This window comes from Corvus hawaiiensis, chromosome 6 (genome assembly GCF_020740725.1).
Source record: "Corvus hawaiiensis isolate bCorHaw1 chromosome 6, bCorHaw1.pri.cur, whole genome shotgun sequence".
NCBI lineage: Eukaryota > Metazoa > Chordata > Aves > Passeriformes > Corvidae > Corvus > Corvus hawaiiensis.
The window spans coordinates 52,809,748-53,345,558 of NC_063218.1; the positions used below are offsets into that span (position 1 = coordinate 52,809,748).

Below are 535,811 nucleotides of genomic sequence, written 5' to 3' on the forward strand. Positions count from 1 at the left end.
AAAAAATGCAACTAATAAATCACAAGCAGAGTTTCCTCAGTTCTGTTACAGTTGCTTAAGATGATGAAACAAAACACATACTTTAATTGGTTGTTCCTTGTTCTTTAACACAGTGCTGTTTTCCCTGTGAGATTTCAAATGATAAGTAACTGGAAATTAGGAAGAGAATTAGTCCATTATTCTGCAGCAATGACACAATGATTAATTATATTAGCTTACTGCCCCTTCTGCTTTCAAACCCTACAGTCACAAAATTAGTTTTGTTCAATATTCCAGAAGGGATATGAAAATTAAATTTACACAATTTAACAAATTCCTGCAGGAAAGCCATACTCATCTAAGATAGTAGATGGATGGATCCTCTAATTTACAATAATATGCAGATGGCACACCTACCCCTTACAGAGCAATGTGCAGATAAGGAAGCTTCCCAAAAGGCTCAGAAGAAGAGACTGTGAAGGGACATATGTGGAAGTAGATCAGGCAAGTCTGAGCTTGTGCATCCTCCTGGAAAGCACTCAAAAACTTTTCACCCTAATTCTACCTATACTTAATATTTATCATTTCTTTTATCCAGTTCTTTCTAAACCACATAATATTTTAAACACCCTGAGCATTTTCTATGCCCTAGTGAATATGAAATAAATGAAAGGCTATTAGGGTCTAGGGAGGCAGATGGTGAATTAAAATCACCGCCACACCAACCCAAATCCCCACAACTCCCATGTTTCTGCTAAATAATGCAATTCAGGAAGAGCACATTACATTTGAGAAACAATGCTTCTGCCACATTTTCAGCGTTGGAAAACACTGAGATGCAATCCTACCTTTACATAATTGAAAATCTTTGCTTTTCATTAACTGACTCTTTTTTTCCCTAGAATTATGAATAATATCAGAAATCTGGAACACTAAATACATATCTTAATGCCAGAACAGCCATGGCAACAGAGCCAGACTCAGCAGCTAACCTTTGTGCCTTAGCCCTGCCATGGACACTTTACTGGTTTCAGAATATCAAAATAAACTGACTGCAAAGCACTCTGCCTTTAAAAGAATAATACAAAACAAAGCTTCTGTGTGAAGAAGGCAAGGGCTTTGTAGGATCAAGGTCTGCACAGTTATGAAGTAGATTTGATCAAAGAGTCTGAATGTTTGCACTGCAGTACAATCAGGACATAGCTACATTATTGGGAAAGAGGGGGAAAGTAGCAGTAAAGTTAAAGGACTTATTTATGTCTTGATTTAGAAAGTTGGTATTTCATATTGCCAACACACTGTACTTCAGTCAAGTAACTCTTAGATGACCTTTTCTGCAGTCTCTGGATAAACTGGATCATTATGGGCAAACAGAGAAAGTTAGCAATGCACATTACTCAATAATAATTTTATCAAAATTAAACCCTGTACTTGACTGCAAATTCAGTTCATAATGAAAACAGACAGACTGTTAAATATGAGAGAATACCAAAATCTTCAGCTGGTAAGCCAGAAAAATCTAGATACTTACAATTTATTAATTTTAAGATAAATTAACTCTCTGCTTTTTAACTCATTTAAAACAAACACCATGACCCATAAATCACCTTTGACACATAAATACACTCAGAACCATCCAGGAAATCCACCCATGGTGCTCAAGGACTGGAGACACGAGGCTCTCCCTGCACACAGGACATATCCTGCAAGTGAATCCATGCCTGGTGCTGTGTACTTGTACATTCTGTTTATTTATAAAACTCTGTGGAAGAAGGGGAACAGTAGGACCTACTGCATGGCTTGCCTGTAACAGAGACTTTAATCCTTGGCACCGGAATTATTAAGACCCAGATAAATTTATTTTTGGAAAAAAAAAACAACAAAGGAATACTCCTAAATAGAGGTGTCTCTAATAAATGTAAGTACTATTCTTAAATTATAACATTCATTAAGAACACGATTTATAAGGTACTTCAATTAATTACATTTGTTTCCCCAAATCACCACTGGAGAGGCAGCAAACATCACCTCAATGCTCATGCCTGGAGTCAGCTCCCAGCCCAAGAGGCAGTACCTCTGGGGATCAGCACATTAAAAGCTACCTCTTCATGCAGTAGCTATCCATTTTCTTTTCTAAATCTTCCAATATTCTTCCCATGCCAAAAATATTGTCATTTCTCTTTCATAAGTACCAATGCCCAAAGTACCTGATTGAAATATATTTGATTTTCCAGTTAAAAAAAAAAAAAAAAAAAGAAAAAAAAGAAAAAAAATTTAAAAGGTTCTATTTTAAAAAGTGCTTTTATTCTGCTCATTATACATTATGAAATGGGAATCTGAAGGTGCTGCAATCTCCCTCAATTACCTCAGGGCACTCAGTTCCAGCTCATGCTAACTGGAAGGGGCTCACCCCAGTGGCCTCTCCCGCTGTGTTTTTAAGAGCTTGGCATCTCCTACCAAACCCACTATTGAATCCCCAGGTTTGCTTCAGAAAGAATTAGACCTAAAGAAAAGAAATTTTAAAAGCCAGGCTAAAAGATATTCTCCCCAACTCTTGGTATCACTATATTACACAGGACTTTGAAACAGCATAATTCAAATAGACAGGCCACCTTTCCAAAGTTTACTGTTAGATCTCAGATATTCACCCATTTAGGAACTGAGCTTTTAAAGACTCAGGTAACAGATGTATCAGCTTCTCCAGGTAGATTGTTATGCATTCCTCATATGCCAGTGTAGCTGACACTGGTTTTTTTCCTGAAGAAAGATTATGAAATTCCTAGACATAAAGACATAGCTATTTCTTAGCCCTGGAATAACCTGAAAACAGGTGGCTCCTGTGGTGACTTAGGGAGAAAATGGGGTTTTCTCCTGTTTTGCATACTATTTCATGGCATTACCACTAAAGTTTGACCACTTGTGCTCTCGTTTCTTAAGGGGTATTGAAATTTTCCTTGCATGGAGTGAGCTCCAGGAAGGAGTCCCCAGTTACAATTTTATGGTGACTCGGGCACAGCACCTCCAGTTCTGTTCCTGGCTTGTGAGCACAAGTACCAATGCTAAGAGAGCTTTTGCAAAGGCTTACTTAATAAAAGGGAACGCCTTTCAAGCAAAAAGGCAACTTAAAAAAAAAGAAAAAAGGAACGGGTTATAAGTATACTTCAATTCCTCAACATTCATTATCCCTGAGAGTTTGGGAAGAGCCCTACTACTTAAGCCATCTCTCTCTTGTCCTTCCAGGCATCCTTTCTAAATTACTTCAGTTTCAGTCTGAGAAAAAAAACACATCACAGCAAGTGTAGCCTGAGGTGACAGTGAGTGACTCAGGTACCTCTGAGAAAAGGCCACTTCCAGTAGAAGAGGTCACACATAACATGCCAGCTACATCAATAAAAATTGCTTGTTTGACCACTGTGGCTTGTGAATCAGAAGCAACACGGGCTCCTCTAAGACACCCACATTGCAGATTCATGTTCCAATCCAAGCTGCCAAACAAGTGCATTATTCCTGGCACGTTGTCCCACCCCAGGAAAGCAGGCCAGGAGCCAGCTCACACAGCCACCTGCCAGTCACCCGGGGTAAGAGGGAAAGGACTTCCTACAGGGTGGGTGATGACAAGGACATGTAATCCAACCTAAGCAGGGCTGTTTTGGGGAATCTGCCCCACTGTCCCCAGACTGCAGTCTGCTGGCTGCCTGCCCCTTGGGCTCAACTGCACACATACAGTTTGCAGGCTCCTTTTACAGCCTCTATTCAGACCTGAGAGGTTTCAATATAACCTTTTCTAGGCCTTCTGGTGGTTGCTCCCAGCCTGCCTGTGCTGTAATTTACCTTCACTGTGTCTGGGTTGAGCTGACCTGGCTCGTACGGGTCCGTTCTTTGTTTATTCCAGAGACTGAATTGTCTCTGTGTCCTTCCACAGAAAGGTTCAAGTCGAAACTGTCTGTGTACCTTGCCAGAAACTTAAGACCAACAGAAGTAAACAGTCCTGTCAAATAAAGGGCATCAGTTAATAGGAGAATAAGAATTCAGTATTATGACAATACAACAACCATAGTGAGGCTAAAAGACAAAACACATCAAAGCCTCACGCAGAAAATGCTACTTTCTCATTCTCTTCATTTTCTAGTTCAAAATGTTAAGCACAAGTAAAAGCCACATATGAAGAAAGGAACCACTGTGAAAGCTGCTGTGCTCCTCTCAGTCAGTACAAGACAATCTTGACCTTCATGCCACAATATTAAGCCAAAGTTCTTGAAAGAAGGCATTGTTTCAAAAGCCAGGCATTTTCTCAAGGGTGAGAAATGCCTATTAAAGACTAGGCTGAAACCCCTGAGGTCACATTACATTTGACATGTGACATCTAAACTTCTTTATCTGAAAGGGGAATTTAGAAAGCTCTGACTGCTCTGTGCTACTTAGCTGCACTTTGAACAGGATCCAGCATAAGTGTGTACCAACAGGAAAGCTTTAGATAAGGCTTTAGATATCCTTGCTATTTATCTAAATATTTATCCTGTGATGTGTGAGTACACCTACCCCTCTCCTTTGGGCCTAAAGAAGGTTATTTCTGTTTTGGATAGGTCTAGCATGAAATACACAGGTGATAAAGTGCCACCAGCCACCCTGCCCCTGCAACACCACAGGAAACAGGTTCCCTGAGATGGAAAATGATGTCTTTTATCATACAGTAGTGTGATTCTAGCAAGAGCCTAAATATGGATGCCCAGAAACTTTTACTTCCATAGATACAATATGCAGAATAGGCTTCTTAAGTGCCAGTACCTTTAATTGCCCTGACAGTGATAATTTGGCAATAAGAGCTGCAGTGTCACTGACAGTGAGTGAAATTTGGGAAGCCATGTTTGGACAGGTACACACAGCAGTAAATGGTGGATGAAAGACCAGATATGACCCAGCAGTGTGAAATCCCAGAAATCCAACCCTATCCCAGGCTGCATCCAGAGCACTGTGGCCAGCAGGGTGAGGGAGGGAGTTCTGCCCCTCTGCTCTGGTGAGATCCCACCTGGAGCACTGCATCCAGCTCTGGTTCCCCTGCACAAGAAGGACATGGAGCTGTTGGAGTGAGTCCGGAGGCCACTAAGTTTATCTGGGGGATGGAGCTCCTCCTCTATGAGGGAAGGCTGAGAGAGCTGGGATTGTTCAGCCTGGAGAAGAGGAGGCTCCAGGGTGACATAATTGCAGCCTTCCCACACCTGAAGGGAGCTACAAGAGAGACAGAGAAGAACTGGTTACATGGGCAGGTGGTGGCAGGACAACAAGGGAATGGCTTTAAACTGACAGTAGGTTTAGATTGCGTATCAAGAAGAAATTCTTACCTGTGAGGGTGACAAGGCTCTGGCACAGATTGCTCAGAGAAGCTGTGGATGCCCCATCCTTTCAAGTGTTCAAGGCCAGGCTGGATGGGGCCCTAAGCAACCTGGTCTAGTGGAAGGTGTCCCTACACCTGGTAGGGGGATGGAAACTAGGTGATCTTTAAGGTCCCTCCCAAACCAAATCGTTCTATCATTCTATGAAATGCTAAAAGAATTTTTTTTTTTTAGCCAACCTGACTTCCCAAATCCTGGGAAGTGCTGCGCTCGTATTCACTTCTCAGTGCAAGTTCATTAGCATAGCAAAGGGCAAATGGCAGCTATCCCGGAAAATACCAAGGTGTCGCCTGCCCCTTCGACACCGATTTCACGGTCCCTTCAGCAATCGGGATCCTGGAGCTCCATCTACTGGCGCCGCGGGACCGGCCGTGGAGGAGGCGGCAGCCGGGAGGAGGAGACCCTGCCCGGGACACACTCGGGATGAGGAGACCCTGCCCCGGGCATTACAAGTTTAACGGGAACCTCCCTGGGAGCTGCTGCTGCAGGGTCAGATCATCCCCTACGGAGCGACAGCACCGCCTGGTCCCGATGTTCATCCCACTCCCAGCTGGAGTGTCCGAGGATCATTCAACAGTGGAAGGTCTCAAGTTCCTTCAAATGAGCTCAGATGGCATCGAGATTCCACAGCGACTTCGAGGTGCTATGGCACGTGAGGACATTTCAAAAAGCATGAGGAGCTTACCTTTAGGGAACTCGGTTGCACCCAGGTCGGCAAATTCTTGTAGGTAACCCTATTTTAAAGTGTGCAGTATCAAATATCCTAACTCTAGTGTCTCCAAAATGGTTATCAACAAGTGGTAAAAGCCCCACAAGCAGACAGGTTCTTGTAGTCCATTTTTTTTCCCTTCTCAAATCAGTTATTTTGTCTTTTTTTGCTATATAAATGTATCAGTTCCAGAGTCAGTGCATCAGCCCTACCACAGTGCAAATTGGCTTCTCACACCCCTCCTCCACTGAGGTGCTCACCCATTTACCCCAGGTGAGAATCTGGTCAAATAATCACAGAACATCCAGGCCATAAGGGGAAGGCTCGTTTGTGAATCTTCTCAATGTTTACAGCTATTTGCAAAGCACTTTTTACGGCCAAAAGTTTTGATGACATTGCTCATATTTTTAAGAAATAGTATGTGGGGGGTTTTATTGTTAATATCTATTTATATGGCCACAGCTTTATTAGAAACGTGCCTGTTCTGTCTTTTCCATAGCTGGTGCATAAGGGTTAGAGAGACTTGTGAAAAACTGTTGTTTTGACACTCTCCATCTACAAATTAAACTCCTTTGACAAATACTTTCAGCTTGCTTTTCTCATAAATTTGAATTTAAGCACTACCTTTTTCTAGAAAGAAAATAAAGGGGAAAATTAACTTCCCTCTTTCCCCATAACACCAGATTGAGAGAGAGCTATCAAGAGATATGTAAGTGCTAACTGTTTTCTACTGGGTACTTAAGGGAAACAGATGGGTGTAATTACAGTTTTATGGAGGTCTTACCTAAAATGCTTACAATCAGCTGCCACATTGCAGTTTGATTCTCGGTTATAAATACATATATTAATCTTTGTAAAGGTCTGTACAGATTTTATGCTAACGGGGAACATGCAGCCTCGTAGCTACCTCCCAGGGAAGGAAACCATATCAAAACCAGAAGGTGCAATGATACTGGAACCCAGAGGACTCGGAGGAGGCAAATTCTTCTTGCTCAAAACGACTCAAATCGTGCTGAAAGCAGCAGAGGGAGCCAGCTGCCTTGCTTTGGAGGAACCAGCGCTTCTGAGGCCCTGCAGCCAACCCAGCACCGACCCTCCACCTGCTTTACCCCAAGGCAGTGAATCTCCCGTTCCCAGAGGCTGTGTCGTTGTCCAGGAAATATCGGGAAAAGCTGAGCTTTGCTGCATCATTAAAGTTTACCGACCCATTCAGGCTGTACCACCACCCCTGGCAGTGAGCAGCACCTAAATGCTTTCCAGGAACCTGAAAGAACACCCGTTTGGTTGCAAAACTAACTGAGAGAGAAATAAAAACCTTCTCTTTATCTCCCACACCTTTACATCTGTGTAAGCATTTTATCTTTTCATACGAGCTGCAGAAACACTTCGGCTCAAATCAGTGAGGAAAGTTATACGCAGAACTTAACTTCTCTGACAAAACCAGCAACAACACTGCTGTGCCAGTGCCCCCGCCCAGTATCGCCCTTGGTGTTTACTCACCTTCAATTCCATTGAAAGAATTTTCATTTTCTTCCCATATGATGGGACAGTGTAAAACAAAGGAGAAAACAGCTAATATTGTCACATGCATTTTAAAATCTGACCCTAAGTTTTATCAGGTAAAATAGTAACACAGAACTCCGTTTAATTTTTGGTTCTCTAGCTCCAGAACCGGTCTTTTTTTCTCCCCCCTGGAACTACAAGAAAACATCCACAAGGCTAAAAGACACAAGTCCTCCTACTCTTCTCAGAAAGCCTCTTCCTCTTTGTTTCTCACACTTCATAATGTTAAGGCTCAATTTATCTTTGAGTGACCCCGGTTAAATCAATCGGTCTCCAATGCATTTGCACAGGTACTCAGGAGGAAACAATTTGATTAGCTAATCATTTAATTACAAACTCCTGAATTAATAATGCAAGAGAACTTGACTCAAAATGAGCAGGGCGTTACAGTACTGATATCTGGGAGGAGGTGGGGCAACCAATGTAAATTTATTTGTAAATTGTGCATTATTTGGAAGCAGTAAAAGCCAATGAACACAGAATCAGGCTAATTCTGCAGGTATCGTCTCACGAGTGGAGTAAAAGGTTGAGTTCTGTGGCTATAAATATACTCATATATTTACAGTGTGCCCTAATTAGGACCAGTGAAAGGAGGGAAATTGCATATTCTCATTCCATTAAATATTCTTTCACAATATGAGTCATCTAGATAGCAGATGAAGGGTGTGCTGGAGCAACACTTTTCCCAGCTCAGGGGCTGAATGTCTCCAGGGTATTCCCACCTCTCCAGCACGTGTCCACCGCAGGCTGTCTCTCCCTGCCCCCAGGGATTCCCGGCCCCATGGCACAGGCTGGTATGATGCAACACAGCACGCTGGGAAGAGCTTTGAACATGATGCAAGAGCTACAAACACGCAGTGAGACTGTCGCCTCAAAAGGCCATTGCTGTGAACTCCTTGTCCGGCAGGCCCACTGCGGTTAAGAGTGCAGAGATTTTTGTGATATTTCAAAGATCAAAAATAAAGATTAAGACTTTCTGCTTTCTTGAATGGTATGGGATATTACTTCTGGGGAGCCTTTATGTGGTTCACTCTCTGGAGAAAATCCGTGCTGTTTGTTACATCCGTGAGATAACCCCACTCAGCCAGAGGTTATGGCTGTAGCACCTGCGTTGCCCAGGCCACTGCCGCTGCTCCCGAGCTGTAAGGTAGTGGTGAGTTTGCAGCAGAGGACTGAGCACTGCCCCATTCCCCCTCACTGAACAGAGCTGCCCTGTAGGTAAGACAAGCTCTGTGTGATTGCTGACACTGCTCCAGGAGGTGCTAAGCTCGAGCATCATTTGCATCATGCTGTCAGAGCCAAATCCCCACTTCCATAATGAAAGGTTTCAGTATCCCAAACCTGAGATGTCTCACAATGCTTCCATTTAACACTGCGCCATGGTAATCCTGCAACCAAGTCTGAGGGCTGTATTCAATTCCTATCTCTGCTGCTCGGTCATTCCATTAGCTTGTCATGCTGTTTTCCACAGTTATAAATGGGAAATATTTATAAGTACATCACAAACACGGATGAGAGCCAGTTAACCAATGTTTCTAAAGCCCTCAGAGGCCACAGGAAAAAGGAAACAGAGGGGTGTCCAGTATTTGCTTAAAGCACTGAATTCTTTAATGTTATTTTTCACAAGCCAAAGCCCACCTGTAAATGTTAATATACTGCACTGCAGATGCCTGAGGTATTCACAATTATGTGTAAGATGCAGGACAGAGTTTGGGTAGGACTTAAAGATTAATTTTGAGTTGATTTTCACTTTATTTATACCATAGAATAAAATATCCTATAAGGTTTTGGTTTAATTTCTGTGATATACAGAACACTTGCACAGTCTGCTGGTTCTGTGGTGCTCATCCCATTCTATTAATATTTTCAGCATTAGAAATTAAGGGTGTTTTCCATTTGCTGTCCTGCTACAGCAGAGAACTGCTTAGCTTGGCCCAGTGGGCTGTAAATTCAGAAGAGTTTCACTGTGCACCACAGGCTACACAGTGTGGCATAGACATGTGCATAAACTATTTCCTTGACTTAAATCTAGGTCTGCTTTAATGCTGTTGCAAGAAACATTAAAATTGTAGCAAATAGCAAAAATGCGATTACTTACAGAATGAACACTAATTTATAAATTACCCTACAATCCAGGAATAACAGCATAAAATACCCTGGCACAACACAGTTTATCTGTTTTACTGTCATCATCTGAAGATATCACAATTCTGATGCTTTTTAATGATCTCTAAACGCTGACATTTGCTGGGCCCAGTACAAAACCAGATTAAGCTCTGTGAGTTTCTTTGAGCATAGTTCAACATCTGAAGCCCTGTTAGGGTGCTGTGTTTGTTCACTCAGCCAGGAGAAACGCTCATCCTGGTGCAGGTAGTCAGCACAAGACTTGGCAAACAGCTAATTCTGCAATGTGCAAATCTCACCATTTTAAAGGTACAATCCAAACATTAGCTCTGATTTGAAAATTTACAGGGAGTCTGTCACAAACTACACCCTAAACGGGAAGAAGTTACCTGAAAATTATCTTTCAAGAACCTCTTTTCAGACACTTGGAATGAAAAGGGAACAACTGGACCTGGATATTTGACAACAAATTTGAACATTGCGAATTCCCATCTCCACAGTAATATTCCCACCACAGCAAACACTTTTCCCAACAAACCCATCCAAATACTGTGTTCCTGCTGTTACATTTCCTAATATAAACTTCTATGTAAGTCTCCTTATTCTAAATCCTACCAGTCTACTAAATGCTCTCATGAAAACACACATAACTACACACCAAAATGTACTTTCACATACGTTTACTAATGGACAAGAACATTTCTCAAAAAACAACCACTCTACTTTTTACTTCTTGCTCCTGGTCTACAAATGCAGCTTCAAAAGATATGCATCCTCCTCAGCCTATGACTACTGCCTATCTTTATTTCCCACAGATTATCTCATTTGATATCTAAATAAAATCAGAGAAGCTCAGCTGGTATTTAGCTTTTTGTCTATAATACAGTTCATTGTCTACATTTAACACTTGAAGGAATTGCATATCCAGAAGTTTTTCTATATTTTCCCATTTATGCAATAAAAAGTTACCTCTATCTATAAATCATCTCCCAATTATGTCTGAAGAACAGCACAGCTTTAACCCTGAGAGGAGGATTCCTTACCCCTCAAGCCAATAGGCCCCCAGGTCAGAAAGTTGATGCTGATAGTTTTATTTTCCCATAAACCAAACAGAGAGGAACCAATAATGATAATGTTAAAACATTTGCAGTGTCTGCTTGACTTCTTGCCAATAGAGGATTTTTGTTCTATTTTTTGGTAAATTATTCCAATTTCTGGCATTTTCAATTTTAGAATATCTCTTCTGATTCCTCCAGATTAATGCATTACAATATGGTTTTCCTCTCACTAATAAGTTGCATGTTCCTTGGCACTTTATGCGTACAGACATTTAAACTAAAAATGTTTTTTGCTACTTGTTCATGTCATGTTTGTTTCCCAATAACTTAGAGCAACTGAAAAACAAAAAGGCAAAATATCTAGTTGGTATTGAAAATATTAGCACAAGTAGCAAGCTGTCTCCTGTGTTAGCATAGCTGCTTTCATAACTGCTCGGTTTTGCTATCAGAAGTTACGAGCAACTTAGCTAATGATTGTTAAAATGGTATTATATGATCCATATGTGAATTGAAAGCAGATGTACTGAGAGCAAAGATTTCAGATTAATGTGCAAGAAGATATTTCACATGTTTTATTGTTCAGCAGTGCACATTACACACATAAACATGCAGTCATTGGTTAATCTGTATGGTTAGACATCTGTTTGTATTAACTGTGATGCCATTCTCCTGTCATGATACTGGAACAAGCAGGTCTTTGAAATTGTTGGGAGGGGGGAATGAAAGCCAAATCTGTAGCTGCCGTTTCTTCTTTGACAGACCTATTATCAAAGTGCAATTAATCTCTTTTCCAACTAAACACAGAAAGGATTTTCCCTTTCTACATGTAACCTATTACACGCAGGAAAAATACATTGCTCTTATAACCTGCACTCTGTTGCGAATTGCTGACCACAGATTCACGTTTGAAAGCATATGAAGTCATACATAGGACTTCAGGTTTTGTTCTGCTTACCAACATGACATGAGGTTTATGAGGGTTTTTTTTAAATAGTTACTAGTCTTAGAGTATTAATCAGAATCTAAGTTAGCCTTAAGAGTGCTCAGGTCATTCAGTCCTGCCAGCACACACCCCCCAAAAGGTGTTTTATTTATGACAACAAATTGGAAAACTTCTGTTTTTAATAAAGGCATAATATACCCTGGATACATTTTATTTCAACAGGTGTTCTCCAAAATTAATGGTACTGTTAATAACCTTACAGCCTTTAAGAAACAGAAAGAGGCTCTTGTTGACTCTGCTCTTCCAGGAAAAGAGGAAGCCATCAATAATCTCTCACATTTCTACCACTGCCCCTAGATGAAATCTAGAGAGCATATAATTTTTGCACTATTCATCATAAAAGATAGGTCTTTGGTGGAGGAACTGAGAAAAAGGGATACCTGTAGCACAGATAAGGGTGATTAATTCAGTGACAAACCGGCACTCATTGCCCTGTGCCAAGACTCTGTTTTGAGGAATTTGACAGAAAGAAAACATATATGGATTCACATTTAGAAAATGTACATTTTTCTGTCCCCTCATCTCACAGTTTGTCAGTCGATTTCTAATATCCAGATTTTCATTTCTTCAAAGGAAAGAAAAGATGAGCTCACTACCAAGTTAAGGGCAAACAGTAAGTCACACGGATAGCAGAATATAACATTCATGTCTTATTATTTCATATATAAACCTTTACTTTAAAGTGTTATCTAAAATAACATACATGGTTACCAGACAAAATAGCCTATATAAACTATGCTGAAAATATCATCTTTATTTACAGGAACCTAACTAAAATGACCTTTAATTGTGTTTGAGGTCTGCAACAACCTCCTCTCCCAGAGCTGGACCCCAGCCCAGATTATTCTGCTGGGCGGAGCTCTAAGGAGGAAGATGTCCCTCACATACGTGAAGAAAGCCCTGGCCATGCAAAGATCTGGCTCACCTGCTGCTGGAAGGGGTGGGAAGCAGCTTGCAAACTATCACTCTGCTCAGGTGTGATGTCCTGTTACCCATCCCACCCTTCAGACTTTACGGTGACATGCAACCTTTGTTCAAGGGAACTCTAAACCTGCTGTTGGTGGTGTTCTGCCCGTACATTGTGAAATTCAGCAAGAAAAAAAGAAAAAAAAAGGCTTAGACGGTCTTTCTTTCTGTTTGACCTTCTACATATATATGCATCATCATCTTCTAGTACTGCTGGTAATCACAACTACAGGTAATAAGCAAAGAGAAAATCAGAAATAAATGACGTTATTTTATAGGCACTTCTATAACCATGTAATTCACTGCATAGTTAATTTAGTGAATTCCAATATCTGCTTCATAGAAAAACAACTGCCTTGGGTTGTATAAAAATGCTGCCTTTGAGAGCTACAAAATCCCACACTGCTTTACCAAGCATGAATTAGATTCCAGAAGAATCATGCCTTGCAAACAGAGCACCCAGTACGCACTGAGAAACAGCTCTCACAGAGCCCTTGTATTAGCACTATTAGCACTTGTTCTTTCATGATTTAATGAAAATGCTGTGCTTCAAAAGAAACAGCTAATCAGATAATCACATTATACTGTATCTCATAGGCTTTGAGCAGCCAAGCTCCCAGAAGAAGCATTGAATAAAACAACAGGATTACAGCCTTAACGGCTACACATTGTATTTGTCACAAAGCATGGCCAACATTCACATTGAGATTGCCAGATTATTACATGGTTACCTGTGCTCTATAAAATAGAGATGTCACATTCAACAGATTATGAAACAGTACTGCAGTATGAGATATTATTATTTATCATTACCTATGACCAAAACATTAGTACTTCAGTGTAAACACTGCAAGACATACACGTGATTTAACAGGTGGAATATTGACAGATTTAAACATTTTGGATCTGTTGTCTATCCACAAGATCTGGAAATAAGGCATATGGTCAGCAGAATAGGAGAGTTTAAATAAACAGCCCAAGTGCTTTGCTTTCCTCCCACACACCTTAACTCTGCCAGTCACGCTGCTGGATTCCTCAAATCTCATATCTTGAGGAGGTCATACCTGAGGAAGGCTGTTAGCTGGCTGAAACATCATTCTTTTAGTTTTTTCGCTTTCCTGTGTACAAAGGAAACAAACAATGAATAGCTAAAGGGCTTAGTCTTTTTACAAACCTTGACAGAGCTTTCTGCTAGGAAGATAGCTGTGCAGCCTGAGAGGCTTCATTTGCTCCTGCTCGCACACTTATACACATCTGACACTTTATTCCACTCAAGGGACCTTGACATAAAATTGTAGAACTGATCACACATCCGTGATAGAAGCTTGACAGTTTTCCTAGACAGTCCTGCCAAAACTTCCCATCAGTAGCTGTAAACAGTTAGCAGGGTGGCCACTTAGCAACCAAATGCTTTTGCTTTTGCAATCTTACAGCGTGGCGCCGTTTCCTTTTGGGCTGAACGCACTCCTGCCCGTACGACGGCCACTGGAAATCCTGGCATGGCACCTGGCTGTTCTGGCTTTCCACATCTTCAGAATCAGAGTCATCTTGTTGCATTGAAGGGAAATGCCTGTCTGGATAAATCTCTTTCAGTTTGTCCTCAAAGAACTCATCCAGGCATCGTCCAGCCTCAGCAACCTCGGAATCTGGCTGTAAGGGAATGAATAACCATTCAGTGCTACCACAGGCAGAAATCATCAAGGATCAAACCCAAATAACTACCCCACCCCAACATCTCACCTTGGCTCTGTCTGCTACATCTCCATTAGTCCCTGCACACTTTCTACAGCCCATTAGTCCCTCTGCATTTCCAGTGTAAGTAAAAACCAGATGCTGCTACTAAGGAACACATTTGTGCACCTCTAAGAAAAAGAGATGTGCGGTGAACTAGGAAGAACAGCAGTCATCACTGCTTAGGAATTTCTATGCATTTGATTTTCCCTAGGTATTTTGCTGGCTGTGACTGGCCTCTCCCAGCAAACTCAACAACATTCCACAGAGTTGTCTGTGAAGATGTCCCTCTTTAATTTTAGATCCATATGTATCTCAAGTTCTCAGACACACATATAACTTCATAAAACTTCGTTCCTGTCATTAAAAAAAACCCTAACATCATTTCCAAAGAACAAAACTGATTAATACTTCTGTTTATCCCAATTCTATATCTGATTTCCATAGAACCAGTACTTGCTCCAGAGTGACAGCCATTGAAGGAGCCACCCCCTGCTGTGTACCCCCCACCCATGCATATTAGAAACATACATAATTGAACTTTGCACAGTTCCAAAACATGAGACGCACGTCAGTCACAAGTTCCTCAGGTGCAGAATAGTGGGACTTGTCCTTTTTTTGCAGCTTCTTTCGTATGGTGGACAAATCCATTGGCCTTTTGATGATCTGATAATAATGCCGAGCCTGCAATAAGAATAAAACACAGGTATGTGACATTTTTAATTAAAACACTTCCACTCCAGCGATGACTATGCAAGTTTGGACAAAAGTCATTGCAGAGGAGTCCTTGCATCAGGGCAGAGAGCTCTAATCTTTTAGTTCCTGTACTTGCACATCTTCCTGGATGCTTTTTGGTTTGATTAAAACATATTTGCTTGCAAGATTGATCTTGAAAATAGCATGCTTCAGTGACAACTCTACTGCCTGCACTTTGTAAAGTTTATCCCCAGATAACAATAACCTCGATTTTGCCATGATCAATAATATATGTAACACTGATAATTAGCTGACATTTTCCCTAAACAATTACAAAAAGAATGTGCTGCGATACTTTCAGCTGATAACGTGGGAAGTAGTCTGTCAAGAGTGACTCAAAATATGGTACTGTGCACTCTTTTAAAAGTTCAACAAAAGTCTTTTTCAATGGGCACCAGCCACCAGGATATCCCATTCCTTACATCTTTCTGGGTCCAAGCCGACATGTTAGGTAATCTGTTCCATAAGTTCATTGCAAGCTTTATTAGGTGGAACGGGGTTTATATCATTATTTGGACTACTCCTTCACATAAAACCTTTATTTTTCCCCCCTTCAACTTGTAGCACATTGTATTCTATTGTTACAATAGTGTGAGTCTCCATCTCCCTTAAGGCAGACAGTTAAATACTGCAAATGCTGAGTACATGGGTGAAGCAGAAATCTCTACATCTTCCCCTGCACGCAGTCACATTCACCCTCTTTGTGCACAGCACAAGAAAAGAGGGGGTTCGGGGTTGCTTCTAGAGCAGACCTCTCTTATGACAGTACAACAATCTCCTTGTGTGTGGCAAGTCAACTTTTTTAATCACTGGAACCCCTCATACACCTTTACCATTCTACCAGCATCTTAAATTGGCCCCCAAATGTGGCCTGAAAATTGGTCAGCATTTACCTGCCTTGGGCCTCACACCTTCAAGGCACTTGCAAGAGGAAAACACCCACCCATCCCTAGGAAGCAATACTGTTCAGAATAAAACCTCATGAATATCTTTCAAGAAGACAAAGGAGGAACTTGTGAGGTTCTCTGGATTCCCTCTGATCCGTGCACGTGCAGTACTTACCAGGGGACTGACGGGTTCATGGAACGGGAGGCTCATACTGCTGCAGAACAGGGAAAGCACCAGCTTTTCACACTTCTGTGGAAGCCAGAATCAAAATACATTTTAATTCAAAACAAGTGAATTTACTTTTTCCCTTAGTTAAAAGAGAATTCTCAGGTGGAGTGTTCATTTCTGATGCAAAATTGAACACTTCACTCTAACCTGGGGGACATTTTGCCTCATAGCATTCTTATACCTTGGAAAATAAGGATAGTCAAGAAATGAAAGAAAATAAGTATTTTCCTGGAAATTCTTGGGAATTAATCACTATCATTATTTACTTTCTGCACTCCAAATCTATTCCTTGGCTCTCAACTAAGAGAACAGCAGCAACATATGGAAAGAGGTAAATGGGCAATGTTTCCCACTGCTCATATTCATTCATGCAAACAGATATAAGTCAGTAGTACTGTATGAAAAAGCTCCTTTTACTCACCATTAACTTGTAAAACACTTATTCTTGTCTTTGGCTCTTTCAATAAAAATGCACTACAAAAATATTAGAAGCCATATTTTCTCACAAACAAAGGAATTTTTCATCAACTCAATTTTTTAAATAGGACTTCACTATTCAAGACATAACTCCCAAAATTTTTTGTCCAGTTGTACCAAATCCAGTGGAAACAGGGCCAGCTCAGCATCTGCACTCAGTTGTGTGGACTCCTCCTCTCTGTCCAGTTGTCACCAATATACACAGGACATCTATTCTGAATTTCTGTCTTTCAAATACCAGGAGGACTTTGAGAAAAGACACTGTTTTCATGGAAGATTTGGTAGAGGAAACTGATAATAGGTGTGTATGTTGATAAGTTTTCATCTAGGCTGAGTTAACAGGCTGAATGTCATCTTCAAAGGAACTAATGGGACATATGAACACTGCATGATTATTTCAGTCCAACTGAAATTCAAAAAATGCTTTCATGACAAAAATGTCACAGCACTGGCCCAAGTCTGAGAAGATGCCAGGTTTTAAAAGAAAAAGGTTCAGTGTCAAAAAGCCAGGCAAAAATGACTCAGGGAAGCTCTGCTCTTGAGCGTGTCTTCCCTGTTCAAAGGAGAAAAGATTTCCACACCTGTCTGCTTCATCTTTCTATAACATGACTTTCATTTTTAAATTGAGCAGCAATGTCTAGAAAGAAGAGAATGGTATAACCAAATGGTAACAATGCTTTTGTTGTATTTACCACTGTGTGTAACATTTGAGTAGCAGCCAAGTCAAAACCATCATCTCTCCCATGAAAAGGCAAAGCCTCATGCTGAGATCAGGTGGCCTGCTCTAAAGAGTGCAATGTATAGTGATTCCCACCTTCTGGTCACAGTCACCAAGGCCATATTGTGCATTGTAGCTGTGGTTGTAGCGTGTGTTTTCACAGTCATATTCCACCTCTGGCTTCACTGGGTTGCGGCAAAGCGAGCACACCCATTCTCCCCTGCAAAACAAGAAACCAAAAAACTCCTGGGGAATTTTTTCCACAACCTTGTCAAACAGCAAATCTCAGAAATCACTATTTGGAAAGTCTCATCCTTAACTAGCATTACGATAGCAGGCAATCTGAAGCCCATTGTACTAGATATTCTTCATTGGATTTGAATCCAGTTAGAAGTATAATCATTTCAGATTCTCTTCACAGCTCTTTTTCTGTCACAAAGGAAAAGAAAATGACAAAATTGTGTTTGAAATCATCTACCAGCAGTGTATGCAGCTGCACTGATTCAAGTGCTGCTTTGAAAAAAAATATTAAGGAAAAACAGGCAGCAATTGGTTCATAACACAAACCCAGACCCCTTTGATATTCGAGATATTTATTATCAACTGATATGATAATGGACATATTTCTCTAAGAAATCAACATTGTCAGAAAAGGTGTGATAATGCACAGATCCTCTAACCAAACAGACATAATTCTGCAAGGGTATGTGTGTCCTTGCTAGCAGATGCATTTTCAGAATCTCTTTGAAGAATTTCGGGAAGGCAGTGATGCAACTTCTGCAATATCAGGGTCTGAATAACTATAGATGAAGATATATTAAAGAACTATGAATATAAAACTTTACTTAAGGGAATTAATTTACTTCACTAGAGTTTAATTTTGTCTAGAAAGTTTACTCTAACAGGAAAACTTAGTTTTCACACTGCTTTGAAACTAGAAGGTAATAATAACTCCACTAACTAGAGAAAGGAATGAAAAGCCAAGAGCTGAAAAGTCCTGGTTTTTGAACAGAAAGGACAAACCAGAATCTCCAAATTAATACCTTACAATATATTTTTCTCAGCTGAGACAATTATTTGGGCTTGGCTCAAATGAAGCAGACTTTGGTTCCACTTAGTAATGATTTATAACAGAATTCAGAATTGTACACCACAGTAATGTACATTATTCAGCTTCACTTTAGAGTTTGGTATGTGGACGTGTATTTCTGGCTCACTGCATACAATCCATCTGCGACAAGTTGCGAGAGAACATATCTTAGGGAAACCAATGACTTAAATATTTCCACAGCAGCCCTGATAATCCTACATCTCCCATAAGATTTCTAACAAACTGAACAGGAATTCACAGACTGCCCTGCCCTTGTGCTAGTCTCTGTTCTGCCAAGAAGAGCTGATGTCTACACTCCAGATGTTACATTAGAGTTAGGATTTTATTTTTCTCCAGTGAGTCATATGAAAGTTTTTTAAGTTCAGGTCTGCCACCTCCTTTGCTGTACTGGCCAGTTAACTGCAGAAAGGGCATGGTGGCTGGAAACAGCTACTTTTCATAATTCATCTGGTTCCTAGCATGTAAGACAAAAAAGCATCAAAAAAGGCAAGTGAGAGGTGCAGTCCTTGTACTTGTATAAGGCTAAACATCCATCCCTGAGGATATCTTCTGCCCCCAGGCAGTGAACAGGAACAGCACGATAGTGAAATGTCGTCCATACTCACACTGGAAAGCTGAGCAGGGCTGGAACATGGCAGGAGAGATGGAAGACCTTGGGGCAATGATCACAGCACAACAGCTCTCCTCCATTAAGACACACAGCACAGAAATCCTCGTTTTCAATTGGACTGACTTCCTGAGTAACTGGGGATTTTTTCATGCTGGAGATGCCATTGCTGAGTTTCTGATCAACAGACAAAGTATCTACAGGAGGAGATTGTGTCTGTCCTGCAGCCTGGGAGATAAGAAATCTTCTGTCCTCTGAGTTCTCTTCCTTGGACTTCTGTCCTTCAGCTAGACTATCTTTATTTATCTTGGAGAAAGAAAAATCTGGGATCACACAATCATCATGTTCATACATCAGCATAAAACATCATTGGTTATCTGCAGATAGCCAAGTACTTCCTGTACTTGGAAGATACAACGACCAACAATTTTCCAACAAGTACTTCCAAGTACTTCTCTGCAGTGAACTCTACTGGGGAGGGCACTGGGGTTCAGCAGGCCCACGGTCTTGGCATCTGCCACTGGCTGGCCAGGTCACCCTGGTCAGGTCATTTCCTCCACATACCACAGTGTAGTAGCACTGAGAGAGAGCTGTGCAGATTCTACACCACAGGTGATAGAAACAGGATATTCTACAATCTTACTTGCAAATTTTACTGTAAACAGCTCAAACCCCCCACCCTAAAAAGCCCCAGTATAGGTCTTTTTCCCCCCAGCAATTCCTGTTTCCTTCTGTGGAAAGAAGTTCACACTCAAGACTCCACTGAAGCAATAGAATAAAAGGCTTTTAAAAATCTATTACACTGTGATTTCTGGGATCGGTTCCTCTCACTAGAATATACATTCATGCCAGTTTTAAGCTATTTATCTTGTATTTATAACCAGACAGGTAAGCCAAGTTGTTTCTTGGAGTATGAAAACACTACAGACTTCTTGGAAATGGAAGATGCAGGGAGCTCCACAGCAAGCTAAAAGCTGTATTGTCTTTACCTCAACCCACCACAGAAGTACCCGAGGGTGAAACAAAACAACAGACTTGTTTAGTGTACAGTATTCCAGAAGCTGTGCCTAGAAACCAGCGGGATAAAGGAGAGAAGGCAGGTAAAACCTCAAGGCAATCCCACTCACCTTTATGGACATACTTGAGGACCGTGTCCCACACTCAATTACCAGGAGGAAATTGCCCTCCTGCTCATTGTCCTGTGGCTGGAGCTTAAACACTGGGAGCTCCCCCACTTCTGAGGCTGATATTTTCAGACGTTCCAGTCGCACATAGGGGATCTTCTGCTCCTTAGGGGCAGCTCTAGAGACAAAAGGACACATGATTAAATTCATCCGTATTCCACAAAATTCTCCTCCGTACTCAGTTTCATGCACCATCATTTCTGCTCCTTCTCCTTTGTAACTGTGACTCTGGTGGCCAAACACTGAAAATCTGGACATTTTTTCACAAACCAATTCTTTAAGAAATGTGAATGCAATCGCTTTAAATTGATCATATGCGTAAATACGTTACTAACTTCTGTGCTAAAGCTTTGCCCTGCTGTGTATATTCTTGTCTTAATTACCCCAACTGAAGTCATACTTGATACTTTTTGGTGTGGCTGGCTTCAACAGGAACATAGCACATCATCAATTTTATCATATTATCACAGCAGTGGCTGAAAACTAAATTTTATAAAATTGTTGACGTAATGTTAATCCTGTTCCCATTATATCTTTTAGTTTTCATCGGGGCTTAACATTTCCTAATTGTTCAAGTGAGATAAGTTTTCAAACATTTATTCATTCTGGAAAATTACACAGAAATACATTAATTCACCACTTCTTTTTCATTGTTTTTTTCAAGTTTGAGACCATCTTACAACTTTCAGAAGTATTACCTATAAGGAATCTAGAATTCTTTTGAAGTTCTCCATCATCATTAAGTATGACAAATTTTCTAAATGCATGCATAAAATTTCACAGCCAGTGCTTTTGTACAAAAAAAAAAAAAAAAGACTCTGCTACCTGACATTCTGATTGCTTTTCATATCCATTTCAAAATGTTCCTTTTCACAGTTATTGGAATCTGGAACAGAAGATAAGAAAACGAATAAAATATTTATAATATCACAGGCAGATTAGGATAGAAAGTACTTCAATATTCATGTACTTCTGACTGGTGTTTAATATGGTATCATAAGTGAATTACGGAATCATTTCATCTATATGTATAGAAAATGTGTATGCTATTTTCTGTTCTGGTGCAGAGCCTTTGTCTTTCATTTTTACTTTTAACCACAGCTTCTGTTCTAAATCTGAGGAGCGTTTACAAACTATTTTGTGGAAATGGCTTTATTCCCAGGGAATTATACATGTACACAGCCATATCACATTCATCCATATACATGGAGCGACGTAGGTAATCCTCTTTGCTGTACAGCCTTCGCTTGAGGAAAACAGACCTACTGAAGTCTGAACCCCCAAGGCTCAGGAAATCTCTGTGTTCTCCATCCAGCTCCATGCTAAGAAGCTTCTGGATAATTCCAGTTACTTGAAAACAGGAAGAAAATTGTGTCTCCCATCTGCCACCGCAGGACAAAAGTTACACTATAATTCCTTTCTTTCCTCCAACCTCTGTAACATATAAACACATGAATTCAGAACTGTCTGCTATATAAGCATTTAGCTGCAGCTTTATGTAGCTCTAGCAGCATATAGCTGTAGTTTTTGACTGACATTAAACACAAGTAATAACAGTTCTGGGGAGATAGGACAGGGTGGAGAAAAATGTCCCAGTGGATGCCCTCATAAATACAAGTCCACTGAAAAATTTCATAATCTCACCTTCTCTTGTTAGGAATTAGTTTGACGTAGCCAATACTAACAAGAAACAAATGTAATATCATGGTTATCTCGAGATAAGAGAGGGCCAGGAAAACATGCTTTTAAAAAGAAAACCTAGCTCAGGTCAACTGCACATCAGCCATGGCTTGAAAGCAATGTGCCTCTAGGATACTCTGGTTTTTCCCACCACAGGAAACACAATAAAATAAAGACTAACAAGGAAAGGTGCATTTCACATCACACCTAAGGCATTATTCACTTGTGATTGTTGCTCAGGTGAAGGGTGGATAGCCCTGTCATGGACAGAATCTCTAAAGGGAGACTGCACATTGAGGTGAAGGAGCGGCTCTCATTGCACACTGTCACAGCAGAGGATGTTCCAGTCATGCTGGGTTCCTACATTAACCAGTATGTCCACCAGCAACTGGGCCCATCAAACAACAGTGCCTATAAAATTTGTGGAAAACACTGAACTAGAGGGGCTGCACTGTGGAGAATGTTTTCAGTTAAAAATAGACCTTAGTACATCAGAGAAAAAAATCTCCTAAATCAGTAAGACTAAATTGAGATAACTGTATTGTGCTCATGAAGGGTCGAACGAATCCCAAAGGAAAACAACTGGCTACGAAAATGCTCTTGGAAAGAGCTAAGGGTTAAAGTGGGCTGTACACTACACATGAGTCAACCACCTAATGCTGCTGCTGCAGAAGAGAGGAATGCCATCCTGCAGGGTATTACCAGCAGCAAGGAATGTATAACACAAGGAGCAGATACCCTGATTCTGCACAGCACCCCAGAGGCCTCAACTGAGCACTGCGTTTGGCTGTGGGCAGCACTCCTTAATTGCAGAGAACCCAAAATAGCACAGCAGGAATGAGGTGGTTTTGAAAAAATCAAACCCCTGACCCATGAGGAGAGACTGAAACCATCAGATTTGTTTAGTCTAGAAAAGAGGAGGGGAGGGGAGGGTGTTTATGCAAGTCATAAGAAAAAAAGCGGCCATAAGAGGGAAAATGATGACATTTTGTACAATTTTTACCACATCCCTTGTGCCTAGGATAAGAATTATTTTGTTTTAAATTAAGCTGAAATGTTTAGGTTTGCTATTAGAAAAGGATGAGTCACTGGAGACACATACCAGAAGGAATGAGGCTTGGCAGCACAGCAATGCTGAAGCCAGCAAGTCCTACCGAGAGCCACCAGCAGAGTTAACATTGCCTTTGCAGCACAATTCATGTTTTATGGTGCACTAGTGTCTGTATCTCCTCAGGTCTCCCCTCACTGCATGCCCTTAAACAGGGACAGCAGGACGGGAATTGCTCACTCCTGATCCTTCCTCGTGAAAAGGGAGCAGCACTGAATTCAACACTCAAAGCCTTCCACCCTTTTGCACAACAGGGCCTGCACTTTATACCCAGCAAATGTGTAGCATCTACTACTGACAGCGAGTTTCTGAACACTGGGGCTGCCTCTGTGTGTGGTGTCACACAGCCCACACCAGGCACTGCACAGCTGCTCCTCCCCGAGCCACTTCAGCCTGACTGAGGCACAGCTTTTTAGGGGTGCTCCTGATTCTTGCAACTCACACAAATGATTGTGGCATAATTGCCACGATTTGGCATGGGATGTAGAAGAGAAGACAAATACATTTCCTTGGCTCACTGGGCTAGGCCTCCTTTGTTCTAATTAGAATTCTCTGAACAAAAATACAGCACAGAGATAGAAATATTAATTCATCTTTTATAGAGAAATGCAGCCAAATATTGGCATAAGTCACGGGATAACAGCTTGATCCTGCAATCCCTTGCTTGCATGAATAGTCCCATTGACTTTCAGAGTTTGCAGGAATGAGGCTTTACAGTGCAGCACAACGATGTTGGCAATTTGCCCATGAAAAGAGTTAAGTAAAGTCTAATTCTCCATGAGGGCTGAAGAAATAGGCCTTGGCTGAAGGGAATGTTCCACAGTAGACAGAGCCAAGCAAAGGCACACACTGTGCAACGTATTAACAAAAACTTGGTATGCTACAGATGTGAAAGACTTAGCAGAAGGCACATTACATTTCGGAAGTAATGTGGGTTTTTTTAATTGAATTTGGACTCTTCAAACCAGCTCTTCAATAGTCATAACTGCAGGTCTCATTAACAGGAGTGCTTCTAAGAGAACTAATACTCCAGGTACTTCACACAGTCACACTCGTTTCTGCTTCGCAGATGAGGGATGTTACAAATTCAAAGCATATCATTTCTATGTTTTTCCTCCACAAATGAGATCAAACACAATTTTCCATTGGATTAAGTACTCTGATAATATTTGAAGCTTGCTGGAAAAACACATTTACATGTAAGTATATTAATAAGCATACTGCTTTGCTGTACTTCCAATGCACAGTGCTAAGAGAAAACAAAACCCCAAAACCTAAAGGAAATAATTAAAAGCCTGGTACCTTCTTTGCTTCTAGGTTGTCTCATTCTGGCATTCACAGGCAGGAAAGAAGTGTTGCTGAGCAGTTCAGAAGGAGAAGTGCAATGCTGAGACTTTTTGATTGAAAGATTAATAGGTTCTTCCATCACTTTTTGCATAGAAAGAGTTAATTCATTAACTACCTCTTGCCCAGCAGTAGCCAAGCTGTTTTCTAGAAGACAATCCACAGCACTGAGGTCTTCATTTTCCAGCTTCAGGGGGTGGGGGGGAAAAGAAATGCAGAATTTTATTATTAGTTATCTTTCTTTTCATGTTAAAAAAATAATTTATAATCAGTCCTCAAATACCAGATAAGGAAAACTTTATTCCTTGAAACCATAACTTACTTTGACTGATTGACTAACAACAACAACATGCTGTAAATGAAAGTGGATTCGCTCTCAGCAGAGGAATTTGAGCGATTCCTACCTTGCATTTGGTGCCTCCCTGGAGTGCATCACCTGGTGTGAGGCCAGCAGGAGCCCCAGGGCTCAGGTCACTGGGAGCTCTGCCCAGTGCCAGGCTGTAGCTGGGCAGGGGCTCTGGTGGAGTATCACAGTCACAGAGGGTGTTTGGGGACGGGCCAAGTGTCACAGCAGCTGCACATTTCACCTGTGGGTCAGCCGAGCTGGATAACCTTGCTGGAGATAATTCCATTTCTGAACAGTTTGGAAAGCCCACAAAGCTTAAGGATGCTGAACGCTGGGAAAAGCAAAAAGAAAAAAAAAAAATAAAATCCAATATATTAATAAGCTTTTCAGCAGCAAAATGCTACTGTTCTTTCTATAATAGATGAGATGCTCGATTCCAGCTTGACATCATCAAACAGTTGTGTCACAAGGGCTTTAAGAATCTATTGTAGTCCTATACTATTTCCAAAAGCTTTAGATTTTCCACCATTTAAACTGAAAACTGGAAAAGGAGACAATTGGGTTACTCTTCTGTGGCTTATAAAAAAATGTCTTCCTCAGATCAGTTCAAGGGATTCTGATTTTTAACTCCTACAATGATTGGGAAATCTAAGTATGTAGAACACTGTACCAAATTAATCCTTACCATAAACCCTATTATTTTCCATTAAACTTTCCCAGAAAAAAATAAGATTCAAATCAGAAATTTTATCATTTTATTAAAAAATCATCAGCTCACTTCATTGAGAGAGAAGGTTCGGAAGAAATAAGATTTCACTCTGACACAAGTGGGTGAAGTTACTGTTCATGTTAATGATGCTGAAAATGTTATGCTAGTTAGTGAGTTGGTCCCATTAAAACCTAAGGCATTTCCCCTTTAAATATCGTAGTGTAAATCCAGAAACATCCTACGTGTACTTATGATGAAACATGCCCAGGTTCCAAAGAAAGGGAATATTTACCAAAGTATCAATTTGCATTTTTTACTGTCATGATTTGTCACTACCAAAGCCATAGAGACACTGTTCCACAAACTAAAGCACATCCACCCATCTAGGTGACTTCCCTAAGCTGCCTCACATCCAAGAATGTGTGACTGTATTGAAAACAAGACTCTTCTTGCATCTTGAAGCAAGTAGAAGCAGTTTTAGGAAGTGTACAGATTTGTATCATTTGAATATGCAATTGTGCTTTGATTTCATCACAGTTCATTGGTGTTTCATCCTTTACATTTAACTGCAATACAGTAGGTAGCACCCATTGTAATATAAATCAAGACAATAGAAATGTGTCCATTGCATCTGAATTAGAGTTTAAATATACTGTTGTACTTTTTTCTCTGCTAGAGGCCTCTGACTCAGAAGTGAATCTGAGACAGGACCCTTTTCCTAAATTTAATTAGTATTTTTCTGAACTTATACTCTGTTTTGGATTTTCATCATTTTGTCCATCTTAACCCCACAGTGGTAAAGACTGCAGCCTAGATTGAGCTGTCAGATGTGTCTGTGTAAATCCTACATCATGCCAAAGTCAGTCTTGAATTCCTCTGCTTCCAATGCACAGCAACTCTGTGCTAAGAGAACACTGCCCACAGACACAAATTTCCACCTAAGGATGCAATTTAATTTTGTTTTTGTTGATTTGCAATGGACACTACAACAGGAGCTTTGCTTGAACAGTGACCACTTAATTTGATGAGACAAAATAAGCCTGCATTTGAGACAGAAAGCGGTCAGCTCCTCTGCAGAGTCAGGGAAGGTCTGTGCCCTCCTACCACACAGTCCTGCAGTGAGCCCTGCTTTAAACAGTCCCTCCATGTAGAAGGCATCCCAGGGAGCACTGGGTTCCTGCAGCCAGGGAATTGGTCATTCTCCCCTCTTAAGTCAAATGGACCCCCCCTGAACCTAAGCTGTCTGAGATGTAATAACTTTTTGGAAGCAGCTGGAACTAGCCACACATGTTCTTCCCACCTCGCATTTGAGCTGAAAACTAGAACCCAGCCAAAGTGGAAACACACTGGTGGAGGCCCAGCTTGCCATATAGTCTGTCTGATAAGCAATTCCCAAGAATTCAAACCAAAGTTATCTCCATAGGTCAGCAAGGAATCCACTTTTCAGGGCCACACATCCTAAAGTCCACAAGGATCAAAAGTGTTTATTTACCATCGCAATTTGCTTGTGACAGGTTCCTGTACATGCAGTGACAAGTGGAACCTACCAAATACACATTTTCCTTTTCATTCCATCACTCTTTCTATCACAAGCCTTTTACAGATGACAAAATTAACATGTGAATTGCTCCCATATCACTTACAAAAAATAAAACAAGCAGAATTCGTGCTTGAGCTGAAGATGAAGTGTAAGCAGCCCTTGCCTTTTCTCTTTATTTCAAAGTCCACTGTGAGCATTAATTAAGCCCCTGTGAGGTAGTTAAATATTTATTTAGTCAGGTTCTCCAAAGCATGAAGCATCCACAAATTCCTGAGTCAATAAGAACTACCTAGAGCTGTGCTCCATCGGGAATGGGCATGCTGAGGCATACATGTGGCAGGCACACCACCCAAATTTTCTCCCAGGTTAACTGGAGACCTTCTGGCCATTCAGTCCCTCCAGTCACTACCCACATCTTCCTTTAGTTGTTTACAAGCACGTGCCATCTTCTCATGTATTGAGACCTGACCCTCTGTGTGCAAGTCAGGTGAAATGCTACCCCTCCTAAGGCAACACAGGATTACTCCTGGCTCCAGTAAGACAAGTTTACTTACTGAGAGTTGTCACTGGGATGACTCCTACTGAAGGAAAAAAAATACGGACACGCACATGCAAGATTTTGTTACAGCTATAATTTTCAGAAAGATGAAATTCAATTGCATGGTGTGGCTATGTCCTTTTTACTCTTCTAGCTAGCATCAGTTTCTTCAGAGATCTTTTTAGATTATATAAGCCAGTGTAAAACCTTACTCTTGTTAAAAAGAATAATGAGGCCATCAAACTGCCATCTGTCTTTCCCTTGGGGCAAAAGTTAATTTTGTGGTTATTTTAATGATGAAGCAACATTATGATCTTTCAGTGCAAAATATTAAAACTCACAGTTAAGAAGAGACACATTCCATCCTGATCATGGAGCTGCTGTCAAGTGTGAAGTGAACAATGCACTGGGAACAAGACTCATTAATAGACTATTAATTCACTCCCTAAAATAATCATTTCTTTTGCCATTAGCAAAAATTTCTCTTTTCCCTTGACAGTTCAGCTAGTTTTTTGCAAATGGGATGCCTTTAAAGGATTTATCTCTTTTACAAAAGCTCTACTGCTTTTACATTGCAACATATGAACAACAAGCATTAATTATGCTCTTGGGCAGAAAGTGGCTTCAGCTGTTGGTTAATTTTGAACTTTTTGACATTTTAATGTACAGTCTGGCACATTGAACTACATCTGTGTCACTATAAATGGAATTCTCATTGTCTCATAATTAATTTTGGTCTGATGATCCTTATAATATAATGGCAGCAGTATCACCACCCCAAAATGCCTTCTACCACAATTTTCTTAGCTATGGTAGTGAAAGGTAAGAAAAAAGAACATGCAAAGTGCCTTCAGAGAATAAAAAAAATAAATATATGGTTCAGTTCAAATATTTCTTTGATCACTGTTGCATTCAAAAAAAGGTCCAGTGTAAACATGCAGCACCAATACAGAAGAATTCTGAGAAGCAAATACTTACCTTGAAACAGAGGGATTAGGATTTGTTAGGATTGTTTTGGCAAAGTCTCAGGGTTGTTGACATTAAGTGTCACTGATAAAGGAAGCTAAAACTGGGAACCGCCAACTCTCTTTGCTATGGGAGAAACACCACGCTGCAAATGGTTGCAGAGTAATGAACGGCTGCTATTAAGTGGAGCAATCCCCCTGGCAGCTCATTATGCTGGAAGGTTAAACAAATGTACTACTCCAATCCAGTTGCTTAACACAGCAGCACTGATAACACAGGCTGCACATGCTTCCCATTCCTAGTTTCAGAACAGAATCCGAAGGATTTCCTTTCCGCTTTCACGAGAAAAAAGAATCTAAATCTTCCTTAACAATTTGTCTGAATAAACTGGAGCGGGCTTAAAGCGGAAGGAGGAAGAGATTGCATGGAGCAAGCAGCATCATGTTTTATTTATCTTCTTTTTTCAGGTCAAAGGAAAAAGGTTTTTTTAAATCACCATTCTGGGAAATGTACCTAATTGCATTAAGCATGAAAGAATTCGTGCTGTGAGCAGTTCAATTCTGTAAAGTAACAAACTTACTCTGTTACTTTAGAAATTCGTAGGACCCTAAATTACAGGCTGTTCTTTCCCTCATCCCTAATTGCCCTAGAATTAATAGTAATTAAGGGAAAAATGTAGCAACAACAAACCCACTTTGGTCCCAAGCTCAGATTTGAAGTTCTAGTGTCGGATATTAAATAATTATTACTTTCAGTCACTAAGTAATCACAACATGCTCTGTGCAATATTACCATCAAATAAAATCTGTACTCTGTCCTCCAGCCCCCTTTCCACAAATTTCACACGTTTTTAAAGAAAAAAAAAAAAAAGAAGTTCCACCTCAAACTGTCATCATATTAGGCTTCGATTAAATGCCACCACACTGCATATATTTGGAATAAAACAGAAGCCTCTCAGAGTGGTCTGAAGAGTGCACCTTGGATAGCACAGAACATTTCCTAGGATTTCCCCATCTCAGGTACTTTATTGTGCTTGAGACAAACAGAGCTCTTGAAGTAAGCAGCTGGGACTTGTTGCAAATCAAAAAGAACAATACAACAAATATAATGCACTATACAACATTTCCACATGCTTACACTTCCATTACTAATCCTGGTGACTCAAAAATGATTTATCAAAACCACAAAGTATGGGGAAAATGGCCAAAGACATGAAGGACCAAAGTACAGAATGGCTATCATGAAAGGAGGAGCCAACTCTTTAAAGAGACAAGCGGTCACTTTTAAGCTTCAAAAAGAAACTTTTGAGAATGAATTAAATATTGACCTATAAAACAGATATTATGAATGGGGTGAATACAGAGTCACTGTTTTTGCTAACACAAGAACTAGAAGGCATCTGAGTGCACGATCAGGTAACAGACTTGAGGTAAGCAACCAAGAACTTCTCATGCAATGCAAAACTCGGTGCTGAATGCTGAGGAGTATTCTACACTAGTATTAAAATGGACACAAAATAGACAAATTCACAGAGGAGGGGTCCATAAAGAGCTCCAAAACATAATTGTCTGGGTACAACCTTCAGGTCAGAAAGTCTCTGAAGTGCTGGCTTTCAGAATCTGGAATAGTGGACCATCAGTTTGTCTTTTTCTGATGCCCTTCTCCTAAGGACCTGCTGTTGGCTATATTTATAAAGGATCAGATGCAGCTGTCTAGTGATAACTCACTAATACAGTGCACAACATATTCAGAGATTCACTTTAAGCAGGTGAACTAACAGAAGTAAGGGTCTTGCTCCAAACTACAGAAGGGGGTGCACTTCATGGAGTGTGAGGAGGAAAGGTGTACAGCTGGTCCTGCATCAACACCAGTGTCTGTTGCAGTGGTGCCTGAGGTTCAAGTTACAAATTTGTGCTCTAGATGTGCAGTAATCATGACATTTCTTCAAATGCTAGATGCAGCCTTTAGACCTCTTTGCTCATCACAGCCAGAAATGACAATTAGGTATGTGCAAAAAAAACAGAGACTGTATTCCTGTTATTACTCCTGAAAACACAATTAGGCCCAAAATATCTTATTATTCTCACCTTTGTTCCAGAATAGGTGACCTCTCTAGTCCTGTGCACAAATTAATAACTTGATATCATACTGTGTAAAAGCAGCAAGATCATATCATCAGTGAAGGTTGGTAACCCTTTCCACAAAACTGTTAAACTAATTGAGCACTCATTCCTTCACACTGCAACTGAGCAGTTCCACAGCTTGTGTAAAATCTGTTTGCTAGAGCTTGGCACAATTCCCTGGAAATGGAGTGCAGGTAACACAAAAGGTTTTCAGAAACTTGTTTCCTGTCTTGCTGAAATTTGTTCTCTATCTTGCTGGCTTTCCTACTGGAGAGGTTGGGTGTTTGACAGGCATGGAGACAGAACAGCTCCACAGTCCAAAACAGAGGTCCTGGCTATGTCAGTGAAGTATTCTGACAGGGGAACGTGAAGAGAAAATTATATCCATTTCCCACATCAACAGAAAAGTTTCATTCCTAGTGTTGCATTCCTAAAAGGTGCTAATCAAGCCCAGAATTATGCAAAGTGCAGTACTTATATCAAACAATCAATTGTCTAAGTATAGAAAGATTTATTCTGCACAAAAAAATTAATTCACAGAAAAAGGATAGTTAGCGGAATATACAGGAAGACAGAAAGACTGACAAAATATCACCATTAATGTTCCAAAATGAGCGAAACAAATGAAAACTATCCCAAACTATTAATAACATCTTATCTATATTGCTTTACAAATAAATGTAACTCTGCATGAGGACAATTCATCTAGCTACCAATCAATAATATCAAATTCATACCATAAATGTGTTTCAAAATTAATGCACAGAGGTTTAATTATATGAGCAATCAAGCCTTGCCCCACTCCAAAATAAAGGAAACCACTAAGCTAAAGAAAGCTTTTATCTCTTTACTTTTTGGACACATCTTGGCAACCTTATCACTAAACAGTAAATTCAGGTGCACACTGCTTTCTCTTTAATGAAAGAATCTCAGCAGACAGGGAATTATGTACTCCACTAGAAATACTGTGCCCAGCTGAAGGCTGTCAGAGTTCAGCAGAAATGCAACATGAGGCCAAGAAGTCCAACCACAATTATTCTCCAAAAAGACAGAACACAATTGTTCTTCAGGCAGCAGGTTTCTCTAGCCATTTTCTCTACCATATTTTTCACGTGTTTCAGACTTGCCCACATTCACTTTCTCCATGTCTTCCAAGATCTTGAGAGAGATGAAATGTTCTGAACACAGGCCATGTGAGAGCACATGGGCAAATACCTGTGCAGAGATTTTTGCCTGAAGATGAGTCTGAAAACATTTAATCAGGTGAACCAGACGAGAATGAATAGACACATTCCCTTGTTCTTAAACAGGAACCAATCTCCCATTTAAACCCAGATTTAACCCAACTCTCAGCAAAAGCAGTTAGACATCTTTAAAGAGCATTCATGAAGAATATGTTTTAAGGGTTTGCTTGCTGTGCTTTTTCCCTTCATGATTTCTAACTTTCCATTGCCAGAGATGTAAATATCTTCATCCCATCCAGATGTCTTCATCCCAAAGAGCTCATTAGAAGAGATCAATACAAGCAAAGATGGGGTGTTGTAGCTGTTGAACATTAACTTCTTGAAAAGCTACCAGGCACCTCAAAAACCAAACTGTTTTCTGCACAAGAGCATACACTTCTCAGCACCATTAGAAAAAAATCCCTTTTTTAGTTCCTAGGAATATCTTCCTCTCGCCACCTTCTCAACTCCTACAGCAACAAATCAGCAATTTTCCTTTATTACTCCTGCTTTTCCCACCAGACTACACTAGTCTCTCTCTCCTGCACATCTCCTTCCATTTTCTTTCTTCTTTCTGACGTTTCTTGCTTAAGCTGTTGGGAATAACTTTCTATTACAGGTCCATAAGGCAGATTTCTTTGTGGCTTTCAAATCTGAATTGCACACTGCTTCCAGGCCTGTATGTCTGCAACTCCCAAAGGGATCTCCAACAATTCTCTGGATGGGTATTGCATCATAAATACGTTGCATCAACACAGTCATGTACAAAAGAAGGAAAAATAACATCCTTTTTGAGGATAGAAAGACAAATACTTCCACAATATCCCACAGACAAATTCCAAGAAAAAAATATATGCAAAAGTCTTCTACAGGGTACACAAAATGAGTCATGCACTGAAGTAACAAACAAACTTGAAAAAGCAGAATATGATGTGTTGTTTGGAGTGTTTTAAACAAATTGTCCAGAGAAGTAAAAGGCAGCTTCTCCTCTTCAAAGGCAGAGGTGATATCCAGAGCCACCAAGGGTCTGCTGATAAGTAGTGGCCCTCCTGGTACAGTTCCTGCTGCTTCTTCAACAGTCAGAGCCTCCCAGTCGGTGGAAAGACCAAAGCCTGGCTCTATTATGTAATAAAATATTCTAGATACATAGAAACTGTGATTTTTCTGCCTATACATGAGCAACGAGAAGAAGTATAACAGAATTATATCCCTTTCAGGCAACCCCACCTTCAGCAGTAACTAGTGGTGTTGTTTCTGGGGCAAGTATTTTGAAGACTGTTTCTCAGGCTTGACTTCATCAGCATCTCTGACTCCTGCTTTATTTATTTTTTTTCAAATTAACTGCTCTAGGATGGTAGTTAGCAAGCCCTAGTAATTAAATCCCTAGACATAGGAGCTAGACAGACTTTAAGAAGTGAAGAAATAGAGCTCTTATTTATTCGCCAGTTCACGCTTACCAATCATGCCAGCCAGACCTAAACACTTATCAGCCCCTAGAAGAGTTGCTCATCCTGGCACCTGACTGGAAGATGCACACAAGGTTAGGCTGTGATTGTCTTCCAAAATTTACAAGCCATTTGGCTGACTTTTACTGCATTTTAATTTTTTCCCCCTCATTGCAAACTCCAATGCCATATTCAATATTATCAAATCAGGTTTTCCCTTAATTTTTTTTTTTTTTTTAAGAAGTTCTTTATACCTTTCTCACTGGATGGAAAGTTGACTGCTGCAGTGTGCTCTCAGGGGAGTGGCTCCTGACACTGGCTTCTTCATCTAATGACTGTGACAGGGAGGGACTGCCACTTTTGTCAAGAGGAATGACAGGCTTCTGGTCATCAGGTTCTGTGGAGCTCTCACAGACCTACAAATCACAAATGAGAATTTGTCTTTGCAACAGCTCAGAAAGAAAAACAGTAACAAATTTGCATCAACTCACAGCATACACATTACGACAAGCCCAAAAAGACTCTAAAACAACAGAGATGTTCAAGGCAACCCAAAGCAGAGAGATAAATGGAGACAGATTTCTCACAGACATTAATGAATTATTTTAAAAAATACTCAGTAAAGCTGCTGAAATGTACAGCTATACCAAAAGCCTGCAGCCTGCCCTTGCAATCCACTTTGAGAACTATTCGAGGTGGCAGCTCCACAGAATTTACACGATGGGAAGTCTGAGCCACATTTCCACTGTTTTAAATGAATTTCCAAGCCACCTTATTCTGCAGCTGATCTGCCTTGTGGTTTGGATGCTCACCACCAAGCTCTGTCCCTCTTTCAAAAGCAGGATTCTTACTAACAGAGGAAAAGGGAAGAGATTAGCCCTGCTGACAAAGCTGTAGCACAACAACTTGTTTGGGTAATGATGATAATCTTAAATGACATGGTGCAGCAGCAAGAGCAGTTACTGGAATGGGAAATAACTCTCAGACCAAGAAATTGGCTTCACTCTCTTCAATAATAATTCAGAATCTAATGCTTTTTAAGGACTCAAGGCTTAATGCTTCCAGTAAAAAAAGAGAGTTGAAATGGAGAGTGAAACTACTGCAGTCCTCCAGTCACCTGTTTACAAAGGAGGAATGATGGTGCTTTTATTCTCCCACACTGCTGCTCACCTTGTCTATTAAGAGATTCAGATCTTTGGGATCCAGGGTGTTTATGCAGCACTTTACAGAAAATTTTGCCCCAATCTACATGAGGCACGAAGCCTCTCTGCTGCACACACAGACAACACACAAAGAAAAATACATGTTCAGAGAAATACATGAAATCTCAAAGGTCTGTCCCATTTCTGAACTTGCACTCACTAAATGCAGTAGGAAATGACTTTGAGAGAACTTACTTGTGCTTCATCTTGGATTTGTTGCTGTGCTGGGGCTGGCTGCCTCACTATGTAGTTGATCTGACCAACTATGGTCTGTTGAACCTGCTGAGGTGGCTTGGCTTGGTTTAGCTGCAAGCTGGGCTGTCCCTGGGCCTGCAGGAGAAGCTCCAGATCCTTTTTCATCTCCTCCAGCTCAAACTGGTGGTGCATGATGTCCAGGCTCTGCTGGATGACTTGCTTGTGGGTGCCCTCGTCGTGCCCTGGCGATGGGGGTGTCAGTGGCAGCTGCTGCTGCTGCTGCAGGGGTGGCTGCAGCATGTGGTTAGATTTTATCTTCTGGAGCTGGCCCAGCTGCACTCCCACAGCTGATGCCTGCACAGAAGCCTGTGGGTGGCTCGTGTGGACCTGCTGAGCCTCGTGTGACACAACAGCACAACCCTGCTGCAGCTGCTGGGGTGGGAAGGGCTTTCCCACCCGCCCGGTCACGTTCTCCGGCTCTGAGCGTGGCTGCTGCTCCAGCCCAGCCTGCGGGAGCTTCACGGGCTGGGGGGCACCCCGGAGCTCTCTGTCCTGCTGCTGCAGGCTGTACTGCACGGGGAAGTGCTGCTGATGAAGTGCAGGAGGCTGGTGGAAGCTTTTATGGTGGTTCATGTCTTGGTAGGAAGGCTGAGGTTTGTTTGGGTGAGGAATGCTGAGGCAGTGGGAGCAACACACCGGTGCGGAGCACTGGATCGCAGGTGGGAACTGGTGTGGCTGGCTGCTCTCCAGCTGTGAGGCTGCGGAGTGGTGCCCGTGGTACAGAGAGGTTTGTAATCCTTGAATATTTCCACAGAGTAGCACATCTGGGTGAGAAATGTGTCCACCTTCCATGGTGAAACCCCCTGGAAAAAACCAGCAAATTTACTCCTTCCTATGGTCTTGACAAATTTACACAATGAAAACAGTAGACAAGGAAATTACCATCATTCACATTTCAAATATAAAAGATATTAAAATAACCTATCCAAACAGTCTGCTAACATACATTCAAGACAAATTTTCCAATATTTATCTAGTTATTTCCATTCACACCAAACTGCCACTGATGTCAGTGGAGCTCATGGTTGAATTATCCAGCAAACGCTTTGAAAAATCGGCCTTATTTTGTCTTAATGGATGAATATAGCTTATACTTCCATTTTTTACTGAAGTATGAGCTTATCTTCTCATCCATAAGCACAGGTCCAAAAGACAGCTTCCAGGGTGCCAGTGACAAAAATAAAAGAGATTAATGTCACGTAGGTGAGACTCATAAAGGCTGGAAATAGAAGTGACCTATGAAATTATCCTGTCCATGCTTTTCATCAAGAGATTATTCCCTGCAACACTTTTGATAGTGTTTCAGCCCTTTTAGTTTTTAATACCCTAAAATGGGAAGAGAACTGATCTTTTAGATGAGTGATCAGCCCACTGAGTTGAATTTACTGCAAGAACCCATTGCAGTTGGGAAATTTGTAGCTGCTGGGAAACAAAGTCACAGCACACACATTTATATGTTATGTAGATAACACTGTAATCACTGTGCAGCCAGTGTCTTAAAGTCATCTTTGTGCCTATCAATTGCAAGTGCCTCAACACTGCTCAGGTCTGTTGGCCACTAAGAGAGTGAAAGCACCAGACACCTCAGTGGTCTTTTGGTGAATGGATATAAGTGGAGAGAAAAACAGCAAAGTCCAGCCACACCCACCTTTCTTCAGAACATAAGAGTTTCAAAACTGGATGTCAAAACAAAAGGAGAGCCCTTTAGGGGTGGTACTGTACTGTCTGTGTCTGTCCAGCCTAGCTTTGGCCTCTTGCCTATTATATTTTTCTTACCCAAATTGGAGAGTTGCTTAGTCCAGTAGGAGGGATCCCAAGTGAATCTGATCTTCAGAGGAGGGCCCATGTCTGTGTTACAGTTTGTCTCTAGCAAGCGTTGGATCTGAAACACAATCTGGTGACACATTAAAGGACGATGATTTTATTCACTGTTCTAAGACCATGAAAATATTTTATTTGAGAAACATCAAATCCTTAAAGCAGTTCTCACAATTACTGCACGATAAGCACTGCTCTTACCAGTTCCTTACTGAAGAGAAATGGGATGGTTTTTTTACTACACACGGCCCAGCTGATGAAGTTCTGGACATGCTCTACCTGTCTGCCTAAAACCACAACACCTTGCAGTTGTTGCTCCAGCCTCTGCTTCCTCTCGCTGGTGATTTTCTGTTAATAATGTGAATCAGTAGAAAAGGGCTGTCATTCTTCAGACACACATAAAGCATGCAATCATTGGCACTACATTATGCAGTATTTGCAGCGACACTGTTCTTCAGAGTCTCTTTAAACACCAATCATAAAAAGAAATCAAATCCAACTCAGGAGATACATCTGAATTCAGGAAGAGCAATGGCTTCCCCAGGAGCAAACAATCTGCATCATTCTGGCCTTGGTTTGACAGAATAACATAACCCCAGAAAGCTGTAGAAATTGGATCAAATTTGCACCTGGACCACTTTCTTGTCTGGAAATTCTGATTAGCAATTTTTCTCCTTAGCACATTTCAAAATAAACTTATATACTTCAGCTGGACATCCAAAAACTGAAGAGTCAAAACTGAAAGGTCTGCTACAGAGATAAGACCAAAGAATCATTTCTGAAACAGGGTTTTAATTGTGCTGCTAGTGGGCTCCTACAAATTAAACATTAAAATCAGAAGCTGATTTGTTTTCTAAGTACTCAAAAGGTGCACACATATTCTCTGTGAATGCATTAGAAATTGCTTATCATGAGTTAACGATAAACATTTTGCAACTTCACCCTGAAACTTTGTCAACCATTGATTCCACAAAAAACTCTGCAGAAAAACACCCAAATATTTGAAAATATAAGGAATGGGAGAATAGCTCTCACAGTCTACATTCTTTCCACTGGCACTGGGATTAAATTTAATTTAGTTTAATTTCCCAAGGTGTCAAATAAACTAGCCATACTTACTTCAAGTTGTTCAAGGAGGATATTTGTTCGTTTATCGATTTCATTCATCAGAACCATCTTGGCCATTTTTATTTGGTTCTCCACCTTTTTGTACAAATGTTTTACTTCAAGCAACCTGTGGGTAAGAGTTACACACCCCTGGGTGAGCCAGCTCTAGTCATTTATTCACTGATCAGCAGTTATTTGCTACAAGAACAGACCTACCTATAGACAGAACTGCAGTGAAAGTTGTATCATTTCCCATTAGCTCTCCCCCACTTCTCCGAACCCTGACCACCCCTCTCTGGATGTCACGGGCTAATGCTGATGGATTCTCTCAAGCATCATGCCAAGAACAGTCTTTAGTTCTTTGTCAACAAATACATATATAATATATCCAAAACTTCCAATTTATACTAGATTGTAAATAGTAGAAATAGATTTGTACTCTAGAAACTGTTTTATTAATGCACAAGAGAGATCCAACAGCTACTAAATGCATAATCAGTAGCAAAATCCAGTTCATATAATTAGATATTTTCATTTTTATTAGCCTTGACTGCAATTGCAGCTTGTTTTGAGGTTTCTTGAAGAACTAAGGTATTTTAAAATTTATCTTTATTTCTAATATTGTCAAATTCTAGTTCAGAAACAGATTATACAAAGAAATCTTAGCTCTGAAGCCAGCTGTCACATGCCTTACAAAGACTATGGAATCATGTTTTATAATGCCATGACTTGTCAGTACCACTTAAACATGAATTTGATATTTTTAATCTTCCTATTATTTTCTACCCTCCAAGAAAAAAAAAATACAGCAGCTGCACTTAATTCTGTTAACCTACATTTAGTGAAAATATTATTTTTATAGATCATCTACTTTCATATAAAAAAAAAAAAAGCATAGCAATTACCTGTCTTCAATCTGTTTAGCTGAAACCTGAATCCCATTTTTTTTCTCCTCCACTTTAGTTATGACATTCTCCAGGATGATTCTTTGATTTTGCAGAGCTTCATCAAGATGCCTGAACCTATGAAAGAAGGGGAAATTCTCACCCCATGGTTTTCCATGTTCATGAGTGAACAGGTGAGAGCAGGGAGAGCCTCTGGGAGGGCTGTGAGCCGTGTGTTAAATCATGTGGGAGTGAGACAACTGAACTGAGTTTTGCTGTGGCTTTTAAATTCAGACCAGCCAGCACCATCAGCTGGAAAACACAGACGAAAAGTCTTAAATCTCGATGAGCTCCATTAGCAGTGAGGTACCTGTGTTCCTTGTGCTCTGACAGGAGGCAGCTGCAGCAGGTGAGGGTGTCACAGGTCTCACAAAACAGCTTCAGGGGCTCCTGGGGGTGCACGGGACAAAACAAGGAAAACTCCCTTGCTTCACCTTCAGCTGCTGAGGAATGTAAAGCAAGGGGTCATTGACAAGGATGAGAGCTCAGAAAAAGAGCAACCAAACTCACAGTTTCATGGAAAGTCTCGATGATATTTTTAAAAGGCATGGAACCTGGAACCATCTGATTATGTGAAGCTGGGTTTGTTTGAATTTTTTCCTTATACATCCTACAAACTGAGCACACCAGAGGGGCTCAGGAATAAGCCATCAAAACAAATCATATTGTCCTCTGAACTCTCATAAGTTTAAATATCATGATTTGGAGCATCGGCCTCACAACTCTAAATGCCCTGGTCTGGTAAACCACTCTACACAACTGTATTTTAAAACATAGAATAGCAACTATATGACAAACTTGCAGTCACAGCAGAAGCAAGGAAATCCTTTGTTCTTAAAATGTCACATGAGCAATTTTTTCCCAAATTTGTTGTTTTTGCAAGGCAGTTCATAAACTTCAGCAGCTGGGGCTGATATTAGGCCCTAAAATCTGTTTTTAAAAGGACTTTTTAAAGAATAATGTGATGAAGAGTAAGAATGGACAGTGGGCATGCAAAGTGAAAGCATTGCTTCTGTACAATCTATTCTTGCCTTTTTTCCTGAATGGTAGAATTGTTTTAGAAAGAAGGAACACTGTCAATTAAAGATGCCAGAAAAAGACAGAACTAAACTATGGCAAAACAAACCCTCTACCACCAAAGAAAAGCTCAATTGCTTCCTCACAGTACTCCAAAAAAGACACTATCCCGTTATTCTTTACCAACACACGAGAAATCAAACAAAATCATTATTAGATAACACATATGGATAAAAACTTTAAATTATATAAAAGCATTAATTATGTATACATTATTATCTGCTCATATCAAATGAGAAGAAATATTTCCATTTTCCAACAGCAAACCAATCTTACTTACCTAAACATTTTTAAAAACCCAACCTGTGGCAGAGACCATGCTCTCATCCTGTAGCAAAATGAAGCCTTTTATAGAATCGAGCTTCTGAAGTGACAACTACTGCAATGGCACAGACCCACAGAGTACAGGAAGCTATACTGGCTCAGTCACTTCATTTTCAAATTGGAAAATGCCCAACAGAGAAGCAGAAAGGCTAAGAAAATCTCATAGCTAACAATGACAATACAAATATGGAGAAAATCCATGCCACTCTCCAGAAGAACACATGTCAAATTGCCCAGTTTTTAGGTTGCTATCTACTCTAAATATTTCTGAGGAGGTTGATTTATTTCCTCCAGTTCAATTGACTTTCATTCCACCTTCTCAACAATGTGCAAGAAGATAATTTGTGACAGATTAGGCCAAGATTTTATGTAACAGCTTTACATAGTTTACATCGTTATGAATTATTTACTGCAGTATCATGCTTTACTCTTCAGGGAAGTTTATTGGTTTATATCATTATTGAATCAAATGCTAATGGATAGTATTAACAAAGGAGGAAATTAGGTTAGGGGGTTTTTAACCAACTCCAATATTTCCTACTAGAAAGGAGCAAACTGAACTCACCTTGACAGCAAATTTTTTTCTGGTTATACTGCAAATATGTACTTTTGTACTAAAACCTGCAGCTGACAAAGCAAATAAGGAGGCTGTACAACCAATAGATATCCAACGAGGATGTCAAAGATCATCCCCTATGTGATCAGATGTTACATCTCAAAAGGGAAAAAAACACCATAATAACTTTCTGAAGGTTTATGGACTGGAAAAGCCTCTCAAAGTGTTCAGTATCTGCAGAGCATACAAGCTGTTTTTCTGTAAACTCAAGATCAAGTTTTCCATATTAAACTCAAACTTATAATGAGATGTGGCCTTTAAGGTCCATGTGCCATGAAGTCACAATCCTATAAAATGATTTCCCCCTTTTTCTCTCTCTGAAGGGTTCTTCAGCCTTTGGGTGATTGCAATCATCCCAGACAATTCATTGGGGTTTTTTAATATCATGTCAGATTTAAGAGACAAGCAGATTTCAAATGCAAACTAATGATAAAATCAATATTATCTAACTGCAGCACAGACCCACAGGCTCTGCTGCTGGTAATCCCCTGACTCAATTGACATATCAGTGAGAACTGCCACTGAGCCATGCTCTTCTTGACCTACTTTTTACTCAGCTCAGAGCAACACTTGTCAGTTTTGGAGTAAGTTTAGTACTTAGAAATCAGGTACAAGGGCACAACTCTGTTTTTTTCTAGAAGCAGATATCTAACCACAACTATCCATTTCAGCTTCCTAAAAGGCAGCTCACTTGGTGACCAGAGAAAGCTCAGTTGCCCTAAATTCCGAAAATTCAGTATTTGAGTCAACATTTTCTACAGCCTATATTTTCTTTATCTCAGGTGTATCTCTTGAATAATTAACAGAAAGTTTTAAATCTCTGTTCCTCAGATCAGTTGGTGCCAACTATGGAAAAGCAATCTCATCTTAGCTAATAGAAAAAATTAATAGAAATAAGAAGGATTTCATGTGTTTGGTGAGGGTGTTTTGCTACTTTGCTTCATTTCTGACCCAAGAAATCTAACACTTGTCAGATGCAAATAGGAGGTCTGACCCTTACAAGGGAAATGGCAAAAGATAGAGCAGTTTAAAGGTGCAAGATCTCTTAACAGTTGCAAGGGCTTACAAAGAAAGTGACTGTTTTCAGAACACCCTACACAGACTGAAGATGGTGTGTGTGTATCTCCAGAAGAAAAAAAGCCAGTCTGAGTTCAAGTATATCCTAGTATTTGCTCTCTTGGAACTATTCTGGAGGGAAATCTATGTCCAAAAACAGATAAAACCTACATAAATAATAACAGCAATAATAAAAAAGCACAAATTACATTCCAAATAATTTCTATATTAGCTAGTCTGTGTATGAACTACCAACCTCCTTGTTCATGTCTTTTCAGCACATGGAATTTAGTACTGAACTAAAATTCTTTCTCATGTTTTTATGTGTCTGCATCTTTTTATTCATATAGCACACACAAACCTACAGCTGAGCCACACGCATAACGTCTCACCAGCATTTGTCAACACTATGAGCTGGTAATCTTACCTAAACTGACATGAAATTATAAACAGTTGGAGCCTCAAAACCACAGTCCTTATCTTGTCATCAACTCAAGAAGAAAAACATTGTCCATTCAATCAGGACATTTTGAGGGGAGACTGGGGAACTTCAGTTTATATTATTCTCTAGAAAAGACCCAAGAAACATTTAAATGTAATCTGTGCTTTTTATTAATACCATTCTTATGGACTTCTTTTGCTTACGCTCTATTTGGCATATTTTGTCTCTAGTGCCTCAAACTGTGTTTGATATGACCACCCAGTACTTTAAAAACTCCATCTATGGCAAGTCTAGATTTCTACAAAAGGAAAATCCTAAAGAAAAGAAAAGAGAAAGAATAATCAGTGGGCTATTTTTATTCCTTTTTCTGTCCTTCATTTTCCTTATGAAGAAGAATGAGTGTGCAGCACAAATTCTTAAGTGAAAAATTGCTTATATAAGTTCATGTTAGCATATTCTGCAGCAGATTTCCGACATAGGAGAAAGAAAATAATGAGTAATAATAGGAGATGGCAATACTTTCTGTAGATCACCATTGTATAGGGTTGAGACATACTTGCCAGTCAGCTTAATTTGTGCTTGCTCATATACACTCAGGAGACATTTCTCATTATACACTCAGGAGACATTTCTCATTCCAGGCTTAGGAAAGGAATATCCTGTAGTGATCACAGCCTTTTGCTGTCTGTGACTCCCCCGCACACCTTGCACATATGCACAGGCATTGCTTTACCATGGTTTCCTCAATGAAGTTACCCAAATTGGGGCAGAAATACTGAAAGGGCAAGGCCTGCTGCTGTTGTAGCCCTCCCAACCCTGTCCCATAACTCCACGGATTGGAAAGACGTGGAGAAGACCCTATCTGTGAAGCACAAATATCCAACTTTTTCCCAATACTGTGGAATGCTGATTGTGGCAATGGCCCTAAAGCTGGAGAAAAATCAACCTCTCACTGACATGTACATATCCTGAGTCACACAGACAGAGCCTGGTGTCTGTGGCACAGAGCCTGCAAGTGCTCCTTCTGCAGCTGAATAACTGATAGGAGAAGAAACAAAATCACAGTGTGTCCCCAGTACCTGTGCAGCCTTTCAGGGATACAGACAGGAAGCGGTCTCCAGGTTCCTTGCCATGTCTGTGTTCCTCTGTGCATGAGCTGCACAGCCACTTGTTGCATCTTGTACAGAGGCTGTGGGCAGGTCTCTTCTCTTTGCACATGGAGCAGCTCTGAGAACAAAAAGTGCAATTACATACATGCATAACAAATCAGCTGTACAAGCTCTTATCTTTAACAGACTATATCTGATACAGATTGCTAAGCTTTGTATTTTTTGTCCTCAGACTAAAGCAATTCAAGTTATTTTAAGAGTCTGGTTGTTACTGTGTAACATTCAGAAAAATACATAAAACATCCTAATGGTGAGACAATTTAGAAAATAACATGGGGACACCCACATACTGTTAATGAAAAACTTAGCTCCTATCCTCTAAAGAGCTGATCAGAAATTAACTCAATTTATGTCTTGATATCACATGGTGTGAACTGGAAACAAAGCACAGCAACATGAGAAGAACTGGAAACCTTAATTAAGTATTCTCTCTATTGATTCAACAGCTTAGGGAATGCCCTTTGCTATACAGGCCATGCTGCTGGACATGTCACTAAGGGGGAAAGGAAGAGAGCAGCACATAAATGAAGTGGGTAGTTCAAAATTTTGGTATCCAGAACAAACTCAAGAGTAATTTCACGATAGCTACAATGATAATTCTTTTGAGAAGGATTTGTTCTAGGCATAAAACACCTTGTTTCAAAACTCCCAATTTTCATGGTTTTCTCTCACCACAGCCACAAATTGGTACTAATGGGCAGAGTGAGCACAGTGATGTGAATTTACCATCATCAAAGCATAAAGGCTTTAGCACCATTTTATCAAACTGAAGCATTTCCTCCAAGGTTATAATTTATCTACTGTACACACAATATTGTTCCTCAGTATTGCTACTACTCAGGGCTACTCAAGCAAATAAGAATAGATGGCAAAATCACTTCCTATGGTGTCCTTTCTGCTGGGCATCAGCTTATCTTCAACTCAGCTATGATTGCATCCCAAGTATTTGATAGGAAACACGAGGAGAAGAATATAGCAGCCTGTGCTCAGCTCATAACCCCTGAGGCAAGTTCTGGTGAGGGTAAGGGAAGAGTTTCTCCTCCTGGTGGATCAGGAAATAGAAAGTCTGAAGGAAGAACTATTGCAGTTCTCGGCTGGTTGTCTCAGTTTTAAATCACAGCTTTAGTGGAACATCCATAAATCACCTAAATTCTGAGACACAAGTGAGTCAAGCTCTGACTCACTTCAGCACAAGAAGAAAAATTTTTGTTCTGCTAAAATTAACTCAAATTTTCATTCCCTTCTGCAGGTCTGGCATTTCACAACAGGTCTATTATCAAGCCATTACTCAAGAGTTTCTAAATATTCACAATCTTTCTCAAACAGATTGGGCAATTCTTGACAATAAGACAACAAAGCAAAGTTTTAAATGTGTTTCATTGTGTAGAGAGTGAATTGTTTGTGCAAGCCAATATGGTATTTTAGCCATTTGCTTATCAACAATGTTTTCCAAAAGGTACATACAAAAATTTAAACCAAAAAGCCTAATAAAACTTATATAACCAAAATGCAAGGATATTTAATTTGGGGAACAAAGATTGTATATAAAAAGAAGCGTCTAAGCTAAAATGTACCCACCTAGGTCCATCTTAGGAGTCAGGTATAAAGCTGAGGGATGCTCTGCCATAACCAAAAGTGCTTAAACACAGGTTTACCTGTAACAGTTCAGCTGTCAGTGTGACTGGAATTTATATTGACACTGTACTGTGTTAACATCACTTTTAAGTTGCCGAGTGTTGCCAGAGTTACATTATTTATGATGTGGAAATTGGGTTTTGGGCAAGAGATTCTGAATTGCATATTTCTGAAACTCCTGCTGCTGGCATGTAGCACATCCTATCATTCATGGTTCACTCTCTCACACACTGAGAGACATCTTGCTTCCAGACACTTTGTTATGAGCCTTGACAGATTCCCATTTGAGCACACCAGGAAAATTAAGACCATGATGGCAGCTCAGCTATGTCTCAGCTGGATGATCTGGTGCTTTCTCCTTTTGATGTCACTGATGGTGAAATTGTGGCTTTAATTTGGGGTGTGATGGTAGTGGTTAAAGATAGAAAGCGAGCAAAGCTACATGACTTGACTTAATAAAAAGGAAGCCAAAAGCTATGAAGGTTCACAAGTTGCTCTAGGGTACTCATATGCTCCAGTGAGAAATCTGCATTACTGAACTGCTCATAGGACTCCTGAGGGATTACAGACAAGAAAAACCTTCTTTTAAGGATGGTTTGAAAAAATAATCTAATGCTTTTGAAGACATTAGATATTCTCATTTGATTTCCTTTCTACACAAATTCTCATTGAAAAGTAAATGATGCAAGTCACAGTAATTAAGAAATCCCAGTATAATAAATGCATTTTAAACACTCAGCAGTATCTTATGAGTTTTCTTCCCCTCTTTGGAGAGGGCATGTGAATACACCCCTTCTTGTTTTAGATCAACTTATGTTGCACTCTACAAGCAATGTACACCTGAAGATGTCAATACACTTTGCTTGCCTTAATTATTTTTACTTCCCCAGAACACTTGGTGGATTAGGTTACACATTCTTTACTTTTTAACAACACCCAACTTTCTCTGTCCCTCTTGTCCACTCAAGTTAGTGGCAACTGCAAAGCTGTGAGAACAGTCCTGCCTGTTCAGTGGGTATTTAACAGAAGTGGAATCCATCTATGTACAATGTCAATACAAGGCAAAAGCAGTAATCCAACATCTTCCTTTGAATCCATTCCCCAATGGGAAACTGCAATACGATGTGAGGGGTTTTCATCATTAAATCAGACAATCAGAAAATTGTAACTGCTCACATGACCTAATGGGTGATGTTGGTGTAACCATTTAGTCAAGAGTCAGCTTCTGAGCAGGTAGAGAGAGGGGATCCTCCCATTCTGCTCAGCTCCAGAGAGGCCACATCCAGAGTATTGTGCTCAGTTCTGAGCTCCACAGCTCAAGAGAGACAAGGAGCTACTGGAGAGGGTCTAACAAAGGCCACAAAGATGATGAGGGGTGTGGAGCATCTCTAATGAGGAGAGGCTGCAGGAGCTGGGCCTGTTTAGTCCAGAGAAGGCTGAAAGGGGATCTCATCAGTGCATGTAAGTATCTCAAAGGCAGGTGCCAAGAGCATGGTGCCAGACCCTTTTTAGTGGCGCCCAGTGACAGGACAAGGAGCAATGGCCATAAAATGAAACACAAGAAGTTCCACCCCAAAATGAAGAAAAGCTTTACATTGAGGATGGCAGAGCACTGGAACAGAGCACTGGAACAGAGCACTGGAACAGAGCACTGGAACAGGCTGCCCAGGGAAATCATGGAGTCTCCCTTTCTGGAGACCCTCAAACCCACCTGATGTGTTCCCGTGTCACTGCTCCAGGTGACCCTGCCTTGGTGGGGGAGTTTGACCGAATGATCTCCAAAGATCCCTTCTAATCCTGACAATTCTGGGATTGTTTACTTTGTGTTGAGAGCAGAGAGGGGACAATGAGGAATCCAAGACATTCAGTACCTTCCTAATATGTTAATCATCACAGATACATTAGTATCAATATTTTTAATGGACTGTTTAAAATACAGAGAGGAAAACTCATTCTTCAACTAAAGTTTTAAAATTACTATGAAGGCAGTATGTCCACCTCTAGTAATGAAGTGATTACAGTGCTGCACAAGCAAACTATAAGAGAAGCTGATGTTCAAAATGAGATTTGGTCTGTTTCCAGTGTTCATCTGGCAGTGTTTCAACAACCCACAACTTGGTGGCTTTCACCTACCTTTGCCATAGCTGAATCACCAATGGGAAAGTCCTTGAGGAAGAAATTCTCAACTACATCCTTTGCAAAGCAGGTCTGTTTGCACACAGGGCAGGAAAGGATACCTGAATTTTAAAAAAAAAAAAAGGAAAAAGAAAACCACCACAAATAAAGCAATGCACACCAGCCATGCGAACCCGGAAATGATAGAAATCACACTTCAGTCTTGTGGCTTTTTCAAATCACATGGGCAGTTCCAGGAAACTAAGCCATTCTTCAAGCCCTAAGTGGCTAGGCCTAATTCAATACATAGAAAAGAAAAGAAAAGCAACACAATTCCTAGAAAAACACCATCTTTCAGTGGACTTATTTCGGTGTTTATTGATAATATCTGCATGTCCAAATTCTCACCTGGCTTAGAAATGATTAAAACTGAGCTGCACTTTAAACTGTATCCCCTTGTTACAGATCTACTTGTGCTTTCTGAGATTTTCTACAGTTCTAGACCAGCTTTACCCACCAGGGGTGCATCCAAGCATAAAACACACACTCCTTAATACCAGTTTCACAGTGCAGACTGCAATCCAAGTGAAGTGACAAGGGAGTAACATGCTGCTAGCAGAAGCAATGAGTCAGAAAAAAGACAAAAGATAAAAAAAGTTTCATAGGGAAAATTATTATAGTAAATCCAGAGGTGGCAAAATAAGATCACCCCTAAAGCAAAGCAAAGTGAGCAGCAAAACCCAGCTCCACCTTCGTTAACTACTGAGCACAACTGGGTGAGAACCAAGAGTTCAAGCAGCTGTCCATACCTGAACACCTGCATTTTTGCACCTCTGCTATTTCATTCCTTGACTTTTTTGGGCTAGCAGCTCTATTATATTTGGCTAGAAGCTCCAGTGTGTTGGTTTGGGGTTTTTTGTGAAAGGACACTGCATGTTTCTGGCCACATTCCTGCAAACTACTGTAGATGTGAAAACAGTCCCTTAGAGAGGGTGGTGGTGTGTCAGTCTATTTCACCTTATCGAGGTGTGTCTTTTTTTTTAATCCAAGTTTTTTCCATTCTGTCAAGAACAGAATTTCAGTGCTCACCTTGCCAAGTCATCTATTTATGATAACTAACAAAGTATTTTCTATGACTAACTAGTTTAAACTCACTTAAAGCAAGGTTTTAAAGCAAGATCAATGACAACATTCTACTGTTCAATGTGCTTTTTTTCCTTAACTCAAAATTATTTTTGCACATGGAGAGTGGCCTATAAGTTAATTAAACCTTAAGTTGTCTATTACTCTTCACATTACACCATTATCAGAGACTCTCATGTTTTCCAGGTTCTTGGTATTAACTGTCCCTTGGGACATGACTCCTGCAGAGGGAAAATGCTAATTCCAAATGTCTCCCAGTTTCAGACCTGGGCTGCTGTAACTGTACCAGCAGCATTTTACATTGACAGGGACACACAGACCCCAAAATATTCCTACATTTCCACTTGTGACAAAAGCACTCACTCAGATGTCTGAACAGATTCACTTCCATTCACAAATGTTTCGAAGAAACTCTGAGTTCTGGTACATCTCCTTTGAAGGTTCTTACTAAGAACCACTTCCATGAGGTTTAGATCTTCTTTAGCCCTAATCTTATAAAAAAGCAAAAGCATAATTGTTTTCTATTTTTCAAGGTTGCATTTACAACAGAACTGTGATTTGGGGGCCCAAGTAGCAGACCATGATCTGCCTAAACTATTCATTTAACTGTGCATTTCACACAACCCTGAGTGTTAAGCAGACATGAGAAGGAACAGGCTGTACCCACAGGTGGCTGTGCTGCTCAGCCATGAGTCACCCCAGGGAAAAGGGCAACACAAGCAATTTCCAATGCTCTGCTCATTAGGCATGTAAGCTGAGCCTTGTTTAAGAGTGTTCGCCGGCAGGAGTTACAAAGATGCTAAAAAATTATCTGATAAAGATGCTCAAGATGGCAGAAAGCTGAGGAAGTCTTTTAGCCAGTTCCTCTACTTTGCATCCTTCATATAAGGACTGCACCTGAAAAAGCATCTGAATTACTTAAAATTTTTGTAGCTAATCACATTTTCACACACTATACCCTAGCACAACACAATTCTTTTATATTGGTGGCACTGAAATCTCTCCATGCTTTCCCAAATTACAGTGTGTGAGACTTTTAGGCGCCTGCTAGCAGCTCTGTCCTCAGGAGATGTGTAAAAGCAGCAGGAGGTCAGACAAGCTGTGTTACACTGACAGTGCCTCCTACTCTTTGTAAATGGTGCTTACTGCAAGCACTGGTGAATTGCAGTGCTAATTCCTGGGAGCTGAAACACTTTTCAAGTTTCCCTGTACAAAGTGACACAGTTGGAATAAAAAGACAGACCCATTCTGATTGATAAGCAAGATACCTACTCTGCAAGCAGCTTCTCAAATAAGTCTCATGGGACATGCTCTAATTCCCAGTGCAGTCAATAGGAAACCAGCTCCTGACTTCACAGAGTCGCCATGAGCCCCTGGAGACCTGGAATCAGTTTCTTTCTCCCTCAACAGCATTGCCAGTTCTTGATCAGGCTAACACTGAGAGAAAACCTCCATACTGAGGCTACATAATACTCTGAAAATTGACCAAAAGGGAAATAGCCAACAGGTTATTTTCTGAAGTAAGAAACCCATGACTCTCACAGGTACTCTCTCATTTATGAGCCATATGGGTGAGCACACAGAAAACATTTCTGGGAACAGCTGCTTACTGGGAAACAAAGGCACGGGGCTTTGTCACAGCAAGGACAACTTCTACTGGCACACTACACAGGGTAAAAAAAGTTACTATTGAAGTTACTATTTTATTATGTTCCAACACTGTTCTGTTAGTGCAGAATGTTAAATCAAATTATACCAATGGAATGATACTTCATGGAATGCTTTTTGGCCTCAGGCACATTCATGTGAGCTTTAAATTCTACTAGCTTGTTACAAACCAGTGAAGTATAGAGGACAGTGTAATTAGAATGCATTCATTTGATAATGAGCAAGATAACATTTATAGTGGTTTTAAATTAAAAAAAAAAAACTCAGAGAAATCTTTGATAATTTTCACACTTAGAAAACACAAATCATGCTTGGATTTCAGTTCTGTACAAAAGCCTCCCTTATATATATTGAGAAATGCAATCAACAGTTTGTAGGTAAATGCCATTACTGCTGATTAATATTAAGAGATATCTAAAAGCGATGCCCTGGATGGCACAGCAGAATTTTCTCCCAGGTTTTAGATCCAAGTTATGCTACTAAAATGAGTGTTTTTCCAGAGACACAAATGGAGCAAGCTGCACGGGTCAGAACTTTGTTTTAGGCTGACTACCACAGACCACCAAGTACAGCTTTGATTGTGTAAATGTCACAGTGTGTCTTAACTATACAAAGAACTGTAAATTATAATTATTTTAAATCTAAAACTCCCTTGAGATGAACATAAGACATGCAGAGTCATCGGCTTAATTAAAAAAAATTTTTTTAAGTTTTTTAAAAGAGCAGTTAATAGGAAAAATAATGGGGACACCACAGTAAGAGAGTATTGGAAGTCATTTCCTACTCATAGGTGGGCTAATCAAAAACACCTAATAGTGAATTCTGTATCTAAAACTTTATTAAAAACACAGGAGACAAATTTTTATCTTGCTAAAAGAGGGATTACCTGAGCATGGTGGCTTTGGAGATCACACTTGTTCAGCTAATTGGGCTGATTTGATACCTTTTCCACTTAATAAAAACCTGTGCTCTCTGGAAATGCCCAACCTTTTTCAATAGGAAGTCCCCAAAGAATCAAAAGTTAGCTTGGCTTAATAAATACACTCCAAAACGGTTTGTGGAGCAATTAACCTGAAATTAAGCAAACCTTACACACATATTTACAAACAGCCACAAGCAGCATCACGCTGTGCTCATGCTCAGAGTGCAAACCACCAGTAAGGCACATTTTCCTGGAAACCCCTTACCTGGGCTCTGGATAAAGAGCTAGAGAGGTGCCCAGAGAGTCACCTGTTTGGGGGGACAGGTGGGTGGCAAGGACTGCACACACAGGAATTCCCTGGAATCAGGCAGTGCCGTGGCACAGGCTGCAGTCACTCCACTTCTTACAGGCTACCTGGGGCTGCTCCCTCTTCTTTGGCCAGGAATGCTGGCAAATCAGCAGGGAAGAAAGATGTGCTGAGCCACTACAAGGTGCAGAGGTTTTTTCCTCTTGCCTTCTTTCTTGCCCTTGCCTCTAGGATTCATTCAGGCCTCAGAAAGCTTGCCTTGGTTGTATTTTTCCCAGATAAAAATCTCATAGTCAAAATGAACGGCAGCGTCCTACTTCCTTTCTTGCCTGGGTCTTCTCTCAATCCTCAGAAAAGGCTGGAGCAGAAGGAAAGAGTGGAGCTTTTCCAGATCCAGGTAGCAGCAGGTCTTACAATGCCATTCACTCCCACAGTAGTTTTTGCAAGACCATTCCCTAAATATTTTTCTTGCCTTCCCACCTTACCACTGCCTCCAAACAACACTGTTAATCTAAGAACCTGTACTTTGCAGACAGCTCATTTAAATATATCATTATTAGAGCACTGGGGGTGAAGGCAAGAGTAGTCAGAAGCCCTGGAGACTCACTGTTTGTACATATGAGAATGATGCAATTTCTGGAGCTAAACAGCAACTCAACCAGGAATTACAGGACCCAAACAACAGTTTACATATTAAGAGATCAGGAGCCAAATTCAGCTATGGTACAGTCAGGATGCCTAAAGGGAGGCCATTATTGATATCAAAACCCCTAGAAGTAGCAAAAAGCTGACAGAGATGTTGACACATTCTATTTTTGCATGGAAATTAAATCGGTAGGAAGGAGGCAGGAACATTTGCATAAACTATCTTTTAGAAGTTCAATGCCTCCTGCTGTTTAGCACTTGAAATTGTTATTTGTGACATCCCATTTCACTGCTAAAGAGACGACCACGAATTTAGAAAGGCTAGCAATGGTCCTAATGTTGGATTTAAGCCCAGTTTCATTGTGTTGCACAGAATAAAGCCCTATTTCAGAATTATATGCAGGTTAAACCACATATAAGATATTCCCAGAGTATTTGAGTTATCAGCAAGTACTGAAGAATCACTGGAGACCACATGGTATTGAACAGACTCCTACAAAGTGTCACCACGTGAGGGATGTGGAGGAACAGTCCTACACCTACATCCTTCCAGGGCCCCACTGCTCCTGTAACTTCCATCCCAGCAGGCTTGTGCATCTGAACACCACCACAAAAGGCACCAGCACTGGAAAAGAGATGTGTAACTCTGTGTGTGGCTATAAACACAGCCACACACACATGTACAGGCACCTCTGAGTCCTGAAAAGTTCCAGCAGCAGATGTTTACTTTGCTGAATTAGTTTGCAGCCCTTTTTCAGCAGCCACCATGTTTATTTCCAGTTTCACACTCCCATCAGCAAGAGTAACTCAACAGAGGGTTGGGGGAAAAAAATGGAATTTCAGAGGCAGTGGATCCATTAGTCAGACACAGAAGCCCAGTCTGGATACTCCAACTCCACACCTGGGATATCCAAAATCAGCCTTCAGGAAAACAACAAGGTTCTGCCTTATCCTGTTCAAGCCCCAGCTCCCCACAGGCCGGATCTCTCACATCCCACAGCACTTTTTCTGTTAATGGAAGCTGCCACACTGCATTGGACCCAGCAATAATAGCACTCAGACAGCGTGTCCCTTTGTAAAAGCAGAAATAAAGAGAGAACTAGAATTTCTGAGCGCTTCCAAGGATTTGACACCACTTATACTGCAGCAATCTAATTCGTAAGTGACAGAGCTACAGATCATTTACAGAAATCATCTCCAAAGTGCCAGCTGTAACCTCTCCCCCACCCACAGACACCAAGTACATGAAAAGCCACAGCTCACAGTTTTGTTCAAGGTCTTCCAGTCTGGTCAGGTTTAAACAGAAAGAGCCCTCAAGCTGACTGCCTCAGAAATAAATCAATGCAGATAATTTACTTATTATTATTATGAGAATCGATTAGCATAAAGAAACAAACAGTGGAGCTACCACACACACTACATTCATACTTGCTGTCCACATGTTGCACCTATTCCTCTGCTCTTTTTCCTCCACCAACCATCAGAATAATTATTCTCAGAGAGCATTAACTACAGCTCCAGCTGCAGGCATAATTTACACTTCCTTGGAGACCCAATTAGAGGTTATAGGAAACAGCTCTGAAGACAACTTCCCACTCTACAGTTTCATATTTATATAACTAAACCCCTCATTGTTTCACTTGCCTTTTGGATCTGGCAGCCAAACACCACAGTGCAAAGGGCTGACTAACTTTAAACCCATTTTAAGTTGACTAAATATATACATTATGAACAGTTTCTCTCTTTAAAATAACCTTTCTACTTCCCTTTTTAGAAATAAAACATGCACTTGGTGCTAAGTGGCTCTAAATAAAGCAAAAGGGTGCTCTTCAGAATTAATAGACCATTGCATTGCAGCACTTGCCTTGTAAGAGTGCATCAAAGCTCAAAAGGGTTATTGGGTATCCTGGAGATACCACAGCTGTACCAATGCAGCCAAACTGCCTCCCCGTAAACTAAACTGTGGTTTAAAGAACTCTGTAGGTATTTTTTGTTTGCCTGTTTATTTTTTTATTATTTAAATACAGGCTGAATACAAGCTAAGGCACTGTGTGTTGACACCTGGAGTCTCCTGAAGCCAGTGCACCACACTTCCTATGCCAAAACTTCATACTGAAAAAGAGCCTATGGCCAAAGGAGTACTAGAGCTCCATCCTTTTCCTGAAATAAACCCCCCTGAGGATATCTCTGACCAACACCTTGCTGACTTTGGGATGTACCTCACTAATAAGTATTCACAATTAGGGATCCAGAGTTAGATATATACACCTACCATACAAGCTGAGGAAAACTTCAGCAGGAAGTAATAAAATACAGCAAGTGGACATCTGTCAGTAGTTGAAGGCACATTTGCTCTCTTTACAAGTCTAGTTTTCTCTTGGTTTTACCCAACCTGTTTGCAGTTTTCTAATACCTATCCCTAGTCTATTTCCTGGCATTAAGTTAACACAACACAAGCATGGATAGTTTTTGATTTATGCAGAGAATATGGGTAGAAATTATGCAGCCAATTTCCAGGATTTCTGTTATCCAACCTCAAGAAGTACAGAAGGGCAAAGAACATTTTTTAAATGAAATTGCAGAAAGTAATAGCTCAGCATGCAAGTTCAATACAAAAACATAACACAATTAAATCCACCACTTCACAAAGCAATTTACAAACTACTAATAACATTTTACTTTACAAGTTAGACTAATTACCCAATTTGGTCACAAAATGTTAAGAATACCAGGGCTTATATCAGTTAGCAGAAATCTGCAAGATGTTTCAGCTCATCTTTTCTGATCTACCTTGTTCTCAGGGGTCTTAACTGTGATTGAGCAGCAATTACATGTGATTTTTTCTTTTCTTTTAAGGGGGAAAAAAAAAAACCAACAAACCCTTTAGCTGAGACAGTCTTGCAAAAACATAAACTTCTCACAACAATGCATCTCCACTAGTCCTCATTTGACTACTTTTGGAATTAATGTGTTGGTGATATTTAAAGTACTAAATCAATTTATATCATTTAACATCTTACAGAAAGGAAGATTTGCAGAAGTGGGACAATTTATTTTGGCATCCACCTCCACCTCAGGGAGGAGGGATAAGCACAGGAACCTGGATGAATCTGGTTTTGCATGTATTTAGAACTTCATGAGAAAGAGCCAGACCCGAGAAGCCAAGGCAGCATGCAAGAGCCAACATTGTACCACGAGTAGCAATTCACACAGGTAGGAGCCTGGGAAAGTCCTCATCTGAGACATTTCCATCTCAAGAGATGTAAGAATGTTTTCTTTTTCTTACTCAAGCCCTCTTTTCAAAATTATTCTTTCCCATGCAGTAAACAGACTGGAAGCACATAACATGCAGATCTGCAAAGCAGGAGAATGTGGATTCTCTGTTACAGGAAGAGAAAGAATAAAAATAGGAAAGCAACACTGGCCTGCAAAGAATAAAAAAAAAAAAAATAAAAAATAGGAAAGAAAGGCTTGAGAATCTTAAATTTCCCTTCATAGAAAAAACATATGTAGGAGCCAAACTCACAAAGATAACTTTCTTTTTCCACTCAAATTACTCCCAGACTCTCAGTTCTCACAGCTATGAATAAATTCTGATGTCTGTGCAGCTTTTCCATAGGAGCTCTGGCTGCTGTCTCAGGGCTTTCATTCATGAGTCACCTTAAACACACAGGAATAAAAGTTCCAAGACCAACACCCATCAAATGTCAGGACCGCTTACCTCCAGCTTTTCAGCAATTTCAGTACAAAACAATAAACTAGAAAAGAGCTTTATGTTAGCAGAGTATTACTTGTAGTAAAGCATACAGAAACCTGCACATTCAAATACTCCTGTGACAAATGTCACAGAATGACTTCACTTGCAAATACATTCATTTCTCCCACCCTTACATCTTGCTTGAGGAATTCCTAGTGAGTAAGGAACCCATTTTGCTTACAGGCAATAGTTTGAATTTACTCAGCTAAAATGGCTTAGCACTTGCACTTACAGTTTATCACTGGCACCTACATCTGATCAAACTTAAAGATAACACTGAAAACTGAGTTGGAATTGTAGTGCCTGTAATTCAGCAACCAGTGCAGATAAGACAAACATTTAACACCGTGCCATCAAAAGAGTTCACAAATTCATCCTGCCTGACCTATGGTGGCTGCAGTTTCAGTCACTGACTTAATTAAGAGACACAGATGTTTTGGTTTTGCTGCTTCCCTTGCTCCTAGATTAACTGAGTCTCTGCACCTGCTGTCTCACTTCATTTACTGGGTTATCACTGCTCATTATTTCTTTCTCTAGTCTTGCTCTTTCCCACAGAAGCTCCCTATCTACACAAGAATGAAGAAGTAAACAGAGAAACTTCAGGAACACAGAAATAAACTAGTATTTATTCCATTTTGCTACAGACAAACAATTCCTGATCCAGCTTATAGAAATATCCAATATTTGAACAACTCATGAGAACCTCTAGCTGCACTTCATCCGAGATCAGCAAGTGGTAGAAATTCACTTTTCCACTTAGTAAGCAGAAAGAAGGAGGAGAGGAATGGCTGAGATGTCAAATGCAGATGCATAAAAACTAATGGAGTGCTTGTTTCAGCAGTGTTTTATTACAGACATCCCTCAGACTTTAGGCCTACTATGAATGAGCATTAAAATTTTTAAGGAGACATTACTAGAAATTACTGCCTCACTCTCCTTCTCTCCTTCTCCTACCTTCGTATCTTTCTCTGTCTGTACCCTACACATGAACAGCCTTTTTCCTTTGACTTTTCCTTTAGCTTTTGTGTTTTCCTAGCCTTTCAACAGCCACCTCTTAACCCTGATTCCATTTGTTCTCAAACCTGAACTAGTCTAGTTTATGTCATCTCATCAATTCTGATCACCAGCACCTCAGGGAAGGTACCTTCTCTTCCTACACATTTCTAAAATCTGCAGTGGAAGAGATAATAAATGCTGCCTCTCACTCAACTGAAGTTCAAAGCCTGTGAAACTAGAAGTTATCAATATGCCTTTGCTCCTTGTATAAATTAGTAATGAGTCTGGAATGCTTCCTCACGGCAATTAAGACTCATTTAGTAAAAATTACTATATTCTGTCATCTAGGTTTTACTCCAAAAAAAGTTACACTTTTTCTATGAATATCACTACCAGAAACAGAACAGATAATTTCAGGATTTCAAAAGGCACAGCCAGAAGTGCTTCTCACCCTCACTAGTTTACTCAGCTTGTTAGGGTGAGTTAGCCACAAGCTAACTCAGGTAGAGAGAAACAACATTCACAACGAGATAAAAGGAAGAGTTTCAGTGCACCAGAATACACATATTCTAATAACTATTATTACCTCTGTTAGAAAAAAAGAATTGGATGTTTTTGTGTTGTTGTTGGGGAGGCACTGAAGGAGGGGGTGAAGGAAGAACAAAACTATCACTACAACCATAGACCAGAAGTCCAGCATGTCAAAAAGATTGCAAAAAAGATGTGGTCTGAAAGCTATCTTGTAGCATTTATTCATTTATTAAGCTAAGAAAATCAAATATTCATCATTTCAACTTGGCAAGTGAAACATTCAGCCCATTCTGAAAAATGTTAAAATGTTCCCTGTGTCATTTCTCTTCAAAACGCTGCTGTTGGATGAAAAACATAATGAAGGTGGCTGGTTCCCAACCCACTCTCTGCTCACACAAACCTTGACTCCTAGTTTATCAATTTAAAGTAGTGCTGTAGAAGAATAGGCCTCAAAAATTACTTCTTAATCCATCTCTTTTTATAATACTGTATTGGAAAGAGCACAAGCCAGAGATTTTTAAATATTACCTTCATAGAGAACTTCATACTCAGTGGGAATACAGCTGTATCCTTGAACCAAATCTGGAAGGCAGTCCTTACAGAAGGAATGGAGGCAGGGCAGCATTCTGGGGTCCCTCCTCCGCAGGTCCCACTTGCACACCAAACAATTCCTCAGCAGATCCAGGGTTTCCATTCCTGCTGGCTGAAGTCTGGCCCCGAAAACACGAAGAGTCACAAAATGGCTCATGACAAGCCCTGCAGTTCACAAAACACTTGATCACTCAAGCACAAACCAGAGGGCAACACGGGATGCACGATCAAACAAACAACATTCATTTAGCCCCCGTGAAAAAAGAAGCTTCTTGCAGCTGGAAATCACATACCTGCTTTACAGAGGAGAATATCTTTGCAGATTGTTGTGCAGGAAAGTGTGGTTTAAGGTTTACAAACCATGATCCCACTATATCTCTAATACTAGCAACTTCTGTAAAAACTGAACTAATCTGTTCTATTGATCTACTTACAAAACTGAACTGTCACATGCTGTACATTTCCTGCTAGAAGCACTGAAACTGTGCAATTAAAATGACGAGATTCTCTGACTGCCTTTACAATTTCACTCAAATATTTTACAGTTTTCAGGTAAAGAAAATAATACCCATACATCCATCATTTCAGCAATGCATGTTAGAAAGCTGCCTTGAAAAATGTACAGCATCTGCTGACAATCTTTATAGAAAATGCACTTTGCAGTAATCAAATTTTGATTATCAAGATGGCCACAGATCAGATTATAGACCAGACCTGAGCTTCCCAGTGTTCCTCCCACCAGCCTAAGCTCCCCAAGGTCAACTAAGAATTTTGCAGTTCATATTTCATCCTCAGTTCTGAGATTGTGAGAGATGTTGATCAGATACAGACTGCAAAGGGAAACTCCTGCAAGTGTATCAGAGGAGAAAAAGCAAATAAAGCCTCATTTCCTCTGGAGTCACTCTTCCAGCTGATCCAACCTCCTGGGACCAGAGTCCCACGTAGCTGCCAATTGCCCTGGCATGGTGGCCCCGCTACCAGCAGGATGTAACTGAAGCTGCAATCTCCAGATTTCCACAGCACAGAAGAGCAGCAGCTCTAACCTTAGGGCTATCTGTTCTCCTGAGGGATTCTGTCTTCTGCTAGATTCCAGTGGAAATGGTTAGTAAGTGGCTCTGGGTTTGGGCTTTTATTCTGCAACACAAAAAAATGATGCCTCAGAAATTAACAACCAGTAGTTTTGTTAAGTGTTGTATCCTGAAGTCATTGGTATTTAAAATACTTTAGAGGAAAAAATGGACCCTATGTTGAAGTCTGCATCCTATTTCACACCCATTCAACTAGGTAGATGTCCACCATCGTGACTGACAAATTACTTAGATAAATTCAAACCTACCACTAAAACTTCATATTCTAATTCCAAAACCAGAGGTCCCTTTGGAAATGAGCTGTGCCAGCTGGGCCTGTGGTTTAACTAACATCATATCAGTGCCTATTACACGAGCTTACTTTTCACAGTGCATCTTCATCGACCACCTATCAAAGGCAAACGTCACTAGAGCAGCACAGTGTCCCAGCTCACTCCATCTCTGTCATTTCTTGCAGCTCCTGTTACTAAGAAGACAAAGTAGCACCTACAAAAACATGTGATTTCTGCAGTAGGAAGTTGAGGTCTGAAACTACCACATTGTTGACACAGAGAAACCACAGCCCAAAGCATCCATGCACAGAGAATCAGTGCAAACAAAGCCTGATACTGGGAAATGCTCTGTCACCTTAAAAGCCAAATCTGGGGCTGGCTGAGCAGCAACAGGTTACTGTGAATTTCAGTGTATGCCTTTTGAACAATGTACAAAGACGTGTCGAATTTTTTTGGCAGGAAGGGAAAGAATAAGAGTGAAAAAAATGTGTTTAAAATTTTGTTCTGAGGCATGTGTGCAAAGCAGTAGGCAGGCAGTCGGAGGAGGAGAAGGCTGATGTATGTAATGAGCTACAAGAAGGCCTGGAAAGAGAATCCAGGGAATTACAGGCCTGACCTTCGTGCTGGGGAAGGTCATGGTGCAGATCATCTTGAGCACCATCAAGTGGCACTAGTGCAATAACCAGGGCATCAGACCCAGTCACTGTGGGCTTGTGAAAGGCAGGTCCTGCTTGACCAACCTGATCTCCTTCTATGACCAGGTGACCCACTTCGTGGATGGGGGAAAGGCTGTCGCTGCTGTCTGCCTGCCTGGACTTCAGGAAAGCCTTTGACACCATTTCCCACATTCTCCTGGAGAAACTGGCTGCTCATGGCTTGGAGGGGTGCACTGTTCACTAAAAGAACTGGATGGATGGCTGGGCCCAGAGAGTGGTGGTGGATGGAGCGACACCCAGCATCACATACTAGGCAACAGCAGTTCCAGCAGCCAGGGAGAGTTCCCATATCCTTACCTCTGCATTTTGGAACGAACTGCTCATTTATGTCAGAGCTGTTCACAGGAAGCAGTACCACGGGCTAAGATGAACTCTTTTATAAATGGAATGCACATCAACCTCACCCTAAAAGCCCTCTAAATTAAATTATTGCCAAACACTAGGTTAGAAGTTGATTAACTAGGATTCTATCACACACAGTAGAAGGTAATTTGCAACTATCAACAGTAAAGCAGCAAACATAAATTAAGTGACAGTGTTTATAAGCTTTTGGTCTGACACTTGAGAACCAGTTAATAACTAAACCACTGGCTTTAGTTATTTGATTTTTTTACCATTAAACCCTGCTTTGGCATGAAGGGCCAAAAAGCCTTGCAGACACCAGAAGTCCTAGTTTGATGTTACAACCAAGCAGGGATCATTTTAGGTAGTCATGTTAAACCCAATACATCAGAACTTCATACACAGCTGCTCTAGAGCTGTGCCACTGCTTTGCCACCTTAAGGAAGCTTGAGGATAGCTGGCACCAGCTCTATCCCACACCAGGGAACTGCAGGATTTTTGTATCCAGCTCAGAGGGCACAGATTGCAGCAGTAACAAAGTAGAAACCCTAAATTGTTTCCTCAAACCTATTTCAGCTCTTCCCGTCTGTCCCTCACTGCACCCAGGGATCTCCCCTTCCTCCCCTCCTATATCCCACCTTGGTGGAAACAGGACTAGAGTTTTCTGCTATGCCAAAAGCTCACTGGTACAATTCCCATGCCAAGTCTCTTTCACACAGCATTTCTGGTAGACTCCTACCACTTTGCATTGCTGCACTGCATTTCTTTATCCTCACTCCTGCTGCTCCATTCCCACAGGCCAGGGCACCATCCCCCCAGACTTCCCCTGGATGCCACTTTAGGGTACAAGAACCCCCAAGTCACCTTTTTGCAGAGAGCTGTAGAGAGGATCACCAACAAAAGAGCAGCACAAATACAGAACCTATTCTGCAACGCTGTAAAGATGAAACAATGAAGGTACCAAACACTGCAGTCAGGCGAGTTCACAGTGAAGTGAGAAGCAGTGAAACCACTGATAAAAAACTGCCAGAAATAACTGACCAGGTAAGACTGAAGTGTGAACAGTGTCTGGACACGTCAGGAAAGAAAAATCAGAACAACCCAAACTTCTATAAATCAGCTCACTTTATGCATTGTGTTTATTCAAAAGATTTGAATAAAACAAAAACTTTTATGCCACAAGCACACAGGCACCACCAACTTCTTTGATCTTCTCCTCTGCTCTTCTACTGAAGAACTTTGCTTTCACAATGACAGGCTGCTTGGGCAGCTTCCCCTTGCCCAGCACTTTGTAGTAGCCCTAGAAAGATTTAAAGAACAAGTTCAGTGTTCGTAATCAGCTTGCAGGCTCCGACATTCAGGCCTGTCTATAAGCACACACCAGTTAAAAACAAAACCATGATCACCATAACCTCATCCAGTCAATTCATTACATAAAAGGACAATCACGACACATGACCATTAACACAACAGCTGCTGAAGTCACTGCTGGTGAGAAGTGGGGCCCAAGTGGCCAAGGCAGGTGTTTGATTTGGGAGGCAGAACATCAGCACTTGGCAGAGCAGTGTCCCTGATTCGGTGGCTGGCTGAGACACAGGACATCACAGCCAGTGAATATGGATCAGATGTTTCTGTCCGAGAACTATAGCACACCAAGACAACCACACATGTGGAGATGTGACTCTAGTCTCGAGGGTGGACAAGGGGCAGAACTGGTCTCACACAATGTCAAGTTCTGTACATGCCTTCAGGAACATTGCAAACGAGCCATCTTTCACCACCTACCCAAAGGAGGGCAGTGCCTGTCCACAAACACACACCAATAGGAGAAGAAGTTCTTACAGGAAAAAATGTAACAGCCTAAGTGCCTCTCTAACTACTTACAGCCCAAGAGATCTGTCTCAAGAACCTCTATGGAGAACTAAAGCACTGGAGCTTATCTGCAGTTCAGCATTTCCCCAGTGGGACAGGCAAAGCTCAGGCACTCATGGAGAGCAGGAATGCCAGGGCTGAGTCCGAGCAGGAACTCACCGAGCGCACAACATCAATGACCGGGGCAAGTCCGGCCTCGTTCTTGGCGTAGTTGAGCCTCGTCTGCTCACTGACCAGTGTCCACAGCTTGTCCAGGTTGACAGTGGGACAGAACTTCTGGTTTCTCTTTAAGTGATAGTGTCTCATGCCCACTTTTCCAAAGTAACCAGGGTGACTGTGGAAGAAACACATTCCACATTACATCACATTTTTAATTCATCCTGAACAAGCAGAACTACAAACTGACACTGGAACAAGCATCTTACATGATCGAAGTAATCCAAGTGTCACATTATACCTTTTTCCATATCAATGTATGTAGGACTTAGGTGCAGTAACAATTAGTATCCAAACCAAGGAAAAATTACTCCAAGTGCTTCTTCTCCCTTGAACTCACAACTCAATCCCCCTCACTGGTGACTGTGTATTTCCAGAGAAGCCCCAACTCCGTGAGCCCAGCGACGCCTGCCCTGCCTGGGGAGTTCTGGCACAGCTGTCACTAACCCGGTGACTGACTGAGCCAGGAATGGCACAGCCAGTGAATAGAGATTAGTGGTTCCTGTCCGAGGACTCCAGCACACCAGGACCACAGGCAGTGCCCAGATGTGACTCTATAGTCTCGGAAATCAGAGAACATCCCTCACCTTTACAGGATGCAGATAACAGGATGCAGTTTGGATTCAACACTGCATTCTGAATTTGCTGTGTGAGCACTGTTAAGCAGGGAACACACTGTAACGGGCAAATTTGGCCAACTTTACCTAAATCTGCACTGAACTCCAACATTCCAAGTGAAAAGGCCTTTGATTTTAGGGTAAGTGGGGACATGAGGAGCTATAATGCCACACTTCCCATTAAAAGAAAAAATGTAGGATTGCAAGAAAACTTGTTTATTCACATATAAAAGTTAGTTGCTTCTACTTCAGGAGCATACATGTTGCTAGTATATATTTAGAACGTTAGCTTACTATTTATCAAAGTTAATCCTGTGATGGTGCAAACCACCAGCATTACCACGTCCTCCAGGATGCTTCCTGTGTTTGCCTAAGAAGAAAAATTTTGTTACATTAATATTACATATAATACTTAGAGATACTTTCAATACCAATTTAAACTAATTAAACTAGCTATTCTATCTTGTCGTGTGACAAGGTAGGAATGAACAGAGTTAAAAAGGGAGACTGCACTGCTCTGTAAGTTTAAGATGTCGCATATCCAGTACTGATCGGCTGAGCACTGCTTAAGTTACAAATCCAGGGAGTCTAAAACGTGCAAGGCTCGATCAGGCCATCACCTGGCAGCTGCCCCCGCAGGCTGCGGCCTTCAGCACTACCTCGCACAATGCGGGCGGGCCCCTGCAGCCACAGCCCCATTTTTCTGGGATCCAGGAAGGGTAGCAGCATCCCCTCAGTGCCGGGGAAGCCCCGGCAGGGCCGCGCCGCCCAAGCGCACCCGCGGCCGCCTCTCCACTCACCCACGCGGCCGTGGCCGTGGCTGACGTGACCTCTCAGTTTCCGGGTCTTCCTTAGCCTGGAAGGCTGCGGGGAATGGGGAGAGCAGCCGTGAGTGAGGGGGGCAGCGAGCGGCAGGAGAACCCCGCGCCCGCCCCGGGGCCCGCGCACCCGGGCGCCATGGCGGACCGGCCTCCCCGCACCGCTCCCGCCCGCCGCGGGCTCGGAGACGCGCCTCCCCACCACCCTCCGCTACTCCGCAGGCCCGTCCCGCCGCGGGAGCGAGGCACGGCGGCCGCGGGGTCCCGATCCCGTCCCATTCCATCCCATCCCCTCCCGGCCCGGACGCAGCTCCCACCATCTTGTCGGCGTGCGCGAAAGAGAGAAAGGGCGCGGCTCTCGCGAGAGCGGGCAAAGGCGCGGGGGCGGGCGGGCGGGGCCGAGATCTCGCGAGGCTTCGCTGAGGCGGGAAGGACAGGCCGGAGCTCTGAGGGGCGGTGCGTGCTCCGCCCACAGCCGGGCACAGCTCTGCGCCTGTTCCCGCCGCGGAAAAGCAGCATTTGGACCAGAATTTAGGAACACTTGCAAGTTTGGTCACTTTATTAAACATCCGTAACAATGGGAAAATGAAAACTACGTCCTTAAACACAATTATTTGCCACACTGGAATGTGAATTCCTGGAGTGTTACTGTTTCTTAAGCTTGGTTCCTAGGGGTTTTTTTAATGGATTTTGTACTGTTAAGATTTTAAACAAAACTTTAGCAATTTTAAACACAGGCCTCTGCACTGGATTTATTTTTCTTCAGGATTTCCCTGGTGCACTTACAGTGTTCCATGCTCAGGAACACCATTAGTTTTAACAACGAATTTAGTAGGGAAAATAATGCACTCCTTGGTTTTTGTTCATCTGATCCTTTCAGACACAGACCTCCAAGGTAACACAAGGGCTGTTTTATACAGCTGCAGTGTGAGGATCAAGGAGGCACCTACAGTCTTTTTGGGACATGATCTCACCTTGTCTAGTAGTATCCTCTGATTCACATTACAAAAGCGGGAACATGTTGATGGATAATACAATGTTTAAAAGCTTTCTCCCTAAATTTTTAAATTGCAAATGGAGGAAAACAGCTTTGGCACAGGAGATGGGTTTTACAGTGCCACATTATTGTACATCAGCATTCCATGGCTTTGTCTTGCCTTTGCAGTAATTCCACAGAACATCCTGATAGTTTTATCCATCATTTTCTTCAGAGGAGTAAGTATGTCCCCCTACATTTACTAGCAGCTGTTGTTTATAAAAAGGCCAGAAGCCACCTATACAAGTGACATTAGAGAGTAAAACTAATGGGAGTTACCAGTTGTGATGACATTTCCCCTGAATCAAAAGCACCTGGTATTTTACAGACGTTTCATGCGCATTTAAAAAGCTTTTGTGTATTTTCGAGTGTGAGGGAGATAATTGAAAAAGGAAACGACTTCACCTTTTTAGTGAATAGCCCCTCAAATTTGCTCTATGAGGCTGATAGCAAACCAGAACCACTGTCAGGTTAGGAATTGCGCAAGCCTCAAAGTCGATCTAACTACAGCAATCGCTGCGAATGCCGAAACACAAAGCGTGGTGGGTTTCCTTTAAAGGTAAGCGGCTTTAGCTAATTTTTATTATCTGTCAGACTTGCAACATATTGAAGCATTTTATATTTTCTTCTTCAGACTATGGGAAAACTTACAGAACCTCAACAGGAGTTCTGTTTCCAGATCAAGGATGAATGTGACACTTGAGCACCATGCACAACACAAAGCCAACCTGAAAATACTATAGCTCAAGAGCAGTATCTGTGATATGATAAAATTATTCGCTGCTAACACATGAAAAAAGTGTTTTAATAGATGCTTCTGTTGGATAAAATTTTTTGAAAAGGCATATAAAATGCCTTGTCTTAGCCCCAGTGAAAAACATTGAAGAAAACCCAAACTACATGCCATGAAATAGCAAACCTACCAAAAGACAGGTTCGTAATAACCACTTTACATTTTAATTAGAAATTCATTTAAAAATCACAGGCAAGTTGCTGGGTTTGTACCTGCTCCACATGAGGAACTGCAGAGGTGTGCAATGAATATAAACAAACAGGTCTATTTACAGAGTTTATTAGGATCCATACATACATACATTAGGAAAGGCTGTACTGTACCTACTCGCTGCAGCTTGCATGTCAGAGAGCTGAGATCTCCCCAGGCTTAGCAGTCTTAGTGCAGAATGGGTTACAAGGAGTTTACTGACCAGAGTTCAAACCTAGTGGAGGTTTTGCAATGTGAACCAAGTACCTTATTATCAAGTTACTTTGTATTTCTCTTTTAAAATTAATTAGAAGGAAACAAACAAACAGACAAGCGCCTGTGCCGCACCAGGGCGGCCCCGTGCGTACAACCTCTCCCACGTACCCAAGCTCATTCACCCCGCAGTGTTCAGGCATCAAACATCCCTTGAAGTCAGTGGTTCTGCTGAGACAGTCAGCTGCACATTATCAGCTACTCATTTTTGCACCAAGCATAACTCAACTCATACTAAAGAAAAAAACAAGCACCTGTTATTCTCAGGAATATACAAATATTTACCACAGTTTTCTCGCTCATTACAAAATCAGTTACAAAAGCTTACAGCACATTATGTACAAACTCTACCCAAGTACATGGAGGAGCCATCACATGGCACACTGTCTGACAGCATCAGTCACCGCCTGGAGCTGCCCTCAGCTCGCTCCGCTCTCCTCCCTCTCCGCACTCTGGAACGCTGCAGGTGTCTCGCGCAGTGCCATTAAACAGTCTTTGGGCTGGTGTTTCAGCAGGAAGGAGCTAGTTCTTCTTGTGAAGGAACTTCATCTTGTTACCTAAAGGAAGCACACCGTCAGTCTCTAGCATATACCAAAAGTCAATCAAAAGTGACAGCAAATGGGTCTAACTTGTAACTGCTGTGGGGTAACTCTTCTACTCGGCACCAGCAGGGAGAGTGGACTTACAGAACACCGACTGCTCAGACCCTTCCTGTTCCACTCCTCGATTATGGTTCCCCCATCCCCAAGTGAAAATGAAAGTGTTAACAAGGATCGTAACTAAATCTGGTTTTATCACCTTTAACTATGTTTTCATTTTTTCATTTTTGTATTTCCTATCATGCTGAAACTGCTTGGCTACCTTATTTCACTTCGGGTAAGGCTTTTTTACATTAAAAAAAAAAGCAAAAACAAAAGAACCCAACAAAAAAAAAAAAATCAAAACCCACCACCACCATGAAAACTCATTTCAGAAATACTTCTAAAGGTTTTCCTCACCGAGGCCTCGCAGGAACTTGTTTACTCCACTTTGTTCCGTGTCCGGGAGCTCTTCCAAATACTGTTCCACCCTCTGCTCGAAGAGCCCTGTGGCAGAGGGAGACAAGGACGCCGGGGTGAGCCGTGTCCGGCTGATCCCGCATGCCGCGGTCCCCGCGCACGGCCCCGACTCCCGGCCCCGACTCCCGGCCCCGACTCCCGGCCCCGACTCCCGGCCCCGGCGCGGGCAGTGCCTCCGGCAGCCTCCGCTCGCAGCCACCTTCCGGCTGAGCGGGCAGGACCTCAGGGATGCGTTTCCGCTTTCCCGGCGAGCGCACGGGGACGGACACTGCCGCTCTCCGCGGGACAGGAGCGGAACAGCGAAACCCGCACCGCAGGGGAAACACCCACCCTTACCTTTTGCCCTGCATTTCCTCAGCTCTCTGTCCTGGATGAAGCCAGCAAACATTTGGGATTCCATGAAAACTTCCAAGAAGCGGCGGATACTCTTGGAGGCCACAGATTTACGGAAAGCCTCCCTTTGGAAGGCACGCTCTCCTTTTTCATTCTGGGTTAGGAACAGGGAATAATGGCCAACTGTCTCCACAAAGAATCGGATAAAAACCTCAGACACTAATCCATTCAGGGTGTTACATTCTGCAAAATAAGGCGGCAATAAGACACCAAAATCAGCTGCTACCAGAGCTGTCAGCATTATCCCCGCAGGGCCAGGTTGAGCATTTCCCGGTTCCCTGATGCCATGCTAACAACTGAGGGGAATTGCAGCGGCTCTCTGCACACCTGGATGCACGTGGAGAGGGTGACAGCGCCATAACCACGAGTGCCAGTCTGCAGAATTGGTGTTCCATGACCAAGAGTCAACGACAATTACAAATCCTCAGGAAACAGCTCAGAAAATTAAACATTTGATGGGTGTTTCATCAAAATTATACCTCCTATTTTCACTCTTGAGCAAGTTCTCTTCAGAAACTTCTGAATGACTCAGTATTAAAATATTTTTCCCTGAGGATAATAAGCCTGTACCAAAAACTGATCCAAAAGGGTCTGTTGTAGAATTTGAGTTTTCATAGTCTCTGAGATGTTAAAACAGTTTTATATATGTAATACATATGACTAGAAATAAATTTCAAAGACTAAATAGGGGCCTGTTCCATACCTTTTAACCACAGACATCTCAATTCACCCTGGGCTGTTTTTATCACTGCTGAAGAGAAATATGAACCTTCAGAGCCAACTCAACCTGCCTTGCGCTAAAACTCTTTCCTGGTGGAACCTGCTTCTCTCCCCTGAAAATATGAGTGCCAAGACCAACTCCAAACTCAGACACACCCCTAAGCTTGGAGAATTAGCTGGATTGAGTTAGGGCCAAGTTAACTGCAAAGCTCTGTTTGAGCAAAGGTTCAGAGGGACCCACAGGAGTCCATGTCATTTACAAAGAAATGAAAATAAGTCATGGGTGAGGTATTACTGTGGGTTGATGCCATCAGTCTCATTCCCTGTGTGCTCAGAGACAACCTTTGATGTCACCAGGTATTTGAGATGTCAAGTCCCATTTTTCTTTCTCCTGCATGGAAAGTCACAGTTGTACCTACATTTGTTTACACAAGTCCCTGTTTCCAAATGAACTTACCGTCATCTGAATCACTATCTGAATCCTGATTTATTAGTTCATTCTTTCTCTCTAGAGCCTGCTCCAGAGCAGCTTGCAATTTTCTAGGTAATAGTGTGTCTTCATCATCCATCTGATAGAGGAAAAAAGAAAACCCTTAAGCCAAATTAATCTCTGCAGGGACTACAGCAAATACTTCCAGAAGGTTTAAAATTCAGATGAAAAATATTTGTATCTGCTACTGTCACAGCTACATAAATAAAATAATGAAGATCTATGTGCAACTAACAAATACTCCTAAACAAAATTTCTTGTCATTCTTAATAAGATTAAAGTCAGGAATGATAATCCAAAGAACAGGTAAACACAGAATGTGGAATCAGCTCTTTACATGACAAAGAGTCCAAATAGTTGTGTTTAACTAAATACACATCAAGTGAAGCCTTGCTAGGTGTACACACAGCTGCTGTAGCTGGTTTTAGACAGCTCCTTTCGTCCTTGACAGTTGTTTCTACTATTTTGCAGTTTATCTTGTTTTCTGAGTCTTGCCCCTGTTGGTCTCTCCATCTTATTTAATGCTTCTTCAGCAGAAGCCAAGTAGACACGGAAGCCTTAGCTCAGCAGCCATTGCTCATCAGCCACATCCAGGGAATTGTACACAAAATTTTCTTCATCCAACCTGCAGATGGATGTTCTTGAAATTATTTAGTGCCACGTGACTGTCAGGAGATGGTGATCTCTCATCTCCCTACTTACAAGGCTCCTGCTTTTCCTACCACATTAAACTGTTCTCCACTTTTGTGCTCTCAATCAGGAATTTTCTTTGCAATTTTTGTCCTTTTCACTTCCAACAGTGTGAGTTTTCTTGCTAAGGTGATGTTATTATCTTTGGATGTTTTCTTTCCACTGTGAATACAGTTCTTGATTCCTTCTTACAATCACAGCCTCAATCCCTTCTGCATACCTGAGAAGTTCTTATTTGCAGGTGGAACAGAAAATGAGAACCTTTTTTTCTCCCTAATCGCTTTCCCTTTGCACACACAAGTCCTGCCAAATCTCTCTGATCAAAGAAACCCAATCATACTGTAGGAGTAAACAGCTTGCTAGACTGCACAGCAGCATTCTGAGCTGTACTTTACCTGTCTGATGAATCGATCAGATCCCAAGTTAACCATCAAAGCCTAAAGAAAAGAAAACACTGCAGTGAAATATACCTGAAGATACAGAAAACATTCATTTGTTCATTGCTTTTTAATAGCAAAAGATCATCTGCTGAACAAGCCTCAACATGAATCAAATTCCTACTGTGAAACAAGAGGTTGTGTGCTTTATGAAACAACATGAAGGTATTCTTTAGAGCTAAAAATCTAATTTAACATAGATACAACAGATCTCATACTAGACTAATATAAAAAAAAAGCTAAAAGGGTTTTTTTCTTAAATCTACTCAAGTTATTGCTAATAATTTTTGTTAACATGCACTTCAAAAATGTGTCAGAGGGGTTTAAAGAAAACAGTGTCACTGGAAGCAGCAGGGCTTCCGAAGGGCTTCTGAAAATAACAAAGCAGCAAAGCTGAGAGATGGAGCTGGAGAGATGTGGAAGAGCAATGTTAAGAAAGTGGAAGGAAAATGGATTAGATATTTACATGGGCCAGAGGCACACAGGGCCTTGGAAGCAAGCACAAGAAAATTCCTTAGAAAAATGACAGGAAACTAATAGGAGCAAGAGAGAAGACTGTGCCTGTGAATATTTTTGTGGTATTTTACCAGAAGAGCTGATGAAGTACAACTCTCATTTGATTTCCAATACAGTATCAACAAAGTCTTAGAAGTTAAAATTGTTAAAGGTTTTGTTTCCTGGGTGGGCTATGGCTTCATGCACAGCTTCCATTAGGATTCAGAGGTGTCATAGCAGATGGCTTCCTCTTGTTCCAGAACAAATCAGCATATTTACACCCTTACTTGTGACCACGTAAATATTCACCTGTCTCTGTCAAGGTGCCAAATATGGAAGAGGGGCAGAATAAAAGAGAAGAGTAAAGCTACTGCTGCAGTTTTGCCAAGAGGCAGTTGCCCATGAGAAGCAGGCAGAGAAGAAACAAAAAGGCAGGTTAAAAATTAAACGTGAGGATTTATGTGCCAATGGCAGCCCTCTCTTGGGAGAGGCCAGCTTTACTCCAAGCAAACAATTGTGGTGGCAGCTCCTACCTCTTCTACGGGCAGGTCCTTGAGTTTGGGCAGAGAGCTGGAGAGCAGTCCCACCAGGAAGGGGGTAGGGCAGCACACGATGTCAATCATGGATGAGGGCAGGACAGGAATGAAGGTGTGCTGCCAGGAGAACGGGTACAGCAGGGCCACTACGGCGTGGGAGCAGCTCGACAGGGTGCTGGGGAGAGAGGAACAACCAGGTTAGCAAAGGCTCTTCTCGGTTCAGAACACCTTCCACCTGCTGAGAAACTCTGCCTGTTGAAATACGAGTGCTCATCTCTGTCACTTCTGACTTCAGACAGCCTTAGTCCCCTTCCAGTCCATACCCTCTCTGTACTGTGCAGTGTGGTAGTTCACAGGAGACTTCAAACTAAAGGTAAACACCCCAAATCCATTTGCTTTGTAGTAGTCAGGAGATGACTGGATTTAGAAGTCAAGATTCAATCTTCCCAAAAGCACTCAAAAGCAGCCACTTTGAACAATGCTTAAAATCCAAAAGCAACTTCATATCTTGCCTGTTATGACCACATCAGTAGTAAAAATGCATAATAGTATTGTTCTTAAGTCAAGCGCTAATGCAGGAACAAAGGAAAATGAAAAGTAAAATAAAATTGAAATTAAAATCCTCAAGAAATACCAAATCAGAAATAAAAACAATCAATACTTATTCCAAAGTAATCAATACTTATTCCAAAGGAAAGCTGGTAAAAGCAACACGATTTTCAAAGATTGTGTATTTTTGACAACAGCATATTTTTATTATAATACTTTTTAAAGGGCTTATTAACCAACTTCAGTGATAAAGGTATTGATCCTGCCCAGCAGAGTACTCTAAAATTGGTATCTCCTAAATTTAAGGCTTGATATTATCATGGAAAATGTCATGCATATGTTGTCCTTCCATCTACTGAATCTGATTCTCTTTTGCAGTCACATGGTTTCCAAATGTTAAAAATTAAAGAACATCATTACCAAGCGAGTTTTAGCATCAGGGAAATAAAGACAGGTTCCCCATATCATAGATACAACATCTGCCTCTTGCTGGCTGAGGTGACAGAAATTTTGATCCAGTATGATTGAACTAATTTTCTCACACTGCAAACTTCTGCTGTGCTTAATGTAGCCACAAAGAACTATAAATAATAACTGCAGAGCTGTTACTGCTTTAAAATGCCGGGGAGAGATGCTCATTTCTTCTACTGCAAGACTTGGTGGAGACTTTAGGTGGCATCAGACCTCCACCAGAATAACCTTCATGAGCATTTTTACTTTAGTTGTGGATTATTCCAAGGCCAGAGGAAAGGTTTCACCTGTCTGTTCCTTCCAGTGATTAACCTTCAAAGTTTGCTGAATGAGAAATGTGAGAGTTAGAGGACAAAGAGAGAAAAAGTTGGGGAAGAACAAATACTTGTCTTTTACTGCAAATAATCTGTGGTTTGGTTTTAATGACACTTCCTTTAAGATCTGACAATCCCAGCATGGGTTTATAACATACGTTGCCTGACGCAAGGTTCTTGTAAAATGATGCATTTCTCTAATTTATATTTTTATATATAACAGGAAATGGTGCTGCCATTGTGGCATATTTTGGTCTCAAGCATCTCCCACAAAAAGCACAGCGGTGTGTTTTGGAAGAGCTGTGGATGGTACAGACTGCCAGCACTTTCTCAAGATCACTTCAATGACTCCCTGGCATTTTCACCTACTACAAATTCGGTCATCTTAGCTGAGCAACTAAAGAAAGAGCCATGTTAAGCTAAAAGCAGGAAAGCAAACATTCTTCTGCTCTTCAGTGAGTATTTTTTTCCTTTCTATAAAATGCCCTTTTGTAACATGTTGTTTTACATGCAGTGCTGTGACGTAAATCAGCCCCTGCATCCTCTTGTGCGTGGTATTCCCACGCTAGGGGAGGCTTCAGGCTCTGGCCCAGGACACTGGAATCTCTTCCTGCGCTTTCCCGGGAGCTGGCTGGGGCAGAGCAGAGCACAGGGAGCAGCCATGATGGGGCTGTCCTGCAGCAGCACCCCACGGGAGTCACGCCACCACCCTGTCAGCATTTCGGCCTCTGAATTTTAGGACTCTGCACACAGCTTTTCAAATTCAGCCTCAGAAAAATCTTTCCCTGTGGGACATCTCATCCCCATCAAACATTCCCTCCAAGCTTTCAGCCCCCAGAACCTCCTGCTGCCATCTGTCCTGGGCACTGCTCCCACAAAGGACAAAGTGCCTGTGTCTCTGCCCTAGCTGGAAAGATTCATATTTAGAATGGATACACACCTTTCACTTCAGTGAAATTTCACATTTTGTAAGGTAAAATTCAGAGATGATGGGTGTAAGGGAACCCCCAGCCTAAATCTCTAAAATACAGTTCAGATCCTTTTAAAGGGATATTATCAATGAGAAGCATATTTAATAAAGTAAAAAAGAAGGGCCTACCCTGGGAAACCAAGTCTGCTCCAGTTTCTCCTTTCAAAATGTGCAACCCACACATTATCCAACTGTTCTTGTTTATGAGAATTAAGCAGTAAGGTCAGATGGTTTATTTTCTTTAAGGTGTGTGAAGCACACAAAGTAAAGCAACAGAATAGTCCAAGTTAGATTTTCAAAATATTTTCACTTTTAATACTCTAGGGCAGTTCCAGAGAGCTGGTTTGGAGAGTGGGCTTTTCCATTTGGTCTGTGCAGTTTTAAAGGAATGCTGCATAATGTTCTAGCTGTTGTTCTACTGGAAAACACTTCTTTATTTCCATGGTTGTCATCTTGTAAAAAAATTATTTGGAATTTGCCAAGGTTTTGGTTCTCTCTATGCCTTTTATGCACTAGATTAAAAAAACCTTCAGTGTTTGATCTTCTCCCCGTGAAGGTAATAATACAAGATTATACAAGTATATTGAGACATTTCTTAATGACAAATTTCTCTTCAAGAGATCCTTTATCATGTTACAGGCAAAATACGACATTGCTTCTTTCCCACTCAAAGTTGATTTACGTTCCTCTGGGCTATTTTGTTTCCCAAATCATTTTCTCATGATAGCACACAGAACCTTTTCCTTGTTGTGTTGCTGGCTGGGGAGACACAAGCTCAGACTAAGAGCTGAGGCACCAGAATTTCAGACATAGCTGTGACTCTGCTGAATTTTGGAGACTGCTTAGACGGTTTAAGTCTATGTCAAAAAGCAAATGACTGTGACTTAACAAGAACCTTTTTGTCCTTTAGATAGGGAGGATGTCTGGTAGCAATGTCTAGTTTGGCCAACCAGCAAGTAACTACAAGCTTAGGCTGTATCTGTATCTTATCACAGCACAATTAGCACACTCTGAGAAGGACACGCTGTTGGACAGGGAATGGACACTGCCCTCACTGGGATGTTGGTGCTGGCTGTGCTTGTTTCAAGGACTGTGGTTTGTTGCACGCTGCAAGTCCCCTACTCTCTCAAACTGCTGAAGTCATATGCCGTTACACCTTCTACTCCCAATGGAAATATTCCACAAATACCCTTGGTAACTCTCTTTTCTTTGTAACAATAGCCAACAGTCATATTCCTTCCCACTTCCCCCTCTACACCTAGAATTTCTCACAGACCCAAGGGAGCCTCACACACTGAGAATCTCCCAAATCCAGGATTAAGCCTCTAGCACAGACAACCACTTGTGATGTGGTTTCCTGATCCCACCTTACTATTCACATGCGCCTCCCCAGTCATTTTGGCATTTCCATTGAAGGAGAAGCCAAAAATATCCCTTCCCTTCCTCCCGTTCTCCTGAGGGACAGACAAGCTTCCTCAGCCAGGAGAGGAGGGAGGCCACCCCTTACATGCAGGGCCAAGCCACACAGCAGCTCTTTCACCCTGGGCTGGTGCCAGCTCTGTGCTGTGCCAGTGCTCTGGACCATGCCCTGGACTGGGACCAACTCTCCAAATCTGGGCTCCTTGCTTCCTCACATTAAGAAACGTAGCCAAAAATGTAAATTCACAAAAAAGTGTTTCCACTGTTTACTTTTCCACAACCTTTTTATGTTCCTCATTTCTTGCTGCTGATTAAATGATGTTGCTTTGTCCATGTTTGCAGAAGTCTTTCATCTGCCTTGTTGACACATTCATGCTCCAGCCACAACCACTTTGAGACTGAGTTACCTCGCTGACACACATCCCTTGTCTGCTCAGGAGAGCTTCCTCCCACTTGAGGCTGGAGTCTGGAGGCTCTGTCCTCCTCAGGGGTAACCCCTTGACTCACACGGGTGTTACACACCCTCACCACAGGCTATGGCCCTGCTTTTCTGGGGCAGCTCCTACCCTTGGGCTGCTGATGAACTGCGTAGCAAAACTAGATCCCTGACACTTCCCTCCTACACCCTCCCATGCCTCTCCTGATCCTGGATTAACTCCAGGGTCTGACAGAGACAGAGGTCTGTGACAACTCTACAAGATAAAATAATCAGAGAAGTTTGCAGAATAAAGGACTCTGTGGAAAGGCTACAGGCCAAGGACTCAGCCCATCTCCACTCCAACACATACAGGCTGCAGAGGTGGAAAGGACAAAGCAGAAAACTTGAAAAGCATCAAAGTAAAGAGAAATGGAAGTAAAAACCGTGGCAGACTGGTGCACTTTGGGTGGAGATGGAGTGCAGGCAGCACTGCTGTTACTGTACTGGCAGTAATTCGGAGCAGAACTGTGCTGTGCCAGATACAGTGCACTCTAAGGCTCTGAAAAAATAAAGGTTTCTCTGGGTGCATAAGAATAAATAAGAGCAGCATTATAAATCAGGTGGGTAAGACTAAGTCATAGCATCAGGGACAAGATATAAATGAAAACTTCTCAGTATCAGAAGTGACAGTCTCCCAACTCCAGCTGTCTGTAAGGAGCTCCTGCAGCATTCCTGCAGGCCAGCTTTTGAAGCAAGCCCTTGAGGATGCCTGGCCTGTCGGAAGAGCTGGCTGACAACGGGACCATGTTGCTGCTTTCTTCCTGCTCTGCAGTGTGAGCGCTCAGCTCCAGGACTCCTCTGATCCCCAAGTGCTCTTCTCCTGAGACCCCCTGAGCCCCCACATCAATGGTTTGTCCTTCATTCCTGAGAACACATTTTTCGTTAACCCAGATACCACCAACTACTCACCAAAAAGGGCAGAGAGAAATAAAATAAGAATTCGAGAGTTCATTTGCTATAATGGTGCAGGATGTCTCCAGTTTTCCAGCCTGTATAAAACTATCAGACATGACGGTGTTTCTTCCCATACAAAATTATTGCTGTTTCTCTGTTTACCACTTCTAGGACACTTAAAAGGGAAAAAAAATCTTCAAATCGTGTCTTTTGAATCAAATCAAAGAAATTTCATGGGTTTGCAGCTTTTTGAACAAAAAGAACTACCCCATAAGGCCTGCAATTCCTGATGGCTCTGCGATACCTCCCTATTTGTAGGATTGCTTGCATTTGTAAGGCACTATTTTCACATGATCTGGATTCAAAATTTAACTTGTTTTCACTGATGTTTTTGAGCTTGTGTGTCTGCCTCTGGATAACCATTTTGTTTTCCAATTTAAAGCAAAGTTATATAGAAGCAAAGTAATTCAGGTAGGAAGGTACCTCAGGAGATCAACTGTTCCAATTCCCCCTTGCATGACATCAGATCAGTTCGTTTCCAAAACCAAATGAAATTATATGTTATTTTGTTATATTAAACATCTTTGCTGCACTTTTTTGTGAAAGGGTGGCATCCTTTGGCAAGGACTTGAAGGCTGGCAGGAGGGAGTGCCCTGTGTGCCAAGGACTCCTACCAGTGATGTGTAAACTCACTCTGATTTGGCTATGTTAGAAGCCATCTTAAAATAATATTTTTTGTGCATACTAAAAAGAGACTTATTTAGCTGCTAATTTCTTCAGAATAAATTGTTAGCACTAAGCAGAACCTCCCTTTGTAGCCCTGGGCTGTACTGAGAAATGAAGTCTCCTCTGGGAGAAAGAGATCATCTTCTTCCTGCAGGGAACCTGAGGGAAGGGAAGAGAAGAAAAGAAAAGGAAGGCAGGGAAGAGGCTGAATTAAATGCAAGGAGGTAAAATTAAGATCTGTGAGGCAGAACTGGGAGGAGAGGGAGACAAAAGGAGCCTGATGAGCAGGTGAAAAGGAAACGGAGGGCAAAGGGCCAGGATGTAAAAATTAAGGGACAAGACAGTGACTGGCTGGGCTGAACAATGCAAGGACCAGGGAAAACCACTTAATATGAACATGGTTAAAGCTCTGTCACACACACACAGCCAAATTAGATGAAGCTTGTTCCTCGCTGTTGCTATAGGTAGATGGAAGGACGTGAGGCTGTGTGATGCCAATTGCCCCTCCTCTGTCAGTACCAGAGATGCTGAGGGGCTGCAGCTGCAGGAGGGAAGGTCACACACCAGCACAGCTGAAGGTGACAGAAGCTCAAAGCCCACTTGTGGCACGATGGAAATCAAATATAACCAGTGCTCTACACTTCAGCCACTGCTGCTAAGCAGACAGATGCAAAACCAGTTTTATCAGGAATAATTCTCAAACTGCAAAGTTTCCTCCACAACAAATACATTTACCTGTATGGGAGAAGCAGAAGATTATGACCAAAACAAACACCAGAATTTGGCCTTAACATACTACTGTTTGACCCAAATTAATTCTAATCCAGTAAACTATCTGGGCACTAATAAAATAATTCTTTCCAATGATTACAGAGCAGCAGAAGTTACAATCAGTTCATGCCTCGCCTCACCAATTAAAGCATGAGGGGACATGGTTTAGGCTTTGATTCAACACAGTATTTCAGCACAAGTTTCAGGCTCAATTTACTTTCATTGTGCTGAAATACTTTGCCGAAATGAAGCCTCAAAGACCTTTATTTTCCCACTTCTGTTTTAATCAAACCAGCCCTCAAGACATGATAGCACCTTCTGAACCACAAGCTCCCTGACTGCTGTGGGAGAGGCTGCTGCAAAGGCAGCCTCTCATCAGCAAGGCATGTTGAAGCTTTGGAAATTTGAATAATTTTTTACTTTTCTAGAAGCCCTTCAGGGGTTGGGCAAACTACAGAGATTCCTTCAAGCCCTTCTACGGTGGTTGGAACCAGAGACTGTAATTTTTGAAGCTAATAAATATTGTAGTTTCATTTTAGTGTATTATTAGTATTTAAATTCTTTTTAATTTTTAGAATATAATTTATTTTTAAAGTCAAATAATTAGATTTTAACATCCTGGAGTGAGAATTCCCTGTGGCAGAATCCCTCTGTAAAGGCTCCAACACTGTGTAGGGGTACACAGGGAGGAGGACTCCCCTGCTGCTGCCAAGCTCTTCTCCTCACCTGACCTTCAGGTGAATCTGTGAAAATCTGGGTGTCTGCAGGAATTTTAGGATGGAGTGGTTGCATATGTGAGTCAAAAGAGAGTTCTGAAGTTGCTGAATTTCCTGTTAATAAATCTGACTTCTCTAGAATAATCAATGAGATGTTTAAAAGAGTGGGTTCATATTACATGGAAAATTGCATGAGTTTAGGCTGTAAAAGCCAGAGTAATATTTTGCATTGTGATTTATTTTATACAGCAAACACTTAAGAGGTGAACTAAGAGCCACAACCTGAGGTCTTTAGTAGCTGGTCTGAAGCATGCAGTTAATATTGTATCTCTGATCAATACCTGATCTCCTTCTTTTCAGGAAACACAGACAAATCTGTATGTGCATATTTTAGGTTACTTTTGATGTCACAGGAGACCTGCCAATGGAAGGCTCTGCTCCTAGTGTTTGAATCAAATAAGGAGTTCTCCAGTGTAAATGTGATGATGGATGGGAACACGTGCAATTCACATGAGGATCGTGGTGAGCCAGGTCCATTTGGGCTGTCTCAAATTCAGCAGCCAGTTCCAAACATTTCACGACTTAATCATCATACACACTGCAACAAATATTGCTACAGTCAATCTCTGGCACCGGGTAAAGAGCTCCCTACAGCACAAACAACAGATCTGCCCTGTGTGTTATGGGCTGAAACATCTCTTACCCAGCCTTGACATATATTCACGTGTATTACCAGCAGTGAGGTAACAACTCGGTCCAGAAGCAGGTGAGAATCCCTCACTCTGCGCAGGAGCTTGACAAAGCAAGAACATTACTCAACAAGTGAACTCTTCCCTGGGTGAGTGATTGCTCTGCCAGTCCAGCAGCACTGCCATTGCACCCTGTGCCCTCAGCCTCCAGGTCCATCTACTCCTCCTGAGCCAGGCTCTTCCCCTCCTGGCGAGCAGCAGCCTGATGCAGAAGTGAAAACCAAACTTTGCTTTTGCCAGGGGTGAAGGGCAGAGTCCAACCACAGTGGCTCCCCTAATTTGAGTGCTGACACATTTGCTGCAAGTGACCTTTGTGATATCTCATGGAATGCAAACAAGTGATAACACTGGCAGGGACAGGGGGGGCACTTAGACTGAGAAGGAAATGCATATTTTCCACATCACATCAGCCCAATTATCAGTTATTGTCCTTTGCAAAATCTTTTAACTGTGCTTACAACTCAAAGCCTGTAGCTGCTTAACCCTCACACCACTCAAATGGCAGTTTTGCCCCATGAAAATGAGCTCAGCCCAAACCCAAATCTTCTTTCACAAGAAGTAAGTCACACTTCAGGTTTTATCTGTTGCGTTCTACAGGGCAGCATGAGAACAGCCAAGCTTGTAAAACTGTCATAAAGGAATCCCAGTATGTCTTCACCTGTCTGGCAAAAGCAGTGCTGCAGTTCCTCATCAGCAGGGCACCAGTAACGCACTTACTTTTGGGACGTGCTCCAGTGACTACTGAAGGTGAGTTATGGACAACACAGGCAGCAATTCCTTTGTGCTACTGATGATTCCTGCTAGGAGATTTTTTTATGATGAACCAAAGGTTACAACCCTGTTTCTGGAATTGTTTTCCCTGACTTTGGTTCACAGAGCCATGGTTTACCTTGCTGCAGTGTCAATGAGCACAGTTCATGGAGCAGACTTGCCCAACATTTTGTGTCATCATCTGTGTCCCTTTTGTGGTCCCTCCTTCCCATACTTGACAGAAAACTAAGTGGGCAACATCTTCATTGGTAAACTCTTCTCTGGTCACATCCCCTTCAGCTTAAGTGTGTAACATCCTCTCGTGGTTTGTGCTGCTTTACCCTCCCAGCATGGATCCATCACTGACACTAACTGAACACGCTCGCACAGCTATACAGAGATGGACACCATGAACGATGATGTGCCCTCAGAGGTGCCTATTTTAAAGCCAATGGATTTTTCAGTCACATAAAGTAATTCAGATTTTCAAGTTTGATAATTAAACAACTCATTATGAGATATTATCAAACAAGAAGTGCAGGTTCATTCTGTCTATTCTTTTTGGTTTTCGTCCAAATTTTGCAAAAATTTCCAAAAGTTACCACAAGTTGCCACATTTTACTTCAGTAAGAGCTGCATTTTCAGAACCGAGCCCCCACCTTTCGGGAACACTGGGCGACAGACAGTGTGAGGTCCCACAGATAACCTGCAAAGCACAATCCTGGCTCATGCAAAGATCCAGGCTGCATGCCATGGAGCTGAGAGCTGCAGAGCAGAGAACACACTGTCAGGAGAGCTCTCTCTCTCAGAGAGTAGCTTTGAAGTACTTAATTTAAAAGAAAGCAGAGAACAGTTGATTAAAGGGGAATGTGGTGTTAACAAAGACAGTATTTTTTGCTCATGTAATACTTGTGTGTAAGCAAGGCACATGAAGGCCCCTGGAGAAAGACATGCAAAGTGCCCCACAGAATAAGGACTTGCCTTTTCAAGAAAATAGGATTTGGGGGAAGAAGTCATTGCTTTGACACATCAGCTACCTGCCCAAGCTTTGTCAGGTGGTTGCAAGAAAAAACAAATCTAGCATTTCCAAGTGTAAAGTTATCCTTTGTATCCACAGAGTTGCCCAATCCCTTTCCTGCAGGTCAGTTTGTTAGCACGAATCCATAATCCAGGTGCACCAGAGGAGTGTTAACTCCTTGTTCCTTCCACACTGGGACCTTTGCTCCCACCAGTCCTTCCTCACACTGGGAGTTTCAGATTCCCAGGCCACCTCTCCACTGTTAACAGGAGGACAGTTGTAAAGCAGGATGAAGTATTTTTCTAGGTTGTAACCAAACGAGGAGAGGAACAATCCCTAATCCTTCTCATTTAAAAGCTGAAAAGAGGGAATCTAAATCCTCTTGCAAGGAGCAAGAAGTCAGGTTGGGTAGATGTTGCAATTTACCGCCATGTGCCAATAAGCAATCCAGAAAGGAATTACCAAGCAACATGGTCGTCTTCTTATCCCATTTCCTTTCATGGGGAAGACACAGAATTTTTTTGCACAAATTGTAAGTGGAAAAATTATGTTTTCTCACTGTAGAGCACTGGCCAAAGCCTGGAGTGACATAAATAAATACCACTGGAAAATAGGGGAGGAGGGAAGGAAGAAAAGGAAAATTACACAAGCTCTACCCTTCTTGGGACATGGCATACTAAAAATGCCACTGGAGTTTACTGCACATTAAAAATGTCACTATTAGGTTGTTTTCTCTGGGACTGTGGAATATTAAACAAGCCAGAGACTTCAAATGTTCATTTTGTTTCTTGGGCTGTCTCTTTTGCCTGACACACATTTTCTTACTGCCCATGCTCTGTTGGCATCAGCCATCACACAATCTAAGTGCTGGAGAAAGTAATCCAAGTGGTACATAATGTAAGTACCTTGAGAAGAGGGAGTAAACTGCAAAATTTCTCTCAAGAATCTTGGGAGACAGCTCTGCTAGCCCCCCTCAACAGGGGCTGCTCTGGCTCTCACTGGAGGAAACAGAAGCTCTCTGGTTACGTACATAAGAAATGGATGTTTTTGCTCTAGAATAAATTCTGTCTACTAGGCATGATTGCACACTGGATAATTATAGAAGGGCTCATTCCTTCCACTGCAGAAATTAGTGAAAGAAATTCTCGAGCTTATCTTCAGCATATCAGACCAGACAAGCACAACCATCCTGCCAGTATTAAGAAAGCACTTCAAGTTCTTTGGATAAAAATACACCAGATGAAATGTCAGCTATCCATACTTCTTCCAGGTTTAGACAGAAGATCTGTGAGCTATTACACATTCCACAGGTTCAGTAGTTTGCATCTCCAAACATCTTCTTCAATTCACAGTTGATAATTTAAAAACTATCAAGACCCTGTAACCTGTGCTCAGAAATGGTACAGGCCAGTCAAAGACTGGCAGCAGTAAATTCTCCCTCACAAGTTGGCTTCTGGCATGTATTTGTTGTCAAATTTCTCTCACCCTTCTTTTTGTGGAGGTTTTTGTGACAGGGAGAGTAAAAGAAATCTTTATTACTGGCCAAAGCTCACATCTGTTTACCAAGCACACTTCTGTCTGTACTAATACACGTGTTTTTACCTTTTAAACTGCAGGTTGGCGGACTTTACAAATGTTACAAGATGACAGCTACTGGAAAGGAGCATTCCCAGGCAGCTGGTGAAGCTGTTCAGACCTGTCATTGCCATGATTCTTTTGTAAGAATTAAATCCTACTTTTGTTAATAAAAAGGGAACAATAAGGAAATAGGGAATGAGCTTGCACTTCAGTAATATGCCCCAGAGTTTAGCTACTCTTGCTTTTCCACTTGACCTTGCTACAGGACCGAGGAGCAATGATTTACTACTGAAACACTGCCACTTATCTCTTATTTAAATTTGAATATTTTAACTTGAGCTACAAGATCTTGCTATGATTTTGGCTGCTAGGTTAAAGGATGTTTTTAGGGAGGCACCAAGAAATGGGGGCCAGGCTACCTCACAACTCTTGCTGCCAGTTTCTAGCATGGCCCCAAAACAACAGATTCAAACATGAGGAGAAGCATCACCACTCCCTGAACATCCTGGGCATAGCACAGACAGCCCTAAGCTGTGTCTGTGCGTGAGAATAGGGAAGCGCTGCTGTTTGTTCTGAAAGCCTTTGCCCTTGAATACAAGTACACTCTGCTCCCCTTTTGCTCCACAGTTAACAGAGACATGCCTGCGGGATGACTTCCCCACTATTTACATATTTATGCTCTGTCCTTTATTAGTCAGTGTTTCTGTCTCCAGCCCATAACCTTTGGTCAGGTCTGGGATTCGCCTGGACTTTCTACAGTTGCTGGAAGACAGATTTCTCCTGCAGTTCAAAATACTGTCAGGAGGGGTAGGGTTAGGGTTTTTTTTCCCTGAGGCCCATGCTCCTGCTTCACTGAGAAGTAGCTGAAATATCTCATATAAAACCAGAATTCACAACAATGAAACGTTGTTTTGTCTTTTACAAGAGCAGGGGCTCTACAGAAGCCTTGCACAGTCCCAAAAGTTTTCGAAAGGCCACTGAGAGGAATACTGGAGGATTTGGATCCACAGCAAAAAACAAGCCTCATCCAAACATTCCCACTGACTGTGGCTGGCATTGGACTGGACCCATATATGAAATGTAAGCAAAATATCCTCAAAGTCCTTCACAATATAGTGGATACAGCAAGAGTGGTTTTTATTTATAAAAAATGGGGTTATAACAAAAGGACATTGCTATGTCCAGGGCCTTCCTTTCCCCCTCTCCAAACATTCCGGGGAAAAGGCAAAGAGACTGTTCTCACATACACGGATACATCACCTCCTCAGCAAACACATCCACAAATTTGTTTCCCCAGCATAAAACTAGAACAAGCAGAGAAGTATTTTTCTTCCAATGTTTGCTTTCTATTTATTTTCTGTTGCTACCTTTGTGCCTGCAGCAAGGTCAATGTTCCTGAGCCCCAGGACCCACTGGTTTTGCATCTGCTGCTTTTCAAACCTCAGAGGATGGCACTAGAGCAGCTCCTCCTGTGCAGCTGGCAGGCATGGGACTGCTCCAGAGTTGGGGTGACCAGGCAGAATGTTGGGAACATAAACAGGGGGTCCCAGTGGGACAGGGATTAGAAGTGGGATTGGGATATACCACCTCAGCTGTGCTTTCAGCAGATTTTTAAGGAATTGGAGCCTTGAGTTACCTCTTTGAGAGTTGTGGTATTATTATTATTATTATTATTATTCCAAGTTTCTTTATCGTTATTTTTGTTTCTTTGTTGTCTTCATGACTGTTCACGGAGACCAAAATTCTGAAAGGTCGCTGGCAGATTCACATTCATTTTTGAAGATGAGCAAATAGCTGCAGGGATTTATTCACCCAATTTCAAGCAGAAAAAATACATAATCAACTTATTGGAGGGAAAAATACCCAAACCTGACTGCACATATCTAACCAGGGCAACCTCACAGTGCTGTCATTCAGAACTTCACTGTTGTTTCCTCACTACTTGGGAGCATCACTCTCTGTGTTGACAAACAACAACTTCTTCCTGCAAAGACCAAGGACTTTAAATTTTGGCACATTCTGGGTACTATAAGAACCATAAATAACAACTTATTGAATGAATCTCACTCCACTAGGCATGACTTTCCCAAACCTGTATAATGTGTGAAATCATTTATTGCTGGGAGACCCACTAAACAGGCAGCCACAAAAGCCCAATGCATCTTACTGTTTGAAGCCTAAACCTCAACACCATTTATTTCTAAGCTAGTTTTTGGGTACATACAGAAATCAAACCCTTGTAAAATCATTTTAATTTCCTGCTCTCATTCTTTGGGCACAGAGTGGACCTGTAAGATATTTCACTTTTTTTTTTCCACATTACTGGTAAACTCCAGTTTCAGCCAGGATGCCCATAAACAAAACTCATGTCAGACAAGGCAAAGGTTCCAAGAAGACAGTTACTAGCTCAAAGCCAGAGTGTTTCATTTTAGACTTCATCCCTATTTAAACCACGAAAATCTCAGTAAGTATTGAATTTAAATCCACTGTCACTTTCTCCAGGCCTTTGTCAAAGGACTCATTATTAGCTTCTGGTTTATAGTACCTCCTAGATCCCCATGCTGAGAGGGACCACACTGAATAAAGCAGAGCTGCTGCACACACAGCAAGAAGCAGCCTCCACCCCAGAGTGTTTGGGACCCCAGACAGACCAGACAAAAGATAAGAAAGAGGTGCTTATGTTTCCAGCATGTGACATTCAGCAGGTCAGAGGGTTCAGAAGTCTGAATCCAGAACCTTATCTACCACACCAGATTTTGTAATCCTCTTATCAAATGAAACAAAGTATATAGATACAATAAAGGGTATATGTGGATATAGAAAAGCATATGAATCCAAGCCATTTTGTAAGAAAGGTTCTGTCCCTTCTTACAGGAGCAACCACAAAACCACCCAAGCCTCTCAGATCCATCTGAATCCTCTCTTTTCTCATGTGTAATGGCCCCTATCCCAGGGCCCCCTCTCACACTGAATCAACAGCTCACTGGGTAACAGTTTCTGCAGGAGAGCACAATGTTTGGGTATGTGTTTACCAAGAGGGATCTTTATCATTTCTGGTTCCTGTTGGTCCTGGTGCCCTCTTTCTGTGTGCCAAAAGGGTGAGCAGCACACTGCCTGTAAGCAGAACTCTCTTATTCCCTGCTCCAAGGCCTGTGGGACTAGGCAGCTATCAAGAGAAAGGTAATTGCACAGGCAAGCCTGAACTTCAAGCCAGGGCTGCAATGTGTGTAAAACCCTGGCTGCCTGATGAAGTCCTGGGTTACCACAAGCCCTCAGTATCAGCAACACAGCTGTTTTCCATGCCAAGCTACCTCGAGCCTGTCAAAGTAGGTTTAAATGTTGATTTTCTCTGCACAGTGCCCCGAGCATTATATGACATTGGCTAGGCCAGCTGTCCCAGGGAAATGCTCCAGGGAATGGCTGCTGTCTGTCTTCTCCCTCATGGCTGAGGATCTCTCCCACAGCAAGCCATCCCTGCAGGACAGTGCCTATGGTTCACAGAACACTACAGAGGAACAACTGGGAGCTCCAGAGCAGAGCAGCAGTTGGCAGCAGCACAGCAGGGCCCTCACTTTCGCTGCACCATTTCTGTGAGTTCCCACTCAGATCACTGTGCCATTGGAAGGAATGCAGACCTGTGTCAATCTGAATTACAGTCAGACTTGTGGGTGCTGAAAGAATGGTAAAACAGAAACAGAATGAGGTAAGTAAACATGCTGTAGGAAAAGTCAGAAGGAATGCACCAACAGTATTTTCTAAAGCTACTTGCCCCAATATTCGTGGTGTGATTCATGTATCTACTAAAGTACTGCAGAAACCCTGGACTAGTTACACAATTCTCATCATGGGTTTATGTGAAATTAAGTCATCCCAAATGGTCATTCAAACCAAGGGTTACTGACAAGAAAAGGGATGAAATAAAATGTTCCTGTTGTTCTAGACACAAAAAAGACTGCTAAGGAAGTAACTTTATAACCTGAGAAGGGTCTACAGCTTTAAGAAATTCTCCCCTAAAGGTTGTAAAGCTTTTACTATGCGAAGTATTTTTGCTATTATATACACTGGCGGCCACTAAGTGCAGCTATTATTTCTGGCGGTCATTCAGAGGAGGTCGGGACTGATAAAGTGTTTAACAGAGTTTGTTTGGGTAGATCCATCTGTGTTTTTAACTTCCCATACAGTCTCTGGTGTCCTTTTAAAAGATGCTGGATGTTCCTGAGTCTAATAAATTACAGGCATTATTTTTATTTGCCATTTTTTATTCTTTATCATGCCACAGCAAAGGACGTCTTCTTTACATTGCCCACACTCTTCTGTATGGATTACACAAGCATCTAAAAAATAGGATGTTTCTTTGCTATGGGGCAGGGGTGCAGCTTACACATTTCCTTGGGAAAGGCCATGTGAAGTTGTGGCCTGTCGCTCTCAGTCCTTACACCCTGGGGTGAGTTCATGCTTCAGAGGAACCAAAAGGAGAGATTGCAATCAAAAGGCAGGGAAGCAAAAGGTGTGTTGAAGTGTTGTAGCAAGGAGCCCAAGATGGAGCTTCCAAAAGGAAATGTTTTCAGGTCACGTGAGCACCAGGAAAAATATCCCAAATAGTTGGGAAGGACTGTGATAGCAGTTTAACACTCCCACTGGATGGGTTTGGTAGGGCAGGAACTGAAAGACAGCACCAACATAAACTCTCTGTACTGCATGGAGCAAAACCAGGGGAGCTCTCAGCACTGCATGAGCACAAGGTGAAGCACCTCAGTGACAACTTCTGCTACTCTTTATGAGTACTCCGTGTCCGAAACCTGAAAAGAAACCTTGCTGGGACTACATTGCTTCAAAATGCTGTGCAAACATTTGCTGACACTGAAGCAGGTGAGAACTGGTATTGCTATTTTACAGATGGGAAAGTAAGACAGAACATCCATGGATGTAAAAAGACATTTAAATCCTCCAGTGAGAGGATCCTTACATCTGAAAACCATTCTGTATGTTTCATAAAGCCCTTTGTACCCAGAGATAGCACTGTCTTGTGTGTGTGCCTGAGGTGCCTGCAGCACTTACCTGAGCTTGTCTGCTACGAAGATGACGCGGCGCTCCAGCAGGAGGGAGGCAAAGATGCGGATGATCTGCCGCACGCTGAGGCACTTGAACAGGCACTCAAAGTCCACGTGTTCCAGGCGGGAGTCCATGGGCCTCCGCAGCTCAATGACCTGGACACACCCAACACACAGCAGTCAGCAGCGCTGGGCAAGGCCGGCAGTGCCAGCGGCCCGGGAGCCAGCCCGGCCCTCCAGCACTGTCCCGTGCTTGCCTGGCGAGGGGACACTGACTGAACCCCAGCCCCCCGTGCAAACCGAGGCTGCAGGCACAGCGCTCCAGAAAAACGGTGTATTGCACAATTCCTGTCATGCCATTCTTCCCAGAATACAGCTGTGTGCACTGTCTGCTGTCATCTCCAAGGGAAGCATAATTCTCCCTTCCAAACATTCTGTCAGAGATGCAAAGCTTGCCTGAGTCAAGAGTATGAAGCAAGTAACAATCAAACACTGGAGCTGGAAGCTTACAGGGATAAAATAGCCATAAAGACAAGGTAAATTGGGTTCTAAGCTTGGCTAACAATTCATATTAACATCTAGAGAGGAGCCTGGGACTCAACTAAAAGGCCAGGAAGACTTTAAACCAAATGTACTTCATTTCCACTCCTCTGTGATGTGTAATTCACTAGATAGTGTTCAAAACCTTTCTCTTTTCATATAAAGATACGTACGTATATATATTTTTATATACTTAACTGGGGAGTCAGGACAAGGTCTTAGATGGTGAGTTGTGACATCCCTTTACAGTCTAATTTTCATACTTCATCCATGACCTCAGGCCCTCTCCTTCCTTTTCTCAAATGCCTTTTTCCTTGATTCCTTTATTATATCTTCCTTTTACTCTGCAATTCACATGTTCAGATGTGGAACTTGAAGGCAGAGGACAGAAAAAAGAAGAGGGAAAAATAACGTGAAGAAGAAAGTAACAGAAGGAAGAAAATACGAAGCACAAGACAGCAAATGATGGACTATTGAGGAATTTGAGGAAACAGAAGGGAAAGGGAAAAAGCTGGCCAACTTGAAGCTGTGTTGAAATCTCTGAATATATATTAACAGGAACATGTATGCATCTTCTTCTTTCCATATGTCCAAAAATCACCGTCACTTTATTGCTTTAGACTACTCTTATGCTTTCATGCACATGACACCACATTTCACAAGTGTACTGGATCCAGTTTAACTGGAGTAGCCCTTACAAAATCCCTCACAAATACTGTTTTTAAGGATATGCTCAAGATCACAGGATACTGTAAACAAAGTAAGTTCATATCACTTTAGTTGTGATATTGTTTGTGATCAGTAACACGCAACTGTAAAAAGAAAGCCACTCTTAGAACAGTATCTGTGCATAGATTTGATTTTTTTAGGCCTGAAACACAGGAACATTATGATGTATAGACACCCATCACTCAGCTGTTGCCCCAAAGAGCAGTAAGAAACAAATTGTGGAGGGACTGTACTAGGAATGGCTCCTTGGAAATGCTGCCTAACTCTTCCTCACAATCAGCAAAGGTGCCCACTTCCATTCCTTTGCACTGAGATTGCAAGCTCAAATCAAGTGTATGTGCCAAATCATGAGGAGCTGATTCTACTGCAAACCTTCCAACATGAAAATCTTGCTGCAGGGTAGGATGCAATGCAAGTTACGGCAGCTTTTACAAATACCAGGAATGTTTTCTGCTGCCTCAGTCTGCTCATCACAAAGAAATATACTGTCTGCTTCCCAATTAATCATCATCTTTGTTTAGGCAAGAGGAGCCACAATGGAAGGACAAGATTCTGTTCCTAATTAAGCCAGTGCATTCCATTTAAATAACGAGTTTGTACTAGCACAACAGAGAGCAAAGCTCAGCCAGAAGAGAGTTGTTTGTTTGTTGGAATTATCTCAATGTTTTTCTCTGGGAGAGTTCAGAAGCTTGAGCAGAGGATAGAGAAGTTGCAGATCCGTGGCTCCCAGATACATTCACACAGAAAAAGCATTGTCAGATCTTTCCCCTGTTATGCCAATCACCCTTTCAGACGCTGTTTCTCCAGAAGAAAATGCAGGTGACTTTAAAATGCCTTGCAGGTCACTTATACAAAGAACATTTTACATTTCATACCAGCTTACTCCATACATTACAGGCCCACTCCATTGAAGTCAGTGGCATTACATTTAGAGAAAATATGATTCAATGCAAAAATAACAAAAGCACTGTAAAACTAACCCTAAGGAATGTAAAACAACCCTAAAGGGGAGCGGTTTTTTCCTGCTTTCACTAACTGGGACAAATTCTATTCCTATCTTCAGGGATGTATCCCTTCTATATCCTTTGCCCATCTGAGTGGAGCAGAATTTGACATGGTTGGCCAGCCCCAAGTTGCAAAAGCCTTTTAATCAATACTGCCATTTTCCAGTAAGGCATATGTTGTCTAAAGCTAGGCTTCTAGCTACTTGAGTCAGGAGTAAAAAGAAATGACATCTATTATATGTGAGCACACACATGAAAGTTTTACATGACATGCTTTTCTTTGAGGGCCAGTTTAAAGGTATTTATGGCCAAAGAGAGCCATTTAAATGCTGCTGGTCACTCCTACCAATGCCAGGACCAGCAGTAATGAAGTTTGAAATAACAAGCAGCTGCTGAAGCGTTCAGGTACAGACAGCATGGGAAATTCACACTTGCCTCTTATCACTGTGATAAAGCCCAGCAATGCTGCAGTCTCTGAACTGCAGTAGGCCAGACACACAGAGACATTTGTGTTGGCTGTTTTTCTTACACACAACTTAGTAAACATGAAATAATAAATACATAACCATAAATTGGCTTATAATCATCAATGGGAACTAGCATTAGCATATCCACAGTGGTGCAGCTCCTGCTCTGCTCATTTTGAAGGTGTGCCACCCCACCTCCCTGTAGGATCTGTTTGCTTCCTCCTGTTTTTCTTTTGCTGTTTTGATAATGGAGTGGTAAAGGGCTTTAACTTTTAATGTTTGCAGTTGCTTTTTACCTCATTTCCAGCTCCAGGCAGGAAGGTCTTGACTTTGATTGTCTTTCCAGGTGCAGGAAAAGGAGATTCCATCAGACTTCTCATAAATGGATAAACCAGGGCAGCAGATATTCCCCTTCTCCTTTCAACCTCATCCAGGATCTGGTCCATTAGTAAGACATAAGTGAGAGAGAGACAGAACATATCAGCATCACACAGACTTTTGAAGCATCCTTTGATGCACATGTGCTTAGACATATGGCAGATCTCAGTTAATTTCTCCTCTGCTGTGTATTTCTTCATTACTATCAATCCATGTTTTCCGGTTACAAAATGAAGCCTGTTTGTGAATGTAATTAGCACAGAGGCAAGGAAGAATTAACAAATCTGGAAAAGAGGAAGAAGACTCAACATGACTAAAGGGATCCATATATTGGGATTATTCCTGAACAGCAGGGTGAGCTGAAGGAGAGAAAGATGAAGACAAATGCCATGATCACAGCCCAGGTCAGCATCACGTCTCAGTGGTACATCTTGAAATCTGTGTCAAAGAAAAATATTCTTCTGCATGGGCATTCCTTCCATTTCAAATGAGAGGGCAGGAAAAAGCCAGAGTAGCAAAGAAAGCATTGCTGCCACTATGATAGCAGGACTGAGCTCCTGAAAGGCTCCCAGCAGTGGCTGTCAGGTCAGAGTCTATGCTGAGCTGGAGACCACGAGCAGCCCCTGAAGCATGCCCAGCTGTTCACACTGGTGCCTGCATTAAGGTCATTTTCTCTTGGACATGATGCAGAGCAGGCAATCTAGTCTTGAAATAAGCAGATGGAACTTCTTACAAAGAGAAGACTACTATTTTCTTCTCTCTTTGGTCACATGGGGCAACATAAATTAGATCACAGCTAAGTTTTCCCACATTAGATAGAGCATATAGATGATAAACCTAAAGAACACAGAAAGCAAGGTTCAAAGCAGTCAGTGGTTTGACCTGCAATGGTGATATTTTAACCACCACTCCAGAGCAAAAGGCCATACAAGAGTTAGTGGGCCTGAGCCAGGCATTTTCTCTTGTTTCTCTTGGAAGTGATTTTCACTGAAGCAGAGCATTGAAAGACACTTAAGCACAAGCTGGTGACCCGTGACAATAGCTGGTGACACCAAATGCCAGCAGAGGCATTCACTGGTACATAGTTTCTCCTTCCTCCCTGTGACATAGTGAAGGCCTAACTAAAGCAAAGCTGCCCCTGTGTACATAACTTGCATTCCAGTCCATGGAAGTGGCAGAAAACCATAAATGAGGACATGAATTTCACTCTTGATGTAATTTGCAGCACAACCATCCTCAGCAAACAAACCCAGCTGCCCAAGTGGGAAGCAGCAATGAAGCAGGGCTGTGCCCCAGGTCCCTTGGTGCTCCTGCACACTGCCAGCACACAGTTGTGCTCCGGCAGTCACTATGTGATGCTTTTTGTTGCTGGAGTTCGGGTCATGTGTGCGTCATATGCCTGCCCCAAGGACCTTCACAATGCAAATAAAAGGAGCATTTAAACCAAATAAAAGCTGAACAGAGATCGCAAGAGATAAAATGGTCAGAAACATCTGTTGAACCCATGACCAAATGAGCCGGCTGGAAGTTAAGATATCTGTGGTTCTCAAGTCTGTCTTAGCAATAGGTATTACAACAGTGAGTGAGCATAAAAGGCTTTGTGGAAAACGAAATTAATGCAAGTTATCAGAAAAAAAAATGATAAACATTTTAAACCAGAGGAATCTTTTTGCTTTTGTGATAAATAATATCCAAGATTTAATATCCCATGGCTTTTTATCACTCACTGTGTACTGTAAAGACAGCTATTCCTTGTTTTGACTAATTCAGCAAAATGCACCCTCATTATTTTTTCCTCTCTTTCACTGGATTTATCAAGTAAGGATAGCCCAGGTTCCTACTCTTTAGCTGGAAAAAGAGGGTGTCTCACTTTTCAAGAACTTCTGTCTCCATCCACACCTCATCTGTCTTCAAAACCAACAAGGATGCTAAGGCTCAAGTGCTTCCTCCTCCATTTATCAAGTGTTCCCTTTCCAAATGCAGTGCCTGGAGCGTGTGCTGTGGAACTGTGCTAGATCCAGCCCAGGGCTGGAGTCAGCCCCATGTGCTGCCCTCAGGAGGTGACAGCCCTGTGCAGGACAGCGCTGCTGTGCCCACACCCCAGTGTGGATGGGCTCCTCCTGCGGCCCAGCCCCTCCACCACCCAGGAGCGGAAAAGCAGCACAGATGTGTTACAGCCCCAGTCAGGACCCAGTACAGAACTGAGCAGGAGCTTTCCTTCCTACACACAGCAAGATCTCCAGGCGTGTGTGGCCAGGGCCTGCCTGCCACAGTGCGTGGGAACAGCCCCTGCTGGAGCCAGGGAAGATCCATTCACATCAGCCTTGGGTTCACTCTGGATGGATAATCACACACTTTTTCCCAGGTTACAGACTGAACTGGGAAAGCAGATTATTTGCAATTTTGGTGCAATGACCTTCCTTGTCTGACCTTATACCTCAGCTGCACTGATATTTGGTTGTAAGGAAGATACCTAATTTTGGTTTTTTCCTTCTCCTAAGTCTTCCTTTGAAAAATAGAGCGCTATCAAAATTAGATAAAAACATAATAGCAAACAAAGAGCCTCAGGAGATCTGTCCACACCATGAGTGTGGTGAGCTGGGTGATCCTCCCAGAACAATGCATTCCATTTAATTCACAGATATCTGTGTTTAGATACATATTATGTCTAAGAGACATTGTTATAAACCCTTGATTTCAGAGCTTTATGAAAGACCTCAGAAGCAGAATTGCAATTGACTGTTACAATCCCAGCTGTTGTTCTTCACACAAGGCTTGTGTTAAACAAAGTTTTATCTAGAAAAGCTTGAAACCTGCTTTAAAGATAACATTCTGTATGAATATTAGATCATATGAACAATAGAAATGCTATGATTTTTATTAACATAAATGATTCACATGTTCTTTTCAACTTTATTCCTATGAAAATTAACAACAAAATCTGTGAAAGTTCTGTGAGATTTCCCGTATCTGAAGTGAAAACCTCTACTAAATTAAAACGTAATCAATTAAAATTGGGCCAATTAAAAGATCATCTGTGCTTTATCCTAGACTCCTAGGGTGAAAAAAAAAAGTGTCAAGTATAAGAATGTGTAAGAAAAAAGTGTTAAGTGTATAGAATTCACATATCAAATAATCTTTTTTCTCAACCTCATCATTCCACAGGGTATTGGAGTAAAAGTGGTACTGGCCCATCATCCAGACTATGGATGCCAAGAATTACAGCTCAGCACAGAATGGCTGTAGAAAACAATGGAAAAAACTTCAGTCAGCCAGATCATACAGACACCCAGATGTTTTCTGCATCAATTTCTGCCTCAGTCACAGAAGTAATAAGACATTCTTTAATGAACCAAATAATAGGGATGGAATATCCAAAACAGCAACTGTAAAATAGTAATCTCCCATCAAAGCAAGAAATTCTTCCAGTCTGGTTCATCGCTGTGGATGTATCTCAATAAACAACCAAATTAAAAAACAATATTAAAAAATATCTCCTTACCTTGGAAAACAAGTCAAAGCACCCCAGGCGGCTGATGACACAATAAACTTCAGGTAGGCGCGGGCCTTTTCCATTCGGCTGATAACAGCAAAGAGGAGATGGGAATTACATATTAATGTGGAGCCATGAGGAAATACACTTCTTTCTCTGACCACACAGTTGGCCATCGTGAAATCTCTCACTATCTGCTTCTCCAACAAATAGCTGCTCTTGGAAAAGCATCATATTTCTTCCATAAGACAGGAAACCGAAAAGTGCAAATAGAGCTTATCCTCTTTGGAAATCACAGCGTGTTGGGGCTGTATCCCAACATCGCTCCAGCTTGCAGCCATAAAAGCACATTGAACCAGGGCTGTAACTCATGCCTCTGCTATCTCTGTCCCCTGCTCCTGATGCAGCACGAGGAGTGGGGCCACGCTGGGGCCATGTGCTGGAAGAGGAGAACTGCAATGCTAAGGCAGGCAATGATGACTTTAGTTCCTCACTCCTTGGAGTTCAAAGAGAGCTCAACCTACAGAAAGCGAGCTCACAACCTAAACAAAGGCAGGCTGCATGAGTAAATCATTGACTTCCTCAGACCAACTCATGATAAACATGAAACTCAAACGTTACTTAAACAGTGGCAAGTATGAATCAGTAATACACATCCTTCTTACCCCCTCCCCAAAAGGAACTGTGAAGACCATCCTCTATAACCATCCTATATATGTCCTGGAGAAGCAAATGGTACTTCCTGAGCATACTGGACTCTGCTACCCTGCCTATTCCACTTATCTCTTCATTAGACTCTGCTGACACAGTGATCAACTTCCCCGTGGAGTGTTTGAAATTCACATGCCACAGAGATGACAATCAAGAGAAACTGAGGAGTAGATGTGCTTTTTAAACCTGAATATTGCACTCTAGACTTGGACAGTCAGCAGGTGCCTGCCTGTTATAATAAAGACCACAAAAAAAATACCAAAGCTAAGTGAATACAGATGAGTCTATTTCTGGATCCAAACCTGCTCACTACACGTCACATCTCTGAAAAAGCAGAGCCCTTTTTTGTCCATATTAGGTATAAAATCCTTTCTAAAGGCACTGAGTGATTATATCAAGCATGTGGGATTTTGGTTAAAATCATTGTGTCAAATCTGCAGGAATGCCGAAGCCATGCCAGAAGCCTTGGACAGCTCCCAGCCAAGAGCTGTCTCACCGAGTGCCAGTAAAAACATCACATTCCTGGGTCATCTATAAGACCAGAAACAATAACTGCTTAGCACTTACTCCAAGTTTCTCCTTTATGAAATATCATTGCTTTCAAACGTCTTAAAGGCTACATGTCTGTGAGAGCTGGGATTCTTCCCTCCCTGCACTCACTGTGCAGGACATCCTCTTCTGTTACTTCAGAGACCTTTTCCTGCAACCAGCACAGCCTCACAGATGCACACACATCAGTGGTAAGAGCAGCAAGCAAAAGCCTCAGGCAGAGCCATTCTGAGGGGCAGACCTCCTCAAACTTATAACACTGGCAACCCTTCACGTAACTTCCCCTCCAGCCATCAGTTTACACCTCAAAGACAGACCTAAAACACCCATTGTGCTTCAGTTTGCTTCTTTCCCAGGAAAGAACATCGTATAGGACATGACACTCCTGCCTGGACTGCTCTCTCTTCACTAGGGCAGGCTCAGGCCCTGGGTCTGCCCATCAGTACCAGTGTAACCTCCTCTCTTCCCAAAATGGAGCTCTCCCAAGTTGCAGGCTGTGCTCCACAAGGCAGCTACACACTCTTGGAGTCATGTCCTCCACCCAAGGCTCACTCTTGCACACAAAGAATAGGTCCAGGAAAGCAAAATGCTAAAGTAGCCCAGCTGAGAGGGACCCGAGTGACTCTGCCTTGGTGCACTGCGCTGCTCCTGAGAGATGGAGGGTTGATGTTTCGGGTTTGATTTGCTTTCAATTTGTTTTCCTGAAGCCCAGGATATTTTCAGCCTTAGTCCAGTACCAGAAAATGAAAATGCTAATGAGTTTTGATGGTAACAAGACAGTTTCCCAAAATGATGAACATGAACTGATAAGAACTTGGCTGAGATAGAGAAGCTGAGCTCTGCATCTGGGCTGGTCCACACGTGGCTCAGGACAATCTTTTTTATAGCAAGTTTAATCTGAATTTTACTGACCAAAGCCCACTCCAAAATCTTTGGCAGGAGAAACAAGAGGCTTTTGCTCCAAAAACCAAGCCCGCCATTTTTCTCTTTCAAATCCCACCTCCCCGCCCATGTGCTTGGAATCTAGGGGAGCCTTCAGAGATCTCCTCCCAGTCTGCCATAGCACTGAGCTGTGTGAAGGAAGTGGCCTTTGCAAAGCACATGCACTAGCCAGCATATCCAGAAACAGAGACGTTCCTTAATGGTGCCAGGAATCAGAACAATTCAAACACTGGGAGGCTAAAATGAAAAGTCAGTCACAAGCCAGTTTCTATGGAGGCTCTTGATTCCTTGTTAGGGCTAATCCAAATTCTGACCATGAGAAAACTGTGGGTGTTGTAAATCCAAGAGCTCTTCTTAAAGACTTCTTGTTATACGTGAAACATGAACTTTGGGTGCCAGAGCACCCAGTGTGCACAGGGCTGTCGAAGTGCTTGGGGAAGGGCAGGATGGAAGAGGGCAAAGAGAAGAAAAGGTTTTCCAATGAGCTTTTTGCAGCTCTATAAACAGTCTGCATCCCACAAAAGTTGCTTTCACAGTGTAATGAATTCCCTTCTCCTGCCCCCAGCAAATGCAGGATGTTAGGTTACTCCCACCTAACAACTACTTTCCATGTTTTCAGGTGCACACTTCACATTCAGGCATCTGCTCCTCCATGGATTCTTGGGGCTGGCTTCTCTTAGCCTAGAAAAGTGGCGGAGGATCAAATTTTATGTGACAGGGAAGAGAGGGCCAGGATGAAACAGTCCCTGCAAAGGTGCCCAAATCATCTTTGCTGCTGACGTGTGCACTCACTAGAAAAGCTGTTGCAGGATTGCCTTGGAGGTATCAAGATGTAACTGGAAAACTTCATGCTATCTATGGAAATGCAGACTGTCTGCTGTGGGACAATAGGTTACATTCCATTCTAATCTTGTTCCAAAATGAAACAAAACAATATAAATACATTTAAAGGGGATACTGTACAGGATTTTTAGAACAAACAAAACATAATTGTCACTGTATCCCTTGAGGTAGTTTTGGCACACAGACCCCAAAAAAGCTCTGGAAGAATCTGAGATCTGAAGGCAAAAAAAGTGGAACAGTTTGTTTGTATCACAACACACCAAAGGAGAGCAAGGCTGACAAAACACAATTGTTTCCTAAACGCAGGAATCTGCACACCAGACCCTGCAGAAGAGCAGCCAGCCATCCTCACAGGATCAGCCGGCCTGGCCCAGCCAGCCATGGAGCTTTTGCAAACGAGGCTGCCAAATGCACCAGAAGGTGTGAGACACCTCTTGCTGGGTATTACAAGAGCATCCCTCACCAGGACAGCTGGGGAACATTTTCTAAGGAATTAGCCTCACAGCAGTTGGCTTGGCTTGAAGTGGAGCAGTTTATAAGAATTTTAGGGATTTTTCATGGTTCTATATTACAGTGTGGCCTCGCCTTTCTCTTACATAATGTCTGCTAAAAACCGCATGTAGTTCCCAAATTATGGTTATTGCATTTGACAGAACTTGCAGGCCTGGAATGGGACTAACTGAAGGAGATGCTGTGCCCTCCTGGACATCAGAGCCACCCTGGCGTAAGTTTCCAAAACCTGCTCAGGAAATTGGACCCCCAAACACAAAAATCTGCCGCTGGTATATAAAGAATGCCTGTAGGATTTACCTGCTCCTTGCTGCCTGTACAAAATCTGTATTTTCTGTAAAGAGATGTATCACACTGAGGCACACACCAGTGAGGCTGTCCCACCACGCACCAATGTTTGCAGGGGACATGAAATTGTTACACTTTGTGAGTACAGCCCAGCCCTATGGAAAAGGCACTTCAGGCAACCACCCAGATTCCACCATTTCTCCCCACAGGACAGAAGGAGGTTGCAGGACCCAAATAAAAGGAGGTCTCTGCTACTTTTGCCTTTTCCACAGGTAGAGGAAATGCTGACATGTTTCTCTGCAGCTTCCAAAATCCCCTCTCTTTCTAAGCTCCAGTTTTGCTCTCAGAAGGGCGTGGCTGGATTTGCCCCACAAAGGGCAAAGCTGGTGAAGTGCACTGGCATCACTCCTTCCTTTCCTTGGCTGAGTAGGCTGTACCAGTGGGATGAGACATGTCAGCTTCTCTACGCCAGGGTTTGGAATCCAGGAATTAAGTGATCACCCAAGGTGGCAGCAGCAGATCTGCTTTATAACTGGCTTTATAATTATTAGATAGATTTAGCAAGGCCCTACTTGTTTTCCCTTTTTCTTTTTGCTATTTGATTGATTTTTGCCTTAGCCAATGGAGCATAAAAATCTCCAGTGCTGTCTCAAAACACCATTATATAAAAGTGTGCACTATTGATTTCATTCTGTTCCTGGTATTTCCTAATATGCTCAGCCATCTTTTGCACCAGCTTAAAATCAGTGTTCTATTTTTATGTTGTCCTTAATGTCAGGTGAATTTCACTGAGCTTTAAGTGAGTAAAAAAAGCCTATGTTAATGTTTCATTGACAAACTGATTCAACATTCCTGTGTATAAATCTCTTTTATTGTCACTGGTTATTTCAGTCTCAGCCTGGTCCAGGAGCAACCATTTGGCATTTCACAAATGCAAGCTCTGTGCATGATTACAAATTTACTAACATTCTCAGAAAGATAGAAGTCTTAAACCACCCTTACCTGGTAGAGTGAAAACATTCTACAATTTAATTCTAGACAACATTTTCTAAGGTTTTGTTGGGTTTTTTTCTAAATATACCTTATTAGCCTTTTAAATAACAACACATTTAAAAAAAATTGAATTGTAATGCTGCCCTACGTCTTGTTGTGCTAATTTACACCAGCAAGGATGATTTCTAGGTGCTTTCCTTGTTCATCCCTGCATCACCCTCTGACCAGCCCTAGATTTACTGCAGCACAAGCCTTTAATGACATTTCCTGCCACATATAAACCTTGTTGTAGCCCACTCTGACACATTTTTTATACAGAGTGACTCCCTGTGATGCTACCTATGGCAAACACCACCCCCAGAACTGATAAACAAGTTTTCTGTTATGTTAGTTTAATGAAACTTCTTACAAATAGAGGAACCACACACAGCAATACCTCCCAGACAGAACATCTGCTGTCCGCACGACAAGGGCTCTGCCACGGACAGAGAGCAGGGGAACAGCCAGCTCAGGCACAAGCGGCGGTGCAGGATGGAGGCTGCTGCTCTAGTGACAGGTTTTCTGCCTGAAAAGGTGGGAAATCATGCCAGAAAGGGAAGGGAGGGAAAAGTGACAACGTGCCTTACTCTTAGAGAGGGGGACATATTTACAAACTGCCGTGGACATTCATTTGGCACCGAGAGTCAGCCAGACTCCAATATCTATACAAGCTCCCCAACCAAGTGTAGGCAACAGTCATGAGAACAGGACAGGAGCCACAGCTCCCCACCAAGTCACTCACAAACAGCTCCAAACCCATCCAAGAGGTGCAAGGCCAGTGTAAGGACAACCAGCTGCTTTCTGCTTTGCTGCCATCCCACCGGGTGTGCAGGATGGACACCAAAATCCCTGTTTGCACTGTGCTCCAGCTCCCTTAACACACTCTGCAACCCTCTGTGCAGATTCCTCCCCCCTGCTTTACACACACTGCCGTGCTCTCAGTTTACCAAGTGTCCAGTGATTTTCCAGGTGGTGAGACAACACTGTTTGTAGGCTCCCCACCTCACCAGTTGACCACCTCAGATCATGAGGACTGAAAAAGAGTGTGAGAAACCAGACTTCCCAGTGCTGGCATCAGCCTGTTGTATGGTCCCGAGCTGCAGACTGATGAGAAAGTGCTGGCAGAGCCCTTTGAGATGTAAGCAGCTGCCCAAGAGATAAACACTACTCACAGATGTTTAGAAATACCAGCTTTACCTTTGTTTCCAGTGTTGTAGAATTTCTGATTGTGCTTTAAAGTACATAACATAAAGAATTTATTAAGTGCTCAAACAAAAAACTCTCTACATTCTCAGAAATTCACTACAAGCCTTGGGACCTATCTGATTGAAACTGCCGTTACAAACTCTCATTGTACTTGATATCCTTACATTTCCAAATTTCAGAGTGAGAAAACCCTGTTTCCTTTTAAAACCATGAGAAACACCCTCAGTTCAGACTGTAGTTTTGAGATCCTCTTCGAGAGAATTCTGCCCTCTGAGGTGAAGGTGATGTACTTACCAAGAGCCTCCTGCAGTACCCAAAGCGCCGGCTCCCGTCCTCCCCAGTCAGCATGAAAGAGAAGGTCTCACTAGGAGAAAGTGAATTGCCCAGAGCTTGTATCAGAACTATAGCATGGCTATAAGGTAGATCACCTAGAAAGGGACACTGCCTCATCCAGTAAGAGATTCTACCCACTGGAGGGTCTTCATCATTAGGACATACTCTGTGGAAAAATTCTGTCAGCAGTGTGGTTAAGGACAAGCCAACTGTCTCATCAGAAGAGATGGGTGCTGAATGTCAGTGACTGCAGAAGGAACATGAGAATCAGATTTTGAGGGCAGTATTCCAGTGCTCCTTTACCTTTAGTTCAATCCTGTCTTTCAACTGAGCTCTCTTAAAGGGAGAACCTTAGATATTCTCTGAGAGTAGAGAAATCATCTTCTAATCCAGAAACAACACAGGTTTCCAAAATCCAGCTCATTTTATGTCTCTGTCTAGGATAAATACCATTTGTGACAGAGCAGCAAAACAGTTTAAGGTTGTAATTACAGCACAGGTAAAGGGATGGGTCTGTGAATTTGTGCCTGGGCTCAGAAACATTCCTGACTGCTTTGCAAGTATCAAATGGCATTATATAAAATACTGCCTTGTGCGGAAATGCCAGGGTTTGTATCATTACAGCTGTCTCTGGGGAGACCTTATTGTGGCCTTTCAATATGTAAAAGGGGCTTCTAAGAAAGATGGAAACAGACTTTTTAATAGGGTCTGTAGTGATAGGACAAACGGTAATGATTTCAAACTAGAACTAGGTAGATTTAGACTAGATAAAAGGAAGAAATGTTTTACAATGAGGGTGGTAAAACACTAGTACAGGCTCTCCAGCGACGTGGTAGATGCCCCATCTTTGGAAGCATTCAAGGTCAAGCTGGACAGGGCTCTGATTAACCTGATCTAGTTGAAGATGTCCCTGCTCATGGCAGAAAGGACCTTTAAAGATCCCTTCCAGCCCAAATCATTCCATGATTCCATCCCTTCTGCCTATCCTGTTACTCTACACCTTTGGATCAACAAGTTCTGACATATCAATGCAGGGAAAAAGGAATTATACATTTTTTTGAGGTCACTTTGAATGAAAAAGAAAATGCAAGCCTGGTTCTCCTTCCTTTGCCCTTCTCCCACAGTCATTCATTTCCAATGGAAGGAAGAAAGAGCTCCTCTGCTGGCATGGAGCACAGCTCCAAAAAGTTCTCAGACAGCAACGTTTTGGGCCAAATGAAGGGGTGTCCTGCAATGTGAGGCAAGCACTCTGAGGTGAATGACTAGGGCAGGGGTGGGAAGGGCCCCATCCTTTTTAAGATTTATTTTAAATACTTCCATTTATGCTTTAGAGTTTAGCACTCAGAGGAACCTTCAAGCCTCTTCCTCTCAGCCACACGGCCTGTGAGTCAGGCAGAATAGGGAAGAAAAAGAACACAGAGCTTCAAAGGAAAGAAAAATTAAATACAGCTGCTTGATCACAAAGCAGCCAAGACTCAAACTGCTGCTTCCTTAATTGGGCATCAGCGAGGCAGTGGCTGCTCCAGCCGTGCTCCAGCATCACTCCAGCATCATTCCAGCATCACTGCATCGTGCAGAGGAGCTCTGGAGCACTCACCTGTTGTACTCAGACACTGGGAGCCAGTCCTTGGCGTCGGGGAAGCAGAACTGTGGGATAGCCTTGAGGCGCTCCTCCGCCTCCCGCATCTGCTTGGTTGGTCTCTCCAGCTGCCGGGAGAAAAGCGAGGTTCAGTCAGTCCCTGGGGCGTCCCTTCCCAGCTCTGCTCGGGGGCAGGGTCACTGATGAGCTCTGAGAGCCAAGGCCCATCAGATTGTCCTGTATTTGTGCTTGGCAGAATGAGGCATGACTCCAGGACAGGCTTACAGGTACTCACACAAAAGAAATAATCACTGTTGGGGTTTTACTTTTTCTTTTAATTGCCTGAAACTCCCTTGTTGCACGATGACCTCTTAAAACACAGCCCTAACTCAAATACCTTTCTGCTGCAAGAGCACAAGAGAAATGCCAGAGATCAGCAAAAGTCTTTCCATTGCCTTCAGCGAGTTTTGGAACAAATCCTAATATAGCCAAAATGAGCTAAAAGTGAAATATTTAGAAACTGAATTTAAACAGAGTCTTTAAAGCATCCACCATCAGGCCAAATTCTCCAGCTCTGGAAAAGATAAATTTGAAAACAGGGAAAGCTTTCAGTTACCTTCTCTATGCCCTTTGCTTTGTAACAGATTGCTTTGGAACAATTCTGAAAGCTCTGTTTAAAAATTGGATTTCAAATCATTTTTCCATTTATTCCCTTTACTGATCTTAGAATGAACTGTACATAGCAATTTCTCTTTTACCTTGGGAAACTGGTATGTCACTTCAGGGAGGTAAGTGTTTTTAGAAGGCTTCTTCTTCAGGGACACTACCACAAAATACTCAAATAACTCCCGCTCCTGCCACTCAATCAGCTCCAGTTCCAGGGTGCGATAACTTGGAGCCCTCTTCAGCATTGACTGGATGTGTACAAGGCGCTGGGTATGAGCTGGTATTTAAAAAAAAAAGGAATAAAAAAAGAGACAGATCATTACCTGAGACTGCAATGTGTTTTTGTAAACCACAGCCATTCACAAAGGACTTTCAATTTGCCAGAGTATTATTCCAAGCATGTTCTCCTTTCAAAAGCAAACCTAGTTAGCAAACCTTCTGTAGTCTCCCTTGCTAATTGCACCCATAAATCAAAACTTTCTCCAAGTACTGAAGTGATGCAACACTCAGTCACTGCAATAATTTGCAGATCATAACTGTTACCCTGCCAAAGGTCTGGCTTTTCTTCACGCATAAGACTGGATTATAAGCCCTTATGTGGGCGTGCAAATGCACTGGGGCCTCCAGGGTGACACATCGGAGGCCTGGCTTACCCTGGTGAAAAACAGTTCTGTGCCCTGTCCCTACACAGCACAGCTTTTTGCTACAAACCATGTAAAGCAAGCCATGGAATAATCTCCAGGAAGGGGGACAGGGAAGAAAGGAAAGATGTGCCAATTGCCTCCTGTGGGTTGCTTTGTTAGTGCTAATTCTGTTGGGGAACAATCTTAGATTCATGGTCACTCATCAAGGCAAAGATGTGCCTTGATCCAGAGACTTGTTGCTGGATATCTATGGAAGACTGGTTATTAACATCATTACCAGTTCTGGTAGAAGGAAAAACAAAACAGCTCAGTAAAAGCAGCTCCCTGCATGCTCTTCCCCAACTCTTCACACCAGGATCTCTGGGCAAAGGCAAAAGAACTGTTAGCAGCACACCTCAAACCTTAAGGCTCTACTCGCTGCCACTGCCCACAGCTTCCAGAAGGCTGACTGGCCCTGGTGGCAGGGAAATAAGATGTCACAAGCACTCATTCACAGCAGCAATTAATTGACAGAAATAAAGGGAAAGCCCTTGATGTCCGGCCCTCATACACCAGGTTCAACAGAAAATTTAAAAATTATTTTGATAAAGCACTTGGGTCTGGTGCACAGCTAAGGAAGCTAAAACCTCAGAATCAACCTGCCTGCTCCTGCCTTGAGACAGCCCCACACTCTTCACGTTTGCTAGAGGTGAAACCAAAGAGCCCACCCCACCAGATGGGCACCCAGTGAGTCCTGTCATGCTCCACGTGACAAGGGGGTCTTTGGCTCAGCACACCCTGAGAGCATCAATGTAAACACAAAGTCACTCAGGAATAGCTGCTCAGAGAGACATCAGAATGAAGATCCCCTGTTCCACAACAATGGGGGAAAGCCTCCCGGTTTTCAGTGAGATCAGAATATCCTCCCAGGAATAAGAGAGGGGCCAGGCCCTGTCTATCTTCTTTCATGGCCTTTGAGAGCAAGCAACCCCTCTATTTGCTGACACAAAGAAACAGAACTGCAAGTGCTTTTGGGTTGGTACAGGTAGACAAAGGAGCAAGGAGTCATCTGCCACACATCACTGTACAATGTTACACACATTGCCAGTTTTGGGTGGTCTTACCACCACCTATCTGGCACAAATCTGTTTCCCTAAGACAAGGTTTTCCAGAAAGGCTTGCTGCATGTACAGTAAGCAGGTGACATCTGCAGTGGATAGACATGAATGATTGCCCCATATGTTGTAACAGCTCCACACCCTTGTATTTTTTAGCCCTCACCTACCAATAACGTGCTGGGTTTTTAGTAATGAAATCTGTTGCTGCTGTCTTCAACTTTTTTATAGGTCTCTTTCTGTATCAGGACTTAGGAAAAGGAGAGAATAATATACTGGCCTGGCTCAGGAAGAGTTTGTGCAGGTGCTGATAAAGGAATTTCTACAATTTGGAGACTGCAGACTTATAAAAGAGTCTAAGAACCACAATGCTGGATCAGACCCAGATCCTTGCCTCCAACAGCAGCCAGCAGTAAGCACAGAAAGCAGCATATGGATAAGAAAGGAGCATCTTTATCCAATCTCATCCCTCTAAGCCTGCACCCAGTAGTCAGTCTGGAATAGATCAGCATCTCTGAAGTGGCTGACAAAGCCAATCTATCAAAGCTCCTCTTCTTCATTATATGACACAGTTGCCAAATCCTTGTTAGACCTTCACAGCTCATTTTGTCCTTGTTTTCCACGTTCATGCTCCCATGTTGGAACTTTGTGAGCTCTGCAATAATGGAGTTAGGAAGCTATAGAGAATACAGACCATGGACAGGAACAACATGCAGTAGCAGGAGTACACACATTGATAATGTCTGTGACAGGGTCTGACTAGAAGTCACTGAAGGCTGATCCCTTACCTTTAAACCTGTCATCTGAGTCACTCTCACTCTCGCTGTTCTCATCTGCAGAGGACAGAGAGGCATCAGTTAATGCAAAACCAGAGCAAACAAACTCAGTTCACTGTGCTGTGACTGGGAAAAATCCTATCTCACATCTCTGAGCCTTGTGATCCACACATGCACTTCTCCTCAGTCTTAAAATATCTTGAAATAAACAGTTTGAATGACTCCTTAGATTGTGTTTTCCTTGGATTCAGTTTCAATATTGCTTGAGAGTAAGAACTTCATTTTGATGAAAGGGCAAAATTCATTCTCCATTACAGCAAACTGTTTGCACTGAATCCCCATCTATGCTGAGCTGCAAAAGGGCCATTTGGAAAATGGGTCTTAACCCTTTCACTTCTTGTTTTCAGGTTTTAATTTTTAATTTTTTTTTTTAAGTTACGCAGCACTTGAGAAGTCAAAGAAAGCCTTATGAGCTTTGTCTGCCTGGGCAACATTCCCAATCACCAGAATTCATCAAACTGAGTTAGAGTTAACAGACAAAAGTAACCTCATGACAACGTGTTACTGAGGGGGTCTTGTATTAAAGCTCTGTTGTACTCTTACTACAAACAGGGCCTGAATTTCCTTTTTGGCCCCTGTTTTTCCAGCAGCAGTCTGAAGCACAGTGTGAGTTACACAGTGTGAGTGCCGGGAAAAAGCATGCAAGAACTCCAGGGTCAAAACTGTGAATTTTGGACAAAACTTACAAAGAGAAAGTTATCATTCATAGAAGAAAGTTCTAAACTAAGTGAAGTCCAGAGTAGATGTGGAGGAAAGAAGGGAGTTGATGATCCTGTTCATTCAAATGGATTCACTGAACCATGTCACTTGCACCATACCTCGTAGGGACGCCGTCTCAATGTTGGACATAGAAAGTTTCTTGAGGCGCTTTTTCCCTCTTTTTGCACTGTAGATGGAATTGATTCTTTGGACAAGCTGAAAAATAAGAAAATGAGGAATCAGTAAGACTGAACATTTTTCTGCCAGGAGACTTAATTAACCTATCCAAACAAAATACAGATGATAGATCAGCTGAACTCCCAAAACTTTTACTATCTATCGCTTTTTTTTTAAATCCCATTTGTTTCAATTAGTTATTTTGAATCTCATTTCTTTCCCTATGGATATATTTCAAAAACAATTAAATAACTCAGAAGCCTAAATCCCACTTTGAAAAATCCTGTAGACACTTGCAATGAAAGCAATGAGCCTGAAGATTCAAAGGCAGCTGTTATCCTCTACCACCTCATTCCTCTATGCTGTTGCTTCTCTCTTCACTTGCATTTTCTGAATAAGAATAATCCATTAGCCATACCCAACTTTGCCAAACTCTCATGGACCTGAAGACCACATTCTTATTTGAATACAAGAGTAAGGTGTGCTAGCTCCTCTCTGAACTGAGATTTTAGCATGTTCAAATTAGCACAAGAGATGGCTCTGACTTTTTAAAGCTTTTTCAGGTGACCCAACTGCTTTGAAGTGACATTGTGTCATCTGAAGATCTGGCCCATGTGGACTTCTATGGATTTAACCACCACTAGCCAGAATTTTAAGCCCTGGTAATCATCTTTGTGACTTCCCTCAAGAGGGCTAATGCAGATAATAACTGTCTGCCCCAAAAATATCTGAGATGATCGAAAATATTAATGAGATAACTTGTGTATAGTGATGCTGGGATTACCAAGAATTCATCATTAAACAAAGTACTATAACTTTGGGAGAGTCACAAATACGTAGCAATTAATCTTCATGATGTTTTATAAGTCAGGAGCAGTATATTTCATTCCATAGCAGATTTCTTCATAGAACTATAATACATTTTGCAAAAGCTGTTTCATCTCAGCTTGCAGAGAGAAATAAACTGAGTGAAATGAAGCAATTTGCTATAGACACAGCAGAAGGGCAGTAACAGAGCACAGACTGAAGTAAAACCTTTTTATGTTTTCCCTTTAATAACTAACACTATCTCAATTTTAAAAATTCTATTCTCCAGGAGTATGTGATCCTGAAAGATGAAGTAATAAGAAAACAGAAATTATCACAGATTTGCAATAAAATTGTGAATATTCATATGCTGAAATCATAATTTCACAGAAGGAGAATATCTGTCCCTTCCATTTAAAAAAATTATTTGTGTACAAAACTAACAGCCAAACTTTCCAAGTTTTACTCAAAATCAGGTAGTAAGCTACTCCATACGTCACCCTATAACATCCTCCAGAGATGTGTGCCCATTTGTGCAGTGAAACAATATATTCCAAGAAAATAAAAATACAGTAAATATTAAGGACATAGGATTAATTTCATCCTTAAACAGAATTTCCAACCAATTGACAGAAATGTAAAAATCTCACTCTACTCACAGTATTTATAGCCATGTACTTTAAAATATGCTCACTAATAAGAACAGGAAAAAGTTGAATACACAGTAAAAATCAACTTTGTTCTCAAGCCAAAATGAAGCATATTGGCAGTTCTCCCCCTCTCTGTTGCTATTGTATTGTTGGTTTTTTTGGTTGTTGTCCTGTGGCTTGGGGGTTTTCTCCACATTCCGTTTTGAATCGAAAAGCTCCTTGAAAAATGAAAAATTAAGTTTTACTTCAAATCCATCAAGACAGCATGGTTATCAGGATGGGGTAAGTTGTGAGTAAATGAACGGAAACTTATTAGGCTAATTAGTTATTTTCCTGGAAACAAATGATGGGGAAATAAACCACTTCAGATGTTGCTACATGGTATAAATAATAATTGCTGGGCCATCACCCATTCAAAATCTTAAAGTTATATACACAGCAATGCTCTGGTCCACAGAGCTTAAAGAAGAGTGTGGAAAACAGAACTGCCTTAAAATCAATTCTGTGCGAAGGCGGCCATCAGATCTTTGCTCCTCTTGGATGACTTGGAAGTTATTACTTCTAGGGAAGGGACTCTGATCTAAATGTTCCTTTAGGGTACAAAAAGAGCTTTCAGTGATGACTAAAGGCTGGCTAGAAATTCACAGGCTCTCGCAGACAGGTGACCTCTCCTCAGCACAAGCCTGATGACACCACCAGTACCTTTGGGATCCTCCTGGCGCGCCGTGTGGACAGCAGCTCGCTGGCAGTGCTCAGGCTGTCCTCATTGAGGCTGGAGGGGGATGAGGGGATGCCCAGCTGGGCCAGCAGCAGCATGTCATCGTGGCTGTGCCGCTTGGGCAGCCGCGGCAGGCGGTGGCTCTTCCTCTCTGACCAGTTCCCGACGCGCAGGGAGTGGCTGCTGGCCTTCGAGGGCAGCTGCAGGGACAAGAACAGCTTGAGCTCTTCCCCTCTCAGCAACACCTGGGGCAGAGGCAGCTCTTGTGACAGAGTGGTGGCTGCACATGGAAGTCGTGCCAGGTGAGCCACTGCTCTGCAGGATGGGTGTCAAGAGAGGGTCTGAGGTCACGGTGAAGGGACAGGAGTCAACGTTGGAGACTTTAAAGTTCAAAGAAAACAACACCACTTCTGACTCTGCTGCATTTCCATGCATCCACATCCCATCAACTCTATGAGCCCTTAAATCTAACTTGAGGGCTTGGCTGACAGCACAGCACTGACCAGTGAGCTTGGTCCATCCCTTTCACTTGCAGGAGTGAAAATCAAGAGCAATTACACAATTCAGTGTAATATTAATTCAATGTAATAGTAATAACTAAAACAGCTAATTCATGCTATTTTATCCAAGAAAAAAAATTAGTAGAAAAATCAAGCTTGTTCTGTTTTCATGGTGTTAAGAAGTTTTAAGACCTGCCAGTGTGCAGAGGTGCGGTTACAACTCTGTCCTGCATTCCCAAAGAATTCCCTTTAAACCACGAAACTGTTATCATTACAACACACAGGGAAAATCTCTCTGAAGGATTAAGCACCAAGTAACATCTATCTTTAAAAAACTGGGGGTCTTTCAGAGCAGTCCTTGGAGCAGCTCTGCCCAGCTCCAGGTCTCTGCCTTCTCCTCCCAAACACAAACACTGTTAAGAAGCTTCACCAGCATGTCCAGGAAAAAGTACTATTTTGCCAGATTAAACATCTATCAGTTGACATTTATGAATATTTTATCAGCTCTATTACAAGCTATAAGCCTGCAGCAATAAATGTCCCTCCCATTTACTGGCTGACTGATTGCAGTGCCATCCTAGCTGGGATTAAGCACAGGTGTTTCAGTGGAGAGGAGCTGCATCACAAATACAATGTCATCATAAAACATTCCTTTCATACCTGAGGACTTCAAAAACTGAAAATAATCAATGGGAAAAGACACTGGGATTCAAAATGACCACACCACCAGCGTTTCTGAGGTCTCTGCATACCAGAGGTAAGCACGCCAGGAAAACTGGTGGCAGTCTATACTTTATTGAAAGGAATTCTTTGTGGAGATGATTGTTGGAAGCTTGCTGACCTTCTGATCTCTTCCATCTTGTTTATCATTATCCATGACTGAAAAGTCATGTTGCTAACCCAGCTGTGTTGCTATGATGGAAAAACTGGGTGATAAATTGTTGCCAAAGCTACCATTCTTCAGGAAATTCAGACTTTTCTATTTCTGGTCATTGGAGAATTACCCAGGCCCAAAGCTGACCCACTCTTCTGTCTCCTCACTTTAAATATCAGCACAATGACAGTGCAATTATGGCAGGGCTGACTCCTGGAAAGGCACTCCCAGCAGCATTTCAAAAAGAAGCGACCAGAATAAAGACAGACCTGTTGCAAAGGTACCAGGGAGTTCTTACTTACTGAACAACTTTACAGAAGCCACTTAAGTCTGTAAATTCTTTGGTAACCCTGTGTTAAACAGAGAACACTGGCCAGTATCTTCCTACAGACCTGTATGGTTCCCAGTCTAATGACACACCTTCAGGGATCTTCTCAATGCTACACAACTCCTGTTAACACACACACTGCCAGAAATAATTGTTATGCACCATGTCCCAGTATGAGGTTATCCTCACGACTGCAGTGCCTGTTTCTTCTTTGCCTGATTACTACTTTCCACTTGTTCCTTTTCCAGCAGCTTTGCTGAAGTCACTCCTCTGTTTTACAAAGGATGTGCTAGGAGCACACTAAGAATCCTGGTAATGCTTCTTTTGTCTCTTGGACTGTGATGCTTGCACGCACACAAAGTAAGTGAAAGAAAATGCATTCAGTTTTCTTTCTAGGTGTCTCACAAGACAAAAATGTAAATTGTTGTGACTTTTTGTTCAACTGCAAATTTGCTGTTGATTCAGTGCACAATGAAGTTCCTTTAAAGGATACTTGGAATCTCAAAATTAAGTATGTGACGAGATTTATATTTTTCCTTATGAACACAGTGATCCCATAAACAACAAGGCAACCTGGCATTTCATGGTGTTCACAAAAAAAAAAAAAATCAGGCTTGCTTTGGAAAATTCGCCACAAAAGGGAAGGTCTGCAGAGTTCCTCATCTTTCTTATGCTATAAACACAATTTATACAGCCCTGTGACTTGCAGAGACTCAGGTTTTTCTGACTATTTTATTATTCATGTATTTTTTCAGGGCTTTTACCTGGCATTCTCTGTTTTACAATCAAACATGCCACACTACAAATTTCCCACGAGCAGAGTCACACCAGGCCTCACGTAACAACACAGGGACAAAACCAGCAGCCGACTTCTCCCCTCCTGGCAGAAGAGGCACAGGCAATTCCCTAAGAGGTGCAGCCACACAGAGAGTTCATTCAGGGCCAGATGGAACTGAAAAGGCAGCAGTGGAAGGACTCTGCTTAGGACTGTCAGGCCCGGGCAGCACAAAGCGCCGCGGGGTGCGCAGCCACACGGTGAGGGAGCTGCCCGCACACGGGCCGAGGGAGCAGCCCGCACAGGGGCCCAGGGAGCTGCCCGCACAGGGGCCCAGGGAGCTGCCCGCACAGGGGCCCAGGGAGCTGCCCGCACAGGGGCCCAGGGAGCTGCCCGCACAGGGGCCCAGGGAGCTGCCCGCACAGGGGCCCAGGGAGCTGCCCGCACAGGGGCCCAGGGAGCTGCCCGCACAGGGGCCCAGGGAGCTGCCCGCACACGGGCCGAGGGAGCTGCCCGCACAGGGGCCCAGGGAGCTGCCCGCACAGGGGCCCAGGGAGCAGCCCGCACACGGGCCCAGGGAGCTGCCCGCACACGGGCCCAGGGAGCTGCCCGCACACGGGCCCAGGGAGCAGCCCGCACACGGGCCCAGGGAGCTGCCCGCACACGGGCCCAGGGAGCAGCCCGCACACGGGCCCAGGGAGCAGCCCGCACAGGGGCCCAGGGAGCTGCCCGCACAGGGGCCCAGGGAGCTGCCCGCACAGGGGCCCAGGGAGCTGCCCGCACAGGGGCCGAGGGAGCAGCCCGCACACGGGCCGAGGGAGCTGCCCGCACACGGGCCCAGGGAGCAGCTCGCACACGGGCCGAGGGAGCAGCTCGCACACGGGCCCAGGGAGCTGCCCGCACAGGGGCCCAGGGAGCTGCCCGCACAGAGGCCCAGGGAGCAGCCCGCACAGGGGCCCAGGGAGCTGCCCGCACAGAGGCCCAGGGAGCAGCCCGCACACGGGCCCAGGGAGCTGCCCGCACACGGGCCGAGGGAGCTGCCCGCACACGGGCCCAGGGAGCAGCCCGCACACGGGCCCAGGGAGCAGCCCGCACACGGGCCGAGGGAGCTGCCCGCACACGGGCCCAGGGAGCTGCCCGCACAGGGGCCCAGGGAGCTGCCCGCACAGGGGCCGAGGGAGCTGCCCGCACACGGGCCGAGGGAGCTGCCCGCACACGGGCCCAGGGAGCAGCCCGCACAGGGGCCCAGGGAGCAGCCCGCACACGGGCCGAGGGAGCAGCTCGCACACGGGCCGAGGGAGCTGCCCGCACACGGGCCGAGGGAGCAGCCCGCACACGGGCCGAGGGAGCAGCTCGCACACGGGCCGAGGGAGCTGCCCGCACACGGGCCGAGGGAGCAGCCCGCACACGGGCCGAGGGAGCAGCTCGCACACGGGCCGAGGGAGCTGCCCGCCGCCGGGCTGCCGTGCCCCGCCGCTCCTGCTGCCGTGCCCCCCCGGGCCAGCAGCGCCTTCAGCCGCGCTCCGCTCCGCCCGCCGCCGTTACCTGCGGAGGTGCCGGGTATTTCCTGTTCTGCGGCGTCCACATCCTGTGCAGGGAATCTAGGGAATTCTCGGACAGCTGGTGGGATTTTCGCCCCGCGTGACGGCCTTTCAGCTCCACATCCTCGTACGGGTTTTCCTTGGGTGACTCGCCTTCACGTTTGGGGTTTCGGGGTTGTTGTTTTTTTTAAGGAAAGAAAAACAGACAGGAATGTAAAATTAGAAAAAAAAAAAAATCATGTGAACCAAGTGAAAGGCTTTTCTAAAAGCTCCTCAGCTTTCAGCATGACTCATCCCTCTAGCTGCAGCTGGAAGTATTTGGAGGAGAACTTGGCTATGAAGTCGACAAGTTTCTTTGGATTTTTTTACTGTCCTTTTTTTTTTCTTTAACTAAAATGCGAAGATTTCACAAGACGTGCTTCTGAGCATCTGCAGCTGTGGAAAATTTATTGATATATAAAAGCTAAGGCACTTAACTTCTTTAAAGTGTATCAGTGGATTTTATAAATCTGTAACAGCCACTCACGGGGTGAAATGAAGACCAATAAATAATTGTGCTCAACACGCCACCCTTACACACAATAAGACAATTCTTATTTGATGCAACCTTCATTTTTCTCTCCTCCTGAGAGAAGGCAAAGAAAGAATAAACACTCCAGCTCAGCAGTGCCAAGAGAGAAGACTGAAAGTGCAAAAGGAGAACAATTTCTGTCCCAACCATACTGCATCCTCAAAGTGTTCTTTAAAATATATCCTGTCTTCAAATTAGGCAGCTGTTCATTTCAAGTTACGTGAAACTCCTCTCTCCCGGAAGGAAACTCATCCTGCTAGTAATATATAGAGGCTTGACCAATTAATCCCTAAATATGACTTAAATGAAAAATACACTTAAAAGCAGACCTCAGTCTTTGAATTTTTACCATTTGAAAACCAGAACCAAAATTTATAGTCCAGGTTTAAGTGAGATCCCATACCCATCGTCTTCTCAAACTCCTGAACTTAGCAGACCTCTCACTGAACAAAGTAGTATGATGATGACTGAGTGCCGTCAATAAAATTAACATTTTGTATCCACTTTTTCAGACAGTTGATAATCAGCAACTGATTTAGAGCTTCAGGTTTTTGAAACACAAAGAAATTCCAGTTTTCCAGCCATCTTGAACAGAAAATCATCTCTTAAAAAAGTGGTCTACTCAAAATCAAGACCTGAATTTACAGAAACATCCAGGAAGTTAAAAGCTTTTAAACCAACTTTCTTTTGGTTTTATATCTAAAGACGAATTTAAAACCCATGAGTTTAGTACAATATGTGTGTTGTAGTACAGGCTATTTAATATAAGAAATTCAGCTTTCACTACATACTGTGTCAGTTGAGAACTGAGGACAGAAAGCTGTAGCATGGTTCATTATTCCCACTGTTACAGAAAATATTCACAGCATTTAAGGAGATTACAGCTGAGGCATATGGTGTTTTCAGTGAGAGCAAGGCCTGGGTTAACAGTCTATGTGACTACCAGCTATTTTGTTCTAGACAGACTTATTAAATTTCCTTATTGTACAAAAGAAAAGCAAAGCAGTTTGTGCTTTCTACTTTATTTTTGAGCCTGGAAGCGTGAGACTGCTTGATTCATCAATTACAGCCACAAGAACTTCTGCTGAGCAAGTTCACATATTCACAATACAAATAAAAATACAGTTTTGCTTCAGTAGTGCATCATACTGAGATTTCTAGTCAAACATAAGCACAAGAGTGAATGTTTTAGTTTTGTTCTAATTAGAAGCCTGAATCACTGCTGCTCTTGAAGAATGTTTGACTTGGCAATCAGAGCTTATTATTTCATCCAGAGGGAATCTGATTCTGGAGGCTGCACTATCATTGAAGCCAATCCTCATGCCATATGGAAAGAACACCTTCAGGTGCATGGGGTATATGAAGGAAGACCTTTTGATGAATGCAATGAACAGGAAAAATCTTAAGCAACAAATACCCCTAAAAAAAAAAAAAAAGAATACTATGGAGGACTATAGAAGTGGTTGATTCTTCCTGAGGGAAGGAAAAATAGATATCACACTCTGATTCTGTTACTTGTAGACTCTACGGCTCTAGAAATGGTAATCATAACAATGATAAATAGTAAAATTTGCAAAATGCTGTTACTTACAGATGATTAGGCTCTAGTGGCATAATAAAATTTCTTGTAAGCCCAAGTCAAGTATAGGTCAAGCAAGCATTTTGGAATGGATTAATAGATTTCGAAATACCCGGCTTCGTGAGACAGGGCTCAAACATGCGCTTCCTTGTGAAAACAAATGTTACTGCATTAGTCTACAGAGTACCCAAACTCCTGAGAAGAAACAAGCCCATCAGTGAAAAAAACCCTTTTTTACAATGTAAAGCATTTATAAATGTTAGGGGGATTCTCTTTCCAAAATGCAATGTAAAACAGAATTGCTTGAACCCAGTTAAACTCAACATAAATAATGCCGACCTGACATATTAAGTACAGAAATGGGCCCAGAGAAGTCTTGGATGAGAGAAGGGGGAGGAGCAAGGAACCATGAGCAGAGACTATTTTTCTGAGTCAGAGTCTCTACCAAAAGAGAACTTGGGCCAAATTCCTCTTCATTGTAATGGGAAGGTCAGAGGAGACACCACAGGGATTTTAACCCTTTCCCCTAGAGCTGTGAGAGCTTCTGCAGATGACTGGTTTGCTGTTCTAGAACTCTTGTGTCTATTCTTTCTCTCATTTGCTTAAAAACCAAATTATTTCAGAGCTTGGGGGTTTTTTTCACTTTGAAATAACACCTTGAGACCAAATACACCTCACCATTTTTTTTGCCCTTTTTTTTTTTTTTTTTAAGAAGAACCTCCTTCCAACCCAAATCTCAGATAATGAAATAGTCTGATCAATCAGAAACCACCTGGTTTTGCTGATGTGACTTTTGAAGGAAGTATTTGGTTCAAGCTGTGAACTAGAAGCGACACACAAACTATCTCCCCAGCAATTTTCAACTACCAGATTCTTAGTATATTTGCTCTCCCTCGTAGACACACAAAAGACCAGATACACAAAAAGAGGCAGCCCAGACTGGTTTCTGTACCAGTGACAAGAAACCAAAGATGTCAAGTAAACTAAAAGTGCCGAAAATACCCTGAACTGCCTCAAAACAGCATTTAACTGCATCTGACTGCACAGTGACTCCCTTCCATGGGAGAAAAGATTTGAGAAGTGGTGGTCACCAGCAGGTGTGGGTCCCACATGGGAGTGAGGTCCTGCGGGAGACCCGGGGTGGTGGCTGCTACTGCTGCCACTGCAGTACAAAAAAGGAGGAAAGTTTCCATATCACTGGGCTGGCTCAGAGGTTTACAGCCTTCTCCTCAACCACCACTTCTCCAGTCCTAAGTCTCAGGCAAGGAATGTTTGCAAGCTGCGGTGCTTGGATTTGCTGCAAAAGGAAAACATATTTACAATGAAAGAGCAAGGAAACATCCTTGTTCCTGCCATATGGATGTCTATATTGGAAGCCAAAAGGAGAAACATTATGCAGTATAGAGGCCAGGCTTGTCTTAATGAGGCTGATCCAACAGCCACACAAGACAGCAGCAGATTATCACTGACTTCAAAGGAAGCTGAATCATACCCCCAGAATGCATATGATCACAAACAGTAAGTCTTTGGCAAATACTGTCTCTAATCACCATCCCTACTCCCAGATCAGTTCCCTCTATAAGCATTTTTTCCAAGTTTCCCATTCTCTCGAATTCTACGTACCAAAGTGTTGAGTTAACACAGGGCATTTATCTACACGACATTTATCTCCAGAAGATCTCACAGACAATTTAATGAATAGTCCATCAGGGAAGAAAAGAAAGAGAACCAAAAAAAAGATAAAATAACCACTGATGTTTAGAAAAGTCCTGAGGAATGCAGTGCCTTGAGCTTAAGGATCGATGAGTTTCCCCCAGGGGTTGCAGTTCTTCACTCCATGATGCGTTGCGAGTCAGCCCCACCAAGTCCTGAGGCAGCACACAATGTTCCTCTGCTCAGCCTCTCACACGTGGCAAATGGGAAGCAGAGGCATACTCAGCGAGCTCGTCTCATGCTGAGAAAGGAGTGAAAAGTAAGGCTGAGGGGGAAAAAAAAGAAGCAGGCAGACGCTTCTCTATAAATGGCAGAAAGCAGGGAAATGCATCATTTCGTTCTAGATGGGAGAAACAATTATCAGAGGAATTAAGTGATTCACAGAGTGCTGATTATAACTCCAGCCTTTTGCACTGCCAGGAAGAGAGAAGAATGGAACAGCAGGTATAGAGTGAAGGAAAAGACTCTTAAATATTTGTTAAGTTGGGTGCATAAAGTGGGAGCCAATGCTCACAGAGGAGATACAGAATCCACAGGGTGATGCTGAGTGCCCAAGCTAAGAGCCTGCTGCCTTCCATTCCTGGCTACTTAGAAAGCCCAGGGACCTGAGTTGCATGGCCAGGACAGTTACCACCTCACAAACGAGGTGCACATGCATTGCTCATTCATTTCAGTCATAAAATTACACCAGTGAAGATCCACACCACCAGTGCTGGAGGAAAACTGGGCCACTGGGATGTTTATGAGCATGTTCAGATCAAATGGATGAAAACCAGTAAATCTCCACACTCCCATAAAGCATCCAAGCTTAGATCTTTGGTGCACAGATGAGCTCTTTCAACATCAGAGATGCTGCAACTTTGCATCTCAGCTGGGGAATTTACCCCAAGAATCTGCAGAAAGAGGAACTATTTCAATCTCAAGTTACAGCTGACACATATTACAACTGCTTTGAAAAGCTCTTGCTGAACAGCACTAAGTTCCAGACCATTTCTTGCTTTTAGTCCTATCACCCAGTGTATCTGCTCAGTATCACGAGCTCAGAAAAGCAGAAGAGCGTCTGCAACAAGCAGAGTGGCAAGTTTAAAATGCAATCAGCCTTTTGGGCCCTGGTCCATGGACTTTGTAGGCAACAACCTGTGCTTTCTGAACTTCTCCAGTCCTGCTTTGCCTTGCAATAAGCAGAAGAAGCACTGCAGATACTTTCAGCTCCCTGCGATCTCTGTGGGGACTGCAAGAGCTTAGAGTGTAGTCATAATGAAGCATAAGGGAAAAGAATTTGCACAGCTGGTAAATGAACAAGAAATTTCATCCCCAAAAATCACCCATTTACCACTCAGTCCAAAATCATGTGCATGAAAACATCTGATGAGCAACTGTTGGCACAGTACAGCAACAGCTCCTCTAAACTGCCTGCATTTCAGGGGCTTCACCCTGCTGACTTCAACACAGTCTCTGAATTTAAAGGAGGATTTGGGAGAGCAGTCTCATGGTCTTTTTTTCTTCTGTTTTACTAACCTGCAGCACTGACTAGAAAGCCAGGCAGAGACTGTCACAAGAAGTCGTAATGGATGTTATCATGATGAGACACACTCTACAGAGAAAAACTGAGCTCTAAATAGGGCATGAGATGATTATTAAAAATGAATCCATGTATCCAAATGTAACAACAAAGCAGCAAGCTGATTGTCAATAGGATCAGCTGAATATTTGGCCTTTCTTTGACAGGCCCATATGAACACTGTTTGATTTATTGTGCTCTGGCTGCCAATACCCTACAGTGTCTATTATTAAATTTGCCACTATTACACTTTCCAAAATCTCACATTCATTTTAGGCTGTCACAGGCAGACTGTGGGTGCAGAATAAGACAGGAATATACTAGTCTGTGATCATTGCCCTCATTTTGCTTCAATCCTAGTTGCAGAAACCTGCTGGTGTCTGACTAAAAACCCAAAATGTCTTCAGAGAAGCAGCTAGCACAGCACTGCTGGCAGAGTTACAATCTCTCCAAGTTTGCTTCAGCTTCACAGCAGCCCAGCAATTCCCATTTCTCCCTGATTTGTCATGGGATGATAATATGACAGACTGAAATGTGCTACAAAATCATGACAGGCAATAATGTGGCATGTGAGGATGAGATTTTACTCAAAAGATCAACTTGCTCTCTTTCTAACCCTTTCCCACATTTACTGGAAGAACTTTGCAAATGTTCTAATTTGAAAGCAATGTCAAGCTGGAACATTTTCCAACTTGACCTCAGTCATCATTGCTGCAGCTCTGATCACACACAGCGAAGGATTCAGTAAAACAGCTAAATAATCTCATTTTGTTACATGACATGCACTATGCCAAATTTACACAAGAAATCAAACCAATTAATTGGTTTAGGAGAGATGAGGTGCCTTTACCAGCAGGCATGGAGTGACTTGTCCTGTTTTAATGCACAAGTAAACAAGAAGCTGATTATCCCAAACTGAAGCAATACTCAAACTGACAGAGGAAAAAGCCAAACGATTGTGTATGACTCCACTGTCAAGTTTTAATCAGTCACCTGTGGTGTCAGCTGTAACAAGATTCAATTATATTATATACCCCTACAGAAGCAGTGATTATGTTGTCCTCTTAAGGCGCAAAAATCTGTCAATAGAAGTGTCCAGCTACTGAAAGGCCTCAGAATCTCCTAAACATGACCGTGAACAGGCCCAGAGAGATGGAGGATGCATAAGAAGCCCTCCCCAAGAGGGCCAGCTGTCCCTGAGACAATGAATTGAGGGACACTCCCAGTGGGAACCTACCAGCAAGATCCCATTCAGAAATTCATCCTGGCTTTAGAGATTCCACAGCAATGTTTTTGAGGCGTTGCCTTATTTTCTAGACTACTTCAGTTCCAGCTGCCAAAGCAGACACGGAGTCATGCAATGTTCAATTAAACATTCTCAATCTACGACGCAACACACGGAGCCCAGTTGAGCAATGCGTTTTCTGCACATCTGTCGTGTCTTCTTGGAGGAAATCTCCACCTGTTCTGCTGTGTACAGCATTCTGGGGACTTAGAGAGTAAGAAGGCTTGTCTTGTCAGAGGTTCCTTCCACTAAATTTAATTTCTAAATGGAGTGCTATTTCTTTCACCTAGTTTTACTAGATTTTCTCAAGTCAAACTTAGTACTATGCCCTTAACCTTCATTTCACTTTACTCGTTCAACTTTTTTTTGGTGGTGATTACAAGTTCTTTCTCCTAGATGTCAGGTCAACAATGCTGCAGAGACACAAGACCTTAAATACCAGTATTCCAACATCTCAGCTGCATGTAGACAAGCAAACTGGAAAACTGGAACCGTATGGTCCATATGACAGGAAATACTGTTATGCACAAACACAGCAGAAGCAACAATCTCAGCCATCTCTTAATACTATGATCGTTTCTTGAATTCACACAAAGCCAAGCGTGGTTTCCCCAACCGGATTCAGAAAGCCACATCAATTTTGGTCTGATTAAAGGCTCATTCAAAACCACAAGAAGCAAAACAATGTTAAGTTTACTATGACTGCCACATTTCTGTGAGTGCTAGTACAGAAGATGAATGAAGTCCACATGGTTCCTTGCACATGGAACACAGCTCTGATTTTTATTAGGAATGTGCACCCCTTTATACAAGGGCTGCTTGATTAATGCAGAATGGATCATTGTGTTCCAATCCAATACCTGTCCTGAACTTACCATGCAGGTATTTCATCTATTAAAGTCTACAGAAATATTACAAAATTGAACAAAGCGTCTGGTTCGTGATGTCACTGGATTTCAGAGCATGATCATTTTTGGTTTCAATATACCTTAAAACTTATTTTTTTAAATAAAGGCAGCTCTCAAAATAAGATAAACTACACACAGCAGTTCATTGCTGCCCTGGTCATTAAAGAATAAGCAGTGCAAGGGCACCAGGAGGAAGACAAAGCTTTGGTGTGCATATGCCTCACATGAAGAGGCCATGTGGTGACCAAAAAACCAATGACTCCAGGCCTAGCAATTACACGCTTAGAAGCTGCTTAGCCTGGGGAAGGCTGGGGGATAACCCAGCTGCTGTCTGCCACTGCCTAGAAAGGCAAGTGAAAAAGACAGCACCAGGCACTTCTTGCAGGTGAAAGGATGAAGGACAACATCCTTCAAGTCTGAAAGGAGAATTCAGACTGGATGGAAAGAAAAATTTGTTCACAGGGACATCAAGAAACCATTATTCACAATGGAGGCTAAGCAGTGGAGAAGGCTGCACAGGGAGGCAGTGAAGCCATCCTGCCATGGTATTTTGAAAACTCAACCAGATGTAGCCCTAAGCAACTTCATTTAATGTTGAAATCAGGCTCGCTTTGAGCAGAGGCTGGATCAGCTGACTTCACAGTCCCTTCCAACCTGAATTTTTTATGATTCTGTCTCACACTAGAATACTTAGCGCATTCACAGCATTCACCGCTTTCTTTCCTTGTATTCTAACACTTCCTTGCATTACAAATATTAATTCTAAGGAGTGGGGGGACATGACACTTTATTAAGCTTATTACTGCAGCAACAATGTTTTAACTGCCTACAAGTTTTAGGGAAGCAAGGAGATTCAACAAGGTATAGGGAAAAAAAGACCCACTGGCACCTCCAGGGCAACTGTTTGCCAAGAAAACTCAGAGAACAGTGACAGAGCCCTTTATATAGCTTTGAAGCAGATGTAGATCTATAAAATAAACTCACTCTTGCAGACACCTGGTTTGCATGAGCACAAAAGTGCTACTTGGAGACTGGGGTCTAGCACCACTGGTATAAATTATGCAGATGTGATACACAAAACTACGATAGTTTCTTTAAAGCTGGAGATCAAACCTCTTTGGCTTGTCTTTAATCATGCCTGACAGTTTGTAAGAATAATACTGATTTTGTGTTCCCCCCCGCACTGCCTGTATTGAATGAAGTGCTTGGGAAGAGGTTGTGAAAAAGCAGTACAAAACAATGAAGTTCTGTGTTTGTCCACAGATCTGAAATTTTGCATTCTCTTCCCACTGCCCTGCCAAAATGGCCAAATTATAGTCTGCAAGGGGCTGGTTTATAGTACCCATGAGTTGGAAGAGCCCATTATGATTTTTGTTTTACTGAACCCAAGAGTTCTTCTCATTTGAAGAAAGCTTCTTACCAGTCCTGCACCTTTTATATTGATATTTAACAAACCAGACAAGGGAAAGAATCATTACCACATAAAATCTGGCGGCACAGTGACAAGTCCTGAGCAAAGATGAGCACTGTAACTAACACACAATACATTCTCAAGTGTGAGTAGCACAGCAGTCTGTCATGGAAAAGGCTGATGATATAAGGATGCACTACACAGAAAATGACTTTTTAGTATCTACAAAAGTTTTCATTTTAACAGACACTGAGCAGGGGCTGAAAGCTTCTGTTCCGAAAGCAATTTTTTTGAATGGCATAGACAAAGTATACAGCTGAGAATGGAAAGAGTAAATTCCTGTTTTCACTGAGGCTGACAAGCCAGAGACAGAATTTTGGTCTGACAGAGAGCCCCAGGCTCCAATTTGTGGCCATTGTTCTTTGCTATATCAACTGATATGACCAAGTATAGTTTTGTTCTATTGTCTTTGTTTGCCTCTCAAACATTTGTAAGCACTATTAGAGTGCTTTTTACCAGACTAAACAAGCCCAGCTTGTCAGTGTCTCTTCAGAGGATGTGTGCTCTAGGGTTCCAGACTATCTTGGTAGCCCTCCAGCTTTCAGTATATAAAGATTCATTGCCCAAAGTAAAACCAAGTCCCCTTTGTATCTGTTGCAATAATATTATACTGAAAGAGTTAAAAATAAAGCAGATATTCATCACTTGTGTGGAAAATCTGTCCTCTGAAGGGCTGCCCAATTTTTGGTAATTATAACAACTTTTTTTTGATGTTAAAAGAATGTATGCATAGGCCATAGATTTCCTTCTAAGACCAAAAGAAACATGTTTTTCTTATGAAGCTTAATGAAAACAGTGTTTTTTGTTGTGCATTCCTGATGGTTGTATAGCTAAAGGAAATTAATTCCTCTTTAACCAGCAACTGGGACTTGGAGGAGACCAGGAACAGTGCTACAAATAACTGCTTTGGGGCAGTCCACACCGGAGTCCTGAAAAGCTCAGGCTGACCACACAAGGCCTCTGAGGTTAATCTTGCTATTGGATAGTTCTGTAAACACTGTCTCGGGTTCTGTTCTTTACATTTTTACACCACTCAAGGCTTCAAGCCAAGATCTCGATAAAAAGAACGATTTGGTACTTGAAAAGCATTGGCAAAAAGCTGACCAAACAGTCTGTTTCCAATACAACCCAGTGAAGTCTGAAAGAATCAAGACTTCCTGCATGCAGCCTGAGAGCTACATTTGCACTGAAGGATCAAACCCATTTAGCCTCCATTTAATCTCTCTTTACTGACAGCACTGAATGTTCCTGCACAGGGCATGTGTTCAGCAATACACGGCCTGCCCACAGCCACTCAACATCCTGCTGTGAGCCCATGTTCTGCAGCAGCTTCTTACCTACAATGTCTTCATAGGCATTTTCTTCTAAAGTGCTCTTGGATCCAAATTTATGCTGGCTCTCGGTTCCATTTTCAGTTGGGGAGGGAGGGTACAGGGATTGCAGGCTTGAGGCATCCTCAAACTCAAAGGATTTTCTAAAGTTTAAAACAATAATAATGAGTAACAAGAATGCAAAATTATTCAAACATTTAGATGAGCATTTGCTTGCTAAGAAATATATATAAAGTGAACCACAACAAAAAAAAAAAAATCCCACATTATGCTTTAAGGACTAACTTTTAGCAGACCATAAGTCCTGTGCTCACAGCAGTCTCTAGTATAATCATCTATGACACTTCTATGAAGTTGGAAGTATTGTTACCCAATTATGCAGACAGGAAGAAAATACCGAGAAAATATGTGATATTTTTCCAAGTTTACAGAGTAAGTTAGCAGCACAATCCTCAGATTAGAAATTACCTTGTTCTTTCCAGAGGCCCAAGAAACATGTAGCCCTCTCTCCTAAAGAAAGACACAGTGTCTGAAAAGCATTCCTGCACTGGTTGCTCTGGGAGATGTAGCCTTAGTTTGACACTATTCACATCTTGAACTTTCAGATATGTTCCTGCACAGAGCTCAGTGTACAAATGCCAAAGGCAGACTCGTGTGAAAGTCACCTGTTTCCCTTGCACACCCCGTGCCAAGCACTGACAGCAAAGGAGAAAGCCTTGAGGAAATTAATGATCCCTGGGGTGCATGAGCAACCTGGGCTGACGGCTGGGGGCTGAAGGTTTGCCCTTTCTGGCAGGAAGGTGAGGACCAGCTGGGTCAGGTGAACACACACAACTTGTCTCCCACCCACACCTGCCCCAGGTACTGCTGAGCAGTTCTAGGGGTAGAAGAGGCCGAGTTCTTCCCACTCTCAAGCTATCTACACTCAAGCTGGGAGGGCCACAATTTGCAGTGCTAGCAGTACAGGGGCTGGCATTCATTGCATTGATTTACAGCTGAGGATGAAACAGTGAGAAAAATGGGCTCAGGTCAGAGCATAAATCCCATGGTGCTGCAAGGCTTGCATGGACTGTGCTGGTCTGCATGCTTCACTCACTGAGACCCAAACTAGATTAACAATAAATCATCCTACCATCAACCCTGCTTCTTCTTCTTCCCAGCTGGAGTGAAGCATATGTTACAGCACATCCATGTGGCAGTGACAGAGTCTCATGAGACACTTTGGCCTGTGAATTGGCTCAAGCATCCCTACAGGTAACACAGTGACTATTGCAAAGAACAATACATTCGAAAAGAGCATTTCCTATTTGTCTGCTGGAGCAGGCTTACAGCTCAGGATCGGGCTTAGGAGCCTCCTCTCTCCACTTTCCCTAAGCTTCAGAATATCCAGGTCCAAGTTATTCACATCAGGATTGTGGCAGAAACAGTCTGTGCACGTCAGATCCAGACAACTGCTCCTCCACAGCTACTCACAGTTACAAAGGATGCTGACACACTGAAGACATCGCTGTGTATGAAATGAGACTTCCTAAAGTAGTTAAATATCCAGCTCCTATAGATTTCAAGGCACCACTGTGAAGTGGTGACACTGTATAGGATGACAGGAATGGCTTTGTGGACCGACACTCAGCTGTGGTCCATGTGTCCCAAGCCTCTGCTGTGACACTCCTCTCCTGCGCTCTGTGTGTGCCAGAGGATTTCCAACTGCTAGGGAACACCCAGCCCACATCACTCTGAAATGTTAAAGCAACTGTTGGCAGCAGATTGCCCAGATCCAGCCTGGCTTTCTGCTAGCAGGCAAACATGAGAGACTTCCTCCATATTACTAGGATGTTGAATTAACCACCAAAAATAAAACCAGTGCTTTCAACCAAAGTATTGGGAAAATAAATACCCTCAGTCCATTCTCATGACATTCCAGGGAGTGCAAACCACATGTATGTTCAATCTGAAACACACAGCTACAAGCTGCAGACACAATGAGTTATGTCTGTTCTCAAAAAAAGAACAGTTTAGATACTGAGATTTCAGTAATTACTATCAACCAAATATTATTATTCTTAGATGACTTGTATGGTCTTAAGTTCTTTGTAAATCTTGGAGTTCTCCTTTCTGTAACTGAAGGAAGAACAGTAGCAAAGACAATGAAATTGAGATTTTTATAAAGGATTTCCACCCACCATTTAAGATAGCCAGCAAACCTGAGATTTTTGGGAGGTTGATTTGAATTTATTTAGATCATGATTAACAAGAGGTGTGTCCAGAGAAGTCATTAAACTACAGTGGGTAAAGCTGTTACAAATGAATGGATACCTACCCAGTAGAATGTCAAACTGAATTGCAAGGATCATCAGATACACATGACAACCCTGTTAATCCTACAATTTATATTCTACAACTTAAATTGATAAATAATGCTTTTTGGAAGGCTTGTTTCTCCTAGCCCTAACCCAGGCCTGAAGATCCTTTGCTGAACTGTGCTGTTGTCTAACTCTGCTAAGACAGGAGACTGAACCTGCAGAACAGCAGGTGCAAGCAGAATTGTACCTCTTCTGGAAAGCAGCTTCAAAACTACCTCAAAAACTCATTGTGATAAAATATTGTGGTTCTTAGATGAGTTACCCCTTTTCCAATAAAGGGTATCACTTACACCAGAACATTTTAAAATTACTGTTTGTCTTCTGCACATTGCCAGTGCTATGCTGAACAAACTGAGGACAGCTTTATTTCACAAATTCTCATTAAAAACTAGATTTACTTCCTCTGAGATTATTGTCAGGACTCAAAGATAAGCACTGCTAATCAGAGCTTGAGTTTCCACATCCCCCCACACCTTTCTGGGAGAAACAACACGCCTCAGCAGAGCTGTTTGATCTTTCAGAAGCAGGTGTCTCCTGAGAGGAAAGGACAGAATATGAAGGCTCCTCTTCTCCTCTTCCTGCCCCACTATAATTCAGGTCAGTATAATTGTGCTGACAAACTTTCAATAACTGAACCAACAGCAAGCAGTAGATACTGAAGGGATAGTGTGCATCTGAGATGATGTTTAGCAGTTCCTTGCAGACCTCATCACTAAATATCAAGGGAAGGTGTGTATCATGCACAGGCACAGACAGGTGAATTCATTAAAAAATGCTGTAATTTGAATGCTTAGCAACAACTATGCCTAAAATCTTCTAAGCAATGAGCAGAATGAGTTCCACCATGTCTAAAACTCAAAATAAATCATGTGGTTAAAACAAGCCAAGCTCCAGAGATTGCTGGGGAATTGTTGCCATACACTCTCCCTATCATTAACTCAGGAAGGATATAAAGGACTGCCTGTGATAAAACAGTTTTCTCAGCATTAATCCTCCACAGCTTTTAATAGTAACTTAGGATAATATTCCTGAGCACTGAATTAAATAAAATCATCTACACTGCATAAAACTGACACAACTGCTATAGTAATGAACTTTAGAAAGAGAAAACCTCTGCAGGTACGTTTTACAGGAAGAAAAGACTGTGAGGGATCAGCTATGGTCCCACTACCCGACAGTAACAAAATTATGGCCCATTAACAATCACAATTAAGGGCATCTGTGCCAACATGAACTAGACAACCTTTAGCACACCTAACCTAGAGCCTTTTTGGGGGATCGAGGAATGAAGATCGTAGAACTCCAAAACTGAAGGCATGCAAAGGTATTGTACCAGTGCATCCTATCAGAGCAGACCAGCAGGAAAAACACTTGTCTTGCAGGCAACTCCTAGCTTTTCTTATGTCAAAAGCATTGCATTAGCGGGCGAACTTAAAATACTGTTACTACAAAAATACAGCCCATTTATTTATTTATTTATTTATTTGGAGAACCGAGCAGATTTTCCTTGACTTTTACCTATTCTGGGACTTTCTGTGAAAGCGCGACTCTTTCTTCTGCCTTCTGGTCACGGGGGGTGCAGGAGTGGACGGGAGGGGAGGAGGAGCAGCAGGTGTGGGAGATGGAGGTAGGCCATTGCTTGGTTTGCTTTTGTGGGATTTGTCTGCCTCGTACTCAAAGGTGCGTTTGGGCTTGGGGACGGGATTCACGGCGCTGTTAGCTGGGCTTTCCAGGAGCACTTTGGGGCCAGCTGCGTTTGCAGTAACCCCCTGTTTTGTTTTACTGCTTTTCTCAGCCTCAGGAGGTGTTTCTGGTTCACTCCCCAAAATAACACTCCCTCCTTTGCTATCGCTCAGGGTTTCACTCAGTCCCTCCACAGTACTCAGAGTCCCAGACTTTTTCCTCCCTTTGTCAACACTGTAGCAGCTACTTGGTAACTGGGGGAGGCCTCTGCCCGACTGCTCCTTCAGTGCTTGCTCGATCTTCTGGATTCTGTTGAGCACGGCAGAGGACTCTTTCCTCACATGGCTCTTAAGGAAAGTGGCAGAAGAAGGTTCGCTCCTGCCTGGTCTCTTTTCAAACCGATGGCAGGAATCCCTGTCCAGCAGTTCCTCCTCCTCGGTTTCTGGGTAAGAGCACTCGGAAAATGTTCGGCTCATTCTTCTGAGCCCTTTGAAATCAAATGTCTTGTCGCTGCAGGGAGAGGTCAGCACACTGGGGCAGCTCTCACTGCCTGACCTCTCCCCAGCATCCCTCTTGTCCACACACACACTCGTCCTGGGGGACAGCTCCCGGCGGCATTCCCATTCTGTGATCTTCTGCCTGATGTCCAGCGCCTGCGAGCGGACACTCACCCTGCTGATGGAGAGGGTCCTCAGTTTGGTGGCAGTGCCCAAGGACAGAGTGCTCCTGGTGAGCGGATGGCTCCCTATTGCTTCCCCATCTTGAGCCTCATTTGGAGTCTCCTTTTGGTCAGCCTTGAACACGGACAGCCTTTTATCCAAAGCACCCACACTGATGGCTTTGAGGGGGTGGCTCGGGGAGTCGGTGTCCGATGGGCTCGTGGAGGTGCTTCGCAGCGTAGAGGTGCGGCTTTTCCAGTCCTTGAGGCACAGTCTGGAGCTGGAGACTTTGGAGAGCCCAGTAGAGCGGGAAGAGTCCTCGCTGTCGCTGAGAGGGTAGGCAGGGCTTCTTCGCGGGGACAACAGGGGCGGCGGAGTGGCTGACTGGCACCTGGAAACAGAAAGAAATAAAAAAATCAAGGCCTTGGGGAAACTGGAGTTATTTGCCAAATTTCTTCTGGCTGAAAGTCTCCACACTGCAAGACCAAAGCATCGTTAAGACACCAGTGACCACTCAGCCACAGAGTCAGGGGTGGGAGGTGGCAGCATTTAACTGGTGTCAGTGATGGGCCATGAGCAGGACACTTGGCACATCCAAAACAAGGTTTCTCGCCTCTGTTTCACCCTGAACTTAAAACCAGCTGACATTCTCATAGCAAACCACTGCCTTGAAAGCATCTACTACCTGCAGATGAGTAGACCTGGTTCATCTTCAGTCTGATGCTGTGGCCAACAGATTCAATTCCCCTTATCAAACAGAAGTAGTTTCTTACCAAAAGAATATTACACACTGAGAAAACACATTTTTCTGCCCACACTGTGTGTTGGAGAATATAAACTACTTAGAAAGATCTCAGTGTTACCCTGGAAAAAACCCTTGGAACAAATTCTTGCCATGGTTTGCAAAATCAGCTATTGTTACTGGGGTTTTGTACGTTGTTGCAAGGACTTTTAAGAACAAAAGACACAAGGAAACTAAATAACACATTAATCATTCGGCTCATCAGTGATGAGCCAGCAGTAAGGAAATTAAGCCAAAACCATGTCAAAAAAGGGGGTTTGCCGCCCTGCCAAAATCCATACATACAAATCATAGCAGAAATAATCACAACTCCTTTAACATTAACCCCCTTCTGTTCCAAACAGTACAGGAAAAAGAGGAAAGACCCCTAAGCAATGCCTCGCATATGCAATTAAGTTTGTGCTGTGCGAACAACAAGGCTATGGACAACAAGCTGGATTTTATCATCTGTCCTGTACACAGACAAGATCCAAATGAAAGACCTGCTTGACCAAAAGAAATCAAGAGAGCAAATGTCTGCATTGTAGCAAAGGGAGAAGAGATTCAGAAGATCTCTGCTGCTATATTGTTTTGTTTCCAACAGCCAGCCAATACCTACAGTAGAGATGCCAACTTCTGTGCAGTAATCCAAAAACTCCAGAGCACTGGCGTGATTTCTGAAAAATTTACTGTGACGTAGGAAATATTTTCTTTTCCTTCAAATGCAACCCCAAACCAAATTATCAGATTTCATCCCAGTTTCCTACAGTGAATACTTCACAATCAAAGCTTGAAAATATCACAAAAGGGAAAAGTTCTGGTCAGAAAAATACAATAATCAAATTATCACAAAAGGGAACCTTTTTTCAGAGGTCTGAGACAAGCAAGTCTATTTGTCACAGAAGTTACACCACTTGGTGACTTTTATTTCTTTATTGTTTTGAAAGATAAACATGCCTGTAGAAAAAGAGATGCCATGTCAAAGATGATGGCAAATACTCCTTAACTGCCTAAAGCAGTTATTTCAGGAGAGAAAGGATGCATGCCAGAATATGCTCTTTGCATCCCAGAAGTTGAATTTCCTGCCATTCTATACAGCTGCAGACAGGTGTCTTAAGAGATCTCAGAAGATCAAAAGCAGGTGACAGATGATGAGTGCTTTTGGCTGGCTGTTGCAGCGCAGAGTTTGTAGTGGATTACCTGGAATTACCTTGGCTGACATACCCTTATAGTGTCTGAAAATGAAACCTGAATCAGCCTCCTCAGGCTTGGTGGGGCACCCTGATTCTTCATTCTTTTTGCCTGTCTCGTCTCAATCTCTTCAGGTTAATACCTCAAAGCCAAATTTTTATATTATTCTTAACCCTGCCTCAGCTCAGATTTGCGATCACATTCTGCTAATTCTTTCATGTCATGCAGACATGAAAGCTCTGTCCCAGAGCTGCAGTGACATTTCTCTCAAGGAAACAGGCATCACCCAGTGGAAGTGTATTTTACATCTAAAGACTACAGCCTCAGAATCTGCATGTTGGCTAAATCCACTGTCAGGATTCAGCTCCAGGATAGGGAAAGAAGAGACCCTGTGGAACACTTTAGCATGTTACGACTTACTTATTAGAGTCTAATCTGTATTGACAAGAGCAAGAATAAAATACAAAATGACTGGAGTAAGGTCAGTAGAATGGGACAGCAGAGGTGAAGGATATGCTGACAATCTGAGAATCATAGACACCTCTCTCTGCCTTTGACACACTGCACAGAAAATACCATAGGCATAGACCTTTATGTCCTTATACTCTAAGAAATATCTTTTCAGCTGTTTCCACTGTCAGAAAAAGGTTTGGTGATTCATCAGGAAAGGAGGAAAAGGGGAAAATTATGGTTTGCATAACCAGAAGAAGTTGCAAAACATTTTTTCTTAAGAGGTAAGAGCCATTCTTTTAAATTCCAGGTCCCCAGTAAGGTAATTGCAATTAAGGCTTAGTATTGAAACCCCCAAATTCAGTTACAAAATTCCCACTCACTTCCACTGCACAAGACTGGGGCTGCAGAGCCACAGGCCTTCTGTAGGGGTTTACTCTCAAGGACTTGGGTTGCATCAGTGAAGAAAGAGATTCTGTTTTACACTGCATTACACTCTAAATTTAAGTAATCCAGAGAGAATCTATAGGAATAATTCAACAGCAAAGAGGAACAAAGCTGATGGTTTCAGCATGCATTCCCTAAAGGATGCTGCTAAGTAACAGAATGAGAGAAAAAAACAAGTCCAGAAGCTGATCAGTGGATAATAAATTGGATCTTGCCCAAGAAACCTACTTCCATTAGAAGAATATTCTCTTGAAGGCACAACAGTTCCCCAGACTTTAAAACCAGTATTACTGGACAGAGATAAAAATTAAGAAACTTGCAACGTTCCACAAAAAGACTGTAAAGCAAAATGCTTTTGTTGAAGTCTCCTGCATACAAAGTGATGCAGTGCAGCACCTTACAATGCATATTATTACATAAACTTTACAAATACCATGTATAAACAGCATAAATAGGGATTATGGAATCAAATTCAGCTTTCTTAACAAGTTCCCTTAACCAACACCTTCATTCTGGGCAAGGATATTTCTTTGAGGATATCAGTATTTCTCAAAAGACACTGTAATAAGTTGCTCTGGTTCCCTAAGGGCATTCTTCCAACATGCAGCCTTTGGTGTGCAGTTCCCAAACCCTTCGCAAGGCAGCTGTGCACTGCAATCTCAAAGGCTGCCAAGCAGCCCACGATGCCCTCTAAACAGGTCACAGACCCTGGAACCACCTTTCTGCCTGCACTCATTGCTGCTCACTGAGGAGAGCAGACAGAATCCAAGAGTTGCTTTCCAGCTCTCTAGACCATGCTTAGCTTTGCTGTTGTGATTTGTTCCTTGAGAAATCAGCAGTTACCCACGGTAGGAGGAAACTGATAATATCAGTCATGCTCTCTAGGATTTTGAACTGTAGTTACAACTGATCTTCACGTTCTGATTCAGTCTCTTCTCTCCAGTTTTTCTTTTTCTCACCCAAATGTAGAAAAAACTTGTAACTTACAAAATCTGTAATTCTCAAGGGCTGCTCTCAAATATATAGTTTGCTCTAGTAAAGGCATCTCCTTTCACCAGGTCCAGTGAGCACATGTGGATACAAGTGGAGCTATATCTCAGCTGCACCAAGTAGAGAACAGAAGCACTTCTTTGAGATAATTTGCAACCTACTCATCACAAGGCAAAAGATAAAAAACTGAATTCCTGCCCTTTAGCAAGACTGACTTACACTAAAAATCTATGGGGATGGAGAAGGGCTGGTTCTCCATGCCAAAAGTACCTGAGTTCTTGCCCTCTATCTGACCAAAAAGTCAAAAGGTCTCTAATTTTGGACAAGACACCAATATTCTTCCTGCAAAATGTGGGTGCTAACATTTGTCCATTTGTAGAAGAGGAAGAATTATTAAAACCAGGGGGCCTGACCTTTTGATCCAGTAGAGCACAAGCACAAGCTTCTTCCTGCTTCCAATGCCAAACATCAACTCCAGAAAAGAGAAGAAATGGATGTAGAAAATTCCCACAATTTCATGAGTAGCTTTCAACAACAGGAGGCAGCTAGAAAGAAGAGCAGCTCAAGAGCTGGTTCTGTGTCTTTTGGAAATCAGAGTGTAGGTGGATAATCAGAATGTGCATTTATTGAGGCATTTGCATCCAAGATCCACACACTTTATGCACTTTATATACACTAAAAAAAGTCTTAGGTTGCATTTCAGGCATTAACAGTGACTGGAGGGTGGTTAAGTGACTTGCCTTGAAAGAGTTACAGGACTCCCAACTCTCACTGCCCCCCCTCTGACCTCTAAGCAGCTCAGACTCTGCAGCACTGTTTTAGCTTTCCTGAAGTGTCAGGAGTGACCACACAGACCATCCTGTCCTGGGGAAAGGCGAGCTGGAAGAAGCCACTCAGCAATTTTTCAGTTTTGCAAACTCCATCTGCTCTCTTAAACCAACACATACAGAATAGTAGGACAGATTTTGGCACTCTGATCCAGGGAATTTCCCACTTCAACATGCTCATGCATGGGAGCCCATTTACTGGTGAAAGAACAAGGAACATGCTGACAAAAAGGTACTGGGTTTTCCAGGCTCCTGTTGATGAGATGCCATCATTTCCCAATGACACTGATATTGGGTGAGCTCATGCAAAGACTCCCAGCACCAGTTTTACTCCTCAGGACTTTCTCCTCACTTTTGTTAGGAAAAATTTTGCTTTCTTAGTGTTTTATTTAGGTTTTTTTCTAATCCCTGGTTCTTCTTAGGGCATTGTGCAATTTCATCAGGACAACCTAACCTGTTTCAGGGTAACAATAACATCAGAATCATCTGTGACCATAGGATTGTGAGTTTGGGAATGAGTAGATTTGCCTGCCACACAACACTAGAGACTTCTTGTTGCTCTAGCCGATATTTAAAGAGATCTGAAACAAAAGCAAAAGAAATTTCTCCTTGCAAGGGCAGAAAAACTCATGTTTAATAGACACACTAGAGCTGCCCTGATAGGTAAATGAGGATGTAACTTTGAAATTCTCTGGAAATTTGTAAGCTAGAATGCTAAGAAATGTTCAGCTACCAACTACCAGCCACTCTGAGTGCAAATACTGGAATCCATCCTTCCCAGAGCAAGGCAAAGTGAGAGGGAATCACACCCTATTCACCTGCTAACTGGAACCATTCACTACACTGTGCACATTTTGATGTACGGCTGCTGAGAACAGATGTAATGGCTCACTATGGTATTCATTCATATCAAACTTCCACTTCATTTGACGAAGCAGGCAGAGGAGAGAAAATGTGTATAGACCAACAGAAGCTCAAATTAGAAGCGGTGTTTATGTCCCATTCCTTCTGTGACAGAACCAGCACTTTTGCAGAGGTTCAGTACCCACAGCTCCTTGTAATGAGCAGTTCCACACCCTCCAAGGGCAGTGCTGCCAGGAAATCACCCAGCAAACAAACAGAGCAAACAAACAGAGCACATAAACTCTCCTGCCTTTGTCAGACATTCTTGGGAAAGCTCCCAGTATAAATCAATACTTTTGCACAAACAAAAACTGAACACACCACTGCAGTACAGCAATCTCCCAGGCCTCTTCAGGTGCAAAAAGGCAGAGTAATTCAAAGCAGACCAAAAGCCTTTAAGGGCTTTGATTGAAAGCGATGATGAGGGACACTTCTCCAAAATTTCCCCCTTCCTCTCTCTATACAAGAGCTAGTAATGAACTTCCTCTACGCTTTCCTCCAAAGGACTGTGAGGAGTCCACTTTGAGCTGTCAAACACTAGCAGTCAGTGGTGTGGTTGCACTTTGAGATGAGTTATGGAACAAGTCATTTCACAGAGCAGCATGGATTCAGCATTATTTTCTTGTGACAATGTGCCATTTCCTTTCCTTTCCTCACCCCTAGCTGCATCCTCACCAGAGGGGACAGACAGACAGAGGCAGTGACAGTGACAGCTGCAAAGACTCAGCAAGGCATTGCAATAAGCAGGGGACAAATGCAGGGAGTCAGGCTGGTCTGATTGGGTCACCAGGTGCTCAGCACGAGGGTAAAAAGTAGAACCATCACCACAATAGGTGATCTGAAATGGCTTTGCTGCTTAGTTGAGGTGGATCCCATGTACTGATGATCCTTCGAGTTCTTTTTCTTTTCAATTATAAATGAGCATCTAGGCCTGGACAACTGCCTTGTATACTGCATCAAAGAATACAAATTGAATCTTTCAGTGTATTAATTGTTCCTGGAGGAGAAAAGGACTTTAAAAATGTTCTTTTTACTCCTTGTAACTAGGGATTATGGGAACATTAAGGCCAAAGGGACCTCCTGCACTACTGAATTTAAATCCACTTCCATTTGGCCGTAAACCTTTCTGTTACAATATATATTCTGCATTCTCACAGCACTCAGAATTCTCATTTTCTACATAACTCAAGTAGATAATTACAGATTATATTTAATTACCTTAAATCTAAGTAAGGGCTTATGGTGAATAAAGGAGGTGAACTTTTCACACTCAAGTGCTGGGTACACACTAGTAAGGTGGTTTCTGAGGTGATTCAGCTTGGTGATGGGGCAAGTGGTGCAACTTGTCATGTCTTGCCTCTCTCTTGGAAAGTGATGTAAGTGGTAGCAGAACAAACCCTCTTGCACCAGACTCTATGATTTTTGAGCTCTCACCAGGAGTATGGCTAAAAATCCCCAAAACTCTGCATTCCAAGTAACATCCCCCTGTTTTTGTTGACTTTGGGATTGTGACAAAAACAAGACAAAAACTTGGACTTTCTTAACTTTACAGTTAGTCTGCATTTATAGGATTGTTTGAAATAGGCTCACTCTCATGAACATGTGCTGGGATGGAAAAGTCCCAGCATTTAGAGAGAATGAGGCAATAAAATCAAAGTGGACAACAAATCACAAAATGTTTGAAGATAGAACAAAAATAGAAACACCAAGTATTTTCCTATTTTTACTTCTGAATTTCTTTTCCCCAAGGAATTTTGATACTTTCCATTTAAATAAAAACCGAAACCATATCAGAACTAGCTACAAAATGATAGGACAGCGAAATTAAAATAAAGCTCTGTGTGCGGTTTGAAAAGCTCCGGTGTCTGTGTTCCCAAGAAGTACTGAGTCAATGATAACAATTGTGGTGTGCATTTGCAGGGGTGCTGTGCTGAATTCCTGCGTTTAACACCCCCCAGGGCTCTGGGCCTTTGCATTTGGTTCATGAAGAGAAGTACACACAATCACAGCTGACTGCAGCTGAGCTGTGTTTTTATGGCTCGGAAGCAAAAAGGTCTGATTTACACCAGGGAAATGCAGGAGTCATTCTGCCAAAGTAAATTACGTGAAGTGGCAACTGTGTTCTACCACTGTACAGAAAATGGGCAAAGAAATCAAAGTTGATGAGTCAGATGCTAAATACTTGAATTAGACAGGATCCGTAAAGCCAAGACAGCAAGACAAATCTGAGCACGAGGAATGACTGTAAAATAAAATGCCATCACTCTGCATGCACTAGGTGTCTTTGCCAAGTCAGGGGGAAGAAGATAACAGGAAATTGTGAAATTATCTACACTCAGAGGGTTAGATTCCCTGCCACTCCAGATTTATGGCAGTTTTCTGCTCTGTTACAAGGCAAGGGCAGGATGGTCTTTAAACAATTCCCCATTTAAGCCTTTTTCACCTCCTCTGTTCAGACACAAATAACTACCCAAGGCAAAGAATACCAATGAGCCTGGGCTGTACTTTCCATCACAGGGATCAGAAGCTGACTGTGAAAAAATCAAAAAGCAAGAACAGAAGTATCAGAGTGAGCCATTCTCTCTTTTCCATCAAAGTACACTGCACTGGTTTCATAGGACCATCTCTCGTTTTCTCCTCAAAAAATATGATTCACAGTTGAAAAAGGGAAGCCTCCCTTGGAGTTAGTCTTTTCCCATAACATGTTCTGAATAATAATTTATGCAATAGATATTTCCATTGTTACAGCTCCACTATTTTTATTGTTCTGGAATTGGCTCAGTATGTTTTAGTCTCACCTGATTTCTTAAGATCTTGGGAGTTTTGCTGGAGAGGGAGTGGCAACACAGCAAGTGATGGCACTTTCTTAAACCAGGCAGAAAGCACAAACCTTCATTTGTCTATTTAAGAACTGCCAGTCCTTGAAACTTGTTCTTAAGCAGCATGTCTGAACATGCTGACTGTTCAAAATCCCAGTGCACAAAGAGGCTCTCGACTTTGCTTTTTCAAAGCACAGGTGATTTTTCAACATGCTTGCTCATCTGTCCTGGAATATCAAAGCAATAAACTCCGTGGAACTAATTCTGACAAAGTTTTCTATGCTCACATACACACAATTTGGGAAGGGCTAAAAATTATTTTTATGAATTGTGATGCTTAGTTTTCAAGATGTCTGAGGGCATTCTGGGTTTGGCAACCTCCAAATCTGGAATTCTGGTTTGGAAAAGTTGTTGTAAAATAGGGTCATCCCGCTTCTGCCCTGACAAGCCAGAAAAGCTTACAAGGTCACTCTATACTTTACTGAAATACTCTATATCCACAGAGAAAAGAACTGAACAGGAAGTCAAAACTCCTAAATCCTGGCTGCACACTAATCCAGAATACAGACAAGCCTGCTTTCCCTGCTTCACATATAAATCAACTTTTAGGGCATGCAAAACCTCCTCAAATAGTTTCAAGTATAACTATCTAACAGGGACAGACAAAGAATAAGAATTCAGGACTCCATCCCATCTTTAACAAACTTTCTTAATCTCATCCACTCAGAAGAGCTCATTTCAGAATAAATATAAAATATTTTATTTGCCTTTCCTACAAGTATCCACATTATCCTTCCAGTCCCACCAGCTTAGCTGTGGTCCCCAATGTACTGACAATGTCCAGTGAGATCTTTCTGTAGATGTTTCTTTCATACAGTTTTGCAAATTAGTTTATGTAACACATTGAGAAAGTATCCTGGAAGAGCAGGTTATAAAACTGAAAGCCATTGTCCGTCTGTCTGCTATGGATGCTACAGGCGTTCTTAATTTCTGTCATCATTTCAACTACCAATATCACAGTCCATCAGGTCTGAGGCCTGAAACATCTGGGGAAAATACAATATGTCACACAGGATAATACTAAAGTGATTGAAAAGATCTGAGAATGCTGCTTATGGAGTTACTGCACTGCAGAGGAAATAAAATAAAAAGCAAAATAAAATTTTAAACACCAGCAGAATAGAATCTCCTGCATTATCTCTGTGAATCCAGAACAACCTCAACATCACCCTGCCTAAACACAGTCTATCAGACCCAGCCTGTCCCAGTGCTGTGTGCTTGGAGCTCATGCACTGGGAAGGTGGGTCACAAGCCATGTGGACTATCTGAGGCAGGGGAAAAGAAGAACTAATTCTGATCTCAAACTTTGCCCAAAGAGTGCTCAGGCCTCTGAGGGGCAGATTCATCTCTGACCAGCAGCTGGGTGCCATCCTGTTGTCAAGACAAGTGTAGCAACTCAGTTCAACTTGCTGCAACCTTCTCTGTAAGCAAAAAGCTGAAGCATTGGCATAAAACAGCACACTCCACACTAGGAAAACTTACATGTTCCCTGAAGGACACCTTTTGTACATGTTTCTGTAATATGGATAAAGCAGTCTGACAGCTTTTTGTTTGTTACTGCATTACTCTTAGAATGACACAGCTGGAGAAGTGTGCCCTTGATCTTCATCTTTAACTTCTTTTTAAAAGTTTTGCCCTCTCTCTTTTGTCCCTTAGAAGAGTGGATTTCCACCTGCTTCAATCACCAAAGATCTGTGTCTCAAACTTCGACTATTTTTCCAACAAAATAAATGGTACGACAGTCCTCTGTGAACTTTCCAGTCACTGAGTTATGCAACTGCACCTTGAAAGTTGTCTGTCTCTCACCCACACACTGACATTCATTGCAACATTTGAGGATAGGCAAAAGAGTTTTCTGACCAAAAGTTACACTTCTTTTTTTCTTTTCTAAGAAGTAACTCAACATTCATAACAGACTCTGGACAGGAGCAGTAGTAATATCTCTCAAATATATACAATAACTCTCTTTTATGTAAACAACTGAAAGAAAGAAATCAAACACAGGATTTTTTTTTTGGCACCTGGAAAAGCAGAAAGGAGAGGGAGCAGTTGATAAGTAAAAGATGACTCATGGAGGTGTGAAGCAAGAAAGAGAGAAGGAAACATGTTAATTGAGTATACAACATCTTTGGAGATTGCATCCTTTATCTGAAGGAGGAAAGATTTCAAAGTTTATACCCCCAGCCTCTCTTATCATCATCTTCTTTAGTGGCTCTGACCTTATGGAATGCAAAATAAATTGCAGCTGTGATGACAAACATGACCCTTGGTACACTTTCCAATGTGCGTAGAAGTGGCTGGATGCCAGGTGCCCACCAAAGCTGCTCTGTCACTCCCCCTCCTGAGCTGGACAGGGGACAGAAAATATAAAAAAGCTCATGGGTTGGGATAAGGACACGGAGAGATTCCTTACCAATTACCATCACGTCATTTGGGGGAAAAAAATAATTATCAGTCAAACCTGAGTAGGATCATGAGAAACAAACCCAAATCTTAGAAACACCTTTCCCCTACCCCTCCCCTTTCTTCCTGAGCTCAGCTTTACCCCTGATTTTCTCTACCTCTTTTCCTGCAGCAGCTCAGAGCGACGGGGAGCGGGGGCTGTAGTTGGTTCATCATACAGTGTTTCTGCTGCTGCTTCCTCCTCATGGAGGGGACTTCTCTCACTCCTCCCCTGCTCTGGAATGGGGTCGCTCCCACTGGAGACAGTCACACTCTCCCTCTGTTCCTGAATGGGGTCGCTCCCACTGGAGACAGTCACACTCTCCCTCTGTTCCAGAATGGGGTCGCTCCCACTGGAGACAGTCACACTCTCCTTCTGTTCCAGAATGGGGTCACTCCCACTGGAGACAGTCACACTCTCCCCCTGTTCCAGAATGGGGTCACTCTCACTGGAGACAGTCACACTCTCCCCCTGTTCCAGAATGGGGTCACTCTCACTGGAGACAGTCACACTCTCTCCCTGTTCCAGAATGGGGTCGCTCCCACTGGAGACAGTCACACTCTCCTTCTGTTCCAGAATGGGGTCACTCTCACTGGAGACAGTCACACTCTCCCCCTGTTCCAGAATGGGGTCACTCTCACTGGAGACAGTCACACTCTCCTTCTGTTCCAGAATGGGGTCACTCCCACTGGAGACAGTCACACTCTCCCTCTGTTTCGGAATGGGGTCACTCTCACTGGAGACAGTCACACTCTCCCCCTGTTCCAGAATGGGGTCACTCTCACTGGAGACAGTCATACTCTCCCCCTGTTCCAGAATGGGGTCACTCTCACTGGAGACAGTCACACTCTCCTTCTGTTCCAGAATGGGGTCACTCTCACTGGAGACAGTCACACTCTCCCGCTGTTCCAGAATAGAATCACTCGCACTGGAGACAGTTACTACAGTCTTCCCTTGCTCTGGAATGGGGTCTCTCCCACTGGAGATAGTCACACTTTTCTCCTGCTCTGGAATGGGGTTGCTCCCACTGGAGAGAGTTGCACTCTTCCCCTGCTCCATCATGGGCTCTCTTCCCCTGGAGAGAGTTGCACTCTTCCCCTGCTCCAGCATAGGCTCTCTTCCTCTGGAGAGAGTTGCACTCTTCTCTTGTTCCGGAATGGGATCGCTCCTACTGGAGACAGTGACATTCTTCCCCTGCTCCGGCATGGGTTCTCTCTCACGGGAGATAGTTACAGTCTTCCTTTGCTCCGGCATGTGGTGTCTCCCATGGGAGACAGTTCTCCAAAAACTTCTCCAAGATGGGTCCTTCCCATGGCTGTAGCTCTTCATTAACCGTGCCAGGCGAGTCCCTTCCACAGGGTGCAGTCCTTCAGGCACAGGCTGTTCCAGTGTGGGTCCCCCCAAGATCACAGGTGCTGCCAGCAATCCCGCTCCAGCGTAGGCTTCTCTTTCCACGGGTCTACAGGTCCTGCCAGGAGCCTGCTCCAGCACAGGCTTCCCATGGGGTCACAGCCTCCTTCAGGCATCCATCTTCTCTGGCATGGGGTCCTCCACAGGCTGCGGGTGGATCTCTGCATCCCCGTGGTCTGCCATGGGCTGCAGGGGCACAGCTGCCTCACCATGGGCTGCACCACAGGCTGCAAAGCAATCTGAGCTCCAGTGCCTGGAGCACCTCCTCCCCCTCCTTCTGCACTGACCTTGGTGCCTGCAGAGTTGTTCCTTTCACATATTCTCACTCCTCTCCTCTCTAGCTGCAGTTGCTCCTGCACAGTAACTTTTTTCCCTTCTTAAATACGTCATCGCAGAGGCGCTGCCACCATCACTGATGGGCTTGTCCTTGACCAAGACAATGGATTTGTACAGATTAAGAAATTATATACTTCACTTGAATTTATGAGGGAATATTTTTTCATTCACTTCCTTTAAAAATCTATTAACCAGTGTTTGATTTTCTTCTGGCTTATGTCAGCACGAATCAAGTGTTGCTAAAAAGAAGTTGCTAAAGATCCAAACTGATGCAAAAGTTAGTGCAGGAAGATTTAAGGCATTGATCTGGTGCAAATGCACACTTATGAAAAACAAAGTTTCAGTTTAAATAACATTTGCACTGAAAACTACATTAGGTTACTACATCTGACTGGTTACAGTATGCTTCATTCTACTTCTAGCTAAACAAGCCAGGAAAATGAGGAAATGTGTTGGGCATACCCACAACTGAATGTCATATCAAAAAATTGGCCAGCCAAAAGTTGTTGGGGTTTTTTCTTAGTTGAACAGAGCTTTGAAAAACTCTTTGATCTATTTATTCCCCAATCTGTTGGCATATACACATAAACTGAAAAAGAAGAAAAAGGGGGAAAAGAAAGCAAAAGAAGAAAGCCAAGCTGTGACTTGCAGTGCTTCTTGCTATCATACTTATTTACCTAAGAGTCCAGACAAGGCCGAATTTAACTTGACCGAGGGCTACATCTGGCCCTAATTCAGTTTCACTGCATATTAACAAAAGAAGGATCAGCCAGTGCTGGAGCGCTGTGCACACCAATATTCCGAAACATGATCTAAAGGAAACTTTCCAAAAGATTCAGACATTGGCTTCTCTCTGCCTTTTGCTGCCCATAACTGTCAACAGGAGCAGAGTTAGGTCAGGGAAAGGCACTCCCCATGACTTTGTTCACTGTGATCAAGGGTAACTTGAATGTGTCCATTACTCATCCAGCTGAAATGAGCCTCCCAGAGCAGATTTTAGCACCACACCTACAAGAGCTGTGGGATCTCAAGTCTAAATTTGGAATCAGGATAATATCTGGGGGATTTATATATCCTTTATAAACATTTCATTCTCACAAGACCTTGGCTTCTTATAACACTGTGGATTTAGTTTTACACTAGGTTTTATAAGGAGCTAGCCAATACATATTAACATTTCACTTCACTTTTTACTTCTTATGAGAGAATTTGTATGTAGTATAACCCTAAGGATGAAAACTTTTTGCAGCCACTGACATGCAACAGAAACGCTGCACAGTAAACTGCCAGTTTTACTTAATTTAGAGCGACTAAACTTTAACTTAGAGCAACTAAAAGCAAGAAGACATTTCTCCTGTCAGACATCCTTTCCTTCCAGGACAAAAGTAAGCTTCATGTCCCTACAGGAAGCTACATAGGTAGCACCAGGCAAAGCATCCAGAAAATGAAAATGTTATGGTACTGGTGAGGCAATATCAATGTGTGTGTATACAGCAGCAAGAAAAACCAACAGGCAAATTATAAGCTCATCAGCTCGGAAAATATTTGCTCCCCACAGACTACAGTACTGACAACAAACTCCTTACAGTAACCCGTGGGCACTCCAATAATGATTATTTGAAGCAGTAAATTGAAGTCCAGATTCTGACCCTAAGTTACATCCCTCAGAACCTCACAGAGTTTGACCCGTAATACTGATTTTTTCCTGAAAAGCACAAACCTGTGATTTATGCTCTTTATTCAATGGAAGAAAAATGCAAGCTGTCTCATAGCCCAGAAAGCACATTTCATAGAAAGCACATTTAAAAAAAGATACCACAAAAACCCAAAACCTGAAACCAGGCATCAAAACCAACACAGCCCACAAAAGTGTGCCAGCAGCACCTCATTTAATGCCGTGTTTTCATCTCAGCAGTTAGAAAAGTACAGTCATTGTAAGGCATATTCAGCCTAAGTATAAACAACTGTAGTCTCTCTCTAATGGACCAACACTTTCTATACAATAAAAACAAATTCAGCTTAGCATGGGTATGAATACTGCTATGAAAACTTTAAAATCATCTTTAAGAATTAAAGTGGAAAAAATGTTATTGCATCAAATAGACAAGAAGCAAGCATTTAGCCTTAGAGAGACGAGGTTCTGTCTGAGAGCAAGAGAGGTGGAGGAAAGAAGGGTAGAGAAGGGCTGTAAAAATGAGTTTTAGTCCCACAAAGTCACTTGTCCTATACCAGAACTACAAACTCTGGAAATTAAAGCTACTCCTATAGCTACCTTCAGTAAGCAGAAGGCTGGTGTTGAGTTCCTGTCAGTAGACAGTTCATCTCCCACAAAAGTGGTTACAGGAAAGGGCACTAAGGAATTCAGTGCACTTCATGCACTTCACTTCTGCTGTATTTAGTTTCCTCCTCTCATGCCTCTGACAGGCCACTGCGATCGCTTCAGCCTACCCAGACTTACTCAGAAGCTCTTCCCTCCTGGAACGATGCAGAATGGAGATGTAGGAATTCGCAGTTCCATGTGTCTTGCCATAGCCTCTGTGTTCCCTGAACGCTGCCTGCTTCACTTGTCAAGCAGCAAATGACACACTGAGAGCGTTTGTCAAACCTCTGCGCCCCTTTGTGTGCTTAAGGGGAGGAAACTGCCATTAATGTTTAACAAAACAGGAGCAAAGCCTTTCTCTGAAATCTCACGTGTTGGCTTTGAAGGGACCGGTGTGTGAGAAATACGGCAAGACAGAAGTTTGCTCCCGGAAACCCACAAAAAAATTGAGTTTTGGTTTTAAAGTTACAGGAAGCAACAGTTTACAATTCATTCCTAAAACTCTGAACTGAGGCAATCCGGCTGCCTGATGCGAAAGAAATCATAGAAGCTGTGTCAGGGACCAAACCACACGCACACAGACACAGCAAGCCTGCCAGGCTCAGCCCCTGTCTTGAAGCCCACACGGGTGACAGTACTGTTTGACAGGAAAGGGAGAGGTTAAAAATCCACATTCAAACGCTTTCAGGTCTCTGCCAGCAAATGGCCATAGGCTGTCTGCCCTCCCCCGTTTGCCTGTGTTGACATAAAGTGGCTTCCCAGCTCAGCAGCAAACCAAGGGGACAGAGGTCTCGTGTGAGAGCAGTCTCATTACTGGGCATTTGTTCGGTTGTCCGGACTGACCCGGCCTCTTTTGGCCCCAGCTGCCTCCCGGGGTGAGCGTCCCGCTGCACAATGAAAAGGTGAGTCAGCCAGAGACATCCACGCGGTGACACCGCGAGGATTCACCAGCCTACCCACACCTGAGTGTCACCAGCACTGCTCCATCCCACACACAGGGGTTCCCTCACCAGCAGCCCACCTGCCTGCCAGCACTCCCTGTACAAAGACCTTCTGAGCTTTTTGCTAGCAGAATTTGAAACACAAACCATTTCTGTGCTACTGCCACTGCAATGAATTCTGTTTTCACATCTCAAATAGTTATGTTGCTACCTGGAAAAAGCTTACTTTTGGGAAATTGTGATGCACGATGGGCTTATCCCAGGAATCCAAAATGTAAAATAGCATTTCCATCTATTAGCTGCTGTTAATTGTTAGTCAAAGGTGTAGTTGCTGTACAGCCACAGTATTGTGGTTGACCTATGCTGAAGAAGTCACCTTGCTTTACAGACCTAACATTTTCTTTCTGTAGATAAGGAGAGAAGAAAACAAATTAATACTTTTCATTTACTTCAGCAATTTTCTACAGCTCCTTCACAGTAAAATACTAACACATGTTGGCATTAAAGCTCGTCATTACTATGATAATCATAAAGTATTTCCTTTATAAAAATAGTGCTTTAACAAAGAGCTTCAGGAGCAACATATGGACACTCTGGGCAAAATTTCCTTATCTGGCTAATAACAAACAGGATATTTAGGCTCTCAAAAGAAGCAGTCAGGCTGTCATGAGAACTGGCATTCCCACTGACTACAATAGAATTTTATGGATTGACTCAATAAATCAAATTTTTTTAAGTGCTATTTAGTTATTAGGAACATCATATCTGTTATAGTTGTTATATTTGGTCGTGCTTTCAGCACTGAAGCCCATCCTACCAGATGCCTGCACATTGTTGCCTGTTGCTCAACAGCTCCAGGGTTCCCTGGTGCCAAGGGAATGTGACACATTTCCTGGTGGCACACTGCCAGCTCTATATACAGGACCTGGCCAGAATGGAAATAACCTCAGAGTGCATGATGGGAATTGTGACAAAAGCTTTGAAAAAGTCTCCCAGGAACTGTGGGCATTTTGCATGTTTATATTGTAATAATATGGATGCTACCTGTGTATTTCCATTAGCTTCTATCTTGCTGCTTGCAGAAAAATTCTTGCAGTTTATTTTACTTTTAAAGGTCATTTGCTGTCAATGTTCATTCCTCAAGTGTGAATGCAAGGGTGATGCTCACTGCGGAGACTGAATCAAGCACTGAGCTAATTCCCAGTTTCATCATACAACATTGCCTGGTGAATAGTGACTATGTTATTGAAGTCTGTGGGGATGCTATGTCTGTGCACTTCTTGCTTTGTTTTCCCAGACAAATGGCATTTTTTTCCAATCAGGGAAGAAACATGTATTATCTAGCTTAATATGCTCAGATCTTCCTTTCAAACTCACTCTTTACAAATTCTGCTATGTCTTCTCTTAATATTCTGTTCTGCTCAAGTGGAAAATATCTTTTTAGGGTAACCAAACAGTGCAAGAAACTGGTAAGACAACACAGACCCTTTCGTTTCTAAGCCACTGATTCAAATCCAGACTGATTAGGGCACAGAACAGAAATTGTTCTCCCATACTGATGGCTTTTCAACAGCTCAAGTGTAAAGAGATGAGTGTCTTAGACAGCTCCTAATGAACAGATACTCAGAGAACATGGAATATCATTAGCAATGCTCATGATTTGCATCTTTGTTGGTCTTTTCAGCGAAATCATCAGCATCTCCCCAGTCCAGAAGGCAATAGAGTTTCATTCCAGAAAAACTGAAATATTGGCATTAAGATGTAAAAATGTTATGCACATGACTACTATGCCATATTCTCTGAGGACTTCAGTCTTGCTTCTTATCACCACCCAAAAAACAAATTCAAATAAGACTTGTGCTCTGGTGCTCTGATACTGCACCAGTGGGGACTCCTGTGAGTGTTTTAACATGTGTCTTGCTCATTGCTTCTATTCACTACATTTCAGTGCAGTAAAAGCACTAGAAAGTCATCAGAAACATTTCCAAAATCGAGCTCTTGTAATAATTTTCTGCGAAAATATCTGTGTTTAGTTCAGGTCTCAGTACCCCTGAGTACACTAATGTAAATGTAGTGATTAAACAAATAAATATTGCAGTGTTAGTCAAAGTAGTCTTCTTACTGCAATAGTTGCATTAAAATGCCTCTTTTAGTCTAACCTCTCATCTACAACTCTGGTTTTTAAAGACTTGTTAGTTTCTCTTTTTAATTTCTTTACTTTTTAAATTTCCAGTTGTTTTGGCAAATACAAACCTTAATAGAAGGGAAAAGGTAATTTTAATGATAAGATATAATTTGCTACATATGAAAGCATCAAGCATTTGAAGTGTCATGAGAATTAAATTACAGTGGGAAGGAATTCACTACATTCCTGTAGCCTCTAAGTAATAATAAAGTCAACTTGGTCTGAAGCTTTATGAAGCAAGATTCAATCAAAATTTTAGGATTTGTTGGAGTTTTTTTTCTTAGGAACCTATACAAATGGGAGGGATATTTTAATAAAGCTTCCACCTAATAAAAAGTGATTTGTTGACTGACAAGTGCATTCTTCCTGAATTCTTCCTAAAGTGAAACAAACCAGCCAGCAATAGAAATGGAATAGCAAAATTCCTTGCCCCCCACTGTCAACTGTTTGAGGATGCCCAAAGGATGTATCCAGAAGCAGGTCCATTTCTTCAGTTCTCTCTCGATCTAACTAGAAGCTGTCTCCTCATCTTACAAACCATTCCTCTCATGTCTGTAGACCGCTGTGCTGATTAGAATGTTTCTGCAGCCCTGCCAAAGCGATCTGCAGAGGTTTCAGCACGGCCTCAGCTCCGCCAGACCGGGGTCAGTGCCGAGCAGTGCGAGGGAGGGGAACATTGTGCCTCGGACCATCGGAAGTCAGCCCAGCACCAGTGCTGCTTACCCAGATAAAGGGCAGCAGTACAGTCAAAGCCTGTATTCAAACCCTTCCCAGCTTCAGGGTCATCTGAACCAGCACTTTGAGTCATTCCCACTGCAAATGTTTCTGTTCCCGATGGCAGTAGGTGCCCTCCCACCTCCCCTGGCCCAGTTCAGAGCTGAGCTGCCAGAGCTTCGTGTCCCAAATGCACCTCCAGCCTTACAGGGTAAAGAACAGCTTTTATTCCCTTCTGAACCAAATGGAGCTCTGAGCTGCTGAAAATCTGTCAGCTGCACGGTTCAGGCTGTTTCTGCTTGTAAGGGAAAGGGCACAATATTTGCTAATAGATTTCATGTCAGTTATATTCAGTTTTCACTGTTATTTGGCTGAAGTTTATTCGTACTGTTTTCTAAATCTCAGTGGTTTAAACAAAAAAAAAAAGCTGTCTCATCATAGCTCAAATAACTTGGCATATTGCTTTGTCTTAGAATTTTATTGAATCACTATTCCTCCTATTCTCAAGCTCACTGTCAAAATATTAAAACTTGATTCTCTTCTAAAGTAACAAACATTTTCTACAGGGGGTTTTTGTTGGGTTTTTTTCTCACAAATTCATAAAGAGCTCATAAATATTCTCACTAGTACTTCTGAGCAGTAGGCAAATACTTTTGGCAGGAAAATCCATCTCAGCAGTTCAGTGTAGAGTGCCTCGTTGCCTTGAGCCATGCTCAGCTGCCAGGAGATCTCCCACAGCAGAGGGGAGCGATCCCAGCCTGGGCAGTGGGGAAAGGCTGAGACATGCCAAGAGCACGTGAGCTCAACTCACACCACTGGCCTCTTGCTGCTCTAACAAAGTCCCTGATGGCTGCTGTGGCTGGCAAAACTGGGAGATATTTCAGCCCAGGCTACTCCACAACTGATGGGGCAATAGAAGCTTTTATTTTAAAATAAAAATGAAATTAACCCTTTGCTTCCTGCTTTAGGCATACATAACTCACTCTCCTTTCCAAGCTAGTCTCATTCCTTCCTCATCAGAGCCCTCAAAAAAAAAAAAAACTTGCTTGCCCAAATATGCACAAAACAGCAACCACTAACCTACCAAACCATGCACAAATGTCCCAAAAGTTTTGAACAACCAGCAACCACTTCTAGACCTGCTGCTTTTCCCTGTTCCTGTGTACTAAGTGTAAGCCCAGGCAGAGAGTGCCTTTCACCTGTAGTTCAAATGCAACCATCCACAAGGGAAACAAGCAGCTTTTCTATCACTCACAGCAATGCTGTCCACATACTAAGCAAAGAAAGAGTAAGAGAAGAGAAAATACTTTATCATAAATGTGCTAAGGCAATGGCAATCACAAAAAATTAGTGGGAAAATTGCATGCATTAGAATTTCAAATAAGATCAAAATCTCATTGCTTTAGAACACAGAGAGCTGAAGATACATCTTTGGATTTGCAAGTTATTGCATTCTTTCCATGCTCTCCATTCAGAAAACTCAGGACATGTGATAAATCTCATAATCTTTAAATTTATATTCACATGACATACATAAATGCAATTAATTACATTTTGTTTATCTTACTGTTAATAATTTTCTTATAGTAGGACCAGGGCTCCACTGTGGTGGATGCCGAGTTATGTCCCTCCCAAGGCTCTGTAACCGATGGTGAGGGTTGTCCTGCCTTATCTGCCCCTGGAGTCATCCACCCTGGATGTGAACACAGCTCTTCTGCATTAGTCACAAGATAATTCATTGTCACTGCAGGCAGACTGGATCACATCTGGACAAATGACCCGACAATAAATTTGGGCAGTGCCTACAGTTCAACACAGAGCTGAGGAGCTCTCGTTTCGTTTGTGGCTTTTTCTTGTACTAGGAGTAGCAGAAGGATTGAATGAATAAGAATTAATTTAAAGTCATATTGTTACATATCTGGCAACACAAGCAAAAGGCACTACATTTGCATCCATGAAGGGATGTCTCTAAATGAGAAACAAGTCCTGCACAGACACTGCCTCTCTGAAGACAACCCCTCTCCCTAAACAGATGGGTTTTCCTCAAGACATGAGATCATCTTCAACATGAAAAATTTACTGTGGAAAGGGAAGAGACTAGAGCACTCTCAGGACAAGCCAGCAGAGCAAAAAACTGCCAGCCCCAGTCCAGCACTGACAGCAGAGCACTGCTTAACCCCAGCGCTGGACTTATCTGTACATTGTTTTATTTAAGAATTTTGAAGGTGTCAGTTCCTAAGGCAAAATATTTCTAGTCCTTTGCCCAGCCCATAACCACATAATCCTTTCAAAGGAAACAAAGGATTTCAGTTGGATTTAGTAATGTGGACCAAGAATTAATTTCACTTTTAAATAAATAAATAAATGCATTTGCTCTAAAACTGAATGAGCTTGGCTTGAATATGACTGATTTTGGAAGTGATCATACATCTCAGGTTTTTAAGGCTGAAGCACAGGCACAAAGTCTTCCTTCAACTAAGGTTTTTCTAAAAGCTTTCTTAGCTTCTAAGATCTTTCTAAGATTGTTTCTGCCTTCAGAGAAATGCAGGAATAAAACACAAGACCTTGATGTGCATGTGACACAGCTGAGCATGGACCTGCACACAACAGGAACAGATAACCAACCCAAAACAATACTTCTATTAACCAACCCGTGGGCTCACTTTGATAAGAAATGTAAGTCATTATTTTACTTTATATTTAAAGAATTATAAACAATTCATCTGAAATGCTCCTGAGGTATCTCCAGAGTTATATTAATCCAGATTTGTTTATGTGACGCATCTCCATTGCCTTCGCTAGAGGTAAGGTAGCTCCACCAGTTAAAATTCTGTCCTACTAACCTAAATTTTGAAGAAGGAAAAAGTTCTGAGCCACAAAGCCAATACAAACATATCTCAGCACATGTTAGGCTGACGGGGGTGACAAACTGCGGGTGACAGCAGGAATGTCCTCACACACTGCTGGGAGATAAAAACCAAAGCCTATATTTAGAGGTTTGTGAGTACCCAGCTCAGTTCTTCCCAAGCAAGGAGAAAGATCCAACTCATGAGATCAGATTTCAGTTTTAACCCAGTATATTTGGTTCAAAGATTCAACTAAAAGTATTTAGACATGAGAAGTTTTAAGAATGTTATTTGAATAGACACTTTGCAACCTGGTGCTCATGGCAATTTGCAGATGTAATCCTTTGTTTGCACAAATCTCTGGTGTCTTGCTATAGCACACCCTGACATAAGCACCCCCAGTGCCATTAAATCATGATTGCTCAGGTGGAGAACATCCTCCACCAACATCCTCTGGTGAGGACACCACCTTTCCTGTGGAGATTGGGTGGAAAGACAACAGCCCACATCACAAAATCCAGTCTGTAAAAAAACTGTGGTTCCTCGGACACACAGCCTCTGAGAATCATTTTTCTCAGACACAGTCACCACCCTAGTAAAACACTTACTTGCAGCAAACTTAATTTTTGTTCACTGTAATTGTTTTTGTAAAATGTTTTTGAGCTTTCAAAAGCTCTCTCCTATTCTCCAAGGTGGGACCCATATATAAGACACAGCCTGCACCACAGAAAATTTTACAGGCAAAGAGAAATTCTGCCAATTACAAATACACTGGAAGAAGTCTGTATCTCCAGAATCTGAAGTTATTTAGGCCTCATGCAATACACTCAGATAAAAAACTAAATCAATGAGCTCCTCCAGAAACAAACCCTTCCTGTACTTCAGTTACTGCAGCAGGTGAGAAGGCTCAAATGTGTAAAATGCCTTGAGATGCAGAGTCAAGAGATGCCATATTAGCCAGTGGCAAAGGCATTGGGAATGATTTACAGAAGTCCTGTAGCCACAAGCTCTAAATGTTTTTCAGCTCTGAACTGGTCCTTGTCACATCTAGCATCTCAAACTGAGCTGCAATTTTAAGATACAGTGATATATGAATATATAATTCTTTTGTTCAGGATTTTCTTTTCTCCTTGCCTCTGTTATACTATACAGCCTACAAGTTTGAAAGCTGTATTTTGCTAACTAGGGCATGACTTCATAGACATAACTATTGGTCTGTTTTGATACAGAACAGTGTAGAAGTGATTTTTAAGTCAAAGACAGTAGTGCCATTTCTACATCTACCTTTGTTTGCACTGGAGAAAACACAAGTTTTGGACAAATACCTAATAACAAAGAGAGTTTCTGATAAAACACAGATACTCCAGGTAAATATCAAATCATTCACTAAGGGAAAGCAAGCCACATTGTAAGGAGAGAGAGCTACTAACACCACTATGCCCTTCTGTGACTTCTGTTCTCCTAAGGTTTCCTCAGAGTTACACTGATCCTCTTAACTATGGTGCAATCAAACCAAGCACTCATTTGATGCAACAGGGTCATGGGCATGCACTAGCTGTAAGCATGCTGTGGGCTCCTTTGTTCCCTGTTGAAGGGTTAAGAAGATTTCACAGAGCTGCTTCCTGCCAGAATTGCTAAGAAGTCACTTTCAGCTACACACAAGGTGCTTTCCTGTCCTTCCATTCCTTGGCGTTCACCTCAGTGACTCACAAGGAAGGATTAAAGTCGTACCCTTAAAATTCACTGAAAGCCAGAGTCTCCTTTTGTAAGCATAACAATCCTTCTGCAATTTCTCCAATTTGCTTCCTGTAACTGACTCTTGTTCCAAACAACATCAGAATGTTCCCACTGGTTCGGACCAAAATAGCATTCCTGGTCCAAGGTTCAGTCACTGTCCGTGAGAGTTAGCAGGTGCCTGGAGAAGAGAATAAGAATGTACAGTGCAACTTAACTAGCCTTAAAGTCTGTTGACTCACAGATTTTGTTTCTGTAACTAAAAGGCTTTGGAAGATTTTTGTTCCATGAATTTGTCTGATTGCAACAACCCATAACAGTAAGTTTCATGATTTAAAAACATGCTGCTGAAAAGTGCCTTCTTTTCAGCTGATTCTTGACCTGTTGTCTTCTAGTTTCATTGGATTTGTATTAGTTCTTAAATCAAAAGAGAATTTTTTCCCTATTTATCATCTCTCTTCCATATATCATTTCAGATACTTCTATTACTCCTCTTGTTACCCCTTCAATCCTTTCCTTCCTAGGATGAAGAGTCACAATCAATCTACTCTTGTCTTGTAGTGAAAATGTTTCGTACCTTCAACCACCCTTGCCATCACTCTACAATTTTCCCATTCAGAGCACAGTTTTCTCTCCTAACACAAAAAAAATCTCAATTTTTAACAAGTGGTGAATGAACTTCAGGTAACTTCAAAAATAATGTGTTGGTGTGGATTTATTTAAAACACTTTACTTTCTTCAGATCCAAGGGTTTTTTTCCCTCCTGTACTCACAGCAGAAACCCATGAATCCTACAGCCAGATTCTTAAAACTCACAGTTATCCTCCCAAATTATGTCCTCACTCTGCTTTCTGTCTTTCCCTAATTTCCTGAAGTGACATTCACACAACTCTGGTGGAAAAACAGCTCTGGTGATTCATGCCAGTTAATTCACACCCTGGTAAGGATCAAGGGAATCTTAGTTACTGCAAGAATCTTGATACTTGCAAAGCACACAGTTGTATGGATGTTTATGTGGAGGCACATTCTTTCCACTGAAGATTTTTTGTATTAAAATTTAAATCCATGATCTGCAGGGATCTGAATCACTGCCAAAGCAATTACAAAGACTTCTGCAGACTTCACTGATCTTTGCTTCTGACCTATAAGGAATCACAAAGTGTTGAACCAGCTGATGTCACCATATCCCTGAATCACACCTTGCATCTTAGAATCACAGAACCATTAAGGTTAGAAAAGACCTTTAAGATCATCAACAGCAGTCTTGAAACAACAAACCCCACCAAAACTAGGATTTACAAGAAAATAACTCTAAAAATCTTAGCAACCAGGAGACTGCTACACGTGTGTTATGCCAGTATCAGCATTAACTGAAACTCTACTACCACAAATTATAAAGTACATTTGCAGGTTTCCAAATGTCCAGTCAAATCCCACACTAAACAGAGACAGTGACTGTTCAGTTTAAGTGAATCTTTGACTGTGTTTGCAATAAATCTTGCAAGCTTTAAACTTTTATAATGCCAGCACTTACTACACTGATTTACAGTCTGACTCAAATGAAGAAACCTCATGGTTGACTCAAATAACATCCTCTTGCAGGGTTTCTCAGAGACAGGTGAAGATTACATAAGGCAAAATAATGGATGGAGAAATGGTGCATGACCACCTATTCATCTCCTCGCTTGTGCAAGTGCAACTTAAAGATTTTCCTTAGCTTCAGGCTCTTACTTGTACTAACAAAATCTTTCCCTGACAAATTCTACTCAAAACAGATGATGATGATAAGGAAAGAGTTTATTTGACAGTTACTATCCAATAACTTAGTATCCCAAAGTACTTTCTAAGATATTCAGAATGGAAACGATTTCAAAACAAAAGACTTGTCCAAAGTTTGCCAAAGTCCAGACCCAAGTTCCCAGCACCAATCTGTCTGCACTGGTGGAAGGACAATAAATAACTTGAGAATTCCAGAGATCATTAGGGAACTGCTTTTAATAACTACATATGAATATCTCTCTAGAAATTCCTTTAGCCACCCAGGCCTTATTTTATGTTTTTACTGTTTTGCACTAAGAGATGACAAACACAAACTGGGAAGTGCACAAGGATATCGAGCCCACCTCTGCTGAGCTCTACCACAGCATAATATACCTAATAAAAACACCAGAATTGATGCTGGTTGTCTATGTCTTTATTTGACTGCACATTTTTAAAAGTTTCATTTTCCCCCTAACAGTAATAATACAGGTGCTCTACTTTGCAAATTATTTTAATGCTACAGAAGGACAAATAAGCAAAGCAACAGAGATGAGCCCTGTACTTCACATTCAGCCCTTTCCCACTTGCTGCCTGACCTGCAACAGGAGACGCTCTGACCACAGTCTGTGAAGGCAGATAGAGCAGAGGAAATGGGACACAAACCAACACAAAACACAAACTGGGGACTGACAGTGGAGAAAAGCTGACATGCAGTCACATGGCTGAGGAATTTAGCCCACAACTCCTGAGCCCTACACAGCACCTGCCGCACAGGTCCTTCCTTGCAATCACTTCCATCATAACCAGCCCATGAGCAGCAAAAGCTCAACAAGAAACAACCTCTCCTCATACCTTGGCTCCTCTTCTCCCTACAGAAAACTTCTCTCAGCCCAGCAAAGCTCTCTCTCTCTCTGTGTCAGCATAGAGGATGCTCTTCCAAACACAGACAAACTTTACTCAAAATCTACAAATCCTGCAGTTCTCCACTTACCTATCCAGAGTGTCCTGAGGCACTTTACTCCCTCCAGCTCTGCTGTTGACACTGGTGTTCTTGTTGGCAGTCATGGTCATTTCTGCTTTCTAGAAGTGTGGATATCTGTGAGAAGAAAAGTCAATTAAGCTTAACAAGACCAAATGACAACTCACTGCTTGAACACCTGTGCTGTGTAAAGGCAGAACTCCAGATTGCTTTTCACTCTATAAAACGCAATCCATGTCGTCATGAACCTGAAAAACTAAACCCTACCTCTCCACTGCTGCTATTGCACATCCACAGCCAAGTTTATCAGAGCCCAGTGCTATAAATGGAAATGATTTATGGGAAGTAGGTGTGTGCTTCAGGTGCTGACCTGTCTGATGATCAGAGCTCGATACCAAGTTCACAAAATATCACAGGCTTGCTGTGGTTCTTCCATCCATCAGAGTATGTGGAGATCCCAGCAACAACACTGTGTGATGCTTGCAAACACCAGAGCTGTGACTGGAATTTTGACCACAAAACAGCTATCCCAAGGAATGAAGAAAGCTTTCTCATTTTTAAAGTGCAGCTCTATTATGGAAACATTTTCTAGTAGTGAAATTTATTCAATTATGAATTTTTTTGTATATAATTTTCAAATCTGCTTGTGATATGAAAATAGCACAAATGGTTTTCTCTATTGGCCTCAGGATTCTTTAAGTAAAACTGCCTTAGGACACTTCCAAAACCTCAGGTAATATAAAGAATCTTTATCAATTCCTAGGGTTTTTTTAGCAATTTGGTAATCCCAAAAGCTGTGAACTTAACTTTATACACAAGGCTGAAATTAAGTGCCCAAAAGATAGGTCTCACTTCTGTGACATTGCTGCAAAATGGCTGGCAAAAAACCAGCCCAGTACCGTGATTTATTTTGCCTTCATTCTGCTGTCATAATAGGAATGTCATGCTGTGACTGAAGGGAGAACATGATGATAGGGATAAAGGCCAGGATGTCATCCCCAGGATGCAAAAGCAGGAATCCCTAATATCACGCCCCTCCATTGACTATATCCCATGTTTTTCTGGTGTAAAGCACAGCTCTTAGTGGCCATTTCCTCTGTTCTGGTAATCCCTTAAGAAATATTTTTCAAAATGAGGGAGGAATGCTTTTTCATGTCATGATAAGATTTCTAAAATGCCAGCAGAGTCCCTTGAGAAAGAAACGGAATAGTATTTATTCCACTGATGCTACAGGAGTCATGAAGGATTCTGCGGGTCTGCTGGCACCAGTCTGGGTGGTTTCTGAGATGCTTCTTGGTTTATAAACTATCTACCACGGTTTACAGCAGTGCCACCCAGGGTCTGACCAGAACTACCAATTTTTATGACCATTAATAGCACAGCTAATGCAAAAATAAGGAGTGTTATGAAACTTCTTGTTTACTCAAACCCACAGGAAGTCCAGACTGCTTGAGAAGCCACTGTAACGTGATGCTGCAAAGCAAGCTGGGGACTGACAACACACAAAAATCCCTGTACTAACAGACCTATCACAGCCAAAAAGACATTCTCTAAACCACTTTATTCCAAGCAGTTCTGCCACAAACACAGCCAGAAATTTTGCAGATTGCAGCTCCAGGCAGAGTCAATCATGCTGACCACTGACTCCAGGTCTACTTGTCCTTCTCCGTTGTCTTGTACCAATTTTCCCAGATTAAGATTTTTTTCCCTTGTTGGTAACATTTTTTCTACACTGAAGCGCCCTAAATTCCTCCAGTGTCTCATTGTTATTGTTAGTGTTACATTATCAAGATTACAGGACTGTTACAGAACTGCCTGTTCCGACTGGAAAAGGGATTGCTTGGGACAAAAAAGGAAGCATGCTAATGCTGGCCAAGCTTTCTAAGACTGTACATTCCACAGGGAGTAAGCAGTTTTTTAATGTTTTCCACTCACCAGTTCAATACTTTTACTGTGTTAAGTCTAAATCACTTATTAGCACTTAATGCGAGAAAAAGGAGAGATATAAACACGGCATAAGGAGAACAATAACTGATAGCATGCATGTGTAACATTAATCTTCCGAGATTTGCCTTTCTGTTCAAGACAAAAATAAGCTGAAGGGATCCTCAAAAAGATGGGACACTGACCTGACACATTAATAAAATAGTGTGCTTTTATGCTGCTGTTTTTCAAGAGTCCATTTTTCCTATACCCAAAATCAGATGGCAATAAAAATAGTATGACAAAGCTTGATAAAAATCACTGTGGTCAATATTTAAAAGAAGTGATTATTTAAACCTCACCTTTCAAAGCCACCCTAAATGTCAAGTAGAACAAAGTGGTTTGTTTTCAAGTAAAGATAAATTGAGTTCTTAAAGACAATTTCTCAAGATATGTCAAATTTAGTGAAAAAAGTGAGTTCCTTCCCATGAGGTTGAGACTATGATATATATGGTGATATCAACTGACTTTTCGATTCAATTTTTCCTTAATGCTTATTTCGGTTGAATACTCCACTGCAGGTGATGCTGGTATCATCCCAGCATATGCAGAGAAAATGCAAACAACACGAACATGGCAGAAAAATATTCAGCCATTTACAGAGGTACCTGGAAGCAAGGACTTATATCACCCCAAAAAGCCCACCCACCCATCCACCAATGCACACCCCCCCAAAAATAAAGGAAAAAAAATCAGAGACAAAGAAACAAGGAAAGAAAACCTAAACTAAGTTTTATGGTCATGCAGAAAGTCATTTTAGAGCCTCCAAATGAGTCTGACAGGCCCTGCAAGTTTATTGAATCATTGTATGGTCAGAATCACATCCCTTGGGCTTGCATGAGAGCATTCCTCATTACAGTATTTGCAAATTTTTCTTCACAAAGCAACGGAAACCAAAATCTCTCAAGTATTGTGGCATACTGTTAAGAGCAAATCCAAAAATAGTTATGTCACACAGATTCTGCGTGGCCTCGTAAACCAGCTAATAAACCTGGTCAAAAACTGCAGAATTCTGTTTCATTTGTAAATGTAAAAAATTCACCTGAAACTCTTATTTAGCTGTAATTTGTGTTTTGCTCCAGACAAGGGTTCACTAATTTCACTAGGACAACTCTGTAAATGGCAATTTAATGAGCCCAAATGGTAGAATCATTACATCAATTTTGCCTAAAACCTTCACAAACTATTTATCAGGATCAAAAAGTAAAGATGACAGACAAATATGAAAAATGGTGTGATGGCAACGTGGGATCTGCTGCTCATGCCAGGCAAGGTTCAGCATCCTGACTGAAAAGGGCTGCTGCAATGCAATGCAGATGCTTCCTAACAGATCTTTATCATTGCAGGCAGATGCAATGACAGAATATTCCTTATGGACCATCTGTTAATGATCCATACACTTTTACTCTTTTAAAATTAAAGTGTGGCCTAAGGTTTTTATGGACAGATTAGGCACTGAAAGCCATCACACTTTGGGCTAATGAACATTACAGCACCTTGTCTAATGTCTAATTCCATTAACAGGTGTTAGCAGGGGAGGGGTAAATCCTCTGTCCTCCCCCCTGCACTGCAGTTTAAAATTATTCTTCATTTCCTGAAGCATCCCAACACTTTGGAAGCACCCACTATCAGTCCCACTACCGAAAAAGTGAAAGTCTATTTTCATTGCAAGCTGTGAATGGGAGTGCGTCGAGGAGTGAGGCTTGGAGCAAGCACCTGGAAAGTCAAGGCAACCCAGAATGCTTTAATCACTTTACAGCTTCAAGAAAACCTCCTGCTTTCTAATATACAGTGTCCATCAGTTAGCACATTCCAAGAACTGATTCCTTCCTCTCCTTCTGTGGAAGCTGAATGTTATTGAACTTAGAAGAAGGATTTACATGTGGTATCTGATGACTTGAGAAGGGAGACTCTGAATGTCGGTCCCCGAGCCCTCTCCTGCCTTTATCACTAACATGGCTTGAAATCTACTTGAGACCTTGAGTTCTGAAGCTTTTTCATGCAGATTATTTTTCCCTTGAAATTCCACTGATCTGGGACCTGAAAAATATGGGAAAATATTACTCCTTTGGTCTGCCCCAGAGAACAGAGACCTGGAGACATAACCGGAAGGCATAACAGGGAAGAACTACAGGCTGCTAAAACAAACTCATGTTTTTGAAAAATTACTTTATAATAAATACAAATTTTCATAAATATATTATTAATAATAATTAGTGTGTCTACTTATTTTTCTCTTGAAGGTAGCTGCAACAGAATGTTGAAAGAAGAAGTCATCTTAATACATTAATATGCTTTTCTGGATGCTTTAAGGGAGCTCGCCCACATGTCAAGAGCTGTAGGTTTAGGTACAGTTAAACTTTTGTTTAGGAGTTGCAGCCTGCTTTGTGGCAATTTGCCTGCTCCCTTCCAGTAAAACAGATAATTGTGTCCTCCCAGAACAACATCAGTTCTGATGAGCTGGGAAGTCCAATAAAATGTTTAGAAATTCCTGCCTTGAGAGGGCGTCAGTAGAGAGTCCCAAAAACATTGTTACAAGAATTACATCAGGAATACCTGCTCTCTGGACTGGGATTAACGCCACAGTCTCATCCAAAATTTCCCTCCCTACAACCCACAGCCTGTTTCAAACCAAGTCAGTGACCAGTCTCTCTGCTAAGCTTTCACAGAGTGATGACAAGTTTAATTCTGGCACAAACTTCCTACTATAACCAGCAGGGGTGGTGGACTTGGTTGCCATTGATCCTTGCAATGCCAAAACCACCCTCTCAGCCATTCAGTCCTCGCTGCACTGAACTGGTACTACTGGGAATCTGATGTTGCAGCACTTACTGGAGATGAAATAAGTTACCTTCCCTAGGCAGTTGAAAACCAGATTCTGCCTGGAGCAAAGACAGCTCTCCGCTCACCCTTCACCCTCCTTTCCTGTTTTACTGCCACATAAAATGGCTGACATTCTTGTTCTTTCCTATTTAGTGCCTTTATTCTGTCTTCCTTGCCCTACTTTATCTTCTTATTACTTCATTTATCTTCTCTCAAGCTATTTTTTTACCCCTTTAATTGAAAATGGGCAATACCTGGTGAAGAGAACACACCTCACTTGAAACACAATGCAGTCCAAAACTAAGGTCTAAACTAGGTAAGAACTCAGTGCTAAGCTCCTCTATTACCCTTAGCGTCCTAGGGCAATCACAGCTTCCAAGTAGAAGGAAAACAACATGAAAATCAAGGAAGAAGACATTTAGAAAAGGAGACATGAACAGAAATGTCTGACATTGAATCAGAAATTAGTATTTCCCTGTGTAGGCTAAAGAAAAGGGTTGGATTTTAAAAAATACATTGACTATTTCAAGCTTAAATATCTTGATTTGAGATACCAGGGTAGGAAGAGTCTACTTAGAAGCTGTACCCAACATATATCACAATTCTTTGGTATTATTCTTCCTTTATTCTTTCCCTTCATCCCCAGGATTTTTGCATAAAAACAACCATTCAAGTCTCAGGACATCACCTGCTCCTGTTGCTTACTCCTCAGTGAAGTCATAATCCTCTAATAGCAACATCAACACCATTTGCACAACAATGAATTGTTTCTTGTGACACAAAAACCAAATTATAAATTTTCTAAGGAATGAGAGTTGGTTAGCTTTGAGGAACAAAGATTCTTTTTCATTAATATCTTTTGTGTCACAAAGGATATGATAAATGAGAAAACAGAGTGTCCTTTGGTATTTCCCACAGGGTGCAACATCTAAATCAACATCCCTAAAAACATCCCAATGCAATTCACAGAGTGAACAAACAAAGATTAAAGTCTTAGTAAGTCTTAAAAGGAACTTCCCGGTTGAGCTGACAGCGATGACTGAACCCTCCTCATGCCAAAGCTGACTGACAAAGTCTGCCAGACAGCTGAGAAGCGTCTTGGCTTTGCAACTGCTGTAGGTTTTGATTTGTTAGAGCATCATCTGAGGCAAAACACGGGTCACAGCCATACTACAGAGCAAGCTGCTGCACTCAGAGTTGTCAGCATACTTCCCTTCCTGCCTGTCAGGGAAGTGGCTCCCACTCAGAGTCCTGCTAGAGTGAGAATTGCAAAATTATTAGCAGTTATCAGCCTTGCAAAATGTTTTAATAATACTTGATGGGCAGAAGGGCAATCATCTTTGAATACCTCAGTAAGGTCAAGAGCTGATATCTGGTGATAGCGTGGATCTCCTTCTGGTTAGATCACTGTGTGTTAGTGACCGTTCTGAGCCAGTATCTCCCAGAAGCAGGTCCTGTCCATGATACCCAAACTGCCAGTGCTAATGGTTCCAGGGAAGAAATTATTAATTTGCATGGACTGTCTCAATATGATGATATAAAAGCACCCTGGGAGGATGAGGTACAGGCTGGAGACCTCCTGGTTGTAAGTAGAAAATACTGGCCAAAGTTGTCTTGGCTTGTACAAAGATATGAGAACAACATTGGGTCTGTCTCTTTAGCTCTTGGCAGTTACCCAGGGAATCTGTAGAAAGGCACACAGAAGATTTTAATTCCCTTAGAGAAGATCTTAATTCCCCTGTATCCAAAGTACATCCAGAAGTGAACCTGGACACAGGCATTAGCAGCAACAAATGGGATGCCAAGTAAGTCCATTGTTTGTCTTAGGGATTTGTGCAGGAACCTTTCAGGAAGGTATCTGTTTACATTGAGAAATTATGTTCTTGCACTTAAAGTAACACCTGCAGGAGCTCTGAGCTGCGTTGGAGCTCTGACATGGATTTCAGTTGCAGTCTTAGGAAGCCTGCTTAGAGGTGAGATCCACAAATTCAGTGCCAGGGATTAAAGCCCACCACCCACATTCTGGCACCTGGCTGAATGGCCCATTTTCTCAAAGGTACTCCTATCTCTCCTACTGCCTCAGAAATCTATCCAAATCTCCAAATATCACTATTATACCACAGATAGAGGCCTAAAACTGGCCTGTCTTGAGGCAATGAGCAGCTCTCTCATGCACAGTGGTTTTCTGATTCAGATTCCCTTCATGTCTATGAACATCTTGGCTACTGCCTCCCTCTCCTTCAAACTCTACATGTTCCAAGCCAAAAGAAACAAACCCAAGCCCCCTGTGCTCCCAGGATGGTAAACTACCATTAGGTGTGAGCAGCCTGACTGAAAGGATGCAGTCCATGCCCTGCCTGCCTAAGCTTCCATCTCAGACAACTGAGTAAAGAATTGTCAGAGAGAAGCATAGACCCAGCAAAAATGAGTGAACCCCAACCACCCTCCTAGCTGCGCTCTGAATCAGAGGATGTATGCAAAAGAAGAAACAGAGAGGAGGGGTGAGGTCCAGATAAACATGAGAAGAGTTCAAGACTGGTAGAACAAAGGTGAGGTGAAGGATAACTAACATACTATGAGAAAAACACAAATGGGAAACAAGAAAGTGAAGAGGTTTTTTTAGAAAGATGAAAGGGAAATAAGAAATCCCAGGTGGGAGGAGAAATACACCCACCTTCTTCTCCTCCACACTAGGAACACACTCTGTGTCCCCCAGAAAAAGCAGCCCACCTTTCCTTGTGCTCCGGGATGCTTTCATTCCGTGGCTAAAATCTTCCTCATGGAATAAACTTTGAATTCTCCTAAAGATACTTCAAGAAAAATGGTTCTGCTATACTGTGGTAACCTGACATGAGACTTCACCAAAAGAGACAGAAATTCCTGCATTCCTGCAAAGCAGGTGCAAGTCCATGAGAATGAGAAGTGCTCAGGGTCTGCATAGCTGGTCACTCAATACACAAGCCCAAACTCAAATCTAAATTCAAGTTTTCAGTCCCTAATTTGTGGGTAGAAGCCTCATCCCCCATGCACATACAGCTCTGCAGTGACTGCAGGAGACTTAAGTTCCCAGACTCCTGCAGTTTCTTTACAGAATTGGTTCTAAGGGAGATTGGACAAAAAAAAGAAGAGGAGAAAGGACTGAGAGAATATTGGCAGCTATAGCAGAATGACAAAAACAAACTAAGCACAGCAAACTACTTCTCATTCCCTTTGTTAACAAAAATTACCGTAGCTATAGCAACAAAAAGGGGGGCGGGGAGGAAAAAAGTCCGAGACTTTTCAATATCTCCAAAGAACACAGCTTTCTAATATGGAAAAATCAAGATTTATTGCACCAGCAGCTCCTACAAGGCAGGGCTGTAGTAGTGCACAATGGTTTCAATTAAAGGCACCAATCATTAACCAGTACAGCTGGGCTTAGCAGTTGACAGGCAACATCATCTCTTCCAATGAGCCATGATTCCTTCAGGGACTGAACTATCTTCTCTTGCTGTATGACATGCCCTCCTGCCCTGTTTCTGGTGGATTTACCTCATATTGTCTGTCAAGGGCTGTGACAGAGTGACTGATGTCACTGCTCAACAGAAACATCTCTTTGTGCCTATATCCTTTTGCCAGGCATCACACATTGATATCCCCATGCACACTGTCTGCAGCATGGCCCTGCACACTCAGCAAGCATCTCAGGGAGAAAAGTATTTCAGTTCCCTGCTGCCTGTGTGTATTTTCCTTCTCAAATACACACACTTGCAAGCTCAGAAAGGGGAGGAATGTCTGGCACTTCTGCGGTGACCATCTGGCAGAAGCACCGCTCCATTTTCTGGCAACTTGACCAGAATCTTAGAACAATTATTTCAGTTCCTGATTCAAGCGCTGGAGACAGAAGATCAAGTTACATTTCTCTCCAGCCATCAACACTAATTCAGTTTTCACTAAGTCAGCCTTGCTGGAATTTCACTCTTCCACACTAAAACAACAACAAAAAAAAAGTGTGAATCTACACTAAAAAGCCAGTAAAAGAAACATAAGGGATTTCAAGAGTTGCCCTCCACAAAAGTAAAAAATGCCAGTAAGAGCTAACAGCGAAGGAGTTGTTTCTTCCTAGAAAGGATATTTTTATAAGATAAAATGATGAAGAACTGAATGTATTGAAAATTAAATGATATCATGGTCCTCAGTGATATCCCCTGGCTTCATAACAACCATGTAAATAAGCTTTCTTCCCTTACTATCACAAGCTGATCATGAGCTGAAGAGAGCACCTTCCCACCTATTGCTCAGTCACAGGTATACACGGCCATCAGCAGCGGCGCTTTTCCCAAGGAAGGAGTTCAGTTCCCACAGCACTGACCTTTGTCCTCTGCATGAAAGGAGTTTCAACAAGCTACCACAAGCAAAAGTGTTATAAATCACCTTTCATCAGCCCTCCAACCACTAGCCAGAGAAACAACTGGAAACACTTAAACCTGTTTTAATGTTCTTTGTAGAAGGAGGCAGGGAAACACCTCCCCATCTAGCCACTGGAGCCGATTGCAGCCACCAAACCACTCTGGACTGTGGCTCCTACCAGTGGAGTTTCTGTTGAGGATTCCTGGAGCAACAGCCTTTACCAGCAGAGATAGAAAACCAAGCAGCAGCCACAGAAACTCTAGCTCTGTTCACATGTACGCTGTATCCAGAGTGGCAGAAGGGAACCACAGGGGTTTAGATAGAGGCAAACAGAAACAAATCCACAAACAAACTGTAAATGATATCACATATCTTTTAAACCTTCACATACTGGGAGATGGTATTTGGTGATTTGAAAGAGCTTCTCTTCTTTCCTTTTATGAAAATGATTTACATGTAGCTGTGTACATGACATGTTGGAGACTTCTCAAGAGACCAGCTGGTGTTCCGAAGAACTCACACTTCTATGATAGGAATTTCATAAATGAAGGCACTAACTATCTTCCCAGATGCAGGCTTGAATAGACCCACTGTGCAGGAGAGTTCTGCTGAGGGAACAATCTTTCTTCACAGTCTGCAGAGCAGGAGTAAACCTGACACAGGAGTGTTGCAGCCTGAACTGCTTCATTCTCAGGTTGGGAAGAGAGAGACCCCCAGGGGCCATCAGACAAGCGCTGCCCCCGTCACACAGGTCCGTGCAGAATGCTCCCACAGGTGATCCCAGCTTCCCAAATCCCACTTCTCTGCTTGCAAGCCAAGCCTGAACATCTGTAATGCCAGAGAGGGCACAGAAGAACACAGCCTCAAAAACATGTCAGGAAGAAAACGTGATCCCATGCCCTTACAGTCAGCTGGATGTGCCCAGGAATAACAAGCAGCCAGTGCGTGCAGGAATAGGGTCCCATTTCTTGTTTCCAAGTTGGCTGAAGTGCCATAATGTGCTACCACTTATGCTTAACAATATTGAAACATGTAACATTAAGCTGAAATATTTGTATGAAATGATTAATTTTATCCAGACAGCATTTGGAATGTTGCTCCGGCACCAGCATTTCTACTCAAAGTTTTAGCACTGGTGTTGCTACTTTAGCTGAGTTCAAAACTGTGAGTAAAATATAATTTAATAGCAATTTGATTTTGCAATGATCTCATTGAAAAGGCATATGCAGCATTGCCCTTGCAACACAGAAACAGCCACAAGATAAGCCTAAGGGACACAAATTAACACTCTGATCAGATACAATTCCAGGCCCTTTTCCCTTGCAGGGAATGTTTTGGCCTTTTGCCAAGCAGAGAGCATTCCACACACAGTAGGGTAAATTTGGTATAGCACCCATATGGAAATATCTTCTTCACAACAAGGCCAGGCCATCTCTTATCTGAACAGACATCCTCTCCTACTCCGAACATGAATGAGCCCACGGCACAGTTTGACTCACCTTCCCAATCTCACAGGAGTCCATATTTGAGCAAACTTTCAAATGGCACTGGCACTAAAGCTGGCATTCATCTTTCTTTTCTTCTTTCTTACGGATTTAAGCTGAATGCAGCAGAAGTCCAATTTGGATCTTCTCCCCATACAAAAATATTTTTATTGTCTCTTTTAAAGCGTGGTTACCATAGACAATAACTCTGCATCCACCAGACCTTCACAATTGGACCTGTCTACTCACAGCAAAAATGTCAAAGCAGATTTTATGATCAATCACGGAATGGCCTGAAATTGTGTCAGGAGAGCTTTAGGTTGGATATTAGAAAAAGGTTCTTCACCCAGAGGGTGGTTGGGCTCTGGAACAGGCTCCCCAGGGCAGTGGTCACAGCACCAGCCTGACACAGCTCAAGAAGTGTTTGGACAATGGTCTCAGGCACATGGTGTGACTCTCAGGGTATCCTGTGCAGGGCCAGGAGTTGGACTCCATGATCCTCATGGGTCCTTTCCAAGTCAGCTTATTCTCTGATAACACATAGTTCATTTAGTGAAAAGGAAAACTGCAAATCTATTCTGCTTTCATAGAGTTTATGCTTATGCAGTTGTCAGCTAAACTCTAGTTTCAGACACTCCTTTGCTACTGTTCATAGAGGGTGATACCAGAAAGGAAATTACATCTTAAACTTCTCTCCTGTTTCCTACTCTTTCACTGCTCCTCCTTCAGGTCAGCTGTATGCACACTCATCTTCCCAATACCAGTAAGCAGAGAATTTAAAAATGAGCATCTACAAATAGACAAACTGCTACAGATACAGAGGTGCCGCACACACTATTTTATAATAAACTTCAAAAATAAAACTTCCAGTAAGTAAATTGAGTAGAATAAAGTATACACACAGAGCATGAACAATGCTTTCCTGCTAAAAATTCCGTCATCCCAAAACAAATGTTTTGAAGGTTAAAAAATCAATTACACTGAAACTCTTTGGTGTCAGCTTCCTGTGAATGTATTTTTCCCTGTGTTTGATTAATGAACGAATCAAAACATTCAAGACAGGTACTTAACAGTTTTGTCTGGCATGAAGTCTGCATTGCCAAATTCCTTGTGGTTTCCAGTTGGTACCACAAACTTGGCCCCAGTCCATTCAAAACTCAGTCCTAGTCCCCCAAAAGTTAGATAAATACCTATAAACCTTTTTATGATGCCAGGAAGGTGATTTGTGTTATAGAGGCAGATGAAATTGTACCTGTGCCTAGTGCACAGTGGACAAAAGCTGACTGACAGCAGATTTCTCCCTGCTACAATGAAACAAATGCCTTTTGCAACTCCAAAAGGTAAAGATTTATGAGATATGAATCCACTTCAATTACCTTTTGTGACTCTGCTCATCTGATGATTTTGGGATGAGGTATTTTAACTGATAATTTGCCTTGAAATTTGTAGGTGTTATAAATGCACCAGGATTCACAGGTTCCTACAGAGCATGAATTCCTGAAGTTTCCTGATGGAATAACTGCCTCTTTTCTGGGGTGTGCCTAATATTTAAAATCTGAACTCTTACCTCATTTTCTCCAGTCAAATATTCTCCTATTTAACCTAAAGAAGAATACATGGTGGGACACCCATATACAACAGGTTTTCTTTATCCTATGTTTTAGAGGCAAGAGTTATGTTAAGAATCTTTTTTCTGGTCCTAGAGAGCCTTAGGGTGTGAAAACCATGAAATTCACTTTGGCTGATTCTTCACAGCAGCTATATGCTAGGCGAGACTCTACAGAAAATATATGTGTGAAAATGGTTTGAAGTTTGAGGGCTTCGTTTTCAAACTACAGTTTAATTTTATGGCAGTTTCAAAGTATTATCTCTGCTATTTCAGACAACGGCATTTTCTTCACCCTTTGACCAGTCTTTTCATCAAAAAGCCAATAAAGTTGGAGTTTCTGTGAGTGATAAATTCAACTCATGCTGTAGCAAAACATCAAGCAACTGCTCCATTCAATTCTCACAGAAGCAAGTTTCGGCCCTTCCAATTTGGATGGGAAAACTGGAGCCACAACACAAAATATGAGAGCTCTTTGGAAATGCAACCACACCCCACTCATATTCTGCTCTGTGCCCCATGTCCCCACCCACAGATACACAACAGAGGAATACCAGCTGTTGAAGCTTTGCAGATGGCAAATCCAGTATTGTGCCATTTTGGACTTTCTCCTCAAAGGATTATTCCACATGGCTTCTTTTATAGGGTCGAGATTTCTTTTCTTGGGAGGATGGATATTTGGACATGGAAAATATCTGTGGGCATGAACAATGGGGAAATAGCATTTATAAACTGAAATAAAGCCTTTCCAATTTGTGGAAACAGCTGGAGGGAGGAAAGAATCTTATGAATAACATAGTTGAAACCCAACAGGCTGCTGACAGTGAGTCCTTTCAGATGTTCACTATGGCTACACTCTTACATGGCAGTACAATATTTAAATCTATAACTAAAGATGATTCAATGCACAATGATGTACCCAGCATTTTGTTTTACCGTACTGAGACTAATAAATTCATCCTTTCCCTACACATAATTTGTAGGAAAGGAAGAGTAGTCTCTTCTGCATCTTGTGTATTTAATGGTGCTGTACTAAAGTGCTAGAATGAGCATTAATATTCAATGCTGCTTTAAGCAGACAATTCATTCAACACAAAAGTATTAAGCTAAGCAGCCAGTCCAGGGGATGCCTGCACAGGGACCTTCAAGGGAGCATCTGCTGAGCTTCGCGTTTCTCAGAAGATGTTTCACTCCTGCCACACACAATGTGGCTTTCAGGTTGCAAGAAGGAATCTTGTTTCTTACAAGAAAAGAGGGAGACTTTAAGTATATGTCATTCAATACAGCATGGTTTCAATACAGCACATTTTCAGAGTAATTCCACAAGTGAATGCCCAATGAAAATAGACAAAAAAAAAAAACACGGAGCCAAAATTCCACATGAGGAAACACCATAATGATCTCTTTAAAGGTATTACAGAAATCTTTCAAAATACTGTCAGCAAGGTACTTTACCCATGTTAAGGAGAAGAAAATATATTTTAATAGATAATTTTCTTTTTCTATTGGAAGAAGTAAAAGATACTTGCCAGCTAAATCTTTTCTTCAAAGCTACCCTGTTTCAGCCAAGCCCCATTAATCATTATGCTGTTAGACAAGATTGCTTTGTGTCCACAGATCATACAGAAGATTTAAGACAGCAAGCTGTCTGAAAAATTCAGTGATAAGGTCAAGGTAAATCAAGGTAAAAAGTGTTTACTCAGTTCTAATTTAGTCAAGAGTTTTACTTGTTTCACATAAACACAACAAGTTTATCAACTTTTGATTGTTATTTTATCTAGCACTACATAGTGCAGAACTTCTATTATTATTACTATTACCTGACTTGTCCAGTCACCTGAAAACTCAACCATCTAAGGAGAAATGAAGATTAAATTAGAAATACTCTTCTCTATAAATGGGCTGTACAGATGGCACCTTGTTTCTGCAATCGGTTATTGAGTTTAAAATTACAGGTTCATGTTTCAGAAATCAACAGCTACAGAGCCAAAGACGGGAAAAGGACATGAGCAGGATTATAGAGAAACACCTGTCCAGGCAGTTGGGAACTGCTTGATTTTTAATATGCAGAATTGTGCCTACTGATAAAGCTCTCAGCCCAACAGTTCAGTGAAATCAGCTTATTCAAAAATCAAGCATTTAAGTCTGCTTGCTCAGTTAACTCAAAATTTAAAGGAGCATTTCTATTAGTTTTTGTCTGTGAAAAATAGTAATTTGGAAGTAGGAAAGGTTTCAACACTTACTTGAGAGTAACATTCCTGTAGGTTTTGTGCCAACATATTGAATCCTGAAAACTTCTATTCCTGAAATCAGCAGAGTTTTGTCTGAATGATTACAGGCCCCTGTTGCTTCCACAAAATATCAAAGGGAGTTCAGGCATCTGGACTTAAGGCCCAGGGCCACTGTATTTTAGTCTGAACCTTATTTCTAAGGCTTACTTTAAATAGCACCAATAAGTTCTACAAGCAAAAAAAAAAAAAAAAAAGCCAACCACAGGAACTGGGAAGGGGAAAAGAAGTGCTGACTTTGATTGAATGGGTCCAAGGGCCCTGCTCAGATTGGCCAAGCAATTTGAGTCTCACTGAGCACTCCCTGAGAACTCAGGCCAAATATGGGGGTTTGGGGTTTGTTAGGGGGGTATGTGGGGGTGAAAATTAAAGTTCTGTTTGGGCACTATAAACAACAAAGAAAACCCACACCTCTCTATCAAACAGCGAATGGGTCCCCCAAGAACTAGTTTCAGCAGAAACTATTAATAAAAATTCTTTTGGAAAATATTCAAGCTATGGTTTATGGATAGAAAAGCATTAAAAAAATACACATTAATGCTTCCATTAAGAAACAAAAAAATAGAAACATACAGACAAATAACTGTTTAAACTAATGCTTTGGCAACAACAAAAAAAAGATTTAAAACACCACTTAACAAATGGATTTGACCCAGATTCCTATCCTCTGTTTTAAGAGAACATTCTTGAGAAGAGTTCACAGGCCTGTTGGTACTACTAATTTATCTCAATTGTGTTACAGCTTTCAAAGCATCAGTAAAAGACTTGCAACATCCGTTCCCACTTTGTTGCCTACACATATTCTTACCAATAAGGGCTATTAAAACAAGCTGAACTAAAACTGAAAACAAGAAAAATTTTAAATCATAATCAGCAGTCGAAGGGAAGGGTGTTTCTTCTACATACTAAATAAGGGACTTGAAGGATCTACCACAATGGCAGTCTTGGCTTGCTCTCCACTTCATATAGTCCCTAGTTCTTGTCACAACATTGGTTTTGGTTTAAATTTGTGTTTGCTTGCCTTCAGCCCACCTAGGCTGTCTTCATCTTCAGGTGATGACACTGTCATGCCATTTCCTTTATTTCAGCCTGAAAAGTCACCAACTCAGCTGCATAGAAGGAGCAAATCTAACTGCATATTCCTTTTAATGAACATGTTTATGGAGTTAGTGGATGAAAGCAGGCTCAAGATACTCATGTGGTAGTTCATTAATAAGCTCCATACAACATGATATTGTTCTCTCAACAGTAGTCTTAACATCCTTATCAATTCACTCTCCAGTTGCTCTACTGATTCCAAATTTCTCACTTAGTTTCCACCGTGGTTCTGCTACCAAGTAAAAGCCCAAACAGAACAAGTCTACCATTTCTTGGACTCTGCAACAGAGCAACCTGAGGAAAGTATCAGATTAGTCAGCACAAGCTACGTTTTACTTTTAAACTCCAAGGCTCCACATGTCCTTTCCCTCCCAAGCTAGCTTATCATGATCATAATCACTGACCTGAATTTTCCTCTTCTGCAACAGATACTATATTTGCAATTTCCAAGCATGCTATAAAAGTCACAGAATCACAGAATAACTGGAGTTGGAAAGGACCCCTGAAAACCATCCAGTTCAAAACCCCTGCTGCAGGTTCACCTAGAGCTGGTTCCACAGGATCTTGTCCAGGTGGGCTTTGAATATCTCCAGAGGTTTTTTTGCTGGAACAGTTGTTTCCATGTGTCCTTCATATTCAGGTACCTGACCAATTCAGCCCATCTGATGTTATTAACTAGCTGCTGTAGCTCTATCACAATTTTCTGCTTGAAATAAGAAGTCTTGTTATAGTTCCCCTTTACATTCTTTCCAATTATTTAAAAAATAAGAGTAACTGATGTTTTAAAAGACTGAATGAGCATCCTATTTGAACAAAGGTCTTTCATCCCCTTATTAATCAGTAAAACCAAGACTAAAGCCCTGTCTTGTCAGCTAAGAGATGAAGAAATTGCTAGACATCAATACACATTTCTCAGCCAAAGTTATAGGAGCTCATTATCTTTAAATATCCCAGGGAGAAGGAATACATTTTTTAAAAATTAAGTTTCCAGTTAACATATGTAAAATCACACCTCAAGCTTTTTCCCTAAACTTTTCTTTTTGCATCTCATTTTTGTGTCTGTCAACATTGTAACATAAACCATCTGAGAGGTTTAAAACTGAACAATTCTAAGCAGTGGGTGAAACCACAGTATGTTAACTGACAGGAGGTTTCGGCTCCTTCCTCACCTTTAAGCATCTCTTATTCAGCTGCTATTTCTCTGCAGCAGGACCTAAAACATTTATAGACTTCAGTCCAAGACTCCTGGTTTCCTAATACATGCTGCTTAAGCATGTTTTCTCTTGATTTGGTTGTTCCTTTGATAACTACACCACTACTGTATTCCAGCTTGTCCCTCTGAATATAACCAGTACTAATTCACACTTACTGCAGCTGGCGCCCTTCATTGAACACCTGATTGTTCAAATGACAGTACACATGGCTGTGATGTCACCTAGCAGAGTTATCCCTGTCAGAGCTGGGACAGAGATGATGAACATAAAACACAACATGGATAGTGAGAAATTAAGGTAAAGCAGAAGAAATACAAATATGATATGTCTAAGTATTAGCCGGTTCTCCTTCAGCCAAATACAAAGCTATTTTCAAAAAAACTAAAATATTTTTCCTATGGCATATAGTCCACAGCCAGCTCCAGCACAAGCGATTTTATCCTCAAACAATCTGAAGAGTGGAAGAATGAAAGCTTATAAAATATATATCCTTGTCTATGTTGGAAACAGCACAATTCCAAACCAGAGACTAATGCTGAAATACAATCCAGGGGCTGTGCTTCCATTCATAAACTGTTCCATTTGAACACAGGGTCTGGAATGAATTTTATCCTCATGTTCAACCAGAGAGCCACAATTTATTATAGTGCTGCACTTTTCAGTTTCAAAATCATATCCCTAACATTTTTTTCTGTCAAGTCCAATGGAGATTAGCAGACTTTTCAACCAGGATCATCCATAAAGGGAAAATACAGCAGAATTCAACTACCCAGAGACATGAAGGAGCAAGTTCAGTTATATACCACATGGCTAAAAGAAAAGAAAACCTACTGTGTACACACAGCTTCAACAGTCTGAGCTGGAAAGGCATCAGAAAAGTCCTTTCCTTAGTAACAGCATAAGTGGGATCTCAAATTTTTAGCTCAGTAACAGCATAAGTTGGGTCTCAGATTTTAGCTTTGTCTTTAAATTACCACTAGACTGTCTGTGCAGCAGCCCAGCTCTATTACTCCTGTGTAAGATCACGGTAATGCTCCCTGACAACTTCAAACCCCAAAATAAATAACCAGTGCTTCCCAGTCATTGCATATTCTGCAGCCAAGATGTGCCACAAAGGTACAGGCTTATTTACATCAGTTAAGCTTTGAGCTGTTTCAGGAAATTCCTTAGGTTCTCTAGGTAATCTCTACTCTCTGATATGCAAATTAAAAGGAATTTAGGATTCAACAACACTGGTAAGATCTATTTCAATCTATAGGCTCACTGCTTTTTGCACCAGTTGTCTACAGATTTCCAGTGTCTTAAAATATTTCTCTGGCAAAAAGAACACTCCAAAAATTGCAGCAGAACTAAAAAATATTTCATTGATAATTCTCCACATACAGCAAGATGAAAGAAGCATCTGCTGCCAGTATACAACAAGGTAAAAGCAATTTAAATAATTACAAAAAAACTCCCATCAACTTCTGGGCTAGAACAGTTTCCTCCTCTGGGAAAAGGAAAAGGAAATTGGTGGCATTGTCCTTCAGCCCAAGGATGAGATTCCAGCAATCCAATCTGTGATTTAACATGTCATTTCTAAATATTCATTTTTCTCACAAACCTTATTGCACCAGAAATCTCTAGGTTGATCAGGAAATACTCATACAACACCACAAATCAGATTTCCACAGTATATGGAGAAGGAAAAACTAGACTTCAGTTAACATAAACCTCTAAATGAAGACAAAGGAAATTATGACAGACATCAGGTACAGAATCCTTCTAAAGTAAAATTTATTAATCTGTTAACCAAATTTTCACGTGCCAGTAAAAAGCTTTCCATTTGATAAGTCAAAGCCACTACCATGTCTCCTTTGCATTGCATTCATATATGTTTTATCTACTTGGTCACCTAATAAAACAGTCTAGATCCCTTCAAGCCTTCCACCTCCCATTGACTGACACCGAGCAGTTATTTGACAGCATGGATGACAATGTAAAATGAACCCTGCTTTGACTAGAGCTGCTGTAGAATATCTTTTTTAAACTCATCTCTCAGTAGCTCTGTGACTAAGATAAGAAACATTTTTAACACAGCAGCTAATAGTTCCATGAGATGCTCCACCATCTATTTTGGAAGGCAATATGCCAAGAGAACTGTGGTGCATTTTCATTCATCTCTTGGCTACTGCTTCTTCCAAAGTTTCTGTCCAAAGACAGCCAAAACCAAGTTCTATGAATCACCACTTGAATGAGACCTAATTATTCAATTAGTTTTAATGCCTTTCTTTTCCTTGTTCCTTGACAGCCTTACACACCTCCTGCCCTCCAGGGCATTTGTCCACATCTTTCCCACAGCTGGAAATGCAGGCAATTTCTTTCCCACCCATAATAGCTTTCAGATTAAGACGAGAACTGAATACAATATCCTGCAGCTCCCCTTTGGATATTGTCCTTTTTATCCAGGGAGGGAGGAAGAATAAAAATCTGTATAATCACCTCCTTACAGACACACTTTTCTGAGACCTGATCTGCTGCTTTCCGTACACCACAGATTTATTGCAAGTTAACTCCCTCACAAAGATATTTGTCACGTTTACTTTTACCAGAATACACAAGATTATTAATAAACCCTCAGCTATGAAACTGCAAATATATGATCCACCTAACCAGTGTAAGTGGGGGAAACTTAACATTTAGCTGTAAAACATGAACTGCTTCAAAAAAAGTATTGGTTGGAATGTTTCAATAATGGAGAAAGAGGAAAAAAAGGGAAAAATATATCTTAATTCTCCACCTTACTCCTTATGAGTCCCACTATTTTTTGTTTTGCCTGCTACTAAATTAATACAAAAAAAAAAAAAAAAGAAAACCCCAACCTGTTTCACAGCAATGTTGTCTGCTTTCTCCCTGTATAACTACACACAAAAGAAACAATAATGAATGGTATAATATAGATTTACAGCAAATTCTTAACTATCTGTTCATCTTAGTCACTAAGACAGTAACCCCAGCTTACAGTGCTCTCTCAATTCCCAAGGAAGATGACTCAGTTGCTTTTACAGGAATACTGTCTGGGATTCAGACACATTTTTCTGGGGGAAGATTTTCAAGGTAGAATGAAAAATGCAAGCTAGGATGGAGACAGCTGAGAGACAAAGCACTTTTTCGCAGTTCTAAGGAGCTGGTTTTCCACTTCCCCACCTGTACTGCCGACAGGACTGTGCTGGCTGTAGAAAAATGACAGAGATGCAAACTTATCATCGAGATACAGGATGGAGAGATTTTGTAAGTAATGCATTTTTAGCCACAGATTTGTGACAGGATTGGGAAAAAGTGATGAGCAAATTGACATGTGCTGACTCATTCACCTTTCCTTTAACCAAAAGAAAATTAATGGCTTGTGGGGTATGCCCAGCCCCTGCCCTGGAGGGACGCCTGCTGAGATAAGGAGATTGCTTAACCTCCCAGCAGGACTCCCTGGAAAGGCAACCACTTTGCAGCTACAGTGAGAAGAAGACAGACCCAGAATACTCTGGGAGACCCTATGCAGATCCTTTGTAACCCATTGGCCTTTACCCTCTGACACTCACCCCCTGTATCCCTATAAAAGCCAGCCCCCTGCCCCTGAGAGGGCAGAGAGAAAAGCCCAGTCACTGGCCTCCCCTTCACCAGGTATGGACTAATAAAGCTACCTCATGCGGAACTGCTACACGGGTCTCTCGTCTCTCTCTCCCTGGTCTGGCCTGGAGACTGCCCAGCAGAGCAAGAGCTGGAACCACGAGCTGAAAATCACTGGAGCAGAACTGCTGCACGGGTCTCATCTCTCTCTCTCCCTCGTCTGGCCTGGAAACTGCCCAGCAGAGCAAGAGCTGGAACCACGAGCTGAAAATCACTGGAGAAGAACTGCTGCACGGGTCTCATCTCTCTCTCTCCCTCGTCTGGCCTGGAAACTGCCCAGCAGAGCAAGAGCTGGAACCACGAGCTGAAAATCACTGGAGCAGAACTGCTGCACGGGTCTCATCTCTCTCTCTCCCTCGTCTGGCCTGGAGACTGCCCAGCAGAGCAAGAGCTGGAACCACGAGCTGAAAATCACTGGAGAAGAACTGCTGCACGGGTCTCATCTCTCTCTCTCCCTCGTCTGGCCTGGAGACTGCCCAGCAGAGCAAGAGCTGGAACCAGAGATTAGCAGACTCCACTAAGAGCTGATAGTGTCTCTGCATGGGCACCCCGGCTAGCAGCTGAGGGAAGACACCGGGACCTGGGAAGATGATCCTCCACAGGAACATCTCTCCGGACCCGTCACAGCTTCAGAGCTACCCACACCAGCTGCCTTAATGGCTCTTGAAAATCAAAATGTGTGTATCTTCAGAAGAGCTACAACTAGAAAAAGGCAATATTCTACTCAAATTAACGGTGGCCTGAACTTTACTAACCCAGTTATTATTACACTCACTACCTCAGAAACAGCGTAAGACTTAGCATAGTGAACACTATACAAAGAAAACTCAAAACGTTGGTCTCACTTGAGTAGTTTCTCTTCCAACACTGTGGCAATTTGAGTTTGCTGTGATGTCATCCACACAGTTTCTTACACCACCCCTGCAAAGGTGCAATGGAAGAGGTACCTTGCTGGGACTGGCTGTTACCAGGAGACAAAGAACACTTTGCAGTAAACTTCATGAGCCACCTAATGCTTCATTTTGCTGCAGTATTGCAAAGGAATATATAACATGGTTGGTAATGCTGCACATCACTGCTACCAACAGAGCCTACATACAAAGGTCACACCTTATGAAATGGTTGTCAACTCCTTCTGATTGACGGTTCTCAAATGTTGCCTTTTCTACTTTCAATGCCAAAAACACCACAGAATTTCAACCTTGCACAGAAATACTTCATTCATTAAGACACACTTTCTTAAGAAGTCTTTTTCCTCTTTCCCAAAATAGAGATTTGATTTTGTTAAAAATGTGAAACAAAAGTATTCCTTCACAAAATATCCAGCTGTGCTGAGGTACATAGAATCCATTGAGAATAAACCCATTTGCATTCCTTGTCTTCCATTTTCCCACTGACTGTACTTGGTGTGTCACAAAGCTCATAGAATCACCAAATGGTATGGACTGGAAGGGACCTTTAAAGATCATTTAGTTCCAACTCCCCTGCTATTGATAGGGACATCTTCCACTAAACCAGGTTCCTCAAAGTCCCATCCAACCTGGCCTGGAACAATTCCAGGGATGGGGCATCCACAACTTCTCTGGGCAAGATGTTGCTGTGTCTCAGCACTCTCTCAGAAATTAGAATTTGCTATTAGCACGTGACAAAATTTTGTCTGAGAGACATCCTGATTCCATTTTATTTAGCGTCCTGAGTGCAGCACCAGGATTCAACCCACAGCCTTCTGATACAGAGCCCCAGGGTCTACCACTTCTGTTAAAAAAAACCTCCAATACCTGCCAATATTAGCAAAGCTGCATCCTGTTTGCAATTCCCCTCAGAGATGGACTGAATGCTTATAAGCAGATCTGATTCTACTCAGGAAAGGGCAATCATGTTCTCCTTCAAAAAGACCTCCTCCTTTTTATTATGCTTATGTCATACTATCTTATTTATACTACTATTATTTCCCTTCTTTTATCTTCCCTGCATAAGAGGGGAAAATACTGGTATTACAGATCCTTCTGGATTTCAAGATTGATGTGTTCATGATAGAAAGAGAGCTCTCCATGCCTATAATTTTATCCTTTTGTTTTCTCCATGTTTTATGTATGAGTGTGATTTGGCATACAACATATAGATAAGCTACAGATAACAAGCAGTTGCAGACTGCTACATCTTGTAGTGTTCACTGAGGAATTGCAAAGGGAGATATTAGCTGAATATAAATGAAATGCTCCTACTCTTTTTTTTTTTTTTTAATAACTGCAAGAGAACAGTCTGACTGCTCACCCCACAGCTCCAACCCTGGCCAAAATACCTGTCTGAATTTCTGTAACTGTTCTGCAAAATTCGGTTTGATTTAAGGGTCCCCAAGTCTGCCCTGTACCTCCACTGGTGTTTTGATCCCCAGAACTTCAATCTGACATTTGGAGCTTACTTGGTCCCCAAAACAACACGTAAAACTTCTTAACAAATGGAAAATGTATGGAGCCAGCACTGGTTCAATCCCACAAAGGAGGTACTGCAAATTGCAGAGAAATTTAGCCAGTCATGGTTGGCTGCTTCACACACAAAGAGCACAATCAGTCAGTAACAAAGAGCAGGAAGAATAATTTTCTCTCCTTATCCATGTGCTTTCCTGACTAGGACCCACAAGGGATTTGCTGATAAAACACAGCTTTGTCACATTTGTCAGACCTGAGGCTGTCATGGAAACATGAGTGATGTGACAATCTTTAACGAGCCACTGTCACAAGGGCAATCTGTCCGAGGCAAGAGTTGCTGCTCCTGTTCAGCAGTGACACAGCCCAGCAGGTCCCAGCATCACCCCACTGCCACAAGTGTCCTGGACTGTTTTGTTTCATGTCCACGATAGTGAAAAAATATTTTACAGGGTTCCCAGTCTACAATGGTGGGTAAGTTTTTTTTTAATCAGATCATAAGCAAATCTTGAAAGGATAAGTGTTGAAATGATAAGCTGAGCCAGAAGCCTGGGGTTTGACTTTGCTGCCCTTCTGCCCACCTTGCAGAAAGCCCACCTCTCATCCAGAAGAATAATTATGTTTTAACAAGGTTCTCTTAACTCCTTCACAATATCAGCTGGCTTTTTTTTCCTGCCCTGTTCCTCCAGCTATTTCCTAGTATTTCACTCTTCTACCCAGGCTCAGGAGCAGCTGGCTGTTCCCTCACGGCAAGCAACAGGTTTCTCCTTTTCTCATGACAAATCATTTTTTAATAGTAAACATTTTAATGCTTCCAGAAGCCAGCATATCATTTGGCTCCAACACAGGTAGTAAAAACTCAGGCTTCTCAGGAACCAGTGGCAGTTCATTTTAGAGTCTGTCCTGTCACTGTGTCCCTGAGGGACCCATGTGATGCCAGATCTCAGAAGACAGTCAGCCCACATGCACTGCTACTGTAGGCAAGATCACACCAGCAATGCAGCTGCCAAAACATTACACTCCTGATACAGCTCAGCAAGAGGCTGATACACAGGAGAATTCACCTACTGGAGCCTGGTTTTGTACATGGGAATATTGAGGTGGAGAAAGAGGAATTTGTTCAGGATTTCAGGGCATCTCACAGCCTGGCCGGAGCAGCCATTGCCTGACTCCTGAAATCCCTGGACAGGTGGCCACATTCAATCCGTCTACCCTACCCAGATCATGAACTGCGTAGATTTTCCAGAAAAATCATGGAAAGCTTTAGCATAACTCCACTGCCTTCCTCTACCTGAGGATCTTGCCATACTTCTAGAACAGGTAGGACACCCATTATCAGAGTCACAAGCACAGGAACTGCAGTGGGAACTGCTGACAAGGTGCTGCAGCTGATGACCTTGGGCTGCCTTTTGAATGCCCAGTTCTTCCAGGCGGTTATACATCCCAGCAGGCATTCTGTGCTATTGCACAGCACCGAGGCAGGTTTACATTTTTACTGAATCATGTCTACATTTGTTTTCTGCTGTCCGTACACGTCAGCCAATAGTAAATAAATCACAGTAGGGACCTCAGCTCTTGATGGGTTTCAGCGGAAACCTGGGTAATGTCTCCATAGGAGAAGAAAGCAGACCTTAATGCCCACATCAAATCTGACAGCACATTCTACACTGAGATTGGGGCAAAACACAGCATAACCTGCTGATGGGGTTCTCTGCATAACCAGCTTGGACAGCAGTCCCCGCACCACACGAAGAGCTCCAAACATGTGGGCACAGTGTCAGTGTTTCTAAATGCTCTTGGTTCAACCTCTGCCTTCACCCAACCTTTACATAAAACAACTCTCATGACTAGGGGAGAATTCTGCCTTCTTGCCCCATGCCTCTCTCCACTCTGACCTTTTGTGACTCCTGCCACACTAGAGCTTTCCATAGGGAGGGCAGGGGGAACAGTCCCATGAAAGCAAGTGACATTACAGCTTGATTCTGTAGGAGGCAGAGGCTTGTTGCTGTAGGAGGCAGACAGCCTAAATGGACCATCTTACGCAGCTGCAGGGACAGAACTGGCTCTCCTTCGCTGAAGCCTCAGATCAGGGCAAGAGTACTGTAACTGCGCCTCAGGTGCCCAGGCTGTGAGCAGAGTCTTGCTTACAAGTGGCACACAAGGGCAGTGCTTTCCACAGGAAATGAAAGGGGTGACCACACAGGCCCCTACACAAGTCCTGCAGTAATACTGCTCAACTTGCAACCTACTGTCATGTGCTGCTACTGATAAAAAGAGTACTGAAAAACCAGTGTGTGCTCTTAGATCTTCATACCCTTCCAAATGCCAATCTGCTGCCCTGAGCCGGAGTGCAGCAGGATCAGTGCAACAGTGAAACCCAGTCTGATGCACAGCAGAGCAGCTGTAATCCAGAGCATCAGCTGATTACACAGAGCATATCCATTGTCCAAAAGCAGTTTTATTTTCACTCTTCCCTCTGAAACCAACTTGACTCTTCTCCAAAAACCAACACCAGAATGAGTCACTTGAAATTATTTTTTAGGTGGGTTTTTAAAGACTGAGTTGCAATACGGCCCCTGCCCTTTGACAGCATGCCAGGAAACCCCCGGGTACTCTCCCAGAAAACTGAGAGGGAATGAACGCAAAACAGGCTGAGCTGTTCAGCTTCTCACCTCCCCCAGCACGGGCTTGAACATGTTGACAGCAGGGTGGTATGAAGATGGTTTTGTCCCCCTACAAATCTTTTGGATAAACAGGATTGTGCTCTACATCAGAAATCTCTCCTTGTAACTTCAGTCAATATTTTCTTGGCTTGCCACTCTTGACAGTCATAAAACAGCTCTCTCTAGAATACGCCATTCAAATTAATCAGCTGTCAGCTATTCTTTTAAAACTAATAATAGAAGGTCTGCATGAGCCTGTGAGAGACTGAAACATGGGAATGCGAGCTGTGCAGCTGCAAATGTTTCCATACTTTTGCAGCCCTCAAATTGCTTTTTGCTCTCTACCAAGAAGGCATGAAACAGCATTGCAGGGAACAGGTTTTGTACTGTCAAAATTGCCCAACTGTCCTCAGCATACCCATAAATGTGGTAAACGTTTAGTGACGCCTTTTAACTTTCAAGAAAGCTTTAAAGACAGGAGGGATGTTTCTGGTCATAAACCAACAGGCTCAGCTGGCCCAGGAGCACAGATAATTTGATGGCTTGTATCCTTTGGATGCCAACTGCACAGGGTATGCCAGACTGTGCTCTTGCCCCTGGCAGAAGTTTTAGCCTCCAATTCATCTTCTTGTCATCAGACTGCAACAGGATGGGGAAAAACGGTTCTAGGAGGAAGCACTGCCTCTGAAAGGATGGGGAAATAGGACTCCTTTGAACAGCCCCTTGACTACAGCAGCTTGGCTCCAAGTGGGCAGAGAAGATTAATGTTACATGAGGCTTGAACTCAGAATAAGAGCTGGCACTGGAGGAAAGCCAACTGTGCAACACTCCTGTAACTGATTAGGGGACCCTGTTGTTGTCACATGAAACTAAAGAACATCTGGGAGACTGTTCAAAAAACACTCAGGTTGGAAGCATGTTTGCAAAGCCTGATGAAGGAACAAGAGCAGCATCTGCCTTTTCCAGGTCTGCCTAAAACTAGTATCACCTGGGGACTTTGCCTCTACCAGCAGTGGGTTCATTTTCAGCCTGAAAAAATACTTTTAAAAGCCTCTCAGGCTTTTAAGAGAAAGAAGCAGTTTAAATCCCAGACCGGAAGCCTTAATTATAATGGATTTGTGTGAAAGTTGCCAGATCTTGCCCTGCTCTGTGATCAGGGCTGTGCCAAGAGTCTGCTTTGTGTCACACTAGCAACTGCGCTAAGTTCAGCAAAGTAACTGGGTCAAAGATGCACAGCCAGAAGAGAGATCACAGATTAGCACTAATGAGAGCCTTCACTGCAGAGCAGAATGACAGTGCCATCATGTCGAGGTTCTTGCTGTAATTAAAGGTAGCCATACTCATATCCAATGTGAGCTGCACAGAACAGATCTTTTTGTGTGTCACATTTTACACCTTGGGAAGACACTCATGACCAGAAAGCCAAACATGAGAGGAGACAATGGAGAACTCCTTGTTCATACTGCTGGAATTGAAATTAACATACAGAAAATCAGGAAATATTTGAGCATCTTATGAGCAGCTCTACTAATCATGCAGCGCTGTTGTTTTCAATCAGTTAATTCTACCTGTAGTGGGCATAAGGTTACAGATGAAGAATACTGATCTCATGTTCAAGAATTTAATGGTACGTCTGTCCACAACACCAGGTGCTCTGAAGATCAGCCTTCAAAGAAAATAGCAGAAACAGAGAAAACTACAGGGTTTTTCCAATGTCTCACAGACTTTCTCTAAGAAGAAAAATAGAAAAGACTCTGCAGTTATTTAGAGAAAGGAGTAAGATCAGAATCAAGTATTGAATGGTACAAAGTCAGCCCTAGGCTTCTAGAGAGCCTCAGCTCATTTACAAAGCAAAGTATTTTTAGTTAATAAAGACAAATACATCAAGGTAGCAATTAACCTGGAATTCATTTCAACAGACATCACTTCTGCTGTCAACCTAGAGGTAGAGGAGTTACACAAGACAGGATCTTACGCAAGATAATACAAGCAATTGAAGACACTATACCTCAGAATATAAAAACTACTCAGTAGACAGTCAAGAAGAGAGAACAAAAAAATATTTCTACTGTGTCAGTCCACTTTCCTTCTAAGTACAATGAGACAGAAAGCAATTAATCCCATCAAAGAACCATGCCAATGTCTCTGGAAAACTCAGAGCCACTGACTATCCACAGACAGAGTATGGACATACAGCCACTGGCAGAAACATGGTGGACACCCACAACCTGTGAGGATATTTATATCGGGACAACACAAAGCAACTGGCTTTGAAATACAGAAATTAATGCACTTAAAAAGTGATGACTACAGCAAACTCTAAATGCTGAGCTAAGGACCTGTCCAGAGGTGCTGTGTTAAACACAAAACTGTTACACCTGCAAGACTCCTGCAAGAACTCCACCTGCCTTATGAGCTATCCCAGCAGCCCTCCTGAATTGCTTACTCCCTCAACGGATGAAAAAACAATGTGTCAAGCTTGTTATTATTGTAGTTAAAAATATAATTTTTTTTTTGTTGTTGTTATTATTTCCTACTTGTAAGTTATCCATAGCATAACATATGAAAACTTCATTTGAAAACGTTCAGAATGCTAGAACATATGGAAATTATCTTAAAGGACCAAGGGAATGATGCCTTGTATCACTTTTCAAAGTAACTTGCAAATGCTACAGCACAGACCATTAAGGGAAATGCCACTCAGCCAGAAACTCTGGGAGAGAATTCACCAGGCTTGCTGCTGCATCACAGCAAACACATATACACCAAAAACCCACTGTTGCCTTTGGTATGACCAGCTTGCAACACCTTGCAGATCTCTCAGGATTCCCAAGATGATCATCTGTAAAATGTGACTGCTTAAAAGCAGTGGCTCTGATGTTGAAAATCATTAGATTTTTCTGTCTTAGAAATTTCAGGGACTAATAGCATTTTCCTGCAAATGAGCCTTAAACTTGGGAAACCATCAAAGTGGTCTTTCTTAAGGAGGCAGATGGCTCAAATCAGCACACCAGCTCCACAGATATTTCATTTCTGGTCAAAAACAGCACAAGGATTTCTTATTAAACTGGCCCCAACCATCAAAGAGATGAAAAATTTTTTTTTCCAAACCGGGTTATCAATATTTGCTAACAGTAGTATTTTATTTATGGAATCAAGCTGGTAGGCAAGAGGTGGACACAAAGTGTTAGGCAGTCCTGATGAGTCCTCAGTTTGCAGATGACAGCTGTCAGTTCTGCTCCGGCACAGCCTGCTGTGAGTGCTCTAGGGTAGGTCACAGCTATGACAGCGTTTTTTCCCTAAAGTCTTCCTGGAACTCCCCTCTGAAGCACAGCCCTTTAATCAAGGAACAATTTGCGCAGACAGACACACACATACACACTTGTAAACAAGAGCCATTTGTGAGGTGAGGAGGTGGGATAGAGGGATCCAATTTCCGTTCATTGCACTTTCCCCTCTAGGAAGGTATGAGGAGAAAGTGGAGATCAGCACCACCATTATCTCCAGCGTGTGTTATTAGCAGCCACGCTGAAGCCAGTCAGCAGTGCCTGGCATTGTTTGGAACAACACAAAAGACCTTCTGTTTGGAAAGTTCAAGAAAGAAAAGGGAGAGCCTGTGGCCTGGTCCTGCAGTCAAAAGACTGACACAGAGGCTGGGAAGTTCTCAGGCAGAGGCTGATCCCAAGCCCTTTGAAGTTGACAGGAAAACTCCCATGGACTCCAGCAAACTTTGGATCATGACTGAAATACATAGAAGGGAACAAAGCAGCATAAAAGTAGAAACGAGCATCTCCAAAGGGGAATTTAAACAGCACAATGGTGACCTAATATATTCATCATGGTTGCTGATACAATGTGTTTTTGTGATGTTTGGCAAAGTAGGATTATATCAAATTTTTAAGTCTTTTCATTAGGATATAGCAGTTGTACACTCATCATTAGGTATTTTTCTGCTTAAAATGCTATACGTTATACCCTTGCATTGAGTGTTTAATACAGCATTTAGCAAAAGGAAAGCCGGGAGGAAAAGTCCCTTTCAAATTGCTGAATTTATGACTTTTCTGCTTTCTCTCCTCAGCGTCTTTCCCCAAAAAGGCTGATTTACAGCTATGAAGTACACAGTCTAGGACTGAAAACCCTATTAAGAACAATGCTGCCAGCATCATCTATTCATGAGCAGCCGCTTGAGACAGAGCCCAACCCAGAAGAAACTCTATAGCAGCACATTCTCCAAACAATTACTAAAGGATCCCAAGTGCAGGGAGGCTCCAAATCCTCTGCTTAATTATACCTTAATTAATTTTCTCATTAAAGATGAATATAGGAGCATTCAAGATGAAAGAAAAGTCTTCTGATTTCTGTAATATTTCCAAATTAATTTTCTTGCATATAGGAGTAATCATTGCAGTGGGTTTAAGGTTTGGTGCTGCCAAGGTCCTAAATGGTATTTTCTAGGAGTTAATTTGTTACAAACTTTCTTTTAAACACTTCTTGTAGCCTTTGCACAAGATTCAACAAAGAGCCAAAGTAACTCCCTTCCCGCCCCCCCTCCCCAAAACAAAAAATGCAGGATGTTTCCTCTTTCCCTGGCTAATAGAATCCAACTGTTGCCGCATGACATCATTCCCCAGAGTTAGGGAATCCAAGCTCGCTCCGACGCTCTCAGCTGGGAGTAAACACCACCACCAGTAAGAAAAAAAAAAAAAAAATCAAACTTTACAATGGGAGGACATAACATTAAAAAGGCAATTTTTGTTACCTGAAATTTGGAGCATTTCCCTTTCCACTCCATTCTCAGATTTGTATTTCCCAGACAAAACTCTGTGTTATTATCTGAGGCAATCAGAAAACCAGTCGTTTAGTGTCTAATACCTGCTGTGCTTCCCATAACTCCTTCATATGACCTCTCGCAGCACTGATTCCAGCTAAAATGATTGCAGAGAACACAGACTGGCCAGGCCAGTTGTCATGGAGATCTCTCTCCCCCCCTCTTCATAAGCGCGCGCGCGCACACACACACAGAGATTTAAACAATTCTGGGAGGCATCCACAAAACAGCATGCCTTTTCATCAGCTAAGTTTTGAAACATTCCACCCTTCCTCCAGCCCCTCCCCAGAGTCAGCCCAGGAAGCTGAGCTTTGGTCAGGAATTGATTGTCGAAATTAGAGATATTGCCTTCTAAAAAAGGGAAAACGACCACAAAACCTGTATTTTTTTTCCCCCAGAAGGGAAAACAGAGATGTTTGCTCACCAAAGCTTTGAATTAAAAGTAAATCTATCGCATTCAGCCCTGCAGGCTATTTGTCTTTGCCTGCCTTGCTATGAATTTGATATCTGAAAGCACTAAAGCTTTGTTGAAATACAATCATGCAGATTACAAGAAACGCTGTTGGCATGGCCTGAGTGCTTACCTTGCTGTTCTCCCAGTACCAAGCCAGTGACTTAATTAGCACAGGTATTCATAAGGTCATGCAGGACTTCCTGTATTCTTTCATGTTTCTGTAATTAAGAAGAAAATTGGGCAGGTCAGGAACTCAAACAAACAAACAGAAAAAAAATCCCCCAGCTAAACAAGAACACACAGATACATCTGGAAGTTTTCTCATACTGACTGTAAGTTTAAGTGCCTCTTACCCAAAACTTGCTATCTCCCAGTTAAAGGAGAAACTCATTTCACTGACATTTGCGAATACAAGAACTGATTAGTTTACCATATTCACTGGCACCATGGTTGCAAAACAAAACTTACTCCAAACATAAATAAAGACATACAACATTTTTTCCTTGACAAAAAAATCTAAATTAATCCCCACCAACGTCATATAGGAAAGTCTGGACTGATAAATCAAGAGAACAGAAAATACTTTATAAAAAAGAAAGAACATTTATTAAGAAAATTCAGTTTAAAAAGTATTTGGACTCAGAGGAAGAGTACTGTGCCCAAAGTTTTTACACTTTGAGAAATATCTTGGAGACAATCTTTAGAGCATTTAATCAGTCAGTCATTCAAAGTTTTAAAACATCATAAAAGATACTGAAGGGACTTCATGAGTGTGCTCTGCAATGAGCAGTATAAGCAGCAGTCCCTCTAGTGGGCAGAAAATTGCAAAGCTGCCTATGCCAAGCTAAATAGGAAATCAATTTCTCCTGTATCTATTAACCACTTCATTGGGCAGCTATGTTATTCCACCCCTACATTTAAAACTCAACATTAGCCTATGAAATCCTTTATATGTTATTTGGGGAGCTGAACACAAGAAAACATACATTATATAATCAACATAACTAGGTTTATAGATGAGGAGATTAAAGAGTTTCAGCATGTTACCCTTCTGGTTGTGTGAGATAGCCAAGATGTTTCATGGGAACACCTGTCTCCCCATATATCCATTATTAGATATAAACTAGACCAGTTTTCTGTACTTCAGAAAACTAAATTTTGTGAGTGACAGAGCTCCCAGCAGATTGCACACTTAAACCACCTCTCTCTCTAACAAGAACATCACATGAAGGCATATACATGAGGCATATTTTACACTGTTACCAAAAACTGCATGCAGACTACTCACAGGCAGATAAATATAACAAGACAGCTGCTTAAGCTATCAAGGGTCCAGAAGATGCTGAAATGACGTCATATCAAATAGCTCCTAGATATGAAAGTGCCACATGCTAAGTTTGCAATTTCACACTAAGTTCCCCTAAGAACGCATCAGTGATGCCCAGCCAGAGCCATGAGAGACAAATACTAAAAAATTTAAACTTGGTTTTGTCCTGAAAGTTTCCTTTGGTGTATGACTAAGGTAAATTCACCACATGTGGCAAGTGGGCACAATTTCAGCAGTGTGACTGGGGAAAGAGGGAAACTGCTAATTCCTCCCAAGAAAGTAATGTTTTACACTACATCACTGCAGAGAGAGTGTTCAAAGACACAGAAGTGATAAAAAAACATCGTAGGATTTGATCAATGGACAAGTGAAATGGCTGATCACGCTCTGATCTTCTATAGACCCCATCACTGGTAACACTGGAGTATGTACCAACCATCTGCATCACATCCCACTCCAGCATTCATGGCTCTGTGGCACTTCATTCTGTGACCACATCTGCATATATGGCAAGGTTCTGGGGGAGCAGGCAAGCTGGCATTTAGAAATCATTGAAAATGCTCAGTGCATTACATATGCACTCTGTTACAGTTTAAAATTCCAAGCAAAGCAAACAAAGTCCTTAAAATATATCACACATACACAAATATGTAGGAACAAGGCACAGGAGTAAAACTATGACCCAAGCTTTGGTCTTGGGCAGGTAACTACCACAGAAGCCCTCAGACAAGCACATTTCTATTCTAAGCCTCATGAATACATCCCGAATCAGCTTCTTGCCAAAAGGTGACATATGTAGCTCAGACTGTTCCCAGTGAAACAAGAGCTATTCCCACATTTTACTTTTTTCTCACTGGGCTTTCATCTGAGCACATCAATACCTCAGAACACAATTTAGAATCAGGACAGAGTCTGAAATCATAAGCAGAGGACATGATGAATAGCTGGTTTTGCATTAATTACAGCATCATGGCTACCCTGCCATCAAAAGGCATCAGAGTGTGTACCCTCACCCCCTGCAGGAGACAGAAAATCCATTACTCACATGCAGCTGATGTTTAGTTTCTTATTTCCGATACACTTCCCATTTCTGACTGGTTGAACACACTCCTTCCTACGCTCCTGGCCCCATGATGCAGCAGCCACGTGAGGCGCAGGAGCGGGCATGCACTGAGCAGGGTGAGTGCCCAGCAGGAGCCCTCACCAGGCACACCTGCAGTCTCTGCCTGGAGACCTGCAAGGGAACCATGAGCTGCCCACTCTGCAAGCTGCCTGGTCTGAGATTCTTTACTGAATGTTTTCCAAGCAGCCATCATCAGCAACAGGAGAGGAAACAAAAATCAGACTTGCTCCTCGTGAAATTTTATCACTTTCAGTAGGGGAAAGCACAGCATCAGAGGTGAGCTACAGACTAAGCCAGCCACAACAGCAGCACAAACCTCTGGTAGGTATAAATTCAAATTAATCACTGCTCCAACTTCAGTAACATTTTCCTTTGCGTTTTTTAGATAAAAAACACTCTTGCAAAGTTACTTAGGATTTTTCCCCTCCTCAAATAACTTTCTGTGCTTCACAAGGGCTTTTGCCCCTTTCCCACTGAAGATGGCCACCTTATTGCTCTTCCTCGTGTCACCTCTACACATTTACTGACCATCTTCTCAGTGACCTCAACAAATACATATTTGTTTGAAATTCCGTAATTTAAGACCCAACAACAAAAAGTGAAACTTAATTAATCTGTCCCAGTATGTTTTTAACCCACTACTGCTGCAAGTGCCTGCAGCTCCTGCTGACCTCACTGGGAGAGTCAGGGAGCTTGGGAGCAGCGCTTCCTCATCACCAGGCAGTGACTTGCAGAGGTATGGAAACAAGGGGAAAAGCCCAAGCCAGCTCTTAATGTAAAGCACACATGCACTACAAAAACTGTGTTCTTTGCTCTTTTTATAGAGACCCAGCACTCAATACTTTTGCACAGGGAATTCTGTGGACTACCAGGTGGGACAAAGTGATGACAGGCAGGGCAGCAGCCACCACACACTCTGAAGCCGTCCCACAGCACCGACTTCTTTAAACTAACAGTGCACAGCACTGGCCCTTATTGTTACACTCTAACATGATGGTGTAAGAACACAACAACAAAGTAAGTGGCACAAGATAACACCTCTGATCCCAAGAGCATCATTCTACTAAAGCGATTAAACCTTCCACTGCCTTAAGTGGCATGTTAATTTCAATTTTGCCTCACTGCATGTTTTGCTAGGATTGTGGTATCAAAGTAAGTAGCACAACAGTACACTGTAGCCTTGCAAACGATAGCAAAGGAGTTGACCCAACACAGGAGCTCCCCAACTGCGAGGGGACTGCACAGGCAAAAGACAAAGATCAGTCAGCTATGGACTTGTTTTCTTTCCCCATTTCAGATCCATTACTTAAAGTGTATGCACAACTCTCTTCTAACAGGAGAATTAAGTTTCCATTACCTCCTCAATGGTCTAGCAAGGATCACGTTTGCAGCATAGTACTGGTTTCATTAACCCAGAAAAAAGAAATGCGTGTGTATATCCCCAGTATTTATACAGTACGTATATAGGAAATGACTAATCATAGCTGCGCTCTCTTTGAGATGCTGCCAATCCCTTTATGGCCCTATATCCCATTTCAGTTTGATGTCATTCTGCAAATGAGAGCCTGCCATTCTTGGGTCTGACCCTGACGCTGCAACTGTGTGCAAGACAGCAATTTGGAAAGGTTTCTAATTCACTGAAACTAAGAGGTGATCTGTACCTGAGGGCCATGACAAGAAGCTGACATGCATTCAATTCCTCTGCAAACACTCATTCAAAAATAAAGTGGCTTAACTTTGTGGATATTATTATTTTAGGCCCTGATTCAGCAAAGCATTTAAACACTGACTTCAAAAGAACTTAAAAATACACCAAACATGTGCTACAATATTTTACCAAAGTGATGGTTTAGTAATGTTGTATATTTTAGAAAAGAGAGGTCGAAAGAGTTTTTATTTGGCAATTAAAGCTTTAAGACACTGTTTGGTCATACTGGGACACAACCCCTATTCTAAACCTGCTAATGATGCTGAAAATTTGCTGAGCAATAAGCTGAATAATTCCTTAATAAAACAACTTTAAACATGAACAGCATGGAATTAACTCATGCGAATGCCTGGTTTGAGAATTATCCATACCTATGGTCTGATTCATGACAGGAGACACATATTACAGCTCCCCTGCTAGAAAAGCAGTGCAAAGCCAAACAAGCCATACAAACTGGCTCTGGGCCCAGGCAGCCAATTCAGTCAGCCCTCAACATCCCAGCGCTGCAAACTGTGTCAGATGGCACCAGGCCAAGGCACAAGCCAAGCCAGAGGGATAACCAAAGGTGGGAATCTCATGTAAGTAAGTCCTTTGCTCCTTAACTCTCCAGAGCGAGCCCTGTCTGCAACCCATCTTCCTTCCAGTCAACACCCTTCCTTGCATGGCTCTGCCATATTCCAGGCATGCCCAAAAGGAAGAGACAGGAAGCTGTAGGTCCAAAACTGATGGAGAAGACCCCAAGGAGAGGATACAAATATCCTGTCTGTATATCCCCATCAAGGGTGGATTTATGTCCCAAGAAGAAGGGCAAATAAGACAAGCAGGTTTTCTCTGGGAACCAGCCATATCAGGAGAGATGTCGATGAGTTGCTTGAAATTCCACAGGATTTCTGATTTGACCCTACATGAATGCAAGGTCTCCATTTGTCTCACTTCACTACTCTTTCTTTCAAGTAAAAGTGAAAGGACAAGTTTCTGTTGCTCCTGTTCACAGCACGCATCCTGTGACACAAGATGATACACATGGGACTAGAAGACAGTTCAAAAAACAGATCCCCTCACACCTGGAATTGCACGGAACCAGAACACACAAGAATATAACTCTGGGAGGACTAGATCTTGTGTGAATCTGAGCAAGTGCTGCAAAGCTTTGACTTACTGGGAACAGAGGGGCACATAAATTATGGGAATACAGATCATATAAGCCAAATCCCCAGCTGAAGGGGAACTTTTCAAATTGTTGTCAAGGTAGCCCTTCCTGTACTTGTATCCAAGAAGTGGGACAAAGAAAAAGATGCTGTTGGGAACCATCTCTATTGATATACCGGCTATATGAAGTTAACAGGGAAGAGAATCTTTTAGCAAAGCAAGGGACGCAAGGACATAATATTGCAGGGACGACTTCTGAAGCAGAATATGGGTGGTGGTTGCATTTTTCACATTTTTCCCCCTGAAAAGATGCTTTCCAGAGGAAAAGAGTTCTTAATTTAAACTCAAAATGGAAAATGTGGACCCCTAAGGCTGTGCATCCATTATGATATCACCTTGTTTACATGAGAAAAAAAAAATCACAACCGATAGAAGTGTACACTCTTTGAACTTCTAAATAGATAAATAAATAGATAAATAATGACAACATGTTTTGTGATTCCTTTTGATCATCAACTATGAAAGTTCACAGGAAGTTTATGCAACCCCCTCTGACTGGATAGATCTTATCTTCGAAATGCTAGGAGCCAAGAGACTCCAAGAAGAAAGTGTCAGCCCGATGTTCCTTTGGACAAAAGGCAATGACTTCTCTGTGTGCTAACACAGTTGGCTTCCTTTATTTTCAGTTGTGACTTGAACTTCCAAGCTGGCCTGGAGACCCTGTGAACTGCTGCTAACATGCTGGGGGAATGCCTGTGAGCCCCACTTCTCATCTCTGGGGAGGATGGATAGTGCAAGCACTGGCCCAGCACTACTCCCCATCACCTTCACCCCATTGAAATCAAAGCCAGTGGTGTTTTCTCAGGGATACAGAGTTTGTCTTTTGCGCTGTCATAAACATCATAGCAGGCAGATTTTAAGCCACAGACAATAAAGCATTTTCTCCTCTACTTTGGATAGAACAGATAAACATAATATTGCTTTGAATATGCAGAACGCCTTTCATTCAAGGCCCTCGGGGTGCTTTGCAAAGCCATGTAAATGTCACTCCAGTGTGGCTGCTTGGAAAAAAGGAGTTCAATGGCTTTGTGTGCAAGTCTGCACAGTGGCCCTCTGGAAACTGTGTGTGACCAACAGTGTTCTGAGCACCAGGCTCTGCTGCTTCCCCCAAGGCCAGAGTTAGAACCTGGGAGGTAGTTGGAGTCAGTCAAAATTGGAATGTTCCAGAAAACAATTTGGGCATGGGAAACAGCCAAAATGAAGCTTTTTTTTCTAGCTGGTTTCCAGTGCCACAGAGGGAATGAAAGCCAGTGACATTGGAGTGACTAGGATGAGTTTGTGCAGAACAAAAGAAATCCAAAACCAGACCATGCAGACAGTTCAAAAACATTTTATGAACTCTGTGTTTGTTTCTCAGTATCTCAGTGCTTTCTGGGTTTACCAATGGAGCGTGGTACAGAGATGTCCAAATGAGCCACAACCATCCTAACTCCAGAACTGGAAGCAGCACAGCTCCAACAGCACAAAGCAGTGCTTGAACTAGTGCAGCTGTATTTCCTGGGAAGGGGCCGTGGCTCCACACAGCGCCCAACTGCACTGTAGGGCGGTGCAGACCTCCTGGAGTCAGCTCCAGGGCCCTTTGTGCTGACATCCATTGTGTGGCATACACATTCCCTGAGCAACACACTGCAGACCACAGAGAAGGCCAGTCCCGGGGCTAGAAATTCAGCTCCCAGCACCCAAGCTCCAGATGAATGCTTTAAAATCAAGGTCATCCTTCCTTCTTCAGTTCTGTGCATTCTTCCAAACAGAGCTGGGGGATGTGTCTGAAAATAGCCCCACATCAAGGAAAGACTGTCCCAATGTCCACATTTAGGCTGCTGGAGAATCACACATCTACCTATCTTTTCTTCACCATTAACAGTAAAGGTTATTACTTAATGGAAAAAAAAAGTACATATTCTGCTTCATTCTTGTCAAAACAGACGGCTCAGAGATAAGATTTTGCCTCTTGACATGAAAAAGCATAATTTCTTATTTTCATTAAATTACTTCCCATTTTAGAGACAAAAGGAAAGCAAGAATCAACCTTTTTTTTTCCACATCAAACCAAAAAGGGTGGAACTTGGGAAAGTACCAGTGCTTTTCTTCCAAGTCTGGGAAAACTATACAGTTTACATAGGCCAGGACACTGTTATAGATATTTTCCCTTTAAAACTCTGGATAAGGTCCATGTAGTCACATGATGTTCCCCATTGCTATGTACATTGTTTTAAGGGGGTGGACAAAACTCACTCCCTGCAACTGCTGCTGCTTGCTGTTCATACTATGGAAGCAGTGAAATCCCACAACACAGGCTCAGCATCAGCCATTTAGTGTGCACAGACCACACACCAGCAAGTTTGCAGAAGACCTGGTTGCCGGTGAAGAAGAGCAAGCGAAACCTCTCTTAGCCTCCATTTCTAGCTAACCCCTAACCTGGGGAAGCACTGAACGCTACACTGACATCTCCACCTAAACCCCACAGCTGGGCCAGGCTTCCAAAGGAACGGGACATTCCTAATCAGTTCCACAGAGCTATGCCAAGATTTAAACATGTAAGCTATGGCTGTTACCCTTGCAGCTGGGTGTGTGTGTGCTCACTGCAAACACAAGTTAGTGCCTACAGTGCTGGAAGCAGCTCATGGAAAGTCTGAGCCGTAAGATGCAAATCATTAGGAGCACGCATCACAACTTGCTCTGGGGAAAATTCCCCATTCAAGAAGAGACACGCTGATTACGTCTCCAGTTTTCTGATTTCCTGACGTGTGAAAGTCTCATCAGCAAACATGAGAGCTCTGTGCTTACTGAAACCATAAAGCAAAGCTCTCAGTTTGCCAGAAAGAGCGCTGAAAGGGCTATTTTGCACATATGCATGGTGTTGAAAACCTCTGTGCTTCCTCCTGCACTGCGTGGAGGGGCCTAACAAGGAGTCAGAAGAGTCAAATGCTGTTCTTGATTTTGACCCCATGCAGGCATATGACCTTGGATGGCTTTCTTTGCCCAGTAACACAAGGCCTGTTTGGCTTTCTGAAGGTGTTGGAATAATGCAATAAATTGTAATCCCACCATGAACTTCAAACAATATCTATTTTTGGTCATGTTATACAATTCTGTACATTAAACAGCCTCTAAGGCTGTTTCCAGTTTCTTAACCTGCTTCACATCTATGCATTTTTGATATTCCTTTCAGCCTGGAAAAGGCCAAATATGAACAGGGTTTTCTCATCATCCTTACCACTGAAATAAGAATTTTCCCTCACCATTTACATGGTCCCAGAGACTAACAAATACAAATGCAGTCCTGAGCCACTGAAAGAATTAGAACCTGATTTTTACTGCCTGTTTATTCTGATGAAGTCAGAATTTTGCACAATTTTTCTTAGATTTTTGTAGTTACATTGTGAGATTTAAAAGAAAAAAAAAATCCGTGCTGTGAGTCAGTTTTAAAATCCCCTCCATCCAGCTGCATTCAAAATAAGCTGCACTGCACCTGTCTTGCAAAAACCTCCACAGTGGTTAAATATTCCACACAAAGTCTTGTGTCTTATCACTAGTTTTATCTCTGGTTTACCTGGGCGTGACCTGGAGCAAATCTTAGTAATTCTAATTCCTCACCTCCTCTAGAGTGGCTCCCAAGTATAATTCACATGGCTTGTGAACCAGCTGTAAAATGAAACAGAGCTTGCAGCCCCCATTCCCAGATATCTCAGACACTCATAGAAAGCCAGCAGGCCAACACAATATAGAAGATGTTTGTTAAACACGGTGTCATTTTACATCCTTTTGTAATGGCAGCTCAGTACCTCAGAAAATACAACCATCCCCTGCAACTCAGCATGAGACAGAGGTAACTGGAACAACTTTCTGCTTTCTACCTGTTCCCCTATCTCTAAAGGGCTGATAATAACTGGAACTATTAGAAATACTGTTACAATAAATTCATTAACCACTGACTGCTGGAAGGAAAACATTACTGTAGTAAGAGGAGACTGGCTATATCTCTTTCAATTTAACTGGACCCCCACTAGTAGGCCCATTTAGGAGGCTGCATTAATACACTCCTCAGAAACACTTTCCTTATACAATTTTAAAATGGCACAGTGAGCTAGGAATGGAAAAGAAACGTCATGCACTGTCATGCACACGGAGAATAAGAGTCAACTCCTTGAAGTCTGTCTCCTGGATGAAAGAGCAAGCCCATTAACAGGAGAAGGTGATAAAAAATCCATATGCAGCACAGAGCACTTCTAAAAGCCAAAACAACAACAGGCAATTGAGGTGGAGAGTGGAGCAGACCGCTATGACTCATAGGCTATAAGTCTAGTCAGTGAAAAATCTGGCAAAAGTTTGCTGTTTGACTATGTCTGTACATTCCCAAGAGATTTATAGCTGCTTATTAAATCATCTGTTCCTCTTAAAACTAAAGAAACTGTATATGTTTCACTGGATTTTACATCTGCTAGAAAGACCCATTAACCATTAGTACAGAGTAGAGTTTTTCCTTTTGAGTGAGTCATTCAAAAGATTTCAAGACATTACTTGAGAGAGGAAGCAAAACCTACACAAGTGATGGGCTGCAGCATGATCCAAAACCTGCTACTTCAGGATGGATCTCCCTCACTGGCATCTCTGGTGTGCCTGGCTTATCTTCAAAATGGATCTTTTGAGTAACAAAAACTTTCTGCAGAGGAAAGGAAAGGAAACAAGTACTTTCTACAGAGGAACGTTCTATTGAGGAAATAGTCATGGCTTCAAGTAAACGAGCACTGTGGCTTGAGACAGGGTTTGTGGAGCAGGTTCATGGAATGTGGTGACACACAGGCACACGCTGGTGCCAGAGGACCTGTCAAAACATGAGGAGATGGCAGTGTCATCAGCTTCCAGACAGAAGCTGCTACGCTTAGGAGCTGGAGGGAAAACACCACTAGCCCTGCAGTGGCATCTCAAAACCCAAGGGAAGAGGAGAAGGAGCGGTGCACAGTCCTGCCCCAAAAACGAACAGTGCGGCTTGAGTGCTGGCTAGTTCACAGGAGAGCAAGACAGAAGGATGGGTAGGGCTGTCATTTCCATCCTGCTTAGCTAAACAAGCTGTTTTGTTATCTCAGAGTGCTCTTGGAGCATCTCCGCCCCTACCCTTCCCATACATTATCCATTGTAAAAACCTGCATTAATGAAGAATGTTCCTTCTCTCATCTCCACTCCCCTCAGTCTTACCTCTTTTGCTCTTTTTTCACCCTTGGGCACACCCACAGATTAGCTCTGTGAGATAGCCATCTCTTGATGGTAACGTACAAAGATGGTATTAAATAGAAGCCATTTGCTGAGGCATAGATGGGGCTGAACATCCCGAATTCCCAGAAGGTAGGAAAGTTTTATACATTTTAAATTAACCCCTTAAAAATAAACACAATCCATGCACATTTGCCAAACATATGCGAATGCAGAAATAGTGTATCTACAGCTACTTCAGTGCTAAGACTGGACTAGAGATGTACTTTAAAAACACCAAAAATGCCCTTCAGGGTCAGACCAGCAGTGCCTCTGGCTCCATACTCTGCCTTCAGAGGCAGTGAAAGGCAGTGCTAGTCAGGACAAGCCCAGGAACCTCGCTGCTTTCTGGCCATTTTCCCTCTGTCCGTGGGAGACCGCAAGCTGTGGGTGAGCAGAGCTGAAAAGCAGCGAGATTTACAAAATGTTGCTAACGGTGCTTTTGTTACTCCTTCTGTACCACTAAAATCCTATTAAGTCTGTAAAGCGAAGCACGACAGAAAGCCATGTGTGAACTGTTGCACTTAGCTGAAAAGTCAGCAGCTTGGGAGCTTGAGAACACAATAATGAAATCAAGACCCACACCAGCTCACGCACGCGGAACGCCCAAAGGCTGCGAGCGAGTGAGGGAGCCGAGCATCATCATGCCCATGGGCGCAACTGTGGCAGATTTGCCAGCAGACACTGGATGGGGGACAAGAAGGGATGGGTTGCTCAGCACATTTCTCTTTCATGTTTTTGAATTGCTGCCTTGTAAAAGTCAATTTGCTAAAAAACATGACAAGATAATGGTAGGTCCTGCTGAATCGGCACAGCTATGCTATGCCAAACTGATTCCTGCAGTAAATCATGTGCACTTTCCAAACACAAAGGCAGGGCTGTACAGCTCTGCACACTCGTTATTTACTTTTGCCAAAAATGACAAAACATCTGTCAGACTTGTTTTCTCTTTATTATCTCTGCATTGAACTATCTTCACTTTAGAACTGAATCGATACAGAAGGAATAAACAAGCATAAAGTCGATCTCCCAGCAATCTGTACAAAAACCGAGCCAGCATATGCTCAGTAGGTTACAGCCCATCTCCTACCCTACAACTGCACAGACCCAACCATCACCAGCTTCCTACCTGATGCAGTAACTAACTTTGATACATCTGTCAATTCATCACTAATATGCTGAGACTGATTTACTGCTTTCCCTCTTAAAAAAAAAGGAAACTATAAAACAATATGGGGGGGGGGGGGGGGGGGGGGGGGAACATCATTATGGGAATATCCATACCCAGCACAGTAATACCACATCTCAGCCCATTCAGGGTGAGACATCATGACTAAGGCATATCAGCCCTGCTAGTCACATGCTAAAGGAATCAGGTTGGTGGCACGGAAAATCAAGAGCATTAGTCAATCCTGAGCGATCACCTTTGTATCTTTTGATTTGACTCTCCTTCCTTAAAGGGGGCAGCTACACCAATTAACATCAGTTGCCTGCTCCGTGTCAACTTTGCTCCCTGTGTCATGTACATGGCAACACCGAATCTCATAACAGGTGAACTCGGAGAAACTCACAGCACAACTCACCCTAGATCAACACCACCACACCCGTGGGTGTCACCCACCCACCTCCCCAGAGATCCAGCCAGGTAGTAAGCTTTGCAAAAGGAGAAGGAGTGATCGTTGTATTTCACAAGCACAGGAAGCACACAAATATTACTGTCCACTCTCACCACAGGAAACACCACATGAGAGCTGTTGTGAGAATTCCATCAGCCTTCCAGGCCAGCATGGAACCTGAGTGAGCCCTTAGGCAAGCTGCTGAAATCAATGCTCAGCTTTCAAGCACATGCTCGAGTATTTGGCTGAGCTGGGACCATTTTCAAGTGTGGGATGCAGAATCCCACTCGACGGTTGCTTCAGTGACAGACTACAAAAGTATTCTTGACATATAATAATGCAGTAATTCATGGGGGTGCATTCTCCCTTAACCATAACCTCAGACTCATCTGTTCTTTGCAAGCAATTGTTTCTTCAGGAGAGTTGCTGTGCCCCTCATCTGAAACACAGAGAACAGCTGCCAGCCACAATAGGAAATGGTTTGCACTGTTTGAAAGTATTTCTGAAACCCCACCAATTCCACTCTATGAAAAAAAAAAAAAGAAAACCCAAGCCAAAAAAACTCAAGTAACAACAAGAAAACCCAAGCGAATTTGATAGTCTTTATGTTGTTCATTGACGAGAAGTAAGGATCTTTGTTTTCGCTTTCAGACCATGCTGTTATTCACACAGTGAATTACAGACCTAACCACTCCTATAAATGGCTGTTCCCCGAACTCATGGTTTAAGTTTAGGTCAAAAGAAGATCATTCACATGTGAAGTATGACTCTCCTCTGGCAAAGTAAAGCCTTTCTGGTTCCTGACAATGCTATATCTAACTTATTTTTAACTGTCCTGATTTTCTGCCTCTTTTCCCCAAAATAAAAACTGGTAGATGTCAGAAGAAAGGGATTCTGCAATCCTCAATTCAAAAGGTCCCCTGGAGGCAAGCTCAGAGCCAGGAGTCAGCCAGCGACAAGCATGGACAGATTAAGACCTTCTAAACCCTAAATTTCATTCTAACATGGTACCACTGACCTACCCAAAGTCACATGAAAATCTCAATGCCTCAAGTGCAGGATTATAACACTTGTTTACCTAATCCATGGGTTATCATAAAGATGCAGTTTATAATAACCAGATTGCTACCATTTGCAGATGACTAATGCTCCTCTGATGCCTTATAATACTGTGACTACTACCTGCACACTGTGATCATCAAGGAAAAAAATTATGCCCTGTAAAACTTATTTAAAACAAAGCAAACACATATTAGGCAATATAGGTTTAACCTTGTAAATTTAAGGTAATACAAGGTAAATTTATCTAGTCCTCTACAAAGGCACAGCACCTACCTAGCAGAGGCTGCTTCATTAAGCAGGGTATGTAGTTTTGAAGGCATAGTTCATTTCGCCAGAGTTTTAGATGAACAAGTACCTGTTTGCACCTGCTAGTCAGGAGCTGAAATAACTGATAAGAAACTCTATCCACAGACACCTGGAGGCGAGTGATTGCTCCTGTCCTTAATGTGTCCACAAAAATGCAAACACCACACCAGCCACTAGGCTCCCAAGCTGACCAAGAGCAGACAGCTATTTAAACACATACAGGACCCTGTTTTAAAGCTATAACAATGGAGTCAAATAACAGGACACCCAAAAAACATGCAGCAGAGTTACTAGCTACTCCCCACTCAGTTTGGTTATCACTGATGCTTAGACCTTCCTCCCACATGCCATGCTGTCAGAATCAACAGGCAAGTTTCCGTGAAACTTCAAATGCTGGAAGAGTTTTGGAGGCAGGGGGTGGGCGGAGGATTGGATCAGTTTATTTTTTTTAATAGTTCAATGTTTTCAACATGTTTGTTTTCTACCAAATAAAACTGGATAGGTAGTGAAAGGTGCCAAGGACCAATCAAACCTCCAAGGGTCTGAAAATGAAACCTCAAAATGCTTTGTTAACTATTAAAAACTTTGGAAGCAAATTAGCCTCATCTGTGTGGCTGGCAGGAAGATAAAAACTCCCAGTGCACAATCACATCTGATTTCCTGCAAAGCTCTGCTCTGAAAAGCAGGTGTTACAGGAGGAAAGTGCCTGCGTTGCAAACAGCCCTGCTCACCTTCGGTGCAGTTCCTGAAATGGGAGCAAAGTGGAGAGCTTGGCCATAAAGCTGTGCTATCCTGATGCATGAGAAAGCTTCTAGCTTATGAGTTAGCATCTCTTTTTAAATGAAAGACAAAAGTAGTAGGAGAATATCACTGAAAAGTTATTCCTTTCCTTCTCTTCCCCTTCCCCCAGCTTTCTAGAGAAAGTACTTTTTAGGGAAATTGCATACAGTGTGTGCAATCCTCCTGCTTGGAAAATTTGGTCTGCTAATAAAATCAAATGCAAAACAACAACAACAAATCTATTTTTGATGGGTTTGCTTGTCATGCCACGGACCCCAGCTTCCATTCTCAGGGATTTACCAAAATATTTGTTTATTTACACAGAGCTAGAATTCTGGAGTACCAGATGCTCTTCTGATTGACCTTTGGCCATGCTTAGAGGTTACAGCAATTAAATATACTTGCAGTGACATCAGTAGGGAAGTAACTGTGCTGTAAATAATAAGTTACAAAAAAGTGTGGCTTTGTCCATCCCTAACCAATACTCAGCTGTGTGAAGGATAATGGAAGTTCCCTCTTCACCCCAGCCCTGAGCAAAGCGCCAGTTTCTTTCCCTTCAGTGAACACAATCTCTGACCACTCCAGGTAGACACAATTTTCTCCTGTCACAGCTCTCAGCTCACTGGGAGAGGCATTGAATCACAGACCCACCTCCTGCTCTCCCTCTAACACCACAAAGCAAGTGGACAGTAAAAATAAGAAAAAATTCATGCTACTGGTTTTAAGCGCTTTATGCCTTGAAATAAATCCCTGAGACACTCTGAGATGACCTAAACAAATCACAAAATTCTAGGAATAAATAAAGGTGAAACACCTCCTATTAGGTTTACAGATCTCAAGCCTCTGGGACTCATGTTTTAAGCTTTCCTGTGTAGCTATAAAAGCCAGAGAGGGTCAAGATTTCTGATAGTCACTTAGCTTCAGGCCTTAAAAAAAGGTAGAAAAAACCCAAATACAAACCAAAAAATCCTCCATTAAAGTTGGCAGAGTTGACAAGAGCAAGGAAGAAAAGCTTTGGATTTTTTTCTTTTGCATTTACCACCCACTGTCTCCCACACAATAACATTGGGTAAGAGCACATTGTGACAGCACTTCTAGATCTTACTTTAAAATTCCTTAGTCACTGTAATTGTATACAGAGCAAACAAGATCTGCCTCACTTGCCAGCAAAACAGAACAGCACCTGGACCACAACATGGCAGCCTTACAGGAGGTGTAAAGATGAGGAGGAGAGAAATCAACCAGACTGGAATTTGAATACTGGAAGACCAGACCAGCACACCCTAACCCAATGTGAGCAATGCTACCTTTAATGATACAAATGAGAGCTATTTGATAACCATCCAGTGTTTCGATTATAGCTTTGTCTCTCTATGTGAAAGCTGACAACTACTTCTTGCAGGATACAGCCACCACATTGGGGTTGTGACACAGCTGTAGTGTCCCTACAGGGGTTCAGGATGTAACAAAACCTATCACATTCTACCTAATGAAGGTCAGCTCTTCCCTGCCCTACCAGAGGGATTCATACCCAAAAAATGGCACATCTGGAGATGGAAAAAAAGAACAACTTAGATGAGATCCACCAACCCAGGGCAGGAGGTTTCACACTATCAAAACTTTCTGGTATTTTCCTGGAGCAAATAACACCATATTCATCTGCACATTATCAGCATATCCATCTGCACATCAGGCTTCTCTCAAGAGGTCATGACGGTTAAGAACATATTCTTCTCATTCACTAGTTTTACTTGTAACCCCCTCCATAGCGACTCCCGCAATTACTGTTTCCACATGAATCATTACGTGCTGCCTACACTTCAGCCACACTCCCCAAAAATATCTGTGCCGACTGCAAAAGCACATGCTACCACAGACCTTTCTTACAGATCAAACTGCAAGCAAGCAAGCTGCAGGACTTTCCTGCATGTTTATTTTGTGAACCCCACATGCAGTAACTTCATCTCCCAGAGAACATGTGTGTACAGCTCAGCCCTGGGGGACAGGGCGATGTTCCCTTCCCTTCTCCCACCCATGCTGTGGATGGCTGCTGTGTGGAAGTGCATTGTTGAGGGACAGATCAGCCTATGAACATTTCTCCTTGGATGAAGAGCTCCCTTTGAACTCTCTTATAATGGCCCCGACCTTGTGCACACATGTTCATTGCCTGAGCTGTGGGTGGGAGGCGCATCTGGCGCCAGCTCTTTGCAAATCTTGCACAGCTTCATTCTCAAGACCACTGAAGTCGACGTGGGCTTTTCCACAGACTTCTTCAAGCTCTGCACCAGACCCACATTCCTTCATTTACAAGGACTGCACTGACTATTTTCAGAATTGCACTGAGTATTTTCAGGCAAGTGTTGAGTCACCACCCTACTGCTGCAAGGCCGGGAGAGTGACCTGCTCAGCCAGCTTTTTGCGTAAGCCCTCAAGGCAGACCTTATTCACTGCACTCACTGTGTGCATTTTTTTCTCACCAACACAGAGGAAAATTAGACACAAACTGGCCATGAAGAGTCTTGGGCTAGAAATTTGGAGAAAACAATTTTTCCCTTCCCTTTTCCAAAACTTACATTCACTCAAACCCTTCACTAACACAGAAATGTCCCTGTCTTTAGCAGACAACTGCCCACCTCAGCTTTACCCTGGGACTGCAGGGAACATCAACAGGGAGGCGCTCATCAAGACTCAACCACTTTCTCAGTCTGCTCCTCAGGAAGTGAAATATTGGACTCCTCCATGCTTTGGCCCGGGGTACACTCATAACTCACCATTTGGCCTCCAGAAAGGAAGCCCTACTGTTCCTTACTCACACCCAGTAGCACTTTAGTCACTGAGCTGTCTCACAGAGCCCAGAAGAAATTCTTACATAGTAAATAACATGTGCCATTAATTATGTCAGTGCTTGGCCCACATCAGAGCAGCTGCCAGGGCCCCAAGTGCACCAACACCCCTTAAATGCTCTGTCCATCCAGACCTGGGACTTGCACCCCCAAAGCCACTGCCCAAGAGACCAGAAGCCTGGAGTAAGCTCAGGCTCAGCCATGCTGCAGGTTTGCCCACCCCCAGCCCTGTCCTTGCTGGGCCTGACTCGCTGCATGGATTTAACTTGGTCTCGACTCTTCTCTGTGCATCTGCACAGTGATCGCTGGGCTACTGGGGAAATCTGTCACCGTCACCAACCTGGTCCCACTTGGGCACTGTGGGACTTTGCTGAGGTCAGTGAGAGCATTGTCCTACCTGTGCTGGGGTCACCCTCAGCTCCTGGCTCATCCTTTCTCACGTTCAGCCCTTGCTCTCTCTTCCCTGACAGTGCCATGCACCCCACACTGTTTCCATTTCCTGGTCATTCTGTCTGGCTCGACAGACCCCGGAGCATGATTAGGAGAAGCATCACATGGTAGCCAGGGGCTGGCATTAAATTTTGGCAGTAGGAGATATATCAGAACACCTTTTCCAAAGGGATTCAGCACCTTGGTTTTGACCCACGGAAAATCTGACGAAGTAGCAGCTAACCCGGTATCAGAGCAGGTTTGGGAAACTGGGTCATTGGTTTTCCTGGTGATTAATTCCAGGGCAAGATACCCATCTGGTTCAGACAGAGTTCAAAACATCCCTCCTTATACAATCAGATGTATGAACAGGAAAGGCACCTTTGCAAGCAATCATTCCTCTTCAAACAGAAATACTGTATCACAGAAATGCACGATTTCCTGCTCACAAAAAGGGCTGATGGACAAATTCAATTATTCAAGCTTAGCAAGGTTCTCAGCTATCCAGACTTTTCTAGCTAGCCTGAGATAAAAACAAAATCTTAAAATAAGTTTGTTAATCCCACACAAACAAATTTCAAAAGCTTATTCCATTTGCACTAAACGCATTGTGGCAGGGAACATCCTTACAGCCCCACAGCAAAACTAGAACGGCACCAGAGAGTTTTCCTCAGGATATGCAGCAATCCTTGTGAGCACTCTGGCCTTGCCTTACTCTCTGCCTGTTGAGAGCTCAGGCTGGAGGCACTGAAAGAAAACTGGAGTCCAGTTTTGGAGCTGTTTTATTTTTGGTCCTGGAGATTCACTCCTCCTCTTTACATATCATCCTTTCAAACAAAATAAACAAGTCTTACTCTCTTTCCTGTTCATAGGTAGAGGCAGAGAAATCCAGAGAGCTGATTTCTACCAAGAACAGATACCAAGATCCAGGTGCACTGTATGAACTTCACAAGTTATTGCAGGTTCTGCAAAGTGGCACAGTGATGTGCCAAACCAATACAAGCCAAAAACCAAGCATATGATCAACAGAAAAACCACCAGGGGTCGGTTTCAAATCTGGGGTTTTTCAAAATGTAGCACCTGTATAGGCACCTTCATAGTGACATCCTATACTATATGGTACCAGCAAACCAAGATACAATTTCTGGAGACATCATTTTGTTTTGGGAGGGATACCATTTTACATACAGCTGTCTACTTTCTAAATCATCTACCTGCACTGTTTGATTCCACCCACACTTCACCCCACCCCTAAACAGTGCTGTCTTTAAATAGCCAACCAAAAGCTCTTGCAGTGTCACTACCTACATATTTTGGGGGCTTTTTGCAGGGAGGATTAAGGGGCTTGGGGAGGAAAGATTGTGGTTGGGTTTTTTTATTGCCCTGAAGTTAAAAAGGGGGCTTTGCCCTCCAACCTTTGGTGGTTATTCTGATACAGATGCCTACAAAAGGCACACTCGTATTCTGGAGACATGTGCAAAGACAGTATGAGACAATAAAGAGCAGAAGTGGGCTGGAATGTTTGTCCTGGGGGTCCCACAGGTAGTCCAAGTTTCCAGGAGGGAAACACGGAGGAAGAAGAGAGATCTTGTATGTTCTGTCCCTAAGGACAACTTTAGGGCTCTAACATTGTCTGCATTGCTCTGTTTCAACACTGCATGCTTGCTCAGAAAAGCAAAACTCAGCTTCCCCAAAAGACACACAGTTCTGCAGGTACTTGTACATAACAGAGACCACATTCATAAGGTTTTAAAATAATAAAGAAAATACATGAAACAATATGAGCAGAAGCCATATGGGTACATAGGTCATTCGGAACTGAATCCAGAAGTTTAAACCATTAGATTTCTTGATGTGGCAAAATCAGCCTGGCCCCATCATGAGACCTAACCTTCCCACAAGGGTCACAAAACAGGAAAGGCCGGGACTAAGAACAACAATAACTGCAAGAAAATAAACTTTATCTGAAACTAATCAGTTACTAACGATTTGAGGAAGATTATGTCAACTCCCCATACATGGGTTCTTTATCAGAAGGGGTAAAACACTACACTTTCAAATAATAGATGTGACTTGCACATTTAATCTGCAATTGAATGTTCTTCAAGTACTCTTCTCATGTTCGTCAGGGGAAAATGGGAGAGGATTCCCTGCATCAGAGGAATATCTGCTGAGGGCTCAGTTTATAAACAGTCAGGGTTTTCCACTTTCCACAAGATCAAGTGCTTTGATGTGACCTTTCCGAATGAAGCTGTAAGATTCACTCTCCTACAATCACCTGAAAGGAGGATGTAGCAAGGTGGGGGTTGGTCTCTTCTTCCGGGTAAGAAGAGACAGGATGAGAGAACACAGTCTCAAGTTGCACTAGCGGAGGTTAAGTTTGGATATAAGGAAAAAATTCTCCACCAGAACGGTGTCAAGCACTAGAATGGGTTGCCAGGAAAGCGGCTGAGTCACCATTCTTGGAGGTATTTAAAAGCCATGTAGATGTGCCACTTAGGGACACAGTTTAATGGTGGACTTGGCAGTGCTGGGTTAACAGTTGGATTCACTGATCTTAGAGGCCTTTTCCAACCTAAAGGATTCTATGGTCTATTCTGAGTATTTGATTTTATTCAGATATATAGAAACAGCTGTCTGTAATGTGAGCAGAATATAGAATATTCCACAAGATTTTTGGATTGCTTCCTGCAGAATTCCAATTTGTTGGCTGGAATTCATCCTGGCTCTTGATGTTTCTCCTTGACCAGGTATTAGCATTCCTCCTGATGCCAGCCTGACAACAGTTCGGTGTTTTTCATAAACAGTCTCTCAGATCACACTGCTACGGTCCATTTGTGCTGCAAGGCTGCAGACAGCTCCAGTTCAGAGAGAGCTTGCTGGAGGCATGATCTCAGCAGCAGAAAGCCAATTGCTCCTCTACAGAAAAATGAAAATGCTTCATGTCCACACACATAGATTTGTTGGAAGCAGTTTGTTCTGAAATTTGTGGTACAATCAGTTCAGCGTTAATTACACATGTTCATAACTGATGATCAGGTCCTTCTAAGAGTTGAACTTCTGCAGCTGGAGATGCCAACAGACCCGTCTTAAGTTACCAGGATTTTAATGGGAAGTGTCCTGTAATTTTACAAAAATACAGACACAGGAGGAATGCCCCTCTGTATCATCTGCAGGCATGATTTCATGCATAAAGGTTTTCACTAGACACACTCTTAAGAAGAGTTATAGCAGGTTTTGATCTCTCCCCTTCAGCACCCTCAGGCCTCATCCACAACAGCTGAGACACTCTGAGCTAAAGCCTCAGTGAAAATATTGCCATTGATGAAATTTCCTCTGACCAGGGAGGTCAGGGATATATTTTGGCCAGGAACCTTAATGACCCGACAGCACTAAGACAAACCTTTTCCAGCTATTCGTCTGCATTCTTTAGGCATGAGGACATGAAGAAGGGGAAGCACTGAACTATGTAAAGCTGTGAAGGAAAGAGAGACATTCCACGCTACAAAGCTGTTCCAGTTAGCATCTCATTTATATTCTGGGATATAAACATAACTTCTCTCCCATATGTGAGGAAGATTCCCATACATAATTTTTCAAGACCAGTGCTGCATAAACCTGCTTATAGCCCAGTCAGCCCACAACCTCTGAGAATTTTGTGAGTGACATCTTTGACCACTTTTTAGTATACTACCAATAAATGAATCAAAGTTAACATGTATTTCTCTGCTTCCTGCCCACTTCTTCTATCTGCTTTTTTCACATCAAAAAGGGACCTTTGATACTGCTTACACACAGTTTATGCATGTAGAAAGACCAAGAAATCTGGCTTCAATCACCAACTGGTGGTTGTAGACAACACTGGAATATGAATAAAGGTAATAAAAGGCAGCCAATGGAAAAAAAAAATCTGAGGAGACCATGGTCTTGTTAACAAACAGCATGGCATGAACAATGAAGGCAGGTATAGAGAAAAAGCAGAAGATGAGGTAGGAGGGTGCTGTGCCATCCAGATTCCTGCCAAAGCCCATAGGAACAAGAGATGGGTTTAGATAGACAGGCCTGTCTCCAAGCTAAAATTCCCAAAAGAAACTAGGAGTTCATTTCTCTCTCTTATTCATGCATACTTTAGAAACCTCTGGAGACTGCTTTGCAAACTGGAACAATGAAACAAAATCTCAAGACAATAAATGGGGCATTGAATCTCTGCCACTGTTGGAGGAAGGCCTTTTCTGACTTGAGGGCAGTACCTTGTTTTCTCTTCACAACAGCAAAGCACGGCAGAGTAAGCATTGTCTTCCAGGACGACCTGAACAAAGAGTGGGGCAGCAGAGTGGTACTTGGCTGGATCAATTACCTTCAAAAATTTCAAGTTGAAATCCACCTTTCCACAGGTATATCTCACTATCCTTTTGTCAACTATTCTATGATGTCATAACAGGTATATTGTTAGAGACACTGATAAACAGCAGGAATCCATTTTATTTTTCTATACTTCTGAGGAAATTAATTCCAGCTCCATTTCTGCTCCTAAACTCCAAGAAACTCCATATATATTGCAATACATCAGCAGTGAAACTGTTCATGTTTTGTTCTCATTTACAGAATAAGCACTTAAAACTAAACTTAGACCTCACTTGCCTTTGCTTTGACCAGGAGAAATTCACTGTTATTATTTATCTACACACTTCACTTTGTTTGGAACTTTAATTTCTAGAAATGATGGTTTTCATGCAAAAGTGGTAAAGCAAGTGCCTTGTTAAACTATGGTGAAGCATCAAAGAGGCAGCTTTGTGGCCAGAAGACTCAAAGCCCCAGCTCCATCTTTGGCATTTTGGGAAATTCCAGTCATGCAAGTAATTTTATTTTCCTCCACTTTGATTTCTTAACCTACAAAATTGAGATACTGGCTAAAATTATTCAAGGACATTACCATATCCACATCTTTTATCTCATGTTTGAATGAGACCAAAAATCTTGTGTTGTACAATAAGCCAGTTGTGCTGATATGTCCATTCTCCCATAAAAAGCAACTGCTGGGTTTGTTTCTGTTTCATTTAGGTCTTTAGACCACTCTGGCTCCTCAGGAAGCTCCCCCAGCATCAAATGAATTCCAGAAAGGGTTCAGCACAAGCAAAACAGCATATTTTAATCATGCTTCACTGAATCAAAACCTTTTCATTAGCTCGAGTAATGGCTCCATCCAGCTTTGCAAAGCACTTTGGAGAATTGCATTGAAAAGTGCTATATCAGAGCTAGGTATTATGACCTACACAAATATGAGCTAAAGACTTCAAAAGACATATAGGCAACATCTTCATGCCTTCCTTTACTTAAACACTGCTTCAAGTCATAGGATATTCCTCAAGGAAGAATTTCAAATCATTTAACAATTAAAAACCTTGCAACACCCTTGAAAAATAAATAGTGAAAAGTGGGCACTCTCAAATTGCTTCATCAGCTGGAATACAGCCGTTTCTGGAGCAAAACATAATACTCACTTAACAGCTCAAAGCCACAGAAGTATAAAGGCCGCAAAGGAAAAAATATTGTTGTGTCCATTTAGACCAAGAGGGGAAGTTTGTGGAGGCAAAAGCACAGTAAACCAAAATAAAATAAAAACACTTAAATAGCACCCTGCTCTTGATGCCAAACTGGTCAGAAATAGCTCACATTACCAAATTTGGTAATCTTCCAAGGAGGAGTCAAAAGCAACAAATCTTTATAGGCAATGGTAAGGGTAGAAGGGAGGGTTTTCCGGGTTTGATTTACCGGCTAACTTAATCTGTACTGTTTGTGATTGCTTAACAGTGTTGGTGGGCTGATCTTGCGCTATCTTTAGATGACACTTTAGTGATACAGGGCAATCATTATTACATTCTGGTGAGCTCAGAGTGCCTTGAACAATTGCTTTGATCCAAGAGATGTAATGACTCCTCGGACAGACACGCACAAGTGTTAAGTCCAGCACCTGATCCAGATCTCATTTGAAAACCATGATCTCCAAGAGGACTGTGCTCTCAGCTTCTCTGGTCAGGGGACAGATGCCATACCCTGAATCACAGAACCAAGCAGGCTCTTGGTAGGTCTTGTGGCCATAGAATGAGCCTTGCCCAGTCTGTTTAGCCTACAAGAAACTGTTTAGTCAGAATGTTTTAGTGGACCTTGCAAAAACCAGTCTCATATCACACGCCTTGCTTTGCCAAAGCCACCAGTCCTAGCTCAAAGGCAGACTCCACACTGCTTCCAAGCCTGCTGAAAAATGTCATCCTGCTCCTTCAAACAGGGGTAACACACTATCATACTGGGATTTTTTTCACCCTTTTACATTAAGTAGAGTAAGAAATACCCTGAGAAGCAGGGGAGTGGGGTGCTGGATACTCTCCTTCTTTGGTCTCTCAAACAACATTGCAGAAAAGACTGACATTCAGTCTTAGAGTAAGGAAGGGCACTGTAGGTGGTCATGGCAAATTCCAGCCAGGAGCATGATCCTCGCTGTGCAGTGAGCCCCCAGGAGCAGCTTTCTAAACAAGTGGAGCAGAAACCCAGTGTATTAAAGGCATTGATTTTCCTACAACTACGCTCCCAGGGGGATACCAACTGGGCATCACTCAGCCTTGCAGAAGGATATATAATCTGATCTCGTTAAGTATCAGCTATGGAAAAACAGATGCTTGTCCCTGCTTTTCAATTCACTTGCTGTTGCTACTAAGCACAGTAGAGAAAACAATCAATGGATCAGGTTTCCAAATGGGAAACAAAACCACTGGAAAGATCTTAAGTCTACTTTCACCTTGTTGGGAGTTTTTATCATTACTTCACAATCCTCTTCTAAGAAACACAGTATCATGCTGTTTGCATGCACTTAAATACTTGAGTTACCTCAGCAAAATGCAAGTGTGTTACTGTAGTTCAAGGTTTAGACTTCCATCGCCCTTATTGTGAACAACATCCTTTGCAAAATACAAAAAACAGACACATTTTCAGGATTTCTTTTTCTGGCTTAAAAAAAAAAAAAAAAAAAAAAAAAACCACAAAAACCCAGATGGGGTTTCAGTTCCAAATATGCAGTTGGCATTTGGCCCAGTGTAAAGACATGCCCAAACCGCCTGAGGATGGAGCAGCTGTGGGGCCAGGGGTAGGTCACTAACTGCCTAAACCAAGGAGAGTTTGCAGGAGGGATTCCCTTAGGACAGAGAAGAGCTCTGAGGAAAACAAGCAGCCAGTATACTAAATCACCTCCATTCAGCCTCATCATACACAAGTTGAAAGCATTTTCTGTCCCTTTAATGTTCCTTCTTGCTCCATCTGAGCCAGAAATTGCCAGCCAGCCTGGTCTCCTGATGAAACTATCTCCCACCATCAGTTTACAAGGAAAGGAGAGTTTCTAGAGTAGCAACAAATCTAGTATGGTACTGAAAGAAACTTTTGGTAATTACAATAAAGTGCTGTCATGAAAGATTGGCTAACTCAGCTTGTGCTCCAAGCTCCGTGGAAATGTCAACATGAGTGTAATAAAGGACCAGAAAAAATACTGGGGGAGGAAAAGAGAGCAGTTCACTTCTCCAGCCTGCATCCCCTCCACGACAGAGGAAAACTGGCAGCTGTGGTACCAAACATCTGTAAAAAGACACAGTGAAACCAAAGCACAGCTGAGGATGTAAACAAATCTCCTGTTACCTGCTTATTCTCCCCCTATTGTATTTTATGCATATAACTTTAAAAAATTTGACCCAAATGCAATCCATTTACACAAAAGTGAAATTTGAAAAAGTTGCAGCAAGGTTTGCTTCAGGGGGACTCAAGTCAATAACAGTCAGCATGAATAAAAAACTAAGAGAGTCCCTACAGAATCCAAAGGACTGAGAAAGAAATAAGGTTGTTTGAAAAGTTTTCTCAAAGAAAGTGATATCTAAAACCCAATTTAACCTAAACCTGAAAACTTTAGAGCCCAGTAAATGTGCAAGAGAGACCTATACACCATTTCCTATTAGGTGGCTGCCAAACAGATTTGTTACACATTTAATAAAGCAGTAAAATAAGGTATTTATGTAGCACATTTAAGTGTAAGCATATTGGTAGCATTTTGTTTAAATGAAAGTGTAACCCAATAGATGCTACAGCTCCTGGACAATGGAAAATGTGAGGAGAAAAAGAAAAGTCAGAAATCCTGCTGCATCACAAAAAGTAGCATCTTGCACAGTGCAGCTTTAACAGGCCTATAAAACCTGTATGCTTTGAGCCTCTCACAAGAGTGCCTGGCTGGCAGATGGTGAGTCCTCCTGTGCCTTGGAGGGTCCAGCTACTCAGAGGGAGTAGTCTTGAATACCCTTTGCTGGGTCACACATCATTGCAATTCCTTCCTTCAGGGCTTCACCTCATACTTGGCGAGGGAGCAGAGCTGCAGCTCCTTCCAACGTCAACACCTTTTCTTTGCTTGGCCAGAGGTGTCGGTGCAGAACAAACACGAGTTTCAGCCTTCCCAAGTTCAGAGTTCCCCAAGCCACGTGCACTGCTCAGGCTCACTGAAACTGTACAGGGAAATTGCCACCACCCTTCAGAGTGCAATTTCAGCCCATCACAACCTTTCCAAAAGAAATGCAGCAAACTGCAAAGGTATGTGTCATAAAAAACAGCTTAATACAAACATCTGGTAACTTCTGCTTCTTTAATGTACAGATCCCAGGAATATATGAAGCAATATCATTTATTGCTTTACAAATGCACTGGGAAACTGAGGTTCCAGGTAATGGAATGACTAAGAGGACCTCTGAATGAGTGAGCAAAAAAGCAGAAACTGGACAAGAGATTTGCTAGGTAGTAACTCTTTACTCAGATTTCTTTCTTTCCACAGACATTGTACTTAGTTGTTATGAAAAATAAATTATTCTCTCTTGGAGAATGATCAACATGCTCTTCCTCATGGGTGATTATTCCCAGAGTAGTTAAAAATAAAAGGGAAGAAAGTATGGAAACATCAACATTATAGAGCAAACCTGTTTCCGTCCAAGTGTGAGAACAGAAGAAAACTAGTTATTATTGGGCCAAATTGTTTTAAGAAAGAGGTACTTTTCTGCTTCAATAGATATATACAGACATGTAGAAGTATCGTTAGTACAAGGAAAACACTGAAACAATAAGTTGCTGCCTTCTGCTTGCACATTCCTAATGTGAAGATCCTGAGTTCCCTCTAAGAGGAACATGTGGATGTTTTATTGTTAAACAATTAGTCCAAAGCCACACTGAGGATTTTTGTATTTGGTTCAAACTGACTTTAATGGCAAATGAGCATCTAACTATCATAAGTGACTTACAAAATCTCAGCAGGGCTGTACAAAAAGGCAGAGCATTTTTTGTTCTGTTTGAATCTAACCTAGTTAAGTCTTTATAGAGAGCTGAGGACTTTTAAATAAAGATCAGAAACTGTGAAGGCAGAAAGGGTCTACATGTCCTCCACTCCCTGGTCAAAATGAAGTTTAGGGATAATTGAAACATCTGATGTGATAACTTGTGTATCAAAGCAAACCTCTGCTTCCATCCATAAAAAGGGCTAATTTAATCCACGTACAGAAAGCTCTATTTGAAATATTTGTGAAATAAAATGGGTAAATTAATAACTTTTGAATGGTCATGATAAATATACTCTACATAAGATGTAAACCCGAGCTGCACACTGATATACCAGAAAGTATTTTGCCTTTTGGCACAGGTTTATAATGGGGGGGGGGGGGGGGAAGGATGGGAATGGTAGATACAAAATAACTGCCTCCTTGTAACCAGACATAATGGTTATGACTAAGTCTCAAAAATTAAACATAAGCAGAGACAGAAGAACTCGTCCTTTTCAAGAAAAAAAGAAGTATTAACATCATCTCTCTAAAGATACGTTAGTCCATTAATAAATATTTGAGATTACGTGGTTAAGAAACATGGTATTAAAAGCCTCCTGCTAGTCTCACCAGCTGATCATACAAATTTTGAAGAAAAGTAACTTCACTTGAAATCACATTCTGCATGGGGGAAAAAATAAAATAAAGCCTTTTGAGCCACCGAAGGGCAGCAGCAATATTGTCATCTCAAAAGCACTACTCTGGGTACCTGTAGTTCAATATGAAAGAAAATGTTTTGCCTCACAATATATTTCTGATTTTCCTAAGACACCAAAAATGAAGAAAAAAAGGGTTTATCTGTTCCCAGAATTACCTTCCTGATCCTCATCTGTGCTGATGTTTCCCTCATCTACTAAAGTCAGATGTACTCTTTTATTCATTTGTTCCCATTTCGTTAAGAGCTTTTACATTTACAAATGAAAGACGCTACTCTGCTGCTATGGCTCATCATCTTTCTGCTACTATCTGAATTCAGCTCCCGGGTTTTATTGTCATTTGCCCTACTCCAGAAACCACTAATCCTAGTTTGATTCAGAGGCCCTCATCATTCAGATTTTTAAATCCACATGATAAAGCCTAGAGATGAAAATAACATATCTCCATTAGTCCCAGTTTTAGGAATACTCCACTCAGTTTGTAGAAGTTACGGACATATGTCTTAATTGTGTATTGAAAACAAAAAAACACACACACACACATATAGATATATATATATATAAAATCTCATTTATGTCAATGTATCCTGGATCGAAATGTCTCTCACTGACCATGCAATATTTAGGGTCATCTTAAGTGTTCCAAAAAAAACCAACCCAAAACAAACAAACAAACAAACAAAAACCACTTAACATGTACTTGCCCTTTACTCTTTGCCGAACTAGGAGGGGAAACTTAAAAAAAAAAAAAAAGAGGTTCAGAAACAATTTGGAAAGTAACAGCCAGAACTACAGTGCCAGGTGAGGAAGAGGTGAGCAGACACTGCTGGGATAATTCACCTGGTCCAAACCAGCTGCTCTGTGTGGTCTCCACCCCAGCTGACCTTCCCGCTACATTTGTCTGGGCTGGACAGGCAACTGTGCTTGCCAACCTGTCCTGCTGCAAAGCACATGGGAAGGGGAAAAGGAAGCTTTTAGTCCAAGACAAAGCACTAGGCTCTCCAGGGCTGGATTCCTGCTGTTTTATCCATTATCCATAGGCTCATGAATATGCATTACTTATTTGAATTTCTCACATGAATATGCCACTAACCTTAATTGTCCTGCTTCCAGAGCACACCTCCAAGTCCAGTAACTCAGCTACAGTTCTACAGAGCAAAACATTCTACTGTCTCTCCAGGTTTAAGAATAGGTGAGATTCTTCCCTCTGTCATATCAGTCTACCCACAGCAGCTCTGGGTCAACACTAGCATGCCAAAAATCAGTCAGGTTCATCATATGTTCTCTGTACATAATAATGCTCTCTGCTAAAAATAATGATAATGGATTGAATTTGAACCATTAGTCTTCAAAAGAAGCTGGCTTCACTCAGAGCAGCAAGAAACTTCTCCCATCTTTCTCACAGGCTGTGCTTTTAAGCTAGGTATTAACACCTGTCATTTTTCAGTTGCCAGAAATATCACGATATACAATGATCTACACAACTGAAAAGATAAGACACACACTTCCCCTCAGCCATATTCCCCCCTCCAGATGCAATCTCCTGGAGGTGGATAGGTAGACAGTGTATGTCCATCAGAACTTTTTACCTTCCACTGTTATTTTCTCTCTGGAGAATGTGCCTGTCACGAAAAACTTCATGGTTCTCTTACTGCTTTGTTTGGGAGACACTGCCTTAGCTGAACTTTCACCAACTTCTCTGTTGGTTTCTCCAGCTCACAGATAACTGTTTCACAGGGAGACAACTCAATTGCAAACAGTGACAGAATTAAAGCTGAAATCACAATCAAATCCTATGTGATACTCTTTAACAGTGCAAAGCACAATCTGATTCCTCTCTTGGCATTCCACTAAATAAAAATGTCAATATCAGAACAACAGGCAAGCACAGAAATATATCACCAGCAGCTCGAGTAGCTGCTATCACAGACTGTCTATGACAGACAAGAAGCCTCAATGCTCACAGGTGGATGAAGAATCTGTCACCATTTATCCCCTTTCTAGGGCCTAACAAATCCCAAGCCACAGTAGAAGTGGCGTCCACAAAACATAGGTCTCACTTCCATCTGCAGCTTGGATGCAGCAGTACAAGTAGAGAGTATGGCACACACAGAGTTTATTACAGCCCAGCTGCTGGGCTAGGAATGCTTTTAGAGGGGAGCTAAGGGCTAAAAGGAGAAAGAAGAAAAGCAGCACAAGAAAGAGAAAAGAATTTCCAACACTTCCCTGGAAGCTAACAAGCAACTTTCCCCAAAGCGCAGAGGTTTAGATGAAGCCTTACTTATGGGAAAAATGGCAAGAGTCTGAGAGCCCCTGCCTCTCCTGAATTTATTTTTTCTGGAGAGTTACCTGTGCTATCCAAGTTACGCAGCCCCAGGAAAAGCAGAGCAGGCAAATGACAATTATCCCCAGCTCACCTTGGCACCAGATGAGAAAGTAGCTCTGCCACCTGGCAACATCCCCCTTCGCTTCCCAGGCGCATGGAAACCTATGAAGAGAAAGAGCAGTTCCTCTGCCAGCTGCTCTACAACTACAGCAGCAAGAGCCTCAAAGAGTTCTGCTCAAGGTGCTGCTTCAGAGGCTAGTAAACACTGAGCCAATCCTACAGCAGGAAACACCTCTGCACCAATCCTTAGCACTGGGAAGGGAAGAGCTGAAGTACAGCACCTGTGAAAGCAGGCAGGGAGGCTTGGAGGATACCCTGAGGATGGATATTAACAAAATCAGACAACCACGGTTGTGCCATTAAATCTTGCAAGTACCCCTGAGTGTCACAAGGGCTTTCAGACAAGAGAGGTGACAAGAAGGAGACAGTATGAGCTCCCTGTGCTTGTCCTTGTTTTTCCCTGAATTACAATGAAATAATTCCAGATATTTACTCACTTCCACAAGAGAAATGGTGATAGATACATCCATAAAACACTAACGGAAATCTGCACACTAAACTAAAGCTGCACAAATTGTATTGATGAGAACTGAATGCCGTTTTAAGAGTTTTGGAGATTGTTAAGTAAGTAATGTTTACAAACAGCTGCCAGGCAGGTGCAGATGATTTTACACCTCCTCTTTATGATCCCTTTCTTTCCTTTCCTATCCTGATCTCACCTTTCTTTCAAGTCAGTCATGTCTTACGCAGTTTGAGTGGCAGAGGTGATGTTCTGCTCAAAGATTAAGTTAACAGTATAGCAGGGATATAGCAGGCAGTAAAATGCAAGCTATGGTATGGAACTGCAGCCCAATTTGCAACTTAACAATGGAAATAATCAGAGCTTGCTGATTATTTGGTAAGCTTTTGCACTTTACCCATTTGCCATATCTTCAAAACAATATTCCTGGCTCATAAGGCTCATTTGAGCAACACTGGATAACAGATCTTGTGAGCCTAGAGCCAGGATTAAGGTATAAGGGAAACTGGAAACTTCAATCCTTACAATCCTGTAGCACAAATGAGAAGCACTTTCACACACAGTGAGTCAGTCAATATGTCCCATTTCTCTTTAGTATGTTGTGCCCACATAAAAAGAAACATGACTTTAGGCCCTTTCCTGTGACTCCAAGTGATAGGAGTTTTCATCAGGACAAAGGATCAAAATCATTAGAACTCCTCATTAATTTCACCCCATATTGCAAAAACTATTTGTACTCCCTCAAGTAATAACGATGTTGAAAGCAAAAATGTCAAGAGACAGATTCCTCTCCTAACTTGAAGGACTTCCCAGAACAATGAGCAGAGTCAGTGTCTGGAACATCTGCTCCTCACTGAAGAAGGGTTGCAAGATCTTCCAGGCCGGCCCTCCCAAAGTCTTTGGTCTCTGCCCTAATACTCGGAATAGCAGGCTGAGCAGAGTGCTCTGCACAGTGCTAGTCAGTTAGCATCTGTCCCCTGTGATTGTGACTGGGTGTCCCATGAAGACAACTAATCTTTTTCCTAAGGGGAAAAAATGTAAACCAGTAATTCAGTGTGACAACCTCATCAAAATGATAAAATTAATTATGGCTTTAAAACTTTATGCAGTGACTGTTTTTAATAACGTGGGAGTTAGAGAATAATGTTAAAAGTTTCAACTCAAAGACCTGGTTTCCTGTGTTGGCACCAGTCCTAACACTAAATGTTAACACATTAAGCATTCTTACATCTTCATTTTAAAGAGCAATTAGGAGACAGATATACTCAAACTGAAATAACACCCCATTCCTCTGTGTGTGAACACACACAGGGTGCACTTCTGACAGAAACTCACTGTGCTTTCCCTGTGTCCTTAAGGACTTCTCCATTTGCACAAGTTCACTGAATTCTCAACTACACTGCAGCAGCTGACAGCTTTTCAGCCTACACACACAGCTCAAACAAACATATCTTCAAAGAATGGTGGAAGGTGGCACTAAAAATGAACACCTTACTCTTGTCCTGTGTTCCTCAACCTACCAAGCACATCTCCAAGGTCAGAAGCTCACAGCAGAATGTAGCAAAAGCACTGTCTGTATGAATTAGACCATTCATTTCCCTTAACAGCTTTAACTATCTGAGGATACACTCCAGATGGAGAACAAGTTACATTACTCTAAACATGTTCACCATGGATTAAGCTAAGGCAGTCCAGACTCAAAGCTCCAGACCTCAGCTGACGAGTAGGAACTCTTATTGTAACTCACTGCAACACAGTCACCTCCATCCTAGAATAGTCTCCAGCTCTCTGCAGCTAAACTATCCTAACTGCAAACTCCGATTATCAGCAACAGCCCAAAATAGGAAGGCATCCACACAAGAGGGTGGTTTGGCCACAAAGTGTTAATGTAGTAGCTAATCCCCATCCCTACAGTTTGTAGTAGTGTTGACTTCAGAAATTCAACTGCTAAGAGAGAATACATCTTTCAGGCTCGGTCCCCAGTGAATAAAAAGTTTCTAACAAAATCCGACAGCTGTTCAAAGCCTACATTAATGAGAAGAGGATTTAAATCTAAAACTCCATAAGCAAGTATCCCCATTGCTCAGATCAGTCCTTAAACTTCTGCACAATGAAACGTCAAGGACCAGGAAAACAGTAGCTACAGAGAGAGGGGAATCTCCACCATGGCCCCTCTCTACCAGGGCAGAGCTCTAGAGCAGCATAGGAGACCAGGATTTACAGAATCTGCACAGGACCTCATAAGTGGGCAGGACTTCTCCTCCATGACATTTAACTTGACACAGCTCACCAGCATGAGACATTTCTACATAAAAAAATAAAGCAACAAACAGGAAAAGATTTTGCAATCGAATAAGGGGTGAAAATGATGAGTACTAATTCTCAGCTGATGTATGTACACCCAAAAAGCATATCCAAAACTCTTCCCAAAAGGAGGAATTTCAGGTCTTGTAGGGTGTGACTCTCCAAGGTTTGGCAAAGCCACTTACAACCTCACCAAAGTTCAATTTGACTAAGAATGTTTACAAGCACAAAAACTACGCCAAATTGAGAATGTAAATATTTGGATTCAGTTCCCAAACTTGTCTCTATCTGCACTGCCAACTAAATCGCAACTGCAGACCAAAAAATCTGAAAAGCAACAGTTGCACACACTTTACAGCACACAGACAAGACTAACACACATGGCACTCAGCAACAGGAAAAGAAAAAAAAAAGGAAAATCCCAAATTCTTAATCTAAACTTATTCTAAACAAGACATGAATGAAGTTTGGACCAAAAATCAACTCCGCTATCATTTGGTACATTTTGAAAGTCTGATCAGCCCAGATGCTGGTCCTCTGCCCTGCAGGAGCCTGGGTTATATTAAACATAGCTAGATTACTCAAGACCTCATAGACGATATGATGTTTGTAGCACACAGTGGCAACTTTGACCTAAACCACATTCTTTTAAGCCATCCAAAGCAAGGACTTCCATTTCTCAGGCAGATGAACTGAGGAAAGACTTCTCTGGATTCACAGTAATTTATCTGGCAACCTCAGTCCCATATTCAGAACTGATTTAGGATCTCAAATCACCTGGAGTTCTCAACACACATGCTCTTTTCTTTTCTAGTTTTACCCCTGTTCTTCTAGGTATAGACAAGGATGGCAACCATGGATCCATTCAAGAGACATTTGAACTCCCACAAACACAGATCCCAAGGGATACACCATATTCTCAGCTGCCAGTTCCCAGCCACGCTCCCAAAGTGTTAAATGCCTTTCAGTCCTACATCTCCATTGCAGATAGTCACTAGAGGAAATCAGAAAGGCAAAGGTGTCATTAAGACCAGGATTTTTGTTGTTGTTGTCATTGTATGATAAGAATTTGGGCCTCCTCACTCCCACTACTGTAAACTAACAAAAAAAATCCATCCTGTCCCTCTTCAGTTAAGTGGGGAAACACGAATCTTTTGCTTTACTCAGCTGTGGGAAACTTGGGTTTGCTTTCCAGTTAAAAGCAAGCTCTTCAGCATACTTCACAGTGACCTCTTCACAAGGGGCTTGTATCATTTCTTTAAATGCCCCTACACTAAAAATAGTCCTGCTTCCTAAACATGAGTGTTTAGCAGTTCCAGGCATTCTGAGATCCTGCATACCACTTCAATTTTTTTTTTAACTGGCAACATTTATTTAACCAGCAATTAGAAAAAGGAGGCCCAGCCACCCCAGTGATTCTTCCCAGAGGGTCTTAGATGTTTATGAAACACAATGAAAACAATAAAGTGGATAAAATCATGCTATTCCATCAAGTCCTTGGCAAGAATTCCCAACCAAGAATAAATTGGCATGGTATGTTACAGTCAACAGATTACACAATGGTTTACAGGGTCACCAATAATAAGGGGTCACACACTCCTTAAAGAGCTACAATGTATCTTAAGTCACTTGCTAAAGGGAAAGAGCAATGCTTGATCCTGAGCTTCTTGGAGCACATTCTGGCAGCCACAGCACAATCATGCTGCAGGGGTAGGAGAGGACAGAAGGCACCTCTCCCCCTCCCCTGAGCCAGGGAGGGCAGTGACTATGCTGCACAAGCTGGCTGGGGGAGTTTAGCACCCTGAAGGAAGCAGCAGAAAGCCAAGCCAGGCAGGTCTCTCTTATTTCTGCTCACAAGAGGAAAATACATGCTACATACTTTTAGGAGCAGGACAGACTCCATGCCCCAGTGAGGCCCAGCACCACCATCCCTACCAGCTCTGCCCAAAAGCCTCTTTCCTCACTCCATACTCTCTGAGGATACTGGTTCCACCCCAGAAGCAAATATCAGTTCCACGTCTGTCTCGTTAACATGGAGAGACTGTAGCTAACTTTAAAAGGTGCTTTACTATAACTCGTGCTAACTTGATGAAGTCATCACCATTGCTTTAAATGTGTTGCAGTTTTACTTTAAATAACTAAACTTAAAGCAAGAGGGAAATGAATGATCAAACTCATAAATCTTACTCTTACATGTCAACTTGGTAACATATCTCCACTAGTTCACCTGCATAACCTGATCACCCCAATGAAACTTAAATTTTGGTGCTCCTAAAATGTAAATTATTTCCTCAAATGTCACCTTAAATGCATGATACTCTTACCTTTGCCCTGTTAACTTACCCTTCCACTATATGGAATATTTTAATCCACCGACTATAAATTAATCATGTATAAACAAAACATTCTTAAGTCTTAAAGGCAAATCAACCTCCTTTCAACCCATCCTATCATCAAAAACCAGTCTACAACTAACAGTTTCATCCTTCGTCTTCCACAGGTTTTGAGCAGTCTAGATATTTTTATTGGATTATTTAATATATGTCTGAAGTTAAAGTCTAACTAGCCAGCATAGAAATGAAAGAAAACCTATTCCCCAAGTCAGTGCAGGGTGTAGAAAACACTACTACTGGCATACTCCATACAGTAATACTATGCACCCAGCTTCATTCAACTTAACTACTAAATTCAGAGTACATTGGACTGATAAAACTGGAGTAAACACAAGAAAGCTCTCTCGTATGTAACTGCTACTCTTTGATTGCAGTGACCTTAGTAATGCAAACGTTTGGTACCAAGCCAAGAGCAGGACATCTGATTTTCCCACCAAGTGAACTGCTGCAGAACTCCCTTAGCTCTTCAGCCAAATCTGTCCTGGGATCGCGAAGTCTTCCGCCGGAGTCCAGGTGGCTCCTCTACTCTTCTCAACACGCACGCAAACACCGCAGCCGGCTGGACCGACGATGCGAGCGGGCATTGGAAAGGAAGAGAAGTGCCGCAGCTCCCCGTCTCCCCCAGCTGAGAGCCCCACGCTCGGCGCGCTGGCTCCCCAGTCGGGTTGGAGTTACCCCGTTCCGGCCGAAGTGGTCCCGCGGGCTCTGTCCCTCTGCGGTGCCTCTGCCCTCGCCACCCACGTAAAAAGCAGCGTCCCGCGAGGCACGGCGGCGGCACCAGCGCGGGAGCTCCGAGTCCCCGCTCCGCCCGTGCGCAAGGATCCTCCGCCCATCTGCGCTCCCCCGGGTCAGGGCAGGGTTCCCGCAACGATCGCGGGGCCAGCCCGCACCGGCACGGCCTCCGGCGGCTCCGCTGCCACGGGGCTCCGCGGTCCGGGGACCCGCAGCGCCCGGCGAGCCCCCGCCGCCGCCGCGCATCCCCGGCCCGCCCCGCTCGCGGGAGGCTCTCGCCGCGCAGGGATGGCCACTCGGAGCACGACCGATAATTTCTCCCCCCAGTCCCGCTCCCCTGCCCTGGTCCCCAGAGGCGACCACCGCCCGGCAGCGCGGCTCCCCGGCCCTTACCGAGGTGCGCAGGGATGCGCTCCCTCCGCCGGCCGCCTGCAGCCCCCGTCCCGCAGCCCGGGCGATTGTAGGTTTTTTGGAGAAGCTGAGAAGAGGGAAAGAAAGGGGGGAGGGAAGGGGGTGGGAAGGGACTGAGATCGAGGGAGAGAGAAGTATGCAAAGGCAGGAAGTGGAGACGGCCACGGCCAGTGCGGGAGATTAATGGGAACCAGTCACCCGGCAGCCAACAAAGAAACCTGCTCCCCCAGCGCAGCGCAGTCCGCCCCGGGCTGCAGCCCCGGGCTGCCGAGCCACCGCTCCGGCCGGCAGCGCTCGGCCCCGGCCCCGGTCCCGCGGACGGGTGGGCGCCGCCCCCCCCAGCCCCAAACCCAAGTCCCGGACAGGCGGGAGGGAGGGGAGCAGCCAGGCAGGGCCGGCCGGTCGGCGGGGAGATATGATGGGCACAGGAGGAGGAGGAGGGGAGGACTGAGCTCCCCAGCTGACAGCCTTCCTCCTCGCTCTACCCCGGAGGGGCGATACCGCTTGGTTTTTATTTAAAACACGACGAGCCCTGGGCTCCTCTGGGCGCGGAGCCGCTTGCGGGGCAGAGCGGAAGGAAGGAGGAGTGCGGGAAGCGCGCTTCCTGCGCCAGGCGCGGGGCAGATGGCTCCCACTAGGGAGCTACGAACCAGGGAGCTCCCGGGCCTTTCCCGAGCTCCATGGGGTAGCTCCCACTAAAACAGCACCTGTGGAGAACGAGGGAGGCAGCGGCGTGCCTCTGAACTTCATGCCGGGTAGCTTGGTTCAGATCCAGCCTCCTGGAAGCGCCTCCTGGCAGCAATGCGGAATGCTCTGAGGTGTCCCGCTCGCTGGCACGGCCCAGCCAGGGCCCCCCAGGGCATCGTGCGTACCAGAGGTGAAGAAAGTCCCTGCATGGCATATTTTCCGCGCAGGCCACCAACAGCACCGTGTGGGCCACCTCCCTGGCACACGTGTCCACGACTTCTGATGGTTTGGCAGATGAGAAACCCACCCAAAACATTTGATTTAAATAATACAGAAGAGGCAGTATGCTAACTGTTAGCAGGACCATGAATATAGCAATACAAAGACTGCTCCTAGATCTTGAAGTATTATGTAGGCATTTATAAAACAAGTCACTTCACAATAGATTAACCAAATTATACTAGGTACAGAAGAAAAATAAAGAGCAACATGTGTGTTCTGCAGCTTGAAATACAAATTCCAGCACTTCACATTTCTGGGAATTTTAAGCACTTGCTGACTTTCTTTCCTGTGACTGAAATGGAAGCAAAATGGTATTCAGCATTAGGTAAATGCTCATGATCTTTCCTACAACAGGGATACTTCTCTGAACCCAGAATCAAGTGCTCAGGATAAACTATTCTTGGCTTTTGCCACCTCATCTGAAAAATGAAATACATTGTCTTCAGATATTCTGATCCATCATCCCACGCAACAAGGAATCTGGTGGAAATGCCCAGCATTTCACAAACCTCCATTATATTTCAAAAGAATGAATGTACAGGAAATAAGGGTAACTCTCATCTGGATTCTGATGTGAATGTGTGTTTCAAAGCAAAAGCTATTTCAGCTGTCAGCCTTCTTGGGACAGATGTATTTACTCAGCTGCAAAAGGAGTACTGTGTCACCAAACATCAAAAAATGGTGGGAGTTTAAATTTCAACACAACAGGAATAATTTACCTCCTGAACAACAAGCTACTGCTACAAGTACCTGGCAAGAATAAAAAATGAACACAGTTTTCTCTCCTTGTTATGAAAACGACATAGGAGGGCCTTTCCAAGTATATTTCACAAGAGCAGCAACATAGCAAACCCACTCACCTCTCCAGGAGACCATTGCTAACAAGGCATGATGCAAAGATGTTCAACTTCCAATTAAGCAGGAAGCAGTCTGCTCTGGCTGTTTCTCCACCACATCAAACACACTAACGTTGCTTTTATCAAATATTATTTTTCTCCCCCATTTATGTTGCTTTCAGTTCCCCAGACCTCAAGCACTCCAGCAGCTTGCCTAAATTTTCTTTTGAGTACAGGAGACCAAACTTAAAGTTAAGCTGGATTTGAACACTGAATGGGGGCTTTCAATGTTTTAATGAACAAGCAGCCTGTGAAGGGTATGTTTATTACAGGGGCTGGCTGGTGCTCTGGTTAAGCAACTGGAAGATGACAACAAAATGTAAACTAGGAGAGGATTATTTTTCTTGTTTGCCAAAGAGATTACAACTAACAAAGCTCTCAACAAAAATGAAGGACTTGCAGGATCAGGGCCTCCATGTTAACCTTGGCCATATTGCACGTAAAGAAAGATTCTGTGCTTATTTTGCCTTTCCTAGCGTCACCTCAGTGCACACGAGGTTAGCGAAGGCTCGAAGTGGCTCTACTGACACATAGCCACAGCCACTTCGCAAGCCGCTCTGGTAACTCCGAGCGGTGACTGCAGCCTGGCACTGCCCTCCTGGGACAGACCCGGCTACCAGGGAGCGAGCCGCCGTGTTTGGCACATCCTGCTCGCAGTGGGCCCAGGCTCTGCGCGGGTTCCCTCCCCGAGCCGGGCGAACGGGCTTTCCTTTGCGGACTGGGTGCCGCGAGTGTGCAGCTCTGCCCTCTGACCCACATGCCCGTCACTCGGCCAGCCATCGCCACCTACTGTCACTGTTATCTCGTACCGCGAAAGTTTAGAAGAAAAACCACGCGGGGAGCACCGCTTTCCGCCAGAGACCACGGGGCACGGCGGGGCCGGGCACCTCCAGCTTCTCTTGGCTCTTGCCCGTTGTCGCACGGCGGGGACAGCCGGGGGGCAGCACCCGGGCACCTCACTGACCCTTTCAAGGAAAGCCAGCCTCTTCTGCATTACCCAGGGCAGGGCGCGGGCGTAAGGGAAAAACAAAGACGGGCCCCAGCCCTCCGTGGGGCCGCATCCCGGCAGGGGCTGCCCCGGTGCCCCGGGGCGGGGTGAGGGCGGGGGCGGGAAGGGCGGAGCGCCCCCAAGCGGGGGCGGGGCGGCGCATGCGCAGTGCGGCGGCGGGACGGCGATGGCGTGCGGGGGGCGCTCGGCGGGGCCGGCGCGCGACGTGCTGGAGCGCTCGCGGCGGCGCGCGGCGGGAGCGGCCCCGGTCAGTGCCGCGCACACGGCCACGGGCACGCGGAGATGCGGATCGGGATGGGGATGGATAGAGCCAGATACATCTCCACACGGGCCGCGGGCCCTCCCGCGCACGCCGCCGCCACCCTCTAAGCGACGAGCAGCACGCTGAGTGACCAGGAATGTCTCTCGTTGCAGGACGAAGACCGGGAACGCCTCAGTGCAGCGTTCGCTTCGCTTGTGAAGGTGATGAGGGGAGTCTCAAAGGAATGCGAGGTGAGGGGTCACCCCCAGACCCGTCCAAAGGGGAATGTTCACGATGTGCCTTGCCAGAGGCCTCTTGGCGCTATTTTTACTGCAAAAGTTAGACTTCGGGTTTGCTCATTGTATGGCAAAGGTTCAGCCAGTGAGACGGTGATGCCGGGCGAGATGGAGAAATTTGGGGCATTCAGCATCATGTGGCAGGGTACATTTCACCGGTGTTGTCCTGACCAGCTGAGCTGGTACCACCTTGGCTGATAAACACCACGATCAGCATTTTCTATAGACAGTACCGGTAACCCGGTACAGATTTTAGCAGAAGGTTTCTCCATTTCTTGGTGGAAAGGCAGTATAGTTAGAGAGACAGAAATGTCAGTGACATCACAAATTACATTGTGTCACAAGATACGGAATGTTTCCAGTGCTCCGAAGTATCTCTGCTGGGCAATGGCCTTATGACATAGTAACCCTTTGTTGTCATGAGGGGAACAGGAGCCACTCATGCTCGCTGATAGCCTCTTCTGGCTGGTGGAAATAAGGGAGAGTTTGAATCTCGAGTGAAGAGATGCTTTGTGTCCTTTGTGTTTGTTTTGAATTTAGAGTTACCCTCTCCCCCCCCAGTATTGCTGTTGTGATTTAACCCCAGCCAGCAACTAAGTGCCATACAGCTCACTCCCTCCTTGCCCACCTCCCCTGGTGGGATGGGGAGGAGAATCTGGAGAAAATAAAACTCGTGGGTTGAGATAAGAACAGTTTAATAACTGAAACAAAGCAAAATATGATAACACTAATGATAACAACAGTAATAATTGTAATGAAAGGGGGAGAGAGAAATAAAACCCCAGAAGAACAAGTGATGCACAATACAGTTGCTCACCACTCACTGACCAGTGCCCAGCCAGTCCCTGAAGGGAAGTCAGCCCCTGGGACAACTCTCCCGGTTTATATACATGATATTCTATGGTATGGAATTTCCTTCTGGATAGTTTGGGTCAGCTGTCACAGCCCTGCTCCTTCCCAACTTTTTGTGCACCCCCCCACTGGCAGAGCATGAGAAAAGTCCTTGACTGAGCACTACTCAACAACAACCAAAACATCAGTTTGTTATCGACACTGTGTACTAAATCCAAAACACAGCACTGTGCCAACCACTAGGAGGAAAACTAGCTCTATCCCAGACAAAACCAGGTCAAACTAGATTTGGGGTGTTGCTACTGGATTAGGAGTGTGGGCTCAGTTCTTTGTTCGTGATGAGTAGAAATTGAGAGGCACGGATGCACAGCTCCACTGTTCTCATGCTGGCTCTGGCTGGCAGGTGTCACTGCTCTGCTGGGTGGACAGACTGGGAGCTGCCTCTCACAGCCCTGCAGCCCAGCTACTGCACTGAAGGCTCTGAGAATTCCATAGCAGTTTGTGCCCTTTGGGGTCTGTTATGATACACAGCAGGGAGCTCACTGCCTGCAGGGCTAATACAGAGCCTTAGTCTGCAATTAAATTAGAGAAAAGAGTGCTTAAACACACCAAGTGATTAGCTCTTAAGCAACTCCTTTATCATTTTAAAGCACTACATACACAGCAACCAGTTAATCCTAAAACATCTGGGGCAGAACAGAGTTTTAGACAAGGTGAAACAAAGTGTAGAGAGAGACTCAAACTTATCAGGGACTTGGCAGTGCTAAGTTTACAGTTGGACTCCATGATCCTAAGGGTGTTTTCCAAACTAAATTATTCTGTGTGTCTATCTTGTGCCCTGTTAAGAGTATTAGAGTTGGAACAAGCAGTGGTTGACTTCCACATTTATGCACCAGCCAAGACAGTACTGCTTCAGTCATTTCTGTAGAGAAAAAGAGTCATAAAAGGGGAGAATTGTCAGACCCGTAAGTTCACGGATAAAGTTTACAAAGTGCAAATAAAAATCTACAGCTGAACATAACCATTTAGGCACTTGAATCCAAACAATTAAAATTGTCGTTTAAGATGAGATGTTTGGGGTTACTAAGGGACCCAAATTTACCCAGTTCTCACCAAAAGTTGGATTTCATTTTTTTGCCTTGTGCCACCATGTAAAAGAGATGCTCTGTGAAGCATTATGCACCAGGTGAGAGCATTTGATGTATTTTGTAGCTCTGCAGAAACTGCAATACAAGCAACCAGATCTGTTGATTTGTGCATAAGCTCAAGGAATAAAGCACAGCAGTAGATTTGGAAATAATAATTGCTCTTTGCCTTATTTTTGTTACATTTAGTATTGACAGTCAGGGACAAGAAAAACATAAGTGAAATAAGAGGTATTTGGGCACTTTTTGGTCCCTATGATCAAAAAGGCAACCTTGGGAGGAGCTCTGTGGTGACAACAGATGGCAGCAGAACTGTACTCAAGAGTTTCATTTGCAGTGGGGAAGATGCCAGTAAGTCTGCAGTAGAGCCAGAAGAGGGCTGCTGTGGGCTTAAATACGCTTCTCAAAACTGCTATGCAAATGGTTCCAGCCTTGAGGACACTTCAGCTTCTTTACTGACTCATTTTTCAGTATTAACATGTTCTGCTTTTAGAGCACTGCTGCAGCATATGCCCTGCAGAACCAGTCTTCACTGACTGGGTTGCAGAGCACCTGGCTTGCATGTATGTCCTCTTAAGGACCCATAAATTATGCCTTCTTCCTTGAGGGCTTTTCTTGACCAGCCTGATCAGGCAGGTATTTACAGAGTATTCCTTCTGACATTTTCATGAATTCAGTTCTGAGGTGTCCAAGTCCCTGCCCTACATATTGTGTCAGGAAATAGGCATCTAAAATCAGGTCTGTCTGATACAGTCTTGTACCAGAAGGCAGGTGTCCTTTGAAGATACAGGCATTGTTTTCACCCTCACAGAGAACAAACCAGCCAATTAATACACACCATCAGTATCTGTGTAGTTCCCTTTTCAATTGCAAATCTGCAGTAGCTGCAAGTATGCTTTGATGCCTCCCACATCATATTTTCTGTTGATATCCAGAAGTACTATGGTTCTACATCAGTCCACAAGTGCAAAGAACATGAAATCAAACACTTCTGCAAATATCATGGCAAGAAAGTAGAAAGAAAGATGGATTCCACAGGAGAAGAGGTAAGTAGGTACTTTTGGTTTTGGTGAAAGGTTATTCCTTCCCTTGCTGTGGGGTAATTGTTATCCACCTGATCTCTGTGACACTCACACTCACGTATGTAGGTTGACCTTATAGACTTAGAAATGCCTGGACTGATCCAAGCTTTGTGGTGGGTTGGGGGAAGGCAGAGTAACTTCTTGTGGCACCAGTCAGTGTCCTATCGGTCCTTTCTTGGAGGGGAAAATTTCACACACCTAAAGCATCCACACACTTGGGCTGGATTTGCCTTGTGTGCTGAATCATCAGAAAATAGTATCTTTTTCTTTCCAGAGGACTGAAGGTTCCAGAGCACCCAGCCACGCTCACACTTGCCAACAATGTGTAAGTGTATAGACTACTTTGGGTTTAAGTGGAGGTATTTGATAGCATTTCTTTTATCATTTTGCATCAATGTGACAATCAAAAAAATTGTGACAGATGTGGAGACCTTGATGGCACAGAATATTAACCAGTGGTGCATTCACAATCATAATATATGTATAGGCAGTCAAATGGGCATACAGAGACTTGCACAATTAGTTAGAAACTAGATTGTGGCATTCTTGCACTTGGCCCTCCCACAGGCTTTCTGAAGACTCCTGTTCCTCAAGGAGAAGAAAACTGTTTTTATTTTTCAAAGCCTAACATCTCAGCAAATCAATTTCAGGAACTTCTAAGCCACAAAAGATAAGAAACATGGAATCTGTACCACAGTATAAATTAGTGGGAGCACCCTTGGTATAGGGAATGCTTCCCAGGTTTATGTTCAAAACTGCCTAGGCTGGTAACTTCCAGTTTTGTGAGACATAGATTACAGCACAGTGATTACTTCCACTGATTGAAACATTAGCTGAAATACTTTGAGTATGGCACTTGCTAATTTTTGTACTGACAGAAACATTTTACAGTTTTGTTTACACTGCCTTCTATATATTTAGAAAAATCTTAGTACATTTGTATAACAGCTGAAATGTATTTTTTTACCTAAACACAAATTTTTTTTTTTTTTAAAATCTAAGATGACTAACTAGTAATGTAGCTTTTCTTTTTTTTTTTTTTTCCCTCAAAGCCCAGAAGACCTTCCAAAGACTTCTACATTGAAGTTTCTCCTGGCATCTATTCTGTCACAGCAATGTCAGAGGACATGGTGGAACAAACCCACATAGTAGATGTCATTGCAGGACAAAGTATTGATTTAACTTTTGTTCTGTGATATTTGTTGTTTCCTGGCAGTAGCAGGAATAAAATATGAGGTTCTTTTTAATGCATGTAATGAACTATAAATATCTTTTTCTTGTTAGCACTTTAATAGTAGCTTCCTCTTTGGGACTCCATTTTCATGGCCTGTATATTTGTTTTCTACTTAATGCAATTATATGTAGCCCACTTTGTACACTGATTTTTATAAATGTTTGTACATTGTGTGCCTTTTAAATCCAGTTATGTCACTGTGTAATTCCAGATTCTTCTGCTCTAAACAATTAAAGATACAATCAGTGGAATAAAATACATGATCAAGCCTCTGTGATGACAGGTTCTTTTGTGTTATCCTCAGACAGAACCCCCATGTCGCCGTGTTGACCAGTGAGAGCATGATCCATGTGGTATGAATATGGATGTGCATTAGCTTCTGTAGGCTGGGACTGATTTTAGAGCAGCTGGCTCACAAGCCACTCTCCTATCTGTACTTCTACTATTCTGGGAAAGAAATAAAATGCAAATGAAATTCACTGCCTAGAACCTCAACTCAGAAACGTGCTAAATATGTGTCAGGTGTTCAGTATAGGCACATGAACTATTGATTCCAGTCCTGTCTCTTTGCAGGCTTTGCAGACCAAGCTAAACCCCTTTTCTGTGGGCTGTGGAGGTGCCCTGAGTTATCCTATTTACTGCTGAGCAACTGCACACTGCAGCTTATGACCAAGTTCATATGCTTTAAACATGAGCAGTCCTACTAAGAAAACTCCCTGGATGCTTAACTTTCCCAAAGGACCAGATTCCACATCTAGAATTAGTGATATGATCTATATAGATCTGTCATCTTTTTGTAGCTGATAGTATTAAGGTTTCAGATCATTTTCATCGGAATATAAAAATCAGTGGCTTGAATGCTAATCATTTTGTTGTTTGTATCTACAGTAGCAGGTCCTTTAGCCTCTGGCAAGTTTTGCTTCTGCTTTAATCCTGAAAAAAAATACTTTCAGCTGTCGGCTTGTATTGTTTCTCCATTCCCTCTGGCTTTCTACAAACAGAAACTGCTTTGCTGAATTTCTATGGCTCACTCCAGAGAACCGTGGACAAATTGGAGGTTTATTGGACTCTTGATGTGCATCTGTTCAGGCTTTTAGTGCTCATGCTAGTTCATCTGATCTCTCCAGAATTGTAAAGTCAAGTCCAAATAGTTAGGAATTTAATGTAGCACCTTGGAATAAAGAATGAGGATGGTCAAGTTTGATGTGAGTGAAAATAGAGTTCCTCACTTATTAAAATTATATAGTCATCCATAAAGATATTGTACTGAGACAGTACCTAAATCAGAACTTGATTTGCTTAATATATGTAGCACTGATATAGTAGAAGCAGTTTACCTGAAATTTCGGCCCCTGAACCTGATCAGTTGTACATGGACTGAATCCTGGTTGATCATTTCTCTCTCTGCTTTGTTGCAAGTGAGCTCTGACAAGGTCTATAACATCAGGTTTGTCATCTCCAGCACAAGTCACTTTACATTTATCATCTGATGCTGCTTTATATCTTTGTTTTTCTGATGCTGCAAAGCCTTCCTGGACGACAGAAAACAAATCCCTCAGAAGTCTGGTCTAAAAAAAGCATCAGTGTCTTTGTTAACTGCTGCTTTCCTGGCTGTACCTCTGCCTCACAGAGCTTTAATAATGCTCTATTTTCTGTGCTAGGACAAACTCTACTGCTGAAACACACAATTGGACAGTAAGAACAAAGGCTTTTCAGAAGCTGTTAGGCTTTGATTAAAAACTTTTCTACTTTGGAAGTCAGGAGGATTTTGTTGACTGCAGTGAGAGGACATCAGCCCCCCAGAGAGCACCTCTGGGAAGCCTGTCTTCTAACTCCACTTGTTTGCTGCAAGCCACTTCTGATGCAGCCTGTATCATATGATAAAACTGCTTCAGCTATCTCAGAGTAGCAATGCATCTTCTGGGTTTAAAATCACCAAGGGCTATTTTACAGGAACAAAATTATGTCATTATACCCTGCATTACCACATTGCATCCACTACTGTGATTCATGCTGCTGCTTTGGGGCTGGAACAAAACAATTCTGTTTTCTTATTAGTTTTACTAAACGGCAACTCATGTCGCTTCAGTGCACAGCCTTGACACTGCTAACATAGAGCTTGCCTGCCTGGAGCTCCATACTGGCCTGAAAATTCCTAGGAAATCAATTACAAAGGTGTGCAGTTATGTAACTATGATTATTTAAACAATAAAGTCGACTAGAAATAGAAAGTAGGAACCATGCAGTTGATAAGTTGGTAGGCATCTGCCTAAAGTGAATGCATATAATTGTGAGAATACAAGATGTATTCCAGTATATTCTCTGTTCACCAAGACATGTTATTCATGGATTCATCTCTAAACATGCAAGTTTAGAACATTTGAAGTTTTACTTTGCAGTCAGCTCACAGTAGCAAGAGGATGAAGGTACAGAAGAAGTAATATTTGATTTCATGTCTAAAATTTATTAACTGTACCCCTGATGCTCTTGTGCCGAGCACTGTTTCTGGTGATCCTGACATTCTCTTTCATCTTCCCCTTCTTCCTGTAATTTTTTTTCTTCCTCATTTCTGTGCTTGCTTTTTTTAGCATTCATGTTCTGATTATTTTTTCTTCCTAGATTTTCTAAAGCACAAGGGAAACCAGGCCTAAAGAACAGGGTAGTGATGTTGTTCCTAGTTGTGACACAGTTTGCTTACTCTGTATCCCCCAGCTTCAGGGTAGGGATCTGCTGTTTAAACTTGTGGCTTCTAGTGGGGGAGTAAGAGAAAAAACTCAGCAAAGACTGTTTACTAAAGAATCTGCTTTTACCTCTGAGAGACAGAGATTGTGACTATCACAGTTTGATTGGCAGAGCTCAGCACCTTTCCATGGGTTCAACATTGGGTAGATGTCAATGGGCATTTGGCAGCTTTCTGAATTGAAATCTCCATTACTGAATGCTCACATGGCTACTGACAATTGTTTCCATTTTACCAAGTAGCTTCAGCCCTTCCTAAGGGCTTGGGATTTTTGCTTTGATTTCATTACTGGAGAACTTTCCTACCTATCACAAAACTGGTGGATGGCCTTAGGAAGCAGTTAAGTTACAAACAATGTGGTTTTCTGGCCAGGTTCCAGACCATTAACAAGAATATTTTTTCTATTCAAACAAACCTCCTGCTTACATAACTACAATATTAATACAAATTACCTTACCCTCGATGATGGCTTGAAATCTTGGTCTCTTAGGATTTTTTTCACTGTGAGTTGCCCTCTGGGAGTTTGTTCAATGGTTTCAAATATTGCACACTGATTAGCTGGGGCCACACTGGATATGTCCCCAGTGGAGATGGCTTTGGATTCCAGCTGGCCCTTTGTACATGTGCTGCTACAACTTCCAGGTCCTAGGAAGGAGTAAAATTGAATCTAAGAGTGAAACCAGAACTGAAATGGAGAAACATTCATTTCAGAAGAGAGAAAAATGCACTTTAAGCCTGAAAGGAATTCTTTCTGATTATTCTGCATGGACGAGCTATGCAGATTAATGAAGATGTTAGCATCATAAAAGGCATAGGGAAATGACAGGAAACAGAGAGGAATATCTGTACTTCCAAATGAAATTAATTGTTCTGGTAGTTTTCCATGGGACGAGTTGCCGAAGGAAGAGCCAGATGAGGCAGCAGAAACATTGGGGAGGGAGAGGAATTGTATCAGAGTCTGATATGCAAATTTACAGTACTAATACCAATAACCTGCAGGCAGAGTGACTGCCCTGCCCAGACCACCTCTGACAGCTGCTTCCTGTGGGGTTTTTAAAAGGTACCTGAATTACTGGAATGGGACTTGTGGTGGCTTCTTTTCCAGTATTTCCCCTCAGGTCTTGCAGAATCCTTTAGCCTGGGCTTTTCGAGACAGCTGGAGCCTGTGTTAACAGCACTGTCCCCCACAGTACTCTTCATGGGGGATGGCTTCAGGTCCCACTCTGAGCCAGAAGAGGGGGAAGATGTTGCCACAGCTGCAGCTTCTCCTTGCTTTGTGCGTTTCAGTTCTAGAAGACCTGGAGAGAGCTCACTGCTGGACTCTGCCTCTTCAGATTTTTCTGGAAAGACCAGAGACCTGGAGGGAAGAGGCCACCAGGCACCAGCACAGGGATGGCAGCAGCAGATGCACCTTACACAGGCTGATAAACAGATACCACCATCACAGTGGTGGTGGAAATCTGGCCAGCAGGGAGAGCAGAGCAAGCAGTGCTTGGCAAGGCTACGTACAGCACAAACAGGAATCAGGGCTGGCTTAGGACTGCAGGGAAAAACACAAGAGTTGGTGTCCTGACTTGGTCTGAGCTTCACCCTGCTGGTGAAGGGCATGTGGATCATCTCCACAATCCTCTCCCACAGGCTAGGAGGGATCCACAGAGCCACACCACAGGGGAGTTTCACTTTCTTGTCATTCCAGAAATGGACCATAATTTCTTCATCTTCTGAGGCTGTGAAGAGAAAAAGTAAGCAGCCTTAAGCAGCTGGCCTGCCTGGGCAGTGCATACAGACAGATCAGCCTTTGCAGCTTTATGTACTTTCTCTACTCCTGTCAAAGGGCAGGATCAACTCTTGCCCCTCTCTAACCCCTCACCACAATGTCACAGAGGAGGAGTGGGCAGCATCATTAAAACAACAGGCCTGGCAGTATCTTTCCTCCCAATTTGTCATCAGATGAACAAGAAAACGATGACAGAGTAATTTTTGTTGTTGCTGCCAAAGTTAGCAGTACTGCTCTGAGAATAGTATTTTGGTAAGTCAGTGGAGCTTGACTGTCAGACATGGGAAAAATGAATGAGCTGTTGAAATCTCCTACGTCTGGGTGATAAAATCACCCCCAGATGTACCATTTGGTACAAATGTGAGCACTTAAGCTCAGATGAATGCTTCCTGATAGTTGTCTCACTTGTATCTGTCATGAAAAGGCCACAGTCCTGCACATGGCAGACACAGCCTTGTCCCAGCTACACCCACGGACACAGATGATGACATTTTTATGGGCCACAACTTCCTTAGGGTCAGACTGGTGAGGTTACACACAGATATCCATCAGCAGTCCCATCAGCTCCTGCAAGCTTGGAACACTAAGCTGTAGTCTGTGCACTGCTATTTCTCTGGCAGCAGCACTGTGACTAGAGTTTATCCTGACAGCCTCACTTGTGTTCCAGAGGAACAAGAGGAGGAAGATGGCACCACTTTTCTCACCTCGTAAAGGATCCCTTGTCTCAATGCCTGTGAGGACGGTTCCTGGGCCGTACCTGGCCCTATCTGGCTCCCAGGGTGCCAGCACTCTGTCTCCAGGGAGTAAGGAGTGCTTCATCCCATTCACATATTCCAGGATGTCATCCTTAGCTGTTTTTTGCACACACACTGGATGCCTTCCATGTGACACAAGTGGTTTGGCAAACTCTACCAGAAACATGTCTCTTTCACTCTGTTACCAGGAACAAAATAACAATTCCACTGAAAAACAGTCCATAATGTGCCAGGTAATGCAACTTTCACTAGGAGACCATCCTGTGCTTATATGACTAGGCCAAAACAAGCCTGAACAGCAGCTAAAGTGTGTGGTGTTAGTTCAGCATTGAGACAGACAGAAAATGCTCCGTGAGGCTCACCAGAAAGCAGGATGAGTGAAGCATATGTTCAGATTCACTCCCACTAGGACCTGTATTTTCTTTCCCAAGAGAAAAAGCTATAGGCAAGTGTATTCACAAACCCTGCTGTGTTTGCCAAGGAACAAGGGACACTGGAGACATTCAGACCTGTTGTTCAGTCATGTCCAAGTCCTTCCCCATTACATACAACACTAGCTCTGCTTCTTGGGGGGATTGTTGGGAATTTTTATCTGTCAAGAGGCTTTCTATCAACAATGAGACGAGGTACTTCCCTGTTCTTGAGAAAGAATAGGCTCTTTTTTGTGTTAAGTTTGAAGTGCTAACAAACCAATGAATTAAAGCTTTCACTAACCTTTCTGGAAAGACCCAGAGCCATTGGTCTGTGGCTGACTCAAGCTGGACATGTGTACATAAAACACAAACCCTTTTTCCTGTGCTGTTGATGGGTCTGTGTCTACACAAAACAGCAGCCCCTACGCTGCTGGCAGCAGCACTCGGGCTGGCTGAGCCTGGCTCAGTGCCCAGTGCCAGCACAAGCACAGGGCTGCTCAGGCACCTGCTGGCCTGGTGATCTCTAATCTCATCAGCTGAACCAAAAACTGCTACACTGAACCAGGTAGTGTGTGAGGACTGCTCCCTGTTACACATCCTCTCAGCTACCACACAGCAACCATCACTCACCTCCATCTCCTCTTTTACTGTACCACGGTAATAAAATCCATCTTGTTCCCCTCTCACCAGCACAGGCACGTTGCTGTCTAGGCCCCCTGATCCCCCCAGTCTCTTCCATGCTGGGCCTGGGGAGGGGAGGCAGTGGCTAATCCATTGGCACCTCGAAGAAAAGAAAATGGGTCAGCCCTGAAAGAAATAGATTCTGTAGGTCTTGAAGAAAATAATCTTGTAAGATTTAAGAAATGGAACACTCCACCTCATTTTGTAGCACTCCCACAGGCCAAATCGTGTGGGAAGAAACAGAAAACTTGCTTGTGCTGGGATAATTCCTTGATTTTGCGAAAAACACGTCAGTGCCTGCTTTTACTCAGATTCCTTTGCTTTTGGGGTTTACAGGAAGTGAGCCAGGGACATGCTGGAATCCTAGGCCAGCATTACCTGCACCAGCCCCCTTGCTGTTTACACGGCAAGACAATGCAACCCTTCAGATCAGGGGAAAGGATCCATCTCCAGTAGGTGCACTCCAGAGTGCTGGAGCTGATGGTTTACACTGGAGCATTCCGGGAACAGCAAAACAGAGAAGTAAACAACAAAGCTGTGGTTGATAACAGGTTCTAGTTCAAAACTGGGGAAAAAAAAAAAAATCACAAAGCATTTAGAAACATTTCATGGAAGACAGCTGTTAATGCAAGATGTGTTTATTTATCCCAATAATATTAAAGGAATGTTTCTTTGAGAAGAGGCTTACTCAGGCTTTGCTCTTCATAATCTCCAAGGTAGCAAATGACTTTAGTTAATACATCTAAAAAACTGCCAGTGCAGGGATGGGAAAGCTCAAATGATGTTTAAGCTGCTAATTTATTAGTCTGACACACCAGCCTGGTTTATCCTAATAGATACCATGGAAAAAAACAAATCATAGACTTAAACAGGAACTTGATTTTACCTCTGGGGGGTGAGGGGCTCAGCAATCCAGGCAGGGTACACGACAAAAGAGCTCCTGCAGCAGGGATTAACTGTAGATATGGCACTGGAACATGAGAACTTGTCCGGAGCTGGCCTCACACTGCAATACCTCTGAGCCCTGGGCAGGGACCCTTCCAAATGAGCCATTCTTGGAAAAGCTGCTACCTGCAGGACTCGGTTGTGACCTGTTGGATGAAAAGAGACAATGTGCTGACATTTCTAACAAGCAAGTGCTGTCCAGTGTACCTCAAGAACCCAGTAATTTTGATTAATTGCTTATTTTTGTTTAAAAACACTGAATTCAAAATATTCAGACTGGCATTTGGCCAGATGAACCCACATCACTGACTTCAGTTATCTTCACTCACCCAAATCCTAACCTGGAAAAAGGGCAGAAACACCCAAGGAAACTACAAATACTGTGCAAATCCCCAGGAAAATAATAACTTTTACCTCCCTCCAACATTTGTTTCCCTCTGTAACACCCAGCTCCCTTTTCCAATACCTACACTCTTCCTTTAAAGCTTTCCTGTATGCAGACCCAGCCAAACCCTTCCCTGTTTTACAAGCTGAGACAGAAATTACAGCTGAAGTTGACAAGCTGAGTAAACATGACAGGTTTTGAACTTGATGTTAGATTACATTTTCCTGTTATTTATAGTGATGTATTAAGAGGAAATATTTTGATCTTTCAGGTGTCCTGTCACGTTTTATTAACAGTAGGATTATGGCTTGCAACGAGAAAGAATGAGATGCTCAGATGTGATAACTATTCAGAGGCTGTCACAGTAAGATCAATGATGTGATGCTATCTCTGGTAATTTCAAAAGATGTAGTAGACTACCTTCCATTCATATTTTCTTTTAAAACATTGCTTAGACATACTTAGGATAAAGTTTGCATGGAAATTCAAGAACATATAAAATTTAAGTGCTTAATTTATTTTACAAAATGCAGTTTAAGCACTCATGTTTAGATGATATTTTGTCTCTTGTCTAAGAAATATGATCTACAAGTCCTTTTTATGGAGACTGCCAGATTTCTATGTTATTTCAGAAAACTAGCACAGCAAACCCAGCAAGAAGAGTGGATTAACTGCTGCAAAATCCATCTTTAAGTCAGCAAAACAGCACAATACATCCACTTATTTCATGACTGCACAAACTCCTGTTATAAACCAAAACAAGATGGAATCAGTAATACTTTGCAAAGAAAGGAAACTATCACTTCTGCATTAAAGCACATTTTAACACCATTCAGCTGAGAGTAGGGACCCCTGTTTCTACACAGAACAGTGCATTGACAAAGGCAATTGTGCTGTTTTTTCTGGATAACTCCGAGTACTTTGGCACAGCAGTATTTCAGACTTACCAGCTAGTGGTAACACTGCATCTGGTCCATTTGGATTTAGTCTGACTGCAGAAACCTCACCCTTTTGCCTGTTGGACACAGGAAGCCTTTTGCTGCCAGTGTTTCCCAGTTGCTATGGAGGTTGCCACAGTTGTTACTCCCAGGACTGGACATCCTGACCTTACTGGTTAAAACCCAGCAGAAAGTGACTGCAGAGAGGACCATTTGACTGCCACACATTTGCTCAATTTTCAACTCCCCATGGATGCACTGCACTGCAGGACTGCAGGGGCATGGAAGGCATTTTAGAGCTCAGTGTCCTCCAGGCTTCTGCCTATGATTGCAGGGTGAAAAACAGCATCAAAGTTACAGTTCACATTAAGGAAAATTTTAAAAAAAGCTTACCACCACAGGGTGTGACAAATAAATTGGTTTGAAATGTGCACAGAAAGGTTGAAGCTGAGACAAACCAAGGTCAAATCACTTTACAACTTTCTCCTTTCACAGTAAGGGGGAAGGATTCATGAATTCTACCCCTCTCTTACAAAGTGCCTATCAAAAATGTGATAATGCAGAAATCTATGTGTTAACCTCTGCTGTGATCCCTAATTTTCATTTCCTCCTTAGGAGAAAGACAAAGAGTCGACATTTGTGGGTTGATTTTTTTGTCTGGTTGGTTTTGTTTGTGGTTTTTTGCGGGGAGGAGGGGCTTGGAATACTTAATTGCCGTTTCTTAGGCATGTTTCAATGCACTGCTATAAAAACAATGTAACACGAGGGATGACTGCAGGTAGGGAGAAGGATACATCACTTAGGAAGTCTGTAAGCATTTTTTTGGTACATTCTACTGCACAGCCAGCCTGCATGCTCTCACACTGTCAGCAGAATATTCAGTATCAATGATTCCCTTACACAGAGTAAATGTTAAGGACACTTTACCAGTTACAAGCTAAACTCTCTTCATCACCTCCACACAGTTCTACTTTATAACACTTAACTGAAACCATCAGCAGTACAGAGGAACAGACTGGGAGGTTGGGAAGGACCCCTCCAGACCTCAATGACTATTAGTCAAAGTCCCAAAGAGTTTCTATTGCAGGATTATTTTTATGCCCATGGCCAAAACCTTGCCAGCCTTCTTTATACTGTGTATTGTTTAACCAGTCCTAGTAATTTTTAAGGGCACTGACATCTATAGAAGAATCCAATTTTCAATAGAAATTATGCAAAGTCAAAAGTTTTCAATGTGATTAAAATATTCAATAATAAGAAAATGATGGAACAGCACTTGCAAAAACTTCATGCTCTTCCTATGTTCAGTAACTCTGCTTCAGAGACCTCCTACCCTACTCTATTTTTCACCCTTTTAAACTAAACTATCCTTTCTTTTGGCATCCAACAACACTCCTTGGAACCTTTAAAAGGGTATTTTAAAATAAACACTGGCAATTAGACTGAATATTTTAAGGAAGTGCATGTGAGAGTAAACCAGCACTATTAGAGAAAATGAGAAGAATTTCAGTCCCATAAGTAGAAAGATTTTATTTTAAAGCATGCAGGTTGTGATGATACATAGTTACTTCACACATATAGGTGTTACATTTTTAGCTTGGTGACAAATTTAAAATGCATTCTGATTTTCATGAATTAACATAGGTCATTCGGCTGAGATTTTCCCAGCTGCCTTTCTCATATCTAAGTGTAGTTACTATCTGCAACATTAAAGCTCTTGTGTGGGCTGACACTGACGTGGGCCACGATCTGCTCCTAGGAAGTGCCAGGAACAAGCACGTCATTAACATAGTGGCTACTACATTCCCAGACAGGATGCCTTTGGCTTGCCTTGGAACGCTTTAGATCGTCTTCAAAAACTGCGCTTGTTTGTGAGTGGCTTTAGGTGCTTGGTTTGGCTCCATGACACCTTTTCCTGCCACCACAGATTCAGTGCACAGCACAGACTGGAGGTACCTAATGTACTTTATAGCAGCACGGAGGGTCTCCACTTTGCTGAGCCGCTTCTCCAAGTATTCCTTCGGCAGGTGGTGCCTCAGCCTGGCGTAGCCTTCATTGACACACTTAACACGCTGCCTTTCCCTCTCATTCCTCCTCCTGATGAAAGCTGACCCATAGGAGTACTCACTTCTGTGGAGACTGGAATGGGGCATTTGGTAGGGAAAGGGGCAGGGCTCACTGCAGAAGGTCTCCGTGATGAGATGCTCTGACATGAAAGGAAGGAATGACAAATCTTCAGACAAAGGGACCTGGTTTGGTGTTTCTGGGTACACGTGAAACGTGACCAGTGGGTCTGCACAGAAAGGCCTTGCCAGCTGGATGTGCTGAGCCTCAGCACAGATGAGGTTACAGTAGCTTTTGCCATCCATCAGGTTCTGCATTTAGCCTGGAAACACATAAATTACAGAATACTTTGAACAACTCACACTGAACAGTAGAAAAAACTCACCTGGACTCACCAACGCTAGGCCTTGCTGACACTTTCCAGAAGAGATTTTTTAATGCATTTGTGACATTTCAGAATGGTGTTGGAAGATTAGGTAGAAGAGACAACGTCCCACTTCAAAAGTGCAAGTCAGTCATACTGATTAAATTAATACACAATAGATATTAATAAAGCCACTGAAGTTTCCTGAAGGAAACAGCAAGCAGTCTCCTTTCACCTCAGCTTTAGAAACTAAGAGAATCTACCTATATGTATTCCACATAGGTCTGGCTTGCTCCAAATTCACCAAAACTTACATGTCTACAGACAACAAATAAAGCAGGCCAACATCTGAAGCATTCTCCCCACTCCCGTCCCCTCCCTGAAAAAACCTCAAACTACAATTCCAGTAAAAGACTCCCTTATTCATACCAAAGAGCCTCCAAAGACAAATTAGTTTTCTCTCTATTCACTTGATGCCTCATTCAATATATCATCCTAATAAGATGGAAAATTTGTGCAGAGAATGGATCTCAGTCTTAATTCCATGTCTGTCAGGTATTACATCCACTCATACAAAGATTTACAAGAAGTTTAGAGAATTTAGAAAGACGAGAGAATTTCTACTAAATCTGACAACATCTCCTTGGGTCCTCATGCTCCTTCTGTGCTCACCTGCAGATTAAACACAGACATGAAATACTAAAAACAATCCTACTGCTGGAGGGTTAAGAAATAAACAATTTATTAAAGGAAAAATGCATATCCTAGTAATACAAAGAAGGGATGGCACACAGTTGTTGGGGCCCTGCTAGAAACCTGTAAATCAGACTGGCCGACCCTCACACCCTCTTTTCAGAGCAGCATTACAGCAGGTGTAACTACTCAAATCACTCTGATATGTTTATTACAAAGATAATCTTGCAGTGGTTTATAAGAAGCTCCATTATAGTGCCTTCCCAATATTGTTATTCAAACAGCTAAAGATCAGCCTAAGTGCTGAGAATGTAATGACTGTTACTTAATAGCTACTTAAAATACATTTGAAATAACCAGTTAATTTTTAAAGAATCTCTGTGAGCCATCCTCACAGAATGCAAGCAATACTTGCTTACACAGAATGGATCCAAAAATGCTCTTACTCACCATCCACTTGTACATCCATACATTGCTGTCTAAAGCACTTAGGTTCTATTAAATCCCCTAAAATGGAAACCACACCTGAACATTAAACTAGGTTACTAGAAACTTCTGGATTCCATACTCACAGAAATCTGGCAGAGCTTCAAACGTTCCAATCACAGTTCCACAACATAAAAGGGATTCCCTTAATCCTTCACAAGGATAGGGGGATAATGTAATGTTTTCTAATGACTTCATACCTGCCATATTTATACTGAGAATTTTTACTTCATATGGACCTATTCCCACAACATATTCTATGAAAATGCCTCTGTATGCAGAGTTGTCTCTTTTTCTAACGCACACAGATTTCACAACAGAAATCCTGTGAGTGAAGAATTCATTTATAGCTGCTAGGCATGAGTGGGAGTCACATGCATCTTAAACAGGTACCTCTGTAGGTAGGCTAAAAGCATGAACACACATCCATTTCACATTAATATGCATGCAAAAAATTCAGAGGTGAATATACACTCTTCATAAAATAGTAGACAGCCAACTTTCCCTTTTCTACTTACACAGGTTGGGTTATTGCCTAAAAACTTTCTACCGCTAACAACTTAAAAACACTGAGGAAGCAAAGTCTGCTACATAGCAAAAAAAAAAAAAATTACAGCACATCACTCCAGAGCAAGAAACCAAAACCAGCACAACCCCTCAAGAAGAGATACTTGCAGTATTTGTTGCTTAGTACTGACATCTCTGCCGTGTAACAGTGTTACATAAAACAGTTACCTGCTGCCTCAACACCTGCACAAAGCGCAAAATGCAAGTGTTAGGAACATTTTCCTGTTAGACTAGAGACTCACCAATCTTCAGATGAAAGTAAAATCCAGGGAAACAAGATGTGCTCTCGTAAGGGTGATGAATACCTGAAAATGTCTGAATGATATTTAAAAAAAAAAAAAAGAAGTTATTATTCCATTTTTCTTACATCTTATTAAATAGGTTATAAATTAAACAGGATTCATTAAAAAGCTATGAAAACACTGTTAGTAAATGGCTGGTAGAAGTGATTTACAAGAACATTGATATTAAGTGAAGATCTGTGGCTAGATACAGCAACATGCAAGTCTCTTACCTGAATTATGTAGCTTGTTCCACTGAGTCAATGACTACTGCAATTTATAGTCAATTGACAACATGCAAAGTAGCTTAGTTAGATCTGCTCATTTCTGGTTGGGCTTTTCCACCCACACCACAGCTATGATGGCAACAAAACTTGGCATTAAGGGCTAGAAATTTTGAAACTGTAATTGAACACATCCAGATTACCTGAAAAAGTAATCAGGAATGTGGTTTGTTCACTTCCTGTTTGCATTCTTTTGCAGACTACTACAGTATAGTAATGAAAATACAAAGCAGTATTTTCATTTATTGGCATTTTGTACTCTAATGTCTAAATATAACAATCAGTTAAAATTTAGGTAAATATTCACTATCAAGGCATAAGCAAACTAATTTTCATAGCTTCATTTTAAACACGGAAGAATAGCATTTATTTAGAAATTTGTTATGGATTTCTCTCCACTAGAGGTCAGGACACATATTATTAGTCAGCATAATGCCTTTTAATTTAATTTTGGAAATTGGAAATTTGTAATTTTGGAAAATTCTTTCAGTGTTAACTGTAACATCATATACAAGGTGAATATATATAAGAAGAGAAGATTTGAGAACAGTGAGCAAACAGTAGCAAGACAAGTTTTGCTTAAAAAGAGAAACAGTATGGAATCTATAATGTAATGTGTACAGGTACATAGATGCTACATATATCAGTATACAGCTGTCCAATTGTACAGGTGCAAGGAAATAGGACACCTCTCTTCAAAATTCCCACATTTTACAGGATTGACACTTAAAACTATCTCACTGGTCAGCCCTTCTATCCATCAAAGTATCAGCACACAAAAAAACCCAAACTAGTTTAGCTTAAAACTTTCAGAAGACACTGTAAGATTAGAAATACCTGTACTACCAAAAGATGTACATACATTCAGTCCTGCTCCTTGTGACTGTCATTCATCAAGGAAAGAAAGCTTCACCTTGTGCTGCCCCTCTGTGGGCCATAGTACTGTACTCAGCCTCCTCCTTCCCACACCAGCTTCAGGCCTCACGGGAAAGGCAGCCAAGAGGTAGAACAACTCCCAGGACTGGTAGACAGGGAGATATTCAACAAACAAAGCATGTATTCCACAAACAGGTTGCATTATTTTTCTTTAGTGGACCCTAAGGACATCAGTGTCATAACCAGTAACCGAACACCACCAACTGAACAACTTCCCACTCATCAGGTCAATGTTGAACACAAAAACTGAACCCAAGCCTGAATTTATTTTTCTTAACCTTGTGCAATTTTTTTTTTTTTTATTTAAAGCAAGAATCCTGTGAATCTACCAAGTCATCACCTGATTTAAATCCCTCCAGATTAACTCAGTTCTGGAAGTCTACAGTACTGACATGAAAACAAAGCTCGGTACCTGCAGAAGAGCTCAGTCAGTACAGATGTTGGTATGGGGCAACTGTGTTTGCAGCCCTAACCTGGCAGAGCTATGAGCACAGGTACCATCTGTCCCCCAGGCACGGACTAAGCAAGCCAAAACTGCACCCAGAAACAGAGTATTCCTCCATGTACCACCTCCTTCCACAGCGGAACTGAGAACTGTAACACAATAATGTAACTGCATGTGCACAGCTACATCTGAGTCAGGGATTAAAAACTTCTTCCAATTAGCAATCTGATGAGCCTTTCTTTACCTAATCACTGAACAAGTGCGTTTCTACTCTGAAGCATTTTTAGGGAAGTGCTTTTATGGATGGAATGTACATGCAGCATAATGAGGGAGAAAAATGATGACAAACTGATAATGCAGATCCATTTTTCAAAAATCAGTTTTATCTTTAATTGTTACATTCCAAAGGGGATATATGAAAGTTAGTAATCTAGCAACTGTATAACCTCTGAAGAGAGATGAGTACAGAGTCACAGATAAAAAAATACACCTAACTCCCAAGATGACAGGTGCTAGAGAAAGTATGTGCCTTACACCATCGATCCAGACAAATGCAGGAAGATTTTTATAATAAATATTTCATCATATACTAACTCCTGAGACTTCACCCATGAAAAGAAAGGGAAAGATTTTTTTTTAAGATCTATCATACACCTACAATATATTAAGCTATTAAAGCAAAATAGAACAAAATGTCAACACTGTCTTGAATGTGCACTGCATTTGAATTTATCTACATCACAGTACTTGAAATATGCAGCTCCAGGAGTCAGTGTCCACTTATGTTTTGCCTTAAATCTGCAGACATCACTTGCCATACAAGCATCTTGGAAGTACGAGTGCAAGAAACCAAATGATGAACACAGCCAGCAGGGTTTCATTCTCTGAGACCAAAACTACACTGCAAGATTTCAATTTCCAGTACCTAGCATCAATCAGCAGAAAATCCAAGTATATTTACAAAAGGTCTTTACATAAAGTGATTAGTGAGTTGTAAGCAATTACTGTGTTCCCAGGTACTTTTTAACCACATAAATAGTAGAGAGAAATATATAGTTAAAAACCACCATAAAGTCACAACTGTAAGTAATGTACCACAGTGGCAACCCAAGGTATCTTAGGGTTTGTTTTCTTTTCAGTTTTGTTAGTAAAAGCCATTTGAAAACAAAGATTTAAGCTTTTGGTTAACTAATCTTTTTAAACTGCTTCCACTCCAGTACATTCCTTCAAAGTTCAAATACCTTTTTAATTTTTCTTTTTTTTTTTTTAAATCAATAACAAATCATTCAAGAAAACTCCTCTGAATTGGCAGGATCAGGAAGACTTCTGTCAGCTCTTTCCACTAGTGCACATCCCTGGAGTTCCTTCCCTGAGCCCCAATTAGCTCAGCACAACGTGACGGTCAAAGACCGATTTGCGCTGCTCCTGGACCTGTAGCTTCCAGCGCTGCTGGGCGTACTCCACTTTGTTCAGCACGTTGGCGCGGCTCCGCGAGCGGGCCAGCACGTCGTGGGCGTTTGCAAAAGGCTGGTGGTCCTGGAACAGCAAAAATCCACAGTTACCCCTCAACAGTTCCAGCTACAAGAGTCTTTTGTGTCGTTACATTCCACGGGATGCAGGGTTTGGTTCGGTGTCGTCTTTTTTTAAGGTAAACGAGATGTTCCAACAAGCTGGTCAGTAACAACGACCACGCGAGGTTTTGAATTGTTGGAACTGTACTTCAATTTCTCATTCACAGGAACTTCCACAGGTTTCCCAAATACACCACACTTCTTTGTACTATCAATTGCCTGCTGCCCAGAGCCATCGTGGTGAGCTGCAGGATCAGACCCACAGTCTTGCATCCATTAGCAACTGGAGGGACAGCAGCCCAGAGCAGAACCAGGCACCCCATTACTGTAGTGAGTGCACTTCACAACTGAATCAGAGCCAGCTCTCTGCCAGCTCCTGGCCATTTCCTGCCAGGCACCTCAGGATGTTCACACACAGCTTCTATATCAAACCAACACACTCTGCTGTTTACCAAACTAAGCCCATTGTGCTGAGCTGTCTGAAGGCACAGTGTCAATACAGCTGTTAAGTGACAGAGCGCAACAAAAACCAAGTGCTTGTTTAACGTTTAGTCTGTTTTCTAACAGTACCTGCGAGGCTTTATTTTCTGCTAGTAAATATAGCCAAGTTATAAACAGTAAGAGTTGGAACTGAACTTCTTATTTGGCTATCAAACTGTTTGGACAAAATCATGCTGCTAAAGCTATGCCAGAAAGCATCATATATACAATGCATAATGAAAAATAACGTAACTATGTCCTGTATTAAATAACTGTCTTTTTGTATACCTACATTTCACATTCCTTTTATTTTTTTCCATAACACTTTTTTTCAGAAGACATTTACATTAATGGATGCTTTATTTGTGATATGACTGTGTAGAGCAGCTCAATGACAATTCTCAGCTGTACAGAGATTATTATTAATGATACCTATTGAAACGATTGCTCTAAGTCCCAAAGCCACAATGAGCATTAAAAAAATATACTCACAGAGAACAAGAGACTATCCCTGATCAAAAGAGCTGTCATCTCACCATAAAAAGTTATACAGTTGGATATCCCTAGAATGGGCACTTAACAGGAAACAGATCACTTCATTCACAGGGGAAAAAAAAAATCATAATAGCAACACACGGTTTTCTACTGCAGAACACATGGTGGGAAAACACAGGACAGTCTAGATGGTAGTGGCCTTCCTGACAAACAAGACTCTCAGCTCCAAGGCTAGCTACTGTCAATTTCTATGTAGACAATAAGGGGAAAAAAGAATTTAAGAGGAAAGAGGGCTAAGGAAGCGGCTTACATTGATCAGTTACCACTGTCACCAATGGGCAACAAGAAAGAGTGAACACACTGCCCTGAAATTCAGCCACAAAATCCATGGACATGGTATTTTTGAAGTGTGACAAGAATACCTCAAGAACTTGCAGAAGGAAAGGCAAGGATGGGAATCATTCATAAGGGACCTTAAATGATGTTATGTTCACAGAACAGCTACAGCAAAACATGACATTGGTTAAGATGGATCCAGACTTTTAGGTAAATTCATTCTGCAGTTAACCTGAACTTTGCCATGGGACTTATTTCACTTCTTCTACCTACAATCAAAAGACTAACTCACAGTTGGAGGCATTAAGACAATTTATCTAAGGTATAAATTTGTCTGAGGTATAGCATACAGCACAAGCTCACTTAATTCAAGTAGGAACTGCCCAATTTGCCATAAGAATTTAAAGAGAGAGTTATTCAAATACCTTTTTTTCAGAAAAGAAAAAACCAAAACTCAACCCAAAATCCTTCCAGAGGTAACTGTGAAAATCTTACGTTGTCATTACAAAGACAGTTGAAACATGTCTACATGTAATACACGGGGAAGTTTGGAAACAATGGGACATAATCTTCAGCCATCTTCACTTAAAAAGGTGTTTCTGTTTGGCAAGGTGGTAATTAAGTATCCAAAATTAAGCATTTTCCCAGGTAATAGTTTTTATCAGCTATGCTTTACGTACCTTGATTTCACAACAAAAAAATGTGATTGTTACCCAGTGCTAGAGATTGGAAAGGTCAGTAATGACAGGAAACCACGTCATTAATGGACTACTCCCCTTCTTCTCCCAAAAAAAGCTCTCCTGATCTGTTGGAATATACTGCCACATTTTGATTTCTGGCTGTAATACTAAGAAATTATTTCAGCATCCATCACTATTTTACTTCATTATAGCAATTTCTTCTTGAAGTTTTAGCATCAGGAAACTCAAACTGGAACAATAAAAGATGCAACTCCCATACTTTCTTTTTGTAGAGAGCAATCTAAGCAGTAAGCACTTCACATAAAAATGATCACTGGCAAGACTGGATCATTAATTTTTAAAAAGTTGTACTCCTCTATATTCTTACCTCCATTCCTACACTGTTTCTTCTCTGTGAAAACAATCTGTGCCTAGAGCTGGTGGAACTGAAGCAGTTCTCACCTTACTACTTTCCAGCCCAGTGAAAAATGAAAGAGTGGCTTCACAGAAGTCATCACACAGCTCTCTCTTCCTTTCCCAGCATAGCCTGGTAATAAAAGCTGCTCACCCCAAATAATTATTTATCAACCAACCATCCCAATCTTTACACTAACCAAGTGCTCAAAGACTCTGGTGAACTCACCCCGATGTCTTCATCGCTTTGTATGAGCTGTGAATGTCCAAGGAGACGCCTCTTCAGTATAGGTTCCACCAGGGTAAGGTACACCATGTACAGAAGAAGTAGGCCCAAAATAGACAGGTATATGATGATTGTCACCTACATAACACAAGCACAGTTTATGCCAAGATTGTGACATTCCCCCCCAGCCTCACAACAGGCAGCATGGACCAAAAGATGAGTACAGGCAAAGTTTGATCTATGGTAGTGTCATCAGATGACTTAAAATCCAGAAAGAGAGGAAAACCAATAAACTACAACATGGTATTAAAAGGGTTTAGGGCAGCTTGAAACAGTGAGACCTTGCAAAGAATCGTATGCTATCCCCCTTAAAACAATTTGGTGTTACAAACCTCACTTCAACCAAGACAACTGTACAGTCTGGCCATTCAACTTGTGACAAATTTGGGGCGTCACCCAATGATCTCCCATTCTCTAGCACAGACCTGCATTCGGTCACCAAGCACAATGGGAAGGCAAAACAAAATACCAAACTTCTAAAGTCCCAAAATAAAGTAGTCTGTGTTGTCAAAAACCAAAAACTGCAGTCTTTTCACACCAGTCCAGACCTCAACGACTCCAATGGGACAAGAATGTGAAGAACACAGAAAACATCTGTTAGAACAAATGTGGGTAAAGAAAATTTATAGTAAGCAAGTAAGGCAGCTGAGTAATGACAGGCCCTCTGAAATAATAAGGAAAACAAAGCCCAAAGCTTGACAAAGTATCTCAGAATACTCAATATTTTAGCAAGTGTGAAGTCTGATCTCAAAAGCAGAGATCTTCAACAAAGGGTATCAGGTTCACTTCTTCAGCTAAAGTTTGATGCTATTGTTACTGCTCAAGATTGTGAGCAACTACTACAGAAAAAGTTACATTTTAGACTGCCTTAGAAAAGTTTTCCTTTTAAAAATAGTATTTCTCTGAAAGACAACAGACATATTTACTAAACAGTTGAGGTCTTTAATATATGCCAACAGAATTATACCACTTACCTTAATTGTGACTGAGCTTCTCTCCTCATATTTGCACTCACAACGTAAACAGTATGCTTCTACATCAGGTCCAGGGACAGGCATAGGCTCCACCACGTGGAGACAATCACTGAGGAAACACAGAAACTGCCCAGTCAGTTTTGAGCTGCCTTTAGCTGTGCTGTTCCACTCTGCTGCAGGAGATGAGAAGCCACCTTTGCTTAAGCTCAGTTGTTCTAAACTTCAGGTATAAATAAATCACTATGCCACAGTTATTTCACTTAAATGAGAAATTCAGCTACTGACAAGCTGCTAAACAAGTTTTAAGATCTTTCTAACTCAATACAGTGTCTTCATTTTTCAGTGAAAGTATTAAAGCTGTTAGCAGAACAAGTCCAAGGATATGAATCCAGCACAAATGCATCATTTGACACCGACATCACGGATAAAAGTAAATTCCAGCTACTAATTCCACTTCTTTCTTCACCATACTTTATTCCATCCTTTCAGTATCTGAAGGGAGATTAGCCTCTCTTTGACATTCATGAACTGAATTTCTTTTTTCTTGTCATCACAAGGTACAGACATTGCAAAAACAATTTTAAAAAAAGGAACTCAGCTGGGCTGTTTCTCTAAGCAGCAAAATGGTGAATAAAGAGCATTCAGCTTTCAGCAAAAGCATTTGACTTAAAATTACCACATGTAAGTCAGTCCCCTGTGGAAAACCCTGGTTGACAATATTATGGGCACTCTATACCACAGCACTAAAATCCAGCTGCCACGAGACAGCTGCTTCCAACAACAACTTATGTAATGCTGGTCCTTCTGCTGACTCAGGGTGTTACTCAGAGTTCAAACCCCCTGGGCCCTGCAGAGCACTGACAGAACCAAAATCCTATTTCACCTTTCTCCTGGTTACCTCCTGTACCTGTTGGCACAGTCAGCAGCAGGTAGTGAAACAAAAGGCCTGGAGTGACAGCAGCAGCCTGGGACTCAACACTCTACTGGGCTAAATTACAACACTGCAAACACTCAGCCAGGCACCAGCTCATCTCTTCTGTGCTCTTTGTATTTCTTCTTCATAGCTGCAACTGCTGAGTGCCACCTCACAGCCTCTGGAGGGGAGTGGAGGGTTTAATTTTCTCATTTATGTGAAAGCAGAATTACATTCTCCTCTGTGGAAGAATGCAGCACTCAAGCTACAAAACCAAAAATCAAGATATAATCTGTGCAATTGCTGCTCCTATGACTGAAAGCTTGCATCAATACACTGCACAAGTATAGTAGAAATCTTATATGCTGCTTAAGTACAGTAGTAAGTCTGTTACTGAGAAGACAAAAAATACTAATATCAGAATTTTTTCCCCTCCAAGTCAGAGTTTCAAGTTGCTAAAAAAGTGCAAAATCTACTGGAATTGCATAAAACTCCAGAAATAACAGTCCCTAAATGACAGGATGGGTTTGAAGAGCAGAGCAAGCAAAGACAATACTCCCAAGTCTCAGCTCCAGGTTTGTGCTCCCTTGCCTTTACACCATTCCAAATCACTGGATTCAAGATACACCACTTTGTTCCCTTCCACTACTTCCAAGTCCAAATAAACAATTAAACATGCAAGCAAGCAAACCAAAACAGAAGACAGGGCATAAACTACAGGGTTTAAGCCTCGTCCCTTGCTAGAGCTGAATTCTGGAGTACTTTTGAAAGAAAAGCTCCAGTAAGTTATGAAAATGCTCTGCTTTGTCCTGGCACCAGCATAGGAGATTCTCATGTAATGACTACAGGACAGGTCTTTAACCAGTAAGACTTATTATCATTTTGCATGTGCCACACACACTCACCAGTCTTTCTGTGAAACATTTTTGTTGTAAATATGGCCTGAATGGTCCTTGTAAGGAGGGCAGATGCATTTACACCGGACATCCTCAGAATTCTAAAAGTAAAGTAAACATCATGCTTAGAACAAATTATCATCAGTTATTATATTAGTTATATTATCAGGGCTACAGAAAGCATTCTTCACATAATACTTGAAATATTTAACACAAACTACTTGCAAGTATCTTTGAACAGTCTTACTCAGGACTTCCTACAAGTTTAGGAACAACCCTTCAGAAATACTAAGAGAGTAGAGCAATTTGTCAAGTAACACTATTATTTGAGATAGGAACATATTCTTGAGGGGAAAAAAATGGAGTTTAAGCTCATTCCTCTTTTTAAGAAAAACCACACATGCAGAAATTGCTGATGGTGATGACTCAACTATCCAGCTTATGAAGACAGCTGCTTAACAGACACAGTGATGAGCTTAAAATGAATGAAACAATACTAAACTTATTTTAGCAAATAATAAGAGACAAAGGATGAACGTGGCTTCTCTAAAGTTCACGGCAATTTCCAGTGGCATTACAAAAGAATGTGTGAACAAGGATTGATAATGAACTTCTACACTGAATAGCCAAGTTAGAGTAACACTAAGTGGGCATAGGTCAGCTGGAAAACCTTGACTGCACTAGCACAGAATCACAGAAAGGTGTGGGCTGGAAGTGACCTTAAAGACCATCTAGTTCCAACTCCACTGCCACAGGCATACCTTCCACTAGACCCGACTGCTCGAAGCCCCATCCAGCTGGCTTTGAACACTGCTAGGGTCGGGGCACCCTCAGCTTCTCTGGGCAACCTGCGTCAGTGTCTCACCATCTTCACAGAGAAGAATTTCTTCCTTATATCCAATCTAAACCTACCCTCTTTCAGTTTAAAACCACTCCCCCTTGTCCTGACACTGCCTGCCCACGTTCTTCTCCGTCTCTCTTACAGACTTCAGGTACTGCAAGGTTTCAGGTAGTGCAATTAGGTCACCCCAGAGCCTCCTCTTTTCCTGACGAAACAATCCTAATTCCCTCAGGTTTTCCTCACAGGAGAGGCGCTCCACCCCTGTGATCATCGGTCATGGCCTCCCCTGGACTCGCTCCAACAGCTCCATGTCCTTCCTGTGCTCGGGACCCCAGAGCTGGATGCAGCACTGCAGGTGGGTCTCAGGAGAGCACGTAAATCCACACCGTAATCTACACACCATACAGCAAACCACTTCTGGTCTCGCCTCAGAGGACTCAAACAGCTGATTACCGCTGAAAAGCAGAAAATTCAGACACGCGGGCACTCTGACCGGAGAAGACACGGTGTTCTCTGCCCGTCACAGAGAACTACGGTAATAGCCCCAAACATTAACCCAGAAGGCCCAAGAGAAGAGCGCCTGCACCCAGCGCGGGTGAGGCGGCCGGAGCTGGGTGAGGCCGGACAGCGACCGCGGAGCCCCGCGCTGGAGCTGCGGCGGGCCCGGGGCTCAGCCCGGCCCAGCTCCGGCAGCCTCGGGAACAGCAGCTCCATCGCCACCCGTAGCTCTGTGTGACGGCGTCCCCGGGCACGGCGGCAAAGCGACATCAACCCCGCCGAGCGTGAGGCGAGCGCGGCAACCGGGGCTGGCGCCGAGGCCGCGCCGCCGGGCTCTGCTCCTCCGCCGAGCGGGGCAGGGCAGCGCCTCCACAAAACAACTGGCGCGGGCCTTCCCCTACAGCCGGCCGGGGAAGCAGCGGGGCCGGGAAGGCGGAACGACCCGCGGGAACCGAGCGCCCGGCGGAGGGAGGGCCCGGTACCGGGAGCACCACCGTGACCCGTCCCCCCCCTCCCTCCCCGCTCACCTTGGCCTCGGCGCCCAGGCCCGCCAGCGCGGCCAGCAGCAGCAGCGAGCAGAGGCGCGCCCCGCGGGCCGCCATGTCGGGCCCCGCCGCTCTGTGGCCGCTTTATCGCCGCTTGTCGCCGCCGGGCCGCCGCCGGGCCCCCGCCGCCATCACTTCCGCCTGCCGCCGCCCTCACGTGGGGCGCCGTCCGCCCGCGATGACGGCCCCGCGGGAATCGGCGGCGCCGCAGGATGGTTCCGGGGCGCGGGCCGGCCGCACAAAAATATTCCTAGAACCATGGAATCGTCAGGATTGGAAGAGACTTCCGAGATCATCCAGTCCGACCACCAATCCAGCACTGTAACCACTAAGCCGTATCACCCTGCGCCAGATCCAGAAGCCCCTTGAACATCTCCAGGGACAGTGACTCCACCACCTCCCTGGGCAACATATTCCAATGCCTGACCACGCTGACAGTGAAAAAACTTTTTCTGATATCTAATCTGAATATCCCCTGTGTCAGTTTAAGGCTATTTCCTCGGCTCCTCTCACTGCAGGCACGGCAGAAGAGACCAGCCCCTCACGGCACCCTCCTTTCAGGCAGGTGTGGGAGTGACGAGGTCTCTCCTGAGCCTGCTCTTCTCCAGGCTAAACAAACCTATCTCTCTCTGCCACTCCTTATAAAACATATTTCCTAAGCCTTTCAGGAGCCTTGTTACTCTTCTCTGGACACACGTTAGTATCAACATGTCTTTTTTTTTAAAGAGAGGTTAGGCTGATGGGCCTGTAGTTCCCCCAATATTAGAATATTGGAATGGCTTAGAAGTGATGATTAGTACCACTCTAAACGAGGTGTGTGAGCAGCGTAGAATCCAGTTTTTGTACATCTGAACATACAGTTATGTAAATCTACATGCATGTTATAGACAGCTGTTTTTCTGAGAAGACATCACTAAAATCCAGCAATGTTCTCCATTTGTCATGTCATTGTTAATTATTTCCACCCAAGAGCTGTGCTCACCTTCTTGCAGAGGGTGGCCAACCTTGGTGAGAAGCAGCGTTTCCAGCTGTGCTCCCTAAGACCTGGCAGACCAAGCAGTCTATGAGTCTTCCCTACTTGTGTAGGAACCCCAAACCTACCTGATGCAGCCAGGGCTGGATGGATCCAGCCTGTCCCTGGTACAGCAGCCACTGCTGAATAAGGGTTTGAGCCCAGCCTGGAAAACAGCTTGGGCTCGTCTCAGCTCCTCTGACACCTTCACAGAGGAGCAGCAGGCTGCGTGACTCAACCCATGTATTCCTTCTCCTCATTTTCATACCTTCTGTCTTTCTTGTAGCCGTTCCTGTACCGGAAGAGAGCCTGCAAGAAAAGTGGAGAGGGACTGTTTACAAGAGCAGGTAGTGACAGGACAAAGGGAATGGCTTCAGACTGAGAGTAGGTTTAGATTAGATATTAAGAAGAAATTTTTTACCTTGAAGGTGTTGAGAGACTGGAACAGATTGCCCAGAGAAGATGTGGATGCCCTATCCTTGATAGTGTTCAAGCTGCCAGGTTGGATGGAGCTCTGAGCAGCCTGGTCTAGTGGAAAGTGTTCCTGCCCATGGCAGGGGAATTGGAACTAGGAGGATCTTTAAGGTCCCTTCCAACCCAATCCATTCTGCAATTCCATGGTTCTCTGTCTAAATTGGTCAGTAGCAAAACTGTACATGGCTGAAAGCTGCTCTATTTCTCCTCTCCCTCCCCAGCCCCCACTTGGTGGCTGTAATTTCATAATCCTTTAGATTCAGTAGACTTTTCAACTGTGCTATTCACTCCTTCCTAATACAATAGGTTATGTAACCCTAGCAGTGCATCAGACATCTCAGGAAAGGAGCTCGAGTTACTATGGAAACACAAAACACCTTTTTTTAAAATTATGGGGAAATTGCCAGCAGACTGTAATGAGCATACATCAGGTTTCAGCCTTAGCCAAACAATTTGTCTATTTAATGACTGTATCTGCAATGAAAGTGGTTTGAAGCATGAAGGCTCTGTGTCTTCCCCACCACCCACAGCCGTAGTCTACGATGGGCAGGTTGACTGCTGAGTTGAAAAACATGCTGAATCTTTAGAAAAACACAGATCACATTTTGAGCTGAAGTAAACAATACGCAGTTTCAGAAGCATCACTGCCTTTGGAAGAGTTTGGTGTAGGAAAAGAGAGCCTGATAAACTAATTTTTTAACCCAATCAGAGGGGTCTGATACACAGGTAATAAATGCGCTTTTATTTAGGTGGCTGGAACAGCCTTTGGGATCTTCAGGCCCAGTCTTGGAGTTTCCTCAAAGCCAGGAGTACCAAAATAAAGAAACGGGAACTTGTGAGCCACAGGCTCTTGGTGCTGCAGTAGGTAAAGGTTACTTCTTCCAGATGAGCCCATTCTTCCCCTAGAAAACAATAACAAGTGATTAAGTAAGCAAAGGCTTCTGGATGAATTATTAAGAAAAGAGCCCTGGGAGTTTCTGTCTTAACATTTAGATTTTTTTCAATTTTGTTTCCATTCTTTTTTTTTTAATGTATTTGTCAGCACACCAGTATCAGAAGCAATACTGTTAAACCACAGTTTTTTAAAAAGAGGAAAGGCAGCTAAAAAATGTATACAAAAATTGATTTTAAGGAAATTATTAAATGGTTGCCAGGAGCATAATTGCTTTTCAGCTTGCTAATCTTCCAGAAGGGCTGAAGATGTGTTTCATCTTCAAGAGAGCTCTCACTGGGTTATCGGCAGAGTCTGAGCTTTAGTGGCTGCAGGCTGCTCCCTGCACTGCTAACTCTGTCCTTACTGGACCAATCCTTTTCAAGTTAATGGAACTGAGCTCTCTCATCTAGTGTGCTTTTTAAAAATAACATGCACTATGCTTTAATAACAAGATTTGTTTGAGAGTTGTAAGTATGCACTGGCCTCTCGAAGCTAAACCTTGCACTTTGCTGTCAGTGTGCTCTGTTGAATTAGGGGTTTTACAGTTTTGTAGTTGCTCTCACGTTTGTCTCCATTATCAATACTCACACACCAAGTGCCCCAGAGAGCTGCTGGCAGTGCCTTTGATCATTCAAACGCTCTGCCTCTGAGGTTCTGGGGAGGGGGGAGCCCTGGTCTGCCCCGGCCGTGGAGGGGTGAGCCGTGGGGTACATCCCCCTGGGCTATTGGGGCACAGCCTGAGCCAGGCTTTGGGGAACAAGAATCGAGGCTATGCAACAAAGACACAGCACAGGCTGTGCATCTCTAGGCATTGGGCAGGGCAGCCGCTCCAGGGGCACATCTTTCCTGCTCAGTCATCTTACAAAAATAGCTTATAAAGAGCTTTATGTTTCTAGGCACTGTACGTGCACAGTGAGCTCCTGCATTTCCTTTCCTGTTGCAGGAGCCTTCCCAAAGCCACGTGGTCTCCATAGCCAACAGAGCACTAAGCTGCGCCTCTGCTCCTCCTTACTGTGCTGCACTGATTCACGTGTGAATATGAGTATTTTAAAAGCTTTTCTCTGCAAAGTACCTTTATGCTCTGTGGTAATTAAGCTGGACTCTGCTGTGCTGTGTCAAACAATTGGTGTAGGGCTGCTTCACACACTGCAGCTGAACGGGCCTTCACTGTCACGGGGTGGATGTTCCTCAGGGCAGGTAGGGATAGATGCTATTTACCATAATTTAAATAATCCACATTATGATTATTTTTTACTAATGCAAATTACCATCTTCTTATGTCAGTTCAGCCTATTCACATTCAGAACTTGCCTGGCTTCCCTTTGTTTTCCCAGCTGAGAAAATCTTTTCATAATCAACAATGATATAAAAGAAAAATCTGAGGGGATTATGTAAATAAGTGATTGGACCAGCACTTCTGCACTTATTGCCAACATGAAAGTGGTGCGACATTCGCAGAGAAGAAAAACCAAGTAAACGCAGATTCTTTTTTTTGTCTATTCCCTACCTTCAGTTAAAAAATTAAAATGATGGCAGCACTTGGTGTCACAGCAGCCTTTACTTAGGAAAGAAACATGGGAAGAGATTAATTATAATGTCAGTTGCTCTAGGCTAATGAGAAATTCACCTTTCAGCAGATTGGTCATCAGCATCTGTCTGAATATGTTCTGTCATTGGTATTGCATCCCTTCAAATAAACAGCACAGTTTTGTCTCATGAGTTTCTGTTTTGGGCCAAAACCCCAGTGGCTTGGTTCAGGTCTAGCTGCTATTCTGGTCTCGTGGTCTTTGGTCTCTGGAGAATACAAAGAGAAATCAATGCCAGTGGGGTGGATGGGGTACAAGGTTGACAATAAAAGCAAGCTCTCCCAATCCTGTTCATCTCAGAGCTCCATTACCTTACTGTAATGCAATGTAATGGCTCGTGGCTTCCTTCCATAACTGAGGCATTATTTTGTGATCTGCTGTCAGGAGTTACATAAAGCCTTTCACAGCAGAAATGCATGCATATGGAAAGGGCAAGCTGGGCAGGCTGTTTACCTCTGTATTTCTATATTTGTATTGATATTTATGATATGAAGCGAATGGAGGGAAGTGCTGAAAGAGCTGTGCATTTATTTTATCTTTCTGTCTCAGTGAATCCACTCCTGACTTTTCTGCAGGCTGTGAGAGTTCAAGGTCCCTCTCTGCTAATGCAAGGTCAGTCAGGGCTCTCACACACCGCAGCAGTTGAGTCCCCACATCACACACACAGGGAGCACGTCGTGTTCTGTGTGTGGTTTCAATTAGTGACATATGTCATGCTCTTATCAGTGCAATTCCTGCTGCAAGTCCCTTCCTTCAGCAAAGGAGACATGCTGCAAATACATGGAACAGCAGCTTGTAGGTGAGACAGAGGCTTCAGCTCTTCAACCACAATCTGTAAGTCCACAACTCTGGCTTCATCCCTTGCAGCATGAAGAACAGCTTCTGCGTTTGTTTGTTTAATCCAAAACTTATAAATAGCCTCTACCAGCCCTGACCCAGCAAGACCTCAGATGCCCTGCCTGTATTGCTCATGGGAGAGACAAGGTCAGTGCTGCTCCACACACTTCATCTGCTGCTCCTTGTTCTGCCCCAGAGGCATGGAGGCAAACATGCCCAAAAAGGAACCACAGTTTCTTCTTCTGTATACAGGCTAATCCACTAGGATTACTCTAATAAATTCAGGCTTCCTGTTTTATATTAAATGGGATCAGCACGAGAAGTAATGTCACTATGAATCCAGAATGTGCTCTACCCCGTGCCAGCCATTTCATTCCAATCTTTGCTGCAACCTGCATGGAAATACCATAGCCAGGGAGGGATAAGTTAAAGGCAAGGTAAGATGATGTTTATGATACAGCTCCAAGTGTTTTTGTGGCAAAGTTTATCATTACTTTTGTTGCTAAGCAGAGGGGCTTTCAGTAACCTCAGGAAGAAAACTGGGAACCCCTCCATGCACTGGCTCCATTTTCTTCCCTTGCCTGCTATTTTGGTCACTTTTCCAAAGCACACATCAAGCAATCCCTGGATGGCTGCGGGCCCCTCATTCACACTTCGGTGTGGATAGGAAATGAGGAGTATTCACTCAGCACCTTGCTGGCCTGGGTCAGCGGCAGCAACGCAGTTACTCTGCAGATGCCTGCTTTAATTAGCAGATCTTTGCTTTGCCAGCAGACCTGGGCAAGGCAAAAATGAAAGCTTGGAGGCAATGAATTGCATTTTGCTCCATTAGCCCTTTTCCTATTAGCATTTTCAACCTCTGTCAGATCTTGTCTTACATGTTGCCTTTAATTCTGCTTCCACTGGTCTCTGTGATGCAACAATATTCTTTTTCTTTTAGATACATACCCCTAATAATTGAAAGAGCAGGAATCTCTGTATTCTTCTTTATCCAGGAAACCATTCACTACCACTGCTTGTCCCTAGCAACCACAATATCACACAAAGTATTTGTGTATTTTATGGAGAAAATTCCAGCAATTCCACATACCTAGACCTGCACAGAGAAGGTAAGCTGCATTCAAGGACAGCATCATGCAAGGTGAGTCAGATACTTCAGATGACCACAAGTATTGACAATATGGCAATATTTCATATTCTGAGCTTGCCCACCATGGTGATGACCAGGATCAACCCTTCATCTGCTGCCACTAACCATTATGGATGCCAGATTCATAGGCAGTTAAAATATGCCCAAACACAGCATAAAGTCTTCCACTCAATTCAGGAATGACACCACTTTCACACAAAGGGAGATTCTGGCCTTTGCATTTCATTCAGGTCCAATCTCTGCTCGAGACGACCTGAGAGCTGGCTCTCCCAGCGCTGCAAACAGCATCGATTTTGTGCCACCGCACTGCCAGCGTTTGTGTGGAGGATGCGGAGCGGCGAATGCCCTACTTGCTCTGTTCCCATGACAACACCCTGCAAAGCAGCTCCTGCGAGCTTCCCCCGACTGCCTCATCGCACCCGACAGCGTGCCCAGGCTCCGACTTTCAACCCAGACAACGCCTCTTGCTTTAATTACCAAAAAGCCTTTTCCAAGGAAGAAAGATCTGTTTGAAATAGCAGCATTTTGATCGTCAGAGCAGAGGGATTAAGCTCTCCACCACCCAGACACGGGGAGAGTGGCTGGGTTTGCCGTTCACGCTGCACACTGCTCCTTGGTAATGTAATCAGGAATGACTTTGGGTTGGCTCCAGGGACTATATTCTTCTCTTCATTGCTGCTGCTTCTCCTTGTATGCTGAAGTGAATTAATATCTAACAGCACTTCAAGTAACTCCTGATTTCATGTAGTACATGGCAAGTAGTTGCTTGGACTAATATTCTGGAGAAAACAATCTGCTTTTCTTGGGGATGAGACTTGTCCTGCCAGTCCTCCAAAAGCTGTGTGCTCATTCCACGAGCAAAGCCTTGAGACTGATCAAGCCAGCAGTTCTTCGGGCAGAATGAGCAGATGAGAAATATGGAGCATAAAGACGAGTTCAAGGCATTGAAGCTGGGTGGCAGCGGAGGAAAGTAGAATAAGTTCTCCTGCCTGCCTGCCAGTCCAGTGTAATGCTCTAGTGAGGTAGAAGATGATATTCTTTTTTTTTTTTTTTTTTAACTTTTTTCCTGTTCAGATTCTAAGCTTTTCAAATGTGGACTGAGATCTCAGTCTGTGACTTTGGCTGTACCACTCCCAGTTGCTCAGTATTCGCCTCAAAGGGTGAATGTTGTCATCTGGCTGGGAGGAAATCAAAATTAGGCTTGATAACCAAAAAATGGCTGAGATCCCTACTAGGACTCACCAAAGGACCCACAAAAGGACTCCTCCAGGACTATCCAACTGAGAGAGCTTGCAGCTGAATGCTGATACGGTTATCCCCTTTCTGGCACAGGAGCAGCTCAGGGGTTGGGAAGTTCTCTGTCCTGCCATGGCCATGGCCTTACTCAGGACAGGTTTTGGGAGGTGTGAGTAACAGGGGCTCCCTGCAGTGCACCTGAGGATGGTAACAGGCCCATGGGTGACAGCACATAACCCATCCTGGGCACTTGCCCCACCAGCAGCAACTGAACTCTCTGTGCCCTGGCTGAATAATTTTGCAGCACAGCAAAGACTCAGAATAAAATCCACTGCAAAAGCCAGTTGCCCTGGTAGACAGAAAGCATTCTATGGGTTATTGAGCTCAGGATGTCCGCTAGAAGGCTGTTCATCCTGCTGCTGGGTGACCACAACACACGTATTTTGATTTGTTCCATTGTCAGTGTTGTCCAGCCCAAGCATTTCTGTGACCCCAGCGCCAGCCTGCGCAGTACCTTCCACTTAACTCAATTACTGGCTCATTTGCTATTCCATTTTATTTGATCTGAGCCTTAAGGACCAAATCACATGTACTGCAAATTACACAATATCCATACTTAACTTGGACAGCTTCAAGCAGGTGCTGAGGAACAATTAGATCACTGTCCGTAGAAGCTGCTGTTTAACTAAGGAAGAAAAGACTACTCTAAATATGACAGATGCAGAGAGAGCTCAAAGCTTGCTCACACCAATAATGAAAATTAATCAAACATCATTAGCAGTCTCTGGAGAGTTCAGTACATCATGTGCTCCTGAGATGTGCTTCTGGTTGTTCTCTACCTGACAAGAGCACCCACTTCTCTCAGCTCAAGGGCAGAAAAGAGATTTGCTGCATCAATTAAAAGATTAAAATTTAGGGCCTTTTTCAGAGAGAGTTGGGTGGCTTTCTTTGAAAGCCATTTGGGCCAGCCTGTGGCTTAGTGGTGGTGAGCAGCCAGGGTCTCTGGGGAGGTCAATAAATGCAGGTAGGTGATTCTACTAAATACACAGCCTTGCTTTTCTTCCCACAGAGTGGGACTTACCTGGAAACACTCCATTCTGAGCAGTGCTCCCTGGGAGGCTGCTTCTACACCTAAATGCAGCTGTGATGGGTAAGCAGCATATTCCATGCAAAGGAGATGTCAGGAGAGTTGGTTACTAATACCAGTCTCCTAAGGATTATTTTAGCACACAGTTAATTCTGCTAAAACCTCATGTCCTTCCTTTTGCCATCCTCTCTTCTTCACTATCCAAGTTGCCCTTCTCAAGTTGCCCTAATTTTAACTCATCAGCCTCAAAAGCTGGATACTGAGTCCATTTCATTTGTATCATGTTTAACAAACTGGACCCCTGGTTAGAGCTTCTGAGCTTTACAACTGAGTGGTTTTTTGGGGATTTATGTTTGTGTCCTTCGAATCTGGTTGTTTAACCACCACCACTACTTATGTTTATGGTTTGGTATTGTGGGGATTGTGGGGAAAGTGAATAACTGACCTTGCTGGTCGAAGATGTGTCAATTCAGACTTAAAAATCAAGAGAAAAGAATCTAAAAGAGTGAAAGAAACTCAAGGTTTGTGTTTGCATGTATGAGCACATAGTGATGCAGATCTGCAACTCTCCCACAAACCAGCCTTAAGGCTGGTGCATGTTATCCCTTCATTCTGTCATGCAGAGTCCTGAGAGCTTCTCTCCTGAGGCTGGGCCTTGGGGATTGACCCTTGGGATTGATCCACTGACCCCCCTGCAGCTGTGGCAGTTCGCAGTGCCAAGGATAGTGCTGGGCCTTTGCTGTGCCTGGCCTCTGCTGCATTAGTTACCTGCAACCCTTAGGAACAAACAAAACATATTTTTCTCCTAAAGCAATAAGAGGTGCATCTGGATCACCTTAACTTGATTTGGGATGGCAGAGAGCGGAAGTGCAGGGAGAGCAACTGATGTGGGCTCATTGTCATCAGTGTCTTCTAATACAATTTTTGAATGAGAGCATCCTATTAACTCCCTGTGTACAGACTACAGTGATTCATTGTGCTAGAGCTTTCTCCAAGTAGCTTTGTTCCAGCTGCCACTGTGCTCAGATGCTCTCTGCATAGGCACAGGTGAACCCAGTAGGCACGTCCTAGCTGTTAGAACATTGACCAGGACCATAAGAGAGATGTCCCCACTGAGACACCTCTCAGCCCTCACAGCTAAACCTGAGATCTTCACCCTACTCACTACTTCCTTGGAAGTCACTGAACAGGACATTGGAAGGTGGCTCGTGACCTTAATATCACAGCATAGGAAGCAGCAGGAGGAACAAGATGCCAGGCAGAACTTTTCTTGCAACAAAGCGTGGTCTCAGTTGGGGCAAATTTAGCCAGGAGAATGCTAAGCTGTAAATGCCAAGTTAATTAGTCTTCATGCGTAATTTGTTTTTAAAAATACACTGTCGTCTCCTGAAGGAACAAGAGCCCATTATCCCTTCTGTTAGCCTTAAAAGTCAATTTGAAAAATGCCATTGAAGTCTAAACCGAGAAGCATCACGATGCTTTCAGTATAGAAGCTCTCTGTGAGTAGGAGCTTAAAATCCACAGATTTCCTCTCTAAGCCTGCCAAACCAGAAGGCTGAACAGCCTTCCCAGGGCACCTCTCACAGCAGACCCACTTCACTGGATTCTCATATGACTGCACTGTTGAAGTTTCTTTGTTACACCAGCTCCAAGGCACATTTTGCCCATTTATGGGTTTTCTCCTTCCCCACCAGCAACCAAAAAGGCTAGTGGCAAAGTCCTCATCACTTTTCATGTGTCCTGATCTCTACTGGCCTGGATAAAACCAGGTCACTGGTCTGCAATGCACTCATCCTGGGCTTCATCATCCACCCAGGGATTTTGAAACAGGTTTTTGATTTGTGATCTAGGAAAGACCAATGATTAATTCCTAATTACATTTTTATTTTCAAATTAATAGGCAGTGCCATCTGGTGTTGCACACTTTCTCTTTGCCCCTGTTCTCCATGACTCTATGTTTTGCATCTGTCAAGTGCCTGATCACTCACCTGATCGCTCCATGTGATCTTGTTTGTGGAGGAACAGAGGACTGAGATTTATAGCAACACTTCAAAATATATTGGTTTTCTCACTGAGATCACAGGTCTCAATATTACTCCTTCCCTTAGGCAGTATTTTTCAATGCTGCCTGTGCCAGCATTGCCATTGAGATGCTTCCTAGCTGGCAACACCTGGAATATTCGATGGCCAGCTGTGCAGCCCTGGGTTGCAGGTAACAGCAGTACTTGGCCCTGCCTACCTTCTCCTTACAACAGAGAGAGGTTTTAGATGGCTGGGTCCAGGTCTCCCTCCCCAGTCTTCCTGCCAGTCCTCTCTTAGTGCTTCATCCCTTGGTAGGAGCATCTGCTCCTTTCTTCTGGCACCAAGCCAGGACACCACTTTCCACAGCCCCTGTGTCACCCATGGGGCTGCTGCCAGCAAGAGCACAGGGACACTGCAGCCCATTGCCCCCCAGCAGGGTCCCTGCACTCCAGCCCAGAGCCAAGCACAACCAGCTGGATACCACAGCACAGGGTCTGGGCAGGCTGTGCCACCCCACAGGCAATGAAACCCCAGAGGCACCTCAAAGTGTTAGGCAGTGGTTTCCTCACCTGCAGTAGCTCCACTGAAGGGAGGAGGTTGTTTCTCCTGGTCTCTGAGAAAGAGGTGAGAGGAGGTGAGCAGTAAATGAGTGCTGGCCTTGCCACTGTCTGGGGGGAGCAGGTGGAGACACAAGGGGCTGAAACAGCACTAAGAGCTCCCCACATTCTGCAGATCCCCACCTGTTTCCGGATACTGGGTGGCTTTAGGTTTAATGAGCACATAACTTTGCACCACTTCCCGTTGTGCGAGCTGAGGCGCTTTTCTGGAGAATCCAACTGCGTCTCCCTGCGGGGGCGGCCACGAGCCCCAGGCATCGATCCTGATGCACTCAAGAAGCAGAGAGAAAGTCCCTGTAGCTTCCCCCCCAGCTAGTTCTCCTGCTGCCGTGGCTTCCTGTTATTCCTAAACTCCCGATATTTTTAGGTTGTCGACTCTCTTCACACCCACTTTGGGAGCAATGAAATCTCATCCTGGGGAAGTGGTGGCAGCACCACTCTAGTAACAAAATCATTAAATCAATTGCCTTTGCAGCAAAGCCATCTCTGTTGAAATGTCAGTGATACCTGCAGTGTCATCTCCAGAGCCTGCAGCCCTTCATCAGCCGTGCGGTTGTTAACAGAGGAGGAGGAGGAGGAGACAAATTGGGTTACTGCCTGCAGTGCAGAGCCCATGGAAAAGAGGAATCTCATCTTAGGAAAAGGAGCAGACTTGTAGTTGATGGAAACCTGATACTTCACCTCCATCTATTAAGCAGCAGGTGATAAAGCAATACAGACCTCAACTGATGTTTGTCCCATAAAATAATTCCAGCAATATACAGCCCCAAGACAAATGTTTATACAGAAATAAGTCATCAAGTTATTTGCTTCTGAGATGTAAGAATTAGATTTGTTTTCACAATATGTTGAGCATCGTTTCATCATCAGTAATAGAAAAGCCCATAAAAAAGGACCTCCCTGGAGAGCTGTTAGATAACAGATTACCCTGGAGATAACTGTGAAGAAACACCCCAGCAGGTCTCATCTAATCAGCTGCTCTGCTGGTAGAGGTGATGAAAAGATGTTGGTGGATCTCAGCAGGATCCAAAACACATGTGAATGATTGCTGTAGGGTTACTCCTGGCAATGGCTTCTGACTTTCCACTCGGATCAGCAGCAAGTGCTGCTGCAGAGTGGGCAGCCCAGAAGGAGTTAATTAGCAAATGTGGTGGAAGGTGTTGGGGTTGTGGGCAGAACCCCACTGTGCAGCCCCAGGGTGCTCCTCCTCTGCTGCTGCCTGCCCACATGCCCTCAGGTGTGTTAGTTGCAATGAAGTACAGACATGCATTGAGAGCCTGACAGCCACTCTCCACCAGATCTCCAGGTCTCTACAATTTTCAGCGAGTGTTGATGCCTTACCCACATGGGCCGTCTTAATTGCAAGAACTCAATCATCAAGATCCTGCATGTTCCACCAGCTTTTGAAGCAACGGGCTCACCAAGGTTCTGTTTCATATCTTCTTTGTGTGCTTTGTCTCGGCTTTAGGCATGACCAAAATGAGGACAAGACATGGTCTTGGAGGGAGCAAAGGTGTTTTGTCCCGCCGCACTCTGCTGGCCACATGAGCACGAGGGACAGTGCTTTGGCCAAGGAGCAGCTGGCTTGATTTCCCTGAGGCTTCTTGGGAAGGGAGCTGTGCTTGCCCTCACCTGTGAGATGTTTGTGTGCAGCATGACAGCATTAACCAGCTGAATAAAACATTCAACAAAACCCTCTACCACCCCAGAGGCTTCTCATAATATCCTCTCACAGCTGTCTCTTTATCTCCTGAGTCCTCCTTATCTCAGATGGCTGCAGGCATTGCCCTCTTCTCTGCCCCAGCCACCTGGCAAGAGGCAGCAGGTCCCTCGGTTACAAGGCCTTCCTGCAAACTCACGTCAGGGAGAGGTTGCCAAAGGGGCTCAGGCACACACCAGTGCTGGAGAGGAGAAGGAGCAAGCACCCAGGGCTTGCTGAGCTGCTCTGCAGCACTCAGCTGCTGTACCATCTACCCCTGTGACCATGCAAGTGCTTGATGCAGGGATCTGGTATTACTTCCCATATTCTATAATCCCTCTGCACTGAGGTGAACGCCTGTCTGCTATAGCAGCTGTCCTGTCCTATAGAGATCCTGTTCACAGGAGCCAGCTCTGAAGGGCCACTAGCTCCAGGGCTAGCCCTACTCTGTGCAGAAGGGATGGAATTTTGCCCACTGATTTTCCATTTGCGTGTGCTGAGACTCTGCTCTCTAGCATCAGGAACAGTCTGAGCAAATCTAGAAACCTGTAGCAGCTCCAGGAAGCACGAGACATTGTTTTTGCCTGCACATTGATCCTTTTTTTTTTTTCCCCACTTCATTGCTGGAGCCTGGTTTCTTTCCATGCTCATAGAAAGTGCCAGCCCAGTGTTGAGGAGAGCCAGTTTTACTGGGCTTAGAGCATTGCTGCTCTACCAAAGGCTGTTGCTGTGGGATGTGGAGTGCGTGAAAGGATAACTTCTCATCAGTAAGACAGAGCTAGACTACTGCTGCAGCAGCCTAAAGCCCATCCAGGCAGAGACAGGAAGTCCCTAAATCCACATTCAAAGCTTTGGGGAAGACCCAGATCTCTGTGGTCACATGCCTCGCCTCTCTTGTGTCCTGGCCACTTTCTTTTCCCAGCTTTCCAGAGTTTCCAAAGGACTTTCATATCCACCTGCGCTGGCATTGTCCCAGCGAGCTCACCAAACACAGCATAAACACCAAAACAGCTTTCCAAAGTGTAAACCTGGAAACAGCAGGATCTCATACCTCCCTCGGGAGGGAGACACGTGGTGACAGAAGGCTGGGATTTCAAGTGCTCACCTTTACCCCAAGTGCTGTGTACCATTTAGCCTGCCCTGGTTAATTCATCTCCACTGCCACTCTCCCTCAGTTCAATGGCAATTCTCAACAGCATTTCCAAAAGCACTGTAGAGCCCCATCAGACTAAAGAGTGAAACAAACTCCTTTTCTTAACAGAGATGTGCACTGAAAACAAAAAAAAACCAGCATATCCAGCATGCAAGCAAATAAACAGCAATAACAGTGTAACTTTATTTGGATTTAATTTGACATTTAGCACAGTAATATGCACAGAAAGAAAAAAGTACCAAAGTACCAAACTCATAGCATATAAAATAATCAAATATATTTCATATTTAGTGAAATATTTCTACAACACATCAGTGGGACTACCGTGGGCAGCCCAACCTTGTAAATGTATATATATATATTTTTATATTTATAGCTGTTATAAAATATTGTATGTAGAGAAAGCACTGAAACTTATCACCAAAATAGAAAATAGCTCAAAATACAGATAGGTCAGGTTTGCTGGATATACCCAATACTGAAAAGAGGTTCAAACCCACTGCAGGAGATAAAGCTCCAGCTGAGATTCCCTGGCAGGCATGGGATGGTGGGAGTGGGCACACGCTGGATCAGCTGGCAGGAGTCTGGCTGCCGATGGCCATGAGGTGACAAAACTTTTTGATTCCCACCCAGAGCCATCAAGAAGCTTCCGAAGTGGGAATGCTGTCGGTGCTTGTGGCTGATGCCAGGGCCAAAGTGCTTTTGCTAAGCCAGAGCTACCAGAGCAGCTCCTGCTCCTGCAGCGCAAATAGATCCCTTAAGGATCCAGCTGCAGCAGGACTGGCCATCAGAGGATGCACAACATCACAAGGATATTATTCTGAATTTTAAAAATGCCTCTTCAGCAGATGACAGTGATTAATTCCTGTAAGGTTTTGGAAACATAAAGAGCTGCATTTGTGCGAGGCCAGGCTCCCCCAGGCAATAACGTATGGCATGGGCTAAGCAGCAACCCTGCTGCTCCAGGACAGTGACACCAAATGAAATGCTTGTCCTGGCAAAAACTCCCACCTCCCCTGAGGGTAATCAGGGGTTGTACTTAAAAACCCAGGCAATTTGCAGACAGATATAAAAAATATGGCATTTCTGGCAGCAGCACTGAAGTGCAGCTGGAGTCAATAACCTGCACCAGCCGTGGCCTGGGTGCTGCAGGGGCTTCAGGCTGGGTGCTGGCTGGGCAGGGATAGACACAGGTCCTGGTGGCAGGGGGAACCAAGGGCACTGCATCTGCTGCTTCCAGACAACACACTTTTGTGCTTGTTTTTTGCTTTTTGGCCCGGTGTAATGATTTATTTACTTGATGACCCCCACAGGAAGGCAGCCAAGACTGGCCCAGAGGATCCCTCCTCAGAGGGTTTTGAGCCCCAGCGCTGGTGCCAACCCCACACCAGGAGATCACCCTGGTAGCCCTCCCTAGCCCTGTTCCTATGCTTCTGCCACACCACTGCAGAGAAGCCTATAACCCATTAATAATTCTGCAACTACTCTTTCTCATCAAGCCAGCAGTTGCATCCCTAATTACATGGCAACAATACTATGCTAACAGGATGAGCTATAATTCCTAGGTAGTATTAACATTGTTATTTTACTCCGAGTAACTTCCTGGTAATGGCCATTTGAATGTGGCAATATTGATTAAGAGAATATAAATGCTTAGCTCCTGGAAAAATCATTAATAAAAGTCTCATTCTGATAGCCTCTAATCACAGCTAAGTACAATTACTCATATGAGGCCACTATAAAAAGTATTTTTCTCATCAGAAGGAATTAATAAGGTTTTCCCAACTGTTTGTAATAAAGAGTACACTATATAGAAAAGTCCAGAAAATAAGCACACGTTTGTTTCTCAAAATCCATAGATAAACATGACAATATCTCTAAATTACTGGCTACAAACAGGATTTCATTTAGCTCTACTCAAGCTGTAGCCTAGTATAAATGTTTTCAAAGCAGAGCGTTGCTGTTTCATCTGGAACAGCTGCACAGGATTTCTTTGATATCAAGCTCTTGTGTGGGGATGGTGTTTCAATTTCTCTTTATGCCTCCAAACTGCTGAAACTGGAAGGAAAAGACATTTAGTAAAACAGGCGTTTTTCACAGGGGAAAAAAAAAAAAAAAAAAAAAAAAGCAGCACAATTTGACTTTGAAAGCAGTACTAAGAAATAATTTATCACTGCAGTGGCGACAGAACCACGCTGCGTCTCTCGCATCTCTGTTTCAAAGGAGACAGGGAAACCAGCCTGTGGTCTGGCATGGCTCGGCACGGCTCCCCCACAGTGCTGTACCCGGCACTCCCTGGGCTCACACGCTGCACCAGGGCCATCGGCTGGCCCGGACACACGGCAGGTGGGCGAGCTGGACACAGAGCAGGCACACCTGCGCTCTCACCCTGAGTGCCCACACTAGCCCCACATCCCTCCTGCGCCCTCCAATGCCCATCGATACAACCGGCTGAGGGAGCTGTGCTCCTTCCCCCACCCCACTCGAGCTCGGCAGTGCCCAGCACAGAGGGTTGAGCTGCACGGGGCTGCAGGACATCCCAAATCCCTGTGGCTGGTCGCGACAGGCAGCTAAAGAAGATGCTGACCTACATCACCCACCAGACGCTCTTTCTTAAGCAGTGAGCAAACGCTTTTTAGGTTGCTCATCGCTGAGCAGCCACAAGCACTGCCTGCGGTGGCACAGAAGTGCAGACCCCCCCTGTCAGGCGCTCGGTGCCTGCCGGTTTCATGAGTCAGAGGCAGGAATCGGTGATACATCTCTTCTTCACAGCACTCAGCAAGAAAGAGCCCCGTGCAGTGCCTGGGAGGAGGAGGTTTGCCCTGCCTGCAGCCTGCTCGCCCGCAGAGCCAGCCACACTCATTTAGGAGGTGCAGCACATCTTTATCTTTCTTTAGGGAGATAAGGCTGGAAAAATCTGGGACACCAGGAAGAGCTGGAAGGAGGGCTGCTGGGGTAATGCAGGGAGAAGTGGCAACACCGTTATCTCCAGACAGGATCTCTCTCTCAAACATTCATGTGGGTTTGTCAGCCTTGCTTCATAAATATTTTCCAGACAAAGGTTTGTTTGTGAACACTGTCAAAGCAGGGCTCAAGGAGTCTTCTTAGTGACCTCCAAAAAGTACATTTCCTAAGGCATTCCCCTGTGAGTGTCTTTTCAGACACCCGCTTTGATGTACAATATTTACTAGAAAAAAAACAGTAAAAGCTGACAAGGGCTGCCGAAAAAGCTCTGTTTCAAAATTTTATGAGCTGATGAAAACGACTTCTGCCGGGGTCATTGACCTCTCACTCGCCTCCAGCAAAGGGTCTGGCAGCTCCTGTCTGGCCCTGCCAGGGGGCCCTGCCACCAGGCTGAGGGATAGACATGCAGCTCACCTCCCCAGACTACTTACTGCTCTCCTGCCTCAGCACTGTCAATGCCCACAAACGGGATTTCTTCCCTGTCCATCTGCCCCAGAACAAGGTGGTGCTTCTCCATGTTTATGACACACTGTAGAGAATAAATGCCTCTAGGTGAGAGGGAAAACTGCAATTCAGAGTGGTCCCAGCTCCCCCACCAGCACAGGTAAGCATCCTGCTGGAAAACCCCTACCTTCAGAGACTTCAGTGTCTGCAGCCCAAGGGAGAAGGGTTGCTCGTTTTCTTCTGAAAAAAACAGGACAGTTCAGATTTATACATTCAAAATGCCCTCCTGTGCTTTTTGTCAGTGACTCCATCCTTCCTTCCTTCGTGGTTGTTCTACTAAACAAAACCCTATTTATAAAGGGACTGACTCCAGAGGAGAACAGGAGGGTACAGGATGGCAGGAGAGCAGGCGGGTGTGCCTGTAGGGACATGCAGGAGTCGCTCTATCAGCATGACAAAGCTAAGCCTCCTGAACACCTCCTCTCCCCTTCCTCTGAGGGGCCAAACAAGAACTTATTATATTTTAATTTTAACATCTTCCTAAAGCTTTATTTTTGTCCTGCTGGGGTGAGAGGAATTAGACCCCAGCCCGTAGTGGAGGAGCAGAGGGTTATACACTCACCCACGACGAGGGCAGCGCACTCCACGGGGACCGCTCCCACTGTGAGGGACAGACACTCTATCTGGCCTATGGCTCTGACCTTGTTCGGCAACGAAACCATCTCGTCTTCGACAGGGAGTGCTTTGAGATGCTCCTTTAACCTGTGCATTGAAAACACCCCTAACATCAGATGGCCATGGCTTGGCTGTTCCAGCAAGGAGCAAACGGTGTTTGGAGGGTGCGTACGCCTGAAGTGCTCTTAGCCTTGCTCATTTACCACGCTGTTATTGGAAAGCTGCTTCCCTGGCAGGTTCTCTGTGGATGCTCTGCAGGCAGCCAGCAGCCCACACCCACATCAGACCACAGCAGGACCCACAGTGCAGCCCTGGGGCTGCCCCAAGCACAGCTCTGTACTGGATTTTGGCTTTACCTGAGGAATCTTTTTCCTACATTTCCTCGAGGCTTGGGGAATACAAAATTGCTTCTAAGGCAGTGTGGGTGTAAGGAAGGGGTAGTTCACTCCAGCTTCCACGAGTGGCGCTGACACTGTGTCCCCATGGAATCACAGAGATGTTGAGGTTGGAACAGACCTCTAAGACCATTGAGTCCAACTGTTAACCCAGCACTGCCAAGGTCACCACTAAACTCTGTCCCCAAATGCCACACCCACACATATTTTGAACATTCCTAGGCATGGTGATGCCAACCACTTCGCTAAGCAGCTTGTTCCAAGGCCTGACCATCCTTTCAGTGAAGAAATTTTTCCTGATATCCAAACTAAAGCCCACATGGCACAACCTGAGACCACTTCCTCTGGTCCTGTCACTCATTACATCACTCGAGCCTCCTTTCAGGTAGTTGTAGAGAGTAATAAGGTACCCCCTGAGTCCCCTTTTGTCCATGCTGAACATGGCTCACATCCAGGGCAGCCCAATCAGGTTGTTAGTTTGTTAGGCACTGCTGCTGGATTTGTTCAGAGGAAATGGGGACAGATCAATCACATCAGCCCAAAGAAAAGAAAACAAGGATGTCAGAGATACTTCTGTCAGAGGTACAGCTTCTAACTACACCAGTCTGACAATACTAATTAATTATTTAGCTTCAGTTTCTCTTTTAAAGTGAACAAGAATCTAATGGAAAGGCCGTTTGAGGTGCTGATCTCTCCCTTGGATAAAAGCTGTATCAATTTTCAGCTATTTGAGGTACCTTTCTGCTGAGCCGCATTGCAGCAGTGCGTGTGTGTGTGTCTGTCTGTCCATCTGTCCTGGGGGGACCAGCCCCCTCAGAGGCCCCAGGACTGAGGTGGGCATTGCCCACACCATTTAACACAGGTACAAGGACCAGGAGGGTAGCAGAGAGAAGGAGCTGGATCCCCTCTGCTTCTTTCTTGGAGTCTGGCCCTAAAAACCAGTGGGAACATATCACTGAGAAGTTTAGGAGTTCCTTGGCCACCTCCTGCACCTCCTACAGCTCCACAGGGGATTTCTCATGCTGGCAACCTGTGAGCCTACTCTGCTGCTTCCCTCAGAGCGAGGGGGAGAGAGTGACTGGCATCCTGACAAGACACAAAAAGATTTTTGAAAAAGAAGGGAGGAATTGAGCCTGAGCATCAGCCACATATGTGCTGTTTTGAGTCCTCTGAGACCTGGGCACCAGAAACAGGCTCTAACCTCTTTCTTCAGTGCTCTTTGAAGGACAGGGCTGCTGCAGCAGAGCAGTGCTGTGAGAACTGCACCGGACACATGTAAGTAACACAGGGAGCAGAGGAACTGTCCCAGGCCATGATATCCCTCCAAATGCCATCCTGTGGCCATCCTAAGCTTGGCTGAGCTGCTCCACAGATTGGGACAAGGCTGTAGTAAGCCCAGCCACCTTCCAGTCACTAAACACTGTTCAGCAAATAAGTAATTAATATTAGGACAGGAACAGGCACCATTCATTCAGGGCCATGCAGTAGTGCTCAAGGAAAAGGTGTAATTTTTTTTTTTTCATAATTACTGCAAAAAAAAGCAGTGACTCCATGGGAATAAAGTGCCAAAACCTCCTTGATATCCTGTGAGCTGATGCCTGGTCCTGTTTCTCAGAGACGAGTGAGTTTTGCTGCAAATGGCTGTCAGTCACCTCTCCAACAATCCATAAATACATTTCCTTTTCCTTTAACCAGGAGAAATTCGTAATTGGGAGCAGCATCGGAGACCCAGTTCTGAGAACATGCATGCACACAGCTCCTTTACACTCGGTGCTGGGCCAGCAGTGCTGCAGCCTCTGGTGGGGGCATGTCCAGCAGCCTGGTCCCTGCCCTGCCACAGGAGCCTGCAGTGCTGGGCTGGGCTGCAGCCCCACGCCTGCCCTGGGGACACAGAAGGCTGGGAAAGGTTCAGCTGTCTCGTGAGGCACTGAGTGACAAGCAGGCAGTGAACAAATACAAATGCATCCAACCGTCTGAAGAGGTTCCCTCAGAGGTGAATAGGGTGGTACCAGTGGTTTCCTATTCCATCTCTCAGCCGTTTAAGATTGGGATGGGATTTGGTTGTACCAGGAGGTTCAGGGGCTTACCCAGTCACAGCCCAAAGCACTCCCTTCTAGAATGACCATCACTGACATGAGCAAAGCCCCAGCCCCAAGACAGTGCCTGTGCTGCCAGGTGCCATGCTCCTACAAAACAGAAATCAGCTGGATATTTACCCCAGCCTGTCCAGGCAGGCAGATGACATGAGGTTGTGCTGTGAGCCGGTGTCCACCACAGCCTTCAGCTCCTTCCCCGCACACTGCAAGAGCAAGAAGAGATGGGAAATGATGTGTGGGGCGCAGGATGAGCACAGAGTGTCCAGGATCTCTGGTCCCCTTGAACTCTCCTCATGCCAGTTCGTCCCTGCTCCCCTGCATGCTCAGATGCATGTAGGGTCCTGAGCCCTTCCTCGCTCATTTGCCACTGCAGAGAGCAGATGGGGCAGCCCCAGGCAGGGGAGAATATTGTGGAGAGTGGGAAATACAAAAGAGCATGGGGCTAAGGAAGAGAAATGTGAAATAACCCTTGGGCAAAGAAAATAGGGATGGCACTTGAGGAAAACAAGCAGGCTGTGAGCACAAGGATTTGCCATGGATAATTACACCTCAGCATTTCAGCAGGCTGCCCCAGCCTAGCTACCCCCTCTGCCCTGATGTGTGGGGGAAGACATCCATAAGACCAGTTTTCACTATGGTTCCCAGGTGGGCATCTCTGCCACAGCAGCCTGGAGCTGCAGAGGGAGTGCATCCACACAGCCATGACAACCCTGCGGGAGCACAACCCTAACTGGGAAACATGGAGAATGAGAGCACAGCCTGAGACTGTGAGAAATAAAATCTGCAGGGAAAAAACATCACAAAAGGCTGTGGAGGGACTATTACCTGGCAGCTCACCGCTATGAGCTCTTCATCCTCCATTTTCCCTGAGCTGCCCAGTTTGGTTTGGTTCAGCTTGTTGATCTGTGATGAGAGGTCGCCCTTTGGAGACCAGCTGCCTCGGCTGCCTCGTAACTTGGATAAGTTTGTCTCCATCAGGCGCTTTTGCAGGATGTTATGCGGTTGCTTTGAGAAAGAACACACACAGAAGAGCAGGGTGAAGCCAGAGGAAAGCCACACAGGGGCCTGTGTCACCAGACTGCCTGTGGTGCCCATGGGCCAGTGCTGCTCTCGTGGGAGGGATGCCCTAAACTCACTCTCCCTGATTCCCAGACTACAAGTACTCTTCCTGGCTAGCTCTGGCTTACCTGGCTTTCACTAGAGAGCTACTTGGTATTGCAAAGGGAATAATACTTTCAATATATTAACCAGACTTTGGAGGGATGCCTTTCTTTTACCAAACTCAAGATTTGATTGCCTATAGGAATCCAAACAAGTCTGGCCTTTTCAAGCTGCTGTTTCATCCATAAATGCCTTCATCTCTTGATATTGGGAATTCTGTAGTGATGTGAAAAATTCAGATGTAACAAATTGCCTTTCCAATGACATTCACCACCTAAGTATGAAGAAGGTCTAAAATTGCCCTGTGTGTCTCTTCCCCCATATTTTTATTTAGTTGCTAAGGGTGGGTAAATGGGACCAATCCTGAGTGCCATACCACATGAGGAACGGGAGAGGAGGGGAAGAGGTAAGTTGGTCTGAGGTAGGCAGGTATTCTCCCAGGAATTCCCAACACTTCTCTCTTTCTCTGTCATTTCCTTCTGTTCTGGGAGAAGCATGTTGCCTCTCAAGATCTCCCCCAACCTCTTTCCCAAAAGCCTTTTTACATTTAATGTTCATCACAGATGGATGCACATACTCTGCTGGAGGTGAAATGACTCTGCCTGATTATTTGCTCATTTCTCTGCCTGGCTAATCTGCCTCTCCTTCTGATTTTAATTTGTCCATGGTGAGACATTCTTACTGGCTTATTCCTGAATTTTTGCATTCACATTAAATAAGCCTGTGTGTCTGCAGAGACATCTGAACCAGCAAACGTCCTCATCCCAAGGGAATATCAGAGTCAGGATAACGTTGAAAACCTTGGGCCATGGCTCCCCGAGCTGGCCAGTGCCCACCCTTGTGCACAGCATGTTAAGTAACACCACTTACACAAGGCTAATGCAACCTGGCATCATCCTAAAATAACTGCAGCCACGTTGGCACTTAAGATCCTGCTGTGGGCACAACGTGGCCAGTGGAGCTGGACCTGACTGATGGGATGGGGCAGCTGCAGCCAGCACCGGTGGTCACTGGGACATATCAGCTCCTTGCGTCCCCACTTTCCACTGTTCTTATTTCTGCTACTTGAAAGAAAATCCCATGGCCATTTTGGGTTGCAGGTGCTGTGTCTGACCAGCACACTACAGAGCATGTCCTGTGTACAGGCAGTGACACAGCCACACTTCTGATGGAGAGGAATCAGATCTGACATTGTGCTGCCTTCCCAGTGAGGCCAAACAGCTGAAACCAGCACTATTTAACTGGGTTAAAGGCAGGCAGACTGGCTGCACTGGTACTGGACCCTGTGTGGAGGGACAAGCAGATCAGTTTGGAAGGGAGGACTCCCTTGTATGAGGCATAAGGTGTAGGTGCACAGTCAGCACAGTGATCACCTCCAGCATTCCTCACCAGAGAAAAATGCAAGCCAGGGTTTTCTGACGGTGGATGGGACGTCCTTTTTACCCTTTATGTTTGACTGCAGCTCAGGAACACAGCTGGAATTCTTCACATCTTTTAAAAACAACAAGAGAGGGGATAGGGGAGTGTAGAAGTAGATAGGTGAAGTTCACCCAGCTGGCCAGAAGACAGCCCATCACGCAGTGGTCACCTCCTTGTGTCCAGTCCCACTCAGGCAGGACCAACAGAAATTTCTGAGTGGCATCATCCAGGACAGTCTGGATGCTCTTCTGATCTGCCTGGCCTCAATCTGCAACTCACTCCTCATGGCTATTTTAACTGTCATCTACCCTTGAATTCAACATAAATTGCTTTAACTACATGTTCTCCCATGGATAGTTAATCAGTAACATACTTGGGTTTTCTCAGACCCTGGTTTTATGAATCCTATGCAGGATGCATCACCAAAAGGAAAAAAATCCACCACTCAGTGAATACAAGTTACCAGCACAAATGGGATTGTCTTTTGTTGACACTTGCCCTTCTGAAAACCACAGCAAATCCTGCCTCTGAGGGGACGAATATTCCTTGTGGTGTGCTCCAATACAGCAACAATCTGTCAGGAGGGGGCTGAAAAGGTTCCCTGCAGCACCATCCTGTCTCAGGCTATTAATTAGTTTGCTTTGACTTGGATTTCCCTTGACTCTTGTGTGCAACAGAGTGAGAGATGTTAGTCATGGAGATGACTCAAGTGATGGATACATACTTGGTAAAGGGATAATGTGCCTGGGGACATTTGCAAATACACATTTTGCAGGCAAACTGCAAGCAGACCATGTCTGGGAGGGAGAGGGGGAATATCTCCTCCTGACAGCAGTGGGGAAGGCAGCTGTGTTCTCCCTCCAGTGTGGGCCTGGCAGTGTTTGAAGGAACCCAGATTACTTGGTACAATATTCCTTTGCATTGCACAAAACTGTTGAAAGTTTAATAAAAACATAAAATGTTACATTTCATTGTGTCATTGAAAAAATAATTTTCCTGGTATCATTCACACTATATAAATACAAATCAGGATTTCCAAGCCTGAGACCTTGCAAAAACCCATGATGCCCTAAAAATGTCACAGTAGAAACCTAAAGAAGTGAGCAGAGACACCCTCTGTTGCTGAAGTTATTTACCACTCACTGTCAAAAGCACAAATAATTCTGCCCAGCTTTGTTCCTCTCTGATTTATAAGCAAGTGCATTGCTGCAGCTTGTAGTATTCATTTCTCTGGGAGGTTTCCCTCTATTTTGGCTTCTACATCTGGGGATAGATAACCAGACCCATCAACAATTTCACTCAGGTGGAGGTGAAAGTCAGGGAAGACACCAGCTCCCCTCCTCCATAAACCCATCTCAGGTTTGCCCTCTCTTCTGTGCCTAGAGAGTAGAGAAAAAAAAAAAAGTTTTAATGCATCAACAGATCTCATCCCAAGAAATAATCAATTTCTCTGTCTTCTTACCATCCTTCGTCCAAATTCACATCTTCTACCAGCATCCTGTGCTGTCAGCCCCTCTATTAGGGTGAAGAGGTGGGACAAGAGCCCTCCCTGCACCCCTGCATGCCCAGGCAGCAGCCAGGTCTCTGGGCAAGGCAGTGCATGCAACATTAGAGCTTTTTGCATTGCAGGCAGGACACCCCAAACTCTGGGGTGGGCACAGCAGGAGAGTGAGGACACCCAAATGCAGCCCCAGCTTCCCATAGCCGGGGCAATTTATGGAGTGGCACAGGGCACCCAGGGCTTCTCTGAGGGTGCCCAGGGGAGGTCTGAGGGCATGATGGAAAGGGGAAACGCTTTTGTTGCTGTTGCTGGTGTTTGTTACTATTTATAACTCTGTTTCCCAGCTTGTAAAGCGATGAGGGACTGTATCAGGCAAAGCTGCTCCAAACTGGACTGGGGGCTCTCGGGGCAAGGGAGAAGTGTCAGAGCACCAGGAGGGGCTGCAAGAGCCAGCACACCCTGTTCAGGCTGGGAAAGGGGTCATGGTTACCCTGTCAGGGAGCCCACATCCCAGCTAAAGACCATCTTGTGCCAATTTTCTGGGCTTCAGGAAAGAGGCTATATGAGGGCAGAGTCATCAAAACAAAGCCATTTCTGTTCTCTACATCCAGCCCTACATTTGCCAAACTCAGTGTATGCTTTTCTATAGCTTGGTCTCATAATGGACAGAGTACATAAAGGGAGTGAGGAGCTGGAGTTCGGTCTGGGCCAGAGTAATTCACTGGAAATGATGAGAGCTTTGAAATGGATGATTACAACAAGTATTTATCAGTTCTGCCTGTGCACAGCATCACTGGCAGAGCTGCTTCAGGAGCTGAGTAATGCCACACAGACTGGGGGATGCCAGCACACCCACCCTGCTGACCTGCTGCTGCTTCGCTGCGCACAGCACCCCCTGCTCTTTGGTCAAAAGGAAGGGGATTTCTCCCCAAAACTGGAATGCTTGCTGCCAGCTGCCACAGTGACAGACAGGATCTGTTCTCACCACCTGTCGCCATCTCTGAGGAGCTGTTCCCTCCTCTCTGCTCCTGCCAAGGCTGCTGGAAAACCCCCGCGGGAAACCCTGCATTAATAATGCTGGGCACGTCAGAAGCCCCTCCGCCCACATCACCACAGCTGCCACGCAGCTTTGGGCACAAAAACGTGCTGCTTTGTGAGGAGGTGCACAATTATTCCCAAGGAAGCTGTGCAAATACCTTGGGCCAAGATCTCTGATGCCCTGGGCCTCCTGACCATGCAGCTCAGCCCCTCTGGGCTTCTCAATTTGGGGCCACGCCAAGGCAGAGTCCCATATTTTGGAGGGTCTCCAGTCTCAGCGATGCACAATCTACTGCTCCTCCTGGGGACATCTCTTGTGACATCCCAGCAGCCACAGCAGTGGGGACACACAGTGTGTCCTGTCACAGAAATTCCCTCTCCCACCCCAGCTGTGTGAGGGGTGAGTGTGGCAGCATCGTTTCTCTGTAACACAACCCAGGGACACACCTCTGAAATTCATGGACTCTCTTGTGGGACTGTGGGATGGGCCTGAGCACCTGCCAGTGCTCTCACTGTGGGGACTCCCCATACACCCCACGAGGCAGGAGGCTGTGGCCAAGGGAGCCCTGGCCACAGGTGCCCACTGCGCCATCACACCCTGCTGTGGCGTGGGGACAAGCGGGTTTTGCCACGGGGTGGCCCACACCAGCTGGGTTCTCACCCCATCCCCAGCCAGAGACCCACCCCAGCCAGGGTAGCCAGACGAGCATCTCACCTCTGCCATATGCACCTTCTTTTTGTTCTTGGAGGGCACTGGGAGCTGTGGACCTCCCCAGGGCTTTGGCATATCCCTGGAGAGAGGTCCCCATGCAGATCCTCCTTGCAGGGGCTGTGATGCTGCAGCCACAGCACGGGAGCAGGGAGGACACCTCGAGTGACATCTCTGTGTCCAAGGTGGTGACGAGGAGCCCCATGCTCTGTCCCTGCTGCTGCTGCAAAACCTGGACCTCGCTGTGCAGGGCAAAGGGCTTCAGTGCTCAGTGCCCCTGGCTCCTGCTGCCTGTTGCTTCTTATCTGGGCAGAGCAGAACCCACATCAGGGACTCAGCCCCGCATGCTGGGGGTCACTGAACCACAAATTGTCATTTAGACTCTGCTGACAGCAGTAATAATAACACCATCACTCCCTGAAAGGCATTTCAGCTCCCTGCTGGAGAGCTGCAATTCAGTGGTGACTGGGAAAGCTCTTTCTGAGCCCTTTCCTGGGCAGGAGCTTCACTTCCTACAATTGCAAAACACTCGGGATATCAAAAAAAACCATCTCCATGTGCACTGCAGAGAACAGCCAACTCATTCCACTTGTCTCAGGCAGGCAGAGCCAAGCACAACCCAGGCGAGCAGGAAGGCTCTGACAGAACAAAACTACGCCACTAAAAATAAAAAGATTGACTTTGTTTTTCAACAAAACCCATTATCAAGCACTGAAAAAAAGCAGCTATTGTTTTGCAAGGTGCAAGAATTTTGCAACAGTTGGGCAAGAAAAGCTAGATGAGCTTTCCCTGGTAGGTATGCTTCCTAAATTTTACTCCTTAAGTCAGAACTTTCAATGTTACATTGAAGCATCCTTTCTCAGTAGAGAAAGCTCAAATATTTATAGAGTATTTAGAAATGCTCTCCTGCCCCCAGACATGACGACTAATAAATACCAAGTACAGGACCACATCGATCACTGTATATGTAAATATTTTAAACCTAACATTATGTCTCTTCGGTTTTAAAAAACCCCATATTTGCATAAGCCTTTATTGAAGCGTGATCTTGACAGTTTTATATTTTGAAATACCAGTGACTATACTTTACTGAATATTTATGATTATGTGTTGTGTGTATATACACACCACAGGCAAACATGGGTGTATATATGCATTGTATGAAGCCATTTTGACTTACCCTGACCCAGAGAGGAATTTTGTACTGAAAACAGTATGCCATTTTCATACAAAAGTAAAAATAAAAATTTAAAAATTTAAATTCTATTAACTCTGGGTGCCAGGCATGTAAAAATCACCTACTAGAAGAAAACAACTGTGGTTATAACTAATATCATATTTCTACTCCCTTCCTTTTACATACAAAAGTCCTATTTTTTACAAGTTGGTTTCCACACACAACCAACTTCTCCTAAGAGAAAAACAGCGTGAAAAAAGAAATAGACACTCCCCTACCAGCTTAAGTCTCCTTCCAGTAAACACAATAGAGCCTTACGGTATCTTTCGAAGTGCCCAGCTTCTTCAGCCCATCCAGAGGGAGGAGATCTGCGGAATCCTTGTGAATAAACTGAACCGCCTGCTTCATCCTCCTCTGCTGGCGGAGAGACGCCGCTTCCCTTATCTCCACTTCTTTCCTGCTCGGCTCTGTCAGGATCCCCGAATAAAACATCTCTCCGCCCGTGAGTGGCTCTCTCCTTGAAGATGCGCGTCTCGGGGAGCTGCGACGGGGGGATGCTCTGTCGCCTGCGCTTTGTAGTCGGAGCCTGGTGACGTGAGGAGGGCGGCAGGTACCTCGGCCGGAGGGGATGGGCACCCACAGCGGCGGGGGAGCTCGGGCTGCTCCGAGGGGATAGCACATCGCTGCCTTTCCTCCCCGCTTGCTCTCCCGGCAGCACGGTTAGCCACAGGCATTCCACGGCTCTCAAAGCCCTCACGGACAGAAGAGAGCACCGGAGCAGCGGCACGGGGCTTTGAGAGCCGCACACAGCCCCGGGAGCCAGCGCTCTCCTGGCCAGCCCCGGCAGGCACAGCTGGATTGCCCCGCATGGGGAACGGAGGTGTCCCCACAGGCGACACTGCCCGGCCCCCGTGTGCTCCTGGGGGCTGCTCCCACCCGGGCCGGGGTCACGCAGTCCCACACGGACTGTGCAGCTGGCCATGGGGAGGTTTGGTGCCTTCTGCTCAAGGCAGGTTCAGGATGCCCCTGGTCTCACCAGAACATTGCCAGCACCGATCTGGATCATCAGTGTCCACTCAAGTGCCCAGGAAAACTGCCACAAAAGTTGTCCCAGCCAAACTGGGGCACCTTAAATGCGGTTTTACACAGGGTTTCTGTACCCATCAAATGTCCAAGTACAGCACAATTTGACTAATCACTAACACCAACACAACTGATTGTTAATCAGAGCAAAACTTGGCAAACCAGCTATAGGTTTGCAGCTTTCTTGCTGCTTGTCTAATGATCCAGATGTTGCTGGATCTAGTTACTTACCTCTGATCCCAGACAATGCTAGGAGACGTGTTAGAGGATGAGGATGCTGGCATTACCTTGGCTGTCCAGAGACATCCTTTGTTCTTCACAGGCTGCTCTAAGCTTCCAAGAAGCAAAATCCTTTTTCCTGGGGCTGGGCTGTCCTTTAACTTGTTTTACTTCAGCATGAACAAAGTCTCCAGTAAAATTCCTCTACCTCTTTCCATTAAAGTGTACAACATGAACTAACACACATGAACAAACTTAATAGACTTCCATGCTATAAAGACTGATTAATGTAATAGTTAGAGAAGAGAATTTTCTTAGCAGGACTCACAGCACACTTGGGTTTCTTTCGCTGCAAAAGCAAGTGGGGGCAGCAGGTGCTTCCCTGAGCTTTCTGCTTTCCAAGTAGCTTATTGCATAGAATAGGTGCAGAAAAAATGCAGCTCTGCCTCAGAGAGACAGTACAGATCCACATGGGTTTGGCTCTTGTTAAACTCAGAGAGACCTTCAATGTGCTAGGCAAACCACAAGAAAAGCAGAGCTTAGCCCAGGATTTATTCCAAGACAGACTTCCAGGACACTTTTACCTTCATGAGGAGCTGGGACTCTGATTCTGCTTTGCTGTCACCCACCAACAGAGCCTGGACTCCCACTTTCTGCTCACCAAGACACAACTGGCACCCTGCAGCCCCTGCTCCTGGCCTGGGGAGTATGGCTGGTACAGGGCAGGGCTGATACCAGAACTTACATATCTGAGCTCTGCAGCCAAGGACAGACCATGTATGTTCAGCCCCTCCTCATGTGACCTGGGAGAGAGGAGGGAAAAAAATCAGATGCTGAGGCAGAATGCCATAAAACCTAAGCCTGTTATTTCACAGCCTCACATGAGCCAGCCCAGCTCAGTCAATGTGTCAGCCCACAGAAGGATAACAGGGCTGACAGTCTAAAGGGAGATATAATTTTTATTCCCTGTGCTGACTCAGCTCATTACATGACAGGACTATTGTTCCACTCTGGGCACACATGGCCGGGAGGATAAAAGCACCTTATTTTTCTCCTTGGGAGCTATTTGGCACTTTTCCAGCTGATTAAATAAAGATACATGACTGCATCGATGCCCTCCCAAAGGCAAGGAGGAAGCAAAAGGGCTGCCACTGAAACCAGGAGGCAATTTTTAGTATAAAAACTCCCCAGAGTAGCAGCACTCTGCCCAGTGTATTAACAAATGTCCAGTCAGCTCTGGCTTATTTCAAGAGTAAAGCTGCAAGCACAGGTGAAGCATGGAAAGCCCTCTCACACTGCAGCTCCAAGGCTGCAGCCTGTGTTTCCATTCAGCACACAAGCATTTTGTCTGAGCCCTGCAATTTCACTTCTGCTATATGTTACAAACGCACTTTGTGCCAACAGCTCCCAAGAAAATCTGCTCAATGCTCAAGAGTAACATATGAGACAAAGGCCTAACTCCTCTCTTGATTTTTAATCCTGAGAAAGAGGAAAGGGGAAGAAGCAGTAAGTCATCTGCTCAAACTACGCCGGACCCACACTGACAGAGAGGCTCAGTTCGGACAGCTCAGACCCAGGGGTTAAGTTGGTTACCTGGTTAAATCACTTGTTTGCAACAGATTAGCCAGTGGTATTTCACCCCCTCCCCATACAATGTACCTAAATGGGGAACGTTTCCGAAAAATCCCCCTCCTCTCACCAGAGACAGGCCTGTGCATGACCACTGTCCCTCACTCAGGAAAAGCTCCGAGGGGCAAAATCACTTTTCCTGCTCTTTCCCGCTTCCAGAGCAGCACAGAATGTTCCTCTGCACCTCTGTGTGACATCAAGTCCGATGTCCAAAAGAGGCTTCACGGGGCTGTGATGGAGAAAACCCCTGCAGCCAGGGTCTGGCCCTGCCCTCCAGGACAGGCTGGCTCTGCCAGGAAGCCGAGGTGGCACCGTGGCAGGCACGGTGCAGGACCCCGGAGGCTGGCGGCTCCGCCAGGTACCAGCAGAGCTGCCGCAGGTTTGGAACGGGCTCTGTCCCGTGCCCGCGGCAGCTTCTCCAGAGATTTTCTGCTGGCCCAGCGAAGTCCTCGGTGTCCAAACCCACCGCAAAGAGCGAACAGAGGGAAAGCGTGCTTTCCCTGGCCTTTCCAAAGTGCCCTTTGGCATCACAGCTGGGGACAGGGAAGGCAGCACCACAGGGCAGCATGAGTGCCCTAGGAGGGAAGGGAGAGGACGCGCAGCTTTGATAATCTTATCAGCCACCCTACAGGGCAGACAAAGCGACACCGGCACAGCCTTCCAAATGCAATTTGCTTCACCTGTGGTGGTTATACCCCTATTTACAGCCGGTTGGTACTGCTCAGTCTCCAGTCACGCCTGCAGCTTAATCAGCGTGAGGGAAGAGGAGCTGCGGACTTTCGTTCACACCCCCATTCCATCTCCTCTCCCGGTGAGGAGGAAAGCAGCAGCAGGCAACCCAGGAAGTGGGTCGGTCCTTTTTTTTTTTTTTTTTTTTTAATCTCCTTTTCTTTGATTTCTCATCTTTCCCTAAAAAGAAGTGATTTGTTAGTGGCTGCCATATCCTGAAGAAATGCAGAGATGCCCCAGAAAACTCTGAAGAAAGCACAGAGTGGTATAATTTAACAGAAAGAGAAGCAGGCAGTAGGTGCAAAAGGAATAATTTGCTCAGCACGAAGAGAAAATTTTAGAGAATCCATTTCCACAGAAAAGACTATGAAGATCTTAAGAAAACAAAATCACAATAATTGATGTATTAAAATAAGCTTTCTGTCCATCCGTGCAATAGTAAGGGTCAGTTCTAGCGTAATCAGGAAAAAACCTGGAAAAATAGGGAGACGACAAACCAGTCATTTTCTAAAAATGTTGGATACAAAAATCCAGAAGGATTTACTGAGCTACCTAATTATCATTTGTGGCAAGACAAACCCTATGGATAGAGCTGGAGAAATCCTCTAACAAACAAAAATAGAGCCAGGTTGAGATTCCTGAGAAATGTGGCCCAGTCTGTCCAGTAACCCCACACTCACCTCCTTTGTTTCCAGTGCTGACCAAGGGAAAGGATCTCCTGGGCTGGGATATGGGCCCCATCACAGGCACAGACAACTGTTCCCAGGGCATCTCTCTGTGTTTATCCTGGGTGCAGCTCCAACCTCCTTCCCCTGTGTGTGTTCTGTGCAGTGCCTGGGCTGGTGGCATCAAGCACGAAGCAGAGGCACGGATGACACTGGGAGAGGAATCAGACATTGCACAGCTCCTCCCAGGAGACTGAACTGAGTTTATCTGTCTGGTTCTCTTCATACACAGAGGCAACAGGTGGATGAGAGTTTCAGGAACACAAAAGCCGCACATAGCAAAACAAGAGATTAAAATGACAAGTCTTGCAAGAGCTCCCTTACCTTTATTTCCCCTTTTTAAAAGAGGCTGAAACATGAGGAGAGCTGTTTTTCTTCAAAACAGGAGGAAATGGCGTATGTAGAGGGCAGGTGATGTTTCTCCCCAGCATGTACCCACACCAGCCTCTGTTTATTATGTGCAACAGCAAAATTATTTCGGTGTAAAATTTTCAAAATTATTAATTTGAAGAAATATTAATACATGCTAGTTCTCACCTTCCCGTATGTATGTTAGAGCTGAACAGCAAATATTTATTTTGAAGTAATCTACATGTATATTCGAAGTGCCAACCATAACTACATCACTCAGACTTCCCAAACCTCTGGGGATTTTACTTCTCCTGTCCTGCAAAAGGCAGCTTGTGTGCTGAAGGCTTCCTCTGCTGCTGGGGCATTCCAAGCCCCATAAATTTTACATTCAGGTCATTAAATATATAGGAGGGATCTTGTTAAGGCTAAACCAGGGCGAGTCACTTCACACTACACAAACACAGTTTTCTCGCTCCGTTCTAACTTTCCAGACGCCTGACATCTGGAGACCAAGGAGGAGCAGGGCAGGACACGCAGGAATGCCCTGCTGCTCGGGATTCCTGAGCTCTGAAAGCCAGGAGGAAGAGGGCGCTGCTCTTCTTCCCATCAGGTTCTCTGTCAGTCCAGCAGGAACTGCTAAGGAATAACCGGGAGCCTGTTGCTCTGGAAAAGCAGGGGCTGGTGGGATGAGATGCTGGCTCTGAGCCGCACTCAAGAGACACAGGCTCCACCCTGGGTTCTGCAAAGAACAAGATCACAGGTAGGATCAAGCAATGGGGCTGGGATCTCCTGGCTCATCCTAGAGCCAAGGATCGCTGTAGTGGAATTGCTGCACTCAGTGTCTCTCCCTAGACCCCGCTCAGAGCACCTGGACAAATCAGAGCTTGACAACGAGCTGTAAAAGCAAGGGGTGGTACATAACCATCTGAACAGCAACCACTCCACAGGTAGAATTTTGCTAGGCTTGCTCCTGTTTGCTTCTTGAAATAGTTCCCAGGTATCCCTAACAAAGGGATTATGGGCTCCCCACACCAAGGGAGCTGCAGGATGCTGTCACTGTCATTAACCACTGGACCAATGCCACCTAACAAGAGACATGGAGAAACAGCCACTGCAGGAGCAGGAGCAGCACCCAGTTTTCTCCAGCTGAGACATGCCATTGTTTTCACCCATATTTTCCTTGTCCCGTTAGTAATTTTCTCTCCTTCTGCCCAAGGGACAAAGGCTGTGCACAGCACTCAGGAAAAAGCCCAGCCATGCTATCAGCCAGTGATTTCTGGGTACAAAGGAGTCCAGTCTTGGTCTAAATACTCCAATAGAAAACTCATTTCTATTCACCAACTCACTTAAGCACCTGCTTAAACGCTTTTGTGAATAGGAATTACAAAATTTGTGCTTGCGTTGTGAAAAGTCACTCCTCAGTACATAAAATATGAGTATGCACACAAAATCATGTGTGATAGGTATACATTTCCCTTGGATACTTGGGACATCTGTGTTTGCTTTTACATCTCTGAGGCTAATTAATCATAAGGCAGCTGGCGAAATTTTTCCTTGAGTCAACACCTTGATCATTAGTGGAGATACAGTGGGGATACATGGTGCCCACAATGACATCTGTGCCTAGCTGCAGTCATGGAAGTAATTCCCTAACCCAGTCCTAACTTGGCAGCAAGAAGTTTTAAATATTTATCCCCTGATTGTTGCAAACATAGAACACTGGGTTGTCATTTTCTCCCTTTTACTTTCTTCTCAAACCAAAAAATTATTCTTAGAAACAACTGGCACTACGAGCCCACAATGGACCAGGACAAGAACACATCACAATCATTTTCCACTGGCATCCTGTTAGCCAGGGTGCTTAGATCCAAGGTTTTCTTTTCCATAACCCCATGTCTTCATCAGTGTGAAATGCACACTGGTTCCAGGATAAAAGATGGAAGCTATGGACTGTGTGAGGCCACAGACTCAGTGCTCTGCCCTCTCCACACAATGACAGGACTGAATAGGTTCTGAAACCTGAGCTGGGGATGAGAGCAAACAAAGGCAGTCTAAGCAGGAGCAAGATCGGGAAAGTCTGGCAGCTTATACAGCGGAAAGAGTCATCTCCTGGGTTTGGGTAACAAGTTTAGGGCTGGTACAGGTGTCTGAGAGCTCCCTGCCACAGGGGGGAACTCTCCATCCTGAAAGGAGTTACACAAAGTCTTTAAAAGCCCTCTGCTTTTTCTGGCTTTCTAGCCAAAGAACTTCCCTCTTGCCAAGTATAAATCTGCTGCAGAGGCATTTTTCATTCCAGATGCTTTGGAGTGGTAAAATTCCTAAATAGCAGTACCTGGGGAGAGGGAGGGGGAATTTCTCAAGCAAACTCTCTGGAATTTACCTCATGGAGAAGACAAATCTCAGAACATAATTTAAAACTCTGAAAAAAAAGAAAAAAAAAATCACAGTGTCTCTGGAACAGGACAATTTCAGGTCGGCTCTGAAACAGAACTGCCTTTTGAAGGGTTCCCCTATGGCTTACCCAGTTTACCAGGTGATGGTGACAAAAATAACAAACTCCAGTGATGCAGTAAGCAAGTGAGCTGAACAAAATTGGAATTTCCCAGCTCTTTTGCAAAAGCCCCAAGAACAGGTGTTTGTTTCAACTCGTGCCAATGTGGGATTCACCAAGGAACAACATTCTTACTATACTTTTTAAAAGACTGACTGTGAACCTTTTCTGCTGCTACCAGTTAAAGGAGTATTCATAGAAGGATTTCCTTTGACAAATATTTCCACCTTCTTATGGAGCTTGGATCTAGGACAGCTTTGCACCTTTCCTTCAGAGGAGAAGAGAAGGGAGTAGCTTGTTTTGTATATAGAGTCTGAAATTGATCTGGTTTCACAACAGACCAATATTCTATGAGCTCAGGGATTGAATGCTGTAAGTTAAAGGTATACAAATTTTGGGACTTAAAACATCCAAATCCTAAATTCATCAAATGCATCAAAGTATCTTTATTTTGGAACTTTGAGATAAAGCAAAATCTGAGTGTAAGATATTTACAGTATCCATTTAAGACAAAAATATTATTTACATCAGCATTAGAGAGGAGGTCACCACAGTGTTAGTCAAACACAGGATCTCTCACCTCTGTGGAGCCCTTATGTTTATTTTATGAAGCCAAGGCTCCAGGACTCTCAAGCGCTGCAAGTATAAGTGAGCTCCCCTTGTACCCTCCTGCCACAGCCCATGCAGAGCTACTGCAGCTCCTGATGGGTAAGATTCAGCCAGAAATGTTACTGGATACTCAGGGCTAATATTTGCTCACGTATAGAATCGTCAGCAGGGCTTCAGTGTGGCTCTCCTAACACAGAGGTTGTGTTTGCCATGTTGTGATTTGGTTAAATGCCTCCACCTTCAAGTCTAGGCAACTGAAGGACACTTGAGCTCACACTATGCCCCAAAAGGAAGGCAGCTGCCCCAGGAGAGCAGGAACACGAGCACTGTGGGCAGGAATGATGAGGCACACAGCACTCTGAGGTGTTTGTGCCCTACCTTGGGTGTAATTTACTGCAGGATCATCTGTCCAACCACTGATAGGAGTCAAGCTGTGATCAAGCTGAGCAACCAAACAATGCAGGAAATCAGTAGTTGACTGCACACACAATTTCATTTTTAAAGACAAAGGTTCGAAGTCCATTATTGACATCTGTAAGAACTGAGTCACCAGAGTGATGGGGCCAGGCAGAGTGCCAGAACCACTCACTGTTCTCAGAAGTAAATAACAGCAACTGAAGTTACACAGTCACGGCCCATTTCCTCCAGCTTCCTTTGAGGTTTATTCTGCCTGGAATTCAACAACTTTCAACCCACATATTTCCTCACCAGTAATTTGGAAGAGATGGGGGAATAGCCTTGATCAATGGTCAGAACTCAGTTCAGGAGAAGGTCTCCTTCCACTGCAACCTGAAGTGGCAGCAATACCTGGCCCAGCAGCACGGCTCCTTTTAGGTCCCATACTGCATTTTGTAAAAACAGAATAACTCAAAACACAAGGTCACTTACAAATCACCCCCTCCCCTTCCAAACGATTGATCAGAGGCAGAGGTGAGGCTCAAGAGCTGCCGAGGTATCGAAGCCCCCGTTTCAGCCGATTGTCTGGTTACGGGCTACTGCCGCAGGAGCCCCATCCAGACCCACCCGCTGTTTGCCAGCAGGGATTTTAGCAGGATCGGTCTTTGTTGGGGCCACATGCTGCCCTCTCGTGGGGAGCCCTGCGGATGGTACCCGGCTGCCTGGGCACGGACAGCGCGGAGCCCGGGGACAGCACCGCAGGGAGCTGCTCCACAGCCCCGGCACAGCAGCTTCAGGCAGACCAGCGCAGCCTCACTATCTCAGCCCAAACCCTCAAAAATCTCCTTATTTGAGCACTTCCACAATAGCCCAGGCAAGAACAGACCCTGAGAGGTGTCTGAGGGACGGATGGGGCTCTAGCATCTCACATGAAGCTGTGCCAGAGCACGTGTCCAGAGCATCCCTAAGCCAGACTGCCTTCTTCACCAGGTTTTACTTCTCCAGTCCTGCATGAGGAAACATATCCTGCTGGGATAGATAGGCCTTTTTTATCCACTCCAAGAGCACATGGTCCCATTGGACTTGTGTCCTGCACTGAGCTGGGAGAGGCAATTGAGATGTGTTTATTCCAGCACTACTGCATCCCTCTCACACCACAGGCACTGGCTGCAGGGCATTCTGGACAGCCCTGGGCAAGACAGCAATGCCTGCAGTGTTGAGCCTTCAGTTCCTAGAGCTAAGCTTCCTTCTCCCACTGAATGAAGTTGCTGTTCTCAGCATGGATGAGCCTTTTCAGGGTTTTATTTTTGTAAGTTTGCTGAGAGAATTAGCACCTACAGGAGCCAGGGCACAATAGTTGTGCTATGTAAGCCAGACAGGCCCCCTGAGCACTTTTCTGTCGGTCCTGTTTTTAATAACTGGTCTCAGCTTTTCCACACAGCCCCTCACACCAGCACTACATCAGTAACAGCAAACTGGGGGCCACCCAAAATCCGTGAGCAGTGTTGTGTCACACACAAGCTTGTCCACTGGACACAGAGATGCTGAATCCCAGTTTTCTGGAATGCTTTCTAAATGTCCCCTTTAAACCTCACAAAAATCACAGTCGCCTCTCTTGCCCTTAGCTGCTTTCTGTGGCTGGGTTTTACCCCAGGTAGCACCTCCAGAAGCCAGGTGAGCTGGCATTTTGCAACAGGTGACAGCTACCACTCTCACATTTGACTGAGGCACAGAGGATGAGGCTTCCTCTAGCCAGCCATAAACTTGTCCTGTACAGAAGTGTTTCATGGACATTTGTAGTGTGCATAACAGGCAACACCTGAGCTAAGAACTCCTAAACACCAAATTGCATCTCAAGTGACCACTTCAGAATATTTCAGCTTCCAATGTAACTTTTTCTCTCCTTTAAACTATGAACCCTTGATTTCCTGAACCCCAGAATAATCACAAAATGGAAATTTCATGGCATATGATTTGTAGGTCTACATTGCCTATTGAATAAACTTCCCAGTAGAAAAAAAAAAAAAAGAGAAAGGGCTTTGGTTGCATCAGATCAAGTTTAGCAGCTAGACAGTGTGAGGGAGTTTCCTTTATGAATTCTGTATTTATAGACATCTCCAACAAGAGAAAATATTTCAAGGTCTTCTTTTCTGACCTGTTTTTTCCCACTGTGTACTAAACAGGCTTTGCTTCAAAGAATTTGAAAAACTTCCTCTCCAAGATGTGCTTAATCAGAGAAAAAGCTGCACTAACACACAAATTTAAACAGAGGAGGATATTTTTTTTTCTTTTTAACACCTGAAGTGATTTAATAAGGTAGTTTAAAGAGCAGCATGAGAATGTGATACATAATTTGCACTGACTTGAAGAAAAACTAGATGAACTTACTGAGTGGAATGTGTCCCTTAAGTTCTCTAACTCCTGTTTTCCCCACTGGTGCTCTATTTGCATTGCTGCTCTTGGGTGTTCTCTACAGTCCCAGCAGAACATGTGCTGTGGAAAGCAGACTTCCACAAGAGAGAGTGCAAATCTGCCTATGAGCAAGAGAATTGTTCAAATAAAATGGGCAGCAGCAAAGAGGTGTCGGAGGATGGGTTTGTTCCAGGGATCCCCAGAAACAAACCTGAGTTTGGCTCAAGTTCTTTAAGAAGTACTTGTTTGTCCCCTCCAGCAGCAACCTTGCACAAGCAATTTGAGTGGAGCAGCATCCAAAGGAAGAGTGGAAGTGTGTTTACATTTTGGTTGTGACAGGTTTTGCAGTCCACATGCTGCATTTACAGGATGCCATCTACATGCATGAGAGAAAAAGCGTCCGCATTGAAGCTTATTGAATTCAGAAAGATTTGTGAACCACTATTCTTGCATTCTGTTACACAGGATTATCTTAAGGCCATTGCTTCCTGCTTACCCACACCAGACCTCCTCTGATTCCTTGGATTTAAATACGCTTCAAGTCTTCCTCTCCATATTCTGCTATTAATTATTTCTGTTATGCAAACACCCAAAGGTCCCAGTCAGAATTTCAGCTCCCACTGTTGTGGGAGTTACCAGGATAGCTCATATTGACATTCCCTGTCCCAGAGGGTATCTGAGCACTCGTGTCCATCACTGCAATTCAGCACTAGTAGCATTCACAGAATCAGGAAGAATATTTGAATAACACAGTTTTCTCCTGTGATCAGCCTGTAGTAACCATACCTTTCCAGGACCTCTATATTCCTGTATGTCGTTTACTCTGCTGTCTTTGCCACGTAAACCAGTGCCACCTTTCCACAGCAAACAGCTGAATTACACAGTTGTGTCTTCCAAAACCACACCAAATGAGCCTGGGTGGACACATTCAGTGAAATACAAACGAGTCCTTGTCACTGTGATCAAAGGAAGCTAAGGGTCAAACAGCCAGCTGAATAAATTAAGGAGAAGATATTTGGATTACTTTCATAAAAGTTTGATAGACTAAAGCTGATAATCTCAACATAATATTAAAAAAAAAAAAAACAAAAAAAACCAGAAAAACGGCATTAATTACTGTAGATTGAATTGTTTACAGTTTTCTATGACCTAATTCATAGAAATTTTATTTCTATGAATATTTTTAAATTCTAAGAAATTAAGCCAGTAAATTTAATGACACTGTGGTGGAATCTTAAAAGTATTCTGGGAACTTGTGTCTTAAAACAGGTTTTCACCTTGTTTTCCTTGGTTTGGGTTTTTTTAAATTATTTTTCATTTTAAATAAGGTGGTGTGGGGTTGGGGTTTTTTTGTGTGAGGGTTTTTTTGGTTTGTTTTGTTTTTTAGGAAAAATAATCAGATGAACCTACAAAGTAATAAAATACTTTGTAGTTACTTTAAGTTGTTTATCCTGTCTTCATGCAGCTGGTTACAACAGACCAATTGACTCCAGCTCATCATATAGGAGACATTTTTAGAATAATTTTTAGAATTAATACCAGGATAATTCTGGTATTTTACTTGCCAGAATTATGTGTACCTCATACATGAAGAATTGTATCTTTATGGGTATAGATGCAACCTAGCAATATACTACATGAAACAGAATGCTGTGGTAAGCAGATGTTCCCAGGATAAAGTGTATCTGATGTGCAATAACTTCTTAAACAACCATTAAATGTGTCCAAACTATTATGCAGCACAGCAAACTAAAAATATTACCCAAGAACTTCATGCAGCTAAATGTTCACTTATTTATTTCTCTTATCAAGAGTAACAGTCTGAAACATTTTACATTAATTTACAATCATCAAAAAGAGCCTTATGCTTATCTCATGTAGGTGACACTGAGTCATCCAGTTAGCACTAATTATTATTCCAAAAATTAAATCTTGTTTTATAAGGTTAAACGTCTTTTGAGTCATTCGTTGCCAAAACACAACATCAGTCTACAACCACACAGAAAGTAGAAATTGAAATTTCTACAGAGCCACTACCATCACTATGAAGATACAATGCCAAGTGTTTACAACATTCTGCAAGTTATCACTTCTCCCAGCATTCAAGGTAGCAAAAATTCCCTCTTCACTTTCTACTGCATACACAGGAATTACAGTAAAAGGGGAAATTTTGATCTGTAATGTTAGATCAAGGGTAACAGAAGTGCTTCTGAGTAATTTGCTATTTAGGAAGGAAAGGAACAGGGCTGTGGAACAATGAGGATTCTTCTCTGAGAAAGGGCAGGTTTTCTCCTCAGCCTCAGACCATGCACACTCCTCTCTCCCAGCAATGACAATGGCCTGTGCTCATGGGGCGAGAGCAGCAAATCTGAGATCAGTGTACAAACGCAGGCCATGGGTCTCAGGCAGCTGTGCAGAGCTGGCACAGCAGGACTAGGAGAGGAGGTGCAGTGTGATAAACCCAGAGCAGGGGTCAGTAACTCGTGCACAGAGCAAGACAGCCCAATTTCACCCACTAGAAACATTTGGGCGTTTCACAACTTTGGCTTTCTTGACCACTGCTTGAAACCAATCACTGATTTGTGTGTCCCTCTGCACCACAAAACAGAGCTGTTCAGATCTGCAGCCTCCCTGGGAGGGAACACAGCAAGAACTGGCCTGTTTTCCCTTGGCACTGAGCACACAGCCTGCAGCAAAGCCCCTCTGCTGGGCTTGGCCCAGAAGCTGGCACATCATGGCCCTCTCCCCTTAGTGCCCCACTGCCTGAGCAGGACTGCAGCACCTCGACCACTCCAGAGCGCTCCACTGCCGCACAGAGGTGGCTGGTGGCTTGCTGGGGCTCGCTGACACACTGCATCTGGCATGGGAAGCCTCCAACAGTGCAGGGGTAGGGGCTGTGCAGCCAAAGGGAAACTGTCTGGAAATACCTTCCTGGGCTCTCTCCACAACAGCACACCTCACCACAGATGCAGCAAAGCCTCCCACCACCCTCCCTCCTGTTCTGGCATTCCTCAGCCATTCCCCTCCCCTGTGACACTGCTTTGTGCCTTCTGCCAGATACTCCTGTCCTGTCTCCCCAAAAGGCAGCAGGGACCCTGTTCAGGATAAAGCGCAGCACATAAGGACCCATGTTCCCTCCCCTCTGCTCTGCAAATTCTCCCTGTGCCTTGCTCCTCTTGCTGCAGCCCTGTCAGCCCCATTCCTGGAATGGGCACTCACCACACTGCCACAGCCATCCCCCAGCAGCTGCCCAGTGCAGCCAGCTGGGAGACACAGCTTTCCCTCCTGGCAGCAGCATAAAACTCTTCCCTGCTCTGCCCAGGCCATGGCAATTGCTCCACTGCAGCAGCAAGACAGACACGGCATCACACGGCCTCATCCTGAGAGGATCTGCTCCCCAGCTGTGGCCAAAGCCATTGTCCCTCCCCATCACACCATGGCCAAGATGCATCCTTGCCCCACACACACCACCATGGCACAGTAGCTCAGCAAGGCTGAGTCAGGAGCACCCATTTGATCCCAACAGTGCAGGGAGGAGATTCAGAGCCCAGCTCTTGATAAGGGTTTCCTCTGTCACACCGTGGATGTGGTATTATTCATATACAGCAGTTAAATACCACATGCCAACGCAAAGAAACCCAGGAGATCTGACTCCACACCATAGGAAAGGGAGCATTTGTCCTGGCTACCCTGTGAAATGTAAATACCTTTCTTAAGATGGCACAGAGAGGGAGTTTGGTGCCCACTGCACCCCTTGGCATTGCCAGTGACCAAAAGACAGAAGTCATTAAGTCCATTTCCAAGTGGATGGGATTGTGGTAATCTCCCTTCAAGGCAGAAGGTCCCCAAGGTACATCACTCTGAGACAATGGATTGTATGGCCACAGGACATGCAAGTATGGACAGAATAGCACTGAGGCAACATTTTGATCAACACAGCTCTCCCTACAGGCCCTCTCAGGAGAGCCTGGTCTCCAACAGGAAACACAGCCTGAGGAGAAGAACACAGAGTCTGGGAATCCTGAAGAATAATTTGCCAGAGACAACCTTTGTGGCAACAGGCTGGCTGAGTTGTACCTCTCCTTCTCTCCAGCCAGACAGGGACAGCAGCTCTTCTCTGCTCAATGAGGCCATTGCAAGGTGTTCAGAAAAGGTAGATAATATAACAACTGAGGCTCATACAAGAACCTTATCCAGCTTTAAACAGTGTTGTACCAAGAGCACCATCTATGCAAAGCCTGCACTTAAAATGGGGCTTCTGTGTTCACCTGCAGGTGCTCAGAGGACAGAATTTTATACAACTTGGAGATGCCTTTTGCTGCCCCAGGCCTCTGCACAGGGACAACAGTGGGATTTAGCAAAGAATCCAACCTGTTCTAACAGTTGCAGACAGCCCAAAATGGAAGTGTCTGGTGGGTCAGGGCCTGTTTTCCATTGCTGTGGTACCCCCAGTTTATTCTTACCACTCCATGTAAGCCAATAGGTCATTAGCATAGACTTGGTGTGAGCCAGACCCTGAACATTCAAGCTGACATTCAACCCTTTGCTTCATGCCACATATAGTTCTGAGGAAAACTGCACCTTGTCCATGTCTTGGCCTCACTGGCTTGAATTAAAACTGTGTCAACCTTAGCTCTGAATTTCCTGCGTAGCAAAAGTTGAGAGAGACATCAATCCTGTTCTCACTTTCAGCGAGATCAAACATGAACTCAGCTTTGTTGAGGTAATATGCACTAATGGCAGCCCAGGGTTCATCCCAAACCACACTACTTAGCCTGTCCTCATTAGCTTTTAGAGGTGCTGATGAAGCAACAGGACAGAGCTCTACAAACTTATGCTTGGCGCCATTCACTTACAGAAATCATGGGCAGTCTCCAATTCAGGGACCTGTGAAGTACCCTTTGGTACCCAAAAGGTATTATCTGGAAAGGAATCAAAATTCTGTTCACCAAAATATTTATATTAGCTGAGAAAGCCAAACTCTGCCAAGAACGGAGCTGGAGAGCTTCCCTGGAGTGTCTCTGCCAGTGTGTAAAACACAGAAAGCAGCCCCACCTACCACAGCCCCTCTGTGCATGCCCAGGGCTGGTTTAGCTTTTGAGGACAGTGCCAACTATTTGTAAGGCCTCAAAAATCTGGAAACTTTGGAGCGCAGCAGCCGAATGAAGGATCTTGGGAACATCTCTCTTGACTCCTGGGCTGTGTACTTGAAGTAGTTCTGTGGATGCGCCAACACGTCAAACAATGCTTTTATCAGCTTCTTGTCCTGGGCAAAGAGAAGCAGATTTTATTGTAATTCCACAGAGGAGTTAGGGTCAGTATTACAAGAGTTTAATGCCTGTCTAACCCATAAAAGATTATGGGCATTTTACTTTTCAGGTGTTTCAGGGGCTTAGAAATGGAGCAAGGCTGACAATCAGGCCCCTGGGAAGTCACTGGCGTTCCACATTAGCAGCACCAGAATTTCTTCCCTCCTCATACATCCAGCAACACCAAACAAACCATAAAAGGAACACACACTTGAGCTGATATCCAGCAAAATAAAGGCATGCACTCAACTTGCGTGTGGAAGTCCCTCAAACAAGGTCAGAGAAATCCACAAAAAGATTTGTTTTGCTCAGGGAGGAAAAGCCTTTGCTAATCCACAGGCTACACGGAGCAGCACCAAGTGAATAAATTAATTTCCCTAGTAGGTCTGATCCACCTTCAATCCCCCTGTGCAAAGGGTCCCATATGCACTGCTCTGCACAATCAGGATCTGCTGATTCACCCCCTTTCCCTGAAGCAGCACAAGTCTAAGTGCACCAAGGAACAGACCTGATGCAGGGCAGGAAGCAAACTCACACCAAATAACATAATTTCCAATCAAAACCAACATGTTTAGTGGAAGGAATGTACCTTAAGTATTTCTTGATGATTTTCAGATGCATAAAGTCTGCCATCCCGAACAATGTCTTCTATGAGTTCTTGGTAATCCTCTGTGGGGAATGCACAAGAGAGTAACTTGCAGGTTCACTTCACTTGCATACTCAATACCTCCCTCAGCTACCCTTGGAAGCCCTGCCCTCAGAAGAACCAGTGGTACTTTGTCCACATATTAGCAGCCAGAAAATACTCCAAACATTTTTGTGTTTACTATGAGCAGTGTACTCTGCTGAGCAGCTCAGCATCAATCTGCCAGAAGCAAATCATAAAACACCCAAGACTGGAGTGTATACTGTAACCAAGTAACCTGCTTCAAACCAGCTGAACTGCAGGAACCCATCTGCACACCCACAACCTGTTATTGACTTCTTTCTACAGGAAGAAGGGAAAAAAAATTATGTAAGAGGATGTCTTCTTAAAAGCAAACCCCTGGTCAATCATAACCTGAAATTCTTCAAAAGGAGAGGTCTCCACTGAAAAATTATTTATCCACCACTGGTGAAACTCTGCAGATCACAGCAGGGATGACTCCCTCACAATTAATCCAGTGCGAACAGAACTTCACTTATGCTGAACTGGAAATTCTCAGCTCCAATTTCACACCTCGTGATTCTGACAAGGATGAGGTGAAAATCTTTCCCCTCAAGCTTCTTTTCAATACAGATATTTTTCTCTCTGGTTCTAGGTCACAAATGATAGCACCAACACAATAAATCACAGGTACTTGGGCTCTGCCTAATTCCTAACTGGGACCACCTGAAGCAACTGGAAAGGCACAGAAGTGCATAAAAATTAGATTTTTAGCTCTGAGCTCTGCAATTTGCAGGCCAGAGCCCAGAACCCCAGTTCTTTGTTTAGGTCTGTGGAAGACTGGAAACACGGTGGCACTTAAAAGGCTGCAGTGCACTGCAGAATTCCTTAAATTGGGTTTAAATGAAACAGCTACTGGAAGCAGCTCCTAGTGGCACCGCTGGGAGCGCTGGGCTGCCCTGCTGCTCAGGGAGGGGAGCTCTGCACTGCTGCGGCTGCACTAGCCCGCATCAGCCCAGCTGCTCACACCCGCTTACCGTCATAGGTTACATAAGGAACTTGGAATCCTTTGGCACTGTTCCCTTCATTCGACTTGAACTGGATCCACAGCTTCTTAGACCTGGAAGTGAAAGCTATGGGGCGCTCGTAGGTCTGGCAGGTCTCATATGTGGTCACCGAGTTGGAAGAAGCTTTCAAAGAAAACACACGATAGGCAGTTGGGTGACAACGCTTCATACTAATGAGCTGTTAGAAAATAGGTTGAACTACCATCACAAAAATGCTTGTTGGTGTTAAGAAAACTCCACAAAATGTGGCAGGCCATCAGTGGATGGCAGGCCATGAACAAGGGACTTCTTGGTGAGGGAATATTTTCCTTTTTCCTAAAAAAAAAAGTCTGTTGTTTGAAGGACGTGCCTATACCAGAAGCTGAGGCTGTTTATCCTCACATCAGGCTCTTGTAAGGATTAGCAAGCGTTTCCTCTTTCCTAACCCAGGCTAGAACTGCTTAGCATAAATGCATGAACCACCTACCCCTTCTTAACAATATTTCTGTCAGAGTTCACTGACACATCGTAGCCTTGCACCCTTGTTTCACCAAAAACTATGGAGCAGCATTGATGAATAGGACTTCTCCATTTGACACTTAAGGACATTTCTGCTCTTAGGTAGAGACCAGGCTACATTCAGTTTCTGCAAGCAGCAATGCCTGTGAGAGCCCTGTGCTGCCCACTGAGATATGCCTCAGTGAATATTTCAGACTCACAGCTTTTTCTCATCACCAGGTAGTCTCCACACTCATCTTCTATGGGCAGGAATATTTCTGGAACCACAATCAGGATGCGGCGCTTCGGTGGTGGGTTGATATTCCAAGTGCACTCCGTGTTTGCAGGGTAGTCCCCAGGATAGTTGGGCGATTCAATATATCCAGTGTAATCTCCCAGTTCCCCTCCACACTGCCTGTCTGGAAAAGGAACACAGTATGCAGGACAAGGCAAAGAGAGGTGACCCTACAGCTCTCCTGCAGCCACTGTCAGCTGCGCGGGTGACAGACACTCTTTTTCCTTTTTGCATCTGCTGCAGGTACAGTTCTCTTTGCCAGCCTCTCACATTTCTGTGTAGGTGTGTTTACATACATCTGTGTGTATATAGGGACTCCAGAGGTGGTTGTGAGCAGTCACATCTCTGCTCTCCATTCTCCCTCTTTAATTTACCCTCAGCTTCCCACACCACAGCTACCATAAATCCAGAACAGTGGCTCCCTTTGTAATTGCCTCTTTCAAAGGTTGTTATTAAGAAGAAATGGTCACTACAGCTATTAAGTTGTGTGAGCCAGCTTCCATTCCTCTTAATAGGAGGGAAAAAATCAGGGTGCTGAGAACACAAACTCTGCTATATCAAGGGAGAAAACACTTAATAGCAAAACCCCGAGCAACCCAGCACCAACCAGCAAAACACAGTCATCCCTTACCTTGACAAGGATGATGGAAGCAGTCTGCAGAAACAGTCTCTCACAGACCTCAGTGAGCCATGTGGGGTGAGATGCAGGCAGGCAGCAAAAGAGGAGCAACACCTCTGCCTTCTCTCCAGCTCCCTGGAGCAAAGCTAAGTTTTGCCCTTAGGGCCACTCCAAACATTAACGGCCCAGTCTTTTTATTTGTAAGAGAGCATCAAAGCCATCTTGCTGTACTTACTTTTGCACTGTGTTATGTTTGTTGACCCATCGAAATCAGTAGTGGTGTTTCCAGGGCAGGAAATGCAGTAATTTTGTCCAAACTCAGGCTGGTATGTCCCAATTGCGCAGCGAATACATCGGTGAGTTGTGGTGTTGTAAAAATGGCCAGGAGAACACTGAACTGGACAGTAATTAAATATGCATCATGGTTAAAAAAGAGACAGTAGCATACTAGAATATGCTTTTATACATTTGTATAAGACCTAGTGTAATCTCAGAAACTGAGTAATTAAGCAAATTTTAGTTCATCAGGTCATCTTGCGCAGGTTCAAAATTCCCAAATGCAGCACTACAGAGTGGTTGTATGTGAAAGCAGCAATAAAACCATATTAATAAACTATGAGGGTAACAAAACAATTTCAGTTTATCAAGTCATTTTGTACAAGTTGAAAAGATCTATCAAATGTAGTATTCTGTGCTGCACAGTCCCTTTTTTTTTCTATTCCTTTTAAGCTCTGCTTACTCCCAAATAATTCTTGCTGAGTTTTGGAAGCTAGCTCAGCCAAGAGTCCTTCCCTACATGCTGCCCCAATCCAAATGCTTCAGATAAGCTCCAAATAGTTCTTGCATCTGTGATTCCATGTCTCATGTGGCCTCTTCCACATGCAAATTCTTGAGCTCTTCATTCCAGTTAATAGAAAGAATCCCTTTAATCTCCATTCCAATTTGAAAACTGAACCTCATTTGTAGACTTGGTTTTGTTTATGTTAAATAAAACTGAAATCAGTTCCTCTTATCTTGATCCAGAGTTTTAACATCGTTTTTTAGTACTTCAGTTTTGCAAAATTAAGTATGAAAAAACAGTATTTGTGGATTCAGCAATCCTACACTGAAGGAAACTATTAGATATCACACTACTACCATTAATATTAATTCTTCAATGATACTGCAAAATTCTTATAATATGCTGCAATTCTCAATAGTAAACATATCTTAACTGAAACTAGAGAGAACTCTTAATCCAAACCACTACCAAATGTTTGCATCAGGACCTTATTTCTATCCCTTATTTCTGCACTGCAGCAGTAGGATTTTCTGTTAAGACTTTGTCCTCTAGTGATTTCTATTAAGTAATTTCCTTTTACCCATGCTTTTGGTAATCAGTCTTAGAAAGAATTGAGGCTTTACTGAATTTCCTTGCAGCCAGGCCAGGCCAACCAGCTATGAGACTCCTGGAAGGACTGACCCTCAGAAGGGGAAAGAACCTTCTCTGAATGCCCCACCTGAGCAGCAGCACTTATTTTTGCCTCGGATTAATGCAGTTCATCAGGTACATCTTGGCCTTACCTTTGGTCTCACAGTCCTGAAACAAGCATGCCCCGCTATGCCTTGTTGTTAGACCTCCTCCACAGGGAAAGCAGGATACTCTCCCAGCTTCAGGCTGATATGTTCCAAGGGGACATGGCAGACAGGGCTTGAAGCCATCAGGAGAATATTCCCCTGGGGAGCACTGATCTAGAGGAGGAAGAACACACATCATAGATGAAGGTGTGTTGGTGAGCCTGAGCAGGACCTGAAACCCCATGGTGAAACTGCTCTCCTTTACTGGAGCAGCTGCAACCAGGGGTCCAGAACTGAATGCTGGCAACAGCTAGAGCTTAAAACCTCCCATGTGCACTGTAAACAGACACTGATAACCTTCGGTGCTAGTGAGCTCTTCTGGGGGCTGGAATGGATTTCACACTTCATTGCAAGGCCACCCTGGACCCTCAGCCTGTCCAGTGCTCTCTGCTCATCTGTACAGTGCAATTATGTAGTGATTATCTCCTCCTTCTAGCTAGAGAGCTCTTGAACTCCTCCCAAATGAAATAATTCAGTAGTGAACCTAAAATGCCAAAAATGTACTTCCAGATTTCTGTGAGTGCTTTAATCTTAATATTATTGAATATTCATATTTCATAACTATTAGCATTACTGGATTGTGTGAAAACCTCAAGTGCAACAAGTAATTGTGCAAATTCAGTAAACTAAACATTATGCCTCAAAGGCTTTTAAAGCAGAAATATTCTGGCCATTCCTCTGATGCCGGATCTTGGATAATGATTACCTGTGCACTGGACTGCTGTGTTCTGTATGGTGCATAGACAGCACTAACTCAATCTGACTCATTTTACTTAAACACACACCTCAATATTATCTAGCAAGCCCAGCAATATTCATGAGTATCTTTGAAAAGTTCTGGTTTTCAAACTTTTCACAAAAGAACTGGCTTCAGTGCCGGTATTTAATAATTACCCTGCTCTGGAAAGGCACAAAACACTGTTGCAGTTGTTCAGCTGTGCTGAAAAATTCTGTCCTTTTAAGACCTGTTACAATAATAAACTGTTAGTTTTAGTTTATAGCTCCAATAAATCACTCAGTGAATAGCTGTTTTGTTAGGAAGTTAAATTGGCCTTGGCTTCATTTCAGGATATGTGACTAACAACAAGCAGGGCATTAACTACCGGTCATGATCAATGATGAAGAGTTTTGTTTATGGCTGATACACCGAGAGGAATAGGTGAGTGTTCCTCCTTAGCTTAAAAATAAAATGCAGCAGGTTAAGCCATGCTCTGTAGCTTATCAATGAAAGCTTGTGAGGAAGTCCTAGCTCCTGGTTCTAACTTTTTCCACCACACATCACTTCTGCCCTCATAAGGACACACATTCATTTGCTCCCACACTTTTCAAGCCTTTCTCCATTTTATAAACATTCCTACAGAACACTCATCTCTGTACACTTTGTGCACTTCCACAAACATGAATGAATTCAGGCTTTCATTGCAGCATTCCTAATAAGGTAAGGAAAGAGCACTATTTACAATTCCACGACAAGGAAAGACAATTCAGGGTTAGGAAAGGTGATTCTGAGAAGTGGCTACTGACTTTAGAACCCTAGGAGAAATGGAAAGACCTGAGTAAATCTCCTTCCCTCATAATACTCCATGGCTCTATAGGAAGTCAATGCTCTGAGTGGCCTTGCTAGAAAATAGCTGCTCTCTGCTCTCTCCCCTCAGCCTGCCTTTTTCCATTCATTTTAATCACATGTCAAATTTGGGGTGGTTTGGGCTTTTGGTTTTTTTACATTTGGGAGAAGGGGTGTCTCTGTTCTGCGTTTTGAACAGAAACGCTGACCATACAAATTCAATCTTAAAACTGTACTTCAGTTTTCCTAAACTTGCTCAAAGTCCAGCAGAACAGCAGGACATCTATCAGAGTTCAAAGGAAACCTGCCCTGGGCAGGAATCAAACCCACAACTTATGTGGAAATGTTGATGTGAGAACTTATCCCATCAGATCTCTCTTGACAGCTTTACCATCTGCATCTTACTTGCCTTGAAACCACATGTTGTGAAAATTGTGCAGCTCCCTGTGGAATACAACTTGAGTTAATCTAAATCTTCCCGGATTATTTAGCAAAGTGCCTAATATTTGAAAATTTGAATTGAGAAAGTAAACTTATAAAAAAACCTCCTCAAATATCACTGAGATCCTAAATCTGGGCCAAAGGAAAATTTTTCCATTAAATCTGAACCATTTGAGTCAAGTGTTTCCTTTTGATTTTCCTAAGAGGTGGCAACAACAGAAAGAAAAAAGGTTGACTAGCTACCACCACTGCACCACCATAACAGGGTGTTCAAAACCAGCTGAAAAAAGCTCTGACTTCTGAGACACACCAAGCACTTCAGGCTTTAATTGATCCTATGTGCATTTGAGAAAAGAGTACAAGATCAGCACACCCACATACAGATCTTGCCATTTACAGTCTAAGAAATACTCAATATTCAATGCAAATATTAGAATTACTCCATGCCATGTCCAAGTTTTAATGCCTCAAGCTCATGATATATTCATGTGACTAGATCAAACCAAGCTTTTCAGAGTGGTACAAGTGTCCAGATAATTCAATCCACAAACACGTTCCCTGTAAGTTGCTCCCAGTTCCTCCTCATCGTCCACCTAGAAGTGTTTCAAACACAGGCCTCTCATCCAGCCCCACTGGAGCACAGAGCTGGGGTAATGAGGAAAACTTGTTTAGAAGCTCACAGCATTCACAGGGGCCCAATTTAGCATAACAAACAGTGTTGGATTCAATTACAGTAACATTAATAATAGGGACGTTATTCCAACACAGAAATCATCCCACAGAACTCCATAGGACTGTGCATAAAATTAGGATGAACCTTCTCTTAAAAAAAGCCCAACAAAATTAACAAAAACCAAAAATCCACAAGAAACACCTCTAAGAAGTTCAACTTTTCCAGATATTTGCTTAAATAAAACAAATACGGAAGTTTATGAGCTTCATTTTTGCAAAACTAGAAACTGCATGCTCCCTCCTGACGTGTGGGAAATACCCAGTCAAAACCAGATATGAAGATTTGCAAATAATGACATTAAATCACAATTCCACGGGCTGGCTTTGCTCTTTTTTTCAGAAACTTGATTGTTTTTCTCCAAATGAACAAAAGAACCAATTGCCTCTAGTAGACTTCATTTCTGCAGCCACTGCCTTTGTTTATCTTCAATACCCATTAAAAACCTGGTCTTGAGTCTCATGCAGATGTTTTAAAGGAAAAAAAAAAAGTGAAAGCTTTTCTGATGCAAAAAGAAGAAGAAAAGGGGGGTGGGGGGGAAAGAGAGGGGCCCACAGGGAACCAGGATTAACAGTTACAAAGACATTTAAAGGCTCTTCCCATCTTTTCAACACATTAGCCTTTGAGCATTTGCTCCTATAGACAAATGCTGCAGTATCTCAGGGGCTGAGAAGATGAACCTCATAAAGGAGGTCATGATCCACCAATTCACCATTTTCTTAAGAATGATGCCTTGACTTTATAAGGAAAATCACCAACAAGTGATGCAAATTGATTCTGAAGCGGCATCCTTTAAGTTTTTGTGTCTTAGTGGGTCACACATTTAGGTCACATGAGATGGTTACGCATTCTAAGGATTTATCTTGAATCTATGATTGCCAGGGCTAGCAGGTTAGCAGGAAAAACAGCACCCTTTCCCCCCATTTGATAATTCATTTCTTCTTCTTGGATTTTCATAAATCTGTAAAAAAAACCAACAACCATTGTGTAAGACAACTATTAATTATAACAACTGCAAGGGCAGGCAGCTCTTTGCTTTTCCTTTTAGATCTCCTCATACTTTCCTAATGCCTGTATCATACCACATGCAAACTTTTGAGATGTGGTTACTCATTTTGGATGAAATGTTTATATGGTATTTGCACCCTCTCAGCTAAGGAGACAAAACTGGTGAATGCTGAGCAATGAAATGCGCTGACACCTCCCACACAAGATGAAGCTGCTCATCATTTACATCAGAGCAGTGCCTGTGCTGCTCATGCCTGCTGTTCTCTGAAGTTACAGCTCTTTGGGTGAATCCACTTGCAACTACTGTGGAGCAAAGAAATGCCCTCATGTCCTTTTTTTGCATCCATTTCAGGAAATGGTAATTCTCGTTGCCTCCTTCCTCCTCTGAAAGTATTGGTGTGTCCAACACCAAAAAAAAATATCAAATGGAACAGGCAAGGTGTGCTTTTGACTCCGTGGGATGTCATCAAGGTATGACAGTTTTAATCAATGGAAAAGCAGCTAAATTGCTTGTTGCTTGGACTTATTTTATTTCAATATGGAGGTTTCTGGTAAATCAGTTTCTGGAAAGGAATTGGTAGTATTTAAATGGTTGGTCTTTGGCTGTTAAATCTCTCTGAATTCAAGCTCATACTGGAGAAGGAACACTTGTAGCCAGACTAGTGAGTGAAACTGCATTCTCCTCAAGACAAATCTCCTCTCAAGGAAGCATGTAGCATTTCCAGCATCCTCAGAGGGTTCATAGGCAGCCTTGACACACTGACATTCCAAAATGTATGTTTGTTACCTTAAGATCTACTTCAGTGCAGGAAGATCATACTTCTGTTAAGAGAATCCAGTTCTCTGGGAAGGTTGATGAAAGTTCCCTTTTTGCTTTGCATGCATTTCATGTGATATCCATTATTATGGACCTATCACTGGCTGCTCCTTGGAAGCCATACACAGGACTTCATGGAATTAACCAACATGAGCCAATGCTGAATGAGCTTATCATTGATACACAGCTCACACATAACAAGGCAGAAAAATGCAACACTTGAACCTCTAAAGCACCAGGAAATCCCAAACAGAACTGTACATGAAACAGCAAACTTTAAATAAACTACACTATCCCATGGAATCAGCAGTGAATTCCCTTTTACCACCAATAGCTCTTTAAAGAACTGCAGACACACATGTGCAATCATCCAGCATATTAAGAATTATAAAATACCCTGGAAACCACATCTAATTTATTCCTGGTGCCTTTCTAAAGCTTTTCTTCTGTGCTGTGCCCCACTCAAGACAGTGGGAGTTAAGACAGGAAAGTCAGGGATAGAACTACCTCGCCAGAAGTGTGAAACCAAATGAAATTTAGCTTGCTGCTGCGACTGCAGACCAGTTGCCCAGCACAAAAGCTGTCAGAGCAGGAGCTGGGCTTTCCCTCTGACACTGCTGAAACATAAATAACGTTTCAGACAGTGCTTGCCAGGAGAATTCTACCACAGGAAGAGGACCAGCACAAGACTCACTGAATAAATGAAACTGTATCTAACCTAGCCATATTCCAAGTATCTGAAAACAAAATAAACTAAAACCTGCATTTCACTCAGTAACTGCATCAAAGACAACATGTAAGTTTGATTTACTTTGTTCCTTCACTGCTTCCTACTCCTCTGGCCAGACTGAGCAAAGTCCCTTTGCTGTCCAGAGACCACTTCTACCACCTGCACCGAATCCATCTGCTGAGCAGTATCTCTTGCTGTGGAGTCACTTTCTCCCTAGAACCACTAGCGTATCTAGGTAAGCTGAGCCCCAATCCTGTCCAGAATTTCCCAAGCAGCTCTGCAAAACAATCAGATCAAAACAAAGGAAAAAACCCAAAACACTCTCTCCCACACATCCCTGAGCTAGCTTCTTGCCTTTCTTCTCACTGTTCCCACTCCATTCTCTTCTCCCCAGTCTATTTCTTAGCTCCATCTGACTGGCAGTCCAAGCAGCAGCACCAGCCCCCCAGTCTTACCTTAACCATTCACCCTGGGACAATCAGCTTTTTCTAAGGAAATGAGCCGTACGTAACAACGCTGCCTCTGTGTGTACTTTTATGTCCTCTCAGCAGCTCGTGAGCTGTCTGCCCAGCTCCCAGCAGCCTGACAAGCGATGCAGAGAGCTTTCAAAGATACTGATTTTCTGTGCATTTAATGTAAATAAGCAGGGAACAAGTACAAGGAGAGAGACCTTCTTAACACCCCTGCAAGTGAAAGACTGCGGTGCAAGTTCCACCGCCTGTTTGATCACAGCAAATCTGCACAAGGATATGGTCTGAATAACTCAGCTGAAGAAAGGAAGGTTCATTTACTGGTTGCACCTTGGTGGGCATGAGCAAATCAAACCATAAGGCATGAGACACAGGGTCATTCCACTGCTCACAGCAGCACCTGTCAGGATGTCCAGAATAAACTGTGGCACTAATTCAGCAACAGAAGAGGCCTGACTTCTACAAATTGTTCTTCAAAACCTTTGTCTTCATATGCTCAGTGACTCTGTTTTAACCATGGACAGGTTGTTTATGATCACCACACCAGAGAGTTTTCCAGGCAGGCATTCTCCCAAAAGCCCCCTTCCTCTCTTGAACTAGCACAGAAATGCCAGGTATGCTTTTCATTTGTGCTGCGACATTAAACTGGTTCTGCAGCTACATTTAAAAAAATTGTGTTTCTTCACTGTTCCAGTTTCTAATTGTAATTCAAATTGCCTTCTCCACCTGCAACATTTTTAGCTTACTCATCGCTGTTTTTTTCCAGATGAAATCACAAACATCTTCAGAGTCATACTGTGCTGTGTACAACTGCACTGAGACATATTTTTTCAAAGCCTTCCTCTAGCATCCAAAAAAAAAGCTTGAACACATCCTTGTAAACTCATCTTGGTGAACTTTCCAAAGTTTTTCAGACTTATTGCAATGTTCCAAGAAAAAAAAAAAGAAACCTTACAGCTTTTTCCGATATTTCCTAAGTAATTCCCTGCTTGCTCGCACAGATGTTTTAAACAATTTTTCTGTTCTACAAATCCAAGTTTTTCTAGAGTTAGCAAAACTGGATTGGAAAATCTGTTCTTAGGCCAAATGCTGCTGCTGGAAGACATACTAATTCAATGTGACAGGCATTTTAAGGGCTCGCTGATTCACAATCCACCTACACGCTGCCTACCCCATGCAGCCTGAATTAGCCGTCATGGTTGTTAGGCCCCTGTTAAGATGTAACATCTGACCCCTCTCCTTAACTTTTGTGCTTTGGAAGCATTTACTATGGACTGCATTATGGTGGTGCCCTCCAGTGCCATGATAATTAAGACTTTTCTCAGTGCTGGCCTATAAACCCCCTGCTCTCCATGAATTTATAACTCTGTCGTGAAGATTCTCTGGGACTCTGAGCTTAAGTCAGCGAAGTGGATGTGACTGTATCGAATTCTGAGCAGCCTTTCCTTGGGACAAGGGAGAAGTGAGATGTGCACAAGCTCAGGAACACAGCATTACACTGAAGATTAAATGTAGTCTTAAAAGCAACACCGGTGATGTCAAGGCCATTGTGCTTGATGTTATTCCCGGGACTTCCACCTCTGAGCTCGCCAGGCCTGAGCAAAGCAGCGAAACACACAAGATGCTTCATTCCCAATTCCCACCTAACTCACCACATCTGTTCCCTGGATGCACCTGTCCCACACCACAGGACTGCTGTGGCTCCGATGGCTTGAGAGCCTTCCTGGCCACCTCGTGGTCCGTGCCAGAGACGCGGATGCGGAACTGGTCCCTGCTGACCGTCTTCCGTAAGGTTCGGATGGTTTTACGGAACCTCTTTTCCGTCTTCTTCCGGGCACAGCGCACATCACACGTGTCTGAAAAGCATCAGGGGTGAAAGCTGCTGTAAGTGACCATGCACAAAACCCCACCCAGTTCAAAACACCAACCAACTCAAATCACTGAGAAAGCGATGTCTGGGAACAAGTCTGGAATCTGTAAGGACAAATACACAGGGCAGCTCTTTGAAGCTATCCCCATCCCTCACTCTTTCTGAAGCAGTAACATTAATTTTCAAAACAGGAGATACTTTTTATCATCATTGTGCATGCAGGCAGAAGGGAAAAATACAGAAATTAAGAAGCAAATGGCAAGAAGCTTCAAACCGCACCTGGAATTATTTTCCAACCAACCTGTCACCTCCTTCCGGCTTGTTTCAAGCTCAAAGTCTGCAGTGATAAAAATCTCTCTAGTCGCTGTCAGTCTACTGAGGGCTCCATGAGCTTTCTTGCCAGAGCTGCACGTTACGTTTACATAGTGGAAGCTCTCCATTACTGAATTTTGTCTCTCTGTGTGAACAAAATTAAAGGAAGCAAAAGCTAGGCCAGCTCTGTTGTTGAACATTCACCGGTGCTCAGCACAGGTGTCATCATGAAGATTTAAAGAGGAGCAAACAATCACCTCCATGTGCCAGTAAACAAACAGTTTGGCCAGTCTCTCAGCTGGTGCACAGAATCATGACCATATTCATGGTTTCAATGAGGAAATAAGGTTTAGTTAAAGGAAACACCCAGAATAAGCTCTGGTTCTGGACTACATAACTTGACACTGAGCGTTCAGCGCAGTTTCTCGCTGTTACTCTGCTAAGGACAAACAATCAGACACACTGATCCATCACATTGTTTAATGACTCCTTCCCCCAATTTTTTTCTTTTTTTTAAAGTACTCCTCCTCATTTTCTGCTGACTTTGTAAATTCCCAGGCTATACTTTCTGCTTTGGAACAGATGGAAGAGCTGACCTCACTGCATCCATCTGGGGCTGCTGAAGTGTGAAAGGAAGACAAGAGAAAAGAGGAATAACCCTTGGACAATAGAGTCAGCATAAAAGGTCAGGAGATTCTTCAGTGAGGCATCAGACAGTAGGCAGCAGGTGAGAAAGGAAAGAACACAAAGATAAAAAGAGGAAGAAAAGGAAGAAATCAAAAGAACAAAGAGAATGGTTGATTTTAATGAGAATTTACTAGCAGTGTTACCAAAAAAAAGGATAAGGGCTTTCCTAGCAAGACTGTAAGGATGCCACAAGGAGATTCTGGGATCTGAAATAACCATTGCAAGAATCATGGCCAGGCAGGAGCATGATGCATGAAGTCAGTGAAGAACAGAAAGCCTACAGTCCTCTATGCTTTGCTTATGGTGTACTTCATATCTGAAAAGCAGTTAACCCCTGAGCTATGGCTCTAACCTGCTTACCTGCATTTTTATATCCATACCTGGTATCATCTGCTCCAGACCTTCTTGAAACATCTCAGTCTTTTTCAAACTACATTTTCCTTCATTTAATTTAAAGGTTACGCTTATCTTGACGGCTGAAGCATCTTCAGGAAGAAACAACGACTCATTATTTTTAAAAAAAGGAGTAGGAAATTAAGATAACCCTAATGTCACATCATAATGATGACATCAAAAAATGTGCTGATATGAAGTGATCATCACAGAAAACCTAATGAGATGCCAGAACCCTCTTGCTGTGAAGCTGGTTCACAACTGGAATTAGAATGAAGAGTAGTGCATTTTATGAGAAAAAAGAAAATGAGAGAAAGGGGAGCAAGACCAGATCTACTACTGGGTGAAACAAATAAGGGTGAGCTGAAATCAAAGGAGATACTCCACATCATTTCAGAAAGTAGTTTATGTCTATGGCTGTAAATGCTTTCTAAACTTTACTGTCCAACAGCTCAACCTAAACACGTTGTATGTTGTCAATACTGTCTGGATGACTAAAAGGAGTCTAGCTGTTTATTTCACTACTGATCTTTTTCTTTATTTTTAAGTCTCAGTTTGAATGATGCTGATGAAGCCACATAAGGGGAATTTTCTGTGGCAATAATGAACTACAATCATGAGGAAGAAAAAAAGAGATTATAATGAAGAAGGAAAGTAGAAAGTCAACAGAAATACCTTTGTTTCACAATTATCAATGAAAATAAATCAAAGTATGAACAGTAAACGTGGTGATTACCCAGCCAGCTGGAAGCATTTGCATTTTGCTGTTTTTTCTTAAGTTGAGAGGACCTGCCACAGGTGAGGGTGTAGGCATCCTGTGCTCCTAACAGACAGACAGACAGACAGTACAGACACAGGCACAGTGCACACACTGAGGACTCATGTAGCATGAAACACATTTTAAATTGATTGGTATCATCATCCAGTGTTGTTCATGAAATACTCCACATTAGAACTTGTCTCTTCCTAAGCCTTTTAAAGGATTCAGGAAGAGAAACAGCATCTGTCCCATAGGCACCGGCTGAGTGCGCACGCCGTGTCCTGTGGGACGGAGGGGCTGTGTGGGCAAAATCTCAGACCCCACGCAGGGCTGGAATGCCTTTGCCCCATTCACCAGTGCCTCTCAGGGCCAATTAAGGAATGGCCCAGGGAGCACAGAGAATTCTTCCCTGTCCTCCCCAGCTTCAAAAAGAGACTTGTCGTGAGAAGGGAATCTGAGGGTAGAGTGGTTATAAAAGACAAGGAAAGAGGGGCTTTCCTGGACACTGTCAGGGATACAACCCTTTATTATCTGCAGTGAAAGAGGAAAGATCTGTTTATTGACTACTTCTAGGGGCTTCCATGAGAGTTAGGAGGTTGGCCACTCTTACACTCTGTCCAGGATCACATGCTCAGTTTTGTTAGCTTTGACTTACCAGAGAATACCTGGACATCCGGAGAGCAGCTCAAAAAGCATCTATCACTCCCACCACTCTTAATGCAGTGCAGCAATACCTTGGGTGACACATTATCAGACAAGGCACCTTTTGTCTCTAAATAAGATAAAACAAACACTCACAGAATTAAAACATCTCCCTTCACCCTACTGATAAATCAGCGTGCAGCTGCTTTTATAGCCGGTACCTGAGAGCACCCATGCAATTAATATGCTGTTTAGACAGAAAATTAAGGCAAAATAAAATCTCTGGAAGGTCACACCACAGAAGTAATTTCCTTTGTCATGAGCAAAACCTTCTCATGCAGAGGAACAAAAGGAAATAGAAGAATGAGCTAGATAAAAGCACAGGAAAGAAAGCATCAAAATCCCTCAAAGTATCTCCTGTTTTTGGGGTTGGTTTTCTGTTTGTTTTTATGAGTTTCAACATCACTACCATCATGCCTTGCTAAAAATTAAAGCAGAATACTGGGAACAATGACTCACACCACTTAACTGGACAGACCATCAAATTTGACTGCAACCATATGGCCCGTTAGACACATCAGGAGTAGAAATGTATTTACTAGACACCTTACCAACACAGTCCTTTTTGTTCCAGTGCAGCTTGTAGTTAGAGTGACACAGGCATTCATAGTCTCCCAGAGTGTTCACACACAGCTGCTGGCAACCACCATTGTTGATGCTACATTCATTAATATCTACAGAGGAAAGACAAAATACTTTTTAAAAGTTCCTCTTCCCAAAGTTCTGCACTCTAACTCTGTTAGGTGAATGTGGACACAAATACTGTTCAGTAGGGTTTTGAAAAGACTGCAGGAATGCTACCTGGACACCCACCTTGAAATAGCTTGTCTTCATGGAAATCCTTTGATAAATGTCAAAATACACCAAATACTGATGGCTCATAATTAAACAATATCCAGCATCAGCAATACAATAATGAATTAACTCTAAGAAAAGCAGATCAAGTCAAATCTGTATTGCACTCTCTCTGGGTAATTAATATTTCCAATTTGAAATAAAGACAGAACATGGGCAGGATTCATACTGACCAACCCTCCAAAGGGCTCTGATAGAGACAACTGCTGTGGAACACTTTGGCTCTGTGGGCAAACACCACCATTGTGTCCCCCTTGTCTCTCTCGGCCAATTCTGGGGCCTTGTCCCGCCCAATAAATGCCAACAGGAGGAGAAATCACTGACAACACGACACATGCTGCCTCTAGTGCAAACTTGCATGCTGATGCAGAATATACCATTCAGCAGTGCTGTATCCCAGGGGTCAACACTGGGGCCAATACTATTTATCCTCTTCATTAAACCTGGACGGTGGGACAAGAGTTCACCCGCAGCAAGTTCACAGATGACACAAAACTGGGAGGAGTGGCTGATACACCAGATGGTTGTGACACTATTCAGGGGGACCTTGACTGCCTGGAGAAATGGGTCAATAGGAATCTCATGAATTTCAACAAAGGTAAATGAAAAGGTCTCTGTCTTTTCTGCTCGGATCCACGCTGAGGAGGGCTTCACTTCTCTCTCATAGCTTTAGGGCAATTGTACATAAACCCAGAAAGCTGCCATCAAGAAAAGTTTGTGCATCTGAGGGTACCTACTTCCACATACACATATCTCAGTGGCAGTAAGTTCTTGTCACTGCTGTCTCCAAACTAGATACCCTCTAAGGAACATTTTGTTAGAAAACACTGCAAAACGCATTACAAAACCAGTCTGATTTGGGGGGAAAATATGCTCTTAACAGAACTGAGACAGCAGGGGTAGGAATGAGCAGAGGAATAATGGAGAAAGAAGGCAACACCTTAAACTGGTACTGCTGCCTAAGATACCACAAAATCAGCCCAAATCTTTGGTTTTCATTGACCTTTTGTTAGGATGGCAACCTCTTATCCCCAGCACTTACTGACTTCTTCCACAGAGGTCAGAAGGTGTATTCCCAGTACCCTACCACCTCTGACCAGCCTGTGATTGCCAGTCAATGAGGGACTCACTGTGGTATGGGGATTAACATCTTCTGCACAGGGGTATGACAAGAAAAGGCCAATTAACAGCCAACAGCAAAATCACAGGTCCTTTTCCTTACTGGTAGCCAAAAGAAATTGAATTAATGCAGAGGAATTAACCAGAACTCTTCTTTTACTAAGTAGAGCACATGACAGTGTTATTCCTTATCCAGATAAGTTCCCCTCTTCGTCAGAATAAAACACAATGATGTTGTAGCCCTGTAACCTTATTTGCAGAATTTCTAGAGACAGAGGGTAGAATGGACAGGCACACAGACTTCTGAATTGTCATCTCCAACTGTGCTCACTCTGCCTCAGAAATAAAAAGGTCTTACTCAGAATTAAGTAAACTTTGGAGTCAGTAAGGTCTTGCCTAGAGCTTATATGAAACAAGTTTGATTCAATTTAGTGTCCCAGTTTTTCATGTTTCCTCATGTCAATTCTGGGAATTTTTCACATGTTAAGGTTCTACGAACAGCTTTCTCTTTCCTTGAACCGTTCTTGTAGGAAAGACATAAAAAATTTAAGAGTATTAATCTTGGCCAGGCTAAAGTGGTACTACACCAGCTAAATTCCAACCTACATCACATGAGGATCTGACACATGCACAACAGCAACCTGCAGAACTGTAATTTTCAGAGTCACTCAGAGCTTCCTGTTCTTCAAGTCCCATTCCACTGACTTTTCATTGAAGTCAATGACTCTTCTGCATGTGAAAATTGTATTGAATTCTGGATTTCAGATCCAAGTACAAAACCCATCAGTTTGTCCTAATAGTTACAGGTCCTTTTTGCATGCACGGTGTAAAGGCAAAATCACTTGAGCAAAGACAGAAATAAGCAGGATCAGTTTCTACTTTTGCTGTGTCTCATTATCACAGCAAGGAGCAAAATTTACTCCGTAGGCCTCCTGCATCTGCCTCAGTTTGTGTCTTGCAGGGACACTAAGCAGACCTGTGGGAACAGCCCTCTGTGCCAGGGCCTGTGTGTAACTCACCTCCACAGTGTGTGAAGCCATACAGGGCATAGCCTTTGTTACAAGTGCACTCGAAGGTGCCGGGGTGATTGATGCACGTGTGGTCGCACGCCCGCTCGAAGGAGCATTCGTCAATGTCTGCAAGGTTTAAAGGGATGCATCAGAACCTCTCAGGCTGGCCAGGGAGCCCTGAGGAGCCAACAGAGTTCAACAACTGCAGAGATGTGCAGATTTATGTGAACTAAGCAGATTCTTTCAAAGCACATAATGTAACATAACAAAATGACAGTTTTTAGAAGAACGCTTGGTTTGCCAAACAAGCTTCTTCTTGGCAAGTGCAAAAACTGATGCTACATTTTTACAATTATGTTTAAAACAAATTATTTCTCCTCTATGGGAGAAGAAAACTGCTGACAAAACTCTTATTCCATTAAGATTACTCTATGTAGAAAAGAAGTCTACAAAGGAAAGCATTGCCTTTGTTTTTTCTCCCTGAATGGAGCTCTTTATGAATTTACAGTGCCTGATTTAAGCCTGCTGAGAATCACAGTGTTCTCTGAGAATGAACATTCATTATACCATCAAAAGTACCTAAAATTGCTGTGCTAGTACATCTTGCATGCCAGGTAAGAATGTTGCAAGACATAAAAAAAGTTTGCATCAACTTCACTAAGATTTTCCATCAATCTTTTTCCTCGGGTTTTGGCATGCATCATGATATCACTTTTGAAACAGCCTAGGGAAAGTAACAGAAGTGGCAGGGGCAAAAGGGAGATGCATGTCTTTAAAATACATCCGTAAACAGTTTTAATTAAAAAAAAACAAAACAAGCTATCTTGAAAATCGGATGTTTATATAGCAACTTTTTTCCCATGTAAATAGTTGTCCTTCTTTTTCTATTTATAAAGGATAAGAAAGCACCAAAACCCTAGGTGAAAATTATTTTCTCTTGGTCAGTTCTGTTTTCTGAAATTCACCTTTAATGTCAGCTGGTTGCCTAGGAAACGGCATAGTTCCCCATTTGGCTGACTGAATTGACATTTTTTCATCCTGTTGCTTTTCCACAACCACAGACCATTTTGATCTTCACATTTTTTGTGCATTTAAGCAGCTTAAACAAGATTGATAAATCTATACATACAAACCACTATACAGCAAAGCAAATATGCTTTGTAGGTCTCACAGGAGAAATCCATGTCATCCTCAAGAGCAAATGCTCCAAGATGTTTTAGAGAATAGAGATTCCAGTCTGTCTACAGACCTGTAATTTCATAGATCATGTTATATCTTTTTCCTTAATAATGAGCTCATGGCAACTAAATATCCTATTAAGAAAAAATAGTTTCACTGTAACGGTGAATCAGTCAGTAAGATGGAGAGAGAGACATTGCTTAATTTTCCCTGTAAATTATTTTAAGATCATTAAGGCGGGAGGAAGCATTAACCTCGTAGAGAGCTTTTTAAGATGATGCTGTCTCTGTCCCTTCCAGATATCTCACTGTGCCATTGAACATATCTCCTACAATAGCATCAAGCCAACTGTATTAACTCAACAGCTGTTTCAGAAGAAAAAAATCCAAACTGAGGAATGGAAATTATTCTGGAGTCCATTATCACTTCATCATTGTAGTAGATGTCCAAGCCACGCTGATTTGTCCTACTTTTGTTGTACCATTGTCTCTCTAGTGCACATACCTTGACAGGACTTCTCATCTGTTAATAATTTAAATCCTTTTCTGCAGCTGCAATCAAAACTGCCAACAGTGTTTTTACAGAAATGATCACAGCCTCCATTATTGGACTGGCATTCATCAATATCTGTAACAGAAAAAAAAGCCTTCAGCAAATAAACAGAGCTTCAGCAATCAACCTACTTCCAGTGCCAGATGCAGAAAAGAGTCACGTCCAGTCGGTTAGAGGAGCCCAGAAACAAAATCTAGTGAGACTACCACAAATTGTAAGGAAGATCAGATCCAACTCTTAAGAACGATCCAGCCCATTCAGCCCCAGGACAGTGTTATTTGCTCTCATTTAATATATTGCTGTCAGTTGCATTTGGGTAATGCATTCATAAAAGACCATTCCCTAAGTTCTGTTTGGAAACACTTTGACTCCAAGGCTCTCTAAGAGGTTTGAGTGTCTTAAACATTCTCTCCATTTCCTCTTCATAAGCCCTGCAGAAATCTCAGAGACTTCCTGAGCTACCCCATCCTTTCCACGGCAATAGTAGAATGAGGCCTTTATCTAATATCAATTGACTCAGGCCTGGCGATTTCATCATTTTTGCTTAGCAGAACAGCCTTAACATCTAATTACTGGAAAAGCAATATGATATACAACCCAACCATGCCTTTGGTCCTTGCCAGTGCCCTCATTAGAGGTGCTTGGCCCAGTGCATATTTATAAAACACATCCCTGTTTACACACTGATATTTACTTACCAACTGCTCTAATGTCCAGCTGGCTGTGGGTAGTACAGCAGGCCATTGCTATTGGACTGGAGACCTGTAAGTACCCACACACCTGCTGGCCTCTGCTTGACCACAGAGCTGTTCTTGCTCTCCCAAACCTCACCTCCAAAAAATGAGGCACAAGAGGTGGAAGTGGAGAGACGGAGGGCAGAGCAGAAGAGAATCTCTGCACATGATACACTTGATGTGGAGGAAACCACACCCTCTACCCCCGGTGCAGTCCTTCCTTTGGTCAGATTGCACACACCAGCCTTCCTCTGGACACTGGGCTGCCTTTGTTAGGAGATTAATACCTTACAGGACTTGGTAACACTTTACAGTTGTTGGTACACGTGTCCAGGAGTATAAAACCCACCTTTGCATGTCTTGCCATCAAACTGGAGCGTGAATCCAACGGGACAGCTGCAGTGGACGCCGGTGGATGTGTCCTTACAGGTGCGATCGCAGCCGCCGTTGTTCACTGCACACGTTTCTGGCCAACGAGACGAAGCTCAGGTTTGCTCAGGGAAATTATGATGGTACCAAGAAACATTGTGGGATACAAGACACAGTACCAAGCACACCGCTATTCAAACATTTAGCCTAGAACACACAAGCAACTGCTAAACGCATGTGTTGGCAAAATCCCTGCCTCAGCTATTTCCAGGTTTTTTTGGAAACTCTAGGAACCAAAATACCATCTTCTGGGTATTCTATTTGTGTCTTAAACACAAATCCCTGCTCCTTGATGATGAATCTCTTACTGTCAGTCTGTTTCCTTATGCCCGCACTCAATCCCGGCTGATCCTCTGACACTTCCCACCAATGGAACACCTGGTTTCACTCAGCACTACTAAACCAGTTTCCTTAAATCCCTCCCAGCTCACCTTCCCACATTAGCTGTGCTCCCAGTCATGGTGGATAACACCCTCACTGAGCATCCCCTCAGCCTGGTAACCCAGGTGCCATTTCAACCAAAGTTTGTTCCTCTCACTGCCCCCTATGCAAACTGTGTCTCAATCTCACCAAATCTTTCTAGTGAACGCTCCTAAAACACAGTTCTTCACAGCCAACCAACCAGAAATAACTCCCTCTTTGGCATTCATCCTCTTGTCATCAGTCTAATCACCTTAGTCAGTCTAACAACCTTTTCACTGGCTGGACAAATGCAATTTTACATAGAATGTATTGATTGAGAGAGCTGCAAAGAACATTTTTTAATGTCTGCTTTTTGAAGTCTTCTTTCTAGCTCTATCCTCGTTTTCTGCAGCATCAAGCATATGCTACTTATTGTCAAGTTTTGAGAGCTCTACGGGCTTATTCCCTCCCAGTCTCTCATCTCACATGCACTATTGGCACGCTGTGTTCAACCTCCAAGGGAAGACAGAGTGCATCTTCTTTCTTCCTCTGTCATTCTTTTTGAAAACAAGGCTATATGTTTAGAGGTCTGAACATTATGGAATAATATTATCTCCTTAAGAGGGAGTGGATAATCTCAGGCAGAATTCAGCCCAGAGCTGAAGGTTACAACAAAAAAAACCAAGAAAGCCCCACACCAATTCTTTGATCTAAATAGTTTCAACAAGCAGCAGAATTATTTTGGATCAGCACTTTTACCCATAAGCAACCGTCGCTTCACTCTCTTGTCCACATCAGCTGCTGCTGTAGTGTTTCCCTCAGAAATGTCAACAGCAGCCTCTTCCCTCTCTGTAAGGAACATGAAAAAAGCAAGTGAGTAAAGGTGCCCTGACCAGAATCCTCATCTGACATCCAACACACACACACACACACACATACACTCAAACAGCTTCATCACATGCTGAATCAGAGACAGTCGGAACTGGCCAGGCAGAAATAAATAATTTTTAAAGAGCAAGCAGTAATAAAAATCACGAAGACCCTTCAGTCAAAACCATGAGAATACTCTGCTTTTGTGGCTTCCTTACAAGTCATGTTTGCTTCAGTACTCTTAACAAAACAAAAGATGTGCTACAGATGTAGCAAACAGCAACAAGATGAAAGAACTAATTGAACTGTCATGAACTGTTCTGTGAGGAGCTCACTGTCATCATCTATCGTGGGTTAATTGCAACGACCAGCCAGTTATGCCTGAGCATTTGATTTCAATCAACAGACAACAAACTCTTCCAGAGACTGGAAGAGTTTATCAATCTTAAGTACTTTCTTTACTGGATAACTGCCTTGCCAAAATTATACATTAATTGATTTCAGAGTCCCAGTTTTAACAGATGTACTCCTTGGTTACACTCTCTGACTCATGTTATTGAAGAAACTGAACCTAGAATACCCTAGAGGGGAGGAAACCTTCTTCGGTTAGTGACAGGCCTCGTGTTTCAGGGGGGACCAGTGATAATTACAGGTTGCAATAGTATTAGGTAGCTACTTATATAGGGAAGCATAAATTGCCAACCAACTCACTCACACACTATCAGGTTCCCTAATTTTAAATTCCTTCACATTTTCTAGCCATGCTCTTATGAGGGGCATTAATCATGCACACACAGCACCACCACACCATCCTCGAGTTGGCCATCGACAGAAAACTACTTCCCTCCACCGCATACTGACCCAGGCAGGTTTTCCCATCCACGTGCATGACGTATTTGGGGTGACACCCACAAACAGGCCCATCATCAGCATCATCACACGTGTGCTGGCAGCCCCCGTTCCCGTGGTTACACGTCACTGGGAAGAAAACACATGTCACTCTCACAAGTACTTCCAGCACTTTTGAAGGACGGTGTGCAATTCCATCGCCAGCTGAGCATCCAACACACCTTCCTAATGTGCCCCTGTCCTGAAGGACTCTGTGAGACTGAAACAGTGCAGAGCTCTCTCATGGAGCTGAACTTCCCATCATTATGAATGATGGCACAACTCCCAAACTACAGACACTACAGCAGTTAATTGACCTGTGTGACAGTGTCCAGAAAAGACATCAATTCTGGTTTAATTCAAATGCACACAGTTCAGGCGTATCATCCCTCATTAGCTAAAACATACCAAATCCCATTTCACCGCAAACAGAACACCATTTGTTCACTTTGGGAAACCATAAGCATATGCAGAATGTTGCCTACAAATGCAGCTCCTCTGGTTCTTGGACAGCTCAAATCCTGGTCGGCATTCACAGGCAACTCCTCCTTTGGGCGTTTCTCTGCAGATGTGGGCACAGCCATGATCTTTGTTCATGCAGCTCATGCCTTCTGCAAAACAGGAAAGGTACAAGAGCTTCAGCACCCTCAGCACCTCTGTGTGCAGGCAACAAAGTCAGCTCAATACACACACATACTCCAGCCTGCTACCCTGGGAAGGCTCCGCAGGGTTGGGACAAGAAGTGTCAGCTTACAGAGAGGAAAGACAGCAAGTCCAGTCCTGCATAGTCAATGGCCCCAAGGTTTCTCCTTCTGTGATCTTTTCTGTGCCCATGTTCTTTGACTGCAAGGTCAAAGAGCAACATCCACAGGTTTGTACAGCACCTGCATTCTCATTCAATGCTCCCACTTTATACCAGTGTTCATAAAACCTCCTCATTTCTTTTATAAAAGTGGAAATGTCCTGGCAAGATCCAAGTCCAAAGTGAAGTTCTTATTTCTCTGCTTAAAAGAGCAGCCAGCAGACACAGGAATGTTTAGAACAGCAGTCACAAGGGTCATCCCAATTTCAATTACTGGCTTACAAAGCAGATTCCCAGAGTCATAACCTATCTCAGCAGTGACCAAGTAGACACCAGGCCGACATGCAGATTGCACACATGCTGTATATCAGTTCTCTTTTTGTTAACCATTTTGTTTTCAATTTTTTCCTGATTTCAGTAAATACCACCCAAGATAACATCACTGGGTATTATTACCATATTCTGTATTTCTACACACCTTCCCAGCTAGACAGAATTTAGTGCCAGTGCCTGCTTTAACCAAATGAAGAACCAGTGTGACACTAGTGACTCTATTTCTTTTGCTACACCTCCTAAAACATTCTGCCATTTTTATCTCTGCCAGTCCACGCACAGCGCTCAGTGACTGCCAGAGTGTCCTGTCTGGCCTTTGCAAAAAGATAAAGTCAATTGAATGGGGAGGAATAGCTCCTAAAATAATTGTAAAAACTTCTTCCACCTTGCCCTATGGTTCAGTGCAATCAGTGGCTTTGCCATTGGCAAGAAGGTGGTACAGTCTGTACACATACAACACAAAAACACACAGCAGCTGGCTGAGTTACCCAAAGGGATCATTAGACCAAATAGGTTTTCTTTAACAGAATACCACAGATTTTTAATGAAGTCCTCTACAGTGCTACAAAACCAGGAAAGAGAAGACATCTGAAAGCTCTCCTGGGGTATACAGAGAGCATAACTTTACCATCAAATTCACTGCCTTGGCACATCTGGCTTTAAAAGGACAAGTTACACCAAAATGTTCTCTCTCTCAGTGAGAACATTTCATTTGTGAAGACCAAGTGGAGCACACTTTGGCTGCAAGGGCTCATCCCACACCACCCCAGCGAACTCCACTGGAGCTGAGCAGATGCACAATCAGAAGCAGAACAGAAAGGGTGACCATGCTGCTGGAAAGGGATTGTGTGATCAATTCCACATCCTATATATTTTTTAAACTTACACAGCCCTTTTGGCAGCCTTATTGCTAAGTGAAACAAACCCACTGCATTGTGAGGCAGAGGTCACCATTATTCCACTCCACTTCAATTAGGTCCTTGTTCCACACCGCTATTCTCGCCCCCTGAAGCACCAGCTACAGGACCCTTTCTCTATTAAGACAGCTTTAAGCAACAAAAGAATGGACTTTGCAGAGCCCAGATTATTCTGCTCTACTGGCTTTTTGATTCCTTTCCCACAGTGAGGACTCTCCAGAAGTCCAACAAGACAATGAGGCTTCAAAACCTGCAGCGCACAGACACAGCCCAAGGAGCCCACAGGAAAGCTGTCACCCATTATTGTATCAGTCAAGGAAGGAGACAACCTATGAGGCCACAAATTAGCCTCATTAGCACTGGTGTTTTTGTGAAAGTTCTGGTCTTAAGCATGCAGTATGGTTTGGTCTGTTAGCTCGGAGGGGTTAGAGAGCATTAAGGGAATTAGCAGCTTAGCTTCTGTTAACAAAGTCATTGTTTTGTCTCTATTGAGCTACCAAAGGGGAAACTGTTCAAGCAGGTACTTTGGTAAAGTTCACTGACACCAAACAAATGGTTTCTATGCTCCATTTGGGATTGCTCCATTCTGAGTGAGCAGAATTCAATCAGGTCTCCACAGAAAGCTAAAGCCGCACTTTCCAGACCAGGATGCATTTTAATAACAAAGTATCCATTGTGTAACAAGGTACTCCACCAAACCCACCAAAATCTAGCTACCCAAAAGGCAGTTTCATAGAAGATACCCACATCCACACATTCCAGCATTTACTATGGGGTTGCTGCTTGTTTCCAAAGGTCATAAACCTCTCCAAGCCCCATTTCATAAGGTTGTATTAAAAACACATCTGTAAAGCCATAAAAGCTGTGCAGCTGCAAACTCCTTGGTGGACACAAAGTCTCCCAGGTCACATTGTTCCAGTGCTGTTGCAGTGGCAGACTGTGGTCCAGAACCAAACCCCAAACAAATTTTGGTCAAATCCCATCACATACTTCCCAGACCCACCATTTCTCTTGCAGGAGACCCTGCCCTACTGTCTCACAAATATCTTGGGATGGATGACTCTGGATTGCCACTCTCAGCCAAAAGAGGTGAATCCAGCGCCTGCCTGGCTGAGCAGATCCCAAGCCAGATGAGTCCTTTCTGATGACTGGACCTTCTTGAAGTTACCCAGCAAGGCTGAAATGTGAGCACTCCTGTCACTGGCAAAACACAGGCAAAAAAAGCCAGCATGGTATTTCCCTATCAGGTCATGCTAAATTAATCTCTTACATGTATGATCTGTGTTTCAATCTTTGTATTTTTTCGCACGGAAGGTGTCAGGACAACATTCCCAATCTGCTAAGAGCATTAAGGCTCCATTTAGGGCATGTTCAAGCAGGCACTCCGTAGGACAGAGGGAGAGGATGCAATGATATAAAGAGTTACCAGAGGTTCTCAGAGGCATCCTCTAATAGAAAAATGGTGAGGAGCATCAGCACAGCCAGCAGAACAGGACATCCCAGGAATGCTTTAGTCGTTCATCATGCTTGCTACATCCTCATGTTAAGGCAACTTTTTCCCAAAAGCTCTCTAGTTATCCCTGTTCTCCACAGCCAAGGCTCCTAGAGTGACAGTGCGATGGTGCCCTGTGTACGCATCCACACAGCAATTTGAAACGTGGCTTTCATCCCACAGATCCAGTTCATTCCCATCAATTCAGCCCAACAAGCAGAGAGCTATGACTGTGAAATACCACAAGGGAGAGCAGCAAGATTTGCCATCCAGAGCAATATCAGCCACAAAGATGTACTACATATTTACTCACCAAAAAAAATGTTTTCCTTCAAATTTTTGTATTCTCCAATACGGGGCAAGTTGAACCCAGAAACGAGGTGCACATGCATGGCTGCCCTGCCATGAAACAGCCTTTCCCTGGGTAAACAGCCTCCCAAGGTAATTCATTCTCCCACACAGATGAAGAGCAACTCATTTCAGCAGGCAAACAAGGAAAGAAATAGGATTGCACACAACTTCCCAGGACAGTTTCAGTTCCTGTGGTTTAAGCTCCAGTTCACTCTACTTCTGTGTATTTAAAGGCCAATACAGCAGACCACAAGGAAGGTCTGTCAGGTATTAATGTATGAAGAATCTTAGCTGGGCTGGGAGACAGGGAAGGAAATATTCCCTCATTTTACAGAGAAGAAACACGACTGAGTAGATGATCTAGGCAGTAGGAGACAAAAGCTACTTTGATCAGTGCTGTGAGGTCTCGAAACAGAACCAATAAAGTATGAATACTGAGCAATGCATACACAAGGCAGAGAACAGAAGTCCCAGAAATGAGCAGAAAAGCAGAGAACAAAGTGAGGGGAGAGATAAAGCAGTGAGATTTGGCTTATAACAGACATGCCCACCCAAGGGAAAAAAAAAAAAGGTTAAAAAAAAAAGGTGGGGAATCCCGAGCAGTACTTTATAGTAATGAAGGGGGGTGGGAGGGAAACAGTCACAGCATGAAAGTGTGAAAAAAATGGCTTTTAAAGAAAGCAAAACAAACACTTCAGTGTTTTACTAAGAAGAAAAAAATGTATCAGGCAAAACAGCGTGTTGGGGTTTTTTCTTAAGATGGGTTTTGATAAAGATGTACTTTATTTGATAGTATTTATGAAAAAAAAATCCCACATATTTTTTCCCCTCTTTGTTTTCCTTTCCAAAGAAAATGGCCTAAGTTTAGTGGATATTTGGTATTATGAACAAAAGGTCTCTTTGGGAAAAAAAAGCTAAGAGAAATTAAAAGCATCTTTAAGAAGAGAGGTAGAATTCTAAAGGTACAATTTAGGGAACAAATATTAATAGGGAATGCTGCTGCTGTCAGTTCAGGAGAGTAGAATGTACTCAAGTAGCAGCAAGTGTGAAGAGTTGGAAGTTTTTCCTCCCTTGGCATCAGACAAGACAAGGAGTTCAAGAAACCAGTTTCTGTCCTTAGAGACCTCCTCCATGGAGGCACACAAACTCACATCCCTGCTAGCCACATACCTTGTCCCACTACTGCTGCCCTCCTGCCTGTCCCCACTCCTGGCTCAGCCCCTGCAGTGACAACCGGAGCCGTGGCCTGAGAAACCACCCAGCCCCTGTGAGACCAAGCCCAGGGCCAGAGGAGCTGGGAACACAAATTCTGAATCCAAACAAAAGATCAACTCAGCTCTGTCAGATGACAGCCACCTCAGCACCCTCATCTGTGGATGGCCATATGTGTCTCTAAATGTTGATCTCTTCACTGTGGGGATTTTTAAAGTGAGATTTGTTTATTCATGCTCAGATTCCTCTTCCAGTTATGCCAACATAGATTAAAGAAAGCTTTGCAGCTTTAAATACTTCTTACTAAGATTTTCACTGTACAGTTCAATGGACAACTCCCTGATCTGAGCAACCACTTGAAAGTATTTCCTAAGGGCATCCAAAATAATTTTGTTCAATCTGATGTCTAATTAGACATCCAAGACTCTGATCTCTCAAAGGTTGCTTCACAAAGGTTTCACTCAAAACAAAGCACTAGGTTTGAATACCTTTGGGGCTGACAAACAATAAATCTCTTAGCTGAAACCTAAACACTGTACAGGGAATCTAAAATGTATCTGAAGGTAGTTCAGGTATTGCCCTGTAACTAAAGCCAGTGAAAATGGTCAGAACTTGCTGTCTTTCCATTTGTTGCCATTCCCTGGATTAGGACACAGCTTAGCTGCACAGCAGAGCATCAAGGACACGGGGAGTACAGCCTTTAACAAGCACAACACCGCAGACACACAGGTGGGATCAAAGAGGAGGAAGGGATGTAGCGTCGTTAAAGCCTCTTAGAAGATTCTGACACGCTGCTCCTTTTAAAAGCAGTGAGGACTTCAAGACCCTTCACAGCTTTGAAAACCTCAACTTAGAAATACTTGTGAAGATGGTTTAGAGCTGTTGCCTCTGTCAGGAGCTGCTGCTCGCTGCCCGGGGGCAGGGGCGGTACCTTCAGAGCGGTGGATGCAGGTATGCTGGTTGTCGCTGAGGAAGAACCCTTCCTTGCAGCGGCACTCGTAGCTCCCCACGGTGTTGACACAAACGTGCTGGCAGCCACCGTTGTTGAACATGCACTCGTCTGTGTCTGAAAGAGAGAGGGGAAAGAGAGATCAGCTTTGTGCTCACACCAACCCACGGTACATACAGACATCGGCTCGGGCTGGAACCACCCAGGCAGCTGAGACACCCCGGGCTACCCCGTGGTTGCAGTTGTGCTGTCACCCTTGGGAAAGTGCATTTCTGCTGCCGCTCTTCCCCTGTTTGCAGTCTGCCCAAGCAGCCGCAGGGCTCCCAAGAAATGCTGGCCAACCCAAATAACCAGAGCTGATGGTTACAGCTAAGGAGGAGCAGCCTTGGCAGAGCCAGATCAGGCCCCCCAGCACCCACGGGAACATTCCGTGCCCCTCAGTGCAGCTGGATCTGGCACTGGCACTCCACGGCTCTGGAACATCCAGCTGAGCAATCACACCTGGGTCTGTCTGGCTCAATGGGACAAGACCCTTTGGATCCAAACCCATCCAAGCTATAAAAGGCATTTTCCCAGAAAGCTCCACATCCTGAAGCAAATGAGGAACAAGAAGAATACAAACCTCAAATTCAGTTAAAAACCTATCCCCTGCTTCTTCCTTTCACCCTAGCTAGAATTCACACACCACATCTGTTCTGGTGCTTGGTTTGATTTATCATCCTCCTCCCTCAAGTCTAGGACATCATCACTCATCATCAAGGCTGCTGCTGTGTTGCCTGACTGCGGTCAAGCACAAGAGCAGAAATTCTGGAAGCAGTTTTAATCTTGATTTTGCAACATTCAGAGCTTCAGCAACACCAGAGAACACAGAAGGATTCTGCATGCAAGAAAACCAAGAGAACCAAAGAGTAGAAAAATTTTAGCTAAGCCTCTGAACAACAAGATGCCCATCCCAATCTCCCAATTCTTTGGAATTTTACCCCTTAATAAGCACAGGTTTTTTGTAACCACTACCACCAAATACTTTTTCTAGCCTAATTTTCAGAAATTTTAACAGGAGCTCAAAAATGCTCAGTCCCTTAAAAACAGGACAAAATCTTGCTGAGGCAAAGCACTGGTCTCATTTGCAAATTCATCTGTAACATCATGTTTGCTCCCTGTTCTGTTCATTGTTCCTGGCTAATAGCACAATGTTTTTAAGTTAACACTGTAGCGTTTCTGGCAGAAAACAGCTGTCTTTTAAAAAAAAGGAGAAAGAGAGGCTTTTAGTAAGAAGCATAACATAGTATTACAACAGATTTAATGTCTAGTGAAGGCAGTGAGTAAGCCAATTGGATGCAAAAGAATGTGACCTGCTGGAGAAAAAGAGCGGCTGACATATGTCCATCACAAAGGAGCTGAGTATTTTAGAGTTCTGCAGCTATGTGAATGTGCAAACAATCATGAATAAACAGCCACCACGAGCCTTTAGTGCTATAGATTTGAACTCCAGCAGATGTTTCTGTCTTACAGACCTTGGAAAGCTTTCAAAAAAATCATCTCTTTCCAACAAGTAATTGTCTATTTGGCTTAAACCCAGGCACACAGCCGAGATCTTCAAAAATAAGGGTGAGAGGAGGGCAACCCTGGCGTGAACAAAGTAAATAAACAGATTAAGAGAAGATGTGATCCAATTTGCTGCATGCCAAAATATTTATTTAACGTTTACATCACAACTCAAAATTGGCACATCAGTGGTAAAACCCTCATTGTATGTCAATGACATTTTATTTTATAGGTCTGCCATGCAACACTGAGCATAGTGACACAGCAGGTGGTAGATTTTGGTCTAAGTTACATTGCTGGTCACAAACAACCCAGCTGAAGCGTGCCCTGGGTACAAAGAGAATAAACACATGCCTTTTGGTGCCATTGTCAGAGGCTGTGTGTTCCTTCACATCCAGCCCTTCGTGGTAACCTCAACTGAACTCCACTCTGTGTTTACACTAACGCAAAAATAAGATGGATATTCTGTTATTTTAAAGTATCCGCAGATATTTTGTTTCCCTCTCTACCTTATTTAGTTAAATATCTGGAACCTGGTGAGTTCACCCTCTTCCACTTACTCTGTAGAAAGCTGGGCACACAACAGGTTCCCAGCAGGTAAACCCCAACACAATCCCACTGAATACTCCAGAGCTTTTCTGATTTGTCCCAGCAGAAGATACAGCCTGGGGGTGGTCTGACCCCCACCTGATGTGCCACACACTGGTGGGAAGTGCCCCAGCCAAGCTCACTTCAGTTATGCAGGGAGAGCAGCTTTCCCTCCGACTGCCAAGGGTATGGGGGTGTGTCTGGGCACACCCACATGGAGAGCAGCAGCAGAGGAAAACCGAGCCATGTCCAAAAAAGCAAATGGCACAGGCAGCACAGGGCTGAGCCACACGGGGTGCCCAGCTGGGGTCCAGGAAGCAGGACAGCTTCAGCAGCACGAGGCTCTGCGGCAGCACTGCCAGCAGGCTGACAGCTCCCACCTTTCTGTGCACTGCTGCACTCGGTGCTGGAGGATCCTACCGCAGCAAAGCCACGAGGCCTTGTTACCCATTGCTAAAGATTTTCACCTGTTGGCACACAAAAAGGAGACTATCGACGTCTTAAATAAAGAAAAAGATGGTCAGAGAGAGAGTGTGCATGGAGGGTCAGCGGAATGCTGGCCTGAAAACCCTTCCAGAGGTGTGTCCTTTGTCTCACACTAACCACCCAGGGAAAACCCACGCACTGGGATTGATCCCTCTGCTCTTGAGTGGCCTCCATCGTATACAGCTGCTGCACGCTCCAAATCATCCTCTCCTTTTGGGAATACTCAGACACATTAAGAGTGAGAAGCCCCCACATTACAGACACATTTGAGAGAGACGATTGCTAAGCCTGGAAGCACACCTGACAACCTGACTAAGCTAACTGTGGAACAGAGGGGACAGCGATAGCACATGTTCCTTTCTATAAACTCATTTAGCATAATAATAGATGACATTTGACACCCTTAAACCCAAAGCACTCCACAGAAATATAGCACAATTATCCTCAATTACAGAGGGGGAAAGGCCCACACTGGGATGGCACATCAGTACCTGGAAATCCTTGGTCCCACATGCAACATTCTTCTCTCCCTGAACTGACTGAGCCCAAGAGATTGCCATGTGTTCCATGGATGCAGCTACAGGGCAGTGTTCACATCACCACCCACACTGCTCCTGAACACACTCCTTACCCAGGCAGTTGTGGCCATCGTGAGCCAACATAAAGCCATCGTAGCAAGTACAGCGGTAATTCCCTGGAATGTTGAAACACTCGTGGACACAGCCCCCATTGAAGTCATTGTCACATTCATCAATGTCTGAGGAATAAAGCAAAAGTCAATATGATGGATGCTTGCCTGAGTGTTATAGACAGGGATGTGACTGCGTAAATGCAAGCAGCAACTGCTGTCCAAAATCATCATTGTCTTGCAAATACACTATATTTAATGCATTTCTTGCTGAACGTTTCTGGTGACTGAGAAAACACCCTGAGACCCCCTTGCAGCTTTAGCTTTTATTTTTTAAGGCTGCTGGTTAAACAACAAACTCATTATCAGGCTGAGTGATATGAACAGGTAAAAACCCATGCAAGGTAGGCCTTTAATTTTGTAAACAAGAAGTAAATCAGGCGACGAAACAATGACTATTTTGATCCAAAAATCATCCTCCATTATTTTTAGTGGCTCTATTTTCTTAGAAATGCTCCATGCTGACACAGACAGAACGTGGTGCTCTGGTCCCTTTACCTTCACATTTCTTCCCTTCGCCAGTGTAGCCCACTTTGCACATGCACTTGTACAGCTTCGGGGTGTTCTGACAAATAGCATCTGGGTGGCAGTCGTCCAGCCCCAGGGCACACTCATCCACATCTGTGAAAAGACAGCAGGCTCAGGAGAGATGTCAGCAGGAGGAGAACGGGGCATGTCTCCTGAACACATCCCTGAGGAGATCACAAGGCTGAGCACCTCTCTGTGGTGCCCACGAGAATGCTGTGTGGTTTTGTGTGTCAGGACAGAAACATGCAGAGACAGTATCTGCACTTCAATTTGTGTAATATTCTACCTGCACACAGATGTATTTATATGCAATTCAGATAAGCCCATGTTAAGATCTTGTGCACATTTATAAATACATCCAAAACAATCTCTTAAGGGCTAGATGCTCCATGAAATTCAACTGATAGTCTCAGAGATTCATCAGAGATTGTTAATCTTTCTGATTAACAAAAGCAGTCACCAAAAGAGTTCATGATCACATCCATGCATCACCTGCAGGAAGCCCAATGATTTTTAAAATAACAAGAGGAGTCAATAGAAATGTACTTTCAAAGTCACTACCAAACCATTAAAAGACTGACTTACCATTAAAAAGATGTATAATCTTAAAAAAAATTTTTAAATACAAGAATAGTATCTGGTAAGCAGCATTGCCAAATCACCTGGCCAGCCATCTCAAAGCACTGAAGCAAAATATCCAGGTGGAAACTTCAGAGAAGAGGAAATGAAGAGAAAGGGAAACACCAACAGGAAGAAGTCCTGGAGATGAAGCGTAGACAGAAGAGGAAGAAAAGTTACAGGCAGCAGAAGACATCAGCACAAGTTTTTCACACAGCAGAGGAAAGCTGAAACATGGAATCAGGAAGATTTCCAGCAACTGGCTAAAAGGAAGAATTGTAGAAGCAACAGTCCACACAGGTATAAAAAGTGCCTCCTAAAACAAGAAATAGGGCACGAGTATCAGCAGAAGGCAACTACTTCAATAGTCAGCCATTTTTTATGGTGGGGATCACTTTCTAAAGGGGAATTTCAGCCAGCACTTCTCCCATTTACAATTATAGCATTCATCCTGCTCTTTTTTTTTTTTTTCCCCAATCACAAAATGTGCCTGTAGGTACTGCAGCAGCTGCCAACTGCAGAAAGTGTTCACTTGGTTTTAACTCCTCCTGGGGTTTGGCTGGGGGAAACAAGGCAAGGAGCCAGTGTTAGAGCAGCAGTGCTTTCCTCGCTCTCAGGTGCACACAGCTCCAGTAGCAGTGATGGGGTCCCCAGATGCTACCACCAGAAAACAAGGAGAAGGTGGGAAACAGTGGAAAACAGCTGGGAAGAGCAGCAGAATCTGCCTCCTCTCAAAGCAGAAAAGTCAAGCCATTAAAAAATACGGGAGGCAGTGAATTGAAGGAGCAAGTCGTGCAAGGGGAATAGCTGCGGGCCTCCAGCTAGTGGGACTCAGGTAGGTGGGGCAGAAAGAAAGGATGGGCAGGGAAGAATAGCGGGCATAAAGCAGCATCAGCCACACGTGCTGATTGTGTGCCCGCAGCACCGCCAGCTCTCCCCTACCCGAGCCAGCGGGACACACCTGTCCCGGCAAGAGGGGTCCCAGAAAACACACAGCAAGGAGAGAGCTTCCCTCTAAGCCAGGACACACAGACATCAATCAGCTCTCGTGCCAGCGGCAGGACGGCGGCTCTGCTGGGTTATTCGTACACCGCCCCTCTGATCTGCAGCGTGCGGTAAAGACTCGCAACAAGAAGCCGCAGCACTAATGCACTGAAAGGCATGGAAAAGAGGGCTAGGAAAAACCCGTAGGCACAGAGAGCGAGATTTCCCCTTGCAGTGACAGTATTCAGAGCAGAAGAGAGACCCTGGAGGAACGAGACTATGAGCAAACATCGCAGCCTTCAACTTGGCAGGAGGCGGCGGCGGGAGAATCCCTGGGCTTGTTCCGCGGGGACCGAAGGCAGCTTCACCCGCAGCACACGCCGCTCACACCCCGCTCCCCAGGTGCCCCGTCCCGGGGCTCATCCCGCTCCCGGGGCAGCGGGAACCGCCGGGAAAGCGGCACTGGCAGCACCCGCGGAGCCCGAGCGCCCTGCGAGCAGCGACCGACCCGCGCCGGGCACGGCCCCGCCACGGCCGCACCTCACCCCGGCACCGGCCCCGCGCCCCTTCCCTTCGCCGCCCGCCTCCCCCGCCCCGGGGCCGGCCAGGAGAGGAGAGCCGGGACCGCTCGGTGCCCCGCGGGGGGAGCCGCTGTCCGGGGCTGAGGCGAGCGGGGGACACTCACCGGGCGGGGACCGGGGGCACTCACCGGGCAGGGGCAGGGGGCACTCACCGGGCGGGGACCGGGGGCACTCACCGGGCAGGGGAAGCGGGCACTCACCGGGCAGGGGGCACTCACCGGGCAGCGGCAGCGCGGCGGGGCCGGCCGGCGCGGGCAGCAGCAGGAGCAGCAGCGGCAGCGCCCTCGCCCCCGTCGCGCCGCGGCGGCCGCCGGACCCCATCGATGGCGCTGCTGCCGCTGCCGCCGCCGGGCGGGAGGAGGCGGCGGCGGAGGGAGTGTCTGGGGCGCCCGGCCCGCCTCGCACTGACAGCGGTCGCGGGGCGGCGAGGGCTGGGCGGGCCGCCCCCTCCCCTGCCCGGCCCTGCCCCGCTGCCCCGGGCGCGGTGGGCGCACCCGGCACGCGAACCGCCCCATCCGCGCCCGTGGAAGCCCCGGCAGCCGCCCCGGCGCTCGCCCACCTGAACAGCGCCCCAAACACAGGTGTCCCGCGGAGCCGCTGCCCCCCGCAGGAGCGGGAATAGCCCACACGCAGGCTGCGGGTGCCCCCGGCAGCTGTGCCCGAGCCGGGGCTCCCCGCGGCCCGGGAACCATCGCCCGCCGCAGAGACAGGCCCGAGCGAGGAGCCTGTCGCAGCCCGAACACACGCGACTCGCTCCAGCCTCATTTGCGTTTGTTCAAGAATATAATATTGACATTTTTACCGTGTAATTACACCCCACTGCAGAGCGTGAATCCCCGGCTGAAGGCCATGCCAAAACCCACACATCACCCCACCCCCCAACCCAGCCCCATCCCACCTCCATTCCCAGCTAGGGATTTCTCACAGCTGTCACTCCTTTGGCAGGTAAAATTGGCTCATACATTATTCACTGAAATTATAATTTCCTAAATAATGTCTGACCTTTCAAGCTGCAAGCAAAAGCAGGCAGTATTCTCTTCCACCCCTCCCTCCCATCCCCATTTCACTGCCCTTTCTCTTTTGTTTTGTTCTGTGAGAAATACCGAGCTGTTTCTAGTTGCAAGGGCGGTTTATACACATTAGTAAATCTTCAGAATGAAACTTTCCCTCAGTCTTTGTCTTTGTTCCCTTAATGGCAGCTATAAATTACCACTCTCCTTTCTCACTGGAGCATCAGGCTTCATTGCTTTTGAAATGATCAAAGTTATTCTCTTTTTAAATCCAATGAGAAGCAACCTTTTGTGTCTCCTGGATGGTTTCAGTCTCAGTCAATCTCATCTATAAATACATAAAGCTGCTCATTAAACACTCCAAGGATTCTCCAGCCCTGCACCATACCCCAATCCTCCCTCACCAACAGAAAGCAATAAATGAATGAAGGGTTTCTCGACAGTTTCCATGATCTCATGAATAAACCATCATACTTAGGGTGGGAATTGGCACACCTGCACATCTCTCATCCAGGAATATCAGTCAAGGTGTCTCCATAAACAGCTCTCCCAAATGTACAGAGAAGCCATCTCCCATCCAGCCATATGACTTCAAGCCACCTTACAGGAAAGCTGGTACACATTTCAGGCACTACCAGTTCCCTCAATGAACCTGACCAGTATTAATCTAATTCACTTTCATCACAAGATTTTGCTAAAGACATAAAGTAGGAACACATATGAAGAGCGTAGCAGAAAAACCAGTAAGAGACACTGAAGAGTTGTGTAACCAAAATATCTAAAGCCTTCTAAGGCACCATAAAAGCAAAGCATCTTTCTTATTTCTGTAAACTAAAACATAAAGTGAGACATAAATATTTGGGAATGCCTGAGTTAGATCAAAAGATCTCACTGCAGCCTGGAAAACAAACAGAACAATATCAAATTTATCTTAGCTAATGAAGCCATTTCTTATACATAAATCTCTAAGTGCTTTGTGAAGGATCCTGGCTATTACTTCACATATAACACACATTTGTTTATGACAAAGAATTGCCATTAAAACATCTCTTTAAAGACACAAACCAGACAAGCTCAGACCTCTCAACTCAGATGCCTTTCTTGTAGCCTTTTTAACTATTTCTATTCAACTACAGAGTCACAGTGACAGATGACTGCTCTGGGTACCAAGATCTTTACTGGGAGAGAGAAGCTAGAAAAATTTTTAAGACTCAACTTCAGCACTAAGTTAAGTATGAGGAAAGAAAAACAAACATACCAGGGCAGTTGGACAGGAAGACACCCCAAATAGGACTGTTTGGGGATTTTTTCAGCAATTTAAAGTAAAATCAAGTAACAAAGTTTCAGGGAAGAAAATAGCTAGTGAAAAATAGCTACTTCCATAGCGATTTCCCAGTTCCCCTCTGCCCTCCACTTTGGCTATCATTTGCAGTTGCCTCACATTGAGAGACCAAGACTAAGCTGCCACAGAGCAGCTGGATGTAAAATCTGCTTCAGAAATTGTACATCTGATGTCTCAAGTAGAGATGAATACTTTCGTCTGAAAATTTGGGTTAAAAACTGCTTTATGCTTCATAATCCTTGTTAAATTTCATGATTTAATGATGAGCAAACATTATCTGAAGACATCTAGATTGTCATTTCATCTGCACTTTAATGAGAAGTAGAAACTCTGCTGGCCTGAGCAATAGTGCACCATATTGACCCAAAATTTAGCACGAGTGAGCGAGTTATCATGAGCACTTGTGACAGCAGCTGAAAACAACTGGGAGGGCTGGGGCGGGGGGAGATGCCAGAACAGTAAAGGGAAAGGAGCAGGCTGACAAGTGAAGAAATACTTTCAAATATTTAATTGTTCCAAAGTACACACAAAATGCCTCAGAGCTGTAGTTTTGAGCTTTGCTCATCTCCAGATTACACTGAGTTTTGAGCAATTGTTTCTCTTTGAAGCATGTCACTCAAATTTTTGCACCTCCCATCTTAGTGTCCCAGGGTTTTCCAAGCTACCAAATAGGTTGTTAAATTCTGTGTAAAAATAACACCTGTTCAGTAATCAGCAGGACCTGCACAGGACTTATCTGAGACAGAGAGGAAATTTGGGGGTTCTCTGGTCACAAGGGGTATAGAAAACCCTCTCATGTAATTTATATGCCTTGTCTTTTTATGCTACTTGTAGAAAAACTTTCCCAAAACAAACATCAGATCCACCAGTGACATTTTAAATGTTTGTAGGATCTGCATCTTAAAACACCACTGTCACTGAAATGAAGAACAGTTCCTGTTTATTGCAGAACTAAATACAGTACGGCCTATTAATACACACACATTTTTGAGTTAATAGGGAAATAAAGGAGACACTTTGTCATGTGAAATAACTCCTAGACATTTGTATTTCTTTGTGAGAACTTCCCAAGTCATTGCTACAATAAATGGTAACATTTCTAGACCTGAGTCTGGACCAGTCAGCAAACAATTCCTACCTGTGCACCCAGCAGTTGCACAACACACTTTGCCCACCAAGGCCCCTGCTCCTTTTGCTCCTCTTCCTTCGAGGAAACCTGAAAGACCTGAGGCCACCTGTGATGAGGTGAATGTGCTTCCAAAACTTACCTCAGCTCCATCCAGGCCTGCCCCATGTCCATCCCTGTGGTGCCCTCAGAGGAATCAGGAGCAGCAGGTCCATCCAAATCCCAGGCAACAGAGATGGCCTCAGCTCCTGAGAGGAAGGTTTGGTGTCTCTCACAGGCTCAGCACACCCCCAGCAGGTACCAAGTCCACGACTGCACCCCCAAACCTGTCCAAGGATGGGGCCAGAGCACCATCTCACCAGAGCATGGCTCAGGCTGAGTTCATCCTCTGCATGTCCCCAGGGAGCCCATGGGGTGACACCCTCAGTTGCTGGCAGTGCAGCACCACCCCCAGCTCAGGAAGATTGATGTGGTTCCCCCAAGAGTGATATTAACACTTGTTATTTTGCTTTGCTTAAAAAAAGGCTCCACCACAGACCAGGTGGTGTGTGAGAAGTGAAGCAACAGAGATACCTCCAAATTAATGATCAAACCCCTTCCCCTCTGTCTTCCCTGGTGGTATAGAACATTCAGTGATGACCTCACACAGTTTGAAACAGAGGGAATGGTAGCACATCTAGGTGTGGGTACTCACAGACACCCTTCCAAGGTCTGCATTAGTCCCTTTGCCTTCCCCTTTGCCCCATTCCCTGAGTCCTGAGCAGGCATCTCTTCCACTGGTGGCAGTCTGACTGACAAGGGTGGCTTGGAGGAAGGCGACACTGCAGCTGGGAGGGAGGAGCTCTAGTTGAACAGATCAGATACAAAACTGTACAACAAAGGTCTCCTGAAACGAGCCACTAAAATGTCCCACAGACCTGCAGCCAGGCAAAGAGCAGATGATCAGCCAAATTAGAACAGGCTTCTTGAAAATAGCACATTAATGCTATTTTTTTCATGTTAGAAGACAAATTTTATTGCAATTCAGCAAATGAGCTACACCTGTAAAACTGCTTTGTATATCCAATTCACATTTAATGTCCAATGGATTGAAATGTCACAGGAAAAATAAAAAAAGGAAAACAGTACCTGGTTTTGTCATTATAATGTAAACTTCAACACGGCCCTTAAAAAAAACAAGCCAGTGATTTCCCCATGTAGTAAAATATATAGTTTATAAGGTATTGATGCTTTATCTTAGTTTAACAGCCAATCTCTAGGTATAAAATAAAGAGCTACAAAGATGTGAAGTACGTGTACAATTTCTTCAAGTATTTTCAAGTATCCTATAGTCTCTTCACTACGGACAAAATTCATTTGACAATATACAGAAAAAGTTAACTCTGAATAGTTTCACTGCAGGAATCTTAACATATTCATGAATTTAAAACACATAAAAAGTATGGATCATCCAGCTAGTAAGTTCCATTTGAACAGTTTGAAAAATACTCTTTGTAATGGAAAAAGTTGTGGAATAGTCTCCAGTTCATGAATATGTTTTCAGCTACAGAACATCAGGTGGTTAAAGTTTATGGCAGGTAAAGGCTTTTTTTTTCTTTCTGTATAAACTTATCATCATAGTATTTTATTACATTTAAACCAAGTCTTTATTAGTTTGCATTTTATTTTTGTATAAAGTATCATTGTATGAACTCTGACAGCATTAACCAAAGAAGCATAAATAATTGATAGGTAATAGCCTATTTTTTCCCCTCAAATCAGGTATGAGCCTGTAAACATTTTGGCCAGTTTAGCATTATGTATTTACTGCATGATGAACTGCTTATTTTTTGTCCCTGTATTTCTCTCTCCAGAATGAATGTGTGTTTTTAAAAAGATTATCTTTCCCAATTAACTGTTACCAAAAAATCCCCACCAAACATCAGAACAGCACAGCCACACTAACTGCACCTACCAAACCTGCCCCCTTCTTTTGGAAAAGTAACAGGAAAAAAAAGGTTCAACTGCATTACTCTGAAGAAAGGGAGAATGATTTTACAAAGCTCTAAATAAAACAGATACAAAAAGGTGATAAAAAGGTGCTCACTACACCATTTGTTCCTATACAGTTCAGCAGAATGGCATGGCAAGAGCAAATGCTGGATCCGAACCTTATTCTGTGGGACTGATGCTAGGAACAGCCATGAAAGAGGTGGGTGGGTTTGTGGTAAACACGGCAGTGGTGGGGGTTGTGGCTGCTCCTACAGACTGGACTGAGCCAGCCAAATCTCTTCCCAAAAAGCTGGCACAGGCTATATTTAGTATCTCACTCTTCCTTGGTTGCCTATGGATCTAACAAAACCAGCTTTTCTTCTGCTGCATTTCAGAACCTTCTACTGGTCCTTCAGCAGAGCAAATCCCTCCAGACTTGGAAGTCCACAGCAAAAAGTGCTTTGAACCCTAACAGGATTAAGCACAGGCCCCCAGTGAGAGGAAGAGGAAGGTCGATCTCAAACTGGTTTTTCCTGTGAAAATAACCCAGGAGCTGGGAAGATGATCTCTGTGTCTTCCTTTTGCACTGGACAGCCAGCATGCAGTGTGTTCTCACTGATGGACAGCATCATCCTCATGACCCAGCCAAGGAGCCCACCCTTGGCAATCACCAAATCCCAGCCTCTGCCCATGCCAGCCATCATAATGAGGGCAAAACAATCCACACCAAAACAGCCATTAAGCCAGTGGTATCATGTCTCACAAGGTGAACTTGTGTAAGGAAGAAAAAAAAAAAAAGATAAAAAAAGAACCTTAATTCAGGGTAATTACCTCAGGAAAGATAAAATTAATCCATCCTTAATACTATGAAATATATGGTTTTAATAGAATCAACTCATCTGTTAAGGTCAAAACATAGAACCTTCCTTTCTTACTTAATATTCCCTGTGAAATATACAGGCCAAGTAAAGTAATTTTCAAGATAGCTGAAAAAAACAAACAAAAAAAACCCAAACAAAAAAGCCCCCAAAACAACAACAAAAAAACCAACAAAAATTATTTTTTTGCTATTATTAACGCATAAACAATTTGGGACAGGTGTAAAAAGACTATCTCAACATATTAAGTTGAATACATGAAATTCTTAGAATGCAGTACAACTCTTTTTTTATTTTTGCCCTTCCAAAGCTGGAAGAAAAATAAAAAACCACCACGAAAACCAAACCTGCACACAGAGAATACAGGAACTGCTCCTGTAAGCTGTGAAGGAATTCACACCCACCCCATGTGAGGAGTGGCTCAGACATTGCCTTCACATCTTCCTAATGCTGCTGTGAAATCAAAGAAGAATCTTGCTCTGATAAGTAGTGACAAAGGAACTTCTCAGTTTAATAATGAAATAAATAGGACAAAAGTAAAAATAGTCAAAAATTTAATACATGTGCTCTACTCATAAATTATGGAAATAAAACTATCACGAGATGTGACTAAGCTGTAGGTAAAGTAAAAGTGCTACATCATCATATGAACCAAAAAACTTGGACTCTGCTTCTCAAAAGAGAGACAATACTGAGATAAGTTTATACAGTGGAGACCTCTTAAATACACAGCCCTGAACTTCTGTACAGTAATTTGTGATGCTGATAAATCAGCCTGTTCTTAAGTCACATATTCATTTCAAAGAGATTTTTATCAGAAGATTCAAATGAACAGAGATGCCTTCAGGCATTTGCCAAGTTCCAGATCTCCAATAAATTAAGCTTTCCCACTTACCTAAATTTTTTTTAATATTTGTATTTCATAGTAGAAATGGACTAACCTTTTCTTTGCTAAAACCAAAAGCATCCCAAATGAAGCAGACTGTGACAACAGGATCCAAGACATGTGCATTCAAAAGGAAAAGAAAAAACCTTAATACCACTGTCTTTTCAGAAACATTAAGAAATCCTTATACTTGTTAGTAAGGTATACTGTTATTATTTCAGATGGGGCATAAAGATCTTTATTTAGTCATCTGACATTTGGGGATCTCGTGTTCCCCTTTATAAGCAGTTAAGAGAATTACCAGCAGCAACCATATACCAAGCTTTAAAAGGCTGGTTTAAGTAGAAACCTTCTTGTGTTATGAACAATTATTCCAGGTTTTTCATTTAAGTGGGCTACACTGTAAATTCTGAATTGCAACATAATACAGCCAGTTGTATCATAGAAGATTTTTTTTTTAAAAGACAAACTTACAAAACACAATGATAGGTTAAATAAATAAAAAACATCAGTTAAAAAACAGACTTAATTTCTTCTTCTGTGCAATTACGTACCAATATGAAAAATATTACTTTGATCTCTGGACATTTCACGGTTCAGTCTCCTGGATTTCACTAAAAATAATACTGACAACAAAAATAAAGGAAAAAAATAATTGCTGACAAATCAGTGCTTTGGAGCTATTAAAAAAAAGCACAGATCAGATCTGTAGTTCCCTTGCAGCAGAACATGACCCAACACGTTAAAAATCAAACGTTGGTAATAATGTTAATATATAAAATATTAGTTTAAAAACTATAGAATGACCTTCTCAGCAGAAATGGAGTGTATACATTGGGGTCTATGACATACAGCATATCTGAAGGCAAGTTCACAGAATGCTGAAAGGCTCACTGCACATTTTCTATGGCAAGGAAATACTGCAGCTTTAAAATAAGCTGCACAATACTCATCTCTATCTCTTTCACATGAAAGTGTGTAAAAAGCAAATCAGCAAATAAACTCTAAAATAGATTTATACCAAAATCCTCTTTTTTACATTGAGTTTACAGCTTCTATCCATTTGCCTGTACTATTTCTGGAGTTTCCTTCAAGAAAAGTCAAAGTTGCATTTTTGGGCCATGAACAAGTTCACGATACAATGTACTGGCAAGACAGAACTTTTGCATACTAACGAGATTCACTCCTTGTTGCTTTTTTTGTTTTTGTGAAGACAGTTTTTCCTGTGGGACAGGAGGTCAGATGTCGATTCCTTTGACAAGAGATGCCTCCAGGGTGATGTTGAACTCCTGCAAGGTCTGCAGCACCCGAATCAAAGAATTCACCAGCGTGTGATCCTTAATCAGGGCTATGTCCTCATACATCTGGGCTGTAATGGGGCAGTCTGCAAGCAGGGCGATCCAGTGGTGCAAAAGGTGGTCTCTGACAAGGTGGCAGTTGGCAGTTTGGGAATAAAAATAAAGCCAAGTTAATTTCACCCCTGCACAGACATGATTTTCATTCTTTCGCTTCTAAGCACACCTACTGAGTTCTCTGCTTATCTTTATGAGACAGGGAGTCAGGAGTAACTGACGTGCAGCATCTTTTTCATTTCATTAAAATACCAATAACAACAACAATAATAAAGAAGTTTCTTTATACCTGGCTCCAAGACACACCAGCATCTGAAACTTGCCGTCCTTCCCAATGTTTCTAGGGGTGTTGTTGATAGCAGTGATAAAGCGACAGAAATTCCTGGCCCTTGTCTGCCAGTTCTCTTCTGGGACCATCTCATTCTGCTCAAGGGTCTCATAGTATGTTTGTGCTTTTTCTTAAAAGAATGGTGGGAGATAATGAAGTTTCATCAGTGCATACAGCATATAGGAGAGAGTTAAAGTTGAAAGGCCTGAAGGATCGAAGCTCATCCATTTATTTCCTGAGTCATTATATTTAGGCACTGGTTTTTTTCTGTTGGATTCAGTTCTGTGTTCCCTCAGTGTAAAACTGGGATTCCACTTCCTTCCCTCTGAACAAAGCTAAAGACGTTCACCTATCTACTGAATTTGAGTGCAGTAAAATGATTGTACAAGGGGAGCACTGATGTTAAAGTACCTCCTCAAAACACAGCAACATTATTAAAAATAATTCCCTTTTTAAAGTGTGTTTGTGAACTCAGTTGATTTATTTAGCTTTGTGTAAAGGGATCTAGGCCATTGTGTGAAAAATGCATGCTTGTAATTCCTTTATTACAATGTCCAGGACAAACCAACAGCACTAGATCCATCTGTTGTGCTCTGAAAGACAACTCAACCTCTTACAAGCATGATTTATTGCTTTCACTGTGCTCAATTAACACCAAGGTTACCCTATGTCAATTCACCACCTTATTTATGTACCTCTTCCTCACTAAGAAAATTTGTTTGACACTATTACTGCTAGAAGGACAAAGCCCAGTTCCTGCATTAAGTATGGAGCCAGCTTTGGCAGAAAACAGAGATTCTCTCTCATGACAGTACAAGGAGGTAGGAGCTCTCCTGGAAATTCAGCTGCTGAGATGCCTCCAAGAAGTCTGCTATTCACACCAGCTGAGACACAACAGCAGTGATAAGGAACACAGTTGGATGTATTTCAAAGATACAAACAGGCTCTGGGAGGTCATCCTCCCACTTACCCAAAAAATCCCAAATGAAGACATTCTTGAAGAGTCTGGGTGATTTAAATCCGTGCTGGAACACTTGCTCAAGAGCTGAAACAAGTCCACTTTCTCCACACAGCAGCAGGGTCAGGCTGCCTCTCTGCCAGCACACACAGAAAACACACACACACTCAGCATCTCAGTTTGGGACTCGGGGACACAAGTCTCCCATTCAGTTTTTAAATAAACAGATGCCTAAATCTGCTGTCAAACAGTGACCCCAGGCAGGATGGCCCAGTTCTCACAAGTCCTGAGCATTCAAAAATTGACTGACTTCTCTAAGAATAAAGCCAAGGAAAGCATTGTCAGGGCCTCATCATCATCAAATGAAGCCTCAAGCAGTCTGCCAATTAATGAGCAGGTTTTACTTATAATAATGATCACTACAGAAAACTAGAAAAGTCTTTTCCTCTTTTTTTAAGTAACAGAGATCACAGATCCAGTGTAGCAGGTGCCTCTGATTGCTCATCAACAAAAACAACATTTAATGCTCAGTAAAAAACGAAGTCCTTCTTCAGCACTTGATGGTAAATTCTATTTTGCAAAACCAGTCCATGACGACTTGAGATCATTATCAATGTGATCATTAACTAGAATTACACTGTATATTAATCTGCCATGCCATAATGAACTTAGAAGTCAGGTGCTATAGGAATGGGAGGACCTATTTGTAAAAAATTCCTGTTGAGAGCCATCCATACAGAGCCAGCATTGCTCTACACCTCACAAGGGCTGGACTGGGATGATTTGACAGGGGTATGCTACTTAGGTTTGTTTCAGAAAAATCACTGCTCTGTCAGCTGATTATATGAGTAATGCAAAAGAGTCTTTAAGAGCACTTCTGCTTCACTTGCTTGGGTGATGTGGGTGTTTTCAGGGTGGTCTTCTTTGTTTCTTTCCTTTTTTTTTAAAGTGGCCCATGGGTTTTCATGTTTTAAGTAGCAAAGATAATGCAAAACAGACATTAAAAAACCTACTTAGAACTCGATGCAGATGTAAAATGTCAGTTAATTCAGAACAAACAAAACAGGAGGCACTGTTCTTGACAGTGTATGGGTAGAATCCTCGGCAGAACTTGACTAATAACACAATTTCCAATACCAGAATGTTAACATTTAATTTAACAGAATGCTCCAGTTAGCAGCAAAAGAGAGGTGTTTGAGGCTGTACTACCTCAGTATCTCATTTTTGGTCCACTAAAGGAGTTTTCAAGCACATGGCTGCTCATTCAGTTTAGTTATTTCTGCTATATATTCTCTCATGTTTACTAATCAGAGTTTTAGGACAGGAGTGCCATTACACAGACAATAACCTCTCACCTCCTTCTCTGGCTTGTGGAAATGCTTGACAATACCATTAACAGCTTCCCCAATAGCTTCTTGTATCTGACCAGTATTTAACTCTGCAAAATACAAAAATATATCCAGTTACAGCTTCAGAAATTGTACCTGTGTGTGAGGGTTATGGCCTAACAAAACACAGGAGAGGAGCATGAACCAGTATAACTCATTCTGTTAGGGAAAGAGTGCTGGGCTGTGGGTAATGGAAACCCAACTCCCACTTTTATGTATTGTTGAAGAGGCAGAAACAGAGATGGTTTGGTTTTAAATTGAAATTAACACTTCAAAACAAGTGTTTCAAAACAGTGGAAAGGGTTTTTACATATTATGTGAGTTTTCTGACCAGGACCCAAAGCTAAGGAAATGAGCTGTGCTTTGTTTAGGACTAGCAGATCTGGGCATCCTGGAAACACTTCCTGAGGTTGCTTCACTGCAAACCCAAGCACTGCTGGGAACAAGTAGCCACCTGATTTGTCAGGAGTTAAGACAACCACGGAACCCTGATCTCAATAGAAAAAAATAGAGAAGGCCATGAATAGAAGCCACTAGCAAGTTTTTTCATCCATGAAGGACAGACAGAGACAAGGCTACAAATTTCTACCTTCCTCCACAGCATTCATTCCACAGGTGAAGGACAAGAATACAAAAAACACCACTAGGGCAGCTAAGCACTGGACAAGGAGTGCAGAGACATCTGCCATCCTTGCAGACTTTCCAAACTTAAACAGACAGTACAGGTTACTTGGGATTGTAATTTAGAAGTTAGCTGGAGTTCAAGCAGGACACTTGGCTGAGTTTCACAGGTCCTCTCCAAACTCCAGGGCTGTTTGCAAGCCCTCAGGTGATGATGCAGAACAGGACAGGACAAGACAACCCCCAGCACTCACTTGGCTTATTGTTTGGTGAGATAGTGACAAATCTCCTGATCATGCTCGGAGACTGCTGCAGGGGCGGGGTTCGGCACTGCCGCTCATCAGCCTCGGTGTGGGAAGTCAGCAACTCTCCCACCAGGATCCTCTCTAAGCTGCCATCATCCATTCCCTTCCCAAGCCACCTTCCGCAGGGAAACCTAAGAACACCAAGGAGATAAATACATGGCTCAACCCAGATTCAATTCCATGCCAAAGACTTTCAACTGCAGTTGCCTAAAGCCCAAATCCTGCTAGCATAGTTATTAGAAAGACTTCGTTCATCCAGCAACAAAGTCTTGGCTTTGGCTTTTGCCAGCACAGGCAGCAAAAATAAAACAGCTTTTCAGTTCCAAGTTTGTGCTGAGTGCTGCAGTAAATAATCCATCCACAAAGCAGATTTTGCTTGAGTCCCATATGTAGCACGTGATTTGAGGAAAAATGGGTAAAAGGGGAAATCCTACTACGCCCCATAGATGGGTTAAGAAATACAATGAATGTGCTACATAGCGGGCCAGCTGCAAAACAACCCCACAACCCAAACACATGCTTAAATGCCAAAACACCAATACTTCTGCTGAATTGGGGTATTAAATCAGACACTAGAAAGCACACATGCTCATTTGCTCATTATCACTTTCTCTGAACCAATGTTGATGTCAGTTTAATCAGCTTAATTGGAAAACTGAACAGCATCCAAAAATAGAATCTTTCCTCTTCATTTAATTACAAATGAACTGGCATGGAGAGCTGACTGGTGGACTTACCCACCAATTTGACATCAACATGAGCCTGACAGTTTCTCTAAACAAAGGACAGAGCATCAAACTATGCTGTACCTAACACAAATAAACCTAATTCTCACTGCAAATTTCATTCCTTTACTTTCCCCATGTAAACACAGGTTTCCAACACTCATAAGCCCTTGTGCTCCAGCTTGTGTCCAAAGGTGACTCTAACACCTAGAGCACCCAGGCCTAATATAAAATACCACCTGTATTTGATAAGCAGCAAGCTCTGACTTGCTCTTTCTTCCTTGGGCTCAAGGCAGATTATTTCTAAGATGCACAACAGTCAACTCATCCTCTCCACCAACAGTCTGATGTGAGACATGAACATCTGCAAACTGCAGCCCTGTTTGAATTTGTAAGAACCACAACTTGTTTAATGCCAGAAGCCAAACGATCTTTCTGTGCCTTCAGGTCGAGGCAACTGCAGACACAGAGTCCCAGGAGATCAGACCTTTCTAATCAAACAAGCCCTACTGTGCCAGCTCCCTGCAGAAATTCTACTTACCCCACATGAAATGTCAGGATGATACTTACTTGTAAGTATGCCCTGTTATTTCATTTCTGACCATAACATATTCCACAAGCCACTTGGCATACAGCCCTGAATTATCATGTCCTATTTGCACTGTGGTCAGTTTTCCCAGGTTCTGGCACTGCAAATTAAACAAAAGTTTGTCAGAGGAAATTGAAACAAAGCAGCATGTTGGGGGAGTACACTATTACAGAACATGCTCAAACAGAAACTCAGAAATGTGGTTCCTGTTTCTGACTGCATGACAGGTTCTGGGCTTTTTAGTGGTAGGCTGCTTTACTTGTTTCTGTTGGTTTGCTTGTTTTGTTAAATACTATTTTGATCAGCATAGAGAACATCAGCTGAACTGGATTTTTCAATTAAATTTTATCCAATGCACACAACACACATGCAAAAATCAGAGCAGAATCACTTCTTTGTTTTCCAACAGAAGAGGGTATGACACCTCCCACAGTTGTAACATAAAGACAGTCTTGTCTATCCCTTGCACTAAGGAACTGTCAGTCATTTTGCTCTTCATGTCATTAAATACAGGTTAAATGTGCTACACACAGGCACAAAGTATCTGTGACTAACCACAAAGATATGAAACGTATGGCAAGGTGGTACAGCAAGGGGAGAATTTAAAACTTCACAAACAGAACATCCAAATCAGGTTTTATATCAATACAACCTCAAAAGTCATTTCTAATAGATTCCTGGGAATCTGCAGGACTCCTGTTTCACCCAGTTCTCCCGAAATACAGATCCAAGGATTGGCTGTGAACATTGAGCCACCAAGTTTCTTGCTGGGAACAATCAATATATGGTATGGTATCACTGCAAACACAAAAGAAATAACACTTCAAAAATTAAGAAGGATAATTATGTAACCTCTTTAGTCAAGAGAGGGGCAAAAGGTAAGTCATAAAACAGCATTGCAGTACCATGAAATGTTAAAACAACATCAGACATCCTATTTAATCATGCTGACACTTGCACACTAAGCACTGACTGACAATGGGGAAGTATACACATACACAGCAATCACTAAGAAACAGAGCTGACAGCAGAAGTGTCAAATGAAGAAAGAAATCTGGATGGAATAATGCCTTCTTATGGGTATAATCAGCCTTTATTTACCAACCTCAAAACATGGCACAAAGATGGTTACTTATCCTCAGCTTAGTGACAGCAAGTAAAGACATGGTATTCCTGTACTCAGGACACTGCACAGCTCCCCCAGGTCCCATTCAGGTACTAACTGCAGCCTTTCTTTACAGGCCTGGACAGCAGCAGCATTCACTACCATGGCTGAACAAATTCTGATAGAATACAGCATAATCCTGCAAATTTCTCTGTGCCATGTCGCTCTTAGTTATGCTAACTTTAGGACTTACCAATTTTTGAAAGAACAAGCAATTTTTTTCCCTTCTAAATAGCACCACATGTGCTCAAATGCTTTCTGGTCCCCTGGTTTACCTGTGGGTAATTCAACATGTATCACCTGAGCTGCAGCCCCTCCTCTGACTCACAAAGCATATGCTCTTCCACCACCCAGCATCTCCTGCACAGCCCTCTGTTAACCAACCTTTTATAATAAAATCCAATGCTCTGAATGGTCACTGTGTTTCTTGCCTGTCTGCCCTTCTTTTATAGTGCATAAGCAGATTACAGTCAGGGCTTTTCAGCTGAGGAGTTTAATGCATTTCTCCCTCAGTGTCTCCTCAGCTGTCAGTGCCCTCAAGAAAGCATCTGGTGGTTGGATTTCCTTAAAAGCCTGATGCTTGTAGCGTTTAAGAATGAATTAAAATGTTTCCCTTTTAATTTCTGTGCTGATAGTCCTAAAGTAAGTGACAGTTTAACTGCATCCAGCAGACCAGATTTTCACATTATCCAGAACTTGCCCATAAGACCAAAAGCTGTTTTGCTTGGATGTCTGTTTGCTTTCTCTTTCATACACACAAGTATCAATCACAATGCACCACCAAGGGTAGTCCTTTCACATACCCCACCCCCAATTTTATAAGCCTTGCTTAAGTCTTTCCTTGTTTTGCCTTCCCAGTGAGGTTCTGTGGCAGCAGGCACACAGATCTTTGAGAACTCTGTAACACAATTAAGCATCTACAATAGCTTAAAAGTTTCTCTAGGGTATCTTTTTAACAACTAGGAGAAAAAAAATGTGTTGAGGAGTTCTGATGCAGCCCTCAATGGGCATTTCATTGCTACCCCAAACCCAGAGACAGACATGCAGCAAAGTAGCCTGAGCACAAAACAGGAAAGGTTTTTTTTTCTTTTAATTGCCAGCATGCATTAATATTCTTACCTTGATAGTGAACAATCCATACTGTGCTTGTTTAGTATCATGCAAACAAGCCCACCACAAAATTTTCAGCTGAGAACTCACCCCCAACTAAAATTATTAGAGCTGTGTATTTTACCAAGTTAGAAACAAAAGTGACAGGGAGAGAAACTCCTGCCCACCAGAGAAGATCATGGAAACAGCAATACAGCACACACAGATGGATCCCAGGGAAAAAAAAGCAGAACAATTACATTAGGGCATGTTGCTCTGAGCTGTTTAGAATTTTGGACAAGAACTCAACCAAATCTGGAAATCAGAGCGGCAGGGATAGCAAATACTTACAGATTGTTGTGAAAACATTGGTAAAGCAAAAGTAATCAACAGCATTGAATGACAGGAGATGATACAAGAACTGTTCTTTCTCATCATCGCAGCGGAGGAACGCGTAACGCTTGTAGAGTTTTCTGACAAAGCAAAACACATAATCTGTCACAGTAACAAGATGCTTTCAGTGAAATGTTTTCTATTGTGCAAATTCATTAGGTACACTATGAATAACGGGCAAGCAATTACACATGAGAAGTGATACTGGGAGAGTCAAGAGTATTCAATGTGCCAGGATACGCTGACTCTCTGCAAGGCTGATATCTCCAAAGTGCAACAGAGTCCAGTTCTCACTATCTTTCCCCCCCTCCAATACAAGGTTTGGTCTAAGATCTTCTCCCACCCAAAACCACCCCAAAATGGAAAAAGAAATTTTACGCTTTCTTGAAAGAAATTCTGACTTTTGGCCATGTAAAATGACAGAACTGAAGTAAAGAGCGCAGAGAGTGCCATGGGAGAGTTCTCCAGCACGTGATGTATGACAGAAGACTGTTCTTAAAGACTTAAGGCAAAAACTGGGGCTATCTGCTTGTATTTGGCTATAAGTAATAACCCAGGGCCTACAACAAGCTGCACACTAATCCAGGCAATAGCTTCAGTGTTGATAGTACACAGCTCCTGGCATAACCAAAATGGTAAGCACACAAAGGTAGAAACCAATAAATAATACCAGTGTTGGGAATAATCATAAAAGAAGAGCTTGCCAAAATGTATCAAAATCCAACTGATGCTACAGGAATATCCAAACCCTCATGAATGCAGGAATTAGGTATTAGAAATGCTGACACAGCCATGGATAGGTTGTTCCTTCCAGGAGGGCATCCTGGTAACTCCCCCCAATTTCAGGTATCAATTTACAAAGAAGACAGCAAGTCACAAGACAGAAACTTGCAAAACAAATCAAAGATAATCAACATAATCAGGCATGTTCTCACTTACATAACAAACCTAACACTAGAGACTGACAGGAAATGTTCAATGAAAATAAAGAGACTGAGCCTTAAATTAACCTAACCTGCCTGTAGTCACAAGAGTGGCAAAGCCACAGAAATCTCAAAGGTGCCCACGTCTGTGTTTCATTTGAATAATCTGAATCACCTGTTTGACAGCCTGTCAGGGTATGTGCTGTCCTGTCTCCTCAAAGGGTAAGGTTTTTCAGTTTCCCTGGGCACATAAAGGTCTCAGGACGGTGAGGCCACATGATTTCTTCCTGTTCCCTAACTCTAGTCCCTTTGCAGACTAGAAAGAAACCAAACATGTTACATTTTCCTTATATTTGCTAATAAATGTCAAGTAAAGAGAATGGGATAATTAAAATATTTAACAGCTGCTTCAAAAAAGAACAACACACAATCTTGTTAACTGTAAAATGGCAGAAGTTGCACCATTACTTTTAGTACCTCACTGAACTCAGCACTGCTTCCTCTAAAAACAAGTGGGGCATGCTTTCAAACCAACTGCCTAGAACAGCTCTCTAAGTAGGCTATCTAAATATGCAGCACAAAGCACATGAGATTATAGAGAATTGATGTCATCCTGTACAAGTAGCTCCCTTGCTTGTCATTTTCATTTTAAACATACTTTTGTTGCAGTCTCCCTCTCTTCTAGAGAATCAGAAGCTGCCTGACAGATGAACAGTACACTGGCCAGTGTTAAAAGAGGTTTTTTTCTTCTCTTTTGTGGGGGGGACATGGAGTGTGGTGGTGTGTGGAAAGTCCCCTCACAGCACTTGCTCTGCATGGGACAAGCACTGCTAAATTTAACCTGATCTGAACTGTTGACTTCACTGGAGAGGCTTAACCTTAATTTGGAGATACAGGTAGATTTATCAGCTGTCCTCACTCTGTCCTTCAGCTTTTCTTTGTTCACTGAAGGCCACAGCTTCATCAGAAGGTCCAACATAATACAAGACAAGGCAAATCTCAAATAATTAGCTGTTGGGGTCCAGGGGGATTGAGCAAGAAATTCCTTGGAAGGTGGTGAATGGAAGGAGAGGAAAGGAAGAGCAGACAGCATAGGTTAAGCTGTCTCCAGAAAGCAGTCTTCCATTAAAGCTAATGACAATTACTATGGCTTTAATTTCCACACTAAACACTGAACGTAACTATTACAGAAGCAATTCACCTTATGTTCTTAAGCAGGCTATAAAGGTAAAAATGTATGTGAAGAACCCCAGCATTGAATCCTAATTCCCAAACAGCTCACATGCTTGGAAGGCCAGTTTGTTCCATGCCTTCTGCACATTGCTAAGCAGATGCAAGAATAGGCACACCTGGATTTTTGAAACCAAACAATTACATAGATTTAAATTTTTTTAAAAGCTTTGCCCAAGATAAACCATCTTACTTTGTGAGTTCATGATCTGAAAGCAACTGTTTCAGATGCCTAGAAAGCAACTTCTTTTCCATAGAGAGGCGAACCCAGGCTCTGGCCTTGCCAACATCTGTTTTGATCTCACTTATGTTCTGGATATGCCTGGAAAAAAAGAAAAAGAAAAAGACGTGCTTGGTATTGTCAAAGCATGACAGTCCTTTTGAACCAAGCTCAGCTGAAGTTTTGCAAAGAACACAAAATATCAGGTAAATTAAAGGAAAAAGAAACATAATCACCTTAATATTCAGGACAATAAAAAATTCCCTGCAATCCAGCTCAAAGAGAATAAGAGCCTGAAAAGGAAATATCTGCAATGCAGTGCCCTATTTACAAAATTCTAAACCAGGCCCATTGTCTCACATGATTTAGGACTCATTCTGGACCTTATCGCTGCAGTATTTATGGCTGAATGCTTTGGAAAATTAAATACTGGTTTTGCATGCTCAGTAGAAGCTTTTCTTGCACACAAGACACAAATGGTATATTTTAATAAGGCAAGCAAATCCTCAATTCACTCCTCCTGACTGAAAAAAGTGGATGCTGGTAAGGAAAAAGAAGGAAAAGAAAATTCCTGTCAAGGTTGTTTTAGAAGTTCTGCACATTGCTTTTTCAATGTACTGAAAGGAAGGAATTGGGCAGAAGTTGTAGTTTTATTCACAGTACAGTATTGAATGTTAGATAAACCCATTCTTTAGATCAAACAAGTTCTTTAAACTGCTTTCTTCCCTGAAAAACAAGAATGGTCTCAGAACTACACAACCAACTCAGCAATGACTGGGAAAACACAAACACTCTACCCACACCACTGTGGAAATAAACCAAACACACTAAACATTAAAAATATGAAAACTCTGTCATGATATTATCCTAAGTTAATACCTCTGACCATATAAAACCTCCTCAGTATGAACCCTGTTTCTGTGAAGGTCAGTGAAAATGTTGTACTAACTACTTTGAAATAGTTCAGCAGGTTCCTTCCCAGCCCCCTCCTGCTGCATGAAACACAAGCTTTTCTGCATGGTGCACAGCATACACAGAAACAAGTGTGCAAATCTCAGGGGGTTTCTGGGTTGTGTGACACTTCAAACTCACCTCATATCCTGGATGAGAGAGATTCTAAGAGGTGACATGGCTGGACTTGTATCAGACTTTCGCCTTTCTGAATCAAGAAGTATTCCTAGATTCAGAAGAAAACAGTTTCTTGTTAGCAGAAATCCATCTAAAGATTTTTAAACCAATATAAAAAAAGAAGGTGAATTAACACCAATTTGCACACCTGTATTACTGGTGACTCTGTGAAGACACTGTACTGTATTTCCACTCCAAATGACATGAAAATCTAATATGCTACACAGATGGTTATACAGATCAGCACACACTGAGCACCAACACATTAATGAGCTTAGATTCAGCTGAAATTGGTACAACATCAAATGGCTTAAGACATACAATAATCAAGTATTATTTTCTAAACACTACCCTGTTTTCTTGCTGTGTAGTAACACTGACTGCCACTGTTGACACCAGAAAACAGTTTTATATAGGTTGTACTCAGTACACCACACATCCTGTGCTTACTGAGCTATTACTTTGCACACTCCTGTAACACCACTACTTTTTAAATACATTTTGAGGTTTTCAAGCAATATTGTTACTCTTATCCTTCAAATTCCACTCCAGAATGAAGTTATATGAGCTAAGTGGCATTCAGGAGACCTTAAAATTTCCAAATCTATGGTTTTGATTGCTTACAGGATCTTGTGCATGTTACTAATGCTCAGCTCTTTGCTTACAGCAGCTTTAAATAAAAAATAAAAGGCACCCACTGCCTCCCCCAAACCTATTGTTCTCTACAATCCTATGCCCCCACCTGACACAAGAATTACTGTTTAAAAATTACATTAATAATCCTAGAAACATATTATCAGTAGATCTTATGTGCAATATTACTTCTACTGCAACACTTGATGTAACAAAAATTAAAATATATTTCTTCAGTTTATGTTTTTAACAATAAGCCTCCTGTTCAGTTGTTTTTCAAGCCATAATGTAAAACCTCAGGGTGTACAGCACAATTTTATGTGCTTACACTTGTTTTCCACCCCCACCCATAACATCATTTGCCCTGGCAGTCATGCAGGGCCTGTGTGTCACATGGAGGATGATGGACCAGAGCAATCCATTTTAAAGCCTATCTCTGAGGCATCAGCTATTTCCAGTTCCTGACTACCATGGTAGTCAGGTCCCAGACCCAAACAAGTAGGCTCAATACAAACCAGTTTATTTTTCATAAAATATATTGAGACAACACACCACGCCCGTATTAAACTTGTAGCAGCCACAACACTTGATTCAGTTCTACTGAGTGAAGGGTATTTCCAAGGGAAAAAAACTCTGCATGGTGTAAATCTGCAGGCAGCTCTTATTCACTGCTTTTAATCATCTTCTTCCAGCAGATGCCAATCTTACCTGAGGTACTGAAGCTGCCTGATGTGGTTCTTCTCTGTCTGTTTTCTAGGTAATGTAACAGATGAGACCACAAAGCAGACTTTCCCTAAAATTAAAAAATATTAGTTAAGGAAATCACTACCAGCTGAATAAAAAAAAAAAAGTTTAAATCATCATTGAAAGTATCAGCCACGACAAAAACTTGCTTTAAAGATGTTTCTCCCTATAAACTCAATGGTAAAAACCAAAAATAAGACAAGTTGGAGGTGCTTGGGAGCTGTAAAGAGGCTGAGAAGGAAAAGCCAGAGTCAGACTATTGGGATCTAATGATTCTGGTAACAGGAAAAAGTTAATGGAACTTCTTTCCTCATAGTTCATTACCATGACAAGAAAACATTCCAAGGCTTGTAAAACACTGTGTACAAGTGGAGTTTGAAATCTGAGACTGTAACCTGTCCTGTGTGTCTCTCCCTGCCTGCCTCTCCAGCAGTGAAATGCCAAGAGACACAGAGCCAGCCTGAGCAAGACGTACCCAGGCCAAGTCCTGCTCCCCTCGGGATAATTCAGGGCTACAGATAAAAGCTGCCCATTTTTAGAATCTCAAAAGATTCCCCTCAATTTCATCAGGCAAAGCACCTGGACAATCACAAACACAGTAAGATATCCCAAAACATAAGCAGGACAGTGAAAGTTTATCAGCAAAAATACCCCAGTTCTACACATTGTAAAGCCAACTTAAAAGTTAGAATTTGGGATGTAGTATTTAGGTCAAGATAAATCCATTAATGATGTTAAAAGATGCATCTTGCTCATTATGTTGCTTTCTTAAACCCCTGGTGGCTTAAAGCAGAGAGCGAGAAAATCTTTCACTGGGAAACTATAAAGATTCTTGGATTCACCATAAAATATTTCACATAATAAACCAAAAGATTGCAAACCTGCAGAAAAGCAGCAGTAAGCAAACAGGGGCTCTCCAGCACAGCAACTGGAATTACTTACAGATAATAAGTATTACTTACCATCTTCCTAAATTATTGTATTAACCTGATCCCAGTAAAGATCTAGCAACTCTGCATTTCAGAAAAGCTGTCATATCACAAGGCCATATTTTTATTTACAGCTTTGCAGAAAGAAACCATGACTGTAAAGCAAGTTGTCAATTCTGCACTATCAATTTCATCTAAAATTATCTAAGTGCCCTCCCAGAGGTGCAGTAATGACGGTTTATCTTTACATTTATTTTTTTTAAAAACTGTATTTAAAAATCTCTAAGCACTTCCATCCTATAGTTCCCTACAGTTGACATAAAGAACTATTAACCATGAGGGATTATTCCAGAAGTGGCATGCCTCCAGAAGAATAAATCCTAGAGTGTCTGTAACATCTGTGCTGACAGAAATCTATTAAAAATATGCATTCAGTGGTGAGGATATGAAAATCCATTGTGTTTTGTGTGTACCTGACAGATCCAACATGGAAAGCCAAAACTGCAAGTCTTATTATAAACAGATAAAAAAGAGCATGAAAAAATCAACCAGCAAAGAGTTACATCCAAAACTGTCCTTCTCCCAATAAACACACACATGCACACACAGTCTAGTGCTCAGCAACCAGCTGCCATGGCAAGGAGAACTGCAACAGATCACAGAAAAGCAGCAACAAAGGATCCTGCAGCAAACTGATGTCAACAACCATGATGAATGTGAGAACTCATGCAGTGTCTGCCCGCTCCTTCACCACCGTGGAACTCTCCTTTAACTTCACCAAATAGCAATGATGATGCAAGCTGGATCTATAAGGGGAAGGAAGACAGCCTAAGGAAAGCAGTGGGACAGAGAATGGGCAAGGGAATAACCAAGGCCTTCTGAAAGTCCAGACTACTTCAGTCATTAGATCCTACATCACAACTCCCCTGCATTGCTCGGGACAACGGAAGGCATGGATTCCCTCTGCACGTGGAAAAATCAGTAGGTAGCTAATGTAGGACTACTGGGGTTCATCAGCAGGGAGGAGGTAAAAGCAGGGATTGGTGGAAGGAAAGCCATCCTCATTACTATGGTCAGTTGAGAAAGAAGAGTCTCCCCTGGCTCGTTATTGAAAAGTAAAATAAAATCGATGTATGAAACAGCAGGCTTTTGCATATTTCATAAAGGCCAGAGCACACAGAGAACTGGTGGTGCTTTTTTATTCTTTATTTTCTTAAGCTCTGGATCACACTATGAGATACACTGCACTTCCTCCATCAGGCCTCTGTTCTATTCCAGCACTCTATTTATTCCACCATTCAGCACTGTTTGCTAACATCTGCAATCAATCCAAAGCATTAACCTTATGAAGGGTTGGCCGTCTGGTGGTCTGAAAGGCCCAAATCTGGGTTGAAGCAGAGTATACTGATGCTCTGTCTTCTAAGACGAAAGCAGTACAGCTTCTATCCTAAGTGATATACAAGAGGGAAGGGAGAGAATCACATGATAAATCTTCACATAGAAAACTGTTGTATAGTTTGAAGGAGAGCAGATTTAAACACTGGTGTTTGGGTGCTGGGAACAGAGATACTGGATTACAGTTGTCTGGATCATGAACATATATTCTTAAAAAAAAAAGAAGTTATAATCTTCTCCATCCTTGCTACTCCTTTGTACAAGGGAGGAGTAAAGTTGGTAAAGGCCCTCCAAACTCCATCTTGTCCCACAAGTGACTCCAAATAGAAGAGCACAACAAACAATTATTAATTTCATACAAAACCCCAACACCTCTAGCTAGTGATCTCATAATCATAATTTAAGTACTACTACATCACTCAGGAAGAACCAAAACAGCAAGACTTTTACTTTGAAGTATTAAATTATTCTTCAGGAAAACAATTCCCTCCTCCCACTGACAGCACCTTTAGGATATGCTGCCTTGTAGCCTATGCAACTTCATTAACAAAAATATTAAGAACACAGCAACGATTTTTTACCATCCTATTTAAAAAACCCACCAATCCAAATGAAAACCCCAGGTTAAATGGAGAGTCTTCCAAGAAGCCATCTGTGGAACACATCTACAGGTACACTTGCACATATCCCACAACATGGAGACAGACGGGGGGCACAAACTGACATAAAAAGGACTGGGGGACACACGAGTATTTTAACACATCTACAGACACACTAAAGGTGTCCTCTGAAGGCAGAGAGAGGAAGAGCATAACACAACTTCAGGAAAGTGTGCTCTGCAATGTACGGGAATATTTATTCCTCACCTGTTTGACTTGCAGACCGTGGCTCCATATCCTTTCTAAGAGGTCACATAGACTGGCTATCAGGGTGTTCTCTTCCACTCCTGTGATATTCACTTCACCATGACCAAGCTCCACAGCTTCTCGACCCATTTTCTCAACCAACATCCTCTTAGTCTCAAAAAAGATAAAGCAAAAGAGAACTAAGTCTCTCCCAGGAATTTCCAAGATCACTTCCACTTGTTAAACAACAAGGAAGCACATGATAACAAAGATTTGGCAGTATAACTGGCTGTGCTGATATTTCTGGCACTAGTGCAGAATTGCTGTTCTTTTATCCTCGGTTTTCAAGCCAGGACAGCACCAGTGCTGATCTTCTGTTTTCTCAAAAAGGGTTTGCAAATGGGTACATCATCCTCCACAGAGTAATCCCAACAAAGGGCACAGCAGGTGACACACTGACAAGCTGGGTGCCCAGCAGCAAGGCCAAGAAAACACAGGTCTTGGGTGGTTTTGAAGCCTGGTAAGTGCTGGATGCCCTCCCCAAGAGCTGGGCACTTTGTCCACCTCCTCCCAGGGGAGGTGAATGAGCCCAAGTGCTTCCAAGTAGCACGGGTATGTCATTCCTGGGAGATGCTGTTCTGCCAGAAGGACATTTAGATTAAACCAAACCCATTCTGGAGTGCACCTCTTGAGCTTCCCCAGGAGCCACAATCTCCTAAATTGTGCACAATTTCATACTGGTCAACAAAGCTTTCACCAGCTCTTAAAGTGCAGTCTTCCAGTCCTACTATATTCATCATACAGCCAACTGGAGGAAAAAATGGTGAGGGAATCAGTTCCACTCATCTCTTACACATTTTTTCATCTTTGTTCCTATTCTAGACTCGCTTTCAAATGAGTAATACTCCCTTAAGCACCTCTGCACCGTCTTGGTTGAGATGAAGTCCAAGTTAGTCCCTAGCTGCTTCTCCCCCTCACTCCCTCCAGCAATTTCTCACTGTGAAAGAGCCAAGTCTATCTTCAAGAATTTTCACCACCTAATGAACCCCTGTTAAGGGATGAGGATTATTTGGACAATTCCATAAAGTGACATCAGAAGTATAAGCACATATGAAATAGAGTTTTATAAAAAGTTGTAGATAATTGCTATAGTACCTCCACTGACTTCAGGCAAGAATGTGTCTATTTCATAATTATTCTCCTTGCTGTAATTTTATAAACATTAACATTTATTTCAGATTAATATGTTGTCAAACATATACTGGTGAAGTATGTCTACAAATTAATGCCAAATTTCTTTGTTCAGTGCTTAAAAACTTACACCTCAGAAATGTATTAATTCCTTTAGTTATGAGAAAAGCTGTTGTATTTTCACCACAACCCTCTATTTGGACTATTCACTCCTGTTGAATAGTAGTACTGTCTCATTAGTTATAACTGAAATGAGCTGTAATAGACTTGGTCAGCGGGATGGTAAAGACCCTTCAGAATATTCAATCTCTATCATAAATCTGCTTGATAAAGTTTCTGCTCTTTGCAGAATTTCTGAATACATTCTCTCTTCATTAATTTCTCACCACCATGCAAAAATCCTTACAGGGATAAAGCAGAAACAGATGGTAGAAAAGTGGGGGCGGGGGGGTTGGAACATACTGGATACAAAATGGTCCAGAAAGGATGGATATGAGGTGCAAGAGAGCAGAACTATTCTCTGTGTTACCTTATTTCGGCATTCCTTCAACAGGCCTTCTACAAACTTCCAGTTTGTTTGTGCAATTACTGACGGAGAGAGGTTAGAGAGTTTGGGCTGCCGAATGGTGCTGCCCAGATTCCTGGCTTCTTGGATGTACTTCTGGATTGGGGAAGAAAATGGACAAACACAGAAAAAAGTGTAAGTGAGACTCCTTGGCCAAGAGAAAAGGGTAAACTTATGTTTATAACACACACCACTGGAGTGAGGAGGAAAGGATCACATCCTCTTTCAGAAAAAGCCACTTTTTATATCCAGCATTATTTAGGGCTGAGACACTTGAAGTACTATTTCTCCAGAGGTCAAATCCCCATTTATATAGTCTATACAGTATGAGAACACACGTTGCTGTATTACAAAAACACAACACAAACTGCCAAGGATATTTAGATGCATAGAGATTCAACTACTCCCTCCACCACTGACAATTGTCTTCTTATTTTTTCATTTAAATGAAAATTTGCAAAAACTACCCAGACCAAGACTATTCAAGTGGCAGACTGGTCTATGTGGGGACTGCAAGCAAACTTTGCTCTTTCAGGAAGCAGCTGCAAAATGCAAATTATAACAACATCTCTCAGCTGTGAACCAGCTGCATTTTTCAGGAAAATAATTTCCTGAACCCACTCTACTCGAAAGAGCTCTTCTGCTCCTATTACTGCCATCAAGGAGTTGCCATTGTTTTCACCCCAGAGACAAGAGTGATATAACAAATATTTTGGAAGTCAGGTGATCACTGGTTGATTGGGGCACAGCTAACTGAGAATTAGTGATAGAGAGAAAGTCCTATACAGGCACTGATGGAATACTCAGGGTTAGTACATAGTTCAAATTAACAGGAAACCTCTCTAGCTTACATTGAAATAATGACCAACTGAGAAGTCAATGCATAGATTTGTCAAACATGACAGAGAGGGAAAACTCCACCTTCTCCACTGGCCTTGCACTAAAGAGCTATGATATATACATTTAATTATGCATCTTTATCCAGAACTATGATTACAGTCATATTGTGCGCATTGGACATACCAGATAATGCTCTGACACAGATTTTATAGAGGGCATGAAGGGCCAATCATGCTGGTCCCAGTCTAAACATAACTGCAACTGAAGCTCTGACATGGAAAAGTCCAGGTGCTGGCAGGATAAGGTGGTAGCAAAAAGCCAAGCAGATATAAAGTGAAAGTGGTAAGCACATATGAAGTAATAAAAGCAAGCATGCAAAACAGAAAAAGAAAAGAGTGAAGACATAATACAATGCAGAACTCCCAAGCATTCAACATAAAAATAAATTCGTAAGTAATGAATCTGAAAGGAAAAAAGAAAAGATGGTGTTAAATCAGTGGATTGGTGTAAACTCTGCCCTCCACTGGGCACTAATGTTTGCAATTGTCAAAAGTCTCAACTGCACAGATTTTTGTTGGCTGCCACAAAGCTTCAATTTGTTTAAAACTCCCAACGCTGCAGTTTGACACCTCCTGCCCAGCCTGACCCCAGGGTTCATCTCAGAAGAGCTCCCTCCCCACTCTCAAATTTACTGTGGAAATCTGAGGTTCACCCAGGAGAAGGGGTCAGCATTCAGTCACCATATGTCATCAAAAAGGTATAGCACAAACCTCTAAAACACCAGCACCACTACCACAGGCACTTGGTGCCCCCAGCTGAGCATGTATTTCAAAATATTTATTCCTCAGAAATTATTTGCCTTTTGCAACAAAATAACTCCTGTAGGAAATGAGCTTGTGAGGAATCAGTTAAAAAACAAAACAAACAAAAAACCCCAGAGACCAGAGGTAGAGTTTTGCCTTTCTAATTACTTAAGTGATAGCTCAGAAGTTTACATGCTTTAACAACTGTGTTGTTTAGCACAATAATGAGGTTAGAAATCTACTATTCATTTCTGTTACTTCTAAGTAAAAAGCACTTTAGAGTTATCTGAGCATATGGAACATGTCAAAGCCAGAAACTACTCGTAGAGGTTTTTTATTATGCAGACATTTTTCTGTTACATGGTTATGGATGACAGAGATGACAGTAAAATTCAACAAAATTTTAACAAACCAATAAGTAAATTCCAGAAATCAGTACACTATGAAGGCAATTAAAATTCATCACTACCATAAAAGAACAAACTGAACAAACACACTTGTGTTTCACAACACTATCCGAACAGACACAAGACTACTACTACTATAAAATTCAAAATCAAGCTTTTCTAAGGATATTTAACAAGGCAAGAGAATATTGTTTTCAATTAACAACGTGCACGTAAACAAAAGCAAAACTTTGGGGTTACTAAATAAACAAAAAAACTCTAATATTTTGAGCCACTGTTCTTGGAATTACCCATAAATCAACACCTGGTGTTAACAGTGTGCAGTCTGTACCATACGAATCAGAAACTGTACTGAAATTAGTTCACCCAGATCTTTCAAAACCACTTCACCACAAAGAATAACTGTGTCAGCTGCAGGAGCAGTGGTGAGAGATGTTTATCAGTTCAGAAGGTGGGTAAATCAGCATCAGACTGTGCTGTGTAAAAGCAGGCAGACACAAACGTGACAGTATGGAGGGGCTTCACATTCTCACCTTAGCAATGAGGTTGTCTGTCAGTTTGTCACCTTAAGACTTTTTTTATGGTCTACAGAAGACACTTAGGCAACTCCAAAAGGCAGTGCTCCTGATTTTAGGATGAAATTAATGCCTCTCTAGAGGTGGGTATCTTTCCTCCATCAAATACACAAAAGAAGCACAGGATGACTAAGTTATTTAGAGATGGGAAATAGATGGCTGAAAACTATTAATTCCCCTCTTCCCACTCATCCCCTTTAACAGAAAAAAAAAAAACCCCAGAACAAGTTGAAATCATGTGATTATATTTTCAGAGAACTCTCCTATATGTGGGATGAAATAATTTTGTCCTGAGAGGGGGCAAAAAATGACATAACTTTTATAATAAGAAAACTAAGTATTTTTGGTCTGCTACCTCATTTGTATTAAACACACTTAAGGGAGAGCAGACATGAACTGCAAGTAACTGTCTAGATATTTCATAAAGGTTGCAGAGTGTTTTTCAGGCCATTAGGAAAGAAAAAGAATCAGATCTCTAGAGCTGAGCAATTTTCACCTCTCTCTGGTCATTGTCCAGACGCAGGTGCTCTGTGTGCTGCTTCTGTCTGTCCTTCCGCCTCCACTGAGCAGGAGCGTTCCTCTTTGTCCACCTACACATGGGGGAATATCATTAACCAAATGTCAGGAGTCAGGTGAAGGTCAGAGGCAGTAAGAGGTTTCCAGTTTAGTCTATACTGAACATGTCGACATCAATTACATCAGCCAAACTGCAGCTGCAAATACACACAAAGAATCTCTGGAGAAGAATCCAGTATCAGGCAACCAAAATATTTTAGAGTATTAGATCACATACACTTGGTTTTTATTTTTCCTTTTTTTTTTTTTTACAATTCCAGGGACAATTTAAGCCTTGCCTCTCCTCCTTCAAAGTTTTTATAAGAAAATACCCTAAAATATTTGCTAGCTCCTACATGAGATCAAATAAGGGGATCTGCTTTTATATTGACAATAATTATAAGTAACTCAAAACACATCAACTATCATCTCAAACAGAAGATGGCTTTCTTAAGTAAATTTGCTTCAAGAAGCCCAGACTTGAAAAAAACCCCAGACATAGCAACAACCCCACCCCACACATCTCACCCACATCATCTGATCTGCTCCCACTTGAAGAAAACAAACCCAAAACTGACTTTGTTTTCTAATATCTCTGCCTTAGTGCCATTCTGTAGATCTTGCCAAGATTCAGCACCTGTTGTCTTAGCTTACTCACTTGTTGCTTGCTGGGCCAGTGGATAAAACGTCAGACTGAAGCTTAGGAAAAAATCCAAGCTCATATTTCCCTTGTCCAATTTTCATGTCCAGCAAGTGTGGGTGAACTGCAGTGTGATCTATTTTTGCCAGCCTTAATTCAATAGATTTCTCTGAAATAGTAAGTTAATATTTTTAAAGGTGTTTTAATCAGACATACCTATAATCACGTATCTTCAATTAAAAGCAGATGTCAAATTAAAGGAAGAGGTGGAAGGTTCTTACTGATCAAAGAATGCCACCAAAAGGAGAAAAATGTTTATCTTCCTAAGCTCAAACATCTTTCACACACAGAGAGTGCAGGAACACGCTGAGTTCTACTTTACATTAATTTCATTTCACATCTCAACTTCATAGCAAACATTTAGTCCTCAACTTAAGCTCTACAGCTCTGCTATTTTGATCTTTTTTTTTTTTGAGGTTTCAATGCATGAATCATTACTTAATGTAATGTTTACAGCAAACAGCACTGACCAGTTGCACTAATTGTCAAGCAAGTGCCTCGTGGCTCTTACCAGCCTCATCAATGGTTGTGCACTTTTGATACATAGATGTGCGCAGAGTCGGAGTCCTGACATTCAGCAGCCTAATTTTATCCACCCTAGAATCAAAAACTCTCAAAACAGGGTCTTTGTCATCTTCATCATGGCACATAATCTTGTTGTCAATAAAGGATGCAAACATTTGGGTCTCCAGGAATCTCGAGAGGAAAGGCAAGTAAGGTTCAGGCTGGTCGGACAAGAAAGAAGCCTAAGACACAAGAAGAGATAAAAGTCTTTGGGGGTCTGCAAAGAGAGAGAGAGACACATCCAGCAGAAGCACCAATTTTTCTGATCAAGGACATATGAGAGTGCTTTGGTGCCACTTAAAGCCTGGTTTTAATATGCACATCAATTCCATCCCCAAAACAGGCAGTCTATATGAAATTTTCAGCATCGGGACAATCACTTAGTATATAGCACAATAATTAGTACACTGTGATTTTGGCATTTCTTTCATCTGCTACAAATTTCGAGAGAATCCCAGCAAACCACACCAACAGTACTGCAGGTGTGCACATTTGGTACTTCTGGCTGGGCTCACAGCTTGTGAAGTTGTTGGGAATCTTTTCATACAGTTTGGTGGGAATCAGATGAGTGTTTTAGCAGACAGTGCTGCAACATCATCCTCACCCATGTGAACTCTCCCACAGACAAATACCTCATCTCCAGCAAAGAAAACAGTGCAAAAACTATGTTTCTCTACAAAAGAGCTAGGAATACATTTGGTACACATGTACATAAGCATTATTTGGGGTCACGACTTCATTCATTAACATTTTTGGCAATTCCTCTGGTTAAAAGGCAGTTTCCACCAGTAATATTTAACCTTTCTGTAGAGGTTAGCCCTAAAGTGAGGCTTTCTAAGCTATTTTTCTAGAGCAAGCTGTATTTTTCTACAGTATCCTTAAAAGAGTATCTTTATCTCTCCAAGTTTGTATTTGTATATATTTTTCTACATAATATCTAAGACATGACTTTTTTTGGGAACACTGAAATTTAAGGAAGAAATTACCATTTTGACAGCACTGTTTTCCATTTGATGGCCCACTATACAAAGCCTCATGTTTGAACACTGTTTCACCTCTTATGTTGACCTATCTTATTACAACTTACTTTATCAAAGTTTTGCATCTGCTCTCTGTTTGTAAACCAGGATTCCTTGTCCTGACTGGGCTGAATGACAAACACTTCATAATCTGCAAACATTTGTGTGAAGCGGTTGGCAAAAACTTCCCGAATCTGAATGTTCAGCTGGTAAATCTTGAATTCTTCTTCATCACACTGAATTTTAAGATCTTTTTTGCTACTGGTCTCCTCTCGCACCTCCAGCTGAAAAAGGAAGGGAAAACACAAATAATTTGTATTGATGCTTTGTCAGGTATTCCAGGCATACAAGATTTTAATCTGCCATTCAGCTGCTACTCTTCAAGTCAACATTTCAATAGGGAAAAAATATTTCCTGTTTCAACCATTGCAATAAAACAGCAAAATCAAAAAAAAATCTAGACAGAAACCTTTGCCTAGAGAATTTTAGTTTTCATAATAAACCAAAACTTACTTCAGTGCTGTTTGCACTGGAGATATTTTAAATTTTAAAAGGGTAAATAACAACCATATATATGCCCATGCATGTCACAGACTTAATTTACTTTCTTTTACCCTTCAATCACCTGCATAGGCTTTTTAGAGGATCTTACTACCCCTAAAAACTTGCATATTAGGCAAATCCATACCTGGTGTCAAACAAGTCCAGGTTTAGTACTGTTAAATACAGAGCAGCTTTCAAATGAAGACAGAAATGCACAGTAACAAGAAGCTGTGCATGTCTAGTAGTCAATTCCCTGTAGCCTAAGCCCTTAGCAGTGTAACTCACAATTCACCACTACACATCTCAGAGCAATCTTTAAGAAAAGAAAATGCATTTTCAGTTAAGATGTAGGCTAAATTTTATGAAAAAAGCAGTAAGATTGAGATATTCAATTCATAGGGGGAGAAAAAAAAAAATCACCAACATTGACAGCCTTCATTCCACAAAGGCTCAAAAAACCCACAGGGGTCTTTCGGGTAGTATATTTTATGCACAAAGGGCCACAGTTTAGTTTTTGTTTCACAATTCTTATCACTCAAAAAACCAAATCAGGGTCACCATGAGCTGTGCATGTCCACTTGCTGGGAATCAGACACTCGTGCACTGTACAGCGCTAACCAGAAAAAAGCATCACAGTATCCCTATGGCAAATATATTACATAGGAGCAAAATTATATATAAATTCTACATAGAATGAAAAAGATATCTATAGAACCCAAGACTGGATGCAAACTTCAGGACTATCTAGATGTCAATTTTAGCCGTATAAGTCATTAAAAAGTGGTGCTAACTTAGAGTAGATCTTAAAACCAAAAATAAACAAGGCGAAGTGCTGTTTTTAAATACATTATCTTGGCAAAGAAACACTTGGAAAATAGCAAAGGTTTTCCTAGATGCTGCAGGGTTAAATCCCATTCCCTCTCTTCCCTAAGCTTGTCCTTGTCTCTACAGGTGTTCACAAGCTTTGTGAACAGGCTGACAAAAAGTTCTTCCTAGTGAAGACAGACAAACAGCATCTTTGGACCATGACTTGAGACCATCTGCCACTGCAGGACCAGAGAGAGTGCAGATCATTTCATATCTTACCTTTTCTAGACTCACACCTGTTCTTTTAACAAGTGCTTGGAGTCTTGCAATAGTCTCATTCTCCTTTAGCAGCTCATAGGAATTCAGAGGTGATCCTGCTATGTTCCCATTTCTTTTATCAGAAACCAGGTCACATGCTCTGAGGCTCTTCATCTTGGAGGCACTTTCACTGCAGTGCAGGTTTCCCTCAGGTGGAATTCCAAAAGCCATCAATATCTCTGAAATTTCCTGAATGAACTCAAGTTTATTTGGAAACTGGGGTAGGTCTTCTGGCAGCTCGATGAAATGGTTGTCTACATCCACAAAGCACAGGTTAGCCTGGGATTTAATTTAAAACAGGACACCATTACAACATCACTAAGCACATTATTAATCTTTGGGATTTGTGCTTATTTAAAGATTCAAATACATTTGCATATGTTTGCTTATTTTGTAAGACAGACTTGCCCCAAATATAACTGAACTGGTTGGTTGGCTTTGAAGAATACAACACAAGACTTGTAATTCCAGATCTTTTAAGGAGGTAGCTGAGAAAGAAGACTCATTTTAAAGATATTTGCTATGTACGAAATAGATTATAACATAAATTAGGTACATATGTGTGACTTTAGTCATACATGTACAGCTAAATTTTAACTACAGGATATCTGCAATTCTATTTTTGACATGTTTTTATGTAAGCAGGTGACTGCTTGTTGCTAAGATTATCAGTCCACTTCTCTAAAAGATTTAGCAAATTCCAATCTAAAAGGTGCGCTGATACTGCAAAAGTGCAACGAAGTTTTCTCTTTTTTTGTAAGCAACCTGACAACTAAGGCAATTCTTTGAATGAACAAGTTCGTTTCCAAGGGGAAAAATGAAACTAACTAGTTTCCATTCTGTTTCTCTGTTCCAACCTCCAACTGCTTTACAACCAAAAAGGACCAAGCTGGGGCAAAGAAAAAGAGAAGAAAAACCACCTATGTGGCTTCCACAGCAAGATCAAAAGAAGCTCTGCATCTTTCAAGGTTTACCTCACTCTTCATTTGGCAAGGGGGAAGGTTCCTCTTTTGGCTTCTGCATTACAAAATCTGTATCTAATGGTTTCAAGACATTACATAACTACACACATCACAGCAAGAACCCAAATCATGTGTGAAATCCGCCTGGCAAGTTAAGAACAGAGAAGTAACTTTGCTCTTCTCTAGAAGCATTTCAGTTTTTCCTCACTGCAGAATTAACATGGACTGTCACTATTCTGTTTAACTTTCTTTATACAAAATTCACTCAGATTATGGGGTACTTTCAACATAAATGCATTGCATTATTCTAGGCGCCACACCTGAACTCAGGTCACACTACAGCTTTGCAGCAAAAATATTTATCAGGTCTATGAGAACTAACAGATCTCCAGTTATTTCCAGTATATTTACTATGATTCACTAAGTGCAGAAGGATGGAAGTACCACCACAATCTAATTGGAAAGAAAGAATTAGAAGAGTTCAACCTCACACAGAATGAATGGTGAATGATCCCAGAAATCAGAGCCACAAACAGTAAGGATAAAGGAGTTCTGGTAGGAATTTGCTGGGGGACTGACTACAGGTAGACTAGAATAAGCTCTGCCTGTCAAGACCTGTCCCATTAAAGTAAACTGTTGTGAAAACATACATTTAGTACTTGTGACAGGTTTCTACAAAACAGAGTTAGGGTGTCAATTGTCCTTAAAACACAAATATCTTATTGAGCTTCAACATTTAAATTGAAAAAAGAATTCTTAAAGCAGAACTCTACTGGACATACTGCACTAGCTTGCATAGTACTAGTCCAATTCATGCTCTGCTACATTACCCATAGTTACAAAGGCAAGCTTCACTCCAGTTCTCTATTTCCTAATGTTATAACATTTTAATGTGGGGATTGATTTCTTATGCTCAAAGGAATGCATATAAAACAGTTTAATATGTCTTGTATAGGTTCGTTACTGGAAATTAAATCACAAATTGAACTAGGTGTTGCAAAAGAATCCAAGGTCAATGAGGAGAATTAACACATTGATTCTCAAACAGTTTCTAGTGCACCTTAGAAAAAGTTTTTCTTTTTATGCAGGGCAGGTGTGATTGCTGAAATTTCCCTAATATCAGCACTGCTCCAAGGCAGCAGATGGTGTGTGTGCCCACCAAGCAAGGCAGCCATGGCTGGGCTGGGAATGCACTCTGTGTGCTCCTGGTTCCCATTCAGACAAGCACTCAAAGGGGCATCGTGTGCACAACAATTCTCGTGCTTCAAGCAAGCACCTGAATTCAGGAGCTTCAGGACTCCCACTATACCCATGGCTCTGTGACAATCAGAAGTCAAGTCAGCTGGTATTTGTCAGAAACACTGTAAGCACTTCAAGACAGGAGAGAAATAAAGCTTTGAAATCAAGCACAATGCCTACCAATCAGTGCTGAGAGAGAAACAAAAAGCATTGAATTTGCCTCAAGCAGTCTGCAAAATGGCAAGACAGACTCAATAAGAAACTCTTCAAACAGTTTAATTGTATTACTTCCTTTTACAACTTTTTTTAATTGATGCCATTCAACTTTCCTTCCTTTTTGGATCAGATTCTGCAAAAAACATCACTCTTGGTTAATAAGCTTGGTTGTACCCACAAAGCACTTGGCCAAAAAGGAATCAAACATTAACCTCACCAATGCAGAAATTCTCATCTTCCCACTGAAATGAAACTTCTTGCCAATGGAAGAAAAAGCCAAATTTAATGCTTGCTAAAATTGCGTATAAATATCTGGGCTAACACCTGGTTAATTCTTCCAATAGGTGAATTTCCCTTCTGCAGGGTTCCTCTCTAAGAGCAATACACACAATTTAAACACTCTGAGCTACTAATCGTGCAACTTGTTATTACATCTCCCAGAAACTGGCCTGTATGGAAACATTAAAGTCAGTGTGCAGCAATACTCTAAATAGAGTGTAAAGAATATTTTCAGGGACACTTTGTAGTTATCTAGTGCCTGGTTAACAACACATAAAATAAGAGGACTACCCAGAGCAGCATAAGCAAAGCTTCCATACACAACTTTAGCCTCTCTTAACTCAGGGAAGCTGAGGTCATCCTCAAGAACTGCATACACACTTCTGAAAAGGCCATGTTCATCAGGGAAACATGGGAACCTGTTTCCCTGGCAATGGCAAAAACATCTTACTGCACAAGCCCTTCCAGAGGTACCAAAACAACATTTTTCTGTAAAAATGAAATCTGAAATAAATAGACCACCAGGAGCAGACATCAGAACAGTAAATATCACTATGTTGCTACACTATAGATCCAACAGAATGGAATACCAGCAAGGATAGAGGGGTCCCCTCCTTAAAAACTAAGAAAAATTACAATGCACTTATTATTTATGAAATCATGGTCATCCAAAGCATTTTGCATGCTAGGAACTGGGCAAGTAAAATAGAGGAGAATAAAGCAGAAAAATAAAGGAGTTCTTTGGCCACAAGGGTTTAGTTATTTTGTCTCTGGAGGCAGCACAGTTGAGTGGGCTGTGAACAGCTGACAGCTCTGTATGCGGATACACAGAGTATTATTTTACAAACACAACACTAAAATGACAGAAAGACAAGATACTTGGCAACATGTGTAAGGGATATAACTGAAAGAGCATCCTTAAGTTAGTTGCTTGGTACTTTAGGTCTCTAGAACAGTCAAATATTCTTTTATTTGTTGCTCAGATATCAGTCTTCTGATCAAAAGAAAACCCCAAAACAATTACACACCACTTCACTTCAATAGCAGATTGTCACAAGAGAGGACACATTACATCATCTACAATAAAATGTTCTCCTGAGACACTACACTATGGAACAAGGATGTCACATCCTAATTTTAAAACCTGTCCTTCCCATAAACTTTTATCATACCAAGTAACAGGGTGTCCAGGTGAAAGTCTTACAAACCTCAGAAATATGGATCTAAGCAAATAAGTGTGCATCTATCTGCTGCCAGTGCCTGGTTCCTTGAAGCCAACAGCACCACTTTCCATGGGGTTAGTGGGGTCTGGACTACACCCACCCATTCCAAAGCTGAAGGACAATTGCAATTGTTCAGTTTGACCTCAAGGACAATAAGGGCCAAACCCCACACAGATCTAGCAGGGCCTGCATCAAGCCCATATCCTTCCTTTCAGCTCTGTTCAAAAGCACAGAAGGAAATGATTTAGGTTCTGCTTGAATATGGCACTGAAAGACTAAACCCTATTCATCTACAACCTGTACAGTCTTCGTGCATTTGGCCCAACCTTGCAAATGACCACCCACTTCACACAACACACAGAGAACACGGATGCACAGCTTTAGACACACGTGGCTGACTTGTGGGAAGTGTGTCTACAGTGGTCCTGAATTCTGAAGGATGCTCTTGTGCCACTCCTGCAAGCAAATGGTGACCTTTGGCACTTATTCTCAGCACTGCTGTGCTTCATGCCAACCCAGAATTTGTGACTGAGAACAGCTTACAGCTCAAAGCCATTGCAGCTTTCAGGAGCTCCCCAGGTAGCTGTTCACGCTGGAGTACAAGAAAATATAAAACTGAGGTCTGTCAATAAATTTGCAGTACTATCAAAGATCAAACTACCAGCAGGTAGCCTGAGAATGCATACAAAGCAGTGATTATCTTTAAATAATTATCTTGGTCTAACGTGTTAGCATCAGGATGAAAAAAAGCTTCTCAGGAGACCTTTCTTATCTTCTGAAACAACATACAAAAATAAAAACCCACAGAATTTGTTCAGGTTTAACATTGAATCATATCCTTTTAACAGTTGAAATAAAAACACTGAGAATATATATAATCTGTTTTATACTGGCAGAGAAAATGCATTTTAGGTTTTAAAGTCTTTAAACTCTTCTAAAAGGAAAAGCTATTGCCCAAGACCCTTGGGATCACTTCATTAAAAACAGGCTTTTTAACGAGATACTACTTTGTTTGATTTCACCAGTGCTGGAAACTCAGCATTGCTTATTTCCACTGAAAATAATTTCAATTTCTACCATTCTCCTAAATTAGAGTGGCAAGATACACATGCAAATCCTGCAACATGAAACGGTCTGGATTAACTTGCTCATTTAAACTGTATTTCTATAGCACTGCAGAAGTTCGTTTAGAAGGAAATGCGAAGACACATCAAAAAAACCAATCTTACTTTAGTACTTGCTAGGTTTGTGATCTGCGAATAAGCTGCTAAAACCACTTCTACTGATCAGTTTCACTGATAAACAAACCACACTTTTGCCAGCAACACCTGGAACAGCTACATGTCCTTCTCTTCCCCTCTGACACCTGTAGCACCTTATCCTAGCACGGCTTCTCCAATGCCCTCCCCTTCTTTTCTGGGTTCCTCACAAGCCTCTGATGCAGCTGCCAGGGAAACCACAAGGATGCTCATGCACACACAGAGCCCTCAGCAAAGCAGCAACACCTATGAGAACAAGCACTCTACTGCTGACATGCACAAGAAGCTCAACTCCACACCAAACCTCAGCATTTCCTACTTTTACTGGGCTACAGAGAGTCAGGTCTTCAGGGCATTTGTGGTCTTCAATGAATTCTCCATCAGGAACTGTTTTCTGATGTTCCCAAGGGATAACCTAAAATTGAATTTTGTACTAACACAACTTTTTTGTTGAAGATTTTAATAATCATCTGCCACAAGCATGAACTTCTAGGCTACAGCTGGGTTTCCACGCTCATATGGTAAAGCATTCCCTGGAAGCACCAGATGTGACCCAAATATGGGAGGCTGCCACCAAAACAAGCCTTATGTGTGCAAGACTTACACCAAACCAAACCTAACTGAGTTGGGACAGACTGTATTTTCACATTATTAGCCTAATAGTATTAGCCTAAAACACTTTGAGCAAGACAAATTAGTCTTTTTCAAACTTCATTATAAAACCACAATGAAGAAGTCTATACTGAGGTATCCATGCTGTGCTAGACAGCAGTATTCTTTTCTTCCACAATGCCCTTCAACTGAGAAGCACTAACTAGATTTTCTCTCAAAGCTCACCTCTTTGGCCCCTGCCTAAATCAGATATTGCTTTCTTTAACAGCAGCTGTCCCACACATCCATGTAAATAGATTAGGAACAGAAATGCAGCTTAGGCAGTTTCAAGACAAAGAAAAAAAATTTTTGGCAGAACTCAGAATAAATTACAACACAGATCAGCTCTTTGTACACCCTTTGTGATAAGTGAGGAAAATTCTGATATCAGGAGCCTACAGGAGTTCCTCATATAACCCTGATGAGTTCATAAAGGTTGATATACATTCCAAACTTTAGAGATAAGCAATGTTAATATCCCCTCTGATACTGATGATAAATTTGTCCTTATTGAAGTACAAATAATGGAATCTATATGCCCTCTTCTACTGTTCTACAATAGCACATTATTCACATTCCTTGGCAGTTTTTGTTTGTTCTTCTATGGGGGTTTGCTTGGGTTTCTTTTTTGGTTAGCTGGGTTTTTTTAAGCAAACTCCCTACCATGAAAACCTCAATAGTGAGCTCCTGTTCTTCCCAGTCTACTTAACCTCTTGAATAAACAAATCTATTGGTATAGGATAACTTTATAGTTATTCACTAAGAGACTGTTGACTCCAGTCTGTTTCTGTGCCATAGCTACATCTCCAGCCTGCAATGCAAAGGACTTCAACAGCTCACCAGAAACCTTACCCAGAACCAAGGGGATTTCTCAGACTAAGTCAAACTCAACCTGTACAAAGTTTTAAAAGCTCACTCTTCAAATAAGTAAGAGAAAAGCTGAAGCTTCAGGACAAGGAAGTCTTGCAGCAAATTCCACCACATGGGCACATTGCTGCTGCTTTCTGTCCTGTCTGTCCTCCCCTCCCAGACAATTCTCATCTCTGTAAGATACTATCAAAAATCTACTCCTCCACCCTCATAAAAGGCTACCTGTAAAACAAAATGCAAATTGAGGTGTCAGATTACTTTTTAATAGTACTTGGATTTCATTTCAAACATCTAAAAATAGATCAACTGCCTTACTTTAAATCTCCAAAATAAGCCGATAAATCTCTTCAAAAACTATTTACCTTTTAAATAATTGAAGAATCTATTTGAAATTAAAATAGGTTCATTTATTTGGACGTATTACAGCAATTTTAAAATGAGGAAGTTCTTTACAAAAGGAAGACAGTCTTTCAGAAGCTTGTGGTAACAGTGAAAACATCCATGGTGCATATTAACATGCATATCCACACATGCATTTTATTTCATCAGCTATTCTCTCTAAAAAGTGTACTAACCATATTAATTAGGCCTGTCAGTACAGCCAAAATTCTGAAAAAATAGTAAACCAAAGCAATAGACTGTTGTTTTCATGGCAAGAACATACAATACTCTGTTATTAATTATGCCAGTGGGGGGAAAAAAAAAAAGAGGGAGACAATAAAGAAATCAAGATATTAAACAGTTTAGTTTTCATAGAAAAAAATAACACAGTTTGGAAAAAAAAAAGTTTTACTTTGAACTTGCCAGGAAAAACAAATGAAAACTACCAGCATATGGATTTGAGAAAAAGAGCAATGTTGGCATGGAGACCAGACTGGAGGTTCACAAAAATATCTTGTCTTTAATTTCACGCAGCTTTTTTAAAAAGGAAGGGTTTTTTGTGTCAAGCTATGCTGCAGCACTGCCTGATAATGAAAACAAAAACCACCACCACAAAACCCTGTGCCTGCCACGCTTCTGCTTTCCCAGAAATGCAAATAGTAATAGAAGAAAACCCACAGTCAGAGAAAAAGGCAGAGGTTAGAGAATTCTACCAGGGCCAGTAAGTAGGGTGTTTCCCATGATTTACACAGTTCCTCCCCTGCAAAGTTACACCTACAAGTAAGCAGGGGCCAGACATTTCCTCTGCTGCCTTGGGCAGTGCTCACCTTAGGCACCTTTGGTCCCCTGATCCTCACAACCAGCTCTTAAACTCTCTTGGCGCATCCCTACAAGGGGTGTTTGTGAAGTGAACAGGGGGACAAAATAAATAAAAACAACCTCTAAGCAGTCTAGACATAGTCCCAGCCCCATGTATGAGTTGCAGAACCTTTACAGACCATTTCCTTCTCCTTTACACAGGGGCTGCTGCTCCCAGGGCTCCTCAGCACTACCCCAGCAAGGAGAAGTTTACTCAAGAACACGCTGACGTTTTGCTGCAGACTGAAGCAGGCGTGCTAGGAGAAAATCTGAAATGGTTTTGTGCAGACACCTGTGGCAGGCTGGGTCCATGCAAGCCAACCTCAAGGGAGAAATCCAGTGCAGGGAAACCCAGCCTAATCCCACAGAGCCAGGAACCAGAAGAGTGCTGACGTCAGTCGAGTTCTGCTCACTCACCACCACAACCTTTTGGCCACACCTGGGGAATTCACACTGCACTTCCTTGCACTTCCTAGCATTACGAGGCTAATTTTTGCAGCACAAAAATGTTCCTTCTGTAACTCCAGTGCATCAATTCCTGTAAAATTACAGTTGAATTCTATCAGAGCATACAATTTCAAGAGCAGGGCTCTATCTATTTCACCGGATTTTTGTCAGCATCTCCAAGAAATAAAGACCTATCCCAAACCAGAGCCAGCAAGAACTTGACAATGGCTGTTAAAATTTGTACTTGTGTTTTGACTCATTTCTTACTTCCCTCACAGTCATGGACAACATTTAATCAATCAAGACAAGCTCTTCTCACCTCTTGAGGAAGTTCCAGCTTAGACCTATCATCCAGTCCATTAGAGTGCAAGCCCATGAGGTAAGGGACAGGAGCATCTAGAAAATGAAGGAGGGATGCTGGAAGGATAGGAACATACACATGCTGCCACTGAAATGGAAACATTAGTGCTGTGATGGTCTCTGCCACTGTCATCAGCCTCTGATAATCTGAAAAAGAACAAGAAAATTAAAATTTTTTTCACAAATACTTTTAAGTAAATGAATTTAAATTAAAGAAATGAAAACTTGCTTGAGAACAGAAACCACAAAACCCAGTACTAGCTGAGTGGCATCATAATGAAAACCCAGACCTGCACACCCAGCACATTTTGCTGAAACAACAAAGAGAGCTCAACCCAAAGTAGGTCATTCGACAAGTCATATGGAAATGAGCAAATTGAGCCTTAATGCATGCTAAGTCACTTTCTGCTACCTATACCAGGGTCACCAGGAACACCAGTTTGAATACAGAAGCAGTACTGTAATCAGCTAAGAAACACGTCAGAAATAATTTCTTTTCTCTGTGCTCAGGGCTTTCTATGGAAGCCTTGGATGAAACCCAAGGCATCTGGTATCTCTCAGATAAACATTTTTTAAAGGAGTGTTTAAATGTCTATAAAGCATGCTGTATAGCAGCCAACCCAACAGTGTGACTGAAATAACTATGCAGAAAATGAAAAGGATCGGCTTCCTTTAGCCTTTGCAGTGTACGACCAAAGCCTCAGTTCAATGTAAAAACAACTCATGTCCTCCTAGAACTCAGGAGCAGTGTTAAATGTCCTGTGCAACACACTAAGAGATCTTTTTAATTAGCACTTGTGGCTAGAGCAGTTCACACTGCTGGGCCAGCATCTCACCCTCCTCATCTGTAACTACAGAGTCATCTCTAAGGGTTTTTGAAATCCTATAAAAGGGAAGGCAACACCAGATGTGTGTTCCAATACAGCTGCTGAAACACCCTGACTGCTTTCCAGCTGCCAGGCTGGAAAGGGTATAAAACACACACACAACCAGGGCAATTCCTACCTTCAGTCGGGCTATAAATATAGCACAAGCTGGAGACATAAGATGCCTTTTCATGATACTGCAACAATATCCAATTCCAGCCAGGAAAGGGGAGGGAATAGGAGGAAGGCAAAAAGTCAGTAAGTAACCTTCATTAGGGTGTGGGGTACGTATGCCTTCTCCTTTCATGTTCATAAAACTATAGACACTGTGGAACTGGAAAAGACACTTGAATGGACAGGCTCAGGTGCTGAGGTTTCTGAAGCTGTATACGATGTCACAGAGGGCAGATGAAAACCGCAAGAATAACATTTATTCTAAACACTCTAGAGTTAAGCTTAACTGTGCACTTCCCAAGGCTATGGCTTTAATTCTATCCTTTAGCCAGCCTCCACTCAGACTTCAAACAGCAGAAGAAAAAGGGCCAAGAAATTCAATTCCTGACATTTGTGATTAACTTTGATTGGGGACCAAGTTGCAGAGTTTGGGGTCTGCAAAGAGCCCCACAACCCAACAGGAACTCAGCAAAGGTTTTGCTAACATCACTTGCAATTCTGCAACTTAGGCTTTTGATTTTTAATTTTCATATCAAGCTGAGCTGGTGGAAAAGGTTATTGCATGGACCTACCTGTCACTGCCTCACAGCAGACCTACAAAGGAGGAGCCTTAAACCAAAACAGATGAGAACAGCTTACACAGGTCACAGTTTTTGCCAAAAGTTTATTTGGACTGAAACACCAATGAACATCACCGGCAACACTCTCCTATTCTGCCTGGACACCAGCTTCTGCCTACAGATCTACGTATGGGTTTGCAGCTTTAATCACAGCCTGACTGCAAAGAAGTGATGAATTAATGATAAGCTTTGGGAAGAAGAAGATTTTATTCCATATCCTATCTTCTTCAGTTTTAAAAGGAACTTTAAATGTAGCCATAGATACACAAACATTCCAGCTGGTTTGCATTCAGCTTGTTTATCTCCAAGAACAAGCCTTAGAATAGAAACAGTGTTTTCCTACTACACAAAACCCCCTGTCTAATCCTGCTGGATGATTTAAATACGACTTCCCCCGCTGTCATTAAGCTAACTTCAGTATTAGCCTTTCAAATTAATTACAAAGTAACATCAATAGTTCAGAATTTCTATCCACTGGGCAGCCATCCTGCCACGGAGCTATCTGCAAATGCAGCTCTCTGATGCTGGATATTCACATGGCTTAAGCTATTCCCAACTATTTGGCCTGCCCAGTTGCAGCCTGCAAGTAACAGTGACTGCATTCTGCTGTTGGCAAAAGGCAAGAAGCCTGCAAATATAAACCCAAATAACTCCTATGTTTTCTTAAGTTATACCTATCCTGAGAGGGTACAGAGGGGTTTTTGGGTTTAAAGAGGCAAGCAGCACAGCTCTCGTACCAAAGAACTACAGAAGATTTAAAAATAACAACAACAAAAAGATTAAAAGAGCGAAGAAGTGTTTCAGCAGTGCTGTTGCTGTTGTCCTTGAAACCAATGTGCTTTTTCTGGTGTCAACAATACGATCTCCTAGCCTTGTATTGTACACAAGCACTGGTAGGGAAATAATGACACATGACTAGGGCACTGTTAGATGGGAAAGTGCTTGACTGATTACTGTGCAAGGAAAAGAAAATCCACTATTTTTTTAATAAGGCTACTTAAGAACACAGAAGAAGCATGATCTGTTATTCTAACCAATTGCTATAGATAAAATACATTATCTGTAAAAGTGTGTATGAGAAATTACACAGTAGTATTTATCTGTAAAAGATTTTTAAAAAAAAAGAAATTGAGATGTTCTGTGCCTGGAAAAAGAGGAACAGGATGGGAAGAAGGTGGCAGCTCTAAGAACCATAATTCCACCTCTGCATTTTCACATTCTACCAGAGAGAAGTCTGTCAAGTGCCTACAGAAATCCTCTGACTCAGCCAAATGTAAAACAATTACATGATCACATTTTGGAACATTTTTTCCTTTTAATCTTCCTACTTCATGGATCACAGTGAAATACTGTTGCATTTGTCAAGTAACACACAAGCAACTTCAAAAAACCCTGTAACTGCAGTAAGAACCAACTGTGGTTAGTAGAAACAGTGGGGTGAAGCATCTCCTATCCTGTGTCTGACAAGGGGATTCAAGCAGCAAGGTTCCTAAATCAGTGGAGGCATAACAAGAAAGTGTCCTATGTAAGAGATCAGAGTTAGGCAGCACAGGAATAATACTACAAAGAAATGAAACTAATACTTTATATACTTTATAAATTTATAATTTTAAACAACTGAAACAAAGACGGGCAGGAGAGATTCAAAGACAAAGCAGAAAAAAACCCCCATATTTGTACTGTAAAATGGCAGCAGACAGCTGCCACCCAGAAAATAAAACTGTCCAAGATCATGGTCTGTGGCAGCAGTGCATTACGTTTCTCCTTTTTTTTGTTTTGAGCTGTTTAGAAAAATCACCTCCAAGCAGATTTCACAGCTATCTTAACTCAGTACACACTTTTCAGAAGAGCTCTAGGTGCTCTCTGAGATAAGGAATAAGTCTATTTCTCAGTTACAAGAGTAACATAAATTGCAAGAATGCAAACCAGCTCCCACAGAATATCTGGCAAGGGCACTTCCCACAGGCCTCCAACACCACTTACTCTTTCCAGAGTTCCTCAGCACTGGCTCAGCACTTGCAGCAGCCTCAGATTCTTCCCCCTCTTACAGGCACTTCATGCCTTTAACAGTTTTCCAAATGGTAGACAGGTCTCTCAACAGGACAATCAAATTGAGGCATTCATTCCCTACACCTGACTTACAGCAATACAAAATACAAAAGGCTGTGCCAACATCGTGGGACAAAAGAAGAATTTCCAGAAGCATCAAGTCAGAAACATGTCAAAGGAATCTCAAACCAAAACACTTTCACTGCCAAGTGAAGTTACTCCTACTCCAAGGATTGACTGAAACTTAAAACACTAAAAAAATTTGTTTCAAAAAGGATTGCACTCGGCAACAAATTCATGGAGAATCATCAACATATAATTATGAAAAGGTTTGGGTTGGAAGGGACCTCAAGATCATCTGGTTCCACCAGACCTCCAAGAGGTTTGGGGTTTGGTTTTTATTTTGGTGGTGTTTCTTTATTTTGTGTGTTTGTTGTTGGGGTGTTTTTTCAAGTAAATCTTACAAATCTGCTGATCCTGACACATACTGTTCTAAATCTAAATCCACCCAATGAGTATCATAATCTCATCTGACCTAGGCGAACAAGAAATTATCTCAATCACCTCAGCTGTCATGGGTTTGAGCACTAGGAGATTTAGCAAACTCAAAGGACATTAGAAAACTTCGTATTTATATTCTGAAGGACAACCTAGACCTCACACTGGTGCACATGCAAGAACATGAAAAAGCCTTTACAAAAGTAAAGCAATTTCTGATTCCCCTTAGAACTGAGTGCACTATCACCTGTATCTCCATTCGACATTTCCTGTTTCACAAACAGCAAAAACCAGATGTTACTCAACCATACGGAAGAAACAGCAGAATATATTACGAGCATATTCCAGTTGAAAAGAACAACTACAAGAGCAAACAAACAAAAACAAAACAGCACAGGGATGAAATCCCTCAGAAAGACTTTAAGAGAAGCTACATTTCAAAAAAAATTGGCTGCTATTACTGAGAAGGCACTGCTGCAGGCAGTTCACTCAACCTGAGGGTCAAAAGTCAGCAAACAAATAACTAAAATTCTTTTTCTACTGAAGAAAGATTTTTTCAGCCAAAAACCAAGGTGAGATCTTGACAGAGACAAGACACCTCCATAAGGTACAACACAGCCCAACTCAGCCAGAGCTCGGGGTGAGGCAGGGAAACAGCGGACAGAAACTGTCCTAACTGATCCCTCATCCCTCTGAACTCCAAATGTCTGTGCCTGCAAACAAGAAACTCAATTGTTCCAGGGCTATTTTAAGATTCTTTAATTTGCCACTTATCAGACACCTGGAAAGGGCCCAAGACAGAAAGCTGAACCTACTAAAAGGACTTGGAAAGAGAAGCCAGAATACAGTAGACGAGCCCAGAAGTGAGCTGAGCTCCAGCCTGGGACAAAAGAGCACTCCTAAGGCAATAGCCTGGAAAGAGAACCAGGAGCACTGTTCCCACATGGCGATGCACACATGGCTTTTCTGCAGAGCTTCCAACCCACCATGATTCCACAGGCACTGCTACAGGACAACACAACCACACTCTTCTTCAGATGAAAGAGCTGATGTTTGATCCTCCACTGGTGGGACACAGGTATCCATATAAACACACTCTCCCTCAATCTCAAATATATGAACATCTTATCTGTTTCTGGGGAAACCACAAAAGCTTGTCTGCTAGGCAAGTATTTCTAGATTTGCTATGAACAATAAGTAGAGCAATTTGGTTTTTAAATCCAAGAGAGTAACCACTACAGAGTTCAGTGAGTTTTTTTGACTGCATCTGAATTACTGCACAGTTTTTCTCTTGCAGTTCACAGTGTCTATACAATGAAACAACTGCGATGTAACACCCTGCTGCCATTACACACTTTTAATCACCCTGACTGTACACACAAATCCATCCTTGGCTTTAGTGTATGCACAGATCTTAACACACTTAACACAAAATCTGTATTTCATGCTTGGAGAAAGTTGCTGGTAACTGCAGGTTATCTTTTGTAAACAGTTACCATTTGTGTTCTACATATTTCAGCGACAGCTCAAGGGAAGAAAACACCAAAAACAAATTTCAAAAACACCATGGATTAGCCCTGGTTTTGTGTTGGGGTCTTTTAGACTTCCTAACCATTACTATAAAGCAGTGTTCAAAATGCAGGCTGTCTGTTTAAACCACACCATTCAGAATGGGTGAGTCTGGACTAATCCTAGTCATCTTGGGACAAAAAAAAAAAAAGTAGAGAAATTATATTCTGGCATAATTCCACACACTCTGTGTTAGAGCAACAGGATGCAGAGTAAGAAGGCCAGTATCCACAAATTTCAACACAGAAAATAGATACCACTCCCACACTACTCACTAATTGATGAACAAACTATTTCAGCTCAGCTGCTGCCTATGCTCTTCAAAGCAAGCTTTGGCTACGTGGCTTCAGCTGTAACTGTTTCAAAGCCTGAACAGAGATTTGGGATTTGAATTCAGTCAAAACTTTTTTCAGGTACTTATCTTTCAAAGTAACAACTGAAATGTGACTTTGGGTACTCAAAGAGAAAATTCTATTTGCATGATTAACTCTTCTTCAGAACCAGATGTATAATTAACTGTGTATCTTCTCAAAATGCATGGCTGGTTCTGCAGAGATAGCAGGGAATTCAGCTAAGCAGTTAGATAGGAACATGGAAGAAGGCAAACTGCTCTATCCACTAGCACAGTTCCAGAGCCAACACTAAAGGGGTCAGCCAATCCATGAATAGAGGAGATTACATGAAAACCCAGTTTTAAGTTTAGGTGTCTAACAGCAGCCAATGCAGCTCTCCTTACAACTCCAGTGCTTTTCTTTACATTAAGATCTGCACACAGATCAGCCAGACTACATTAGCATACTCATGCCACTTTAATGCAGCTATTTTGTTGTTTGTATGGTTTTTAGAATTCAAGACACAATAAGACCTTGTGCCAGTACAACTACAAGATAAGAAAACAAAACCCAAGTACTCACGCTGTGAATAAAGCAGTATCTGAAACTCCAAAAGGGCACAGGTAAAGAGTTGAATCACATTTTCTACTCCAAGCAATTCAAAAACTTCTTTAACCGGAAAATCAAACAATGGTAGTTCACTGGTGCTTGGCCTCTGGCAGATAATTGGTCCATAAACACCTGAAAATTTTAATGACCTTCCTGCTGGAGGAAGAGGAACCTCATAGAGAATATTGTAGATGTAGCTTTCTAAAGGTAGTGGTGGCGGCTGAGGTGAAGTCACTGCTTGGTGAAGTTGTTCTAGAACTTTCTTACAAGCTTTCATGAAAGACATTGGAGTAATCAGACAAATGCACTTTGAGACATAGAGTGTGTCTCTGCTGATGTCATAGGAGTTAAATCGCTGTAGCTTTGAGACAGAGGTGCCATTGCAGTCTCCAGTACTGCTGCAGCTCTCCTTGTCGTTGGTGGGTGGAGTATGAAGAATGTCATATTCAGCATTGTGCATATGATACAACGTCTGCATTGCACTGCAGATCTGTTTGCTAGTGACTTCCTCAAAAAACGTGAGAGAAAATCCAAATGTCCGTGAGCCATCTTCACGAGTAATAATAAAAGAGTGGAATTGAGGTTCTCTGGAATCTGCTTGTGTCTTGAAAGCAAGCCCTTTAGGCATACACAGCTACAAAAAAGGGGAAGGCGAGATAATATCCATTAAAACACACTTTTCTCTCCCCCTGCCTCCAGCAGCATTGGTGAAAATGGGATTTAGAATCCACAGACTGCCATCGCATTTCACTTTAAATTCTATTAAGTGTTACATTTCTGCACAACGCAGTGATATGGTTCTAAATCAGAAAAACAAAAGAAATGTATCAAAAAGGCTGCATGCAATTTCTAGTGAAACTCATAACCATTTTGTTACCAGCCTCGACAGGAATAAAATAACAAAATTCAAACCCAAATAAAGGAAAGTATTTTGGTCACTAAGACCAGACCTGACAGAGAAAAGTACTATGTTTTATCTAAATTAAGATACACCACATTTGGTTAAATGGAAAAATCTTGCACAAAAAAAGATTCATTAATTGCAGACTGATTTATTTCTCTAATAATTCTCTAGAATGTAACCAAAAAAACCCCAAAAGCCATTAAGTGATACCGACCATTCCCACTGCATCCTGGTCAAAAGGGTTCCATTCAACATTCTCAGGATAGCGAGCAAGAACTTTGGATTTAAATGTGCGTCTTAACGGAGTCTGTTCAAAGTTTTCCCCTGCAGATGAAAGAAGAATACAGAAGTAAATATTTCATTCCCTTTTTGAGCACAAACAAGGCCAAAAAGCAGGACATCAGCAGGTAGATGCGAGGATAAGTGAATTAAGGACACACTCCTTTTAAGAGAAACAGAAAAAGCAAGACAGTTCGTTAGCGTATGGTCAGACTGCAGATATTAGCAAGGATTAGCATTGTAACATTTCTGTGTCATTAAGTATCTGTGCTTTTCCTTAAGTGTGACAAGCTTGAGATTGTGGTCACGACAGTAATTCTCTAAGCCACTCTTCAGATCTTTCTGATTCTCGTCGAAACATAGCTAAAGCTTCAGTTTCAGCGCAATGTCGTTACTGAAGAAAAGCACAAATAGACAAAATGCAGAGATGATGCAACTTTTAGGTAGACACAGGAGTGACATCATGAGATCTCTTAATTTCGTTATAAAGACTCAGGAAAAAAGATAACCACCATCTATTGCAAGAGGTTAGCTGTGAAGGAAGAGTCTAGAAGGTTAGAAGATCAAGAACCACATAAATGTCCATGAAGAAGGAGTATCAGATGAACAAAGAGGTTTTTTTTTCCCCACACTTTTTCCTTTACCTTCTGTTGCACTTGAAATGAAACGGCTGCCACCATCTCGGGTTTTAGAGGCCTGTATATACTGGCATAAAGCTATATAACAAATAAAAACAACACTGCATTATACATTTCATACCGTTGACTGCGATCATGTCACTAACACATACCAGGAAAACAATACAAATACCCAGAATCAGCATGCATCAGTAGACAGCCTACTCTCCTAATATGCTTTATATATATATATACACAATTTATACAAATTTCTCATTTTATGTACATATTTCTAGAAGGAGACAATCAGTATGTAAGAGAAGCTCATTGTTCCTGTACACACAACCAGAGTACTGACGCAGCAGTAGGAACTAGATGACTGTGAAATTAAAGTTTTACATGTTAACTACAAAACATTCCCAAAGAGCAGATGATGAAACTGACCCCAGGGACAAGACCATTTCAAGGCTTTAGAACTGTATGAATTTAAGCGGCATGGTCCAACTTTCCACAGGTGCTATCCATACACTAGACTGGCTGAAAGTCTTGTGTAGAAGCTCTTAAATTTCCTCTTGGAGCAACGACGGCTCATTGTGATAGCAGAGAACTTTCTGCAATAAATATTCTAAGTGTGAGCAGTTGCTTTAAAAAAACAAAAATGTACAACTGCGTATCTTAAAATAAGCTTAGCTATATTACTAGAATGCAATTAGCTACATGAGCATGCAGCTGTTGACAGCTGCACTAACAATCAGGCACAATTGCATGAAATCATATGCTTTAAATAAACAGAACTATTTCAGCAACACCTGCAAAAGAGAAAACACACTCCAACTCTCTCTTGTTTTCTTACATGCAGCAATTACATGGCAATAGAGATTGATTTTGGAATTGGTTGGGTTTGTTTTGTACTTTTAGAGTAATATTTGAAGTTCAATTTCAAAGCCAAGTTAGAATCTTTATTTGGCACAACACTTACTTCCACTCAGTAGCCATAGACAGAGATGGTTACAGCACTGCCTGTCCACAATACAGAACCTAACACATTACACCAAAAACCAAACTGCATTTCCATTGAATGCTTAACAAGTCTTTTGACAGCTGAGAAGCCTGGTAACTCTGGATTTTCTTTAAACTAAGTCTTAAATATTATCTCAGACAGGGAACTTACCCTGAATCAGGACCTAGGACAGGTCTTGCAATACCCAAAATATTGACACCTATTTTGCTAATTCTCTGCATTTTAGCACTCAAATTGAAGAAGGTATTGTTTTTATTATTTGTCTGAAAAAGCAACAGCTCAGCTGATTTTCATACAAAACCACACAATACATTACTTATCAATCTGTTCAATGATACAAATCAATAATGCCATCATTCAGAAAGAAAAAAAAAGTGTGTATTTGGGGAAATCTGAAACATATAGAGACGAATATTTGGGAAAAACCAGGAAATGACTTCACTGAAATATAACCATCTTGTGAAAGAGTAGAGCCAAAGACAGAAAAGATAACAGCATTTCCGCAGCTAAAACAACCATAAAAGATGAAAATAAGCATTTAAAGAAACTTTCAATCTCCCAGAAAGAAAAATGGATATAATGCCATATCTCTACTGACACAAACATACATTCAAGTGAAGTCAGTCCTCTGTAAAAAGCTTTTAAAAATATGTCAGGAGATTTAACACACCTACTATTTTCTATATTTACATCTGTGCAGATGATGTAATGTCAACTTTTAGATAATTGAGGAAAAACCTCAGACATGTACTAAGCTGTTTTGTTCCTTGGCTGGTTTTTTTTTATCTTCCACATACATAGAAGAGAGAAAATATATGAAGGCCAAATTTTCTCCTGAACTTGGAAACCACACAGCACAATCACTGGGTTCACCTATGTGCAAGGCTGTACGTATTTTGAAAATAAAAAGAAAAATCTGACTTGAAGACCTTTCCATTGAGATTATTAACACTGCAAAATACATGATGCTCTCTTCCCTTACAATTAAAAACCCCAAACCCTAACAAACACTGAATGGATGTTTACCTATTTAAAGAAGCCTTGCACCATCTCCCAAGAGACATTCTTGCCAACACACTCTTAAAACTTGTTAGAGCTGGAGTCTGTCTGTAATTTAATGAAAGGACTAAAATTGATTTCTGGAAACCACCGAGTCCTGATCCAGACAAATGTAAGGCAACCCTCACAGGCCTTGCTGCCATCCATCAAGGCACTCAGCTGTTGCACAGACGCTGCTCTTGCCAGAGTGCCTCAGTAGTGTCCTTCTCTTGTCTCCACACTTCCCTGCTGGAATGCTGGCTGCCAGTTCAGCAGGACGCTCCTTTTCCCTTCCACAGCAGCACAGTCTCCCATTTCCAGCTACCTCTTTTGGGAGAGCCTTCACGCTTGGAATACCGCACACTACTGACTGCACCTTCAGACTGGGCCATGCTGGCTTCCAAAGATACTGATTCCAACAAGGCAGGGAATGTCAAGGGACAGCTCACCAACACTGGAAAAGTTCAGCCCAGGTGATCTGTGCAACTCCAGGACACTGGACACCCTGTTTTCTTGCCATTACAAGTAATGGGAACCTAAGCACCAGTACTTCCATTGCCTGGGCTCCCCCTTCTCTCCTCTCTAGTGATTGTCACTAGACAGCCATCAGCAGTGGGGAGGGGAAAAATCCACAAACACTATTTGCTTACATCCAGAGGCAAAAAGCAATTAACCCTAAATTTCTAAATTTACTATCAGCCTCAAACACAGACACCCTGCTCCAACAAAACACCAACTGCAGGACATCTCCAGCAGGCAAAAATAACCCAAGGTTTTGAGATCTGTCTCCGTGTGAATTACAGAGTCACAGAATTAAAAGGATATTCTGAGTTGGAAAGGACCCACAAGGATCAATGAGTCCAACTCTTAAGTAAAGGGCCATACAGGGATTAAGCCACATCCTTCATGTTATTAGCACCATGCTCTAACCAACTGAGCTAATCTTGGTTTCCTTCAGTTAGCTGATTAATTCAGTACTGATTTAATCTGTTTTGATAAAAACAGTGAAGAGCAATTTTAGCAAATGCAAGAGACCAACCCACTAGCAGAAATGCAGTATTCTGCAACTGAGAAGATGAAGGCATAAGAGGAAATGAACTTATAAAAATATGATGTATCCCATAAGTTTATACAGACAGCAAGTCCCCACACTTAACAGCTATCAAAGGACTGCTATCATCAGATCATGCTTTTCACATGGTTTCTCTCCTTTAGCAGAAGTAATGGCTAGAAAATACTTTCCTTATCCAAGTTACAGTAGAGAGGTCTTTAAAAATTATTTATCTGTAAATAATTTCTTTCTTTTATACAAATTCCATGTAAAAGGGAAACTTTGGGGGTTTTTAATGGAACACAGTATTGCCCGCTGAAGACTAAAGAGGTCTTTCAAACACCACTGATGTTCCTCACACATTTACCAAGCAGGTGTTTGTTATATCATAGGAAAAGCTCTACAAAAATCAAGATGCAAACTGTCCCACAGACTGCAAAGTTGCAACTACCTCGGATTGAAATCAGAATCAATGATCAAACAGCTACAACTACAAGACTATTTGTCAGGAAATGTCAAATGACATATGAAATCCATAAATACCCAGCAATACTTCAGGAAGTTTCAGGCCAACATGCTTCTCAACATCAAACCTTCAAAACAGTAAGAATCCCATTGCATTTTGCAATGTGAATAATATAATGAAAACACAGAGAAATATAATTTCACCAGGCACAATACAAATCCACAAGCACCAGTTTAGTGCAGCCCTGGCACTGCACCCAGCAGTGAATGACAGTGAAACAGAGCATCTCAGAATTTCTTTGTCATTGGAAAAAAACCACCCCCTGTGGCATCCCACTCAAAATAGGATCAGTGAAACAATTTGGATTAAAAATAAACAAATAGAGAATAAAGAAGGGGTTAACAAAGATTAACATTTCACCAATCCAGTTCAGCCACACAAACATCTTAATTAGCTCATGGTGATCCCCCAAAACAGGAGGGAAGCAAAGAGTAAACCGCAGGCACAGAGGTTCTGAAACAGGTGAGCTGAAGAAAACATGGATTAGAGTTTTAGTACCTGCTAACTTCTGAAGCCACCCCTCCTCCTGAGGCCCAGCTCCCTACCTGCTGGCTCCTGCCATGCCAGGTAATAGATTTTTCAACACCAGCAACCACCACCTGGCTCTGGTAATCTCCTGTTTTTCATACTTTATCAACCCTCCCCATTAAACATGATAGTTCCCTGCTGTCCTGGAGATGGCTGAGCACCTACCTGTCCATGGCCAGTGGTGAATGAATTCCTTTTTTGCTTAGCTTTACCTACTAAGCTCTTTTTATCCCAACCTGAGGGTTTTCCCACTTTTACACTTCTGATTCTCTCGCCCATCCCACAGGAGGGGAGTGAGAGGCTGTGTGGGGCTGAGTTAAACCACACCACCGTGTAATTTAAGAAGACATGCATAAAAGACTTAAGTTATTAAAGTCAGCTTGCTGATCAAAAGGGAAGTCACCAGCTAGACACAACCTCTGAGGAAGTCTCCCTGGCTGAAGGATGACTGCAGACTTGGCCTGGCTCTTCCTGGACAGGCAGAGCTCAGCTGAGAGCAGGTAATTCTCCAACGCCTCCCTCTCACATCTTCTCAGTAAAATGAACCTGACGGACTGAACTGTGTGCATAGGGCAAACTACAAACCTGCTCAAGATGAGCAAAGAGTTAAAACATGTTACATTTAGTTGGAAGATCTAGTTAAAACCAGCCCCTTTTCATAGCTGTGTGGGAGCCCACATTGCTGATCTAACAGCCACCTAATACTATTTGCAGTGTATGGAGCCGTGATGGGCCTTCAGTTCCAACTTCATTTACACCACCTTAAATTATGCTGGCCTACATATCTGTAATTTGGACTTCGTAATTACCAGCACATTAGAACAGCTAATGCATGCAGTGCAAGTATCCTACGCTGAACTAACAAGTACACCTAATTTTATCAGCACCTTCCTGAGTCACCTAACACTGAACATAAGCCATATCACCACAGATTTGTAGTGGATGCTGGAAACCTCCCTGGCTCTCATTTTTATGCTGCTCCCTCTTCTTACCTGTGTTACTTCTCTTGCTGCTCCACCTATGAGCAGAGGACAGCGGTGTCTGTCTCTTGGTTTGATGAGCTTCCAACCTATGCAGGACAGCATTGCTTTGGAAGTCTCTGCATGAAGCTATCCATATCAATGGATACGACTTTTTTATAAGATTATAATGAGGAAAAAAAGTTCCAGAAACTAAAATTAAAACATTCAATTCAAAGCCTGCAAATGCCATCTACCAAGCTTTCCCCAGCTTTGAGCGGGAATAAAAAGAATGAACTCTGAAGGTCTAATTTTAGCTCCTTCCTGATTTACCCAGAGAAAAATATGATTCACTGCCTTATGCATTCCTCTTCAGGAAAAGAAACAGGAAAAAAGGGTCTTCCCAACACAGTAATAAGAAAAATTGTTAGGTTATACAACTTGCAGATTCACCTACTCATGACCTTGCATAGATGCAACATGTATCCACATGCATGGCTTGCAAGTTTCTAATGCACATTCCCAAGAACACTTTCACATGATTCTAACAATTCAAATTTCCCCGCTGACTAGTTTGCTTCTTTGTAAGAATGCTTTTTATTCTGGATTTTTGCCTTCAATATCTCAGTCATTCTTCTCTGTAAATCCCACACTGCCATGAAGAGTTTCCATTTACATACTAGAACAGTGGCTTAAGTTGTCTTTAATGAGAAAGGGCAAGCTTGATTAATACAAAGTCAAGGATACTTGGCAAACAAAACCTTTTCTAAACTGAATCATGGCCTTTTGTACATGCTGTCAATTTACTATTCAGCTGTAATATTTAGCAAGTGACTGCAGTGCTGCAACTCTAAAATTATGCAGGACTAAGAACTGTACAAGAATGTATTCTCCCTGCATACCAGCTAAAAAAGAAGTCTTTGAGCAGCTATTTCAAATGTAGACCAGCTCAATTTTCCCTCTATGGCAATAGAAAGCAAGTCAGAAGAGGCTACCCTGGTTATCAGAAAAAGTGCCCCATAAACAAACTAAATGGTGCTGCAAGACTGATTTTAAAGCATCATTAATATTGACACCTTCGTTTGTTCATCGAGTCCACTCATCTGCTCAAAATAATTACAGAACAAAGATCCAGAAAGCTCAACTGGTTGTGATTAAGTGGTTTGCTGCTTCCACCCTGCCAGGCAGCTTCTTTCTTTAAATTCCTGTGATACAGCCTGTTATTAATTCAATTCATTCTGTCTTGGTGTACATTTATTGTATACATGACATCTTCAAACAAAAAATTCTTAGATAGCATGCAATTAAAACATTAACTTTTTATTTTCCACATAGAGACACTTACTGGAATCTTTCAGCATACAGAGCTTTGTATCAATTTCTGCTGTCACTAAAATGAATGTCTTGAACTAAATATAAAACAGCTTCAACATGAAACAGTCATATTGTTGTAATTAACAAATGAATAAGAACAATGAGAACTTGTACCGGCAACAGAAACTGTGAGCCATACACTTAGGGCAGCTTTCCTGTACTACTCAGCACAGAGAATCCAGAGAAACTGGATTTAGGATTGAGAAGATCCTACAGAACCCTACAACCATACCCTCTACCTCTGCACTTTCTGCACCACAGTTCAAAGAATCTGATAATGGTGGGAAGCCTCCAAACTTGTGCCGGGTGGGGGACTGGAGACTGAGCCGACCATGACAGACAAAGAGCAGAGGTTTTCACAACTGAGGGCTGCAAGTCAAAAGTCAAACGAGGGGATTTGAACAGCACCTGAACAACAAACACCATTCAGAAAATAGCCTAATTCTATCCTGCTTCAAATTAAAAAATGCTTTATAGCACAAAGCCACCTTTCAGAGAAAAAGGTCATCATAGATTATTTTCAAAATGTCCTTTCTCATTCCTGGGTTTTGCGTGAAAACTTTTTAAGTGCAAAACCATGCCTGTCAAAGGACCTAACACAAAGGAAAAAAGTTTCCAAAGATAAATTGTATCTTAGTCCAAAAGATACAAGTAACACTTAGACTGACGTTAATCCAAAACCAGCAGCTAATGTCATAAACAGCAACAGGATTCCCAGTTCAGCCAGCAAACATCCCCAGTACACGAAATAAGGCTACAGATATTACAGTAAATAATTATGTTTATCAAATATAAAATTACTTCAGCTCCAAAATTCATGGTCCAAGTCTAAATAAAAATAGTTGACTGGCAAAACAGATAGTGTGTGCACACACTTCTGGAATCCACACTCTAGAAAAGATGAAAGTACAGAGTAAATAAAAGCAATTTGGGGAGGGGGGGGGCACTGGAGGAAAGAGATAGTATGTGCACTTAGAGATTTGAGGACTTCTTGATATGTCAAACTGACAGATGACCAGCAGCTGGCCTGGTTACATTGTGAAAGCAAACACAGGTGCTTAAAATGCATGGAGGGACTGAAAGACAGTCAAGCCAAGAATCAGTATCTTAAAATTAAAGGCAAAAGAGTTTGGTTAAAAATAAGACTTGCCCTATTTTAACTTGCCAACAGAAATGGTAAAATACTCTATTTTCAAGTCCTAAGAGAAAAATGGGATAATCAAACAAGTAATTAAATTATATGGTCTGGACCATAGTAGATGTGAAATGAGATGGCAATCTGTTGACTCAATCTAGCCTTTAAAAAACATAGAAGAAAAAAAAATAAGGCAAAAACCCTAGACCAAGCCTTCTGGAGAGCAACAAACACCACTCTGATTTTTCAGAACCCCCTATTCTAATATTAAAGAAAAATCCTTTCAATACATACACAGAGAGCTATTAATACAGTACGAATTAGACAAGGTTTACTTTTAAAACAAAGCAGAAAAACTCTCTGATTCCTTCTTTAACAAATATTAAACCATATATAACTGGAGAAAAAAAAAACACCTCCCTCCAATGCCGGAAATAAACATCCAAAGTTTGGCAGACTAAGGTAAGAAATTCATTATACAAGAATTCTTAGAATAAAAACCATGATTCAAGAAAAGCTGCAGCTGCCAAATCTGTAAGCAAAGAGCCACTTCATCAATAGACAAATGCTTTCAGATTATGACTTGCTTCCTTCCTTCCAGTTCCTCCTCCTTAAACAGACCTGCACGTAGCTCTCATTAGAGAGTACTCCCTTCTCCAGCAAACCTCTTGCTCAGATATACACAAAGATGAATTCTTCCCTTTTATCCTGAAACACATAAACCCTCTGTCCCACACTCCCTATCCCCCTTCCCCCATTGGCAAGACCACCTGGCAAAGCAAAAGCTGAAGTGGTGCTTAGACCACTTAATTTGGTACTGGAACTGGGACTTGAACACTTTTTAAAGCAGGTTAAATTATCCACATGAGAAAAATCTTCAGGGTCACTTTCACTCGACTGCAGCACTGGAATCAGGTGTTTAAACCACTGTCTGTAGCAGCCATCATCCCACTGGATTTGTAACAGATCTACCACCTACGATTCTCACAGCTGGGACTTCCTCTGAAACCTTCATTATAAAAGTTACTGTTCCACTTTCCGTGCCAGAAAACCTTGAAGGCAAAGCAAGTTCACTGTCTGCCTTTCTAAAACAAAGGTGCAAATATGAGATACAAACACACAGGTATGGATCCCAAGGGCAAGTGAAATGCGTGTGGATGGAGTGCCATCCTTCCTCTGGGAAAGCTGAAGGACTTGCTTTAGAGGAAGTAGAGAAAAGACAAAGAAAATAAACAGTCATAAAAGGCTCTGATTTTTTTTTTCCTGTTTGTCATCTAGGGAACCCATACTTGCTTGTAACAATCCCTCATCCCAATCCAAGGAGAACATACTCCTTTGAACATTCAACTGACAATACAATTCCTCCTACTGCAGACTTTTAAAAAGTGAGAAAGACAAAAAAGAGAGTTAACCCTAACCTGTTGACTGTTAAAGGTCCTGTTGTTCCCCCATTTTCTTCTGATTTCCAAAATTCAAGAATAGTAATGTTTCAAAAATCGTAACACAAAGAAACTCACTGTGAAATTAAATAAAAAACAAGAGGTCATTTTGCTAACTGGATATTCAGTGTAAACTCCGCCTGATACAAGTAATCTCTTGATCGTTCATTCCTTTGATAGGTAAATTCTTCCAAGCCCTTTATGGCAAAGGAAAATCTAGGAGTTAATAGATACCCATTCATCATTTAAGTTTCAGCATTCATCCAGTTGATAACAAAACATATTGCCACACACACACTCTGGAATTGTTTCAAATGCTGCAACAATGAATTTAAAGCACCACAGAAAAACAGCTGAGGCCATCTGCATTCTGTGATTGTAAGGTCAGGAAACCAAAAGCTTTTGTTTTTATTGTTCTGGTACTGTTTCAATGAAGGCGGGAAGAGGTGGGACAAGGAACTGGCAGGACAGGGTAGTGGAAGAAGAAACCAACAAGAATTTAAAGCAGCTTTAAGAAAAATAAACAAGAAAAAGTCCTCATCTTGCATCTTTAAAAGCATCCTAAACATTTTTCTTTCCTGCAGTTTTTCTTTTTGTACTCCTTTGTATGCAATACAGGAAGGCAGATGGACAATATAAAATACAACGTATTTTAATCAAGACTGACTGGCAGAAATTTTCAATGAAATGATCTTAAAACCAGAATTGTTTTACTCAACCACTTTTCTGCTCTAGCCCAAGCAAAAAGACTTAGAGAAAGATATTTAGGTCTGTTTCCAACTACACAACAGAAGCAGGCCTCAGAATTTCAATGACAGGCGTGCTCTCAGCCATGGGGGTCAGGGGGGACACGCTGTTTCCATTACACAATAGATGTGGAATATGTGCAAACAGAAGACACTAAGAAAGGAAAGGGGTGGCTTACCTTCAGAATAGAACACAGTTCTTTTACATGTACTAGAAATATACAAGAGAAGTGGAAACAAGCATATTTTAAGCATATTTAATATAGAAACCAGCTGTTCTCCTCTTGCCCCCCTAAGACTGGCAGATCCAGTGGGACTGCATCAGGAAGGCCTGAGCACGGACCATTCCAAACAACTCTTCCCAACAACCATGGTCTCTTTTCAGTGACACATCCCACCCAGTTAAACATCCCTACTTTTTGTGCTCCCACAGGCTTCTGCTCTGAGGGCTGATGAAAACACATCTGCATAAAAGCACAAGGATCAAATCTTTCTGAAACACTTGTCCAGTCCTTCAACCAAGTATTTCCATTCTTTTAGCACACCACTGAAGTTTTCCATTAAAAAGGAAAAACGTATTTTAAAGAACACGTGAACTTTCAGCAGGTTTCAGTAACATACAGAGGTCACAAAAATACAGAAAGATCAGCTGTATTGTCATTTCAGTATACCAGTCCTGGCCAGTATGCTTCACTTTACTACCTAACCTTTGAAAATAGTGTTTTGCAGTAACCTGCCTTAATAAGTACTGCTCCCTTTCCAAATAAAACAAAAAATGTCCTGTAAGAAAGTCAAGTTGCTTGATAGGAGTGATTTCTAATCACAGAAAATTAATCAGATGTGCTGACAGTTTGGTCAACAGATAAGACAAACTCCAAAGTTTATCTCTGCTCTGGCTATATCCTTCCTTATCTCACCACCCATGCCTCGTAAGCTCTCTTCCTTTTACATGTAAGCCTATCAAGCTATCAAGCTCACCTTTCTTCTCCACAAGGCAAGATTCATATTTGGTCAAAAAAAACCCTCATGCTTTCAACATGAAAATCCAATTAGAACAGGAAGAGTCAAAGTTCAGTACTTTTATCCAATCCTGAAAACACAAAGTCTCAGGCCCAAGATAACCGTGTATCACCACTGTGATCACGGTCATAAATAAAGACCTCAGTAAGGACAGGAAAGAGAAACAACTTACACTTAGATTGCTCTGCACTGCCATAAAATCTCTGCCAGATGAATTCTGAGAAACGACCAAGATACTGATAAACAGAAATTTTACCAGTCTTCAGCAAAACTTCTGAAGGAGTCACTTCACATTTCAATTTTAAAAGCAGTTTACTTGACATTTCCCAGAACTCACACATAAAAAGAGACAGAAAGGGACATGACAGCCTTATGCTGGCACCAACCTTGTTGACTTATGGGACTTACTCTTCCCCAATGCAACTCTGATGGCAGCTCAGTGGGACATTGCTGGGCTTGAGGGCCAAAATTAGGAAACAACAGTTGGCAAGGGAGCTTGCTGAAAGTAGCAAGTTAAGGAGGAATAACAAGTAATATATGCAAATGGTAGAAAAGCTCCTAAAAGTTGATGCTTGTACTGAGAAAAAAAACCTTCCAAACTCATCTGAAGCCGTGTGAAAGAGTATCTGTTTCTGTAAAACCAACCTTTTTTCCTCACTCAGATACTGAAATGCCGCTTTCTCTGAAAAGGTTGCTTTTGCCTGCCATGTTATCTGTTTCCAGATCGCTTACCCATGAAATGAGATAAAGTTTCTTTCTCAAAATGCTTCAGTATCCATATGTAAATGACTCAATACAGATGTACACATTGTACCTGACTGTGGATGATCATACAACCATAAAAAATCCCCAAAAAACCTAAATAAAAAAGTCAATATTCTACACTTCTACAGGAAAGTTTGAAACCAATGGCCTCTTGCCCATCAAACCATAAGCAGAGCAGCATTTTCCTGGAAAGACTAAGAAACATGCCTTGAGCAGAAGCACTCCAAGTAAATTCTACATCATACAAGTAGTATACAGTTTGTGCTGGAATGCTCAGTAATTTCTCTGTGCAATAATGTTTTAAGCCTCACATGGATAACATTCCAGCTCTCTGCAAACTTGAGTACAAACCACAAATCTGAAATGGTTGTCAAGAAATTGAGAGAGTAATTACTGCACAGCGTGCATCAGTAAGTAATTGCTTCTGACACTGTCACTTCATATGCATCATTTCTGCTACATGAGCCCTGCAGGTTAGTGGGAATTCAAAAGATAAGTATGAGAAGTCATTACCAAGAATGCTCAAGTAGGACTTCCCTAAGACAAAAGGCAGATAAAAAACAGTTGTGGTGTTTTGTAACCTCAGAATTGATAATTTGAAGAATTGGGGAAAAAGTTATCTGCAAATGGCAGTATTTCCCATACAATCCACTCAAGAGCTCTTTGCATAGCCTCTCTTGCAAAATAAACTACAAAAATTCCCAAAAACAACAGGAAAAAAAACCCTAACAACAAAAAACCCCTAATGAACAAAAAGCAAAATCAAGCCATCTTTGTACGCCCTGCCTTAGTAAGTTGAAATTCCTACGGCTTTTTTAAAAGGCTTAAAAAACCAGAAATTCCTATGGCTTTTTTAAAAGGCTTAAAAAAACAGAGTTGTAAACTTTAGCCCTTTAGACACTGGTAAACTTCAGCTCTTTAGACACTGCTTTAGCACCTTAAATTTTTTCTCAAATCAACAACTTGTAACCTTTCTCCTCCCCCACAGGTTGCCAAAGAGCCTTCCAAGTAAACCAAATTTATAACTGAATATGTAAGGATGGAAGACTGAAGAGTTTTGTGGGTTTTGAGGGGATTACTCTGTAAAGCATATAGCTCAATTTGACCTAAAATACGAATATGATAAGGACAAAATTGGCATTACAGAAACATCACCAATAAACTGTGGCTTCAAATGTAGTTCAGTAAAGTACAGCTGCTTCCCCCTTACATCAGCTCTGCCATTCTTTATTCTACATATCAGCTACCCTAGCACGTCTGCCTCAGTTCCCAAAGAGACAAAAGACCTTTTTGGCACTCAAACATGGCAAACAGCTCCAGCTTCTAGGGGAAAAGATAGAGGGGGTAGGGAAGAGTGGAATAAGCTATTATCTGGATTAAAACGTTTCACATGTGCCCATGTAAATCCATCCAAAAGTTGTTGCTATCTGCTGCCTGCCCACAGTGACCTGTGTGAAACAACGCGTGGTGTGAGCCTTGGCAGCACTGGAGACGCCTCCCACGGAGTGAACACCTCGGTCAGCAATCCCAGAGAAGCAAAGGAACCGAAAAACCTCCCTTTCAGTCCCAGAATAAATCCCCAAGGGAAGAGGCACACCGTTGGGAACTGTGGGAAGCTAGCAGGGATACCATCCACATGGACAAAGGTGGGGGGGAGGGAGCCACCAAAAACAAAACGCCACAATCACAGAACAATTCAGCCTTTGGTAAGACCAAGCAATGGCTCCCACCATTCACTTTGGCAGCAAGTGCTGGTACTACCACCATAGGGAAGACAAAGAAATTTACTCACACCCTATTTACCCAAGGAAAAAACAGTATTGCAGAAGGGCTCTGCTGCAAGAATCACAGCTGGCTCCAACCCCAAATGTCTTAATTCCAAGATTAAAATGCCCAAAAGAGGAAAATACGGAACAGGTCAAATGTCAGTCATAAAATTATATCTGCTAATTTAAATTAAGTTTCCTTTTCTTCTTCCTCCTCTTCCCCTTTCGCTACCCCTTCCAAATACCTTTGCAGCAAAATAAAAGCCTGCGAGTATTTAAGCATGTTGAACTTGGAAACTAACACAGGTGCTGATAACAACATTATTTCATGGACTTCTACAATAGAACTACTACACTAATTCCAAAACACTAAGCAATTTGTTGGCACACATATGTGGCCAATGCCTTCAATCATTTCATCACATCCATATTTGTTTTAAGTTTATATCGATACAGAATTCCATTAAAACAAACTACCAATGCATGAAGGCAAGCTGTCATTTTAAATCTGAGGCCAACAAAATACAAAATAATGACACTTCAATTACAGACAGAGAAATTAGGTGAGACAACATTTCTGTTTTCCTGGTGAGGAGAAACACGTTCTTTAATATGAGATTGTCAGAATAATTTTGAGTGGAGCTAGGTGAATACCATACACCAGGTATCATCTTCTTTTCACACACCAGCAGTAATCAAGTGGCTCCTGTGCCAGCACAGAGATGCCTTACTCATAATCAGTCATGTTGTGCTACATAATCTACATGCACAAAGACCTTGCCTCAACAGGATTAAAAACAAAATACAAAAAAAGAGGGTATGACAGAGGAAGAACAATTTAAATGGTATCATATCATCATATAAGAGAGTGAAAGCAGATCTAATATGAACTCTGAAAAGGCTCATGAGGGGTCTCTACAGGAAAGATATTTCCTGGACAAATAGGATTCACCTAACACTATTTTCATTCTCCTCTAAGGATGAAGCTCATGATCAGATGGACAACTCAAAGCACCATGATAAGGACTTGAGCAAAGGAACACAAGTCCATATACTGAATAAATTAATTTCTGGATCAAACCTTAAAGAAACTGTTCAAACTAGGAAGAAAGGCGGGATAAAAAGTACAGGTGACAGACTAGTCACTGATTTTACCCTTCTTTTTTTAAAAACAATCCTATTATTAAATCACCAATCTTTTCTTCACAGATCATAGGCCTTTTTTTTCTTTACACTCTTTCTTCTTTAACACTGTTATTTCTGAAATAACTATTATCATCTTTATGATATGGTGTTCAAGACTACTAAGGTACGTTCAACAGAAAATTTTAATGAGAACATGGGGCCCAGATATTCGGACCTGAGTTCTGTATTTTGTAAAAGAACTCCAAGACTACAATTCAGCGTAAGTGTAAGGCAATGGCAAGTTGATGTTTTGCTTTGCTACTCCATAATAAACAAACTTGTTGACAAGTGATTGCTAAAAACTTTACACATCACAAAGGAAGAAAACAAAACAAAATCCTTTTGTTCCATGTTCTTTTCCACCGAAACTCCAACAGTTCCACATAGTGCAAGGTTTCCCACCGTCATTCAAATTACATCTAACTCAACAGATAAAAGACTCCAGTTGAAAGATGAGGCTCAACTTCACTCTCATTACCTTTCCAGGACACGGTCATACAATCTAAATTAAGAAATCCTATCATAATGTCGCAGGATTACAATATGTTATATTACATACAGTAGATTTTTGGTGATGTATTCATTTCATCATTTCTAGGTGGTCAGCATGATGACCAAGAGCCAGCAATGTGCCCTTGCTCCAAAGAAGGCCAGTGGCATCCTGGAGTGCTTTAGTTAAAAACATTGTGAGCAGACTGAGGGAGGTGATCCTGCCCTGGAGGGGCCACAGCTGGAGTGCCGTGCCCAGTTCCGTGCTCCTTAGCACAAGGCAGACATGGACACGGTCGAGAGAGTCCAGCAAGGGGCCACAAACATGAACAAGGGACAGGAGGAAAGGCTGAGACAGCTGGGACTGTTCAGCCTGCAGAACATAATGCTCAGGGGAGAATCTTATCAATGTATATAAATATCTAAAGAGAGATTAAAGATGATGGAGACAGGCTGTATCCCGTGCCAGGACCAGAGGCAACAGGCACAAACAAAATGCAAGAGGTTCCACATGAACATCAGGACACACCTTTTCACCATGAGAGTAGCTGAGCACTGGCACAGCTTGCCCAGGAAGGTGGTGAAGTCTCCATTGTTGGTGATACTCAAAACCACCTGGACATTGTCCTGGGCAACTGGCCCTAGAGAGCCCTTGTTTCAGCAGCGGGGTTGGACCTGACAACTGCCAAAGGTCCCTTCCAACCTCAACCCTTCTGTGGTTTGCTCTGTGAAGGAAATTTACCTGAAACAGACCACAGCAGTGTAATGAAAAATTTCTGTCATCACTTCTGGCATATCAATACCATCTGGAAACATGAAAACACACCGCAGTTCCTCTCTCATCCAGCTTAGCAGCTGACACTGGAGCTTAAGCTTCATCCAGTGATGGGGTTTTGGTTGTGTTTTAGTACCACCTAGCAAATATTTTCCATCTCCTTTAACAGGTCAGCCGGTGGGAACACAATTATCAAAATAAGAAAGGATGCTCAGAATTTAATTTAGGGATAAAAAAGCCCTAGCAATAGAGACTCTTTAACCCATGCTAACTACAAGTCCTAAACACAGGATTTCTCACTGCGTTAAAAGAAAACAAACATATATACATATTCTGTGCATGTTCCATCAGCCAGCCAACTTTTTCAGGAAAAAGCATTACAGCTGTGCTATTCAGTAAGCTTCCAACATACAAAGGGAAAACGCCATCAGAGGTGTCTCTTCAAACAAAGTAACTAGACCGAGCATCAATTCCTTGAGCTTGTGCCTCATTACCAAGTCTGCAGAAAACGCTGTACCACCGATACGAAGGCTGAACACCCGAAATGCACGGCTCCGTGAGCATGCCGAGAACAAAGTGTGCCGGCAGCATCCCCGGAGGCCCTAGCCGCGGCGGCCGGCTCCCTGCGGCGGAGAGGGGTAGCGATGACATCATGCCAGGCTGGGCTCCGGCAGCCCTGACGCAGGAAAGCCCTGGAGGGACCCGCCGTGCCCGGCTCCAGCGGCAGCGTCCCGGCTCCGCACCCTGCACCCACCGGCTCGAGGGCCAGCGCCTCGCTCCCAGCAATGGCCACTTATGAAGACAATTGTTTCAACAGTACGAGGATTCAGAAGCTATTTTGCAGCGCAGAAATCAGAGGGAGGGGGGAAAAAACCAGCGCACAATGACCCTTTCATTCAAACAAGAAAGGCTTCCAGGAAGTACAAAGTGTTTCCAAGCTTTATCCAAAAGCCACTGAAATCAACAGAGGCCCTCTCCATTTTTATCAGTGGACACTGGAGGAGGCTATAACCTAAGACACTGTTTGAAAGCATTATCAGTCACACTATCATGCATTATTAATAACACAACAAACTCAAGAAAACGTACCCGAATTCCACCTAGCCCTTATGCTGTGACACTGTCAGAAATTTCCCCCCACCTTCTTTTAAAACCTTTTCTCAAATCACGTAAAAATCTGTCTCCCCCATAAATACTACAACCTCTTCTCCCCCCAACCCGACACCTTGTCACAAGTAATACCATTACAGAACGATGGTGGAACAGCAGAGACCAGGATATATCACACACTACAGTTTTACATACCATAGATGCAGTCCTTGACCGGGAAAGCAAATACAGAAAGAACATCACGCGCCAGCTTTCAGACCTGCACACTCTGACATAATATTTTTAAAAAGGCACTGATATCTTCCAGTTTACTATTAGATAGCCAGCCTAAAGTAATGCACTGCTGATTTTAAATTGAATTATGTGAGGAGAATTATTCACGTGCCTATCAAGAACAGAGAGCATTACTGAGTGTGCCTCACACTACATTACACAAGTAGATATATAGTAAATGCATAGCAAAATTAACATCTTGTTAATCGTTTTCGATCTATAAACTTTGTTTGCCATTTGATTTAAAAAAACCCGTCACATATCCCTCAATGAAATTGGATTGCATTTTGTTCTCTTTAGATACCTTAAATCGAATTGATACTGTAATTTGCAGGGCCATTACAGAGCAGACTGTTATGCTGTACTCACTCCTCAAGTCTCAAACTGTAGCCTGTAGTCACTTTAACATTAGACAAACATGAATTCTCTTAGGGTAAGGTACTGCTCAGCATGAGGGACAGATGAGAAATTTTGTTTGAAGTCATTAAATGAAAAAAAAGAGTATCCATAATAGCCAAACTTTAGAAGAACTCAATGCAAAAAGTCAGTTCTAATAATACTAATTCCACTCTACAAGGAACAAGCGTTTATTTAGTGAGGGACAGCTTAAATGCAATGATGTAAAAAAACCCACGACACCTTATAAAAGCAAGCTAATAAAAAGAAAACGAAGTTGGGGAGAGAGAATGTATTATTGGTTAAGTTCAGAGTTCAAATACACAAGATCAGTACTGATGTTAGGTCAGGTTTTCACCACCACATTCCTTCATCTTTCCGAACAGTTAGAGATGCTAAGCAACCTCTGATTTAACCGGGGCCAATACAATGAGACTAAAGCTGAAGCGAGGGGCTGCTAAAACACAGAACTGAGTTTTAACCTTAAAAACACTGGTTTGACACAGTGGTGTCAAACCAGTGGTGTAGTCTAGACTGATACGGTTTAGCTGTGTATTTGGTGTGAACATTCTCACCTAACAGCAGAGTAATCACTTCCTAATCCGATTTCTTTTCGGATACTGCTGCAAGAGAATTCTTATCCTGTGCTCCAAAAAAAGGTAACACTGAACACGCAAATGCTCTTCGCCTTCTCTCCCAAATCCGATTCCTTAAGATTGGCTGTGTGTCTCAAATGCCTGGCTAAAGTTGATACACGCAACGCGGCTCCGAAGAGAGCGCAGGACACCGCCGCTGAGGCTGAGACGACCTAAAGCGATGCCACCGCACAGCCCGCGCTCTGCCCAGCCCGTCTCACGGTGCTACTCTGACGGGCTTTGGGGGAGTTCGGTCACTCTGACCGACCCCGGTCCGTGCCCAGCCAGGCATTCCCGCAGCGCCCGGGGCTCCCGGCGGGGCACAGGCTCCCCCCGCAGCGCCCGGGGCGGCGGAGCAGGGAGGCGGCGGAGCGGGGAGGCAGCGGCGCGGGGAGGCAGCGCGGCCAGACCCCGCCGCCCAGCGCCGAGCGCCGCTGGCCACTCACCGGAGAGCTCGTCCGGCTCCAGCCCGGTCTCGGTGTCCAGCCCGCAGATGACGAAGTAGTCGGCGAAGCGGCCGGGTGCCGAGGAGCCGCCGCCGCCGCCGCCGCTCATGCTGCAGGGCGAGGGGCGCGCAGGGCTCAGCGGGAGCGGGGCCGGGCGGCGCCGGGAGCGGGGCCGGGATCTCCGGCTGCGCCCGCCGCCTCCATGGCGGCGCGGGGCGGGCGGCGCCGCGCGGCATTCTGGGAACAGCCCCCGCCGCTCTCCGGGGGGGCGGCCCGGCCGCGCGCCGCAACGCCGCGCCTGCGCCCTGTGCGCGGGGTGACGTCATGCTGCTGCTGGCGCTGCTGCTCGCGCCGGGGCTGCCGGAGGGGGCGGTGTGGCGGGCGGGCACGGCCGTGGCGTGAGGGAGCCCAGGGGTGAGGGAGCCCAGGGAAGGGCTCTGCCCCCGCCTCAGGCGCGGAATCGCAGGATGGGGCAGGCTGGAAGGGACCACAGCGGCTCGTCTGGTGCGACCTCCCTGCTCAAGCAGGGTTATTGCTAAGCACGTGGCACAGGATTGTGTCCTGACTGTTCTTGAATATCTCCGGTGAGGGAGACCCCACGCCCTGTCTGGGCAGCCTGTGCAGTGCTCAGTCACTGCGCAGTAAAGAGATTCTTCCTCACATTCAGGTGGAACTCCCTGTTTCTTCCTGTTGCATTTTGTCCTTTTGCTTGGTACCACCGAGCAGAGCCTGGTCCATCCTCGGTCACCTCCACTTCAGGTATTTACAGACATTGATGAGGTCCCCTCCCAGTCTTCTCTTCTCGAGGCTGAACAGAAGCACAGAATCAATTAGGTTGAAAAAGACCTCTGAGATCAAGTCCAACGTGTTGTGTCCAGGCCCAGTTCCCCCAGTCTCTCCTCCCAGGAGAGGTGCTCCAGTCCCTTGATCAATTTTGTAGTCTCCACTGGACCCACTGCAGGTGCTCCATGTCTCTCTTGTGCTGAGGAACCCAGAACCGGATGCAGTCAGAGGCCAGGAAGGTGCTGCCAGGGCTGCTCACTCAGGCACACGTCAGCCTGATGCTGCTCTGAAAGCACCTCTGGGCTTGCGTCCTCCTGTCACCTCCATCTTCCCATCCCCGCGGCCCCGGTGGCTGTCGTGACTCCACAGCTTTGTGAAGCAGCTGTGTTTGCAGGGAAATGCTTTAGGGATTGTTTGGCTTTAAGGTTGTTTTCTTTTTCTTATTTGGATTAACATCACACACATCTCTCTTAACAGTTGGGCTTGCACAGAGTGAAATCCACTCTCCCCTCTGGCTCAGCATGGAGAGGAGAACAAGCCCTGGGAAGGATGACCCGAACTGAGCTGCTGAGGGATAAGTGACAGGAACCCATGCCCTGCCTTGAGAATGCTTTTTCCTCTGGCTGTAGAGGCACCTGGGATGGCCTTACTAGCCTAAAATTAGGTCTGTAAGCAGTTCCCCTTCCTCTCCTCTCTCCGTTCTCTATTTGTGGCATTTGCATCAGAATCCTTCCCTATCTTATGGGGCTTATAAGAGGAGAGATTAAAACTTTGCAGTACTTAATGATTATTTTCCAGGACTAACCAAGTAGTTAAGGTTGCATCCATAATGCTGAATTGATCAGACACTGATCTAACTTAACACATTACCAAGCATAGGAAACCTCATTTATGCGACTTTCCATTGCCAAGACAGACCGAGTTCTCTGCAGGGACTAGAAACAGCAGCACATATAAGAAGACTTCACTGCCAATATTTTACAGCCTTTTGAAGCACAACAACTAAACTCTTAGGCCACTCTGCCCAGTGAGTTGTGGACAGCTGGACATCCTTCTGGGAACCAGGAAAAACTGTTAGGATAGCACTGGTGGTATCAGTGGTCACTTGATTAGGACTGTATGGGCCCGAGAATGGGTTATCAGTGAAGGAAAGTGTTGCTTAGATTTGACTGAGAGGTCAGTTTTTAAGCACTATTCAACTTGAGGGAAAGATTTCAATAAAGGTGTCAGGGTAGGAGCAGTATTAGAGTGAAGGGCTTGAGTTTACTCTACAAAAAGCACAGTTAGATTGTGTTGAGCCTGCCTGGTGGTGTGTGGAAGACACAACAGAGAACAGAAATAGCTAAATCTGGTTGCTCTTACTCTGCTGTGTTCTCTAGCCATTTTTTTGCACATTTGTCTTCTCAATCTGCTTTCAGTGTGGTAAAGGACAATGTATTCAGCACGTGGTGAACTTCTTTCAAATAAGCCTGAACTGTAGTTCAACCCTTATGACAAAAGCCATAGCCTGAGGGTCTTAGAAGGACTTGCAAGAAAGTCTAGAGAAACAGCACAGATATTGGCAGGGGCTTTTTGTCAAATAAAGAGTAAAATGGGGAAATAAAAAATTGTTCTTGCACCTTAACTGTTCCAGAAATAACCATGTATTTAGTAAATATTCAGTACATAAAGTTAACAGGGCCAGTAAGTAAACAGAGGTTTACCAGAGATACTGTTGAGCAACAATAATTAAATGCACACATGCCTTGCTATGCAACAGGGTAAGGGACAAGAAATATTTTTTTTAAAAGGAGAATCTCAGAAGAAACTCAGATTCACTTTGAATTGCTACAAGAAAGGAACAAGATGGGTGGAACTGCACAAACCAGAACCAACAAAAGGTTAACCCAAATTTTTGCTGTGGAAAGCTCTTTCCTACTTTGTCAGATAAATTCTCTGTGTTCCAAGCCAATTTACAGCGTAGTCCCTCTCTAATCTCTGCATCCAGCAATGTACCTGAACAGCTACAGCCTTCTCCTCCCATTTTCTCAGTCACTGTCTCTTTTCCATTGTATCTTTTTCCTCCCCCATTATTTCATTTCTGAAATACTCTTGCCTAGTGACCACAAAGAGCATCTGTGACATCTAATTCAAAGGCCAATGGCTTTAATCTGTCAGTCTTCTTGACCAATGTTCCCATCACAGGAAACACCCGAAATACGGCAACTCTGTCAGGAAACTTTACAAATGGCTTAGATTAGTCCTTGAGTAAGACAACGACACTCTAGACTCCATTTTGAATTCTTGAAAGTATTCTTTATGATATTGAGAAAATCTGTGGTATTGTGAATTCTGTGGAAACTAGGATTCTTTAGCCAGATAATCATAAAGACATATTAGTAAATAGGAAGAGATTTAAAAGATTCATTGTCTTTGGCAAGATTATCAATGTTGATGCAGCTGCTGTTTTTTATGGCAAAGACTTGTATTTTCAAGCTCAAACCTTAAGTGAAAGAGAATGAAGTCTTTAAAATAGCAAAGAATATTGAACTTGGTGTGAAGATATCTTGAGTATTCATCATATTACTTAATTCAGATTTACTTTGCCAGCAATCCCAGTCATGGTTATTGGAGGAGTTTATTTACTGAGCAGTAAGAAACCACAACAGCAACTTACAGTTCCATTCAACTTTGCTCAGAGAATCGAAGAAGTCTGAAATAGGGTATCTCCTTTTTTTTCTGGGCAGCTGTTTCCCAAGATAAGCTAAGCTTCAAAAGCTAACAGAGCTCAAAGCACAAACAAATTGCTCCAGTTGTCAGAGTGCTGATGGACTCTGATTAAGATATTTACCCCAGATTCTTTAAGAAAACAAAAATCCAATCAGTGACTTTTACCATTAAAGCAATCCTCTCCAGCCGGCAAAACCAGATACTTGAATCTGGCTGCTTATTGACGATGCATTTGGTGTGACATCTACACAACAGGCTTGTGGAATAGAGCCTGCACAGCGGATCATCTAACACACAGGTCCTCACACATCAGGGCACAGATCAGAGCAGAACTGGCACTTCAGGGTGTGGAACATTTCCCACACTCCCACATGCAGCATTGTCCCTCTTCTCCCCAGCTCCAGAAGCCCACACTATGGACTGATGCTCAATTTACCAACAACTATGACCCCCAGGTCCCTTTCTATGGTGCTGCTCTCCAGCATCTCCTTCCCCAGTCTGTCCGTACATCCAGGGTTGCTCCATACCAAGGTACAGAATCCAGCACTTGTCTTTATTAAACTTCATATGGTTGGTGATCATCCAGCCCTTGTCATGGTCTCTCTGCAGGGCCTCTGCCCTCGTGGGAATCAACAGCTGCTCCAAATTTAGTATAGCCAGCAAATTTACTTAGTACTCCTTCCAGTCCTGCGTCCAGGTCATTAAAGAAGATGTTGAAGAGAACTGGGCCGAGGACAGAACCCTACAGAACCCCATTAGTGACAGGACCCACTAGTAATGTCACTCCATTCACTACAACCCTTTGTGCCCGACCCATGAGTCAGTTACTGACCCGTCCCATGATGTGTTTACCCAGCTGAGTGCTGGACATTTTGTCCAGAGGGATACCGTGAGAGACGGCATCAAAAGCTTTACTGAATCGTCTCCATAATTCTATCAGGCACTGAAGTGAGACTGACAGGCCTGTAGTTTGCATGGTCATCCTTCTTGCCCTTCTTGAAAACCAGGACAATGTTTGCCAGCTTCCAGTAGACTGGGACCTCTCCAGATTCCCAAGATTCAGACATCATTGAGAGAGGTCTCTTGATGACACCAGCCAGCTCTTTGCTCTTGGATGAATCCCATCAGGCCCCATAGACTTAGAGGGATCCAGCTGGAGAAGCAGCTCCTGCACAAGTTCAGGGTAGACTGGAAGTTTATCATTCTCAGCCATGAGAAATTACTTTAACACAGAACAAAGAGTCAAACATAGAATGATTTAGTGATCTGCTCAGAATACTTCTTCATGACATGGAATTCTTCCAAGTACAGTAAACATTGCAAATTCCAGGTTTTAGATACAACTCCTCAAGGCTAGGTTGTAAAGGAAAAATCAGGAGTTATGAGTTTAACATTAGATCCCAGTTCTGAGGCAGAATTTTAAAAGCTATTTCCCACTGCAGCATTCCCAGCCCTCTTGAGGGCCTAGCAGGGCCTACTAACCTTTTACAACTATGAGGAGACTTTTGAAGCCCCACAGCTGCACAGGAGCAGAATTCTCTTGTGTTTGGAAGACTATCTGCAGAAAGGAGCTTTTATGAGGCTTCTCACATATACACCAGTCACTGACTTGAGCTCTCATAATCCAGACCCAGATTCTTCTTGTGTACTATAAAACAAGGAAATGGGAATTATCACACTAGGTGGAGCATTTTTAAGAACTGGCAGGGGAGTTATGGTATGTTAGTAAATATATTATGCCATTATTTATATTAATTGCCAGTACTAAAAGGCTGTAACTTCTTTCAGTTTGGGTGACCTGGAGCTATAAAGCCACCAGCTGAGAGTTATAAACGTCTGTCATTGCAAGACATCAATTGGTCATAAAAATAGTTGGAGTATTCACTTCTCTTTGATGGAAATTTGAAAAACATGCTCTGGGTCCCACTTTCCCATCAAAACCCTTTTTTATTTCCCTCTTAGTACTGCCATACTAAACTATAGGGTTCCCAAACCCCACACAATCACAGAAGGAAACTACGCATGATGAAAATTCTCAGGAACACACAAAAATCTTCAGCTGCCTAAAAAACCCCATGTTTTGACTTTGCGTAACAGTACTGTGCACGAACAAAAGCTTCTCATTTTTAACTTTTACTTCTTCTGTCTCACCCTTTCAGCAAGTTTTCTATACAAGGCAAAAAAACCATTTCATAAACTGGCCTTGACAGAATATTAAGGGAAGGTAAATGAAGCTGAAATAACTTTGGCACAGGGGCCTTCCATAAGAGATTAATGGGGGAAAAAAAGGTACTTTATGCAAATAGTTGTACTTGAAGAGACAGAAGTTAGACCCAGTTGCCTTCCACTGCAAACCAGAAAAATTTTCAAAATTACTGCTGTATGCAAGAAATTAATTTCAGAGAGAAAAGGAAGTCAAGTTTACCTACTTATTTTGAAATAAAGGTAGAAACAGAATTAATCTCATCTACAGATGTAATCAGCTCAGTTTAATTTTTAATCAATGACTAAAAATACCATTGAGGAAGGACTCACCCCTTTTAAACAGGTTAATAAAAAATTAGGCTTAGTGGGAAACTCAGCATGCTTCATTATACTCAAAAAGTGCAGTGTTTCATATTTTATATAACAGCTTTATTATCAAATGGCAAGAGACACTTAGTAATGATGTCATGCAGGTATCACCAAAAAAATTCCAAAAGATAAACAGGTCGCCTAACAGCTCAAAATCCCTTGCAATTAAAAAACAAAGCTACATCTTTCTGATGTCCTGGTTTGTTCCATGGTAGCCACTATTTTTCTGTTGAAATGTTATGGCTCTCTCTTGGATCACTTTCTGGATTTCCTAAAGGAGACAGTAGGCTAGTACAGTACTCCACAACACAGTGCTTTTTTTGCTTTCCACAATGCCTGCCTTACTCTTCACAACCCTCACAAGTCCTCATGGGATAGGAAAGCACCTCAGGCTGCTGGCAGCTGAAGATAAACACAGAAGAGATGGGTTTAAAAAAAATGCTAAGGTTTTGAAAAAGTAAAGAACCCTATTTTGAACCTTTTTAAGGTCTTAAGGCTTTTAGTTATTATGATGGGAAGCCAGTCTTGTGGCTGAAACACAACAGGTTTTCAGTAACAAAGCCTGATCCCCATCTCCATAGTGAAACAGAACTCAGTGAAAATGTCAAGTGATAGCACAAGTCACATTAGATTGAAGGAGATTTCAGTTCCTTCTTTAGTGAGAAGGTTCCACCAAAACATTGGCTTTACACAGCATGGGAGGGATTTTAAAACAGCTTCTGTTACTGACCAAGAATTGAGACAAATTTTGAGAAAAGCCACTGGAAAATAAGTAGTAGGTAATTTATTCTGAGAGTTCATCTGCATGAAAAGTTAACTCTGCAGAAAAGTAGGCTGTAAATCTACAGCAGCTTCACTCTCAGTAGTCCGTGGGACCCTTGCTCACATGGCTCAATTCACATCCAGGTTTACTATGGAATAAATTCCCTGGGTAGAGGAGCGCTGGAGATTAGAATGGCAGCAATAAAAGGAATCACTGTTCAGTGTTAAATGCCAAAGTACACTTTTAGAGTAAATTCTAAATAACAAAAGAATTGCTGAAGCTGAATGATCTTACAATAAACTTGCAAACAGAACTGATATAAATTCCTTTATATACTTATGTAAAAAATATCATTTACTGTGCAGCCTGGATTTAAATAAAAGACAAATGGTCTATCAATATTACTATATATTTACAAGTAATACTGTGATGAAACGAAGCAGTCAATTAACATTATGTTACAAGAATGAATAAACCCTTTAAAGGTACCAGTACCTTTTACATTATCACATTCATGAACATCTCAAAGATCTATGATATGATCATGAGTTAACACGAGGACACGGACAAATAAACCCTGGAACTGGAGCACATGCTGCTGTGTCACCTCCCTTTTCAGGGAGATACTGCAGGGGCATCAGCTTAAACCGCATGAGCAGCACTGGTTTCAGTAGGATAAAACACGAGTGTGCTCCCCAGCTCCTGACCAGGGCCTTGGTTTATGGGGTTCCACTGACAAGACAACAAACTACCACAGCTGGAAGCACAAGGGGAGGTATCTTGTACCTTACTGAGAGAACACACAGAGTTCTGCTGAAGGCGAGTCATGGCTGGCTGCCCATTGCCAGTCACTGACCTGGCAGACAATGGAACCCCCCATTTTTATATACACCGACACAAGAGCCTGCTGTTCCATGGTGCTCTGAACATTATTTGGGATCAGCTGTTTGATAGGAACTGCACCAGTTTGTGTACCTGACATTTCTTTTAGCTAATCAAGCTGCAATGAGAAATTTTATACTCTTTACATATTGCTTGAGAAATGGTAATATTACACTGCTTAAGCATTTTTAAATCACTTGAGAACTGCAAGTTTTACATAACCATATGATCACTTTCTTAAGTTGGCAGGATAAATCTATGCAAGTGAAATAATGGCAAAATAATCAACACTAAAAAAATGAAAATTAGAACTTAAAAATCATCAGCTAGCCAAGATAAGAATTCTAAGCTGCTCCCTCCCTTCCTGTATCTGCTCCCAGAATAAAATTTTACAGGGGCCAAGAGGGAATGATGTGACACTTTGCCTTTGTTAACCCAGTAAGTAAAGCAGATGTAGGTTCAAGTATTTAATTCCATACAGCACTAATAAATAGAAGTAAACAACCAGGATGAGAATAATATTGTAGTTAAAGTACTGCAAAGAACCTTTGTTTCTGAGTGAGCACCATTGTATTATTTTGAAACTCCTCAAGGCAAAAAAGAAGGAAAATATTGTTAGTGAGAAATGCACTCAGACCAGATCACATGCAAGCCTACAGACAATGTTATAAAGTTGGACTGAATAATTCAGGGCTTTTTCCTGCAAGTGTTAGAAAGCATCACCTGTAGTTTATGTCTACATTACAATTTTTGCTCTGCACATAACTAGAGCAAAATGTTACATCTATATTCTCACTTCCCTCATCCTGAGGGCCACATACACACCCTCCCAAAATAAAACACTGGTGGTTTGGTTACAAAACTATATGCAGTACATTTCTGAACACACTTCCTTCCATTTAAGGACATGTGCTCATTTAAAGACATTCTTACCAATTACAAGCCTCCCCTTTAATTGCTTAAGATCCAATAGAAAAGCAAATATACAAATATCAGAAGTGCTGATCCTGAGATGAAATATGGGAAATTCTGGTCCAGTTTGATCCTTATTCAAACTTCTGTTTCAGTTTCTTCTGGAAGAGAGCTGGTAGGATGGAGAGGATGGCTAGAATCATGAGAACAAAAACAGAGTTCCAGGAAACAGCTTCCCCTGCTGTTGTAAGCTGGTACAGCGTTGTTCCTGCCTTAATGGCTACAAAAGACGGTGGTGCTACACCTGGAGCAAGGAAAGGATGAAAAAACAGCTTGTTAGGGTGAAAAAAGCCATAATTAGTCATCCAAATTTTAACACCAAAATCTTGAGATTTTGTTGTCTTGTACTTTTTTTTTTTTAAGAGGGCTGTAAATACAGAATTCAAAGACAAAAACCCCTTATCAAAAGAACTAGTTTTATGCCATTCTTAATATTTTTAATGCAAACTCAAATACAGGAGAACAGGCAAATAATCTCTGCTCTTTAGGCTCTGCAGATTTCAAGTTCTCCTTTCAAACTGATTTTAAGTGAAAAAAGCCATAATTAGTCATCCAAATTTTAACACCAAAATCTTGAGATTTTGTTGTCTTGTACTTTTTTTTTTTTTAAGAGGGCTGTAAATACAGAATTCAAAGACAAAAACCCCTTATCAAAAGAACTAGTTTTATGCCATTCTTAATATTTTTAATGCAAACTCAAATACAGGAGAACAGGCAAATAATCTCTGCTCTTTAGGCTCTGCAGATTTCAAGTTCTCCTTTCAAACTGATTTTAAGTTCATAAAGGAAAAATACTGGATTGTTTCCCAACCAGATTAAAAAGTATGTGCAAAAATATGCCAATTAAAAAATCTATAGTGTATACCCCTTCTTCTGGCCACCCCAAACTGTGGCTCACGAGCCACAACTCTTACCTAGGAAAGTGCCAATGAAAAACACTTTCAATGGCACATTGATTACAGGAGATGTGATATTGATAAACCAGTTGGGAAGGAAAGGTGTTATTCTCAAAAATATTATGTAGTTAATGAGATGTTCTCTATGTCGTTCAACCTGCCAAAAAAGAAAAACCAAACATTTGGTTAAAAAATCCCTGCCTTGAAAATACACAACCATAGAGGTTTAAAGGGGTTTTTTTTCCCTGTCTTTTGTAGACATTTACATGTTGTAAACATAAAAATCAGTTAAAAATGCGTGATGTGGGGAAGTGAATCACCTGTTAGATAGTACTGAGATCACCCTGGAAACAGCTGTGTGTGACAGAGCACAGTGGTGATGTGTCTGACTGACTCAGCTAACTCAAGCAGCAAGTAAGTCATAGGCAGAGCCACAGGCCTTACTCTAACTTCAGCACATCACCTCTGTCTAATTCTGGCCCAGTCAACACAGCCAGTCTCTAATCTCATTCCTAAAGCTTTTGCAGCAACTAGCAAGGAAGTTTGTTCCTCAATCCATTCTGTCCTAACCTGTGATCAAGCTTCAAACACAGCTATATTCCTCACTTGGAAACTCAGCCAGGTCCCAGCTCTGAACTTCATGAGGTGGCTGCTCCCAGCACAGTTCCAAAGCCAGTCTCCCCATAGGCTATAGTGCCCAGCATTAACATTTACCCAGCAGCAACAACAGCTCCAACTTCATTTACAGTATTAATTATGTTTTTAGGTCTAGCCTAGCTCCTTACACCAATGCTACAACAAAGCCTCTTCTCCTTCCAGCCTGTCTCTAGCACATCAGTCTTTCCAGACAAGTGTGACCTCAAGCCAAGCTGCAAGGATAGCCAAGCATCCACAGTTCTGGCCCATCCTAGCAGACCTGCACTAAGATTAAGCCTCAAACAGTTGAAAACAAATCTGGTCTGATTGCAATTCCACCTGAAATCTCACATGGCAGCTCACCCCAGTCACAACCCTGTTTTGCAGCTTTAGCCAAATTTAAATTTAACTGTAACACCAAAATCAGGAGCACTGTGGGTTTCTTAAATCTTAACGCAGGAGAAATATTTAAATATTGATTAATGCTGCATATAAAATGGCTTAACCTCAATACACAAGCATGATACAGTCCAATTAACCTGGACACAGTGAGATATGAGCTGCACGTGCAATTTTAAATCACATGCTCAGTTCTACTAATGGCAATAGTAACCATTTGCTGCTCAGAATAGTCTCAAGATTATACTGCAATATGAAGATTTACTTGGGTCAAGAGTCAAAATAATAGTATATAACCTAACAAGGTCAGTTGTGCCAGACAGCTCCAGATCTTATCTAATGAGGAACAAGTTTAAAGCATTTTTATGTAACTCAAAAAAATCTTGACCAGAGTACAGGTGCTTCATACTTGCCAAAAAAAAAAAAAAAAAATTGTTTGAATGTTTCAGAGTATCAAAGAAAGACACATAGGGTCAAGTACAAATCACACTGTATTTCTTACTGCAAAACCTTTAGGTTCACCTCACAATCAAGACTTGCTGAAATTAATGTTACCAGATACTGTAAGAGAACGCTTCTAAATGCTCCAACTACAATAACATCTTCAAATTAATGTTTCTCAATCAGACATACAGCTACAGGTTCCTCCAACACAAAAACACAAACCCAGCTTTCATTAGTCCTGATACTTAGAGAGCAATTACTTGAAATTATCTATAACTGGAGAGGTTTCCTATTGACACTAAATAAACCAGGGGGGTGATCAGTTGCAAACACTTTCTAGGTAAGAACAAATTTCTCATGGGAAATACCATAAAATCAGGAATACTTCCAGAATCCCTTCTGTGTAATGACATACATGAGCACAAGACCTCTTAGTTTTCCATGCTATTCCACGACACATTTTGTATCGTAAGTTCCAGCATCTCTAGAAACCGTACCTGTTCTGACCATTTTACTGCTTTTTCTGTTAAATATCTGTACACAACAGGACGTCCCACTAGGTATGAAAGCATATAGCAAAAGGAAGCTCCGAGTCCTGAGCACTGAAAAAAAATCAAAACAGACAATAAATGAGCAGAAACTCTAATTAATGTCAGCCTTGTTTCCCTATAAACTACACTGCCTGGCTAGAGCAGGTTTCTATGCAGCCCTCCATCAGGGCTCTCCTCCAGCAGTATGTACACACTCCCCAAGTACACTGTTGACCCAAGACAGTTTATTTCCAAGGCATTTGAATCAATCTTAGCACTCAAAGTAGACAACATTGATTACTTATCAGTTAATATCAAGTGCTTCTGCAGTTTTAAGACTTTGAACAGTGAAAGCTTTGCAAATAAGAGGCACAATGCCATTAAAGAAATTCAAACATGAAAACTGAACAACAGGGTCCTCCCTACCTTTTCAATACTAAGGCTCATTATGATTGCATCTTTGGCCCATAACTTACTAAAGCTTGTTGAAAAAATACATTTCAAATCTTAAACTAAGCTTCTTGCATATTTAAGCCAGTTATAAACCAGATGTATTTTGTAGTGTGATAATAAAACAACAGTAACTGTGTTGTGAAATTACGACTGGGTTCTGGCAGATGCTAAACAAATTTAGAGTAAAGGAAACTCTGGCTGATTCACACTCAAATGTCTTCATTATTAAGAAAACCTGGAGAAACAGCTCAGTGTTTTGGATCATCACCCAATGCTACAGTGAATTTTTGTGGGTAATTCTTGCAGCAGAGCTGAGTAAGAACTCAGTAGTTCATCAGAAACTGAAGTGTATGCCAGTTTCAGACTGATCATTTCCAATAGGAAGCTGCTCAGATGCTTGGTTGTACTCCAAATCGATAAAAATATATGCCCTCACAAACTACTTTCCATACTTACCAAACAAACAAGAAATAAGGCCAGTGGAAAGGGATAAAGAAACCCTGACAGGATACTGAGAAATATAGACCCAGGAATAGCAAATGTTTGCAAGCTGGATGCATCTTAGTTAAGGGAAAACACATTCCTAGAAAGCTACACACCTCCTAACTTTAAAAGCAGTCAGGATACATATTACAACTTGAAAAACTATAAATAGGCAGGGCCCCTCAAGATCCTTACTTCAAAATGCCTTTTGTGGAATAGCACAAGAAGTGCAAGCACAGAGCAACAAGATGTAGATTTGTCACTACACATACAAAAAAATAAGTCAGTAAGTAATAAAAGCTGACTGCATTTTTCTCTTTATCTGCGCTACAACTGCCACAGAGGATTTATTGTGACTTCCAGGAAACACAGACTTCTGATTTTACACTGTTGACTAGAGATGTGCAATTTCAGATATTCTCTCTGGAAAGTTCACAGGCCTGTCTGAGCCCATAAGCACAAGTTTCATGGAAGACTGAAATGTATGAAGGCAGCTACTACTTCCTTACAAATAGGCTTGGTGTAATCACTGACTACAATAGCTGATCACTACTTTCAGTCAGAAATTTAAAAATTTTTAAATTTAAATTTTTAATCAAAAATTAGGATTCTGCAGCATAAGCAAGCAGGTTGCTGGATTTAAGGCTTGCTAGGCATACTTGAGACTATGATGCATTGCTCACTTTGGATACAAAAGATATAAAGCAAAAAAACCTGCACACTATTTTACCCAAGTTGAACTGACCAAAATATTAGGAAGTCCAATAATCTTCCTGAGTCCATTACAGTCAGTCCAGCTTTCACTAAGCAATGTCAAGGTTCAGAGGTAACTGTACCATGCCTAGAAACTGATCACAGTCTGCTGCTGAGACAGTGAAGGTCATCACATCAGCTCCTAGAGCAGCTCAATAAAGAGCCAATTTATTCTCCTCCTTGTTAATATAGACACTAACATTTTCATTTTCTTCATAGATCTATAATTTGGAAAACATGAAACTTTTTGTGAAATACTTTAAAAGAATGAGCTGAAGGATAATTACTAGTGGCACGTTCAGTGCTGACTCTCCTGAGTTACGAAAGCCTCCTGCATTAAAACTGTGAAACAAACCTCTTCCACAGCTTTAAAATTATTAACCTTTAGTGAAGTGTTCCAGTTAAGAGTGTGTTTAATGATTAATTAATATATTCAGCACTCAGGAAAAAGAAGTCAACACAGAACACAGGTAGCCTTTGTGTCTCCCTACACAGAAAGTACTTCAGAAATTCATCTCTCTAAAAGACAACAGAGATTGGGTTTTCTGAATTTGGGCAGTGCAGAGATGAAAGATGGCTCAAAATACTTTCCTTCAGAAATACTGCTAAATATTCTACAAACTACCCTTATGTGGAACTTTGAATGTCTCAAAGAAGAACAGTGCAACAGTCTCAGTCTTCCTTTAGAACAAACAGTAATTTCTACCTCAAAATTCACTTTATTTTAAAAGTTATCATAACACTAAAGTGAGACCAAGCCTAATAGAGAGAAATGTTTCTAAATTTCCACGATTTTAAAATATTTGTGTCTCTTTGTAGACACTCCTATATTAAACAAAGTATGTTAAACTTCACCCATGACCAAGAAGTTATCAATTTGTATTTTTCACTTATTTTTTCAGAGAAGCATGACTACATCAAAGCTGCCCTTTATACCAGAAAAAGGATACAAAACATATGTGGCAAAATAAGCCACTAACACTTGAACGTAAAATGTGTCCTTGTATTTGGACAAGACTTTTCCCAAGGCCTTTGCATCATCCATATCTCTAGGAACCTTTATACATTCTCTTTCTTCTCTGGAGAGGAAAAAAAAAAAGCAGGAATGATGGAAATATAATCAAACAGTGTAGTACAATTACTTACTGAATACAGAGATAATTAGATACACTACATCACTAAATTACAGCTTCAGCAAACAAACCATGATTATTGTTGTAATAATGCTCTCAGGTGAATACCTAATATTTACAGTGTGGTTTATATTAGAAAATCCCCAATTTTAGGTATTTGCAACCTTTTTTTTTTTATTCAGTACAATAATGTGCTTCTCTTCTAGGTTTTTTTCTTACCAAGTACTGACCAAAAAGAAATAATTGAGCAAACTAAACCTTGGCAAGTGAAAGGAGCCAACGTTTCAGCCAAAACCAACTGCAGTTGCCTGAGTGCTGGGGTCATAACAGTTGAAGTGCAGCAGGAGTGGCAGAACTTCACCTCACAAACAAATAAAGCTCTAAGGGCAAAATCTCATGTCACACCTTAATCTGGTGCAACTCTGGGCAGCACAATTCAGTGTCTTCGCTTCCTCTGTATCAGACTTTGGGATCAGGCTGTTGCAAACTGACCTTGTTGAGCAAGTTAATCAGACAGAAAATTAACTACTAAAAGGGAAAAGAAAACTGTTAGACAAGCAGGCTTTCACCTGTCAGCCTGCCTGCCTTCCCAACACAAGTCCTGGGTGCAACAAGAAGGTGAAAAAGAGAAGGCAAAGTTTAGCTAGGAAGGAAGAAGGATTTCCCCTTTGGTGACAGCCTCCAGTTTTACCAAGGCACAAGGAAGTTTAAAGTGAACCCAGACTGAACCAAGCACACTCTGACTCTCATCTGAAGAAGGTTAAGGACACACCGATAATGTGCTAGAGGGCAACACCTCAAAACACGGGATCTCCACTGTGCAACAGAAACCTTAGATCAAGACCAATTCTCTGATTTTGTGCCATATCCCCATGCAGGATCTGATACTGAAAAGCAAATTATTTGATAAATAATTGATAAATTAAACTTTCATAACATACTTACTCACTAAGTTGTGGGAAATTTTTATATACCAGGAACATAAGGAAAGCAGCTGATAAGAAGATGGACACTAAAATAAGAAGTGATGTCCGAGCTGATCCACCTTCTGCAAGAGCTTTCCCTGAAATTAAACATAAAACAAACTTAGAAAAAACCCCCGGCACTACCAAAACAAAACAACAAAAATCAATCCCTGACAACTTACAACAGATTCCAAACTTATCCTTCAAGAGAATATTAAAGCAAACCCTCTGTGGACATCATCTTCCTACCAACACTTTCAATAACACACATCAGTCACATTCCTGGAAAACTTTCAAACAACCTTGAAGTTTTTACACTGGCAAACATCCCACAGAAGTCAATCTCTATGATCCATAAGAATTCAGGCCTTAATTAATAAATACATTTGTAAAGAGAAAAATCAGAGCTAAACAACGTAAGCCATACATATGTTTTCCTTTTTGCCAGAAATTTTCTGCCAGTCTAGTTAATTAGAGATTTAACTTGGAAGTTAAATTTCCAGGACGTACAACATAACTCTGAAACCTGCTCATTAACAGATTTTTCCCTCTAATGAAAGACTACCAGATACAGCCAGTTAGGTGAGACACATTCATTAGGAGGAAACCTATATAAACACACACACACACACCAGCCTGTGATATAAAGATCACAGTTCCTAGTCTTGGGAATTACACATATTTTACACTCATGTGGATATGGGTATATATAAGTGTGTATTAGCCCTTAAATTCCAGCATAGTGGAAGCAATGAGAGTGCAGTAAGTGACACAATGACATTTTAGGCCTCTTCTGCATCTTAGATTTTTATCAAAATGACCACATAAGTGCAATACTCTGATTAACACAAAGGCAACTACACACATCAAGAATTTAAAACTGAAATGAACACTGAGTACTCTCTGCATCCACACTGGGCATGTATTAAACCACTCTCTCCTCAGGCACTTTGAGGCTCACCCAGCTTCACACCCAGGGTCACCTGAAGAACACTCCAAGAGCCGAGGCTGTTTTCTCTCGCAGATGCTGCTGGCACAACTACAATGCCAACACACAACACTCAAGCGGGTCATGGTGACACCTCACTGTTGTGAAATGCAGCGACTGGATGACGAAACCCACGGAGCCGGCTGGGCAAGCTAGCAATTTTATGGGCTTTAAGGTTTTTTAGGTTTAAGGTCAGTGCGACCCCACAGGTGTGCGCTGGGTCAGCCGAGGCCAAAGGGAGCATCCACAAAGCAGGTACAACCACAGAATCGCAGAACCGTCAGGCTGGAAGGGACCACAGTGGTCATCTGGTCCAACCTCCTAGCTCAAGCGGGGTCATCCCAGAGCTCATGGAACAGGACTGCATCCACACGGATATTCTTGAATATCTCCAGTGAGGGAGACTCCACACCCTCTTTGGGCAATCTGTTCCAGTGCACTGTAACCGTGGTTATTCTGACAACTTCTCCAAGGAGCAAAATAAAGCATAAATAAATAAAAAAGCAACTTATAGGGCCAAAAAAGAAAAACACAGCCCACTGCGCTTTCTGGCACTTCTACTTTCTATACTTCAGCTGTGCCGGTAGTGGAATAACACAAACACACACGCACACACAGAGACATAAAACCACGCGTGTTCCCTCACGCAGGGCAGAAGGGAAAGGGTTCGGTGCCCCATTTCGGCTCCCGCAGGGCGGGAGCCGCCTCACCCCGCACGCACCGTGAGGGGCCCGGCCCGGCCGCCCCAGAGCCCGCGCGGAACGGGGCCGATGCCCGAGGCGCCGAGAGGCACCGACAGCCGCATCGGGCACCGTCCGATGCCAGGGCGAGGTCACCCCCGCTCCCGCCGCCCCGAGCCCCCGGCACCTTCCAGAAGCTGCCGCTGGTGCCTGGCGCTCTCCGCCGCCGCCGCTTGGCAAGGCCCGCGCTCCGCCGCCCTCCGCTGCGCCATGGCTCCGCGACGCCCCGGGGCCCGGCGAGTCAGGGCCGGGGCAGGCCTCGGCGGCACCAGGAGCCGCGGCGAGCAGGAGGCGGGACCGGCAGCACCGGGAGCCGCGGGCAGGACGAGGAGAAGAAGGAGGCGGGACCGGCCGCTCCTCCTCTCCTCACCCCACCGGGTCGCGGCCGCGCTCCCGCCCCCGCCGTCTCACGGCGCATGCGCTTTTCTCGGGGCATTACGGCTCTGCCGTGGTATACAGGAGCACGTGTTGGGCTCCACGTCCTTGAAATGTGGTGGCGGGTTAGTGGCAGTAAATACGGTAACACCGCCTTTTGGGCGTACCCATGTGGGTATATACGGTAACGGGGATGCGCTCAGTAGTGGTAAATACGGTGCGGGGCGGCGGGGTACCAGCCCGCTCCTCGGCCCGGCTGCGGAGAAGGCACACACATCACTGAATCCATTAGGTTGGGAAAGACCTCTGAGGTCATCGAGTCCAACCTATGACCGAACACCGCCGTGTCAACCAGACCATGGCACAGAGTGCCACGTCCGGTCGTTCATTGAACACCTCCAGGGACGGTGACTTCACCACCTCCCTGGGCAGCCCATTCCATTGTCTAATCACCTTTTCTTTGGAGAAATTCCTCCTGATGTCCAACCTGAACCTCCCCTGGCACACGAGGGGAAGTTCAAGAGGCTATGTCCTCTTGTCCTGTCGCGGCTTTCCTGGGAGAAGAGCCCGACCCTCCGCGGCTACAGCCTCCTTTCAGGGAGTTGCAGAGAGCCATAGGGTCCACTCTGAGCCTCCTTTTCTCCAGGCTAAACACCCCCAGCTCCCTCAGCCTCTCCCCACAGGACTTGTGCTCCAGACCCTTTCCCAGCTTCGTTTCCCTTCTCTGGACACACCAGCGCCGATCGTGCCAGAGGGCAGCGGGATAAAACCCGTCTGTGAGCTCGTTTTCCCTCGGCAATGGCTTTACATCAGTGAAGGGAGCAGGATCTCCCCTCAGGGAGCGGGAGGCGGGAGCCCCTCGGCGCTTCTGGCTGTGGCGCTGGAACAGTGTCGGGTTTCTAGGAAAAGGGGAACTTTATTGGGTTTGTTCCTCTCGTTCGAAAAGAAAGCTTATTTCCCGGGAAGAAGGAAAACTTCTCTATCAGCCCCAGGATTTTCCTCACGTCGGTTCCTGTCAGTAAGAAGGTTTGAAATCTCGCAGAAAAGCCAGCGGGGCATGTCCCACTGTTCGCGGATTCCTTCGCGTTCAAGCCGAATGTGACCTCGAAGCACCTTTTCCTCTGCAATCTTCTGGCAGCAGGAGATCCCTGAACTTTCCAAGTGCCCGGGCAGCACAGAGTGTTACAGGGACAGTTCTCCAGGGAGAACACTGGAACCCTGCGGACAACACGCATTGCATAAGCTTCTGGGCAGCCGGGTTGGCTGAGAGAGCTACGGTGACACCCCCTCGTCCCTTTTCCAGCTGTGTCTGCTCGTAAATGTCCAACTCTTCCTCAGGGTCGTCTAGAAAGGAAGCTCTCCTGGGAGAGCTGGATACTCAGATTTAACTTCAGCCTCGTTTGTCTGATTACTCCGTGACTAAACAGCTCTTAAAATTGCTCATACAGGATCCAGCAGATCAGTTGTTTCATAGCAGTGGTATTTACAGATTGTATTTCCCGAGATCACTGATCTTTCCAAAGCCAAGAGGAAGATGCATGTCAGCACACAGCAGAGCTCGTAAAAGCATGGCTTTATTGCTACGTGTACAAAACTCACTGATGTTATAGTGCAAGTGTCTACGGGAAGTTGATGACTCAGTTAAGATCTCAGTAGTCTAATATACTATTACACGAGTACAGCCCCTGCCAAATCCAGTGGCAGGAAATAATCCAAACTATAAATTGTGGTCAGATTCCACATAAAGCTTCAAATCATGAGCAGATTCCATGCCAAGCTATAATTTACTCAGAATTTATTTCTTTTGGAAACAAATTATTTTAAATTATTTCATGAAACCATGTAATTAGCTCTTTTAATATTTGCAATTGATAATTCAGGAATTTAATGCCCTGAGAAGCTGGTCAGGCCTATGAACTTGCTGTTCTGGGCATTGGTGCCAGATGAGGGAGTCCTTTGTTTTTTCAAACCCTTTCACTAGAAAATTGTACATACTAGCAAGATGAGAATTGCTGACACTGTAGAATATAGCATTTTTTTCCCTATTGTAAATGCACATCATGTTTGTCATCTCTTTTCGGTTAATTACTTCTGAAACTCCAGGTAAAATGATTCAAACACTGGGACTTTTTTCCTCTCTAACTTCTGACAAAGCATCAACTAGATACTAAACTGAAGAATGTTGGAAGCAAAATTGGAAACCAGATTATTATGCAGACAAATCTTTACCAAGTCATCCTGAAACAGAGGAGGAAAGATGCAGACTGAAAGATGTAAATAAAATAAGTACCACAATTTAAAAGCTGTAGATGGTAAATGCTGCAAGGGCCATCTCTCTTTTTGGTGAGGTAGATTGTTCGGTGGGGTATGAATCCCAGTTTGGTGTGGTTGTTGTTCAGTAGCCACTCAGGGCCAAGGAGCTGGGCAGAACCTGCTCCAGGGGATGTCTGATTTCTAATTAACCTGCTCTGTATGGTGTAGCCCCTCTGTGTAACCCAAATGCAGGTAAACTGACACACAGGCCAAGTAACTTCTGATTCTTGCTGAATCCTCTGCAGCTCCCCCATCCAAGACACCACTGTAAAATGCCCAAGAAGCAATTTCAACAATACAGACTTTCTCCATGTTTCCCCTTCCATTTAGTAGAAAGCACATGGCCTGCAGATGATTCCCAGGATGCTCATTCTGCAGTAAGCTCACAGTGTTGGTATATGTCTCATTAAAAATAGAGAAGATTAATCATCTCAATGTTAGGGAGCTCCAGCTCTCTGAATTGCTGCCAGAGTGAAATTTAAAGACTCATTAGATAGATCAATTTGCAGTTGATATGCACTGCACAAATTGTATTTGTTAGACTGGATTATCAGCAGACTTTTAAACTGTTCTTCACTGTTCTTGGTTCTTCTTGCTGGGGGGTACTGCTGGCGTGAATGTGTTGTCTATTTTACTAACCTTTGAAACTGTCAGTGGTGTTTAGTATCCACTGATAATTTGAACAGTCCCCTGCAAAGATGTCCACACCTAACAAATGCCAGCAGAACCTCTGCAATCACTCAAGGAAAAAAAAAGGACGTGTCTGGGGAATGTTTCTTAGGGCTCACTCTCTAAGTTGAATAATTCAGGAACTCTATTTAGAAGATTAACTTAGATTTATTTACTGGGAAGAAGGTAAAGAATGAAAAATACTGCCATAGGCCACATCCTGTACGTGTTCAGAGCACGAAGAGTTTTGGTAGCTGGAACTCAGCGAGTACCAAGGAAATTTTTGACACGTGGTTGAGATCAGCACTGCCAGGAACAGCTTCATTCCACAGCACACTGGGAACAATAGCTATGGACTGAAAATAGATTTACTCTCATCATGTATAAAGTATCCTGTATATATAATGTATAAGAAAGAGCATAAAACCTGCCCTGTCTTTGGAGCATCTTTTTAAGCCCCACCTGACACAGAAGGCATGCTGCAGAATGCTTTGTCCAGCAGAGAAATGAGAGAAGTGCTCCAGTCTCCAGTTGGAGTTTGCTCAGTGACTTTACCAGTGGGAGAAGCACTCTCTGTGCTTAGAGACTAGAGACTGAATGAGCCAAAAGCTTTATATGAAATGGTTTCTGGAAAATGTACCTTAAACTCTGATTAGGAGTTCTTTCAAATTATCTGTGAACCAAAAAAGCAAAATGTTTTTCTGACCTGCTGGGAAGTAACAAAATAGATTGACATCTACCAGGGCAGCAGCTACGTGGTCAGCTCCATGAAGTCACTTCCTTCTGTGGGTGGTTGGATGAAATGCTTTATTTTTGTCTGATTGAAAGAGTTGTCTTCCCTCCGCACAAAAACTTGTGTTTGCCTCTTTTCTAAGTCACTCCTCGATGGACTGATAGAGCCCATGTCACATGGCTGACTCACTGACTCTGCTGATGCTTTGTGGACTGAGTCATGCTAGCTGTCAGCAAGAGGAAGGAGGATGAGAGACTGAGAGCAATCCTACTCCTGAGAGCTTCTAGCTGAAAATGATAAAAACCAGGAACACTAATCAACAAGTAAATCATACGTATAATTTCTTGAGAAGTGCAGATTCAGAACCCTTTTCTTCCCCTATTATTGTCTTATTTTTGACCATCACAAACTGCATCATTTTAACATTTTTATTTTGTATAAATATGGCAAGAAATTAAACCTCAAACATTTATTGTCATTATACCTAAATTCTAATTTAAACCAAATAAACTTGTGTACTTGGAATGGGGCTTGAGTGTTTTACTGAGCTCATAATTTCATTAGTTACGGTAAAGAGTTTGAGGATGTAACTGGAGAGTAACCATCTGCACAGGAGACAACTTAAGGTGGAAGGCAAATGCTTTGATCAAAATTAATAGAAAAATGTCACCAACAAGTGAGATAAATAGAAATGAGCACCTATTTGTAGCTGTTTGTGTGAATGAAGGGTTAGAAATTTCTTGGAGCCAAAAGGAGAGTTAATGAAAGCTTTTATTTATGAAAGCCAGTGCTCAAAGACAGAAGCTGAAAAAATTACTAAACAGCGAGAGCAGAACTTGTAAGCTTTAAAATGAGTTGAATCTGAGCTCAGGGATCATAAGCATTCAGATTTCTTTCTCTCCTTGTATTTTTTTATAGAAGATACGATTCTTAACTCCTATTGTCCTTTTTATGTAGAGTTGTACATTTTGGGTACATCCTGCACATATGTACATATGTGTACACATACACAGATTTATGTACAAATGTACAAAGTGCAGATTTTCCATAGTGTGTACCTATTTCTGTTACTGCTTAACTGCTTAGGAACACAATGAAATAGATAGCTATGATGTTTCTATTCCAAATGGTAAAAATAAGAGATTCTCAATTCTGATGTACCTCTTGTTCCTAATTAATAGTAAATAAATCCCCTTAATAGCCAGCTTTTTTTTTGTTTTTGTTTTTCCTATTGCATGTGTCAGTGGTGTACATGAAATGGGGAAAGAAACTTTTCTCGTCAGCCTGCTCATATCCTCTATTTGAATACAAAAAACCAGGAATTAAAGGTTTTGTCTTCCTGCAAATTAAGCATGAAACATACCCTGTAATAAGCTTATGCCACCCCAAATGAGGAACATGAAAGCTCTGTCAGGTTCTTTAAATGTAGTTCCAACCTTCAGAGGCCTTACCTCCATTTTTTTCCCAGTCTTGGAAAGCACTTTCTCTAAAAAGTCAAACCTCTTATTAAAAATACTGATAGAAGAGGGAGTTCTCATCACAGGACAAGGAATCTCAGGTGTCCTCTTGGCAGCAATAACCAACTTAGTCTTCGTAACAAGAAGCGGGATGAACAACTCCACCTCCCCCTGTCAATCACCTCATCCCAGCTTTTGGTCCAGCCTACAGCATCTGAGTTGTGGGAACTGGCTCAGGCAGCAAATATATTGAACAGCTCAGCCAATGTCAGCTCTTTAAGATAGGTAGCAAGAAAGGCAAAAATATTTCCAAAGCAAGAAAATATTCCTGACACCTTCTTCTAGCTCAGAGTCTCCTTTGAAGCTCTTGGGAGTACCTGTGGAGCACAGCAGAGCCCACACAGAGCAGAGCAGAGCGTGATCGGGAGAGGCCAAAAGGGAGGCAGCAGGAGAGTGGGATGTGGAGCTGCAGGGAGAGTCCTTGCTTGACTCAAAAGCAGCTGCACAACTCTTCAGCCATGCAGCTCTGCTCTGCAGCTGAGGTATTTGTGAGCTGGTGTTTATTGCTTGTGATAACGATCACAGTTGTAAATTTCTGTGTAGAGAATGGCCAGGCCCTTATCCTGAGATACACCCATTAGTTGTGATTCATATTTAATGCTAGGGTAGGATTAAATGTAATTATCAGATTTATACCCTGTCTGAAGCTGACTTTATACTAACATAGCTGAAAATTCAAATATTCCTGCTAAGGAGGAATATGTTCCTTCAAGGATTCCTTCTAATTTATAGCAGTGATGGAGCTGGACATACCCATCTGCAGGGCAAATGTTTCCAAACCTAAGTTATTCCATGCTGATAAAAACACCACCTTTAATCTGATCAAAGACTCATTTTAATTTCTCTTTAAATGACATTACAGATTTTGCCTCTACAAACGTGGAACTGAAGTTTCAGCTCAGTTAAACCAAAAATTGTTGGTCTGGAGAACCAGCTTCGGGTCACCTCCCAGTGTTGAACACACGCTGGGGTGTGTAGCTTTGACAATGTCTGATCTGCTGGAGTAATGACAGAAATCAATGCTGCGGAGTGCAATCAAGATTTTTTAAGCTGCTTTTTCTACTATACCCAAAAAGGCCCAAGTGGAACCTCCTACTGGAACTCAGCAGGACCTGAATGGTCTCCTCTTGCTGCTAGGTTCTTAAAATATCATTGTAACTGTCTATTGACATTTCCCTTCTGTGTTTTGTTTGTTGACTCTAAGTAGGATAAGCAGGTTGCACTGTCATAAAGAAAGCTTCCTTTTATTTTAATTTGCCCTGGTTTGAGGTCCTAACTCTGTCCCCTAATATAAGAAAGAAGCTAGATGAGAAAATGTGTTTATAAAAGAATAATTGAAAGGAATAAGATGCTAAGCAGAGAATAAACACTGTGAAAAGTTAAAAATGAAAATCTGAGACCTGAACAGTTCAGATTCCTCATTTATTCTAGAGGCCTTGGAATGTGGTCTTTCCACAACTCACCACTTGGTTACCTGACCTGGGTTTTCAGCAGAAATGTCAATCAGCCAATAGCCTGAAGGTATTGAAGGCAGAGTCGAGTAGTTAAATTACCAGCGACCATGTCCTGCTCTCAGTGCAGTTGCAATCATTCTCTGGTGTAAAGTGGATGCATTTTGCTTGGAAAAGTAGGTACAGATCAGCATTAAAGGCACGTAGTTTTGAAAAACAGACCAATAAAGTGTAAAATTAACACTTGCTTCAGTGTTATTAATTACCTAAATAACATCATTCCCTTCATGAATGTTATGGTGGCCACTCCTGGCAAAGGAGAAATGATAAAGACAGAGCTTCTCAGAAACGCTGAGAACCTGACTTCTGACCTCAGCTTCTCTGAAATTCACGGTCAGACACTCAGTGTAGCACTGGGTCATGTGGCACTGTGTTCCTGGGGTTCTCTTTTCTGGGAATACATTTCTCTCTTACCTACATACCATGGTAAACTATGTCACATCATCACACAAGAGGAACATGTCCTCGTCTGATGGCAGGAGCAGCCTCTTTCATATGACACAAGGCCTTACACACTTACTTGGTAGTTCCTTCAGTGACAGGGGCACTCGTTTAATCAACCTTCTTCCAAAATTTACAGTTTGAAGTGCTGCTGCTTTTACTGTTGCTTCTGAATCTCTTCTTATCATCAATGTACCCGAAATTATAGCAGTTGGCCAATCCAAGCTGTTCACTGCTTGTGCTTACAAACACAGTTGCTTTTTGATGCTGAAGAGAATCATTGCTTATGACTGAAAATTTCTTCTATCTTAAAGGAGTAAGAGAGGAAAAAATTTAGGATCTTTGGACGTGCAGACCAGACAAGGATTTTTTTTTTTTGACTACATGGTAGTCAGACACTCAATTCAGGAAGAAAATGTGAACGACAGTTCTGATGGGGAAAGGAAGATGGGGAAGTTTGCTCAGGTAATGCAGGAGTGTGAAACGTTGCAGAAGAAAGCAGAATAAGGAAAAAGGAAAAGTAGGAAAACTCGTATTGCTTTTTTAAAAAAGCAAAACTTCCAGAGAAAAAGTTTACAACTTCTAAATCTTTCCCATACTGCAAGGACTCCCTGCAACCTTCAGATAAATTGTATTAATTGCTTTTCCGACTAGAAGGGAAAAAGTTCTTTTTCCTGTTACAATGTGTACACATTTCATAATTTAAGAATGCATGGTCTAATCATAATATGTGCAAATGTCATGCCATGTTTTCATCTAGATTGCTTTTTCTGTGAGATACAAAATGTCTGCAGTGAGAGTGCTCAGTGTTTGTCCTGATCTGGCCTCTAAAGTCTAAGTGCTTGCAGAAAACAACCATAAAGAGCGGGCCAACAACCAGTTCACAAGGAACAAACCTTTCACCCCTGCTGCATGCAGCCACACCCACAGTTAGTTTTTAAGAAATACATTCAGGTCATCATTAAACCAGTAGTCTGCAATTGAAAGTAATTAAAATTCAGAGCAATATCAGAAGGGTCAAAATGTGATTTAATTGAAACATTTTAGCAAAGCTGCCAACATTCTGAGAAATGATTCGCTGTATGTGTATTCTTATGGGAAATTATTAAATTAATTGAAAAAGCTATAATATGCCTGATAGCACTTACTTTCATAATAAATGAGCATCACAAAATCAGTTGTTAATCAGGATTAGAGATTAAATGGGGACGGTCTGATAAGAATCTTTTCAGACTCTTTTCACCTAAGGCAGTTCTGTGAAGGAAAACTCTTCATTTCAATTTTGAACTTTATGCACCCAGTCCTAGAAAAGTTTCCTGTCAGACACCTTGGCTGAGTGCAGAAATCCAGATCTACAAATATCAATAAAGAAATTTGCATGCTTTCCACTGCATGAAATACTAGGCCCATTTTGCCTATGGACAAACCACAAGATCAGCTTTTTGGCCTGTTCCCTGCAACGAAATTGCTAAAACCAGTCACTGCAGAAGTGTCAGACGCTTGAGTAAGACATTATTAACTAATATGCTGTAATCATTTCTGAAAGAGCAAGACTAATATAGAGAAAATAAAAGGAGTCCCCAGGAAGACTGGTAAGTGATTTTATAAGAACTACAAGAAGCTCGTATGCCATTATTCTGTAGAAATCCTTACTGTAGCTGAACCAGCATTTTTTTGTGTGGAATTACTTGCTGTACTGGTGATACACTATCATCCAAATGCTTTAATAAACTTTAACCTTGGTTTGGCTGTAGCAATTAATTATTTTATCTTGTCAACCCAGCAGAAACATGAATGAAAACTCATTTCACATTCTGAAGTGAGGAATCCTTTCTGCACAGAAAAGGTCAGGGAGTGGAACACCAGGATGCTGGCAAGCAGGAGCCAAGGATTATGAGGAGTGCCCAAGAGGAAGCTGACACAGCTCCTTGCTATCCTGAGAACATGATGTTGTCCTGCATGCATCATTCATGTACCTTCCAAAGGTGAAATGAGGTGCAAGTACTTTCCACCTTGTTACACAAAACACCTGGAAAAGACACGGACTCTTGTTCAGACAAAGACATGGGCACTGGCAATATATTTCTTGTGTTTCCTGCCTTGCCTTGCTGCTGCAGGTGCTGGAACTTTAATCCAGCTGTTGGCTACCGAGAGCCTGGAAGCCATAGGAGTGTGGATTTGTGAGCAGCTACTCCTGCTGTTCTACCTGTTGTTCTACATAAACAATTAGTGGTGCACCCACAGTCACCAGGAAACACAGATGTGTGTGCACAGCCAAAGTAATATCAATTTCATTGCTTGTTTTCACATCTGTATTTCTTTAGCAATTTACACACAGATCAGCATAAGTCCTATGTTTGCACATCCCAGCATTATGACTGCTTTTGTTAAATTGGAAAATACAGGTATTTAAAACAATATAACCAAATAGAAAACATATTAAAACCTTTTGGACAGCAATACTGAAGTGTAAAGCTTTGCAAGGAATAAATAGAATTTATAGCACTCCTAATAGAAGTGCCAACCAGATAACATCTAAGATACAAGTAAAAAAAGAAAATTAAGGTGATTTCTTATAAAAAATGTGGGTTTAACACCCTCAAATTCTGTTATTTATCTTCAGCTAGGAAATCCCCATACTTGTCAACCCTAATTTTGTTATTTTTGACTCTTTTAACATAAGCAGCTATCTAAGGCTTATGATCTATAAAAGCATTTCTAATAGCAAAGTATTTTCATGAAAAAGTAAGGTAGTTTCATGAAATGTTATTTATTTTAAAAACATGTATCAAAAGCTGTGGTTCACTTAGTGAGTCAGGAATCAAACAGAAAAGCATGTTTCTTTTAGTGCTTGTAAATAAACTTTCCAGTTGCTGCTCACAAACTCTGTATGTCACCTCAGTTTTTCTCCCAGTGAGCTGTGAGCACTTCCATGTGTGCCCTTGGGTCTTTCTTTGATGCCTGCCTTTACTAAGCTTCCTCTTGAGCAGAGAATTCACCCTGCCCCATTCCGTCTCCTCTCTTTGCAGTCAGACCCAAGAAACACACTTGGCTCTGTAGCTCCAATTCTTTACCTCAGCTTTATATTCTGTAAAGCAACCAAAGTGGTTTTACATTTTTCCTGCATAAAAGTCTCCTATCTATCTGCTCCCCCTGTATTACACAGAAATCAGTAACTTTACTCTCTGAGTACTTTGCTTTGTCTCCTCAAGTTTAGAAGGACAGAGGGAAAGGCAGATGAGAAAAGACGGAAAATTAAGAGAAAGGAATAATGTACCATGCCAACACAACCAAAAAGTGTTTTCTTTTTTATAATAAATCTATAATAAATCCCAAATGTACAGTTAAGATTGTGGTCATCACTAGAGGTCAATCACTTTTACTGATCTGAAATGCTTCACAGGTTCCCGAGAAGCCAGGCTGGCACACTTCCCAAACACAGGTGTGTCCTGGAGGGAACTGCCTGGAGTTGTGTGGACTGGAACGAGTTCACAGACTGAATACTGTGTTACTAGATTACTGAAATTCTCAATGTGTGTTTGTAGTTCCTTGCATATGAAAAGCCCTCCCTAGGTGCTGAGAATTTATTCGGTGTGAATTTTTACTATAATAAAATCCTAGTCCTGTTCTACTGTACTCATTGTTATTTAATTTAAATGGGAACAGGATAGGATTATAAAGATTAAAATTATTCTAAACCAGACTAACTTGAACTCTCTGTCTTATTAAATAAAATTAAATATTATAGCTTGATAAATGTACATATAGCTTGCATAAGCCTCACTTGCACACATATTTAATTATACAACTGAAGTTATAGCTTAAATATACTTTTTCACTCTTTGGAAGTTTTAGAAATTTTTTCCTGTTCCCCAATTTGAGTATTTTCACAACTCTTTCTGAACAATTCCAGTTAATTGTTTCATCTTGGCTGAAAAAACGTCATTAGAAAACTTGTGTTTTAAAAATCAGCATCTGCTTGAACACTACTAACTCATAGATACACAACCCTTATACTTAAATTTTCTTTAAATTTGCTTTCTCAAAATGTAAATTCAGCATTACATTGGATTCACAGCTGTCCATTTGAGGAACAATCATAAAAGATAAATAAGCCTGGAGTCCTATGTAAGGAACAGTAAGGAAAGGACATACTTGTTTCCTTGCAAAAATAAAATAAACCAACTCCCATACTGCATATAAAGAGATATTCTTGGAAAACACTGTGATCACAGGCATTATTCTGAGGTCACACTGTAATTCTGTGATCCTCAGCACGAGTTTTTCATTTCACAATAGTATAACCAATTCCATTGATGCCTTTGTAACTTCTGTGCCTATGCACCTGTATCAAAAATGTAAAAAAAAAGCATGAACTGTGAGTGTCACCTTAGTGCCACAAATACCAGTTGCTGTCTCCTGCTTATCTCTCCAGGGTGTCACCAATCCACCATTCTGCAGCTCTGTAAGTGGCATTTTCCCTCAGGGACATGAAATACAAATATACAGGGTGGAAAACAGAGCAAGAGGGAGGAGGAGGAGGTGAACAGGTTACAGACACTCTTGCTTCACTGTCTGTCACACAGGGCCTGAAGCAGGTTGTGGGCTGCATTAGCTGGACTTCCACATAGTGCAAACCAAGCCTTCAGGAGCAGATAGATCTAACCTGACAGCAAATAGCAAAACCCAAAACATCGTGCAGTTCACCGTCACATTATCTAGTCCAACATCCTGTTCAAGTTTTATGCACCTATTTTCTATTAAAGCACTAATCTTGTTGGTTTGACTGAAGCACAGCTTGTGTTTTCACTAAAACATATCTTCTAGAACTGCATCCAGTCTCACTTGGGAAAAAGAAAGTACCAATTAGTGCCACTGGGAATTTTTTCAGTGATTCTCTAGTTTCACCTGTTAGACATTTGTTCCTCTTACAACTTTATTCACTACAGAGCTGTTCAGTACCCACTATTGTCTTCCTGATCTTTCTCTTTTTCTTCACCTTGCTGTCCAGAGTTAACTGATAAAATGATGAGGAAGTCCTGCATCGTTGAAGAGATGTTTATTAAGACATCCAGTTTTTCTGATCTTCGAAGAATCACACATCAGAGATTTTTTTATTTCCTGGTTTTGTTTGTTTGTTGAGGTGTTTTTAATTTTTTAAATAAATCATCGGTGTAAAAGCCCTGTGAAAGCTCTAAGAACGCTCTGTCTCCTTGGCATTTACTCAGGACCTTAATATCCCTGGCTCTATTACAGAGACTGTTTCTTTGCAGCTTCATCTCAGTGTTGCTACTCCTGCTGTTCCTCTTGCAGGCACTTCCACCAGCTAATGGCCAAATCTTGTTTTCAGCATCTGTCCCCTGGGAAACCTGTTTGGATATGGGGTTTAGCATCTGCTCAAGCCTTGCCATCTGGCTGGAGGGGGTGGGGATGGCTCCTGGGGTTTTTGGCAGGGTGTAGCTCATGGCTACATAAAGGAGCATAGTGCCTTCCTCGCTGAACGAAATTCTGAAGAAATTTCAGCAAAGTTCTCCATAGGGGTGAAGCCAACTCCCAGATGACTAAAGGGAATTAAAGGGAGCCGTGAAACCATGGCTCGGGCATGCAATGGCATCCTGCTCCCTTGCTAGAGCCAGCCCCAGAGCAGGGACTCTGCAAGGAACCACCCTTACTCTGCCTGCTAAATCCCCGTTTCACCTCAACACAATTGTAGTGACAAACAGCAACCAAGACTCCCCACAACTTTTGTCTTAAACATAACTGGACATTTAAAGTAGGTCTCACACAGATGAAGAGAATAAACTCTTAATCTCAAATAACTTTTGGGGGTATTTCATGCATTGTAATTTGTAAATACCTAAAAACCACAAATGCTGGTGTTATTCTCTGGCAATGGAAGATCCATCTCTCCCCACCAGAGGGAGGGACAAACCACTTCCCCACTCCCCCTCTTCAAACCTCTGGTTTCAACTCAAAGATTGTGCTAAGTCTTCTACCACAACATCCTGCTGGGAGCTCATGCCAACCTTCATGCCCATGGTATCCCTGATGATCCTTCCAATCTTTCATTTTCTGTTCTTCTATGTGTAACTTCACATTTGCCTCTGCTAAAGTGCATTTCTGGTTCTTTTTCAGGTTACCATCTCATCTCATCCACATAGGATTGTTTTGCTAATCTTATGTCATTCTCACAATTATCTGAAGTGATTTTTGTATTTATTTCAAAACTGCCTAAAGTATCAAATAGAGTCTGCTAGTGGTATCAACAGAAATCCAGTAGAAATTGGCCCCTTAAATAATCACTCTTCATGTACCACCTTTTAACTGAGAATTGTAATTTAGCCAGTTCTCAATCCCCTTCAATATGTGATCAGGGTCATAGCCTAGTACGATCTTTTAAAGCAAAGAAATATACTTATTCTGTACCATTTCCCCAGCCAAACCAGAGAACTCCTCAAACAATCACCTTTGTTTGATGATTTTACACCAAAATATGTTGACTATCACATTTCATTTCGTAGTTTCATATTTTAATCCCATTTCAGCTTTTTTTTTTAATTAATATAAATAGTTATTTCCAAACTTTGCACATCAGCACAGTATTTCTGCGCATACCTTTTTCTTCCTGTTGCCATCTTTGATTTAGCAAAAGTAGCTTCACGATAGCTTTGGGTGCTGGTGATTCATCCACTCACTCCTGTCCAAACTCCCTTTGGATCTGTAGGACTGGTTAAGTACCTTCATGTGCAAGTATTTTTTTCCAAATCCTGGGCTGACATTTGGAATGCTGTTCATGCAGGAATACGCTCTGCATAGCTGGAGTCAATTGGGCTGCTGTCAAATCTGTTCCAGCACAGAACAGCTGACAGCAGCATTTATTAGTTACTGTCTTTGGGGGGTTTTTTGAATACATAGATGGCATAAAAAGTTGTGCACAGTTCTTTAGCAACATCTGGTGAATGCACCCAAACTCGGTGATCTTTGATAGCTGTGCTCTCCTTATACACCATTCCTGGCTTTTCACTGACAGTAGAGAGAATGGTACCCCAGAAAGGCACACAGGCTAAGCAGTGCTCCACAGTCAGCTCCAAGGAGCACATTATTAAAGCTGACAAGTACTGTCTTTGCTATTGTTCCAGCTTTCCAGGGAAAGTACACGACTGCTAACCCCAAGACAGACAGTGTATGAGAGCACATCTTCAGGAGTAATTGAGACTGATTTGCATCCGATGTTTGAGGCCTGTGCAATACCACAGCTGCCCTTTCCGAGATAATTTGAGCGGCTCCGTTCTCCCACAGCAGCCTGAGGTTGTCTATAGGCATCCCTACACAACAGAGAACAGTACTGGGCAGCTAATCCCTGCAGCACGTACACATTTGTTTCCTGGTCTGAGACCAAGAATTTGATGAGGTTATCTGGCTAAAGGACATACTTCTTTCCAATGTTAATTCTTGTGATTTGAAATTTGACCGCAAAATTAAATTTTCCTATCAACTCATCTGCTGCATCTTGCAAGATATTTATTCATGTCCCCCTTGTTTGTTAAACAGGTTTGGCCAAAGTCCTCACTAATTTCTGTGCTGTGCTGGGTGGGCTTAATGTCTCTTTTGTCCTGCTAATACTCTTCAAACAAAGCGACAGAAGTGGGTATATTTATTTAATCTTGACAAAATTTCAGTGTTAAGGATGCCACAGCTCACCAGTCCCCTGTAATTTGAAGTCAGTTGCCGTCTGTTAGGTTGCTCCACTCAAACTGCTGGTGTGGCAGTTTTCTTCCACCTTTACTCTTTCGTCTCTCTCTAACACTAAATTACCCACAGCAAATGTAATCCACCAACAAATTGTTCAGATTTGTGATAAATTCTTTTTTAACCTCTTGGATGTTTCCTTTTAAATTTGGCTTCCTGTCTACATGAAATGTCCATCTTGACTGAATCCTGCATTTATTGTTTTCTGTGAGTCATTTATGTAATTACTCCTGCTGTGAAGTTAACAATTGTTACTACTTCTGGGCAAGAAAAGATGCAAATACAAATGTCCTGGACAATGCAAACATTCCTGGACATACAAGGTTTTCTTTTTCAGAGTACTCAGGGTGGACAATTGCTTACACATTCTTTTGCATGACTTTTTTTTGGCCTCCTCACTTTTGAATCCAAATAGGAACAGCTCTGGCACAAGCTTCCAGAGCAACAGCACCTTTGCTGACAATAGCTCACATCCCATTGTGCTTGTCTTTGCAGCATTTCACATCTGTACACCTGACACTGAGCATTATGCATGTCATGAGCCCTCTGTCCTTTGAAGTACTTATTTTTATTCTTAGAGAAGATATATTCTGCTTTGTAAGTTGTTAGATCAGCTTAGCACCTAAGTTCTCCCTGGCTGGAGGCATTATTGCTTTGCTCCTTTGATACAAAGAGCATTGAGATTTGATCTTGTTATCTGTGCTGTGACACAAAAGCAGGGAAAAGACTTTGTTGTAGCATTTTGTAATGCTATTGAATCTACAGTATTTCACCTTTTTTTTTTTTTTTTAACGTTTTGGGCAACATCTAGAATGGGAGTATGACTGCAGATCTGGGCAACTTATAAAAGAACAGCATATGACATCATGTCCCAAAATTATGCCACGTTGCCACTTGGGTCATCTGGGCCATATGTCTCCTGCGCTTACTTAGAAAGGCAGACATTCATTGCTGCTTCACAGTTCAGTTTCATAAATCAGTTGCTAATTTTCACACTTGTAATAAGAAAAAGCTACCTAGGGTAAATCATTTTTGGTTTTTAGCATTATGTAAAAAACAAAAAAAACCACCAACAAGCCAGTAGCAAGAGAAACTGAGAAATCCAGGTTTTAGTCCAGTGACAATCATGGAAAAAATACTAATTTGGAAAAATTATGTACAAAAGCAAGTCTGTTATGCTGTTCCATATATGCAAAGACACTCTAGATAAGCCTAGACTTCCTGAAACTTAAGTTTAACATAACTGTAAAGAGATAGTGCACTTTATCAACTTCCTAAATTGTATCACTTTTAAATTTTGTTATTTTCTGTATTTGCATATCTGCTTTTCTCTTTCATATGTACCTTCATTTCAGTCATTCCAGGATGAGGTGTTTGTGAAAATTTTTTCTTGATGGTATGATCTGACTGTTCAATAAATTCCTCTCACAAAAATAACTCCCAAAATTTCAAGTAAGTACATCACTGCACGCTGTCCCCCAAATGAAGGCATGAGAGTTAATGAATGACTGTATACTGCCAATTAAATTCTACAACTCACTAACTTATAAATAGCATTGCTCATTTTACCATGACATACTTCAGTGCTCAAATGCTCGTAGGATGAAGCCTACTGAAGTGACTTACAGAGGACCAAGTTAAGCAGTTCAGTTCTGACTCTGTGACTGAGCCAAGGCCTCCAGAATCATTGAATCATGGAATCGTCATGGTTGGAAGAGACGTTCAGGACCATCCCATCCAACCACCAGCCCAGCACTGCCCTTGTAACCTCTAAACCACTAACCCATATCATCCAGCTCCAGTTTCAGATGCCTCTTGAACCTGGGCAACCACCCCGACAGTGAAAACTTTTTTTCCAACATCTCATCTGAATTTCCCCTGTCTCAGCTTAAGGCCATTTCCTCAGATCCTCTGCAGGCACAGCAGGAGTGACCGGCCCTCACCTGGCTTTCTTTCTCCCTTTCAGGGAGTTGTAGAGAGTGATGAGATCCCTCCTGAGCCTCCTCTCCTCCAGGCTAAACACCCCCAGCTCCCTCAGCGACTCTTCTTAACACACGTTTCCTAGACCTTTCACGAGCGACAGCTCTGCTTATATTGATTTTCTGACAAAACTTCGACACATCTTCGGGATTTTTGTTCTCTTCTTTTTTTCCCCACCACCCTAAACCCAGCACGGCGGGCACCCGCGCAAAAGCAAACCCATGCCTCCACGACCCCTCCTTCCTCTCTGAGCCGCACCAGTTTCTCCGAAAACGGGGCGCGGACGCGGGAGGGATTTCCAAGGGAGGCACTTTCGCTACACCAATGGATCCCTCAGAACCGGCCGAGGAGTTCGGTTCAGAGCGGAGCCGCGGCTCCCGCGACGCCGCCGTTCGAGCGGGGCCGCAGCTCCCGAGGCGGCTTCTGCCGGCCGGCACCGCACACCCCGCCCGCTCCGGGTGGCTGGTACGGCCGGTCGTGACCGGAGCGCATCTCCCCGGGGATCGGTGCCCGGCCGTGCCCCTCCACATCTCCCGGGGCGTCGGTGCCCAGCCGTGCCCCGAGCGCGTCTCCCCGGCGCCGGGGACTGCATCTCCCGCGGCGCCCCGCGGCGGGGCGGGGCGGGCCGTGCGGCGGAAGGGGCGCCGCTGCCGTCGGCGGCGGGGGCAGCTCTATCCGGGCCCTTGGCGCTCTCCCTTCCTTTCGCGCCGGCGGCCGCTGGAGGCGGCGGGTCCATGTGCGCTCGGCGCGGCCCCGGCCCCTGCCCTCCGCCCCCCGTACTGCCCCCGCCATGGACCCCAGCGGCATCATCGAGGCCCTGCGCGGCACCATGGACCCGGCGCTGCGCGAAGCCGCCGAACGGCAGCTCAACGAGGTGAGGGCGCCGCCGGGCCTGGGCCGGGGCCGCGGCGCTGGGGAGCGGGGCCGGGGCCGGCCCTTGGGAGGGGGAGCGGGGCGGGGGCGGAGAGGGTCCCCTCGGCTCCTCGGGCCGTCCACCCGCGGCCGCGGCCCCTTCCCGCCGGCCGCGTCCCGGCGGCCGCAGGCCGGGCCCGGCGCGCATTGTCCCCGCACATGGCAGCGGGGCCGGGCCGGGCCGGGCGGGGCTGCTCGGGCGGGGGGGCAGCGGCAGAAAGCGGCCGAGGCCCCCGTGCCTCTCCCAGCGCTGCCAAATTGCCTCCATTGTCTCCGTGCTCAGCCGGGAAAAGGGTGATCCGCTGAGGGGGCTTTAAAACCGCCCTTGTGCAGGCCCTCGGTGGCTCAGGCTGGACATCAGCCGTGCCTGGGACCATCTAAAGGACATCAGTCTTTGGATGTTGAAAGCACTAATTTGTCTTCAGGGAAGGAGGTAGCAAGAGCCTCATCGCTTCGCAGGCAGTGCAGCCTGTAAAAGTGGCCTGGGCTGAGTTCAGAATCAAATCTGGTGGCTTGGGCTGAGTTGGGATTCAGATCTGGCAGCCTGGCGGTGTTTTATGTTCCAGATCCTGTGGGCTCCGGGTTCAGCAGGGCTGCCGAGGTAGGTGCGCTCCCTGGGTGTATACGGACACGTGTCCAAGGGACGGGGGCAGACAGGGTTCCCATCCCAGGTGTGTCATCCGCTTAGACTGCACTCACCTGCCAGGCTGGGATGTAAAAACCCAGCAGATCCTAGTTCCACGGATTTCAATTTTGGAAGAAGATTATATTTTTGTTCTACTTAGCTGCACCTCGTAGGTGAAAACTTTATTAATGAGACACAGCCACGGGGCTTGTAGACATTTGGAGAACAGAAGTGCTTTAGTGTTTGGCCCAGAGAAAAGGTGATGTCTTGATGGAGGAAGTGAAGGATAAGCCTCTGTGGCAGCTCTTGTGGTGGCTTTTTCCACAAACATTTTTCCTTGTTGCTCTTAAGCAGACTTTGGGCCTGACAATACTCATGTAATGCAACAGATGTTCAGCAGAGCTTAGGTAAAGGTGGGCCAAATGTTCTGCTGGCAGTGGAGAAAATTTCAAAACTAAAGGTATAGCTTCTCAGAAAATAAAAAAGTGTAATTAAAACCTATTCCTGCATGTTATTTAATAAGCAAATGGCAAATAAATATAGGTACATTTGAAATAGATAGCTGTAAAACTATCAAATGATTAATTGAGACTTGTATAAAGTAATTGCCTGTCTTTTCCATGTACTCTGTTAAAAAGTATGTTAGTGTTTGTTACTTAAATCAAAAATGCAAAAAATGTGATGGCCTATAAAGACAGTAATATCTATGAAATCTTGAACTGGCCCCAAAATGCAATTTTTTTTTGTGTTCAATGGATGTCAATATTTATATACAGTAACTTGCTTAAAATCTGTTTTAGTTATTTTCTGCAGGTATTGAGCTGCTGAAGGTGCAGGGAATTGCGTTCACTGCCAGTCGGGGTCTTCAGCAAATGGCAAACCCTTGCAGGAAGGATTGTGCTCGCTGGCCACTGGCTTTTGTTCTCACTTTGGAATCAAAACCCTGTGGTCTATCGTGTACTACACAAGTGCTAAATTGGCATAAAATCTGAATATTTGTCCCCCTTTAAAAACTCCAGATATTATTGAACCAGCGTGTAAGAATTCTTTGTTGTGGGAAATGGAGCATCACTAATATTTCACAGATATTTTGTGATAAAACTATATGCTAAACCAGAAGTCTGCAAGCACTTACACATACATGCAGCTTTAGTCACATGCGTGGTCTTGGTTTTACTTAGGTTTATTGAAGTCAATTATGCATTTTCTTGCAGTATGCTGGTCTAAATTTGTCGAATATTAGAGCAATTCTGTTACCAGTTAATACTTAATTACAGGTATGGGGGTCTCCTTCTTTCTAAAAATGAGATTACAACAGCAGTGAACACTGTTCTTGCATATGGCCAGGCTACACAGGTGTTTTTATAGCTTAATAGTTGTCCTTGGTTGACCTTTTAGTTTACCCTTAGTTTGTTAGAAGTGCCTCTGTTGAGCTGATGAGACTGGCTTTCAGCAGAATGGTCACTTTACCTTACCAGAAAAGACCATGCATCGGTCAGTAATTGATATTCCTGATTAGTGGAAGAGATATCTAAGTAGCTAAGAGTTAACCAGGTATTTAGATCTGTCTTCACCATATCCTGTCAGTCAACAAAGTTTCTACTGAGAGGAGAAGGGAACTGGGATGTATGATTCTTGATTTGTCCAGACTCTACTATTTTTCCTTTGACCTTGGCCAAGTCATGAATTATTCTATGCTTTATTTCTCCTTTCACTAAGTTTTTATCAGGCTATATTGCCTGCACATAAGAGGCTGTGAGAACTTCCAGAGTTGAGATAATGGTAAAAAGCAAGTATTTTGGTCTCTTTGGCTTTACTTTTCTCACTCTGAAAAGAAGTTATAGGGAATGAGGTCACTGGCTTTTGTGTCTGAGAATTTTTAGTTGATGAGGTACCCTGAGCTGTTCACCCATCTCTGTCCCTGTCTCGCAGGGGAAAGCTGCGTTTTACCAGGACTTAGAACCAGACTCTTCAAGTAAGCTACTGGAGAACAGCAGGAACACATTGCTGCCTTTTGAAATAGTCTTTGTGCTTCATGTATAAAGTGTTTCTCAGAAATTGTGATGAAAATAGGTATTTTTAACTATGCAGCTATGGAATGACACTCTGAAAATAATACACAATGTTGTTTCATCTTTTAATATCAACATAGTTATAAAGGTGAAGTTGCTAGATAATACTTTCAGGTTTTTTCTTTGTAATTCCAGGGAATTTATAACTTCACTGTGATGTATGTCTTGTAAGTCTCTGAGATTAACCTTGGTGTGTGAGCTATTAAGATATTTTTTTAGACTAACAACCCAATTTTTGTGTCTGACAATGTTTAGGGGGAAAAAAGTGCAATCCCCTGTAACTCATCATTTTTTGTAAGTCAGAGCTCAACAGAGTTTGTTTAGGAAAACATCCTGATGCTCTACTGGAAAGCAACTTTCAGAAGTTACACTTAAGCTTTTTCATGTTCTAATATGAGTGACACAGAAAGGATGAAAAGGAAATCTTGTTGGCTGGCCACCATCACCACTGGTTTAATGGTGCAGTAGGGCCTAGTTCAGTGCATTTCACTGCCTGCTTAATAGCCACAAATGTCAGAAGGATGGTATGATTAAATTAAAAAATTGGACTCTTAGCTGCTGAGAGTTCAGGAGTGAAAGGTTGTCAAAGGGAAAGAAGCAAGTTGCTTCTTACATGGTGTCTTTCAGACAAGACTTGCCAAATGCTGGAGTTCTATGGATACTTTGGGCTAGGTGTTTATAGTGTTACCTCCAGCGTGAATTTTTTTTAACCTTTTGTGACACGGTCTGTGTAACATCTACAGCTCTATATTGTAGTGTAAGAAAAAGAACAGAGCATGAGTTTCTTGGCTTTGATTATCAGATCACAGGGTCTCTTTTGAAGTTGCTAGGGTGACATTTTACCCAGAGTACTTCGTTACTTTCACTTCCCTCATCTTCCATCTATATATTCTGGTGCGTGCTAGATGAAGGATGCTTTGGGAAACGGTGTTTTAAACTGTGTGTGCCAAGGCTGGTCCAACACCAGGAATCCCCTTGGGGGCAGTAAGGAACCGAGGGAGTCCTGGCTCCACTAGGAAGAAGTTTCCTTCTTGGTGCAAGTTGCCCAGCACAAGGTAAAACGTGAGCGGAAAGGGCCACTTGCCACTTTCTCATGACTTAGCAGAAAGTTCCTGTGTGTGCTTAGCAAGCCTCTGCTAGGAGCACACTGCTTTTTCCTCAGCCAGCAGTAGAGCAAATAGTCCTCCAAACTTGCAGACAGTATTGTGATAAAAAGAGCATCAGGGATGTTTGCAGGAACTGATAAGTGTATGTGTATCTTTTGTGGACATTAAACTAGGTTTGCATATTGGTTGTAGCTGCCTAAGAGGTGGCAGAACTGGCTTGCAAAAACCTGAGGTCAGAATGACTTCCACACCTGCTGAGTTCTTATAAAAGAATTAAAAGAGTGCTACAGGGCAGTTTGCTGATTCAGCGTGGCCTTCCAGCTCCTGACCTTACCTTTCTATAAGAAAAGTTTCATCTCAGTATAATAGTTATGTGCACCCAGTCCTGCTATGGCTAAGATCAAAAATTGCATGTAGGTTTTTTTTCCCCAAAAATGGAATGGAGGAGAAGCATTGAATTCTTATTTTTTTCATCTACTTTATTTTTAAAATGTTAGCCTTTATTCACATGTGTGCTACTTTGAATAGCTATATAAATAACCTAGGGTTCTAGTTTAGCAGCATGTAGTAAGTGTTGCTCATCTGTTGTGCTTTTTTGGGCAACAGTAAAGGAGGTGCCTATTGTAGTTTGTTTGTTATGGTATGTCAGGTTCCTGATGTCTGAAGAGAATGCATGGAGATCTTTTTACCCAAGATGAAACTTGTTTTTATCATTTAGAGGCATGCAGGCTTTGTGTGAGAGATGAATATTCCAGCATTAAAGATGAATGTAACTTACTGCAGTGAGTATCATTACTGGAGGAAAAGTGCTTTTCCACATTGTAATTAACTATTCATAGTTCACATGCCATGAACTGGTCTCTTCAATGTTAAGTTTGAACTTCTTTCCTCTTTTGGATTATGTAGTTAGTATGACACTTTTCTCAAAAGTCTCTTTTAGCACATATCTAACAAAGCAACCCTGCTAGGAGAAGCTGCAATGAACTGTGCAAAAAGATTGTATGTTCTGGAGCAGTGATTGATACTAACAGACAGTGGTGCGAGGTTTGTGGTCTGATAGAACACATTCCTCAGCTAGCCAGGCTGCATAGCAAAGATTGCTCTTGGGAAAAGCCCCTGAATTCTTTGGCTCTTAGACAGCAAAGTCATACCAGTGACATGGCATGTTGGACCTTTTGTAAGGGGGAAGGACTTGAGATGAGTTTTGGTTTTGTTTTTCTTTAAATGCTGAGTTAAGTGTAGGAAGACTGACTTCTGTGACAGAACTATTTTTAAAAAAAATAGTGTTGTTCTCTAAATTTAGTATTTACTTTTAAATGGTGTTCGTAAACAAGGAACAAGAGAATAAAAGTAAAAATTTTACCAAGTCAAAACTTTAAAGTCTTAGAAATTCTCTGTTCTTAGTGTAGTTTATAGTAGGTGATAGCGACTCTTGTGAAATCCTGATTTTAGTTCAAAAATGTACCTAAAATAGGTGTGGTTTTCAGTGTGGTTGTTTTCTTTAGCAGTGCAGTCAGTGAAGAGGAGCATGCTGTCCTGAGAGGCAGCAGCCCTCTTGGGGGACTAAAATTATTAAAGATGGAAGTAGCTGAAATAGATGTGGGTTCAGTATTTTTTAATGACGTGGATACAAAAAAGCACCGAGGCGCTGTCTTATTTTAGGTTCAGTTGTTTTTGTCCCAAGTGCCAGTGAAACACTTGGTGCTCTTTTTAAAAGTGAAGCAGAGCAAGGGAGCATGTGAGAGGTGACTGTAGTACCTGGAGTTTTCTTTGAGCATTCAGTACACTCTTGTCTTCATGGAACTGTCCTTACTCATCCCAACATTTCAGTTTCTCTGGAATCACCTTCCTTTCAGTGGCTTGGGAAGGAGGTCATTGCGAAGAGCTTGGAAGTCCTTTATATTCCATACAGAATGCATAGAAGTGTTAATGTAGCTCTGTGTGAATGTAGGTATTAACTGAGAGGATTAAGAGCAGACTATGATTGGCAAGTACAAGGTATTTTACTTGTATTAAAAGCACAGATTATATCTCGGCTGAGTCTGCTTTGAACCGCTAAAGGTGATAAAGTAGCTCATCCTCATGGTTGGTTGGAGTCTGATGCTTCAGATGCTAATAAGGATGATACTTGGAAGATTTTAGAAAAACCAAACAGATAATGGTGTAGATGTTTTGGTTCTGTCCCTTAAAGCTTGCTATAGTTCAAAGAATCCAGTGAAAATATATTAATCCCACATAGTAATGGAATTGATATTTCTAGGGAGCTTCTGTAGCCTGCTATAGGCACAGGCTCAGTCCTGTCCTTGTATATGAAGAAAACATTCTTTGGTATTTTATTAAATTTCAGTATATGGCAGTTTTATACACTGCTGTCTATTTTCTGTTTCTTTGAAGACATAAGATTTTAAAATTTAATTTCTTTTGGTTTTCCCGTTAGCTCCTTAGTAGCTCTTAAGCAATTTCCATATTTGTTGCTGAAACTGATGGTTTTTATTGCAAGAATAGCGGTCATTTATCATGGGAAAGGGAAAAGTAATCCCTCATTTTTAAAATCATAGAATTAAATGCTTTTGACTTCGCAAACTGCAGGTTTTCACTATAGGAAAGCTATCTGTTAAGCATATAGCCCTTGTGGAAAGACATCAGTTTGCACTTTTAAGTCCATTTTATGCAGACTAATATGACCTTATTTGTAGGTGAGTTAAAGGTTATTGAAACTGAAAGCTTTCTTCAGGTTCATAACTCGTTAAATACAGGAGCACTTCCGCTGACATTAATGTTAAGCATAGATCTGAGTGCTGTGCTGAATTAGGGTCTGATGTCATTCGGAATGTGCTGCAGGACTCTGTCTATTAATGCTCCTTAAGAAAAGGAGGAACTTAACGGACCTGGACCTGTAGGAGAAATCAAACCCAACTAGTAAATTTTATTTTAAATTTATTTGTTCAGCCATTACTTGGCAGTTGAAGACAGTCGCTCTTTTTATTTTTTTCGTTTGAAAGTGTATTTGCTTCTTGAGGACTTGAGGGATTATCACAGGGACACGGGTCAGCAGGACGTGTGCTCATATTGCAGTGTCAGTTACTCCCAGTCCCAAATCACACTCTACAAATAAACATTTCAGTGGGACCAGATGCTCCTGGGTGCTCTGCAGCCTGTAGAGTTTTAGTGCACAGGATGAATGTGTACAACAATGTTTTAACATTTTGGACAGATTCTTAAGTCAAATTTGTTCTACATTTGAAGTCTGAAATTACAGGAGATAGAAAACAAGCTACGCTATTCAAATCTGAGTACCAGTGTCATGTCCCAGGCTGTCCCTTTTACAGTTGTTTATACTGGAACCTATTGGAGATACTTGCTCAGGAAAATTAAAGGTGGAGAGAAGATTCTGGTACTGTAGGAGTGAGCTGAGCAGTGTTACACACTTAGGAGGAATCTTGATGTCAAGGGCTTTTGGTCCTACTGAAAGAATGAAAGGATAATTTATGATTATTTCTCTTTATGATAATGAAGTTGCTGCAGTATCTGAGACAGCCATTTGGTTTTGATAAATAGTGTAATTTTGATGGTTTTCGAAGTAGCAAGTGGGTAAGAGGTGTTTTCCTACATGTTAAATTATGTGGACCTGTGCAGTTGTCTTTGATAGAGGAACTGCAAAGAACATAGGAAACAACATTGCCATGTGAGTGAAGATAAAGCAGAAGAGCAAAGCTGTTCGGAAGTTGGATGAGGTAGATCAGGACTTGTCCAACAGAACATCTCTAAGGATGAGATCCCACAGCCGTTGTGGATAAGTGTTCCAGGCCTTGGCCTCCCTTGTGAATTTTTTTTCCCATGCATAAAATAGGGATTTCCCACTGTAACTCATCTCTATGGAGTCTTCACCTTGAGGAAAATTATGTTGGGTTTCAGTTAAGAAAAGTAGTTAGTTTTGAAGGATTGCAATTCACTCTTCCCAGCAAAGTCAATGTATCATCTCAAGTTCTTGATGCTTGGGAAAGGCAGGTAAAGGGTGTTGTAGTAATGTTAAGGTTTGTTTCCTCATTGAAAATACAATCCAGTCCTTAATGTATCAGTGACAGTTCTCATTATTGTAAGAAAAAACATGTTTTGTGGTTTTTATAAGTGAACTCCTGCAAATCTTTGGGAAGCTGTTACTCTGCAGATGTGTCTCCATTTGGATCTCCCTGCTGTTGCTTTGCTGTTGTGTAGTTCTGTGGACAGCTGCTGCAGTAGCCCATCAGTGGTCCCTTGAAACTGTTTTTTCAGAAAGATGAAGTAGGAGTTGGACTTAGTTTTAAAACATAGTTCCCATCTGTTTCTTAGCTTATTATATAATGGACTCATACCTTGCTAAAGGTCACTGTAAACTTGCTGCACTTGGGTTTTTCGGGCTGCTCAGGTGCTTCAAGTGTTTGTTCTGAATGGGGAACATGTTTGGTCACTGTGGAAGGCTGATTCCTGCAGCCTATTCAGTGATTTTTTCAATTTTGTTACATTAAATGGTAGGGTTTTTCCTCCCCCTTGCTGTCTTCAAAATACAGTGAGCACAAAACTTTGGAATGCTTTGGCTGATTAGCTGACTCCTGTGCAAATGGCTGAATTGCTGGTATTCTACTGACTGCATTACATCATTATAAAGATATTGTAAAACTTAATGAGACTATTCTAAAACTTAACTCTTTTTTTTTTTCCCCTCTCCATAGGCTCATAAGTCAGTGAACTTTGTTTCAACTCTGCTTCAGATCACTATGTCCGAGCAACTGGATTTACCAGTGAGACAGGCAGGCAAGTTTTCAAATACTTTTTTCGTTGTATTTACTCTAGTGGTGCATACACACAATGCAGATACTGTCAAAGAATTCTAATGGTTTTAATATCAAGCACTCAAAAGTTGGGAGTTGCTCAAATTACAGTCATCATGAGCTATTACCTGGCACCATACACTGAGCAAGGGAGACAGAAAGAAAAGGTGCGTCTGGCTCTTGAATGATTCTTCCCCTTTATCTCTAGTGAACATTCCTTGGGGAAGCAGAATGGTTTATGATGCTGGGACACTTGGTCCAAGGAGGTCATTTAAACTTGTACTGTGAGCACTAATGTTTCTAAACATACTAAGTGGAAGAAAACAAGTTACATCTTTTGGAACCATGCTTATTTGCACATGAGCTATCAGTAAAATTGGATGTTGATTATTCACAGCTCCAAACATCACCTTAAAGCTCCTCCAATACTTGATAGAGGTTTTTAGTACAATATTTCAATGGGTTTTCTGACTTGTCAGGAGGGCGTGGTCTAGATTGCTTATTTGGACCTTCCATGTAGTAGACTATTCCAAGCTGTAGCCTAAACTTAACATGCATTTTTATCTTACTGCTTGAGGGGGTACCATTCAAATGATGACACAAAAAGGTTACTGCTTTACGAGTATAACATGCAAAAAGAAGTTTGAAAACAACCTCTGAAATTTCACCCTCCTCCATGTAAGCCAATTAAACCCCAAAGCATCCTGTGGAGAGTGGGGATGGCTCATTCAAGGCACAGCTTACAAACAGTGTGTGTTTGCACAGCAATTAATGATAAATCAGTCTTAGGGCTGGTTGAAGTCTCTATCACTTCAGTGTTGTAGTAATCTGCTGAGTGTTTCTTGACCTCTGCAGACACTTTTAGAAAGCCTGTGGTTTCTGAATCTTCAAAAGGTGCATATGAAATTTAGGTAGAGAAGTTGCTTTATGGACTTGTGTGTAGAATTAGATTAACAGTAACTTTGTTACCAGTTTGCCCTTTGAGATTTCCTGTTGCATGTTGTAAGTACTTCTAAGTGCAGTAATTTATATTCTGCCACACAGTTTGGATTTGGTTGTCAAATGGTAAATGCAGAGTTTGTTCCAGCAGCCTGATTGCTACAAATTACTCTGGCCCATAACCTGGGTATAAAGGAGCTCTGTTTATCCAGGATTCATTCCTGTATGACAAACTTAATTAGATTTTTTTTTTTTGCTTGCAAGGGATGTTTTAAGTCATCATTGGTATTGATCAGCTTTTCTTTTTCAGTTTTAATGAAAATATTGAGAAAATCATTTGAAAGGATTTTTCAGAAGTGTGTTGCTGAATAGTTCCACAACTGCTTACTGGAATCACAGATAAAAGCAATACCTTTAGTATTTTTATATTAAATGGATGAAAGAGTATCATATAGTGAATTATCAGGTTAATAATTTGCATGGTTTATATATTTTGATTCTCCTACTTAGGAAGGGCCAATGATTTAGTAATTTGGGTCAGTTTTGTTCTAAAAAAACATTTGCTTGCAAGATGTGTGTTTGTTTTGTTCTTTGAATGGCTGTCAGCTGATTTGCCACTTTTGTTTCACAGGGGTTATCTACTTGAAAAATATGATAACCCAGTATTGGCCAGACCGTGAAAGTGCTCCAGGAGAGATCGCACCTTACTCCATCCCAGAGGAAGATAGACACTGTATCCGTGAGAACATTGTAGAAGCCATTATCCACTCTCCTGAGCTGATCAGGTGCACAGTTTTAGCCTCTGCATGAATTGTCTGTGGATTCTGACTGCTGGGTTTCTTTCTTTTTTTATTTTTCCCCCAGCTAAGATCACCCACATGCTAAGCATCATTGTCATACACTGTGTATCTTAAACATTAATGTAGTTGGAAAAACAGTTTTCAGCTTGTGTAGCATGTAGAAATTTGAAGTTCCTTAAATGGAGAATATTAAGCAGAAACTACAGAACCTAAACCTTCTAAACAAAAAGGAAGTCTACATATGGACAGTATTTGCTGTTTCAACACTAGAAGAATATTATTAAAATAATAGTAGTAACTTATTTAATTGTTGTGCTTTTGATTTCCAGAGTACAGCTTACTACTTGCATTCACCACATTATCAAGTATGATTATCCGAGTCGTTGGACTGCAGTTGTGGAAAAAATTGGATTTTATCTCCAGTCTGACAATAGTGCTTGTTGGCTTGGAATTCTTCTCTGTCTTTATCAACTTGTGAAAAACTATGAGTAAGTTCTTTCTGGTCTTCCTCCATATAAACCAGCAGAATTAATATATTGGTGTGTATTTTTTTGTACTCTGTGTGTATCTTGTAACCATATAGAATTGTCTGTGGGACTGCACAAAGGTGATGGAAATGTCATTTTAGGAAGTGTTCTTGAATACTTGCTATGCAGATGCTGGCTTGTGTATCTTTTCCACTAAAAAAATGACAGAAAACATGCTTCTAAAAGTCTAAATTCAGAAAAAAAGAGGGTGTTTTAAAACCTTAATGTGGTAGTTGTTTTTTATGGATTGATGGCAGTAAGAAAGTCTGCTCAAAAACATGACTTTTGCAAGAATTTATTATTTAAATCAGGTTTAAACTTTTAAACAATTTTTACTCTAATACTTGGTGACAGTAACCACAGAAGGGTTTCAGAGTGTGAAATCTGGAATGCTGGGAGGCTCAGAATTAGTTAACTGACTTTGCTGTGATCCCTTGAGTAGCCTCATCCAACCTATCAGGATACTTTTATCAAAGCCCACTGTATTCCTACAAGCAAGGCATGGGGCTGGAATACCTGTGAGTGTTCCTGGCTCTGTATCTGTGTTATGTCAGAGCTTTAAAGTTGAGGTTGCATTTTAAGCAGCTGTGTGGAGCTTGGCTGCTTCTGCCATCCATGAAGCACATTTGGGCTGGGTCAGAGAAAAGGACAATCCTGGAGTCAGGGAACTGCAGCAGTGGGACTGATGGAATCTGCAACTTACTTTTTCAAAGCATTGGAATGCATAACATTTCTGTTTCAGGTACTTGTCTTAAAATGTTGCATGGAAAAATTTCCATCTAATTTCATGAATTTTATGTCAATCAGTGTAAAACAGTGAATGTCAATTTCTCAAAAATACTTTTACAGGAATGCCATAAAGATCTCTGTAATCCCATGTGGGAATTTTCTTAGTGGCTGAAAATTGCAAGTCCTGCTAGGAAAGGAAAGCAAAAAATTTCTTACTTGACTTACAGCTTAAACATTTTTAACTAAATATGCTGCAGAGATCTGTGAGCTACAAGTCAAGCAGTGTTCGTTCGCTGGTAGTGAATTATGGTGATAGAAATCCATGTTTAGGGATCTGAGCACAGCCGTTGTGTGATAAGGTAACAGGTGTGTCTGTAGTCTCAGCTGATCAAACACTTCAGCTGAGGCCAGGAACTGCTCCTGCTTGCTCAGCTTTCTGGTGAACTCAACAAGGGTGAGTTTCATGTCACAAATCATGTAGAGGAATATGCACATTTCAGTGTGTTTCAGTCAGGTTAGTGGGACGGGAATCTCTGTAATGTTATGACTTTGATCAAGTTTTTACTGCTTGAGTTGTAGGAATATTTAAGTATTGAAATTTTTTTTCTTAACATGGTACATAAATATCTTTGAGCTTTTCACATTTTTTTTCTTTGAATTCAACCAGCAAGATCAAATGGCTGCTCTTTGCTTAGTCATTTTTTCTTGTCTTTTTCAATTTTTTGTGATATAGAAACTGAATTTTCCTGAGCAACATTTAATCTTAATGATTATGTTTCTGGTTTAGAAAATGCATGAAAACTGTATTATTGAACTGGATTTTGGAGCTCAGTGTTTTGTAGTAGTTTTTACAGAACATGCCATCTGGCAGCAGATTGAGTAGTCTTTATCTTGTTATATTCTGAAAATTGCCACTGTTTAGGAAGCTGAGTACTGATATTTAATATTAGTGAAAAGTCTACAAAAAATGTGTTTAAAAAACAAACTGAAACCAAACGAAAGCTCAATCCTCTAACCCAAAAAATTTTCCACAGGAGTCCAAGACTATGACAAGTATTGATTGCTTAATCAAGAGATAAATGTACAATCATAAAATGATACTTTACCTTGTTATTGTCATCACCAGTATGGACAAGATCATGTTCTGCTGTGATACCTCCTGAGTCAATAAGGAGTTTCTTGTGTACAAGTTAAAAGTTGGGGCAAAGATTTCAAAACGTGCTTTCGTTTCCTTTCAGGAATTTTGAACTGTTTGAGAAAGGAAATGGAGCCTTGTTTTCAGCATGGGCAAACTGGTGGGCTGTCCCCAGCACAGGAGGTCTGAGGCACTATTTCGAGGGTGGTTCCAGTTGAAGCCTGCTCAGAGTCTGCCCCATAGCCTTGAATCCCCACCTTCTGTATCAGATTGTTAGCTTTGGGCAAATTAAATGCCGAGATGTGAGACATCAGTGGCAGGCTGTGAGAGACTTCTCAGTTTACTTTACCCAGTGTCAGTGAAGCAATCTAGCTTCTGCAAATATTTTGGTAAATTGTGAAGTCTGATTAATGTATTTCTCATCTGTAACACTGTATGGCTATGGCTTTATTTCAGAACTGGCTACGGGGTGTTTTTAAGTCATAGGTTGTTACAAGCTGTCCTTGGGCCTACACTGGGGCAAGGTGAGTTTTCTCAATTTAAAGCTACTTGAAAGAACTACAAAACTGGTTTTGTTCTTCTCTAAAGGTACAAGAAACCAGAGGAGCGGAGTCCTTTGATAGCTGCAATGCAACATTTTCTGCCAGTCCTGAAGGATAGCTTCATTCAGCTCTTGAATGATCCATCAGACCAGTCTGTCCTCATCCAGAAACAGATCTTCAAAATATTTTATGCCCTTGTCCAGGTAAAAACCTTTGTTTTTCCTTACTTTGTACTTACTTACTCTTTTTTTTACTTGAGCAATAATTTAAAGTAAAGCATTATGCTTTTCTTTAAAATAGTGAATGACAGAAATATTACAATATTAGATTACATCTGAATCATTTTCCCTACTACTCAGCTCCATGAATCACAAGTTTCTGATTGTCTTGTGCTTTTACTTTTGTACAGTGCTATTCCTGGTTGGCATTAGATAAAACTTACACATGCCATCCTCTAAGGTAGAGTGTTTGCTGGAAAACCAGTTAGAAAATGAGTTTTCTAAGGACAGATTGTGGAGGCCAGCCTGCAGAGAATTACCAGGGTAAATATAGCAGCTTGGAATGAAACTGCTGTTAAATGCTTCAGAAATTAGAGTAACATCCATTTAAGTAGCATTTTAGCATTGCATAAGCACAATGAATTGGAGCAAAGACCTCTGGCACCTTTGAGGATATTTAGGCTATAGATTAGATTGTGTTAAGTTCTTTAGCCTTGCTTTTGAGGTAAATTGCTAATCTTTCATGGTAGCTAAGTGCAGGCAAAGATTTGAAAGCTGAAATTCAAATTGTAGAAGTAACATAAATTTATTATAAAGCAATTCAAAAATAATTTCCCCTTTTGCTTTTTTTGACAAGTACACGTTACCTTTGGAGTTGATAAATCAGCAAAACCTGACTGAGTGGATAGAAATCCTGAAGACTGTTGTCGATAGAGATGTACCAGCTGTAAGTGGCTTTTGGCTATTTATGCCTTTAAGCTTAAGTATTTTTCATTCATTAGAATGTTCAACAGTTTATTTTTTTATTTCTGCATGCTCTTCTCTCTACAGATGCCAAGAAAATAATTTTTAAAAAGATTTGGCTAAATGGGGAATTTTAAACAGACTAAACAAATTTTGAAAATATGTAGCTTGTATGGGAGTTCTGTTGTTTTCAAATTATACCAAAACTTACTTTGACTTCTTGTTTAAAAACTTAATTGATCATTTAGGCATATTTCATGGGATTTATTTTTAGATGTGCTGCACTTCATACTTCTATTAAGCTAGAAGTGGAAATGGCAGGTTAAAAGCCAGATATACTATGTAGTTGTTCAAATTACATATAATTTGAGCTCTTTGTGAATAATTGGTAAATAATGTTTTTTTTTTTCCTAAAGGAAACCCTTCAGGTTGATGAAGATGATAGACCTGAGTTGCCATGGTGGAAATGCAAGAAGTGGGCTTTGCATATCTTAGCTAGGCTCTTTGAGAGGTATTTTCTCTTCCATTATTATTTTAAAAAAAACCCAAGCAAATATTCAAGACAGTAATATTGCTGCAGACTTGAGTTTACATACTTGCTTCTAATTCTAGGTATGGAAGCCCTGGTAATGTTTCCAAGGAGTACAATGAGTTTGCTGAAGTTTTCCTGAAGGCCTTCGCTGTTGGTGTTCAGCAAGTAAGAAACACTGAATTCAGGGGTATTCGGATAAGTTTAGAATTAGTAGTAATTTCTTATTTCATTATTTTCTGAAAAGGCTTCTTGCCCTTATTCACAATTTTTTTTCAAGCACATTGGTATGGAAAGCACTGGTGTCTGTGGGTTAAAATAAAAGAGTGATAAGGAAATCATCCGTTTGCCACGTAGCACAGTCCATTTTCTGCTAATAAGCCCTCAGATGAGCTTCAGACAAATGCTACCAATTTTTTTCTTTTATGAAAGAGATGGGTGTAATTATGTGGTGTAGTTGACCTTCAGAACTACCTTTTTGCTCTGGTATAGTTTTTCTTTGACTCAAAGTCAGTAAAAGTCAGAAAGCTTTCAGCCTTCTCCAAAACCTGATCAAGCAGAGGCTCTCTTACAGACAGGTGATTCTGACAGTCCCTTTCCACTTGTCTCCCTGTTTTGGGGTTGCCACTTGTGCTGTGTTTTAGGGTCTGCTGTATGCAAAGAATCTTTGGATTAATTAAAAACCTCAGGTATGTTTTTATAAAATTTACTTGTATTTGGTTATAAATACCTTTATTTTAAGGTGATTATGTTGCAAATGTAAATAGACTATTAATTTATGAAAATCTCATGGTGCAGAATGTTTTCTTCAAAGTCTTTGAGTCAGACAAACAGTTCTTAGTTCAGTTTCAGTTCTCCTAATTTCTAACGAAATTATAATGAATTACAGGACTTTAAATGAAGAAATGTAGGGAAAGTATCTCATAAACCCATGCTTTTTGAAGGTTGGCCAAAGAATGGAAAACATTTTTCCCATTGAATGTGAGGCAATATATCCCAACATTCCCCTCAGACGAGTGGTGTCAGCATTGCTTCCTGAGGTGCTCATCTGTCACCTGTGGTGACATTAGGCAGTTAATTATTGCATGCTCCTTAAGGCCTTCCTGGTTGCTTTGCACTTCCAAGATAAAACGAAGTTCTGACAAAAGGCTGTGGCCTTTTACAGTCTCTTTGAATCAGATTTGATCCTTACTGTTACTACAGCTAGGAAGCACTAAGAATTCAACATTTAAAGGAAACTGCTACAAAATCAATACTTTAGCAGGCTTAGTTTATTCCTAAACAATAATGTAACTTGTTTAGGAACACAGACTATATTTAAGGTTCTGCCCTCCCATTTTTCTGCAGGAGAGAGATCTTGGGCCTTTGCTCAGGACCTGGAATCCGTCAAATAAATGTTGTGGAAGATTTTTGAGCAGGATGTGTTTCTTTACAGAACTTGGAAATCTGTGAAATACTGAAGAATACAAATTTGGATAATAAGTTTCATTGAGTTCTCTCTACTTTGCAAGTTGTTTGCACCCTTTTAGTAAAGGAGTAATAGATAAATACAAGGCATGAGACTACAGATGGTTCAAGTATAAACTTGAAATATACTAATATTATTGTCCTAATTACTTCTCATTGATTATCCCTCACCTCTCAAAAAAAAAAAAAAAAAGTCCTGTACATTCAGCATCCACATCCACTTTAGCTAATCTTTCTTAGCTTGTCCAAAACAGGCTGAGCTGCCTAGCTGGAACACCTTGAATCTATCCCTTGTGTTAGCAGCTGTTTTGCTCAAGACGCTTCTCATGAGCCAGAACTAAGTCCTGGTTGGACACTACTGCCTTGTTGTTCCTTGGCACTGTTACAGAATTTTATTTTATTTGCCCCAGAGTGTCCATTCTGCTTTTCCTCACTGCAGTTCTTAAACCTTTTCTTAATTTTATCCTATCTTTACCTGCTGCATCTGAATCATGAAACTACATGCATCTTCTTGGATAGTCCTCAAAACAGCTGCAAGTTTGAACTTTTGCTCTCTTCTTTTCTATCCTAACCCAATACCTAATGCCACGAAAATGTTGTACTCAGGTGTGGGTACTGACCAGTAGTTTCCCTGTAAATCCTGGAGGTTTTTAAACATGAGCAGTTCAAACTTTGGGAGCTGCTGAAGCATCTAGAGCATAAAACCATGTGTAAAGCTGTGAATATTTCGGTGAATGAGTGCATCCCCCTTAAACTGAAGTGCAAGGCAATTCCTTTGGGAAAAACACTTCAGTGTTTGTGTAATAAATTGTATCAACGGCATTCATTTGCAAAATAATGAATCTTATTTTCCCCAAATTTTTATTTTGGTAGTATTACAGATTGATAGGTATCTTTCCAGTCCCTTCGGGTTTGGATTTTTTAAAAAATTCTTGTTCTGTGTGAAGAATTAAATGAAACCCTGGAAAGGGGATTTGCCATTTCTCTCCAGTTGGTGATGTTGCTTCTGAAGGTGCAGTGTTGCCACTGACCTGAATTGGGCTGCAGGGAATTCCCTTTGCATTACCCATGCAAAACTCTCCTGTGAGCTGTAATTTAATTACTGGTCATGGTCCCGTGTCCATTTCATGACCTTATTTGTGGAGAGCCATGGACTTGAACACAGGTAGATCCCTGTGAGGAGTTCTGGATGCCACCTCTGGAGAAGAATTGAGGCCAGAAAGCCAAAGGGAGTGGCTGATGGATCACTCTCCACACACACACACTCCTCACACAGCTGTGTGGCTGGGAGGCTGCTCAGAGATACAGATCAGCAGAATGTGAGTGTAGAGTATTCCACCAATGCAGTGGCTGGGCATGAATTTCTGCCCCCAAGGAGTGGCAGGATGGAATAATAAACCTCAGAGGGCAAGGCCCCCTGGGGTGTGTTGGTGGTGTATTAGCATGTATGGTTTGTCTTACTAAAGGATGGTATTTTTAAAAGATGTGCAAGCATCCAGTATGAGCTGCTAATTGTCTTATAAAATTAACAGTGACATTTGGTAGAAGGATTAGTCAGTACCCATTTTAGCCTAATGAATAAACGGGGGTTTTGTTCAGTTTAGAGGGGTTCTTATGTAGGCTTGTGAGGGAGGGTAGAATTGTGGTGAAAATGGTTTGTGCTCAGTATAAGCTATTGATGAGATCTGATTTCTCTAGGTGTTGCTGAAGGTGCTGTATCAATACAAGGAAAAGCAGTACATGGCTCCTAGAGTTCTGCAGCAAACGCTGAATTACATCAATCAAGGAGTGTCTCATGCAGTCACCTGGAAGAATCTGAAACCTCATATTCAAGTAACTCATTTTTGGGTTTAATACTTAGATGACTCAGAAGTACATTAGTCAGTCTACATTAGTTCCAGCCTTGCTACAATTCACATTTTAGGCACTTCTCTTATAAATTAGGGGTGGAAAGAGTTTAAGTCAGCTTAGTGAAGGTTGCCTTGAAACATGAACAAAGCCAGCTGATTTATTGCTGTCTCTCCTTTGTGCTTTAATTTATTAAGGATTACATTCTAACACAGCAACAGAACATATTTGGAGATGGTCTTAGCTGCTGAATTTATGGCATTCAGTGATCTCCACATAACATTATCCAAAGCCTATCTAGCATCTTGTGTTGTATTTTAACTCTACCTAAACATGAAAGATCTGCTTTTTTTGTAAAGTGCCACGTAAATTCACTCTAAGTCCAAATAGTTTTAGAATGTTACCATTTTATGTGAGGAAGTGCCAGGATGGACAAAATCTGTGAAACACAGAATACAGAGATTGATTCAGTAGTGCTAATCTGATTTCAATCTGGTTTTTTATTTCAGGGAATTATCCAAGATGTTATTTTTCCATTGATGTGCTATACAGATGCTGATGAAGAGCTTTGGCAAGAAGATCCATATGAATATATCCGCATGAAATTTGGTGAGCATTTGAAATCTACTCATGTTAAAAAATGATTCACGCAAAGATGGGGTTTTTATGGGGTGTTTTTGTGGAAACAGAGATGGCTTTAATCCTTAAAAAAAGAGAGAAAAACAGTGTATTAACCAAATAATAGAAGTTAATATAGTTAACTTGGACATAGTGGTGGAAAGGAGAGAGAAGATACAACAGTCAACAATGACACAAGAGTTTGTGCACTTGTAAAAGTATTTCATTTTTACAGTTACAAAGTTTTTATTACAAGTCAAACAGTCCTGGTCTTACTAACAACAACTACATAAATTTAATGTCATTTAAAGGTTATGCTTTACAACAGCTAATATTTCAGGCCCTGGATTTCTTAGGGAGTTTCACCCATGGCACAGTTCAGAGCAGACTTACCCCAGTGGTAAATGACACTTTATGGAGTAAGCCTGGCATTCCAGACTTGTCCCATTTCACCTCCTGTGCTCTGCTACTTTATGTAGGGCTTTACTGTAAGTCCATGCAGCCCTCTGAGGTTGGGGATGGAAAAAAATACTTCAGACTCCCTGAACAAATTCTTCCCTCCCTTAGGAATGTTTATGTGGTTAGAACAAGGAATCTTGAGGGGTTTGGGAGTTTTTATCCCTCAGGTCAGAGGCATACCTGTAAACACTACAGGTATTACACAAGGCTCTTATAATCCACTTCTGCAGAGAAATAAGAAACTGAGCATTTTTTAACCCAATTAATGCTGTGTGCTGGCCTGTAGAGCAAATAACATCTATGTCACAACTTGACTGTTGTTACTTGGTTCTACTGTTACAAAAGATTTATCTTAAAAATAAGAGACATACAGCTTCAAATTAGACATGTAGAGGCAGTGATCATGAAAAACATGAAACATATGTATCCAACCACGTGTTACTCTTTGGTCTTGGAATATCTGTAGCCAGCAAACACCATTAACCACCTGAAAGGAAAATTACTGGGGTTTTTTTCATATTAAGTACGTTGGGATCATGAACTGTAGTAAAGGACCAGAATTTGTAACTGTTACAATGTTATTTAACAGATGTATTTGAAGACTTCATTTCTCCAACAACTGCTGCTCAGACATTACTGTTTACATCATGTAGTAAAAGGAAAGAGGTAAGCTGTTCAAGGATTATACTGAAACATCACACTTGCTAAATTCAGTTTATTTGCTGAAAGAGCTGTTAATATAAGTTTTACTTTTCTGCTCTCATAGTATGCTAAAATTTGAAATTTCAAATTTATTTTGCACTGGTCTGTTTGTGATTTTTGTATTTGCAAATTCCCCTAGGACCCATCTATCAAGAACACTGTGTGTTTATAACAAAGACATAAAACATTGCCCAAATTCCAGACTTGGAGCAGACTATTAGATATTTTAGCATTTCAGAACACTGAGAATGGTCTCTGAGATGGCTGATTGGAATACTTTGACTAACCTTACATGTAATGTAGGTCCTGCAGAAGACAATGGGCTTTTGTTATCAAATCCTCACGGAGCCAAATGCTGACCCTCGCAAGAAAGATGGTGCTTTACATATGATTGGTTCTTTGGCTGAAATTCTCCTAAAAGTAAGCATAACAAATCTGGTGGTTCTTTTCATTCTTTTTTGCCCCTCCTATGCTTTCTTTAACATATAGTGTCTTAAAAGAAATGCAAATAGCTCTGAGTTCACAAGTTTCTGAATTGCTGCCAAGGTTTTTTAAGCTGTTGAACTTAATTGTTTTGGGTTTAATGTCAGCTTAATTACTTAATTGCTAAAGTTTTATAGGTCATGTTCGAGTTCAGATTATTGTTTTAAGTTCCTTTAAGGTTCTGTGCTTCTAGTGAGAATTACTACACCATTTCTGTGCTACACTTAATTACATTCCCTTTTTTGTGGAAGGAAGGAACAAAATGCATCCAATGAGAGGCTGTTGATTTAATGAACTCTTTTTGTGTATAGAAGAGAGGAAATAAAATGAAATTAGTGACTTTGCTCAGTTAAAATGGTAGCAAAACAGATGCATGGCTAGGACTTGTATTTGGACCACAGCTCTAAGAAGTTTTCCTGACCACTTTTGCTTTTGATGCCAATGTGCTGCTAATTAAAAAGTGTCTCTTGGGGTGAAAAAATGGCTGGGGGAAAAGTGTCACTATTATAATTGAAAATTCACAAAATCCATGTAGGATCCAAGTTTAATTACTATTACAGGAGATCATTGTTGCATAATTGACTTTAATAAAGGGATAAGTAAAAAGTCTGAGGGTTTTGTTACACTGTTCACACTTTATCATGTGTGACATTTTTTTACTGGGTTAGAAATACATTTTTATATGAAGTCTTAAACTGATGTACTTCTCTATATTTTGGCAGAAAAAGATCTATAAGGATCAGATGGAATATATGTTGCAGAATCATGTGTTCCCTCTCTTCAGCAGTGAGCTGGGTTACATGAGAGCACGGGTAAGGAAGTGTGGCATTACTGTTGAGATACACTGTCTGTTCCAACTGAAGTATTCAGAAATCTTTAACTTTTTCCCTCTTACAGATGCTCTCCTTTCTGCACCTTTTCCTTAATAAATTGTACACTTATTCAGGAATGAGTACTAGTGTTCATGTGTGATTGTAGACAGCCACTGTGTAGTTTGGAAATGGCTGCAGCGTTGTGTGCACAGTTTCCCATCTGTGTCTGGTGGTAGGGTCTATGTGTGTTTTGCATATAGGCTGTACTGCTCACACAAAACCTGTGGCCAAAGATGAACCTGAGATCATAGTACTGGTCTAGTGATGTCTGCAGGACGAGCCTCCCACTGACCAGCCTCCACACTCTCAAACATCTTCATCACTAAAAAGTTTTGTAATGTCTTTATTCAACAGGAGCTGTACCTCAGATTCAATGATTTGTGTGGGTTATGGGTATACAAGTAGTTGATAATCCTCTTGGTAGGTTTTGCAGCTCTGAATTTGTTCAATGTGGTGTTTTTCAGGCTTGCTGGGTTCTTCATTATTTCTGTGAAGTCAAATTTAAAAGTGACCAGAATCTCCAGACAGCCTTAGAACTTACAAGACGGTGTCTGATAGATGATAGGGAAATGCCTGTGAAAGTGGAAGCTGCAATAGCTCTTCAAGTTCTTATCAGTAATCAAGAGAAAGGTAGGAGCCCTCTTTCTTACAGCTACAGGGAGCTTTAATGGAATAGGTGTTAACTTTGTGATGTTCAGGCAGGCTTGTTCTCTTCTTCTCTGATATTAATTTCCTTTTTGCAATTGTGACTTGTAATCACTTACTATAATTTTTCAGCTAGAGAAGTTTAAATTTTTCAATAAATAATACAATAAAATACATTTTAACAGTATAAGACATTATGATTATTAAAACATTATAAAGAAGAGCTTCATGGTACAGTAAATCCAGTTTTGTAGCACCTAATAGTTGTATCAGAAATACAGTGGCAATATCTGTCTTGGCATATATTCATTCATGTTAAAATTTATTTAAAAAAAAAAAAAAAAAAGCTGTCTTTATCCAGGCAGGTTTTACATGGCTTAGTATTCCTGAAGCTGGCATAAAAGCCACAAAGCAAACAAATTCTCTATTTAATACTTCAGGTCATTTGACAAAGATGTGTATGTACCCATTCCCATTCAATTAACATTTGCATTGATCGGTAATCTTGGATTTTATGAACTCAGACTGCAGAGCTCTGGTTTTCATACTTAATTTTGTTCCTCTTGTTATATATTGCTATTAAATTTTTTTCTGAATGGTAGTATTGCTATAATGATTTATACTACCCATGGTTTTGGCATGTTAATGCTGAAGCACTAGATAAAGTATATATTGAGGTTCTTACACTGATCTATGGATTTTTAAGAATGTTAATTCAAACATTCCACCTTTTTTACAGCTAAAGAATATATTACTCCATTCATTAGACCTGTAATGCAAGCTTTGCTTCATATTATAAGAGAGACTGAAAATGATGATCTTACTAATGTGATTCAGAAGATGATCTGTGAATATAGTGAAGAAGTTACCCCAATTGCAGTAGAAATGACACAGCATTTGGTGAGACTTTATGGTGGCTTGGGAAGATGTTTAATATGGGAAAGATTGGTATTTAAAAATGATAGTTGAGTTTGACCATCAGTGAATAGCTGTTGTTACTGCAGTCTAAGTGCATTGATACAAGTAATTGTCTTCTATTTAAACAGTTTTACACCAAAAGTGGCTTCAAACTTACACCAAGTGGAAATTTCTAAGAACAATTTTAGAAATGTTTGCAAAATCTTTGTATATTTTCTCCTGATAGTGATGATAATGAAATTGGTAGCACACTTTAGATTGTCTCTAAAATGTCACTTATGTTGTCTGGTTTAAAATATTAAATTAAAGAGCAGATTTTTAATGAAAAATTTGGTGTGAAAATAAAGTTGAATCTGCAGGAGGAATTCAGAACTTGAATGTCCATATCTAGCAAGTTGTACTAATGTTTGCACAAGCAGAGGTCAGCTCAGTGCTTCCCTATTAAAGGCCCTTGCCTTGGAGTTAAAACAGAGTTGTTTGCTTGTCTTCTCTGGGAATGCCTGCCAAGTGTTCTGGTCTAGTTCAGCTACTGAGGAAACCTTGTGGTAGAAGAACTTACCAGGAGAAAATGTATTCTTTTGCATGGGACATAATGTCATTTATATGTTTTCATTCATGGTAAAGGGCGACAGCTCCAGCAGCTTAACATTCAGATTTTATCATGCTGAAAAATTCTGGAGCAGAGCAGTCACCTGCTATTATCTGTACATGTTTTCTCAGCAGAAGTCCTTCTTAAATTGTGTAGGACGCCAGACTTTCACAACTTAGTGTCATAGTTATGGCTTGTTCTGCTATTACGTGCAGGCAATGACATTTAACCAGGTGATCCAGACTGGTCCAGATGAAGAGGGCAGTGATGACAAAGCAGTGACAGCAATGGGAATCTTGAATACTATCGATACACTTCTCAGTGTAGTTGAAGATCACAAGGAAGTAAGTAAAAATTACTCTAAAGCTGATACGTATGGTCTAAGACACTGTAAGTCCTTTATAGTTGCAGTGTTCCTGGCATTGTTACCTGAAAAACTGTCCTTTTGACCAAAAAGATGTTAAAATAGAAAACAGTGAAGTACTTAATCGTGTGGCTGAGTTGCAACAGAGTGGGTCACATTTCTAATGCAATGCATGCAGTAATAGAGTTGCCACAGTATTTCCCATAAGAATCCAGCTTCTTGTTCAAACAGTGGGAGCAATGTGTCTGTAGCAGGTGGAACTCTGTCAGCTCAGCTGGAAACACACATCTGATTTCATGAGGTCTGCCCTTCAAACAAAACAGACAAAGCTTCACATAGCTCCAAACATTGACTCTGCTGACTGGGTTTGCTCTGTGACAGAATCGATGTGGGTAAACACAGCTCTTGTGGCTGTGCTCAGAGATGAGGCATTTTACCTGCCTCATCTGCCCTGGAGGATTTTCCACTGGGATGAAAACTTCTGTCATTTTGTTTTGTTGTACTGAATGGATTCACTTCTGTCCAGAGTACAGCCAGTTCAAAAGATGCTATTTTCTGGTTAAAATCCTTCTTGACAAAGTCAGCTACTGTCTTTTAATAAATACATTATAATTTTTTTAGTGACTAAAGAGTTCAGTACTAAACTCTACTCTGAGGGCTCTGAAGACTTCACTAGAGAAGCAGCATCATACGAATTCCCAAGGGCAGAGTCCAGTGCTGCCACGCAATAAACCAAGGACCAGATCAGCTCATTTACTTGTTGCTAGAGCTGCTCATCAAGCTTGTCATGTACTTGTTTTTGTCAGCAAATCCTTGCCTTCTAAATTAAAAGTCTGTGTAACAATATGCTAGTCCTGAGGAATTCAATTTGAAGATGTTGACCAGTAAACATTTATATTTAGAGACATCTCACACAGGATGACCAGTGTTCCAAGAGATAAGGTATTTAGCAGGTTAGTTTCAAATCCTGTTCTGCATAGCTAAGACCAGAAACTCAACCCTTACTTGTCCCTGTGCTAGGTGAGTGCCCCCAACAGGTTAATGACGGGTTTGTTAGCTATTCCATGGAATAATAAATACTTATTGGGAACACTGACTGAATCTGTAGGACCAGCATTTAGACCAATGGTCTCCATACCATATGAACATCCTAAGCTAGGTTTGGGAAGGGGTTTGGTATTTGGGGTTTTTTTTGGTTTTAGTTTATTTTCTGGAACAGGAAATACTTCCTGTGATTTCCATAATTTACTCCTTTGATATATAGATTTGCTTACAGTGTTTTAATGGGACTGAACTGGTGCATAGGGTTACTGACAGGATTTTCTTTTTAAAGGATGCCCTGTAATGAGATTCTTCCAATACTCTACAAATGCCTTGTATTGAAAGCTATCTTGCAAATACTTGGCTGAGTGCTGCTCTTACACATTTAGTGCTCTAAAATGTGAGACATTTCTAATTATTTTTAAAAACTATATTGTATATATAGAAACTGCTTTGACAAATTTTAAAATGTGTTTAATTTCAACTCCCAAGTATTGAAAATAGTCATACATCTCTTTTTTTTTTTTTTTTCTTTTTTTTTCAGATTACCCAGCAGCTGGAAGGGATCTGTTTGCAAGTGATTGGAACAGTTTTGCAGCAGCATGTATTAGGTATCCATACTTCTGCTGGCTTACTTTTAAAAGTGTATGGGATGGGCATTATATTTACCTAGATTCTGTTTGTTTTAGAGTTCTACGAGGAGATCTTTTCCTTGGCTCATAGCCTGACCTGCCAACAGGTTTCTGCACAAATGTGGCAGCTTCTTCCTCTTGTGTTTGAAGTCTTCCAGCAGGATGGTTTTGATTATTTTACTGGTAAGTAATATAAATAAATCAGGAAGCCAGATGGTTTCATGGATGCAGTTTCAGCCATACAATGAATTGCATCATGACTGAAATGTTAGAAAAACACTCAAGTGAGGTTACACATAAAGTATTTTATTTTGCTGTTGCTGCTGCCGGCAGACTTGTTTTGCCAAGGCACCTATGACTTGCACACACTTACCTTGGCAAACATTAAGCAACAACTGTAATTATTAATACACAGATTTCAACCTGATTTTAATAGCATGCAGACAATACCTAACTGTGATTGTCCTTCTTTTAATACAGATATGATGCCTCTCTTGCATAATTATGTTACTGTTGATACAGATACACTTCTGTCAGACACAAAATATCTTGAAATGATCTACAGTATGTGCAAGAAGGTGAGTAGATTCCTGTGTGGTAACAAAACCTGCCATCTCTGAAGAAATAACAGTGTTAAACTGGGTACTTTTTTCCACAAGAGCTTTTGACATCTGCTCTTTAAAGTATTTTGCTAACATCCTCCGAGAGTCCCCAGATTACTAAGTTATTGCAGAGAAATTTAAAGAGATTCCATCAAAATTTCAGATATATGCCTTTGGCAGAAGGGAAAAATAAATCATACACAACAAAAGCAGAATAAACAAACCAGGTTTGGTGCAATACACTTTGTGCATATGAGCATGCAAGACAGATGGCAAAAGGTAGGTGGATTCTTTTGTCTGGGATTTGTAGCCTCACCATGGCCAGGATACCCATGCTGTGTGTGTGCTGAAGGTCTGATACCTGTTAGCTAAACAAGTGGAGTAGGGATGGAAGGTAAAGGGACAGGAATAGGATATTATTTTCCCAAGTTCGTGCCAAGTCTGTGGTGAAAGCTGGGAGCAGAATGCAGTTATTTTGACTCAGTGCAGGCACTTTTGGGCAGGGTTTCTGTATTCTACTGTGTATTACAGGTAGCTGCCAACTGGGCTTTCTCTGTCCAGTCAAAATGCAGAATATGCAGCTTTCCAGAATGTTAGCCCCATGTGAGGAAAGGAATACTTCTTTATAAGATGGTGTTAATGTTTTATCATCTCTAACAGTAATCTGTGGGGATTTCAGTTTTCCACTCCTGGATATGGTGTGTGGTGTCTATGTAAGAGCTTTGGTGAGCAACTCATGCAAGCCTTTGTTTGAAAACAAGTTGCAACCAGGCCAGTTAGGGTGTTTGTAAATTCTTGGAATGTTAATGTATAAAAAAATTAGTCTGCCATGACCGTTTAGTGATTGGTGCTAGCTGAGAACAGCAAATATTTAACACAAGTTTTAGATATTGCATGGTCTTCCACTGGATATTCCATTTTTCTAAATAAAACTACGAAATTTAATATATTAATACATAGGAAAAGTTTTGCGTATGGAAATAACCCTTTGCAAAATGGCAGCTGATGCTTTTACAGTAGCTGTGGTAAGCTCTGCGTCCATAGAGTTACTGAATATTTGTACACGTAGGTTAGTTTTGCCCATATTCAGCAGTTTTCAGTCTGTGGTTGTCACACTGAGCCTTTGCTGTAGGTTTGGCTGTTCACTGATGGCTGTTGATGCTGGCATTGTTAGAGGGGGTAAATTCATGCCAGCTTTTCAGAGCAAAGCAGTATATAGAGAATAGTCCTTGAGGGGATACCACCACCAGTAATGGCTGTGTTTCAGGTCCTTACAGGAGTTGCTGGAGAAGATGCAGAATGTCATGCAGCAAAGCTGTTAGAAGTAATTATTCTTCAGTGTAAAGGGCGTGGCATTGACCAGGTTGGTAACAACTTTGGTTGCTAAAACTAATATTTCAAAAAGATTTTATTGTGTAGTATTAATTGATTATGTATCAACATGAGTTTTGTTACAAGCAGTTTGTGTTGTGCAACTGATAATCCTGCCTTATACTTCAGAGTTACTCACTGCAGAAAGTTCCTGCACACTCTGGCTCCAGAGTTTAGGACATTGCAAAACTCTGGTGTTTTCATGAATCTGGAACAGTGCCACCTCAGGAGCATCTTGGTTCCAAAAAGTCAATTTATTGCATTCTAAGAATATTCTAGTGAATATTTAATGAAAATGGTTCAATCTGTCATGCTCATAGCTTTGAAATAAGGAACAATGAAAATGAAGTTCCTAGAATCCGAGTCAGTGTAATAGAGAGACCAGGGACTTCATTATGCACGTATGGAAGTTGGAATTTGAGAGATTAATAAGCTGATTTTTCTGGACTTCCTAGTGTACACATTTCCTCTATTTTCCATTTTTAATAACAAGATTATAGAACCAGAAGTTACATTTGCTGTGCAGGATGTCACAAAATCCATGTGATTAAATATTTTCACATTTTCATTTCATCTTTGTATCTGACTTCTGCTGGCTATTAAAAACGACTCCATTTTATGCCATCTGTGTTTATGTGCCAGACTGTTGAAGTACAGAAGGACAAATTTTATTTTTGATCACTGAGTGTGTAATGTTCTCACTATCCAGTGCATACCCTTGTTTGTGGAAGCTGCCTTGGAGAGACTGACCAGAGAAGTTAAAACCAGTGAACTGCGAACCATGTGCCTCCAGGTTGCCATAGCTGCTTTGTATTACAATCCTCATTTACTATTAAATACGTTGGAAAATCTTCGTTTCCCCAATAACGTGGAGCCTGTCACCAATCACTTCATAACACAGTGGCTTAATGACGTGGACTGTTTCCTGGGGTAAGTGTTTCCACTTTTGGAGATCATTCTCTGTGATACACCTGTGTATGACCTGCTTGTAAATCATGACAAAACTTGCAACTTTTTTACTCTTCTGTTTTGTAGACTTCATGATAGAAAGATGTGTGTGCTTGGCTTGTGTGCTCTTATTGATCTGGAGCAAATACCACAGGTTTTAAATCAAGTTGCTGGGCAGATCCTGCCAGCTTTTATCCTTTTGTTTAATGGATTGAAAAGAGCATATGCCTGTCATGCAGAGCATGAAAATGACAGCGATGATGATGATGAAGCTGAAGAGGATGAGGAAACAGGTATGGAGATGGAAACTTCGATGTTTTGCATGTTTCATTTTCTTCTCATGGAGATACTCAGTTCCTTTGTGGAATTTCTGAATACTCTAATTCTAAAAATGAAGTGCTGCAGTAGAACACTGGACATCTTTTGACAACTTTGACCACTTTTGACAACTTGATAACTTCTGATTTATTTTCCAGTCCCTCTTAAAACTAACTTCCAGGGCTGAGTTAAATGAGCTCCCCCCTTTCTAGCCTGCACTGTGTTGTTACCACTTCCAGTGCCTGTTTTACATAATTAGCCACATTTCTAAAGAATTGTTCTTGCTGTTCTCAAGATAAACTTTTTTTGTGTGTTGTAATTAACTTAGAGGAGCTGGGGAGTGACGAAGATGACATTGATGAAGATGGTCAAGAATATCTAGAAATTCTAGCAAAACAGGCAGGTGAAGACGGAGATGATGAAGACTGGGAAGAAGATGATGCTGAAGAGACTGCTTTGGAAGGCTATTCCACGATTATTGATGATGAAGACAACCCTATTGATGAATATCAGATATTTAAAACAATTTTTCAGAGTAAGTAGCTGGATTTCCTTTCCTGGCCAACAAGTTACATTTTAACTTTAGTGTACCCTGTTGTAAACTAGAACCTGTCAAAACTTCCAAACAGACTTTCCAATACGTGCTTGAAGCACTTCTTTCTTTGGAAAGGGGAAGCCATCATTAAACTTTCAGAGCAGGAGAAGATGCTTGCATGAACTTACTTTGGTAGGGAAGAGGTCAGAAGCTGTAGTAGTGTTTAAGTGTCTTGAATTATGTAACCATAACAGAATATTATTCTGATTAAAATGGCAGTGAGTAAGCTTTGAGTTATAGAACATTCTAATCAACGCTTCCCTTTCGCTTATGTTTTCTTTCTGCTGCAGCAATTCAGAACCGTAACCCTGTGTGGTACCAGGCTTTGACACAGGGCCTTAACGAAGAGCAAAGGAAGCAGCTGCAGGACATAGCGACTCTGGCAGATCAGCGGCGGGCAGCACATGGTATTTGCACCCCTTTATACCACTGATGGCTCCTTTTGCTCTTTGAATGCCCTGGATGGGCTCAAGAAGCATAATACTAAAAAGCCTATAATTCAAGCCTGATAATGTCTCCATCAAAGCAGGGTTGTTTGAAGTCTCTTAAGATTGTCAGGTAACAAAGCCTCAATGCACAACCTGGATGGCAATACCACAGGTGGGAGGAATGGTAGAAACACTTGGGGAAGTGGCAAAGGAAATAAAAGCATATTTGTCCTCATTGCTTGGATTTGAGAACAATTGATTTGATTATCTGAAGGTAGATGAACTCCAAGTATGTTAACAAACACATTAAGCGGCTGATAAATTATTTCCTAAGATGTGACATAGTCCAGCTGGGATAGACAAGGATTCTGTGGGTAGGAGGATATTAAATTACAAAAGTAGTATCCATCTGTAAAGCCACATCATTAAGCCCATTAAATATATCAGAACATTACAGATAATACAGATTTTTAAATCTGTATTCAGTTCATCTTTTTCTTTTTTCCTAGGTTTTCTCTTTTGAGAATAAGCCAGTATATATATCACACTCTAAAGTCAAGACTGACTGTTGAGGGATCAGTCCAGCCTCCTATCCTCTGTCTTATTGAGCAATTGCTATAGATGCTTCAAAACAGAAATTCAGAAATATTTCAATAAAAAGATTGGTAGTAACAATACACATTGAATAAGTGCTTTTTATGAGAGCACAGCCTAAATTACCTCACAAAGCTTGTAAATGTTCAGAATGATCTGGTTTTAATGGTTATAAAATACAGTTTCACTGTGACCCCTGTCAAGCAGTAGATATTATATGATGAAGTTATATACTATTGCATTTTATGGAGATAAAAATGTTTGAAGTATGTGTTTGTTTGTTCGGTTTGTACTGTTTTTTTCAGAGAAGTTGTGAAGTTTAGTTAAAGCAACCAGATCCTTATGGGAAATTCTTGCCTACTGTCAGAGCACACTGATACTACATTTAGGCCACCCACCACACATGGGGACATCCTGTTAGAAGGATTTGAAATACAGTTCTCCCTCACTAATGTAGCTTAGAAGAATTTCCATATGCTGAGAGATCTGTCTTTTGTGGAGCTGTGAGGGATTCTCCCCCCATGCTCCATTAGCCATGGCAACATCTTTCTGGCCTGTTCCCAAAGAACCAGAGCCAAAATGCAGATTTGATAGATAATATGAGCTGTCCTGTATTCCCAGAGAGATTGCAACTGTTTGGATTTAGGAGAAAGCTCTAAGACCAATGTAAGACATTAGTAAGTGTTGTTATCTTGGCCTAGGAATAATACAAACCACCTTCTACACTGTCTAGACTGTAGCAAAGGTACAACCTAAATTACCAACCTGATTTTCAGTTGTCCATGTATTAGAGCTTGTGAAAACCTCTTATAGTAAAACCTGTCCTACAGCAGTGTTTGAAGGATGATAAAACCAGACACCTTAACTATCACTGGTAGTTACAGTGATGGATATGTGGACCTTAGATGTCTAAAGATCTTAAGGTTTGGCTGAAAATGAAAAGTGATGAACTGGGTAGTTTTCTCTCAGAATTATGTTTCATGGTCTAGTAACCTAGAGTCCAAATTATCTGCTTGGGTAGCAGCATGTGTAAAAAGTCTTTTTCTGGTGCTTCAGTAGCCATTTCTGCTTATATTGTTGAATCGAGATAGGAACACTGAAAATTCAGCCAATATCTACGTACTGCTTTTTTGTATATGTGTTCTGTTACTGATTTGACTGCAAGGTGTGTTGATGTTAACCAGAAAGAATTGTGTGCCTGTTACCAAGTTTATAAGTGCAGCATTCATTCAGGTCCTGTTTCTAAACTAGTTATGTCCAAAAGCTAAAGTTTGGGCTTTTTCAAGTACAAATTCATTTAAGCATGGCTTTAACAATATTGAGAAGTTAAAATAAGTAAATAGTCCATCTGTTCTTTGGGGCCTAGCACATTTCCACGTGTGGGTGCTGATTCCTTTGTTGGGTAACCCCAGGTTAAACCTGTATCTCTGAGAGACTCAAAGTAGTCAGTCACAGAACCTTGGTCTGTCTTCCCCCCTACACACACACTAAAATATCTTCCTTCTGTTTTGTTTTGTTTTGTTTTAGAATCCAAAATGATTGAAAAGCATGGAGGATACAAATTCAATGCTCCAGTTGTGCCAACTTCATTTAATTTTGGAGGCCCTGCCCCAGGAATGAATTGAATTATAACTTTTCCTGCTACTGTGTGATTGTAGTGAAGAGCTTGTGTTCCTCCCAATAGTGGTTCCAGAACTGGTTCATGTTATCTACAACTCACTCTAAACTAATTTATAAATAGATTGGACAAAAGCCCCAGAAGTGGGACCTGATTATACAACCTAATACTGGAAAGCAAACCAGAGGTTTTTTTGAAGATAGGAAGAATCTGAATTTAAAGCTTCAAATGACACACTTTGGAGATCGGAAATCAAGAGGGGATGTCATGAAGGCAGCTTTTCTTTTTCTGAGGAGAAAAACCTAGACATGGGCTGCAGGACTATTTAAAATGTCTCATTTACAGTTCAAGCTAGAAGGCAGACTTAATTTTTACACCTGTGGCAGTATGAGTATTTGCCCAGTTTCTTTCCCTTTTATCGCTACCTACTGGGTGTCTATTCTTTTAATGTAAATAAGATAAGGTAATCAGATAGCCTTACTTAATCTTCATCATTTCCATTTATCAAGAATGTTCATATGTAGAATATTGGACACTTAATGTAGCACTACATAACTGATAAATCTGTAAATTAATTAGCACTTTCATATTGAAACAAGCCTGCTAGCCTATGTACAAAAATAGCAAAATGTTTGCTGTTTATAAAAATAAAGAATAAGGGATGTATTGGGGAAAATAATTTCAAGTTATTAATTTAAAATGAACTAGCAGTTTTGTACCTGGTGACTTTGTGGTGCAGTCACCTCTGATTGTGACTTGAATTCGGATATGTAAAAAGGGGTTAGTGATATTTCATTGCTGCTAAAGAAAAAATAGCAACACCCTCCGTGTCCTTTGTTTTTTTTAAAGATTTCACTGTACAAGCTAGAAAAGTGAACAAATGTGTACTGTAAGCACAAAGAAAAAGCTATCCTTTCTAAAGCAAGTAAATAAGATGTGAAGTTCTTAAGGTCAATTGAAGTGTGTGGGTGAAACATCTACATATGCAGTCTGTTAAAAACACAACAGTGTCATTGGCTGATCTGGGCTATGGTATATAAATGCAGTTTTTTCCCCAGTTGTGCAAAATATTTTCCAGCTCATGGTAGTGCAGGTGCACTACTCCTGCATTTCATTCCCCCTCTTTCTGCACTTGCAGCATTCGTGTGTGCTGTTGTCTGCCTGATCCAGACAGTGTATTTGAAGTTTTGCCAATCTTTCAGTTTTGAAGCCACAATTTTCTTCCTTCAAAGTTGCTATAGTAACTAGTATTTTAGCTAGAGAGGCAAAATACAGTTCCCTCTGGGACCACTATCAAAACCACTGTATGAAGAAGCCAGCAGGGAGAGGCTGTGAATGGGTTGGCTTTCATGCCCCCTTTTTTTTTTTCTAAAAGCAAAATCCATTGGCGTTTGATCTTGCCTTGAGATCATTGGTGTCAGGTCTTTTAAATCAAATGTTTGGGTTGGTTTTTTTTTTTCTTTAGGCTGTTTTTATATTAAAATGTCACCTGCTGTTACAATTGATATTAAACAAGCTACCTTAATTTAATGTAAGCCTCCAAAATTTAAATACAGGTTAAAAATAAACTGAGTTTTTATCTGTAAAAATGAAATGCACATATATATATATTATGATACTCAAAATGCAGTCTTCAGAAAATTGGTTTGTGTGGTGTGGTTTTTTGCATCAGCAGAGTAGCAGGATTTGGTGGTGGTTTGGGGTTTCCTTGCTGAGCTGCCCAGCCCCACGCTCTGCCTTCCACTGGTGCTGGCACTTCTCAGGCAGCAGGAGGGGTTTTCCAGCCCCTCCTCTCGGGCTGCCTTGCTCTGGCAAATGCTTCCCTGTGCTTGGGGTGCCAAGATGGGACACTCACTGAGCCAGCTCTGCAGTGCCACGCTGCCCTACCCCAGTACCAAAGGGACACTTGGGAAGCAAAGCACCCAGTGAGAAAAAGCCTAAATGAGGCCTTGGATGGGAATACCCATCCTCGTGGTGGTGTGAGAGCCAGGATAGTTCCTGTGCATCTTTAGGTGACTGGCCAAGTGCACACAGCAGAACTTACTTGGGGTTTTGTGACTGTAACTCATGGGCACGTCCAGGTATGCTCCAGCCCCCAGGGAATCTGTAGACAGGGTTTTTATTTTTGCAGAAAAAGCTGACAGACTTACTTCCAGCATGCCTTCCCCTGTGCAGTCCTTGGGATCACCCAGTTTGACATAAATCATTTCTGAACATCTGCTTGTTGGGTATCTGCTTACCTCCATATGCATCCAAAAAAATGTATGAGAACCTTTGAAGACAGATGAGCCACTTGGGCCTCGTGGCTGAAGATGTGACAGCAGCAGTGAGAAGGCTTCATGTATAAAGCAGATGACAAAAAAATAGGGGGAAATCACCAGTTTTAGTGCCATTGTCAGTTCTGGAACAATTATATTTTTCAAGTCACAAGTCAAGGGAAGAATTTTATCTTGGTGTGAGGAATACAGTCTTACTTCAAGGGTGCTTTTATGTGTCACTAGACTGGTTAGCAAGGAGCATCTTTTTTAAGAATGGATCTAGAACTTTGCTTTCCTTTGCTCCAAGAAATGTATTTATATCAATTGCAAAACAATTTTGCATTGTTGTTGGTGGTGATAGCGCATTTTGTGATGCAATATATCAATTTCGGTGATACACTTATGTCAAATTAAAAACTGATCTTCCTCCTAGAACTTGCGCTTATCCATTCCATTTTCAAGGATAATGCAACTCTAAAGGAAGAGCTGGGAAATTTAAAGCCTCTGTTTTTTCTATTATGGAAGATCTCCTTGGATTAATAAACATCTAAAGCAAATCCTTATCTTCACTTATTTCAGTGTGGTGTTTTGAATGTAGCTGTATCCCTACAGTAGTCCTCAAGTTGCGTGTAAGGTTTGTATTTCCCTCCAAAATATTTCTCTGAACAAATGTTAGGCACAACCACAGTTCTCTTCAACTGTGTTAAATATAAAAAATAGGCAGTTTTTTAAAATGCCAACATACTGGGTAAATTTAATCTTTTTTTTTCCCTACATCACTGTCTTAAAAGAATTATCAATATGTGCCAGCATAGTACAGCAAAGCTCTGTTCAAATCTCTTATAGCTTAGAACTGATACTGCAAGATTTATCAATTCTGCAGTGGAGTAATTACTGACTACCTGTCAATAAACATGCAGATGATTTTAATTATGCCTGGTAAGTTTTATGGGTTGATTATTTTCTCCGTGGAACCTTCTACGTACCCAGAATGAGCCATGTGGAAAAGCTTTGTCTGCTGCTGATTATCAGTTACTTTTCAATCAATATGTAGCTTTATGTTAAATGGCATGTAACTGGTTTGTGTATTTCTGCTTTTTGTAGCAAACTGTTGATGCTGGAAACATAAAGCACTTCAGAATGGGAAATAGAGATTGCAGCATTTCACAGAGATGTTAATAAATAATTATTAATACAAGGGGAGTTGGCAAATCAGAAATAGGATTTTATCTCGGGTATTTCACTGCTGCTGTACCTTGAACCAAACTGATGGCTGCAGTTTGTACTTGGTTTAAAACTTACAATTAGGAAACAGTACATTAAGAAAGAAAAACCGGCCATTAGCTGAGCTTACTGTCCCATCATTGGGGAGCATTCGCGTCAACTGCGCAAGAAAAATCGCCTGCGGAATTAACCGTAACACGCTTTGCTTGCTGTAGACTGGGAGCTGCTGGACTATTTATTACACGTTTTCATACCTAAAAATCACGTAAGGATAAACACTCCCAAGCATAGCTTTAAGCACAGCGTCCTTCTTCCCCGGAGCCGGGCTGGAATGGCAGCCGGAGATAATCCGGCAGGAGGCCGGGAAGGGAAGGGCAGAGCGCTCACTGTCCCCGGCCCGGCCACGCGGCCCCTCGCACGGCCCAAGGGGGCGCGGATGGCCCCGGCCGAGCCGGATCCGCTCCCCAGGAGGGCCCGGCGGCCGCTGCCGTCCCCTCCCCGTCCTCAGCGCCTCAGGCGCTGCCGGCTCCGCGCGGCGCCCGCCGGGGGAGGGCAGGAAATGGCGCCGCTCCCCGCTGGCGCGCGGGCGCCTCGCCGCCCGCGGCACAAAATGGCGGCGGCCCCGCGCCCGGCACAGCCGCGACGCCATGAAGCCGCGGGGCGGGGCCGCGGGCGCGCGGCCAATGGGCACCGCCGCGCGGCCCGCAGGCCACCAATGGCGGGCGGCGGCGGCGGCGGCGCGCGCGCTGCAGCCAATGGGAGCGGCGGAGTCGGCGCTGCCGGGCCCCGCCCGCGGGGCGCGGGGCGGTGCCGTGCGGGCGGGCGGCGCCGAGCGGCCGTTTCCTGTCCTGGTGCATGGTGGTCGGACGGAGGAATTGTTGGAAAATTTCTCGGCGAGGTTCGTATATAAATGTGCTTTTACCCAGTGTGCCTTATGCTCCCTCCGCCATCTCCGGACGGGGCCGCCGCGCCGCGCCCGCCGCGCCCGCCGGCGGTGCTCGGGGAGGCGGGCAGGGGCAGCGGGGCGCGGGCGGCATCGACCCGAGCGGCAGAGCGGCGGCGATAAAGCCGCTCCGCTCCGCGGGGCCCGCCCGGCCCCTCCCCGCCCGCCGGGCCCGCGGGGGTCCCCCGGGCCGCCCCCCCGGGCCCGCTCGGCACTGCGTCACGGGCGGGGGGCGAGGGGGGCACGGGCCGGGGCGCTCCGGGCCCCGCGCCCGCTGTGCCTGAGTCGGGGGGGCTCATTTATTTTTACATTTTCCCCGTTGTTTGGGGCTTTTTTTTTTTTTCCCCCTCTGCTTTTTAAATATGTGTTCTTATTACTACTATTTTTTCAAACTTGATATTCCCATGCTGTCGGCCGCAGAGCGGCATTAAAGCGGTGGCGGCCGGGGCTGCCCGGGCCCGGCGCGCGGCCGGACCCGCGCAGGCTCCGGAGGAAAATGCGCTGTGCCTGCTCCGAGCCGCGGGGCTGCAGCGCGGCCCTGGCCGCGCTCTCACGGGAAAAGGTCCTGGCACCTCTCGGCCTTCTGAAATCCAGCTGTTTTACTGCATCTCGCTCACCTCGCCAAAATGCAAAAGCATTTTAACCCTTTTTTTGGGTTGGTTTTTTTTTTTTTTTTGTTTGTTTGTTTGTTTTTTTCTTTTTTGTGTTTTTACAGTTGTTCTTGTCGTTCCCTTCATCTGTTTTCCTCTAGAACTTCTAATAGAACGGGATAACGAGAAGCTGCTCCTCTAGAAAAATGGCCTGCAATAATGCAAAGATTTTAATTTTGTTTCCTGATAAGGCCTGATTTGTGTTGCTTTTTCATCCGGAAAAAAATGATGTGACTTCCGTGCAAGTTTAAATTTTCTGTTAAAACAAGGCTGCGGTTGCACTTAAGTTTAAAATTTTGGTAAGGGATTATTTTGAACGATCAAAGAATTGCATCTGCCATCATATGCAGAGTGATACCAGTATTTGTAAGGAATGTTATTTCTCGTCCAGTGACACAGGAACTGCAACCTTACAGTCTTTCAAAGCAAGCATTTCCTCTTGTTTTATCGAGATTCTGCATCAAATGTTGTCTGTCAGCTGTTTTTGCAGGCTATACACCAGATATTTCTGTTGTAGTTTCTAGGTGATGGTACCTGAAAAATGAAATTAGGTTATCCTCAGCTAGCAGCTTTTTAGCATAGACATAACATATTGTTAGCTTTGTGCTAACATTAATAGCACAAATAGCTAATATACTACGTCGAATGGCAGAGTACGGTGTAGCCGTGTTTTCATGGCTTGTTTCTTTGTATTTCTGCATTAATGCCTTGAGCTTTCAAGGTGTGTTTGTGTCAAACGCGATTTGTCTGTATCACTGCAGAAAAGGAACCTCAGGAATATGTGGTCAAATAATAGATGATTGCTTTGGTAATGGATTGCGGCTTAAATGAGATGTAAAAATAAACTTTATGAAAGAGTTTTGAGAAGTGTATTTCAAATTGATTTAATAATTTACCTAAACTGTTGTCATAATTAATATTTCATTTCTACTACTCTATCTGAGGAAGAGTAATTTTGCTTTATATTAAAGGCTAAAATAAAGCAAATACTTTAGAAAGTGTAAAAGGTACTTTAGGTAGAAGGTCACACTGACTTAACTCTCTTCATTCTTGTGTAGCTTTTGGTGCATTTCTCAGAGGAGGGAGGCACAGCAATAGTCAAGTGATGAGTAGTCCCTGGTAATGGGTGCCAAAATTAGGCTGTAAATTAGTTTTTTTCTTTAGAATATCTCCAGTTGTGTGTTGCTTCAGCTCACTGGGCATTTTGCTGTCCTGTACTGTCCCGGAGAAGGGAATTGTCAGGAGTTAGAGCGGTAGATAGGTCCAAGTGCTGGCTGCTGCTTCTGTGACTGCTCCCCTGCAGCTCTGGGGGATGGGCACAGGGATTAGGATCAGGATTCCTCGGTTTTAGTTTGGTCGGGGTGGCTTCATTTACACTGCGGGATGCTGGTCTTCCCTTGCTGTTGCATGTGAGTCTTCACCTTAAGAGTTTTGGGTTAACACATACTCAGCATAGGTGGAGTCTTTGAGAAGCACTATTACATTTTGAGGAGTCTTTAGCTGGCACCTGTGAAACTGTGAATTGCTTTCCAAAGGGCTTGGCTGAATTTGGATGAGTTTCCACACACAGAGATAATCAGGGCAATTCTTCCAGTTTCAGGCCTTACAATGGCCAGAATGCAAATATTCATGAGGAAGGTGGGACCCATCTTGGTGCTGCTGTACTTACTTTTCTCCTGTCTGTATTTTGACTTGTACCTGCTTCCTTGGCCATCCCCATGATTTGTACTTCCCGTGATAATCTTCTAGAACTCCTGCAGCCTCTGACATGTATGTACATAGCACAGCATCCCAAGCCGGCCATTCCTTTCCACTGACTTTTTTTTCCTGTGTTGCTGCTACATCTCTTGCACATCTCTGCAGCTCACCAGCAGTGCTTTCTGCTCAGCAGTAGTAGGGGGCAGCTTTGTTTTTCATCTCCTCTGTGCAAGGAAATCAGTGCACCCGGTAAAGAGAGCATGAATTGGGTAGTCTGTTCCTGTGGCTTGTGTCACAAAAGATCCCAAAAGATGGGAGGGAGGTTTCTACTTAGCTTATGGATCCCTAAGATATACTGTGATCCAAACGGATGCATCCTCTTGTTGAATGCAGGAGTTCAGCTCTGAAGTGCAAGTTCTGTAACTTTTGTGCATAGGTCTTGTTCTGAGCGTGGAGTGAGGAGTCTGAGGAAGGTATCTCTCCATGGACACCATTTCTAGGGAGGAGGGGAAGGAAGCCTTGTGACCCATCTTGGCACAGTGGGGTTTATGGCGTTTTGCCTGTACCTAAATGTAACTTGATCTGCCCTTAGTTGTATTTTCTTAAGGGAATATGATTTTGCTTCTCCCTCTGTGCACCAGGGATCATTGATCAGTTACTCAAAACCAAATTGGACTAAATTAGTAAGTGCTTCCAGTGACTTAGTCTGTTAAAATTTTCTAGGTTACATGGCTCTTTTTCATTGTATATTGGGATTGTGCTTTGCTCCACCAATAACACTTGTTAAATAAATGAAATTTTTGGTTTTGAATGGAATTTACAGTTCCAGCAAGTTTTGCAATTTTCAAGGTTGACATCAGACTTACATTTAAAACTACGTAATGCGTCTCTCAGTCTGTATTTCACTGACTGCAGAATGTTTCCCTCTGTATACACTTGAGCAGAAAGCTGTGTTACCTGCTTAATGCTCTTGGACTTAATTTCTGATGACAGACTTTTCTAGAATTGGAAGATGGGTCTGTATTTGCAAGTTAGTTGGTTTGACTGTATTTTAAGTGTATTCATACATAATGCTGCACAGAGTTTTTTAGGATTTATTTATTTATAGTATTTATAGATGTACTGTGTTTCAAGTTGTGTTTGTAATCTGGCTTTGGCAATCCAGCTGGCTGCCCCTTTAGTTCCTGAAATACAAGCCCGTGCTAAAGCACTGCCATTAACTGTCATGGCTAATGCTGATACATCTGTAAGGTAGTTATCAGATTGCTAATTAACTCCTAGCCACACAAAACAACCCACTCAAAATTCCTCTGTTTGTTGGCAGTCTCAGTGGGTTTGCAGGATTTGGAAGGGCATGGCCAGAATTCATTTGTTTTCGTGATGTAAATAAGACACTTTTGTGATTGCTTGACATGAAAGTAAAACAGCAATAGAAACAGCAGGTCTCAGTTTCTTTCAGATTTTTAGCCCTTAAGTATTCATTTAATCACCAGATGTTCCCAGTTATATTTAAAACACCGATATAACTGGAGGTTTTATGATTTAAGGGGTAAATAGCCCCATGAAGTACTTCAGAAGTTAACTGTATGTAAATATATTTTTTTGTGTAAATAGGCATCACTGCTCATTTCTAGGAGTAACGTAGATACAGTTGTGACATGCATCACCTGGATGCCTTCTGGATACATATTTTAGCTATATATGCGCTTGATGGTAGAAACAAACCCAACAAAAGCTACTAGTTTTAAGAACACACAGATTGATCTGTTAGGTGCTATGTTAGGTGTTACGTTTATCCCTTCATAGTTCCAGGGTGAAAATCCATTTGGAATGAAATGCTTTATCTCACTGACATGTGCTGTAAAATTATTTCAAGTTTGGGGTTTTTTCATCTTTGGTAATCATGTTGTAAGTTTTTTCAGAAAATCAGCTGACCTGCCATAGGTTCAGCTGTTTTTCTGAGTGTGCATATTATGAGTAGTTACCCTAACTTTTTTTGACTATTAAAACACAAGTAACTTATTACCAGTCAGTCTGCAATAAAGAAATGGGTTTGAGGTTTTTTAGAAAGGAAGGTTTGCCTGAGCATTGATAATACAAGTGTGGCCAGGAGAGAAGAAATGTATCCTAACTGAACGAGAAATGCGACCTGAGTTGAGAGAAACTTGCTGGGCTGTTTTGGTAGGTGAGTTCCACTGTTGCATTTGCAGTAGGTCTGCAGGCCATTCATTCCGTGCATTCCTAATGACACAGGGGTGTTTCAGTCATACTTGAATTGGTGTTTGGGACAGGTTATATGGCCCTTCCTCAAGCCAAACCTCTGCTGCTGTGTGTTACTGCTACTACTAACTGTGTCATTAGTGCATTGCGCATTGACCAGCTGCATTAATATGCTTTTTTGTACCTTATTAATATAAACATTTTGGAATCCTGTTGTCTGTACCCCTGCATGGATCTCAATTGCTTGTCAGGTTCCATGCCAGGATTTCTGGAATTGGCTCTGTTGGAAGACTCCCAGATCTGTTTCAAACCTCTGGCTCAGGAGGCTGTGCTGCTGGAATAATGCACCCAGGGCAGCTGTGGTCATGGAATTGGGTGTTTGCTGTGAGGTGCTTGTCCCAGAGCTGCAGCATGAGTTTAATTAGCTTCTGTCAGCACTGCTGACAGCTCACGTGCTGATGGAACTACTCTGGCCTCCTTTCATTAACCAGTAATTTCTTCTCTAATATATTCAAGAAAGGTGTGAAGTTAGAAGTCATATTTGAGGGATCAAATGAGGAGTCAGCCTGAGTCTTCTACATGTGTAGGACTTGTTGGTGGGTGGCTTTCTGATCTGCCTGTGTTTAAATGCCATACCTTTGAAAATAATAGCAACCTTAGCATTCCTGCAGTGTGAAAATACATGCATATACATAATCTCATTAGTTAGAGTAAGGATTTGTAAATATTCTTTATTTGCACTGGTTAATCCAAATTTATATATATATATCTATAAAATGCAAGCATTGACATCTGACAATACTTCTAACATTCACAATGGGATTTGCAATATAATCTGTATGGAAATGACTTTGGGGGGAAAAAGACTGCTGAAACATGAAGTAATCTTGTCAGGCTAAATATGGTTCCCACTGCTCACACTGAAGTCTGATGTGTGGTTAAGGCAGTGATAAATTTGGTCTTGCATTTATTTTTCAGTTCTGAAGAGATACCAAACTCTGTGGCAGCGAATTAGTCTTGAAGTGCATTATTACCAGGATGTGGATGTATCTGTTGTGAAACAGAAAGGTTTAAATACTGTAAAAATGAGCCTTGAATTTGACTACAAACCTCTGCTTCAGAGTGCTTATGCAGTTGACAGTGCTCTCAGTCTTGGTCTGGTTTTTCTCCAGGGCCAGAATTAGAGCCTGTGCTTTATCATTCACAACACTTCTTCACCATGTAGAAAATTAGAAAATGATTGTGTAATTTGCTATTAAATTGCATACCTTAACCCTTTATCTGAGTCCAGCTTTTGTTACCAGATTATGTAGTAGATGTTTTTGTTCTGTATTTCAGCCTTGTTATTATTTTATACTGTGGATAATTAATGTGGTAGAAATTGCTGTTTAATTATGTTTTGCCTTTACAAGAGACTCGAGAAAATACAGTAAAAGAACTTGAGAGAGATTGTGTGAGAAAGCACGTAAGAAGTGCCCAACATGAAGTAGTTGTTACACTTATTTACTGAAAGTCAGTCTGACTGACAACAGCACAAACCCCAATTTTTCAGTGCAGTAAAGTCCTGGAAAAGGTAAGGGCTGTTGATGAAGAAGGAGATCCACGTCTACTGAAGTGTTTGATCAAAGCACCCACATGATCCAGATTTAATTTCTAACCCTGCTACAGGTTTCTGCAGTAATACTGGAAAAGATTATCGTGCAGCTATGTAGGGGAGCAGAAGATTGTAAAAGGTCTTAGTTCTCCTGTGTCGTGTTTCTGAGCTTACAGGTGACAAATGACTTTATGTAATTAGTGGGGGGGAAAAATGCTGGAAGTCCTCTTGGGTTGTCTGAAAAAACTTTGTGTGGAATAGTCAGTTTTCCAGAGGTTTTTTTGCACTGATACTCAGAAGGCTGTAATGCATATGAATTACCAATTTAATTGTATTTAACCAGATTGTTAATTGTAGGTATTAGCTTTGATTTTTCACACTTTTATTACTCAGACTAGTTTTGTGAAATTACTGGTATTTGCAATCATATCAGTTGTTAAGGACCCTAAGGTAGCCAGTATTTAATTCAGGAAAAACTTAATTATGTTACTGTGTGGACATACTTGAATTGATTTTGGGATCCACCTTTGTCAAACATGCGACTACAGTTTTCTAAAATTCCTTAATGAAAGTTTCACTATTGTGAGGCTATGTGTTATTTGCCATCTTACCCTTCTTGATTGATTCTTATTTGCCATTTTTATAAGTTTTATAAAATTACAATGGTTTTGTACATTATTTAGAAGTGTATTAAAAATAAAAGTGATGTTTCCTTTCAAATGAAATAAATGCATATTATTTCAAACTTCTCAGTGCTGTCTGCATGAGGGGAGTGAAGAATCAAAACATTGCTGAATGTCTGGAGTAGCTTTTTTCGTGTCATTCTTTCCCAGTTTTTTCTGCACATTCAAAGTTTGTATTTTATAACAGTAAGTTTTCTTCCATGACTGCTGTTACAAGCTTTATTCCATATTAATCATCTAAGCATCATCTTTGTCTCTCTTAAGGAATTTCTGCTACTGTCACTGCAGGATTTTTCTCTTTTGTCCAGCAATACAGTGGTACAGTCGTTCTTTAAATGACAAATTCCTGCTCTTTTCCAGGCACACTGGGCTCTCCTCATGCTGTCCTCTCAGCTGCTGGGGTTCCCAAGTGCCCCAAGCCCCCTTTCTGCTCCACGGTAGCCACGCTCTCTGCCAGCTCTTCCCTCGCTTTTCAGCTGCCTCAATCTCATCTGCTGTTTCTTAGTTGCTTGATTCATCGTTTTTAGTGGAAATTCCTGTTTCCAGTTGCTAGATTGAGTTTATATAAAAACCTTTCTTCTAACATTGCATCTTTTCTCCAAAACAAGTGATAGCACCCAGAAGATCCTATTTGTTTGAGTGTTAGTAGGGGGAAAAGTACAGGAAGTGCTCTCTAGATAGGCAACTTGATGAAGTCTTCATGAAAAATCTTTTATTTTTAACCACCATCTCCCCCCTCACATGCCTTTGGTTTCCAAGTGTTGAGAACTTAATGTGTGCCTGAGGGTAGTTTTTTCTGTTCAGGTAATTTGCAGGGGGTGGTGGTTTGTTTTGGTGTTTTTAATAAAAGCTTGCACCTCTGTACCCTGCTGGTTGACTGTTTAAGGTATCAGTGTTAGAGTGGGGGTGACTGCCTGTTGTCAGACACTCCTTTCAGTTCAGAGATTTTCAGTCGAATTTTTTTGCCTCAGGCTGATTTTTTGTGAGAAGTGTTTTAACCATCTCAAAGAATGGTAATATTTTCTCTGCATGGATACCATAGACATGTTTTGGTGACTAATCATTTTAGGAATGCAAGATACATTACTGTCCTTGTGAAAGTCTTCTCAAATATCATCATTGACGTGCCTGAAAATTGACAGTTGCAACTTGTGTATGATCTGTGAAGATTTGCAAGAGTTCACAAAGTCAAGTCTCAAGTTTGCACTTCAGTGAGTACTTCCTGACTGAGCCTGTACTTGTCTTTTCTGTAAGACAGCTCTTGAGATTAAGCAGAATCCACATGTGTCAATCTTGTCGAGCTGCTGCGCAGGCCCCACCACAGCGTTTGTCTTTTTCTAAAAACGGATACTTTCAGCTGCTTTTAACTAATGAGCTGCAATATTTGAAGTGGGTAAAGGAAATCTTTCTCTCCCAGATTTTTACTGACAGAACTCCTGGCAGACAGGAGATTTAAAAGAAAAAAGCTTAGTGATGCAGATGCCAAGGAATAAAAGAATTGAGGTGGATTAGGGAAAGAAGTTTGTGAAATTCAGATTAGAAAAACAATGGAGACAAATTTGATGGAAGCTGAGGAGAAAGCAGAAGAGAGTGATTAAAGTGGAGGCAAGGGAAGAGATTTGAGTTTGATGAAAACCAACTGGTTTTGAAAAAGCAAAGCAAATTAAAAAATGTTAGGAGAGTAGATTTGGAGGATGGATGATCCACCAACAGCAAGGTGATGCTGTTGTGTATGTATGCATTATTGAAATGATTATCAGAGAGCAGCTGAAGTTGGAAGGACTTTCAGAAGTTATGTGGTTCAGCCCTGATCAAGGCAGGTCTCATTTGCCCATATAGCCCTGGGCAATGTCAAGTTGTTTTGAACCTCTGCAAGGCTGGAAAGTCCATACCCTGTTTCGGCAATTTGTTCCTGTATTTGACTACTCTTACCAAGTAACACTGTAGCATCATTATCTCTGATAGATTGACTCTTTTCTGTGCAACACAGGCCAGCTCTACATCTTTCCTACATCTCTCCAGCCCTGTCTGGCTAGTCAGTGTTCTCCACTGGGGAGAAAGAGGAGAGCCTGGAAGGGAGCAGCACATCCACTTCTGGCTGAGGGTTCTCCTCCCTGCACAGCAGAGTGACAGAGCAAAGCTGCTGTGTCCCTGAAGAGTGAGTGAAAGCTGGGGAGTGGTGTTTGGGAGCATCCCAGTGCTCCAGCCTCTTGTGGGGGATGTACTTCCAAGGTGGGCCTGAACATGAACTGTTGACACAGAGGCAGGAAGGGGATAGACAGTGGTGTGAGGGCGGCATGGACCAGCAGCAAGAGAAGACTTGGGGACTTGTTGCAGAAGGAGTTGGTGTGGGCATGGAAGTATTTTAGATTATTCTGACAAGAAGGATGGGATTATATTTGGGAAGAGGCATGTCCTAGGAGTGTGGTACCATGATAGGACTGAAGAAGAAACTTGGTACTTCATGGGAAAGGGATGGAGCTGGGGCTAAGGAACTTAGTGGAAGGACAGAGGATTGAGAAAAGGGTATATTGGAAGTGACCATTGAAAGGAGCTAGAATTGGGAGAAACACAGACTGCATTGCTGCTGAGTTCTTGTGTGAGACTGTATGATTGTCCAGATCCTCTGGAACAGAGGAAAGTCGTAGGCATTGTTCTGTGTGCAGCAGTTCCCTTTGGTTCTTTTACAGTGTGTGAGTTGATAGTCAGCCATGCTACAGTAACAAACACTGTGAAACAAGTTAAACAAATACTATTACTCCTCACCCCTTTAATTTATCTGGCATTAGGTTTCTTTTTCTTCCGAAGTAGCTACTCACCCTTTAAGAAATTAGTTCTGCTCAGACTGTCAGAACTCTGCAGCTGCCTGCATTGGCTGCATTCTCACTGCTGCCCAGAGGTGAGAGAAGAGCCATGAGTTCTGGAGGAAGGCAGATGATATTAAAGGTGCTAGGGATTCTTAAAAGATACTTTGTCTAAGAGAGGGAATATTCTCTTATTAAACAAGTAGACCGGAGCTGAAAGGCCTTTGAGGTGCAGAGTCTGCTGGAATTGTTTCACTCTATAGTTCTAGTCAACACCAGTGGTTGTGAAGCCTTTCTTCTCTGCTGTGTGCAGTGGTGTAGCTGTTTTGCAGCCTGCATCCATGAGGTGTCCTAAAAACTGAGTGCATGGAAAATGCTGGCAATAGAGACCTCTGTTAGCAGTTCAGAGGATAGCCAGCCTCTGGGTACCACTAGCATATAATACCAGAATTAGGTAATGTAACTCGCTACAAGCTGGCAGTGTCTCCGGAAAAGCAGCCCTTGCAAACTGGTTGGATGAAACTCCTTTTGCTGCTAGTTTGTTTTTTTTTAAACTGCAACAGTTTTCTGATCTTATTTGCTTCATAGTACATGGATACTGGGCTGCTTTGCTTCCGTGCCTGCTTAGGCTGACTCTATAGCTACAGCATGTTGATTTTTGGTTTGTGAGCAAAGTGTTTCCTAAGGAATAGTTTTCTGACTATTTTGAGATGGGGGGATGATAAATGAGTAGTAGGAAAAGAAGTTACTTTACCAAACTCACAATCATGGACATGACAGAGGAAGACATTGAGCTCAGGATCTTTTATATCCTCATCCAATTCCTTGTCTCTTAGATTATAGTATCCAAAACACTTTCCTATTTTATTTTCTTCAGAAACATCTATATAAATGCAATTTAGTCTGGATGGCCTCTCTTTTTCTTGTGTGTCACATCTCTTTTAGGGGCCTCATTTTCTGTAAAAGCTTATTTTCCTGAAAAGGATGTTGGGAAGAATTATCCATCTTTTCTTGGATGTTAAAAAAATCCCTCACACCCATTTTGAAGTACATTTTGGGTTCCATCTTAATTGTATCATCTTTTTGATGCCAAAGTTGTTCGAGGTTCACATTCCTTATTGAAAGCCAGTATTTTAATCTCCTTAATGTTCCAGATAGAAATTATGGAGGATTTTAATCTTGGAAGCCACATTTCTTACACAATTATGCACTGATTATTAGTAATGTTTTTTTCTTGTATGATTTTCAGTATAACATGCGAAACATCTTTAACCTTCCCAAAGGTACCTTTTCTTTCCCTTTCCTTTATATACTGACTGGAAACAAGAAACTTAGCCTGCACCTCTATGAAATAGTCTGGCTCACTATATACTTGGATGTATTTGGAAAATACTGTTTGGGTGTAATTTTCAACTACTAAATTACGGTGGCAAACTTTTTAAATACTGTAGGCACACTGGAGTATCTACATGGTCTAATTTTGTGCTCCTATTCCTTAGTTTTGACAGAAGCACAATTTTCTCAGTGGTCTTTGAGACTGTTGATGAATTGCTTATTCGTGAGCAGATTTCTGGATTGTAGAGGTAAAAAGAGTTAAATGTATTTATAAAGGTAACCATAAGTAAATTAAACCCCCATGATTATTCTTCTCAGCCTTGAATTATAAACCAGCAGGGCACAGAACAACATTAGGATTAAAAGCTGTGATGTGATCCCCCATATTAAAACATGCCTGGGTAAAAATGTGAGTAGCCAGAGGGGTGGCTCTGTCTCATTCTGTGAGATACAGCAGTCACTCCCTAATCACTGTCCTCTTGTCTAATTAACAAATTTTATAATAGGATACTTCATTATTTTAAAGGACAGATTGTTTTGGTTGGTTGTTTTTTTGTTTAAACAGAAACCTCTCTGGAAAATCTAGGGAAATAGTTGAATTGTTCAGTTAGACTTTCCCAGTGTGTCATTGTTTTTAAATCTCTTACTGGCACTGGAGAGATCTTTAATTTATACAGAGAAAGCCCTGCTGTTGTCATGGGTGACTATGGGTGAATTGTCAGCTTTATTTCAATTCTGGGGACAAGCAGGTATCATTACCTATACTGTCACTACCACCGTTATTCTTTGTACATTGGTTAAATAATTTATATGTAACTGAAATTTAAATGTGGTTGATGCACTTTAATTTAGTAACTGCTACCTGAAGTTGCTAACATCTGAGTTAATTGAGGTAGTAATACTTACCTATTTCAGATAACTTTATTCCTTTAAAGTATTTTCCAGATAAGTCAATCATTCTTTGCATCTATTCTATGTAAAACATAACATAAAATATTTGTAGCAGCTGTATAAAAATCGCATTAAACTGGGATTACCTAGTTCTGGGTGTGTATTTCAATTTTCTGTTTTTTGAATACTTTCTTTCTAGGTAGACGATGTTATTAGCTCAGATAAATCGAGACTCTCAGGGAATGACGGAATTTTCTGGAGGAGGAATGGAGGCCCAGCACGTGACTCTGTGTCTAACAGAAGCTGTAGCTGTGCAAGGTGAACCTTCAGGTTAAAATACCTCTATGTTATTATGTCTTTTCTCTTTGAAACTCATATAAAACACTAAAATTCATGTCATGTATTCTGAATTAAAAGTCCAACAGAAAACAGTTAACTGAGATTGATTAAATTCACTGATTTAATTCTGGATGGAAATTATCTTTTAATTAAGATTATAGAAGTGTAAATGTGCCAAAAATATATGAAATATAAAATCTGACTTTATTCTCTGTATAGTCCTACCGTTTTATACTTTGTAAATTCAGTTTATATCTAAGTATGTATTAAACAAATTGAGTTTTAAAATAGATTAATGAATTGAAATTGGCTTAAACTGTGTTTCCTGAAAGCTTTGTTAGATTTTACATGATTACAAACCCTTTCCTAAATCTGCATTTTAATTTAAATAGTTTTGTGTGTATTAACAACAGGTAGTGTTGTACGAAACAAATTTATCAATACAAGTGTGTGTCATTATTTCACTGTTGGCTCTGATGATTTAATTCATAGTTCTCCTAAAACCTCAGCTTTGTAGTTATTTATTCAGTGACGTATTTTTTTTAGTTAAGGAAACTAACATTGTAGCTGTCATGTTTACAGAGCAAAATCTTGAACATATGACTCTAGTATGTGTCCCAGGCTCAAAAACCAGAAAGCAAGTAAGAGCTACTTGCTCTTACTATTTGTCAAACCAATATACTTTGAGGGGATGTAATAATTTATGGAGGTGTTTAGGTTGAGATTTCTAGGGTTTCATGCTGGTTATAGTGAAGGTGAACTTTTTTCCCTGCTAGATGGTGACAACTTGGAAAACATGGAAGGTGTAAGTTTGCAAGCAGTTACCCTGGCTGATGGCTCCACTGCTTACATACAGCACAACTCTAAAGGTGGGCAAAGGACTGCAAACTGATGGCTACTGAAGTGGTATTCCCCTTTCTAACCCTCTCTTTGCATTGTAAAGTCAGGCAAAATCTGTACAATATTTCTGAAGTTCCAATTCCATTTGGAAATTACAGTAATACTATAACATAAATATTTTTTTTTGCTACTAATAAGATGCAAAAATGAAATTCAGAACTTAAGTAAAATGAAAGTGATCTTTATGGTTCCAACCCAGATATCAATGTTCTGCCTAACAGATAGGACAGCAGACCTTTTCTGGTTTTTTAATCCTGTAATTTTAAAAGCTCGGTACAGTCACACTGTGCTTTCTATTTACCAAACATTATTTCTTGTTGATATTTCATTTATATGTTAATTAACAAAGTATCAACTGTGTGTTAAAACTCTGATGTGTTACACAATTAGAATTCTTTAAAATATTCTGTATATTTCAGATGGTAAACTGATGGATGGCCAAGTGATTCAATTAGAAGATGGTTCTGCTGCTTATGTTCAACATGTACCTATGACTAAAAGCAGTGAGTGCAATAATAAAGAAATGTGTCATAAAATAATGTATTACTGATAAGTATTGATATTAAGTAATTAACAGTCATGATAACAGCTTGATTTCTTATTTTAATGGAAATAGTTATGAAGAGATCTTAGGTATTTTGTAATCCAATGTGTTTAGTATTTAATCTTTCCATCTGATGGATCCTTTGAGCTCTTGCTGAAGTGCTGTAATTCTTCCTCCTGAGCAGGGGACAGCCTGCGTCTGGAAGATGGACAAGCGGTTCAGCTGGAAGATGGAACTACAGCATTTATTCATCACACCTCAAAAGGTAACTGTTTTGTCAAGTGGGATTTATTACATCAGTGTTCAACAGAACTTCAGAAATGTAAAATAGGATACTCTCTGAAAACTATCATCTTTCTTAGTGAGATTCCCAGTGTGGATTACTTCTTGCTTTAACTTTGTGAGATCTGAAAATTATTGAAATGAGACTGGTTCAGTTTCTTACTTGGGCCTCATGTAACAGTTTTAAGTGTAATCAAACCCAGTGCATTTCACTGGTTTTTTTAGCCCAGGATCCCATTAAAGTGAGTATATACCTTTAGGTAGTAGGGCAGAAAATGTGACAGCCGACAGTCAAGAATGCAATTGTGTTTATCCCAAATGGTAACTTACATTTCTGCAGAAGATGATTACACTAGTCTTGGAAATAGTACCACTTCTCTAAAAAAAGTGATCAAGTATATGTTTTAAGTCTGTTTAAACTAGTGTGACAATTACATTTTACAACTGACAATAGTAAGAGGAAAGAATGTAATATAGAATATTTTGTTAAAAGTCTTTTTATATTTTGTGTTTCTTTTGCGTATTTGCATGATTCTCTTCTTAAAATGGGAGATTTATGAATTCTAAAATCTGAAGTAAGGGTATCAGTAGATCTCTTATATTATTTTCATTTTATTATGAGTGGATTTGAAATGGAAAGCATATTTGTGTTCCTGATTTCCTTTGTCTATAAAGCTAGATCCATATAAATTTTTTTGTACTTTTATAAGTGTAGAAATAGAAGTATGGGAGGTGTTGTCTTGAAAACAAATTCCTGTGTTATTCATAGTATTATTTTAAGAGGTTATATTTCTCATGTATTTCATATGTATGTATGACTTCAGGAGACACTTCCTGGAGAGCAGTAGTTTCTCGTGTAGCACACTGCTGCTCCTTTCAGAATCCTAACACTTTGCAATATCATTCCTCAGACAGTTATGACCAGAGTGCACTGCAAGCTGTGCAGCTGGAGGATGGAACCACTGCCTACATCCACCACACGGTGCAGATGCCCCAGTCAGACACCATTTTAGCCATCCAGGCTGATGGCACAGTGGCAGGTCTGCACACAGGAGATGCTGCCATCGACCCAGACACCATCAGTGCTTTGGAGCAATATGCAGCCAAGGTACTCTGCAAGGCATTTTCTCTGTCCATCGTGTTTTACTCTACAGCACAACATAGCTGGCAGCACAAGCCAATTGTCATCTAAGAAATAAAATTACAACTGAGAGACTCTCAGGCTCCTAGAAGAGAGAACACCAAATTGTCATGACAGTGCTTCACTGCCATGAGCAGCTCTGGTGTATAAAGAGGAGAAAAGACTGAACACTGAACTGGAGTCAGATTTAGAAAGGAATCTAGACAGCTAAATAATAATCTTCTCTATACTACAGCATTGCAAAGGAGTCTCCTGAAAGGACACTGTTTGGAAAGAAGGACAAAGTTAAATTATTCTTGTTCAGGCACTATTGCTGGATTAATTTTTTTCCTGAATGGGAAGAGTATGGCCTGGTGTACTGAGCAAGGACAACACATAGGATGAAGTGTAGAAAAGACAAATAATTACTGAGTTCAGAAAAAACCTTCTTTGGTCCATATTTTCAATAGTAAAAATGCAGTCTGATGCACAAAATTCATGTTGTTTGCTTTACTGGACTTCTGTAAGGCATGATGCAAATATGGTAATGGGTGATGCAACTTCCATGACTCCATAGTTAAGCAGTGTCCCACTTGCTGGATAATTGCCATCAGTGCTCGTAATGCTCTTGAAAAAGAGCAGAATAAATTTTAAAGTCTGTCCTCTTCATGTCAATGAGAGTTGTCAAAATTTGGGAGAAGGCCAGTTAGGATAATTAAATAGCTTATTCACTATTCTTTTCATTATGCTTCTGTCTGTTGGAATTCAGATATTTTAAGGCAACCAGTCAAATCGTGTTGTGATGCTATGGATTAGCATTTCATAAATAAAAAGTAATTCAGCATTAGTTGAGCTGTAATCACAAGATTTCACACATTCCACAGATCCTTTTTCATTTAGATTAAATCAGCCATAACTTTGCCCTTCTTAACCAGCAGCTATATTAATCATAATTTCTGAGAAGTTTCTGTTTTGAGAAGGTGAAGAAGAAACAGAAGAAATGCAAATAGATTTGCATTTTCATCCTATTTAACTCAATATGTGTTTTTTAATTCTGTAATGTGAATTTGTTTTCTGTAGTGCTCTTGTGTGTTTGTTTAGGAAAAATTCTATTTTCCTTAAGCTTTCATCTCAGAACTTTATTCTGAATGGTACTGCTGGAACCTTTAGGGAAAGTCAGTGGAAGTGAGTTTCCAAGTGCTACACCTGATTTATGTACAAAACTAAATAATAGCTTAGTGGTCAGAACCCTGGATCTCTCTTAAAAGGAGAAGTGGGTTTGTGATTCTTCTCCATGTCTGTGCACGCTTCACAGTGAGGCAAGGTGTACTCTTCATAGCAGCTGGTGTTACAGACACTTTGAAAAAGGTACTGAAGAAATTAAATACATCTGGTAAGTATATGATAGGATTTTATAAAATTATAAGTACCCCAAAGAAGAGTAGTGACTTGTCATTGGCTGCACCAGTTTCAGAACTCGTAAGCATCAGGTGAAACTCTCAGGTGATGGGCTCAAGAAGAACAAAGAAGGCTTTTTCAAACAGCTCAAAGTTAAGCACTGCTTGTAGGATATTGTGGATACTAATATGTCCTTGGATTCAAGGAGTAATTAGATAAATTCATGGAAGAAAAATGTGTCCATGGCTGTTAGGTAGAAACATGTGACTTCTGGTTCAGGAAGTTCATAAACCACAAATTGCTTGGAGGTTGGCAGAATATTATGGGGAATGCATCACTACATGCTTGGCCTGTTTGTTTAGTGTTCTCCAGCATCTGCTACTGGCTGCTGTTGGAAATGAAATGGTGCAGTAGTATGGTCTTTAGTTTGACTCAATGTAGGTGTTCTTGTGTTTTTATTTGAAGGCAGAGTAAATCTTTCTTTAGCATAAAAGAGAGTATTTTAGGAGGAGCTCAAAGATCTGCCCTGGAATCCTTCCAGAATTCTTACAATACTGCAAAAGAGAAGTTTAAATAGTTGGGTGTCTTTTTTTGTTTGGTTTTTTTTTAGGTTATCTTTTCGAAACTTAAAGGGCGAAGAAAAAAAGATGCATTTGGAAAGTGGTGGCTCTTCTTTGTTTCCCTGTCCTATGGAACAGGCAGGAACAGACAGATCAGTGGGGTGCCCAAGATCAGTGTAGAATATAAGGGAGTTCATACAAAGAGATCCAAGCAGACTACTCAGAAGCTCATGGAAGTGGTGGAACACGTACATTTTTCATTGTCCCTCACTTCTCCTTCAGGCATAGAACCACCTTCCCACAGCATGCAAAGCACATGCAGACTTAACTAGAGTCCTCTAATTTTGGGCTGAGTCAATGCCACCAAAGCAACCAAGGGAAAATGGTCATTGCTCCCAGTGAAGTCAGAAGATGGGTGATGGAATTGTGAAGAGGTTACAGCATGTACTTTCCTTCCATAAGCTGTTTTCTTGTGCCATCACAGCTGCTGGCAAAGTACAGTAACTGGGATTTGTGCATGTTTCAACATATGCACATACATTCTGTTTGGATCATTTGTTTCTAATAGTTGATCAAGTTCTAATTTCATGTCAGCAGTTCTTTTCTCAACCAACAACAGGAAGTTCAGGATGAAGTAATTCAAGTCTCCTTTCTGTGCAGGTTCTCTCCTCTCCCTTTAAAAATTCTGAGGGAGAAGGGCCCAAAATGGCTATTGTTTTCCTTTGAAAAAACACCCCAAAATTACCTGCTTTCTGACTCTTTTCAATCTTTTTGTAATGTACATTTGCCTCTGCTTGGGAACTTTCCTCATTACTGTTCTAACTCATAGTTCCCAAAAGTATATTGCTCATAATTGTCTGATTTAGAGAAAAGTCTGAAAACTCTTGTGGGATGAGTCTCCAAGCAAACCGCTGGGGGCTGATGCTTTGGGCAAGATGCTTTACACAAGCACCAATGTTCTCAGGAGCCTGCTGTGGCCTCCTGCCAAACTGTTTTAGAGAGGAAGAGAATCACTTAGACTAGGCTTAGGTGCATCAGTCTCAGCCTTGAATATAATGGATGCAGAGAGTATTGTGAATGCCTGTGCTTAATACAGAGACAATTAAGGAATGGGAAACTATGCAAAGTATACTTTCATTTTTTATACAGTGACCACTAACATCCTGTTCTTTGCTTCATGTGAGAGAGTTTGGGGTGGTTTTTTTGAACAGGGTAATTACATTTTTATTTAAATAAAATTTTCACATTAACATCTAACAGTCTTTCAAATATTTTTTTATGAGCTCCTTGGAAACAGCAATGCCTTCCTCCTCCTGGAGACTGTTCTTAAAAACAAACCTATGTAGTAATACCCAAGTCCTTGCTTAGTTGTAATTTGACTAGTTCAAATTGACATGTAACACATTGTCTTAGGTATTGTGATTCGAAAAGCAGTTGTGCTGTTTGAAACAAGTACATTCTGCTTAACAAGGAGTGAGAGAGATATCTTTATTATGAAAGATGTAAATGTTTGGGGTTTTTTTTGTCAGAACTCAGTATTGTTAAATTCATTGATTTATTGTAATACTTTTGTCAGTCTATTAATTTAACATATTTAGTTCTTGCAGTCTTTCCTACCCTGTTATAAAATAACTTTGCTATGCTCACTTTGCCTGTTCTGTAATGCAAGTGCTACAAGTGGTGATTTTTATGTAAGCTCATGTACTAGAGGATAACCATGTTCCAAGAGGGCGCTAGAGAGCTATAAAATAACAAACCCCCAGAACTGTCTGTAACCCTCTGTTTCTCCGATGAATAAAAATAACCTGTAAATGTTTTTCCCATTTCAACTTTGTTTTTCAGGTGTCTATTGATGGAAATGACAGTGTTAGTAGCACAGGAATGATAGGTGAAAATGAACAAGATAAAAAAATGCAGGTATGTGCCAAATACAAAATAATTAAATATATTTATTTCTTTTGTCTTTTCTGCCCAGCAAGGTGCATGATAGGGAGCCCTGTAGCCATGAACTAGGGTCTGCTTCTACCCTTCAGAAGTTATAGATTTCAAACTATACAAGTAGATTATATTATCTCACTCTGTGCAAGATCCTGTCACAAGATTTTTGAAAGATCTTCTAATACTTACTGTTTTCTATGGGGCATTTTCTGTTAAAAGGTAATTTAAAATTATGTTGGTTTTCTAAGATTTTTCAAGCTGACCTGAGCATTTAATCAATGAGAGTGTAAGTATTCCAGAAGTTCTTTTCCAGAGAAGAAACTGACTTTTGACAGTACTTAGAAAGTACTCAAGTACTTAGAAAGTCTCAATTAATAAATTTCTTCTAGGAGAGACCATTCCAGGCATATGTCTGGAACTGTTCTCCTTTTGATGACTTATTTTGATTCCACTTGCCCTTTTAGGCTCCCTGACTTTCATAGCAGGTTTTATTAGGAATCGGTAGGTAAGTGTTGCTCCTAGAGAATGCTTAAAGAACAGAAAAATACTTCCATTTCTTTTTCAGGATCCATGTTGTTAGTATATAGTAGTGTAAAAATCTTTCCATGGGGAAAGATTAATGTAAAAGTTCAAAGGGTAATGGAAAATACAGGTGCAACTTACTAAGTCTCAAGCTTTCTTTCCTGGGATCCATAAAATTATGTAAGGAGAATGGTATTTGACACTATAAGGTATTTTATTAAAGGTAAAGACAAAGAAAAACATATTCTGCGCTTCAAATACACGACAAAATTAATACTAAAACCTCCATATCCTCACACGTTCAGATGACAAAATCAAAAATGGAAAAGTCATCGCACTGAGAATCGGGCTTCTCTGGGCAAACCTTTTCTCCTTTTTCCTTAATTTAAGAAATAATGAAGTAGACAAAGAAGAAGAATATCTTCCAAGATCAAAATACATTATCTGTGAAAGGAGTAATTATAGACTCACCTATGACAGCTCAAATTTTCTATTCTTAATCTTTAACAAGTTAGGTCCCACATTATTTAAAGCTGCAGACTCTTCACTTTTGCCTATGTGGCATGACTGTGGAAGGAGAGAATAGCTAATACATTCATTATTTACTGTATTGGACTATATTTCAGAAAATGAAATTAAGAAATTCAGAGGATTTGCACACTTGTAGGTTAGGATAGGAAAACTCCAATGAAAGGCAAAGTTGAAGAAAGAGTAAGATAAAATCTTTGTTGGTTTTACCTGAAGTAAGAGCCTATTAAGCAAAATTACCTGTTACCAGTATCCACCTAAATATTGATTTTGGCCTCAGCCCCAAAGGCAAACTGAATGTGGAGGTGATTTTATCTTATACATATATGGCAACATATGTGCCATATGGAAATGTGCCAATCTTACAAGCATTATATGTTCCAAACAAAACAAGATCTGATATTTCAAAAAGGTAGTGAGGCTTAGTCTCAAATTCTGACCCTTGTAAGGTGACTACAGTTGGCCTTCAGTTGAAGGGGCCCAAAGCTATCAATTATGTATGAAAATATAAATCATTCTTATATCTTGATTTAAATAGATACCTGCTTGTAACTCATTCTGTATTAATAGATAATATATAAATCTCATATTTAGATGTAGAATTAAATAGGTTTATATTTATAACCTTTTTAAGTACACAGGTAACAGAACAGATGTCACACTGCTAAGCAGCCACTCAGACTTGCATGTGGTTAGTTAGGTGTTTCAGCAAAGAAAAAAAGCATAAAACCTCTTTGTGATTTCTGCATAGGAAAACAAAAGACTCTGTGTGCCCAAATGGATATCTCGCTATTTCCTTTCAAACCTGTCATACCCATCTGTTCATAATAACACTTTGGTTATATGATTCTGCTTTTATGTGTGCAATAGAAAAATCTGATCCAAGATCTTTGTTTTTCTCCCGTGTTACCTCTCTGGACTCGGGATGCGTTTGTGATCTTTTAAAAATAGGGAGGGTTAATCCTATTTATTTATTTTATTTAAAAGTATTTGAAGTGCACTGTTCCTCACAGTAAGTTTCACATTATTATAAAGGTGCTTTATTCCCCCCCCCCCCCACCCCCCCCTTTTTGTATCCATCTTAATATTGGTAAGATTGTTGCTGGTTATTTCCTTGCAGGTATCAGCACATTACAGGCCTGTTTTCATTTTCTTTTAAACTTTGGCATACTTGAGCTTTATAGCAGAACTTAGCAAGTATATACATATTGTTACATGCTGGAACAACAAAGAAATAGTAGTAGGTTTACTGATAGAAAAAAAAAAAATTAGTGCTTCAATGCAGGTCTCAACCAAGCGTATTCCTCATGATCCTTAATGTATTGAAGTGACTCCTGTGATTCATGCTGTCGTAGGCTAAACAATAGGATCAGTAATGGGTTTCTTGATCCAGGAGGTTGTTTTCCTCTGCGGTTCCAGAGAAGATTTTCTGAAGTGATGGAGTTGAATGTTTCAGCTGATTAAGAATTTCGTATTGAACTTTGCTCCTTTAGTCGTAAGAACAGCGTGAAGGTAATAGGTTATCCTATCCTCTCTGAAGAATCTGTAGGAAAAGTATTCCCCATCAAATTTCTGATCTATCTGAATAAGGAAATAAAGGTCTGTGTGCTGTTGCAAGGCTACAGTCTCATTGGTTATGAGGCAGATGTGGTGGGAGAGCTCAGATACTGTGGTGATGGATCCAGGCTCTTTAAACGGGCCAGGTGGGGAGGGAGAGGAGCAGGAGCTGCCCTTCCTGTGGGAACAGCAGGACTGTATAGGGCTTTGGGATGGGAGATGGCTCAGACCAGCATGGGTGCTGTGGTGGTGGCTGTCTGCCACAGGGTGCATAGTCGGGAGGAAGATGAGGCCTTCTTCAGACAACTTGGAGAAGCCTCATGTTCACAGGCCCACGTCCTCATGTGGAATTTTAATATCCTTGGTATCTGCCAGAAGGGCATCACAACAGGGCACGTGAGGAGCGTTCAGGAGTTCAGGGTGGCAACTGGCAATCTAGAGCAGCTGGCACGGTGAGACGCTTTGCAGGGCCTCAGTTGCCAAGAAGTATTAGTTGAGAATGTGAACACTGGGAGCAGACTTCAGGAGTCTCCATCCTTAGAGATATTCAGAACCCATTTGGATATGGCTGTGACAGTTTGGGATAAAATTGGATCCGTAAGAAAAAGGGAGGTGGTTTAAAAGGACAGACCTTTTAAAAAAGAGTATTGATTGCTTTGCATGCAATTGTATCAAAGTGCTTATTTGGGCTTCTGCCTCTGTGTTCGGTCTGTATGAATGTCTCTTGCACGTCAGGGTATGAAGGAGCCTTTACAAGGGGTTTCAGCTGCCTCCTGAAGCTGTGCTGTATATTTTCCTGTTGTCATGCCAGAAGGAGAGTAGAACCTAGCTCATGTTGCTCCAATTAGCTTGATGAAAATACACGCATGGCAGATCAAGTACAAAATGCTTTCCCTCATTTTCAAAAAGTGCTCATTCTAAGGACATTTAATTATTGTTTGGCCTTTCCATTAACTTATCTTTGAAGGTGGTCTGATTTATGACTAATCTCCCCTAGGAACAGATATAGCACCTCAGATGTAATCTAAGACTTGTCTACTAATTTGGTCATTTTACCACTGTGCTTTTGAATTATTTGCCTTTGCTGTTTGGCTAATTAATGCAAGCTTTTAAATTTGCTAGGTACAAGTAAATATAGCAGAATCATGAGAATTTGATTTTCAGTTCTTTAGTTTATTTATTGAGGACTCAGAAATATATGGCATAGCAAAGACAAACAAAAGAAACCTGTCAGAATCAGCTCTGGCTTGATAGCAAAATAAAGCTCTAAATATCAAGCTCTTAGTTGATAGCAAAATAAACTTCTCTGATTCATTTTGGTTGTTGGTTTTTTTTCAGTGTGTGGTTTGGTTGGGGTTTTTAAAATTTTTTTTTCTCTTTCACTTAAGATTGTCTTGCAAGGAAATGGAACAAGAGTGACTGCAAAATCTCAACAGACTGGAGAGAAAGCCTTTCGCTGTGATTATGATGGCTGTGGAAAACTGTACACAACAGCTCACCATCTTAAGGTGATGAGATGTAAAATGTGCATTTCTACTTTGTAGATAGGATTTTTTTGGAAAGATGATGTGGTTAAAAGTAATAAAAATTGAGAGAGCCAGTTGCAATGGGGCTGTTCTGCCAAATGTTTATTGGATTGATTTTACAGTGATTGGTGGTGCTCAGCTGAGTTTTCTTAGTGTTCTGGTTAGATGCAGGTGTGGGATCACATTAAGCTGCTATATTGGCAGCATGTTGAGCTTGCTTCCACCAGCAGTGTCACAGAAATTCTGGAATCCAGCATTCGCTTTACGAACTTTACATGTATGCATGATGTGCAAAAATTCCAGTTTTTGAAATATTTCACTATCATAGTACAAAGCGAGACTCTTCAAAACTAATATTCAAAGTGAAAAGCTGGAACATCTTTTCTTCACAGATGTCAGCTTCTTAATTCTCTTCCTTTTTTTAAATTAAGTAAAGGAATTACTGAAATGGTAAATGGTGTAGGGATGCTCACATTCCAGCTGAGGCTGAGACAATCCCTTGCTGATGAGGTAACCTCCTCCCCGTGCTGCTTTGTCTCTGACTAAGTACAGGAGTCAGTGAGGGGTTGGCTTTATGAGTCACTTGCTAAAATGATGTCCTTGCTGTAGAGGTTTCATGCAATGTAAAAGCATCATTGGAAGCATTCAGTGGAGTCAGAAATCAGAGAGTGGGCTCTGAGGCATATTTACCTACTGTCTTTAATGTAGTGCATGATGGCAAATCTGCATGTATTTACAGAAGTGTTTTGTGCAAAACGGACTGCCAGATCAGGTTAGACCTTGGAAAGAGACATCTTTAGTTTTAGGGAAATATTGTTGCCATATTTCATTATTCATCACTGATATAAACAGACACTTGAATACGAATCTTAGTCAGATAAATAAAATATGTTGACTTTAAGAATGAACTGTTTCTGTGCTGAAGTAACCAGATACAACATCTCATTAAGTCACTGTATTGGATGTCACCAGGTACATGAAAGGTCTCACACAGGAGACAGACCATATCAGTGTGAACATCCTGGATGTGGCAAAGCCTTTGCAACAGGTAATTTTTTGCAGACTAGCTCCTCCTGCTTGTTGGTGTTTGTGTGTGAATAAAGTAAGTTTTTAGTATTGCCTTTTTTAACTGCTAAGTAGGTTGGGAGAACTGGGAAAAGAAAGTAATCTCTTCAGCTAGTGTAGCATGTAGAAAGGACAGAGGATTTAACTCTTACTGAAGGGGGAACAAGGTGAAACACTCAACACTTATCTTACTCTTCACCTGTCATCTACAGTCAAACTGAATGTTAAAAATTAGGCCTTTCTTACCATTAAACTAATAGTGAAAGTTAAATGAGGTGATAACAGCAGGCTGAACTTGTAGGCTAGAGGCAGATTCCTGATCTTCTGGTCTAAATTTGAAAGGAACTTTGATAGAAGAGGCTGGTTTAAGTGTTCTTTATTGAATTTGTATCAGAGTGACTTCTGTCATGAAGTGAACTCTCCATTTGTACAGATTACTCTGCTCATAATTATGCTCTCCCTGATGTTGAATTTGATTGTGTAAAATGCAATTATGAGGAATGAAACATGGAATAAGTGGAAGAGCAAAACTTGTTTCAAATTTTATTCTTTCACTTTGAATGTAAATTAGTATAATGCTTAGAAAAGTTAGGCTCTGTTTTTTTAGATAAGGTATTTTTAAAATAACTTCATCTGATCTAATACATTTAATACAATTGCTTTGAAGAGAAATGAGCAAAAGAAATGCTGATGCAAAAGTCAAAAGGGAAACAACCACACTTTTAAAGGGCTGCACCTGAGTTTGTAAAGGGATCTCAAAACTATGTAATGAAATAGTCTCTTCCTTTGCAACAAACTGGTGTATGGCTTTAAACAGCTGTTTGTTTATAAACACTATATTTTTGGTCAGAGCTATTGTACCATTGTAGTTCAACAGTCTTTGCCTTGGACAAAGTTCACTTTCAAGTACTGAATACTCTTTGGTTTAAATGTTAAGAACTCTCCTGGGCTGGATCATGAAACTGAGTTTAGATGTAAAAGTGAATTAGTGCTCAGCTTGGTTCACGTGCTTCATGCTTATAAAAGCATCAAGAATAGGAATTTCAGCTGTTTTGGGGAGAACACTCTGAAATTAAAGCAGATGCTATTTTCTTACAGACTTTTTGTAGAAATGTGTACATCACTTGTGGGTACAAGTGAAATTCAGGTTCATTTTCTAAAACTGCAGTTTCAGGCTTCTTTAGTCATAATCCTTTCAGAGAGGCGCTGAAAGGAAAATCTTGGTTAAATGCTCATTGCAAAATAATTTTCTAAAACGACAGTTTCAGGCTTCTTTAGTCATTATCCTTTCAGAGAGGTGCTGAAAGGAAAATCTTGGTTAAATGTTCATTGCAAAATAATTTATAGAGGGCCTGATCCAATGTTCACTTCAGACTGGTGGAGTTTTTGATGATGATGAGTTCCTAAAAGTGATCTTAAAGAGAATAAGTGTCTGTGACTGCTCATCTGATTTTACTGCTGACTTCATTAGTGGTATTGCTTTTCCTATGAGCAAATAATTAAATGTCATTTTGATGACAGTAGTGGGAAGAAGTAAAAACTAGGTGGAATGCACAGCATATGGCTTCCTCAGAAGGCAGAATAAATATTTGTCCAAATTGTAATAATTGCAGTTTATCGTTCTGAAGGGAAGGAGAAGCATTATGGAAGTGTATTTTTTTCAAAAATAAAGAATGAAAGAATTTCCAAACTGTCATCCAAAGTTCTGCTGCTCTGTAGGGTAGAATGAAGAGCTTGTGAAGAATGAAAGAGTAAATTTTACTCATCAACATTCCTGATTGGAATGGCAAACACAGCTTTTGCTGGTGATGGTTTATGAGTATCCTTACTTTGTGCTTATGCTGTGGTAACATCCTTTCTGATCTCCAGGGTATGGGTTAAAAAGTCACGTGCGAACACACACTGGTGAAAAGCCTTATCGGTGCACAGAAGAGAACTGCACCAAATCCTTCAAGACTTCAGGAGACCTGCAGAAACACATTCGGACCCACACAGGTACTAGCAGCACGCATTACTATTTGCTAATTCACTTAGGTGGATTTTTAGTTTTTTCTCTTTCCTCATTCTGTGACTTTATACTTAAAAAATCAGCCTGTGTATATTCTCTTTCTGAAGCCCAGTGAGCTCAGCAGCATTTCAGCATGGTAAGCATTTACTGCAAATCCAGCATGCTTTTCTTGGAAAAAGTGCTTAAGCATTCACACTGCTATTGCAAACTAACTTTTAGCAGTGCCTTACTGACATTGTCACTGAGTCACTCACTGCCTTTTACAGTTTCATCTGCAGCTGTAACAGAACAAGGAACTTTTCCTCAATCATCTCTGTCTTGCCTTTCAGAAATGGCTTCAGTGTTCCTCAGTTTTGGTACTTTAATATAACTTGCATGCCAGCTTCATGAAGGTTTACTTTCTGAGCTTGTTATCCTGATTTCCCATCTCTTCTTCCAGCAAAAACAAAAATATCGTAGAAAACCAACTGTTACTGAAACTTGCACAGACACAAAAAATAAAACCTTACATTTTGTCTAAAAACATTAAATTGAGAGCCAAGCCACAAATTTTAGACAGCACACACTACACTCTGCAAAACTCTGTGGGTGTACACACGTGTAAACAAGTTTGCACAATGTCTCCTTTGTGCCTGTGATCTTAAAAAAAAAAATAAAGAAAAACAACCCTTAAATGTAGGAAGAACAATGTATCACTTGCTAACCTATTCCATTAAATATATTTATGTCTCTTCTAGAACACTGACAAATTTTTCCAGTAAACTGTCTGAATTTTAGTGAGGCAAGAAGAAAAAGTAAAAGAAATAGGGGTTTTGATTTTTTTCAAATTAAAAATAATAATATGGGGGGGTGGGATGTAAATACAGGCAATAAAAATTGTAAAAACTCAGGATTACATTAAGATATTTCTGCTTTTTTTGGACTTCCATACAGAAAGACAATCTGTTGGGATTAGTGCTATCTTGATTATTAAACATCAGGATGAACACGTATCATCTCAGCTCTAGAAAAGAACAGTTGATATGCACTGCATCCAGTACAGACTATGAACTGAAAGGTTTCTGTAGTATGGACAACTTCATTAGCTGTGGACTGTTTTCTTTACTTCTTTATGGCCACAGAAGCTGTGTGGTAATTTAGTCTCTCTCTATTTAGCAGTTGAGACAAAAGACTTGAGCCAGCGCTATGTAACCTACCCACCTGAACAATATCAGTAATAGAATCATAATCTCCCAGAAGTCCAGGGGCCAGAGGTGTCTTATTTTAGATTTATGAGTGTTTTCAGGAAGCTAAAGAATGAGGAGAAAATTGCAGCAACTCCTTTGTGCAGGTGGAGGGAGCAGTATGCGCTCATGCCTTGTGCAAGCTGCAGCAGTGCACCCGGTGGAGGCAGGTCTGGGCTCTCCCACTCTCTCTCCTGGCTCAGAAACCTTTCCATTCCTTTAGTAGGTACATCAGGGTCAGCACTTTCTTCATTTTCTGCCTATTTTAACCAAAAGTGGCTTTCCCCCCTCTCTTTGAGTAGAGTCAAGTCTCACTTTCAGTGCCATCAAATGCTTGCCTCGGGTTTCTCCCTGACTTCCCCAGACACTCAACTTTGGCATCAGAAAAGCTGCTGTGGAGGGTACCTCGTGCTGCAGTGGGGCAGAGCTTCAAGGCTTTGCATTTCTAGTGTTGGAATTCTCTGTCACCTGGAAACAGGTCGCTTTGCTAGGAAGTTCATTCGAATTTGAAAAGGCCCCTTCAGGGACCGGTCGGGTGACATTCCTGCGGGCATTGTTTAAGAGCGATCTGTTTTGGTTTCTGGTGCAGGGTCTGTTGTTGGGTGGGGTTGGCTCTGCAACTCTGCTGCTTTCCGACGCGTTTGGGGTCCTGGCTGAAGCAAGGATTAGGGGAGCCATGGTAACACAACACTGAGGCGTGTACGGGGAATGCACACTGCCTTGGCAGGAAGCTGGAAAACCTTCCCAAAACAGCTGCCCGAAGGAGTGAATAGTAGTTTCCTCTGCCAAGGAGCGAACTGCTTAGGAGTTTCGTGGTATTACTGTCTATCAGGACTTGTTCTTTTATTTTTAAGTACCTATTGTTGTATCTGTAGTGGTGTTCTGCTCTCTCTTGCTCTCAGATTCTGCTCTTTGGTAAGCAGCACAGTGCAGTGCAATGTACTTGGCTCTAGAAGTGGCAAATTACACCAGGACAGCCTGTCAGTGGCTCGAATTTCTCCAAATTTAACCCCCTTTGCTCTCCTTCTCTGTGTGCTTTGATAGATCTGAAAGGTCAGGGTTATTGGAGTATTATTGGTTGGCCTTTTCTACTATTCACAGTGAAATGGTTTGGTGCAGTGATGTAAATTATTGCACTTAAACTTATATTACACAAAGAGATTTAATCTAAAATTTGTATTTGTGATTTGCTTCGGTTTGGGGGTTTGAAACTTGAGTTTCATGGCTGCTTCTCTTTAGAAAGTTTGTTCTTTTTTAAGGTTAAGTGCTTTCTATAACAAGTTTTACTAATCCATGTTTATCCTGGTTATATGTTAAATCATGAAGGTATTTTTTTCATTTTAAGAATTAACAATTGTCAAATGTCAATGGTGTGATACACTTGGTTTGGATAATATATGTATTAGTTGGGGGGGTTGTTAAATAGTTGTTAGATTATGGGCAGTGCGGAAGCTAATCCAAGCAACTGAATCTGTTCTATACATGTTAAAGTCCTAATCTAAATGCTTGATAATTTAGCTTACAGACTGTATGGTTTTCCTGAATTTTGCTAGTTTTGGCTAAACTAGAGAACACTCCACAGTGGCATGTTCATGGTATTTCTGACTGAGGATCTTAAAGATAGAATTAGGTAGATTTAGGTTCCTACATTCCAGTCTAAGTGTAATTTAGGATTTTCATTCTTTTATAACTTTTGTGTGTGTACCTTTTCTTGTCTTTTTTTTTCAGGTGAAAGGCCTTTCAAGTGTCCCTTTGAAGGATGTGGCAGGTCATTCACAACATCTAATATTAGAAAGGTTCACATCAGGACACATACAGGCGAAAGGCCTTACTACTGTACAGAGCCAGGATGTGGGAGAGCTTTTGCCAGTGCAACTAATTATAAGAATCATGTGAGAATACACACAGGTATATGAGTGATTTATTGTATTTTGAGGTGGAATCTGCTTGGGAGAGGCTGTGTCATTCTCCTTGTGAACAATGTTTTGGTGTGTTGTAATTGGGTATAGTCATGTTTATATGACTTGGCTTGGTACTTCTGTTTGGGCCTTTTCTCCCCTCAGCTGAGGATACTTAAGTAGTTAGATTTCCCACCTTGCTGTCCAGGCAGAAGAATTTTGGTTTGGATACAAAGTCTTTTAAACTGGACATTGGGCTGAATCCTTATGATGATTCTGGGGCTTGCCTCCCTTGTGAGCTGTTTCTTAAATAAATACCAGTAAAGGACAAGTCTGAGCTTAACTTTGGCTCACTTCTATGAGTCACCCTTTCATCCCAGCTGTATTTTCCTTGCTGCTGGAACTGTGGTCAAAATTTCCTTTTTTATAGACTGGATGTGAAAATACTTATCCAACTTGATTTTCAGGGTTAGTGAGCACAAATAAGAAGCACAAATTTGAAGATTGTAAAATCTAAAAGCCAGTGATAGCCATATCAGCTTGGTAGCATTATCTATTTTATAGAAAAACAGACAAACTTCATAGAGGGGCATTTTGTATCTCAGTTTATATTTTTCGTTTACATGGTAATTTGGACACTTGTTTCATTGATTTTAAAATGAAAGGTGCTTCTAGATGAAACTATAATTGTCTATACACATGCTTCCTGTGGATTTCCTCAGAGCTTTAAAGACTCAAAAATGATACTAGCTAATCAACATGTCAGATCATCAAGGAAAACTATGGGGGTTCCAGTAATAAAGAACAAAATTCTCAGTACAACGACAAACTGAAATTGCAGCTTTCAGCCGGTATCATTCTGCCTTCATCAGAAGGATATTTTAGATGGAGTGGTAGGGAGGAAAATGGGCCCAACTTGTACTGGCAGTAGCTCTTAAAAAAAGACAGTTAGAGGTTGCATTGATAAACTTTGTGAGGTTGAGCTTCTCTGCTGCCTTTGAAGTCGAAGGATGGTAATGAAGGTTTGTCCCTAAATATCATTTGCTGGCAGTTTTTCCTGTGCATCCTGAATCAAGTTCTCTTTATTCCTTTTGTTTTCCCATGCAGGGGAGAAGCCTTATGTCTGTACAGTTCCTGGCTGTGATAAACGTTTCACAGAGTATTCCAGTTTATACAAACATCATGTTGTACATACTCATTCCAAACCATACAACTGCAATCACTGCGGGAAGACCTACAAGCAGATCTCTACCCTTGCTATGCACAAACGGACAGCACACAATGACACAGAGCCCATTGAGGAAGAACAAGAGGCTTTCTTTGAGCCACCTCCAGGTTAGAATTGCAGCCTTTGAGTCTCTTGTTGTTAAAAAAAAAAAATGGGCTGGATGGTATTTTTCTGGGAGATTTTGATAGCCAAGGAAATTAAAGCATAGATAAAAAGCTAAAGTACTTAATAAAGATATCTTAATTTCTCTGTAAGACTTCTTAGGGTGGTAGGCAACTTGAGAACAGAAATTGCAGGAGTAATTGGCCAGATAATAAACTCATTTATAGCACTCACAGGGTTAAGGAAGAAATTTGAGTTTCAGTCTCAGCAAACCTGCTAAAAATATGAATGTGGGGAAGGGACCAGAGGGAATCTAAGCCCATTACAACCTGCTGGATTTTTATTAGGGATTTTTCAAAGAGTGTATATATAACACCGTGGCTGGTGACAATCTTTTGTGTGGGAGTAAAGGCTCTTGCCTTGAGAAAAAACATCTGGTTTTGCAGCACAGTGATATGGGCTGGGATTTGCTGTGGCTTAGAGCAGTTTCTGTAAACTGTCCTGGAGGCAGAGATGAAAAGGAGCTGCTGTGGTGCAGTACTCCTCAGAGTATACTGTTCATGGTATCATGAGTATTGAATCCTGTGAATATATGGATCAGACTGAAGGAAATACTGTGATAGGACAAACACCACTTGTCAAATTGTGATTTTTAGATGTTCCTGAAGATCAGAAATATCCACACAAACTGTTTTGGTTAGAAAAGTTGTTTTGCTACACGTTTGTGGGAAACTGCACTGAATGCCTCAAGTGGGCTTGCTATATCCTTATTCCTTCCTTTAAAGGAATGATAAGATTCATTTGCTGAGGTTAAACATTTATCAAGATAATGAACTTACTTATATCTTCACACAAAGGCATTGCTGTGTTCTTCCGTATGTTTGTTAATTAATAACTTTCTAAAAAAAATTTCCAGTTGTGTTTGTATGGAGTCCCTTGCATGGAGAGGTTAACATTTAATGAATAAATTAGAAATGTTTGTCACATTTTAGTATTTGCTTATAAACTAAAAGTGTAGCTTCTTTATATGTAGTATTTATGTGTCTTTAAACTCATTGCTAGAAGATTATGCCTCGTGTTCCCAAAATAGGATTTTCTGACTTGCTTCTGGTATCTTTCCTTCTTTTATTTTTCTCATCTTTCCACTAAATTTTTTTGTTGGAGTGTTTAAAACCTTCAAACTAGACTGGGACTTAATCCTTGTAATTTGGTCTCCTGGGAGCATTTAGAGTATGTAAAATATCCTCTTGCCTTCTTTCTATCAAACAGGTCAAGGTGAAGACGTGCTCAAAGGCTCCCAGATCACCTACGTGACAGGTGTAGAGGGAGAAGATGTCATTTCTGCCCAGGTCGCTACAGTTACTCAGTCAGGATTAGGCCAACAAGTAGCACTAATATCCCAGGATGGCACCCAACACGTAAGTAACCAGTGCTCAAGGGCTGACAAAACCATGCTGAGAATTGAGGCACAGGTTTGCAGATTCTCCATTGGCTCTCTGAAATCACTTAGGAGTCTTGATAAATGTGGGTTTCTTAAGGAAAGAAGCTTCTTTGGAGTTGCATCAGGATATGTTTAGGGTTGTGCCTCCTGTGGAATGCCTGAGTGAAACCACATATTTTGACACATGTAGCTGTATTAATACAAAGTTAGAAGCTTGGGCTCTCCATGTTCTCTTTGTCTCTCTGCAAAGGGCTGTTTTAACAACTGTTATATATACAGCCTGTTTCTGAGGTTTCTCACAATTCCCAGATTATGCTGTTAATATCTGACAGGCATATTCATTGTCTTGTCTGCACACACTTTGGGGGGCTGAGGGTGGGAAGTCTTTTCAGTCCAGGTGCTTCCTTTACAAGCAGTTTGGCTGGTAGTGTGCAGTTCTTACCATTTCTAACATAAACTAAATGATAAGTTTTGATACTATTTTCCACTTGAACATTACTATGGCTGTCTTTTTTTTTAAGGTTTTTCATGGATACATATTTTTAAGGATTTTATATGAAATTTCTTTAGAAGGGGATTTCAGTACAACTGTCTTGATTCACTATGGCAATATATTGAAGCCTTATGGGAAAAAGTTTCTATCTTAACTGGCAGGACAGCTGAAATACCAGAAACATATGAAAGATATATTCTGAATTCAGACTGAAATGAAATATCCAAGGGGCCTGCTATATTGGCAGCTCTGGATATTGCAGGAATACTAAGTAACTGGTATTTTTACCCTCTAAAGTGAAGGCCTGCAGAAGCCTTGACATAGAATTCTTACATTTAAATTATCTTTCAGCTTGACTTCAGTTGTGGGATTTATTACCTTGTAAATCAGACATCAAATTGTATATCTGATGCCCTAATACATTTATACTGGAGACATCAGTAATTTATATCATTAATTTGTTATGGATTGTTTATTTGTGGTTTAAATTCTAAGCCCTCATAGGCCTGTTTACTATTTCCATCAAGATCAAAGTATGTCGGGTGGTACCCCTTGAATCCCACTGACCTCTGTGTAAGACACATGCATAGATAATCTGTTATGCTGTTATTTGGGATGCACTCTGACTAACATGGAGTTGTAGACTCTGGGATTGGGTATGCAACCTCTTTCTTACTACTGAGAGCCATATTCTTTTCTGTAGACAGATAAGTGTATCTGAAAGGTCATGAACTGTTAGAGCCCAGCCAGTGAGGCACATGGACCAAGGGCTCTGACATGAGCAGCAATCAAACCCTTCTTTGCCTCAGGAGCTGCTCTGTGTTGCAGGTGAACATATCCCAGGCAGACATGCAGGCCATCGGCAATACCATCACCATGGTGACACAAGATGGCACCACCATCACAGTCCCTGCCCACGACGCCGTCATCTCCTCTGCGGGAACACATTCCGTGGCCATGGTCACTGCAGAGGGCACCGAGGGACAGCAGGTGAGACACTGTCCTGCACACCTGTGTCACGGCCCTTTAGGAGCGGGTATCAAACGGCCACCTGAGCCATCACACTTCTGTCATTGATGGAGATTTATCTCAGCAAAGCATTTTCCAGCACCTGGCCAACACATTCCCCTCATAAGTGCCTGATGTGTTCTAGTCCAGTGCTATACATCAGCAGATGGCAGAATGTTTTAAAAACAACTGAGCACCAAGAAAAATTTCTGAGGTACCAGTCCAATAATTTCATTTAGGTGTATGTAAAATAAGATCTAGAAATGCTAAGCATTTTCCCCGAAGTCACATGGTAAATGAGTGGCATAACTAAGACTAGAATCCAGTATGAACTGTAATTTCAGTGGTTAATATTATGGGACTGTAATTTATTTGGCAGATGGGAAACATTTGTGTAAGCATATATCTCTGGGTTGGATTTTAATATACAGATAAAACAGCTAACTTTTTAGTCCAAATATGATGATATAATCTCTAAGTTAAAATGCATTCTGCTGTTCTAAAATTGCACCACATGCAAATGAAGATAGTTATTAATCCCTGTGTAGATAATCACAGGTCTTAGGTGCATTTATTGAATTGCTGCAGTCCTGAGGATATTTATATTTTAAGAGCTAGTTGGTAACTTAGAGAACACAGTTACGGCAATTTTCTTTTGCACAGTACAGTTATGCTCATGAGCGATCCCAGCTTTGACTGTAACTGTGAAGGCAGTGGTGGTGTGAGGTCAGGAGCAGGAAGAGATGTGTCATGCAGATGATTCTCTCCCTTTGTCCTGAAGGTCGCTATTGTGGCCCAAGACCTAGCAGCATTCCATAGTGCCTCCTCAGAAATGGGACACCAGCAGCACGGACACCATCTAGTGACTACAGAAACTAGACCTGTTACATTGTTGGCTACATCCAATGGGACACAAATTGCAGTACAGGTAAGATGGGGATAAATGGTTTTTTGGAATGTTTCTTACTTCTAGAGCTAGGGCTCCTAGCCAGGTAACAAAATGATTTGAATAAGCTTGGTTTCCCTGGAAAAAAAAATAGCCCACAACCATATGATCTCATATTTAAAATAATTTATAGGATTAGGAAGAGGAATAAGCAGCATCTGATTTTCCAAATCTACTTGTGGAACTCCCAAAAAAGGGGAAGGCTGGGGGAGGGCCAAATGAGTTGTTCACGGAGTCACAGGTTTTCAGTGAAAAAGTGCTTTTGTTCATCCTTCAGCTTTACATATAGAGCTGACACATATTAAGCCAAACTCTCAAGGATAAATTGCTATGAACTTAAAAAATTAGCAAATTTGTTATTTCAGCCTTGAAATGCTAATAGCAAAGTAGTGCAAACAGTTATATAGAAAGATTAATAATCAGAAATCTCTGGAAATAGTGACCTTCTGTTATGTGCCAAACCAGCACAGTACAAGCAGTCTCTGTAAACAGTTCCTCACATTGTTCAAACACTGTCAGGAAAAGGTAGTTTCTAGGTATGAAAGACCTCTTTAGAGCTCAGGTTGAAAGGAATAGTATTAATATCCTCGAGCAGAAACAAGAGATTGTTATTTTACCCTTTGTTAAATGGAAAATAGCAAGTCAGATGCTGCTTGAAAGAGCAATGAAAGTCGAGAAGTTCTGAAGTCCTCTCTTTTGAGCTAAGTTGGCAGTAATCAAAACTGCCTGTAAGAGAAACCATGTCAGAAGGCAACTGTTTGCATGAGAGCAAGAAAAAAAGTAACTTGCACCCTCAGCAGTGGTCCTTTGAATGAAAGGAAAACAGACACTCTCTGCACAAGCCCCTCTTCTGTTACCAGCAGTGCAGCGTTTGGTTAAGTCTCTTCACATTAATTAAACTTAAAATACACAACTAGAAGAGAGACAATTCAAAATGAAAATACTATTGATTATTCCTGAGGGTTTGATTGGCTTTTCTTTTGTACTTTGATCCTAATAAATGAATCCATTTGGTTTCTAAATACAGGTAAAGCCAGTAGCCTGATAGTCCGATTGAAGCCCTAACAAGGTGAAAACAGAGGTCTTGACTTGAGTGGCTCCAGAATGTGATATGCAGTGACTGTAAAAATAACAAGTGGTACTTAGAACTGTTCCATTAGCTCAGACAATCTGGTTTTACCTTTCACACTCTCATACGTGTTTCTCCTGAGCCAATAGCTAACGGCCAGCTTTATATTTTTTTGTGAGGTTGAGGTTGTCTTCAGTGTTCCCATTAACATATTATAAAACTCCATGGATTCCTTCCCAAAATTGTGTCAAAAGAGCTGACTTTCTGTTAGAATGTTAAGAAAAATGAAGACGTTTGTTTGCTTTACCAGTGATAAAATGTAAGGCAACAGCCACTGTGATTTCTGCAAGCCTTGTCTGAGCTTTGTAATATCTGCCAAGTTGAAATATGACCTACTTTGTGGGTCATGAAGTGTGTTTATCATGCAGCAGTTCTTTGAAGCAAATGTATTTGGTAGTTACATAGAAACTCAGCTTAATCTCCTATCAGCAGCTATCTTAATTGTCATGCTGATTAGATAGCTGCTGGTATATATTACCCACGAGAGGTGTGACAATACTGATCACACTTATTTGGGCTGAAGTACTGTTTGATATCTAGATCTTTGCTTTCAGATCTTTTTTGATGCATTTATTATCCAAGTGTAACATTTTGGATTTATTTCTGTTTCAATGCATTTGTTTCAGCTTGGAGAACAACAGTCTCTGGAAGAAGCCATTAGAATAGCCTCCAGAATACAACAGGGGGAAACACCAGGGATTGATGATTAATTTCTAAAACTGCTACCAGAACAATAGAGTGAAAGGTATTTTATTTTCAACCAACAAAGGTCCATGCCAGCAACAGCCCATAAAAACTTTGAAGTCCCCTACTCACTGATACTGTGTACACATTTTATGCAAGAGTGAAGAACATTTTCTAAGTTTTGTGTACATAACCCTTGGAATGGACTGACATCATCTACTTCCAACTGTTGTATTCAGGAATATGGAATTAGGATTACATAGTAAACTTCCTTGTTCTCTTTTCATCAGATTTCAGACTGGTCTACAAGCAAGTAAAAATAGAAGTATTGGAATTAATTTTTACTGTCATGTACAAATAATGAAGGCATTACTGAAGATTTCAGCTGTTTAAATAACCATTTCAGGAACCCTTACAAGTAATAAGGCAACAAAGCCTTTTTAAATTGCATTCCATCAATGGAAAAGTCTTGGATTTTGCGCCTACTACTGTAAATCTTCGTATTTTGATTTGTTTCATACAGATTTGAATACTCTTTAGATTATCTACCCCATCTCATTCATTGTAAATACAGACTGTTAATGCTGGAAGTGCTAATTATATTATCTTTAAATTGGATTATGTACAAAGAACTGGTTGTTCAATATTAAAGAAAGTAAATCTAATGATTTTGTTTCTTTACATATTTTACTTAAGATGTTACTCTCAAATTATTATGCAATAAAATATAGCAAGATTGTATTGTTTAGATAGGATGATATTGTTGTGTGACGTATTGTTTTACTTCTTACTGAGACTGAAGTTCAAATTATTTATTTACGGCCTTGTATAAATTTTTCCAAAGTTTATTTATCATAAACTTAATTTTTTGACATTAATTTTGATCGTAATCCACTATAGTGTATTAAGCAAATACTGGTAATAGTTATTTCAGACATTCTAAAACACTACAAGGGTGATTTTCACTAGAAGGTGAAGTTACCCATTTTCAAGAGAACTATTTTCAAATGGTGCATTTGCAGCAAAAGTACAAGTACTAACAGTCTATTTTCAACAGTTCTGAGTGCCTGCTGCTACCATTCAGTACCTAGGATGTGCTGATAATCAGTGCTTTTGAAAATCAGGACACAAGTTACTAGAAAAAAGGGATTAATGATGATGTAAGTACAATGCTCCTCTCCAATTATCATTCTGTAAAGGAGAAAATCCATTGTAGATATGTCTAACACATACAGCAAAATGTAACTTTCAATTTTTTATATGAAGAAGTGTTTTTACTTGTCTTGTTAGCAAACTGGTTAAGCAAGTTAAAATTTTTTGGCTTCCTGTAAGATTCAGTGCTTATTTTAGATTAGTGTCAAGAGCACTTCTGAAACTGAAGTCTCACCTTTTGCCTTCTCAAGGGAAGGACTGAACATCCTCTGGACAAAAAGTTTATTAAGGAATCCCAAGTATTGTGAGGGCACATCCTACATGAAAAAATAAAGTCCATAACTAAGTCCCTTGAGGTATTTGACCTCAGAAAGGCCAAGTTTGAATAGAATGAGCCGGTTTATTGTGAATTACTGTATCAGTGTGGGTTGCAGCCTTTTATGTTTTCTGCACGGAGGCCAACTGTAAAGTGCAGTGAGAGAATACAGTATTGTGGGATAGATGGGCACAAAGCAAAGGCTATTTTCTGCATAAATTACAAAGTAAAACTTGGAAACATTTAGGTTGTCTGTAACTTTTGTATAGGATTGAGGTTGCTTGCTCACTTAGGTGCCAGTTTTCCTGAAATGTTGTAAATCTTGATATCCCATGGAGATAAATGTACTATGCAAGGAGGATTAATTGCCTGTCAACTAGATCAGTTTCTTAGTACTTCTCACCTTTTAGAAATTAAAGTTGTATCATTTGACATGGATGTTCAAGGGTTTTTTTTTTTTTTTCTTAAATTTCATTACTAATAGTTTCTGGAAACAGTGGCTGGAACAGTGGCTTTGACTTAGCAAAGAAATAACTTCAGCTCTTACTTCTTCTCATTTCCCAGGACATTTTCTGACCACTGTACAAATGTCAGTATTCTTTCTCTTTCATACAAGTTGGTTTGCTGCAAGGTGTTCATTCTCAACCAGCTCAGTCAGGAAAACTGTAGTATTTTTAAAATTCTTTCTGTGACTGTTACCTTACCAGTTACTCTTGCAAAACTCCCAAGTCAAAGGTGGTGCTTCCGTGTTCTGCTAGCTACCTCTACAAAGGAAAACTTACTGAACAAATAAGGTAGAGTGACTTAGACTGCTCAGTGTGCAAAGAGAAGCTGAGGTGATTATGTGTGTCTTAGCTGCAAGGCCTGCCTTATCTTTGGCGTGGAGAGACCTTGGTGATATTCCCCTCCTGCTTCCATTCAGCCAGGAGTGGAAGGAGCAACGTGTTTTGGTAAGCTGATGCTGCATGTTGGTATTGGAAGGTCCTGTAAGGGAGTTTAGACAGGAGAAAACTGGGTTAGATAGATAGGAAAACTGGCAAAAAGCCTATCAGGAGGAGGAAGCAAAGAATATGACAGGACTGTGTGTTTGGCAGTAGACATCTCTATACTTCACCCACAGTTTTGCCCCTCTCTTGAAAGTTGTCTCAAAGGGAATGCTTCGGCACACTAGAAAGAAGTAACTTGTAAAAGATGAGCCCTGTAAAATAAGTCAGCTCAGTGTATCACTGCCTCTTACAGACTGACTTCCCCCATTTCCAGTCACAATTTTTCTGTTGTATTTGAATTCCAGGCCTATACAATTCTCCCCATAAAAGAATAAGCCTAAAGTCTCTCCAGACCTCGCAGTCAACTTTTCCCTTTTAAGTATTTCTCCCGTTTTTCCCTATGGTGGGCTTTGCTTTACTGTAGTGCTCCTCCTGATAGTAAAAGACGGGATTATTTTCGGTGCTCCAGGCTGATGACCTATCGTGCCAGACACACTGCTAAAGGGCTAATAGTTTTCATAAGAGTAAATCCTGCTGTAAACAGCCCTCGTCCCTGCTGTCCCTGCTGTCCCTGCTGCTGTGATTAAGCCCAGCTCAGCTGACCGATACCGCAGATCCTGGGTGTGAGACGGGCACCTGGTGTCTGCTCAGCACGCAAGGACGGCGCTCACGGACCTGATAAACAACGGCTGAGCTGGGAAGGCCGCTCCTCCTCAACTTTGCTCTAGTTCCTGACCCTCCTAACCCCTCAAATACGGGATTTGTCTGACTGGCTGCGCTGGTTTCTGTGAGGATCGTGCTGTAGCAGAGAAATCCCTCTGCATTGCTGCGCTCTTCCCAGTGCACTCAAAGGAGCCCTCCCCAGGGACAGGAAGCCATTTAATCGGTATTTAGTCACAGGGAAAGATGGTGTAGACTAAGGGTGTGATCCAAAGTGTTTCTGATTCTGGCAACTCCAGCTCTACAGCTGCTGAGATTTGTCAGAGGCTACACCTTAAGCTGACCAAGATGCAGAAGTGCCCTCTAACAGGGCACTCTTAAGTTTGTCATTGAATGGAAACAAATTTTCTGTAAAATTTTCTGTTTAATTTTCAAACAGCACAGGTGAAATTGCACTAATACTTGGGTGGCATGAAAACTGATTTTCTTGAGCAGTAAGGTGTTAAGAGACCGAAAATGACACGTAACTTGTGTCCTGTTCAGCTATTAATTTACAGTTGTTCGAAGCTTTAAAAAATGTATTTATTCAGCATGCATCATTTTGTCTTGATAGAAATTGAATGAAATTGCCTTGTCTTTGCAGATGTGTAAAATCAAACTCCAGCCCCTTGTTTCTAATAAGGTACTCCTGGTTTTTTTATTTGTAAAGTATATATTTGAACACCATTTTCCCAAAAGTATCCTGTGCTCTATTGATAAAAACCTTCTAAAGCATAGACACCTATGACAACAAAACAAAAAGCCAAGAGCCATTTCAGTTCTTTTGTTGTAGATAGTAAACTGCACTCAAACCGAAGCACAGAAGCAAGTGTTTTTCCTTGTTGTGTTATGTGTATTGTAAAATATCCCATCAGTTTGGCATTCCTTTGATTCTATTTTTCATTCTGCTGGTGAAGTTCACTTGCCAAAGGAAAATCTAACAATCTCATTAGGCCATCACCATTAGCACTAAGTGGTTAACACCTTACACTATCAGGAAAAGGGTGATACCAGACTTTTTAACTGAGGGTTATATTCAAAGCAGACTTTAATTATCCCAATCAACATACAAGCTTACATCAATTATCCCAATAAACATAGAAGGCTATATCAACAAGTGAGCACTTGGTCCTACACAGTCTGTGTATTTATCTCTGCTGGAAATGTGACCCCCTTAAATCCAATCCATCTCAGGTTCTGAAACAATAAGAGATTTTCTTTGGGTTATTACTGTTCTGTTTAATTATCTGCAGCATTTTGCTCAAAGGAATGACAAACTATTTACACTTTCAGGGCACAAGTAATGGTGTGGAACTTTTCCTATAACAAAAAGTATCTTATGTTGTTGTCAAAACCCTGTCTTTTGTTTAAATCTGTCATCAGCCTTTAGGTTGATTGGCTGCTGCTTTTTACTTATTTTTCAAGAGACTTTTAGACTCTCCATCATGTTACTGCTTGGTTCTTTAGAATTTGCTGAGAGGTTCTGAACAGGCATCTTAGTGAGGCAAGACAAGGAAGAGACATCTGGCAGGTCTGCTGGCATAACAGAAACTACCCACATGGATGTAAAAAGCTCCTGCAGGTGTAACAATGGTCCAAAGCTACATCTCCAGTGGGCTTTTTTTCTCTGGTGTAGGGCTAATTCAGCTTGGAATATAGGTTGTAATGACTGAAAAATCAGAAAGTGCGACAATGGTTTGTGGGACAGACAGGATTAGCTGCTTTTTGTTTTTAAACAGATACATTCAAGATGTAAGAGACAGATTTTTTAAAAAATCTTTTTATCTGCACATCTAAAAATGTTTGTAAAATGTCTTCCCTTAAATGATGCACTTAAGAGATTATTAAAAGAAGAGCAGTAGGTTTGAAAAAAGGCAGAGTACCTCTTTTACGGTTTTGCATTTTCTCTGAAGGAGAAAAAGGAAAACAGGTTAGTGATACAGGTAAATTAGTAATGCAGTGACTACTTCGTTTCTCTGCGTTAGACATTTAGAGGTTTTTAATTGCTGGTACAAAATCTTTCTATTCTGATCATTATAACTTGGCCTCAACAGAGGAGTGGGACATTCTAATTGTACCTGTTTCAGTCATGGCAATCATTCTCTCTTCCACTTTTCAGATGTTTTGGAGGAAATTTCTTACCTGAATACAACTCTCAGAACAGATTGTTTTGCCATTTTCTTGTTAAGCAGATTTCAAGTGTTAGGAGGCAGACTTACAAGCAAAAAGGGAGTCACTAAAAACTGTCCAGAGTGTGTGCTCTCATAGTCATAGAGAATGACTGAATTGTATGTGACTGCTTGGCACAACCTGTGCTTTTTAAATGTACTTTGTGCATTTTAACTTCTGAGTACCTTCAGATCTTCCCTGAAATTCCTAGATTTTGGATCCAGAAGCTGTTCTTTACTTTGTAGAAACTGTGATGCTGTCAAATTCCCCTTTCTATTCTCTACCTTGTTCTCTTGCTGTTATTATTTAGAGTTCCTGGGTGAATACATCCCTGAGAAATGTTCTCCCTGCGTGTAGACTATAGACTAAAAAGAGAACAAGGACTGACAGCATCAGCTATTGGCATGTCTTTGGATATACAAAGTCCATTTTTGATGGGAAACTTGTTTAACTCTGGACCTTGTAATTGAAGAGAAAGAGGTTGCCAGCTAACAGCAGCTGTTAGCAGCACAACCCCAGATAAAATAATCTTTAAACTGCTCACCTTTAGGCTGTCAGTGGCCCAGAGACAATGTCTCCCAGTTGGCACACGCCCACTGAGACCCGTTGTCCCTGTATATGCCAAGTCTTGTGTTAACACTGGAATGCCATCACTGGCACTGGTGATAAGCACACTGGTCCCTGGGTACCTGCTGAAAACCAAGATAAAAGCTGGGAAAACAGCAAAGATCTATCTCTGCTCTCAGTTCTCCACCAACAGCCTTGGCACAGGTGGCTGTAGTGTTTCTGTTTTTCATAAAAGCAACTTGGCCTTCTTCCTCTTCTGCTTTTTCACTCCTTTTACGCCTCTCAGGATAAGGTGAACTCTCATAATAAGGTGAATTATGCTGGCTGATGTAGAATGGGTTTCAGACAGATTTTGGCAGAACTCTTCCAATTTGATGGAAGTGGTTTTGGAGGATTCCAGATGAGCTTGCAAGTGCAGGAATCCTGACAAGATGGCAATGCCACTTCTCTGGCAGTTCTGACAGCCAGACAAATTGGCCATTGTTCTATTTCTTCCCCATTCATCATTATTTGACTTCCCCTGCTACCCACAAAAGTTGGAAACAATGGTTTCATTGAGCTTGAAAACTCCTAGTTAAAAGCAGCTGTTTGCCTGTGAGTGTGTGCTGCCCCAGATAAGTATTTCTGGTAGCAAAATCTTTAGTGCACCATCAAAACAAGTATTATAAAAAGAAAAACCAATTTTGCAAATATATCCTGAAAACTGTTAAACCACCCAAATTTGTAGGAGTATCAGTCAGGCACTGCCTAGACATCAGTTTGTGTGCTGTTACATCTATTTGAAGAATCAAGGCTTAAGTCTGCAAGATCTGTAGCGGCTCAAAGGTGCAATTTAATCAGCTTCAGAGAATTTGGGATGATTTGGCTCGGAGAGTGTGACAGAACCTGCAGAGCTCCTCCTCACTCAGCTTCTTCCTCCTGTGGTGATGTCCATTGCTCAAGTGCTCTCTGCGAGGGAATTGGCTCTGCCGGCCTCTTTAGCCAGGCTGCTCCTAGGGCTCCTCATGCTAATGACAGGTGTCACAGAGCACAGGGAAGCAGAGTCCCACACTCAGTCTGGGCAAAAATCATCTCTTCAACACAACTGTTCATGGTCCTGTCAGACCTGCAGCAAAAGCACAACTGATGCAAGTTCAGAGCAGCACGTACGTAGAGCCTGTGAATCCTTACATAGCAGCTGTGTATTTTGTTAGCTACATATTTATTCAGTACTTCCCTTTCTTAATTGCTTTCAGATTGGAAATAAATTTTCTTCTAAAATCATTGTGTTACTGTTGTTTCCTTATTTCTCTCTTCCTTTTTTCCTTTCCTCTCCTGTCTTCTCTTCAGAAATGCTCTCTTCTCTGTACAAACTCTGAATTGTTCCACTTGATTTTGTCCCACTAAACTGTTCCAGTGATTAGTATTTCATTGGTTAAACTCAATTAAAACAGGGCTTCTGAACTTCAGTTTGCCACTTGCTGTCACCAAATACCTGGGTTTGTAGACTCCAGAAAGCATCACTTGTATTAGGTTGAGTTTGGGCAGGAAACTGCAGCTTTGACATTACAGGGGGAGGGATTTATTGAAAGTTTAGAGTCTTTAAACTTTTCCGAAGGAAAGGAAACTTCATATATGACTGAAGCAAGCCACAGATAGCGGCTGGGAAGTTTTGAGTCACTTTATAAGAATTGCTTCGCGTCTCCCTCTGTGGACTCTGAACTGAGAAAGAGGTGGAGACAGTATTTTTAAATAGCTTTCTCTTACATCATCTGTTCTAAAACTTGAATGCTTCAGTTAGTACTTGCTATACAGTGCATCTCAAAAAAAAAAAAGATATTTTTAATGGGATATTATTGTGATCCTAAATTATTGCACACCAAGGGTGTTTACACTTGGCTTGATGTAGCCCTATCTCTGTCCCATTTTCATAGGTTATGTTGGCTACTTTCAGTTTTCTGAAACCTGTTTTCAGCTTTCTCCAAAATGCTAATCTCAAAACTTGTGTTCATGTGGCTTTTCACTGCTTGTTCTGAAAACAGGACAGCTCCCTGCAAAGAAAGGGGTATTTCAGATGGAAGAGGTTAAAAAAGGAGGAATGGGTAGCAGAAGTGGAGTACGGGACACTGACATCCCTGTGGGGGCTGAGGTTCTGCTCTCATAGGAGGGTGCCATGGACAGCTCATGAGGATTTGTCTGCCGGGCAAGGACGGGGAGCTTTGGGGACAGGCCGGAGAGGCTGTGCTGAGCGTCCGAGCATCCCAGTGCGTTCAGCTCTGAGAGGTGGATCCTGGCACTGCCTCCATGTCCAGGGAATGAATGGTGTGCGTGCCTGGAGAGCCTGGGGAAGCAGAGAGGAACTCTGGCTTGTTTTGGGTTCTTTGGGGCTCCAGTGTCAGGAAAAAACCCGTATTTCTTCATGTGCTTTGTTACCCAAGGGGTTCGTTTTAAGGCGATTTGGTTCCGAAGAGAGAGGTACAGGTTTATTTGTTGGGTGTTACCAGACGAAAAACGAAGCCAAGAGGCGAAGTGGTGGCACCTGTAGGGAGACGCGTCTGATAAAACAGCATCCGTCATCCATCGCCTTTGGTGTGCTGGGACTGAGTCCCTTTGGAAGTGTCTTATGGGAGCGAACAGCACGGGCTGCGCTGAGGCTCCTGCGCTCCGCTGCCCTTGAAACCAGGCGCATCAAGCTATTGGAAATACACTGATCTGTTTGGTTGTGCTTAAAAAAAGAAAAAAGGCATCTTAAACTGGTGCAGAAGGTACTGCTATTATATTATTATTATTATTATGTATTAAATACTGTATTATTATTATTGAGATTTTTGCGCGCTCAGTTCTAGCAACCCAACGGGAGCAAGACCACGTTGCAGGGGAGCGGGGAGGGGGGAGCGGCACCCTCGCAGGGCGGCGCGCTGTCCCGGAGCTCCCAGGGCGGTGTCCCCGGAGTTCCCCGGGCCGGGCAGGGCGCTCTCCCGGCTGCCCGGGCGCTCTCCCCGCGCCGCTCCCCGAACGCCGTCTCCGGCCGGTTCCCGCTGCCCGGGCGGGGCCGCCTCGGGCTAAAATGGCGCCGGGCGCGCGCCTCACGGGCGGACACGTCCGCGCGGCCGCCTCAGGGCGGGGCCCCGGCCCGGCCCCGCCCCGCCCCCCGCTCGCGCCAAAGCGGCCCGTGATGCGGCCGCGCGCGGCCCCGCCCCGCGCGCCGTGTTTTCAAACCCGGTGGGCGGGCGCGATTGGCCGGCGTGCGCGGCACGTGACCAACGGTCGCGGGAAAGCCGCGGAGTCCGAACGGCGCGCGGCGGTGCCGTTCCCGGGCAGCGCGAGCAGAACCGGCGGCGCACGCGGGCGGAGCGCGGGCAGCGCAGCGGGAGCGGCCGGAGCGGCACGGGCGGAGCGGCCGCCATGAGCTTCCTCAGCCTGCAGCGGGCCGCGCCGCCGCGGCGCGTCTCGGCCCGGCGGGCGGCGGCCCCGATCCGGCAGAAGCTGCTGTTCCTGAGCGGCCACAGCGACTGCGAGGAGGAGGAAGAAGAGGAGGAGGAGGAAGGCTGCGGCAGCAGCAGCGCCAACAGCACCGGCGAGGACTCGGCGTTCCAGGAGGCGGACTCGCCGCTCTCGGCCGCGCGCACCCCGGCGCGGAGCGACCCGCCCCTGCTGGAGGAGGAGGAGGAGGAGGAGATGGAGCCGGCGGCGGCACCGCTGCCGGACGAGGGGGACTCATGGGAGGAGGAGGGCTTCGGCTCCTCGCCGGTCAAGTCGCCCGGAGCCTATTTCCTGCTCGACTCGCCCTCGCCGCTGGCCCCGCACAAGGGCCGGCGCTGCTGCGAGCGCTCCCCGCCGCACTCGGCGGCCGGCGGGTATCTTGGGGCGCGGGGCGAGGAGCCCGGCTCGCCGCTGCCCGACTACCCGGGCACGCCGCCGCACAAGACCCTGCGCAAGCTGCGGCTGTTCGACACGCCGCACACGCCCAAGGTGAGCCCGGGGCGGGGTCGGGCCCGGCCGGTCCGTTATGTAACGGCGGGGGCGCCGCTCGGGACCGCGCCGGGGGCTCCGGCCGGGCCGGGCGGGGCGGGGCCGGGCGGCGCCGCCGCCTCCCGACGGGCACGGGGCAAGCCGCTTACTTATATATTAATCGTATATAAAGAGAAAAGTTTTCTGGGTTCTGCAGTGTTTTGTGGAAAATATATTTGAAAAGTGCGAGCGTAGAGTATTAAAGCTCCTAAAGTAACTGCTTGAGTGTCGAGTGGGCGTTGGTAGGGGTGTAGCTAGAAAGTTAAAGCTCGACTTGGAGGTTGCTCCTGCGCGTCTCTCGGTGAACTGGCATGTCCTTAGAGGAATTTCTTCATAGGAAGCGTGATTAGATATCGGAATGGAGTGCCCAGGGAGGTGGTGGAGTCACCGTCCCTGGAGGTGTTTAAAGGAGAGACTGGACCTGGCACTCAGTGCCGTGGTGTTGGGTCATAGGCTGGGCTCGATGATCTCAGAGGGCTTTTCCAGCCTCATGGATTCTGTGATCCTGTCGTGTTGGGGTAGTGCTGTCGTGGTGCTGTGTGCCAGCGCTGGTTCAGTGTCTGCACTCCTGCGTCAAATGTAAAAGGCTGCTTGAGTAGCCGATGCTGTTAAACTGATGGATTCCAAAGCTTAGAGGGATAGATGGGTAGCTCTTAACTCTGTCAATAACAGACTTTTGGAAGGCATTTCAACTTTTGAACTCGACGCTGTGTAAAACCCCGTATAGTGAATTTAAATCTAGGGATAATTGGCTTCCTTTCTTCATTACTTTTCATATAGCCCTTTAGAAGTAATCCTGGGATAATCCCCGGGGATAATCTCCCAGGGGTCTATAGACTATAGATGGAAAACAACTGACTTAAGGTGCGAGGAAGGCAACCTTGTTAATTGGTTTTCTACAGCTTCCATCTCCAGTGAGGTTTCAGTTGTAGAAATCAGTGGTACAAGTTTGGAAGAGGTAAAATTGGTGATGATTTTATACCTTCTCAGGAGCAGACGCTTCAGAGATGCAAAAGTTTTTTGGAATGTGACACTAAAACAAGTTCTTAACACAGCAGCTCAGTGGGATTCTTAAATTAGGTGCCCAGATTCTACATAGGTTATCTTGGAAAGGTTATCTTTGGAAGAATCAGTCGGTTCAGGTATCCAGTGCAAGTACAGAAATGTGTCCTGAGATGCACAGGTCTTCATCTAGTGCAGATTCGAGGATTGCTCTTGAGATTCCCATGTACTGAGCATTCCTCCCTTTGGTGGTTTGGGCTTTAGTCCTGTCAAATCTTTATTTTGATGGGTGTTGTTAGGATAAGATGATACTCCTGCTTGTGATCCAGTCATCGGCATCCTCACCAGGATGGAGGAGACTCAGGTGCAGACTTCCCAGTGTAGCTGGGAGAGGTTTCATCGTGTGCCTGGAAAATTTGCCTGGTCTGGCAAATTACCACCCAGAAGATCAGTTTTGGATCTGCACTGACAGTGCAGCCATGCTGTCAATTCTTGAACAATTTTTTGTAGGCTCAGGAAGATGCACCCGTGCATCAGTATTAAATGTTGCATTTGCTAATTTCTTAAGATTGTCACCTAAATTTGTAGAAACTAAAGATCATTTCATATCTGATCTAACTTCTGCATCATGCATTTGAAAATCAGAGTGATACAGTACAGGATCATCCTCAAGTTTCATCTGTGTCCATTTAATGGACAAAGATTTGTCAAAGAAGTTTAGGTGATGAAATGATTAAAGACAGAAAAGGATTACTCTCATCATCATCTTTCCTCTCTTTTAAAAATAATTTTAATACTCGTTTGCTTGAACTGCTTCTGTGTAGAGTACAAAGCATGGTAGTTTCTTAGAAATTGTTTTTGATGGAAATGCAGGTATTTGAACAACTGATGCTAACTTTATTAGACAATGTTGTAATGATGGCTTCAGGCATGACCTGACTGTTTTATGTCTAAGGCAATATCAAGGCTATAAATGTATTTTTTTTTCTTTTTAAATGCAGAGTTTGCTTTCTAAAGCACAAGGTTTAGGCTCCAGCTCAGTCAAACTTCGAGGGGGCTCGCTGTTCATGAATGTTGGGAAGTCAGAGAAGCAAGAAGAAGATTTTAGACAAACACCTCATGTGAACATCAATCCCTTCACTCCTGATTCCATGTTCCTTCACAACTCTGAAGGCAAATGTCGTAGGAGGAAGAGGATACACTGGAATGAGTGAGTGACTTGTAGCTTCCTTTGTTAAGCTTGTATTTAGAATTACTTTTGGCTGCAAAAATTTTGTTACACGTTGCTTTTAAGAAAGTATTTTCGCTTGCAGATTGTTAGCAATGTATAATGCAGCTCTTAAAGTATGTGCTTTGAGATGCATGATATAATGAAATAATCATTTAGCACTAGATCTTTTGATTAGTGTACCGAGAGGATAGACTAGGCTGTGTCCTGGTCTTTTTCCCCTCATAGAATGGGCCATGCACACAGTCTTTCCTTGAGGAGGAAAAAAATGCATTAAATACTAGTGTGAAACATGACGAAAGAAATGACAAAGATATTGGCATGGCAGTTTTATGGGTTTGTGTTTACAGATGTCTAGTGTTCAATTAGCTAACTAAAATTAGGTACAATAGGAGAACTAGATTTCAGAAAAATTCAACAGCTTCTGGGCTTCAGATTTAAGTTTACTTAAACCATGTTATTTCTGGTGTGAATTTCAGCTCTTGTGGAGAGGACATGGAACCAAGTGATGGAGAGCCTGAAGAGGAGACCATGAGACCTGCTAAGGTACTTCATCTTTAAGCCTTGATACTAATTTTAGAAGTTTCTGTGTCTGCAGATCTAAATATTTTCCTTGGTAATCTTTGCAGAGGATAACAATAACAGAAAGTAACATGAAGTCACGGTATGCAACCGAATTCCATGAGCTGGAGAAGATTGGATCTGGCGAATTCGGTTCTGTGTTTAAATGTGTGAAGAGGTTGGATGGCTGCATCTATGCAATAAAGAGATCCAAGAAACCCTTGGCTGGCTCAGTGGACGAGTGAGTATCTCCTGCTCTTAAAGCTTAAAAGTCTTCTCTTGGTGTTTCTTTGCATGGCTCTTGGTGTCTAGAGAAGGCATTTAAGAGAAAAGTATAAAACAAACATGAATTAAATATAAAACAGATAGTTTTGAAGCCACTTCACTTTTATTTTTCCCCACTCACCCCCCCAGATACCCTCCAGTACTGTGGATAAAAGGCTCTCTCCTGCCAGATGTTTGTCCCACTATTCTGTGTGGAAACAGATTGTTCTCAAAGTGAGAAATGCTTCCTTGCAAAGGTGATTCTTTGAGAGATAAAAGGAAGGCACTGTTCCCAACTAAGTCCTCATCCTTGTCAGCTTGAGTGACATGCAGATGAGTTAAGTCACTTTAGGGGTATTTTTTGGCGTTTGTGAATGAGCGTGTGAGGCAGGACTTTTCCCCACACTGTTTAAATAGTTATGATATAAAACTCCACAAGTCTGAGTTGCACAAAATTGCGTACCACACAAGAAGTTAGGAATGTTGAGTTCAGTCAAGCTCTTGGCTTGTGATCGCTTTTATTTTTTCCCTGAAACTTCAGTGATGCTTCTCAAAGCTTGCTATTGCTACTGGTTGGCAAGTATGTAATGGAAGTGGCAGCTCCCTCAAGAGCTATCCACACCAAACTCTGGTTTTTTGATGTCCCATATACTAAGCCTTTTAATATAATGTAAATTATTTTAGCTGTTTGGATAGAAGTACAAATCCACTTTACAGTGCCACAGAATGGAATAGGAAGATTTTTATTAGAAATACTTATTGTAATAAGAATTTGTACTAATTTCACCTCACAATATGCACATGTGCTGTTGTTTTTTGTGATTAACAGGCAGAATGCTTTGAGAGAGGTCTATGCACATGCAGTTCTGGGACAGCATTCTCATGTAGTGAGGTACTACTCTGCATGGGCAGAAGATGATCACATGCTTATACAGAATGAATACTGCAATGGTAAGTAAAGATGGCATACAGGTATCTACAAGTTCTTGATACTAGTTAAGAATTGATTACCCTACTCATAGGTCATGCTGTCTTCCTCTCAAGTGTCTGCTATTCCTTTCTATTGGAAAAGGCATATCAGATGGATGAAGCAAAAACTGTACAAAGTTGCCGACCAAGTCATGCATGTTCAAGCATACTGGAAGTACAGTGAGCCGTTTGTGAGCAGCAGAACTGTTCTTTCTTCTGTACAATACTACAAGCTGGAATAGAGAAAATGGTTAGAATTTCCATTAAAAAGGGAGATTAAACCTGATTTATGAAGCATTTTGCTGTTGTTGGTGCCCTGACAGAGATTTGGAAGACAGAAAGAGCTCTTTCCCTTGTGTTGATATCCTGTTAATTCGTGTGGTAACTACAGCAGAAAAGAATTTTATTATATTGTTATATGGCTAAAAAAGAGAGGATACAGCACTATATTTTACACTTTCTGTATATTGCCAGCAAGTTGTGATGTATTCTCTTCATTTTGGAACCTAGTTGTCGTTACTTTGTCAACTGTTTGATGTAAAAAAATAACTTGTTCTCGTTAATGTTTTTTTAGGTGGCAGTTTAGCAGATGCCATAAGTGAAAATTACAGGAATATGCGTTATTTTTCTGAACCAGAACTGAAGGATCTGCTGCTTCAAGTGGCTCGAGGTTTAAAGTACATTCATTCAATGTCCCTGGTACACATGGATATCAAACCTAGTAAGTTTTTAGCTGCTTTACTCTGTATTGACAACTTGCTCAGTTCATTTAATCTGCTGTAGAAAAATGAACAGTTAGCCACACCTTACTAACTGTAAATTCTTCCCTGAAGTTCTGAATAGGAGCACAAAGATGTCAGTTATAAAATTGGCCAGCAGACCTAAACTGTTGAATTTATCTTGGGTCCTTTTTGTGTCATTGACTCTGCTTGCATAACACTTGGCTGCCTTCCCAGCAGAGGGGCCACAGCAAGTCAGTTATAGTTTCTCACTCTTTGAACAGGGTATATATACAAATAAAACTTCTGTGTGGCTAAAGCAAACTGTAGTGAAACTAGGTCAAGTAGAAATTGTACACATATGTTTCTTTTAACAATTCTACTCTTTTTCAGGTAATATTTTCATATCTAGAACATCAGTCCCTAGTATAACTTCAGAGGAAGGCGATGATGATGACTGGTCATCTGATAGAGTCATATTTAAAATAGGTGAGAAACAGCACACTTGTGCTCAAAAGAATTGCATCATCTTGTTGTCTTCAGAAAAGTAACTTTCTTTTCTCCTTGCAGGTGACCTGGGCCATGTAACTCGAGTCTCTAGTCCTCAGGTGGAGGAAGGTGACAGCCGTTTCCTTGCGAATGAAGTCCTACAAGAGGTAACTGTTCTGTTTATGGGAAACAGTGTTGTTAGGCCTGCCTGCTGTTTCCTTTAGAAAAAATGATTGTTAATTTTTTTCTTTTTTCTTTTCAAGAACTACACTCACTTGCCGAAAGCAGATATTTTTGCTCTTGCTCTGACTGTTGTCTGTGCTGCTGGGGCTGAACCACTTCCAACTAATGGGGACCAATGGCATGAAATTCGGCAAGGAAAACTACCTAGACTACCACAAGTGCTTTCTCAAGAGCTACTAGACTTACTAAAAGTAAGAATTATTGTACGAGTGGCTAGCTGATAAGTGTAATTTATTGTGTTGTTGGCCTTAACCAAGGATGTCTTGTTTTCTTTATTCCCAAGGTTATGATTAATCCCGATCCTGAGAAAAGGCCTTCAGCTGTGGCACTGGTCAAGCATTCAGTGCTTCTCTCTGCTGCAAAAAAGAGCGCGGAGCAGCTCCGGATAGAGCTGAATGCTGAAAAATTCAAGAACTCGCTCTTGCAGAAGTAAGTAGGTCCTTGGGGTCCTTCAATAAGGACTTCATTTCTAGTAGGTTCTCACCTGACAGAGAAGTGATGATAAAACAGGAGTGTCCTTGTTTGTATGTGAGATCCACAAATCTGTATGCGTGTACAGACCTGAGAGTACAAAGTGGGTCATGGAACTTTAAAAGGAACTTTCTCCACAGAAAGAACTGCTTGAATACTCTAAGGGAATCTCAACAGCACTGTTAGTATTCAAGGCATACAAAACATTATGGTTTTAAACAAATGTTTCAGGATAGTGCACACTTCCATGACAGATATAGCCTAACTTACATCTGTATGTTTTGAGTCTGTTTTCCTAGGTCATTTGTACATTGAAACATGTTGGAAAACATTACTTAAATGACCTATTTTGAACTTAAATGAAATGGCACATCAGGAATGTTACTGGACTAATTTGACCAGTACACAGCAGTGTTATTGGGTTACCAGAGAACCATTTGCATCAGGAGGCCATTTTGTCCTACTGCTTGCTCAAACATTCATCTTAACTGAATTAAAGCTTAGAAGAAGAGATTCCCTTCAGGAAAGTCTGATTTCTGCTTAAGTTTCAGGGAAAGAGTTCATAAATTATTAAGCAGCCATCTGACTCTTTCACTACAGTTATTTGTGCATATGTTATGCATAACAGGCAGGCATTTATGAGGGAATGTAAAGCACTAATTTATTTCTGAGTTGTTTGTCTTGAATGAAGATGTTAATTTCATGTTCAGGTTTGCTCCATTGTTAGCTGCTTATCTTGCCATTGCTAGTCTGACCACAGACAGATGTACTAGATTAGATGCTTATCTTTACAATATTACGAATTACATTGAAAGAATCATCAGACAGTTTGTACAGGTTGTGACAGAGCAGATTTGCTGAGGTAAGTTGCTTGCTTTTATAAAGACAACATATTTGTGTATCACTTGAAAGAGACTACTGGCAAAGCTAGTGTTTCGGGAAGAGTCCTCCTGGCCTGGCAACAAGAAGGATACATCCTTATAAATCCAAAAATTATTTTAAAAGTACACTTAGCCACAGTAATTTTTAATGTTGTGTGGCATAGTGTTCCATAAAATACCTCAGGTATTATTTGATGGGGGGAGAGGGTTTTTTTTATTTTGGGTTTGTTTTTTTTCTTAAGTTTCTGCATTTGAACCATTTAAAATACCACTTTCGTGCCTAAGTCATCTTCAGTGAAAAGAATCCTTTTAAGGCAACTCAGCTTTTCTGCTGTATTGTCTGTCCTCTTCAGAGGAAGGAAGAATTCAAGATTTCTAGGCAAGAATTCAAGACTTCTAGGGAAGAGTGGAAGGATATTGTAAAACTTAATTTCCTGGTAATGGTGTGGTGGTTGGGTGAGCACACGTGCATTTGTGACATTCACAGGGAAGAGGACTAAAAATTGGTTGCTTTCTCTTGCAGTGAACTGCACAGTGATAATGTGGGGGTGATTAGATGGGGCACGGGCACGGTTAATAATGCTTTGGCTTACTAGAATGGGAATTGCTTATTAAACTAAAACATGTAGCTTAAAATTGAATACACCTACACCAATATGCAGCAAGCTTGTAAAATCTGATTTTGCTTTGCACCCAGATGTTGAAGTGAGATTAAAAATACTAGCTCTTAGAGCAGAGAAGGTTCTTTGATGGATAGTTTGAGATAGTGGAAGGAAGAGAGTATGAGGGAAGGCCTCAGCTTAACCATATGTCAGTATTTGAGGAAAGGAGAAAAGCAATGTGCAGGGAAACCCTTTATAAAGATAGCTGTGCTCTTTAGTTGGACTATTTTATAGTTTTATCCTGAGTTTGATTTAACTTTGTCCTCAGACTGGGTATTGGTAATTGGTCTGAAACAGAACAGACAGGCACGATGGCCTGTGCTACCTTCAGTGACTCTGCCTTGCAGGCTCCCATTTTTGTTAGGCACAAAACATGGAGGGCGGTGATAAGCTGTTGATGTGGGTATGCAAAAGGGAAAGGAGGCTTCATGAGTCATCTGTTTCCAGTTTCCTACACCTGTGTTCATCTAAATCTCTGTTTAAGTCTCCCACAGAAGATCAGGTGTGGCTGAATATGCTTCCTTTGGGCAAACCTCAGTAATGAACTCTGACTTAACACGTGCCTTGTGCTAGCAGGTAAAAGCGCCCTACTGTGCCCTGGTAATTGAAGTATTGAGCTGCATGTAACAGGCTGGATTTCAGAATCTGAGTTGTGTGAATTTTTCACTTCCTTCCCTTGCTTTTCAAAAGAAAGAACATCTAGACAAGTAATGAGCCTCCCACCTCTGCCCTCTGGGTTGGAAACAGGTGGATGCAAATCATAACAGTCTCAGTGTGACCTAAAATTGACCTAAACTCTTGAGTGGTGACCCGCTGTAGTTGGTTTGCTATCTCTTGCTGTGATCAGCCTGTATCCTTGTGGGTACTGCTGGGAGTGACACTGTCCCTGTGTTGCAGAGAGCTGAAGAAGGCCCAGATGGCGAAGGCTGCGGCCGAGGAACGGGCGCTGTTCACTGACAGAATGACCACGAGATCGACAACGCAGAACCGACCATCCCGACTCGTGGGGAAGAAGATGAACCGCTCCATGAGTCTCACCATATACTGACCATGGAGTCTGGAGGAACTGCAGAGATGGCCTAGCTTCTCTGCTGGACCGGAGCCTAAGGAATTAAAGGAAGCCTTCGATTCCTGGTTTCTTGTCTGTGATCAGTATCACCAGTTTTACAGCTGTTGCTTCTGGGTTTTCACTTGTACTCTATGGCTGATTCTGTATTAACCATTTGAGTTAGTGGATTTGGTTACTCTCCTGTCTGTAGAGGATCCCGGATGTTATTCCATAAGTCTTTCGGTTACACTGTTAGATGTTACGTTGTCCCAGGGTTAACCACTATAGTGGTGTGCTGCTTTGTAGTGTTACAGCATTGTAATAAGAAGCAATATCCCTAATCTTTTAAGAAGGAGGGAGGGGGCCTTACTTTGATAGTTAGGTTGTTTTTTTTTTTTGAGCAGAGGGGGAATAAAGTTTGAAAGACAGGCTTTAAGGCCACCTACAGTCAATGTACCTGATGTCAGGTAGACTTTTGTTGTGAATTTTATTTGTGTATTCAACTGGGAGCACTTTGTAGGCATTGCATAAACCACAGCTTAGGAACCTGTGGAATTAAGTGCCATGTGGAACTGCTGCTATTTTTAGTTCAACGTCCTTGCTGTAAACTGTAGCATTAAAACAATCATTATTGTGTTAATAGGCTTCTTGTCAAAGCAATTAAGTGAAACAAATGTAAGCTGCATTTTAGTGAAGGCAGCATTTTCCTCTCAAAGCTAGTGCATTGTGAAAAAATGCACCAATTTAATATTTGGACTCTGTATTAGTGTAGTGCAATTGTTAATGTCTTTGCTATTGATGTTTTGTTCTTCTTTCTAATAAGGTTCTCTGAATGTTCATATTTTCTTCAGTTGCCCATTCTTGAGGCTATTGTATGTTCGGTTTTTTTTATGTTGGAATACTTGTAAATAGTTGTTTAGTATGTTCAGGTTGTTTTTCATTGTTTATGTACATAAGTTTGATCATGCTTATAGTGTACTATACTGAAACTGCAGTCTGGGATGTCAACAGACACAGCTTAACTATTCAGTTTGAAGTTCCAAAATGTGGAACAGAATGTGGCCATGGAACCGGTGCTGATCTTGAACCTAGGCTGACAGAACTGTTGTAATTAATGGCTTGTCTCTTCATTTTACTTAAAACAATGTTTCCCTTTTGTGCTCTATTTGTTCTTACTAGTGTTGAATTTGAACATTAAAGTTTAAAGTTCTGTTTGTTTAATATTGTCTAACGCTTATTTAACTTCGTAGTTATGGAAATAAAATACTGAGTTGGGAATATACTACGGCAAGTCCTGATGAGATCTGCTTCCCACTCATGCCTAATGCTTGTGGTTCCTTCTCATGAGAGTGGGACTGAGGTAAGACACTTGTTGATAGTTAGGAGAGAAGTGTCCTAGTTGGTGTGTTGGTGTCCATAGCAGTCTGTCTCTGCAGCCTCAGGAATGGTATTGCACTGGGAAAGGTGAAACTCCTGGAAGAAGTGGAACCCATGACTGATGGTGGAGGAATAGAAACTTACATGAGGAAAGACCTGGGTCTGAGGTAAGGAAGAAAGCTCAGGAATTGCTGAGAATGGGAAGAGAACAGTGGGAGGAGTTGGAATAGTTTCAGGAAGACAATAATGGCATGTTCTGTGGTATGGAGACAAATGTAAAGAAGAGAGACACACTAAATGAAGGCTTAATAGATGAGTCTATTGTGGAAGTTTTTACCTTGTATTAGAGCTGCAGGTAACTCAGAGAAGCTGTATCTGAATTCTATGGACTCATAAAATTCAGCTTTGCAAATAGCAGAAAATAACTAAGAGTTCTCCGTTCTAGTCATATGGCAGTGAAATTCAGAGTCTTGGTGTAAGGTAACTGAATATGCAGTTATCAGTAAAAACAGATATGCTGGAATACCCTTAGGTTTTTACTTTATAAAATAGCCTTGTCTTGTTTGTGAGAGAATTTAAAACAGATGGTTTTGTTGCAGTGCTTTAATGTTCATCTACATTGAGTCCTTTCTTTAAGCATACTTCTAAACAGTCAGAAATACCAATTGGTGGGGGATTAGTGAACCTAAGCCTTTCGTCCTCTACGGTGTAAACAAATTTGTTCTACCTATTACAGTTCTGTGCTCCTGCATCGCCCATTTTCAGAGGCCTGTAACATCAGTACAGGCATTGCTGTGCAAACAAGCTGTGCTGTGGGTTTGGAGAGCTGTGCTCCTGGCTGGGTGAGGAACTGCCTGGATTGCTGGGCCCAGGGAGTGGTGGTGGATGGAGCTACATCCAGTGGTGGCCGGTCACCAGTGGTGTCCCCCAGGGATTGGTGTGGGGCCCTGTTTAAATGTCTTTATCAATGATCTGGATAAGAGGACCCAGGGTTCCCTCAGTTTGCAGATGACATCAAGTTGTGCAGGAGTGTTGATCTGTTGGAGAGCAGGAAGGCTCTGCAGAGGGATCTGAACAGGCTGGATCAGTGGGCTGAGGACACAACTGCAGGAGGTTCAACAAGGCCAAGTGCCAGATCCTTCCCTTGGGTCACAACAACCCCAGGCAGTGCTACAGGCTGAGGGAGGAGTGGCTGGAAAACTGCCCAGTGGAAAAGGATGTGGGGGTGCTCTTTGACAGCAGATGAACACGAGCCAGCAGTGCCCAGGTGGCCAAAGTGGCCAATGGCATCCTGGCCTCTATCAAGAACAGCATGTCTGTCAGGACCAGGGTAGTGACTGTCCCCCTGTACTGGGCACTGGTGAGGCCACACCTTGAGTGCTGTGTCCAGTTTTGGGCCCCTCACTGCAAGAAAGACATTGAGGGGCTGGAGTGAGCCCAGAGAAGGGCAATGGAGATGGTGGAGGGTCTGGAGCACAAGTCCTGTGAGGAGCGGCTCAGGGAGCTGGGGGTATTTGGCCTGGAGAAAAGGAGGCTCAGGAGTGACCTTATCACTTCTCTACAACTGCCTGAAGAGAGACTGTAGTCAGGTGGAAGTTGGCTTCTTCTCCCAAGTAACTGGAGATAGGACAAGAGGAAACAGCTTCAAGTTGTGCCAGGGGAGGTTTAGATAGAATATTAGGAAGCATGTCTACTCTGAAGTAGTGTCAAGCATTGGAACAGGCTGTCCAGGGAACTGGTGGTGTCACCATCCCTGGTGTTATTCAAAAGCTGTGGGGATGTGGCACTTAGGGACATGGCTGAGTGGTGGACTTGGCAGAGCTGGGTTAACAGTTGGACTCTATGATCGTAAGGATGCCTTCCAACCTGAAGAATTCAGTGGGGTCTGTTCTAGTGCTGGTCACAGGTTTTGTGTGCCATTGAAGGGGTGCCTAGCTTAAACCATGTGACTGAAGTGACTTCAGATATTTTTAACTTTTTCCTGTATGCCAAGAACAGTATTTAAAAAGGCATTTCAGGGTTTTAAAGTAGTTTATGGGAGCAGTAAGAATGGTGAAATTTTATGTCAAATTTTCATGAGCCTTCCTGGTGCAAATGGTGAGGCAGTGAATCCTGGCTACAATGGTGGCTAGTGGGAAGAAGCAGAGAATTTGGGAAGTGTGTGTTAATGCTTGCCGTGAATATTCCCAGCACCAAGTGATTCATGATTCAGATGCTTACTGAGTAAGAAGTGGTATCTATTTTTACTGACATCGAAGGGGGCTTCTTTTTTAATATGAACAATCTTACAGTAATTTTGGTGGCTTATGAATTTATTGCAAAAGCAGGACTTGGGCCAAGCTTGTCTGTAGTTCAGCAAGTTGTCTTTGCAGGTGGAAGAAGCAGCTTCTTACCTCTCGCAAAAATGTAGAGTTGGATATTAGTTGAAATTCTACCAAGAATTTGGTAGAATTCTTGGTGTAATGGGATGAGCTTCAGCACTTGAAGAGGAAAGCTTTATCTCAGTTTAAGAAGCAAGCATTGCAGTTGTGTGGCAAATGTGTTCTTCAAAATAGCTACATTTAATGTCTAACCATTCTTCTCCTGAATTCAGCTAGCTTAAATTTCCAATACAGATGTAACATAGCAGCTTACCTTATTTGATCAGACTGCATGACTTCATGGAGAACTCAAAGTGAATGTAAAAATATCTGAAAGCAGGTATTTCATATCCCCACCTCCTCTAGACATTTGTCTGCTCCTTTCTCTTCTCCATCTTCTAATGATACATTACTGGACAACACTACCTGCCTGGTCTTGCTCAGTCTTTCTGCATCTTCTGACCAAAGAGTGGGTGGTGTGATGGACTAAAGCTCTTACAGACTCAGTTTCCTGTAAAGACACGACACCATTTAACACTGAAAAATGAATTTCAAGTATCAAGGACTGATTCACTGTTTGGATAATTCATCTTGCAATTCAAACCTTTCCATTGATTGTAGAAATACTGATGGGTTTGCAGGCTAAATTATTGAATTTAATCATAAATGCTATACTTCAAAAAATCTTGAGTCACATCTGCTGTTCAAATATTACATGAAATTCTGTTTCTGCCATTACTGTCAAAATATAATTAGAGGTCATCTTTGTATGTTTTTTAATTTTGTTTTTGGTAAGGTATTCCCACGCAGCAGTTCTCTAGAGTTTTTTGATGGTTTTTGTTAGGGTCATTTTTCAGTTTCCAAGTATCCTGTTGCCTATTAGTTGGAAAGGATCTAAATTGCTAAAATGTAGAACCTGAAAAGCTTACTGTCAAGTTGTTTTATTTTGGAAGTCACAGACAAGCTATACTTCCACTTAGAAATGGAGTTAGGCACTGTTTATATGTTCCAAAATAGGATTTCAATGTCACACCTTGCATTACTTTATAACATTGAAAAGTTTCATGAGTAAAAGTAGCAATAGGCACCCTGTCCTTGCTGATCTGGGGCAGGGGAACACGAGGTGTTTGACACCCTCCCAAAAGCTGGCCAGCTGGACCTTGTCTGAATGTGTTCTGTAGTCTCCAGCAACACCTGCTGGACAAAATTGTTAACTGTGCACTGAATTTTTGTCTTTGAAGTGCTTGTGTGCTGGTGGGACACTCGACCCTGATTGTTGGAAAGCATTATCTTGTTCTGCAGCAGTGACTGAGCATTCTTGCCAGCAGTAGCTCAGGTAAGTGTCTTTTAATTTGCACTCCTTTGGCTGTAGAGGCTTGGAAAAGGCACCCTCACCATGTGTCCTTATATGTTGTTTGGTATGTAAGGTATCCACGTGTTTAATAAACCTCTGTGTGTGAGACCTACAAACATCCCTGCTATAGCTGGGCTTGAGGACCCGGGTCTAAACATGGCCATCAAGAGACAAATCTGGGCTGAGCCCTCCCTCCCTGAGTGAAGCCTGGAAGCCCTCTGAGGGAGTGCTGCCGAGCCGACCGAAGGTTCTCAGCTCCAGAAACGCGGCACAGAGAAAGCAGAAGGGAACTGGGCAGGACAGCAGTCAGGAAACAGAGGTCCTGCTTCTGTCTGAACAGTTGGAATTGGATGAAGATTCTATCTTCCCAAAGTATAATGGGATTGGGCTTGGGGAAAGGGAGGTGCCCCGAGGAGAGAATATTGCTGTGCCTAATTAAACAGGAAGCAATTTATTATTGTTTAACATGTTGCTCAGAGATCTGAGGTTGTACACGCCTCAAAATGAATTTGAGATTCTGGATAGTCTTGAAAAATCTGAAGCATTGAAGATCTTCCTTTTGCTGCTCATTTGACTCCCTTATAATACACAATAAGAGCACTTAGCATGACATCTGAATTATCATGCTGGTCTAAACTGATGTCTGTTTGACTCAAGATGAAAGCAGACTATGTGGCCTGACTCTGATTAATGATCTGCTGTGTATCCCTAGGGTTGCTGCCAGACAAGTGGGCTAATGGACATAAAACCTGCTGCTGTTACTGAATTTACACACAGGAAGATTCTGTGTGTTCAGCCTGCATCCTGATGGAGAAGATCTTGTTCATCTATTGATTTACAGACAGCAGAAGGCACCACTAATGAAAGTATTTTAGGCAGGTGTTTCACAGGATAGGAATGGGGGGACAGGAGAAACAACTGCTATTCTCAACCTGCAGCTCTTTCCTCTTGCCTCTTTTCACTCTCATCTATGTAGGTGTTAAGATGTTCAGGGCAGAATATCCCCATGTATTTTACTTATGGCTTAGCACGTGGGATTTTAAACTCCTTTTGATCTTATAGACATTGAGTCAAGGCTGGATTGATGGGCCAAGGCCACTGTATAAGGTTCAACAAGGCGAACTGACAAGTCCTGCCCTTGGGTCACAACAACCCCAGGCAGTGCTGCAGGCTGTGGGCAGAGTGGCTGGAAAGCTGCTCAGTGGAACAGGACTTGGGGTGCTGGTCAACAGTGGTTGAACATGAACCAGAGTGTGCCCAGGTGGTCAAGAAGGCCAATGGCATCCTGGCTTGTGTCATAAATAGTGTGGTCAGCAGGACCAGGGCAGTGGTTGTCCCTCTGTACTGGGCACTGGTGAGGCCACACCTGAAGTGCTGTGTCCAGTCCTATGAGGAGCAGCTGGGGCTCTGTAGCCTGGACAAAAAGAGGCTCAGGGGAGACCTTATTGCTCTCTACAACTGCTTAAAAGGAGGCTGTAGCTGGGGGAGGGTCAGTCTCTTCTCCCAGGTAACAGTGGTAGGACAAGAGGACATGGCCTAAAGCTGCTCCAGGAGAGGTTTAGATGGGACATTAGGAAAAATTTCTTCACTGAAAAGGTTGCTAGGCATTGGAACAGGCTGCCTAGGGAAGTGGTGGAACCACCATCCCTGGAAGTCAAAAAACATGTGGATGTGGCACTGAGGGAAATGGTTTAGTGGTGAACACGGCAGTGCTGGGTTAACAGGGGGCCCAGTGATACTGGAGGTCTTTCCCAGCCTTAAAGATTCTATGATTCTGACTGTCTTCTACATTAACCCTGCTTAAGTGGCTTTTTCCATTGCTTATTTCTCCTTCTGGTTCCCATCCCAAAAGATGGTATCGGATGGTTACTACACACACAGGATTGAATTTCCTCTTCCTCTCTGCAGGTAAGTTATCTGTGGTATTCTGTTCTATGGTGAGCTCTAGAACTTGATGAGAAATACCTTATCAGCTGAAAGTGTAGAGTAAGATGTGTGTTACCAGGGAAGAACTGAAAGGTAACCTAATGTTTTATCCCTTCATTACATTTGTTTTCTTAAGTTTAAATAAAAAGGCATGTATTGTGCACATATGTATAAATAATAGAAAACCATAGTGAAATAGGTGTGTCTTGCTGTAATCCCTTTAAAGATTGCTGTGGAAGTCTTAGAAGTGAATGAAAAATTCACTTTTTTTTTTAGGAGAGACTGAACTGCCATTCTGATTCAGCATCTAATGCTGCTTCCTGTTTCACCTCAAACTACTAAAGTATTTTAAAATAACAGAAAAAACAAATTCCTCAGATGGCTTGAGGATTGGGTCATGCTATAATGTCAAGTATACTTACTGCTTTTTACACTCTCCCCCAATGTTTCCTTGAGATGTTTTATGACAGGAGTAGTCTATTCAGAACTAACACATTGATAATAAACACTAGCATTTGCTTCACTTTTCTCCTGAAACATTGTTGTTAAGTGGCAGATACTGGAAACACAGTTTGCTGCAAAGTTGGCTTAATGGTCTTCAATTTCGGTTTGCTTCCATTTAGTTTTCCTGTGGAGAATGAAAATGACTGGTCTAGCCGAGGTTGGGAAGATTTTCCCTGGGCTAACAATGAGCAGAAAACTGAGTTACTGAAGTGCTGGAATTCTTTCCTTGATGTCAGTTTAACTGACTCAGTGGCATAAAACAAAATTAGTAACGGTTCAAGTGCGTAATCTTTCCTCTGGTTAGAACTTCCCTGACAAATACTTATTATTTGGCTAACAAGGAGTAATTAAGCTCCTGCAAAGAGGACCAAGAGAAAAGTGATTGACCCCTTAAGGCTGAGCCCCAGCAGGGTCTAACTAAAGCTCCTTCCTGAAACTGTGAGTCACTCTGTGAGACTGAGCCAGTTTTCCCTCCCTTCAGTCATGTTTTTAACTGTGGTGAGGAAACAAAATTAGAATAAGTGCAGATTTAAAATAAAGTTGCTGAGATCTCAGACAACTTTCAGGAAAAGCAGAAGTGTGTGAAGTTGCATCAGAACTTGCTTTTGTACCACGCAAGCAATTTAGGGTTTATGTAGTGCTATCAAGGGTTTCTTGGTTAAGTGTGATTGCTGTTAATTAATGTTTAATGGATTACATGTCAATCTTATCTTCAAAGGTTCGGAATGTAAGGTCTTTGATAAGCAAAGATCCAGACTAGCATATCAAAATAGAAGGGTTGCTTAAAATAACTCACACTTTGGGTGTGGATACACAGGATAGTCCTGTAACTTTGTCAAAGCTATTTTGGGTAAGCATAAAAAACAAAGGTTTCGTTCCACAACAAGTTTGTCTGCATATGAACTTCACTTTAACTGGTTTTGCTCAGTTAGTTCAATCCTATAAAAACGGTTTTAAATATGAGTATGACTATATAAAATCATATACTAGGTTTATGCGTAACTTTTAAGTAGCCTTTTGATTAACCTACCAAGTGCTGGAGCAGCTGAGATTTGTATAAACCACTCATTTTAATGAAACATTTAAGCATGGACTGCTAACCTAGTGACCTAAATGGAACTATTTATATTCTGAGTGGAAAACAAATCCTGTTCTGGCAAAGGATGTTAGCATGTCATTTAAATCAGGAGTAACAGAAGCCAGCAAAAAGAATGAAGAGAAAATGTAAGGCAGCACACAGGGTTTTAGTGGGGGGTTTTTGTGGAAGTTTTTTTTTGGTTGGTTGGTTTTTTTGTTGTTGGTTGGTTGGTTTTTATGTGTGTGGGTGTGGTGGAAAGGTTTTGTTGGCCTCTACAATTTGTGGGGCATTTTGTTTTGATTTTGTTTTTCCACTCTATTGTTTTTACCAAAAATTCAAACTGCCAAAAAAACCCACTGTATGCTGTTCAAAGCAGAGATTAAGTCTGTCATTGAAGATTCATGTGTGAACTACATTAATTGCTTTTCTTCAATGACTTTTCACAGAATCTAGCTGTATTTTAATGCACTTTAATAAGGATGTTCTGATTTTACTGGTGACCTTGTGGGTGCTCAGCCATCAATTTATCTGCATATATAAAAGTTATCTCTTCCCTTCTTAAGTGGAATAGCTGTGCTCAAATTGGAGAAATGCTAATGTATTTTAAGATGGCAGATGTTTCTGTATAGTAACAGCTATAATATTAGCAAATCAGGTTCATTAGGAAATTTAATACAAATAATTTTTGATATCAATCATATAGTTCACACTATCTGTCTCGAGGAAGGAGCATAAATAATTTTTTGTGGATTCCAAAGCCTTGAATAAATTATGGAGAAAAAGGTTAAGAAAAAAGAGGAGGGAAAAGGCTGTTAGGATGTGTTCAGTGAATAAGGCAGGTTGTGTTTGACAATTGACTGGGAGACTATAACA

The 535,811-nt window shown here is 42.2% G+C and overlaps 14 protein-coding genes, 2 long non-coding RNA genes and 3 other non-coding genes across 45 annotated transcripts; 5 read left to right on the forward strand and 14 right to left on the reverse strand.

The window, feature by feature from the left end:
* Positions 1-11,366: 11,366 nt before the first annotated feature.
* Positions 11,367-61,262, reverse strand: TRIM66 (tripartite motif containing 66). 2 transcript variants are annotated; one of them, XM_048308375.1, is made up of 21 exons: positions 58,878-61,262; positions 57,772-57,953; positions 47,293-47,396; positions 43,435-43,582; positions 39,151-39,283; positions 38,802-38,918; positions 37,909-38,023; positions 36,991-37,137; positions 36,748-36,865; positions 34,912-35,774; positions 33,769-33,930; positions 25,029-25,301; positions 24,583-24,811; positions 21,318-21,378; positions 20,436-20,610; positions 19,307-19,614; positions 17,687-17,810; positions 16,342-16,416; positions 15,055-15,207; positions 14,224-14,442; positions 11,367-13,910 (listed from the first exon to the last, which is right to left on the reverse strand). In XM_048308375.1, exons 2-21 carry the CDS (start codon positions 57,935-57,937, stop codon positions 13,851-13,853), a joined length of 3,750 nt encoding a protein of 1,249 aa, XP_048164332.1. In that variant the 5' UTR covers positions 57,938-57,953; positions 58,878-61,262; the 3' UTR covers positions 11,367-13,850. The 2 variants fall into 2 exon arrangements, with proteins under 2 accessions (XP_048164332.1, XP_048164331.1); XM_048308374.1 differs by having other exon boundaries at positions 57,772-61,262.
* A 97-nt stretch (positions 61,263-61,359) lies between these two features.
* RPL27A (ribosomal protein L27a) lies at positions 61,360-64,359 on the reverse strand. The gene is made up of 5 exons (XM_048308382.1): positions 64,093-64,359; positions 63,758-63,821; positions 63,252-63,327; positions 62,284-62,458; positions 61,360-61,552 (listed from the first exon to the last, which is right to left on the reverse strand). The coding sequence occupies exons 1-5, from the start codon at positions 64,342-64,344 to the stop codon at positions 61,424-61,426; spliced, it is 696 nt and encodes a 231-aa protein (XP_048164339.1). The 5' UTR covers positions 64,345-64,359; the 3' UTR covers positions 61,360-61,423.
* Positions 61,815-61,946, reverse strand: LOC125328233. The gene has a single exon (XR_007204615.1). It is a non-coding gene; the product is annotated as a small nucleolar RNA SNORA3/SNORA45 family (small nucleolar RNA).
* On the reverse strand, positions 62,775-62,907 carry LOC125328232. The gene has a single exon (XR_007204614.1). It is a non-coding gene; the product is annotated as a small nucleolar RNA SNORA3/SNORA45 family (small nucleolar RNA).
* Positions 64,360-65,867: 1,508 nt separating the features above from the next.
* DENND2B (DENN domain containing 2B) lies at positions 65,868-221,113 on the reverse strand. 5 transcript variants are annotated; one of them, XM_048308376.1, is made up of 22 exons: positions 220,856-221,113; positions 184,560-184,647; positions 183,907-183,980; positions 153,523-153,627; positions 126,550-127,764; positions 122,678-122,814; positions 112,257-112,405; positions 108,219-108,434; positions 106,002-106,098; positions 105,136-105,180; positions 102,702-102,886; positions 101,962-102,071; positions 100,326-100,395; positions 93,960-94,037; positions 90,376-90,516; positions 87,347-87,495; positions 70,883-71,060; positions 69,813-69,854; positions 68,695-68,806; positions 67,461-67,700; positions 67,065-67,151; positions 65,868-66,623 (listed from the first exon to the last, which is right to left on the reverse strand). In XM_048308376.1, the coding sequence occupies exons 4-22, from the start codon at positions 153,600-153,602 to the stop codon at positions 66,589-66,591; spliced, it is 3,366 nt and encodes a 1,121-aa protein (XP_048164333.1). In that variant the 5' UTR covers positions 153,603-153,627; positions 183,907-183,980; positions 184,560-184,647; positions 220,856-221,113; the 3' UTR covers positions 65,868-66,588. The 5 variants fall into 5 exon arrangements, with proteins under 5 accessions (XP_048164333.1, XP_048164336.1, XP_048164337.1 ...); XM_048308379.1 differs by lacking the exon at positions 220,856-221,113 and adding an exon at positions 220,165-220,508; XM_048308380.1 differs by lacking the exon at positions 220,856-221,113 and adding an exon at positions 220,133-220,508.
* A 2,887-nt stretch (positions 221,114-224,000) lies between these two features.
* AKIP1 (A-kinase interacting protein 1) lies at positions 224,001-228,869 on the forward strand. Of its 2 annotated transcripts, XM_048306008.1 has the most exons (4): positions 224,001-224,239; positions 227,217-227,327; positions 227,638-227,688; positions 228,416-228,869. In XM_048306008.1, exons 1-4 carry the CDS (start codon positions 224,213-224,215, stop codon positions 228,557-228,559), a joined length of 333 nt encoding a protein of 110 aa, XP_048161965.1. In that variant the 5' UTR covers positions 224,001-224,212; the 3' UTR covers positions 228,560-228,869. The 2 variants fall into 2 exon arrangements, with proteins under 2 accessions (XP_048161965.1, XP_048161966.1); XM_048306009.1 differs by lacking the exon at positions 227,638-227,688.
* On the reverse strand, positions 224,963-238,646 carry C6H11orf16 (chromosome 6 C11orf16 homolog). Its single transcript, XM_048306004.1, has 8 exons — positions 237,241-238,646; positions 235,850-236,054; positions 234,913-235,063; positions 233,819-234,047; positions 232,402-233,064; positions 231,794-231,982; positions 229,935-230,131; positions 224,963-226,058 (listed from the first exon to the last, which is right to left on the reverse strand). Exons 2-8 carry the CDS (start codon positions 236,014-236,016, stop codon positions 226,053-226,055), a joined length of 1,602 nt encoding a protein of 533 aa, XP_048161961.1. The 5' UTR covers positions 236,017-236,054; positions 237,241-238,646; the 3' UTR covers positions 224,963-226,052.
* Positions 238,647-238,735: 89 nt separating this feature from the next.
* Positions 238,736-243,622, reverse strand: ASCL3 (achaete-scute family bHLH transcription factor 3). Of its 2 annotated transcripts, none has more exons than XM_048306006.1 (2): positions 241,648-243,622; positions 238,736-239,617 (listed from the first exon to the last, which is right to left on the reverse strand). In XM_048306006.1, the coding sequence occupies exon 2, from the start codon at positions 239,610-239,612 to the stop codon at positions 239,073-239,075; it is 540 nt and encodes a 179-aa protein (XP_048161963.1). In that variant the 5' UTR covers positions 239,613-239,617; positions 241,648-243,622; the 3' UTR covers positions 238,736-239,072. The 2 variants fall into 2 exon arrangements, with proteins under 2 accessions (XP_048161963.1, XP_048161964.1); XM_048306007.1 differs by having other exon boundaries at positions 240,089-243,622.
* A 92-nt stretch (positions 243,623-243,714) lies between these two features.
* Positions 243,715-252,397, reverse strand: TMEM9B (TMEM9 domain family member B). Its single transcript, XM_048306005.1, has 5 exons — positions 252,263-252,397; positions 250,406-250,497; positions 248,588-248,696; positions 247,557-247,691; positions 243,715-244,887 (listed from the first exon to the last, which is right to left on the reverse strand). Exons 1-5 carry the CDS (start codon positions 252,335-252,337, stop codon positions 244,732-244,734), a joined length of 567 nt encoding a protein of 188 aa, XP_048161962.1. The 5' UTR covers positions 252,338-252,397; the 3' UTR covers positions 243,715-244,731.
* A 2,090-nt stretch (positions 252,398-254,487) lies between these two features.
* LOC125327078 lies at positions 254,488-256,483 on the reverse strand. The gene is made up of 2 exons (XR_007204126.1): positions 256,328-256,483; positions 254,488-254,668 (listed from the first exon to the last, which is right to left on the reverse strand). It is a non-coding gene; the product is annotated as an uncharacterized LOC125327078 (long non-coding RNA).
* A 9,763-nt stretch (positions 256,484-266,246) lies between these two features.
* NRIP3 (nuclear receptor interacting protein 3) lies at positions 266,247-280,383 on the reverse strand. 2 transcript variants are annotated; one of them, XM_048307718.1, is made up of 7 exons: positions 279,985-280,370; positions 273,487-273,666; positions 272,782-272,864; positions 270,118-270,257; positions 269,683-269,735; positions 269,483-269,580; positions 266,247-268,145 (listed from the first exon to the last, which is right to left on the reverse strand). In XM_048307718.1, exons 1-7 carry the CDS (start codon positions 280,345-280,347, stop codon positions 268,124-268,126), a joined length of 939 nt encoding a protein of 312 aa, XP_048163675.1. In that variant the 5' UTR covers positions 280,348-280,370; the 3' UTR covers positions 266,247-268,123. The 2 variants fall into 2 exon arrangements, with proteins under 2 accessions (XP_048163675.1, XP_048163676.1); XM_048307719.1 differs by lacking the exon at positions 273,487-273,666 and having other exon boundaries at positions 279,985-280,383.
* An 11,761-nt stretch (positions 280,384-292,144) lies between these two features.
* On the reverse strand, positions 292,145-331,348 carry SCUBE2 (signal peptide, CUB domain and EGF like domain containing 2). Of its 5 annotated transcripts, none has more exons than XM_048307984.1 (22): positions 331,215-331,348; positions 328,784-328,906; positions 328,229-328,354; positions 324,961-325,095; positions 319,408-319,533; positions 318,896-319,012; positions 317,924-318,013; positions 316,683-316,799; positions 315,552-315,674; positions 313,878-313,994; positions 311,436-311,558; positions 310,838-310,954; positions 310,159-310,245; positions 309,410-309,514; positions 308,332-308,487; positions 307,813-308,016; positions 300,347-300,514; positions 299,019-299,180; positions 298,091-298,288; positions 297,363-297,515; positions 296,269-296,348; positions 292,145-295,636 (listed from the first exon to the last, which is right to left on the reverse strand). In XM_048307984.1, exons 1-22 carry the CDS (start codon positions 331,315-331,317, stop codon positions 295,484-295,486), a joined length of 2,883 nt encoding a protein of 960 aa, XP_048163941.1. In that variant the 5' UTR covers positions 331,318-331,348; the 3' UTR covers positions 292,145-295,483. The 5 variants fall into 5 exon arrangements, with proteins under 5 accessions (XP_048163941.1, XP_048163940.1, XP_048163943.1 ...); XM_048307983.1 differs by having other exon boundaries at positions 331,197-331,348; XM_048307986.1 differs by lacking the exon at positions 331,215-331,348 and adding an exon at positions 329,476-330,872.
* Positions 331,349-335,524: 4,176 nt separating this feature from the next.
* Positions 335,525-400,155, reverse strand: DENND5A (DENN domain containing 5A). 9 transcript variants are annotated; one of them, XM_048305995.1, is made up of 25 exons: positions 399,996-400,155; positions 381,346-381,417; positions 380,637-380,746; positions 379,492-380,152; positions 372,761-372,948; positions 364,018-364,335; positions 362,457-362,672; positions 361,317-361,551; positions 360,764-360,914; positions 360,047-360,140; positions 357,949-358,056; positions 356,890-357,021; positions 355,191-355,343; positions 354,272-354,376; positions 351,965-352,049; positions 350,588-350,672; positions 349,469-349,597; positions 347,081-347,202; positions 345,128-345,273; positions 344,457-344,575; positions 343,111-343,292; positions 342,203-342,285; positions 340,860-340,983; positions 339,851-340,019; positions 335,525-339,631 (listed from the first exon to the last, which is right to left on the reverse strand). In XM_048305995.1, the coding sequence occupies exons 1-25, from the start codon at positions 400,102-400,104 to the stop codon at positions 339,448-339,450; spliced, it is 4,080 nt and encodes a 1,359-aa protein (XP_048161952.1). In that variant the 5' UTR covers positions 400,105-400,155; the 3' UTR covers positions 335,525-339,447. The 9 variants fall into 9 exon arrangements, with proteins under 9 accessions (XP_048161952.1, XP_048161951.1, XP_048161955.1 ...); XM_048305994.1 differs by lacking the exon at positions 399,996-400,155 and adding an exon at positions 397,630-397,801; XM_048305998.1 differs by lacking the exon at positions 381,346-381,417.
* A 4,569-nt stretch (positions 400,156-404,724) lies between these two features.
* On the reverse strand, positions 404,725-417,465 carry TMEM41B (transmembrane protein 41B). The gene is made up of 7 exons (XM_048307631.1): positions 417,226-417,465; positions 415,351-415,468; positions 414,223-414,351; positions 412,493-412,586; positions 411,551-411,655; positions 409,593-409,731; positions 404,725-408,922 (listed from the first exon to the last, which is right to left on the reverse strand). Exons 1-7 carry the CDS (start codon positions 417,308-417,310, stop codon positions 408,753-408,755), a joined length of 840 nt encoding a protein of 279 aa, XP_048163588.1. The 5' UTR covers positions 417,311-417,465; the 3' UTR covers positions 404,725-408,752.
* A 17,610-nt stretch (positions 417,466-435,075) lies between these two features.
* IPO7 (importin 7) lies at positions 435,076-470,005 on the forward strand. Of its 2 annotated transcripts, none has more exons than XM_048307080.1 (25): positions 435,076-435,260; positions 443,811-443,892; positions 445,480-445,633; positions 445,978-446,136; positions 448,628-448,784; positions 449,437-449,526; positions 449,960-450,054; positions 450,156-450,240; positions 453,238-453,372; positions 453,897-453,996; positions 455,054-455,130; positions 455,470-455,586; positions 456,372-456,461; positions 456,986-457,151; positions 457,906-458,066; positions 458,889-459,017; positions 460,623-460,689; positions 460,768-460,893; positions 461,191-461,288; positions 462,580-462,675; positions 463,393-463,613; positions 463,719-463,924; positions 464,278-464,484; positions 464,835-464,951; positions 467,094-470,005. In XM_048307080.1, the coding sequence occupies exons 1-25, from the start codon at positions 435,177-435,179 to the stop codon at positions 467,189-467,191; spliced, it is 3,117 nt and encodes a 1,038-aa protein (XP_048163037.1). In that variant the 5' UTR covers positions 435,076-435,176; the 3' UTR covers positions 467,192-470,005. The 2 variants fall into 2 exon arrangements, with proteins under 2 accessions (XP_048163037.1, XP_048163038.1); XM_048307081.1 differs by having other exon boundaries at positions 465,482-467,122.
* LOC125328231 lies at positions 456,656-456,837 on the forward strand. The gene has a single exon (XR_007204613.1). It is a non-coding gene; the product is annotated as a small nucleolar RNA SNORA23 (small nucleolar RNA).
* Positions 470,006-471,470: 1,465 nt separating the features above from the next.
* On the forward strand, positions 471,471-509,827 carry ZNF143 (zinc finger protein 143). 6 transcript variants are annotated; one of them, XM_048306308.1, is made up of 17 exons: positions 471,471-471,564; positions 483,684-483,814; positions 484,600-484,692; positions 485,143-485,226; positions 485,452-485,532; positions 486,461-486,657; positions 490,470-490,544; positions 494,561-494,680; positions 495,671-495,746; positions 497,633-497,758; positions 500,723-500,902; positions 502,000-502,227; positions 503,492-503,640; positions 504,985-505,146; positions 505,946-506,092; positions 507,866-507,984; positions 508,214-509,827. In XM_048306308.1, exons 2-16 carry the CDS (start codon positions 483,691-483,693, stop codon positions 507,947-507,949), a joined length of 1,926 nt encoding a protein of 641 aa, XP_048162265.1. In that variant the 5' UTR covers positions 471,471-471,564; positions 483,684-483,690; the 3' UTR covers positions 507,950-507,984; positions 508,214-509,827. The 6 variants fall into 6 exon arrangements, with proteins under 6 accessions (XP_048162265.1, XP_048162261.1, XP_048162266.1 ...); XM_048306306.1 differs by adding an exon at positions 482,758-482,841 and having other exon boundaries at positions 471,491-471,564; positions 507,866-509,827; XM_048306304.1 differs by having other exon boundaries at positions 507,866-509,827.
* Positions 509,828-517,114: 7,287 nt separating this feature from the next.
* Positions 517,115-527,560, forward strand: WEE1 (WEE1 G2 checkpoint kinase). The gene is made up of 11 exons (XM_048308097.1): positions 517,115-517,763; positions 519,806-520,014; positions 520,512-520,578; positions 520,662-520,834; positions 521,687-521,808; positions 522,401-522,547; positions 522,939-523,034; positions 523,116-523,201; positions 523,298-523,468; positions 523,561-523,706; positions 526,189-527,560. The coding sequence occupies exons 1-11, from the start codon at positions 517,197-517,199 to the stop codon at positions 526,337-526,339; spliced, it is 1,935 nt and encodes a 644-aa protein (XP_048164054.1). The 5' UTR covers positions 517,115-517,196; the 3' UTR covers positions 526,340-527,560.
* On the reverse strand, positions 520,758-522,091 carry LOC125327969. The gene is made up of 2 exons (XR_007204472.1): positions 521,869-522,091; positions 520,758-520,901 (listed from the first exon to the last, which is right to left on the reverse strand). It is a non-coding gene; the product is annotated as an uncharacterized LOC125327969 (long non-coding RNA).
* Positions 527,561-535,811: the final 8,251 nt, after the last annotated feature.

What these genes read in the sequence shown, in the direction of transcription:
- TRIM66 (XM_048308374.1), bottom strand. Translation starts at nt 57,991, where the DNA reads ATGAGCCATTTTGTGACTCTTCGTGTTTTCGGGGCCAGACTTCAGCCA. An exon ending in ATCCCTGAAAGGCTGCACAG is followed by an intron (nt 39,284 to 43,434) that starts GTACTGGGGACA and finishes TACATTCCTCAG; the next exon opens with CAGCTGAAGGTGAAGCAAGG. An exon ending in TTGGTGACTGTGACCAGAAG is followed by an intron (nt 16,417 to 17,686) that starts GTGGGAATCACT and finishes TGGCTTCCACAG; the next exon opens with AAGTGTGAAAAGCTGGTGCT.
- RPL27A (XM_048308382.1), bottom strand. Translation starts at nt 64,344, where the DNA reads ATGTTTAATAAAGTGACCAAACTTGCAAGTGTTCCTAAATTCTGGTCC. An exon ending in AGGATTAACTTTGATAAATA is followed by an intron (nt 62,459 to 63,251) that starts GTAAGCTAACGT and finishes TTTCTTCCACAG; the next exon opens with TCACCCTGGTTACTTTGGAA. An exon ending in TCATTGATGTTGTGCGCTCG is followed by an intron (nt 61,553 to 62,283) that starts GTGAGTTCCTGC and finishes AAATCTTTCTAG; the next exon opens with GGCTACTACAAAGTGCTGGG.
- DENND2B (XM_048308377.1), bottom strand. Translation starts at nt 153,602, where the DNA reads ATGACCATGACTGCCAACAAGAACACCAGTGTCAACAGCAGAGCTGGA. An exon ending in GGTACTGCAGGAGGCTCTTG is followed by an intron (nt 94,038 to 100,325) that starts GTAAGTACATCA and finishes TGCTGTTATCAG; the next exon opens with CCGAATGGAAAAGGCCCGCG. An exon ending in AGGACCTGCCCGTAGAAGAG is followed by an intron (nt 69,855 to 70,882) that starts GTAGGAGCTGCC and finishes TCTTTTCTTTAG; the next exon opens with GCTTTGATGGTTAACTTGGG.
- AKIP1 (XM_048306008.1), top strand. Translation starts at nt 224,213, where the DNA reads ATGAGGGGAGTCTCAAAGGAATGCGAG. An exon ending in GAGTCTCAAAGGAATGCGAG is followed by an intron (nt 224,240 to 227,216) that starts GTGAGGGGTCAC and finishes GTTGATATCCAG; the next exon opens with AAGTACTATGGTTCTACATC. An exon ending in TGGATTCCACAGGAGAAGAG is followed by an intron (nt 227,328 to 227,637) that starts GTAAGTAGGTAC and finishes TTTTCTTTCCAG; the next exon opens with AGGACTGAAGGTTCCAGAGC.
- C6H11orf16 (XM_048306004.1), bottom strand. Translation starts at nt 236,016, where the DNA reads ATGGCTCATTTGGAAGGGTCCCTGCCCAGGGCTCAGAGGTATTGCAGT. An exon ending in CAGTAAAAGAGGAGATGGAG is followed by an intron (nt 234,048 to 234,912) that starts GTGAGTGATGGT and finishes TCCTGGTAACAG; the next exon opens with AGTGAAAGAGACATGTTTCT. An exon ending in GACAAGGGATCCTTTACGAG is followed by an intron (nt 233,065 to 233,818) that starts GTGAGAAAAGTG and finishes TTCTCTTCACAG; the next exon opens with CCTCAGAAGATGAAGAAATT.
- ASCL3 (XM_048306006.1), bottom strand. Translation starts at nt 239,612, where the DNA reads ATGCAGAACCTGATGGATGGCAAAAGCTACTGTAACCTCATCTGTGCT.
- TMEM9B (XM_048306005.1), bottom strand. Translation starts at nt 252,337, where the DNA reads ATGGCGGCCCGCGGGGCGCGCCTCTGCTCGCTGCTGCTGCTGGCCGCG. An exon ending in GCCTGGGCGCCGAGGCCAAG is followed by an intron (nt 250,498 to 252,262) that starts GTGAGCGGGGAG and finishes CTTTACTTTTAG; the next exon opens with AATTCTGAGGATGTCCGGTG. An exon ending in GAAGCTCAGTCACAATTAAG is followed by an intron (nt 247,692 to 248,587) that starts GTAAGTGGTATA and finishes TGTGTTATGTAG; the next exon opens with GTGACAATCATCATATACCT.
- NRIP3 (XM_048307718.1), bottom strand. Translation starts at nt 280,347, where the DNA reads ATGTGCTATCCCCTCGGAGCAGCCCGAGCTCCCCCGCCGCTGTGGGTG. An exon ending in TGGGCACTTCGAAAGATACC is followed by an intron (nt 273,667 to 279,984) that starts GTAAGGCTCTAT and finishes TCTTTCTCAAAG; the next exon opens with CAACCGCATAACATCCTGCA. An exon ending in TCATAGCGGTGAGCTGCCAG is followed by an intron (nt 272,865 to 273,486) that starts GTAATAGTCCCT and finishes TTGCTCTTGCAG; the next exon opens with TGTGCGGGGAAGGAGCTGAA.
- SCUBE2 (XM_048307983.1), bottom strand. Translation starts at nt 331,317, where the DNA reads ATGGGGTCCGGCGGCCGCCGCGGCGCGACGGGGGCGAGGGCGCTGCCG. An exon ending in CTGCATCCACCGCTCTGAAG is followed by an intron (nt 319,534 to 324,960) that starts GTACCGCCCCTG and finishes CCTGTTTTGCAG; the next exon opens with AAGGCATGAGCTGCATGAAC. An exon ending in GAACAAAAAGGACTGTGTTG is followed by an intron (nt 310,955 to 311,435) that starts GTAAGGTGTCTA and finishes TATCTTATTTAG; the next exon opens with AGACAAAAGGTGCCTTGTCT.
- DENND5A (XM_048305994.1), bottom strand. Translation starts at nt 397,789, where the DNA reads ATGATGTCATCGCTACCCCTCTCCGCCGCAGGGAGCCGGCCGCCGCGG. An exon ending in CAGCGTTTTCTGCAGACTTG is followed by an intron (nt 381,418 to 397,629) that starts GTAATGAGGCAC and finishes TTTGTTATATAG; the next exon opens with CTTTATGCCAGTATATACAG. An exon ending in CAGGTGTGAGTCTAGAAAAG is followed by an intron (nt 362,673 to 364,017) that starts GTAAGATATGAA and finishes TTCCTTTTTCAG; the next exon opens with CTGGAGGTGCGAGAGGAGAC.
- TMEM41B (XM_048307631.1), bottom strand. Translation starts at nt 417,310, where the DNA reads ATGGCGCAGCGGAGGGCGGCGGAGCGCGGGCCTTGCCAAGCGGCGGCG. An exon ending in CCAGCGGCAGCTTCTGGAAG is followed by an intron (nt 415,469 to 417,225) that starts GTGCCGGGGGCT and finishes GTTTAATTTCAG; the next exon opens with GGAAAGCTCTTGCAGAAGGT. An exon ending in AATTTCCCACAACTTAGTGA is followed by an intron (nt 414,352 to 415,350) that starts GTAAGTATGTTA and finishes TTTCCTCTCCAG; the next exon opens with AGAAGAAAGAGAATGTATAA.
- IPO7 (XM_048307080.1), top strand. Translation starts at nt 435,177, where the DNA reads ATGGACCCCAGCGGCATCATCGAGGCCCTGCGCGGCACCATGGACCCG. An exon ending in TTTACCAGTGAGACAGGCAG is followed by an intron (nt 443,893 to 445,479) that starts GCAAGTTTTCAA and finishes TTTGTTTCACAG; the next exon opens with GGGTTATCTACTTGAAAAAT. An exon ending in TATCAGTAATCAAGAGAAAG is followed by an intron (nt 457,152 to 457,905) that starts GTAGGAGCCCTC and finishes CCTTTTTTACAG; the next exon opens with CTAAAGAATATATTACTCCA.
- ZNF143 (XM_048306304.1), top strand. Translation starts at nt 483,691, where the DNA reads ATGTTATTAGCTCAGATAAATCGAGACTCTCAGGGAATGACGGAATTT. An exon ending in TGTGCAAGGTGAACCTTCAG is followed by an intron (nt 483,815 to 484,599) that starts GTTAAAATACCT and finishes TTTCCCTGCTAG; the next exon opens with ATGGTGACAACTTGGAAAAC. An exon ending in AGGGCACCGAGGGACAGCAG is followed by an intron (nt 505,147 to 505,945) that starts GTGAGACACTGT and finishes TTTGTCCTGAAG; the next exon opens with GTCGCTATTGTGGCCCAAGA.
- WEE1 (XM_048308097.1), top strand. Translation starts at nt 517,197, where the DNA reads ATGAGCTTCCTCAGCCTGCAGCGGGCCGCGCCGCCGCGGCGCGTCTCG. An exon ending in ACACGCCGCACACGCCCAAG is followed by an intron (nt 517,764 to 519,805) that starts GTGAGCCCGGGG and finishes TTTTAAATGCAG; the next exon opens with AGTTTGCTTTCTAAAGCACA. An exon ending in ACAGAATGAATACTGCAATG is followed by an intron (nt 521,809 to 522,400) that starts GTAAGTAAAGAT and finishes ATGTTTTTTTAG; the next exon opens with GTGGCAGTTTAGCAGATGCC.